The sequence below is a fragment of the Anolis carolinensis genome, chromosome 1 (assembly GCF_035594765.1).
Source record: "Anolis carolinensis isolate JA03-04 chromosome 1, rAnoCar3.1.pri, whole genome shotgun sequence".
Lineage (NCBI taxonomy): Eukaryota > Metazoa > Chordata > Lepidosauria > Squamata > Dactyloidae > Anolis > Anolis carolinensis.
Genome location: NC_085841.1, coordinates 354,618,463 through 355,083,101, shown reverse-complemented (window position 1 = coordinate 355,083,101; position 464,639 = coordinate 354,618,463). Strand labels below are relative to the sequence as shown.

Below are 464,639 nucleotides of genomic sequence, written 5' to 3'. Positions count from 1 at the left end.
GTTTTCAAACTGCTAGGTTGGCAAAAGCTGAGGTTAACAGTGGGAGCTCATCCTGCTCCCTGGATTCGAACTGCCGACCTTTCGGTCAGTAAGTTCAGCAGTTTAGCGATTTAATCCGCTATGCCATCGGGGACTCCTAAGACATAGTTAACACCCTAATACGTTAAACGATGTTTGCACGAAATCTGTTTTGCTTTTAACATGGGAGTCTTGCCGTCTTAGGTCTGCATCCTGAAGTGATACAATTTTGGAGATTAATGGTGTGCTTTGATTGTGTTTTCCAGCCTGGCAAAATGGGGTTGGAATTGTCAGAGTAATTCGCAGCGTAGCAGCAGTTGTATGTTGTCAATGGAGCGCAGAAACGAAGAGACATCAGAAACAATGGTAAAAATATATACAAAGTTTTACTATACAAGCAAAACAGAATTGCAGACGAACACAGGCTTGGCTTTCACTCTAGGCAGACACAAACTCAGAACAGAGCAAGATCTCAACTGACACAATCAGTAATGTACAAACACACTTGAGTCTGGATACTCCCAAGGTTCCAGCCACACATCAAGGTCAACACAGCTTCTCAGTCATTAACCCTTTACAGACTATAGCATACTCTGGATGATGCAACCTGTATGCAATACATGCCAGACACAAATTTCATTTAAACACTACCAATACACAAATCCCACATTAACAATTCCCCCTTTTGGTTGACTCTTTCCGTTTCTTCTGAATGGCCTTTAGGATATCTTCTAACTCTGATTCTAAAGACTCTAGGACAGAAGTATCAACTGCACTTTTAAAAGGATATCAAGAATCCTGTTGGTGTCTTTTGCACATGCAAGTACCCCTACAGAAGCAGATAAACACATTTATCCAATGCAGAAAGCCTGCATTTTGTTCAAGGTTGCAGAAGCAAGGCTTTACATGAAGTTGTATTGCACACACATTCATGTTGCACAGAGATGTGCATTGCCATTAAACACAAGGGCTTTGTAGCACAGGATATATGTACAGAATGTGGACACTTATTCTATTGTAGGATTGCGGCCAATATTGCCATTATTGTAAGGTGCAAATCTTTGTTTTTATCAGTTGTTTAACCTTACATGTGTATTCAGAAGCACACCCTACTGAGTTCAGCTTTCTGTTGCTTGCTCTTTTCTGTTGCGCTTGGAAATTTGCTTTTTCAGCTGCACCCAACAGTCTCTGGGTCTGTTGAAAAAAAATCACAATACATCCTTGCAAATATTCCACCACTCCCACCACTTTCTCTTTTTAGTTTTTTCCACATTCAAAGGTGAATATCAAAGGAGGTGGAGAGTTCAAGCTGTATGTGTAAATCATATTAAGGAGCTGTTCCCTAAAATGAACCAAACAATGAAATTGTGGGGCAATTCATCATTGCCTCTCGGCTGTATTGTTCTCACACAAAAAGCATGGCAGGAAGAGAGAAAGGCAGCTCTGAAAGCAACCACGGAATGAACGCAGCTTATAAAGATGCAAATTAGGAACAAAGCATCCACTCAAGAATAAAATTTGCTTTCTGCAAGCAATAAACATTTTGGTCAACGTCTTTACCCAATGATATGGTTATGGAAACATTATGGTTTATGCCACATAGCTATTAAGGGTCAAGCTGTTTAACAATATATTTTTCTTTTGGGTTGCACCTGCTTTTCAGGACATCTGTTCTTTGAGTTTAATAAGGTTGGTGGATTCTTATTGGATTCTGTTCCTTTGTACTGCAATGCACTCCTGCTCTTTTCATAGTCTGGCATATGCCTTTGTTTGGTCGTTGTGTAAGTTGATATTCTCTTCCACACTCTGCAACACCCAAAGCAATCTCTAGGATTAGCCATTTGGCTGTGACATTTTGTGGCTGGTAAAGAGCAAGTGCGAGCATTGGAGAGGTGTCTAGCAATTACCACAGCACATATATGCCTAAAGCGTGCATATATATACACACACACACACACACTGTATACACATACACACACTTAAAATGTACTTGTTCCATCTTATATACAAAATCAACTTAAGAACAAAGCTACAGAACCTATCTTGTTTGTAATTTGGGGGCTGCTGCCAAGTCTAAACAATTCATATCAATAGGACGTCAAATAAACCTTAAAAATCTAATCCTAGGTAAAGGTTTTCTTCTGACATTAAGTCTAGTCGTGTCCGACCATTTCTAAGACAAAGAGCTGGCGTTGTCCGTAGACACCTCCAAGGTAATGTGGCCAGCATGACTGCATGGAGCACCGTTACCTTCCCACTGGAGCAGTACCTATTGATCTACTCACATTTGCATGTTTTCGAACTGCTAGGTTGGCAGAAGCTGGGGCTAACAGCGGGTGCTCACTCTGCTCCCCGAATTCGAACCACCAACCTTTTGGTCAGCAAGTTCAGCAGCTCAAAGGTTTAACCCACTGCGCCATCAGGGACTCCAAAATCTAATCATAATCCAAATTTATGCTGCAACTACAGCAGCAGAAGAAGAACCTAAAAGAGTCAACCAAAATAGGATTTGTTATTAATCATAGGTGACTGGAATGTAAAAGGAGGAACCACTATAGAATCAAAGACTGTAGGAACATTTAGATGGCAGCATTGCACTGTTCTGAGACAGAATTGGCCACAATTGATTACATGGCCATCCTGTTTTCTTTAGGCTCAGACAGCCCAGGAACAGAGGATGGCACTTACCCTCGTCACTCTGCTCGATTGCCTTGGCCAACGTCAATACAGACCATAGCCAACTGGCAGGAGCTACATCTTGCCCAGAGACTGCTGCAACAGAGAATGGAAAAAGATGGTAATAATAATAATAATAATAATAATAATAATAATAATAATAATAATAATACAAAGTTCTGGAACACAACACACCAGACATCACAGTTGTGGAAAAGAAAAAGGTTTGGATCATTGATGTTGCCATACCAGGTGACAGTCGCATTGACGAAAAACAACATGAAAAACTCAGCCGCTATCAGGACCTCAAGACTGAACTGCAAAGACTCTGGCAGAAACCAGTACAGGTGGTCCCGGTGGTAATCGGCACATTGGGTGCCATGCCAAAAGATCTCAGCCGGCATTTGGAAACAACAGACATTGACAAAATTACGATCTGCCAACTGCAAAAGGCCACCCTACTGGGATCTGCGCGCATCATCCGAAAAGACATCAAACAGTCCTAGACATTTGGGAAGTGTTCGACTTGTGATTTTGTGATACGAAATCCAGCATATCTATCTTGTTTGCTGTGTCATACAGTATAATAATAATAATAATAATAATAATAATAATAATAATAATAATAATAACACACTTTATTTATATTCTGCCCTTCTCCCCTAGGGGACTCAGAGCAGATTACAGCATTTTACATACATAAGAAAACATTCAATGCCTTTGCAGTCATATACAATGAAGACACACAAACACAAACAAAGGCAAAGGCTTCTCCTTTCATTTCCGGCTTCTGGAGCTCATCTCTGGCTCTGGGAAGGTGCTTTCCCCCATTTTCAACCTGAGGAGCCTGCATTGTCACCTCCTGGTTGTTTGGCAGGCAAAATTGCTTGGAGCATCTATTTGCCTTTTCCCACTGAAGCAGTACCTATTTATCTACTCACATTTGCATGTTTTGGAACTGCTAGGTTAGCAGGAGCTGGAGTTGACAGATGGGAGTCTTGTTGATTCGAACAGCCAACCTTTAGTTCAGTCAATGTTCAGGTCAGCAGTTCAGCGGCACAAGGGTTTAATCCATTGCGCCACCACGCCCGTGTAAGGGTGTCCATCTGGCAGCACCAAACTGGGTTGTGCACCATTGGACAGTGGAAGTTCCCTTCCGCCTCCGCAGCTGTCAGGGTGTGTATGGTTGTGTAAACCATCCCAATGCCAATCTGGCATATGCCACACCAGATCCTCTTTCACCATCCTACTAAAAAAGACCTCTCCAGCTAGATACAAGACAAAGAAAAATGGCCTGTTTGGAGACAAAGAGATTCTGTGTGAAAAGCAACTTCTTTGTCAGAGCTTTTGTTAACTGAAGAAGCCTATTCTGCCATGACATTTCAATCAAAAATAAATTCTCGAATGCTGCTTGCCTCATTTCATGTTCCTGAACGTCTCTGTTTCCCACCCACTCTCTTTACTCTCCTGACATGTGTTTAAAATTCCCTCATAAATGGAGATGCGTCACCCCATGTATCACAGTACAGCACAGAAGAGTGATGCAAGGAGCACTGGGCTGTGGGAGGCGGAGGAGCAGGAGTAAAGTTTACAACAGGCGGCTCCTAGTTTACTATAGAGAAAAGCATTTGTCTGCTGCCACCTTCCGGATGACAAAGTCTGAACACTCAAGAATGTGGCAGATGCTGCCCAGATCTCACATTTTTCCATTTAAAGAGAATTTTTGGTCTCTTTCACACTACGTAATGGCTAAGAGACATTGAGTGGTGTGAGACATCCATCTAGAACATAGTTTTCCTTTCAGTGCTGTTTCAGTTAACTGGCATCAAGTCAACTTTGATGTATGGCGACCTTATGAATGGGAGACCTCCAAGAGTGCGCCTATACTGTACAGCGAATACAGTTTTGCTGCCAAGGACCCCCATGCAAAATTATTATTTGTTTCCTTTGTGCTTGCAGCCTGGGGCTACTTCCAAATTGTGGCTTCAGTTTGACACCTCTTTAACTGCCATGACTCAATGCTATGGATTCCTAGGTTCTGTAGTTTGGTTAGGTACCGGCAGTCTTTGGAAGAGAAGGCTTAAGACCTTGCAAAACTACAACACCTAGGATTACAGAGCATTGAGCCATGGCAGTTAAAGTGGTATCAAACTGCATTCATTCTATAGTGTAGATGCACCCAAAATTCCAGATATTTAATCTAGGTTCCTTCCTAAAATGGACTTTGGTAGCAGCAGGCAGAGAGTGGTGTGTAGATCCCAAAGAACAAGAGAAGGAAACATTTCCTAAATGATCCAAACAATCACGGGATCACCATCAATTGACAGCTGACCTGAAGGCATATACAGTATGCACACACATGTAAACCAGATTAAATCTGTATGGCATCAAGGTTTCAGGGGGTTGCATCTAATTCTCCCCTTGCCCCGCCCCTCGAAACCATTTCTCCCATTTTAATCCTCCCCAACCGTTGGCCTCTATTTCTACTGAAAAATATGGAGGTACACAAAAATGGCTCATAGCACTTTTTTTTAAAGTCAGAAGTGACTTGAGAACATCCTGCAAGTGCTTCTGGTGTGAGAGAATTGGCCGTCTACAGAGACCAGGGGATGCCCGGATCTGTTACCATCCTGCTGGGAGGCTTCTCTCATGTCCCCACAAGCTAGAGCTGACAGGTGGGAGCTCACCCCATCTCACATATTCAAATCGCCAACCTTTCAAGTCAGCAACCCAACCTTCAGGTCAACAGTTCAGCTGTTGAGCCATCGCAGCTCCTGCTCGTAGCACCTGACCAAGACCAAAGGAATGCATTTGGTGATTTGGAGCTTTTCTAGCATGTTAAGGTATATGGCTAAGTTGCAATGGGATCATCACCGGGTATGCAGGTGTGTCTGTGTGTTAAAAGAAAAACACACCCAGGTTAATTGCAACCACAGGCTAGATAACCAGGGTTGATTAGTTTGGGCGACTCCCAGAGGAGTATAACTGGGGAGAGTTTGTCCCATGAGTTGGGCTTACTTTGTGTTTGCTCCTGGAAGTTGTACTTATTGAACACTTGATGGAAGCTTTGCTGTTTAGCATAAAGCTCCTGACTGACAGCGCCTCCATTTCATGCTGGCCAAGGAACATTAGAAGATTTATTTCTACGGACTATATGAACTATGTCAGAGTATAATACACAAAAGGAATTGTGACTATACTGCTGATTGTGTTTTCTTGAAGTCACTGCTCTGAATACTTAAAAGTAAATTTCTGTTTTTTTGCATTCTTCATATTCGTGTTGCATATTTTTTGAACTGGATAAACTGTGCATTGTGTTACTGTGTTACATGCACTGAACAATCCGCAACATAGCAGACATGAGCCAGCATGTCCAGTGTCCACGACAATGGTTTAAACATTGCAGTAGTTTAAACATTGGACTGTGACTCTGGGAGGCCAGGATTCAAATCCACATTTGGCCATAGAAACCTATGGTTGCCCTTGGACAATTTATACTCTCTCAGGCTTAGAGGAAAGCAAAGACAATCCTATTCCACACATATCTTATCAGGAAAACTCTGTGATAGTGTGACCATGGGATTGTCAGAAAAGTTATTAACATTTGTTCCTAACAAAATGTGATCATTTTTTCCTGTTTTTTCAAAGGGGTGGCTGGGCACTTTGAAGCCTGTAAAACCCTGGTGCAGTACCTATCTGCCTATCCCATATGCAACATTTGTTTCTGTATAATGTTTTTAATGGCTAGCCTTTGCTGTGACAGCAGAAGAGTTCTCATGGTTTTATGACTGTTTTTTTTCTTGTGTGACACTTTGGAAGTCATTTTGAGAGCCTCTTGTGCCTATAAAGGTTGTTAGTAGTTTATATAAAGATATAGATAGGCAGACTGTTATAAGGCTAGAGGCTCAATTTCATTTTCATTGATCTGGCAAGGCTAGAAATTAGTGGCAGGAGACCTGCAATTCTGGGAAAGGAGTCTATTGGTTCTCGGAAATGTTTCTGTTCCTCTCACTGCATGTTACCATTTTGTCATTTTCAGATGATGCTGTCTCACTGTAATTGCTCCTTTTGTTGAGCAGACACTCGTTCGCTGTTTGGTGCCCAGAAGTTCTTTTGAGGCCATTAGGCACTGGAACCAAGAAAACCAAAAATAAAATAAATCTCCAAAGATTCTTGTCCCCACTATCATAAATGTTGAACGCACCTCGAATGGAAACTATCTGTCTTCATGGTGCACATCTACTTTGGGTGAATATTCCAGGGCTGTTTACTTGTTTGTTTTAAACAAAATTTGCTCCATTTCAAGTTGAAAGTTTGCTAGAAAGTCCGGAGTATCCTACAGTTTCAGGACAGTCTAGACCCATGGTTCCCAACCTTTTTTTGACCAGGGACCACACTCCAACATTAGTACCAAAAGGGTTATGAATAAGTTTTTGGTCAACTTTAGATTCGGTCAACTTTAGGTTTGGTTATTTGGGGTACTGATTCAGAAAATTGTATTGGATAGACTACATCAGCTCTAGTTTCTGATACAGAGCATATGCCATCCAGTGGTTGCCATCTGCTCTCCCACAGAAAACCATATTTAATAATCTAGAGTTGATGTGGTCTATCCAATGCAATTTTCTGAACCCCAGGAACAGGCCTAAAAACAAAGACACCAAGGCACCCCTGCTTCCCACATTGAAGGGTTCTGCTCAGGGGGTGGGAGGAGGAGGAGAAGCAGCAGTCAGGAGGCTTGTTGTCATGCCTTTTGTGAATAGTCGGCCTCTCTCCTCCTGACATCCCCATTGCCTTGGCACTATAAGAGTATTTCGTGAGACCAGTCACTCTCATTGCAATGATGTAGGACCACTGGTGGTCCATAGGTTGAGAACCATTGGCTTAGACAGCTGACATGGGTCTGATTTGGTCCAACCCACTCTCCAGAATGAACATTGGTACCTATATCCTTTCACTATGCTTGTAAATGCAGGAAAAGGGATGGATCATGGACCACATCACTACTATCCCAAGATGCCACGGATCTCCTGTCTCAGGCTATCACTGTTGCATGGCATGCTAGAAACAGTGACAGTGAGATGGATGAAGTAATATGCGTACCATTCTGGTGGAGCGGTTGCACTCCCTTACTGTGTGCTTCATGGCTTTGGAACCAATGTGCCAGACCAGAGGGTGCTCTGTGGCACATTTACAACTGGATAAACTGCCTAGTGTAGATGACCCCATTTCTGCCAATACAACAGATTAATGAGAATAGTTTAAAATTCAGTTCTCAAATGTGAAGAGACATGGTGATTATGCAGCCTTTTAGAAGTTGCAACTTCCATCTGTCTTAGCACAGAAAATGGAGTTACAGATCTAAAGAGCTTCATGATTCTAAACTCTTTTGTATATTGTCTTACATATAAATCGGATTCATTCCCCACATGTTAAGATACAATATTTGCAATCCACTTTCATTCTGTGGGAAGAGTAATTAGTCAACAAAAAATCCTGGATGAATGAACTTGTATGAGAGTCCTGCACAGCACAGAGGAATGAATGATCTCAACAGATGAATGAATTATCTAAAGTGTTGTGGACCAGGGACTTGTTAAACATTGCAAATAAAACTGCCTTCCAGCAGTCAAACTACCTAGCTCAGCACAGCCTTTTCCTATTGCTAGCAACTCTTTACGGTCTCAAGGACAGACTTTGTACATCATTTGATTGTTATAAGCGGAAATAGAATGAACTTGGGACCTTTTGCGTCCTCTAGTGCCAAGAAATGGTGATGACGTTCAGAGATTGAAAAACTAGAGACCCCACAAGAAAAGAAATAAAGGTCCCTTTTACATGACTGTACCAATGAGCTTGAGCCATTTTCCTTGACAAGGCCCCTTAACTCTTGTTGAGGATTGTAGGAAGTATATAAATAGGAAGCAGGTAGGAGATAATAAAGAGAAGCCACTGATTATTATGGGATGTGAACACAAATGCTCATGTTCAAGGATATTTGAGCTTTTAGCAATGATGTCATATAATATAGATGCAAATAGTGATTTTGTTTCTATTTATTTTCATAAGAAATTGTATAATTATCTAGTGCTAGCTTTGGAAAATATTCCCTATCTTTATTCTGTTCAGAGAGAAATAAAAGGAAGTTGGATATCCACTGTGGTTTTTTTTTATCATGTTAAGCTAAGTGTCCCCAACAAAAGAACCAAATGGGTTGCTGTGAGTTTTCCGGGCTGTTTGTCCATGTTCCAGAAGCATTCTCTCCTGACGTTTCACCTACATCTATGGCAGGCATCCTCAGAGGTTGTGAGGTTTGTTGGAAACTAGGCAAGTGAGGTTTTTATATCTGTAGAATGTCCAAGGTGGGAGAAAGAAAGAACTCTAGTCTGTTGGAGGCAAGTGTGAATGTTGCAATTCATCACCTTTGATTAGCCTTGCAGCTTCAAAACTTGGCTGCTTCCTGCCTGGATGAATCCTTTGTTGGGAGATTAGCTAGCCCTGATGGTTTCTTGTCTGGAATTCCCCTGTTTTTGACTGTTGTTCTTTGTTTACTGTCCAGATTTTAGAGTTTTTTTTAATACTGGTAGCAAAGGATTCCCCCAAGCAGGAAGCAGCCAAGCTATGAAGCTGCAAGGCTATTCAATGCTAATCAAGGTGATCAATTGTAACATTCACACTTGCCTCAGACAGACATGAGTTCTTTCTCCCACCCTGGACATCGTTCCACAGATATATAAACCCCACCTGCCTAGTTCCCAACAATCCTCACAAGCTCTGAGGGATGCCTGCCATAAATGTGGGTGAAACGTCAGGAGAGAATGCTTCTGGAACATAGCCATACAGCCCAGAGAGCTCAAAGCAGCCCAGTGTTTCTGACCATGAAAGCCTTTGACAACACAAAAAGAACCCAATGATTTTCAACATCATTGGTTCTTTCCTAGGAACGATGGAGATAATTCATTATCTCATGGTCAGCTACAGTTCATATTAGCATAACAGTCTGATAAAATCTTAATTCTGCTCAAAATGCTTGATGCAAACCAGGCTTAGGATGATCAAAGCATCTCCAGAATGAGCTGATAGAATGAATACCAGCAGACAGTTGAGTTCACAGGGGAAAATTTGAGTTCCGTTCTTTAATGTTTAATAAAGGCAAGAGCAAAGAATTCAAAACAGGCATTTGAAAGCAAGCATGTGAGATAATCTAATGGGGGAGTCTATTTTAGGCAAAGTTAACTCTTAAAACTTGTAGTACAGGGGGGAAAGTAAAATGGACTATCTACATTTGCTGCTTGCAAAAAGCAGTTTTAATGGAACCAATTCATTGCTGAGCTCTCATATCTTTTCCAGATGAATAATCAGAACTGAGAGGAAGAATAATATGATGATGCCTGGAATATTCTTGACCTCAAGGCAACTTCAGGGCGTTCTTTCTATCCCCATGTGTTGTTCTGTAATTTGGATGATCATGTCCCAATGCATTGACAATCGTAGCAGCCAACTTTGAAGGGCAATAAATATGAGATTTATGATTGATGTCCAGCTCAATCATATCCACCAGAAAATTGCCCACCTGCCCTGCATAGATAGCAGACAGAAAGCATTGTGTGCAGCTGATGGCATGAATCATGTGGAGATGTTCAATAACACTGTGTAACACGATTTTCGTTCCTGGGTTATAAATGTCATTTCCTAATTGGTTCTATCATAAAAAAAACATGGGAAAAGCTTATTGAACGGCAAAAACTTTGTTTTTGTGGGACATCCTGCAGCATGTTTTGCTATACTTCTTCAACGAGTAGCTCATAGAGTTGCATCCAATTCAACATAGTTTGTGGCAGGCACAAAAGCAAAGTTTCTGGAGTATAACAACTTTCAAAGTAAGTACTGCACAATTAAACAGGAAATAACACTTCCAAACCAGGAACAGTTTTTTTTCCAATTTTTATTCCAGTGTTATTGGACTCAAGGGTTAGATCTCTGCCTCTGACCTTCATTCTCTTTGTCCATGAAGGAAGAGATTCAATCTTCCCTGTCACTTCTGGGATGCTCTACACAGAACAGCCCTCTTAGCTCACCAAGAAGGCAGCTCCACAGAGAAAAACTAAAAAGTTTTGTTGCTTGCCATTCCTCTTTATTTGCCAGCTAATATCCAGACAGCCATTTGTTGTGCTGTCATCACTCAACGTTGTGTTTACAACACTCCTGTAGCCTCCTTTGCCTTTTATTTGCCTTACCTTTTTGATCATGACTACTGCTAATATCTAATAAATCTGTAAAATTTGGCAGTGGAAGAAAAGGATTATTAGGTTAGAAGTGCAGAGCTTTCCAAATGCTGTTGGAGTCCTATTGTGAGGAATACTGGAGATTGCAGCCCAGCAACACTTTGAGGACTTCAATTTCCACTTGTGCAAAAAATGTAGGACAGTAAAACTGGATTGTGGGTGTCAAATGGCTTCCCCTTAAACATTCCCAATGATCAAGTCCCATTATATACAAAGGCGCAGTAAAATGGCATCCCTTATATGAAGTGACAAAAACATTTTTTTTAAAAAAATGGAATATTTTCAAGAAATTGTTTATTATATCTGTGGATGCAGAATCTGTAGATATGGAGATCCGACTGCACTTTCAGGTATGGACTGTTCAGTGGAATAGGAAATGTTATTGTATGTAGGCTATTTCCATTTTTGGCCACATGAAGCCACACTTTCAAAATTAGTCCAGTCAGACCATGGAGTCTGCACAAGTGCTGGATAGACTCACAGAATCACACAGTTGGTAAGGACCCCAAAGTCCATCCAGTCCAACCCCATTCAGCCATGCAGGAACACACAATGAAAGCACTCCTGACAGATGTTTATCCAGCATGTGTTTAAAAAGCTCCAGAGAAGCAGACTCCATCACACTCCCAAGCAGCTTATTCCTCCCACTCAAGATGTTTCCCATGCATTCTCTATGGCCACAAAATACAACTGAGAGCTCAGAAGAGACCCGGGTTGATGCACATCAAATAGTATTTGCACGAGGCCTGGCTGTCAAACCCAGTTCTATCTATATATATAAAAGAGTGATGGCATCACAGCGACCCACAAAACAACAAAAGTACAGGCCCCCCAACCTCGAAATTTGACAACACAACCCATCACCCACGCCTCAGGGTTGATACAACAAAAAGAAAAGAAAAATAAAGTCCTAATTGGAGGGAGAGCAATAATTGTTTTTATCCCATTGCTGCCAGTTTAGAGGGCTAATCTCTGCCCACTTGGTCGCCTAGCAACCAATTCAGCCAAAGGACAGCCAGGATTCAGTTAGGGGACAGGCAGATTTAGGCCTCACTTAGGCTTCTTCCACAGATTATCTAATTTGCACTGGATTATATGGCAGTGTAGATTCAAGGCCCTTCTACACAGCTATATAACCCATTTATAATCTTATATTATCTGCTTTGCACTGGATTATCTTGACTCCACACTGCCATATAATCCACTTCAGTGTGCATTTTATACAGCTGTGAAGAAGGGGCCTCATATAATCCAGTTCTAAGCAGATAATTTAAGATTATCAATATATAGTAGAGTTTCACTTATCCAACATAAACAGACCGGCAGGATAAGTGAATATGTTAGATAATAAGAAGGGATTCAGGAAAAGCCGATTAAACATCAAATTAGGTAATCGTTATACAAATTAAGCACCAAAACATCACATTATACAACAAATTTGACAGAAAAGGTAGTTCCACACGCAGTAATGTTATGTAGTAATTATAGTAGAGTCTCACTTATCCAACACTGGCTTATCCAATGTTCTGGATTATCCAACGCATTTTTGTAGTCAATGTTTTCAATATATCGTGATATTTTGGTGTTAAATTCATAAATACAGTAATTACTACATAGGATTACTGCGTATTGAACTACTTTTTCTGTCAAATTTGTTGTATAACATGATGTTTTGGTGTTTCATTTGTAAAATCATAACCTAATTTGATATTTAATAGGCTTTTCCTCAATGCCTCCTTATTATCCAACATATTCGCTTATCCAACATTCTGCCGGCCCGTTTATGTTGGATAAGTGAGACTCTACTGTACTGTATTTACAAATTTACCACTAAAATATCACAATGAATTTTAAAACACCGACTACAAAAACATTGATTATGAAAAGGCAGACTGCGTTGGATAATCCAGAACATTGTATAAGCAAATGTTGGATAAGTGAGATTCTACTTTGATATGAAATAATTTCTGGGATAGAATAATGCAAAACAATATAATCTCTAAAACCAGGACAGTAAATAAAGAAATAAAGAAAGTAAATAAAGCAGTGAAATTGGAAATTCCACAAAGGAAACAATCAGGGCCAGCTAACACCTCCCAAGAAAGGATTCTTCCAGAAAGGAAGCTGAGAAGGCAGTGAAGCACTGTGTATTACCAACTATCATTATTATTATTATTATTATTATTATTATTATTATTATTATTATTATTGTGTTGCGGTCAACCGTGAAAATGAATACAATCTGGCTCCAAGTATTCAAAAACACTAAAATCAGAATATATAAAAATTAATGTGGTATAATAAAACAGAACAATACAATCTCTAAAATCAGAACACTAAATAAAGAACAACACTTTGAAAACAGGGGAATTCCACACAGGAAACAATCAGGGCCAGCTAACACCTCCCAACAAAGTATTCCCATCATCAAAGACTGGCAAATCCTGTTTTCTTAGGGCCACAGACATTAGAAGCACATAAAATATCACAAACAACACCACTCTGAAAACAAGGGAATTCCAGACAGGAAACAATCAGGGCCAGCTAACACCTCCCAACAAAAAAATCACTCAGAGGAAACAGCCAGGCTTTAAAGCTGCAAGGCCATTACATCCTAATCATTTTTCCTAATTGCAGCATTCATACTTGCCTCCAAGAGACAAAAAAACAAACAAAAAAACAATCAGAAATATTGTATATTCACAACTATTAGGAAATAATATCCCCTGATGGCGCAGCGTGTTAAAGCGCTGAGCTGCTGAACTTCTGGACCGAAAGGCCGCAGGTTTGAATTGGGGGAGCGGAGAGCGCCCCCATTGTTAGCCCCAGCTTCTGCCAACCCAGAAGTTCAAAAACATGCAAATGTGAGTGCATCAATAGGCACTGCTCCGGTGGGAAGGTAACGCCGCTCCATGCAGTCATCCCACATGACCTTGAAGGAGTCTACGGACAACGCCGGCTCTTCGGCTTAGAAATGGAGATGAGCACCAACCCCCAGAATCAGACATGACTGGACTTAACGTCAGGGGAAAATGTTTACCCTTTACCTTAACTACCACCAATTCCTCAATACTTTATTTCCCATACCACCATACTTCGCCACAGCAACGCGTGGCCGGGCACAGCTAGTATTCCTATAAGCCATGTTCTTCCAGGGCTTTCCATGCTACTCTGCTAACTATTGCAATGGTAGCAAGACACAAAAAGCAAAAGGCAAGGGTCCTACTATGTTTGCAGAATGCACCAGATTGAATTCACAGATTCTCCAGTGTGAAGGATCAAGTAATATATAACATATCCGAGATCCTGGTTGGCCACTGTTAGTTGGCATGGACAATAAATAATTAGTAGGTAGACAGACACAGCTTCCTCTGAGCAAGGAGCATTGAACATTCCCTCATAAGACAGAATTAAATATTTACTGGGAAAATAAACATTTTAATCAATGTAGTCTCATTGTAAATGTAAGGATAAATACAATATAAGGATACTGACAAGCTGGAACATGTCCAGAGAAGGGCCATCAAGGGGATAAAAGAGCCTGAAACTAAACATTGTGAGAAATGACTTGAAGTGTTGGGTCTAGTTAGCTTGGAAAAGAAGACTGAAGGCTGACATGAAAACTAGGGTGTCATCATGTAGAAGATGGAGCAGGATTAGTTTTGTTTGGATGGACATTTTATTTTGTTTTAGTTGTGTAGTCCTGCATGGCAGTGAGTGGACTAGATAGCCTTGTGGTCCTTTCCTACACTAAAATCCTAAGATTCTGTGCATTAAAATACCTCAAACCAGCCATCTTTTCAATTATTTAATGGATGATGTTGTCATTCCAGCAAGTCTTTTTTTATAAGTTCCTTTATTAAGTCTTTTTTAAAAACCAGTAATTCACAACATGATTAATCAGGGGCATATTTCTACTTGATCAAAAGTGTATAACTCAATTACCCTGGCCAGTCAATTGGTTAAGCACTGTAACCTTATGTAGAGCCATGACAAAATAAACAGAAATCCTATTTGTTTTGAATGTATTTAATTATAATTCCAGAATCCAATTTGGGAGGTTTGTTTCTCATTTCACAAACAGCGAGACACTAAAACAGAGGCATTCCTCGCTACCATTTTCTTATTACGATGCCTGAAGAAATAATGGCGGGAGGCAGAGAAGTAAAAGGACATTTTGTTCCACAGAGGTCATAAAAACATAAGAGCCATGCTAGATCAGACCAATGGCTCTTCTAATCTAGTATTCTGTTCGATGGCTGGCCGATGCCCTTGGGAGATCTGCCAGCGAGAGAAGCAGCATAGCTGCATTTTCCATATTGCATATCCCAGAAATGGACACACAAAGGCAGAGTGCCTCTGATACTGAAGATGATACGTAACTACGCAGACAAGAACCAGTGGTGTCCCTAAGCCCATGAATGTGTTTAATTCCCTGGAAAAGGTTTCCCAGCTGGCAACCATTCCTGCATCTTTATGGTAACAAATCTCACACTTTAACTATATCTACATCCCTATATACAAACTCCACAGCTCAAAACACCTGGGAATATCCCAACTTCGTATCAGAATATGATAAACAATAATGGTCCAATATGCGAGTTGAAAACAGTATGTATATTAGAGCACCATATACATATCACATTATCTAAAACATAACTATGTCCTCTGATTAATACCAAAATATTATTTACCTAAGTATGTCAAAGCAAACAAGTAGATATACAAGTCTCTGTAGTTCTGGAAGGATTCCCTATAGATTTCAACCAAGTTAACCATGGATTGGAATCAAACAGTCTCCGCATTTTTATAATCCTGGAGGTATTTCCACTGGATTAAACATAAATTGGTATAAAACAGTCTCAGTCAAAAATCAATTCTGGTAAAAGTTTTACAATAATAACAAAGGTGAATTCCAGAATAATGGAAAAGGGATCCGTCTTTAATCCCGGTGAGTGGCCGATAGAAGGCTGGAGCTGGTTACGTCTTGTGTCGCGAATTGAGACTTACTGTGGACAAAATACCTGAAGCAGAGCCAACATATATCACTATAACAAAAAGGATTTAGAACTATATAATCGCTTATCTGAAGGACAATTGAAACTGGAGATATACCCGGGAAACCAGTTATAAACAACCATATAACCCCTGTTTTCCAAGACGTAACCAGCTCGTCTTCTATCGGCCATTCACCAGGATTAAAGACGGATCCCTTTTCCATTATTCTGGAATTTACCTTTGTTATTATTGTAACTACAGAGACTTGTATATCTACTTGTTTGCTTTGACATACTTAGATAAATAATATTTTGGTATTAATCCTATATGATTTCAGAGGACATAGTTATGTTTTAGATAACGTGGTATGTATATGGTGCTCTAATATACATACTGTCTTCAACTCGCATGTTGGACCATTATTGTTTATCATATTCTGATACATCGTTATAATAGACATCTGTGATTTTCACAATATCCCAACTTCAACAGGAAGGCAAGTATAAAACTAGTGATTAAACTGTTTTATAAGTGAATCAAACTGGGGGCACTCTGCTAATTTGGACTAGGTTTTTAGTAGAGAACTGTAAAGGCTGCAGAACCTTTGAAATACAAAGTTATGACCACTCTGAATGCATTTCTTGGGATTCCTTATCTTTGGCAATAATCCTCTCCATTGTTGATACATGCATGAGATGTTACTACTAGGCTTGTGCATTCGGGGTAAATCTTGACCCGTTTCGTGTCTCAGCTTTCAGTGGGGGCCTGATCCATTTTTTGGGAGCCTCCCAAAATCAGGAGGCAAATATCTGCTTTCAGTTTTGGGCCTTGAAAGATCCGTTTTCTATCAGATCATTATTGGAGGAGACTTCCCACCAAGGCTCCCCTTCCCGGTGTGCACTTTAAGGAGGCTTCTTACCTGCTCTTTTTACTCTAGGGAAAGAGGTGCTTGGCTGCAGACACTGACAGGCACGCACATTTCCTTGGAAAGAGAGTGCATGTATGGCATGGTGTGCAGGTCTGGAAAGCATGTGCGCCTGCAGCCAAGCACCTCTTACTCTAGAGTAAGAAACGCTAGGCTGCAGATACTAGCAAGCACACACTCTCTCTGGGCCTGCATATGCCCCACACACTTTCCAAGGCAAGGAGGCAAGTTTTCGGGGGCACTCAGCTACAGACGAAAGCAGGCTTGGAGCCAGGATTGGCTCCTGCTTGCTTTCGTGTTGAGCTGATTTTCGCGCAGGGAGCGGGCTTCCTGTTCCGTGCTCCCGAAGAAACTAAAAAAACTGGAGAAACTAATTCTGCGCACAACTCTAGTTACATCATACACCATCTGAAGACCTATCTCTTCCAGCAGGCCTACCTACCCAGTCAGTTTTTAAACATGAATTTTGAACATATGTCATTCATTTAATCTGTGTTGTGCATTTTAATACATTTTTATAGAAATACTTTTTAATATGTTTCTTTTATAGAAGAACATTTGTGGTATTTTCACAATGTTTATGTGTTTTAATTCTGTAACCCACCTCAAGCCACAAGGAGAGGCAGGTTATTATTATTATTATTAATAATAATAATAATAATACTGCCTTTCCCACAAGGTCTCCCCATTGGTTTCTTCCCAGGATGACTGTGGTAAACAGTTATGCCCTTAATACTATGAAATGAACAGAGAATGGGGCTTTCAAGTAGCTGTTCATATTTTAGAAGAACACTTTTGGCACTAGCGAAAGGGACACAGAGATGAATGCTATCCATCCGTGTGCTAAAAACACATATAATTAAAAGGACAGACAACAAAGGAGCTATTCGACAAGGATGGTGGCAATGTTCTCTTGAGCAAGATCAGGATCCAATGTGTTTTGGGAGTCGGCATGAGCTTGCGAGTGGGTGGCATTTTTGGGGATACTCTGAATCCAACTGTCGCTGTATGGCTGAAATTTTGGGGCCAGTCTCTGGCATCTTCCCAGTTTGAAGTGTTTCCCTTTGTGCAGGTACATGTGCTCCACCAACTGGCTCTTTCGAAGAAACTTGTGGCCACAGACCGTGCAGCTGATCTTCCTTTTCCGTGAAAAGGAAAAGTTGCAGTTTAACTCCATGGGCTCTGAGTCTTTGGATACCAGAGAAAGCTGACCAATGGGCAGCGGTTCCAGGTTGCCACGGGTTGGATGTTCCAGTTGATGCTCACTCTCTCTCCGAAGGAAAGAGTCAAGCTGGTGACTGTCAACAACGTCATGGTTTTCGTTGAGGGGCTGGAGCTGGCCAAGGTCATTGCTTTCCAGGATCGAGGCTGGGACCCCAAATGGCAAAGATCCTGACACATGAGTAAACAAGTGCTCACGCAAGTTGCTTCGAGATTCAAAATGTTCCCCGCAATATTGACATAAATGAACTTTGAGGTTGGTTTTAGAAAAGTCTGGGCTCCTGACCTCCGGGGAAGAAGAAGCATGACTCTGAGATACAATTGGCTCCGGGTCAATTTTCTCCTGTTTTATAGTTACAGGTGGGTTTGCAGGCTCCTCTGTCGGTTTTGTAGCTGTTTGGACAGAAGGATGAGAAATTTGCTGCTCCAAAGAGCCATCGTCGAGCCCAATGGCCAGAGACAGCTGAAGCTGGGGGTGGTCTCCCTGACTAGCAGTCCGACTCCCGAGGCTGGTTAAACTTTCCTTCGCCTGGAGGTTTTCCTTGATGGTCTTGTGCGTGGTGGAGATCTGGATCCCGTACAGGTTTGAGGAGGACAGTGTCTCCGGAGAGAGCACCTGGTTCATTTCGATCGCCATGCGGGAAAGATAGTCAGCATGCAGGAAACGGATGCCTTCCTCCAGCCGGGTTTGATTGACCATCTGTTTCGGTCCCTTTCCGGTGTACATGATGTGGAGCAAGTAGCTGAATATATCAGGCTGGATGTCTGTTGGCTGGATCTTTATGCATTCACTGCTTGGAACAAAGAAAAGAATTAAGTAGGCACATCATGACACAACTTCACTTCCTTAAACCACTACTTCTCAAGATGTGGGTCCTGACCACAAATGGGGTCCCCTTAGCTCCATGTTGGGATCATTAATAATTTGGCAACAATAAAAGTTTTCTGTATGTCACTTAGTGGCTGTTTTTAGACATTTGCACGAATTTGGTGTGCAGTGTAGACTCTGTGGACTCTGCAGAAGATGCTTCGCCTGAACTTCATAAAAAGAAAAATCAGCCTATTTGGTAAGCCTTGCAAATGCTGATTTGTTATCAGTAAATGCTTGATGTTTATACCTGTTTTATATAACGTAAAAAAATCTAAAGCCAAAGGGAGTCGTGAATAGAAAAGTTTAAGAAGCCCAGATCTAAACAACCGAGAGTCCTGTTGCACCCTAAGCCCTTTTCATTATGGATGAAGCTTTGTCATCTACATCCCCATCACATCAGATTTAGTAGATTTAACTCAGGCACCCTCTACCTGTGGCCCTCCAGCTGTTTGGGCCTCCAACTCCCAGAAGCCCCTATTGCCATCTTGCTCAATGGTCAGGAATTCTGGGAGTTGGAGGCCCACACAGCTGGCCGCATTTTGAGGGTGCCTAGTTTAGCTAATAGCTATACAGGTTGAATATCCCTTATCTATAACGTTTTGGATTTTGGAATATCCATACATATTAATATATTTTGGAGATGAGCCCTAAGGCTACATACAATATTAATTTATATTTCTTACACACCTTAAACACATAAACTGAAGGTACTTTTATACTTTAGTACATGAAACTAAGGTGTCACTATTTCAGGTATCCATGTGGACAATTTCAGACTTTCCCAACCTGTGTGTGTGTGTGTGTGTGTATACACACACACACACACGGTTACAGAGAAGGGAAGAGAAAAAAGTGAGGCCACAGAGAAATGAAATGTTGAGGGGGAGGGGGATATTAGAATAACAACACTATGTATTTTCATAGTTGTATAGATCAGCCCGCCACATTTGCTGTGGTTAGAGGCACAGAACCCTTGCAAAAGTGAAAAAGAAAAACACAAATTTAAAACACATTTTTTAACATCTGAAAATAATACCTTTATAGGAATCTCTAGATCCTCCAGCACTTTATGATGAACCTCTGGCAGAATGTGAACATGCCGTTGCACTGGAAGACCTAGAGATTCCTACAGAGACCATATTAATCAAATCTGCAAATAAACAAGCCTGAAAAAGTCAAACCTGCAGATGTGAAGAGCCAATAGTATAATGACAGATAATGCACACAGATTTACATCTACATATAATATTCATGTTTTCATGTTAACGCACATTATTCACACTTTCACTCATAACATTCGTATATCATTCTCATTCATAAGGCATACATGCATGTGGGCAACTACACAAGGTCTGGAATCCATGCACATCCCTTGTAATACTATGGAGTGTTTTCAAAGAATACTCCAAATGTTCCCTGCACATTTCCGATTAAAGACTTACTTGTTGCTAAAAGACCAGCATAGCTTTACCTTGTCTGATGAATAAATATCATCTTAAAATAGTTCGAAAAGGCCGCCAAGACAGCTCGGTGGGCTTTGAAGTACACATCTCCAATTGCAACCGTGCAGTCGCAGAGGAAGCCAAACTCCCGTTGCATGTTGAGCTGCTGGAGAAGGATCAGACTGTGGCTGGCTGTATCCATTGTCTTTTCTATGAGGCAAAACAAAATCTCTTTTAAGCAATGCCAATTTCAGCATCATGCTGGATTGGAAGGAAGGGGTGCAGCATGTCAGTGCTAGAGGGCATCTTTTGTACAAAGGCCCAAAAATCTATCTCTGCCAGAAAAATGTGACATCTTCTTGCATTATTTGGGAAATATACATCATTATGTATTGGCCTAATTGTCCCTGTAGTGTTGAATATGTATCTGTATTACATCATTTCAGGCTATACATAATCCAACTTTCACCCCTAGGAAAATATTCCCTACAAATACAAAATGAATTCTGATGGTGGCTCTACTATGTAGAATTATTAATTATTAATACTAAAGAATTAATAAATACAGCACTTCAACTGCAATGCCTGGATGCTGTGAAATCATGAGATTTGTACTTTGGCGACGTATCAATAGTCTTTGGCAGAGAAGACTAAAGACCTTGTAAAACTACAATTCCAAGGGCTCCATAACTTTGAGCCATGACATTGTCTCAAACTATCAATTCTACAGTGCAGATGCGCCCACTTCCAATAATGTTTTTAAAACTAATGAAGTTTAATACAGTTTTAATGTTTGTATATTTTAACTTGTATTGTAATGCCTTTAATCTTAGCCGCTTTGAGTCTCTTTGGGATATAAGTAAACACAATAATGTGTTGTTGTATACTTTCATGGCCAGAAACACTGGGTGGCTGTGAGTTTTCTGGGCTCTATGGCCATGTTCCAGAAGCATTCTCTCCTGACATTTCACCCACATCTATGGCAGGCATCCTTAGAGGTTGTAAAGATGTGTTCTTACCATACATCAATGGAACCACTGACCACATAGGGAAGCTGATGAAGAAATACAACCTACAAACTATCCATAGACCCACCAAGAAAATCCAACAAATGCTACGTTCAGCAAAGGACAAGAGGGATCATCTCACCTCTGCAGGAGTCTACCGTATACCATGCAGCTGTGGACAAGTCTACATAGGGACCACCAAACGAAGCGCACAAACACAAGTCAAAGAACATGAAAGGCACTGCAGACTAATTCAGCAAGAGATGTCAGCCATAGCAGTGCACTTGATGAACCAACCTGGACACTGCCTATTATTTAAGAACACAGAAATGCTGGACCGTTCTAACAACCACTATGTCAGACTACACAGAGAAGCCATTGAAATCCAAAAGGACATGGACAATTTCAACAGAAAGGAAGAAAACATGAAAATGAACAAAATCTGGCTACAAGTTTTTAAAAACTCTAAAATCAGGACAGTAAATAAAAACAACACTCAGAAGACAAGAAACAATTAGAGCCAGCTAATCACCTCCCAACAAAGGATTCTACCAGGGAGGAAGCAGCCAGGCTTTGAAGCTCCAAGGCTATTAAATGCTAAACAAGGTGGTCAATTGTAACATTCACACATTTCTCAAACTGACATAGTTCTTTCTCCCACCCCATACATAATTCCATAGATATATATACCCCACTTGCCTAATTTCCAACAGACTTCACAACCTCTGAGGATGCCTGCCATAGATGTGGGTGAAACGTCAGGAGAGAATGCTTCTGAAACATGGCCATACAGCCCGGAAATCTCACAGCAACCCAAACATCATAATCATCATAATCATTATTATTTAGTGTTAGAAGAGACTCTTGTTACGCTGGTCTCCTTTTGGTGATACATTTCCTCTTTGAGGCTGGATCTACACTGCCCTATATCCCAGATAGTCTGGAATTCGATCCTGAGATATAGGACAGTGTAGAAGGGGCCTGAGATGTTGGGTAGGAACACACTTTCCAATAATCTGTTTTGAGATTAACTAAAGATATTGCAAGAGAAACAGTGGGAATTGAAGGATGCCCAATCTGTAATGCTAATGCGCCGGTAGAGGACTTTTCAAAAAAAGTCTGTGCATAAAGGAATGCTTAGACCCCTTCCACACAGCTGAATAAAATCCCACATTATCCGCTTTGAACTGGGTTATATGGCAGTGTGGACTCAGGTAACCAGATAAAATATTGTGGATCATCTGCCTTGATATTCTAGGTTATCTGGCTGTGTGGAAGGGCCCTTAGAGCAGGCATGGGCAAACTTAGGCCCTCAGGTGTTTTGGACTTCAACTTCCACAATTCCTAACAGCCGGTAGGCTGTTAGGAATTGTGGGAGTTGAAGTCCAAAACACCTGGAAGGCTGAAGTTTGCCCATGCCTGCCTTAGAGGAAAGGTAATGCTGCAGCTAAAAAGCCCAATGCCATTGTAGGCTGATTCAATGGGAACATAAGTGTCCAGAGATCAAGGAAAGTCAAGAGTCCTTCTCTATTAGGCTTTGGACAGACTCCACTTGGAATAACCTTGTGTCCAGTTCAGGAAGGATATTGACAAACTGGATGGGCAACCTAAAGGATCCAAAGTCTAGTGAGGAGCTTAGACATCTGGGAATGTTTTGCTTGGAAGAAAGAAGACTGAGAGGATAGCTATTTTAAAATATATATATATTTGAAGGCATGCCATATTGAAGTTGGAGCCAGCTTGTTTTCTGATGCACCAGAGACACAATGAAGCCATGGATTCAAATGGCAATTCAATATTAGGCATAACTCCTTCCCCTCCTCCCTCGAGGCCTCTCCCGTCCCTTTTGCAGAGGCTGGGCCTGCTTAGAAGAAAGCCTTACCCGACCGAGGGACGTGGAAGCGGGAAGCCAAGGTTTGCAGACACAACAGCAACAGAAGCAACAGAATCAGGCAAGGAGGCCGGCGCGCGCTCCCGCTGCCTCTCCTATGCGCGCGCGCGCACCCGCACAGGAAAGCGGGGGCTCTGACGTCACGTCTGATGTCCCACTCAGATTGGCTGCTTTTGCGCGCCTTCTAGTGATTGTTGTTGTTATTGTCTTGGCAAGCGTTCAAAAAGGGTTTTCTTTCCTCTGAGTGTGTGCAATGCTTAAGAGGCTTATTCTACAGAGCCAGGCCTGGGCAAACTTGGGCCCTCCCTCCAGGTGTTTTGGACTTCAACTCCCACAATTCCTAGAGAGCTGATTGGCCAAAACAAACACAATGAATTGCAACAAAGATACATGTAAGATACTACACTTAAGTAGGAAAAAAAGAAATGCAAAGATACACAATGAGTGACGCCTGGCTCGACAGCAGTCTTCGGAAAAGGCAAAGGTAAAGGTTTTCCCTTGACATTAAGTCCATTCATGTCCGACTCTTGGTGTTGGTGCTTATCTCCATTTCTAAGCTGAAGAGTCAGTGTTGTCCGTAGACACCTCCAAGGTCATGTGAGCACCGTTACCTTCCCGCCGGAGTGATACCTATTGATCGACTCGCATTTGCATGTTTTCGAACTGCTAGGTTGATAGAAGGAGCCTCTGGTGGCTCAGTGTGTTAAAACACTGAGCTGCTGAACTTGCAGACTGAAAGGTCCCAGGTTCAAACCCAGAGAGCGGAGTGAGCGCTCGCTGTTAGCTCCAGCTTCTGCCAACCTAGCAATTCAAAAACATGTAAATAGATCAAGAGGTACCGCTCCGGCGGGAAGGTAACGGCGCTCCATTTATTTATTTATTTATTTACAACATTTATATTCCGTCCTTCTCACCTCAAAGGGGACTCAGGGCGGATCACATTGCACACATAAAGGCAAACATTCAATGACATAACATAGAACAGAGACAAGACAGAGGCACTGGCTGGCCTCAAACGCATGACCTCTTGGTCAGAGTGATTTGTTGCAGCGGGCTTGCTTTCCAGCCTGCGCCACAGCCCGGCAGTCATGCCGGCCACATGACAGAGATGAGTACCAACCCCCAGAATCAGACACGACTGGACTTAATGTAACGGGGAAACCTTTACCTTAGGATGGTAGAAGCTGGGGCTAACAGTGTGTGCTCACTCCGCTCCCCGGATTCAGTCCGTAAGTTCAGCAGCTCAGCGCTTTAATACACTGTGCCCCAGGTGCTCCAAGAAAAATCATGGCCGCAGCTTAAAAAGCCATTTCGGGATTTCGGGCTGCATCAAAAGAAGTCTAGAGTCTAGATCAGGCATGGTCAAACTTTTTGCCTTTGTGGCCATATGGCAGGCCCAGCGGGGGGGGGGCTATCTGCACGCTGTGCATGGCAGGCCTACAAAGGATGGGATTCGGGAGGAGGCAGGGCAGGGCCTGGGTCATCCTCAGGTTGTCCTCCCAGCCTTAGGATGGGGCTGCTTGCTAGGAAGGCAGGACACAGGGCGACTGCCCCGATCCTCTTCCCTCGATCTTTGGGCTGTCCTCTTCACATTATGCCAGGAGGAGGGCGAGACGTGTGGCAGCTGAGAGTGCTCTGGAGGGCTCTCAGCTGCCACGTGCCTTCCTTGAGCTGTCCTCCCAGCTGCCCACCCCATCCTTATGCCGGGAGGAGAGTGAGACATGCGGTGGCTAAGAGTGCTCCTGAGGGCTCTCAGGAGGTGCTGCATATCTGTCTCTCCTGTGCCACCGTGTCCTTGTGCCAAGAAAATGAGGAGGACCTGAGATAAGCGTGGTGGGGTTGCATCTGAGGTGGGGTTGCATCTGGCTCCCAGGCCTTAGTTTGCCCAAGCCTGGTCTAGATCAAGGGAAGTCATGGTGCCTTTGTATTCTGTTTTGGTGAGACCTCTTTACCTGGAATACTGTGTCCAGTTTGGAGCACCACAGTTCAAAAGAGTTATTGACCAGCTGGAAGGTGTCCAGAGGAGGGCAACTGAAATGATCAAAGTTCTGGAGACCATTAATCCCTATGAGGAACATCTTAAAGAGCTGGGTATGTTTAGTGTGCAGAAAAGAAGGTTGAGTGGAGACATGATAGCCATATGTGAAAGGGTGTCATAAGGAACATCCCGAATAGACTACTGCAATGCGCTCTACGTGGGGTTGCCTTTGAAGACTGTTCGGAAGCTTCAAATAGTCCAACGGGCAGCACTGGAGCAGCGTACAGGAAGCCTACAACTTCCCTGTTATGTCAGCTCCACTGGCTGCCAGTCTGCTACCAAGCACAATTCAAGCAGGCATTCAGTGAATGACAGAAATATTGTAAGACAGTCGAGATTGTTGCAAGGCCTAAATGTTTTATGTTGTGTCTCTGATATTTGTCACAGTTATATAGTTTTAATAGTTTTTATTCTATTGTCATCTGCTGTTGATTTGATATTTGATGTTTATATATGTGAGGCATTGAATTTTGCCATTGATTATATCGTGAACCGCTTTGAGTCCCCCCAGTGGTGAGAAAAGCTGTATATAAACGTAATACATAAATACTGTAATTTCAAAGTGCTTTGTGTGTGTGTATGCATGTGTCAGGAGCAACTTGAGAAACTGTGCAGCAGATGCCTGGATATTTTACCATCCTTGTGGGAGGCTTCTCTCATGTCTCGCATGGGAAGCTGGAGCTGACAGACAGGAGCTCACCCCACTCTCCAGATTTGAACCACCAATCTTTAAGTCAGCAGTCCTGCTGGCACAAGGGTTTAACCCATTGCACCACCTGGGCTCCATTCAAAGTGCTGGGTTTAGCTGGTAAATCCCTAAACAGCTCTGGCCCAGCTTACCTATCAAAACGTATCTCCCTCTATGAATCACCTCAGAGGTTAAGATCTTCTGGGGAGGCCCTGCTCTCGGTCCCACCGCCTTTGCAGGTGCAGTCAGCATAGTGGACTAAGTGACTTGAAGGTTGGGTTGCTGACCTGAAAGCTGCCAGGTTCGAATCCCACCCGGGGAGAGTGCGGATGAGCTCCCTTTATCAGCTCCAGCTCCATGCGGGGACATGAAAGAAGCTTCCCACAAGGATGGTAAAAACATCAAAACATCCGGGAGTCCCCTGGGCAACGTCCTTGCAGACAGCAAATTCTCTCACTCCAGAAGCGACTCAAGTTGCTCCTGACACGAAACCCCCCCTGCAAATTTCACACTTGCCTTCAGCTGACAAGAGTTCTTTCTCCCACCCTGGACCTTACAAAGATATATGCACCTCCCTTGTCTAGTTTCCAATATACCTCACAACCTTTGAGAATGCCTGCCATAGATGTGGGCGAAACGTCAGGAGAGAATGCTTCTGGAACATGGCCATATAAGCCTGGAAAACTTACAGCAAACCAGTGATTCCAGCCATGAAAGCCTTTGACAACACAGTTTTGTATTGACTTGGCCGTGGCCTCACTTGCTATAATAATAATAATAATAATAATAATAATAATAATAATAATAATAATAATAATTCTTACACACCTCTCCTTGTGGCTTGAGATGGTTCACGGCGCAGTCAAAACACACAAACATTGCAAAATGTGATTAAAATGTAGTCCTACAAAAGATTCACACCCCTCCTTGTGGCTCCAGACGGTTCACAGCACGGTCAAAACACACAAACATTGCAAAATGTGATTTAAATGTAGTTCTATAAAAGATAATAATAATAATAATAATAAAACTTTATTTATACCCCGCCACCATCTCCCCGTGGGGACTAGGGGCGGCTCACAACATTACAAAAGTAACAGCACAAATACATTAAACAACATACACAGTTTAAAACACAAGAAGATGATAAAACAGAAGTTAAAACAAAGGTTTATACAACAGTAATAATATCAAACAACCACCAATGCAAATCCGTCAACTTCAAAGGTGGGGGGGGGGGGGAACTATAGCAGCAATCTATATATATAAAATGATAAAGTTGTTTGCGCAGTGACTATAACAACAAAACTAAACATCCCAGAAATACGAAATTTGGCAACACAATGCAAAAGGCTTGCCTCCAGGTTACAACAACACAACCACACCACAAAACCACAATCCAGACCCACAAAACTCACAACAACGCATCATGCGATAACAACACAACTAAACGCCCCAGAAATACAAAACTTGGCAACACAATGCAAAAGCCTTGCCTCCCAGTTGTAACAACGCAACCACACCACAAACCCACACAGGACCCACAAAACTCATAACAACGCATCGTGACTATAACAACACAACTAAACGCCCCAGAAATACGAAACTTGGCAACACAACGCAAAAGCCTTCCCTCCAGGTTGTAACAACACAACCACACCACAAAACCACAATCCGGATCCATAAAACTCACAACAACGCATGGTGACTATAACAACACAACTAAACGCCCCAGAAATACGAAACTTGGCACACAACTAAACGCACCAGAAATATAAAACTTAACGACACAACGCAAAAGCCTTGCCTCCCGGTTGTAACAACACAACCACACCACAAAACCACAATCCGGACCCACAAAACTCACAACAATGCATCGTGACTATAACAACACAACTAAACGTCCTAGAAATACAAAACTTGGCACACAACTAAACGCCCCAGAAATATAAAACTTGACAACACAACGCAAAAACCTTGCCTCCCGGTTGTAACAACACAACCACACCACAAAACCACAATCCAGATCCACAAAACTCACAACAATGCATCGTGACTATAACAACACAACTAAACGCCCCAGAAATACGAAACTTGGCACACAACTAAACGCCCCAGAAATACAAAACTTGACAACACAACACAAAAGCCTTTTCTCCCGGTTGTAGCAACACAACTACACCACAAAACCACAATCCGGACCCACAAAACTCACAACGCATCGTGACTATAACACAACTAAACGCCCCAGAAATACAAAATTTGAACACAAAACGCAAAAGCCTTGCCTCCCAGTTGTAAGAACACAACCACAACACAAAACCACAATCCAGACCCACAAAACTCACAACAACACATCATGACTATAACAACACAACTAAACACCCCAGAAATACAAAACTTGGCAACACAACACAAAAGCATTCCCTCCCGATTGTAACAACACAACCACACCACAAAACCACAATCCGGACCCACAAAACTCACAACAATACATCGTGACTATAACAACACAACTAAACGCCCCAGAAATACAAAACCTGGCACACAACTAAACGCCCCACAAATACAAAATTTGGCAACACAACACAAAAGCCTTGCCTCTCAGTTGTAACAACACAACCACACCACAAAACCACAATCCGGACCCACTAAACTCACAACAACGCATTGTGACTATAACAAATACAAAATTTGACAACACAACTCATCCACCTCCCCAATCCCTACATTCACACTTGGCCTCCAAAAAAACAATTACAATAATAACAATGACAACAACAACAACAATAAGAATCAACACCATCACAGGCAAGAAACAGCCAGGCACTGAGGCTGAGAAGCCAGTCAGTGCTACAGTGGGCCTCCAAAAAACAATACAGTAGCATTTAACTTATCCAGCCTTCATGACCACTACAACAACAACAATAATAAACACCTACACAGGCAAAACAAAAAAAAGAATATTGTACCACAATAAAAATATAAACCGCACTCAGCAGAATCAGACATTACAATTAACAACAAACCAAAGACAACAGGGATCTCAAGCAATTATCAATCAACACAAAAACTGAAGAAGGTAACAGACTTCAAATACTACTACAGTAGAGTCTCCCTTATCCAAGCCTCGCTTATCCAAGCTTCTGCATTATCCAAGCCATTTTTGTAGTCAATGTTTTCAATATATCGTAATATTTTGATGCTAAATTTGTAAATACAGTAATTACAACATAACATTCCTGCATATTGAACTACTTTTTCTGTCAAATTTGTTGTCTAACATGATGTTTTGGTGCTTAATTTGTAAAACCATAACCTAATTTGATGTTTAATAGGCTTTTCCTTAATCCCTCCTTATTATCCAAGATATTCGCTTATCCAACCTTCTGCTGGCCTGTTTAGCTTGGATAAGTGAGACTCTACTGTACTAATGTGAGTATAAAGGAAGGTGGAGGTCACAGCATAAATACAACCTAATGTAGACTGACCAACACCACCAGACTAAGCCACAGCAACGCGTGGCCGGGCACAGCTAGTCTATATATATAAAATGATAAAGTTGTTTGCGCAGTGACTATAACAACAAAACTAAACATCCCAGAAATACGAAATTTGGCAACACAATGCAAAAGGCTTGCCTCCAGGTTACAACAGCACAACCACACCACAAAACCACAATCCAGACCCACAAAACTCACAACAACGCATCATGACTATAACAACACAACTAAACGCCCCAGAAATACGAAACTTGACAACACAACGCAAAAGCCTTGCCTCCCGGTTGTAACAACACAACCACACCACAAAACCACAATCCAGACCCATAAAACTCACAACAGTGCATCGTGACTATAACAACACAACTAAACGCCCCAGAAATATGAAACTTGGCACACAACTAAACGCCCCAGAAATACAAAACTTGGCAAAACAATGCAAAAGCCTTGCCTCCCATTTGTAACAACACAACCACACCACAAAACCACAATCCGGACCCACAAAACTCACAACAATGCATCATGACTATAACAACACAACTAAACGTCCCAGAAATACGAAACTTGGCACGCAACTAAACGCCCCAGAAATACAAAACTTGGCAAAACAATGCAAAAGCCTTGCCTCCCAGTTGTAACAACACAACCACACCACAAAACCACACTGGACCCACAAAACTCACAACAACGCATCATGACTATAACAACACAACTAAACGCCCCAGAAATACGAAACTTGGCAACACAACACAAAAGCATTCCCTCCCAATTGTAACAACACAACCACACCACAAAACCACAATCCGGACCCACAAAACTCACAACAGTGCATCGTGACTATATCAACACAACTAAACGCCCCAGAAATACAAAACTTGGCAACACAACACAAAAGCCTTGCCTCTCAGTTGTAACAACACAACCACACCACAAAACCACAATCCGGACCGACAAAACTCACAACAACGCATTGTGACTATAACAAATACAAAATTTGACAACACAACTCATCCACCTCCCCAATCCCTACATTCACACTTGGCCTCCAAAAAAACAATTACAATAATAACAATGACAACAACAACAACAATAAGAATCAACACCATCACAGGCAAGAAACAGCCAGGCACTGAGGCTGAGAGGCCAGTCAGTGCTACACTGGGCCTCCAAAAAACAATACAGTAGCATCTAACTTATCCAACCTTCATGACCACTACAACAACAATAATAATAAACACCTACACAGGCAAAACAAAAAAAGACTATTGTACCACAATAAAAATATAAACCGCACTCAGCAGAATCAGACATTACAACTAACAACAAACAAAAGACAACAGGGATCTCAAGCAATTATAGATCAACACAAAAATTGAAGAAGGTAACAGACTTCAAATACTACTACTAATGTGAGTATAAAGGAAGGTGGAGGTCACAGCATAAATACAACCTAATGTAGACTGACCAACACCACCAGACTAAGCCACAGCAACGCGTGGCCGGGCACAGCTAGTCTATATATATAAAATGATAAAGTTGTTTGCGCAGTGACTATAACAACAAAACTAAACATCCCAGAAATACGAAATTTGGCAACACAATGCAAAAGGCTTGCCTCCAGGTTACAACAGCACAACCACACCACAAAACCACAATCCAGACCCACAAAACTCACAACAACGCATCATGACTATAACAACACAACTAAACGCCCCAGAAATACGAAACTTGACAACACAACGCAAAAGCCTTGCCTCCCGGTTGTAACAACACAACCACACCACAAAACCACAATCCAGACCCATAAAACTCACAACAGTGCATCGTGACTATAACAACACAACTAAACGCCCCAGAAATATGAAACTTGGCACACAACTAAACGCCCCAGAAATACAAAACTTGGCAAAACAATGCAAAAGCCTTGCCTCCCATTTGTAACAACACAACCACACCACAAAACCACAATCCGGACCCACAAAACTCACAACAATGCATCATGACTATAACAACACAACTAAACGTCCCAGAAATACGAAACTTGGCACGCAACTAAACGCCCCAGAAATACAAAACTTGGCAAAACAATGCAAAAGCCTTGCCTCCCATTTGTAACAACACAACCACACCACAAAACCACAATCCGGACCCACAAAACTCACAACAATGCATCATAACTATAACAACACAACTAAACGCCCCAGAAATACAAAACTTGGCAAAACAATGCAAAAGCCTTGCCTCCCAGTTGTAACAACACAACCACACCACAAAACCACACTGGACCCACAAAACTCACAACAACGCATCATGACTATAACAACACAACTAAACGCCCCAGAAATACGAAACTTGGCAACACAACACAAAAGCATTCCCTCCCAATTGTAACAACACAACCACACCACAAAACCACAATCCGGACCCACAAAACTCACAACAGTGCATCGTGACTATATCAACACAACTAAACGCCCCAGAAATACAAAACTTGGCAACACAACACAAAAGCCTTGCCTCTCAGTTGTAACAACACAACCACACCACAAAACCACAATCCGGACCGACAAAACTCACAACAACGCATTGTGACTATAACAAATACAAAATTTGACAACACAACTCATCCACCTCCCCAATCCCTACATTCACACTTGGCCTCCAAAAAAACAATTACAATAATAACAATGACAACAACAACAACAATAAGAATCAACACCATCACAGGCAAGAAACAGCCAGGCACTGAGGCTGAGAGGCCAGTCAGTGCTACACTGGGCCTCCAAAAAACAATACAGTAGCATCTAACTTATCCAACCTTCATGACCACTACAACAACAATAATAATAAACACCTACACAGGCAAAAGAAAAAAAGACTATTGTACCACAATAAAAATATAAACCGCACTCAGCAGAATCAGACATTACAACTAACAACAAACAAAAGACAACAGGGATCTCAAGCAATTATCAATCAACACAAAAATTGAAGAAGGTAACAGACTTCAAATACTACTACTAATGTGAGTATAAAGAAGGTGGAGCTCACAGCATAAATACAACCTAATGTAGACTGACCAACACCACCACACTAAGCCACAGCAACGCGTGGCCAGGCACAGCTAGTCTATATATATAAAAGAGTGATGGCATCACGGCAATTCACAAAACAACAAAAGTACAGGCCCCCCAACCTCAAAATTTGACAACACAACCCATCATCCACGCCTCAAGGTTGATACAACAAAAAGAAAAGAAAAATAAAGTCCTAATTAGAGGGAGAGCAATAATTGTTTTTATCCAATTGCTGCCAGTTTAGAGGGCTAATCTCTGCCCACTTGGTTGCCTAGCAACCAAGGGACAGCCAGGTTTCAGTTAGCGGACAGGCAGATTTAGGCCTGTCAGGATAGCAAGGCCTCACTTAGACTTCTTCCACAGATTATCTAATTTGCACTGGATTATATGGCAGTGTAGACTCAAGGCCCTTCCACACAGCTATATAACCCATTTATAATCTTACTAGCTGTGCCCGGCCACGCGTTGCTGTGGCGAAGTATGGTAGTATGGGAAATAAAGTATTGAGGAATTGGTGGTAGTTAAGGTCAAGGGTAAAGGTTTTCCCCAGACATTAAGTCCAGTCATGTCTGACTCTGGAGGTTGGTGCTCATCTCCATTTCTAAGCCGAAGAGCCGGCGTTGTCCGTAGACTCCTCCAAGGTCATGTGGGATGACTACATGGAGCGGCGTTACCTTCCCGCCGGAGCAGTACCTATTGATGCACTCACATTTGCATGTTTTCGAACTTCTGGGTTGGCAGAAGCTGGGGCTAACAGTGGGGGCTCTCTCCGCTCCCCCAATTCAAACCTGCGGACTCCACACTGCCATATAATCCACTTCAGTGTGCATTTTATACAGCTGTGAAGAAGGGGCCTCATATAATCCAGTTCTAAGCAGATAATATAAGATTATCAATATACATTAGAGTCTCACTTATCCAACGTAAACAGGCCGGCAGGATAAGTGAATATGTTGGATAATAAGAAGGGATTCAGGAAAAGCCAATTAAACATCAAATTAGGTAATCGTTATACAAATTAAGCACCAAAACATCATATTATACAACAAATTTGACAGAAAAAGTAGTTCCATGTGCAGTAATGCTATGTAGTATTTACAGTAGAGTCTCACTTATCCAACACTCGCTTATCCAATGTTCTGGATTATCCAACGCATTTTTGTAGTCAATGCTTTCAATATATCGTGATAATTTGGTGCTAAATTCATAAATACAGTAATTACTATATAGCATTACTGTGTACTGAACTACTTTTTCTGACAAATTTGTTGTCTAACATATTGTTTTGGTGCTTCATTTGTAAAATCATAACTTAATTTGATGTTTAATAGGGTTATCCGTAATTCCTCATTATCCAACATATTCGCTTATCCAACGTTCTGCCGGCCCGTTGATGTTGGATAAGTGAGACTCTACTGTACTGTATTTACAAATTTACCACTAAAATATCACAATGAATTTAAAACACTGACTACAAAAACATTGATTATGAAAAGGCAGACTGCGTTGGATAATCCAGAACATTGTATAAGCGAATGTTGGATAAGTGAGATTCTTCTTTAATATGAAATAATTACTGGGATAGAATAATGCAGAACAATATAATCTCTAAAACCAGGACAGTAAATAAACAGGGGAATTCCACACAGGAAACAATCGGGGCCAGCTAACACCTCCCGACAAAGTATTCCCATCATCAAAGTCTGGCAAATCCTGTTTTCTCAGGGCCACAGACAGTAGAAGCACATAAAATATCGCAAACAACACCACTCTGAAAACAAGGGAATTCCAGACAGGAAACAATCAGGGCCAGCTAACACCTCCCAACAAAAAATTCACTCAGGGAGGAAACAGCCAGGCTTTAAAGCTGCAAGGCCATTACATCCTAATCATTTTTCCTAATTGCAGCATTCATACTTGCCTCCAACAAACAAAAAAACCCAATCAGAAATATTGTATATTCACAACCTTTAGGAAATAATATCCCCTGATGGCGCAGCGTGTTAAAGCGCTGAGCTGCTGAACTTCTGGACCGAAAGGCCGCAGGTTTGAATTGGGGATCAGAGTGAGCCCTCACTGTTAGCCCCAGCTTCTGCCAACCCAGAAGTTCGAAAACATGCAAATGTGAGTGCATCAATAGGTACTGCTCTGGCGGGAAGGTAACGCCGCTCCATGTAGTCATCCCACATGACCTTGGAGGAGTCTACGGACAACGCCGGCTCTTCGGTTTAGAAATGGAGATGAGCACCAACCTCCAGAGTCAGACACGACTGGACTTAATGTCTGGGGAAAACCTTTACCCTTGACCTTAACTACCACCAATTCCTCAATACTTTATTTCCCATACCACCAGACTTCGCCACAGCAACGCGTGGCCGGGCACAGCTAGTCTATATATATAAAAGAGTGATGGCATCACGGCGACTCACAAAGCAACAAAAGTACAGGCCCCCCAACCTCAAAATTTGACAACACAACCCATCATCCACGCCTCAAGGTTGATACAACAAAAAGAAAAGAAAAATAAAGTCCTAATTAGAGGGAGAGCAATAATTGTTTTTATCCAATTGCTGCCAGTTTAGAGGGCTAATCTCTGCCCACTTGGTTGCCTAGCAACCAAGGGACAGCCAGCGTTCAGTTAGGGGACAGGCAGATTTAGGCCTCACTTAGACTTCTTCCACAGATTATCTAATTTGCACTGGATTATATGGCAGTAATTACTGTATTTACGAATTTAGCACCAAAATATCACGATATATTGAAAACATTAACTACAAAAATGCGTTGGATAATCCAGAACGTTGGATAAGCGAGTGTTGGATAAGTGAGACTCTAATACTAATACAGTAGAGTCTTACTTATCCAAGCTTCGCTTATCCAAGCCTCTGGATTATCCAAGCCATTTTTGTAGTCAATGTTTTCAATATATCGTGATATTTTGGTGCTAAATTCGTAAATACAGTAATTACAACATAACATTACTGCATATTGAACTACTTTTTCTGTCAAATTTGTTGTATAACATGATGTTTTGGTGCTTAATTTGTAAAATCATAACATAATTTGATGTTTAATAGGCTTTTCCTTAATCCCTCTTTATTATCCAAGATATTCGCTTATCCAAGCTTCTGCCAGCCCATTTAGCTTGGATAAGTGAGACTCTACTGTGTGTATATATATATATATATATATATATATATATATATATACATATACATACATACATACAATATAATTTACAATAATATATAATAATTATAACATATTGTATATACATATAATATTAATAATATTATATTGTAATATGATATAATACTAATAATACAATATAATATTAATTATATATTATATTTTACATGTAATATTACTAATAATATTACAATATATTGATATAATACAATATAGTAATTTATTGCGAGTATTGTACTGTGCTAATAATATAATTTTGTATGTAAATTTAATTTGTAAGCCACTCTGAGTCCCCTTCGGGGTGAGAAGGGTGGTATATAAATGTAACAAATAAATCTATATATATATAAAAGGGTAATGAAATTTCGGCCTAGGACAAAACAACAAAACTACACATCCCAGAAACACTAAACTTGCCAGCACAACCCTTCATCCATGCCTCTACGTTCATACAACAAAAAGAAAAGAAAAATAAAGTCCTAATTAGAGGGAGAGGGATAATTGTTTTTATCCAATTGCTGCCAGTTAGAAGGCTAAGCTCCACCCACTTGGTCTCCTAACAACCCACTCAGCCCAAGGGACAGGCAGAGTTAGGCCTCACTTAGGTCTCTTCCACACTGCCTATAAAATACAGATTATCAGATTTTAACTGGATTATATGGCAGTGTAGACTCAAGGCCCCTCCACACAGCTATATAACCCATTTATAATGGACTTAATGTAAGGTAAAACCTTAACTACCACCAATTCCTCAATACTTTATTTCCCATGCCACCATACTTCGCCACAGCAACGCGTGGCCGGGCACAGCTAGTATAAGATAAAATCATTAGATTAAAATACCCCGATGAAAGGAACCTAATAACATTCAGAATAGAATTATAATGAGACTGGTCATGTGTGTGCGCATACATGTGTATGTGTAGAGCTATAAAAGCTATAAATCAGTTCTATAAAAGACTGTTTTATTAAATACAGTACTGTAAATACAGTAGAGTCTCGCTTATCTAACATAAATGGGACGGCAGAGCGTTGGATAAGCAAAAATGTTGGATAATAAGGAGGGATTATGGAAAAGCCTATTAAACATAAAATTACATTATGATTTTACAAATTACGCACCAAAACATGTCGACAGAAAAAGCAGTTCAGTGCAGGGTAATAGTAGTGTGTAGTAATTACTGTATTTACGAATTTAGCACCAAAACATCACAACGTATTGAAAAAAACTGACTACAAAAACATTGACTACTAAAAGGCAGACTGCGTTGGATAATCCAGAATGTTGGATTAGCAAGGGTTGGATAAGTGAGAGACTAGTGTATTGATTTTACAACTCCACAGAAAAAGCAGTTCAGTGCAGGGTAACATTGTGTAGTAATTACTGTATTTACGAATTTAGCACCAAAACATTGCAAGATTTACAACAAAAACATTGACTACGAAAAGGCAGACTGTGTTGGATAATACAGAACGTTGGATAAGCGAGACTCTCCACATTTGTGGTTTTGACTCTATAAGCCAGGCCTGGGCCAACTTGGGCCCTCCAGGTGTTTTGGACTTCAACTCCCACAATTCCTAACAGCCTACCGGCTGTTAGGAATTGTGGGAGTTGAAGTCCAAAACACCTGGAGGGCCCAAGTTGGCCCAGGCCTGTAAGATCCACTCTTAAGTGTCGCCTTTTCCAACATTGCATGGCATCATGCTCTCCTGCTTTTAATCCAGATGGTGAAAGTTGCCTTATCGTTTTGTCCCTGCGATGAGCCGCCTGGGTGGGCATGAGGCTTCGAGACTTGCCAAGCCCCTCCCTCCTTTTCCCAGCCAAGATGGGCCGAGGCAGTTCGGGCATTTGGCTCCGCAGGGAGAGAGGGAGGGGTCCGGCAGCGGGGCGCCCAGGCTGCTTCTGCGGCCGGAGAAGGAGCAGCAGCAGCGGGAGGAGGAGGAGGAAGAGGAAGAGGCGGAAGTCCTTTGTTGCTGCCGCCGCTGCAAAACGAGGAAGAGCGGGAGGCCGGAGCGAGGAGACAGACTCCCAGGAGCGCAGCAAAGGGTAAGCCATGGGGAGCGGGATCCCACGCTCTTTCCCAAGAAGGGATTTGTTTCCAACCTTTTCTGCTAAGGGTGCATCTAGTCTACACTGTAGAATTAATGCAGTTTGATGGCACTTTTAAACTGCTATGGAATCCTTGACAAGGGCAACTACAATTCCCATGAACCCACCAAGCGGTGTCAAAACACGCATGGATCCTGCAGTGGGGGAATGTGTCTTTGCATCCATGGCGGCGCAGGCAGCGTCGGCGCTATGGCGGGGAAGCCAGCGCTGTGCAACGCTCCTGCTTTCCGCCCTCTCCAAAAGCCAAGGCAGGCAGAGAGGGATTCCGAAGGGAGGGCACGGCTATCGCGAAGCCTTAGCCTCCGCCTCGCTGCTTCGCTTTGCCTCTCTCCTCCCCTGGAAGCCATGCGGTCGCCGCCATCGGCCTTTCCTTGCGGGAGAAGGCAGGCAAGCGGGCCGAGCGAGGAGGTGGGGGGAGCGCACCCTAGAGGCGTGAAAAGGTCGTGCAAGCTCAAAAGTTGGGCATCCTGAGGCCAAAATAATGCAGTGGGTTGCCGTGGATTTTCCGGCCTGTATAATAATACTGTAACAACTAGGAGCCTCCGGTGGAGTAGTGGGTTAAAGCCTTGTGACTTGAAGGTTGGGTTGCTGACCTGAAGGCTGCCAGGTTCGAATCCCACCCGGGGAGAGTGCGGATGAGCTCCCTCTATCAGCTCCAGCTCCATGCGGGGACATGAGAGAAGCCTCCCACAAGGATGTTAAAAACATCAAAAACATCTGGGCGCCCCCTGGGCAACGTCCTTGCAGACGGCCAATTCTCTCACTCCAGAAGTGACTCAAGTTGCTCCTGACACGAAAATAAATAAATAAAAATAACAACTTTATTTTATATTTATTTATTTACAACATTTTTACCCTGCCTTTCTCACCTGAGGGGACTCAAGGCGGCTTACAACACCCGGCAAGATTCAATGCCAAACAATCAATAAAATTGTGTTGTCGAAGGCTTTCATGGCCGGGATCACAGGGTTGTTGTATGTCTTTCGGGCTGTGTGGCCATGTTCCAGAAGTATTCTCTTCTGACGTTTCGCTCACATCTATGGCAGGCATCCTCACAACCTCTGAGGATGCCTGCCATAGATGTGGGCGAAAGGTCAGGAGAGAATATTTCTGGAACATGGCCACACAGCCCGAAAGACATACAACAACCCAATCAATAAAATTACAGGGTTGTTGTATGTCTTTCGGGCTGTGTGGCCATGTTCCAGAAGTATTCTCTTCTGACGTTTCGCTCACATCTATGGCAGGCATCCTCACAACCTCTGAGGATGCCTGCCATAGATGTGGGCGAAAGGTCAGGAGAGAATATTTCTGGAACATGGCCACACAGCCCGAAAGACATACAACAACCCAATCAATAAAATTACAGGGTTGTTGTATGTCTTTCGGGCTGTGTGGCCATGTTCCAGAAGTATTCTCTTCTGACGTTTCGCTCACATCTATGGCAGGCATCCTCACAACCTCTGAGGATGCCTGCCATAGATGTGGGCGAAAGGTCAGGAGAGAATATTTCTGGAACATGGCCACACAGCCCGAAAGACATACAACAACCCAATCAATAAAATTAACAACACATTTAAAACCATTAACAGTAATCAGTAAAAATACATTATACAAACATTAAAAAGCATTAAAAACATATAGATTACTTAATTTTATACCCCACCACCATTTCCCAAATGGGACTCGGGGCAGTTGAAACATGGGGCCAATTCCCATAAATATAATACAAATGATCCATCAAAGTAAAAACATAGGTAAAGTGAAAACAATAAAAGTAAAAATTAAAATATAACAGAAGAATATCAAACAGCTGCATGGCCATGTTCCAAAAGCATTTTTTCCCCAGACGTTTCGCTTGCATCTGTGGCAGGCATCTTCCGAGGTTGTGAGGTCTGTTGTAAACTAGGCAAATAAGGTTTATATATCTGGCATGTCCAGGGTGGGAGAAAGAACTCTATAAAAGTGTAAATCTTTTAATTGACCACCTTGATTAGCATTCAATAGCCTTTCAGCTTCAAGGTCTAGCTGCGTCCTGCCTGGGGGAATCCTTTGTTGGGAGGTATTAGGTAAAGATAAAAATTTTCCCCTGACGTTAAGTCCAGTCGTGACCAACTCTGGGGGTTGGTGCTCATCTCCATTTCTAAGCCGAAGAGCCGGCATTGTCCGTAGACACGTCCAAGGTCATGTGGCCGGCATGACTGCATGGAGTGCCGTTACCTTCCCGCTGGAGTGGTACCTATTGATCTACTCACATTTGCATGTTTTCGAACTGCTAGGTTGGCAGGAGCTGGGGCTAACAGCGGGCGCTCATTCCACTCCTGGGATTTGAACCTGGGACTTTTTGGTCAGCAAGTTCAAGGTTGGTATTAGCTGGCCCTTATTGATTCATGCCTGGAATTCCCCTGTTTTCTTTAGTGTTGTTCTTTATTTACTGTCCTGATTTTAGAATTTTTTAAATACCGGTAGCCAGATTTTGTTCATTTCCATGGTTTCCTCCTTTCCGTTGAAATTGTCACATGCTTGTGGATTTCAGTGGCTTCTCTGTGTAGTCTGACATGGTGATTCTTAGAGTGATCCAGCATTTTGGTGTTCCCAAATAATATGATGTGTCCAGGTTGGTTCACAGCAAATAAAGAACACCACTTGAAAAACAGAGGAATTCCAGATAGGAATCAATCAGGGCCAGTTAACACCTCCCAACAAAGGATTCCACCAGGCAGTAAGTAGTCAGGCCTTGAAGCTGAAAGGCTATTCAATGCTAATCAGGTTGGCAAGTTGCAATATTCACACCTGCCTCAGACAAGAGTTCTTTCTCCCACCCTGGACTTTCCACTTGCCTAGCTTCCAACAGGACTCACAACCTCAGAGGATGCCTGCCATAGATGTGGATGAAATGTTAGAAGAGAATGCATCCGGAACATGGCCATACAGCCTGGAAAGCTCACCGCAGCCCAGTGATTCTGACCATGAAAGCCTTTGATAACGCATCAAAGTAATGTAGTTTGGCATCCACTTGAACTGCCATGGCTCGAGGCTACGGAATTACAGGAGTTGTAATTTCACAAGGGCTTCAGCCTTTCCTGCCAAACAGAGCTGGTGCCTCACCAAACTACCACTCCCATGGTTCCATAATATTGAGCCATGGCAGTTAGTGGTACCAAACCACAGTAGGTTGACAATTGTAAACCCACTAACAGACCCACTTAGAAAAGCCAACAAAGGCCACGTTCAGCAAAGGAACAAGAGGGATCCTCTCACCTTTGCAGGAGTGTACCGTATACCATGCAGCTGTGGACAAGTTTACATATGGGCCACCAACCGCAGCATCCAAACACAAATCAAGGAACATGAAAGACACTGCAGACTAGTTCAATAAAGAGAAATCAACCATAGCAGAGCACTTGATGAACCAATCTGGCCACAACATATTATTTGAGAACACAGAAATGCTGGACCACTCTGACAACCAACATGTCAGACTACACAGAAAAGCCATTGATATCCACAGAGATTCCCCCAGGCATGAAGCAGTCAGGCTTTCAAGCTGCAAGGCTATTCAGTGCTAATCAAGCTGTCCAATGGCAACATTCACACTTGCTTCAGGTAGACAAGAGTTCTTTTTCCCACCCTGAACATTTCACAGATATATAAACCGCACTTGCCTAGTTTCCAACAAACCTCACAACCTCTGAGGATGCCTGCCATAGATGTGGGTGAAACGTTTTCTGTTCCTGGTCTGAAAGTGTTATTTCCTGTTTAATTGTATGGTACTTACTTTGATAATAGTTGTTATACTCCAGAAACCTTGTTTTTGTGGCTGAGGGTAGTATTATTATTTCCTTCAGTCTAGGCACTTCATTTGTAATTTTCCTTAATGAAAATATGCTATTTTAAAACATCAAAAACAAAGTTTTTGTAGATTAATAAACTTGTTCCATATTTTTATGATAGTACCAATTAGGAAATGACATTTATAATCCAGGAACAATAATCATATTACATAGTGTTGTCAGTCCAGTTATTGTTTGATTTAATTCTCCTTTTAATATTCCAAACATAATTTTATTTCAAACCAAATTAGCCAACAATGCAGTCGGCCCTACACATCCATGGATTCTGCATCCATGAATTCAACCATCAACAACTTGAAAATATGTTTTAAAAATCCAAAAAAGTAAACTTTGATTTTCCCTTTTTATGTATAGTATGCTGTTTTACTACACCATTATAGATAACGGGAGCTGAACATCTATGGGTTTCTGTATTCACAAGGGATCCTGGAACCAAACCAAGGGCTAATGGTACACATTATGTTCCTAACTTTCAGTCTGTAAATGTGTAACTTTTTTTCAAATTTTCTGGGTTTTCCTCATATAAATCTCGGAATTTTTTTTTCTTTTTCATGGCATCTGAATTTCTGGAAACTTTATATCACTAGTTTGGTCACTTTTGACATGGTAACACAGCAGAATTCACTTATGCTCACTTATGGGAGATGTGTCCTGTTCTGCATAAGACATCATTCTAGCTATGCTTTTTCCTTATTAGTAGTAAGAAAGGAAAAGGATGGATGTGTCTAGAGCATTGATTTGTGCTCAGTACAACAGCATTTTCTTCTATTGGAGGGCCTCTGCCTTATGAGCATTACCTTTACTGATCTATTGGGGTTTATTTGCATCAGGCATCAAGCAAGTGAAAGTCCATTTCATCTTGGCACTACTTGCATAATATTCAAAAATGTTGGCAATAGTGAAGAGGAGAAAGGCAAAGATGCTTGAGGACCTGATAGTGCGAGCCTCCCATAATGTAAGCTTTAGCTGCTGTCCTGCGATGGCGACCTTATCTAACCTAATCCTTTTGTCCGCAAAGAATCATTGTGTCCCAGGTTTTAATCCAGAAACAGGTCTGTGTGAACTATCGGACATTTGGAAAAAAATAAAAAATAACCCTATTCACCTGAAGCAACTGCATCCATGATATCCTGTCTCTTTCAGCTGCTGAGATTAAGCATCTGTTTTCCTTTTCAGAATGAGTATTCGTTCAATTTTCCCCAAATGTTATCTCAGTGGGCCTCTTGATGGTATTCCTGGTCTGCAGAGGGTATCTCAAGCCTGAGAAATCTTTCCAGTACAGTCTTGACACATTAGGCCAGGCAGAGCCATAATGCTGAAGGAGCTGTGGGAATATCATGGCAGGAGGTCCATCTTAAAATGGTCTCCAGCAGAGAGCTTTTTGCATAAGTGGGTGAAGAGGCAAATGGCTGGAGATGGAGGATGGGTCCAGAAATAGGAAAGGAGCACAAGCATGCATTGTCAATAGATAATGAGGGTGAAGATCACTTTACTTCTCCCAAAGAAGTTTCTCATTGAGCAAATTAATTTCTCCTCACTTCTTTCTCACCACATTGGACGCATGTACGACTGTACCATGGTGCTTTTCTTCCAGCACTGTTCTGCCGAACTGTTGCAAACCGATATAGCTGGTGATGTCATGAGCAGCATGTGAACTGAAGCCACTGGCTCTGCTGCTGCTTAGGCAACCACTGCGGAAGGGAAAATAGGAGAGGCTGGGAATCTTACTCAGCTTCAGATGCCTGTGTTCTTTGTACATTTCCAGCACTGAAGTTGGTTTCTGTGCCACCGATTTTGATTTGCTTGTCTGTGTGTTCACAGAAGCCTTCTGTTCCAAGGCCAGGGAAGGAAGACTGCCACTGTGTCCAACTCATGATCAGAAGGACGTTACAAAGTGGAAGAGTTGCAGAAGGAGCCTGCGAGGATGTTAACAAAGTTCAGAAAGCAAGTCAGATGAAACAGCTGCAGGAACTGGGTACGTTGTTTGCTTGGATTGTTTTCTTAAGTGGTTTTGGGACTTGCAGTGGTATCTTTGATATATCTGGTGTGAGACACGTTCCCTCTCTCCCACTGGCACACTGTAGAGAGGGGTGTTTGTCCATTTGGAGGGTGGAAATGGATGTGGGTCAGTACATGAAGACTCCTTCTGCAGGGCAGGGAAGTTAGATGAACTGCTGTAGTCCATTGGCTCTGGGCCAAGATAGATGGCATGCAGATCTTTGATTAGCACTCCTGTGGTTTGTTAAAACATAAAAGCACTCACTGAAGGAGAGTGGTATTTTAGTGGTCTGGCGCCAAGGTGGGGATGCCATTTAACCTTTTTCTTTTTTGACAGTTTCCGATCAATCACACCACATGCTTTCCTAGGCATTGGCTCCTACTAACGGGAAAGAAAGGCATACTGCAGAAATGAAATTGTAGACATCTTTCAGGAGTATGTTATCTGTGTATTACAAAGCAGTGGCCTGTGCACTAGGTGGCCCTTGAGGCCCCTTCCAATTCAGTGAAGTGAAATGCTGCTTTGAAAGAACCCTTCAAATCTAGAAAATGGCATTTAGGAAAAGAGAATGGCAGGATCTAGGAAGTAGAAGATGCCACAAGGGCCATCTAGTCCACCTGAGTACTATATTCTTTCAGAACTGCAGCACTTCTGAAAGATGTCCACCCAACCTCTCTTTAAAGACATCCAGAGAAGGAGTTACCTACCTGCCGAGGCAATCTATCTTAATTTTGAACATTTATGTTAAAAGTTACCCCCAATGTTGAGATCAGAAGGATGTTTTTCTAGTAATTTGTAACTGTCAGTTTGTATCCTAGTAATTTAAATGAACACACACAGACGTCAATACTGCCTTTCCTAGTACAGTCTCCTCATCCCCTGATCTCCAAATCTTTGGTGGCAGCATTTAAATGATCAGGAAATCTGAACACAGATCTTCTGAGTTTGTTGTTGCCCACAAAGCCTAAGCTATGTATCAGGAAATCTGTGGTTGAATGCAGGCCTCTTTCAGCATCTCACAGTAGGGCCTTTGTGAAGTTTGTCTCTCTCAATCCATCAGCCTATTTCCCAGAGCCATCAGTGCATGTATAGAGCATCATTGTGATGTAAAGCAGTTAACAAAGTAGTACAGAGCTTTTCAGAGTGTTTATACAGCACTAGACTACAGTGCTGTATAAATGCTAGGGAGTATTCAACTCAGTAGGTGAGGAGAAAAGATATTTTCTGTAGGAATTCATAAGATGAAATGTATTTTCCCCTACGCAATGCATAACTGAAGTACAGTATGGCCAAGAGGACAGAGACTTGAGCATGGTCCACAGGTCCAAATCTCCCTGCAGCCATAAAACTTCCTGGGTACAGTTATTCTTGCTCAGCCTAACCTAACTCTCAGTATGTTCTACAAGCCCATTCCATCTTGACAGCTGCTCTGGTTTAAGCAGTCTGAAGGTAAGGCGGAATACAAATATGATGAGTAAACTTTAAAAATGATGGTGGTGTTTCTCACAATTGGAGGGAGAAGAGATGGGATGCGAGCACAAACAAAAACATTAATGCACATCTCATTTGAAGTACCCCATATACAGTTACAGTTTAGGATTTCCCAAAATTTGGATTGCCCACGGGACCAATACAAATAAGTTTTGATTATCTACTAGCTCCATGTTAGCTTTAAAAAGCAGTATTACACCCTGTGTGTATGTGCTTTCATAGCCGGGTGGAAGCACGTTGCTCCATTTGTGTCAGCTTACTAGTAATATTAGACCAGGTTTATTATAGGTCACTTGCCTGAGCCTAGTTCGTATATGAACTTTTTGTTTAATTTATTTTCGGTCTGTGTGAACCTAATGACCAGGCCTTTCAAAAGATTCTCCTCAGCCTTGTTTTTGCAGCAGACCAGCTCTTTCATTACTAGACATCAGAAGGTTTGCAGTAGCCCTATCCATTTTGGCAGCGAGCCTACCTATTTTGGAGACGGTGAAGATATCACATCATGGTACGGGTGGAGCTTCAGCCACGTGGCCTAGTTTCTAAATAAGGAATTCCCTGCATCCCTTTTTTTGGGCAAAGATTGAATTGAGAAACTGAGAAGGTTGGCAAAAGATTTTGTTAGCACAAAAGCTAAGGTCTAAGTCCCAGGAGTAAGTTTGCCTGTTCTGTTAATTATAATTAGGACACATAACCACAGGCTTATGCTCTTCCTTTTCCAGTCTTACTTCTGCAGATTCCTTCCCCCATTTTCTTTTCTTTCCTCCCTTCCCACACCATTGTTAGCATTAGATCTGTGCTGATCTTAACTACTCTGTAGCTCCATGACAGTGTGAGTCAGTCTCATGTTGTGGTTTGAGTGTTGGACTAGGACTCTGGGAAACCAGGGTTCAAGTCTTTGCTGAGCCATGGAAACTTACTCTATAAACTTAGGCAATCATATTCTCTCATTCTGAGAAGAAGACAATAGCACAACCCCCCTCAACCACATATTGCCAAGAAAACAAATGGCAAGAGAGTGACTTGCCCAGGTCACCTGTGCTTTCCATTGACATTTGGGGGGGGGGGGGGGTGTCGAACCATAGTCTCCCAGTGTCTTAGTCCAACACTATGCCATGATAGGGTGCCATGAGGTGGCATTGGTGCTTTCTCTCCTCTGTGGAATGACCCTCAGTTTATCCTCTGGTCATATACAATTTTTTACTCTCAAACTTGCCCTCAATGTACAGTATACATTAGTGTATACAGTTTGTTACAATAGGTTGTTCTAGCTATAATGCAGTTTGGTAACTAACCATTTTGTGGTGGGAGAAGTGTTACCCTCATTTAAATCTGTAATATCCAAAAATTCAGCACTTATTTGTTTGTCATATCTCAGGAGAGGTAATGATGTTGCCAGCTGTAGAGTAATTAAAACCCTAATGTTGCCTGCTTAGCCAGAAAAACAAGATGCCTACAGATATTTCAGATATATGGTGTAGTTCAAGTAGGCAAACATGCCTGCCTTGAGCTCTGTTGGTGCCAGCATTTCACTGCAACTTTACTGCCCAAATCATCTTCAGAAGCACTATTGCTGTCGCAGTTATTTAGAATGCACAGGCACACAGAAACATAAACACACTAGGTGGAGATCCAAGATAGCCAAGATCTTGTGCACCTCAAGTATAAAGGGGAATACAGTTGGTACATCAGTCTCTGTGATAGATTGGTACAATGAGACCTTTGGACTGACCAGGCCTAGTGTTGAGAACCTGATCTTCTGAATTGCTTAATTGACATAAGTATACTCCATTGCTTATTAACTTCAGTTCAAGCTCCTAATAACTTTAGTTCTGAACATATTTGTCTCAGGGCAAAGCTGTAATAGGTGCTAAGAGACTTGTAGAGAGCAGAGGCCTATTCTTTGACATCCAGTGTATTAGATGAGTCCCCAAAAAAGTCAAACACCCAGAGCCAGCTTTCCCCAGCCTTGCTTTAGACTCTTTCCTCATCATCCCTAGAGTAACAGACTGGAGAGACAGTAAATCCTCTTACTCCAAATTTCCAATAATTTCCTTGGATCAAGCATGTGTATAGTGACTGATTAGACCTATGTTCAGGCTATTCTTGTTTTTAAGACAAAGGTGTTAACTGACTTTTCTTCTCCCTCTTCTGTTTACACAGAGCTGTGATTCAAACACAAGATGGCAAGGACAAGTCATAGCAACTATGTTCTTCAGCAGCTCAACAACCAAAGAGAGTGGGGATTCCTCTGTGACTGCTGCATTGCAATTGACGATATCTACTTTCAGGCGCACAAAGCAGTCTTGGCTGCCTGCAGTTCTTACTTTAGGATGTTTTTCATGAGCCAACAGCACAGCACAGCACAGCTCAATCTCAGCAACATGAAGATTACAGCTGAATGCTTTGATCTCATTTTACAGTTTATGTACTTAGGGAAAATCATGACAGCCCCAGCCAACTTTGATCAGTTTAAAGTGGCCATGAATTCCCTTCAGCTCTATAATGTGCCAGAATGTTTAGAAGATATACAAGATGCAAACTCCTCTGGGTTGCAGTGTTCCTCTTCCGCTTCTAGCACCCAAAATAGCAAAATGATTTTTGGCGTCCGGATGTACGAAGACACGTTGGCTAGAAACGGGAGTGAAGCAAACAGGTGGAGTGTTGAGCCTCCAAGTTCAACTGTGAGCACCTCCCAGAGCAGGGAGGTGGATGAGGAACCCTTGCAGCTGAGCAGTTTATCTGAGCAGTCCTTGGAAAGCTGCAAAAGGAGTACTGTGCCCAAGCTCCCAAGCACCAAAGACCGAGTATCCAATTCACGGCGCTTTGGAAGAAGTTTTACATGTGATGGCTGTGGCTTCAGCTTCAGCTGCGAGCGGCTGTTAGATGAGCACATCACTTCATGTACTAACAGGCATTCGTATCAGAATGTCAAATATTACGGGGCTGAAACAAAAGACAACAGTGAGGGGGACTCAGCTCTTATGATGTCATCTTCCCAGTTGGAAAAATACAAAGCAGATGGAGACCATGCTACAGACAGGTCGTCATCCCCAGCATCAAATGTAACAAGTGGGAAAGGCAGCAGTCTTACTATGGAGCAGTTAGGCGAAGAACGAAGCCGAGCCAGTGAGAGGAAAAGGATTATTGTTAAAATGGAGCCAGATGACCACCCAGTGGATGGCCTGAAAGAGTTCAATGTTATAAAAGTGACAGATGGCAATGATTCCACCGACAATGATGACCTAGATGATGACGAACCAGTCTATAGGTATTACATTGAGGAAGAGGTGAATGAAAGCAGACGTGTTAGGAAAGCTCTCTTAAAACCGCACATGCCTATTGATGGAGGGACTAGAAAATATTTTAGAAGTGCCAAGAACCTTAACAATAAAGTGAATGTAGTCAAGGAAGTGACAGAACATGCGTCCTGCGAACTGTGTGGGTTGACAATCACAGAAGAAGACCTGTCTTCTCATTACTTATCCAAACACATAGAAAATATATGTGCCTGTGGGAAATGTGGCCAGATATTAGTCAAAGGACGACAGCTGCAGGATCATGCCCAGAATTGTGGAGAGCCCCAAGACTTAACCACGAATGGCATACGAAATGCAGAGGAGAAAATTGACCCAGAAGAGAGCCCTGAGGAACAAGCTGAAAACCAAGAGATGATGTATGTTGAGATGCTGGATGAGTTTGGGGACAGCCATTTCCAGATGAACAGTCTCCCAAAAAAACAACTCTACAGGGATTCAGCATGCCCTTTCCGATGTCCTAACTGTGGCCTTCGTTTTGAAACAGAAAACTTGGTGGTTGAACACATGTCCAGTTGCCTGGACCAAGATCTGTTTAAGAATTCCATTTTGGAAGAGAATGAAAGGGACCATCGCCGCAAACATTTCTGCAGTCTCTGTGGGAAAGGCTTTTATCAGCGTTGTCATTTGCGGGAACATTATACTGTGCACACCAAGGAAAAACAGTTTGTTTGTCAGACTTGTGGCAAGCAGTTCCTAAGAGAACGCCAACTGCGCCTTCACAATGATATGCACAAAGGCATGGCCAGGTATGTCTGCTCCATTTGCGACCAAGGAAACTTCCGAAAGCACGATCATGTCCGGCACATGATATCCCATCTATCTGCTGGAGAGACAATATGCCAGGTCTGCTTTCAGATTTTCCCAAATAATGAACAACTTGAGCAGCACATGGATGTTCACTTGTACACATGTGGTGTTTGTGGTGCCAAATTTAACTTGAGGAAAGACATGAGATCGCACTATAATGCCAAACATTTGAAAAGAACATGAGCACATAAGCCTTGTGGACATAAACTAAAACAAGAAGGAACACCAAAGCAAGCAATAGTGCATAAAGAAAATGAATTGTCCTGTTCAACATGACTGGGGTGTTAAAAGAGCCTTTAAATCACATCCATCTTCATTTAAGGTCTTAAAGTATATAAAGTATATACATACTGCTTTAAAACACCAAATGTTTAATTATTGCATTTTTTACTCTTGCCAGTTTCTGTTTCTGATTTTTTTCTTGATGCTCTCTTAAATCATTACTCTGCACTGTAGATTATAACAGTACACTGTAGTATTCAAGGCACTAGCTTCTATTAAACAGCTTCACATCAGTATAGGATGTCTACTTCGTATGTCCATGTCAATGTTCTTCACGTAGAAAGGTTGATTATATGCTTTTTATTATATGAAGGGATCAGACTGATGTCAAGAAATAATAATTGTCCACATTACTATATGTGACAACCCTTTAAGCTTGGCATTAATTTCCTCCATATTGAGATAAAGAGGCAGAGGCTGAGAAATAATGTTTTGCCCGGCACTACAAAATTTGAACCAGGATCTTATACCAATAGACTACAATCCTGTGCTAATTTCCTTTGGAGTTGGCTCTACTGAACACATGGGATTTGTATCCCAATGAGCATTTATAATATTTTGCAGTTAATACCATCTCAGTGTAGAAAGGGCAGTGAATTTGGATTGCAAGCCTATATACTTGGAAGCAAGTCCCATTTAATTAAAAGAAAATGACAAAAAATAAAATGAGATGTGATTTATTCAATTAAAGATGCATTCTGTTTGTCCAGATTTTACTCTGTTTTAAAACATTACGTCATTAGGAACATCCCAGAAACACCTCTGCAAATGAATTCACAGGCAAACCAGGTGCATCTACACTCTAATGAAGTTTAACACCATTTAAACTACCATGACTCAATTGTATGGAATCATGGAAGTGGTGGTTTTGCAAGGTCTTTAGCCTGCTCTACCAAACTGCATTAATAAGTGTACCCTTTGTAACATATATAGATTTTTGTCACCCAACTTTTTGATTCTTACCTTGCATTTAGCAAAGAAAAAAATGAATATAACCTATGTAAGATCAATTAATATAGCAGTTAAGGAAAATAAGAGCATCTACATGATGATATGCCAATTCTGTGGATGCACATTTGGGACAAGGCCCTGCTGAACTAAGGTTCATTTGTAAGTAAACCTGCATGGGATCAGGTTGCAAAAATTCACATGACGACATGGGCAGACTTCAGGCTCAAATGGTCTACTTTCCTGTTTTCTAGAACTACAAAGCCCACTTGTTAAAGCATGGTTGACCAATTTTCTGGGGAAGTGAACTGTATGCTCTCCATGCCCCTCAGTGATCCAAATGTAGTCTTTGGAGGAGGACTTGTGCCCAAAGAAACGGCCACAAAGTTCTACATGGACCAACCACAGAGTAGGTTTCCCCATCTTTTCAGGGGCAGTGCCGCCCTGCTCAATCCACAAGCTGTCCAATGAATGGGTTAAATTGCTCGTCTGTCCCAGGAATCGCATTCAATTCCACTAGAACCTCCATCTCACAAGTCTCGGACAGCTACTTTACCTGATAAAAGGAAAATGTTTTGAATCAAAGAGTAATAGAACTACATCTATAGTTAAGTGTCTAATAAGACTAAAACCTAGACATGAAACTCAGCATAAATATAAAGGGGACCCTTTTTAAATTATAACCTGTTATTGGCCAGAAAGATAAATAAATGGATGCAAAAGCATTGTGGATGTATCATGAGAAGACATGACTTATTAGAAAAGACGTGAATGCTTGTCAAGATAGAAAGCAGTAGAAAAAAGAATGGGCCAAATCTGTTGACTTTTTTTAAAAAAACAACTTTATATTACAAATAGAAAGGTCTAGTCATGTTCAAAAATAATGGATCCTGGAATCTTTTTTTTCCAAAAAGAAGGGAAAAGGTAATTTGAGATATATTGTTTAATTCTGTCATTACTATTATTCATTACTAATAATTAAGTTTACATTTTTAAAATATGGTATATTTGAGCTTAGAAAACACTACATTAGCTCAGTCATTCTTATTGCAAGCCTTATTCAAAGCTAGATGTTTATTAAAGTTTGCAGATGGGTTGTGGGCATGAAACCAAACAGTGGTACAGTAGAGTAATTTTTAGATCCTAAACTTTGTGGAATGTCAATTTCTGGAAAAGCCATCTTGCATATCTTCATTGCATGTAACTCATAGGAGTTGAGAGGAGAAAATGTTATGAAAAGTTATGCATCACCTTGGCTTGAAAATGATGCAGAATGTAAGAAAACCTAGTTTTTGGTTTCCTAACTAGATGTGAAAATAGTGTTTCTAGATGAGGAATCAACTTTGTGTGTGTGTGGTTGGTCCACCATAAAATTTTATTAGTAGGAAATTGTGCTGCCAGAAATTGAGGGAGTCTTAATATGGAAATGTAGAAGGAGGTCTCCTCACTTCAATTGTAGATTTATTTCCAGGCTGTACCACTTTAAACTGTAGGCAGCAGTTAGCAACAACTTAATTCTCCTTTATTTTTTAAAAACAATTATCTGTGCAAAGAAAAATAGCATGAGGAAGAAAGTCTAAGGGATGGAGGGAGACTCAGAAGGACAGTAAGAATGATAGGACAAGTTTTATATTTCAGAATACTAAACACAGTATGTCCTTCAATGTAGGCCAAATGTCTCTATGAAAATCAGAAACTGGTTAAAACACCAGAATAGGATGCACTGGTTGGTGGACTAGTAATTGACTGCCGGGCCCTGATGGATTTCCAGAAAAGGGAAAAACAACAGCAGACAGAAAGCCCAAATATGGTACCAGTTCCATGCACACTGAGAAAAAAAAATTGTCAGTCCTCCACATCTGATAGCATGGGATGCCTATGGCACACTAGCTTCACTGTATTATGGCATATTTTGGAAAAGTGGAGACAGAATCTCAGGAAGTGGGAAAGTGCTCACTGTACCATCTACCAGCCCCTCCTTTGTCCTTTAGCTTGTAAATGCATGACAAGCTGTGTTTAATTTTATGTTGCAGAAATCGTCATCCTATTACCATTAAATTGCTTTCTTTAAATATAAGAGCTCCATCTGGTGGCTAGTTTAAAATATGCATGTCCTATTTGAACTTTTTTTTTCGTGTCAGGAGCGAATTAAGAAACTGCAATTTGAACTGAAATAGTGATTTTGTTGCCCTAGAGGACAGATCCAACTTCCATAGAGAAGCATGTGGCAGCTGTCATGCTAAAACAACTACTAATGACCACATAACAGATATCATGGAAATATTGGTCTGTCCACATATCACAACTGAGATAACAGCCAGCTGCATTTTTACATTGGATTTTTAAGGTATTTTCACCTTTTCTGTTGGGAAAAAAGCTGGAAAGTGTCCAGAGGAGAGTGACTAAAATTATTAAGGGTCTGGAGAACAAGCCCTATGAGGAGCGGCTTAAAGAGCTGGGCATGTTTAGCCTGTAGAAGAGAAGGCTGAGAGGAGACATGATAGCCATGTATAAATATGTGAAGGGAAGTCATAGGGAGGAGAGCACAAGCTTGTTTTCTGCTGCCCTGGAGACTAGGACGCAATGGAACAATGGCTTCAAACTACAGGAAAGGGGATTCCACCTGAACATCAGGAAGAACTTCCTCACTGTGAGAGCTGTTCGACAGTGGAACTCTTTGTCCCAGAGTGTGGTGGAGGCTCCTTTGGAGGCTTTTAAGCAGAGGCTGGGTGGCCATTGTTGGGAGTGCTTTAATGTGACTTTCCTGCTTCTTTGGATTGGATGGCCCGTGAGGTCCCTTCTGACTCTATGATTCTATAATTCTTTCACAAAAGAAAGAAAAAAAGAGAAAGGCAAATACAGATGAAAGGAGCCACTGTCAGTCAAGAAGCAACTGTCTAACATTCACATCCTCTTCCATACTTTACTGGTAAGTGCAGTTTGGGAGACTTTCACAGTCTTTTCACTGTCCTAAAATAGGGGTTAAATATCTATCTGCTACGAATGTGTAACAGTATATTATGCATTTATAATTGCCAAAGAGGATCCAGGCTTTTATTAAATTTAAATAAATTCTCTATCACAGCCCAGCCCACAAGGGTTGGAAGGTTATGATCAAAGAAAAGCAGTTAAAAGTGAACAAAGATCAAACATTTTAAACACTCTTTAAATGCTTTTAAAGGAATCTAAAAACAATGCAAAATATCATTCAAAAATTAGAACAGGGCAATTTGAAATGTTAAAGGCCGTACAGAATAACATTATCTGTGTTGTTTTCTTCTTTGTCCTCTGTATAATGCAGATGGCACTTTATATGACCCTTTCCTTATCCCCCCCCCCCTTTAAGGGACAATAACTGCACTAATAGTGCCACATCTGTGCTGACTTCATGAGCAGTTAATCACTCATGGTCACCCTAAGCAAAATCTTTGTTTTGGCTCTTTTGCCCTTCTCCCACTCCCAGTTCACCCAGACCAGGAGGAAATGTAATGCAAGCAAAGCCCTTCAGAGTCCTATCAGGGAGCATTTATTTCCTTACAACAATATGAATTCCTGCATAACAAGTATCCAAGAACTCCACTCTTTTACATTCTGCCAAAAATTCATAAAGGCATCACTCCCCCTCCTGGTAGACCTATAGCTTCCAGTACATCTTCAATTTTAGAACCTTTGGCACAATTTGTAGACTACCATTTGCAACCATTTGTTTCTAAGATGCAATCCTACATGAAAGATACTACACATTTTATCAATATTGTAGAATCCTTGACAATACCCACCAGTTCCATATTTGTGAAAATGGATATTTCATCACTATATACTAATATTCTGCTTGTTCAAGCGAGAACAGTTATCAAAGAGCTACTTGACACCCATGATTTCCCAGCACCACCTACACATTTTTTTATCGATCTTCTAGACATTGTCCTAGAAAATAACTATTTTAGATTTAGATCACAATTTTATTTACAGATTTTTGGGGTTGCAATGGGCAGCCCTTTGGCCCCTATCACAAGCAAATCTTTTCGTAGCCAAATTGTAGAAATCTGGATTCTAAACAAAGAAAAAAATATTGCTTTACCAGAAATCATTTACTATGGCAGATACCTCGATGACATTTTTTGGTATGTAAAACAGAAGCAACAGCTACACTATTCAGTCAATGGGTAAACACATTACGCAAACATATTAAATTTACTAGTCACAGCAATCCATATAAAATTAATTTCCTAGATGTCACCTTGTATACAACACAAGATGAATTAAGGGTTTATCCTAGGGATAAGAATTCCATCATGCACTATACTAGTTTCCACCATCACAAATTGAAAACAAATCTGCCCTTTTCACAACTCATGCGACTAAAACGCATCACTAGCTCTCTGAAGGATTTTGAATTGGAAGTACCTTTAAGAGAAAATTCAAAGATAGAGGATATCCGTCCAAAGTCTTGAATACAGCCATCCGAAAAGTTAATCATATAGATAGAGCTCTCCTTCTAAGAAACTCTCAAAAAACACCTCCCAATAGGATAATTTGGCCACTTACACTTCCACAACTCTCCTCCGACATCTATAAAATAGTCAAGAAACACTGGCACATGATCAAGGATATCCCAGGCTGCCAAAATACACCTATGGTGGCATATAAATGTACCAAAAATTTAAAAGATATGTTAATTAGATCAGATTTTATTCTGCCAATTTCTCAGAACCTAACCTTAGAGGGCACACCTTTTGTGTCATTGTGAATGTTGCTTCCAGTCTTTGAAAACCAAACAGTTTACACACCCAACTTTGAGGATCACTATATCCCTAAACAGCTTTACCACATGAGCAACAAAGTTGTGTACGTCATTCAATGCCCATGCAATTTATTTTACATCGGAATGACAACTAGACCTGTTAGGAGCAGAATCTTGGAACACCAATCTCGTATAAGAAACAAATTTAATCACAACATTTTATATTCCCATTTTTTGGAAAAAGGACACACATTTTCTAGTTTCAGATTTTGTATCTTAGAAAAATTCATACTAAGCCTCATATGAACATAAAAAGTTTTCTCTTGCAAAGAGAGGCCTTTTGGATTTTTAAGTTAAATACAGTTTCTCCCACTGGTCTTAATGACAGATTAGACTTCAGCTGCTTTTTGAAATAAACCCTTAATCTTAACCTTTCCTGCCTAGAAATCACACATCAGCTGTATTCCATAACAAGCTCGGGCCATAAATACTTTCCTTTTTGAGATTATGTTGCTACCATTTTGAAAGCCTTCTGTATCTGTAGAGCTGTTCCTCATTAGAAACGCGTAAGTAATAACATGCATGCAACCCTGTCTGTAGAAATATGTATAATTACTTTGTGTTATAGTGTGCCGTTTTTGGCATATCTATTATGTTGTCTGTTATCACTTATTTAGGAATTTATTGAGTCCAATAACATTCATGAAGATACCATAGAATCCTGAAGAAGGAAAGTTCCCGAAACAAGGATTTACAAACCCAGGGATCTTTGTGTTGTCAAAGGCTTTCATGGCCGGGATCACAGGGTTGTTGTATGTCTTTCGGGCTGTGTGGCCATGTTCCAGAAGTATTCTCTCCTGACGTTTCGCCCACATCTATGGCAGGCATCCTCAGAGGCTGTGAGGCATGGATAAACTAGGCAAGGAAAGGAAATATATATCTGTGGAGAGTCCAGGGTGTGGCAAGAGTCCTTTGTCACTGGGAAGCCAGCATTAATGTTTCAGTTAATCACCCTAATTAGCATTGGAAAGGTTTTGTCTCTTGCCTGGGGGGCATCCTTTGTTCAGTCATTAGCCGTCCTAGGGGCTCCTCTGCCCTCAGAGTGTTGGTTCCCATCTACTGTTTTGATTTTTAGAGTTTTTTTTAATACTGGTAGCCAGATTTTGTTCATTTTCATGGTTTCCTCCTTTCTGTTAAAGTTGTCCACATGCTTGTGGATTTCAATTGTGTAGTCTGACATGATAGTTGTTGGAGTGGTCCAGCATTTCTGTTTTCTCAAATAATATACTGTGTCCAGGTTGGTTCATCAAGTGCTCTGCTATGGCTGATTTCTCTGGTTGAATTAGTCTGCAGTGCCTTTCATGTTCTTTGACTCTTGTTTGGGCGCTGCGTTTGGTGGTCCCTATGTATACTTGTCCACAGCTGCATGGTATTCGGTAGACTCCTGCAGAGGAGAAAGGATCCCTCTTGTCTTTTGCTGACCATAGCATTTGTTGGATTTTCTTTGTGGGTCTGTAGATAGTTTGTGGGTTATGCTTGCCTATGCGGTCAGTGGTTCCCTTTATGTATGGTTAGAACACCTTTCCTCTGGGTGGATCTTTGTCTTGACTCTCATGGCTTGTTCTTGGCCTTGCAGCTCTTCTGATGTCTGTGGTGGAGTATCCATTGGCCTGTAGAGCCCAGTTTAGGTGGTTTAGTTCACCTTGGAGGAGGTGAGGTTCGCAGATTCTTTGTTCACGGTCTGTCAGGGCTTTGATTGTGCTCCTTTTTTTGACTTGGGTGATGGTTGGAGTTTTTATGAAGGTATCTATCTGTGTGTGTAGGTTTTCTGTAAACTGTGTGGCCCAATTGTTGATTGGGTTTGCGGATGACCAGAACATCTAGAAATGGCAGTTTCCCTTCCTTTTCTTTTTCCATGGTGAATTGGATGTTTGGGTGGATGCTGTTAAGGTGGTCCAGGAACTTGCTGAGTTCTTCCTCTCCATGGCTCCAAATTGTGAAGGTGTCATCTATGTATCTGTGATGACTCATGGGCCTTGTAGTCCCGTTCCTAGTACTATTGTGGCAGACGAAGAGGAAAACATGGGGTTTTCGCCGGTTCAGCAAGAGCCGGAGTCCCTTCACCTGCAGGATGTTGATGTTTGCCCTCAAGAATTCAGCCAAACAGGCCTTGGGCAGAACTCCCCTCCGTTTCCCAGGAAGGAATCTTATTCTAGAGAAAGGGGAGTCAGAGAAGCTAATCGGAGAAGTCTAAGAATCGCTGCCAAACATCAAGCTGATTAGGTCTGCTTCCCTTGGGAAATTCTAAGGAGTCATACATCTGGACAGAGTTGGGTTTCGCTTCTCGTTCTCTAGGGAAAGAGTTCTGTTGGCGGGAAAACGAGACCCAATATAAGTGTTTGGCGCGAGAGATTCTTTGCGGAGTCAATTGATCACCTTCAGGAGAGAGATCGTGTGTGGACTTCGTAATCCCAGTTCCTTGCTTCCCGGATCAAGCTTCATGCCTTGCCCTGCCTTGCGGTTTTACCACGGACCCTGCTTCATGCTTCATGTTTTGCCTTGTCTCCAGTCACGGACCTAGTCAAGAATCAAGTTTATTTCCAGCCTTGTTGTCAAGCTTCATTGGACTCTAAGACTCTGTTATTTCCCCACACTATTGCTTGGCAAAGTGTGTGTTTCGGTCAAGTGGATTAAAACTTTGAACTCTAATATCATTTATTGGACAATACATTTTTGGACTATATTTGACCTCATTTGAAAGGTCGGCTTCTGAACTATATTCTTCACTTGTTTTTATTGATTTTATATATTTCTTTAATAAAGATATTAGATAGAGACTGGCCTCTGTGTAAGGTTATTGGTGCCCAGCAGCCAGGGACCTGACAGTATCTGAACCAAACAGTTGGCTTTTTGGTGCTGTTTCTAGGGCCTGTTTTTCAAAGTGTTCCATATAGAAATTTGCTACTACTGGGCTGAGAGGGCTCCCCATGGCCACTCCATCTTTCTGTTCATAGAATCCATTGTCCCACTGAAAGTAGCTAGTGGTGAGACAATGGTGAAACAGGGCTGTGATGTCTTCTTGGAAGTTTTGTTTGATTAGTGTGAGGGTGTCAGCTACCGGGACCTTCGTAAATAGGGACACCACATCGAAGCTGATCAGGATGTCCTTGGTGCTTAGCTTATACTTTTTTTCCTTGCCTTGCCTAGTTTATCCATGCCTCACAGCCTCTGAGGATGCCTGCCATAGATGTGGGCGAAACGTCAGGAGAGAATACTTCTGGAACATGGCCACACAGCCCGAAAGACATACAACAACCCAGGGATCTTTGTTGAGACTTTCCCAAGGACACCTCATGTGTCTTACTTATTGCTACAGAGACTTTAAAAAAACATATTTCTTTCTCCTTGTTTATTAACCAATTATAAGACTACACGCAAGAGTGAAGATAAAATTCTGACTGCTTGAACTACCTTTACAAGGAGTATATAGATTACCAACGGGACTTGCATTTAAATACTATACGTAAGAGTGAAGAAAAACTCTGATTATATTAGTTATCTCTGCAAAGAAAAAAATACTGCATTATTGAGTATTGTACCATTATATATCTTTGTTAAGCTATTCATTTTTAAATTAAAAATTGACTCATTTGTTTAAGTATAACAGTTGACAACTTGTTGTTTCGCTGTTTAGGTTTTGTTATAAATATCTGTGTCTCTTGGATAACCACAGTGCTAACCTTAAACCTAACCTAAATCTTAATAAACTAAGTATTTTATTTAGGCCAGCAAATACTCTACTACACACTCAATGCTAGATTTTTTAAAAATATTTTCTGTTATGTTGCATGAGAATCAAATAAATATTTTCCTTCCACTAAAATTACCTTATTACTAAAGGCAGTTTTACAACAGAGCAGTATGGCATTCATATGATGTTCATACTGCATCGAGGCTAGCCACAAGATGTCAGCATCGAACAATTCTCCTCATCACTATTTCTCATATTAAGCAATTCCCTTCAACAGTAATCTTACCTTTTTTTATTCATCACCTTTAGACAGGTAGTGATTATCTTCTGAAAAGTTTTAGAATTCCTACACCACAAACTGCATACAGATTTATTCTATGATGTATTCATGGTATTCTATTGATCCTATCAATGGAGAAAAATGTAACAATAATGCAGTTATTACGGAAATTTGGCATACAGTAGGAAAGTATTTGTTTTACAGTCTTATCAACAGTGTGATAATAAAGGCATAATATAAGAAAAGGGTAGGTATATAATTACTCTCAAAATGCCTTTGGGATTTCCCATAATCTTAGCACAATCCTCTGTAAAGATGTTGTGCAAAGGAAAATGTATAAAAGGGATTCATTTTCCTCTCTAGGAGACAATGCACAATGAACCTATTGAAGGGAGAAAAGCCTACAAGGGAATAATTTGAAACCAAATGCATTGCAGGATTTCACAAAGAAGGTTAACTAGTAAGACTATGCGGCAATGATAATGAGTCTGAACACTTTAGGAATAATTAAGAAGAGCATCATGCACAAATAAATATCTGCAGGAGCTCAAAAGCAGACTTCTCTTCTGTGTCATTCTTTAGCATCTGCATTCTGTTTACTTATGGCCAGCAACTATTGCTTGGATTATGGGATGCTGTGTGATGCAGCAAGCTAGACTTGGAAAAGTTATTTTTTGGTCCCATGTTGACTGGGGGATTCTGACTGCAGTAGTTTAAAACTAAACTTTTCCTACAACTAGTTTAATATTGTCTATATGCCAACTCACCTCAATTTTGGATGAGTGCTAGAGATGGTTGGTAGTCTACCTATTACTTTATTTCCACTGTTATTGGGCTATTTTCCTTTGCATTTGTTAAATCATTTTGAAAGATTTGGGCCATTACTAAAATGTCTTGTTCAGTTTATTATCCTACAGCCTGAGCAAATATGTGTCAATTCAAAGGTAAGTTTTAGTACTGCTTACTGGCTTATTCTTGCATATATATCTATGGGGAGATTGGAAATTCATGAATTTCCAGATGTTATAGGGCCCCTGGTGGTGGCACAGTGTGTTAAAGCGCTGAGCTGCTGAACTTGCAGACCGAAAGGTCCCAGGTTCAAATCCCGGGAGCGGAATGAGCGCCCGCTGTTAGCCCCAGCTCCTGCCAACCTAGCAGTTCGAAAACATGCAAATGTGAGTAGATCAATAGGTACTGCTCCGGCAGGAAGGTAACGGTGCTCCATGCAGTCATACCGGCCACATGACCTTGGAGGTGTCTACGGACAACGCCGGCTCTTCAGCTTTGAAATGGAGATGAGCACCATCCCCCAGAGTCGGTCACGACTAGACTTAACGTCAGGGGCAAACCTTTACCTTTACCTTATAGGATTACTATTTCCATGGTCCCTCATCATTGGCCAGCCTGGTTGCAACTTAACATGAGTTGGGCTTGAAAAATATCTGAACAGCACAGTTTACCCACTCCTGGAAGACTGAAGGAAACTTGTAGTGACAGATTATTCCTATTGGAATGCTTTGTTTTTATTATTTGACTAGCTTAGGTACCAGGCGATGCCTGAATTAAGTCTTCTATAACAATAAACATAAAAATTATTCATTGTTGCTTTCTGGATGTTAAGAATGTATTTAAGATTAGATATCAATGCAAATTTGGTCTCTTACTTAATATAACTTAATAATAGCTTTACTTGAGTCAAAGATTCTGCTGAAATGTATTGAAATTGGCTAGATTATCATCATCATCATCATCATCATCATCATCATCATCATCATCATCATCATCATTACAACCACCATATCTATATGGGAATACATTCCTGAACTTACTGTAGAAGCAGGAAATCATGGATAATAGCAAACTCAACTGAAACAAATACCTTAGATTTAATGCCGTTTCATTATATGGCAATGTAAATGGGGCCTTGGAGGACCTAGAAAATTTCTAGAGAGATATCTTCCAATATGATTTTATGGTAACTTCTATCAGAAGCACACAACAGGATCACACCTAGAACGTTCCTGGAGAGAACATACTTTGTCCAGTGTGGGTAGGTGAAAACAAGAGTACAAGTCTTGCAGGTGCAGGAGTCATGCTTTATTACTATTGCTATTATTATATTTATTACTATCCGGCCATTTTCCCAGTTCACAACTCATATTGTTAAAAATGTGCAAGACACAAAAGTTAAAAGAAGATTAAAAAGTTAAAACCAGATTAAAATGTGTATCATTAGAGATATAAACACACACCCCAGTTCAACAATTAGTATAGTTCCATGCATTGTTTAGATATATTTATCATGTCAGAAGCGAGCTGAGGGTTCAGTTATAAAGTATTTTTTTAAAAAATAAACAAAGTCAAAAACTTGGCATTATACTAGATTTCCCTTGACCAGAAGCTGACCACTTGGAGTGCCTCCGGTGTTGCTGCAAGAAGGTCCTCCACCGTGCATGTGCCAGGGCTCAGGCCATACTGTAGCAATTGGTCTGTGGTTTACTCTTCTCCACACTCACATGTTGTAGACTCCAATTTGTAGCCCCATTTCTTAAGGTCAGCTATGCATCCCATGGTGCCAGAGTGCAGTCTGTTCAGCGCCTTCCAAGTTGTCCAGCCTTCTGTGTGCCCAGGAGGAATTTCTCATCTGGTATCAGCCATGGGTTGAGGTTCTGGGTTTTAGCCTGCCACTTTTGGACTCTTGCTTGCTGAGGTGTTCCTGCGAGTGTCTCTGTAGATCTTAGGAAGCTATTTCTTGATTTAAGTCATTATTTTGCTGGCTTTAGATGAGACGTGCCTTATATAGTCCTTCATCAAATGCCTGTTCAAATAGAAATGTCTTTACTTGCTTGAGAAAATTAAGTAGGGAGCGTTCCAGTCTAAATTTTCTGGGAGGTGAGTTCGAGAGGCTGGGGCAGCCATTGTATTCGTATTTTCCTTCATTTACTGCCAAGGAAATAATCTGAGAGAGGGGGGAACCCAACGAATTATAGTTTTGCTCTGTATTAGCTCAGTAATGTGTATAGATGTGTAAATCCCAATTAAAACCTTTTAGAACTACAGTAGAGTCTCACTTATCCAAGCCTCGCTTATCCAAGCTTCTGGATTATCCAAGCCATTTTTGTAGTCAATGTTTTCAATATATCATGATGATTATCCAAGTCATTTTTGTAGTCAATGTTTTCAATATATCATATTTTGGTGCTAAATTCGTAATACAGTAATTACAACATAACATTACTGCGTATTGAACTACTTTTTCTGTCAAATTTGTTGTATAACATGATGTTTTGGCGCTTAATTTGTAAAATCATAACCTAATTTGATGTTTAATAGGCTTTTCCTTAATACCTCCTTATTATCCAAGATATTCACTTATCCAAGCTTCTGCCGGCCTGTTTAGCTTGGATAAGTGAGACTCTACTGTACCAAGAAGCATTAGTGTTGAGATTCATTTTAACATCAGACTGGTGCTTTGTTGAATCTCTGTTCTGAAGGGACTTAAGCGGCTGAGGGGAAAAGGGAAGGAGCCTGAGGCTGTTAGGAATTGTGGGAGTTGGAGTCCAAAACACCTGGAGGGAAGGCCCAACTTTGCCCATGCCTGCTATGTATGTATGAATGAATGTTTATTTTCTGTCAGGGTTGATTTCACTTTTTGTCAGCCTTCTTGTCACTTTCCAGTCAATGGCTGAATCACACAGGCGAATGCACTCTGCATATACTCAGAGGCCTGTGTCTCTGAGGTAAGTGCCAGGGCTGAATTACATCTCTGAAATACAGTAGTTGGTTCCAAACGTTGTCTTAGTTTCCCTCATTCCCTCCCTGTCTCCCTTTGATTCGTCATTCTCTCTCTCTCTCTCCCTCAGACAAGCGCCATTGTCTACACGCTTCGAGGCGCAACCTGTCAAACTCCTTTCTGTCTTTTTTCCCCTCAGAAGTTGCCTAGCCAATAGGAAGAAGGGAGGGCGGGGCCCCGAGGTGCTGTTTTGCATAACGGCCGCCCAAGGTGGGCGTCTCGAGCCGCCTCGCGCCGCCGGCGGCCCGAATCTCCATTGGTTCTTCGGGGCATCAATCCTTCTACTCCGATCCCGCCTATACTGGAAGCTTCTGGCTGGGAGAAGACAGAAAGGGGTTTGGGCGGAGCGAAGCGATTGGTCAGAGGTTTCTAAAGAGTAGCGTCATTGGTCGGCGGGATTCTGGCAGCTTCCAGAAGCGGGCGGCGCGGATATAAAAGGAGCCTCGAAGCCGGCGCAACGGCAGATCGTGCCTCAACTTTGAGAGCGAGCGAGAGAGAGGGGCGCGGAGAAGCCTTATTGACAGACGGGACTTGAGAGGCGTCGTATCCCTTGCTTCTGACTGACGCGTCGCTTCTGCTGCTACTGCTACAACTGCAACCATGTCGGGCAAAGCGCCTGCGATTGGCATCGACTTGGGCACCACGTACTCCTGCGTGGGAGTCTTCCAGCATGGGAAGGTGGAGATCATCGCCAACGACCAAGGCAACCGCACCACGCCAAGCTATGTGGCCTTCACTGACACCGAGCGCCTCATCGGGGACGCAGCCAAGAACCAAGTGGCCATGAACCCCAACAACACCATCTTCGATGCCAAGCGCCTCATCGGGCGCAAGTTCGAGGATGCCACGGTGCAGTCTGACATGAAGCACTGGCCTTTCCGCGTGGTCAGCGAAGCCGGGAAGCCCAAAGTCCAGGTGGAGTACAAGGGCGAACTCAAGACCTTCTTTCCAGAGGAGATCTCCTCCATGGTGCTGACCAAGATGAAGGAGATCGCAGAGGCTTACCTCGGCCGCAAAGTCCAGAGCGCCGTCATCACTGTGCCGGCGTATTTCAATGACTCCCAGCGCCAAGCCACTAAGGATGCCGGCACCATCACTGGCCTCAATGTTCTTCGCATCATTAATGAGCCCACAGCTGCTGCCATCGCCTATGGCCTGGACAAGAAAGGCAGTGGGGCCGGCGAGAAGAATGTCCTCATCTTCGACCTGGGCGGTGGCACCTTCGATGTCTCCATCTTGACCATCGAAGATGGCATCTTTGAGGTGAAGTCCACGGCTGGTGACACCCACTTGGGAGGCGAGGACTTCGACAACCGCATGGTGAGCCACTTTGTGGAGGAGTTCAAGCGCAAGCACAAACGCGACATCGCTGGCAACAAGCGGGCCGTCCGGCGGCTGCGCACAGCCTGCGAGAGGGCCAAGCGCACCCTCAGCTCCTCCACCCAGGCCTCCATCGAGATCGACTCCTTGTTCGATGGCATCGACTTCTATACATCAATCACCCGGGCTCGCTTTGAGGAGCTCAACGCCGACCTCTTCCGCGGCACCTTGGAGCCAGTGGAGAAGGCCCTCCGTGATGCCAAGCTAGACAAAGGCCAGATCAATGAGATTGTGCTTGTTGGCGGCTCCACTCGCATTCCTAAGATCCAGAAGCTGCTGCAAGACTTCTTTAATGGCAAAGAGCTCAACAAAAGCATCAATCCCGATGAAGCGGTGGCCTATGGGGCTGCGGTACAGGCGGCCATCCTGATGGGTGACAAGTCAGAGAATGTACAGGACCTGCTGCTCCTTGACGTGGCACCACTGTCTCTTGGCATTGAGACGGCAGGTGGAGTGATGACAGCCTTGATCAAGCGTAACACCACCATTCCTACCAAGCAAACCCAGACTTTCACCACCTATTCAGACAACCAGAGCAGCGTGTTGGTGCAAGTGTATGAGGGCGAGAGAGCCATGACAAAGGACAATAATCTGCTGGGCAAGTTTGACCTGACGGGGATCCCTCCAGCCCCCCGTGGTGTGCCCCAAATCGAGGTGACTTTTGACATTGATGCTAATGGGATCCTCAATGTCACGGCTGTGGACAAGAGCACCGGCAAAGAGAACAAGATCACCATCACCAATGACAAGGGTCGCCTCAGCAAGGATGACATCGACCGCATGGTGCAGGAAGCAGAGCGCTACAAGGTGGAAGACGAATCCAACCGCGAACGGGTGGTCTCCAAGAATGCCCTGGAGTCCTACGCCTATAACATCAAGCAGACGGTGGAAGACGAGAAGCTGAAAGGCAAAATTGGGGAGCAGGACAAGCAGAGGATCCTGGAGAAGTGCCAAGAGGTCATCAGCTGGCTCGACCGTAACCAGATGGCCGAGAAGGAAGAGTTTGAGCACAAGCAGAAGGAGCTGGAGAAGCTTTGCAACCCCATCATTGCCAAATTGTACCAGGGCGCCGGGGCTGCAGGGGCTGGTGCTCCAGGTGGTGGCCCCACCATAGAGGAAGTGGACTAAGCTGCCCTGAACTGGACTGTAGAGGTGGCTACCACTTGGTTGTTCTGTTTTTCTCCAGTCAGTGCCATTGCTGGTAGAGTTTTCTGGGAATCGGGTGGGTGGGAGGAGATAGTACCTTGTTCTCTACTTCACCAAAGGAAGCCCTGCCAGCTTAATGTTTTTTGTTGCAGATAATATTTGTTTAGTATTCAGGTAGCCATGCCTAGTTAGTGGATTTCTGTTTCTTTATGTTCCCTTGTTCTGAATATCCACTTGAGAATTGCCATTGAGGGGAAAAAACCATTTCAAGAGAGTATGGAAAATGTTAAAACCAAAAAAAATTTTGTAACTTTTTTGGTCTGGTTATTTTAAAATTTTGGTAATAAAAAGTTATTTGAATCTTGAAATAACCTCTTTTTTTTCTAAAAAGAAACTTTATGGAATGGGAAGTATGCCAAATGTGTGTTTTGCTTGACATTGGGAGCTCTAGTGGAAAGCAACAATAACTGCATTTTAACTTGTATTACTAAAATGATGATAGTGTTCCAGGCTTTTTTTGTTGAAAGGGGTGGATCTACACTGCCCTATATTTCAGGAACTCATATCATATTTCCTGTTTATCCCAGATTTTCTGGCAGTGTAGACTCATAAACCAATTCAAAGCAGATATTCTGGGTTCAGATCCTGCAAAATAGGACAGTGTAAATCTATCCCTTTCCACAAAAATAGCCTATTTGTTCTCAATTAGTGGTCAACCTTTCAAAAGGTAGGTTATCTTTGCTCCCATATACACTGCCATATAATCCAGTTCAAAGCAGATAATCTGGGTTTTATATGACCGTGTAGAAGGAACCTTGGAATACTTTTTAGAAAAGGGCTTAGTTTCTAATTAGTTTCCTCATTCAGTTAAACCAGTTTAGCAGCTGATAGCATAAAAGCAGTTTCCTAGCAGGGTGGGGCAGTGCTGATGTTGAGCAGACAGCTTTGGTATCTTTATCTCTCACAAAACAAAACCAATTGGGTCAGAACAGGATCAATAAAACCAAACTGACTGATAAATTTTAACGATTGAAAGAGGTCCTGGCATAAAGAGTAGTAATAATGCAAAAGTGGTTTGAGCTCATCTGGTCCTATATCAAGGAAACTGTCCAGTTTAGTTAAGAGTGATGTAAACTGACACTTAACAGTTCTTTAATGAAAGATGTGTGGGGCAGCTGAACCTTGTTTTTTGATATGGGAACTGATTGGTTTTAAGAACTTCTGAAAAACGTAATGCTGTGAGTCAAAGAAATCTATATAATTTACATCACAATTTGGAACACCCACACCTGCAATCAAATTCTATTTTACACATCTACACCTGCATAGGTATTTTTGTAATCTTTCTTACATAAACAAGGTTATAATGTAGATAGCATGTAATAAGGAAGTCCAGCTGAAGTACACATAATATTTTTAGAGTACATGCAAAGTGCTTCCCTGGTTTTTTTCCTGGGTCCCTATAACCAAAAAGGAAATGCAAACGGAAGGTGTTAAATTATTTGCATCTGACAATCCTACCAATCTTAGAGACCTATGAGATGCAAATAATTATAATACTGTTTCAAACTGCCTGCTGTTTAAAGAACAATCGTGACAGCGGTTATTCTTAGGTTTGCATGACCAGCTGCATAGATCATAATCTATCCTGCGTTGGGGGGGGGGGGGGGGGGGGGGGTCCTGAGGAAAATGCAAAAAGATCCTGGGATTGCTGTGACTTGTCTTCTTTCTTTTGTAAATCTTAGGTGTAGTATCAAACTTGATAGGCTCCAGTCAGCTCCTGGGGTTGGCTCATACATTCTTAGGATTTCCTGCAGAATGTCAATTTGACATTCACTGTCAATCACAATTCTTTTGACAGGCTTACCTCCGGTTGCACTTTCCAAATGCTTGTTTGTGGTATTTGTATTTCAGAAGTTGAATGTATAAAATAGCAACAAATAAGTAAACTGACTGGAATCCACTGCAACTGCCTTGTACCTACATTCTATGACAGTAGTGTGGTGGTACAAGGCAGTGAAGTCTTCTTTTTCCTAGTCTATTTGAAAGCATACCAGATACCAACTTTTCTGCTTTCTTGCAAGGTTTTTCCCACGATTTCTTAGCATTGAACTATGGCAGTTAGTGGTGTCAGACTTCATTCTATAGTATGTGTATGCAGCCTTATTCTTTAAAAGTAATGTTTTCTAAGCTCTAAATGGCACAAGGCTCATTTGATGTGAGAATTACAACTGCATTGAATAGCTCCTCAATATTTGCTTACACTGGTGCAAATCTATTATGTATTACATTTCTACTCTATCTTTATTCTACCATGGAATTCAAGATAGCAAAGAAGGCTGTCCAAGGGGTTTCTTATATATACTGTCATCTGACTCAGGCATACTCAGAAAGGGTGCATCTACACTGTAGTATAAAGGCAGTTTGACACAACTTGAACTGCCATGGCTCAATACTATGGGATCCTGGGAGTTGTAGTTTGGTGAGGCACCAGCACTGTTTGGCAGAGAAGGCTAAAGACCTTTAAAAATTACAACTCTCAGCATTCCATAGTATTGAGCCATGGCAATTCAAGTGGGGTCACACTGCATTACTTCTGCAATATAGGTACACTCAAAGAGTGATTTCATGAGTCTGTAGCCAAGGTGAGATTACTACAAGAATGAGGAACTCCTCAAACAAGTGAACCCATGCTGGATCTACACTACCCTAGATCCTAGGTTCTGATCCCAGATTATCTGCTTTGAGTTGGATTATATGAATACACTGCCAGATAATCTGAGATAAACAGATCTGGAATCAGATCCTGAGATATAGGGCAGTGTAGATCCAGCCTCAAATTCTTGTACAGAGATTGGAAATTTTACATGCCTAGATCCATTGTTATTAGTTTGGCTTAGTTGTGTTTGTGTAGAAGGTTTTGCTCCTTTTCATGGGGTTTGTTGCCATGTAATTGTTCAAACTTGTCATTTTTTCTTGCGGTATAATATGGGAGATTTAGCATTATCTTTAGAATAGAAGCGCTTGGCAGAACCTTCAATGGCACACCCACTGAAATGAGAAGCGGTTGCCAGGCTTTTTCAGGTTTTATCTTACAAAAAGTTTTTGTTTGCAAGATAGAACAAAGAACACCTACCGGTGGGAGAATTGGATTTCAACCACCAGATAGTTTTTCCTTTTGGAGCGGAGGACAAGAAAGCCCTTTCATGAAAGTAAGGTACACCCCTCTGCCAGCGCTAAAAGATTTGTCCTGGCAACCAGGTTGTTTTGCTGTAGGCTAAACTAAAAGGGCTGCTCCTGCTCATTCAGAACTCCAAAATGGTTTTGAGATAAGAAAGTAACCAAATTATCTTGTTTAAGAAGTTGCCTTTCAAGCTCATTGTTAAAAGGGAGTTACAAGGATGTTTAGCCTTGCTGCCATTTTAAGTGTAGCCTGCCATCTTGACTTGCGAAGTCTCCATTTTGTTTAGGAAGGTGCTTGAAAGGACAAGGAAGCAGATTGGTAGTGTTCCTTACGAACTCATTTAGGGTGTATCAACACTATTTAATTATACAGCTTGACTCTACTTTAAACTGACATGACTGAATGCTTTGAAATCATACAGGTTGTATTTTGGTGAAGCACCAGCACTCTGTAGCACAGAAGGCTAAAGGCCTTGTAAAACTACAACTACCAGCATTCCATAGCATGGAACCATGACAGTTAAAGTGGTGCATTAATCCTGCAGTGTAGATGCATCGTTACCCCCAGAATATGTAGTTGTTGTACCTTATCACAATGATTCCCAATGTTTGGTCCTTCAGGCATTTGGAATTTCAACTCCCAGAAGCCCCTGCTGTATTTTAACCAACTGTCAGGAATTCTGGGAGCTGAAGTCCAAAAACACCCAGAGGACCAAAAATTTGGAAATCACCGCTTTATTAGGTTCTTAATTCAACAAGGATTTACACTGCCCTATATCCCAGGATCTGATTCCATATTATTTTCTTATCCCAGATTATCTGGCAGTGTAGTTTTATATAATCCAGTTCAAAACAGATAAACTGGCACCAGATCCTGAGATATAGGGCAGTGCAGATCCAGCCTCAGTCAACTAAGGGTCCTTCAACACAGCCATATAACCCAGAATATCAAGGCAGATAATCCACAATATCTGCTTTGAACTGGATTATCTGAGTGCCCACTGCTTTATAATCCAGTTCAAAGCAGATAATATAGATTTTATATGATAGTGTAGAAGGGACCTCATATAATCCAGTTCAAAGCAGATGTGGATTATTTGATATGATAATCTGGATTATATGGCAGGATAGAAGGGGTCAGAGTCTCCTGTACCTTTTAAATCTATCTGCTCCACTCTTTTTGACCCATTTGCTGGTTTGAATGTTGTATGGAATTGTGACATGTATGGAATGGCTGATTTTAGTCAAGAATATAAAAAGATGTTTATAGACTGGGCCAAAGCATTTTCTAAACAAGTTAAGACAGGCCCCTTCTACACTGCCATATAAAATCCAGATTATCTGCTTTGAACTGGATTATATGGCAGTGTACACTCACATAATCCAGTTCAAAGCAGATAATGCGGATTATCTGCTTCTATAATCTGGATTATATGGCAGTATAGAAGGGGCCATAGTAGCTGCCCAGGTGCTGATGGGAAGCAAAGCATGATGGCAGTGTCACCTTGATATATGGAAGCATATGATTCTGGAAGTCATGCATATTAACCCCTGCTAGTCTTAATCTTTCAAAATTCAATTTTTGCAGTGACAGAAAGTGAAGTGAACTATTCTGAATAGGGGCAGAGACAGCAAAACAAACACCACAGGGGGTTAGCCCTTCCCTATGCTATTCAAGGCTAAAGAATATATAGTTTTGAAAAATGTACCTGTTCCAATTTACAAACCTATAGAATCTATCTTGTTCATAACTTGGGGACTGCCTGTAATTTTATCATCCCCCACCATTGGGATGCTGGTGGGGCTGATGGACATTGTAATTCAAAATTAATAGAGGAAGGGAATCAGTTTGGGAAGGTCTGTTGTACAGCTTGCAAACCTTTGAATTCTATTGGACTTTGAAATATTAAAGTTTGCTAGTGGAGTTACCAAACTACAGGAGAAGTCTCCTCTTTAGCCCAATGGGCATTTCTAAGGCAGGTAACTGTGGTCACAAAGGCTAGGAGGGAAGTGTTTACTCTTTGATGTGTCTTATGAAGCCTAAACTTAAAAGGGCTAGAAAATGCTCTAGAATTAAGGGGTGCAGTCTGCCAAAGACATCTTTTGCAACAATTATTCTGAGCCTTAGAGCAATTCTCATGAATTTCCATGGAGTTTTTGCAACAGATGTAGTCCTGGCAAAATTATGACCTTCAGGCAAAATGAAATGAGATTTTCCGATAGGCTTTCTCTCACTCCATTTGATGTGCATGGTGCGTTTTTGGGAGACAGGCTCCACATAGGAAAAAGCAAAGGACAATTTCAGTGGTGGACAAACCATAACGCTCCAGATGTTATTGGACAGCAACATCCAGCATTTGTCTTCATTGTTTTAATAGGGGTGTATCTACACTGTAGAATTAATGCAAATGACAACATTTGAATTGACTTCGCTGAATGCTGTAGAATCATGGGGGTTGTAGTTTGGTGAAGCATCTGCACTATCTGGCAGAGAAGGCTAAAGACCCTGTAAAACTACACTTCCCACGATTCCATAGTACTGAGCTATGGCAACTAAAGTGGTCTCAAATTGCATTCATTCTAAAGTGTAGTTCAACTTTTTTCAGTAAACGTTTTATTCAGATTTAAACAATGTGAACGTGCACGCTCAATGAGGGATTCTGGAGGCAGCTGCTGTTTCCTTTGTCTGTTGTAGGCAGACAACTGTAGCTACAATTGGTTCAGTTAGAGTAGACTTTCCCGATTCAAGTTTAGTTTATTGTGTTGTTTACTGCAGGTACACAACTGCAAGACAACATCAGAAGCCTGTGCTTCTCTAGTCCTCCTTCACCATCATCCCAATGTTAGTGCTAAAATGTGTAGATAGACAGAGGGTGAAGAGGAAGCTAAGTGAACATAAAAAGACTATGTCAAAAGATTTGTTTAATTTTCTTGACCTTAGTCTTTACTCTCTTCTGGCTGCAGCTCTCCGTCTGCAGAATGCACATTTTAAATAGAGCAAAGGGACCAATAAACAAGGTAAGGATTTTAAAGCCCCAGAACGCCAAACAGAGATGAATCTGCAAAACGCAGACAGGCAGCCCATAAGACAGAGACAGAACTGATTAATTTGTTTATGCTGAGTTTGTTTTTAACAGTGTCTCCTTCTGGCATTTTCATAATTATGGTTTATTTGCTAGAACAAATGCAAAAGAATCAGTGGTATCAAAATGGTTGCCATTGCTCTTAATTAAATTTTTTTAAAGTAGCGAAGAGGGAAATGAAGATTTTAATTAGGGCAAGCAGCTGGCTACTCAAAGTTCTCTTCATAAATGGCACTGTCTCTACTAATTGAAAACTCCACATTTTCTCTGTAATGTCAAGCAAGTATTGCTATTGGGAACTGAGTTCAATCAGGAAAATGCTATACAGCTATGCTTTTGGCATTTTTCACACTGTTTAACCCGAATTTCCCTGTTAATCATGGGAAGCAGAACGGTCACGCTGTTCAGGATACTTACATTGCTCTTTTAAATGTTCATGGACAGGCTTTTGGCACATACTTTCAATTCAAAATTCATGAAAGAGCAATAGTTTATTGATTTCCCAGGTAAAATGTTCAAAACATATCAAAACACATCATGCAAGCTTTCGAAGTGCCCCTGGCTTCTTCTTCAAACAATGAATGTGGGTTTTTTTACTTACTAAAAAGTTTGCTACTTAATCTGCTGTAAAGTTGTGGTATGGAGGATGATTTGCAGGGGTGAAGCAGGGTAGAGTTGTGGTTGTGCAATGGGTTAAATCCTTGTGCCAGCTGGACTGCTGACCTGAAGGTTGGGTTGCTGACCTGAAGGTTGCTGGTTCGAATCCGCAAGATGGGGTGAGCTCCTGTCTGTCAGCTCTAGCTTGCGGGGACATGAGAGAAGCCTCCCAGCAGGATGGTAACACATCTGGGCATCCCCTGGGTAATGTCTCTAGACAACCAATTCTGCTCACACCAGAAGCAACTTGCTACTGCTTGTTGCTTCTGACACAATTTTTTAAAAAAGGGTGAAGCAGGGTGTATGGAAAATGCTTGATGTTTCTGTCCACCTCTTTCCTACTCATATATCTGTGGAAAGTCCAGGTTGGGAGGAAGAACTCTTGTCTGCTTGAGGCTAGAGAGAATGCTTCTTGAACATGGCTATACAGCCTGGAAAACTCACAGCAACCCAGTGATTCCGGCCATGAAAGCCTTTGACAATGCATTGAACATCTCTACGGAAGAATTGATATTCAAGAAAACATGACAGGATGCAAGCCCCTGATAGGTAGTGGACATTATTTTCCTTTGAATTTTCCACTATATTACATTTCCATTATATTACCATGAAAGTCAAAATAGGCACATTCCAACCTTCCAGCAAGAAAGATGAAACAGTAATGGCAGCAGGCAGCAATTCCCAGAGGTTCTGGTGGCACAATAAATCCCCCCCATTGGGTGCCTTCTCTTATAATAAATGGATTGAAGAAACTCATATAATTAAATGGTGGAAGGAAAACTAATGCTGTATGTGGAGTAAGACAGGGAGGATTACATGTTCACAGGCTTAATGCTTGTCTCTTGTACTCTTTGCAAAGAGAAGTGGCAGCTATGGTTCCACCTAAAACTTCGTTTGCTGCCAGGAGGTACATATTGGTTTTCAGGCATGTATTTGTAAATAAATGTATCAAGCAAGGACACCTGCCAAGGCACTGGGATTGGCTGTGATTTTGAATGGCTAGTTATACATTGTGAGAAGTTGCCAGCACTGTCTCAAAGGGATTTTGGTAAATTAAATCAACTGTGAAGCCTACCTCACGCAAGAGGAAACTGTTTGCCTAGCATTTGGATCAAATCCCTATGTAAGAGAAAAGATTATGGGGTGAGTACCTGGACTAGTTTAATCAATATACCACATATACTGTACAGTAGATGAAGATAAGCTATTTTTGTTGTTTGGCATCAAGTCAATTTTGAGTTATGCTGATCCTATGAAATAGAGACCTCTAAGGTCCCTTGCACACTGTCCCTATATTCCAGGATCTTCTCCCGGATTATCTTCTTATCCCAGATTATCAGGCAGTGGAAGCTCATATAATCCAGTTTAAAACTGATAATCTGGGATCACATCCTAGGATATTGGGCAGTGTAGATCCAGCCTAAGTTTCCTGTTTATCAGTTAGAATGTAATCAAGGCATGTGTCACTATAGCCAGATTCAATATCCCAAGGAATGAGTGTATCTAGCATGTGTGTCCTAAATGTCCAAACATACAACTGTGCCATGACTGAAACCTGGGCATTCAGGCTCAGATCTGAGTCTAGGAGCATGACTAAGCAACGAGCCTATGATTCCAGGAGTGTAACCCCATCCAACACAGGCTGAACCCTATTCCCCAATTTGCCTTTCAAATGATGAGAAACATTTCTGTCTTGTTAGTCCTCACCAAACCCATTTGTATGTCCTTACCCAACTTGGTACCAAGGCAGCTTCCTTGGAACTGGATGAAATGGAGACAGAGTTGGGTGTTAGCAGCACACATTCAACTCCAAAAGTCCGGATAACCTCTCCCAGCAATTTCATGTTAAAGAGCACGTGGGACAAAACTGAGCCTTGAGGAATACTGCAGGGGACAAACAGGAATTTCACAGCACCACCTTGCAGGAAAAGAGATTCCACTCAAATATTACCATTTTCCTGACAGTGAGAGCTGTTTGGCAGTGGAAGATGCTGCCTTGAAATGTGGTGGAATTCCCCTCTGAAGTTTTTAAGCAGAGGCTCGATGGCTATCTGTCATGAGTGCTTTAATTGTTTATTCCTGCATGACAGGATGGGGTTGGACTGGATGGCCCAGTCTCTAGGTCCAAAAATAAGAGCCAATCCCAGGACACAACAATGCAGCAATTCCTGGATGTTGACACTTTCTCTTCCTGCCAAACCAGTCGCTTTTCTACCTGCCAAGAAAGAAAACCAAACAACCCATGCTATGGATGGTTTTTAGGAGAATGGAAAAGTACACCACATGCAAGAATAACTTGCCACACGTTTAATGAGGGATATTCTCAGTTTCTATTCCTGAGGCAAGGAGCTGCTTAAAAGAGAACAGAAGGCAGCCCTTGGCAGGTAAATGGCCAGCACAGAAATAAATAAATGGCAGCTGTGTTACTGGAAATTAATTCAGCGCTACGTAGTACTGTGCAAAGGTAGTGGCGCACTAATAGCTCCCTTAGCAACCAGCACCGACATGAGGAGGTCTTGTAAACAAATATAGAAATCCAGAAACTGGACATGACCCTCTCTGCCCCCTTCCATACAAAAACAATACAGTTAGCCCTTCACTTTCACTGGGGCTAGGGGCACAGGACAGGTGTGAAAGTGAAAAACTATGAATAAAAATGTGCTCTTTTTTAAAAAAAAAATCAGAAATAAGATCTCTTTAGGAATTTCTAGGTCTTCCAACATCACTCTATAGCAGGCATGAGCAAACTTGGGCCCTCCAGGTGTTTTGGACTTGAACTCCCACAATTGGGAGGGAGGGCCCAAGTTTGCCCATGCCTGCTCTATAATTATAGCTTACCATAGAATCTCTAGACTAGAGGACCTAGAGATTCCTAGAGAAAACATTTTTAAATCAAATCTGCAAATAATCAAATCTGCAAAAGTCAAATCTTGAATTTGGACAGAGAGAGAGGGGGGAGAGAGAAGGGGGGGGAGAAAGGGAGAGAGAGATCAAGATTTGAAGTGATAATTTGCAGGAGAGCGTTGATTCAAGGACCTAAGGCTGGAGGTTGATAATGCCTGCATTAAAATCTTGACTAAAAACTAGAATTAACTTATGGAGTTTGGTCTTACCTTCTCTTTTTGGAGTTTGCTATACTTTTCCAGTGAGTCCTGGGAGCAAAAATTATCCCCAGAACTAGATATGATCCTTGGTTTTAATTTGTATTTATTATCCAGTTATATACAAATTTCCTTCTGCTGTTAAAAATAGCTTACATTATTATTATTATTATTAATAATAATAATAATAATAATAATAATAATAAATAATAATAACTTTATTTTTGTACCCCACCTCCATCTCCCCAGAGGGACTTGGGGCGCCTTACATGGGGCCAAGTCTGGGTAATTACAGTAAACAGAAGATAAAAACACATCAAAATGAAAGTACAAAGTTATACACATTAACATAGTAAAATAAAATAGTGACCATAGTATAGTTAAATATAATTTAAAAGACCACAGCAAAAGCCATAAAAATGAACTGGGCCAAAGTGTGCAGAGTGAATATTGTAAACACAGAGGATGAAGTAGATGATTCAAGTGCTACAATCAATAGGAGACTTGGGATGGGGTGGACTATTTCCAGTTGATGGAATAGAATAAAGTGCATCAGATATAGTAATGGTCACTGAAACGGGACCTGTCATGAGGATGAATATTCATTCTCCAAAAGCATGCTGGAAAAGCCAAGTTTTTAAAATTTTCCTAAAGGCTAACAGGGTGGGGGCTTGCCTAATCTCCCTGGGGAGCGGGTTCCAGAGCTGGGGGCCACCATGGAGAAGGCCCTCTCTCTCTCGTCCCGACAAGCCGTGCCTGTGACAGAGGTGGGAGCGAGAGAAGGGCCTCCCCCGACTGAATCCTGAATCCTGTTAGACCCAGCTAGAATAGACTCAATCAATTACCAATTACCTATGTGTTGACCCAACATTTAACAGTTGGTACACTTGGGACTAAACAGATTTGCAACATCGATGGGTTTGTGACTACAATGGGCACTTGGTATCCATTACGGTTTGGTTCCAATTCGCCTGTGGATACTAGAGCCCCATTATATACAATAGCGTAATAAATCAGCATTCCTTATATAAAATGGCAAAATCAAGGTTTGCTTTTTGGAACAATTTTTTCCCCAGCCATGGATGATCAATACAAGGGGGGAAAACTGGCAAGAATAACTTTGCAGAAGGTGTCAGTTCTATAGAAAAGCACACGGTGATGCATTAAGGTTTACCAACAGCTCTGATTTAAAAGAAGTAGAATGCACCATTCATTCGTATCTATATCTATAAATCAATAAGTCTCATCATTGATCAAAATAACTTCTATCTGAACAAGTTTCTGTTAATCAATTATTTAAATGCATTGATCTAGCACAGTGGTTCTCAACCTGTGGGTCCCCAGATATTTTGGCCTTCAACTCCCAGAAATCCTAACAGCTGGTAAACTGGCTGGGATTTCTGGGAGTTGTAGGCCAAAACACTTGGGGACCCACAGGGTGAAAACCACTGATCTAGTATCAACTAATTAGTAAAAAGCAAGAGGCAACAAAATATTATTTTTCAGATAACAAAATACTCCAACATATAGGCTGAGGGTGCAGGGAGCAATAGTCCAAAAGTAACTTTTCTGAGCCCTGTGCCCAAAATTCTGCAGCTTTAATCAGCCGAGGTAGATGACAAAGCATTTCTCTTCACTGTCTTTTTTTTTTATCCTCTTTTGGATCTTTGCTTTCGAAACATTGCCTCCAGTGCAGGCCCTCGTTGGCTTCCAAATTTGTTTCTCTTCTTGGTCATGATAAATATGCAGCCTTGTTGCCAAGCCTCCAGAATATCCTTGGCAGGGGCGCACAATAGCAACTGTGAACACAACATACACTGTGCGCTATTGTCAAAAAAGGTCACAGAGCCCAAGTATTTTTGATACAAAATTTCATATACAAGTCATAGAAATAGTAAAAAATAATTGTATATATATGTCCATTTTAATTGGCAGTTATTACAAATTTAGACTTTTTTGTACATTAAATTTTTATTTTAGTAGTTTGACTGTCTTTTACATAAAATACAAGTGGTACATACCATTCACTTTTATACATACCCTGTTTCCCCACATCATGTTGAAGTTTTACTGCTCGGTTTAATGTTTTATCTGATTTGTGCTGTTGTGTCTGGGCATGGCCCCATGTAAGCCGCCCCGAGTCCCTCCGGGGAGATGGGGCGGGATATAAGAATAAAATTATTATTATTATTATTATTATTATTATTATTCCCCGAAAATAAGACAGGGTCTTATATTGATTTTTGCTCCCAAAGATGCACTAGGTCTTATTTTTCCATGAAGAAGAGCTCACATTTATAACAACAAAATGAACATTTATTATATACTGTAAAGTAGTTGTCATCACAAACCAGCATAACCAGACAAATTATGAATCCTATCAAAAATTTCTTGTTACTACCATTATTTACATGTACAACAATCTATGGTACCTCTTGCAGTTTAGGTTTCACAAGGTTTCCATGCTGATTTCTCTCTATTCTAGTTTCAATGTAGTCATGAATGATGAATAATATAATATACTATAATAATAATATGATAATATAATAATAATATAATGATATACAATATATTAATGAGATAATATAATAATAGGATATAAAAATAACAGAATATGATAATAATATGGTATTAATAGGATAATATAATAATGGGATATAATAACAGAATAGCATAATAATATAATAATAATAATAGGATAATATAATAGAATAATAGAATGGAATAGGGCTCGGGCTGTGGCACAGGCTGGAGAGCAGCTGCAATGAATCACTGCAATGAATCACTCTGACCAGGAGGTCATGAGTTCGAGGCCCGCTCGGAGCCTATGTTTGTCTTGTCTTTGTCCTATGTTAAAAGGCATTGAATGTTTGCCTAATATGTGTAATGTGATCCGCCCTGAGTCCCTTTCGGGGTGAGAAGGGCGGAATATAAATACTGTAAATAAATAAATAAATAAATAAATAGAAGAGAAAGGGCCCTTCCACACAGCCATATAACCCAGAATATCAAGGCAGAAAATCCCAAAATATCTGCTTTGAACTGGGATATATGGCAGTGTGAACTCAGACAACCCAGCTCAAAGCAGATATGGTGGGATTTTCTGACTTGATATTCTGGGTTATATGGCTGTGTGGAAGAGCCCAAACAGGCAAAGCAGTGAGGTGGTTTTACAAATGCACTTGAACCACACCACCTTCTTTCAGTATTACTGCTTTAGATCTACAGCAGGCCTGGGCAAAGTTGGGCCCTCCCTGTCGGTGTTTTGGACTTCAACTCCCACAATTCCTCACAGCCTCAGGCCCCTTCCTTTTCCCCCTCAGCCGCTTAAGCGGCTGAGGGGGAAAAGGAAGGGGCCTGAGGCTGTGAGGAATTGTGGGAGTTGAAGTCCAAAACACCGACAGGGAGGGCCCAGCTTTGCCCAGGCCTGTTGTATAACCAATGCTTCCCAAACTATGGCCTGTCGGTGTTTCTGATCTCTGCCTGATACCTTAACTTTCCAATTTGTGCCAACTGCCACCTTCGAGTAAAAGAAATGGCAGGATGGAGCTTGCCGTCGCCATGAAAGGAGTGGGATGGGCCTTCTGCTCGGCTCAAGCGGAGCTGCGTTGCTAGGAGACGCCGAGTAAACAAGGCCCATCATGTCCAACTTGCAGTTTTTGGAGCTGCCCAAGGGAGCTGTGGTCTCTGTGAGTTTCCATTCAAGTTAATTTAATGTGCTGAGCAACATGGGTGGTTTATATAGTCGTTTTCCTCCTCCTCTTGTTGTTCCTCCTCCCCTTCCTCCTTTTCCTCCCCTTCCTCCATCTTCCTCTTCTGTATCCTGTCATGGCAGTAATTTAATTTAATCCGATTTGATCCAACGTATTATTTAATCAAGTTTTAAGTGCCTAAATATATTTTCTCTAACTGTTACAGGAGTATTAGGCCCCTTTCTTCCACAGAGCTGTATAAAATCCACACTGAACTGGATTATATGGCGGCGTGGACTCAGATAATCCACTTCAAAATACAGTAGAGTCTCACTTATCCAACATTCACTTATCCAACATTCTGGATTATCCAACGCAGTCTGCCTTTTAGTAGTCAGTGTTTTTGTAGTCAATCTTTTCAATACGTTGTGATGTTTTGGTGCTAAATTCATAAATACAGTACAGTAGAGTCTCACTTATCCAACGTTCAGGATTATCTAAGGCATTTTTGTAGTCAATGTTTTCAATACATCGTGATATTTTGGTGCTAAATTCATAAATACAGTAATTTCTACATAGCATTACTGCGTATTGAACTACTTTTTCTGTCAAATTTGTTGTATAACATGATGTTTTGGTGCTTAATTTGTAAAATCATAACCTAATTTGATGTTTAATAGGGTTTCCCTTAATCCCTCCTTATTATCCAACAAATTCGCTTATCCAACGTTCTGCCGGCCCGTTTATGTTGGATAAGTGAGACTCTACTGTAGATATTATAGATTATCTGACTTGATATTCTGGGATATATGGCTGTGTGGAAGGGCTCCGGGTTATATGGCAGTGTGGACTCAGATAATCAGTTCAAAGCAGATATTGTGGGATTTCCTGCCTTGATATTCTGGGTTAAATGGCTGTGTGGAATGGCCCTTGGGATAGAAATTTGTGTCTATTGTGTCTTCGGGCCCTTTCATATAACAGCCATATATCCCAGAATATCAAGGCAGGAAACTCCACAATACCTGCTTTGAACTGGGTTATCGATGTCCACACTGCCATATATCCCAGTTCAAACCAGATAATGTGGGATTTTATTCAGCTGTGTGGAAGGGCCTCTATATACTTGTCTTTTGTTGTTGATATGGTCAGAGGAGTAAGCAATAAACCAATCTATCTGTCGCTTCTCGATGGGTCCTTCCACACAGCCCTATATCCCAGAACATCAAGGCAGAAAATCCCACAATATTTGCTTTGAACTGGGTTATCTGAGTCCACACTGCCATATATCTCAGTTCAAAGCAGAAAATGTGGGATTTTTTCAGTTGTGTGGAATGGGCCTACCTCTTCCTCCATCTCTTAGGGGCACTTTTATTGTGCTTTTCCTGGACGGCCCATGCAGTCTCTTCCAACTCTATTGGAGAACCGCTTAGGGTCCTTCTACACAGTCGTATAACCCAGAATATCAAGGCAGATAGTCCACAATATCTGCTTTGAACTGGATTATCTGACTATCTATCCACACTGCCATATAATCCAGTTCAGTTTGGACTTTATACAGCTGTGTGGAGGGGGCCTTTGAGTCCCCTTTGTGGAGATAAGGTAAAGGTAAAGGTTTTCCCCTGACATTAAGTCTAGTCGTGTCCGGCTATGGGGGTTGGTGCTCATTTCCATTTCTAAGCCAAAGAGCTGGTGTTGTCCGTAGACGCCTCCTAGGTCATGTGGCCAGCATGACTGCATGGAGTGCTGTTACTTTCCCATCAGAGCGGTACCTATTGATGTACTCACATTTACATGTTTTCAAACTGCTAGGTTGGCAGAGGCTGGGGCTAACAGTGGGAGCTCACCCCGCTCCCTGGATTCAAACCACCAACCTTTTGATCAGCGAATTCAGCAGCTCAGTGATTTAATCCGCTGCACCATAGGGGGCTTCTTTGGGGAGATAAAGCGGGGTGTAAACAAATATAATAATAATAATAATAATATTTCTAAGATTCTTCTTCCCCTTCCTTTTCTTCCTCCTTCCTCCTGCTCTTCCTCTTTTATTTATTGTATCCTGCTTTGATCTTAGGGACCGAAACCCGAAGGAGCTCACCACCTTAAAAACCTATGCAATTTAAAAACTTACAAAAATATAAATATTGGAATAGAATCAGATGTTACCGTTATTAAAACAATTCAATAAAATCACATAAAAGCAAGTAAGTATAAACTGTTAAAACAATTCGAACACCATACAGCAGTTCCCTGTCCTGTTCTTAAAAATATATATATTTTCTGCATTAAAAGCCTCTCGGGATAAAAAGGTTTTTGCCAAAAAGCCACTATTTTGGACCTCGTGTTGGGGGAAAGGGGGGATAAAAATCAGTAAATTAATTAAATAATACATTCCACACATTATTATATTTTTTAATGTTTGTGCTTTAACTTATACATTGTTTAATTGCTTTTGAAAATTTAATATTTATATTTTTGTGTTGGTAAAGGCTTTCATGGCCGGAATCACTAGGTTGTGAGTTTTCCGGGCTGTATGGCCATGTTCCAGAAGCATTCTCTCCTGATGTTTTGCCTAACGTCAGGAAAGAATGCTTCTGGAACATGGCCATACAGCCCGGAGAACTCACAGCAACCCATTTGTATTTTTATTCAGGCTTTTGTATTCTTTTTCATTTATATTGTTTCAAATATGTTGTAAGCGTCCTCTGGTCCCATTATTTGGAGACAGGATATAAATAAATAAAATTTATAATGGTAACAGGAACTATAGACTTTGCTGCTACTCTTTCTTGGGGAAAACAATTCTAAATATCATTGGGTAAGGTCCTAGGCTGAATTGGAGTTTCCAAAGGGGATCCCACTTGTTTCAATGGGATTTTCTTTTGCAGAGTTGTTGCAGGTAAATGTCTCCCATCTGGCAGACAAAAAAGTTACGAACCTTGTGTCTCATCTGTATGAAGTTTCTGCTCAAGGCTGAATGTTTGGTTCAACTTGAATTTGAACTTGATGCAGAAACAGCTTGGACCTGATACTCTTCAGACTATTAGTTATCATATTATCATTATTCCCAACTTTTCTCAGGAACCGAGTCCCAAAGTAGATCACAACCTTAAAAACACTACACAATTAAAACACAAACAAATATAGCTGTTATTAAAACAACCCAGTTCAAATCACATAAAATGACTAACTATAAAACTGTTAAGAATAATTCAAGCATCTACAATCAGGATGGGAAAACTCCCAGCATTCTGCAAAGTGCTGGCTAGTAATGATGGGAGTTGCAGTCCTTCAACAACATAAGGGGAACCACACAAAGGAGTTTTCTATCTTTAGTTAAGAACAAACCATACTTCCCTGTGCTGCATGAACTCAGCAACGGGTAACCAAAAGGCTTCTGATGAGAAGTGTTTTAGATTTCAGATTATTTCCCCCAGTTACATATGTGTACATTATGAGATGTCTTGGAGATGGAACCCAGGTCTAAACACAACATTCATCTTTGTTTCAAATACACCATAGCCTGAGAATAATTTTTAAACACCATATTCAAAATAATTTGTGCATAAAAGAAAGAACGTTGTGTACATTGGACCACCAGAAAGCAAAGATCAATTTCAACATTTGGAGGGTTTCATATTTCCAGGTAAGGGAAAATTTACCTATAGTTTGTTCCAGCTGTATTTAGTTAAATATGTAAAATAAAATAAATAACTTTGAAGTAATTATATGATCTTTGAAGGCTTCTGAACTCAAGAGCTACTAACTGCTGGTTGATCATGAAAAGTGTAAATTTCATTTAGTAATACCTGTGTTCTAAAATGTTGCAGATAACAAAAGTTACTGCTGGTATATGGTACTGGAAAGATGATACACGAACTCTGGAATTTTCATGGTAAGGATCCACACTGTGTCTGTTAGGTGCATTGATATTTGTTGGTATGCGCCTTGAGGTTGACTCAAGGCAGATAATCCACAATATGTGCTTTGAACTGGTTATCCGAGTCCACACTGCCATATAATCCAGTTCAATGTGGATTTTATACAGCTGGAAGTGCTCATTTTGAACTCAGAGCAAGCAACTTTGGAAGCAGGGCTTTGCCAGGGAGTTGCTTGGCAGATAGTGGTGGTGCTCCATTCATTTTGCCTTTTGTACAATGAGGGTCCTGATCTATCCCCTTACTGTTGGTCTCATTCATGACGGGAGTGGGTGGCAGCCCCAAGGAGAAGAGAAAAATTGTTCCCATCTCAATTCGGGCAGGGAAAATATGTGGCCGTCAATACAGTATCAGTGCCATGTATTACAAATAGGTTGTGGTGTTAAGGGATGAATGTGGGACAACTCTCAGGCAGAATATTATAATTATGCTGTTGGATGTAGACACCCCCTAAGAGGTGACATGATAGCTATCTTTCAGTGTCTGAAGGGATATATATCATGCAGAAGATGGAGCAAGTTTGTTTTCTGTTGTTCCGGAGACTAGAACATGAACCAACAGATCTGAAATACAAGAAAAGAGATTCCACCTAAGCATTAGGAAGAACTTGTTTACTGTAAGAGCAATTTGACAGTGAAATAGAGTGCCTTAGAGGCCTGAGGATTCTTCTTCTTTGGAGGTCTTTAAACATTTCTTAGGAATGTAGATCCCTTCTACATTACCATATAATCCAGGTTATCAAATCATATAATCCACATTATATGCTTTGAACTGGATTATATGAATCTACACTGCCATATAAGCCAGTTCAAAGCAAATAATCTGGATTTTATATGGCAGTGTAGAAGGGGGGCATAGTTATGCATTCCCACATGGCAGGGCATTGAACTCCTTGGCCCTTGTGGCCCTTTCCAACTCTTTAGGAACCAACAACTCTTATTTCTTTCATATTTCAGTGCCTATCCTAAGGATGATGCTAAGGAACAAAAGGATAAAAGTAAAAAAGGCAGCAAGGTTATCCATTTTCAGGACGTTGCCACAAAACCAATGGAAAGGTAATACTGCGTAGTTTTAAATCAAGTCTCACAGCATCACAGGTACAACCCATCGCTTTGTAGATTCAGTGCATAAACATTCGTTAGGATACAAAATAATTTTTAAAAGTTACCTTTTTTGTACTACTACACAAAGGATCCCTCCAGCCAAAAGCCTTGGATCTTAGTAAAGTGATATCTTTCCCCTGACATCAAGTCTAGTCGTGTCCAATTGTTTGGTGCTCATCTCCATTTCTAAGCCAAAGAGCTGGCGTTGTCCTTAAGACACCTCCAAGGTCATGTGGCCAGCATGACTGCATGGAGTGCCATTACCTTCCTGACGGAGCAGTACCTATTGATCTATTCACATTTGCATGTTTTCGAACTGCTAGGTTGGTAGAAGCTGGGGCTAACAGCGGGAGCTCACCCTCCTCCCCGGATTTGAACCGCCGACCTTTTGGTCAGCAAGTTCAGCAGCTCAGCGGTTTAATCCGCTGTGCCATTGGGGGCTCTTGGATCTTAGTAGTTGTCCTAAAATAAAATTTCTAAGCTTTCATTCAAATCTTAGTCAAGTCCCCAGAGAAAGTACAGTTTAGAAAGGCCCAGGTTCTCATTTAAAGTTTCATCTCCTTTAAAATGGATCAGAACAAGATGATAAAACAGATCTTTCCTGGCTTGAGACCTTGAAGGCGTATTCTGAATCAGATTAGACTGGGTGGGCAAATAGTCTGACCTAATGTATGCAGCTCTCTGCAGCCTTGAAAGTAATTGAATTCTATTTATGACACATGTTATTATTTTTTTAAATGTTGATTACTGGGTACAAAATGTGATTTGCAATTGAAGATGTTATTCGACCTTCTTGCTTGTGACTGGGCATGCCATTAGGTATTAGAGAACAGGTTGACCCAGGTCTATCATTGCATGGCAATATACTGTATTACCTTGTATGTTATTATGCTTTTAACATCAAAGCGATGCCCTTCAGATTTTCCGCTCTGAGCACCAATATTTCCAGGGCTATTTCAGCTTCTGGTCTTTTTTCTGCTTATGGGGAAATGGCTAGTTGCATCAATTTCCCTGTCTTGTAATAAGGAAACAGTGGAAACCTACCTGAAGTTTCTGCATATTGTCTTGCTCTGAGGAAAAGGTTTCAGTGGAGAGTTTGGCATCAATAAGCACACAAAGTGGGTTAATGAGTAAAAAGGTTAATTAAGAAGCAGGTTAATTTAAAATAATAGTCATCTTTATGTCTACCCTACATTTCCCCCAAGATTGGAACTCAAGGCTGCTTAAATATTTAAATGATTAAAGCATACTTTAAAGCAGGCATGGGCAAACTTCGGCTCTTCAGGTGCTTTGGACTTCAACTCCCACCATTCCTAGCAGCCGATAGGAGATAGTTTCAGTCAATAATGTTGTTCTGGTGAGAGAATCTGGAGAGTAAAAGAACGGTATTTCCAAGATCAAGCATGGCTAAGCATTCATCATATATAGAAAGACTTTCTGTTTTGCTAAATTTGTTAAAACAAACTTATATTGTTATCTGTACTCCCCTCTTGTATTAATCTGTAGAAAGAGCTACCATGAGTCGCTATATTGGGAGAAAGGCGGGATAAAAACAAAGCGAGCAAGCAAATAAACAAATAAATTATTACAGAGATCTTCTGTGATCTGGGTTGTGGATGGTATGCAAGATTTCCACATGGAAGGATGGAAAGACGTTTGGACAAATAGATACGAATTTTTCTTGAACCAACTTCTGCAGACAGTTCCCCTCTTTCAACACAGATGATCGGAAATACCCACTTTTTTGCATTCTTTTTGCAACCTTTTGGTAAAAAGCATGACCTACTAAGTCATAACCTTTTGAGAAAAGCCATTCATAACCTTTTGGATACATAACCTTTTTGAAAGGCATGACTTCCAGAGAAGAGCTGAAAACTCGTTTGAGTGAATCTTCTCTTTAGTGATAAATATCCACTAATATTCATACAAGACAAATGTGGTTTCAGCTATTAGACTGAACCTATTGTCTCTGAATCTTTAGGAACAGAGATATACCAATGCATAAACATACAGCAGATTTTCTGAAGTGTAATTGTAGTTGCCCCAAAAAATCTACTCTCCTGTAAAACATGTTGGTTTAAATCATGCTCTCAAGAGACAAAGATAAGGTAGTCTTCATTAAAATAACATAATTGGTTTACTTACAAACTTCTTGTATTCAGCATACAAGTACATTGTGTGACGGAATGAAAAATCAAAAATCCACGCACTACCTTGCCAGAAGAAGAAGATATGTGTCACACAGATGAACAATAAAGAACAAGTAATTTATTTTTCTTAAATCCAGAACAACATATGTACAATGTGATCAGTTGCACCAACTCACATAATGCCCTTTCATGAGAGATCTATAGTCTTTTCTTTGTCCATGTAGATAAATTCCTTCAGCAGCTCATAAAGCAAGAGCACACTTCAAATTCTGTCTCTCTCTCTCTTTTTAATTCTCTCTTCATGGCGCAACCAATCAGTTTCATCCATCTTATTTTGTAGTTGGCACACACACATTGACTGATTTCTTACATATCGTAACACATTGCTTATCAATCCAGTTACAAATAGATTTGAAGTAGTTTCTCTGAGCAGAAAACATAGGGCATCTTTTTTAGAATCAACAGCCCAAAGTCTAAAGCATCTCTCAGAGTCTAGTGGAGTCTGTACAGTCTGAAAGTCTCATGGTGTCCCATGGCATCTGACCTCTAAAAATGGAGTCTCAGGTCTGAATAGTCCCAGATCTAGGTCACATGGTCTGCAGTCCCTCTCACAACACAGAGTTAAAGTACAACTGCATACCAGTACACATACTGCATACAGTAAGCAATCTGAATCATCTACATAACAAATAACTAGTATAAGAGGCTTGTAGAAGGTTGCTATTTCCAACATAAACTCTTTTTCTTTCAATCGCATTTGCAGGCCAGGTCCTATTTTTTTCCGAGATATATATCCTTCACAAAGCCCTTCCCAAGACGAAAAGGTACCCCGGTCACTAAAGCGAGGACAAAACGAACTGATTGCTTTAGAAGATGTTAAATGTAAGTTAATGTTTGTACTAAATTTGCACAGGATTTTATACTACTTAGAACTTACTGCTTTTATAGTAATAGTAAACATAATAAACACAATAATAATAGCAGCACATTAATGTTTCAACTATATGCCATTGAATACAAAATAAATGCAATGTAATAGCTTCTCAGTATGAAAGTACTACATGAAATAAATTTCTTATAGATTTATTTATTTATTTCAATTATTTATACCCCGCCCTTCTCACCCGAGGGGACTCAATATTGAATATTGAAAATATTCAATATAATGAAAACACATTGAAAATAACAACAACAACAACAACAAAATTTATTGCACGCCTCTCCCTGTGACTTGAGACAGGGTACAACATCATTTAAAAAAGAGATAAAACACTCTTAAGACATATAAAAAATACATGGAGTTAAAATTCACTGATGAAATGCAGATTAAAATTCACAATTTAAAATTGACTGGATATATACACTGGATATATACACAAATATAAATGAAAACACCTTGAATATAAACAACAATACCATTATTATATTAGATAAGATTAGATCATCCCCAGAGTATTTAATGGCAGTATGAGTGATAAATCCTGCCTAAATTTTCATTGCTGTCAGAGCAAAAAGAGAAACCTAACACGTTACCATACAATCATTATTGGGCAGGAGATAACATTACTGGAATGTAGATAAGTCAGAATAGAGCAGGCATGGGCAAACTTTGGCCCTCTGGGTGTTTTGGACTTTAATTCCCACAATTCCTAACAGCCTGTTGTTTGCCTATGCCAAGAATAGATCCTAAGAATTTGATTTTTGGTTCAGAAAACAATGAGCAAAGCTGATGGGCCAAACCCAGCTCTTCATGTCATTTTATGTGGCCTGCAAGACTTTCAATGCCAGGACAACATGGTTACATTTATAGTCTTACAATTATAAACAAGCCTTTGGAGACAACCATAACAGTAAATAAAGAGCAAGACTAAAAAAGCAGGGGAACTCCAGGCAAGAATTAATCAGGGCCAGCTAACACCTCCCAATGAAGGATTCCCCAGGCAGCTAACAGCCAGGCCTTGAAACTGCAGGCCATTAAAATACTAATCAAGGTGGAAAATTGCAACGTTCACACCTACCTCAAGCAGATAATAGCTTTCCCCCCCATCCTGGACATTCCCCAGATACATAAATACCACGTAGTTTCCAAAAGACCCCTCAACCTCTGAGGATGCCTGTGAAACGTCAGGAGAGAATGCTTCTGGAACATGGCCATACAGCTCGGAAAATTCACAATAACCCAACCATAAAGCTGATGTGGCCCTTGGTGAAAATGAATTTAATAGCCTTGCTCTACAGTGTTGTAAAATTTACTGATTGTGCCAATACATCTCAAAGCTACTACTCTAATAGCATTTATAAGAGGTTTCCAGAAAATATTTTTTGTAAAATGAATGCCCAGGTACTTAAATTTCTAGCGTTGTTCATTCTGATGATAATAGAATCATAGAGTTGGAAGAGACCTTATGGGCCATTCAGTCCAACCCCCTGCCAAGAAGCAGGAAAATCACATGCAAAGCACCCCCGACAGATGGCCATCTAGCCTCTGCTTAAAAGCCTGCAAAGAAGGAGCCTCCACCACACTCCGGGGCAGAGAATTCCATTGCCGAACAGCTCTCACAGTGAGGAAGTTCTTCCTAGTGTTCAGGTGGAATCTCATTTCCTGTAGTTTGAAGCCATTGTTCCGCGTCTCCAGGGCAGCAGAAAACAAGCTTGCTCCCTCCTCCCTATGATGTTGTTTTACTCCTTTATTCATGGAGATAGGGTCCATTAATTAACCAGAAATTCCATCTTTTATTATGAGTCATACTGGAATAGAGTTGCTTGTTTAGAACTGTATGCAACAAAAGCAATACATAAATATTTGGTAAGATCAGCAATCCCTTGATGGTATAAAAATAAAGAATAAAATCTCCAAAAGTAAGCCTGTTCAGGGTGAATGATAAGGTTCATAGATAATCTTCCACTTTAATTAACAAATCTTTGCTATATAACTTATGAGTCAATAGCCAAAAGACTAATAGACTGATAATTATTACGGTCTTACTTATCATCCTTTTTGCGAATAGGAACAATTATGTTCCCAACCCAATGGAATTGTACCTCCATTGTTGTTTTGAGTCAACACTTTGGCTGATATTGGGGCTCGCCACTCGGGAAAGTATTTGAATATTTCCGGAGGTATTGTATTTTCCCCCGTGGCCTTGCTCCAAGAAAGAGTTGCAATCAACATTTTCATCTCTGACACAGACTTTGAAGGCCAACAGGGCAAACAACAGAAAGGTGTTTTCCTGAAAATATTGCTCCATATGGCTGCTATCAATGGCGTGATGAAATCTGCATAACAGTTACTGGGCTGACCGTGTGCATACCAGTAGAAATAATATCCCCAAACAGCTTCTCCTTCTTTTCCATCACAGCTAGGGCTGTCAAAGGCTTTCATCACAGCTAGGGCTAATTGTGTCCATTGTGTTGTAATGTATCTCTTTGTTCTCTTCTTGTATGGTAACTTCATAAAAGCTAAAGTGCCAAGAGAACATCATTATTTCTAAGTAATGCTTTATAAGGGCATACCCGGGATTGTCTCAGGGTGTTGCAGTTTCGGATTCATAGGAGGCAGCAAATGTAGTTTACATGGCCAAAAAGGTATTCAGGAGCCATAAAAGGACAGCATTGAAACAATCTTTCTGCCTCTTCCAGTCAGAGTAGACAGATCAAAGCAGGGTTTCAATTCTAGCCAATAACTCTTTACAAGAAAACTCTGTGCAGAACAGATAAAAACAGCAAGCTGATGTTCCAGAGAAAGGTGTTGTTTGAGAAGCGATATTTGAATTAAGCAAAAATCCTAAGATGATGTGCCAGGAGGCAAATGAGCCAACTTGTAGAGTCCTGTGAAGTAGTTGCCTTCTTTACAACACTTTATGATAGTATTATTGCACAGACTTACTGTCTTGATTTGCAGGGAAGGGCAATAGGTGTGATTTTTCCTGATTGACTTTTGAGGAGCTATGAGTTTGACATGAATGAATGAATGAATGAATGAATGAATGAATGAATGAATGAATGAATGAATGAATGAATAAAATGGATGTTGCTTGCTGCCCGGAGGTGTGCCATCTTGAATGATTGGGAGGAAGATAAACAGCTTTATGTTAATAGCCCCTTAATTTGGTGGCAGATACTTTGCAGGCCTGAACAGGAAGAAAATAATTACTTTTTGAATACTTATGTTTCCCATATTTTGGACATTTTCAGATGCTGCTATATTTCTGGCACAGGAGGAGGAATTTTTTCATGCCCCAACTTTCTCCACTGTTATAAGGTATATAGTCTGATAGTTTGGTTTTACAATCAGATGCCTCAGTGACTTTTTATTATATAGTACCAAGCAAAATAAACACTGTTCAAGTTGGTGCATGGGTGATTAAAGCATGCCTTTTCCTATTGTCATTGCCAACTGAATCCAGTGAGTAGACTTTCTTATATACACTCCCAGGAAGAAATCCCATCTTCCCTAACACCAGGGAGGTATTCCAATGAGGTCCACGAGGTTGCTTCATGTTACACCTTTATTTTAGGTATAAAATGGTTTCCAATGGAGCAGTCAATGAGTTAAAGCAATCTTAAATCATACAGGCTTCAGCTACTGCTGGATTTGAGTGTTCTGATGGAACCAATGAAGGAATTTAAGGAAGTGCAGCTGTACTTTAGGCACAACCACAGGACTGGTTAGATCCTGATCAAATTAGCCAAATTAGCCTACACATAATTAAACGGCTGAAATGACTGTACATTCTGCCTCAGTTCCTAAAGCCAGGCATCATTACACAATGGGTGGGATTCAACAACAATGCTCTGGAGCCCAAATGAAAAGATGCGTTTCGGTGTTAATGTGTGTGTGGCATTGCATGATTTATAGACTTTTCCCTAGGTGTAAGCAGTTGGATGATTTCCTCATGGCTCTGTTATACTACATGTCCTTCTATCTGGAAAAACTAGCCCTGGAAATGAAACCCAGATCATTCATGGGGTAAGTACATTTGCATGAATGTTTAGCTTAAGGGGACTTCTATGACCAAGATCCTAATAAAATATGATTAAACACCCAACATATAGGTTCATCTCCACCCTGAGGCTTTGTGTCCTCAATATCTCAGGCAAAAATATGCCAAGCAATAAAATGTGCTCTGAGCCTGAGCCTTTGGAGAGCTGCCATCAGTCAGAATAGACAGTATGGGGGTTGCATGTCCCAATGCAGTATAAGCTACCTTGGACCTCACTTTGAATTCAATAAATAAATAAATGGGCATGTCATGTGATTTGGGTATAGTTAAGGAAATCCCAGGTATTTTTCAAGGCTAGTGTTGTTCCCGGTCTTGTGACTGCTGATCCTATTTTGGATAAATGTGTGGTGCAATGCATATTTATTAAACTTTAGTTTAATACTATTTCATAATCCTGTCTATCTTGGTTATATGTATTTCTTATTATATTGTACTAGGTTTCCATTTTCTGCTCAGATAATTCATTTTACAACTACTGTATACTGGGCCCTCTGGATTTGCAGGAGTTTGGTTCTAGGACCCTGTTGCAAATGGACAACAATACAGAACATGGTTGTACCCCATATTATTAAATGGCAACGATGTGTGCACATCTGCATTAATGCATCTGCATGAATGTCACCACCATTTTAGGTATGGTCTGTGACAATCTGTGGTTGGTTGTAACTACAAATCAGGAGCCCATTAATTGGGAGGGCCCATGGTATATTGCATAGTTTTATATTTAGTCTGTCTCTGTGTGTTTTACACCTTTGGCATGGCTGGCTATTTTTTGTTGATCTTTTACTTGTAAAACACTATGTACGCTGATGGCACTATTTAAATAAATGATGACAATGATAGTAATAACGATCTTTGAAGTCCCACACAGTCTTCTGGAACTCCACCCCATTCATTTTGCATCTTTCTCTTCCATCTGACCTCATTCTTTCCTCAGATGTTTTCTGGGTTTTTTTCTTCTTCAAGGAGATTTGGACCAAAGTGTTTGAGTGTTTTCAGGTTGATTTTGCCCATTCCATGCTGCTTCATGGCAGTTCATTCTCAGTTCTATATCTGCTGGTTCATGGGCAACTTTTCCAGTAAAGATTGTCATGATCGGAGACAAAAATGGGAGCGCAAGTTTTGTCAAAAATGTGGACACCAAACCTTTCCAGCATTTCCTGTTGTTCATGGAAGTTCTATGTGCCAAGTTTGGTTCAATTCCATCGTTGATGGAGTTCAGAATGCTCTTTGAGCATAGGTAAACTATAAATCCCAGCAACTGCAACTCCCAAATGAAAAAAAAAAATCACCCCCCCCCCCCCATTAGAAAGGTTGAGAACCACTGATCTAAACTAAGAAGCATATACAGTGCATGAGAAATTAATGGGAACCATGTTTTCTCAAAGATATCACCTTTCTGTTCTTTTGACTGTATTATTAATTCATACTTATGATATAAAAAGGTTTGGTTTTTGCCCCTACCAGAAAGACTACTGTGGCAAATAACATTTATGCTGAATGTAAAGTTCCCATCTATCACCTGATAGTTTTCCAGAGTGGTGTGCTCTGCTCCCTCCTGTGCCTAGTTTGTGACCATAATCTCTTCCTTTCTATTGTTTTCACCTAATGTATTAATGAGGGCCTGGGTACAACAGGCTCACTTGTGCACGTCTATTTTGGCAATCTGGGCTGTGCTATTCATCCCTGTCCAATAATTTCATGATATATGTTTAAATTGCTCCGACTTCTTTGATCTTTTATTTGTTTATTTATTGGTTGACCAGAAAGCCAAGTGCCAAGGAAAAAAAAGAAATGAGGCAGAACCAAATCCATCTAGCCGTGACCAAAAAGCACCTCGCCGAGAGGTACTGCGTCCTAATCCTTGGCCTAGGGATGGCCGATCAGCATCATATGGCTTGTGGCAAGTAAGGAAATTATTGTGCCTAGAAAATGTTTTCTCTGGGATAACTCCAGATAGGTAACTCTTGGTACTATCATCTATAACAGGAATGGGCAAACTTTGGCTGTCCCTCCAGGTGTTTTGGGCTTCAACTCCCACAATTCCTAACAGCCAACCAGCTCCTAGGAATTGTGGGAGTTGAAGTCCAAAATACCTGGAGGGAGGGTCAAGGTTTGTCCAGACTTGATGTATAAGCATGATCCAGCTATTTGATCCCTTTTCTCCTTGATGCCAGAGGAAAAACAAAGATGACAAAAGGTGTACAATTTGAATATAACCTTGTCTGGACCTGAGTTTGGGAGCTTTAGGTTCTGGGGTAGAATCTGGCCTTTGTAGGAGGTTCCAATTCAGCACTGTGGGGTTTCCTAGATGGCCATGATGTCTTAGCCACCCATTGCTTGCACATTTCCCAACTTTTCCACATTCTCCTCCAGCCTAAAAGGTTGAAATGCCTCTCTTAATGTTTAGGTTGCTCGCAATAACAGATGTAACTTAAAGTTCTTTTTGTCCTTTCCTTTATGCATTTCACCTCACTCACCATTCCCTGTGCACCTCAAGTTTTCTGAACACTTCAGTGAAGTTCTATGAACTTTGTCCCACATTTTGACTGGGACATTTTCTCCCTCCCTCTTCTCCTCCTGCAGTCAACGAGACAGGGCAGTGTTTGTATGACAAAAGTCTCAGCTGGAAACACCTTCTGAGGTAATGCCAGTCAGAAGTTAGAGTCATGGCTTCTGCTTTGGGTAACCAATGTTCATGGGTAAAAGAAGAAGCCATGCACCAGTTTCTGGGTGGAAAAACCAAGCAGAAGCAATTAGGAGTGCTAACCCGCAGCTATCTCATGAATGATAAGCTAGGATATGTCTCAGTTCTGGTTTATTGTTTTGCATGAGCTCTGGGGTTGCCAGGTAAGGGATGTCTCATATTTGTGGAGTGGAAAGCTCCTTTTATATACATTGTAGATTGGATTGGATGCCAATAAGTCTTTTTTATTGGGTGTGTGCCCTTCTTAAAGAGAAAAAAGTGTGCTTAATGTAATTTATGAATATGAGCAATATGTTAACTGAAGATAATACTTTCATCTGGTATTGTGTTAGAAGACACACTTGTTAATACAAGGATCATGCTGAATGTAATGCCTGCCAGATCGCAACTCCGTTATTAACAACATATGACATATGCAAATAGATACATGTGCAAAGTAACTATAGAAGTTGTACATAAAGTCATGCTGAAAGAGCTAGCGATTCATAAAGGGGCCACCTCCCTAAGAACCTCCTATTTGATTCTATGGCCAACTTCCAGTGGAAGTTGACCATAGATTTGTGTTAGAGGATCTAACCATTTTTATTCATGTTTTTTTCACCTTAATAATAATAATAATAATAATAATAATAATAATAATAATAATAATAATAATAACAACTTTATCTATACCCCGCCACCATCTCCCCAATGGGGACTCGGGGCGGCTTACATGGGGCCACGCCCAAAACAATACAATGTAAACAGCATATAAAAGAACAGCACAACACAATACAATAAACAATACAGTAAATAATATCCATTACAAAATAAAACAAGGAGACAATAAAAACAAGGGCAGACCACATGAACATTAAGTTAAAACTCGGGGTGAGAAAGACATAAAAATAATGAGAGTTTATGAGAGTTCTGTGCCCTAACTACAGTGAATGTGGATGGCTGTCTGTACATATATACTTTTTACCTGCTGACCCAGTTTATTTTCCCTTGGATTTCTGTGTCAGGTCCTAAATCCCTTTGTTCCATCATTCTAATAACACCTAGAGAGCAGCGCTTTTCCCACGCCTGTTTTGATTTTTTTTAAATGAAGAAAATTACCTTCGGCCAGTTCACAGAGTCACCCTCCATACTCAGAAAGTAATTGGTGAAGGTGTAATGTTACTCATAGAGTGTTGTTTCCAGTGTCTGCGACTGATATGAAATTGTTGGGCTGAAGTCACTCTGGAGACCTGGAGGAGCTTCTGGTAACAAGAGCAGAAAGTCCTGTAGCACTGATCGGATGGTGCAGCCTGAAACATGGAAAACATTGGAAGACACTCTGCTTCATCCCTTAAAATTGTGGTATACAGGAGCAGACACTTTTCCTCCATGGTTTCAATCACCCAACATGTGCAGAGGGAAAGTTCTCAATCTCCAGCAGTGTTATTGCAAACCTGGGTGGAGTCCTATTGCCAGTGGGTCTTGAGCAGCTGCAATCTCAGCAGCGTCGTGTCAGCCACCCTCGTTGCGTGTAATTGCAAGAGTGCTTTTCCTTTTTCTTGCTGACTAAGCAGGGAAGCTTCAAGACTAGTTAATTCTACACTCATCACAGGCCGGAACCCAGCCCCAAGGTGTTGTGTGAACAAGAGCCAGCATGAAGCGGATTGTTTAGGCCAGAAGGCCTGCACAAAGATTGCACACATACATGCTCGTATGCATGCATAGTTCAGAAGAAAGTACATGTTGCTATTGGCCACCTATTGCATTTTGTGCCCTGGCTTAATAGATAACGGTATACATCAAGTAGAAAGTCAGAGATACAACTGTACCTTCACTATAGATCCCCATCAATGTAGAGACATTTGATATCTCTACACCAATGCATATGATCTTGAACTCTTAGCAAAACGCAGCAACTATTATACTGTCTTTTTTCAGTTCTAAGATATACTTTCCCCCCTATATAAACATCTCTAAAATTGGGCAAATCTTGAATCACAGGTGTATCTCATGTATTTTTGTTGTTGGTACTGAAATTAGGGTGTGTCTTACAATCAGTGGAGTCTTACAATTGAGAAAATATCGTATAATAAGCATCAGTGATAATGATGAGTCCACTGACTGGAACGTAATAATGGATAGGGAGGCTGTATTTTAGAGAAACAGATCAAGGGGAAGGAAAAAGGTAAAGGAATAGCAGTTGTTTCGTGCCTTCAAGTCATTTTCGATTTATGGCAACCCTAAGGTGACCCTACCATGTTTTTTTGGAGGCTGAGAGTGTGTGACTTAGCCAAGATCAGTCATGGCTGAGTGGTGATTTGAACCCTCTTCTTTGGAGCCATAGTACTGCTCAAACCGCTATACTATATTGCCTCTTCTTAGGCAGACTACGTGACAAAGGAAGATGAATCTACATGTTCTCTGTCTAAATTTCTATGAACCCCTTTTCTTTGTGTGTCTTGAAACATTTTCTCGCTCTTTCATGTTTTCTCACGCATTTTTCCTATCATATGGTTTTTTTGGCAAGATTTGTTCAGAAGGGTTTGCCTTTGCTTCCTTCCAATGCCGAGAGAGTGTTGCTTGCCCAAGGTCACCCAATAGGTTTCCACAGACAAGCGGCAATTCAAACCTGGTCTCCAGAGTCGTAGACCAATGCCCAGACCAAAACAGCATGCTGGTTCTGCTTTAAGACATGCTCTCTAGCAAAGTTCTTATTCCCAGAATGTATTTCCCCTCCTTTTCACTCAAGTCCAAATTTAAGTGCAGAATTCTCACCTGGGATTGTGGGTGTCTAATCAGTAGCATAATCAAAATGATGTGATCTCATGTAAAGGGTGACTTACAGATAAATCCCTGTTTTTCCTGTATATTTTCCTCCTTTTAGATTGTTTTGTGTTTGAACAAAATCAGGAAGAAACCAGGTATTTCTGGTTTTGGGAGAGGCTGCATGAAACCTAACAATGCCAGTCTCCTCTGGGGCATTTTTATGTAGAGAGGAAAGCTTTGGATTATATTCTTACTTATGAACACGCAACATTTAGCCAAATTAATTTTAAGAGCAAGCTCTCATTGGCCAGAACACACCCAGTGTGAGATTGGAGGAGCAGTTCAGATGGGGTGAGATGGGAGAGATAGAGATTTGCTCACCAGGGAAAAAAATCACCCTGCTTTGCTTCTGTACTATTATTAATTCTGATCTACAAGCGAGGCTTTTCATTATTAACATGTCTGCAACAGGCTTGGATAGATTTTTTAGCTTCTTAGCAAACATTTTAGCCAGTAGTGTGGATTATGAGAGTTGCAGTTTTATAATGTCTGGAAGGCCGCAGTTACTCACTCGTTCTACAGAATCATAAGAAATTGAAAAGGTTAAAAGATTACAAACAGCCCTGGAAGAGATTCTCTCTCTGTTACACATTTTATGCTGTTTTAAAGCTGTCCATTCCTAGCTTTTGTAGATTCAAGGCTTGCATTAAATTGGTCAGCAACTTGATTTTGAATAATGAGGGGCCTAATTGGATAGTTAGTTCTTGCCAGCCAGCCGAGTTGTAAACACAAGTAACCTACTTATAGCACAAACCTCTGTCTTTCTGCTCAGAAGTAAGTACCACTAGGTTTAATGGGGCTCATCCCATTAGTGTGTGACTAATAAGTTTTCAGCCAGTAATTGTACTGTTGGTTAGGTGATGTTCCATTTATCACATCTTTATTAGCTCTTATAAACCACCCTGGAAACTTTGAATACAAGGGCAATGAAATGCAGTAAAACAAACTGCCTAAATATTGTAAAGGTACAGGATCTTTGACACTAAGCAGAGTCAATCCTAGTTAGAATTAGAACGGGAGACCACCATAGAAAACCAGAAACTGTGGGCTATATTTCTGAGAAAGAACTCTGAAAACCACCTCTGAGTATTCCTTGAAATTCATATGGTTGCCATAACTTGGCAGGCGACTTGAAGGCATGTTACACACACAGAAAATAAGAATGAATAGTCAGGAGAAAGGTAGAAAGGAGGTAGAATGCATTGGCGGAATGGATTGCCTTGTGTACTCAGGGGTCCTTTTTGATAGTACAAAGTATAGTTCAGTACAATTTTTTAATTGGGGTGTTGTGTGGTTTCCGGGCTGTATAGTCATGTTCTAGCAGGATTTTCTCCTAACGTTTCACCTGCCTCTGTGGCTGTCATCTTCAGAGGATCTCAGTCATAGATGCAGGTGAAATCCTACTAGAACATGGCGATACAGCCCGGAAACCAGTGATTCCAGCTAAGAAAGCCTTTGACAAAACCATTTTTAAAATTTTCAAAACCATGCTTTAGATAGAATAATATATGTGGATTTAATCAGTTGATTCACTAGCATTTCTTTATAGCTCAATCCTATGTATCTTTATTGGAATGCAAATTCCACTGAGGTTAGGAATCTGTGATCTTCCAGATATTTTGGGACTCTAGCTTCCATCATTCCTGACTGGAGCTGATTGTATGTAGTGTCCAGCATTTTTTAGGAAGCCACACCCATCCTTTCTCTTCTGAGATTTTCTGCGTTGGCTTGTCTCTTTGTAAGCCTTTGGCTTTGTTTACAAGAGGAAATTTTGAAAGCAAGCCTTGTGTTTTATAAAGCCATGATCTTGGTTTGCTTTGGCCATTGGAAGGAATGTTTGCCTGCAGCATTTGGTACAAGTTATACAACCTACCGGGTGACTTCACTTGCCCTCTTTTCCAGGATTCCTTTTGAATACATTTTGTTTAAAGCCTCTTAAAAATCTTTGCGATACAGAGACAGAAACCATATACCATTCTCATCTTCCTGGAAAAGAGTTTTGGCTGAACTCAACTTGCTTTGTTGTCACTATTCCAAAACAAATCTCAGTCTGTATGAAGTGCTTTGAAAAGGCAGTTCTGTGCATGTTAAGAGGGAATTACTTCTACATAGATAAGTAGGTATAGGATTGCCTATACTTGCCCATGTAGACATATGCATACCCGCAGTGCTCATGTAAAACCTAAAACACCTGTTGAAGTTTATATGAACGAGGCTGACTCCAGTTTTTCCATCTGCCAGGCTTGTCCTTTTTTCTTCCTACCCTTGGAGAACATATGATAGACATGCTGCCAACAGACTGAATGCCAATTCTGTGGTCTTGTCTTGCAATACTTCTGAGCCCGGCATATTTCTAACAGTGTTTTTAAAGTAACACATGAGTTTCACATGTTTATTTAGTCAAATGCACAGTCATTTCCTTATCTTAAAATGACCCAGCAGTTCTAGCCAACGAGAATGGTGGTGCATATGGAGGTTAACTATAACCTATTTCTAGCCAGCTGTCTCTGGATGGGTCAGTTTTAACTCATCCTATCGGATTGGTCTTAGCCAGCAGAATCAATGATGATGGACTCAATCAATATTGAAACCAAAGTGTAGATGCATCAGGTTTGGTTTCTTGGTTATCAGAATGGGAGAGGTTGAGAGAACTGGCAGAAACATACCGTGTTTCCCCGAAAATAAGACAGTGTCTTATATTAATTTTTGTTCCCAAAGATGCTCTAAGTCTTATTTTCAGGGGTTGTCTTATTTTTCCATGAAAAATTCACATTTATTGTTGAACAAAAAATGAACATTTATTATATACTGTACAGTAGTTGTCATCACAAACCAGCATAACCAGCCAAACTGTGAATCCTATCAAGAATTTCTTATTACTACCATTATTTCCATGTACAACAGTCTATGGTACATACATTTACTGAGCCTGCATGCTCTGGTGTTCTGTTCAGCGGGCATGCTTCCAAACAAAAACTTTGCTAGGTCTTACTTTTGGGGGAGGCCCTATATTTAGCAATTCAACAAAACTTCTACTAGGTCTTATTTTCTGGGGATGTCTTATTTTAGGGGAAACAGGGTAGTCTGGTGCTTTGAACATCCATTCCTGTTTTCAATTGCATTCTTCTTCTGTTCATTATTTTAGGAGAAAAATATCGGCTGCACAGAAAGACAGGGAGTTCTTTGAGGTAAGACAAGTAACAGAGGGGCTACAGCAAGTATGGACAAACTTTGGCCCTCCGGGTGTTTTGGACTTCAACTCATACAATTTTTGAAGTAAATTTTTGAAATTTACTCATGCCTGGGCTTCAGTCTCAGAAACAGCTCCTATGTCTCAACTTTCTTGATATGATGCCATTCAGTATTGATAGTACTGGCCTAGATGGGCAACGCCAGTGGTAGGGACCTTAGAAGCTGGGGCTGGACCTTCTTCTTGTAGGTCCTCTGTTCACCCCTTCTGCGGTTTCCCAGGCAGTTTTACCTCCTTTTCCCCATGATGCCCTCATTTGATGAGTTTCTCAAATTTTGGATCCCTTCTGTTCCATTTTTAAGCTGGCTTCAGTGGGCTATCATCTGGACCATCCATGAGTAATTTCCATTTCTTCATTCCCCTTGGAACGTGCTCTCTTTGTAAACTGTTAGTTTCTCAGTATTTTGCACTCCACTACACTGTGGTTCTCTTTTTGAGAAAAGCCATATTATTAATGACAAAGAGGGTGGTTAACCATAAGTGGTTAATGTACTGCATGGGAAAAAAGTTGATGAACTTATGCCACCTTAAAGACTTAAATTATTAGTTTTTTAAGGTGACATAATACACTGCTAAAGATCCACTCTGTTGTAATTGAGTGGTGGTTGGAGTGCTGGGCTAGAAAGACCTGGGCTCAAATTCCCATTCAACTATGGATGCCCATTAGGTGACCTTAGGTAAGTTACATTAATTTAGTTGTTAACTGGTATGATCACAAAGCACATGTATGAACTCATACGTATTCTGAATGCTGGTGACTATGTGGGACTTTGGCAGTAGTGTGTCTTAGTCGCATTGGCTGGTGATCTTCCTTCCAAGTCAGTGGTTCTCAACCTGTGGGTCCCCAGATGTTTTGGCCTTCAACTCCCAGAAATCTTAACAGCTGGTAAACTGGCTGGGATTTCTGGGAGTTGTAGGTCAAAACACCCGGGGACCAACAGGTTGAGAACCACTGATTTAAGTGATAACTCCAATCCTGCTTAGCTTCCCAGACTGAGTGCATTCGATGTTGTGTACTGTGGTAGTTTGTATGAGTGATTCTGGAAAAGTTCTTCACATGACCTCCCCTATAGCATGTGAAACCAGCATGGTGTAGTGGTTTAAGCATTGGACAATGATTCTGGGGACCAGCATTCAATTACCCACTTGTCCTTGGAAGCCCATTGGGTGACCTTGGGTGAGTCACACTCTTAGCCTCAGAAAATCCCTTAGCATTATCATAAGTTGGGAACAAGTTAAGGTAAAACAACAATGGCACATGGAAGATGGTTAAATGGTTGTCTCCCTGGCTTTCCTTCCTTTTACAAATGCAGGAAACTCAAATACAGTTGTTGGCTTTGTTTGCAAAATGTTATTTTGGTTATATTTATTGTTTTATTATTATTATTTAGTGCTTGTACAACTTTGCTGCCTACGTGGCTTTTGTGACCTTCAGACAGAAGAACCTCAAGGAAATCCAGCAGGAAGTGGGCAGACTGCTCCGCTCAAATATGTTCAACCCGGCTCTGAGAGACAGGACAAAAGTCAAAGAAATTATAAAAACAGATGTTACCAAGGAAATTACGAAAGTCCCTTTCCCCTATCGCAAGTATGATTCTGTTTTTGCTCTTGTGCACCATACACCCCAATCCAAAACTGTCCATCTGAATAGGTAGGACGTTAGGTAAATGATGCATTGTTGCCAAGTCGACTTTAATTTATAGCGAACCCATGAATGAGACAGCTCCAAGTCACCCTGTTCTCAACAGCTTTGCTTTGGCTTCCTTCCGTCTATCCATCAAGAATGCAGTCTCCCTTTCTCCCCACTGCCTTCTACATTGTTGTTGATTGCCATCAAGTAGACTTAATTTATGGTGACGTTATGAATGAGAGACCTCCAAGCAGGGCCGGCCCCACTCATGCGGCAGCTGACGCCGCCGCCTCGGGCGCAGGCCCGGGGGGGCGCCGTCAGGCTGGGCGGGAGGCGGGGCACCGCCCTGACGGTGCCCCGCCTCCCGCCCAGTGCGCCCTGGCCCGTCTGGCCTGCTAGAAAAGGCCAGACGGGCGAGCGGGAGTAGCGTGGGAGGCGGGGCCAGCTCTGACGCCGCTCCCCCCCCCCGCCCAGCGTGCCTTGGCCCTGCCTCCCACGCAGCGTGGGAGGCGGGGCCAAGGCACGCTGGGCGGGGGGGGGGGGAGCGGCGTCAGAGCTGGCCCCGCCTCCCACGCTACTCCCGCTCGCCCGTCTGGCCTTTTCTAGCAGGCCAGACGGGCGAGCGGGGGTAACGTGGGAGGCGGGGCCAGCTCTGACGCCGCCCCCCCGCCCAGCGTGCCCTGGCCCCGCCTCCCACGTTGCGTGGGAGGCAGGGCCAAGGCACGCTGGGCGGGGGGGGGGGGAGCGGCGTCAGAGCTGGCCCCGCCTCCCACGTTACCCCCGCTCGCCCGTCTGGCCTTGTGTAGCAGGCCAGACTCAGCGGAGGTTCCTCCAGGCCGCAATCGCGGCCTGGAGAAACCTCCGCTAAGTCTGGCCTGCTACACAAGGCCAGACGGGCGAGCGGGGGTAACGTGGGAGGCGGGGCCAGCTCTGACGCCGCCCCCCCGCCCAGCGTGCCCTGGCCCCGCCTCCCACGTTGCGTGGGAGGCAGGGCCAAGGCACGCTGGGCGGGGGGGGGGGGGGAGCGGCGTCAGAGCTGGCCCCGCCTCCCACGTTACCCCCGCTCGCCCGTCTGGCCTTTTGTAGCAGGCCAGACTCAGCGGAGGTTCCTCCAGGCCGCAATCGCGGCCTGGAGAAACCTCCGCTGAGTCTGGCCTGCTACAAAAGGCCAGACGGGCGAGCGGGGGTAGCGTGGGAGGCGGGGCCAACTCTGGCCCCGCCCCCCCGCCCAGCGTGCCCTGGCCCCGCCTCCCACGCTGCGTGGGAGGCGGGGCCAGGGCACGGGGGGCGGGGCCAACTCTGGCCCCCGCCCCCTCACTATTCGCCCTGGCCCCGCCTCCCACGCAGCGTGGGAGGCGGGGCCAGGGCACGCTGGGCGGGGCCAGGGCGCCGGTGGCGGGGGCGCTTTTCAGCACCCCCGCTTTACATCAAAAAATATCTCCGGCCGGCCCTGCCTCCAAGTCACCCTGTTCTCAACAGCCCTGATCAAGTCTTGCAGACTCGAAGAGGCCATGACTTCCCTGATATAGTCTATCCATCTGGAAGGTGTTCTGCCTCTTTTTGTACTGTCTTCTACTCTACCAAACATTATTGCCTTTTCTGTGAGTCATTTACATTAACTAGGGTTAATAAGTAATTCAAATGTTTTCAAACTTCAGGTGGGATTTTTTTTGGATAAGGAAACAATGAACCATCAGCAATAAAAAGTTCTACAACATTATTAACCTAACAGGCAAGACCTTTCACTGTTAGAAAAACAAATCCTATATTCTAGGTTTTACAAAGAAAAACAGTTCCTATATATAAAGCTAATAAAGCTCCCAAACTTGCATCTTCATCTAATTATTAGGAAGTTCTGGAGAAACAATCACAGAGACACCCCTCTGGTCAGTGTGTGGTATTTTTTGTAATGCTCTAGTTTTTAACTTGTTTTAAAATGTTGATTCTTTAATTACATTTTGTTTTTAATTCTGGTAAGCATTTTAAAATCCTAAACTGGGATAATAAATAAAACAATAATGACAACAGTAATAACATTAACAATATAGCCAATCAAAAGTTGTTGGTCCTGCTTTTTTCCTCGTTTCAGATTGACTGAATGTCCAAAACAGATATGGAAGCAACCTTGCCACAAAAATTGTAAACATATATGGCCATGTTGCTCCTAAAAGTCAGTTTTTGTCCTTGCCTTTGCTTGACTTCTCTTCTTTATGACTCCTTAATAAGCCAGTTTTTCTCCCATAGGAAGACAGACCCCAGGCAACCTGCTATAAGGAGTGTTATGGATCAGCGGTCACCTGTGCTTAGTACTTTGCTGCCTATGGCAAAAGATAGTGCCCAGTACCTTTTCCAGGACCATTACCTCCGTCCCGGCAAAAGCCCCCCAAGATATGCCCCTGAAGAGCTACCAGAGTTGACCTCCATCGTGTCAGCATCAAAGTAAGGAGCAAAGATCATTCCATACATGCATATTTGAGCTGGCTTTCTGTTAGTGGTGCAACATGTTCCTATCTTCTCCTAGGTAGTTGGATATTTTTGTTTAATACAGAAGTCAGTTGTATGTGTGGTACATGAAGTGCCATGGCAGATGGGAATTGCTCATTGGAGTCACATATTTCACATATGTTTGTTGCATGTTGAAATTCTCTAATGTACAATACGACTTTGTGGGTGTAGAGTTACACCCCATCTCCTTCATGTAGAATCTTTACCCTACTATTGCTGCAAACCTACATCCAACAAGAAACAGTCCTCAGACTTGTTTTACCTGTTTTTTCTGATGAGCAGATTTGCATTACAGTTGGTCCTCCATATCCATGGATTCTGTATCACAGATTAAATAACAAAATCATAGAGTTGGAAGAGACCACAAGGGCCTTCCAGTCCAACCCCCTGACATGCAGGAAAGGCACAATCAAGGTATCCCCGTGACTTGAAAATACTACCCAGAAATTCCTCAAAGCAAATCTTGTTTTTTTTTCCATTTTATATAATGGACACCATTTTACTACCCTATTGTATATAAATGGACTTGAGTATTTGTGAATTTTGGTATCCACTCGGGGGTTCTGGATCTACTGTATTTATGTTACATATGCTAAGGAACCATAGTGCTTGGTTTATACCACTAGTAGTGAAAAGGAGATACATTTGCCTGAAGCATAACCAGTTTATCTTTATTTATATATTATATTATTATATTAATAGTTCACCTTCTTCTCCAAGCACCTCAAGACAATGCACTTCTTTCCAGAATGTGCATCTAGAATTAATTAGAATTCAAGGAGGGATTATCTTAATCTGGGCCTTTGTAGTCAGAAGCCAAGATCCTGTTATAGCACTAGCAAAGTGGAAAACTCCACCATCGCACCTATCCATGAAATATTAAGGCTGCTTCTTTCTCCAGTTTTGTAGTTGGAGAATGGCTCCTGGCACCAGTCAGTGGCAGAGGGATGGGACTGTGTCTGGGCACCACCTGGTTTGCATGGCACAGGCAGGGAAAGGTACAGCCTTCACTTTCCTGATCTTCTCATCATATACATTGAAGGCTAGGGAAGAGTGAAGGCTGCTTCTTCTGCTGGCTGTGCAATGCAAGGTGGGTGGCATCCATATGCACCTCTGCAGGCATCCAGCCTCTCATCTAGGAGAATGGGGCTGCTCTTGAGCATCTTCTGGCTGTCACTGAACAACCAAAGAAAGGGTTTTGTGCAAGTAGGATAGTTTCTTGCACTAGGGCATGGAGCAATGGTTCAAGTTGGAAGAAAAGAGATCCCTACTACCATAGGGAGGCAGTTATGAACTTTGTATCTTGTAGTCTGATTTCATCATAGTGTTGATGTAGGTTGGACTTGCTCTGCCTCTTCCTGGTTCTAAAAAAATATCTCATTTTCCAAATAGTATCGGCATTATTGGATGTCCACGCAACAGGTTCATCCCTCACACGCTTCTGCCCATTTGCTGCCAAGAGGAGGCTGAGAAAGAGGAGGAGGGGAGTGTCCTCACCAAGACCAGTATAACTTCCCTGTTTACCCGGGAATTGAGTGGCTCCTCAAGGCCCGTTCAAGACAGCGGAAGCCACCCATCTGTGTCTCTTTCGAGGCCGACCACTGAAGGCGACTACACTGAGGACCCCCTGTAACATACTCTAGTGTTAAGGCTAAGTGTTCCCATGTGTTAAATAAATGTTTTTGAAGCTTCTGTAGATCTGCTATTGAATTTTATCAATTCTTGCCCAAGCCAGAGAGAAAAGTGGGCCAACCTGAGTGAAAACAAGACCCCAAAGTTAACTTTTAGAGAGGATTTCTGTTATAAAATGCCTAATCTGTTGTAAGCAGCAACATATTTCTTCAGATGCTGCAAATGAAAGGCAGAAAAATGAATGAGCAAATGACAAAAAGATTTTAGAAATGTACGTATTGAATTTGTGTCCTACTTTTCTTTCAAAGCTGGGACTCAAGGCAGCTCACAAGATTAGCATCCCAATAAAACCACACTAAAGTTATAATAATTGAAACACAACTGAGCAAATAATATTAAAATACAACAGAAGTAACAACAGTTTGAAAAGTACAATAGTCCCTTCCCTTTTGTAGCGTCAGGGGCACAAGACTCTAATGAAAGTGAAAAACTGAAATTTTCATATTGCTATTGTTTGAACCTGAAAAAATACCTTTCCAAGAATCTCTAGGTCCTCCGACATGATTATGTCTAGTAGGTCTGTGTTTTACACATAGGATAAATTCCAAGACCCTTTGTGCAATACGAATTTTGTGTATGGTCTGGAACCCTCTTCCTCTTACCTGAAATGAACTATGTCTTGGTGCCATAGAGGACCTAGTGATTCCTAGAGGAGTGTTCTTCACCAAACTGTGAATCTTGGGATTCCATAGTATTAAACTGCATTCATTCTATGGTGTAGATGCACTCCAGGAGTCTACTGCATATATCCTCAAGGATGCTTTTTCTAGAAAAAAATTGGGTGCTTTGTGACAAGAAAGTTAGCCAGGCTTTGAACTATTGGGAGGTTGAAAGGTTGAAACCAAGCCCTTGAATTGGACCTGGAGTAACAATTGCAGTTAACTCCTGTGGCACCAATTTAAGCTTTAAGGATTGGTGTTCTAAGGCTCCTGTGCAATAACTGAAAAAGCCCTGCCCTGCATCCCAGCTGTATACACTTCCCTACAAGATTATGCATGTCCTATTTAAAATGCCTTGGGTTCATTGATTTGAGATTCTTGTTCTGCAGGTCGAATGCACTTTACTTGCACTTTGGGTTTCTGCCACTGTGTGAGTGGCTGATCTGCAAGCATAGAATCATAACATTGTAAGAGACCATATGGGCCATCCGATCCAATATAGAAATACACTTATGACAGATGGCCATCTGGTCTCTGTTTAAAATCCTACAAAGGATAATCTTGGATGTGATGTTTCACCTGTGTTTCCCTCTCAGTGATTCTGTGAAATGACACTTTTACTAGAATACCCTAGTTTTTTTTAAAAAAAAACCACAACTTTCTGTTTTGTTTTATTTATCCATATCTTGTCAATCCCAATAATCAAGGGAGCAAACTGGGAATGTCAAGGTCAGAGACTGGCATCTAGCTTGATGATCTTAATGGAACACAATGTCTTTGAGCCAAATAATTCAATCACTGACGGGTAGGCACTTTAATAAAACATCTGCATTGACCAGGCCTGGTAAATACTAGGAATGGAGTTTGGTTAAGTTACTTTCTTGGATTAGAGCTGTCACAGTCCCCTTGCCAAGCTAGCCAGTTCTAGTTTTAATATAATAATAATAAGTTGACATGATATGAGGATTTAAAGATCGAACTACAAAGACTCTGGCACAAGCCAGTCAAGGTGGTCCCAGTGGTGATCGGCATACCGGGTGCAGTGCCTAAAGACCTTGGCCTGCACTTAAACACAATCGGCGCTGACAAAATTACCATCTGCCAGCTGCAGAAGGCCATCTTACTGGGATCTGCTTGCATTATTCGCCGATACATCACACAGTCCTAGACACTTGGGAAGTGTCCGACGTGTGATCCAATTCAACAGCCAGCAGAGCGTCTGCTGTGGACTCATCTTGTTATGTTTCTAATAATAATAATAATAATAATAATAATAATAATAATAATAACCCTAACCCTTAACCCTAACTCTTAATCCTAACTCTAACCCTGGCAGAAACCAGTGCAGGTGGTCCCGGTGGTGATCGGCACATTGGGTCCCATGCCAAAAGATCTCAGCCGGCATTTAGAAACAATAGACATTGACAAAATTATGATCTGCCAATAGCAAAAAGTCACCCTACTGGGATCTGTGCACATCATCCGAAAATACATCACACAGTCCTAGACACTTGGGAAGTGTTCGACTTGTGATTTTGTGAAACGAAATCCAGCATATCTATCTTGTTTGCTGTGTCATACAATAATAATAATAATAATATTAATAATAATAATAATAATAATAATAATGATGTTTCTTTCTTGCCCGCCTCTCCTCATGGTTCGAAGCGGGTTACAACACTGCTAAAACACACATCTAAAAACATTAATATATACATATTAACACATATTTCCATAAAATACATACTAAAATACAAGATGCAAGTTTAAAATTTGTCATTAAAACTATCTGGGTAGGCCTGCCGGAAGAGATAGGTCTTCACTTGTGTCTTACCAGCAGGTCGTTCCACAGGTCCTCTGGGTGATGGTTGCCAGTCTGGTTCTGGCTGGTTGGAGCAGACGACCCTCAGAAAGGCCTAAGTGTGCAGAGCCGATGGTATGGGAGAAGGCGATCCTTTAGGTAACCTGGACCCAAACCATGTAGGGCTTTAAAGTACCAATACTTTGCCAGGAAACTAACTGGGAGCCAGTGGAGTGACTTTAGGATAGGTGTAATATGTTCACTCCTGGATGTTCCTGTAACCAATCTGGCTGCTGTATTTTGAACCAGCTGGAGTTTCTGAACTTGGTACAAAGAAAGCCCAATATAGAGATGGTTGCAGAAGTTCAATCTTGAGGTTACCAGCATGTGCATTACCATCTTCAGATCCTCCAAATCTAGGAATGGGCACAACTGGTGTATCAGCCAAAGATGGTAGTTAGCCCTCCTAATGGTCACATCTATCTGGGCTGACATTTGGAGAGACGGATCCAGGAGCACTCCCAAGCTGCAGACACAGTCTTTCAGGGGGAGTGTTACCCCATCCAGAACTGGTTGGCACACCTTCATCACCAGATTAGAACCCTTGATGGCAAGCACCTCTGTCTGGATTCAGTTTCAATTTCTTTCCTCATCCAGCCTATTGCCTCTTCTAGGCATTTATTCAGAGGAGACACACTATCCTTAGCTGAAGTTGTTTTTGAAAGCATGGAGAAATATATTTGGGTGTCATTAGCATATTGATAACACCCCACCACATGCCTACGGATGGTCTCTCCTAGCGGCTGCATGTAAATATTAAAGCGCATTGGGGATAGAATGCCACCTGTGAGACACCACATAACATCTCCTTTTCTGAGGAGCAGCAGTCTTGAAGCACCACAATCTGCTAGTCTAACTGACCACCTTCTGCCTTCTTTCTCTTAGTCGTTCCAAAAAAGTAGGGATCTCTGCCATATCTCCTCCTTCCTCTTCTTCCTCACCAGTTAACCCCAAATCCTCAAGTGCTACCTCTTCAACCACATGTCCTCCTTCTCCCTCAGAAGAGCAATTTGCAACACCTATGTAGGTGTTAGGCAAGGGATGGGTTGCTATTGTCAAGACCTTTGAATTGTTTGCTTGAAGAATGCATCTGAAATTAGGCTGAAGAACACCATACAATTAGGCTGAGACAGCCTGTGAGTCACATGTCCCTTTTGGGTGTTTGGCCATCTCACTTTACAGGGCTGGGATAAAAATAAGAAAATTATATGTGCAAGAATGTTTTCAGCACTTCAAATGAACTTTATAACAATGAAGTTTGTAATTATTAAGTGAGCAGGCACTACTGGCATACCTTTCTTTAAGGCTGTGTCACTTGCAGAGGTAAGAGATAGTGCCAGAAGATAAGATTCCCAAGTTGGAAGGCATTCAATAAGCTACTGGGATACAGCAGAGGACAACTGTGGGTACTGCTGTGGCTAATGACACGTCTAGACTTCAGCTGAAAATATATTCAGCTGCTTATTGTGCTCAGAAGTCAAAGGGAAGTTCAAGATGTAAAAAACATAATAAAGGAATATGAAATGTGAGAATAATACATCAGGGGAAGCTAGACAGAGTAAAACCAATAAACATTGCAATAGGGTTGTTGTATGTCTTTCGGGCTGTGTGGCCATGTTCCAGAAGCATTCTCTCCTGATGTTTCGCCCACATCTATGGCAGGCATCCTCAGATAGATGTGGGCGAAACGTCAGGAGAGAATGCTTCTGGAACATGGCCACACAGCCCGAAAGACATACAACAACCCTGTGATCCCGGCCATGAAAGCCTTCGACAACACATTAAACATTGCAATACTTGGGGTGAACATGCTAAAGTGCACAGGAATTGGGCATTCTGAATCGTAATTAACTGTTTCACTCAAGAAATGAGTGAGGAAAGATGTAACAAAAGCTACAAAGGATATAAAAGCATAATTTTATCAGTTCATATCAGAAAAATTTCACAAATCTAATAATAATCCAAATTTATGCTTCTATTAAAGAAAAAGAAGAAGAAATTAAAAGATTATACTGAAAATAGAACTTTCTGACCACATATGATTGGGTAACAGAGGAGAGTCTTTCATTTATAGTGTTGCCAGTCTCCTTGATAGCAATGAAGTTTACGTCTACCTGATAGCAAATTGACAACAAGAAGTAGTCATTTGCAGCAGAGAAGAACACAAAAGGTAATGCTGCCTGTAGTGTATTCTGTGATATTAGGAGGAATGTCCTGATGGTAAGAGCTATTCAACAGAGGAACATTTTGCCTTGGAGTCTGGTGGAGTCACTTTCTCTGGAGGTGCTAAAGCAGAGGCTGGATGGCCGTCTGTTGGGAGTGCTTTGATTGTGTGTTCTTTCATGGTAGAAGGGAGTTGAATTGGTGGGCCCTTGAGGTCCGTTCCTACTCTAGAATCCTATGATATTTGCATGTCATTTCCACATTTTTGTCCACAAAGGTGTGGGAGAGATAGCTCAACCTTATATCCAGCTAGTTTGCCTGCCTTCCTTCCAAATGTTTTCCTATTATGTAAAAATTGGTTTTCACGGTGGCTTCTGACAATTTAGCCTGTTGAAATATGTTGAGAGGAAATTAGAATAGAATATGATGGGAAGGATTACTTTATAGAAATATGTCCACTTATTGATTGTATTTGCTCTAAATTTATGGCATTTTTGCAACATCGGACAGTAAAAGCTTTAAGAAGATCAAATGTAAATCACCATAACCATGTAAAGCAGTTTTAAATCCAGTATTTTCAAAGGATAAACACAGCACTACAGAAACAAAACAATTCCAAAACAATTGTTAAAAGCTGTGTAAACATGAATGGTTTCAATTGATATTTATTTATTTATTTATTTATTTTTCAAACTTATATGCCGCCACTCCCCTAGGGCTCGGGGCGGCTCACAAGAACCGGCTAAAATAACAATTTAAAAACATCTTAAAAACATCTTTAACAAAACATCTTAAAAACATCTTTAACAAAACATCTTAAAAACATCCTAAAAGCACCTTTTGATGATAAATGGCCTCCAACACTTGCACTATGCAAGGAAGACTTCCAGAAATGAGTGCTCCCACTAAGGGTGCATCTACACTGTAGAATTAATGCAGTTTGACACCACTTGAACTGCCATGGCTCAATTCTATGGAATCATGAGAGCTGTAGGTTTAATAAGTTCTTTAGCCTTCTCTGCTAAAGAGTGCTGTTGCCTCACCAAACCAGAGCTTTCATAGCATTGAGCCATGGCTGTTAAAGTGATTTCAAACTGCATTAATTCTATAGTGTAGATGCATCCTCAGAAATACTTTCTGCATAACACTTTTTCATTCCTTGTTGCTAATTTAACATTGGTGCTTGACTGCTGAAGATTCTTGGAGTTGTCATAAAAATGCAACTTTGCCACACACTGTTTCCTCAAACCAACCTGGATTTAGTACATTTTTAGTTAGCTTTTATTTAGGTTTGCCTTTGTACAAGCTCAGAGAACACAAGCAGGGAAGAGTTTTCATGGTCCTTGCTAAATAGGAGGTCTTATGAGACTGGCATTGCTGCTTGGCTGGGGACCAGGATTTCCTGGCTGAACAAAAGCTCTCCTTGGTGGCAAGAGATTCTTTTATACTCGGTGGACGTGTCATTTTAGCTCCTAACAAAGATATGTTATGCATGTAGAAGCATGCAACTTGCTGAGGACTGGTTCCCTTTGGGGATGAATCATCCTTCCAAACAGGAAAGACTGAGTCAGGAGCTCATTTCACAAGCTTATTATATACTGGTGCCCTACTGCTTTGCCTTGGAGCTGGAAGGAGATATCTGTCCAGGATATTGACATGGTGCAGCTGGAGAATCATCATGATAAGGACAATGACCTTTCATTCTAACACAACAGCCTGCCCTTTCCATGTTTTGTGTATATTGTGTATAGTCCTGTCCACAACAAACTGGCAGGCCCTAGGATCTCTCTCTAGCTGTTATTTCAGAGGAAGAAACTGGCAAAGCCATCTCAGAGTATTCCTTGTCTATGGAAACCCTATGAAATTCATGGTGTTGCCATAAGTCAGCATGTGGCTTGAAAGTGAACACAACCAAGATTGCCTGAATTCTGTTAGACCTAACTACGACGGACTCATTGAATCAATGACATTTATCTATGTAAAAACTTTCAGAATTTGGAGTATTTTGAATTTCAGGGTGCTCAACCTGTACCAACCTATACAATACAAAGAAAGAGAAAACATATGCCAGTATATGTTGGATATACAGTATCTGTGCTTATGTAATTAACATGGTAATGTCCAGGATGAGTTAATGGTATATATACCTTCTTTTACATGGAGCCCCCCCAGTGTTGCAGTGGGTTAAACTCACAACTGGAAGGTAACGGCACTCCATGCAGTTATGCTGGCCACATGACCTTGGAGGTGTCTACAGACAACGCAGGCTCTTCGGCTTAGAAATGGAGATGAGCACCAACACCCAGAGTCGGAATCAACTAGACTTAATGTCAAGGAAAAACCTTTACCTTAACCTTATATTTTCTTCTGGGCTCTTTAGACTAGCCTGCTGCTGCCTTATGTGCAGTTGAGGATACAGTCTGATGGATGGTATACTTATAGCACCGTACTTATATGCCCATGTGTGCATTTTCTTTGTGGCCCTTTCTTTCCTTCCTGTTTCCTGCATTTTTGTCCTCTCTTTCCTTTCTTTCCTTCTTCTCTTGCTTTCCCTCATACACCTACCTACCTACCTACCTTCCTTCCTTCTTTTTCTCCTTTCTTCCCTCCCTGTCTCACTTTCTTCTTTCTTTCTTCCTTTCCCTCTCTCTTTCCTTCCCTCCCTTTCCCTTTCTTTTGTCTTTCCTTTTTCTTTCTCCTCCCTTCTGTTTCTTTCCTTTCCCTTCTTGTAACCAGTATAACTGCCATGGATCAATACTATGGAATCATGAGAACCGTACTTTTATGAGTTTTTCAGCCTCTTGTATTACAGAGTGCTGTTGCCTCACCAAACCAGAACCACCACAGCATTGAACCAGGGTAGTTAAAGTGGTGTCAAACTACATTAATTCTACTGTGTAGATCAGTGGTTCCCAAACATTTTTGGACCAGGGACCACTCTCCAACTTTAGTACCAAAAGGTTTACGAATCATTTTTTGGTCAACTTTAGATTCGGTTTGGTTATTTGGGGTGCCGATTCAAAAACTGCATTGGATAGACCACATCAGCTCTAGTTTCTGATACAGAACATATGCCATCCAGTATTCGCCATCTGCTCACCCACAGAAAGCAATATTTAATAATCTAGAGCTGATGTGGTCTATCCAATGCAATTTTATGAATCAACACCCTAAATAACCCCAGGAACAGGTCTAAAAACAAAGACACCAAGATGCCTCCACTTCCAGGCACTACATGGAATGACTCTGCTCAGGGAGGGGGGGGGGAGGAGGAGAAGCAGCAGTCAGGAGGCTTGTTGCCACTCCTTCCATGGGTAGTCAGCTTCTCCCCTCCTGACATCCCCATTGCCTCAGCACTATAAGAGAGTTTTGTGAGACCAGTTGCTCTCGTTGCAATGGTATAGTAATGGTGCGGCTGTGGACCATATTTTAGTTCTTGAGGACCACTGGTGGTTTATGGACTACAGGTTGGGAACCACTGTATTGATGCACCCATGGTCTCCAGAGTCATAGTCCAATGCTCGAAGTACTATAACATGTTGAATGGAACCCTCATGTGATAATTCTTGCCTGGAAGTAAGTTGTGTTAGAAAAAAGGATACATAAAACTGCCTATGTTATAGTACTAATTGGAAAAAAATGCTCCCTATGCCTAAACTCATTTGTACTTTTTAAAAGTCTGAGATGACCTTACTAGTAGGCACAATACTTTCCTTGCAAGGCCATAACTAGAAGTGCATTGGCTGACATTACTTTAACTTCCATGACTCACTGCTATGAAATCATTGGCTTTTAAAGAATAAAATTTTAAAGAGTGAGCCTGTTTACGTGCATGCGTGCTTTTGATTATTTTAACAGTTTGAAATGTTTTAAGTCATTTTAATTGGCTTGTAGGTTTAATTCTATTTTAATAATTGTATATTGTGGGTTCCAAAGTGCTTTTTTTAATGTTGTAAGCTCCTTTGCATCTCAGTCAGGAAATAAAAGCATAATAATAATACCACCAAACTACAAATCCCATTACACATCATTGTGCTATGGCAGTTAAAGTGGTGTCAAATTGCATTGATTTTACAGTGCAGCTGCACCTTGAGTTATGCTACTTTTATTTTGCTCAGCTTCTCTGCACTTTCACAAGCGAAGGCAAGGACATCCATTCTAACCATTTGTCTTCCAAGGACAGCAGGAATCCTAAACATACAAGAGGCCCTCTATGAGTCATCACAAACATACCAGATATTGCCTGCTTTAGATTTTCCTAGTCATCTGATGGCAGATAACCAGCTTGGTTTTTTCCTTGCGTTCTGAAATAAAACTTTCCCATACCACTGCAGTGATGTCATGGATATGTATTGGGAAATGTATTAGATGTGTAACAGATAATAAGGTAAGCAGTAGAGGGAGTCAAGAGGGAAAAGTGATGTGGAAATGCTTGAAGGAATTTGAATAAAGTTGGCAGTCTGGAAATCCTGGCTAGGGAGAGTCTGGTCTTAAGTTAGTCAGTATTAGGAATTAATAAGTACTGAGGTTTAATAATCTCAATAGTTTTAAGGCAAGTGAGAGTGAAATACAGGCTTTAAATATATTTCAGTATTAATCTGTTTTTATTTTATTTTAAATATGTAGCAGTGTTAGACTGGAATATCGGTATGTTGGAGTTTCACAAGGTTTCCATCCTTCTCTGCCAAAAAGTGCTGGTGCCAAACGACAACTCCCAGGATTCCATAGCATTGATACATGGCAATTAAAGTGGGGTCAAACTACACTAATTCTACAGTGTAGATGCATGCTTAGTCTACGAAAGCTTATACTGTCATGTTTGACCTTTCAGTTAGTCTCGGAGGTGCTACAAATTCCCTTTGCATACCGTTTTGTGTTGTCCAGCTCCTGTTAATAAAGTATTGCTTTTGTATGCCATATACTTGTGGCCTCTGGGAACACTATACACATAAGGACTCAAACCCAATGTCTGTGGTAGCAGAGAATAGAAAGAGTGGGTATCCAGTAGGGCCAGAAATAGCATAATATTCCACATACCTATAATATTACATTCATGGTCCTTACATTTGTGATAGAGATGGGGATAGGGAAAAGCCTTTGCATTTGGTGGTAGAAGTGTTCGCATATGGTAGCAGCAGAGATTTAGGATCTCATCAGACCCAAACAAAAGTACATGACATATGATAGAGTGACTATAGTGTCAGTTTTTTTTATAAACAGAATGAAACAAAATGCTACAGTAATGAAGATGATTCACCCCCCCCCCCCCCCCGCTTTCCTCCCCTCATGAGATGAGGTCTTTGCATATAACTGAAATGTGTTCAATAGGCTTGTGTATGAAGTGTCCCAACTTTATTATTTTATATCTATGTAGTACAAGCCTTACTGCCAAGGTGAAACATTTGTGTAAAATTCGTAGCCTAGTCCACCTCCAGGGTACTGGAGTTTCAGTGGGGGCCAACAAAGAAATAACTCTTTGAGCTATTTGGAGGTTGAAAGGTTAAAACCGAGTCCTTAAATTGGACTTGGAGTAAAAATTGCAGTTAACTCATGTAGAACCAACTTAAGCTTTAAGGATTCATGTTCTAAAGCTCCCATACAATAACCGAAAAGACCCTGCCCTGTGTCTCAGCTATACACACTTCTCTACAAGATTATGCTTGTCCTTGGGTTCACTGATTTGAGGTTCTTGTCCTGCAGGTCTAATGCACCTTGTTTGCTCATGCCCTTTCAGTTTCTGCCACACTGTGAGTGGCTAACCTGCAATCATAGAAGAATAGCATTGTCAGAGACCATACAGGTGATCTGATTCAAAACCCTGCCATACAGAAATACACTTACAATAGATGGTCAACTGGTCTCCATTGAAAATCCTCCAAAGAAAGACAATTTTGGGTGGGATGAGATCCTTAGGCAACCGTTTAGATCTGATGGGAAAAGTTATAGAATTGTGATATACAAACTCTGGTCCTCCAGGTGTTCTGGAGGACCAGAGTTTGTATATCATCCAGAAGCCACGTTTTCTGCGAAATGAAGTCCTAAACACTTGGAAGATAAGTGATCCCATAAGGGGCAGAAGCTCACAATTAGAGTCCTGTTTAGATATTGTTTGTCTCTTTGATCCTTCACTATGTATTCTGCTAGCAACATTCAGATTGGTCTATGACAATGGTTCCCAACCTTTGATCCTAAGTATTTGGATTTCAGTTCCCAGAATCCTTCACACTGGCCAAACTGGCTGGGGCCTCTGGAAGTTGAAGTCCCAAATACCCGGAGAACCAAAGGCTGAGAATCACCCAGTACAGAATCTATAGTTTTCCAAACTACAATACCCATAAGTACAACCAATGCCAAGGCACAGTAAGAAACCAGCAAAATCTGGTCATCACCAAGTGCCTCACTTTAGTAACTGTAGTTACAGAGGATGGGGATAAAATGAAAGCATTGTTACCTCAAATATATATCCTCTTCTTTGTCTCCAGGAAATTTCCCTCCCTACGTGTTGCAGAGCATGAGATAATACAAATAGATGTATTCTATTAGTTCTGTTCACATTCCCTTGGAAACTGCCTGACCCTTTTCTTCAGATATTTAAACTATATTTCTTAACACTCAGCTAAACATTCAAGTTAGTGCAATGTTAAACATGAAGAAACTCAAGAAAATATTAATGCGGAGGAAAGAATTCATATTTGGGGAGCTGTGACCTCATTTTGCCATTCTCTCAGTTAAACTTGTATCCTACCACTTTTCTTTGATGCCTTTTCTTCTTCTCACATTGGAATATTTCCTCTTAATACATTTTTGTAACAAATTCGTCTTCAGCCTCTATAATCTTGCCATGATCCTTGTGGAAAAGAAGGAAGAAATAAAAAGTATAGAAGAAATTACTTATTGCGTTGTGTCTTTTTTTGTGCCAGCAAAGTGGAAACTAGTGTTCAAAGGAATGTCTTCTCCCTGGGTACATTTACACTGAAGAATCAATGCTGTTTGACACCACTTTAACTGCCATGGGAATTGTAGTTTGGTGAGGCACCAGCACTCTTTGGCAGAGATGACAAACTGCAACTCCCATTGAGCCACTGAAGTTAGAGCGGTGTCAAACTGCATTAATTCTGCAATGTAGATGCAGCTGAAGTATTCAAGTTTGAGCAGCTGTGCTTTAAAAGAAGTACTTTGGCTCCCTCTGCTGTCTGCTTTCTATGGTTGCAGTTAGTATTGAACCACTCTTTCTTGGGTCATGGATTAACACTCTAATGATTGATATTTTCTCCCGAGGCAGCTAATGAGAGGGGTTGGTCTGTCTTGGGGCCCTTTCACACAGCCATATAACCCAGAATATCAAGGCGGAAAATCCCACAATTATCTGCTTTGAACTGGGTTATCTGAGTCCACGCTGCCATATAATAATAAATAATAATAATTTATTTATACCCTGCTCCCTCTCCCCGAAGGGACTCAGGGTGTCTTACAATAAATAACAGATACAAAAATAGTATAGCAAAAAATAATAAACAATAAACAGTTATCAATTTAAAACAATTTAAAATAACAAAGGTATTATTAATTGGTAAAAACAATTTGCCCTTTGAAACAATCTAGATATATATCACCGTTTAAACCACTCATTCCAATTATTGAACTATCCAGCAGTTATTATTACAGTCTCATAGTCATTCAAGTCCTGTCCAATAGATACAGTCTAGCTGTTCTCAAAGGCTTGATACATAGCCACGTTTTAGCTCCCTCCTAAAATTAACCAAGTGGATGCTTGTCTTATTTCCTTGGGGAGGGGACTACTATGGAGAAGGCTCTCTTCCTCATCCTCACCAACCTCACTTGTGCGGGAGGTGGGACTGATACCCTGTTTCCCCTAAAATAAGACATCCCCAGAAAATAAGACTAGTAGAGGTTTTGCTGAATTACTAAATATAAGGCCTCCCCGAAAGTAAGACCTAGCAAAGTTTTTGTTTGGAATCATGCCCGCTGAACAGAACACCAGAGCATGCAGAATCAGTAAATGTACGTACCATAGAGTGTTGTACATGAAAATAGTGATAATAACAAGACATTCTTGATAGGACTCACAGTTTGTTTGGTTATGCTTGTTTGTCATGACAACTACTGTACAGTATATAATGTTTTTTGTTCAACAATAAATGTGAATCCTTCATGGAAAAATAAGACATCCCCTGAAAATAAGACCTAGCGCATCCTTGGGAGCAAAAATTAATATAAGACACTGTCTTATTTTCGGGGAAACACGGTAGGAGGGCCTCCCCAGCGGATCTTAAGGTCCGAGCAGGTTCATAGGGAGAGATGCAGTCATGTAAATAGGCAGGACCTGAGCCTGTTAGAAGAAGATAATGTGGGATTTTATTCAGCTGTGTGGAAGGTGCCTTGCAGAAGAAATGATGAGCCTTTTCAACTTTGGGAGATTTTATATATATATATATATACCAAAGTAGATTGCAGCTTCAGTCTGGAGAACAGAAAACTAAGAGATTAAAGTCAGCTCAACAATCCAGTACAACTCTCTGAGGCCCCTTTTACACTGCCATATAATCCAGATTACCAAAGCAGAGGTGCTTGATCTCCAGGAAACCAAAGTAGGAGTTTGTTTGCTTTTCTCAACTGTGAGTTCAACCTTTGTAAAAAAAAAACCAAAAAACAAACATCCCTAACAGATGGCCATCCATCCTGTTAAAAAGCATCCAAAGAAGGAGCCTCCACCACACTCCGGGGCAGAGAGTTCCACTGCTGAACAGCTCTCACAGTGAGGAAGTTCTTCCTAATGTTCAAGTGGAATCTCCTTTCCTCTAGTTTGAAGTCGCTGTAACGCATTCTAGTTTCCAGGGCAGCAGAAAAAAAGCTCCCTCCCTTCTCCCTATGACTTCTCCTCACATATTTATACATCGCCTTCACCATGTCTCCCCTCAGCCTTCTCTTCTGCAAGCTAAATATGCCCAGCTCTTTAAGCCACTCCTCATACGGCTTGTTCTCCAGAATCTTGATCGTTTTAGTCGCCCTCTTCTGGACACATTTCAGTTTGTCAACATCTTGGACACAGTGTGATTCCAGGTGTGGTCTGACCAATGCAGAATAGAGGGGTAGCATGACTCCCCGCGGGGAGATGGTGGCGGGGTATAATTAAAGTTTTATTATTATTATTTATTATTCCTTGGATCTAGACAATAGACTCCTATTTTTACAGGCCAAGATCCCCTTGGCTTTTTTAGCCGCCACATGACATTGTTGGTAGTACCTGGTAAAAGCAAAGCAAGAACTCACGACTGCATCTACACTGCAGAATTAATGCGGTTTGACCCTCACTTTAACTGCCATGGCTCAAGGCTATGACATCCTGGGAAGGTCTCTTGCTGGTCCTCTCTACGTGAGTGAGGCCTGTGCTGAGGGAGGAGGCGCGGCCATACTGAGGCAAGTCTCGCGAGAAAAGAGGCCTTCTGAGGTCCAGCTTCTTTCTAATCCTCACTATTTGAGTGAAGTCTGTGGTGAGGGAAGAGGCGTGGCTAGGCCGAGGAAGTCTCGCGAGAAGGAGTACCCACCGCCTCTTTCTGTTCTATGGCTAGGCCGAGGAAGTCTCGCGAGAAGGAGTACCCACCGCCTCTTTCTGTTCTATGGCAAGGCCGAGGAAGTCTCGCGAGAAGGAGTACCCACCGCCTCTTTCTGTTCTATGGCTAGGCCGAGGAAGTCTCGCGAGAAGGAGTACCCACCGCCCCTTTCTGTTCTATGGCAAGGCCGAGGAAGTCTCGCGAGAAGGAGTACCCAGCGCCTCTTTCTGTTTTATGGCAAGGCCGAGGAAGTCTCGCGAGAAGAAGTACCCAACGCCTCTTTCTGTTCTATGTTAGAGAAGACTATGCTGAGGGGAGAGGGCGTGGCCAGGGCGAGGAAGTCTCGCGAGAACGAAGGGCCTGCTCAGGCGCCACCTCTTTGTGGTCCTCTGTATGAAAACTGTGCTGAGGGGTGGGGCGTGGCCAGGCTGAGGAAGTCTCGCGAGAAGAATCACCCGGTCTCTTTCTGGTCTTCTCTATGTGATTAGACTGTGCTGAGGGAAGAGGCGTGGCCAAGTTTCGGAAGACTCGCGAGAAGAAGGGCTTCTTTCTGGTCCTGGACTGGAAAGAGGTGTGGCCAGGCTGAGGCACCGCCTCTTTCTGCTCTAGGCGAATAAACTGCTGAGGAGAAAGAGGCGTGGCCAGGGCGGAGAAGTCTCGCGGGAAGGAAGACCTCTTTCTGCTTATTCTAAGTGAGTGAAGCCTGTGCTGAGGAAAACCTCGCGAGAGGACGGAGCTGGGGCCTTTGCCGGCTGAGGCGCCGCCTCCTCCTCGCCTCGATTGGACCCGGGGCTGACTGAGGGAGCGAGGCCTGCGCGGAGGGCAGGAGAGCGGGAGCGTGGCTGACAGGGCTTCCTCCTCCTCTGCCGCCGCGATGCCGGGCGGACGGGCGTGCGCCGTGTGCGGCGGCTGCGAGATCGAGGTGGACTCGGCCCGGGGGGATGCGGTGTGCACGGGCTGCGGCTCCGTCCTGGAGGACAACATCATCGTCTCCGAGGTGCAGTTCGTGGAGAACAGCGGAGGAGGCTCCTCGGCCGTCGGGCAGTTCGTCTCCCTCGACGGTGCGTTCCACAACGGAGGGAAAGAAGTTGCGTCTATTCCAGGCATGGGCCAACTTGGGCCTTCCCTCCAGGTGTTTTGGACTTCAACTCCCACAATTCCTCACACCAACTGTGAGGAATTGCGGGAGTTGAAGTCCAAACACCTGGAGGGAGGGCCCAAGTTGGCTCATGCTTGTCATAGACTTATACTGGGTGACTTATAGAATGTTTAGGGAGGACGTATTTTAGCAGACGGGAGCCCCGGTGGCGAAATGTGTTAAAGCACTGACCTGCTGAACTTGTAGACGGTCCCAGGTTCAAACCCCAGGAGCGGCGTGAGCGGCCGCTGTTAACTCCAGCTTCTGCCAACCTAGCAGTTCAAAAACATGCCAATGTGAGTAGATCCGTAGGAAAAACTGGAGTCAGCTTCGTTAATATAAACTACAACAGATATTTTAGGTTTTACATGAGCACTGTGGGTATGCATATGTCTACATGGGCAAATATAGGCAATCCTATACCTACTGTTAGCCCCAGCTCCTGTCAACCTAGCAGTTCGAAAACATGCCGATGTGAGTAGATCAATAGGCGGGAAGGTAATGGTGCTCCATGCAGTCACGCTGGCCACATGAGCTTGGAGGTGTCTATGGACAACACCGGCTTTAAGGCTTAGAAATGGAGATGAGCACCAACTCCCATAGTCAGGCATGACTGGACTTAACGTCAGGGGAAACCTTTACCTTTATTTTGTCAGACGTAAATGAAACTGCAGATAACCAGCCTTGCAGATATGGATGTTGTACTTGGTATGGTTGTTACGGCTGGAGCGCCTTGTGGGAATGGGCCTTGGAGGTACTGTTTTGCAGTGGCTTTGGTCCTTCCTTGATGATCGCTCCCAGAAGGTGTTGTTTGGGAGACAAACAACACTTGTACTCAAGCATTTGAGGAGTAACATCTGAGGTCGATATGACGTGAATCAAGGCGTACGCGAAGGTGTTAGTGGACGAATTTAACTACTGTAGAGTCTCACTTATCCAAGCTAAATGGGACGGCAGAAGCTTGGATAAGCGAATATCATGGATAATAAAGAGGGATTAAGGAAAAGCCTACTAAACATCAAGTTAGGTTATGATTTTAGAAATTAAGCACCAAAACATCATGTTATACAACAAAAAAGTGGTTCAATACGCAGTAATGTTATGTTGTAATTACTGTATTTACGAATTTAGCACCAAAATATCACGATACATTGAAAACATTGACTACAAAAATGGCTTGGATAATCCAGAGGCTTGGATAAGCGAGGCTTGGATAAGTGAGACTATGCATTTAAAAATTTATAATTCATGGTTTTATAGAGTTTAATTAGAGTTTTATTGTTTATGTATTCAGTTACTGTTTCATTGAATGTATTTTGGGCAATATAATTGCCGACTGTTGTAAGCCGCCCTGAGTCCCTCCGGGTGAGAAGGGCGGGGTAAAAGTGATGTAAATAAATAAATAAAATAAACTGCTTGGCCCCACAACCTTTGTCCTGTGGGGTCCTGCAGGGTTCAATATTGTATCCCATGTCTACATGAAGCCATAGGGAGAGATCATCCAGAGTTTTGGAGTTTGATGTCATCTGTATGCAGATGATATTCAACTCTATCATTCCTTTCCACTTGCTGCTAAGGAGGCTGTTCAAGTCCTGAACTGGTGCTTGGCTGCTGTGACAGTCTGGATGAGAGCGAACAAATTGAAACAGAATCCAGACAAGACGCAAGGCCGAACAGGGCATAGGGTTGCAGCCTGTGTTGGACGAGGTATACTCCCCCTGAAGACACAGGTTCGCAGCTTGGGAGTTCTTCTGGACTCATCACTGAGTCTGGAACCCAGGTTTTGGTGGTGGCCAGGAGAGCTTTCGCACAATTAAAACTTGTGCGCCAGTTGCGCCCGTACCTTGAGAAGTCTGACTTGGCCACAGTAGTCCATGCTCTGATTACATCCCAAATAGATTACTACCATGCACTCTATGTTACCTTTGAAGACTGTTCGGAAGCTGCAACTGGTCCAACAAGTGGTAGCCTGATTGATCACCGGAGCTGCGTACAGGGAGCATACAACCTCCCTGTTCCGCCAGCTCCACTGGCTGCCAATTTGCTACCGAGCACAATTCAAGGTGCTGGCTTTAGCCTATAAAGCCCTAAATGGTTCCGGTCCAGCTTACCTGTCCAAACATATCTCCCTCTATGAACCATCTTGGAGTTTAAGATAATCTGGGGAGACCCTGCTCTCGCCTCCACCTTCTTTGTAGGCGCGAATGGCAGAGACGAGAGACAGAGCCTTCTCAGTGGTGGCCCCTCGGCTATGGAACTCCCTCCCCAGGGAGAGTAGAGCAGCTCCCTCCTTCCTGGCCTTCTGCAAAAATGTGAAGACATGGCTCTTTGACCAAACCTTTGAAAATCTAGTGCAATAATACGAAAGATGTGTAACTGATCTATGGAACGGTCCCAGGCTACACCTATGGATTATGTGATTTTAACTTGTTGCATGGATTTAAATACTTTAATTGTTTTAATGATACTGTTATTTTAATTGTACTGTGTTTTTAAAGGCATTGCCTATATTGTGAAGCTGCCTTGAGTCCCCTCCGGGGTTGAGAAAGGTGGGATAAAAGAGCCATAAATAAATAAATAAATAAATAATAGGAAGAATAAAGAGTTTGCCTTATATCAGGTTGGGCTTTTGGTTCACCTCTGTCAGTTTGATCAGGTGGGCAGCAGCTCAGTTTAGGCAGAGGTATTTATTTATTTACTATATTTGTACCCTGTCCATCTCAACCCCGAGGGGAACCCAGAGCGGCCTCACACATTGGCAACAATTCAATACATTGAAAATAACATACAATTGGTAAACATCAATGTTAAAACCAGAGAATTAAAACATCTAAAAACAGTTACATCAATTATTAAAATCACATAATCCAAAGTTGTAATACAGGGCCATTCCAGTTGTCATTGCACAGATTCTACGTTTATTTATTTCACTGCAGTTATTCTCCAAAAGCTTGGTCCCATAACCATGATTTAACTTTCTTTCTGAGGGCTAGAAGGGAATGAGCTGGTCCCACAGCCACATCTTATTTTTTTCCCTGAAGGTCAGGTGAGAGGGGGTGATCTGATTTCACTGGGGAGGGAGCTCCACAGCCGAGGGGCTACCACTGAGAAGGGCCTGTCTCTTGTCCCCACCAACCACGCCTGCAAAGGGGGTGGGACCGAGAGCAGGGCCTCCCCAGATTATTTTTATCTTCGAGGTGGATCATAGAAGGAGATATGTTTGGATAGGTAAGCTGGGACGGAAACATTTAGGGCTTTATAGGTTAAAGCCAGCACTTTGAATTGTGCTCGGTAGCAGACTGGCAGCCAGTGGAGCTGATGTAATAGGGGAGTTTTATGCCCCCTCTACAGTAACAAGCCTGGTTGCTGCCCGTTGGACGACTTGAAGCTTCTGAACAGTTTTTAATGGCAACCCCACGTAAAGTGTGCTGCAGTAGTCTCTTCGGGATATAACCAGAGTTTGGACCACCGTGGCCAAATCTGACTTCCCAAGGTATAGGCACAACTGGCGCACAGGTATTAATTGAGCAGATGCTCCACTGGCCACTGCCGAAACCTGGGGTATCAGGCTCAGTGATGAATTCAGGAGAACACCAAAACTGTGAACCTGTGACTTCAGCGGGAGTGTATTTTCCATCTCCTGCCCCACTGCACTTTAAACCTGAGGTGTCATAAGCTAGGCCATGCGTGGGCAAACTTGGGCCCTCACTCCAGGTGTTTTGGACTTCAACCCCAGTTTTTTTTTTATTGTGTCAGAAGCGCCTTGAAAACATACTTTAAGTCGCTCCTGGTGTGAGATGTTGCCTGGGGAATTCCCGAATATTTTGCCATCCTGCTGGGAGGCTTCTCTCATGTCCCTGCAAGCTAGAGTTGACAGATGGGAGCTCTCCCCTTCTCGCGTATTCGAACTGGTAACCTTCAGATCACCAACCCAACCTGCAGGTCAGCAGTTCAGCTGGCACAGGGGTTTAACTCATTGCGCTACCACAGTAGGCTGATAGGAATTGTGGGAGCTGAAGTCCAAAACACCTGGAGGGCCAAAGTTTGCCCATGCCTGGGTTCAACACTGGGACTGAACCTGGCAGCTCCTGAATACAAACCATGGCTCTATTACAGTTCACACTCTTTCTGTGATGGGCTTCCTACACATTTCCTCAGTCTTTAGGCCACTTTTTCGCTATAATTTATTTACAGTAGAGTCTCACTTATCCAACATTCTGTATTATCCAACACAGTCTGCCTTTTAGTAGTCAATGTTTTTGTAGTCAGTGTTTTCAATACATTGTGATGTTTTGGTGCTAAATTCGTAAATATAGTAATTTCTACATAATGTTACCGTGTATTGAGCTGCTTTTTCTCTCAACTTGTTGTAAAATATAATGTTTTGTTGCTTAATCTGTAAAATCATAACATAATTTTATGTTTAATAGGCTTTTCCTTAATCTCTCCTTATTATCCAACATTTTCATTTATCCAACGTTCTGCCGACCCGTTTATGTTGGATAAGTGAGACTCTACTGTATTTATTTACACTGTTTATACCCTGCCCTTCTCACCCTGAGGGGGACTCAATGGCTGGATCAAAATCAGTAGCCTGAGGTATCTGCCGCAGTAATAGTAGGAGGACTTTAAATGATTCCACTTTTGGAAGGAACATGAAAAGCAGTACACAGCATGAAGAACAACACGGATAGGGTGGTACTGCTGACTTTACAAAGGTGACATGTAGAGAATTCCATATTGAGGGTGCAGAAGAACTGCTTTACCTAGTTATGATCAGGCTGTAAGAAAGAGCATGTAATCTGGGAGATGTGGATGGCTAGATAATACTTTGGAGAACAGGAGGTGTCTATGGCTGTCATGGACACAACCCCCTGTTACGTCAGCTCCATTGGCTGCCAGTCTGCTACTGAGCACAATTCAAATTGTTGGCTTTAGCCTATAAAGCCCTAAATGGTTCCATCCCAGCTTACCTATCTAAACATATTGCCCTCTATGATCCACCTCGGAGGTTAAAATCGTTGGGGGAAGCCCTGCTCTCGGTCCCACCCCCTTTACAGGTGCGGTTGGTGGGGATGAGAGACAGGGCCTTCTCAGTGATGGCTCTTCAGCTCTGGAACTCCCTCAATGAAATCAGGTCAGCCCCCTCTCTCCTGACCTTCAGGAAAAAAGTTAAGACATGGCTGTGGGACCAAGAATTCGAGCAGTAATTGAAGCAGTACAATAATGAGAATGAATTAATGTGATTGACAAATAGATTATGGACTATGATTTGAGTTTGTGTGGTTTTAATTGATGTTTTAATTGTCTGGATTTTAACTGTAATTGTTCCTTTTGGAATTGTGTGTTGTTGGCATCGAATTGTTGCCTGTTGTAAGGCCGCTTTGAATCCCCTTGGGGTGAGAAGGGCAGGGCACAAATGTGGGAAATAAATAAATAATGGAGTGAGAGGAAAGTTAGAGGGCTAATATTAAATGTGACATGTTTCGTGTTTGTGCATTGAATAGACAAACAGTGTATTTTGGCTTTGAAGTGCTGGAGCTACGGTTTTTAAAGATGGGTGTAAAGTCAACCTTAAAAACTGTGGCATAGACATTGAGCACTGGAAAGCCCTGTCATGTGGTGGAAGCTCCTTTGGTGGCCGTCTGTTGGGGTTCTTTGATTGTGCTTTTCCTGCACAGCAAGGAGTTGGAATGGATGGCCCTTGTGGTCTCTTCCATCTCTATGATTCTATGACCCTAAGACATGAACCGTATCACAGGATTTTCTTGGCAAGATCTGTTCTGAGTGAGTTTGCTGTAGACTTCCCCTGAGGCTCAGAGAGTGTGACTTTCCCAAGTGGGTCTCCATGATCAAAGGGGAGTTGAATCCAAGGTCTCTGGGGTCATAATCCAATGCTCAAGCACTACATTATCTGACTCCTCCTTGGACTACAACTCCCAAAATCAAAATGTCTTGGAACTTGGAGTCCACCTAGCAATTTTTCAAAGTGCTAGCCAAGACAGCATAAGCAAATAACAGCAAAAGCTCTAAGCACTCCCCTCCCAACCATTATTTAGTTCAGGCATGGGCATACTTGGGCCTTCCAGTCGACATATTGATTGGGTCATCATTTGATTCTCAAACTTAGTTGTTAGCACATTAGTATTATTTTTAATAATACAGTAGAGTCTCACTTATCCAACATAAACGGGCCGGCAGAATGTTGGATAAGCGAATATGTTGGATAATAAGGAGGGATTAAGGAAAAGCCTATTAAACATCAAATTAGGTTATGATTTTACAAATTAAGCACCAAAACATCATGTTATACAACAAATTTGACAGAAAAAGTAGTTCAATACTCAGTAATGTCATGTTGTAATTACTGTATTTACAAATTTAGCACCAAAATATCACGATATATTGAAAACGTTCGCTACAAAAATGCGTTGGATAATCCAGAACATTGGATAAGTGAGTGTTGGATAAGTGAAACTCTACTGTAATAATAATAATAATAATAATAATAATAATAATAATTTATTACCTGTCTCCTTTCGGCTTGAGAGGGGTCACAACATATTCAGATATGTCCTAAAAGCACGTATTAAAACACAGTTAAAATACAACCATGAAAGCATATATTATAACATACACATATTAAAATACAAGAGACAATAGTTAGAACACAAGCCTAAGTTATCAAAAGGGAAATACAGTAAGATCCATATCCATGGTTTCACTTATTCATGAGTGGGGGAAGTGGTCTGCCTAGGAATATGAGATACCTTTCAGCACAATTCTATGAGAAGTTGCTATTGAATCCTCTGGGAGAATCTAGCAAATTTCTAGGGAAGATACTGCTCTAAGAATCTCTAGGTCCTCCACCACAACTCTATGGCATGATGCCACTTGACGTCAGGTAATTTAATGACATTTGATCATAGTCACAATTTTTGGGTAATTTTGGTTAGCAAATTTTGGAGCATATTCTTCCCCATGGATACGAGGGCCCTACTGTACAGTAACATTTTGCATAAGGGTAGTCCTGGGACAAGGTGTGTTGGGTGTTCTTTGTTTGGGAGGTGAATAAAAAGAGGTGATACATTTATTTTATTTATTATTTATTTATGATATTTCTATCTTGTCCCTTGGCTTTACATAAAGGCAACGATGCCTTGACAACAATACAGAATTAAAATGAATATTTAAAATGGAATAATAAAAATATACTTAAAACAGTTAAAACAATAGAAAACCATACAATCATAATTGATCACATAATCCACAAGCATAAACTGGGCTGTTCCTATAATCATAACATATCGTTCCATAGTTTATTGCACAAGTTCTCTAAAGGCTTGGTCACAGTGCCATGTTTTTACTTTCTTGCGGAAGATCAGGAGGGAGGGGGCTGATCTAATGTCCCTAGGGAGGGAGTTCCATAGCCGAGAGGCCACCACTAAGAAGGCCCTGTCTCTTGTCCCCACCAATCGCGCTTGCGAAGAAGGCGGGACCGAGAGCAGGGCCTCGGTGCAGATGAGGCATTTGTCAGGAGTTGCCTCCAGAGAGATATCTGAGTACATTGACCATGCCACAGTGTGAAACTTGATTTTTGGCAACATTTGGGCACACCTCCTAGGGTAGCATGTGAATAGCCATCAAATGACATAGGGCAATAATGTGAAGTAGCAGTGTATTTATTTCATTGTCTTTTCTTCAAAGAAACTGAAGGTGGCTAGTTATGTCCTCTCCCTTTTATTTCAAAATCCTGAGAGGTAGATTCCAGGTCGAACTCATCAATTTATAAACAATTTAAACAATTGAACAAAACACTACAAAAACCTAAGTACTACAGATAATAATCCAGTCTTCTTGTTTCCATCACCGTTCCCACATTAAAAATGTTTTTCCACTCTCCAAATCAAAAGCAATAAAATGAAAATATGTTAAAATTATATCATCTGATTTAGTCGAGTGAAAAAGCTTCCATCTTCAAATCCTGTGAGAATGTTGTCTCCTTCCTTCCTTTATGAAATGTAAAATGATTTTCAATCTTTTAGAAAATTGTCTCATTTGAAACCATTGATGGTATTACTCTTTAGATAAGTTAGTGCCAACTTATATTAGTAAGGCATGAGGACTCATGTGGCTTTCTCTTTTCATGCATGTTTGTCCTTACTGGGAAAAGCTCAGAAACAGGCAGTTTCTATTTATTTAATTGATTTACATCTCTGTTCCCTTAATATTGGGCAGTGAGGAGCTGAGACATTGTAGATGTTCTTAGCACATCAGCTCTATTCAGTAGTCATTAAGCATGAAGAGATTTGAAGTACAAATTTTTTGGGAGGGCATGGATTCACCATCTGTGTGCTGAAGTTTCAGTCTTAGAAGAGCTTTCCAGTGTTTAGGAAAGATAAGATTAAGGTGCAAATGCCAGTCAGTTTGTTCTTGTTCCATTCTTTACATAATGAAAAACAACAATATTTATTGAATGATGGCCTGATATCAAGCAAAAATGTATTTTCAATATAGGAGTGGGGAATTGTCCGATGGAAGTTCCCAATCAAAGACCTCTATCTATCCTAAGCCCTGCCTGAGGGAAGGAACAGCTTCTCATGAGTACTGATGTGTTTGTTAAAACTCTATTGGTAGTGATAAAAATGTCATTGTTAAAACCTTTGAGAGGTAAATGTGTATTTCTTTGATGATGAACAGATTCCTTTTGACTGGCCAGCACCCTGATAGAGTAATACGTGTGTACAGTGTTTACATTGGAAAAATTAGCCAATTCTCTTGACTAATAGAAGAATCTTGAAAGACATCCTGGAGTATGTGGCTTCCTGTCTGTGGCACATACAGGAGGATCAAGAGCCTCTGGCTATGTTCCTGTAGCCAGCCATGAAATGATCATCTTTTGAGACCTCTAGAAAAGCCCAGCATGTCTTGGTAAGGATATAATGTTTTGTGTCTAGTTATAGGGACAAGACCAGATGCTTCTCCAGTCCCTCACCACTCTCCTTAGGTATGGGGTAGATGTGGGAATTGTTGTTGTAGCAGCTTTTCAATAGGGCAAGGGGTTGGCCATATGAGGCCCTTTTTGTAATGTGCAACTGCCATATCTGAAGATAGCGTTGGATGCTATTGATGTGTGTATGTTTCCTGTATCTAAATCTCTTCCCTTTTGTCTTAAGAGCTGTTAGTGCTGAATTGAAATGCAGATTGTGGTTTGTGCCATGATTTTTAGAGGCTCTTTATTGGTTGGCTTCTGAAAGCAAAATCTTCTGCCAATGCATGCTTCTCATCATTACAAAAAAGTTCAGACATAGTCTCAGGACAAGAAAGAAGAATTAGGTCAGCATATTACCTTTGTGTAGTCATAGTTAAACTGTTTGGCAGATATAAATTCTGCATATCTTCATGCAGAAGTCCAGAAATTTTAGTCAAAAAAATAGACCCAAAATGTGAGTTGAATTTATCCATGGGTCAGTATACTGGTGCCTTAACACTTCTCTGAGTAGAGTTGGAAAAGGCAAGAGATTAAACAGATTCAAAAGAACCTAGAAGAATTATGATCCTCTCTTCACCCTGCCATGATGCCACTTCTGATCTTTTTGAATGTCTGGGGAGAAAGATGATGGTGGTGGTTGGTCTTTGGCACTTAAAGGAGTGGCAAGAGAAGTGCGGGATTTGGTCGTCCATTTAGGATCTCCTGAAATAGACAAAGCTATCGCTTTTTGCCATTCTACTCAAAAGGAGGGTATATAGATATATATGTGTGTGCGCGCGCGCGCTGTGCCTTAACTTATACAGTGTTCCCTAACTACTTTGTGGTTCGCTTTTTGTGGATTCGCTGTTTCGCGGTTTTTCAATCAACTCTAAAAGACTATTATAAATCATAACAAATTACAATTTACAGCCTAAGGAAGGGAGGAAGGAGAAGCCGAAGCCAGCGAAAAGGAGCCCAAGAGGTAACAGGAGGAGAAGGAGGCGATTTATCAACACACGATTGGTTGATAAAGACTTAAAATAGTGTATAACTACTAAAATAATGTATAAATATTAAAATAAATATAGCGTCCCTTCTTCGCGGATTTTCACTTATTGCGAGTGGTCCTGGAATGTAACACCCCCCCCCCCCCCGATAAGTGAGGTAACACTGTATACAAAAAATTCCCATCCCCTTCTCTGAGTTGAGTGGGTGAGAAAATGGTGGTGACCACAGTAATCAGAAGCAGCTGTTCCCCTGAGCCGGTGCTATCTCTTTTCCCTCTTCATGGAGTGACCCTCAATATATCTTTTGGCCCCAAAACCTATCCTTGACTTATTAATGAGGTCAACTTATATTTATGGTACTTCTTTCTTTTATGTTTTTAAAATGTGCTTATGCAAAAAGAACTAGGTGTTATAGCAGATACCAATGTTATAGGGATACCAAGTCACCTTGTTTGTCTCCTGAGAAATTTGTATAAAGACCAAGTAGCCACAGTAAGAACAGGCCACGGAACAACAGACTGGTTGGGAAAGGAGTATGGCAGGGCTGCATACTTGCACCCTTCCTATTCAACTTTTATGCAGAACACATAATGTGATGTGCGGGGCTTGATAAAGGCTGGAGTTAAATTTCTGGAAGAAACATTAACAACCTTAGATATGCAGATGATACCACTCTGATGGCTGAAAGTGAGGAGGAGCTGAGGAGCCTTATCATCAAGGTGAAAGAAGAAAGCCCAAAAGCCGGGTTGCAGTTAAACATCAAGAAAACCAAGATCATGGGAGCCAGACCGATTGATAACTGGCAAATATAGAGAGAAAACGTGGAGGCAGTGACAGACTTTATATTTCTAGGCGGAAGATCACTGCAGCTAGGAAATCAGAAGACTTCTACTTCTTGGGAGGAGAGCAAAGGCTAACCTCAATAAAATAGTGAAAAGCAGAGACATCACACTGGCAACGAAGGTCCGCATAGTTAAAGCAATGGTATTCCCCATAGTAACCTATGGTTGCGAGAGCTGGACCATAAGGAAGGCTGAGCGAAGGAAGATAGATGCTTTTGAACTTTGGTGCTGAAGGAAAATCCTGAGAGTGCCTTGGACTGCAAAAAGATTCAACCAGTCCACCCTCCAGGAAATAGTGCCTGGCTGCTCACTGGAGGGAAGGATATTAGAGGCAAAGATAAAGTATTTTGGCCACATCATGAGGAGATAGAAAAGCTTGGAAAAGATCTTGATGCTGGGGAAAACGGAAGGAAAAAGGAAGAGAGGCCGACCAAGGGCGAGATGGATGGATGGTATCCTTGAGGTGACTGGCTTGACCTTGAAGGAACTGGGGGCAGCTACAGCCAACAGGGAGCTCTGGCATGGACTGGTCCATGAGGTCACGAAGAGTCGGAGGCAACTGTGTGAATTAAGAACACAGTCAAAGGCTTTAGAATAGTCAATAAAACAGAAATAGGTGTTTTTCTGAAATTCCCTAGCTTCCTCCATTATTCAGCGGATATTGGCAATTTGGTCTCTCGTTTTTCTGCCTTTTATAAACCTGGCTTGTACATCTGGCAACTCTCGCTCCATGTATTGCTGGAGTCTGCCTTGCAGGATCTTGAGCATTACCTTACTGGCATGTGAAATAAGTGCCACTGTACGAAAGTTTGAGCATTCTTTAGCATTTCCATTTTTTGGTATGGGGATTGTGAGAGGGGATAGTGTGATGCCTCATGGGCCTTGTAGTCCTGCTCCTAGTGCCATCGTGGCAGATGAAGACGAAAACATGGGGTTTTCGCCGGTTCAGCAAGAGCCGGAGTCCTTTCACCTGCCGGATGTTGATGTTTGTCCCCAAGAATTCAGTAAAACAGACCTTGGGCATTCCTCGCCTCCGTTCCCTAGAAAAGAATCCTACTGTGCTGACAGAGAAGTCAGGGAACAAAATCGCAGGAGTTTACGGATTGCTGCCAAACAACAGGCTGATTAGACCTGCTTCCCTTGGGAAATTCTAAGGAGTCTTGCATCTGGACAAAGTTGGGTTTCGCTTCCCGTTCTCTAGGGAAAGAGATTGTTGGCGGGAAAACGAGACCCCAATATAGGTGCCTGACGCGGGAGAATCTTGGCAGAGTCAACAGAGCGGCTTCAGGAGTAAGATCGTGTGTGGACTTCGTAACCCCAGTTCCTTGCTTCCCGGATTAAGTATTCAAGACTTGCCTCGCTTTGCTTTCAACCACGGACCTTGTTCTAAGAATCACTGTTGCCTTGTATCCAGCCTTGTATCCAGCCTTGTTCCCAGCCTTGTTGTCAAGCTACCTTGGACTCCTAAGACTCAGACATTTCCCCACACTATTGCTTGGCAATAGTGTGTGTTTCGGTATTGGATAAAGAAATTTGAACTCTAATATCATTTATTGGACAATACATTTTTGGACTATATTTGACCTCATTTGAAAGGTCTGCTTCTGAACTATATTCTTCACTTGTTTTTATTGTTTTTATATAATTCCTTAATAAAGATATTAGATAGAGATTGGCCTCCGTGTATGGTTCTTGGTGCCCTGCTGCCAGGGGTCTGACAGGGATATACATTGATTTTTTCCAATCTGATGGCCATTCTTGTGTTTTCCATATTTTCTGTCATCACCTTGACAGCATAATCTTTCAAGATTTTAAACAATTCAGCTGGGATCCCGTCGTCTCCTGCTGCCTTGTTATTAGGAATGCTTCTTAAGGCCCATTCAACCTCACTCCTCAGGATTCACTCACCACACCATCAAAGCTATCCTCTATATTATTATCCTTCCTATACAGATCTTCTGTATAGTCTCGCCACCTTTTCTTGATCCCTTCAGCTTCTGTTAGGTCCTTGCCATCTTTGTTTTGGTCATGTCCATTTTTGCCTGAAATTTACCTCCGATGTTTCTAATTTTCTGGAAGAGGTCTCTTGTCCTTTCTATTCTATTGTCTTCTTCATGCATTGCTTATTTAAAAATAGTTCCTTGTCTCTTCTGGCTAACCTTTCGCTTTCCTTCTTTCTTGGGCTACTTCCAGTGTCTCAGCAGACAACCATCTTACCTTCTTGGTTTTCATTTTCTTTGGGACGTACTTTGTTGCCGCTTCCTGAACAATGTTGTGAACTTCTGTCCATAGTTCTTCTGGGACTCTATTTATTAAATCTAGTCCCTGAAATCTATTCTTCACCTCCACTGCATATTCACTAGGAATATTTGTGAGATTTACAGACTAGGAATAAGTTTTTCTGTGTTACTCATGGCTTCCCCCAGGTGTCAGTGTTGTATCAGACTTCAGAGCTACGACTTTTTCTGGCATCCCTTTGCTGTACATGTGGCCTTCAAGAAAAGCAACAAAAGGCTTGCTTGAAATGCTGCAAAGAATATGTTGGCAGTTTTGAAAAATGCTGAATTCTGCACTTTTTGGATAGACCATCATTGATTTTCCTTATTTGCTTAGTTTTATAGATCTGTATTCCAGGCATAACTTCGGAATGACTTCCCTAGACATTAGTTGTGTATCTTTGTGGGTGTGAAGATAAATCTTGTGAGTGGTAGGTGTCCATATCTGTTTATAATTCTGTAAAATGTATTGATATTAGAATTACAAAATTTTTGAACAGTACCCTTTTGGAAATTCAATTTCAGACTGAAAGAATATTGTTTCTGTTTGACCCCTGTATCCATGGGAGACTCATTGCTGAACTAGAGAAACAGGAAACTGTTAATAATAACTAATCATATGAAAATGAACAATTTCTGGTATAAGTTGCAATAGACTGGCACAATTTGTGTTTTACTTCAACATAGGAATCGGAAATGTGATTCCTACGCTTTGTCTTCTCCTTTTCTCTGGAAAAATTATTTAGAATCTGCTTCTGATTGAAAGAGTTACATATAGAAATTCAAAGTTTTCACAAACTCAGTTCAGTCTTAGCCAGATCTAGCTGCAGTTTATGAGTTGGTATTGAAGGATTTGAGTGAACAATCAGTTTGTCCAGAGTATTTACCTTCTAGATGCCTTGAATCCCATTTTGGGAGAAAGGTATGAGAAAAGATAAATAAACAACTAAACTAACGGAACAGTAAGCTAGTTTTTTTTCCAGTGTTATGCCTTTGAGTTATATTGGATTGTGATTTGCATAATCGATCATGCAAGTTATGTTATTAGGGAATGGTAGTTCAACATAACTGTGGAGTGACAACTTGAGGAAGGTTGCTTTGGGGAATGTATGTACTCTGCTGCTATTTTCTGAATAGCAGTCAGTTAATTCTATGACAAACAGGAGAGGACCCCACTTGGGAATGGGATGCTGTTTGTGATGGGTTTATTGCAATTATGTCTCTTAAGTTTGTATCAAGAAACTATTAGCTTTGTAAGTGTACAGTAGTTCATGTGGTTCTATCATTCTCTTTTGTTGGTCAGCGGCTGTACTGGACATTGGTGTAACTAATTTTTCCTGTCTTAGGTCTTAACTGCAGTTATGTTGATGGGATCGCCTCTAACTTGTAGAAAATAAGTCTGTGGCTGCCTTAAACTAATGTTAATAGGAACTCATCAAAGGTTTGGCTATCTACTCCTTTTTCCTGTCTTAAAAAATTCCAGGGAGATTGCTGTCTCTGGAAACTCCCAAAATTACTAGAAAAGCAGATTGGGAGGCTTTGCAATAGGAAAGGCATTTCCATGTCTCTGTATCTAGTATGCCTTATATTGGATTCTGTATGATTCTTGGTCTGTTACCCACCTCCAAGTTAGGGCTCTAACTAGTTCTTCCATGCAGGCTTCTTATCTCAGCAGTTTGTTTGGCAGGAATGCTTTCTCCACCTGAGTACATCAGAAGATCCATTTGCATGACTATAATGGAGTAATGTGCTTTTCTGAAGCAATCTGTGCTGCCTTCATTTTGTGAATATAAGTGGCAGAAAAGATAGATTTGAAGAGTTACCTGTTGAGGCATCAGGGACTTCAGAAACTTCCATTCTATCATCATAGCAACAAGTCTTCCTTTTAATATTCTTGAGTGTACAATGGGGGAATCAGTCATTTACATCTGTTCTTGGGATTATTTATGGTTCAGAATGAGACCTGATAAAGGAATAAAACTGGTTCTAAAGAACCATGATTTGCAAAACTGAAACCATTAAAATATATGTTACATTTCCTTTTTTTCCTGGAATTATATAGTTTTTTTTAACATTTTTTATCCAGTAAGTAAGCTACTTATGTGCCAGCTTACTTATTATCACTAAAACATTAGCTAAAACAGGCATGTATTAGATATTGATTTAGAACAGAGGCAGGGAAGGTGTGGCTGTCCATCTGTTACAACATCTGGCAGAGTGACCTTTTACAACCTCCGAATAAGCAATATCGTACTTTCCCCTTAAACCAGAATTTGAAACCATGGTTTGAAGAGACATGCCAACATTCAGCCTCATTTTCACTGCTACATGTGTAAGGAGGAAGGAGAAATTTATACTGGGGAAGGAAAGTAGGAAAGAGGGATGACTCATTCTTGAGGCTGGTTCCTGATTTAATTCCTTTACATTAATTACTTTTGGTCTGAAAGTTGACAAATGGGAATGGAGTACATGTCAGTCCTTAACTAATCTTTTCTAGTCTTTCCTTGTGCATAGTGATTACTATTTCTCCAAGGCCAATTGGTCATATTACATGGAAGTACTTAAAGGCTTTGAGAGTCTATACTTTGCAGTCTTCTTGTCCATTATTTGCTGCTCAATAATGTTTGGCCAGCACCTGTCAGCTTATAAAGAACCAATTTCTTGATGGTTAGAGCTAGCATTGTAATTTTAGTATTCAGTTGTCTGTAGATGGATGATTTGTTTCCTTCAGCTGACTGGGTGCACTCTTACTATTGCCATAATTGCTTTTGAACTGACAATAGGACAAAGCACATTTTATCACTGCCATGCTGAATACAGAGTTTTGCCATGTAACTTCCATGTGGTACTACTCCCTTTTTTTTTCATTGATTGAAAGCCTTACGTGGTGCTATTTCCATTTTTTCTATCAAGTAAGCAAATATTTCATATAACATTTGTATTTGTGAGGTGTTCAGAAAAACTACTATAAATCACTTGGCATTATCTCTTTAATCCTTAAAACAATATTCCAGGATGGTATTGTGATTAGAATTGGCGCAATGGGTCAGGGAGATTTTGTTTCACTTCTCTCTCTTGCGGTTGAACCAGGATAACCCAGCACATGCCAACTTAAGACCTTAGACACTCACTACTGTGTGAATATAGTAAAAGATGATAAAATTAATTCCGTAATTGACAGGCTAGTGGATGGAGTAGGAAAGAGGCTGTGAGGTTTATTTTTTTAAAACTCGGGAGAGCTCAGCACTATCATCTAAGGGCCCTTGGACACAGACATATAACCCAGAATATCAAGCAGAAAATCCCACAATGTCTGCTTTGATCTGAGTTATCTGAGTCCACACTGCCATATATTCCAGTTCAAAGCAGAAAATGTGGGATTTTATCAACCAGATAGTGGCATGTGTGTAAAACAAGTGGCCAGCTCATAACCCTCTGAATACTATTGGACTGCAGTCGATCAGCCTTAGTTAGTTTTGCAGTGTAGAAGAATGATGGGATTTGCTGTGCTTCTTGTGGCCTTCCATATGTTGATGAGCCTTTGTGGCTATGCAGGATTGGCACTGTTGGGGAATGACGGGAGTTGTAGCTAAGCAACATTTGGAAGATGACATGTTTCCCAACCTTCATTTAAGGCTGGAAGGGTGTTTGAATACTGGGAAGCAGTGCTGATCTTTGACTTGATCTGCTTTCGTAATGCAGAAAGTTCTTTCACATGTGTCTACTGGCTTTGACTTTAAACAGGTTTGAATGGAAAGTCAATGAGCGGCCATTACTTATGGTAGACACTCCCTTGTTGAGAGTAATAATAATATAATAATAATAATAATAATATATAATAATAAAAAAACTTTATTTCTATTCTGCCCTATTTCCCCGAAGGGACTCAGGGCAGAGAGTAAGAATGCCAGTTGCCAAGGAAGACTATTTTCATGCATTTATTTATTTATTTACAGTATTTATATTCCGCCCTTCTCACCCCGAAGGGGACTCAGGGCGGATTACAATGAGCACATATATGGCAAACATTCAATGCCAACAGACAAACAACATTCAGTTTTAGACAGACACAGAAGCATTTCTTAACATCTTTCCAGCTTCACGATTCCGGCCACAGGGGGAGCTGTTGCTTCACCGTCCATTGGTGGCTGTTCTTCCTCTTCTTTTCCTCGTGAGCAGTTTTATGGTGTTGTAGATTAGTTAAATTAGCCTCCCGCATAAAGCGTCCCTAAATTTTCCCTACTTGACAGATGCAACTGTCTTTCGGGGCTGCTAGGTCAACAGCAAGCCGGGGCTATTTTTATTTATTTTTTATGGTCGGAGGCTTAACCCGACCCGGGCCTCAAACTCATGACCTCTCGGCCAGTAGTGATTTATAGCAGCTGGTTACTAGCCAGCTGCGCCATTGGTATATGGTGAAGGCAGAAGCAGGGCTCATAAAACACAGCAAAAATGGGGGAACATGGAAAGAGTGGCATGAAAGAAGAGACAATGCTGTGTGAGACATCCCTTTAGTAGGTATCTTGTTGAAGGCCTATTTAAATTGCCCAGTGTTCTAGGAGGAGAATGTACTCTGCTTTTAAAACACAGCATGAAGTCTGCTTTTAAAATGCAAGTTATTGTGTGTGTAAGTATGTATTCATATGAAGGGCTCTTGTTTTGTGTGCATTGTGCGGTTGCACTACCATTTCCAGCTTCCCTCATTATTGACTATGCTGGGTTGTTAGAAGTTATGGATCAGCAATATAATGAGGGCCATATTGCCCATTCCTGTAAAGACTCATGCTTGATAGAATTGCAAAAGAGAGAACTTGAAGTCCTTGATAAGTATTAATGGATCCTTCATCAGCCTAAGAGGAGCCTCTCTGTCTAGAACTAACGAAGTTTGTTAGGCTGAAACACTTACTAGAAGGAGACACTTCCAAGATTTACTGTAATGTTTCCATTAATCTGTTGTATTTGACAAGCTTTTTCTCTTTTCTTTCTTGTAGCTGCAGGGAAGACACAAACGGTTGGAGGATTTCATGTCAACTTGGGAAAGGAATCACGGGCACAAACTCTGCAAAATGGTAACTTGCTATAATTTATTTAAAACATATGGACAAGAATGAGCTAGCCCTGCTGAATAATTCTGTCCTAAAGCTGTCATTGTTTTATAGCTTATCTGCTACTGATTTTTAGAGTGTGCTTTAGAAAGGAACAGACCTTGTTGGTAGATAGCCATTTTATTTTTACTGTTTGAAGCTCTCACCATGGTACATTGCCTTGAGATCATAAATGGAAGAAAAAGATGATATACATGTAATACTGTAAGACAATGTATATGTGTCTGTGGCAACAATAATTCATTGGGAAATAATGCCAAGCCTTCAAAATTTGACAGTGTTCCTGTTTGTTTTTGCTTGTTGTCCAAGTTGAACTGCCATTTTCAGGATGAAGTCCCATGAGGCACTATTTCCTGCATGCAAAGTGGGGGTGGAGACTGCCATAATGGATCAGGAAATCATTTTTTCAAGGGCTAAAAAATTGAAGAGGGATTTCATTTCTTCTTTTTTTGAAGAGTTCTTTCTGAAGCACAGTTGCTAATATTCTTGAGATTCAAAAAAAGGATGGGTATAGTGGGAGAGGGTTCTCTGAGATACTGCTGGCAAAGTTAGGAGGAAATGGGAGCTAAAAATCAGATATCTTTGTGGATATTGGGTATGTATCTGGACAGTACTATTTAAGGTTCAGCTAATCATAAATACAATTCTGACAAGTCCTAACTTTGATAGCTGTCCAAAATATATTGCCATGGCATGTATGATATCAAGTTGGAGGATATCAAGTTGGAGTTGAAGGTGCTTGGACTTGAGTCTAGGCTTAGAGGTAGTGGCTTCTAGCCTAGTTTGTATTTGTTCCTAAAGTTCAATAACTATAAGGCATTGCTATTGACTTAACAGGGGGAAAAGACTTTGATATTTATTTTGAGAAGTTAAGTACTATGGTCCAGTTCTAAGGGCCAGTGTGTGTGTGTGTAAGTGCACTTGCACCACCACACTACTGACTTTTATTTTGAATGCATTTATGTACCATCATTATTTTTAATGATTATTAGTCAAATTTCCTCTCAGTGCTTTAAGCTTTATTTCGTCGATCTGTTTACAGCATTAGTCGATGCCCTTTCCAGTTTACAGATTATCTCAAGGTGTTGCCTCTTATTTTTCTGATAAAAGATTTAGTTAATTTTATTGTCAGTCTTTTCCAGAATGTAAGATCACCTTCACCCTGATTTTTATTTGCAAACGTTGTGTCCCATATGAATCCAGTACTTTAATATTAACAGATTTCCTTTGAAATACGTTATGAGTACAAACTGATTTGAGGAATGGTGATTGCCCGTGTTTGGTTGCTCTACTCAGAGTTTGGAGACCAAGGTTCAGTTCTCCACTTGGCTATGGAAACCCGCTGGGTGACATGGGCGCACAGCCTTTTCTTCTCAAAGGAAAGCAAGTCCCCCCCCTCCTACCAGTTTTGCCCAGAGATTCCCTTGATAGGTTTGCTTTCAGGTTGGGAATGACTTGAAGGCACACAACAGCAATTACATGATCAGCCAAATGATTGGTTCAAATGAAGGACCAGTGGTGGAAGCTTTTAAGATTTAAAATAACACAATGAAACAAATTATCTAAAATTGATGGCTGCACTAAACTAAAGTGAACCAGATTTAGAGTCTCAGCTGCAATTCTATTTCTGTTGACTAACATCTGTATCATTTTTCAAAATACATTATATATATTTAAAGTGTAGGCAGAACCTAGTGTTGGGAAATCATCCTGGACTACTCAAGTCCAAATGTAGTTAGATAGATGATAGAGTTAGATTGAGGGAATCCTTTCCCTGTTTCCAAAGCATGCCTAGACAGGCTTTACTGTGTCTCACCCTATCCTGTTTACGTCACATCCCTTACTTTGAAGTTGGTAGAAATGTGAATCTTTAGGGACACTAACTTCCAATTGGTCAGAGTGTCTTTTATGGCCCCAATAAACTGGACCATGAGGTTGGAACCATTTTGGTTCTCTCTCTTCTCCCTTTGTTCTTCAAACTAACAAGCAGCATCCTGCCATCTCTCCTGGCAAGATGTAACTATGTAGATGTTTGTTATTTTTCCTTACTTATTTTTCCTTAGAATCCAGTCTATAGTAATCTAGACAGCTCCCAAGGCTTTCTATCTACAATGGAGTTCCTTTTACCTGAATAAATACTTTTTTGAACTTTTATTGAGACTCTGCAGTCCATTGCAATCCTAAAAAGGCTTCTCTTGCTCGCCAGTGTAAGTAACTGTTGCATTTGAAAGCTTTGCTTTTGCTACTCTGCTGATTTTGGTGGAATCTCCCCCAGAGAGGGTTAAATTGAGTCTAACCGCTCAGAGATTACCACAACAAAGGGTTACGGGCCCAGACACTGCGAGCTGAGCAAAAGGGAAATAGCCTGTGTTTTAAAAGGATTGAATTGAAATAAGGAGCAGAGGAAAGTTCTCAAAAGATTTGAGACTTAATTTCAAGATTTTTATTTTTTTTTTATTTTTCTGGATTATTCCAAATATTTTGATTTTTGGAGATTTTTAATCTTTTTGGAAATTGAAAGGATGGAGCAAAACAAAGAAACCTCTTGGAGCCTACCCAAGCTGCAGGATAATGGAGAGAACTACCTGAACTGGAAAAGAAGACTGGAAACCATGCTCAAACCAGCACAACTAAAAGTGCTGCAAGAAGGCGGGCCACCAGAAGGAGCCGGGGAGGAGGCTATCCAGACGTGGCGGAAAGATGATCGTTTGGTGAGATGCATAATAATAAATTCCCTATCAGAGAGAGTTTTTCAATTTGTAAGAGATGCTTCTAATGCAAAAGAGATGATGGACTATTTGCAGACTAATTACAGTAAAGGGTCGGAGGCAGATATTATATTTGCATATAAAAGACTCTTTAATTCAAAAATGCATTCAGAAGATGATTTGAATGATTACCTGCAACAGATAAGATCTCTAGTTGATCAATTGAGATCTAGCGGAGAACCAATTACTGAGAGAATGTGCATAGGATTAGTTGCATGTGGGATCCATCCATCTTACAAAAGTATTATTACAATTTTACGTAATACACACAGACTTGAAAGTGAACAGCTTACTCTTAAATCTATCACGGCTGAGTTGAAATCTGAATATCTCGAAAGAAATGGATCTGATCCCAAAAATAATATGCAATCTGAATCTCAGTCAAAAAGCATGGCTCTGAAAGCTGGGCACAAATTTAAACTCAAGAATAAAGTGATTTGTAATCTCTGCCAAAAGGCAGGACATTTGCAAAGGGACTGCTGGTTTGCTAAAAACAATCAAACTAGTTCTACAGCTTCTCACAGCAGGAGTCAAGGATCAAAGCCTAGGGTTTTCAATACCCAGGTCAGAAGACAAAGCCAGTCCTTTGCCAGTGAAAATGCAAATGAGAGATTAGGTCAGCACACCTCTGCAAAGCATGCAAATTTGGTGTTACCAAGTGACACAGCTGAGTCAGAAGGAATTAATGATTTCTTTGGAAGTCTTGCATTACATGTGACCAATAAGCTTGTTAATGAAAAAGATATCTTATTAGATTCTGGAGCGACGGACCATTATTTTTGTCATTTGGATTATTTTATTGAAATCGAGAAAGAAAAATCTACTGTGAAAGGAATTGGATGTCAAAAAGTTAATTGTACAGGGCTAGGCAAAGTGAATCTTGCATGTGCAGACTCTGGGATCAATCTAACTCTCAGCAATGTTTACTACAGTAAAGACATTGGAACTAATTTGATTTCTGTGGCAAAGCTGATGCGTCATGGATGTAAAATTGTTTTTGAGAATGGACTATGTAAAGTGCTGAAAGATGGAAAACTTGTTTTAAAGGCTGAGGAATATCATGGGATATTCAAAGTTATGTTTGAGCCAAAGTTTTCAGGATTAGCCTTACCAGAATGTGAGAAACGAAATTGTGCTCGTTTATGGCATGAAAGATTTGGTCATGCAAATGAGAAATATGTCTGGAATGCAAAAGAAGTATGTAGAGATATGGAAGTAAATTCATGTTGTAAGGAGATATGTGAAACTTGTATAAAGGCCAAGGCATGTGCTCCAAATGTTCCAAAAGACAAAGAATTTGAAGCGCAACGCCCTCTGCAGGTCATATCCAGTGATGTATGTGGCCCCATGTCTACATCATTGGGGGGGTCTTTGTACTTTGTGGTTTTCAAAGATTCATTTTCTGGATATACCAAAGTCTATTTCATGAAGCACAAAAATGAATTATTTAACAAATTAAAGGAATATTTGGCCATGGTTGAGAATCAATTTCAAAGGATGCCAGAAATTCTGAGGACAGACAATGGAGGAGAATTTTGCAATAAAGCAGTGGATGATCTATTGAGGAAATATGGGATTAGACGCCAATATTCTCTTCCCTATTTTCCACATCAGAATGGCATTGCAGAAAGAAAGAATAGAAGTTTGATTATAATGGCAAAATCCATGATTTATCATGCAGGAATTCAGCGTAAATTCTGGGCTGAGGCCATTAATACTGCTTGTTATTTGCAAAATAGAATGCCCAATGCAAAAAGTCATGTAACCCCATATGAATTGTGGTTTGGTCATTCTCCAAGTGTAAAGCATTTGCGTGTGTTTGGATCCAAAGCCTATGTGTACATCCCAAGAGAAAAGCGAAGTGGGAAGTTTGATTGCAGCTCTAAAGAATGCCTACTGGTTGGTTATTCTGATGAACATAAATCTTACCGACTTTATGATCCAGAAAAGAATATGATTTTTGTAGGAAAGACGGTTTACATAGATGAAAGAGTTGGAAGAAATTTACAGCCTCCTGTTGATGAGCCTTTGTTAAGAAATGACTCTGATGACTTAACATGCGGTCTGCAGAGTGGAAATGAGCCAATTGCGCCATCTGCTGGAAAAGTCCTGCCATCGCTGGTCAGAAGGGCTGATCAAAGAAATGAGCCAACGCCACCCAGTGGAGAGACCCTGACATCTGAGGTCGAAGGACCCGATGAAAGGATTGACCCACATAGTGGCATGGCAGAGGAACATCAATGGCACCCTCAAGGACCAGATGAAAGTGCAGAGACACCCGATGGACAAAATGAGCAATTACCACGCAGATCTCAAAGGACAAATTGTGGGGTCCCTCCCCAGAGATTTGCTTATCTTACCAATGAAGCTGAACTACAGGAACCATCATCCTGGAATCAGATGCTGAAGTTTCCAGAGGATGAAAAAGAAAAATGGCTTACTGCTGCATCAGATGAAATAGAGTCATTACATAAAAACAAGACATGGACACTTGTACCACCACCAGAAAATAGGAATGTAGTTGGCTGTAAATGGATTTTCAAACTGAAACGTGATGAAAATGGACAGATACAGCGATACAAAGCCAGACTTGTAGCTAAGGGCTACTCACAACAATATGGAGAGGATTATGATGAAGTTTTTGCACCTGTTGTAAAACACACCACCTTGAGGACATTGCTTGCAATTGCAGCCTCTAGAAAAATGAATGTTGAACACCTTGACGTTGCTACAGCTTTTCTTCATGGCGAATTAGAAGAAGAGATATTTATGCAACAACCACCTGGATTTGAAGACAAGGCACACAAAGGATATGTATGCAAATTGCAACGATCTCTCTATGGTTTAAAACAAGCAGCAAAATGCTGGAATCAGAAATTAAATCAAATGTTAATTGAGAAGGGGTTTGCACAAGGGAAAGCTGATCCTTGCCTTTATTCTAGATTCAAAAACAACAGATGGACATATGTTCTAGCCTATGTAGATGACATAGTGTGTTGCTTTCAACAGAAATCTGACTTTGATGATCTTGTACAACATTTGAGCCGTACCGTTGAAATCAAACAACTTGGCAATTTGAGTCATTATTTGGGAATACAGGTTGAAAGAGAAGAATATGGGAGCTTTCTCCTGAATCAGAGACAAAAGATTATTGACTTGCTAAAACATCTTGGACTCTTAGAAGCAAATACAGTGACTACACCCATGGAAGTGAACTATTGGAAAAACACTTCAGAAAGTGAACCATTGAGTGACAACACCTTGTATCGAGAGGCAATTGGGAAAATGTTGTACATCTCTCGAATCACAAGACCAGATATTTCAGCAGCGGTTGGGATACTATGCAGGAAGACTAGTAAACCAACCAAATATGACTTAATTGCAATCAAAAGAGTTGCTAGATACCTAAAAGGCACACTGAACTTCAAGTTGAGACTACAAGCCACCAGCAACCCTACACTGACAGGGTATGTGGATGCTGACTGGGCCAATGATATTACAGATCGCAAGTCTACCAGCGGCTATCTATTCTTCTATGGAGATGCACTGATAGACTGGACAACACAGAAACAAAAAGTAGTAGCTTCATCTTCAACAGAAGCAGAATATGTTTCCGCATCAGAAGCATGCAAACAATTGAAATGGCTACATATGATGTTATTTGATTTTGGAATCGAAGAACCAACACCAATACAAGTTTTTGAGGACAATCAAGGTTGTCTGAAGTATACTCAAACAGAGAAGATCAGTACATTGCTCAAGCACATTGACACAAGATACCACATCGTGAAGAATGCACACGAAGAAGGATTTATGAGGTTGGAGTTTTGCAGATCTGAAGACATGATTGCCGACATTCTGACAAAACCCCTGCCTAGACATGCTCATGATAAGTTGAAGAAGATGTTGAACCTGATGGACATGAGCAGCCCAGGCTGAAGAAGGGGATTGTTGGGAAATCATCCTGGACTACTCAAGTCCAAATGTAGTTAGATAGATGATAGAGTTAGATTGAGGGAATCCTTTCCCTGTTTCCAAAGCATGCCTAGACAGGCTTTACTGTGTCTCACCCTATCCTGTTTACGTCACATCCCTTACTTTGAAGTTGGTAGAAATGTGAATCTTTAGGGACACTAACTTCCAATTGGTCAGAGTGTCTTTTATGGCCCCAATAAACTGGACCATGAGGTTGGAACCATTTTGGTTCTCTCTCTTCTCCCTTTGTTCTTCAAACTAACAAGCAGCATCCTGCCATCTCTCCTGGCAAGATGTAACTATGTAGATGTTTGTTATTTTTCCTTACTTATTTTTCCTTAGAATCCAGTCTATAGTAATCTAGACAGCTCCCAAGGCTTTCTATCTACAATGGAGTTCCTTTTACCTGAATAAATACTTTTTTGAACTTTTATTGAGACTCTGCAGTCCATTGCAATCCTAAAAAGGCTTCTCTTGCTCGCCAGTGTAAGTAACTGTTGCATTTGAAAGCTTTGCTTTTGCTACTCTGCTGATTTTGGTGGAATCTCCCCCAGAGAGGGTTAAATTGAGTCTAACCGCTCAGAGATTACCACAACACCTAGAAGCATTATTTTTGGACTGTGAATCCTAATATCCCCTATCCAAGTACTGGTCATACTGACCAGTGAATTCTGCGATTTGGAGTCCTAAAAACAATAGTCCAAGCACTCTATATTGAAGAAGATCATACATTTAGGGCTCACAGAGCCCACTCACAGTACACAATTATAGTACTGTATCCTGGTGTCCTGGAATTTGTAATTTGGTGAGGCACTAGATAAAAGCTAAACATTATAATAGTTGAGAATAATAAATGACTTAAACTGCTAATTTTAGGATTCAATGAAACTATGGCAGTTCATGTTATAGTGTGAACAGGGCCCAAATCAGAACATTCTGAGATCTGCTGAGGAGTTTTGTGAACTAATTGGCACAGCAACGAATGCAGTGGACTCATTTCCTATGCTACTGTTGCTCAACATGGTGGTCCTTGAACCACTGCTCATCTACAGATAGTCAGCTCTCAATCCCTGACAAATGCCCAGGAAAGAAGTACTTTTAGCCAATGGGCACAAATATGATCCTTGTTACATTGCAGAAAAATGGCTAGGCTCCATCTCACATTGCTCTATGCACATAAAGTTATGTTTTGCAGGAATATTAGTTGTGGTGTCCTGCAGATGTAACTGTGATGGTGTGACAGCTCCCAAATTGCCAATTCCAGAGGAAGGTTGTATAAATATTGCTCCAGTCACATATGAGCTGTTTGGGCAGAAGCCGATCCAGGCTGCTGGGATAATGTTAAAAGGGGTTCCTTTGTATTAATGACTGTTGCTGTGCCCCCTCATCAAAGGCTTTTAACCTGCCAGAAAGAATCCTTGAACCTTCTTTCTCCATTTCATCATCTTTTGGTGATGTGGGGGTATAGTCTAATCCACGAAACCATTAAAGAGCAGTATTTTGATTTAAGTGGGTTTAATCCTACTGAACAAAAAATGAATAGAAAAGAAACTTGTCCCAGATAGGCTGCCTGAAAGTAAAATGCATTGCTAAATTGTGGTAGAAAGAAGCAGACTGCTTACAGAATTGTGTTCTTTTGTTGGTTTAATCTGGGGCCGCCTTTCTGTCAGTACATGGCAGATATTCTCTTTCACTCTGCAGAGAGGAATGCAGCCTTTAATCTGTACAACAAGCTTTCCTCTGGCTTGTTGCCATTCTGTCTCTGAGAAACTCCTTTCCAGCAATGTGCAACAGTGTGCTGGCAAATCCCCCAGGTGCTGAAAGAACTGTCTGCATTAATGTGCTCAAGGTCGGATTGCTTTCTGTTTATATATGCGTTAGTGGGGAATTGCTCATTTCCCCACACTTTTGGGCCAAATCGGCAATGATTGGTATTGTGGCACTAAAAGTTATTTCCTTTGTAACGAGAGACATGTTCCAGAAGAGAATGCTTCTGGAACATGGCCACACAGCCCGAAAGACATACAACAACCCTGAGAGACTGTTTCTTTGTTTACGAGAGACAGTGCGATGTAGTGGTTTGAGCATTGGACTACACTTCTGGAGACCAGGGTTCAAATCCCTGCTCACTCGTGGAAACCACTGGGTAACCTTGGGGAAGTGAGCCTCAGAAGAAGGAAAATATGAACTCCTTTTGGTCATATCTTGCCAAGAAAACCCAGTTGGAAAATATTTGAAGGCACACAATAACAACCACCCGTTTGTTGCTTTAAATCTTCTGTTTTGGAAATAAGTCCTCTCAATAAAATAGTTTGGAGTATACCTATACTGGATTGCATGCAAGTGTGGTACTTGGTAAAACAGGTAGAGCTCATGCAAGGGGTTGGGTAGGGCTAGAGCTGGGGAACTACATTTACCCCTGCACAACTTCTTGAAGGTCCACACTTCGATTATCATACCTCGTACTGAGCAATCATTTTCCCTTTTTCAAATCAGGAATTGATCTGAATATGTGGTAGATATGGAGCTTTTAACCCCCAACCCCTACTTTGAAGCCCATTCTGAATCCACAGATCCTTCTCTTGTTCAGGATCATTCCTCCTAACATTCTTATTCCCCATGCCTGAAACACAGAAGCTTTGCTGTTTGAAGTGTTACTCTCCTGAAACCACACACGTTTTCTCATTCTGGGTCATATTAGGTCTCTGGCAAACATATATCCTCTTATTCATTCAGAGATTAATGTTCCCTTGCACCCCGTTTATCCATTACAAAAATCTTTCTTTCTCCTGTAGTGTCCCAATCAGACACTCTTTCTTCCCAGCTCCTCTGAGATTGTCTTACCATTCTTTTTATTGGTCCCTTGGGCACCTTCTAGCAGTACCCTAAGCCTATATGCTCTGGATCCATATGGGGCCCAAAAGCATCCCTAGGGTTGGACAGCAAAGATTATAAGTCTCCGTGAGCCAGGGACTTCACTTTGTAGCTGCTTTGGATTAGCTAAATACCTTTTAAAAATCAAATAAGCAAGAGACCCAAAGGAAGCGACTGCTAATACTGTATTTTTTTTACCAGAATGATCATTTTGATTTATCATTTTAACTTGAACCAATTCATCTTTACGAGGATGTAAGTTGCACTGGATTCAGTGGCTTTTACGTCCCTAAAAGAAGTATGCATAAGATTGTACCCTCAGAGAACAAGGTTGACATACCAGTTTAGCAATTCTTTATGAGGCCCCTGACTTTTAATCAGTTTACCTGGCTGTGATAGAAGATAGTTTAGCTATTGGGTATTGCTATGTAGAGCAGGGAACCCTGGACATGAACTACAACTTAGGGAATTGCAATATGTACAGACATTTTCTTTAGGTTGGAAAAATTACGTGCTTTTTGTCAGATTGTACCACCTGAATTCTTTCCTCAGAAAATCATACACAAATGCAAGGCTTCGGTTGGTACAGATCAACCTGAATACTTCATGTAGGAGATTTCATCTTGGAGGTTGTAGACAAGGCAGTGTTTATCATTTCTTATGTGTCCCATGGAGCATGGCCTTATAGCCCAGAAAACTCACAGCATCCCAGTGATTCCAGCCATGAAAGCCTTTGACAACACATTTTGTTTGCTGTTTTGGAGTGTTTTTGTTTTGCTTGAAAACTGGCTAAAAGCTCATTGAATTGCCCACAAATGAGGTAGCTTGCTTCCTCAATCCCTCTCCACTTGCCCATCTTAGAATCTTCCATATTTTTGAAAATGTTACACCTGCAATGAGAAACTACTTTTGTGCGAGGGATTTCCTCATGTAATACAGAATTATTCAGAGATGAAGAATTCTCACCATTTGAGCAGTTACCTTTCAACATCTAGGATTTGTTTTGGGAACCCATCAGACCAAAGGATATGTCTGGCTGCACCGTTCCTCACAGGATTCAAATTCAACACAATAAGGGAGTGTGACATTTGAAATGGGTTTAAATAAGAAAAAAATAAATCTAAATCCACCTTCCTATGTATACATTATACTGCGCTTCTGTATGATAGAATGATCTAACAGAAACCAGATGCTTATTTTCTTCTTAGAATTTAGGTCCCTTGATAGTAGGTATCGGAATACCTTGTTTTCTTTAGGTAATTTGTTTTTCTACAGTTTTAGTTCACCCCCTTGTCATGCTGTTCAAGGAGAAGCAGGTTTGAAGGAAAGGGATTTAAGATTTAATCTCTATCGCCTATGTAGAGGTCAATAATTTAACAGTTAATTTAGCAGTTAATCCACCGTAAATTACATTCCTCCTTCTCTTCCACCCACCTTTTCTGATGAAACTTATCACAATTTTCAGCTTATTTTTCTCAGCATATGGTTACTAGCAATTTGAACTTATTTTTAATCCATTCTGCTGAACTATTTTTTGCCTTGACATATTTCTCTTCAAATGCAAGATGTATAAGTCAAAATAGGTACATATTATTTTCTTCTGTTTCTTCTCTGAAACAGTCACAATTCTAATTTTCAGTGGCCTTTATTGTCCCCATTCTTAATACTGAGACCACCTTGGTGACCTCATGGAGAGTGGTGGACTCCTGATTTCAGATCAAGAAATAAGTCCAATCATGAAGCTTGAATGTGGATTCCTCCTTGTTCAGTGATCTGCTATGGAAGGTTGATGCCAAGAGGGTTTTGGTAGTTCTGGCTGCAGTTTGGTAGTTCCTGCTTGTGGCTATGGTTTACAATCATACTGTTACATAGTCAATTATGCCACAGGCAGCAGGGCCTCACACTCATCTGTTGCACCATATGTTGCCTTAGAAAGCTTAATTTTCATACCACACTTTCACAATTTAGAGAGTGCAACTGCCTCTATAAGTTAAACACAAGATTCCAGACAAAGAATAAATATTTCTTGATTTAGAAGTAAGTGAGAAAGCTTAAATTACTTTAATTAAGCTTCTTAGATTTGTGGTACAAGCTATTGCTTTAATGCTGTGAATGCTAATATTTTCAACTGAAGCATAAAATATCCTGTCCAGATTCTCAGACCATGTGGTGGAAAACATTGGCACAAACAATAATAGTCTATTCCAGGGGTCCTCAAACCCCTTAAGGGCATAAGTTCATGGTCCCTCAAACGGTTGGGGAGCCAGGCTATAGTTTGAAAAAGCCCGAACTAATTCCTATGCACGCCATACATATCTTATTTGTAGTACAAAAAATAGAAGACCAATATAATATTTGAAATGAAGAACAATTTTAATCACCATAAACCTGTCAGTATTTCAGTGGGAAATGTTGGCATGCTTTTGGCTGGTGAGATAGTCAAGTTAATTAGGATTGTTGTTGCTGTGTGTCGTTTCAGACTTTGGATGACCCTAAGTCTTAAGTTTAGGGTGGGGGTGTGGGTGGTATATGACCTGGCCTTAGTTTGGGGATCCCTGGTCTACACAGTGTAAAGTATGGAGCTGTTTTCGAGCTTTGTGATCCTGTCTTGTAGAACCTTTTCTTAATTGTATTCAACAGAATAATCTCCCTGAATGTTCTCTCAAACTCTGAATCTGACAGAGAGAGAGAGAGTCATAAGAACCTTCCACCGAGTGCTCTAAAGGGAAGAAATACCAAATCAGTGAACAGACCTCAAATTTTTTTGATTAACCCACCCATTTCCCCAAGGATGTAGAAGAAGAAAGAAAAAGACAAATTACGTCCCAAGTGAAGAAAGCCTAAAGGACAATTCAGAGCTGTTCAGTGGTGCTGTGGATGCATCACACCAAGAGTGATTTGGGCTAAGAAGACATGAAGACATATTGAGATAATTAAACTAGGTTTTAAAAAACATGGTGTTCTCTTTTGAGAAGTGTTGGCAGAAAGGAGAGACTGTTCATCATCTCATGCTTATTTTACTTGGGTCTGAAGTGTGGGGCCTATTGTTCAAAGTGAGGAATCTCATTGCCATGTGTCACTAGGCTAATTGTTATATGAGGATCAAAGGCACGGCTAATGTTGCTGCTGTCGTCATTGCAGCTCCAACGGTGAATAGCGCTCATGCCTTGTATTATGCATGAAGGCAAAGCTAAGAGTCATAAAGCAATTTTTTAAAAGCCCATTAAAGTGAAAGCTTTTTTCCCTGTGGAGAATTAGATCTGCAGCCTCTGTGTTGGCAAATTTAGTGCTAAATAGGGTTTGGATGAATCTGTATTTAAAAACACAGTTAACAGCATTAGCTCTCCTGGAGGGAGATGGGTGTTACACGTGATCTTAAACTGCTGTCATGTGTAAAATGATAACTCCTGTGTCCCCATTTTTATTTATTTGGCAACTGGTTAGTTGAGCATATGTTAGGAACGAAATGGCTTCAGAATGCAACTCATTGCTCCAAGGCATATCTAATTAAAAGGTTATTGTCTTGTAAGGCCTTTGTATGGTCAGCCGCATAGTGATATCATAGAATGTATTAGCATAAATCAACATTGTATTGAATGATCAGTTGGGGAGACAAGGAATTGCCTAAAGATGAATGTATGGAGTTCCATCAAAACAGGGATGGTCACAAAATCTGCTGGCAGAAGAAGAATGAAATTTGTCCATCCCTCCATTGCCAGTGCCTAACAATTTAGAAACTTTTTTTGCAGGCAGATTGCACACATCACATGACATCAATACCAGGAAAGATTCTGGAACAAATCATTAAACAGACAATCTGTCAGCACTTAGAAGGGAATGCCATACAAAAATTCAACATAGGTTTCTCAAAAACAAGTCATTCCAACTATACCTTCTCACTTTTTTATGGAGTTACAAGCTTGGTAGATGAAGGGAATGCTGTGGATGTAGCATATCTCAATTTCAGCAAGGAGCCCCCAGTGGCGCAGTGAATTAAACCCTTGTTTCAGCAGGACTGATGACTTGAAGGTTGGGTTGCTGACCTGAAGGTTTGAATCCAACCTGGGGAGAGCACAGATGAGCTCCCTCTGTCAGCTCCAGCTCCATGCAGGGACATGAGAGAAGCCTACCATAAGGATGGTAAAAACATCCGGGCATCCCCTGGACAATGTCTTTGAAGATGGCCAATTCTCTCATTCCAGAAGTGACTTGCAGTTTCTCAAGTCGCTCCTGACACACAAAAAACCTTTGATGTGGTTCCCCATGACATTTTTACAAAGAAACTAATGAAATGTGGGTTAGACAATGCTATTGTTAGGTTGATTGGGAATGGGTTGACTGGCCAAACCTAAGGTGTGTTTATCATTGGCTCCTTCTCATTCTGGAGAGAAGTGACCAGTTATGGTCTATCTACAGGGTTCTATCATGGGCCAAGTATGATTCAACATCTTTATTAATGACTTGGATGAAGGCCTGAAGGGCATAGCTGTCAAGTGTACAGATGACTCCAAGTTTGGAGGGGGAGCTAATACCCCGGAGGACATCTAAAATGTTCTTAACAGATTAGAGAGATGGGCTAAAATGAACTTGGATTTCAGCAGGGATAAATGTATGAAACTTCACTTTGGCAATAAAAATGAAATGTACAGATACAGGATGGGTAGCACCTGGCTTGAAAACAGTCCATATGATAGGTATCTAGGAGTCTTAGTAGACTACAAGCTGAACACGAGTCAAGAATGTGATGCGGCAGCTCAAAAAGCCAATGTGATTCTAGACTTCATCAGTGAGAGTATAGTGTCTAGATTGAGGGAAATCATGATCCCAGTCTTCTGCTTTAGTGACACATCACCTGAAATACTGTGTCCAGGTCTGGATGTTGCAGTTCAAAAAATATATTGACAGGCTGGAACATGTCCAGAGAAGGGCAACAAAATGTTCAAAGGTTTGAAAACCAAGCCCTACAAGAAGCAGCTAAGGGAGCTGAGTGTGTTCAGCTTGGAGAAAAGAAGACTGAGAGTGGACATGATATCCATGTTTAAATATTTGAAAGGATGTCACATTGAGGAGAGGGGAGAGCTTGTTTTCTGCTGATCTGCAGATAAGGAGACTGAGATCATAAAGCTGACTCTCATAATTGCAAGGGGCTTATATTTATAGGTGGTAACAACTGAATCCAGAGAGCACAAAGGGATTTTTGTACAGGATGCTAGCCCATATTTTTGAATAAGCTTTGTTTGATTTTCTTGATGATATGCACATGTATCACAATATTTCTACTTTAAGAAGAAGCAGTTCCTCTTCAGTGTATGATAGGAGAGATGCCTCTTTAATATATGCAACTTTTGGCATGTGGTACTTAAAACAAATCAACTGCTTGATTAATTTTGAATAATTAATCAAAATATTTTTAATTGGATAATCAACCAAACATTGGGGTTTTTATGCTTTTATGTTTTGCATGTTTTTTCTCACTAGCATGATGGAAATAGGCTTGGTAGATTGCGTTTTCACCTATAAGTTTTTGAATAATATAGTTTTTTTTTAGTTCTTTGGCCTCAGTGACAGCTGGTGGCTCTGTAGTCTGGTGAATCTGCTCAGGGTGGGAGTCCATGCTTTAAAAGAACTATTGAAGGAGCTGAACGTATTTGGGCATACGATTCATCTACTTGTATAGCTCCTTCAATTTCTTGGGGTAGATTCACTTCAGAGTCACAATAATTTGGAAATGACTTAAATGCAGCCAGAACACTAAATGGATGGATATGTGTGTGATATCTCTGTGTCACATAACCTCAGTAATGTCTATTGTCAAGCAGCTGCAAATTTGCTGAAAGTGATAGACTACCCCAAGTACTTAGTGAATTTTTCCTAAATTTTCATTGCTCGGGTCTGAATCCATTTCTGACTCCCAACTCGTGGAGTTAATGGGTTTTATATAAGTGTTGACTCACAGCTGAGCAGTTAATTAATTGAGTTTACTTCTGGATGGGTCGAACGATAGGATTCAGCTGTCACAGTTTACATCTAAAGTGCCCTGTAATAGTAGACCAAGGTACACTATATAAATCAATACATTTAAATATCTCCTTGTTTCCCTCTGCTCTTCTGTGTCTTTAGAAATGTTAGGGAGAGATGAAAGTTAGTCAGAGCACCAGGCATCATATATGCTTGCACATTTACCATGGCAAGTCTAGATGTTTCGTAGGATTGATAAAAGCAATTTCAGATATGGTATGTAAACATCAAAGGACATTTTAAAGGCAGGGTTGCTAATCTTCTACAGTTTCATGGTGTTCATCCATTATTTGGAAGATTGAGAATCCCTTGTGCTTATGGCTGAAGGGTGAGCAAAGTTTCTAATTCTTGACTGAGAAATAATGCTGCTGGTAGCATCTACAAAAAGCTCCCATTTTGAGAGTGGAAGAATTTATGGAACTTGGGAAGGGAAGGGCATAGATTTCTAGGGATAGGTTCTGTGAAAAAGAAATTTGGGGCAAAAATATTTACTACGAAGGTCCCTTTTCTATTGTGAGGAGAGGATACTTCATTCTTGGTTTGACTTTTCCCTCATGCTTCACATATGGTTTGAATGCGATTTCCTGCTTCTTGGCAGGAAGTTGGACTGGATGGCCCGTGAGGTCTCTTCCAACTCTACTATTCTATGATTCTATGACTTCTTACTCTGTCAGTCATGCTTACCATCCTAAGAGATAGAGACATACTCACCTTCCCAATGATGACATGATAAAGCTCTGGAGAAACAGAAATATACTGCCATCAGTTTAAGAAATATCAACTCCACCAGTTAGGATGGAAAGGATTGCAGAAAAAGGAACTTTCATGGTAAATACCAATTCAAAGACATAGTCGTATGAGTCTGGAATGCAAAATGATCTTGTGGAACCTTAGAGAATGAGAGGAGATTGGTTGTATAGGATTTGGTAGATTACGTTGTAAGTGCTAATGTTCCATTTTCCTGCAGTGTGGGCAGACAATGCTCCTGGCTAGGACCTACACAAATTGTCACCTCACCACCTGGCAGCAATCTAATTATAACTTGTTGCAGTATATGCCTGCTGAAAGACCCATCTGTTGAGGCAAATTTGTAGTCCTGTAGTGTCTGACAAGTTGACGGGAAAGTCCAAGTGGCTGCCCTACAAATCTCAAGCAAGGATGCTGCCATGCTAAAGTGGGTAGCAGTACGTGTTGAATGTGCCTGGATTCCCTCTGGGACTAAATTGAATTGTGCACATATGCCAATGCAATATATAATGCCTACCAATGAAACAAGATGGAAGAAGATATATTTTCTTTTCTTTCATCTTCTCTTGAAAAGATAGGAACAAATAGGGGTCGAGCTTACGACAGCAGGCTAAACTGCTGTGCTGTAGAACTGTCCTGCTGATTGAAAAGTCAGCAGTTTGAGCCTGGGTAGGGGGTGGACACCTGCCATTAGTCCCAGCTGACCTGCCCCCCTAGCAGGTTGAAAATAGAAATGCAAATAGATAAATAGGTACCGCTTTTAGCGGGGAGGTTATAAAGGCACCCTTAAGGCCATCGATCAGGTGGAAGTTCCTCGGCATGGAAAATGGAGCGATAACATCCTCCCGTGACCGAAGTCGAGCACAGACTCCAAGATGCTGGAAATATGATGGGAAAAACTGCCTTTACCTCTTCTGTGTTGTCTGTCCTTGTTGATTGTATAATCGGCATTGAATATGTGAAGTCTTGGCTCTGCCAAAACAGGCATCCTTAGCACTAAACACTGCATTCAGCAGTATTCTTATACCACCAGTCCCAGAGACAACAGAAGCCTTTGACCTGCTTAGGCTTCACAAAGAAAGAAGACTGAGACAGCCTTTGGGCTCCAGCTTGTGAGCCATTGCTTTGCACCAGACACAGAGGACTCCAGAGAGATGACTGCAACCAGCAAAATCTCCTTTTCTAATGTATTGTTTTAAGCTATCTTACAATAGTCTTGCATGGAGTTAATCCTTTATTCACCTTGTTTTCAGTAAATTCATTTGATTTCTTTTCACCTTGCCTAAAGCGCCTCTGTATATTAAGGGTCTTGATCTTAATAGAAGGTGTATAGATAGCCCCTGAGTAAAGCCAGACGCTATAGTTCTTCCAAAGGCTCGGGCGTTCCATTACTGAATATTTGCCGTATAAGTTTTCTGTGAAGCCTCTCTGAGTGTCCTTCAGGGTGAGAAGGGCAGGGTATAAATACTATAATAAATAAATAAATAATACTTCAGTTCACAAAATTAGCACGTGAGAGCTTTCCCCACATATAATCTATGCTACTGTTTCTCCTGTGAGCAAAAGGAAGGCACCACAATTTCCTGAGATTGATAGAACACAGAATTTATGTTAGGAGCAAAGAAAGGTTCTAACTGAAGAACAGCTGCATCTTTTTGAAAAGTATTCATCTCCCCAAGCACCAAGTAAACCTACGACATAGAAACCCTGCAGGTTAAATTAATTGCCACTAAAAATACTTTCAAAATTCAGAATTCCTTAATTTTTAAAAAGCTACACATTTTAACCTAAAGAAGTATAACAACAAAACAGAAACATTAATACTGGTTTCATAAGACATGAGTCCCCTTAGGGAGAGAGGGTGGAATATAAATAAAGTATTATTATTATTGTTATGAGTTATGTTATGTTATGATTTTACATTTAAAATGTAAAAGATTTCAATTCTACTGACCTCAGGAATTCAATGAAAGCCTTCAACAATGAAGGTGAAGTTTCAGAAAGTGCATCCTTTCTGCACCTTTTTTGCACCTTTTAAGATGCTTAACTCACCTGCTATCTTAGATAGTTAACACACTCACTTCTGCCTCCTCTCCCTCTCCTCCCCCATATCCCACTTGCTTGCCTGGTTGTATAGGTAATCCAATTGCTTAATTCATGCAGGAACTCTCACTTGTTAATAATAAAGAGAGGCAGAGAACTGTGAGCATCAGTTCCATTCACCCCTGTGACCAAAACGGCATCCATTAACTCTCTTATGTGGCCTGTCCTTCTATGTGAAATGATGCCATGAAAAGCATCCCATTCCACTCCCCCGAGAAGGCTGCCTTATCCTTTCCCTCAGCACAACCCAAGCTTTCTTCAAAAATTGAATAGGCTACCACTGATTCCTAATCAAAGAAGAACTAAGTGATTAATTGACTATCCATCTTACTAAGACTGACCGTACCCATTTGGGTGGCAAGGCTCATACGGTTAAGGCTCTCTTGACCAACAAAGAGAACTGATTTTCAAACAATGATTACCAGAACACTAAAAGTCACGTGTTGGTTCAAGCTGAGGAAGGAAGGAACTGAGAGAGTGGGACTGGTTCTGTCTCTTAGGGTGGTAAGGATGATTGAGAGGTGAGGAAACACTGGCTGAGAAGTGCAGAGGAGGAGTTAGACCCAACACGAAGGATTGCCTTCCCATGTTGCAGGAAAACAATAAGTAATTCCTTGAAATTCTTGATTGGACTTGTGTGTGCACATGTGTGAGAAATGAAGACAACGATAACAGCTATGCTGCACACAACCCTTTCCATTTGAAAGGAAATAAGATGTTTTGTATTGTGTTCTTCTGGCTTTGATTTTATACAAGTGAGGATTTGGATAAATGTTCTGTTTATTGATAGATTCCAGCAGATGTATAGACACAATTTCTGCTTTAACTTGGTGCTGTGTGATGCAAGATTTCTCTCTCGAGTTTATGCTGTCAAAATTTTAAGGGAAGATCATGAGGGAATGAAATAGAGTTGTCTGTTTGTATTCTTTGAGAGATCTTTTAAAAAATAAAGCAGAAGGACTATATGTTTCTTCTTTAAACATGTTCATCCTGTAGGTCCACAAATTATAGGTGGTAACCAAACATTTGTTTATGTTAGCAACCATACTGTCTAAGATCCCATCATGATAACACCACAGTATTTTATGAATTTAATGGATGATACTTTGTAAGCTATTGTTTATATAGGTTCTCTTTCTCTTCTAGTTAATGTGAAACCAGATTTTTGATGCACTTTTATTTAGGGTTCTCAGAATAATGATTCCTTCCCTCCCCACCCTTCAGCAGCATCTATGAGAATTAATTCAATGAAATCATTCTGTTATACGAAAATAATGCACCACTTTTTATTCATGCCAGGTGAGAAATCTAAAATTTAGCATGATACAAAGCTCATTTCTTTGGCTTGTCAGAGTTTAACCTTCCATAAGTCCTAAAAGTTTGTGTAAACAAACTGAATAATGTTCTCTGTTCAAACGTGGGTGGTGGTGATGGATAGAAATCTGCTATGTTCCAGTTAGAGAACACTCTGCAGCTTCCAACTATTTCCAAATATATCAATTGCTTTAAGGCTGCAGTATTATGTGTAATTTCTTGGGAGTAAATGCTATTAAATCCAGGAGTTTTTACTTTTGAGTAGTTTTGCATAGATTTAACTCATATAGCACATTATTTGTTTTTCAATGAAGTTTATTTTCATCTGACTGAAATGCAAGTTTTTCTCATGTAATTAGAGGTGCAAAAAGATTTTACAAAGAACTTGTGTCTTTTAATCTGCTGGCCTAAAGTAGAAACCTCATCAAAGCAATAGCGCAGTGTCAAGCCTATGATTCATTTCCTACCATCTTTTTCTCATCCCCTTCCTTTTTATTATTTATTTGTATTTAGTCTTTTGTAGCTAAGGACATTGGGATGTAGTGTTGATCAGTGACTTGAAAGAGTCTCAGACCTTTGTTTTGATTGAGGCTGAATCTGAATATGAAAGTGAGCAAAGGGAGGAATGAGCTTCACCACTCATTTCTCCTGTCTTGTTTGTTTCTAAAATCCCTGATCTAGTAGATTAGAATAGATAAAATAACTGAAGAAGACATTCAAGGTTTTGATAGTTACATTCCATTAGGAGGTAAAATGTTAGGGCTATGAGAATATGCTAACCTCCTTCTAGGCCAGGGTTTCTTCATCTTTTTTGTTCCATGAACCCTTTTGCCAGTCAGGTGAAACCCATGAGCCCCTTCTCGGAATGTAGCAGCAGATAGTTTTATGACATTTGACATCAAATTAAGTTTTAGGATTAGTCAAAGTTTTACAACTTCACTACCATTTCAATACCCAATAACCTAATACAGTTCAACATCTGTCCAAATGATAATTTTTGGCAAACGTTGAGAAATTCATAAGTGAAGGAAATGCTAGATTTCAGCTAAAGATAAGAGATACTAAAGACAATAAGTTGATTTTTTTTTTTCAATTCAAGGTCATGGACCGCCAAGGAATCCATGAATCCATGTTTAAGAACCCCTGCTCTAGGTGCATATGCTCGACCTTTCCAGGAGGCAAACAAAAATGTCTGTTTCTGTTTTATCTGAAGCTCTATTATCTGCATTTTAAACTGTGGTTAATTTTAAGCATGGTTGGTGAATCCTAAATGATTGTTTCCTTTCGCTATAGTTAAAAATTCTTAGGATTTGGGTCAGTTGATTTTAATTCAGCTAAATCTATAGGAACACTTGTCTTTCTCCAAAAAGTCCCCAGTCTTGGCCAGTTTCTGTGCTCTAGTAAAGGGAAAGAAAGGAAACAAAGGTTTGTTTTTGTGTTGTAACTTCAGGATCTTTATGACTTAGGGAAACCCTATCATGGGGTTTTCTTGGCAATATTTATTCAGAAGCATTGCTGTCATTGCCTTTTTGTGAGGTTGATAGATTTGCCCAAGATCAACGTGTGGGCTTCCATGGCCGAGTGGGGATTCAAACCATAGTCTCCAGAGTCATAGTAACCTCTATTTTACTTTTGGAAATGGAAATGAAGTAGGATGGCATGGCAAGTGGTTTTTACAAAAAGATGTAAAAGCTTCCCAACTCCTTGTGATTACAGCAGAGAGAGACTAATGTTACCTGGTTGGGGGTGGGGAGGGGTGCTTTTCTATATCTCCAAATGATGTGAGAGGGCCTAAATGCTCTAAAGTTACCAAATGCTATCAGATCTTGGAAGGTAATTAGGGTCAGCTCCTAGTTAGTACTTGGATGGGAGATGGCTAAGAAATGCCATGTGATGTATTTCAGAGAAAGGAACAGTTAAAACCACCCCTGTGCATTACCTGCCTAAAAAAATCATATCAAATTAATGGAATTACCATAAGTTGGCAGGCAACTTGAAGACATATAGACACACCTTGTGAGCTTGTACGACCATTTTAGTAGCAGAGTTGAAAAACCTTGTGTATTTCCTTTTCCAGTTGCCAGAGTAGATGTGAGTCTTCACCGTAACTTCCATAGCAAGTGGATTTGTTGAAGCCTGACGAGTGTTTGGGTTCACATATCAATGCCTTGAATACATTTTCAGCCTGAACAACTTTGAGTCATTACTCTCTAATCTGTCAGTGTTTTTGAAACCCTGCACTGAGGGGAAGTGGTTAAAGGAGGTTAAATTGCAGTCAAAAGGAAGGTTTGATCATTATTTTCTGCTCTCTCTCCTCTCATTTTTCCAGTGTAAATTGTCACCTCTTGAACCTGTTTTGCCTAGAAATAACAGCTACTGAAGGCTTATTATACGTCTTTGCATGGAACATATATTTGAATCTTTAGGTACAAGTGCTTTCCGACATTGAGAGACTGACATTTCTCTGGAAAGGGGTTGCTGCATTTGGATGGGCTCGGGGTTATTGAGAGGTTCCTTTGTTCAGAGGTACATGTTCCTTGTTTTTCAGTTAAACACATTTTTTGATGAAGAATGTTCCATTTCTCTTAACATTTCCTGCTTCGGGAATCTTTTGTGTTGGAACAAAAGCAAGAAAAAGACATGATGGGGTTGCTGTTTAAAGGAAGATTAACCAGTAGAGAATACAACAAAGCAGTGGGCTAATTATAGGCAAATCAGTTGATTTCCTTGAGAAGCCGCACAGTGCGCATGAAGCTTATGTGCTTCTTTCATGATCCAAAATAAGTAAGGAGTGGGAAGAAGATTCACAATTAAATTGTTGAGGGCAAGGTACAGTGCGGTGGAGCTAATTGTGTATTGCATGAAGCCAGTTAGGAAACACGAGTCTCGTGAACATTGGTTTCACTTATGGCTAGAGTCAGTCCTCTTCACAGAAAACTTGGGAGCATATATGGAGTGAAAGTATGCAAGAAAAGATTAACATGGTCTGACATGATAATACGCCAGGATGCCGCAGGAGTCTTGATTTATTCTGAATGATCAAATAAAAGGCCTCTTATGATATCAAACATAGGTTGAAGAAAATTATTTCGTATTGAAGTTTTTGATGTCTCCACCAGGATCAAAAATTCAAATGATATATTGTACTTGTGAAACTTTCTTCTTCTGTTTTGAGATCAAAACTCCAGTCAGCAAACCATGACAAAAAATTAATCTCCCCCCCCCCCCCAATCTTAAAAGCCATTTTTGACAAAGCTTTGCTGCCTTAAAAAAGTGGTTTTGGCTCTTGCCATTAAGGGCAAGCCATCATTGAGCTGTCCTTAGATTGGTGGAAGTAGTTTCAGATAGTGCTTGGTTCTAATGCAGTATTTTCTCTTAAGTCAAATCAGACAAATCAAAATATGGGATTATCACTCTGGGGCCGCCTTCAGAAATTGTAACACTGCAGGAAATTTCACTACATGATCATAGCAGCAAGAACAGTATATGCACCGTTCTGAAAGAAGACAGATCTCCCAACAATTTCCAAATATTCCCAAATTCCAGAAATTGATAAATTAGCAATGATGAACAAAGAAAAAAAAACACAAAATATCAAGGATTGAGAACCATTTCTAAACTTTGTAAAAAAAATCAATTATTATAGAATGTGCTATAATTTAACCTTGGTGTAGGAAATTTATAAATAATAAAAATCAGGCCAGAAAGAAGAATAGAAAAACAATGTAATAGGAAGGAAGAATGGAATTATACATGGATGTCTCCAACCCAAGGGACGGGACATCACTAAATTGGGTGAGGTGGGAGGAGGGGAGAGTATAACCAATTACGAATATTGTATAGATGTTAGGAAGTATTGTACTGGTTCATGCATATATACATGTATATAGATTTATTTCACTGTTTTTTTTTTAATGAACATGTAAATTGAAAATAAAAAATATCAAAACAAAAAAGAAATGGTAAGAAAAAATTGGGAGTCTGCAAGTTTTATCCCTGTCAAGGAAAAAACTCTGTTTTTGTTCAGATTCTTCCAAAGTCCTGTTTTAGTTAAAGGCTTACTAATTTTTAATTTTGAAAAGCTGTGTCAGGGGATCCTGCAATACATCTTACTTTTAAATTGTGCTTCCTAGAGCTTTCTAGGAACATATATTTTAATGTAAATATTCTTCAGCTCCATTGGAACTCATTCCCCTAATCATTAATGATTCCCTATGGAATGCATTCTCCCCATATTCATGAGACTCAATTTGCTTTGCGAGTTCAGTAACATAACCCCAATGTAGATTCAAACTTGTTTGTACATTTAGTGTCTTTCTTTAGATTAGCAATGTTGCCATTCAACATAATTAATGCGTAACACTCCTGATGGAGATTTATGCTATGCAGCCCTGATGTAGGACCTCTGCTATTGTTTATTGTAAAATAAGCATAGGGGTTGGTGCAGCCTCCATAGGGTCTTGGGGTTGAGAAAATGTAGGCTTTCCATTGGAGGACTGTTTAAAGATACAGAGTGCAAAGCAAAGGGCAGTTATTTGTGCATTTTGGATCTAGTAGGCCCTTAGCTTTAGAGGGAGCCTCGGTGGCGCAGCGGTTTAAACTCCTGAACTGTTGAACTTGCTGACCAAAAGGCTGGCGGTTCAAATCTGGGGAGTGGGGAGAGCTCCCGCTGTTAGACCCAGCTTCTGTAAACTTAGCAGTTCAAAAACATGCAATTATGAGTAGATCAATAGGTACTGCTCCGGCAGGAAGGTAACGGCTTTCCATGCAGTCATGTTGGCCACATGACCTTGGAGGTGTCTACGGATAACCCCGTCTCTTCGGCTTAGAAATGGAGATGAGCACTAAACCCCAGAGCCGGACACGACTAGACTTAAAGTCAGGGGAAACCTTTACCTTTACCTTTAGCATTAGAGAGGGTAATAAGTATAGATATGTAACAGGGGCCTAGGTGATTTAAAGCTCTAGATGGGAAGTCAAGGGTGAGGCTTGTAGGGCTTCATTGGGTGAGGGTTGAAGGCCTCTGCATATTCCAATGGTCCCAACTGCTTTTAAATAGGAGGGACACAGGAAAGACATCCTTTCCTTCACTCAGATGTCCCACCTTTCTCCTTAACAGTTGCATCACATTCACTGCTTACTGAATTGATTCATTCTCATTGTGCTGTTTGATATTACCTCCCTTTACTATTTTTTTTGAACACTTTTTTGTGCTTACAAAAACATTAGGACTACACTGTGACCCTTGGTATGCCCTTTTTGCATGATGAGTGCCATTTTGTTTACATAAGGGCTAGTATTTCAGGAAAGATATTCTTAGTACTGTATAGAATGCTTCTGCAACCTGGTGCCAACTAGTTTTGTCATCAACCAGCACAGCTTATGGGAAAACCTTGACTGATGCAGCAGGACTCTGATGTCTCAGATATTATTTAACCCATTATTTAAACCACTGATTAGTTGATATCCTTCAATCTTAATGAAAAATGATTTGTACTTTGTCTTTCTCTCAATGTGGAGACTCGAAGTAGCACATAGGAAAATTAACTTACAAAAATAGACAGGTATAAAGCAGAAATACCATAATGTTAAAACACAGTCAAAATATAATAAATCTATGGATGCACAAGCTCCATTATATACATGTGTAGTAGCATAATAAAATGCTCTTTATAAAAATAGCAAAATCAAGCTTTGTTTTTTTGGAATTAAAAATATATTTTCAAGCATGGCTAGTTGAATTTGTGAATACGGTGACATGACTGTATTCAAATGAAATTAAATTAAAAGCATAGAGATGGAGAAAGTTTTTTTTTTAGCTTCTTCCTGAACAACCTATCATTTGCAAAAGGACTGGCCTAATAAAAACGATCTTCAAGTCTTGGTGGAGAGTTAGTAGGGAGGAAGCTTGAAATGAAATTCCACAGCATGGGAGCTGAATCACTGGCTTTTTCACCAGTGGACAACAGTTATTAGTCTTTGTATTTCAATATGTAGCAGGCTAGGATTTTTAAAAAAGATCCTGGAGACATATATGCTCTCATTCTTCCCTAATTGGGCTCTCAGTACAAGCTCACAATCTAAACTTCCCCAAATACAGGAAAATCACACCACTTTACATGTAGTCCCAGACAGAAGATAATGACATTTCATTATCTTGAGTGCTAAATTACAGTATTTCTCATTTCTCCAAATCTAAGAAAATGAAGATTTTATTAAGCATTACAAAATTGGTTCAGGGAAGATATTGCTGTATCGGAAACCCAATGCATCCCGCATATAGAGTGTAGCACAGGTATCAAGTATGTATCCTTATGGTGTGTACCTAGAGTGCCTTTTCTGGGAAGTTCATTGCAACCTCCCATTACATCTAGGCAAAGATATATACATGAATGTTACTTGCATGCAAGTTGCATGTTAATTCCTAAGTGGGGTTGAGGTTTTCCTCAGTTTTATGATATTTGAAGCATCTGTCTAAGACAGGACTGACAACTTGGAGCCCTCTAGATGTTTTGGCCTCCAACGCCCAGAAGCTCTAGCTAGCTTGTCCACAATTTCCAGGAATTCTGGGAACTGAAGTCCAAAACAGTTCAAATAGAATATAATACATAGCAGAGGGAGAACGATTTCTTCTAGATCCTCAACCATAATGACCAGCACTTAGTAGATTCTGGGAGCTTGAGTAAAATGGATTAAAAGGGTTTTTTAATCATAGCACAGGCAGTCCAAGGTTAAATGACTCATAGTTAAGAACAGGGGTGAGACAACAGGAAGTGAGAGAAATCCAACCATAGGAAGGGAAATTCACTCTTGAAAGAGTTATCATGGGAAAAGGTGTCTCCATCGATCCTTGTTTCCACAATAAGCCAAATTTTTCAAAATGCAATTATTACAGAGACAGAAAGTGAGGTTAAATCTTTTGAACAGGGGCACAGGCAGTGAAACAAACACTACAGGGTTGTTCACTCTTCCCTATGTTATCCAAAGCTACTCTTTAAAATGTATCTGTTCTGACTTACATACACATTCAGCTTAGTAGAAATTCAAACCTACAGAACCTATCTTGTTCGTAACTTGGGGACTGCCTGTATTTATTAGCCACAGCAATTGATTATTTCTTTTTATTGGACAGCACTTCCTTACTACTGTGTTAAAATGATGCTTTGGTTGTACAAGAAGCACCAAGTGATGCATGTAATGACCTCAGCATTTTTCTTTTGCATTGCAAGCCTGGTGTTGTCATCATGATAAAACTGAAATAAGCCACATGACAAATTTCTCTTCCCACATGGAAATGTTAATGCATTCAAGGGTCCCTGTGAAACTTTAGGTTACTGGCTATCTTCTGTATCAACACATGGCATAAACATCTTTCATACATGCTTTATCTATGGGCTACTTATTGGCTTGTCAATGAATACCATACTTGTCTCATCCTGTTCTTCTGTAAGCACTTTCCCCATGTTTGGTTTTGTGTGCTCTTCACAGTTTCCTGCGGCAAAAATATTTATTGGCATGGTGGGCCTGTGCTGCACTTTCCACAACTGCATCAACAGCTGTACTGTATCCTCTACTGAGTCATCTAAAGGGCTTCAAACAAAGCAAGGAGGTGCAGCCATCTTCTTGAAGCCACAGCCTAATTTTTGTGATCTGCCAGCCCTCTTCCCTCCAAACAGAAGCACAGGAAGGAAGTGCTTCCTCAGGACTGGCTAGTGCAAAGAGCACATGTCTTCCTACAGCTGGATTCCTTCAGTTATGGTTTTTTCTCATGTGGTTAGAGGCCCTATATGTGTGTATGTGTGTGTGTGTGTGTGTGTGTTTATGCGTGTAAGAAAGTGCTTTACCAGGTTTTTAGTGGATTGTGAAAAACCTGCAGTTTGCTCCTGAGTTGATGTTGTATTTGACATTTTGGAGCATGCATCCATACATTGGGGAATGGGATATTGTTCATGTCTTCAGAATAGTCAATCTGTATGATTGCTCAGATGAAAAAATTGCTACTGTTTAAATCTTTAGTGTCTTTTAAACTTTGCTTCTCTTGGAAGCGGACTTATTTTAAAGCACAAGATGGCTTTTCGAATGTTTATCGATTGCAGCTCCCAACGGCCCCAGTCAGACGAGGCAGTAGAGAGGCTCCTGAGAGCTGCAATCCAAAAACATCTGGAGGGTCACAATTCCCAGCTGATAGACAATTGAACACAAGTGTAATGTATCATTTTTCAAATGGCAGTCCTAATTTAGATACAGTGGCTTATGTTTGCACAGTGATTTCCTGGATGCCTCATTTTGTGAGTTGAGTAAGTGTCAAACCATTTGCACTACTCTGTTTTATGTGTGTGTTTTAACACAATAGAATCGAAGCCTCTGTCTTTAATTTTGTGTAGAGCATCAATGCAGACTTCAGTGTATTATGTAAGTGCACTTTGCAAGTGATATGTATTTTCTTTTCTTTTTTAAAAAGGAAAACGGCAGATCCATCATTTGGGAAACCAACTTCAGCTCAATCAGCATTGCCTTGATACCGCCTTCAACTTCTTCAAGATGGCGGTGAGCAAGCACTTAACCCGTGGGAGGAAAATGACCCATGTCATAGCAGCCTGCCTCTACTTGGTGTGTAGGACAGAAGGCACCCCACGTATCCTTTCATTTCTGAAGAACGCTTGAGCTCTTAACTCTAGTGCTCAGAACTTGTTGTGCTACTTTATGTAGAAGAACTTTTGTGTCTGTGTGCGTGTATTTATATCTATAAGAAAGCACTAGGAAACCAGTTTGAGTTGAAGAAATGTAAACAGTAAAGTTAATTCTCAAGTTTAATTCATACTTGAATATAATGCTTTGTGTTGCAGGGGCTGGCAGTTAGGAAACAGGGTGGGATTGGGTGGTATGCTTCATTCCCTCTAAATGAGAGACCACAAGTGATTATTTCTCAGGAGGAGAACATTGGCCAGTTCAACTGTTTTAAGTAGTGAGCAGCTCTACTTGTGAATGAGGCTGTGTATGCCAAAAATAATTTCTCTGTCTGTCTCTCTGTTTGTTTAAGGGTGAATGAGTTATTAATAACTTGTAACTACAGTGAAAGTCTCTGAATTGCAAAAATACATTTAGTTTGATGTTGAACATAGCCAGAGCAGGCCTTTGAGGTTTGCCTCCTTCTGATGAAATTCTATACTCATTGCTTCTGCTGAGTTGGTAGTCTGTTTTTAATTTTTGTACCTCTTTTCCACTTGAACTTCGTGATCATGCTGTCCAATTCTTGTATATCTCTTTTCCTGGCATTTCTTGGGAATATTTCTTTTTCTTTTTCATGTTGTTACTGCCAAAAAAGAAACTGGATTTCAAAGGCTAAAGAGATAAGGTCTCAGAATAACCCAGCAAACACATCTTCTTACAAATTTGAATAATGGCCTTACAGGAGTTTTGCACAATAGAAAGAATGCTAACAATATATGAGGGATAGGGAATGGTTGGCCCTTCAGACCTTGGACTACAGCCTATAACAGTTTTAGTTTGTGTTATTGATGATGCATTAACATAGCTTTGGAAGGGCCGTTTGTTTCCCATTCCTGTGATTTAGGTAATGCTGATCTGTAAAATTATTGGGAATACAGAACAATTATGGAAAAATAATGTGATTCCTTTAATATAAATGATGCTATGAACAGTAACGGACAAAATGAAGGTGATGATACTGAGTAAAAGTAAATTTGAATGTACTTAGAGGGTAGGAAGGTCATTTTTTGGCTTTTCCTGACATTTGGTGGGATGTGCTACTTCTATTTTTTTTGAACAAAGAGTCAGTTCTTGGGCAGTGATTTTGTGTTGTTTCGGGATTGTTAGAATGATACATTATACCTTTGGAATAATATTTACAGCTGAAAATTTCATTTTGGGTGTCATTTTAAAAAATGAACAGTAGTTTGGGGGGTATCACTGGGTTCCTGAGAGGTTCCAAGGGAGACACAGGTACTCTGAATGGCTTCATCTAGCATGTGAGCTCCACAGTTCCCATCTGAAAATACATCACACAGTCTTGGGAAGTGTTCGACTTGTGATTTTGTGCTATGAAATCCAGCATATCTGTCTTGTTTGCTGTGTCATACAATAAAATAATAATAATAATAAACAATAGACATTGACAAAATTACGATCTGCCAACAGCAAAAGGCCACCCTACTGGGATCTGCGCACATCATCCAAAAATACATCACACAGTCCTAAACGCCTTGTGATACGAAATCCAGCATATCTATCTTGTTTGCTGTGTCAGACTATATCATTGTGTCAATAATAATAACAACTTTGTTTTTATATCCCGCCCCATCTCCCCGAGGGGACTCGAGGCGGCTCACATGGGGCCAAGCTCAACAACATACAATAAAATACAGCGGTATAAAATACACAATATAAAGTACATCACAATCACAGCAAATTAAAATATCAATTCTACAACACAGCTTCACAAAGTAAAAAACATGGCCATTGAAAAGAGGTGATATCATGGCACTTTGATCCATGGTCTTGGAGGAGAGGAATAATTATAATTGTGCAGTGTATTAGGAGAACTAATCGCAAACGTCTGTGAAAAAGTGCAGAAGACTAGGCTGTAGGGACAGGCAGAAACTCAATCAACTGTTCACCTCAGTCGAAGGTGGCTTGAAAAAAGGTTTTCAAGGCTTTTCTAAAAGACATCAGTGTAGGGGCTAATCTGATTTCTCTTGGGAAAGTAAGTGCTTTGATGACACAGTACATTTCCCTCTTTGAGAGACCCCTTCCTGGCCACACAGAAGACTGGGCAACTTGGAAGACGCTTAACAGACTGCGCTCTGACACAACGAGATGCAGAGCCAACCTTAAGAAATGGGGCTACAAAGTGGAGTCGACAACATGGGAGTGTGGAGAAGAGCAAACCACAGACCACCTATTACAATGCAGTCTGAGCTCTGCCACATGCACAATGGAAGGCCTTCTTACAGCAACACCAGAAGCACTCCAAGTGGCCAGCTACTGGTGAAAGGACATTTAGTATAATGTCAAGTTTTTAACTTTGTGTTTTCAAATACATTACAACTGTACCCTCAGATCGCTACTGACACGATAAATAAAAATTGGCCTATAAGAGGGCTTTGGATATAAAGGGGGGGTCAGTATCATGTGGCTCTGTGAATCGCTGCGCCCCCATGCCCCTATTTCTGCTGCTGGTTGTGCTTCTGAAAGGCTGTGCTACTGAAACAGATGGCAGTTCTCTGTAGGGGGGAAAATGTCTCAATTTTTTGGGTTGCTGTCAGTTTTCCAGGCTGTATGGCCGTGTACAGCAACCCAGTGATTCCGGCCGTGAAAACCTTCGACAACACCTCCATTTGTTGTTTCTTTCCTTCTCAGTCAAAAAGTATTCGTAGAGGAATTTGCTAATTTGTTCCTCTAAAATATAGCCAGAGCACCTGGTATATATCGGTGGCCTCTCATCCAAGTACTAAACAGGGTTGATCTGTCTCAGTTTCCAAGATCAGTCAAGATCTGGTGGCTTTAAGGAATTAGGCTCTCTTACTCCATTCACTCATTCCCATCATGACTGTTTTCAGGCTTACTAATACTGGAGCACTTCATGGCAAGGGAGCTTTCTGTAGCTCCAATGGGAGGCCACCTTTTTCAGCAGAAAACAAACAGTGACCACCTGGTTTCTGTCTGACTCTTTCTCCAAGTGGCTAGGATTTCTTCTTACTCATAATGTACTGAATGACAATTTTCGTTATAAGCTAATGCAACGGTGGGAGCTATGTGATATGGTGTGAGATGTGATTTCATTTTTGGAAAGGGGTGGGCATAGTCTGTCAGAGTATACAAAGTCAACACGTTTATTATTTTCCCCCATCACTAAAGTTAAGATTTCAAGATAGTCCTTCTAAGCCATACAGAGTAGCTAAGGAAAAAATGAAAAAGAATTAATAATAACTAGATGAAAATATTCATGAAATGAATAAACAGGCATAATTTTAATAAATGCATAAAACTCTGGGAAATAATAACAAATAGATTTTTTATCTTAAGCTAGTGTGCATTAATAAGGTTTCAAATTGGAAACTGATTATTAAAATCTCTTTGGTTTTTTAGATAAATTTTAGCTGTGTTGGGGCTACGTAGCCTGTCACTACAGCCAGGATGTTAAATGAGGTTTGTAGTCCAACACATCAGGAGGCTGCTGTTTTGGGGAAGATTATTCTTAGACTGTTCTCATAAAACAGCCTTTTTGTGTGAGGAAGACCTTTCTTGTGTGTAGAAGCTCATGTTTGGATCTTATCCTCTCCAACTTTGTTGGTTTTTTTTTGTATTTTATATATTCAGCTTTTCTCTGTCTTACCTGTTTTCATCCCTAAAGGTTTGTAGCTTAAATGATGTAAGCTTGACATTTTTCCAGGTTTGTAAATTTGATTCTGTGGCAGACATATGATGTAAATGACATTTGCAAATTAGATAGCACCTTCTGCTTCATGATATTTTTGACAGGGGCATTTGGGGGTATAGACACAAAGCCTTCCTCTGCTGAGGAAATTTAAGCTGTAAGGAGCTATATTGCCGAAGGATCTTTTGATGAGAAAATTGTTCATCATTTCATAGTCATTTTACATCATAACTGAAGATGGTTTTCAAATTGACTGGATATTGTGTGTCTGATTTTTTGGAATGTGCTTGTGTGGATCAGAGAAACGTGTAAAAAGGATATTGTGGACCAGTGTTAGCCTCTTTAATTATTTGATCAAATGCTTCCGTTTTCCCCTTGCAGTTACCTTGACATCCATCCCCAGGAAAAAGTAGTTATGTGTGAGAGGCCATCTGGCTTAGCAATCTAAGTGGGCCTGTTGCATAAGCAGTGGCAGGAACTAGAGTGGATAACTCATTTTGCAGGCATTGATAATCCGGTCTATTAGAGTGGGTTTCCTTCTGTTGAATTCTAGTTCAGTTGTTTGCCTGCCTTTTACTCAGTCATTAGGTGGCACTGTCTCTCTTGCAAGCAAGATCATGATGATGTAATTGGCAGGATGTTTCATGGAGGACTATGCCCTCCCTGTCACTCATGTGAATATGGGGGATGCACTCATTCTTCTTCTGACATTGTGATTGATGGAAGCATATCTTTTAAGGAAGGAACCAAAGCTCAGTGCAATGCATGCAGGAAATCCAGATTCTGCCCCAACTACTTCATATGAAAGAATCAACTAGCAAGCAATTGGCAAAATATTTGAGGGATTTGGATAGCTTCTTCCGGCTGGAGTGAATAGTACCAAACTAGGTGATCAAATAGTCTGACTTTATATTACAGCTTGTAAAAGTTTGCTTTTTGGATTGTAAGGCCTGAATCCCACAGATACTGTGGTCCGTAGCCATGGTGGTTGGGGGATTTTAAGAGCTGTTGTCCCCCACAAAATAATTTCCCCAAGCTCTTGCTTGATGTCAGGTTTCTATGACTTTTCCCCCTCCATTGGATTCGTATTACAGTGGAGTCTCACTTATCCAACATAAATGGGCCGGCAGAACGTTGGATAAGCGAATATGTTGGATAATTAGGAGATATTAAGGAGACGCCTATTAAACACCAAATTAGGCTATGATTTTACAAATTAAGCACCAAAACATCATGTTAGACAACAAATTTGACAGAAAATGTAGTTCAATACGCAGTAATGATATGCAGTAATTACTGTATTTACAAATTTAGCACCAAAATATCACGATATATTGAAAACATTGACTACAAAAATGGGTTGGATAATCCAGAATGTTGGATAAGCGAGTGTTGGATAAGTGAGACTCTACTGTATTACACTTCAGGTCATTGCATGTTATGACAGAAACATTTCCATATAAATCCAATTGACTAATTTATAATATGTTTGTGTTACCTATACTTGGAGAGGGAGTGGGTTTTAGGAGGGTTCTATCTCTTGCCTGCAGCTGCACATGTGCGAGGAATGGGTCATGGTTGCTGCTGTGAATTGTTATGTTTGATCCTGAAATTTGTCTTTGCCAGCGTCAGTAAGCCTTGTCTCTCTTTTGAGCTTCAGTCCTTTCCCAGCTGAACTGTTGCTCTGCTCTTACTGTTGAGAAGTACTATACAGAAAATTATTTAGCAGAGGTAATTTGGATAACCTTCCTTTCTGAGAACCTGTTCAGCTCTCTTCCAATCTGCCTCCAGGGTCTTCAGTGGGAGCACTTTAATCACAGTAGCCTGCCTTAGAAACATGCTGGTTGTGTGTTTCCAGAGGCAGAAAGAGGATATTTCCAGCATGCGGAATTACGCATCTAATACAACAGTGATTTGTTACACCGCATGTATAGTGTAGTCCCTTGTTTCATACAGGTTTTGCCTAGAATATTCTTCACATACGGACACATTAGTCTGTCTTCTATGCAGTTATACCAAAGGGTTTTCTAGCCTAGTACTGTCTCTGGCAGAAGTTATCTTATGATTTTGGAAGACAGTTTGTTCTCCCCTCTGCCACCTGTTATGTTCTGTTGGTACATGGCAGGAATTTTACCTGGAGATTTATGGAATGCAGCTCACATACTGTGTTGCTGAGCACTGACCCCTCCCTCTTCCCATGCTAATCTTTTTTTTAAAATAGATACTGTTTTTAATGGAAGAATGATGTTGACTTCTCTCTGACCCCAACTGAGCATTACACTTCTGCATTGTTTTGAGTGAATTGCATGCGGGAACTTGTGCCATGAATCTGACAAGAAAGTTTTTTGATATTGTTTTTGTAAAGCTCTTGCAAATAGCTTTCCTTAGAATTTGGGAGAGCACATAGAAGGGGCAGTACTTTAAAGTACACAAAGACCTCAAAACTAAGGACAGGCTGAAACTATTTATCTGTGTGATGTTATAGCTATATTCTAGTAGGAAAATTTGTCAAATATTGGTTGTGTTAGTTTTGTACTATGGGCTTGTTGGAGTGTGGAACTGTAAGGGATCAAAATGGTGTGCAAGGTTGTCTCACATTATATCTGCATGTAATTTCCAAGGCTTATTCTGCTGCGATGTGGTAGATCTGTATGCAGTATCTTATGCAATTTTAAAAATAATACTGCACATGCTTCTTTTTCAGACTAAGTTGAAAACAGATACCAGAAATCTAAGTTAAAAAAAACATGTGCAAGGATACTAATTAAATATTTCATTAAGAAAATACGTATTTGAATTTAACTTTTTTCAGCCAACTCAATTTTTATCACATTAAATGAGTTCATCAACTCATCCATACTAGAATATGTGTACGACCACCCATCTACTGTTTGTTAGTGACCACAGAGAAAATCATGATCAGTGTTTTATATCTTACATTTCAATTCCTTTTTATCCCACTGGTTGCATTCTTCTACCAGAGGATGCGTACAACTGCTTTCTGACATAGGTGAAACTCTGTTCTATGAACAGGCTTGGGCTTCGCATTAGATAGACTGAGGGGACCTTCACAAGCCTTACATCAGGCAAGAGCTTAGGAAAGTTATTTTCTGGGGGACAGCAGTTTTTAAAATACTCCAACCACCATGGTCAGCAACCATAGTATCTGGGGGTTTGTGACTTGCAGTCAAAAAACTAACCTTTCTAAGTTCTGATATAAGGTCAGACTATTTGACCAGATAGCTTAATAATGTCTACTCTACTTGGATTGCCAGCAGCTGCCCAAGTCTGTCAGAAATATTTTGTTCATTGCCTGGAGACCTGCTGGCTGTCCTCAATGAGAGAGCCTTCCTTTTCCTCTCTCACACACTTATTGCTCCCTCAACCCTTTTAGCCCATTCCATGTCACAATAGAAGTATGTCTGCCTTCCACTCTTCCATTTACTAGCCCTTCATTTCCTGAACACGCGTTCCATGTTGCTACTTCTCCACATTTTCCTTCCCTTGCCTGCTACACTTTCATCATCCCATACCTGTCATCTCCTTCTGCCTCTTACTTCCCATGGCTTTTCTCTCCTTTATGGTGATGGTGGCTGCTTGTCTTTGTTGCCTTCATCATATGGTTTCTCTGGGTCACGTTTGACCTGGGTGGATTCCGTGTCCTGCAGAGGCCCTCAGTATCTTAAGGAGTGGTTTATATGGGAGACAGCAATCCTGTAGGTAACCTGGAACCAAACCATGTATATCCAAAAGCATATCCAGGATAAAAATTATTGGTCTCTAAGGTGCCTCAATGTGCTTGGTTGTTTTTCCTGCAACAGACTGACATTCCTACCTCCCTGAAATGTTTGAAAAGTGCTCTTAGTGTAAGCAAATTATATCTTTGATAGCAAATCCAAGTCCAATTTGGCAGACCCTCTTTCCCTTCTAAACAGCAGCATCCCATATTTAACTTCAGCTTCTTGATACAAATCCCTTCTACTCCTCCACACGCCCACCCACACTGTAGTTGTACCTTTGCTTCTCAGTTATGGGTTGCATAACAGTACGGAACAGCATGGATTCTTAATAAGTACAAATATCTACATCTGTGGACATATAGCCTATATACTCATGTATAAGTGCAGAAATTTTAGTTAATCAACCCCAAAAACCTGGGTTGACCTATCCATGGGTCATGGTGAGTACTTTATTGTAACTTTTTTTTAAAAAAAGGAACCATCCTCAGTAGGACGGCAGATAGCAAGAACTTAATCTGCCCTGGGAGAACCTAAAAGTAACATTGACCCAATACTCTCTCTGCCATGGCATCGCTTGTGGCATTTTAGGATGCCTTGGCAGGGCAATGGTGGCAGAAGCCAGCGATGTCTGGCTCCCTGAGTCATCATTGGTGTTTCCCCTCTCCACAGAATGACCCCTGACTCCAAGGGTCATCTCAAAACCCATACTTTTAGCCTCAAAACATACTCTAGATTTATACATTAGTATATTTGGTACTTGGAATAAGTTTCAGTTAATTTGGTAGGACATATGGCTAAATAAACAGCTCAAAAAGCTCTGTGAGGGATGGTCAGAGTGCCCCAGATTCTCTTTTTAGAGGCTCCCACTTTTAAAATGGGTTGAAATCCCCTTCAACATAAAAAACCTGTTAATAAACAGGTATCTATTTGTCACTTCCAGTATTGTTTCATTGTTATTTTGCAGTCCCTGGGATAGAAAGTTATCTCCCAGATCCCCTGAATCAGCTGCAATTCCCTACCCCTGGGCTATACTATACATTCCAAGGAACTGGAGGCTCTTGTCTTTCCAGAGAGAAAACCCACACATATTTCCTCATAATTTGGGGGCCAAAGACACTTGAGGCCGACTTTTTAAAGAGAAACGATTTAATAAACAAAAGTTTGGAATCTAGAGCAGCTTATGACCCAAACAGACTTCACTAAAACAAAAAGTGACATTTGTAAGATCTAAGTAAAACATGATCAACCTGTTGCTTGGTAGTTCTCCATTGAGTTGTAGTTTTAAGAGGCACCTGCACTATTTGGCTGGAAAGACTAAAGACCTTGTAAAACTACAACACCCACAATTCTATAGCACTGAGCCATGGTAGTTAAAGTGGTATCAAACCATTAATTTTGCAGCATGGATGCATCCTGGATCACACTGTCCTTAGCATTGCGTGATGGTGGCTTTCATTTGCTGTTTGGTGCAAGTGCAGACTGCAGTGGTGTTGATCTAAATGTTTGAGCTTTCCTGCCCTTGTGTATATTATGGTTTGATTAAGAACAAGGAGTGGTTCAGCTGTTGCTGCAGTTCCCAGGAGGGAGGGAGAGCACTGTGGAAGAGCTGAGTGTAGTTTTTGATGAATTACGCCATGATATGTGGCTGAAACAATATTTGGCTTGCATAGTATTTTCCAGGTAGAATTCTCAGTGTTTGTTTTCATAAAGGAGAATTTAATTGGAAGTATGGGTGGTGAGGGAAGGGGTTGTTCTGTGAAATATGTCTTTTATGCCTCTGTAGATTTTCCTTTGCATGTGGGATGAAACAAGGAGGTGGTGTTCATCATCTTCATATGTTGCCCTTGTCTAATCCCACAAACCAGTGTGAACCTGTAACTGCATTAGCATTTGTATACTGAAACCAGTCTATTTAAATCTTACTTCAAACTCTCTTGCTCAGCTGGCTGGTGTATTGAACTGCCTTTTGTGTAATAATATTGACATTCCCATGGTTTTGAAGGGTCACAGTTGAGACTATGCATATACTCCACTTTTCAAAAAGGAAAGGGAAACAGGGAGAGAGTTCCTGCAACCAGACATTCTCAATTTCTGTGTTGAGAGAAGCTGAAACTGGTATTAAATTATGCAGATTGAGCAAAATGTTCGTATTGTCTTGTAATTTGTGTAATATATTCTGCATGCTGAAATAATTTGCATAAGACGTAATAGCAGAAGGATACAGAAACTCCATGCTTCTGGTTTGAGAATTCAGCTCCCTTTTTACATATAACTTCTGGTTTATTAAAGAAAATCTATGCTATTTTAAGGAAGGCATGTAATAGATATAGAGCCTACAAAAAGTGTTTGTGTCTTCATGCACACTTGTATCCTAGGATTGGGCGAATGTGTCATTTTTTTCTTCCTCTCATATTAGAGGTTGAGAATCTGGATAAATTCTGATTCAAATGAATGGAATTGAAATTCTCATCTCTGTTGGAAATGTGTAAATGTAACAACATTGATATTTTTCTTTGCAAGGGAGCAAACTGTTGAGGCTATAAATCTAAATAATAATAAAGATCAATTGGGCAAAAAAAATGGCAAAAGCAGTTAGTTTGTATTATAAGCTTCATTGTGTTCTTGTTTGCAAACTAGTTCAATGAAGCCCTCCAAAGAACATGCGTTTTTGGTCATTTACTTAGGGGGATATGTAGAATTGTATGTCTTTTAAAGAGAAGAACCAGATACCTAGTAATGCATGTTTCACCACAATGTTCAATGAGAGGAATAGATGTGGATTCACTTCCTGCAATGGAAATGTGCCTTCACGTTGGTTCTAAGTTACGTTGATCCCTGTGGCAAGTTTATTACAAAGGAAGCTAGAGAGAAGATGACATACCAAAATTGCTGCTAATGAGATTTTTATTTTGAAAAAAATCCTCTATGCCTGTCTTTGAGAGGGTTAAAGTTATTATCGTATGGGTCCTTGCATTGTTGGCAGTTTGAAGACTTGGGCTTGCACAGGTAATGTGTGTGTGTGTGTGTGTGTGTGTGTGTGTGTGTGTGTGTGTGTGTATGTATGTATGTATGTATGTATGTTGGTTTGCTTGATCTGAACCAAACTTGGCACACAAGGGACGAAGGAAAGGAGGGAAGAGAAAGGAAAGAAAAAAGAGAGGGAAGGGGTACGTAAGCAAGGAAGGAAGGAAGGAAGGAGAGAAATAAGAGAGGGAGGAAGTGTAAAAGGGAAATGGAGGAAGGAAGGAAAGAGCCACAAAGAAAATGCATACTAGGCAACACCAGGTATATAAGCTAATTCTTAATAAAGAACCTAAAGGAGCCAGTAACTGGTTTGCATGGTGGGCATTGACTCTGGTCACTGGGGTTTGGATTCCCACTCAGCCATAGAAACCAACCCAGTGACCTTGGGCAAGTTACTGTCTCTCAGCTTTAGAGGAAGGCAAAGGCAAACCGTCTGAACAGACCTTACAGAAAAACCCAGTGAGAGGTTCCCTTAGGGTTGCCATAAAATGAAAATAAATTTGAAGGCACATAACAAAAAAGAACCTAATCAGTTTGACGTTTTGCAGAACTTTAGAGGTGAAAGGAGCCCTCCCTGCAGGCTGAGAGTCTAATCTACAAACTGCATGAAGAAGAAAGAGGGCAGGAAGTTAATGGGAGGGGCGGTTGGCATGTTCTCATTTCATCTGGCAAGCCAGAAGATTGGACCAAGTTGTTATGTTCCCTCGAATTGAGCCAACAGATGGCTCACCGTGTGAACTTTCTGTAGACAGGAATAGCTACAGCTGGTGATGGAAAACATGAAGGACGGACCCCCTGTATGTTTGACAAATGGGTTTTAATTATCTTTGCCGCAGATGCCGAAGTGTGTCCTTTTGGAAACAGAGAGCCCAACAGGAGTGTTCCTGAGTCATAGGGTGAGAAGAGGGTTTTTCTGTCCTACTGAGGACAGGATACAGGTGCAGATTGTTTGGGGGATTTTTTGTTCTTTTAAGCCTCCCTTGTTTACAAGGGAGAACAAAGTTGGGTGGAATACTGAATTTGACTGAATTAAAAATTTTAAGCATAGAGGTTTGAAATTTCAAGTCAAATATATTCATATAAAACAGTAGCTGTATCCCCCCCTCACTCTTATCTTTCTTCCGACACAATGTATCATAGATTCAGGCCACATTTCTAGGCTCCAAGATTCTGGCATGTAAAGTGTCAGAATGCAAAGCAAACCAAGATCCCTCAGTGTCCTTTTTGAATCCTGGGTCTGGCTCAGTATGCCCAGTGAGAAGAAAGCCATTTCCTTCTTTGCTTTGAGACCTGCATATGAAACAAAACAGCATGTTCTTTTTGTCATTGTGACTCCATTTCAGCCCTCTGCATTTGTAGATTTCACTGTTGTGAATTTGATGGGATTCTGGTCTGCATCAAAAGGAGTATAGTGTCTAGATCGAGGGAAGCCGTGGTGCCTTTCTATTCTGCTTTGGTTAAACCTCACCTGGAATACTGTGTCCAATTCTGAATTCCACAGTTCAAAAGAGATATTGGCAAGCTAGAAGGTGTCCAGAGTAGGGCAACTAAAATAATTAAAGGTATGGAGCCCATGCCCTGTGAGGAGCATCTTAAAGGGCTGGGTATGTTTAACCTGCAGAAGAAAAGGTTGAGAGGTGACATGAAGCATAAATATGTGACAGGGTGTCATAAGGAAGAGGGAAAGGGCTTGTTTTCCGCTGCCCTGGAAACTAGGACTCAGAGCAATGGGTTCAAAATACAGGAAAGGAGATTCCACCTGAACATTAAAAAGAACTTCCTGACTATTAGAGCTATTTAGCAGTGGAACTCTCTGCCTCGGAGTGTTGTGGAAGCTCCTTACTTGGAAGCTTTTAAACAGAGGGTGTGTGGCCATCTTGTCAGGAGTACTTTGATTATGCTTTTCCTGCATGGCAGAGGGTTGGACTAGAGGACCCACGTGTCTCTTCCAACTCTATGATTCTATGAATAATACTAGCTGTGCCCGGCCACGCGTTGCTGTGGCTGAGTCTGGTGGTGTTGGTCAGTCTACATTAGGTTGTATTTATGGTGTGACCTCCACCCTTCTTTATACTCACATTAGTAGTAGTATTTGAAGTCTGTTACCTTCTTCAGTTTTTGTGTTGATTGATAATTGCTTGAGATCCCTGTTGTCTTTGGTTTGTTGTTAATTGTAATGTCTGATTCTGCTGAGTGCGGTTTATATTTTTATTGTGGTACAATAGTCTTTTTTTTGTTTTGCCTGTGTAGGTGTTTATTATTATTGTTGTTGTAGTGGTCATGAAGGTTGGATAAGTTAGATGCTACTGTATTGTTTTTTGGAGGCCCAGTGTAGCACTGACTGGCCTCTCAGCCTCAGTGCCTGGCTGCTTCTTGCCTGTGATGGTGTTGATTCTTGTTGTTGTTGTTGTTGTAATTGTTATTATTGTAATTGTTTTTTTGGAGGCCAAGTGTGAATGTAGGGATTGGGGAGGTGGATGAGTTGTGTTGTCAGATTTTGTATTTGTTATAGTCACAATGCGTTGTTGTGAGTTTTGTGGGTCCAGATTGTGGTTTTGTGGTGTGGTTGTGCTGTTACAACTGAGAGGCAAGGCTTTTGTGTTGTGTTGCCAAGTTTTGTATTTCTGGGGCGTTTAGTTGTGTGTCAAGTTTTGTATTTCTGGGGCGTTAAGTTGTGTTGTTATAGTTACGATGCATTGTTGTGAGTTTTGTGGGTCCGGATTGTGGTTTTGTGGTGTGGTTGTGTTGTTACAATCAGGAGGGAATGCTTTTGTGTTGTGTTGCCAAGTTTCGTATTTCTGGGGCGTTTAGTTGTGTTGTTATAGTCACGATGCGTTGTTGTGAGTTTTTGTGATGACTCATGGGCCTTGTAGTCCTGCTCATGACATTGTGATGCCTGATGAAGAAGAAAACTTGGGTTTTTTACCTTCCCAGTCAGAACTGGATTCTTCCCAGCCTGTCACGACCCAGGCTGCAGAGCACCAATAACCATACACAGAGGCCAGAATCTATCTAATATCTTTATTGTAGGAATATATAAAGTTAATAAAAACAAGTGTAGAAAATAGTCCAGAATTAGACCTTCCAGGAAAGGTCAGAATTAGTCCAAAAAAGCAATGTCCAATAAGAAATATTAAGGTCCAAAGTTGTAATCCAATAACCGAAACACTCACTTTGCCAAGCAAAGTGAGGGGAGATGACAAGGTCCTTTAGTCCATGAAACTTGAGCGAGGCTAGGAAATAACTTGATACTTGAAACAAGGCTTGAACGTGGAACAAGGTAACTAAGAACAAGAACAAGGTCCGTGGAATAACTTGATAAATCCGTGGAACAAGGCAAGGATTGATCCTGGGAAACAAGGCAAAGTCCGTAGATAAACAAAGGCTGGGAAGCAAGGCGAAGGCTGGATAGCAAGGCAAGGCTTGAGCAGGAGCGAGGCTTGAACCGGAGCGCGCTGTCCAGACACAACTCGCTCCGTAGGCTGACGAATTGACTCCGCGAAGTTACTACGCGGGTAAAACACCTAAATAGAGTCTAGCTTCCCGCCGAAGCAGTTCTCTGGGAATCAGAACCGAAAGCTAACTCTGAGACCAGATGTGAGACTCCCCAAAGATTCTCACGAGAAGCAGTCTTAATTGGCCACATTCTTAGCTGCAATCCTCGCACTCCTGCGCGAAGCTGAATCCAAACTTCTCTGTTGTTTACAAAACTCCCGGCGCAAGAATACGGGAGAAGTAGGCTCTGGGCTTGTTTGACATACTTCTGGGAGACAACTTTCTTGCAGGTGCAAGGTTCCCAGATCTGCCTGGGAAAGATCTGGCAGAGAGGAATCCAGTTCAGACTGGGAAGGTAAAAAACCCAAGTTTTCATCTTCATCAGGAATTACAATGTCCTGAGCAGGACTACAAGGCCCATGGGTCATCACACTATCCCCCTCCTCAAGGCCCCTCCCAAACTGGGGCCCTCTCCCCGAGGCGCGAGGTCGCGGTTTGGTGGGATAGGTCTGATGAAAGCGACGGGTTAGATCAGGAGCATGGACTGTGGAGGCGTCTTCCCAGGAGCGTTCCTCAGGGCCAAAACCCACCCAGTCAATGAGATATTGTAGGCGGCGGCGGTGAAAGCGAGAATCCAAAATGTCCTCAACCTCGAACTCCTCCTCCCCATTCATCAAAACAGGAGGGGGGGCCGGTTGGTCTGTATCAGGACGCACACCATCCGCCGGAAGGAGCAGGGAACGGTGAAACACTGGGTGAATGCGCATTGAACGCGGAAGTTGGAGTTTGAAAGTCACGGGGTTTAATTGCGCCACCACTGGATAGGGGCCAATGAAACGGGCATCTAACTTCCGGCAAGGGCGGTGGGAGGGCAGAAAGCGAGTGGACAGGAAAACCCGATCTCCTACCTTGATTTCGGGGCCCGGCTGGCGATGTTTGTCAGCGTGGCGTTTATAGTCCTCCTTGGCTTGGTCCAGTTGCTGGAGCAAAAGTTGTTGCACCGCTGTGAGTTCCTGCAGCCAATCCTCTGCTGCGGGAACCTCTGAAGTTTCAATGACAGGGGGAAAGAAACGTGGATGGAAGCCGTAGTTTGCAAAGAACGGCGTTTCTTTTGTAGAAGCTTGAACTCCATTGTTGTAGGCAAACTCAGACAGTGGTAACAGAGAAGCCCAATTGTCCTGTTGATAGTTTACATAACAGCGAAGATACTGCTCCAAAGTGGCATTGGTGCGCTCCGTTTGCCCATCTGTTTGGGGATGATGAGCTGAAGATAAGCGAGAGTCTATGCCCAATAGTTTTTGTAGTGCTTTCCAAAAACGAGAGGTGAATTGAGATCCACGGTCTGTGACTAAACTCTTGGGCAATCCATGTAGTCTGAAGACATGTTGAAGAAATAGATCCGCAGTTTCCTTGGCCGTGGGGAGGCCTTCGCAGGGAATGAAATGGGCTAACTTGGTGAATAGGTCCACCACCACTAAGATCGTGGTGAATCCACAGGAAGGTGGTAGGTCAGTGATGAAATCCGCGGAAATTATTTCCCATGGGCGAGATGGGGTAGGAAGGGGGTGTAAAAGCCCTGAGGGCTTCTCCCTTCGTATCTTGGAGCGCTGGCATACTGGGCAGGTGTTGACATATTTTTCCACATCCTTGCGGATCTTGGGCCACCAAAAATCCCTTAGGATCAAATGCATAGTTTTAAATAGTCCGAAGTGTCCTGCTGGTTTGCAGTCATGACACAGACGAAGCGCTTTTTCCCTGCCCGGTCCGGGTGGGATATAGACATGATTTCTATAGCAGAGCAGCCCATCTTTAAGCGAAAAGGGGAAATGCAGACCTTGGCGAAGTTGGTCCTGCGCCCAGGCATCTGCTTGCTGACTAGCCCTGATTTCTTGAGCACAGATGGGTCCTGGAGTAGGGGAAGTTGAACCAATGGGAATGGATTTGGTGTTCCCCACCGTGAGCGTGGCAAAGTTCTCAGGTTGTAGCAGTTGGGATTCAAAGGTCTCCTTGCGTCCTGCAGCGTATTCCGGTTTACGTGACAGGGCGTCTGCTTGCTTGGTTTGGGCTGGGGTCACATAATGGATCTGGAAGTTGAAACGTTCAAAGAATAAAGCCCAACGTTGCTGCCTCTGATTTAGTTTGCGGGCAGTTCTTAGATGTTCTAGATTACGATGATCAGTGTGGACTTCAATGGGAAATTTGGCCCCTTCTAGCCAATGTCTCCAAGTTTCAAAGGCTGCCTTTATGGCCAGTAGTTCTTTTTCCCAAATGGTGTAATTCCTCTCTGGTGTGGTTAGTTGACGAGAATAAAAGGCACAGGGGTGGAGGTGATCTCCCACCGGTTGTAAGAGTACAGCCCCAATTGCCACATCAGAGGCGTCCGCTTGCACCACAAAAGGGGTTCCAGGATTTGGGTGCTGTAGAATTGGCTGGGAGGTGAATAGTTTCTTTAGTTGCTGGAACCCTTTCTCTGCTTGATCAGTCCAGCGGAAAGGCTGCTTTCCACGGATGCAGCTAGTGATGGGGTCGGACCAGCGGGCAAAATCTGGAATGAACTTGCGGTAGTAGTTCGCGAACCCCAAGAAACGCTGCACCTCTTTCTTGTTAGTTGGCGCCCGCCATTCCAATACTGCTGAAACTTTGGCTGGATCCATGGAAAGCCCTAGAGGCGAGATGCGGTAACCAAGGAAATCTACCTCTTGTAGATCAAAAGCGCATTTTTCCAGCTTGGCATAAAGTCCATGATCCCGCAATCGTTGTAACACCATTTTGACGTGGTTCTCATGTTCTGATTGTGATCTGGAAAACACCAAAAAATCGTCCAGGTAGATTATCAAGAACCTGTCTAGATAGTCCTGAAAAATGTCATTGACAAAATGCTGGAACGTTGCGGGGGCTCCGCATAAACCGAAATTCATAACTCGGGACTCAAATAATCCGAATTTGGTCTGGAAGGCGGTCTTCCACTCGTCCCCTTCCCTGATGCGAACTAAGTTGTAAGCCCCCCGAAGATCCAGCTTGGTGTAAACCTTGGCTCCTCGAAGCCGATCCAGTAGATCCGAGATTAAAGGCAGGGGATAGCTGTTCCGCTTGGTGATATTGTTCAATGCTCTGTAGTCCACCACCAAGCGTAGTTCCCCTGACTTCTTCTTCACAAACATCACTGGGGAGGCGGCTGGGGATTGAGAGGGTCTGATGAATCCCTTGCGAAGGTTTGTCTCTAGGAATTCCCTGAGAGCTTCTTGCTCTGGTTCAGTCAGGGAGTAGAGATGCCCTCGCGGGATCGGGGCCCCCTCCACCAAGTCAATGGCACAGTCATAAGGTCTATGTGGGGGTAATTTTTCGGCTTCTTTCTCATTGAATACATCCCAATACTCGGAGTACTTCTTTGGCAAGGTGATGATGGGCTCGGTGTCTGTGGCATGGCATACCTTGGCTACGAGGCAATGGTTTTGGCAGTACGGTGAAGCAAACTGCAGTTCTCTGTTGGACCAGGAGATGTTAGGGTCGTGGAGAGTCAGCCATGGAATTCCCAAAATCACAGGGAAATGGGGGACCTCGGTAACAAAGAAGGAAATCTCTTCCATATGTTCCCTTATCCACATCCTGGTGGGTTCCGACCACTGACTTACGGGGCCCGTCTTGAGGGGACGGCCGTCTATGGCTTGCACCACACGGGCATTCTTGAAATCATGATATTGTAATCCCAGAGAGTCGGCATACTCTCTATCGATGAAATTGTTGGTAGCTCCAGAGTCTATCATGGCGTGGATCATGACGGGTCCCCTTTTTGCTGACCATAATGTGACCACGAGAAGGAACAGGACCCCGGTTGGCGGCTCTTGGATGGATTTTTTGACCGGGTTGGCGAGCCCCTCTACACCCGGTCGTTGGCTTCCCCCGCCGGCTGTGTGCCAGTCGGCTCAGACGCCTTCGTCTCCGTGGAGGACGCCGCCGCAAGACGGGCGGCAGGCTTCCCTTTGGCTGGGCACTCTCTGGCGAAGTGGCCCCCGTTCCCGCAGTACCAGCAGAGGTTTAAGCGTTGACGACGGGCCTTCTCGGCGGCATCTAGTCTGGGACGCACATTGCCCAACTGCATCGGCACCTCCTCGCCTCCTCTGGGGTATGGGGTTGGCGGTGGGGGTCTCCACACCGGACGTGGCTGAACGCTGGCGGGAGCGGGGGGTTTTGCCCCGGCTCTACTGCCCTGGCCTCGAACCCACTGTTTCCTGTTGGCAATCATGACTTCAGCCCGTAAACATTGATCAATGAGTGCCTCGAGGGTCTGGGGAGGATCCACCTTGGAGATTTCTTCCAGCATTTCAATGTTGAGACCCTCCCGGAATTGTCCCCTGAGGGCTACATCGTTCCAGCCGGTGTTGTGGGCCAGCACTCGGAACTCGGCTATATACTGAGACATAGGTCTGTCTCCTTGGAAAAGGCGACGGAGTTTGTGACCGGCTGCCTCCAAATTGTCCTCGATTCCCCAAGTCTCCTTGAGGTGGTCCAAGAAGTGTTGCGCTGATCTTAGGTGTGGAGAGGCTTGGTCGAACAGTGCCGTCGCCCAGCTGGCCGCTGGCCCGTCTAGAAGACTGTAAACCCATGCCACTTTGATGTCTTCTTGGGGAAACTCGGCAGCACGGGCCTCCAGATAAGCTTGACATTGGCGACGGAAGACATGAACCTTAGAAGCTTCTCCAGTAAACTTGGTTGGCAACGCCATGGCCGGAAGACGAACTCCGCGTTCCTTCAAACCCCTTATTTCTCCATCCTGTGCATTGAGCTGATCACGGATTCGGTCCACCTCTTCCTTGTCGATGGTGTAGGTAATCGGCTGGCCGCTCGGCCCAGGTACGGTTCCGGTAGACATTCTGGCCGAGGTTAATTGGTGCTTAGGGTGGCGGAGTCAAACTGTCACGACCCAGGCTGCAGAGCACCAATAACCATACACAGAGGCCAGAATCTATCTAATATCTTTATTGTAGGAATATATAAAGTTAATAAAAACAAGTGTAGAAAATAGTCCAGAATTAGACCTTCCAGGAAAGGTCAGAATTAGTCCAAAAAAGCAATGTCCAATAAGAAATATTAAGGTCCAAAGTTGTAATCCAATAACCGAAACACTCACTTTGCCAAGCAAAGTGAGGGGAGATGACAAGGTCCTTTAGTCCATGAAACTTGAGCGAGGCTAGGAAATAACTTGATACTTGAAACAAGGCTTGAACGTGGAACAAGGTAACTAAGAACAAGAACAAGGTCCGTGGAATAACTTGATAAATCCGTGGAACAAGGCAAGGATTGATCCTGGGAAACAAGGCAAAGTCCGTAGATAAACAAAGGCTGGGAAGCAAGGCGAAGGCTGGATAGCAAGGCAAGGCTTGAGCAGGAGCGAGGCTTGAACCGGAGCGCGCTGTCCAGACACAACTCGCTCCGTAGGCTGACGAATTGACTCCGCGAAGTTACTACGCGGGTAAAACACCTAAATAGAGTCTAGCTTCCCGCCGAAGCAGTTCTCTGGGAATCAGAACCGAAAGCTAACTCTGAGACCAGATGTGAGACTCCCCAAAGATTCTCACGAGAAGCAGTCTTAATTGGCCACATTCTTAGCTGCAATCCTCGCACTCCTGCGCGAAGCTGAATCCAAACTTCTCTGTTGTTTACAAAACTCCCGGCGCAAGAATACGGGAGAAGTAGGCTCTGGGCTTGTTTGACATACTTCTGGGAGACAACTTTCTTGCAGGTGCAAGGTTCCCAGATCTGCCTGGGAAAGATCTGGCAGAGAGGAATCCAGTTCAGACTGGGAAGGTAAAAAACCCAAGTTTTCATCTTCATCAGGAATTACAATGTCCTGAGCAGGACTACAAGGCCCATGGGTCATCACACAGCCAGATCTGGGAACTTTGCACCTGCAAGAGAGTTGTGTTCCAGAAGTATGTCAAACAAACCCTGAGCCTACATCTCCTGTGTTTTCTCGCCATGAGTTTTGTAAACAACAGAGAGGTTTGGAAGCGGCCTCGCGCAGGAGTGCTAGAATAGCTGCTAAGAATTTAGCCAATTAAGCCTGCTTTCCATGAGAATCTTTAAGGAGTCAAACATCTGGTCTCAGAGATTAGCTTTCGTTTCTGGTTCCCAGAGAACTGCTCTCGGCGGGAAAGTTAGACTCTATATAGGTGTTTTACCCGCGAAGTAACTTCGCGGAGTCAATTCGTCAGCCTCCGGAGCGAGTTGTGTCTGGACAGCGCGCTCCGTTCCAAGCCTCGTTCCTGATCAAGCCTTGTCCTTGTTCTCAAGCCTTCGCTCCTGTTTCCCAGCCTTGTTTACCTTCGGACCTTGCCTCGCCTTCCAGGACTAAACCTTGCCTTGTTTCACGGATTTTACCAAGTAATTCCACGGACCTTGTTCTTGTTCCTCGTTACCTTGTGTCACGATTCAAGCCTTGTTTTCAAGTATCAAGTTATTTCCTAGCCTTGCTCAAGTTCATGGACTAAAGGACCTTGTCATTTCCCCTCACTTTGCTTGGCAAAGTGAGTGTTTCGGTTATTGGATTACAACTTTGGACCTTAATATTCCATATTGGACATTGCTTTTTTGGACTAATTTAGACCTTTCCTGAAAGGTCTACTTCTGGACTATTTCTTATACTTGCTTTTATTAACTTTATATATTCCTTCAATAAAGATATTAGATAGATTCTGGCCTCTGTGTATGGTTATTGGTGCTCTGCAGCCTGGGTCGTGACAGTTTGACTCCGCCAACCATAAGCACCAATTAACCAAGGCCAGAATGTCTACCGGAGCCGTGCCGGGTGAACAGCCACTTAGCTACACCATCAGCAAGGACGAAGTGGACCGCATCCGTGACAGACTGAACGCGCAGGATGGAGAAATAAAAGGGTTGAGGGAGCGCGGAATCCGCCTCCCGGCCATGGCGTTGCCAACTAAGTTTTCTGGAGAAGCCTCCAAGGTCCAAGTTTTCCGCCGCCAGTGCCAGGCTTACCTAGAGGCCCGTGCCGCCGAGTTTCCCCAAGAAGACATCAAGGTGGCGTGGGTTTACAGTCTTCTAGACGGGCCAGCGGCCAACTGGGCGACGGCACTGTTCGACCAAGCCTCTCCACACCTAAGATCAGCGCAACACTTCTTGGACCACCTTAAGGAGACCTGGGGAATCGAGGACAATTTGGAGGCAGCCGGTCACAAACTCCGCCGCCTCTTTCAAGGAGACAGACCCATGTCTCAGTACATAGCCGAGTTCCGAGTGCTGGCCCACAACACCGGCTGGAACGATGTAGCCCTCAGAGGACAATTTCGGGAGGGTCTCAACATTGAAATGCTGGAGGAAATCTCCAAGGTGGATCCTCCCCACACTCTTGAAGCACTCATTGATCAATGTTTACGGGCTGAAGTCATGATTGCCAACAGGAAACAGTGGGTACGAGGCCAGAGCGGTAGAGCTGGGGCAAAACCCCCCGCTCCCGCCAGCGTTCAGCCGCGTCCAGTGTGGAGACCCCCACCACCATCCCCATACCCCAGAGGGAGCGAGGAGGTGCCGATGCAGTTGGGCAATGTGCGTCCCAGATTAGATGCCGCCGAGAAGGCCCGCCGCCAACGCCTAAACCTCTGTTGGTATTGCGGGAATGGGGGCCACTTCGCCAGAGAGTGCCCAGCCAAAGGGAAGCCCGCCGCCCGTCTTGCGGCGGCGTCCTCCACGGAGACGAAGGCGTCTGAGGCGGCTGGCACACAGCCGGCGGGGGAAGCCAACGACCGGGCGTAGAGAGGCTCGCCAACCCGGTCAAAAAACCCATTCAAGAGCCGCCAACCGGGGTCCTGTTCCTTCTAGTGGTCACCTTATGGTCAGCAAAAAAGGGACCCGTCATGATCCACGCCATGATAGACTCAGGAGCCACCAACAATTTCATCGATAGAGAGTATGCCGACTCTCTGGGATTACAATATCATGACTTCAAGAATGCCCGTGTGGTGCAAGCCATCGATGGCCGCCCTCTCAAGACGGGCCCCGTAAGCCAGTGGTCGGAACCCACCAGGATGTGGATAAGGGAACATATGGAAGAGATTTCCTTCTTTGTTACCGAGGTTCCCCATTTCCCTGTGATTTTGGGGATTCCATGGCTGACACTTCACGACCCAAGCATCTCCTGGTCCAACAGAGAACTGCAGTTTGCTTCAAAGTACTGCCAAAACCATTGCCTCGTAGCCAAGGTCTGCCATGCCACAGACACCGAGCCCATTATCACCTTGCCAAAGAAGTACTCCGAGTATTGGGATGTATTCAATGAAAAAGAAGCCGAAAAATTACCCCCACATAGACCTTATGACTGTGCCATTGACTTGGTGGAGGGGGCCCCGATCCCGCGAGGGCATCTCTACTCCCTGACTGAACCGGAGCAAGAAGCTCTCAGGGAATTCATAGAGACAAACCTTCGCAAGGGATTCATCAGACCCTCTCAATCCCCAGCCGCCTCCCCAGTGATGTTTGTGAAGAAGAAGTCAGGGGACTTACGCTTGGTGGTGGACTACAGAGCATTGAACAATATCACTAAGCGGAACAGCTATCCCCTACCCCTAATCTCGGATCTACTAGACCGACTTCGAGGAGCCAAGGTCTACACCAAGCTGGACCTACGGGGGGCTTATAATCTAGTTCGCATCAGAGAAGGGGACGAGTGGAAGACCGCCTTCCAGACTAAATTCGGATTATTCGAGTCCCGAGTTATGAATTATGGTTTATGCGGAGCTCCCGCAACGTTCCAGCATTTTGTCAATGACATTTTTCAGGACTATCTAGATCGGTTCTTGATCATCTACCTGGACGATTTTTTGGTGTTTTCTAGATCACAATCAGAACATGAGAACCACGTTAAAATGGTGTTACAACGATTGCGGGATCATGGGCTTTATGCCAAGCTGGAAAAATGCGCTTTTGATCTACAAGAGGTAGATTTCCTGGGGTACCGCATCTCGCCTCTAGGGCTCTCCATGGACCCGGCAAAAGTTTCAGCAGTATTGGAATGGCGGGCGCCAACCAACAAGAAAGAGGTGCAGCGATTCTTGGGGTTCGCGAACTATTACCGCAAGTTCATTCCAGATTTTGCCCGCTGGTCTGACCCAATCACCAGCTGCATCCGTGGGAAACAGCCCTTCCGCTGGACTGATCAAGCAGAGAAAGGGTTCCAGCAACTAAAGAAATTATTCACGTCCCAGCCAATCCTTCAGCATCCAGATCCTGAAACCCTTTTTGTTGTGCAAGCGGACGCCTCTGATGTGGCAATTGGAGCTGTACTCCTACAACTGGTGGGAGATCACCTTCATCCTTGTGCCTTTTATTCTCGTCAACTAACCGCACCAGAGAGAAACTATACCATTTGGGAAAAAGAACTATTAGCCATAAAGGCAGCTTTTGAAACTTGGAGACATTGGCTAGAAGGGGCCAAATTTCCCATTGAAGTCCATACTGATCATCGGAATCTAGAACATCTAAGAACTGCCCGCAAGCTAAATCAGAGGCAACAACGTTGGGCTTTATTCTTTGAACGTTTTAACTTCCAGATTCATTATGTAACCCCAGCCCAAACCAAGCAAGCAGACGCCCTGTCACGTAAACCGGAATACGCTGCAGGACGCAAGGAGACCTTTGAATCCCAACTACTACAACCCGAGAACTTTGCCACGCTCACAGTGGGGAACACCAAATCCACTCTCATTGATTCAACTCCCTCTACTCCAGGGCCCCTCTGTGCTCAAGAAATCAGGGCTAGTCAGCAAGCAGATGCCTGGGCGCAGGACCAACTTCGTCAAGGACTGCATTTTCCCTTTTCGCTTAAGGATGGACTGCTTTGCTATAGAAATCATGTTTATATCCCACCAGGACCGGGCAGGGAAAAAGCACTTCGTCTGTGTCATGACTGCAAGCCAGCAGGGCATTTCGGACTATTTAAAACCATGCATTTGATCCTAAGAGATTTCTGGTGGCCCAAGATCCGCAAGGATGTGGAAAAATATGTCAACACCTGCCCAGTATGCCAGCGCTCCAAGACAAGAAGGGAGAAGCCCTCAGGGCTTTTACACCCCCTTCCTACCCCATCTCGCCCATGGGAAATAATTTCTGCGGATTTTATCACTGACTTACCACCTTCCTGTGAATTTACCACGATCCTAGTGGTGGTGGACCTTTTCACCAAATTAGCCCATTTCATTCCCTGTGAAGGCCTTCCCACGGCCAAAGAGACTGCAGATCTATTCCTCCAACATGTTTTCAGATTACATGGATTGCCCAAGAGTTTGATCACAGACCGTGGATCCCAATTCACCTCTCGTTTCTGGAAGGCACTACAAAAACTATTGGGCATAGACTCTCGTTTATCTTCAGCTCATCATCCCCAAACAGATGGGCAAACGGAGCGCACTAATGCCACTTTGGAACAGTACCTTCGCTGTTATGTAAACTACCAACAGGACAATTGGGCTTCTCTGTTACCACTGTAGGAGTTTGCCTACAACAATGGAGTCCAGGCTTCTACAAAAGAAACGCCGTTCTTTGCAAACTACGGCTTCCATCCACGTTTCTTTCCCCCTGTCATTGAAACTTCAGAAGTTCCCGCAGCAGAGGATTGGCTGCAGGAACTCACAGCGGTGCAACAACTTTTGCTCGAGCAACTGGACCAAGCCAAGGAGGACTATAAACGTCATGCGGACAAACATCGCCAGCCGGGCCCCGAAATCAAGGTAGGAGATCGGGTTTTTCTGTCCACTCGCTTTTTGCCCTCCCATCGCCCTTGCCGGAAGTTAGATGCCCGTTTCATTGGCCCCTATCCAGTGGTGGCGCAATTAAACCCCGTGACTTTCAAACTCCAACTTCCGCGTTCAATGCGCATTCACCCAGTGTTTCACCGCTCCCTGCTCCTTCCGGCGGATGGTGTGCGGCCAGATGTAGACCGGCCGGCCCCCGTCCCTGTTTTGGTGGATGGGGAGGACGAGTTCGAGGTTCAGGACATTTTGGATTCTCGCTTTCACCGCCGCCGCCTGCAATATCTCATTGACTGGGTGGGTTTTGGCCCTGAGGAACGCTCTTGGCAAGACGCCTCCACAGTCCATGCTCCTGATCTAACCCGTCGCTTTCATCAGACCTATCCCGCCAAGCCACGACCTCGCGCCTCGGGGAGAGAGTCCCAGTTTGGGAGGGGGCTTGAGGAGGGGGATAGTGTGATGACTCATGGGCCTTGTAGTCCTGCTCATGACATTGTGATGCCTGATGAAGAAGAAAACTTGGGTTTTTTACCTTCCCAGTCAGAACTGGATTCTTCCCAGCCAGATCTGGAAACTTTGCACCTGCAAGAGAGTTGTGTTCCAGAAGTATGTCAAACAAACCCTGAGCCTACATCTCCTGTGTTTTCTCGCCATGAGTTTTGTAAACAACAGAGAGGTTTGGAAGCGGCCTCGCGCAGGAGTGCTAGAATAGCTGCTAAGAATTTAGCCAATTAAGCCTGCTTTCCATGAGAATCTTTAAGGAGTCAAACATCTGGTCTCAGAGATTAGCTTTCGTTTCTGGTTCCCAGAGAACTGCTCTCGGCGGGAAAGTTAGACTCTATATAGGTGTTTTACCCGCGAAGTAACTTCGCGGAGTCAATTCGTCAGCCTCCGGAGCGAGTTGTGTCTGGACAGCGCGCTCCGTTCCAAGCCTCGTTCCTGATCAAGCCTTGTCCTTGTTCTCAAGCCTTCGCTCCTGTTTCCCAGCCTTGTTTACCTTCGGACCTTGCCTCGCCTTCCAGGACTAAACCTTGCCTTGTTTCACGGATTTTACCAAGTAATTCCACGGACCTTGTTCTTGTTCCTCGTTACCTTGTGTCACGATTCAAGCCTTGTTTTCAAGTATCAAGTTATTTCCTAGCCTTGCTCAAGTTCATGGACTAAAGGACCTTGTCATCTCCCCTCACTTTGCTTGGCAAAGTGAGTGTTTCGGTTATTGGATTACAACTTTGGACCTTAATATTCCATATTGGACATTGCTTTTTTGGACTAATTTAGACCTTTCCTGAAAGGTCTACTTCTGGACTATTTCTTATACTTGCTTTTATTAACTTTATATATTCCTTCAATAAAGATATTAGATAGATTCTGGCCTCTGTGTATGGTTATTGGTGCTCTGCAGCCTGGGTCGTGACAGTTTTGTGGGTGTTGTGTGGTTTTGTGGTGTGGTTGTGTTGTTACAACTGGGAGGCAAGGCTTTTGCATTGTGTTGCCAAGTTTTGTATTTCTGGGGTGTTTAGTTGTGTTGTTATCACATGATGTGTTGTTGTGAGTTTTGTGGGTCTGGATTGTGGTTTTGTGGTGTGGTTGTGTTGTTGTAACCTGGAGGCAAGCCTTTTGCATTGTGTTGCCAAATTTCGTATTTCTGGGATGTTTAGTTTTGTTGTTATAGTCACTGCGCAAACAACTTTATCATTTTATATATATAGATATGTTGCGTCTTAGAGCTGTGCTGCAGGACCTAGAGATTCCTAGAGAGAACATTTCTGTAAACATTTGTAGATCTTCCAGCACAAGGACCTAGAGACTCCTGAAGAGGGCTCGGGCTGTGGCGCAGACTGGAGAGCAGCTGCAATGAATCACTGCAATGAATCACTCTGACCAGGAGGTCATGAGTTTGAGGCCCGCTCGGAGCCTATGTTTGTCTGTTCTATGTTAAAAGGCATTGAATGTTTGCCTATATGTGTAATGTGATCCGCCCTGAGTCCCCTTCGGGGTGAGAAGGGCGGAATATAAATGCTGTAAATAATAAATAATCTTTCAGATTAAGAAATGTGTTTCTATTTTCAATTTCCCCACTTTTGCAGGGGTCCTGCATCCCTAGCTACAGTAAATGTGGAGGGCTGACTGTATTTATTGGCTCTTTTTTTTTTTTAACTCTAAGGCAGTTTATAACTATTAATTGTATTTTAAAATAAAACATTATTTATTTTAGAGAGTAAAAAGTTGTCTGAACTTCTTATAAAAAGAGCATCTGACACATCACCTAGGTAGCTGATTGAAGAATAACTTTGGCTTGCTCCATGAACTTCTCCAGAAGTTCTCCAGTTCAAGGGCAATAAAGCTTTCTTTTCCCCTTCATTCATTCTTAAGATATTTTTCTTAAATCTTCTTTGTTTGTAATTAGATAGTCCTTTAATGTATCTTCAGCTTTAGCACAGTTTGTTCATTACTCTTCTGTTATGAGGGGGAGTGTTGTTCAAACTGTTTATATTAATTATATTAATAAAGAAAGAATGTTGGGGGAATTGAAGTAGAAATTTCTTCTCTTCATTGGGAAGAAGCAGACCTACTTGCTACTCTCAAGTAGAGTACATCCACTGAATGGTAAATTAATACTTTGGTAAATCTTTGAATTGCAGGAAAAGGGACTCCATCTGAACATTAGGAAGCATTTCCTGATGGCAGGAGCTCTTCTGCAGTGGAATGTGTTGTTCTGGAACCCAATGACATCTTCCTCTCTGGAGGTTTTTAAGCAGAGTCTGGAGGGTCATCTGTCAGGAGTGCTTTGATTATGTCTCCCTGCATGGCAGAATGGGGTTGAACTGAATGGGTCCTGGCCTCTCTTCTACTTTAGGATTTTATTATTCTAATGTCAACTTCAGTTGGGACTAGCATTTGGATCTTAGACCTAAGAATTAACTGCTGCTGTTTCTTTTGGGAAAGAAAGCTTGTGAAGGAGCTTTGGAAAAAAAAAACCTTCTTTGGATTATACTTGCTACATTTCCTCATTTGCTGCAGTGGAAGGAATTGCTTTCTGACTACAAAAACTTATTTCCAGGGTGCCTTCTTCTGTTGTCAGAAGTGGCAGAGTGAGATTTTGCAACCGCCCACACCCCAAACATCCCATTGAACTGGTTGAGATGTGCTCCCTGGTGTGGTGACGATGATCATGTCACAGCATGTTTTCTGGCCAGGCTGTAGTCTTTGTGTGCTTTCCGAAAAACAGTAGAAACATTTTCATTCCTCTGCTGACTTTCTAATGTGATTGTATGGATTTTGTGTAAAAATTGTATTTTAGTGGTTTTCTTTTGTTTTTCTCAATATGAGCAGGGGTCCAGAAGCTTTGGCTGGATTTGGTAGCCAAATCCATCTGATCAAATTTTACAGTGATTGGAAAAAAAACATGCTGAGAATATGCAATCTGTTGCTATAAAATGCAATTTCCAAAGCTCTGCTTAATAATAGAGATATCTTACCCTATCTTACCCTAACCAAAATCCTACTTGACCTAAGGGTGGTTTGAATTTGGTGTTCAACACATATGGTTTCCATAGGACAGTGGTGCTCAACCTGTGGGGCCCAAGATGTTTTGGCCTTCAATTCCCAGAAACAGCTGGTAAACTGGCTGGGATTTCTGAGAGTAGTAGGCAAATTACCTGGGGACCCACAGGTTGAAAACTACTGCCATAGGACCTCAAACAACTTGTCTTTTATTTCTTCTCTCTCTAATCTCCCTTTGTCAGTATCTTAGATAGAGCTAATGGCCTATAATCTGTTTATACAAGTCTTTTTTATGGATTTTCTAATTTTTTCTGTGCTTTTACTATTTCTATGCTTGCAAAACAACCAGAAATACTATGAGGTGTTTGTTTGGTAGGTTCTTATTTTTGTCCTTGAATAAGAACAGAAGCAGTCATGCACATCTATGGTGGACTTTTTCTCCCATTGTACAGCTTATCCATGTTAAAACCTCTTGCTGAAAATTTAGTATATTTGGACATGGGAGCCATATACGGTTCCAATCTCTTAATGCTCCATAATCTTTCCAGCATAATTTTGATACTTTCTTATTAATCCTGTGGGGAAAAAATAGCTGAAAAATGAATGAAAACAAATCGAACTCGGTTTGGGAAAACTTACCTTACAAATCAGTATCAGCTCAAATTAGACAAAAACATTGACAACTATCCATAAATTGCATTACTATCCACTAAAAAGGTAGAGTATTGACTTCAGAATTGAAGGAATTTGAAGAATTACTGTTTCTAGAAAGAAGTGTCAATCAAAGGCGTAGTCTTTGTGTAGGATCACTACCAAATCTCAGTGAAACCTATGGCCATGTAATGTGCAAAAAGGATTTACTTGACTGCTTTTTTATCCTGACATACTGTTGGAAGCTGTTATTTTACCAGAGGCAAACAATATGTGCAATTAGTGCATGTTTCTCTTGTGAAGAACTCCAGTAACAGAAATAAATTTACAGTTGCTCCTAAAAGCGGGTGGAAGGGGGAGGGAGATGGAGAAAAGAAGCCTGATAATGAAAAGAGCATTTGCTGTGTTGTAAACTAGACTACTAGTGATAAGTATTCAACATCTTCACAAGATTAAGAGCCATAAAAATTTGATGAGGCTTTCAAAGAAATATTCTTTTTTCCCTTTGTTAAAATTCTTGTTAGTGAAAGTATGTCTAGTTGTCATTTTAAAACCTTGGTAATTGCAAGCACCCCCCCCCCCCCCAAACAAATAAATTAACTCATGTGTATGGCATAGTAAATTTAAACTTCTAAAATCTAATTGGGGAATAAATTAGAATACAGTTTCAGTGGCCTGGTTTGAGTCTTTAAGAGCTGGAGCTCTAGAAAACAACAGCCATGAAAAAAGGCTGTGATGTTTCTCTGTGATGGGTATGTAAGTTGTGCATTATTTCAAGCATTAAAATAGCTCCACATATTGCTTTTTCAAGATTACTTGAAGTGGTTGCTTCCACTTATTCAAGTTGAATTATTATTATCCTGGAGCAAAACAGAGTTCACTTTGTGATCAGACTGAATTAATTTTTTATGTCCTATGCTTGCCTTTTGAAATAAAGAGGGAGTTTGAGCTTCATAAATGAATGATGGCTTATTGATCTCTTGGGGTCCTACACTGAAGTTTAATTTATTTGACTTAAAGCACTATATATAAACGTTTCTACAATATTTCAAATACATTATTTTCAGTAACCGTAGATCATATGGAAGGTAAATTTAAGAAAATAAATCTTGCTGACAGGTAGTTATATATTATCAGACAAATCAGGGCAATCTCTTGTGGGCAGCTGTTCATGGTTTCAGCCTCCTAATAATAGAGAAATTTAGAGTTCTTTGGCTTTGAGTCTAAATCAAGGGAAGGGAGCCATGATTACAAACTGTCTTGTACTTCCTGTTCCCATAATCTTTTCTCTGTTGCATTCAGAGGACATTGTCCCTTACTGGAAATCATATTCTAGTGGGTGCAGCACATCTCTCCATTCTTCTGTTATAGCTCTTGTGAATTCTTAACTTTATTTTCTATCAGGGCCTGTCTCTTGTCATCCCCTCCTAATTTATCTATTTTTGATAGATGGTGCAGTTGAATTGTTAGGTATTCTGGGACTGCTGTCAGTTTATGGAATTCTGACGTATTTGCTGAGTAGGAAGATGTTGTTGTACGTACAACATATGAAAAGCTAAGGGCAAGTTGGTCTCTGGGGCTTTCTTAATTGAGTTCTTCTTTCTAGTACACTCCATCTTCTGGTTCCTTAACACAGCTGAAGATTTCATCAGTATCCAGTTGGGATGTTCTTTAGTGTTCCCTGAAGGCTTTGCTATTCTTGAGCAACATGGCTACATTCAAGTTGAATTATTTTTACAGCAAAGAGAGCAGTGAGACCATGTGCTCTCATTGCTGATTTGGTAAGGCATTAGAAGATACTAGGTTTTGACATTTAGTTAGCTGTAGAGTGTGTCCAGGTTACCATGAAATATGGTATGTTTGAAAATGTCCTGGAAGAAAAGTGTGTACTAGTGTGCTGAAAGGAGTCTTGTTGCTTATTTTGACCAATTCTGTATTTCAGTGTGCTCCCAAAAAGGCAAACAAAGTCTTTATTTTAAATCTCTGTGATTGTAGAACTACCTTCTATGCATTCTGGGGTGGGGGAGCTTTGTTAATTGCCTGCACCTTTGTTTTAGAACAAAAAACATTTGCAATCCATGTATCTGTGAGGAATATGTTTTAACCAGGCTTTTAACTGGAGTGAATTACAGGGCGCGTTCAACGCCTCTGTTTAAGGAGCTCCACTGGCTGCCGTTTATTTTCCGGGCCCAATTCAAGGTGCAGGTTATCACCTATGGAAGCCCATTGGGTGAATCCACCTGAGCAAGGTCACAGTATCTAAGTCTTAATGGAAGGCAAAAGCAATCCCCTCTGAACAGATGTTGCCAAGAAATCCCCGAGATAGCATCATCATAAGTCAGAAACTACTTGAAGGCACACAGCAGCAATTAATCCACACAATTAAAAGTGGCATGATGATGATTGAAGGTTCAGATAGGAAGAGTTGGGAGTGGCTGGACCTGAAGCCAGGTTTGTAAAGTGCGCCAAGACTGCTACTGGAGATGGAGGCAGAAGATTCCTAGAGAACTTGATAGAGAGTTGAGTTTTGCCTTCCCTTTTCCACCCAAAAGTGATTCCCTTGGTCAAGTCAAATGGATGAAATCTCCCTGTTATATTTCATCCATTTTGGCTCTAATCTGCCTAAGAAATATTTGGGGTGGAGCAGGGTGTAATCCAATAATTGAAGATAAAAAGGTCTTTTAAGAAAGAGAAATATCAGTGATGCTAAATTATTAGGAATCTGGAAGGGGGGAATGGGAGATGAAGCCTTACACATCTGGAGGACACAAAGTTAAGAGCAAAACTGTTGTAAGGCATGTTCTCTATTTTAAATGGCATGATGATAGGTGGTACCTGGGATATGGATCTTTTTGGAAAGGTCACACAAAGGCGAGTGCAAACTTTTGCAAACATTGCACTCTTCTTCCAGGCTGCCAGGCATGTTATAACTGTATTGATGGAGGCAATGGAAATAGACGGATCGGTTTTAAGCCTGAGTGTACAAGAAACATAGGAGGCATTTGAGGATAATAGAATTGGCAGAATGCCCAAGGCTCTTCTAAATGGAAAAGCTCTCCACAACAAACTTGCCTTTGAATAACTTTATCTGTTGTGATCTTTATTCTTGAACCCGTAAGCTGTAAACTAGACTGGGCTACACCCCACAAACAAACATTTTGCAGGTAACTTCTTGTTCTGACAGACTGATTGGGCAATTCTGTGGCCTGTCCTACTCTCTCATCTGTCTCCCTACTTTTTAATCCACACTAAATTGCACTTTTTCTTCCTCTCATTTTCCTGTCCTTCATGAGTTCCAGGTTTACTTAAAACAGTTTGAGATGGTGTTTTGGTTCTTCATGCCTTCCTTCTAGAAAACTGATTGCTTCAGATTTTGTGCAGCTAAAAATACTGTGAGAAGAGATGATTGCTCTACACTGAAAGCATGGTGGAAAGGTGGGAGGAATATTCCCCAGGCACAAAGAAAAACAAAAAAACAATTGGGAACTTAAAAATCAACTGTCTTCAGCTATTCTTGTGTATACAAAATACAGTTTGAACATAAACAATGAAAATGTATATATACACATGTGTAGTTGTAAAGTTCACAGCATAAAATGTTCAAACAAAACCAGTTTCCGATTTAAAAAATATGTACTTAAGAAGAACTTATGCCCGTGAATATTTTATCCTTTTAAGGCATATAAAACATTTGGAAAATCTTCCCTTGATGTCAATAATATCTATTATAAAATAGCTCTATGAAACTGATATTTATGAAGTTCAGGACTGACAAAAGGAAGTCTTATCCAGAACATAGCTCAGCATATGGTTAACAGCCACTTAATTTAGACTGCTTTAAAAAGTAATAAAGAAACGGAAAGAAAGTACTAATGGCTATGTGCCAAGGTAGAGCAATCAAACCTCCATGTTTAGAGACAGTGTACCATTAAATACTAAACTACTGAAGAGCAACTGCTAGGTAAGAGTTTTATTCTCCTTCAGAAGCTATCTAGTTGTTCATTATTGGAAACCAAATACCAGTTTAGATTTGTTTCCCAAATTTCTTTTCCTTTTCTCTTTCCTCTGTGCACTACCCGTTATTCAGTGAAAAGAATCTAGACAATGCCTGCAAAGTTCCTTTTTCAAAATGACATCTTCCAGTTATTTGGTGAGTTATTTTGCACATAATTATTTGCCATTGCTCATTAAAGTGCTGAAAAAATTACTTAAATAATAAACAAACAAACTGTTGGGCCTCCAACAGCAAGAGTTCCTTCTTCCACCCTGGACTTTCCACAGATATATAAACCTTCCTGGCTTAGTTTTTCCAATATACCTCACAACCTCTGAGGATGCCTGCCAGGGATGTGGGCGAAACATCAGGAGAGAATGCTTCTGGAACATGGCCATACAGCCTGGAAAATACACAACAGCCCCAAACAAACTTTGTTTATATCCTGCCACCATCTCCCCGAAGGGACTCAGGGCGGCTTACAACAACAACCCCTGTAACACATATAACATAAAAGTCAAAATAATACAATATTAAAAACATCAGTTAATAAAACTAGTAGCCATCTTGGTACATTACTGGTTGGTTTACATTCCTGTTTCTTTTTAGGGGAAAACCCCAATGACCTCAGGATGAGTAGTAAAAGGCCCTTCTAGTTGCCTTGGAAGATGGATTTGAAAAGAAATCTGGACAAGAAATTTAAAGGAGACTTGGGAAGCAGGGTTCAGAAGGATTATTGCATGAGACTTTCCCAGAATATTTTAGTGAACTGCACACTTTAAGAAAAGTGGTCTTTTCTAAGACACAGATAATTTGGGATGCAAGCAAGGCCGTAATGCAGGGACACTTCATACAGCAAAGTGCAGTGGATGTCCATGGCCAAATGGAGATTTGAATCCTAGTCTACAACCATCTGAACTTTACACAAAAACCATTATGCCACACCAGCTCTAGCTACTATTATAGTTGTTGTTCTGTGCTTTCACTTATGGTGACCAAATATAAAAACCATTAGTTGCTTGTGCCAGTCAGGTGAAAATGCCTGAAAACGTCGTTCTCCTCTCAGCCCTCCCCTTTTTGTGTTATGTCATGGGCTAACCTCACATGCCTTCAGAAGTTGTGTAATGAGGTAATCAGACACAAAGGCATGAGGTAATCCAGAGGGCTATTTCCCTGCTTTTGTAACCAGTTGAACATTTACTGCTAGAATTGAATGTTGCTGTTTGTAGTAGTTCTCTGTTCTTTATTTAGCTTCTTTTGTGGTGGGTTTCAAATGCCTGTCTATAAATAGTTCTGTGCCCAAAGGGATAATCTTGCAGACAAAGGGAGCTTGACTTTATCTGGGGATCTGAGTGTTCGCAAGGATCCTATCAAGAAGGACAAATGTTGGTCTGTATTCTGCAAGTTCCTGGGAATGAAGTCAGTAGTTCTGACTTCCCCAAACCTCTGTACTCACATTTTCATTCTCTCTCTCAAATTAAAAACAAATGGGTGTTTTTACAACTGCTTCCTACTGATAATTGCTGTCACGGCAGGCATAACAAAGGCTAGCCCCATGGGCAAGCAATGGCATATTTTCTCTTTGCTGTGGCAACTTGACATCTAAGCATTGCCAGATATTGCTGCAGGCTGGCTGGCTGGCCTCAGATCCTTCTCTGAACTTTTCTTCTACTTTAAGGAATATCTGACCCTCCTTCTCTGAAAGAACAACGCCAAAAAAATAAAATGACAACAATTAACAATTGTGATTTAACAATGCAGCTGTTATGCTGTTGGCCTTTATCCAGTCCTCATTGTGCTACAATATCATTGGTTTGTTTCCCTTTCTCCCTCAGGGTTTGTATGTATGCCATTGAGGGTGTTACAAGAATTACTGATGCAGAGATGCAGAGATCTTTTCAGTACTTTGGTGCATTAATTCTATTTTTATTCTGCTTGTCCTTCATTCAGGGTGGGGTATAGCTTTCCCTTCCACATTCATTTTAATCTTTACACAGAGGGACTCACCTCAATCTTCTGCCACCAGGTCTTTTCTGGGTATGTCAATGTCAATCTTCCAATGCTCTTGCAGTGTTGTGATTGCATGCTCCTGTGAGGCAAGCGGCGATGTTGATGGTAGCAGTGCTGCTGGTAGGGTCCCCAGTGTCCGGCAGGCTTTTGCCAATTTCTTCTTTTGCAATATAACCTTACAGTCCTTGGTATTCATTGGCAGTCTCCCTTCTAAGTACTACTTACTTTCCAATATCAGGTGGGATCTGGTACCTTGAGGGTACAGGATCCCCCCTCCCGCTATGGTGATCTGGTGGGTGATAGGAAAAATATTTCTTTTCTTTTCCTCTAGTGAATATGTCATTTGCTTCTTGAGATTCTGTACCAAAAAGCTGTATCTAGGCTTCCTTTTATCAAGAGAGCAAAACCCTTTTAAAAAAAGAAGAAATCCTTAGAAACCATGGGGACTGAACCTGTTCCATGTCCTCAGACCCTGAAATTCATGATCTTAATCATTCTTCTACCATTTGCACAGCTTCATTCTCACTTTTTGTTTTATGACACACTAGGCCTTTATGGGTGTCGGTTCCTTCTTTTATAGTTACAATTTGAGGAGTCAGTGAGAGGCAGATTGGGAACAGACCAAATTATTTATTTCTGTGCATTCTTGAAACAGCAATAAAGCCTCGCCCTCTTGTTTTGCTGGTAAAGCAATTGTCTCAGGGTGTGTCAACATGGAGGGTTTGTCAGAGGCTGGATGTGGTTGCACAGCCCATCCAGTCTTGTGGGCTGCTTCCAACAAAGGATCTTTAACTTGTTCAAGCCCAGTACTTTGTGGGCTTGTTTTGTTGTGTTTTGTTTTTGATTTAACAAGCTGTTGAGTCAGAAGTAGTACTTTGGGAAGGAAAGGAGTTCATTTAGCTCTTAGGAAGAACTTGCAATGCTGAAAGATTTCTGCACATCACTCCCTCTACCACAGCATGCACACAGCTTTGAGTGTTTATTTATTTATGGCACTTTTGTTGCCCTGCCTTTCTCAACCCTGGAGGGGACTCAAGGCGACTTCACAACATAGACAACAATTCAATGCCTTTAAAAACAGAATACAATGAAAAAAAAACCATTTAAAATAAAATAAAATACTAAAATACAATTAAAAACAATTAAAAGCATTTAAGTCCATACAATCACGTGATCCATAGGCATAGTCCAGGGCCATTCTTTAGTCAGTTATACATCTTTCATGTCTATTATTGCACCAGATTTCCGAAGGCTTGGTTAAACAGCCACATCTTCACTTTTTTGCGGAAGGTCAGGAGGGAGGCGCCTAATCTCCCTGAGGAGGGAGTTCCATAGCTGAGGGGCCACCACTGAGAAGGCCCTGTCTCGTCCCTGCCAATTGCGCCTGTGAAGAAGGCGGGACGGAGAGCAGGCCCTCCTCTGATGATCTTAGACTACGAGATGGTTCATTGATGCTTCATGAGTACCTCTACATGAAGAACAAGTTAAAAAACAATTTATTTATTTATTTATTTATTTATACCCCACTTTATCTTTCTATAAGGAGGCTCAGCTAAGCAGCTTCTAGTTCTTTAAAAAAATCTGTTTATGTTGAGCTCTTCTTTTTAAAGAGAAATAACTAAGAGGTTGACCTGTAAATTAGAATAGTAGAACCATAAAGTTGGAAGAGATCCCAACAACCATCTAATCCAAACTTATTCTGTTGTGTAGAAATACACAATGTGCTCTTGGCAGATGGCCATCCAGCCTCTGTTTAAAATCCTCCTGAGAAGAATAGCCTCTCGGCCTTTTGGCTAAGATCAAGTGTAGTATCTGTTCTTATCAGTTTAATATCTGATATGTGCTTTATTTGAAGACTATTATTAAATGGATTTTTGGGTCTGGGAGATGGAATAGGGGCTTGCTCAGTCCACTCCATGCATTGACCAGGTATTGCAGCGCCTCCAGGGTGCACACACACACACACCAAAAAAAAAAAACCCTCTTGAGAAGGAGACCTACTATATTCTGATATTTGAAGTAATCCCACTTCAGATTTAATCTCTGAAGTCAATTCTCTAAATAATCTTAGTTAAGTAAGCCCTTGCTTTTTCGGTCACAGTTTCCCCATCTGAATTATGGAGAAAGTGAATATTCCCACTGGAGGTGAGCAGAGTGTGGCCTTCAGATATTGGACTACAACTTTCACAGCCCCTTGGGATTGGCTCGGGTTGCTAGGGCTGATAGGAGTTGCACTCGAGCAGTTGGAGGACCATACTTTGCCCACTAGGAATTGCAATATTGTTGTAAGAGTTACTTTAAGGTCCTGCCTGTGGAGCTCTTTGGACATTAAAAAAATGCCATATGAACTCCTATTTACTTTTTAATATGTCACCAGTTTAAGTGGTTTGTGAATTCTTCTCTTTCTGGGAAATCATAGCCTTTAGATCTATAAGGCTATTATTTCCCAGAAAGAGGAGGAGAATTCACAAACTATTGAACTGTGACCAGATAATTTTACAATATTTTCTCTTATCAAATTGTGTATATACTTTTGTTCTTTTACAGCCAATATTTACACTGAGTTTTATTTGGAGGATCAGTTTCAATCTTTTATTAAATCAAAAGAAAGAGTATAGTTATGAAAAAAGCCAGCTTTGATATTGCTGACACTGCCTGGCACACAAAAAAGAAAGCCTTTTGTATTGTAAGATATTTGCATGAAAAAATATTTAATTTATTATTGTAGTTAATTCTGTTGTGTTCTGCTTGAGTAGCATAATTGTTCTAAAACTTCTTTAATCTTTGCTAAGATCTTTGCAACCTCAAGGCCAGCGAGGTTTCACTATCAGTAACTGAGTTAATAAAAAGAATCTTCTGATACAGCCTTCTCCACCCTGATGTCCCCAGATGTTTTGAATTTCAGTTCCCATATGGCATGGCCAGCAGTCAGGGATAATGGGAGTCGTAGCCCTAAACATCTGGAGAACATTACATTGGGAAAGGCTGCTCTTATCAGTACGTATCAGGTGACTTAAAACAACTCTATTTTGTAGTTGTAGATAAGGACAGGAGCCTGGGCTGTGGCATGAAGAGTATATCCTCATCTGCCGCTTGATTCAAGATACTAGAAATAAAACTGCACAAGGCATGTTTATTATAGGAACTACAACTCTGATTTTGGAGAAACTAACTAGAAACGCCAACCATCATAACACTGATGAAAACTGCTTACAGTTCAGTAGTCCCTTTGCATTTGGAAGATTTGATCTCATTTGTCCCTAGTTTGGTTATAAATTTTAACAGGTCCTGGTTGAAATGTCCTTTCATTCTTTGACGCTCAGGACTGTAATGGCTATCTTGGGCAGCATACAAGGCAGGGTCCACTGCTGATGCCTGATCTGAATCTTTTTAATACTTTGTACTCTACTCAGCCTCAGAGGAAGGCAAAGGTCAGCCTCTTCTGAATAAATCTTGCCAAGAAGACCTTGTGATCGGTTCACCATAAGTTGGAATTGACGCGACTACTCTAAAGAATGCAAAGTATATGGTCCGACCACTCCAGTTAAGGGGAAGAATGTATATTACCCAGGATACCTTGGAGGAAGAGTGGGAAAAAATACAATACATAAAGATCATGCTTTTATACTGGAGTGAGCATCTGTGTGGGGACCATGGGGCAGTTGTTTCCTTAGATTCTTCATAGGCCTCACGCTTCACAACAAGCCCAAATATGTCAGTTTTCCTTTGTAGTTCCTCTTGAAACGGTGACAGGAAGTGACATCCAGTATTTTCTTCTGTTTTCATGTGTTTGGGGACGCTGACTGCATGGAGGAAGAGTGGAATGAAAGACAGTAAATGAAGTTCCTGCTTTTAGACTGGGATGGGCAATGCTTTGGGCAAAAATTACCTGTAAATCACACAGTGTTTTAAAATGGGTGTGGGTGGGATGAAGGGCTTTGAGGGTGTTTCAGGAGCTGGACTGGGTTTCACTCTACTTCTGAAAACCTACTTCTGTTGAAAAATCTACCCCTTCTTTATATCTTTTTTTCCTTGATGGCAGGAGCTTTCTCTGTATATTTCTTTGCCTAAAGAAACCCTGTGAGGTGCCATGTGGAGCTGTAGGCATACGTTGCTGCACTTCATGCTTTATTTCTTGAGATCTACCTGGCAAAAATACATTGTGACAGATAGGAATTTCCAAGAGCCAATGTTCACGCTTGTTTGAGTGATATGAAACCCTACAAGTGAATGGAATAGTATAGGATGTAATCGCTAAACAAGGATATATTCTTCTTCCTTAATCTCTTTGGTTGAAACATGATGGAACTACTTCAACTCCATATGCTCCATTTGACTTAGGCACACCTGGCTTTTTGTTGATTGTGGCTGATTTTCTATGGGTGGCCGTGCTAATAGGTCAATGTAATCTCTTGATTAAACATTCCCTCCTATTAGCTTTATTTCCCCGGAGAAGGTTGCTGTTGGCATTGGGCTGATAAGCCTGCAAAGAAGCAAACATGTAAGTCAGTTAGGTGGCAATTTAATATATCCCTGTGTCCGTCAAACTTTTGACAATAACTGAGCTGTAGTTTTCTTTCTTGTTGAAAAACATATTTGCTTGCTCCCTCTCCACACTGTATGCTGTCAAGGTCGCAGGGAAACTCAACCTTATTATGATGTGCATTTATTATATGTGAATAGGCAGAGAAGAAGAGTGGTTGGATGAACAAAGGTCTTTTTTGTGATACTTCCCTTGAGGTACTATTTTTGGAAGGTGATTTTGTTAGAAAATGTTGGGATTCGTGGTTTTTGTTAAGTGCATCCAGACCTATGCCACATAGCATGTCTCTCATAATTTTACTACCAAGCTAGGCATGATGACTTCCATTTTAGTGTCAAATCTTGGGTCTCCTATAATATTTAGTTTAATCCTCACCCTGATGTGAAAATACTCTAGAATATTTGTTTGTTTGTTTTCCATCTTTTTTCTGGCATGGAATCCAGAGAGGCTCTTGACCATAATAATAATAATAATAATAATAATAATAATAATAATAATAATAATAATAATAATAATAATAACAACAACAACAACAACAACAATCATCATAAAAATAATAAAGAGGGTTGGAAGAGACCCCTTGGGCCATCTACTCCAGCCTCCTTCTGCTTTTGTGCACCATACCATAATCAAAGCACCCCTGACAGAGAGCCACCCAATAAAATAATAATAATAATAATAATAATAATAATAATAATAATAATAATAATAACAACAACAACAACACCACCACCACCATAATAAACATGGTTGGAAGAGACCCCTTGGGCCATATAGCCCAACCCCCTTCTACCTTTGTGAACCAAAACATAAAGCACCCTGTCCCCTGACCAACAACAACAACAACAATCAGGGTTGGAAGAGATTGTACTGTAATAATCAGGGTTGCAAGAGATTGCTAGCCTTCAAGAAAAATGAATCCACTACAGGGCTGCAGAGTAGGGAGTCTGCGTGGCAAGATATAATGGGAGGCCTCTTCCTTTTGCCACAGGCATGCCTCCATTGTTGTTTCACCTCCTTCATTGCTGAGGAAGGCGCACACTAGGTGAGGGAGGTAGAGGAAAAGGAGCGTGCGAGGTGAGCGATGGTAGGAAAGCTGTCACTGGGGCGAGGGAGGAAAGGTGCACGCCTTTTCCTCACCCCGTGCAGCCTTTCCTTGGCGGCAGCGGGAAAGGTGCGTACGGGGCTTGGAAAAGGCATGCGCCTTTCTCTCTTTCCTCATCACACACGCACCTTTCCCACTGCCTTCCTCGGCGGCAGCTGCGGGAAAGCTGCCCACAGGGCGAGGGAGGAAAGGTGCACGCCTTTTTCTCGGCCCGTGCAGCCCTTCTTCGGCAACGGCAGCGGGAAAGCTGCTCATGGGGCGAAGGAAGAAAGGCACATGCCTTTTCCTCGCCCCATGCGGCCCTTCCTCAGCGGCTGTGGTGGGAAAGGCGCCCAGGGGGTGAGGGAGACAAGAAAGGTGTGCGCCTTTCCCTCCTTCTCCTTCACTCCACACGCACCTTCCTTGGCGGAGGAGGAAGGAGCCACTGCCGTGGGGCCGGATAAATGGCTCCGATGGGCCGCTTGTGCCCTGCGGGCCGTAGTTTGGGGACCCCTGCTCTTGACTATTGTAAGTACAAGCCTGTACATCCTAAAACGATGGTGTGCAGCCCCTGCTTTCTTATGCCCACTTTGCTGGCCACAGGATCTCCAGAGAGTGCCACACCAGTTCCGCCAAAGGAAGCCAGAAGTGGCCCAAATGCCCTTTCTGTTAAAGGATTTGGGAACACTGTACCTTGCCTTCGAGGAGAATTGTGTTCTCTGAAGACACCATTTTTAAATTAAAAAGTCAAAGACATTGCTCTATGGGTCACTGGCTGCATAATCCTTCCACTCATCCATGAAAGAGGCACATTCTCTCTTTTTGGTGTGTGTGTGTTTTCATAGAATTGTAGCATTGGGAGAGACCACAAGGACCATCCTGTCCAGCCCTATTTTTCCATGCAGGAACACACACTCCAGTGCTCTGAACAAATGGCTCTTCAGCCTCAGTTTAAAAGCTGTAGGTTTTAAAACTCTGTAGGAGACCCCACCACACTATAATGAAATGTATTTCAGTGTTGAACAGCTTTTACTGTCAGGAAGTTTTCCCTGAGTCCTAGTTTCTGGAGCCGCAGAAAACAAGTCTGCTCCATTTTAAATATGACATTCTTTCAAATATTTAAACATGGCATAACCTTTTCTTCAGACTACCAGCATTCCCCTTCCTCAAAGAATATGGTTTCTGGGCTCTTTACTGCTTTGGTTGCCTTCGCCTGAACATATGTTTTGCATTAACCTTCACCACTATCATTTGAAGAACCAGGATAACATGATGAGATGCCCCATTGATGTGTCTTCTGGATTAGATGCTTTTGTTTTTCTTTCCAGTTGCCAATCAGCTTACAATGCATCAAATGTGCTCTTGTTCCTTAACTGCTCACCACAGACATGCTGCTTGACCTCAGCGACCTCCTTCAGGTATTGTATCTGTTTCTATTTAAGTACTTAGTTCAAACATTCTCCTTTGCAAATGAAGACAAGCAAAGAGTGGGTTCTATTCAGGAAACCTTAATTGTCTTTCTGTTTGGTTTAAGCAGTGCTGGACAGGAAAATCATGGGGATTGTAAATCAGGGATAATTGTTCTGTGCAATTAGAGATCAAGTGTTTTGTGTCTCTAGCTCCTTTCTTCAAATAACAAATCAAGCATTAGTATAATCGTGATGCTGAAAACTACTGATTCAGTAGTCGAAGGTCAGATTTTATGTGCTATTCTAATTCGTAACATTTAAAAAATAAGAACTAGTTAAATAAAGGGGTGCAGTTTTCATAGGGGGAGAGAAAATATATTAGTAGAGACTTCTGGGAGACTGAGCAAGAACTGTACCAAATGAATACATGTGGAGGTTGTATTGTATTTCCTCATCATTTGTTGATGAGTGGATGAATTTCTAATCCTTGCTTGCATGGGAGAGAATGAACTGATGTGTTCAGGGTGGTTTTGGGATGAATCATATCAATAGCTATATTTATGTATTGCATAGGTTTGATATGGTCATTCAGCATCAAGATATATTCTATATAAAGCTCAAGAGGTTAATTTTGGCCTCCCCAGCTGTCTTTGTAATTGGCACTCCACTGCCACCCTTCAACTGCATGGGACATCAAAGAACCTTCTGGAATTGTAGTTATTTAATTTATTTTCATTTTACAGTCCCGAAGCCTGCATTCCTAAGAACCCTTACTGAGAGTAAGTCGTTTACCTAAATCCATTTTTTGTTTCACTCCTAAGAACAGTATACCCACCAAACCAATTGCTGAGTATTAAGACCATTGCTATGTAAATCTCAGTGAGTTTACTCTATTCAGGACTAGAAATTAAATTTCCAGGGATTTCATTGGGGATATTTTTTAATAGAGATGGATGGTACTACCCCATTTTAATGATAGACTTCATTTCACAGTAATTGTGGAGTTAGACTGGGATTCCATTATGGACGTTGCTGTTTTTTTATTTATCGTATGAAGAAGTGGCTGTTAAATGCCTGTTTGGGGTATGTGCATTAGGAATTAATTTATCTGCTGGTGTTGTACATGGAGATTTGCTGACGCTCTTTACAGAATGATTTCAACCAACACTTCCGTGCACATGGGGCATGCTGTTGAATGTATATGTTTTTCTCTTTCATTTTGATTGTTTTCTCCCCTTCAAATTTTTTTCACCTTTTTCTTAAAACTCTTAAAGGTAAAGGTAAAGGTTTCCCCTGACGTTAAGTCTAGTCATGACCGACTCTGGGGGTTGGTTATCATCTCCATTTCTAAGCTGAAGAGCTGACGTTGTCCATAGACACCTCCAAAGTCATGTGGCTGGCATGACTGCATGGAGCGCTGTTACCTTCCCACCCGAGTGGTACCTATTGATCTACTCACATTTGCATGTTTTTGAACTGCTAGGTTGGCAGGAGCTGGGGCTAACAGCGGGCGCTCATTCCGCTCCAGGGATTTGAACCTGGGACCTTTTGGTCCGCAAGTTCAGCAGCTCAGCACTTTAACACACTGTGCCACCGGGGCCCCCAAAACTCTTAAACAAAGAAGCAAAAGAAGAGAAGCAGGAATTGCATTGGTGTAATCTGCTACAAACTAGAATGCCATATTTTTATACTGTGTCTGAGATTAATTTTTTTGTTATCATTTAGGTAGGTTTGTAGGTGGCTGGCCTGTTCGTTGTAGTTTGAGTAGTGAACAAGTAAAGGCAAGAGACTCATGCACATTACTAAACTCTTATTTTGTAACATAGGTTGAGTATCCCTTGCCCAGATTTCCAAAATCCAAAATACTCCATGTCCACATCATTGACTGAAATAGTAATGGCTTTGTGCTCTGGTTGCTCAGTGTACACACACTTCGTTTCATGCACAAAAATATTAAAAATATAGGTTTAAATTACCATCAAAATATAAGGTATGAATGAAACTTACATGAATTTTGTGTTTAGACTTGTGTTCCATCTTCAAGGTATCTCATTATGCATTTATATATATGCAAATACACGTATTCCAAAATCTGAAAATACCTGAAATCCAAAACACTTCTCGTTGCAAGCATTTGGAATAAGGGGTACTCAATCTGTCGTTCATTTTTGTCGAATGTGGTTGAAATGCCTACTATTAAGGCAACATGAGTACTCAGTGACTTTGCCATTTAATTTATGGCACTGGTGAGGAAACCCATTATTAGCTCTTTATTTACTGGTTTAAACCCAATTGTTAAATAATTTTTAGAAGTATTAAAATGGGAATGTGCCACATTTTTGTGCTTTCTGTGGTTATGTAAAATTATAGTCATTCTACCACTTTCCTAAGTAGGTTTTGTTTGAAAATGAATACATGCCACCCCTGTTTGAGGTTGAGAAGGAATTTCCACATATATCAAGTTACTTTTAAATTTGATGACCCTATCAAGAATGTCTTGTGGTCAATTTCCCTCCATCTACCCCACTGAAGTTATAACAGAGCAGAATAGTATATTTATGTTTACCCATGTTTGAAAAAAATCGAAAGAAAGATATATGTTTCAGCATGTTCTGTCCACACTCCCAGTTGTTGTGGCTTGGCTTTTTGGTTTTGAGTCATCCAGAACATGGACTATGTCTGTTCCACTCTGACCTCCAGAGGATTTCCCTTGATGCCTATAGCTCAGCATTACTCTCCTCTCTGGCAGGGATATAGTGTTTCCAGGCTTGAGCTGTACGTGATGGTGGCAGAACCTTTTGTTCAAACCTGGGTCTGGCAGTCATGTATAAAATGGGAAGCATGACAGTCTGGTTCATCAGAACACATGCTTTGCACAGAGAACATTCCAGGTTCAGTCCGTGGTATCCCCAGTTCAAAGGATCAGATAACGAGGTGGGAAAGGCCTTGAATAGCTGATGCCCATCAATAGAAGTACTGGTCTAGTTGGAGAAACAGCCTGAGCTGATATAAAGATAGCTTTCTAGGTTGAAAGGGATTGGCTGGTGAAGGGAGCTGAACTGTCTTGATATCTGTTTATATCATTTCACACCAATTTTCTAGCCTCTGGACTTACTATGACTATACATTCCCTTTCAGCAAAACTTGATTGGGACCCACAAGTCACTCGCATTCACTATAGGCTCATGTCTCCCTTCTACATGTTTCTCAGCTAGTCTCACATTTGTCAGTCAATAAGCCATATTCCAGCATCACAACACATATGTGGTTTTAGTCATATATGCGAGTGTTGATGCTGAGTGTAGCCTTCACCATAATTCACCCCATTTGTCCTACGTATTTGAGTCAGAACCTGGTTTAAACAAACATGTCTGTCATTATTCTAGATAGTTTATGCTTGAGATTGCTCTGTGTCTTGGATAGAGGAGAAAGTAGAATGGATTTTGAAACAGAGTTTCTGTTTCCATCTGAACTGCCTAGAAAGAATAGATGGCGCATACTGTATCACTCTTTATTCAATCATTTAATTTTGGAGAACAGAATAAAAGCTGGATGATGGCTACTTCGATATTGTCATCTGGCTTGAAACATGTGATTGAAATGGATTTAACTGTAATTTCTACCATTTGATGTACACAAGAAACATAACTATATGATGGTGCCAGATATTTTTATTGTGGTACAGAAGTAAACAAAATCAAATCTAGCAGTGTATGGCTGTGAAAATAATCCCTTTCTTTTTCTGTGGCGAGCCTAAATAAGCAGTCTTCCGATTCCAAAACTCCATATAAGTAGTAGAGAGAATCCAGGACTGTGCAGGTCCTGGGTCAGGTGATCTCAGATTAAATAACCTATTTCTGGATAGCCCCTGAGTTTGTTGAAGAGCATATTTAAGCAAACAGCATCATGAAGACCAAGTGGCTATCAGAATAGGTGTGGGAGAAAATTGCATATAAGTGCTCATCAGGATTCTTTTTTAAAAAAAAAAAATCCCAACTTGTTGTTGTTGTTGTTATCAACTTTATTTATACCCCAACTTTTTCCCCATGGAGACTCAAGGCAGCTAATAATCCCACACTAGACAAATTTAAAGTGAAATACAAAAGTTAAAAAACAAATATGAAATCAATCATTACAAGATGGAAAGAACATGACTGAACTTCACATAAAGAAGGCTGTCTATCAAAATTTGTGACTACTGGGTAGAGAGGTCATTAGTCAAAGAAGCAACCAAGAGGCTAATGGTTTCCCTGAAGGACCTAGAGAGATCCGCAACTGAGAAATTGTTCATCAGGAAACTTTCCTAAAGCGCCATACAACTGGGCTTTATGACAGATTGGCAAGAAGTAAGCCATTACACAAACAAAACCATGTGAAGTCCTGTTGGGAGTTTGCAAAAGGATATGTTCTATGGTCTGATGAGACCAAAACTGAACTTTCTGATCTTGGCTGCAAACACTGTATGTGATGGAAAGCTGACAGTGCACATTATCCTGAAAATACCATCCCTACATGGAGGCGGCATCATGTTGCGTAGTTGCTTTTTGTGACAGGGACTGTGAAATTGATCTGGAATAATGTCACAATGAATGTTCCCAAACACAGGACCATACGTAAATAAAACTGTTTCGATTTGAAGGAGACATGGGACTCGGGTAGAAGTTCACCTTCCAAAAGGAAAATAACTCTGTAAGTTCACAGCCAAGTAATATCAGATTTAAAAAGAAGAACGTGGATTTCTCAGAAAGGTCCTATCAAAGCCCAGAGGGCCTTAATCCATTTGAGAATCTGGGGCAAGACTTGAAACTTACTCCATGCCAAGAGCACCCACCCTACCTAATAGAACAGGAACAGTTTTGCTTATTGCCAAGAAAAATGGTCGTACTTTCTGTATCCAGATTTTCCCAAGAAGAGGCACAACTGTAATTGCTGCCCAGGATGTGTCTCCCAAGTATTGACATGGGTGATGGTGGTGAATACTTACTGTGTTTCCCCAAAAATAAGACACTATCTTATATTTATTTTTTCTCAAGAAGGCACACTATTTTCAGGAGATGTCTTATTTTTATTAAGTATGATACAACAACCTTCATTTATGGGATGATCTCTCTGGGTTCAGTAGCAGACTGTTTACTGAAGCTTTCCCCCTATCCTCTTGGATGAGAGAGACCCACAGGCAGTTGCTGTTCAGTGCTGGCGAGCAGAAGCTTTACTGGTGTTTGGGGGGGGGGGGGGTGAGAGAGACTCACAGACTGTTGCTGGTTGGTGCTGGGGGAGAGACACACATAGTGCTGAGTAAAACGACAGCCACAGCTTTACTTCTTCTCCCTGAGGACATACAATATCTAAAGCAGAGTGTCCTACTCCTCACTTCACTGAGGAGACTTTCACTTTCTATGTCTCCCTCTGTCTCAGTTTGCAGCATGCACAGAACGACCTGGACCTGAAGGAGAGCCGACCTTGTACACTGCATAGCCACACCTATCACTATGTCTTATTTTCATGGTATGGCTTATATTGCGCAAATGCTTAGAAATCCTGCTACTGTTTATTTTATGGGTATGTCTTATTTTAAGGGAAACAGGTTAGTAACCACCATGTGCCAGTTTGTTTTTCTCCACTTAACATTTGTGCCACATTAAAAATATTTGCTTGTCCACAGTGTTTAGTATCTTGTTTACCTTAAATGGTAACAATGCAAAGTAAATATTTGAATTCCAAATTGTAACACGACAAACTATGGACAAGTCAAGGGGTATGTGTGGGTGAATACTTCTGCCAGGCATAGTATGTGATGGCACCAGCCATTTCCCCAAACTGGGATGGAATGGGGGCAAACAAGTATCTAGAGCAGAAAGAGAGAGCAGCAATGCAAGGGGCAAATGCTGTGGGATCACAGAAAATGAAAGCCTACTGGCCCTCTGAGCCTCTGGTTTCTGAGGAACACAACAGATCTTGAATCTTTATAACTGATAGTAACATGGAGAATTCTGCCACATAGTGAATTTCAGCTGAAATATCCCTAGAAGTTAGCTGTTCAACCTCTTTTTGAAGACACCCAGAGAAGGAGATCCCATCACATCTCTAGGCAATTAGTCCTATTGCTGAACATCTATTACTGTCAATATGTTTCTTCTTATTGTTCAATTGAAAGCTACCTCTTGCAAGTTTAAATCACTAGACCTGGTCTTACTATTTGAGGCAGCAGAGCACAGGCTTGCACTTCCTTATTAGGACAGCCCATGAGTTAATTCATGTCACCTTCTCTTCAAAATGTTGAGTTCCTTCAAACTTTACCCATATGTTTTATTCCCTATACCTCTTATTGTTGCTTTTCTCCAAACCTGCTTCAATTTGTCTATATCATTCTTAAAATAAAGTGCCAAGAACTGAACACAGTATTCTAGATGAAGCATGACAAGAGCAGAATACAGTGGGAATATTATTTCTCTTGATTTAGACACTATGTTCCTTTTATTGCAGGCTAAAATAGCATTTGCCTTCTTGCTACAACATCACATTGCTGGGTCATGTTCAACTTAATGATCAGCAATAATTCCAGAGTCTCTTCGACATGCGTTACTCTTGAGGCATATATCCCTCACCCTATATCTGTACTTTGATTTGTTTCTGGTGATATGACTGGATGGACAGAGCAAGTGAATGGGAAGCAACAGCAGTTAAGACATAGTGAAACAACAGTGGTGTTATTTAGGGAGTGGTTCCTCAAGCACATTTTATGTAACAGCTCCCTTACACTTGATCCAACTGTCTGTGATAAAAAATGTGCGAAATATGTATACATATCACACATATTTTACAAGTTGTATATCACTTATCCAGATTGCTTGGAACCAGAAATGTTTTGGGATTTTGGGTTTGGAATACTTGTATAATGAGATATTTTGGAGATAGAACCCAATTCTAAACACAATTTTTTAAATGTAAATTTATGTAATATGTGTTTTTTTAAGGCAGAGAATAAAGGATGTGTGCATTAAGCTATCACAAAGCAAAAGATGTCGCAGTGAACATCTTTGTGGAAATTTTTGGATTTTGGAATTCCAGATAATGGATGCTTAATCTGTATAACTGGTAAAAATACAAGTAAAATAACTACCAATAATTGTACAATTTGGTCTCCAGTATTCTTCTTTGTTTCGAGTGTGGTTAGAAATGGCTAGCTTAAAGGGCAAAATATAGGCCCTCACTGTAGCCCCATCCTAGGCTGTGTGAAGGTGATCCAAGCAGTTTTGGCACAGAGCCGGTTATGTCATGCTTCCTTAGCTATTTTGCTGCAGCAGGAAAGTGGGAGGTAAATCTATAAATGGCATCAACCAGCTTTATGAATTTGTGGGTGTGCATTGTATGTTTTTCCTCCTCAGACTTTTAATATAATTTAGATCGGCAGGCTTGATGCTCTTTTTTTCAATGTCTCAGCTTACCTTCTTCATTATCCCATGAGGAAAGAGAAGACTCGTTTTTGTGGATTTTTACTGCCATACACTTGGAGATGTGGCTGTGTTGGCGAGGAAACACGCATAGAAGTAAAGAATTACAAAAAGTACAAAAAATAGTTCCTTTATGTGGAAGTATTGACAGCTGAGATTTGAAAAGCTAGAACTAGAGGAAATATGTAGTTTTGAAACTTGAGACTATCAGTGAAGGATGCTAACAACTCTTATTCACTGCCATGAGCTCCACACAAATGCAACCCTAAATCTTTGGAGGCATTGTCTGGGGATCTGCTTGTGTTGGTGCAGCTTGAGTGGATAATACACAGTGACACTGAAAAAATAATTCAAAAGACTAAGGAGATAGCAAAAGGATAGTAGCTGCACTAGATGCTGAAATATCTCATTTAAAAACTTCCGTGAATTCCTTTGGCTGGCTATCACCTGCTAATAATCATTTCCTCCCTGAAACATTTCTTTTGTCATCTCCAAAATAAAAAATCCACTGGATCTTATATTTACAGTGAGTTTTGAAAATCTTCACACCTACTAAGAGTTAATTAAATCTTATTTAGGCATTTTAACTACTTTATGTAAGTGCTCAAGGAATTGGAATGCTGACAGCATTCTCTTCATGTGCAGAGGAACAGTCTGAAATGGAGAGCCTGTTATATAGGTGGACCATACAGGACCATATCGATTTATTTCAGTTTGATGTTAGGTTATGGGAAAACTTTTGTAGCCTTGGGGCACAACCTACAACAGGAAGTGATAAGGGGGAATATGCCTTTGTTGGTTATACTGAGCCTCTCAATGGTTTTCAATGCTATCCACCATGGTATTCTTGCAAGTCACTTTGCTGTGATGTGAGCTGGAAGCACTGTTTAACTGTGACTCTGTTCTTTTCTGAAGAGACAAACTCAGAGAGTGATGCTGAGGATATTGTATTTGACCCCTGAGGTTCAACTTATTTACCCATTCAGTTTGACACATGTATGATCCCGCTGTGCAAGATTGTCCGGAGTTTGGTGGTCTAGTGTTGTCAATATGTATATGATGTCTAACTCTTTTACTCCTTTCCACTTAATTCCAAGGAAGCTATTTTGGTTATAAATGAATACCTGCTATTAGTAAGGGACTTTATAAGGAAGAACAAAATTAAGTTGAATGCAGACAAGATAGAGGTCAGTTCAAAGATGTCAGTTCAAAGACATAACAGAGAATAAGGATTTGTTTTTTGCAGGATAGGATTATACTCTTCTTAAAAATGCAGGTTTGTAATTTGGGTGTGTTTCTGGATTCTATCCTGAGCCTGGAAGCTCAGGTTTCTGTGGTGGCCAGCAGTGAATTTGCACAAGGAAAACTTGAGTTCCAGCTGCTCCTGTTCTTAGAGGCCTCAATTTAGCCGCTGTGACATGTGTTTTAGTTATATCCTGTTTGGATAACACTAATGTGCTCTAAGTGGTGCTGTCTTTAAACTATTTAGAAACTTCAGCTAGTCCAAAGAGCTATAGCAAGACTGCTAGTTGGGTTTAGTTATAAGGAGTTATAGGGAATCATACATTATTTTTGTGTTTAGGCTTTGGTCCCATCTTCAAGATATTATACATGGTGTATATGTAAGTATTACAAAATATGAAACATTTCTGATCCCAAGCATTTCAGATAAGGAATACTTAATCTGTATTTTTATTTTTGTAAACCACTTTAAGGTCTGGGTGGGAAAGCAGGAGACGGACAGATGGACAGACAGAAGCATTGCCTGCTTACATCAGTTAGACTAGGGCTTCTGATATCTCTTTTGAAATAACTTCTCCCATCTTGTTGACTTTAGCCCTAATCTACTAGTTTGTTCCATAGAGAACCTCTTGCATCCATAGAAGTTACCTAGATATTCACTTATTTAACTCCCATTGACTTAATGGGTCTCCTATAGTTGGGACTGACAGGTAAATTTAGTGTCTTGGAAGGAACTGATTTCTAAAATGTACAGTGTTTAAAATAATCAAAAAATGCATGGAGAGCAAGAATGTCTAATACATGCATATTACAGTCAATCAGTGAAGCACACTTAGCTGAAGTGGAGCAATGTTTCGGATAGATGCTTCTAAAATATTGATAGAAAGGCATCGTGAATTAACACAATGTATCCTGGTTGTTGACTTCTTTTGATGAGTGCTTTGTTGTTTGTTTCCACACCATATTTCAGTATATCCAGGGGAATAGTGGGAGGACAAGAGTCCCTGTTTGAGATAATTAAATCTTAATAATTTCAAAAATAAATTTGTGCGTGCTTTCTATATCTAAAACATCAGGAATATGTATATGTTAGATGTTTTAGGTATATGTACCTAAAAGTATCTATATATATATAAAAGGGTAATGGAATCACGGCACCGGACAAAACAACTAAACTAAATGCCCCACAACCTCGAAAATTGACAGCACAACCTCTCATCCATGCCTCTACGTTCATACAACAAAAAGAAAAGAAAAATTAAGTCCTAGCCACAGCAACGCGTGGCCAAGCATAGCTATCTATATATATATAAGGGTAATGGAATCATGGCACCGGACAAAACAACTAAACTAAATGCCCCACAACCTCGAAAACTGACAGCACAACCTCTCATCCACGCCTCTATGTTCATGCAACAAAAATAAAATAAAAATAAAATTCTAACCACAGCAACGCGTGGCTGGGCACAGCTAGTAAACTATAAATTCCCTCAGTTCCTTGATTTCAAGTACTGTATTTTTTAAATCTAAGCTGTATGCTTTGGTCTTTAGTGCAAATGAACAAAGTGTAATAGTTTTGTAACAGAGACGGATTATAAAATTTCAGGTAATTAAATAGAGGCATTATTGCCTGTGATACACTTCATTTCACTTTTACCCCATATAAACATATCTAGAAATGGGGTACATCTTAGAATCACATATATATCTTTTTTCTGTTGGTGTTACTGAAATTTGCCTGTATCTTACAATTGATGGCGTCTTAGAATTGAAGAAATAATGGTATATGTAAAGAGGCATTATTGATCAGTATTTAAAAACACAGTGTCTCCATTTAAACAGATCAGAGAACTGTCATGGGGAAAATGTCTGCCTAAGACCCTGCACTGCTGCTACCAGTAAAGAGGTAGTATATAGCAGTGACTAGATGAGCAAAAGGTGCAAGAGAGTGGTTGGTTTATTTTTGGCTAGAGGTGGTAATGAGTTGAGAGAGAGGGATGTGCAGTGCCAATACAATGTGTCTGTAAAAGACCCTTCAACTTCTAGTTGTCTTTTTCGCTAGTTGATAAAACTGAGTATACTGTAAAGGGCTAAGAATAGATACTAAAGGAGAGGTGATTGGGGAGTGGGGCTTTTTTTTCATCTCTACTCAAAGACCGCTCCTTTCTTTGAATGATTTCCAACTTGTATGACAGGCCTCATTTAGCTTTCAGAACTGGAACCTGAATTTGCATTTCCATCCTCTTACCACTTGATTCCCTTTCCATTTTGTTTGATCAGGGACTGTTGAGTTTTTCTATCGGTTGTCTTTTGGAGTCTTTTGTCTTTTGACGGATTTGCTGTATTCTTTAATGCTTTTGGTTACCATCATCAATAAATATAATACTAATGTTAAAAAGTAATATTTAAAGAGTTGAGAGGGGATATGATGCCTGTGCTTATTTGAAGGGATGTCACATTGAGGAGGGGGCAGGCTTGTTTTCTGCTGCTCTGGAGATTAGGACACGATTGATTCAAATTGCAGGAAAATTGGTTCCACCTGAACATTAGAAAAAATTTCCTGAAGCTGTTCAGCAGTCGAATATGCTGCCTGGGAGTGTGGTTGAGTCCCCCTTCTCTGGAGGTTTTTAAGCAGAAGCTGGATGGCTATGTGTTGGGGGTGCTTTGATTGTGTTTTTCTGCATGCCTCCTGCATGGTAGAATGGGATTATTGTTAATTTATTATTTACTTCATTTCTACCCTGACTTTCTTGATCCCAGAGGGGACTCAAAGCAGCTTACAAATCTAGCAAAAATTCAATGCCGCGCAGGTAAACAATGAAACACGTCTCATCAAAATAGAAACAATCTAAACATATAAGCAATTAAATTTCCAATAAATCAAACAGATTTAAACCATATAAAATGGATTGGACTGGATGACCCAGCTCTATGATTATAATGTCTTTCTAAGTAAAGGTTTCATTTATCCAATTGGTAAAGTCTGCTTGTGACATGGTAACTCAGTTCAGACATCACACCAGACCATAACAAATGAAACATATGCATGGTTTGTCTCATTTGGCAAACCATGGTTTATTGTCCGCAAGACAGAATCCAAAACATATTTTGAATAGGCTTCCACTGGGTTCAATTTTCTGTGGTATCTGAATAGAAAAATCATAGTTATAGGCATTTATCTTCCACTAAGGGGCACCTGTATTATGGAAATATGAACACTCAGTGGATGGAGGAAATGCAGTTGCTTTAGTGTGGGGATCTCAAATCATGTTGTGAATTCTAAGATATGATTAGTGCAATCCAATCTGGATTAAAATGACATCTTCTTTGAATATTTGAAATTCTGAATAAGAAACTGACAATCTTGGTTTATGCAAAGCTGGACCAGGTACCTATTTCATCTAAGGAGTAGGGTAGGAGGAAGAAAATTAAAAAAATGGCTGGATTCCTTTTGGTGTCCTGAGCATATCTCTATTTTCCTACAGAAGTAGTTGCACAATTTTTTCCCATGTGGGAATATGCAGTTTTAGCTCACTGTTTTAGAAGAGTTCTGGATATTATGCCATTGCAGGTGGATGCCCATTATATATAGATGCACATTCGCTTGTATATCTGACATCTTGGCTTATTTACGTGACACTGTTATTTGACTCAAATATTACACAGCAGAGTTAATGCATAAATCTGAACAGCAGGATTTATGCTATGCTATTGCAAAATAGGATTTAAGCCATTGTGATAAACTATGAAATTATAAACTTCCAGAGAGTGCTATCTGAAAGAAAGCTGAAGTGCAAGTTGAAAACAAAATTCAGTTGATAGTTGAGCTCTTACTTCCTTTTTCTTTTGGGGGAAAAGAACCAAAGTAAAACTCCAGATACTGGTGCTTAATAATTGATAACAAGTCCGGCTTTGTGTACAGCTTCACTTAGTTTCTTTTCCCGCTCGCCTTTGTATTTGTTTGTAGCTGTTCACAAGAGGGGCTTGCTCTGCTGGATTTACTTTGGATCAAATCTATTTTTGTTTTTTTTTCTTTTGATTTCTTACATTGCAGGAGTGGAGGGCAGAGAACTAATAGGCAGAAATCTCACTGAGTTAACTGCTGCAGTCCCCCCTTCTTTCAATGAAAGGTTCTGAGTGTAGATCTAATCTTGGGGGGGGGGGGGGGGAGGCTGTGGCATTTGGCTCAAGAAAAGGTACCCATTTGATTTTTCAAATGAAATCTAGGTTGCAGGTCAGCTTTGTACAGGAGAGTCCTCAGGCTTAGAGCTATAGGTTTGCCTTTTAAAAGGACTGAATTATAACTTGGGAAAAGGGAAAAAAACCTTCAATCCTTAGCTTCCCATGGATTTTCAGTAGAAGCCATTTGCCTGATGGGCAACAATGGAACTGATTATATGTTTTCTCTGAACCACAAATATTTGGAGGTGAGCAGGGGCTGACTGCTTCTTCCTGTCCATCCACTAAATTAATTCATTTGTGGATTTTGTAATTGGAGCAGAGAAAATATGGCAAGAAAGTTTTTCTTGAAATGCTAGTTCCTTTTAGCAGCTTTGAGGGCAGTATGATGCATCTGAGTTTATCTCTTGTTTTTCTGGGTGTCATTTTGTAAGCTGAATCTCTTTTTTCTGACATCCTTTCCAGTATTTCAGTTAATAATTTAGAATTATAATTCTAAAAATTGCAGAGAAGTAGCAAAATATCAGTGTTCACATTCATACATGAATTCCAAAAACCCAAGATGAATATGTGAATTTCTCCTTTTGTCTGTCTGCCTACTGTATCAGCCCACACAGCTCGCTTATTTTTTCAGTAGTACATCAGCCAAGACTGACTATGGCATTTGACTTTGGGAGAGGTCTCTTGATTTTCACATGTTCACAAAAGTTAAGATTGTCAGCATGAACATGATGGTCTTGACATTCACCAGAGCTTGCCCTTTCTTTCTCTTTCTTTCTCTCCATCTGGGTGCACCATATTATTAGCTCTGCCAAGTCTAAAAGGGTTGCATTCATCTGTGGGAAGAATTTGCTAGACCCTGAGACATTTGTTGCATTTTCAGTACATCTTGAGGACTGACACAGCTTCTGTTTTCAATACCAGTCAGAAAGGCAATAGCCTTGTATTTGGAACATGGGAGTAGAACAGCCATGAGTCTTCCGTGAGCAATCTGCAATTTTGTTTTACTTGAGTGGGAAAATTGGGAATTGTATTCATGTAGTTCTACAAATACTGCATGCCAATGTAACTCATTTTATTATAATGTTCCAAAGAGATGAATGACCTATAGCTTAAAGTTGAACTGGCATCCAAGTGTGGAGCAATTTAGGCTAATAAATCTTGAGAATTGTCCAAGTGCTTGAAGAAAAATGAAGGACCCACCAAAAACTCATTATTTGCAGGTTTCTTGGAAAGGGATGAGGCACTTAGTTGTTCTGAGTGGTTTATAACTAATGAAAGGTTAGAATCAGTGGGAAACTTCTGCTCATGCAAGTCAGGGCCTCCAGATTTCACTGGTTTCAATTACCAACTGGAGTTCCCTGGGTTATATATTCTGTCCTGTTCTGGTGACTCCCTCAAACCCCAGAAGAGATTTTTAGGTGTGTGTGCAGCTGAAGTACATAATGAACATGTGAGAATCTGGAGAAATTATATGCTGTGCCCCACCTTTTATAATAGAAGTTCCTTCTGCTAGCATTTAGTACCTTTAGTATAATCAGTTGTTCTTTTGGATTCTTAGCTTTATGCTTGAAAAAACATATGTAAAATTAAGATTATTCTCTCCAGGATATTTTCATCCTTTTATAAATTTGATTTAACTACTTAATTAAAATTACCCTCCTTTTTTCCCTTCATTGTACAGGTGAACGTCTACGTCCTGGGCAAAACGTTTCTTCTGCTGGCCAGAGAGCTCTGCATAAATGCTCCAGCTATAGGTACTTTTTAATAAGAGTTGGCTTTCGGTACGTGGGTATATTTGTGCCATGATTTTCACAGTATCTTTTCAACGTTAATACATTTACATAATACAAGTTAGCATATCATTTGAAAGGCATATCAAAATTAAATGTAGAGGCACCCAGAGATGAAGACAGCTAATTAAGACACAGAGGAAATTCTTACAGAATTTCTTTTAAAAAGCATGTTATGTGAGCAATATAAAGATCCCTCTTCAAATTACTGTTGACTTTTATATTAGGTTTGAATAAATGGATGTGTTGCCTCAAAGGATAAAATCGTTGCATGGAAATTTGATAGCACTGGAACAAATAATAATTCTTATATAACTCAAAAGAATTTAAGTCTGGGTTGGATCTAGGCTTTAATCATAGATAATTTTAAGTGCAATTCATTTCAGGGCATATTGGGTCTTCTAGGAAAAGCATAGTGGGCAAATCTAGCTCAGCCTTGTCAATAAATACTTCATACTCTTACCTAAAATGAGGATTACTGGGGTTTTTTGTTCTTTGATAAATGCTGCAGGGTTGTAGTAAGTGAACCACCTGCACTAAAAGCCTTGGGCAGCATTCTTGGTTTGAATCTCCTGATCTATATGACCTGAAGCTTAGTACATAGCCTATCTACTTGGAACTAGCTAAATATTTTCAACATTAAAGAGATGTTTTTACTCCCAGCAAAAGGTCAGTGTTTTTACAGGCTTTGTTGCTAAGGGTAGTGCTTCATCAACAGTCTTGAGGAAACCAACGTAAACCTTGACAATGTCAATTACATTTCACTTGTAGAGCAACTTGTTGATAGGACCTGTATCACTGGGATTGCACACTAGGGGCAGAAGAGGGTTAAGGCAAAGATGAGCTTCCATTGTGAAGGGAATACCATTATATCCTTGAATTGTGTCTTATTATGAATATTTGTGGTAATAATGCTTCTAAAGGTGGTATCACCTCTGATATACCATTAAAGATAATAGCACTGTCTTGTGCCTGACTGTTTGTTACAATATATATATTGTGGCAAATATCAGAGTATGACTGAATATTGTCATTTACTTGTTATTTTGCCATGCCCAAATTGACTGCTATTGGTCAAAAACATCCAGTCTTTAGATAATGAGCAAATTTTATACACATTTGTTTTACAGCCTCTTTCATCAACATTAATCAAGGCACTTAAGCATCTAAAACATGGCTGATGATTGATTTTTGACATCTGCATAACGATGATTGTAATTACCCATCTGGGGAGGTCATAGCACAGATGAAATTTGAACCCGAGATCTTTTGGCTGGCACTGCCACTTATTTCCAAATGCTAGACTGTTTTGCATGTTGGAATCCATGATTGCTTTAATGCTATTATATCCCAAACTTACTTGTGATACTCGGAGATCAGCTAACACTACTCCAGTATAGTTAACTTTTATGGGATATCGTTAAATGACCCTTCGTTAAAAATGGTAACTCAAACGTTGAGACTAAGTGGGAATATTACATTAATGTCATATTGGTGTCAGACATCTCAAACCCTCGTGTCCTCTCTTTTGTAATGATCTTACAATCTGGCTTTGAATGAATTAGTAAAATGGGGCATAGGATTTAAAGCTCTGTTTTGGTCACTGTGTTTTTCATTCAGAATGCTACATCCCCATTTGTTTGCTCCCTCCAGTTACAAAACTGTGTCATGGAAACACTAGGGGGTGAGGGGCAGGGGATATAAATTTGCTTCCCTTCAGGGTCAGGGAAGCGACTATATTTGGACCTTGGCTGCTGGTATATTTCTGATTTATCTTTACTTCATGTTACCCAAGTGACTGCATTTTGCTCGGGAATAAGAACTATGGGTAGAAATTAGATTCCTTGAATCACTAGAAACAAGGAAGTGCATTATGCTTATCTCCCCGCCCCCTAGCATGGTTATTTATGAGTGAAAAGATAGTAATTGCACCTCACTGCTTCCAGAGGTTGAAAATGCCTTGAGGCATACTGTTATTTATGACACTTTACATGCCAGTCAATTCATTGATTAACAGTCCTGAGGGGAGTTTTGTAATATTCAGATAAATACCAAACAGGTTTGGACGGTCTTTCAAATGTACTTGCTTTCTACTTGCATTAATGGCACAATCGTATACTTGTTTATTCAAAAGTATATTTTACTGTGTTGAAAGTGGCAGACTGTAGTAGTGACATTAGGTTGGATTGCAGCCTAACATTACTTTTTGGTTCTTAATTTGAAAATAAGATGTGTTACAGTGTTTGGATTGTGACAGAAGTTTTGTGAAGTACTTATGATCTTGGAATTGAGTGGTGAAACATACTACAATGGTCTACTTGCAGCTATTACCTGTTTTGCAGTAACAGTTCCTATGGATAGAGATGTCAAAGAAAATATTAGTGAGTTAGCTTTTCTTGGTAGAAGAAAATGTAAGAATTTGAATAACACAGAACTCCCAAAATTATATACCAGTGAAACGTTCTGTGTATTGTATTCTGTTAGGTTGCCATGTCACTGATCTGCTATAAGGTAACATTTACTATGCCCCTTATTCAGTGAACACAAGACAAGAACAGCTGACAAAAACTGTCCAGCTAACTGTAATACCTTTTGTAAATAAAGAACAAGGGTTTTAGATTTTTTTGTAGCATAATCCTAGCCCACTTGTTTGTAGTTTTAGTTATTAGTAGTATCCAAATAATCAAAAGCATATACATCACCCTGTCTGCAAACATGAATGCAAAAAGAAGTGATAAAAATTATCAGTAATCAACAACAGACAAGTATTTAGGACAAGTAAAAATGTTTTATATTCAACAGATTCTCAAACCGCTCTACTTTAGAACATTCTGTTTGAGTTCAGCTGCAGTCTGTCAGTTAGTCATCTATATACAAAATAAATGCACATCATGTGCAATTTTTAAAATGTTCTCTTCTCCTGCATGTTGCAGTTTAATAATTAAGTCAAATAGCTTATGAATAAATAAAATAAGATTAAATTCAAGAGCATTCCTTCACTTAGTTTGATAGTCAGATGGTCAAGGTAAGTAGATGGGTAAGTAGCGTCACATTCCATACTGCGCTGGAATCTTAGAAGTCAAATCAAAGCATCCCAAATGTGTGGAGCAGTCAGTCCTAGACTATAACAACCTAAGTGAAATGCATCATGCATAGAAAATGAGTTCAGGTATCTGTCCGCCTTGTACACCTGTCCCATTGGTGCTGTCTGAAGAACACTGGAACTGGAATGTCACTTTTCCACATTGTACTTCAGTCATCCCCTCTTGTCCAAAATAACTGAGTTCGTTGCCATCCAGAATGGCACTTACGTTGTAAAAGGTGTCTTGCTCAACCTGCACAGGATGCTCAAACCATACCGAGAAAGTGTTACTAGATCCATCAGAGGTAAACTTTGTCAGGTTCTGAGCCAGGACAGCACCTAGCCGCTTCAGTTCGATTTTGACACTGTACTCGGCTTTTCCGCAGCTCGACCCGTACAATCCCAGTCCGGCTATAAATATCCTTTTATCTACAGCAAACTGGATGCTGTCGCACCGGCCTCGGTATCTCCATTGATTGCTGCGATATGCAGAGGATTGGAACCGATGACACCTTTGCGGCACAAGTCCTTTCCTCTTTGTCAGCGGGAATTCTAACTTAGGCTTGTTGGCAGCGGTGTACCACAAGAAAATGTTGTGTCGTTCCTCAAGGGTTAGGATGTCTGATTGTGCAGCTCCATCAGCAAACTCTTCCAAAGTCATGGTCGGAATCCGCACCAAGTATAAAGCTTTGCCCAGTACATTCCGCTTGTTCCTTGGCGTAATTGGCAGCCCTTGTCTCTTACATTCAGCCTCGGCCCAGTTCAGGACTGCCTCGAACACGACGACCTCCTTCGTGTTCAGCGCTTCCCGTGTCACAATGATCTCTAGCGTCTGGTGATCTATTTCGCAGAAGCCCTCCGATTTCAGTGCCATTTCAGCTTGGGCATCAATGACTTCCCAGCAGCGCTGCGTCAGCTCTGGCTCCTCAAAGAGTCTGCTCTGAGACAGGAGGACACAGGCATTCTTGGCCTCTAAACTCGTCTCCAGAAAATTGACGCAAGCTTTTGCTAAGGCTGGGACGATATATTTCTTGGCTGCATACAGAGTTGCAAGCACTGTGTCTGCTTCCAGGTCAATTTCATCACTGTACATGTACCTATCAGAAGTAGAAGAAAAAATAGCAATTTAGAGACAGAAAGATGTTATTGGCTTAGCTTTACATAGAGCAATTTCAGCATCACCTTTAAAGGCCATTAAACAAACATTTGCATCTTGCAAAACAAACTTTTTTTTAAAAAAAATAGAGCATCTTGTATTAACATGCAATTTCTCTGTGCTATTTTTAAGACTACTTACTTTAATAAGATCAGAAAGGCTGCAGGTTCCACATCTGGTATGTGGATTTCAGATTTGACCTCTGCGAGATCTCCGTAAAACATGGCATAGAAGACAGAACTGCCAACTGCCAAAACGTACTGCATTAAAACAGACAAGAAGTGCGTGTTAGCCAAGCTGGAGAGAATTAAAACTTTATCCACTTTGAGTAGTCTTCTCTCCCTGTCCTTCCCATGCTGCTATATAATTCAGACCAGGCATGTTAGGATGTGTGGGAGCTGAAGTCCAAAAAGGATGTGTGGGAGCTGAAGTCCAAAACACCTGGAGCAAACACCCAAGTTTGCCCATGCCAGGTTCAGACTCTCAAGAGCATTTAATTTTGTTGTACAATGTACAATAAAGTTATTATGTTATTATTATTACTATTATATTATCAAGGCTCATTTCAGGTATTTCATTACATTGCGGAAAAATGAAGCCCCAGTGGTGCAATGGGTTAAACCCTTGTGCTGGCAGGACTGTTAACCGAAAGGTCGGTGGTTTGAATCTGGGGCGTGAAGTGAGCTCCTATCTGTCAGCTCCAGCTCCCCATGCGGAGACATGAGAGAAGCCTCCCACAGGATGGTAAAACATCCCCTGGGCAACATCCTTGCAGACGGCCAATTCTCTCACACCAGAAACGACTTGCAGTTTCTCAGGTCACTCCTGACACACACACACAAATAAACAAAAATGTGCAAGTTTGACTTTTTCAGGATGGACAGGTCATGTCACAAATTGCTTAAGATATGACTGAGTGAAGCTGGGCTTTTGCAGTGTTCATCTTTTAAAATGTGTTCTGCTGAGAGAATCAGATCTGTCTCCTATTGTGCCACTGAATTATAGAATTTGAAGAAACCTCAAAGCCATCCAGTCTAACCTCATCCTGCCATGCAGGAATGCACAATCAAGGCACTCCTGACAGATGACCATCCAGTCCGTTTTAAAACCCATGGAAGGAAACTCCACCTCACAACAGAATATTCCATTGTTGAGCAGCTCTAACTGTACAGAAGTTTATTTTTCAGTAGTTCGAATCCATTTCCTTGCCCCTAGTCATTGGAGCATCAAAACAAGTTTACTCCCTCCTCAATAATGACATCCTTTCAACTATTTAAACATGGCTATCACGACTCCATACAACCTTATCTTCTCCAAGCGCAACATACCCAACTGTTTTTTAGTAAACACTAGCTTCAGTGTGGTAGAATCCCACATTACTCTTAAGTCTACATTTGCAAGTTACTGTTTTGATTGCCCTTCCAAGAAAAGGAAATACTGAAGCTGGGAAGGAAGCATGTTTACATGTGTATCTGTAAATCTGTCGGGGGTGCTTTGAATGCGATTTCCTCCTTCTTGGCAGGGGGTTGGTCTGGATGGCCCATGAGGTCTCTTCCAACTCTACGATTCTATGATTCTATTCTATATATCCCCCCCTTTTTTTCCAGATCAGGAGCAACTTGAGAAACTGCAAGTCGCTTCTGGTGTGAGAGAAATGACTATCTGCTTTGAATGCAGATTTTCCTGCTTGGACTGGATGGCCCATGAGGTCTCTTCCAACTCTATGATTCTAAGGACGTTGCCCAGGGGATGCCTAAATGTTTTGATGTTTTACCATCCTGTGGGCAGCTTTGGGAGCTGGAGCTGACAGAGAGGAGCTCACCCCACTCTCCTTTGATTCGAACTGACAACCTTCAGGTCAGCAACCCAACTTTCAGGTTAGCAGTCCTGCCGATACAAGGGTTTAACCCATTGCGCCATGGGTGTGTGTGTGTGTTCCAATGAAATCCAGTTAAGCCCTAAAGGTTTCCCCCGACCGTTAAGTCCAGCCATGTCTGACTCTGGGGGTTGGTGCTCAGCTCCATTTCTAAGCCGAAGAGCCGGTGTTGTCCATAGACACCTCCAAGGTCATGTGGCCGGCATGACTGCATGGAGCGCCAGAGCAGTACCTATTGATCTACTCTCATTGGCATGTTTTCAAACTGCTAGGTTGGCAGAAGCTGGGGCTAACAGTAGGTATAGGATTGCCTATATTTGCCCATGTAGACATATGCATACCCACAGTGCTCATGTAAAACCTAAAATACCTGTTGAAGTTTATATGAACGAGGCTGACTCCAGTTTTTCCTATTGATCTACTCACATTGGCATGTTTTCAACCTGCTAGGTTGGCAGGAGCTGGAGCTACCAGCGGCTGCTCACGGGGTTGGAATCTGGGACCTTTCGGTCTCCAGCTCAGTGCTTTAACGCACTTTTGCCCCTGGGGCTCTTCCTTTTAACAGACCCACAACGTAGAAATAATCTCAACCCACCTTATGAGCAGGAACTTTCTTGGCTGCCCCCACGGGCCCCACGATAAAATGCACGTCGGCCATGAGTTCGTTGTTGAACATGAGGGCGTTCCTGGAAGTTGACAAGAAGGAGACGGAGTTACCCAAAAAATAAATAAAAATGAAACACACACGATTGTATTGCAGAAGAGGCTTTGGAAGCTTTCCAGCTGCCACTGCAGTGACTCTTTTGGTTTGGCTATGGAAGGCACCAGCAGCAAGGGAAGAAGGAGCAAGGTTTTGGGCTCCAACTCCAGCCTCAGGCCCCTTCCTTTTCCCCCTCAGCCGCTTAAGCGGCTGAGGGGGAAAAGGAAAGGGCCTGAGGCTGGAGCTGGAGCCCAAAACCTCTGGAAGGAGGGCCGAAGTTTGCCCAGGCCTGGAGATGCCTACCTCTCCCGGAGCGTGGGGTGGAAGGACTGCCAGTTGGCGCTCTCCACGTTGTTGTTGTTGAGGTTGGGCAGGGCTGGGAGGGCAGGCGGGGGCGGGAGCGCGCTCTGCGGGAGCGGGAGCGCGGCCTTCTTGTTGCTGTTGTTGCTGGCGCTGCTGCTGTTGTTCCCGTTGGCGAGATGGTTGGCTTGTTGGTTGGCGCTGGCCGGGTAAAGTTCCGCAGCCATCTTCTTCTGGAGGAGGAGGAGGGCGGCTAAGGGCGCCTCGCTCTCATCGCTCTCCCCGCCTTTTCCCACCGGCGCTTTCTCAGAACCCGCCGCCGCCCGGACGCTCTTCTTGCGGGACTTCTTGAAGGTCTCTGGAAGCAGAAGAAAGAAAGTCAGACACTTCATGATCCCACCATGGTGCATCCGGGGGCTTTCTCCGTCTGTCTCGAAAGTCTTTTGAGGCGCAGAGTAGGATGTCCTAGGGAGGAGTCATCATCATCTCTCACCTGCAAGGCTTTGCTTTTAGTTGCAAATTCTCAATAATCCCCTCGGAAGTGGAAAATATCCCTCTCTCTGCTCTGCTTTCGTGTGCCAAGCTTCTCTTGGGATCTTCCCTCTCTCTCTCCCGTGTCCGTCCGCGTGTGGGCGCCTGCGTGCCGCTTCTCCGCCCAGCTCCCGCTCCTGCTCCTTCTTCCTCCGCTGCCGCTGCCTCAAATAAAAACCCAGCAGCAGCCCAGCGCGCGTCATCAGCACCGCCGTCTCCTCCAATCGCGTTCCGAAGGGGGCGGGCCCTGCTGCCTCTCCTCCCTCCAGACAATATGTCATTCTTCTCCGTCCCACTTCCTCCAAATCGCCAGCAGCAGCAGCAGCAACAGAACACAACCCCTGCGCGTCACCGCCGCCTCCTCCAATAGCGAGGCGAAAGGGGCGGGCCTTCTCTTTTCTCCCCCTCCCTCTCTCGCCAGACAATATGTCATTCAATGTGTTGTCCGTGGCCAGAATCACGGTTGCTGTGATTTTTCCAGGCTCCCTCCCCAGGGAGATTAGGCTAGCACCCACTCTGTCTCCCTTCCGCAGGGAACCCATGGCTATGGAACTCTTTCCCCAGTGACATTGGATCAATCATCCCCCCTTCCTTCTAGCTTTTAGAAGAAAGATAAAAACTTGGCTGTGGGATCAGGCTTTTAGTCAATAGGGTTGTTGTATGTCTTTCGGGCTGTGTGGCCATGTTCCAGAAGTATTCTCTCCTGACGTTGTCTCTGAGGTTGTCTCTGAGGATGCCTGCCATAGATGTGGGCGAAACGTCAGGAGAGAATACTTCTGGAACATGGCCACACAGCCCGAAAGACATACAACAACCCTGTGATCCCAGCCATGAAAGCCTTCGACAACACATTTTAGTAAATAGGCCAGTGCAAAAACATTTGGAAATATGGAATTGACTATGGAAAGGACTGGATTGTGATTATGGATGGTGTGATTTCAATGTAATGTTTTTAAATGTTGAATATGTCTGTATTTAATCTAATTTAATTTCAATTAATTTATTTGCGACATTTATATCCCGCCCTTCTCACCCTGAAGGGGACCCAGGGCGGCTTACAAGTTAAATGTAAATACAATATATTTATTTATTTATTTATTATTTATTTGCAGCATTTATATTCCGCCCTTCTCACCCCAAAGGGGACTCAGGGTGGATCACATTACACATATAGGCAAACATTCAATGCCTTTTAACATAGAACAAAGACAAGACAAACATAGGCTCCGAGCGGGCCTCAAACTCATGACCTCCTGGTCAGAGTGATTCATTGCAGCTGGTTGCAGCTGGCTTGCTCTCCAAGCATAGTTCATAAGCATTATAAATTACTATATTGTACTATACCGCTATATTGCATTATTATTAGTAATATTACATGTACTATATAATATATAGTAGAGTGTCATCCAAGACTCGCTTATCCAAAGCATTTTTGTAGTCAATGTGTTTAATACATCGTGATATTTTGGTGCTAAATTCGTAAATACTGTATAGTAATTACTACATAACATTACTGTGAATTGAACTGCTTTTTCTGTCAATGTCTTGTAAAACATGATGTTTTGGTGCTTTATTTGTAAAATTGTAATGTAATTTTATGTTTAATAGGCTTTTTTTCATAATCCCTCCTTATTATCCAAGATTTCCGCTTATCCAAGGTTCTGCCGGCCCGTTTATGTTGGATAAGTGAGATAAGTGTAATGGAATTGACTATGGAAAGGACTGGCTTGTGATTATGGATGGCGTGATTTCAATGTAATGTTTTTAAATATGTCATGTCTTTCATGGCCGGGATCACAGGGTTGTTGTGTGTTTTCCGGGCAGTATGGAAATGTTCTAGAAGTATTCTCTCCTGACGTTTCTCCCACATCTATGGCAGGCATCCTCAGAGGTTGTTATACTTCACAACCTCTGAGGATGCCAGCCATAGATGTGGGCGAAACGTCAGGAGAGTACTTCTGGAACATTTCCATACTGCCTGGAAAACACATAACCCTGTTTAATATGGCTGTTTTTAATTAATTTAATTTTAATTAATTTATTTGCTACATTTATATCCCACCTTCTCACCCCGAAAGGGACTCAGGGCAGCTTACAAGTCATATGTACATACAATATATTATACAATAGTGTCTCACTTATTCAACATAAACAGGCCGGCAGAACCTTGGATAAGCAAATATCTTGGATAATAAGGAGGGACTAAGGAAAAGCCTATTGAGTGTCAAATTACATTATTATTTTACAAATTAAGCACCAAAACATCATGTTTTACAACAAATTGACAGAAAATGCAGTATAATGCTTGGTAACGTTATGCAGTAATTACTGTATTTACGAATTTAGCACCGAAACATCTCAATGTATTGAAAACATTGACTACAAAACACTGACCACTAAAAGGCAGACTGCGTTGGATAATACAGAACGTTGGATAAGCAAGACTCTGTTGTATTATTAACATAGTATAATATAAGCATTGTATGTTACTATATTGTACTATACCGCTATATTGCAATATTACCACTAATATTACATGTAATATATAATATTGTATTATTATTATATTGCATTACATTATAATAACAGTATTGTATGTATATACAATGTATTATATAATTAGCATAGCATAACATTAGTATTATATGTTATTATATTGTTATATTGACGCAGGAGGCATGGTGGAATGGTGTCTTCCTGGACCCATTTCTTCACTCTAGCCCCAGAGTGGCACTTAGTCCTTGGGCGGAGGGCCTCTCAACTGATGACATAGGAGACATGATGGAATGGTGTTTTCCTGCCCCTTCTTCCTATAATGTCTGTATTATTTGTTTTTAAGGCATTGAATTATTGCCTCCATATAAGCCGCCTTGAGTCCCCTTCGGGGTAGATAAAGGTGGGTTAGAAATAGAGGATATAAAATAAATAAAAATGTTCCAATGTGCATTTGATAATGGTTAGGGCCCCGTCCTTGATTGCCCACTCCTAATGGACCATCAGCTCGAACTCAGCATTTTACCGCTAGCCCTGGCCCTATAATTCATAGATTAGGATCTTCCAGAAAGGTCTTGCTCTCGGCTCCACAGGTGCAAATACTGTGGACAAGGGACAGGGCTTTTGTGGTGGTGGCTCCATGGCTGTGGAACCCCCTCCCGAGTGAGATTAGGTTGGCCCGCTCCTTCCTGACCTTTAGGAAACCGCTAAAGACCTGGCTGTGGAACCAGGCATTTGGCCCATCATAGGAATATTTAATGTCACAGTGAAAGTTATAAGTGCAATGACCCAGGGCTGTTTACGGACAACGGCTATGTCTTTGTGTGATATATGATGTTATTTTATGCGATGTGTTTAATCATGTTTAATTAGGGGAGGGTCAACTTTGGATGTTTTATGCTGTTTTTTTATTGAGGGCATCAAATTGTTGCTTACACTGAACTGCGGGGTTGAGAAGGGCGGTATATAAACACCGCAAATAAATAAATTAATATCAGTACAGTAAATAAAGAACAAAATACAGAAGACAGGGGAATTCAAGGCATGGAACAATCAGGGCCAGCTAACACCTCCCAACAAAGGATTCTCCCAGGGAGAAAGAAGCCAGGCCTTGAAGCTGCAAGGCTTTTCAATGCTCATCAAGGTGATTATTGTAGCATTCATACTTGCCTCAAACAGACAAGAGTTCTTTCTCCCACCCTGGACCTTCCACAGATATAAAAACCTCCCTTGCTCAGTTTTCCAACAGACCTCACAACCTCTGAGGATGCCTGCCATAGATGTGGGCGAAACGTCAGGAGAGAATGCTTCTGGAACATGGCCTGACAGCCCAGTATCTCATTCTTCTCTGCTCTTTTCCCCCCTCCATCTTTATTAGGGCGAGCAACTTTGCTCGCTGCTCTTGTTATAAGAGGCACGCATATAAACATAGTGAGGCAAGTGGCAATAATCATCATAATTATTATAATCAACTTTTTTTTAATTAACCCGCTTCTTCTTAAGGAGGTCGAAGCTAAAACAAAAGGAATTGTGGGAAATACTTGGAAGGCCCAAGTTGGCCCATGCTTGGACCATACACACATAATACAGAGCGTGGAGGTTTAGTTTGGGGGTTTTGCCAGCACAAATCCGGAGTGGCGCGATCCGGGTCGTGGATTGGGATTGATCCCCCCTCCTTCTCCCCGTTTCCTGATTTAAAGCTTCTCGCAAAGGCGGAACGGGAAGGGGAAGAGGAAGAGAAGGCGGTTTGCAAGGGAGACCTGGAGAGGCGGAGCAGCCGCCGCCGCTGGTGCCGTTGCAAACCGGGCTCCCTCCGCTTCCACACTAGGCTCCCAGCCCTCCTTCTATGTACCTCTCCTTCTCCCAGCGCGGCGCCTTCTTCTCCAGCCGGGAAAACTTTGCAAGGCGTCACCGGAGTCTCCCCAAAAGCCTGGAGGATGGGAGTGGGAGGTCGGCGGGAGGAGCCCAGGCTTTTTTTGCAGCAGCAGCAATTGCAATTGCAATCTCCAGCCGGCCTGAAGGGGGCGCCGGGCACCAGGCAGCTCCTTTTTCAAGCCCCAGCGCCAATTGTATTCCCCGCCCCTTCCTGGTGGCTAGTAATGAATCCGTCCAGTGCAACTCTCTTCTGCTAGACAAGGCACTCCTGGCAGATGGCCATCCAACTTTAAACCCCCCTTCTTTCAATATGTTTCTGCATGGCAGGTATTTATTTATCATGTAAAAAGCGAATTGAGAATACAGTTATGTTTTAAAAAGCTACAAAGCTAAAAACTTGGCATTATATTAAAATTTCTTTCACCAGAAGCTGGCTACATGGTGTTGCTATAAGAAGGTTCTCCATTGTGCATGTGGCAGGGCTCAGGTTGCATTGTAGTAAGTGGTCTGTGGTTTGGTCTTCTCCATACTTGCATGGAGGCTTTTAAGCAGAGGCTTCAAACTCTGATTCTATAAATAGGACGAGACCCCATGGGTCATCCTGTGGCCTTGCACCAGGATGGCCTTGCACCTTCTGCTTCAAACCCCACCCCCCAATGATTCTGCATGGCAGAGTTAGACTGGATGGCCTTCGGGATCTTCCAGCTCTATGATTCTATGAGTAGGAAGAGATCACCAGGGCCACCCTGTCCACTTCATAATAAATAATAATAATAATAACAATAATACAATAGACATTGACAAAATTACCATCTGCCAACTGCAAAAGGCCACCCTACTGGGATCTGCGCGCATCATCCAAAAATACATCACATGGCCATCCAGTCCAACCCCATTATACCACGCAGGAATACACAATCCTAGCACTCCCAACAGATGGCCATCACACTCTGCTTAAAAACCACCATAGGAAGAGGCTCCACCACACTCCCAAACAATATATTCCACCTCCAAACAGCGCTTTCCATAAGGAAGTTCTTCATAATGTTTTGGTGGAATCTCTTTTCTTGCAGTTTGAATCTGTTTTGCTCTCTCAAACGGCTTTGGATTCTTTGGAAAACAAACACTGGGGATGAGGGGCAAAGCTTTTGCAAATACACGCTCATGACCTTTGATAGCAAGGCACCATTTCCCCAGATTTCCGCCAGCACTTAGAATTATCCAGCAATGGGATATGTCGCTGTCTGGGAATCCAATGGAGTCTCTATCTCTGTGGGTTTCTAAGCAAAGGCTGAATGGCTATCTGTCAGGAGTGCTTTGTGTGTTCCTTGCATGGCAGAATGGGGTTGGACTAGATGGCCCTTGGGGGTTCTTTCAACTCTAGTTCTTTTGGGAGGCAAAAGGAGGACTTGATTTCCCAACTGATCCCCGAAGGAAGCCATGCAGGCCACATCCTTTCCTCTGAAGCAGTGGGATAAAGGATGCATTGCTGATGTAGTTGTTGAAACTGTCCTATCTCGCATCTACATGGTAGAATTAATGCGCTTTAATTCTTTGATGCCACTTTAAGCATCATGGCTGAAACCTATGGAATCCTGGGAGCTGTAGTATGTTGAGGCACCAGCCCTGTGTAGTAGAGAAGACTAAAGACCTTCTAAGATTACAACTCGCAGGGTTCCATAGCAATGAACCGTGGCAGTTAGTGGTATCAAATGCATTAATTCTATACTATGGATGCATCCCTGGCCTCAGACATTACATGAAAAGCCTGGCAACAGAAAGTCTTCTTGCACGGTTTCCAGTTCAAGGTTTTTTTTTCAGCCTATCTTTCTATCTCTGTCATGTTTTGGCCACAATGCTGGGGGGGGGGGGGGGGGTTAAATGTACTGCAAAAACCCTTTGTTGTTTTTGCTGCAACAACTGAAGGCGCTGGAGTTAATGTAGGTCACCACACTCCTTTTTTTTTTTTTTGCTGTATAACCATGAAACTGCTCATTTTTAGTTTCCTACTGTGTATACATGCTGGGAAATCTAGAAATGTGGGTTTTCTATTACAATTATAGTTGTTGCATTAAAAACAATCTTATGATTGGAACTGTATATATACCTACCTGGTAGCACTTGTGATTTACGATGTTTTTGATCTTGCTGTTGTAATTGCTCTTGTCATTCCTAAGTAGTTTGTTTATTTATTTATCACTTAAGATATTTGCAGTTGACCCTCGTGATCCACAGATTCTGTACCAACGGATGAAATCATCCATTGCTTGAAAATGTTATTAAAGGTCCACAACAACAAACTTTGAATTTGCTATTTTATATGAGGGAAAACACTTTATTATATCAGTGTGTATTATGAGAATTGAATTTGGGTATCCGTGTGGGTACTGAATCCCGCAGATATCAAGGGTCTCTGTATCTAAGATGTCAGTATAGTTCTAATAAAATCAATTGAAAATGACATGCAGTAAAATAGTTTAAAAAAATTAATAACATACCATAATAGATAGCTTCATCTATTAAAATGAGTTAAAACAGTTTTAATAAAACCACATAAGACACGTGCATATTGGCTAAGATGAGTTAAAATAATAGAAGCCGAGTTGAAAGAGACTACAGAGGCCATCCAATCAAACCCCATTCCGCCATGCAGGAAGACAGTCAAAGCCCTCCTGACAGATGGCCATCCAGCTTCTGCTTAAAAACCTCCAGAGAAGGAAACTCCAACAGGCTCCAAGGCAGCATATTCCGCTGTCGAACTCTTATCTGATGCTTTGATGGAATTTCATTTCCTACAATTTGAATCCATGACCCTGTGTTCTGGTCTCCAGAGCAGCAGAAAGCAAGCTTGCTTCTTTCTCAATGTGACATCCTTTTCCATATTTAGACATGGCTGTCATGTTCCCCCTCAAACTTCTTTTCTCCAAGCTAAACAGACCCAGTTACCTAAGCTATTCACCATAGGCCTTGGTGTCCAGACTTTTAACCATTTCGGTCTTCCTAGATCCATAAAGAAAACCTTTGGTGCTGAAATGATCCCAAATGTGGCACCAGTTGGTCCTCCAGAGGTACAGAATGCCACAACTGGGGTGTCACCTCCAAGGAGGCACTCTCACATCCTCTCCCAGTATGTTTCCCCAACTGGTGGAGACTCAAAGGAAAGTCGTTCCAGTAGATTTCAGTTTTCAGACAGTATATAGCCGTGGTTCTCAACCTGGGGTCCCCAGATGTTTTTGGCCTTCCAGTTCCCAGGAATCCTAACAACTGGTAAACTGGCTGAGATTTCTGAGAGTTGTAGGCCAAAAACATCTGGGGACCACTGGTATACAGGGATAAAGTCTCCCTTTTTCAAGCTACTCTTCATCCCTGTTTTGCCAAAAGCCGAAGATTCTTTTTTTTAAGATCCAAAGGCAATAAGCACACAAGGAGTTATAATTCCAGAAAGATATTTATTGAAGCAGCAGCCATAATGGTAGAAGCATAAGAAAGAAATATGAACCAAGCAAGTTCTCCTCAGCCTGTTGTTGGGAACCCCTGGAACAGCAATGAGGACGACCCCAGTCTGGCCGGAACGCAGCCCTGTCTGGGCTCAGCCTGCATCGGGGTTCATCTTTAGGCTGAGATATCAAGATGTTTATACCTTGCTCAAGACAAAAAGGCTATGTGTGGCCCAGAACATTCTAATTAATCACACCTGTTTTTCATCAACCAGCTGGACTAAGGTAACCTCCTTCATTCCAAGGCCATACGATCCCCATCAGTTTTTAACAATGAAAGTAGGTGTAAGAAAAACAACCCTTAATTTAAGGATACTTCATTCTTGTAGGGCTAATTAGGGGGGAAAGGGATGACGTGCATAGAAAAATGTGGCAACTGTGCACTTCACCTTGCTGCCTCCTCAAGATAATAACAGTCTTCTGTGAGTTTGCCATACAATCCCTTACTGGAAGCCTAAAGACCAAGGGCCAATCTTCGACAACTGATTGTTTTTCTCTGCCATACAATGGCACTGGTCAAAGCCCACTCAGAAAGTGGTTCATGATGGCATGAGGATGTGGGGAGTTAGAGCTCCAAAAGCTATTTTCCCCAAAGCTCTGCTCACTCCAAGATTGTATTGTGCTTGAGCCCATATTCCCACCTGCCTGGATTTTCTTTTAAGAAGGGGAAATTCCAGGAAAGGGAGGGGGAGAGTTCATAGGATCACAGAGTTGGAAGAGACCACAAGGGCCCATTCTGCCATGCAGGAACACAGAATCAAAGCTGCCCTCTTAAAAACTTCAAGAGAAGGAAACTATCATACTCCTAGGGAGCATATGCCACTGTCAAACAGCTCTTACCATCAGGATGTTCTTCCTAATGTTTAGATGGAATCTCTTTGCCTGCAATTTGAAACTATTGTTCAATTGTGTCCTAGACTCTAGAGTTGTGGGCCTCCAGGTCTTTGGGACTTCCACTTCCAGAATTCCTGACCATTGGGCAAGCTGGCTAGGGCTTCTGGGAGTTGGAGTCCCAAAAATCTGAAGGGGCACAGATCGTGCTGGCCTGCTCTAGAGCAGCAGAAAACAATGTTGCTCCCTCCTCAACTTGACATCCTTTCAAATATGTAATCATGGTTCTCATGTCCCATAAAACGTATCTGCCCTCTCCTTTCCATAGGCAAAAAGGCTAAATAAAGGAAGAGGGAGGGTTGACAACCAAGTACACCTTTGGGCATTGAAATGTCAAAGTATTGCTTTCTCCCCCTCTCCAACCAACCCGTCTCCTTGTCGTGCTCCAGAATTGGGTGATTTTCCAGGTCTCCATGGTTTCTTTTGGGGCTCGACACCGACAGACACTATTGCTATAGTGCAAGATTTATTGATAGCCAGGGATGCAGCGGATAGTACACAATAGAAATGCATTCCAACTGCATCACTGATGATTTTCAATATCCTTGTGCAGCCAAAGGTAGAACTGGGCCTCCAAATAAATTCTACCCAGAGTTATTCCTTGACTGACAATCAGATCAACTTTGTATGGCTGGACATATAGGCATCTTAGTGGTGTCTGTTTCCCCCGAAGCCAAGACTGATGGAAGATGAGCTCACAAGGATTATGTTGGGCAGCAAACAGAAAATCCAAGTGTGCAAATGCGATCCATCTCCCACGGAATAGCTTTGTGTAAGCAGGTGAGCAATAGAGAAACATTCACTTCCCCATCCATTTTTCAACCTTCTGTATCTTTCCCCGCCTCAAACTGTAAAGCAAATGGAAATGTATAGCCAACAAGGTCACTAATACAAATGGTCAATTTTACACCACTGAATTGCTGTTAACATTTGGTCGTGATGCTAACAAGAATCCCCAAACCCCTCTACTTGCTTCCAGAAGCCCAGTTCACTTTGCTCCCAGAAAGATCAGTCTTTGAAAGTGAGGATTCATTTGCTGGCAAGCAAACCCCATCAGTACCTTCAAAGCTCTCCTCAGCCCTGGGCAGAGGCCTCTGTGAAGAGGGAAGCTGATAAAAGGAAGGCTTAAGCTGTCTGTTGGCCAGTCTACTCAGCATTTCCAAAATTCTGCCTCCTTGCCTCTTTGAAAGATGAGAGCAATGGCTGGTTTGGCACAGATGATGACAGAGCTTGGAAATATGGTCTTATTAAAAAAGAAAAGCAAAGCAAAAAAACACCCCTACAAATCCCCAAATTGCTTAGCTGGAATGAATCTGGTCAAGCTGTTTGGAGGATACTAGGAGCAGTAATATTTCAAAGCTTTGGTGCTGGGAAATGTTTTGAGTGCCACTTCCTAAGCAAGGGCACCAAACAGCCTCCCTAAAAGAGCAGAATGGGGTACCACCCAATAGAGAAGTAAACATGGCAAGTGGTAAGAAGTAAACATAGCTTGAGGATCCGATCCAGGGATTATGGGTAAGAGTCAGCTTTTCCAAAGCCATCCCCCAGTCCATTGGACTACATGGAATTAAAATCAACTTGGTTTCCTATTGCTCAGATGACCCAGATGGATTGATTTTCTACAATCCAAATGAAGTGGTCTCTCTGAGAATCTCTAGCTCCTCCAGCGTGGAGGATGGACCTAGAGAGATGCCTACACAAAACCTTTTCATTAATGCCATGAATAATCAGATCCACAAAAGAACCCCGCAGATATGGAGGATCAACTGTATATCCCAGATAGTAAAGATGCCTAACCCTGATTACCCCTATATTGTAATATGTTTATGTTTTATATTTGAACTTCCTTAGGTATCCAGCAATGCCTGGGTTAGGCCTTTTGCAATAATAAACATTAAAAGTATTAATTATTGGGTTCTGGATTTTAAGAATGGGCCCAATAGAAAATGCATAAGAACATGGGTAAACTACAACTTCCATCATCATCTGTCATTGTTCCAACCATACCAGTATTCAGAGTTTGGCATGTTGAGTCTGTGTGCCAAGTTTGGTCCAGATCCATTATCATTTGGGTTCACAGTGTTCTTTGATTGCGGGTAAACTACAACTCTCTAATTGCAAAGTCAGTTCCCTCAAAACCCCGCCAGTATTGAAAGTTGGGCATGTTGAGTCTGTGTGCCTAGTTTGATTTAGATCCATTGTTGTTTGGATTCAGAATAACAATTCCCTAAAATCAAGGTCAATTCCCTCCAAACCCCACCAGTATTCAAAGATGGCCGTATTGGGTCTGTGTGCCAAGTTTGCTCAAGATACATCGTCGATTTGGTCCAGATCCATCATTGTTTGGTTCACGGTGCTCTCTGGATGTATATGAACTACAACTCCCTAAGTCTAAGGTCAGTCTCCTCCAAACTCCACTAGTATTCAAAGTTGGGCATGTTGGGTATGTGTGCCAAGTTTGGTTCAGATCCACCGTTGGTTGGGTTCCAAATGCTCTTTGGATGTGGGCAAACTATAAGTCCCAGATTCTAGGGTCACCCCCCCCCCAACCCCTCCAGTATTTTATGTTGGTCATGGAAAGTTCTGTGATTATCTGCATAGAGCTATGAAAATATTGGTTCCTTAAACTCGTAGCGTGTTTTATATTGTCTCTTTGCCATTGCTTAGGTTATTGGGCACTATTCTGAGTTCAAATTGTTGTTTTATATACTAGTGATTTTATTTTGTATTGTGCTGTGTGTTTATTTTATGCATTGTTTTAGGCACCTTGTGCCATATGTAAGCCGCACTGAGTCCCTTTGGGGAGATGGAGGCGGGGTACAAAAAATAAAGTTATTTTTGCTTGGTTGTGTTAATTCTGCCTATGGTTCAGATACAGTGGGAAAATATATTAATACCATCAGTGCTCTTGCAAAGGTTTTGTAAACTATTGTTCCTTGAATAGTGCTATTATGGGTAATATTGAAATGAGACTGCATTTATAGATATTTAAATACGGTAATATGTCCATGTGTAATGGACGTATTTACAAGATATACATTTATCAGTGAAATCTGGATGCTGAACATTTAGTATCTGCTTAATCGGATGCTATATTCTTTTAATTCCTCAAAACAAGTATTCCATTTTATAGCATTGTATTTGTAAATCGGGGTATATATTATGAATAGGAAACAAAGGTGCAGAGTACATGTTGGTAACCCACTAACCAGCTTGTGTGCATCTATACTCTTCACAGCTCAGAGGAAGTTAATACTTTACTCACTATTTTTCCTATAATTTGCTGCCTGCTGATGCTTCGAAGTTCTTCTGCAGTCTTGGGAATGCTTCCATATGCGTAGTCATGTTTGGCATAATAAAAGTAAATAGAAACAGCAACACAACACTCAGCGTTAACACTTAGAAGTAAATGAGATTGCCTTTCATTAATTATGAATCCACAAGATCTAGTTAAATGAACATTTTCATGTAAGGTCTCATCTTTATCAGCAGAAGAGCTCAAGCGGGACATCAGTGACGGAAACGGAGTTGCATATAATAGTTAACAATTTACCTGGCAGGAAATGAGAAACTGATATCTCCACAGAAGAGCAGGAACAGAGAGAACAAAGCTTTTTAAATGATGCACTTGATTAAAAGTTGGTCCCCAAAAGAGTGTTATTGATACAGCTCTCTCTTGATTTGGCATGGGAAATTGTGTCGCATGTATGGCTAATTATATGAAACAAAGCCCAGAATGAAGCCTAGAAGTTATTTTCCGTAACTGTCAAAGGTTACAGCAAGTTTGATGCCAGGACTTTGGGAAAGCTGAGGTGAGTAGCTTGTGTTACTCTGTTGCCGAAAAGGCAGCAAAAAGCCTTTCTGCACCTCAAAGGATTTCTTTTGTATATGGTTTCATGGACCTAGACAAAGCAGGCTGCAGTTCCAAAAACACTTGTTTTCTTTGAAATGCCATAAGTTTTTTTGTAGAGTTTGGAGGTTACTTTTGAAAAAACAAATACAGGCAGTCCCTGAGTTACAAGCATCCAACTTGCATTCGACGCCTAGTTACAAATGGGGTGAGACAACAGGAATTGAGAGAAATCTACCCCTCAGAAGGGAAATTCATTCCTGTAAGCATTATCATGGAGAAAAGGTGTCTCCACTGAAGTTTCCTCACCAGTGCTTGTTTCCACAACAAGCCAAGGTTTTCAAAATTCAATTGTCACAGTGACAGAAAGTGAGGCGAAATCTTCTAAACGGACATAGATAGCAAAATATACATTACAGGGGTGTTAACCCTCCCCTATGCTATCTAAAAGTTTGTGTGTGTGTGTGTGTGTGTGTGTGTTATAATTAAAAATATACCTGTTATGACTTACCTATAAATTCACCTTAAAAACAAACTTAAAGAACGTATCTTGTTCGTAACCCAGGGACTGCCTGTAGTTGTATTGGTAATTGGTTACCACTGAAGAACATAATTTAAAGGAAACTTTCCTCTTTCCAGTTTCTCAAAACTAACCAAAAAAGAGCAACTTTTTATTTCCTTTCATTACCCTCCATCCCAAATACTACAAGTTACTTGTCTGTAGGAGAATTAAAAAAAACAACAAAACAGCTCTGTCTTCATACTAACATTTTATGTTGATTCAAGACTCATAGAAACCACAAGACAGATGTGCAAATCAGTACTTGGCCTGCATTGCGTTCCTACACCAAAGTACCTAAACCATTTATAATGACCATACAAAAGGGATGAGGCTACTGCTCTTTAAATTACAATTATAATTGTAATGTAATTCCACATACTTTTGTTAAAACTTTGTTATTGGAAAAAAGATATATTTATAAATAACATATTCTCTTTAGATAGGTACTCTCAAGCTCTAGATAGAAATTGGAGGAATCAATCTGGGAAATCTTCTGAAAGTAAATAACCCAATTTTTATAATGTGCTGTTATCTTTTTAAAATCTTAATGTCAACTCCATCTCAGTAGTTAGTTTCATGGACCACTTTTGCAGAGGTGGCTTCAAAATAGAGATAGTGATACCCCTTACACCTATTCCTTTAAATGAGTTTTCCCCACTACCATGACCTCAGCACACTTTTCTTTCCTTTGTCTTAGCAGCTGAAAGGGATGGAAATGAATACACTTGAGGGGGGCTTCATTTGACATCTACAATTGCTGCTACAGTACTTTAGTTCAAACTGGAAAAACAGCATCTGCTGTATTATTGTGTTTTGTGATTTTTCTTCTTTAACTTTGGTGCAGCGATTTAGGACTGTTTATTGGATTACCACCTTGTACTCATCACCCTTGGAGCTAATAGGAAGGAGGTGTTTTTTGGCTGGGGTGGGGATTTCAGTTGGAGAAAATAGCATGGGTATTAAAAACAAAATAGCTCCTAACCGAGTACCATTTCACGCTGCAACTGCTTTGAAGAAAAATAATCACAGGAGATCTTTTTACACACAGTTTTCTGTGCCTTGTCTCATTTTGGCTAGAGCTTGAAAAGATTAGATTTTAGGAGGACAGTTTTTCATCTTTTTAAAAAAACAAAATACTTATTTTCACCAGGAGCACAGTTTGCAGAATCCTTCCACCAGGTCATCTTCACAGCCTAGGACCATCTCTAAAATCTAACTTTTCCATACTCTGAATACTTTGTCAATTCAGGTGGACTTTACAAATTTAATAGCTTTCAACTTAGTGTAAAAACAAAAGTTCATAGCATGGTTTTAAATGGGGTGTTAATACTGTCATTCAAGCACATGCATTACATTTCTGAAATGGCTTAAATTTAATTGAGAATGTGACTTTTTTTTGCTCTTCTTTTGGTTCCTTATAAAAAGTACCTACCTACTGCTTTTCTTGGAGAGGATTAATATAAAAATGTCAGAAATTTCTGTTGTTATGAAAACAATACTGTTCCCTAGATGGGGCTGCCCCCTAACACAATCTGGCCATTCCTTGCCATATCCCCAGTTTTTTGACAATACATTTTACAGTGCTAGTGATTGCATGTCTTGTTATAGTTTATGATATTCAGGAGTTCATGTATCCTTGTGTTGTTATAATGCTAACATCATACTCTGTATGGAAACAAATAGGATCTAATGATGAGTTAGAGGCATGGCTGTATAATGTGTGCGTGTATGTTTATCAACTTGTTGGCAATTCCATGAATTGCATTTTGGTTTTTTTAAGGCAAAGAATACTCAGAGGTGGTTTTGCCAATCCCTTCCTCTGAAATAGGACCTACATCACATAGTTGGTAGTCTCCCACCTGATTAAGCTGGCCCTGCTTAGCTTCCAAGATCAAATGGGATCTATTGCCTTATAGTGCAACATAATGCAAAAACCTTTTCACATTCAGCCCCTGATTGCATATTGCATTAGTGTTTGCGTGTAATTCTAAAAGATCTGGGATATGCTTTTATATATATAAAGCAAGTATGGTTAAGTACAATGGATGTTATGCTTTAAAGTGCATTTGCAAGGCATATTAGACTTGGTATATGCGAACATCTTCCCAAATAATCTCTGCTTTGGGGATTGGAGAAATCTCATCATGGAGACATTGTGGACTGCCTCTTAATGCATAAACACTCAGACAACATTAGCCTGGGATGAACACAAGCCATTTATCTTTTGGTGTTGGTTCACTTGATGTTCCCAGATTCATCTTCCATGACAAGGGAGACTTAGAGGAAAATTAGCCACTGCATTGGTACCTGGCATTGGTCCAAATATGTATGCACATGTAGAGGGATTTAAAGATGATGGATCATGTATAACTTGTATTCATGGTCCTTACATTGTCACGATTTTGGTGTTATTGCCATGATCATAACTCTCAGTGATCCAGAATATTATATATGTGTTAATATCATTGATATAAGCTACCCTAAGGTATCACATCTTATTAAACCTATCTCAGGGGTTTTACTTGGGGAACATGAATATAAACAAAGAAAGTCTGAAAGACCCATTTATAAGATATCTTCAGTGCTATATCCAGTACCTCTGAACATGATGTGAGCATTGATTGGAATTGTTTAGCCTGTGCACCTGTCTTTTTCGAGATATCTAAGTATCTCACATTGGTAAAATCTTTCATCTCAAAGATTTACTTAAATTTACTTCTTGACCTTAGTGCAGACAGGGGCAAACTTCGGCCCTCCAGGTGTTTTGGACTTCAAGTTGAAGTCCAAAACACTTGGAGGGTCAAAGTTTGCCCATGTCTACCTTAGTGGGATTTATTTGCAATATCTGAACTGTAAAAACCGTATCTTTTATGTGCTGTGCAAACATATAATAGGTAGCTGGTAGCCCAAAGTGAGATATTTTGTCCCTAGTTTGCTAGGCTCTTAGGCCCCTTCCACACAGCTGTATAAAATCCCACATTATCTGCTTTAAACTGGGTTATAAACCGTGTGGACTCATATAATCCAGTATGAGTCCACATACAGATAATGTGACTTTGTGCACCAGTTGCACCCGTACCTTGGGAAGTCAGACTTGGCCATGGTGGTCCACGCTCTGATTACATCCCGTATAGATTACTGCAATGCGCTCTACTTGGGGTTGCCTTTGAAGACTGTTTGGAAGCTCCAGTTGGTCCAACAGGCGGCAGCTAGACTGCTCACCGTAGCGGCGTTCAGGGAGCATCCCACCCCCTTGTTACGTCAGCTCCATTGGCTGCCAGTCTGCTTCTGAGCACAATTCAAAGTGCTGGCTTTAGCCTATAAAGCCCTAAATGTCTCTGGCCCAGTCTACCTGTCCGAACGTATCTCCCTCTATGAACCAACTCAGAGATTAAGATAATCTGGGGAGGCCCTGCTCTCGATTCCACCTTCTTCGCAAGCGCGACTGGTGGGGACAGGAGACAGGGCCTTCTCAGTGGTGGCCCCTCATCTGTGGAACTCGCTCCCTAGTGATATCAGATCAGCCCCCTCCCTCCTATCCTTTAGAAGGAGAGTGAAAATCTGACTTTCAGAGCAGGCCTTTGAAAAATAGCACAGTGCCATAATCTTAATGGGAAATTATGCAATTTGATTATGGAACGGACTTAGATTCTTTTTTGGATGGGTGACATGTTTACCATTGAAATGTCTTTTAATAATGCTATTATGTATGCATTAATTTTAATTCTAATTTTATCTCGTGCGTATGTTTTATGCCTTAAGGCACTGTATAAGTGTTGCATGTAAGCTGCCTTGAGGCTCCCTTGGGGTAGAAAAAGGCAGGGTATAAATAAGGTTAATAATAATAATAATGATAATAATAAGGAATATCTGCTTTGATAATATGGATTATATGGCAGTGTAGAAGGGGCCCCAGAGTATTCAGAATGAGACCTGTATTTTCCAGGGATATCAAAGCTTTTCCATTGCCTCTCTTGAGGAACACAAGTATTTCACAAGAGATAGCAAAGTTATCTATGGTCTTGCACACAACATGCTAAGGACTTCTCATCCACTTGGGATATTCTTGATGTTGGTGTACTTGCAGAACCACATTGGAGAACCATCACAGAAGGATGTTACTTTGTACTTTGTAGTACATATGAAAGCTTCACAAATCATGGTATTAAGGCAAAGAGTATCATCAACTTCCTTGGAGGCTGTGCTGCACAAGAAGCCACTTCCACGTGCCATATAATCCAGATTATTAAAGCAGATAATCCATATTACCTGCTTTGAACTGGATTATATGACTTTATACTTCTATATAATCCAGTTAAAAGCAGATAATCTGGATTTTATATGACAGTGTAGGCCTGTGAGGACACTGTGTGGAAAATGCATGTTTTTTTAAATCACCCCAGAGAAGCTCTCAGTAGCATGGGAGAGGACAGTGCTGTTTAGTCACTTTCTTCTGGAAGTGTCATTTGTTCACAAAATGTACAATCTCTATTTGCTTTTGGTCTCCTCCTTGAGGAAATGATGGTCTTTTCCTACAAAGGTAGCAAAGCTGTAGTGTCTCAGCTTTGAGCCAATGAATGGCAGGAAGGGAAAAGGTTATTACAGTCAAGGCTTACTATTGTTTGGTTTAAACTATCCAATTCCTTTGGAGGAGGAAGTATTTTTTTCCATGCCTATCACATATAACATCTATTTTGAATTTAATCAAGTGGCAGCTGCAGACTTCAATTTCAATATAGCAGTGAATCTGTTCTAGGATTTAGTCCATGATTTAAAGAGCTATCCAAGCATTGACCCTTATCTCAAAAACAGATTGCAAGAAAGCTCCTGGCAAAATTTTGACTGAAACTTGGCAACTCCAGTGATGTGGGAGCCAACTGCCCTACTGCAAATTCTATTGCCATGCTTACCTTGAGACTAATTCCTTTTCAACAGGCTTTTTAAAAATTCTTACTATTATCACTATTTATAATGAGGTTTCCCATTTTGGTTCTACTGTAGATATCTGCTCATGGAAGCAGAAGGAGAGACACCATTTTGGGTGACTTCTCCTCCCCTACAGAGCCTTGTATCCCGGGAAAACCTGCTCTTAAACTTTGTAGGTAACTTCTAGAAGAGTGTGGGAGATGGTAATGCTAGAGCTACCGAAAAAAGAGGGGAAAATTGCTTCCATTCCCTTTGATGAAGACTCTTCCACAAGCATCTTATGCTCGTGTTATTGAAAACAGGCCAACATCTAAAAAGCTGGAGAAACAGCAGTAGAATAAACTGTTTTATCTCAGCACAGCCAGACATCAGAGAAGGCTTTCTTGTTTCAAGATGTGCATCTAGGAAGTTAAAGGTCACATTCAGAAATAACTGTCTCTTGTTTTGCTGCAGACCCATGTTTATATATTCCTCGCTTTGCACACATGCTGGAGTTCGGCACTAAGAACCATGAGGTTTCCATGACGGCTCTGAGGCTCCTGCAGCAGATGAAGAGAGACTGGATGCACACAGGTCGACGGCCCTCTGGCCTTTGTGGTGCAGGTACGGAGAAGCTTCTAAAGGGCATTATTTCTTCAGAATGCTGCTTTCTATTCTGTTGTACTGAAATTTGTAAAAATTAAATCAGTCAACTGACTTGAGATTTCTTCATGTGGGTGACAGGCCCATGAATGACCTGAAGTAGCATTTCATGCTGACCTTACTTTCAATGAATTTTGTTGTGTTGCTCACATTCTGGTATCAAAGAGAGAAAGAAAAATCTCCTTGCTGAATCTCTTCTTGTTATTTCACATTTTTATTGCAAATTCAGTTTAACCCTAGATGCCTCAAGTTATGGAACAGGTTAAGAGAGGGAAGATATACTTGCACCTCAGCTGGGATTGCTTTGACTTCACATCCAGCTGTATGATTTCTAGAATGCTTCGCATAAAAAAAAAGATTGATCTAGAATCATCATAGAACATCAGAAAGGATAACGTATACCATAGTACATTTGCCTTAAAAATAATGCATAGCTTTGTGTTTCACTTTTTGGATAACAGGAAAATGGGGAGCCATTGGATATATAGGACTAAAATAATGGATACATTTTTGAGTGCCATTGGATAGGCCAAGCTTTTTTCCTACTCCTGAACCTAACCCAAGTATGTGAATCTTGGACATCTTGACCTGTTTTGTAATCCTTAAAGATACCTTGCATAAAAAGGTCTATTAAAATGCTATTTCAATTCATGAAATCGTCCAAAGAGGTGATTTTTCCATATCGCAAAGTGTGAACAAAGTGTATGTAGATTCTAGGTAGTTTTTGTGGCACCCTGGGGTAAAACATGAAGCATCAAAAAGATGTGACATCTGATTTAAAGAAAAGACTCTTGGTTCTAAAATGCCATTGGGGTAGGGCAGGAAAGCATGCAGAAAATGTCTTCACAATGGAGGGGACATGATAGCCATGTATAAATATGTGAGGGGAAGTCATAGGGAGGAAGGGAGCAAGCTTGTTTTCTGCTGCCCTGCAGACTAGGATGTGGAACAACGGCTTTAAACTACAGTAAGAAGATTCTACCTGAACATTAGGAAGAACTTCCTAACTGTGAGAGCTATTCAGCAGTAGAACTCTGCTGTGAAGTGTGGTGAAGGCTCCTTCTTTGGAGGCTTTTAAGCAGAGGCTGGATGGCCCTCTGTCAGGGGTGCTTTGAATGCGATTTTTCTGCTTCTTGGCAGGGGGTTGGACTGGATGGCCCTTGAGGTCTCTTCCAACTCTACGATTCTATGATTCTACAACTTCCAGAGAGTGTTTAGGGGCATTTTGGCAGTAGGATGGTATACATCCTATGAAAGCGCCTCCCCACCTCCCCGGCCTTCAACAATTTTCAAAGTATTTTTAAAGATTTCCAGATATATAAAATAGAGTAATGACTATATATAAAACATGAAAAAGAGAGGAAAAATAAAATAAAATAAGATGGATGGAAGAAAGAAAAAGTAAGAAAGATAAAAGTGAATTTGTATTTTTTCTTCAGCAATAATTAACCTACATTAACCTATAAAAGATCTTCAGTGCTTCTTTCATACATTAAACCAGTGGTTCCCAAACTTATTTGGCCTACCGCCCCCTTCCCAGAAAAAATATTACTCAGCGCCCCCTGGAAAGGGGGCATGGCTTAGAGGGGTGGGCGTGGCTCATGCTCAAGAAGGTGGGGTTGAGCCTCCCCCCTAGTCCAAGATGCAGGGCTGGGAGGGGGAGGTGGGCAGAGTCATAAATGGGCGGCCAGGACTGGGATGGGCGGAGTTACGAGCTCTGAGGCAGGGCTGAGCTTCTATCCCTATCCTGCGGCGCCTGCCAGGACAGGGGGAGGGGCTAGAGGAGGGGGCGGAGCCTTTTCTCAAGTGCCTGACGGGGCTGAACCTCTATACCCCACCCTCGTGTTCTAACAAGCGCCTCAGGGGAGGTATACAGAGGCTCAGCCCTGTCTCGTGCTCTTGGGAAGAGGCCCCGCCCCCGCCCCTAGCCCCGCCCTTTAGTCCTAAAAGGCCTCTCAGGAGAAGTATAGAGGCTCAGCCCTGTCTTGGGCTCTTGGAAGGAGGCCCCGCCCCCTTCCCTAGCTTCGCCCTCTGTGTCCTAACAAGCGCCTCAGGAGAGGTATAGATTCTCAGCCCTGTCTCGGGCTCTTAGAAAGAAGCCACGCCCACTACTCTAGCTCCGCCCCCTGTGTCCTAATAGGTGCCTCAGGTGCTCAGCCCTGTCTCCGGCACTTGGGAAGAGGCCCCTCCCCTCCCCTGGCCCCGCCCCCATGTCCTAATGGGTGCCATCACCATCCCCCTGCATCACTGCAGTGCCCACCAGGGGGCAGTAGCGCCCACTTTGGGAATCACTGCATTAAACTGTGAATCTTCTATAAAATATACCATACTTCTTAGTAATCAGAATCAGAGTTCATATCTTCTTATACAGTAGAGTTCTGGTTATTCGACATAAACGGGTGGGCCGAATGTCGGATAACCAGACCTGACAGATAATAGAGAGGCCCTATTATCCCAACCGGCAAGCTGGTTTAGGGAAGCTCTGTGCATGTTTCTGCCTAGCAACACGCACCAGGTTTCTCCAAAGGGCTGGCCTGGCATGTCAGATAATACGGTAGGTCGGATAATCAGAAGTCGGTTAACTGGAACTCTACTGTATGTATATTCCATGCAGAAAGTCAGTTGAACATGTATATATATTTATATTTATTTAAAAATAATTCTTTATTAGTGATCTTCAGCTGTTAATCTCTCTAACCCAGATAAACAAAATTCTATTCCTTTGCCTCTTAAGTATATACTTCTGTTACATTAATCAGATTGCCTCCTCAGTTCCCAATTAAACATCAATCTATCAATCCATCTATCACATCAGCTGTTGCCAAACCATTAACAATGAAAATGATATTCCTTCCTTTGTTTTTGTTATCAATCACTATCAATCAGTCACTAGGACCTCATCCCACTCTCTTAGAAGTGGGCCAGGTCCCCAAAATGCAATATTGTGCTTTTGTTTTTGCGAAAGCCCTGTTGCAACTAGTTTAAATTTACTGCGTACAAATCAAGTTTTTCTAATGAAGTTTCAATTTAATCACTCAGTATTCAAGCCCAGAGCTAAACATCAATATTTTAAAATTAATAGAGAAAAATTAGAATTTTAGATGATGCTTGCATGACTCACCATATTCCCTTGCTTTCTCTCCCGTTGAACTGCCTTTTGATGTGGTCCTTTCTCTGTTTATGCTTCAGCTCTTCTAGTTGCGGCAAGAATGCACGATTTTCGGCGTACTGTGAAAGAAGTGATCAGGGTGGTTAAAGTTGGTGAATCTACCTTAAGGAAAAGGTAGGTCTGAGTCTGAGAGTTGGGATATTTCTTTTCACATTTGACATGGGATGTGCAGCAATCTTGAACACTTGCCTGTGCCGACAGGAGGACTGTTTTCTCTTTCTAGAAGATCACCTTCATAGGGACAGTTTGGGTACATTATGAAAGTAAGAGGCTCTACACAGAGCTTTCATTGATTTGAGGGTGAATTGTTAATATGAGTGGCTGTATGTAAATATAGGAGATCCAGCATGGTGTAGTAGTTTTTAGTGTTAAAGTCAAATCCCCACTTGGTGATGAAAAACGTACTGGGTGACCTTGGGCCAATCATATTGCCTCAAAGGAAGGCAATGGCAAACCTCTGAACAAATTTTGCCAAGAAAACTCAGTGATAAGTTTGGTATAGGGTCATCATATATCAGAAATTACTTCAATCTTAAATAAAGTCTTGGAAGGTAATTCTCCAACAATCTTTATTTAAGATCAGTTGCTGATGCAGAATTTGAAGAATGGGTCACTTATTGGGAAAAAGCACTGGCCAGAGGATTTGTGGCATCCCACTGTACATAGTAGTAACAGACAATTCAAAGAAGAATAGCCTTCAAGTGTAACAAAATCCCCTTAAATAGTTTGCAATTTGTGTTATTATTTAACATGAATAAATACAATTTTTTACAGTTTTTCAGCCGCTCCATCCCCTGCTGACCCCCCCCCCCCCCAGGGGGGTAGGGGTAGTACATGTAGCCCCCAGAAGGTCCTGAGGCATGAAAGTGGGCTTATCACAGTTGCCATCCCCAGTGTACTCAATTGATCCCAATCTGAGCCCATTTGCTCATGTATGCATATACAGAATTCCTGGACATGCAAGCTTTTTTGCTGAAACAAATAGAGCAAGTTCTAGAGGGATATCTTTTTCTGTAGGTAAGAGTTTCTCTGTCTATTGAAGTGAACACGGATGTTTTCCTGTAGTACAAGGACCTCCAGATGTGCCTTGAAAACTCTGTTATTGGAAAGATTTTTCGACTAGGACTCCCATTTCAAAAGCAGTCATTTGCCTTTAGATTTAAAGGCGAAGATACAGTTGCTTAACTAGCATTTCATGTAATATGCTGCCAGTAAAAAGTAATAGAGCTTAGACTTCAATGCTAAGGATGTTAAAAAAGATAAAACCCATGGGACACATCTTTTTTGAAGCTCAATGTGTGGTAGTTCATTCTCAATGCCATTTCTGATGATAAAAATCCCACTTTAAACCTGTGCATTTGAAATGCTTCAGAATTCAATTCAAATTAAAGACTAGCTTTATAAAATACTGCCATGTCATTGATAGGCTTGCATAATATAGATAGTGTTGGATGGCGAAAAAATCCCGTGCAATTCTTCATTTTTAACAGTCAGTGTGTTCTTCTTTTTTATTTGATGAGAAAATGTATTTCTGTTCATAGGTTTTTTGTTCTGCCAAAGACATCAATCTGTTTCACTAGAAATCCCAATATTAATGCCCAGAGGGTGTTATACTCAGTTCATCCCACTTGGCAAAAAAAAGTAGTTCTCCGAGTACAGCAGTGAAAGACAACAGCTTGCTCCGTTGGCACTGCCCTTCTTGCCATGCAGAACAGAGGCGGCTGGTGTTTATTTTATGGTAGGCTCTCTCTGGACAAACTAAGCTTTTGGAATAGTTTATTTGGGGAGAACCTAAAAGAAGTGCCAACCCCCTCCTTGCTGCCGCTGTGGCTCTTTGGTGCTGCTTTGCCTTGTGGTTGAAAGTAGACTATGTGTGTGGTTATTTTATGGTAGGCTCCCCCTGGATGAACTTGGCTGGCTGGCCGGCCACCTATTCTTAGTTGCTCACAGAAAATGGTGAAGAGAAGAGACAAGTAGACTGGCTGCAGACAACCGATAGCACGTGCCCAAGTGGCAAGGAGGAGCCAAACAAGGCAAGCAAAATATGAGAAACCAGCTACTTCTCCAGCTTGTGGCTAGGGGCACTGGCAGAACTAGTGAGCAAAGAAACATTGGTGACATTGAGGAAGATTTGTCTGAAGAGGCAACTGTTTTTTCTCTCTTTTTTTAACCTGGCTTCTATGGTTCTTCTTTATTGACCATCTGATCACCTTTGCTTGTCCATAACTGGCCTGCTTGGCTCCTCAGAGAAGGTGTAGAGAAGGCAGATAAGACAAGCAGGCTGGCTTTAGACAATTGACAGCAGTTGATTAGGCTGTTAGTGAAGAGAAAAAAGATGAGACAAATGGGGAATCAAGAAATCCCGGCAATGATGAGGAAGATTTGGACGGAAAGTTGGCTGGTTTCTCACCTTTTGCCTGCCTTCTACGGCTCCTGTTCACCACCCACCTGTCATCTCACCTTTGGTTGTTTGCAACAGGCAAGTGGAGAGGATGATGATGATGATGAGACAAGTGGTCTGGCTGTGAACAAATAAGGCTGGTTGATTGGACCAGAGGCTGAAATGTGAAGGATAAGACAAGTGTTGTGGATAGAATTGGGAGGTGGTTATAAAGTGAAGAGGAACTGGAAAATGTATCCAAAAGACAGGAAACTCTCCAGCCATGGTGGAGGCATTTAGCTGACATGGTGAGCAGCAAAAAAACATCATTGGTGCTGAAGAAGATTTGACCAGAGCGACACTGTTTTTTTTAAATCTTTTCCCTACCTTCTCTGGTCCCTTTCATTTCCACCTGATCTTGGTTGTCTGCAGCCACCTGGGTTGTCTCCTCAGAGGTGACATTGGGGTTGGCTGTGGACAACCAAGTGTAGAGGGTCAGGTGATGAGGAGTTCGTCCCAGGAGAGCTCACCTTGAAAAATTAATTGACCCCCTTTACTCTCCTTGCCCAACATGGTAGAAGCCAAGAGCCACCACTGCTACCATTTTCCTGCTCATGCATTCAAAAAGGCCAGAAGTGGTGACATGGCAGACAGAGGTATTACACTGACCCATGTATAAATTAATCTGGTTTTTTTGGGTCATTTTTTCCATAAACTTTTTGACTTACACATGATTGTATATGGTAAGTATTTAGCTTGAAGTTGTTGTTTTTTACTTTGGAATGCTGGCAATCTTAATTATTAGGGTGGCCAGCTGATTAATTAATTTTGACGGATTAATTACTTGCCTTTTAACTGATTAGTTAATTACTTGGTTAAATTTTAAAACATTTCTACATTGTCAAAATCTTCAATACCTTTGAGCTCATGAAAAGTGTGAAATAACTTTCCAATTAATAAACCAAAACCTGCCAACCTTAGAAGAACAGAGCATGTTTAAAATGTTGTTTTTCATTCCCCTATTAAACACCAGAGACAAAAACAAAAATACTAATGTTTACTTTTTATTGTTAGCACAAGTATTTTTGATAGGGAACATGCAGCTCCCTTGCTGAACCACTGGCTGCTAGTTTGTTTATAAGCACACTTCAAAGTGCTGGTTGTGACCTGTAAATCCCTATACAGTTTAAGTTGAGACTGTATGAAAGACCATGGATGCATCAACACTGTAGAGTTAATGTAGTTCGACACTACTTTAATTGCCATGTCTGAATGTTGTGGAATCATGGGAGTTGTGATTTCTCAAGGACTTTAGCTTTCTCTGCCAAGGAGTGTTGGTGCCTGGCCAAAGTATAAACTCTATTGCTTTGATCCATGACAGTTAAAGTGCTGTCAAATTGCATTAACTCTACATTGCAGATGCACCCCATATCTCTCTGTATGAACCTACCAGTCTTGAGATCCTTTATCTCAACCCAACCATCACAGGCCTTTCTGGTGAGGACTCAGGAGAGGGCTTTCTTGGTGGTTGCTCCCAAATCCCCTTTCAAGGGAGATTAAACAGGTCCTCTCTTTGCTATCTTTTTACTGGCAGATAAAGACATTTTATTTAAATTGACATTTGATGATTAATTGGTTACACAAGGATCTTTTTGTGAGGTGTGTGCGCTTTATTGTATACTTAGCTTTTAAATTATTTTTATATTTTTAAAATTGATGGTGTTTTAATATTAGTTTGTTATATTGTGCTTTAAATTTAAATTAGCAGTTTTTGTTTTCACTATCTTATTTTAACCTTCTTGTAAGTTGCTATGGGTCACTCACCAGGAGAAAGGCATTCTATAATATAATATCATATAATATATAAGTAAAAACGATTGAGTTTTTTTTTGCTGCGTATTTAAATGTGAATTTGCTTCATTTAAACTCCTCCCATGTTTGTTAAGCCCCTTATATTCAATCTACCATTTTCATCCCTGTTTGACCAAAAGGTTTTTGTGTGTCATTCTTTGGAACCTCATCAGTTTTAGAGGGTTTGTTGGCACATTGTGGTTGCTCGGTCTTTTGGTTGGACATATCTGTGTGTGGATGTGAGGAGAGGGTACATGTATAGCAGGACCCACACGTGGGAAGCATATTGTCCCTCTTCCAAAGGCTTGCTGCCTCTGAACGTATGTAGCTGTCATGGCTTACAGACATTCATAGACTCATCCTCTATTAATTTGTCTAAATTTAATTAACTTAATTAATTAACTTAACAAAGTACAGGCTTCCTAGGAATATGAGTTGAAAATTGTCATTTTAAAATAATCAATATTTATTTGATTGACCTATTGATTTATGTCCTGGATGAATTTGTGTAACCCTTGTGTGAAGCTTCCGACCAAATTCAAATTTCCTACTGTTTGAAAGCCACCATGATAATTGGTTAATGTTTAAACCTAATGACTCAAAACGACTTGAAAGTTTGTGGCCCTACCGAGCAAATACTTTGCATGATTTCTAACTGATTTTGATGGATTATTGACGTGCAGTCTTCATTTTATTTGAGTGATGGTAAATGTGTTGAATTGTGATGGAGGCACATTCATTTGAGCAGTTGTTTAAAATGAAGGTGCATAACTGCGAATGAGCGCTTTGAAATGTTTACTCAGGTCATGCACATCAAGGAAATTGACAGTGTTATTTACTTTGACGAGGTAAAAGTGACAGCTGAATTATTTCCAGGGAGCTATAATTACAACTGTATTTATCACAAATCCATAAAACATGATTGATGTTTCTCAAATAACCCCACATTATATTGCGTTTATCACAGGCGTATTCAAAACAAACCTTTAGGAGTAAGCTTTCATGAGCACAATCTTTTTTTTCCTTCAAGTATTTAGATTCTTGAAATGTCATTAAATAGAAGTTGGCTAAATTAATAAGAACTTATTTCATCCAACTCCTTACATTTTTTGAAAGAGTGCTTAAAAACCCAGGGAGCCAGTTCACACAGAACCTCTGTATTTGTCAAGACCCAGGCTGCAGAGCACCAATAACCATACACAGAGGCCAGAATCTATCTAATATCTTTATTGTAGGAGTATATAAAGTTAATAAAAACAAGTGTAGAAAATAGTCCAGAAGTAGACCTTTCAGGAAAGGTCAAAATTAGTCCAAAGAAACAATGTCCAATATGAAATATTAAGGTCCAAAGTTGTAATCCAGTAACCGAAACACTCACTTTGCCAAGCAAAGTGAGGGGAGATGACAAGGTCCTTTAGTCCATAACACTTAAGCAAGGCTAGGAAGTAAACTTGATTCTTGGAACACTAGGCTTAAATCAAGGCAACAAGAAACGAGGAGCAAGAACAGGATCCGTGGTAAATTCGTGGCGAGGTCCGGAAGGCAAGGCAAGGTCCGTGGAGCAAGGCAAGGTCCTGGGAAGCAAGGCAAGGCTGGAAACGGGAGCAAAGGACGCGGGAGTAGCGTAGTCCACACACAACCTACTCCCGAAGCTGACGAATTGACTCCGCAAGATTCCTACGTGGGCAAAACACCTAAATAGGGTCTCGGTTTCCCGCCAAAGAACAGTTCTCTGGGGAACCAGAACCGAAAGCCATTCTCTGTGTCCAGATGCATGACTCCCTAAAGTTTCCCATGGGAAGCAGGCTTAATCAGCTGAATGCCTGGCAGCGATCCTAGCGCTCCTGCGAGACGCCTCTTGAGCGCCTTTCTGTTGTTTATAATAATCACGGCGAGAAAATGGGGGAGATTTCGGCTCAAGGCTTGTTTGGCAGACTTCTGGAAGGCAACTCTCCTGCAGGTGCAAGGGCTCCAATTCTGGCTGAAAAAGCTCCAATTCTGGCTGAAACGGTGGGAAACCTAAGTTTTCCTCTTCATCTGCCTCAACAGTGCCGGGAACGGGACTACATGGCCCATGAGTCATCACAGTATTTGAGAGAGATAAATAGGAGTGGATATTTTATGCACCCTTTTCTTCACCCCTTCTTTTTTCTGTTCAGTTCATTTGAGGAGGGTTGTATCCCAGTAGCATAGCTTGGCATGCAGAAGTTACAGATTCCTGCCATTCCTAAGAAAGGCTCTGTCTCAAACTCTCAGAGAGATACTTTCAGTAAACGAAATTAATATCAGGCTAGATCAGTGGTTCCCAACCTGTGATCCGTGGAACACCGGTGATCCGCAATAACTAAAATATGGTCCACCGTTACTACTATGGATAATAACACAGCCCAGTCAAAACATTTTTTTCTTGGTGTCTTCATTTTTAGGCCTGTTCCTGGGGTTATTTGGAGTGCTGATTCAGAAAATTGCATTGGATAGACCACATCAGCTCTAGATTATTAAATATGGTTTTCTGTGGGTGAGCAGATGGCAACTACTGGATGACATATGTTCTGTGTCAGAAACTAGAGCTGATGTCTGTCCAGTGCAATTTTCTGAATCAGCACCCCAAATAACCAAACTGTATCTAAAGTTGATCAGAAACGGATTCGTAACCCTTTTGGTACTAATGTTGGAGAGTGGTCCCTGGTCAAGTAGTCCCTGGTCACAAAAAGGGTGGACTAGATGGACTAGTAGTTTGATCCCATATACGCTGGTTTCTGTGCCTCTATCTCTCTGGATCTTTTAGGTTGCTCCTCAGTTTCAGTCTGCCTTCAAATCATCTATGCTGGGAATGCCTCAGTCCAGGACCCAGTCCTAATCTTAAACTAATCTTGGGTGAATATTGAGATCAAATATTATCCATACAGAGAACATCATTTATGTTAAATCACTGTTGTTTCTCAAAAGGGTGAGACAACATTCTTTCTCAGATAGTTCATCCCTCTGCTGAATGCTGTAACTTGAACATATTTGGTATACAGTATTATGTTCAGCTGAACAAAGCATTCCTCCTGTAGGAAGTACCTATCGAGTAGCCAACTAATTTTTTCTCATATTATATTGTGATAGTGAGTGCTTTAGCTATGCTTGCCTGCATGACATGGGCTTGGACTAGATTACCCTTCCAGTTCTATGATGCTGTTTTTCTTTGATATTATCTTTCATATGATTAATGAAGAAATAGAGATAGAGGCAATATCAGTAATTACCGAGCTTCCCACATTCTTACAGAAAGTTCTGCACTTCCCATTAAGCACAGTGTGAAAGCCAAGTCAATGGTAATTACACTTCAACTGGACACCTTAATTTATTCATGGGTTTCCCCTCACTGCTAGCCTGTTTTAGTTCCTTTTATGCAATATAGTTTGCTATTCATAACAATCTTTCACCACAGAATTATCCTGACATGTAATGAAATTTTCAAAGTACAGTGGGCTCATGGCATCTGCTGGGGTTTGGTTCCAAGACTCTCCCACAGGCAGGGTGGTCCGCGAGAAGGCCTTACTAGTAACATTTTGTTAATGAGAGTAAATAAATAGCATTTATTATTTAAACTGTTATGCTTATTCATATAATGATCTGATCACCATGCTCAATATATCCCATATGCATGGGGGTATTGAGATAACAATACAAAAAGTTTGCTAGGGTAGATCCTCTCTCAATTAGATTCAGCCGCCTCCCCCCGAATCAAAATCCTAGCTACGGGCCTCCTCCCAGATACCAAAATCTGTAGATTTTCAAGTCCCATTAGATAAATGCCATAGTAAAATTGTGTCCCTTGTATAAAGTGTCAACATTGAGTTTTAGAATTATTTTTAATTGGAATTTGTTCAAGCCATGGGTGGTTGAATCCGTGGATGTAGAATCCGTTATTACAGACGCTAACTGTAACATGAATATTTCTCCAAAATGTGAAGACAACGTGTCACTCAAGATCATGAAAAAGCTGTCACGTAGATGGCTGCTTAGGTACTAGAGCTGAAATGGAACGCAGTGGAAGTCAATTCATATATATTGTATCTATTCATGCACTGTGCACAAGCAATGGAAGACGTGTGGAATTCTGTTTCTTTGCAGTGTGACATGCCAAGTTCTGCAATTTGTCACAAGCATTGTGTCAAACAGAGGAGGCAAGGCAGGATAAGTTTATATTCAAGGGAAAAGCATGCAGTGTTGGTGGTTAGAGGATATGTGTCATTCAAGATCTTGAATCAGCTGTCAAGCAGATGGCTGACTTGAGGAATTTGGGATGTTACCAGAAGGAAAAGAATGTTTGTTATGAATGGAAGTGCAGAGCTTTATTTGGTATCTGGCTACATAATTCAGTTGGAGATGCACCAAGAATTGTTTTGCTAAATTAAGTAGTATCCTAAAATACATAGTATCCTAAAATACAGAGTGGTATTGTTGGCAGAATTACAAGCATCTTGCCAGTATACTAGGCAAAAATCCATTTGGTATACCTTGCTAATTTCTTCCAGTAAGTTAGCTGGGTAATCACTCAGATTTTTCTTCCATGGAGAAAAGTGCCATTCTCCCCACACCATGGATTTTCCTTGTATGTGAGACTAATAGTTCAGCAAAGCTGTTTACCACAAAGACACTAAGAATTGACTGGTAGACTTGAGTACTTTCATTTTCATGCTTGCTTTAGCAATTGTTGACATCTCTGTCACTTGAGTGTTACAAGCACAAATTCAGTACCATCTCCCCAAAACATAACTCAACAGATTTTGTTTTCTTTCTTTTGTCCTTAAATGAGCATTGAGGCATAGAGGGAATTTGGGTCTCCAAAGATTTCTTTGACACTGTAAGAGGATTATGAATAATGTTTGTCTAACCCTGTTGGCTTCATTATTTGTTTTTGCTAAACCCAGAAACTTGTTGCCTTTTGAGTTCAAAGTTTCAGAGTGACTTTGAATAGATATCAAGTCATATTTGATACCAGCTGTATCTGTGACTCAAAACTGGTTTAGTGACTGGCAGGATGCTCCTCATTGTAGCTGTGGGTGTGAGTGTTGATGCAGAAGTTGTATTGCCTCTAACCCTGGTGCTGTATTGAAGAAATTGTTAGTAGATGCCATGCATTTCTGCTTCCATTTTTCAGAATGATTTCCTGTGGCATCCCCTCCCTGGGTAAGATATAGCCCAGCTGGTGGGCATGTTTTGTCCTTTATAATTGAAGTCTAGCTTTTTTTGAAGCAACGTCTCTCATACAAACGTACTCACTCTTCAGGATTATGTGAGGCGTGGCTCATCTTGGGTTATCTTTCCATGTTGCTCATCAGGAGCCCCAGAGAGGGTATTCTTAGTAGTTCTTCTCTCATGCCTATGGTTTTCAACTACTCTCAGAGGAGACTTACTTGGTCCCCTTGCCATATGTGTATGTGTCAATGACAGCAGAAGAATGAGCAAGACTACCAGCCGGCTTCTGTTTGCCTGCTCTGGTCAAATAGAAACCAATTTTGTGTGGATCAGTTCCTTGCCTATTTATGTTCAGATGCTTGCCTGGTATACATCTCATTCACAATTGTGACTTTTACAGGAAACATGTACTGTATGTAAATAAATAAAACAATTGAGAAGGAAAAGATCTGACAAATTAAAGGATAAGGCTTTCCTTTCTTGATGGCAAAGGATACCTAAAACAAAACTTGCTCCCAAAACAAAAAAACTTCTTATCTTTCTTTTTCTAGTTGATGGACATCCTTGATTTAAAAGCCTCAGGTTGTTCTTGGATAATCAGTTTTGTGACACATAAAGGCTGTAAGGAGAGCAATCAAGAAATGAAAAAAGGGATGTCACACGGGAAAATAACCCGTAGGAATCAGAGTGAAGGATTTGTGGTATGCCTCGAGAAAGACTTGTACTCCTGCAGACTCTGTATCATCTAAATGTCCTGATTTGACAGGGACAGCTCCAGTTGCTCAGCTTTTTCAGCTGCTTTTGAAATGTCCCTGTTTCCCTCTCCAGCTCCACTTCACCCTTTTGTCTTCAGCTTACTTCAATTTCTACGGTTGAAGTTCAAAGTTCAAACGTACTCATCCGAGGGGAGACATGGAAGAGTCTTGCCTTTCACTATATAATCAGACTAAAGCAAACCACAGTCTCCTCTAACTCAGTGTTGTTGCTTATTAGTAACTGTAACCATTTTGACCACACTGTGAAATTGCTTGGCCACATATGACCTAGTTTTCATCTGTAAATATTGGAAGGTATGAGACTCTATGGCAGAAGAAGTGCTTCTCCTAGGCATAACTGTTGCCACTAATATAAAGAGTGGTTATAGCACAGGTGTGTGTGAGAGCTCTGAGTCCTAATGTTCCTTGTCCTTACTCTGAAACTCGCCAGATGAGAGCTGAAAAGCTCCTGTTCTTTCAGCTCCAGCTCATTGCCAACTGCAGTATACCAGTAATAGTATACCAGTAATAGTATACTGGAGCTAACCAAAGGCATTATTGCTTGAATGTTCTGTTCCCACAATAGCCAACAAGATACTTCAATGGGAAGCATAGTAATAGGACGTGAATGCTGTAGGCCCCTTCTGCTCAAATATATATGATCTAACTGCCTCTAATACATAGCTATCATGATTCCTAGCTATCGATAAAGTTTATTTTCAACTATTTTAAGCCATCCAAGTTGCCAATTACCATGGCAGTTTATAGAAGTGAATTCTACTGTTTGACTCTATGCTGTATCTGTTGAACTGTATCTGTACTTTTCTATGAGTCTTGAATCCCTCACCATTCAGATTCAGTAGATTTTGGATTCTTAAGTTATAGTATCTTGAGAGAGGGAATTCACTGTATTTCTACATATAATATATTATTCAAAGACATAGCTGTGCGAGTCTGGAGTATCATATGCAAAGCAATCATATATCACCTCGGAGAGAACAAAGTTGGTAGTATAAGCTTTCTAAGGGTGCATCTACACTGTAGAATTATAGTTTGACACCTCTTTAACTGCCTTGACTCAGTGTTATCAAATCGTGGCAGTTGTGGTTTTACAAGGTCTTTTGCCTTCTCTGCCAGAGAGATGTTGCCTTAAACTACAACAGCAGTCAAAGTGGAGTATAGTGCATTAATTCTACACTATAGATATATCTTCAGATGTATCCAGGGTCACAGACATGGAGTGTATCTACATTGTAGACTTAATGCAGTTGACTCCACCTTGACTTGATGGAATTCTGGCGGTTACAGTTTGGTGAAGTACTAGCACTCTTAGGCAGAGAAGTTAAAGTAGCTTGGAAAACCACAACTCCCAGGATTCCATAGCATTGAGCCATGGCAGTCAAAGTGGAGTCAAACTGCATTAACTCTATAGTATAGATACACCCTGACTCTATGAAAGTTTATGCTACCAACTTCGTTCTTTCAGTTAGCCTCTAATGTGCCACAAGATCCCTATGTACTTACCATGTAAAGTTTATATGTCTTTACTGCATTCTCACAAAGTCTAGTTCTCTTTGCTCCTTGAGCATAAAGAAATTCCTCATGTTCCTTGATTATTCTAGTTGCCCTTTTCATCTCCTTGTAAGTATAGAATAGTTTAAAAAATCAAAAAAATAAGTACATTGCTATACCAGTTGGGATCACTGCTTGTATTGTAATAATTTGCCAATTTTCAATAATATTCTCATATCAATGCTATTTATTTATCTTATGTGCTTGGATAAGACCTCTTCTTTGGACTCTAAACACGATTGGATGATTTAACATTGGATAAACTTTCCAACGCAGGGATACTGTTTATGATTAAACATTATTTGTCAAGGTACATTTTTGGAGATGAATCTAAAATGGTTCCTGCATTTTAATTGATACTTTGTGTTAGATAAGGTTCGCTAGTAGTCACTGACTTGGCAGGAAGAGGAGTCCTGTGAATTATTGGAATTGTTTTTGGCTGAGTTATTTAATAGCTTGCTTAGAGTGGAGAAATAGTTTTATATCCCTTTTGGCATGTCTGATATGCGAATCATCCATAGAAATGTTTACATTAATTTGTATATGTATGCTTTTAGACTTACAGAGTTTGAAGATACACCTGCAAGTCAGCTAACAATAGATGAGTTCATGACAATTGATTTAGAAGAGGAATGTGATCCTCCCTCATTTACAGCTGGTCAACGGAAGATAAAGATTCAGCAGGTGAATTCTTTCAGCTTTTCCATTTGCATAATTTCTGTTATTCCTTTTGTACTTGGAAAGAAAATTATTTTGCTGTGCTATATATGCAGTAGATTCGGCTTTCTTCTCCCATCTGGAAAACCAACATTTTGAACAAATAATACTTGATACTAGCAAAATGATGTAATAGTGGGGTGAGCTCCAATACTTTTCAAAACTGAGTATGTAAAAACATTCTTTAAAAAGCAGGAATTTGTTGATATACATCCATAACCATTTGAGTCATAACAGATCATAGTAATTTATATGATAGCTTTTTGGAAAAAAACATTCCCCCCCTTCTGTAAGCTCCTGACAGCATGGATCTGTCTGTGTATGCTCTAACATAATTTAAAATGTACATGGATGGTTCAATATCAATAATAATAATAAGTAGTATCATCAACATCATGCCTTACTCCTATCACTGGTCACTTTGGTCCAGCATGAGCACATAGTGAGAAGAAAAGAGAATTAGCTGTTTGAGTAATATCAATCATATATCATCAGCATGCTCATTCAACAGCTTTCCAGAATTCAAATTAGACCAATCAGCAAAACTTCACTCCCTTTAAGAGATAATAATCCTTCTTGTGGCATATTTTTATTGTTGTGTGCCTTTAAGTTGCATCCAATTACTATAAGATGAAACTATTACAGGCAGTCCCCAGGTTACTAACAAGATGGGTTTTATAGGTTTGTTCTTAAGTTGAATTTGTATGTAAGTCAGAAGAAGTACATTTTTCAATGTAAATCCAGCCACTTTTAAAGCTTTGGATAGCCTAGGGAAAGGTTAATACCCCTGTGGTGATATTTTGCTGTCTGTGCTCATGTTCAGAAGATTTCACCCAATTTTCTATCCTTGTGAAAACTGGATTTTGAAAAATGTGGCTTGTTGTGGAAATAAGGATTATGATAGCCTCAGTGGAGATATCTTTGCCCCATGATAACTCTTTCAGGAGTGAATTTCCCTTCCGAGAGGTAGATTTCATAGAATCATAGAATCATAGAATCATAGAATAGTAGAGTTGGAAGAGACCTCAAGGGCCATCTAGTCCAACCCCCCGCTAAGAAGCAGGAAATCGCATTCAAAGCACCCCCGACAGATGGCCATCCAGCCTCTGCTTAAAAGCCTCCAAAGAAGGAGCCTCCACCACGGCCCGGGGGAGAGAGTTCCACTGCCGAACAGCCCTCACAGTGAGGAAGTTCTTCCTGATGTTCAGGTGGAATCTCCTTTCCTGTAGTTTGAAGCCATTGTTCCGTGTCCTAGTCTGCAGGGCAGCAGAAAATAAGCTTGCTCCCTCCTCCCTATGACTTCCCCTCACATATTTGTACATGGCTATCATGTCTCCTCTCAGCCTTCTCTTCTGCAGGCTAAACATGCCCAGCTCTTTAAGCCTCTCCTCATAGGGCTTGTTCTCCAGACCCTTAATCATTTTAGTTGCCCTCCTCTGGACGCTTTCCAGCTTGTCAGCATCTCCCTTCATCTGCGGTGCCCAAAACTGGACACAGTATTCCAGGTGTGGTCTGACCAAGGCAGAATAGAGGGGGAGCATGACTTCCCTGGATCTAGACGTTATTCCCCTATTGATGCAGGCCAAAATCCCATTGGCTTTTTTAGCTGCCGCATCACATTGTAGGCTCATGTTTAACTTGTTGTCCACGAGGACTCCAAGATCTTTTTCGCACACACTGCTGTCAAGCCAGGCGTCCCCCATTCTGTATCTTTGATTTCCATTTTTTCTGCCGAAGTGAAGTATCTTGCATTTGTCCCTGTTGAACTTCATTTTGTTAGTTTCGGCCCATCTCTCTAGTCTGTCAAGATCGTTTTGAATTCTGCTCCTGTCTTCTGGAGTGTTAGCTATCCCTCCCAGTTTTGTGTCATCTGCAAACTTGATGATCGTGCCTTCTAACCCTTCGTCTAAGTCGTTAATAAAGATGTTGAACAGAACCGGGCCCAGGACGGAGCCCTGCGGCACTCCACTTGTCACTTCTTTCCATGATGAAGACGACGCATTGGTGAGCACCCTTTGGGTTCGTTCGCTTAGCCAATTACAGATCCACCTAACCGTAGTTTTGTCTAGCCCACATTTTACTAGTTTGTTTGCCAGAAGGTCGTGGGGGACTTTGTCGAAGGCCTTACTGAAATCTAGATATGCTACATCCACGGCATTCCCTGTATCGACCCAACTCGTAACTCTATCGAAAAAAGAGATCAGATTAGTCTGGCATGACTTGTTTTTGGTAAATCCGTGTTGACTATTAGCAATGACCGCATTTGTTTCTAAGTGTTTGCAGACCACTTCCTTAATGATCTTTTCCAGAATCTTGCCTGGTATTGATGTGAGGCTGACCGGACGGTAATTGTTTGGGTCGTTCTTTTTTCCCTTCTTGAAGATAGGGACCACATTCGCCCTCCTCCAATCTGCTGGGACTTCTCCTGTTCTCCAAGAACTCTCGAAGATGATTGCCAGTGGTTCTGAAATAACTTCCGCTAGTTCCTTCAATACTCTTGGATGTAGCTGATCTGGCCCTGGGGACTTGAATTCGTTTAGAGTGGCCAGGTGTTCCTGGACAACTTGTTTCCCTATTTGGGGTTGGATTTCCCCCAATCCTTCGTCCATTCCATGTTGCTGAGGTTGAAGATGGCTTTCTTTTTGTGAGAAGACCGAGGCAAAGAAGGCATTAAGCAGTTCTGCCTTTTCCCTATCCCCTGTCACCATCACCCCATCTACTCCTTGCAGTGGCCCTATCGCCTCCTTTTTCTTCCTTTTTCTACCAACATAAGCAAAAAAACCTTTTTTGTTGTTTTTTATGTCCCTGGCAAGCCTGAGCTCATTTTGCGCTTTAGCCTTGCGAACCTTTTCCCTACAGGAGTTGGCTATACGTTTGAATTCTTCTTTGGTGATTTCTCCCCTTTTCCACTTCTTGTGCATGTCACTTTTGAGCTTTAGCTCAGTTAGAAGTTCTTTGGACATCCATTCTGGCTTCTTTGCACTTGTCTTATTTTTCTTCTTTGTTGGCACTGTTTGCATTTGCGCCTTGAGTATTTCACTTTTGAAAAACTCCCATCCATCCTTAACTCCCTTGTTTTTTAATATCGGCGTCCATGGAATGCCGCTCAGTAATTCCTTCATTTTTTGGAAGTCAGCTCTCTTAAAGTCCAGAATGCGTGTTTGACTTGTCTTAGTTTCAGCATTCCTTTGTATTGCAAACTGCAGGAGCACATGGTCACTTGCCCCTAAGGATCCAACCACTTCAACTGTATTGATCAGGTCTTCCACATTTGTTAAGATTAGATCAAGAGTTGCTGATCCCCTTGTTGCCTCTTCTACCTTCTGGACCATAAAATTATCTGCAAGGCAAGTGAGGAATTTGTTAGGGTTTCTCACGCTTCATGTTGTCCCACCTCTGTTCTTAACTATGAGTTGTTTGAAAGTCATAGAATAGAATCATAGCGTTGTAAGAGACCTCATAGGTCATCCAGTCCAACCCCATTCTCCCAAGAAGCAGGAAAATCACATTCAAAGCACCCCTGACAGATGGCCATCCAGCCTCTGCTTAAAAACCTCCAAAGAAGGAGCCTCAACCACACTCCGGGGCAGAGATAGAGTTCCACTGCTGAACAGCTCTCAGAGTGGAAGTTCTTCCTAATGTTCAGGTGGAATCTCCTTTCCTGTAGTTTGAAGCCATTGTTCCGTGTCTCCAGGGCAGCAGAAGACAAGCTTGCCCCCTCCTCCCTATTACTTCCCCTTACATATTCATGCATGGCCATCATGTCTCCTCTCAGCCTTTTCTTCTGCAGGCTAAGTCGGATGTTTGTAACTCGGGACTGCCTGTATGTCAAAGCCTGTCTGTCTGTACAACAAAGGCCATTGCTAGGCTGCCCTCCACAATGTCACTGGGAAGGAAAATTGACGTGTATGAGGTGAAGGGAAGAAAAGAAAGAAAATATGAAAGCAGGGGGTATATATACTAGTATAGAATAAATCATGGGGAATTCCAAATACTGTTTTACATCCCCATCTTCCGTCATTTATACCCACAAGAATTAGCTAGCATTAGAATGAACAATAGCTCAGATGTCCATAAAGAACATCTCACAGATATTAAGAGCAACATGAAATGCACTGCCTTACATTCTAGAAATGTAAAAAATCTAAAACATTTCAGGAGCAGGGCATTTTGGTGGTGGTGAGGCATTAACCCCACAAAGAAGCCTGAAAATTCAGGCTTGTATGAGGATGATGACAGATAACAAGGGATGAATAAAGGGACATGCCAGAGGCTGCACAGTAAAACATTGTGAGGAAGGATTAGAAGTAAATGTGAAATTGCACCAGGCAAGTTTTTCTATGAGAATTTCAGGTGTAGTGTGCAGAAAGGAGTATAACCCCCCCCCCCCCCCTAAAGGATTGAAGGAGTGGTAGAGTTGAAGGAATGAAGGTTATTGTGGAAAGCCAGGGGAAAATTGTGGAGTGAGGGTTTTAAAGGGTATGCTGTTTAGGGAATAGATTGAGATGTCAGGCATAAAACTGTGGGATCACATGATAGGAAACAGAGAATCAGCCATTGGTTTTGATAGCGGCGTTTTGGATAGAGATGAGACGACGAAGGTATGCCAAGGGAATGCTCTGAGACAGGGAGGTTGGAGAATTCAATGCATGCCAACATTGCATTGATTCTTGCTCCTGCTTTGGAGACTGTTGGGCCCAAGGAAGTGCAGAGCTGTCACAGTTGCTCTCTGCCTCGTCCCTGGCAGGCTACCTGCTGTACACCAGCTCTCCCCATCAGCACACACCTCACCTCACTGTGCCGTGACAAATGTATTCTGATTAACACGGTTTGGAATCTTTCAGATGATATGGCTAAGCTGATTGTGTTGCATGTAAATTCCCTCTCTTCTGTATGCCACGTTCATTCTTCCACCCCAATTAACAAAGGCCACAGCTGGAAAGGTATTTGCTTGTTAATTGGATCCAGATCTCTCTCTCCCCCCCCCCCCCCCCGCCCCGCCCTTCCAGCTTTTCAAGTTTTTCTCTCATAGAGATAACCGGGACTAGAGGAAAATAAAGAATTACATAGAATTTTGTGCTTTTACTGGTCCAATTTAAAATAAACACTGCTGTTAATTATGATTAAATTGTGTTGGATTGGCTCCAAAATATTGCTTGCCAAGACATGCAGGATGTCACTAGACTTTGTTTCTGATAGATATTTCTGAATAAATACTGATTCTGTGAACAAATTATTACGTTTAATTTTTTAAAAAAAGAACTTTGATGTTGTGTTTAAATTTCATCCATAACATTTTGTAGAAAGTGTTTAAATCTCACTCATAAAGTTTTTATTCAGCCCATACTGGAGTGAATAAAAAGGCCTCTGTCCCCTTTTTGGAGTTAATAGCTCTAAAAGAAGATATTTGCTGCTTTCTGACACATAACTCTCCCATAATAGACAGGTGGCTATGACTTCTCTAAAAGTATTTTTTTTCTGAAATACCATAAGTGGCAAAATGTCACTTCAGTAATGCATGCCAGAACAAAAAGAAAATCTAACTTCAGCACCCTTAAGACTAACCAGTTGTTATTTTAGTATGAATTTTCATGGGTATAAACCCTCTTCTTCAAGTATAGTAGAGAGTGATATCAAAGCCTCAATTTATGTAGTTGGTGAAGTGGAATAGAAAGTATTAGGATCCAGAAAGCTGTAAATCATGTCACTTGCACTACATTTTAAAGGGCTGGGTAATATGTTACAGGTCTTTTAGGACTTTACATTGGTCAGTTTGTGTGCATATGTGAAAACAATAAATCTGCTTGCCAAAGATCAGTTTCTCGGAGTTCAATACTCTCTCTGAATTTTATTTATTTCCAACATTTATACCCCGCCCTTCACACCTGAGGGGACTCAGGGCGGCTTACAACAATTGGCAGAATTTAATGCCTAAAACATAGTTATCAATCAAAGCAGTGAAAAGATTTATTTCGTTATTTGTGTAATAATAATAATAATAATAATTCTTACCCGCCACTCCTCATAGTTCAAGGTGGATTATAAAACAATTAAAATACATAAGAACAGCAAAACTACTACAAATATACACACACAAAAACGTACCTCCATAAAAGTTACACACCAAAACGTATCTCTACAAAATACATACTAAAAAACACAAAATAGAGATCAAAGGAAGGACACTTAAAATCATGTTTCAAGACTGTCTGGGTAGGCCTTTACATGGTTTTTAAATTCTGATAGCTTATTTAGCTGTTGTAGTTCTTCCAGCAGTTTGTTCCATAATTGTGGGGTGGCTGATGAAAAGGTGTGGGGCGGATTGTATGGGAGAAGGCGATTCTTTAGGTAACCTAGACCCAAACCATGTAGGTCTTTAAAGGTCAAAACCAACACCTTGTACTTTGCCCAGAAACTAATTGTCAGCCAGTGAAGTGACTTTAGTATAAGCATGATATGCTAACTCCTAGATGTTCCTGTAACCAATCTGGCTGCTGTATTTTGAACCAACTAGTTTCCTGACTTGATTTGAGGGTAGCCCAATATAAAGCGCATTGCAGAAGATCAACCTTGAGGTTACCAGTGTCTGCACAACAACAACAACAACTTCTTTATTTGTATACCATTCTATCTCCCTGACGGGACTCAGGGCGGTTTCCAACATAAGTAAAACGTTCAAAACCAACACAAAAAACATACAACATAACTGTAATAAAAACATAAACATACTTATTATTAAAACAACATACTCATTTGGAATTAAAACAAGTTTCAGTATTACTCCATTGGGTGAAGTTCAACTAACAGTGGTCAAATTCCAGGCTGGGCCAGGGGAGTGGGCAAAGTGCAACTTAATGGCCAGGATAAGGCCTAGGCTACTCGATCTCACGGCCTGCTGAGCAGCTATGAGAGGGCTAGGCAAGTGCAACAACCATCTTCACTACCATCTTCAGGTCCTCCAAATCTAGGAAGGAGTGCAGCTGGCGTATCAGCCAAAGCTACTAGTAAGCACTCCTGACTGTCGCATCTGCCTGGGCTGACATTTGGAGAGACAGATTCAGGAGTACTGCCAAGCTGTGAGCACAGTCTTTCAGGGGGATAACCCTTGTATTTATCCTCTATGTGGAATATCCTCTATGTGTGTATAACTCTCATATTTATCCTCTATGTGTAATACTACCGTGTTTCCCCGAAAATAAGACAGTGTCTTATTTTAAATTTTGCTCCCAAAGATGTGCTAGGACTTATTTTCAGGGGATGTCTTCGTTTTCCTTGAAGAAGAATTCACATTTATTGTAGGACAAAAAAATGAACATTTATTAATGTACTGTATAGTAGTTGTCATCACAAACCAGCATAACCAGACAAACTGTGAATCCTATCAAGAATTTGTTACTACCATTATTTCCATGTACAACAATCCTGCATGCTCTGGTGTTCTGTTAGCAAAAACCTTGCTACGTCTTACTTTCAGGGGAGGCCTTATATTTAGCAATTCAGCAAAACCTCTACTAGGTCTTATTTTCAGGGGATGTTGTACATTTACTTGCTTTTCTTCCAGTGTGATCTATGACATCTTATGTCGGCAATGCTCTTGTGCTATTGTACCTTGCCATCATTACTCCAAACCTCTTTAATTCTTCTATTTTTTTTAAATTGTGATATTTTCCCCCTAATTTTTGCTTCAAAAGAATAACATCCCAGTGCATAAAAAAGATGCAAAAAATCAACACTATGCCAAAAAGCTAAGTTTTCCTTTTGCTTCCACCATCAAAAGGGCAATATGGAAAGAAGCAGATTTACTTCGTGGTTCTATTTTGAGAAGGTCTGTGAGAAATACCTTTATTTTCCCCTGTAGTTCCTCTCAAAAGGGCAACAGGGACAGAAGAAACATCTTGTCCTGTCACCATTTTGAGAGTAGGTGCAGAAAGAAAAGGAGGTATTTGGACTTGGTGGGGATGTTGATGGAAGGGAGGCCTCTGGAGAGGAAATTTGCCCCCGTTTAGAAGCTCTTCTGGTTTCATCATTTCTAATTGAAAGGATTAGGTAGCAGGTAATAAGAATGTCTGTCTAAGACCCTGGAGATCTGCGGTTAATCATAGTTATTTTGGCTGTGAACCCTAGTATTCTTAGTATGTTCAGTTATAATATATATAATGATTATATATTATACATGAAGATAGTTGAAGGTTTCATCCTTTGGGCCTCCAGTTCAACATATTGGGGAAAGTTGAAGATATCTGTCTGAGATCCTGGTGAGTTGCTGCCAGTCAAACTAGATGCCAGAGATTGGTGGTCCAACGCAGCTTCACTACAACAATACTGTCAACTTTGGGGAAAAGTCAAGAGCACTATAGTAAAAATGATGGGAATACTGAGGCATCTTATGAAGAAAGAATCCAGGTGATTTGTTTGAGAAAGCATTTGATTTAAGGGAGGCATAACTGTTTATACATAGACAAACTGCATAAGAAAAGTGGAATGAGGAGAATTATTTGCCTTCAAAATACCAGGATTCAAGGTCATCCCATTAAATCAATTGCCTACCCTTTATGTGCTGCATCTATGTTTATGGAGAGAGGAATTTTCCATTCGCCAGTTATGCGAGGCAGTACGATGTGGCACTTGTGCCTGTGCCCAGCTTCTGCAAATTGGAAGTCTCATTAAATATCAAATCCTATAAATGCCACAAATTAAATGTTGGTCTTTTGATAAACAGCTAGTTTGTGATGGCTATTAAACATAGCTGTCCCTCTGACATTTATAGCTAGTAAACATAATGAAATGCAAGGGCTAGTCAGTTGCAGTTTCCTGATTGGAACATGGAAGCAGTTAGGTTTTCATCATGCCAAAATGTGCTTGTTTCCCCTCATTTTGGATGGGAAGTTTACTTTGCTATGCATTCTTGGGGAGCACTAGGAAGATTTCTTCTGGAGAATTACTATGAATTTTGTACACACAGGAAACATACTCCCTTGTAGCAGTTCAGATTATTTGCCCATCTAAGATGCTTTCAGTCTCTTTTGTAGAGAGAGAAAGTAGGATAATAATAATAATAATAATAATAATAATAATAATAATAATAATAATAATAATAAGTTTATTTCATTTATTTGATACAGCCTCACATCTTTCTCCCAGAAATGGAAGTCAAAGCATCTTATATTTAGATTAAAAGCAGGAGGGGAAAAATAGTTTTAAATACGGTCAAAAAGAATATTAAAACTCATTTAAGCAAATTTTCGAACCTGTATTTGCACTTTCTTGAAATGAAAGGCTGGTCTCATCTCCCTTGGAAAGAGAATGCCGTTTGTTTTGGTTTGACTTGCCATGGTTCTCCAGGGACTCAGACAGAGAATGGTCATTCCTACCATCTACTAAGTGTGCATCTACACTGTAGAATTAATGCAGTTGGACATCACTTTAATTGACACAGCTCAATGTTATTGAATCATAGGAGGAGGAGTTTTACAAGGTCTTTAGCGTTCTCTGCCAAATAGTGCTGCTGCCTTACGAAACTACAATTCCCAAATTCCATAGTGTTGAGCCATGGCAGTTAAAGTGATGTCAAACTTATGTTATTTCTACAATGTAGATGCACCCCACTCAATCATTTAATGAGATAAACTCAGTGATGGAACATAAGATCCTTTGTAGGCGATGCAACTGAGGTGATTCTTGTCAGAAATGGTATGTGATTTCGTGCAAGGTGATGTCATGTACCCCACATTTCACTGATAAAAACTGAAATTACATGTGGTCAAGCAACATCAAAATCTGGTCAAGATGGAAAAATCTTAATGATGAAGATCACATAGGATAGGAGAAATGGCAATAGTTTGGTTTTGACTGAATTTACAATAATGAGCAGGATTCTGCTTTTGCACTTCAGTTTGAAGCAACTGAAGTGAGCTGAAGACAAAGTCTGGAAAGAGAGAAACAGACATTTTAATAGCAGTTGGAAAAAAATGGAAAGACAGAGGATTAATTGGGTCTGTTTTTGCCAGATTGGAACAGTTGAAGGGTATACTACAGAATGTGACTGAATGAAAAATGGCTGTGAAGAACCTCCAGGCCAGTTCTACAAAATTCTTTTAAGAATTACTGCCAAGTGAGGCCTAGACCCTATTATTAGTGCTGGCTAGAAAAGACCTAGCAAATTGGTGATTCAGTGAATCTTCTTTAATTATGCTTAACCAACAAGGTTCAAGTCTGCACACGATGCCAGCCAGGGTAGTAAATTGGCAGAGATGGCAAGGGAGTGGGTGAAAGTATATGTTATGTATATAATATATGCTAATTGTTAAATGCTGTGAGATGCAATCAAATGGCCATAGGCTGGTGTCATGCAGCCAGATCCCAGGGCTGAATTTCCAAGCCCTGAATCTGACTTCATAACATAAACATGCGAGCACCTGGCGGGAGAAGATAAAATGAGCCTGGGAACTCAGGGGTGAAAGTATAAACAATTATAATTGCTGTAGTGTGGGGGGGATAGAAACCTTGGTGGAAATGTGATCCAGAAGGTGGGGTTTGATGATGATATTTGCGTGTGATATTACGTTGCATCAGAAGTGATAAAATTAGATGTATGTAAACATTAGGTCATTCTCGACTTTTCCAAAGTCATGTATTCTTCAATAAAGATTGTGTTTGAGAGCAGCTGTCTTTGATCTGCGTTCAGACTGGTCCTTTGAAGTAAGCCTGACAGGCTGGGATTTAAGAAACCCAGATTCAGATCTTTACTCAACTGTGAAAATCAGAGGGTGGCCTTCAGCAAGTAACTTCATGTTACCTAAATTACTCCATATATTAACTGTGAATCTGCTTTCCTAACCTACCGTGAGTGGAGAATGCCCACCTATCTTAGCCTCTTGATTGTGGTGATATTTTCATTATTTGAAAATGCACAGGGGCATATTAGCGTATGCCAAGCAAAGGCTACTCATACTGACAAGAACAACTAGTACAACTTTGTGATGTTTGTTTTGTGGTTGTATATCTCAGAATGGAGTGAATCTACCCAGATAATATCACCAAGGCTATTTGTGAGTTTTTCTTTAAATTATCAGGTTGAGGTGTGTATCTAATTAGTTAGCAGAAAGCTTCAACCAGTATTTTGAAATCTAGTTCTCTCTCTTTTCATCCTGTCTGAGATCATAGGACTACCTTGTTCAATGTGAACTCCTCTGAATACAGGCCTGATCTGCTGAGATCACATGGAATCTAATAGTTGTTTTTAAATATTGTCAGACCTGCTGCAGGATATGTCTTCCCTGAGACTTGGTTCATAAATCTTCTTAGTTTACAGTTTAATTATTTTGCTCATTTCTTCCTCTCTTTCTCTGTCTTCCCCTCCCTTTTCCCCTAGCTGGAGAAGGAGCTGTCAAAAAAGCTGGAAGAATTAGAAGGTAAAAGGCTGCATTTCACAGAACATTCTTATTTATGCCATGTTTCCTCTGCGGGGTGGTGACACTTTTCTGTATTTACGGCAGGTGAAATAACAAGCTACCAGGATGAAATAGAGATTGAATTAGAGAATAGCAGGCCAAAAGCAAAAGGAGTTTATGCAAATTACAGTAAAGATGGTAAGTCTATTTAAAATTTATTCACTAGGAATAAGTTAAAAATTGATGATTTTACAGCAGATGTATAAATGTATCGGATTTGACCATAGTGAAGAACATCTTCCATTTGTGGGTTACAAAAGCACACGCAGAATGATATGAAAAGAAATGGATTTTCTAGTGCAATCTGTCCTTGGGCTCTCCTGTTGTGCTGGATTATATTACTTCTACTAGAGTTTGGAAACATTACTTCTCCAGCTTCACTTTCCAGCACGGCAACTGGCCGAGCTGGTTCTAGAGCTCTGAGAGTTGTAGCTGGAGGAAAAGACCTTTTTTCAATATTTGCCTACTACTCAGCCCTTTATGATTGAGCCTGCCAGAATCTGAAAAAAATGGATCTTTTCAATTATGATATAGAACACTGCTTCTTGAACTGTGAGTCCTGACCCCAAATAAAGTCCCCTTAGTTCAATGTTGGGGTCACAAAAATTTGGCAACAGTAAAATGTTTCTGAATGCCACCCATTTGCACAAATCTGTTAGCAAAAATGCACAATGCTTACAGTGGACTCTGCAGAAAATGCTTCAGCTATACTCCACGAAAAGGAAAATCAGCCTGTTGAGCAAGCCCCACAAATGGTGATTTATAGTCAGTAAATGCTTGTTTTTTATACCTCTTTCCTGTACCTGCGATCATGTAAAGCTTCCTTGGGTGGAAAGGGCTGCTAGTAAAAAAGTTTAAAGCTTTGGTATAAAACAAGATGGGAAACAAAGAGTTCTGCAGGTCTAGTCAGGCTGCTATTCCCCATAATCTTTCACAGTGGGATGTGCTACTTAAGCTCAATAAGACTGACATCCAGAAATATCTAAAGCAGTACATCTTGAGCAATCTTATATGGGAGACCAACATTAACCATTTTCTAATGTGCCAGGGATCTGCACCAAATTTATACCCATTGACTTGAAATGTGTCCTTCTTTCTTGGATACTTGCTAGACATTGTCACTGGTCAGCGGCCACCACTTTCTCATATAATTCTAAACTGGATTCAGGAAAGGAAGAGGCACTAGAGATCATATTGGAAACTTACACTTTAAAATGACACATACCAAAGAATTTCAAAAAACAAAAAAACAAAAACAAAATCAGAAAAAAATAAAAAGAAATTTGATTGTGTAGTCTATGAAAAGCTATAGATTGTTCTCAGAGATATGAGTATGCCAGAAAATTTGTTTGTCGTGATGCATAACCTGTACTTAGAACAAGAAGATACTGTTAGGGCAGAATACAGAGAAACAGAATGGTTTCCAATTGATGACAGGGTCAGGTATGGCTGAATTTTCTCACTTTTTTCTGTTTAATTGATACGTAAAGCAGAATTAGATTTGGGACTAAGAGACATGAAATTTGGAGGAAGAAACATCAACAGTCTAAGATATGCAGAGCTCACCGTACTACTAACAGAAACAAGCATAGACATGTAACAATTATTGAAGAAAGTCAAGGAAGAAAGTCCAAAAGCAGTTTTACAGCTGAACATCCAGAAAACAAAACTAATAACCACAAGCAATTTACATAGCTTTAAAGTAGATGATTGAAGACATTTAAATAGTTCAAGATTTTTCTTACCTTGGCTCAGTCATTAATCAGAGTGGAGACTGTAATAAAAAAAACAGAAAAAGGCTAGGACTTGGAAGGGCAGCTGTGAAGGAACTAGACATGATCATGAAGTATAAAGATATAACACCGAATATTAAAGTTAGGATGGTCCCTGTCATCTTTCCCCCTATTTCTATGTATACTGTAGTTGTAAAAGCTAACACTGGAAAAAAGCTGATTGGAAGAAAAGCGACTCATTTAAGATATGGTGCTGGAGAGGAATTTTGTGAGTGCTAAAAAGATAGATAAATGGGTCCTGGAACAAATCAGGTCTGACCTTTCCCTAGAAGCCAAGGCTTCTAAAAGGCTGTTATACATTGGGCACAATCATGAGCAGACATGACTCGCTAGAAAATATGATGATGCTGGAAGGCAGCTAACAACAACATTCTAGGAATTTCACATCCAGCATGACCATTAGGAGATATAGTTCAAAGTGATAACATTTCTAAGCTCTGGAGGGGGCCACCACCTTGGAGATGGATCTAGGCCCACACATGTATATTTGTCCGAATACATGTTTTCACCTAATAGCTGATATCTGTGTCTCTGATGGCCTTGGCAACCTTTTTAACTTTCATTTATGTATTTAAAGCACTTCTCCTTTTTATATCCATCCCAAAGCCGAGTAAAAGCATTCTTTAAAACAAGATTTAAACAGCATTCAAAACCAAAGATCACTTAGCCTTTGTAGGATTATATTTTATTATTGAAATGCCATAATTAAATCTCAAAATATGGAGATTTAGTAAGGACATCAAGTTCTCTGTGCTGGCTGCCACATGTTGAGAAGCTGCTGGAGTGTGTTCGTACTTCCAGAATGAATTTGTCAAATGGAGGAGAGGAAGGGAGTAGCATGGTTGACCCCACCTCCGCATGTGACTGGTTCTTTATTTAAAAACCAAATTGGCATATAACTAGAGAAATGTCAGAATTACCAAGATATCTAGCTGTTCCCTTATGTATTGATCAGTAGTTACACTAATAACATTCAGTGCAAGTACTTAAGGATGATGTATGTCAAAGAACGTTGTAAAAATTAGTTATACATGCTTTATAGTTCTTATTGAAATCTTACTGGGTTTTTCTTTTCCTGATTTATTATTTCAAAAAAAAAAAATAATGAGTGGAAAAATGAGCCAGAGCTTTGAGCTTCCTAGTTCTGTAACTCTGTTCTTTTGACAAGAATGGTTAATGAACTGCTGATAGATCTTAAGACTAGATAAAACATTGTGATCAGAAGTGTTTCTTAGGAGTCCTAAGAAGGCCTGTTAACGACATTTACTATGGCTCAGTTCTAACCTATTTGATGAAATGGTTTGAACCTCTTTATAGATTCTTTGGAAGATAATACCTTGAGTATATTTGGAGAGGAGGAAGGAGAAGATGAAGAACTGGAAGCAGCTGCAAATCACTTAAACAAAGACTTTTACAGTGAACTTCTAGATAAAGACAAATCACAAGAAAAAGAAATTTCTGTAAGGCCACCTGCCTTGGAGTCACTTCTTGGCCCTCTCCCTACTGCAGCCAGTCTTGGAATAACAGAGTCAATCAAAGAGTGTATATTAACAAAAGATCGGGATCTCAGTAAGTATAAACTGAAATGCTTAAACCAGTTGTGATGCATAGTTTTGTGCAGCTGTTATTTTATGAACATGAGAAGTAGGGAGGTCACCAGCTTTGCTCCCATTCATCCTCACTTCTGTTACTCTCCTAGTGTTATTGAACATTTCCCAGTAACGATTGCATAAAAGCTATGGTTGTTCACTGAGAGTTTTTACCTCTGTATGCCAAGCAAAGATTAAGTATTATCCAAGGGGTAACGGAGGACAGTTTTCGCGTTAGAATATTTGAATCAGCCCAATGATCTTGTATGCTGGGAATGTCAAATGGGATGAGAGACCTCAGTACAACCTCATATGGAGCAGGCCAGTGAAATCAAGGATAAGGAACGGTTCATTTTCACAAAGTTTAAGACGAATTCCCCAAATGCTGTAGTATTATTCACATTCGGTGGAATTGATGGGATTTGTGGGCCAAAGTAACTGAGGGAGAATGAGTGGCATAACAGTACAGGAGGGTACATTTTGCCCTAGAGATCCCTCCTTGAGTTGGACCCATGTATCTGAGCACATTGGAAGTGACACTGTGATATAATTTACCCCTCCTTTTTTCTAGAATCATAGAGTTGGATGAGACCACAAGGGCCATCCAGTCCAACCCTCTGCTATTCAGGAAGACAAAATCAAAGCACCCCTAAGGCTAGGCAGTTTACAATTCAAATAAAATATTAAGAAAAATGATAAGAAATCAGAAATTTGGAACCAGTGGCTTCCATCCAATCATTCCTGCCCACAGAATGAACAGAAACTATTTTGTTTCACTTCTAGGAACTAGTAAAGCCCTAGGCTAATTTTTTTTTTAGACTGTTCTCTCCTGAACGTGCCGCATATTTTGCCGTTACTTCAGTATACATACCTTTGCATTCAGAAGATTCATTATAATATTAGTATGAGTATTTTGGAATGTTTACAAACCCATGTAGTGCCCTGGGCTATTTGTGCTCACAATAAGTTATTTGTCATTCATTTGAACAGCTATTTTCTGTTGTCCCCTCTTGGGGACATTCATAATTCGATATACCTTTGAACACTTTTGTGTAGTGGCAGCAAAATACCCCACTTTGGACTTCCTGATGACTCTGTGAAAAACAGGTTGTTGAACTACATGGGTTTGCTATAATTGAGAGATTCTTACATTCTTAGACAATGCCTGTAGTATAGATCAACTGGGTTGGCAGAGTAGCAGAACTTCAGATGCAGAAAGTGAGTCCTCTTGAACGAAGAATGCACATGAAGTTTGCTTTTTACTCTAATTTTAGATTCAGTCAATTAGTCAGAGATACTGCATAGATGGTGGAGGCCGATGGTTGCTTCCCCATACACTCAACTGATTTCCCCAATGTGTAACTGGCAAACTGAAAGTGATACTCGTATCATTTCACCTATGGCAGTCAATTTGAGCTTCTTTTTCACTAGAGGAGTGGGAGGAGTTGAGAAAAAATTAAAAATGGAAATGGTAGTGGGGTGATTGATTGAAGGATGTACAATCATGTGGTTATTACATACATTTTAATTATGGGAGCTGTGGGGTTGGCAGCATCTGCTAGCTTACAGCACACTAAAATGGACCCGGAAACTTGTCTACACCTGTGCAATAAGTGACATTTGTCCCCTAGTCTTCTGGTACCAACTAACCACCTTCTCATATCTCTGGCTTTGAATGCCACTACTTTGTCTTTGTATATTTCAAGCATTAGTCTGTTTTTCATAACAGCCTGATGCCGGCCTCACCTTACCTCAGATGTCAAATCTACCTGTTCACCTAGAAAAAAAAATCAATTGAATTTAAATTTTGTCTAGGCGGCATATCTGAATTTGGAATTAATGTGTCACAAGCATGGCCATTAATGGGTTACATCCTCCTTTTACAGCAAGGTGTATCCACACTGCAGAATTAACGCAGTTTTCCACCACTTTAACTGCCATGGATCAAGTCTATGGAACTTGACAGTAGTTTGGTGAAGCACCAGCACTTTTTGGCAGAGGAGGCTAAAGGCCTTATACAACTACAACTCCCATAAGTCCATAGCACTGAGACATAGCATTTAAAATGCTGTCAAACTGCATATAGTTGCACTTACAGCTATAATGAAGTAACACAAAGTTTTCAATTGCTTTCTGTTAGATGTATTTTGAATGAGATCTTTCAGCTTATATTCCATGACATACATTGATAAGATATATAATTCAACACACAAACACTCGTGGTATAGTAATTTTTGTTGAGGAGAGTAAAATGAAGAAATGACTAAAAAGGTAACATTTCAAGCTCTGTGCCAAATACATGTTTAAAAGTAGTATCAGTGAATGGGCAGTTTTGTCCCAGTTTGTGAACTCCAGTGATGATGGCAAGGAGGTTTAGGCCATTGCTGTTCTTACTTGGATAGGTTTCCTTTAAAATTACCTCTTTTTTGTTTTGCTTTTGGCCTCAGGGCAAGTCATGCTCCTTCCCCGCAGTGTCCCTGTTCCTAGCAGCTTCCTCCTTTGCTCTTACTGAGGCATGCGTTATTTCCATATTCTTCAGCACCGCTTGTCAAAATCCTTTAGCGTGTGACCTGTGGTTGCCCAAATGAAACTCCCTGAAATGTGCAAATTGCTTTCAGTTTGTTCTTAATGTATATTCCATGTACCGTATCATGCTGAAAAGGTCCTTCGAAGCGCACCGTGATAAATCTTGGCTGAAGCAAGCCTTTTGAATCGAACCTTGCATGTGCAGCTCATAAATTTGGCAGTCTTTATAGACTGTTGTATCTGTGATTGAGCCTTCATTATGGCGTTAATGAGATGTGAAAATCTAGCTGCAGCCGGCATAGTAATAGTGGAATTTTCCTTCAACCGCCTCCCCCAGTGAGTCCATCTCCCGCTTCATGTATCTGCAGCCTGTGCTGCCAATTGCAGAGGATGTGATTTTGTTACTTATGAAATGTGTGGGCTGAACTTAAAAACTTGTTCCTCTGCATGTTCTTTTGATTAAAAATGGACAGTTGTTTGGACTTTCCCTCCTTTGGTCGAATCTGACTTTGAATGGAAATATGCAGTGCTTATCAACTCAGAGATAACCTCATATCATCATTAAAGCAGGAGAGAAAGGGAACTGGCAACACTTTCCTTCTCGTATACAAAAGCTCTATATATTTGGGAATAGATGTGTAATAGTACTATACTAATCTAATCAAATGGAGAGATTGCTTTATTCTCTTAATAATCTCAAAATTGGTACTCTCAGTGTTTCATATTTTCAGCCAGTCATTTTATCAAACAACTGCATTGTGTCAGAAAGAAAGAAAAAAACGACTCTTTGGAAAAGGGCTTTTCAGAGGGATGTCTTATTTTCTACATCCTGCAGCATGATTCAATAGTATTCTTGAGCTGGAAGGCCTTAATTTCAATACGGTTCACTATTATCTGCAGATTTGTGTATCTGTGTGAAAGCCAGGAATGTATGCACCTCGTGAGGACAGATGTCATACTTTAAATATTGTTGTAAGAGTGTTTATACGATGCCTTATGCTTTACAGTATATGTGAAAGGCTTGCTGGAAAGTGAGTAGAGGTCTGAGGTATCAATGGATTATAACAGATACATGGTGCATTTCTTTACTCTGGTTGTCTTATTTTGCCAGGCTTCATTTGGGTTTCAAGAACTAGTAACTTTACACTTGTTAAACACTGTGCATCTTCTTTAGCACACAGCTGTCATTCTTATCCATCTCTTTGCCTCCAATGGACATACCTTTTATCAACTTGGTAAAGTTGCATCAATTTTTGGCAAATTTGGGCATGTCCAGTTGTGATGTTGCTGAATCAGCAAGAGTTGTTTTCTACCAACCATTTTCTTTTAGTGACACTTAGGTAGAGAAAACTCATTAAATGGCTACAACTGAGCACTTAAAAATTACTTTCCTCTTAAGACATATTTTGGCATACAGCTTTTTCTTATGTAATGTAGAAACATTTCCCCCCTTTTCTCCTTACTTCCTTTTCAATTGGAAGTTGAATAATGTCTATCTGTCTATCTATCCAAGACTAGAGTATTTTTTTTTCATAGGTAGACACAACCCCTGGAATTCATCTGTCATTCTGATGAGCTATCATCATACAAGGAAAGTACATTCAGGGTCATGATCAAGGAGATGGAGATTGGAAAAACTTGACCTATAAGTGGTGGGGGACAAGAGGAAAGACCTGTGGCTTAATGGATGGATTGCGTTCTTTGTCTGCACCTCCTGAGCTTATAACAGTCAATTACTTGGATGAGCAGTCACTGGGAGATAGCACAAAAATTACTCCCTTGCCTATTGTCCCATTCCCCCATACTCCCTTTAACCCAGAAACCTTTCATTACAATGACCATAAAAAGTGATCATATTGATCTTGGTTATTGCAGAAACATTATAGAAAATGAAAACTTGGGAGCTCAAATGGAATTTTCATCAGCTTCAAGTGAAAATGAAACCCATTAAAGAACTGTTATTTAAACAGTTACCACCGAGTTGCCTGAAATGTCAAGCCTGTAGTCCTCCCAAGTCTGTATCCATTGCAGAGAGCTCATAATTTCATTTTTACTGCTGATGGAGATTTATTAACCCGTGTTGAGAAGTCACAGACCTCGCCCTTGGCAAGAGATGGTACAGGGGAGAAGGGACAGAATTTTGCTTGGGTTAACTGCTTTGAAGACAGTATGACAAATGATCAATCAAAACACAGAGCTCTGAGATAGTCTAAGCCTGCCTTACTTGGTTTAAAATTCGCCCTAAACAACCCCTCTTTATGATTTTGACCTCTTCAAGTCCACTGGGAGCATGAGGCAAAGCTTCGCTAATGAGATCCCCTGTGATATTACTCATTTTATTGTCAGTACCACCATCCTAAGTATGTTTTTTGTTAATATTTTCCTTAAAACAAAGCAAGCTTTCCTCAACCTGGTGCTTTCCAGATGTTGTGGACTACAATTCCTGTCATCCTTCTTTAATACACCTGGAGAATAAAAGGATTTAAATCTAGTTGTCAGTCTTGACTGGATTAGACCTACTGAATATTGATATAGGACTGTGGTTCTCAACAACTAACTCCTAGAATCCTCCAGCCAGTATTTGTAGGATAAAAGTTATTTTTTTCAAGTTCTACCTCTGATGTACAGGGAGAGCTTTTTCTGTAATGTTCACCATATTGCGCACCATATGATAACAAAGACTTCCTGTTTATTCCTGTATACTCCTGGAACTCATGCTTTCTAGGAGATGATGGCTGGGGCTTAGGATCAGCTAAGGATGGCTGTTTGTAGAACTTCACCTCTTTCTCTTTTAGCATCTTATTTGATCATAGCATTGCCATAACTGCTGTTTGAAGAAATGCTGGGCAACCGTCTTCCCAAATGAAGGACTGACTGCCTCTCTTATCAGAGCTGGTTGGGAAGAATGTACACAATTCATATGAGCTATAGCAACCGTAAAACATTACAGGATCTGAGGCAACATAGCAACTGAATTCAGGTGGGCTATTCTGGTGGTGAGGTTTTGAGCACTCACACAAACTGGACTTGTGTGTATTCTGCAGCTTTCCGGATCTTTGCATCTGCAGTCCCACTGAGTTTGGCTACAATTTCAGAGCCCCTATGATGGGAAATTGTGATAAGGCTGGATTACTAGCTCTATAATTATGATTTAATTCATTGTGACATGAAAGAGGCTAAACTTCTTTAAGTCACAGCTAAAATTTTATTGAGATTTTATGTAAAATAGACCCCTCCCCAATTCCTTGCAATTACACTTGGTTTTGTTAAATGTTTTTAAATCATTAGAGAGTGATTGGATTTATCCATTTAGTTCTAAATGTCAAACATTTGTTAGTTTTTATAGAAGCAGTATTTTTAATTTGTCCCATGTTATGCTATGCTTTAAATCCTTTTTAGCTGTGCGAGTTAAACTGTAGATTCTCTCAAGGTTCAGTTCTGACTACATCATTTACCTGCCTCTGCTCTTCCTTTTACTCTCTCACTCCGTATTCTTATAAAAGGTACTAATGGTTGATGGTAGTGCTTATCAGAAAATGATACTGGGAGAGCAAAATTGTTTTCAGTTGAGCCATGTATATTTTAAAACAAAATGTCATGATCAGTTTTCTAATGAAAGTCCTGCACCTCACATAGCCAGAAGGTTATCAAACTACTGCCTCAGTCTATCAGTTTTTGTTCTCTTCTTATGATGCTAGCATGTGTTGCCGTCATTTAATTTTAGGAGGACTCTAAAGGCACCAGACAACTTGAAGGGGGTAGGTAAATGGGAACCCTTTAGCATGTCATCAGCAGGTGCTTATTAGATTAGAGCTATGCAAGTTATATAATCTGTTTGTATAGGCAGAGCAAGCAAAATCTATAAATTTATCTTATCGTTTCCATTACATGTTTTCCCCAGTTCTGCCTGAGCTGTAATTGAAATGCAGAAAGCTAGCACATCCCTGGCACCAAATGGCTAATTTCTCATGCTAGTTAGCTTATTCTGTCTGCAGCTGTCCCTGCTGCTTCTCCACTACCACCCCCCCCCCCCCCCACCGACCTGCCACGTCTTTCCTTTCCACCACATTAAAGTTGCTTGTCTGTTTCAGTCTCATGCCTGCCTCATAAAGCAGAATGTACCCTACTTAAATGAATAGTCTCGATCATCCTGAAACTACCTATTGGCATTAAAACTAGTTGCTAGTAATGCTAGTATTTTAAGCACTCTCTCTTCTGTGAAGCTATTTGGGTAAATGTTGTTCAATTAACTTAATTATTATGAGAGAAATAATGCATTAAAATAAAGGTTTAGCTCTTTAGAAGCATGAGCTCTTGATGCATCTAAGCAATTGACATGGACAGTGGTCCATTCACTCTGATGTTTCCTAGTTATTTCTAGTTATATAGTACTTTTAAATATGCATATATATCAAAAAGAACAACAATAAAATATTTACACATGTATATACACATAAACCGGAGCCCCGGTGGCGAAGTGTGTTAAAGCACTGAGCTGCTGAACTTGCAGACCGAAAGGTCCCAGGTTCAAATCCAACTCCTGCCAACCTAGCAGTTCGAAAACATGCCAATGTGAGTAGATCAATAGGTACCGCTCCGGCGGAAGGTAATGGCGCTCCATGCAGTCATGCCGGCCACATGACCTTGGAGGTGTCTACGGACAACACCGGCTCTTCGGCTTAAAAAATGGAGATGAGCACCAACCCCAGAGTCAGACATGACTGGACTTAACGTCAGGGGAAACCTTTACCTACCTTATACACATAAACAAATGCAATACTTCCTAATGTAAGTGCAGTGATTGTACCTGACTATGACATTCTTTGTAGCGACTTCCCATCCTTTGAGTTAAAGACAACTGTGCACGGTTATGTTCTTTCTTCCTATTACAACATTTTTCCATTTTCCCTTTTATCATGATAGTTATTATTTAAAAATTCACTACAAAAACTGACAGATTAAATTATTAAGCCTTCTATAAAATCTTCCCCTTTCCTGGTTATTTCTCAGTTACTCCTTGCCAAACATATCTTCTGTGATGTCCAGTTTGTCACATACAAAAAAGAGGGGAAAGGATAAAAAACATCCATATTTGCTTACTAGCTTCAGCAAGTCTTCTATATTGACTTCATATTGTTCATAGAGGTTTAGAACTGTCAGTTTAAAGAGACTTCCTTAGTTGGTTCACAAGCTAAATCCTGCTTAATGCTCCATGTTCCCCTGGCCACTGGCTCAAGAACATGTGGAGGTTTGTGCAGCTTTGTATTTCCCCGGTTCTTGTGCCTAGCTACTTTGCTTTGCAGAGTCATAGGTTGTATTTACACCAGGAGAAACACTCCACCAGGAGAAGCCTGCTCCAGAGCTGTCCCAGATACACCCTGGGAGCATCACATGGTTACTGGGCAGTCAGCATATTGCAACCAGCGCCCTGTCCTCCAGCTTCCTGGCACAGTTCTGCTGGTGACATAGATTGTGGTTAAGTGGCAACAGTGGCGACAGTGCCCAGCCATGTGATCACCAAAAGCAACATCGCCATGAAGCATCTGCCAGGGAACTACTTCTGCCTGGAAAAACAACAGTTGGTCTTTTTGATGTGTGGTCAACGGATCATCCTGATCCACCTATTCACATATTAAAACCACTAGAATAACCTGTAATTCTTCTTGTGCCAAGCCAGTGGTTGGAAGCAGCACTTCTTCTGAGGAACAGGACATTGTGTGGACTACTTATATTGAGTTTGAGGTGAGTTTCATCATGTAGAACAATGGTGTCCAACCTTTGGTCCTCCAGGTGTTTGGGGCTCCAACTCCCAAAGCCCTAGCCGGCTTGTCCAATGGTCAGGAATCCTGGGAACTGCAGTCCAACAAAGACCTAGACGACCAAAGGTTGGGCACCATTGCTGTAGATGTATCCAATCGCACCTCTCAACTCTCAGAGAACCAGAGGTCTTTTAAAGCAAGAATAGGAAAAGTGTAGCTGGCAGACTGCATCATCTAGAACAGAGGTCCTCAAACATTTTAAGTGGAGGGCCGGTTCACAGTCCCTCAGACTGTTGGAGGGCCGGACTATGATGAAACAACGAAAAATTAGGATTGTTGTTGTTGTGTGCCTTCAAGTCATTTCAGACTCAGGTCAACACAAAGTCTAAAGTTTAGGACAGGGGCCAGATAAATGACCTTGGAGGGCCACATCCGGCCCACGGGCATTAGTTTGGAGACCTCTGATCTAGAACTCTGATTCCAGATGCTGCCACAGAATTCAGACATTGTTCTAAATTGCTAAGGCAGAAATGCATACTATCATAAGATAAAGGTTTTCTCCTGACATTAAATCTAGTTGTGTCTGACTCTGGGGGTTGGTGCTCATTTGCATTTCTAAGCCAAAGAACCGGCGTTGTCTGTAGACACCTCCAAGGTCATGTGGCCGGCATGACTGCATGGGGCGCCATTATCTTCCCACTGGAGTGGTACCTATTGATCTACTCACATTTACATGTTTTTGAACTGCTAGGTTGGCAAAAGCTGGAGCTGACAGCGGGAGCTCACTTCGCTCCTCAGATTCGAACCGCCGATCTTTTGGTCAGCAAATTCAGCAGCTCAGTGGGTTGACCGACTGCACCACCGGGGGCTCCTGCATACTATCATAACTTAGCTTTAAAACTGTAATTATGTTGGCAATGAGAATGGTCTTTACAAAGTCACCGTGATGTGAATCAATTTGGGGGGGGGGGGACTAAATCCGCTTACAGCTGTATTTAGTAAAATCCATTTAATGATTGTGGTGAAAATTTGCTTATGGAAATGGGAGCATCAGACCCCCTTTATGGGTTTCAATGGAGAAATCTCACTCTAATGTTCGTTATATTGCAGAACTGCCTCTTTATTATTTTATTAGCATTTATTACTAGCATTTGTACGCTGTCATTCTGTCACTTATATAACTGGCAGTGCAGCAGTTACTAAGCAATTGCACTTTGGAAACTCTTTATCTGAGAAATGCTAGATAAAGGAATGGATAATGTGTTGGGCTCAGATAGGAAAGTCCTAACTTCAGGCCGTGGCAGATTGCAAAGCAAAGCAGCTAAATCTGAGTGGAGGAGAAAGGAGGTAAAGCGTGCTTTTCCAAAACAATAGAACTTTGCAATCATCCAATAAATATAGAGGGAGCAGAAGGAAGTATTTTGTTTAATGCTTAATTGACTTTGGCTTCAATTCTTTGTATGCTTACCTGAACGTATGTCTAGTGGAGCTCATTGGGATTTACTCCTGGATAAACATGGATAAGGAATTAATTGCAACAAAATGTTGTTACACTGGATAGACAAAATTATTGCAAAATAGGTTTTCACAGAATTAAAGGATAATCAAACTATCATTGGCTTTTACAGATGGTAATTAAAAATGGACAAAGGCAGCATAACTCATGAGTATGAGATGCTGAGGATGAACCATGAATAATGGTCATGAAACTGTCATTAGTCATGAGCTTTCATGGGTCAGCTGGACTGCTGTTACTGGATCTAAACTGGATGCTTTATGAATGGTTTATTTATATGTGTGTATTTGGTAGCCATGTGTCTTCCTTCCCAAAAAACACTTTTGTGTTTGAAGGGTATCAGTTTGAAGACTTTCTCTGTTTGAATGACTGTCTAGTCTACATCTGTTTTAAAGATAAAGGGCCATTGGAAGTAGAAATAAGGAATTAAGATAAAAACTGGGAAAATATGGGGGAAATGGTCCCTCCCTCCTGTATATGTCTTTAAAAATTAAAGAAAATATACATTGTGGAATATTTTCTTTAAAAAAGGGAGATAGCAGGTAGATTTATATGTAATGATGCATCTACCCTGTAGAATTAATGCAATTTAACATCATTTCAACTGCCATGGCTCAATGCTATGGAATCCTGGGTTCTGTAGTTTTACAAGATCTCTAGCTTTCGCTACCTAAGAGTGCTGGTGCTCCGCCAAACTACAGCTCCTATGATTCATAGCATTCAGCCATGCACTCTAAGAGTATGTATAGCATGGTCAGTCAACATGGTTAAAACCAGTGCTAGGAAGAGAGCTATTTTCTTCCAATCCATATTGAATTGCCAAGAAAGGAATTGTAGTCAGTGGGCAAAAATATAGTAATAATCTCTTGCACTGGGGGGAGGCTCTTCCCAGATATTAGGTAGCACGGGTAACACTGATAGCTAGTATCAGATTATTGTATTTCCTAGTCCTGGTTTCTTTTTTTGTTAGTTCTTTTTGTGGGAATAGATACTTTAAACCTGTTTTTCACTATGGAGGACTAGAAGAAACAGAATTTGTTTTGTTTTTATTAATGTTGATAATTCTTCAGTTCTCGTTTTTCCTCATCTTTTTTCCTCATTAACTTGCGAAACAGAAATGCTTCCTAACATTTCAGGCATTTCTTCCAGTTTGGGACCTTATTGCTCCATCTATATAGAGAGAACATATTAAAAAGTAAGTTCAATTTGTAATTATTTTCTAAATAAAATATTCTTTCAGAATACTAAACATGGTAATTTTATGCCAAACCATGTTATGCATATAATTTGTCATATTCCTAGATTCAGAAAGTGCCTTTCAATTTGCTAAAGGAAGCTAATATTGCAGCTTCCACCCTAAAAATATTCCTTTTTTCTGCCAAAAGAAATACATTTCTAATCAGAAGGGAGAACAAGAGCCCTAAATTGACTGCCCTCATATAAAATCAACACTGAATTTGTGAAGCCCGCTAGCAGGGCAAGAGTTCATGGTGACCTTTAGAGATGGTAATTAAAAACATACAAAGGTAAGACTCAGAAGACCAACTTGTGGAAATGAGCTATGAGCAATGTCTTACAGAAGAGTTTCCTCAAAATTGTTACACAGAGACTTTCCCCTTCTGATCCTGAGGCAATACATAGCCATCATGTCTAATCTGATAGCAGTGTCCTCCATGAATGGCTTATTTCTCTTCTGAAGGATTAAAGGAGCACACATCTTACCAGTCTCAGTATTGCCTTCACCCAGTTTCCTTTTCCATTGTCCAAATTATCTTTGCTCATTCCTTCCTCTGAAATACAGTCTTCAGCACTTGATACTTTTTGTTGCCTCCCATGCAAGGGTTAACCAGAACTAGCCACTTGGCTTCCAAGATCAGTTAGGGTATTTCAGCAAAGACATACAATGCTATGATACATTTTCCAGAAAGACAAGAGACTGAAACAAGAATAAGGAACTATTTTCTAGCCTGAAGGCTGGGTATGTAGTTATGTACCTTCAAGTCATTTCCAACCTATGGTGACCTTAAGGCAAACCTATCACCGGCAGTCTCTCATTGAAGTATTAACTAGAGTTGACCCTGCTTATCTACTAAGATTAGACAGCATCTAGTACCTTTGTGGTACTTACCATATATACCCATGTATAAGTTGTCATTATGAATAAATAGAGGGCCTATTTTAGGGTCAAAAATTTGGATTTTTATATAATATGGATAAGTTGAGGATCATTGCATGAAGAGGGGAAACCACCAATCGTGGCTCAAGAGGACAGCTGTGTCTGGCCACTGCTGCCATTTCTCTATCCAGGCATTCAAAAAAGCCAGAAGTGCTATAGGGGAGATGATAGAGGGGGTCAGACCTTATTTTAACTTCTTCCAAAATAGACAAAACTGTCTTCTTTCATTACTTTACACAGAAATAAATATGGTTTCCATTTTTGTTTTATTTTATAAGAGTACTCTCTTTGACCCATGGATAAATCGACCCAGATTTCCTGAGTTGCCTTTTTTTTTTTGACAAAAAATTCTAAACTAAAATATGAGTATATGGGGTAAGATTGCAATTTCTAAACTTAAACATGAGTATATAGAGTAAGATTGCAATTTCTAAGCTTAAACATGAGCATATAGGGTAGGCCCTGTTGTTAAAGCAAAAAAGAGGACACATTTACCAACTGACTAGCCCAAACTATTAATTGCTATGATGATTCTAACTTTAAGGACACATTCTATGTAAGATGTGATAATTGCTATTAGAAATTGCTACTAATCATCATTGTATTTGAATAATAGCAGTTCTGCCTCCCTTTTCCCACCTCTTCCAACAGCTGCCTCATTCACTCCACCCTATTCCATCGTCCCCTCTTAGCTGCCTCACTTGGCTGTTTCGCCTACCTCTGTCCTGGACCTGTCTTTCCCCTGACCCTTCATCCTCAGGTTGCGGTGTCTCTCTTTCTGAGTGCTCCATGGGCCAGGCTCTGTCCTTTCTCCTAGTAGAGCTCACAGTGGTGGCAGTGAGACAGTAATTAGGAGGTGAAGCAGTAGCTGACATTTGAAAAGCCTCAGATATTTTAAAATATACTTGGAGAGAAATGTTGGCTTTGAAAAAGAGGATATATGCAGGTAAAGGAGAGCATATGGTAGCTCAGGTAAATAGTACGGGGGGGGGGGGGGCAACATGCCAAGAAGTACTCAATGTATAAAGAGCTGAGCACTAATACTCCAGTAACATCACTTCTCTCTTAAGATGCTTATTTGTTCACTCTACTCCCTCCAATCACTTTGTCTTGCTCATAATATACATTGGAAGGATTTTTGGAAGTAATTCACAAGTGTGTAATGTACAGTATGTGTTTGGTACAAGGTTTCTGGTTTCCTTGTGCCGCAACTTCCCTTCTGTTGTTGAATCGTGCTGGTGCTGTCATAGCCGTGCCCTGGGACTGTGCATGGTGAGGTCAGCCATCTCAACATCAGAGAAATATTTCCCGAATGAAACCTTTCCCTACGCAGAGATTTTGAGCTGGGCTTTTGTGGCCTCACAAATAGATCCTTGTAATGCTTTTGTGCATTTGGCAATCCCAGGCTGTTTTATTTTTGGCTCAGCCGCATGCCCCCCTTCCTTCTCTTCCTGCCCAAGCTTGGCCTAGCCTTACTGGCTACCTGTCAAGTTTTGGTTTGGTTGTAAGATGCTTCTGCATTGACTTCTAAAGCCTTTTTGGAACAAAGGCCAAGTTTTCCTCCGAGTCATTAATTTCCCCGGTTCTCATTGCCAGAGGAGGTCAGTTGACTCAGCCCTGCTTTATTTCTTCTGCGCAGAAATGCATCACTGTCAGACTCAGGATTTTTGTGACAGCTTTTGGTTATTCTGCCCTTCACAGAGACTTCAGAGCCCCCAGTATATCCACCCTCTTGGCCTCCCTGAATACTCTGGAGCTCATATGCTGGGGATCTGTCTGGACATTACAAAAGCTTAGTGTTGACTTCTATAGTCGAAGGAAATATTTCTTTCCAATAAGACAGCTAGCAACCAGGGAAGTCATAAAAAGCTCCCTCTCCTGCTCTTTTCCTTCTTCATTTTATAAAAGCCGTCTAAGCCTTTAAAACAAGTACAGTATGTTCTTATTTTACTACCAAGCCTCTATTCTCTAAAAAATATACATATATACAAAGATGTTTCTCCAGTTTCACTTGATTTTCCTTGGTTCTACCAAGTTGAGCCAATAACTAACCTTGAATTTGAAGCTGGTCCCATGTAGACCTTTCTGTCCCCTTTGTCACAGTCCTGCTTCCAGTTAAAAACCTCATTTTCATTGTTCTGATGCCTCTGCATTGGACCTATGGCAATTACAGTACAACCCCTGTGTCCCCAAAATATACATTCCGAGACTTTGTGTGAATCCATGAAACTGTGGATAATAGAGAACCCTATTATTTTCAATGAGACAAACAATAGACATATTGAGAAAAGAATGTAGCTTCTGCGGGAGGCCATAAGTACATAGGTGAATAAGTGAATTGCTGGTACAGGGATCGTACTGTATCTCGAGGGGAGGTATACAAGACTCCTCTGCCTGCACACACAGTTCCATTTATACAGCATTTCTGTTTTGTTTGCATTTGCTTCACTGTCATACTTAAATTTACCTTTGAATTTGTTTCTTACTCTTAGATTTCTTTTAAAACGTATTTTGTTGCTGGCTGTAGCTATGAAAACAGCAGAGTAGATTTTAGTGGTCATAGCTGCTATGTTTTCCTTATGACAGCTTCATTTCAGGTCTTGGAATCTAGAATGTTGGCATAAATGTGTGTGTAATAGAGAGAAGTATGCGGTGAGGGGATTAGCGACCACTAGAAAAGTGTATGTTTTACTCAGGCTGTTGTTCATTCCATGCCTCCACTATGAAGTTTACCTGTCCGAACATATCTTCTCCTATGAACCATCTTGGAGACGAAGATCATCTGGGGAGGCCCTGCTCTCGGTCCTGCCCTCTTCGCAGATGTGATTGGCGGGGACGAGAGACAGGGCCTTCTCGTTGGTAGCCCCTCAGCTATGGAACTCCCTCCCCAGGGAGATTAGATCAGCCCCCTCCTTGCTGATCTTCTGCAAAAAGGTGAAGACATGGCTCTTCGACCAAGTCTTCGGAAATCTGGTGCAGTAAGAGATATGAAAGATATGGATTTCACAAATGGAACTGTCCGGACCATGCGCTTGGATCACGTGATTTACTCTGTTGTCACAGTTAAATGTTATGGTTTTAATTGTGTTTTAATTGTGTTTTAATGTCTTATTATTTAAATGATGCTTTTGTATTTTGTTTTTAAAAGGCATTGAATTATTGCCATGTTGTGAAGTTGCCTTGAGTCCCCCCTGGGGTGAGAAAGGTGGGGTAAAAGTATCATAAATAAGTAAATAAATAAATATGAATGCTTCAGAATGCTGTAGTATAGTATCCTGGGAAAAGCAAGATGGCAGCAGTTGAGAATTTTACAATTGGGCTCAGAGAGACACATTAGTCTCCTCTGTAACAAATAGAATGGTTGAGGCGTGAATACTTCTAACTGGTCCCTTCTTTCTTCTTTGTCTGGGAGGGAGGACCTGAAAAATCCACAGGGCCTGGAAATGCAAAATAAAGATTCTGACAATGTGTTCTGCAAGATGAATGGTTTTTCTTTTTAAGTTACTGGCAAGGATAAATTAATAATCACAGGCTATTTTGCTAAGGTGGCAGGCTTTAATGATAAGGTGGCAGATTGGGGCCATTAAAATTACATACTTGTCAGCATACAGAGAACTGTAGAATATCTGTTTATTGTTAAGACCCATATCTTCACACTACACTTCTTAAACGTAAGAGCCCTGTGCATTCAGCATTGTATTCACTTTCAGGCCATTCACTCTGGGAATACCTCTTTCCCCCTCCATTTCACTGTGTATTACAGGAGATCTCTTCTGTCTCCAGCACACTTGTATCCATTTGTCTCCAAAGCAAGGTATAATAGTTTACTTGTACAGACATTGAACCACAGTCCTGAATTTCTGAATGGATCCCATTGTATGCATAGAACTGAAACATACTAAAATGCAGCAAAAATGCATGAAACCCCTTTGTGTCTGAATTTTAAGATAAAATCAGTTTGAGTCAAATGTAGTGTGGGTTAAAAAACCTCTCCTTTTTATTACACAATTGATGAGTCATAGTTTATAACCTTCCGAAGTGCTTGTTAAAATTGGTCCTACTGAGATACTGGGAACAGAAGATTCAGTTACATTTGGTGTCAAGAAAAAATCTTAAACAGAGCAAAAATAAAATTAGCAAAGGCATCGTCTTGTTATATAATGTGAAAAGTTCTAGTAGTTTTCTAAACTTCTGGGACTATAGAATGTCATTTTTAAATGGCAGGAAAGGAGATCTGCTTCTGTTTCACTCAATACATGTAATCAGTTTCTGACCAGCCCTTGGAGTTATGTTTTGAGACCGCACATATAACCGTAAGGTACAATCTCCTCCCTGCATTTAATATAATTAGGAGAAACTGGCATGTTTTCTCTAGCCTGCAAATTGTAGATCAAGCCAACACTGCCAAAATGGCATCTCATCTTCTGTTTGAACATCCCATCAGCGGAGAGTTCCCTCTTTACCATGCTATTTTGAATGCCAACTCTGGATTTATCATGTTCTTTTCTGCTGTTTTCTGTTCGTGATTTTTGGTGCTGTGCTAATTTCAATTTGGCTTCCGAGATCGTTTTCTTTATGCTACTAATTTTAGTGTTTTCATCATTTTAAAATGCTTTAGAAGATGTTGTCAGCTGTCTTGTGCTCTGTGTTCGGTGGAGAAATAGAATAAGATGTGCAGTAAGTAAAATAATATTAGAGTGAGACCTTTGGCAATGACAGGCATTGAATCTGAGTGCTCAAGCAATAACCTGGTGTAATCAGTCCCTTTTTCTCCTTCACTGTCTCCAAGAGAGAAAAAGTCAAGTGTAGTGTCATAGTTGGAATGTTAGACTCGGAGTAAGGGAATTAGACCTGCACTCAGTCACCAAGAATGCCTTTGGGCCAGTTGTACTCACCACAGGTTGTTGTGAAGAAAAAAATATATTACTGAAGCAAGGAAAAGAAACAATGACTACGCACATTTAAGTGAAATAAAAAGTAAAAGCTGTTGGGGAATGTGAGAAATAGTGGTGTGCTTCACATGCAGAATATGGTAATTAGTATTCTCAGGCAGAAGGTGATTAACAACCAACTCCACACCAACATCTTCCACAGAATCTGACAGAGGGAAAAAAGCAGACTTAATCTTCTTCACAAAAGCATATGAAGTGTGTTTGCTTGCCCACTTATCCATGGATTCATAGAACCATAAAGTTGGAAGAGACCCCAGGGGCCATCTAGTCCAACCCCCTGCAGTGCAGGAAGAGCACAATCAAATCACGTCTGACAGATGGCCATCTAGCCTCTGTTCAAAAGCCTCCAGAGAAGTAGCCTCCACCACACTCCAAGACAGTGAGATCTATGCTTATGATTGGAAAGTTCTTCCTAATGTTCAGGTCAAATTTCCTTTTCAGTAATTTGGACCCATTCGATAGTCAAAGTTTCACTTACCAATACTGTGGGAAAATACCCCCCTCAGAAGTGTTTCTTGACCTGTCTCGGTCCTTCAGTGCGATTCTATAATGATTTTATATTATGCTTCCTGCCCAAGTATAGTCAAAATACAGTGTTTATTATCCACAGTTTCAGAGGAAGACAAAGGCAAACCCCGTCTAAACAAATCTTACCAAGAAACCCCCATTTTTAAATGGTAGGAAAGGAGAGCTGGTTCTGTTTCACTCAACACATGCAATCAGCTTTAGGGTCACCTTTAGTTGGAAATTGCTTTAAGTCACACAATGGCAACAAAATCTATGACTTTATACTTATGGTTTCAAATATCTGTCAAAAATTGTGAAGTCCTTAGTTGCCATAATGGTGGTGGTGGTGGAATTCCATTCACAATCTGGACCATAGCTAGGAAAGGGGCTTGAATCTTTGCTCCCATTTGCTGGCCTGATTAAAACTGATACTCTACAGCAGTGATGGACCATTTTATTTTCTAGTTGTCTTTGGATTGTGAGTCCCATCAGCCTTAGCAAGCATAGCCAATAATGAAGAATCTTGAGAGTTATAGTTCAACAACTTCTGGAGAGGCATCTTGCATTGGTAGAAACAATCTATACATTCATGGTACAGTAGTCTCTCTTTCCTTTTTCAGGGATTAGAATTGCAGGGTCCCCTGTGAAAATGAAAAAAGCACAAATGGAAACAATCCTCACTTTTTAAATACCTGAGAGCACCTGCATTGAAGGACCTAGAGAACCCTAGGTCCTCCATTTATGGCTCTGTGGTCAGCTTCTGGTGGAAGTTAAACATAGTATCATGCTGGAAAAATTAGTAATCCCTGGAGAGAACATATTAATCAAATCCACAAAAATTACACTGGAAAATGTGGAAGGCTGACTGTATGCCTTTAAAAAACAAAATCAACTTTAGGCTGTTCTCAGTTATAAGTGACATAATTTGCAACACAAGCAGTTTTGTTATTTTAAGAGTAAGAAAATTGTGTGGCTAAGGGAATGAGAAGGAGGCAAGGAGATTTTGAACAGGGGTTTCTTCTGCCTGGATTGATCTCCCCCCCCCCCCCCCCCCCAAGTAGAGTCTATTATAAAGACTTGCCATCTGTTGTAAGCACTCAAAAGCTGGGGCTGGGATGGGGGTATGTCTACAAATACTCTACTATCCGCAACATCTGGGAGAAACAGTATGACTCAGGATTCAGTGTGCATGCCTGGTCATGCAAGATCCTGGTCCACTGTTTTGGGCCATTTATCCCCATGGCATAAATGTCCTGGCTTCAGCCAGTCTGAATCTGGAGGTCTTGTGCTGCAGCATGGAGGGTTAATGCTGAATCGGCCTTTTCTCTTTTTTTCTGGCTCCTGTGAAAAGTCTTGAAACAGCAAAATTTGGCAGCAGAAAGAAACTGATAGGGAATTCAGAGGCGTCCTGTGAGGCCAGAACTGGACTGGGGGAGAAAACGAATTGAAATCTCGTTTCTTTACATTTTCTCACTGACACTTTCTTTTCTTGCATCTTGTTGACATTTTTTCTGCCTTCTTCTTGGGGCTGCGTAACCTAATCCCTCTGGCAAGGTCAGACAGTTTGTAATCCAATTAACATAATCCACATTAAAACCATTCTTGTTCTCTTGCATTATTTTAAACACCATGTGGCAGAGTGGACTGGGCACTGGTACATCCAGGGCATTGGCACATAGTTCTGCTCTCCCCTTTCATGAGATAGGGAATGGGGAATGTAACTTGAAATCTTAGTTTAAGATTTTTAATAATACTGTTAGTGGGAAGCCAATCAACTTTACTTATTCTGCGCTATATTTATGTTTGTTTGTTTTGGCCCTGTGAGACTGGCACACTTAGATTACAGCTCTATGTGGCTCAGGTCCTGGCTTTTTGGCAAAATGTACCTCCTCATGAGTGTGCCTGGTCCCTGAGATGATCAAAAGAGACCTTTCTCTCAGTTCCGTCACTGTCACAAAAATGGTTGGCGAGGGCGCAAGAGATGACCATCTTGGTGGCTGTCCCTGGACTCTGGAACAGCTTTCTCAGGAAGGCTGGAATGGCTAAGAAGATCTTCAGCATATAATGTGTCATTTTTAGAATGTGGCAATGTAGTCTTTGGGTCAAGTGATTCTAAAGTTTTGGTACAATCGTAAGGAAATTGCTTTTGTTGTCCAGATCAACTGTGATTCACCCATAGGTTGGACATAGAACCGCTCTGAGTCCCCTTGGGGAGAGAGGGTGGTCTATAAAAAAGTATTGTACATAGAAAGTGATCTCTGTCCACCAGGTGATGGAGATCTTTTCAAGGCTGGCTGTTTGCAGTCATCAGAACTGAAGACACCAAGGATGGAGTTTGGGAGCTTCTACAAGCAGAGCAGTGTGTACTGAGAAAAGATGCCTTCCCCTTCTTCTGTAGCCCTCAATTGAAATCCACTTGCTAGTCCCAAGAAGAGTAGATCCACTAAATTAATTGGTGAATGGCAAGTGAACAGTTATGTAAACTCTATTGATGCAGTGAGTCTACTCTAGTTGAGATTTAAACAATTAGCAATTAAATTTAAGCCTTTGTGTTCATCCTTTGATGGTGGCGGCTGTGAGGGGTGGGGCAGGACAGATGCTTTCAAGTTGCCAGCCTGTAATTGACTTGGAGACTTGATTGAAAGCTGCGGAAGCTTCTGGTTACACTCCAGAGATTAGAATGGGCAAGGGAAGGTGGTGGGTTGTGTATTTGTTGCTCCTCGCCCTTAGTTAACCGCAGAGGCACTCTCTGATCTGCTTACAAGATTAATAGCCTAAAGCAGCACCTCGTTTTAAAAAAATAACAACCCAGAACTGTGTTTTTACCTGTACCCTGCAGGCTCTGACTTCCTTCAAAAGGAGGTTTTGGGGAGAAGACATGAAGCAGAAAGCCAGACTTGCAAGGAACCACATCAAAACCACTCAGGCCTCTGCTGTTTTAAGATCGTGGGCCAAAGGAGGTGGTCACATCTGTGTTTACAGAATACCGCATTTCAGGTGTTTTATTCAAGAATACAGTTCAGAAACTTAAGCAGAAAGGAGGTGCTTCCCCCAAGGCTGAAAAAGAGCCTTGCCGCTGGAGTAAGCTGTTTAATGGGCAACAGATGGCCACCCTCCACAGTGAGGGCAGCATCAGCTGGTTTTGCTGATGAGTGCAGTGCTGTTTGCTGTGTCTCATCAGAACAGCTGTTTTTCTTTCTCAGATTTGAGTATTACTGTGGATGCGCATTTAATAACAAAAACAATTTTGTCTGGAGGGGACATAAAACCCGGGAATGCGAATGCCCCAAATATTCTCAGCGAAGTCTTGACCTGTAATGAATACTTGTCAGACAGGCCTGAAGACTGGCTGCTTGGAGGCAGGACTAGTAGCTTTTAAATTACTCCCCGGTACAATTTCTCCTTAGCACAAATTGTGCTTATTTTAGATTACTTTTTAGATCTTTCCCTTCAATTTGCCAGTTGGCAAATGAGTTCCTTGCCTCTGATGACACAACAACTTGAACTAAGTGTTGACATAAAAACCGATCTGGTGGTATACAGAAATGGTTTGAGTTTCAGAATGGCATATTAAAGACTTATGTACCTTCAAGCATTATCTTGAATTTTGCTTCAGGAAACATTAAGAATAAACATGGGAGGATTTGATTAGGAAACATACCCCAAAGTTCAAATCTGCTAAACCAACTCAATATGGTGTTGGTGATGGTAGTACAGATTGAGTCCCCCATATTCTAAATGATTGGGACCTGAGATTCTTCAGATTTCAGATTTTTGTGGTTTTTTGTAATGCCTGTATTTGCATCAACATAGTAAATGATGAGGGGATAGTGTCTTATTTTGCCCAAGTTTAGCCTTGAAACCAAGTTTAAAGTAAATAAGAAGGCTTTACTCCAGCAAAATGAAAGCAACAGGAGCAAAATAAAGCTGTCTCTTGACACAGTCTTATGAAGTTTCCTCAGTAAAGGATCCCCACTTACACAAGCACGACACCGAACTGGGAGCAAATCAAAAACAAAGGCTAGGTGATGGATGGTTGCTGGCACCAGGGAGCTATTCCCCCACTTCTGATTTATAGCCCCATCCCACAGCACATGTGTCTTTAGGGAGGGGTCTGATTGCTGCCCTTCTTTCAGCAATCCTTACTGACCTATGCCTTGCTTGCTGCTCCCTTCAATGTTCCTGAAAACTAGGACTAGCCAGAGTGCCTTCCCCCTCTTCTTCCTCCAAAGGAGACCAACCACCTTCCCAGAATCCCCAACCACTTCCTCTTCAACCTTCTCTTCTTCCAACTCATCCTCAGAGGAAGCGGGAGACACAACAGATAGGGGGCTAGTTACACACCCAGCCCTTGCTGCTTTTTTTTCTCAATAAGCTGTTTATCCACTATAATCAGCCACTTTAAATCATTAATTTTAAACTTGTGTCCTGTGTTTAATCTTTGTTTTGTGTTTTTTAATATGTATTTTATAGACATATATTTTAATATGTATTTTTATAGATTTACATTTTAATATGTGTATTTATATAATATTTACAATGATTATGTTATAACCCACCATGAGTCATGAGTCGAGGCGGGTGAGAAATAAAATTATTATTATTATCAGAAATTGGAGTGGGAAATGGGAAGGAAGGAGGACTGTGGGTTCTGCTGTTAGACTCAAACAAATCCCTGGAAAAAACAGATCAGGGGAGGGAAAAGGCCAAGTATTTCTGGCCATTGAAGTTTCAGGGAATATTGCTAAGCTCCAGCTGCCCAGCCAATCCATAATGTCCTTGTGACCCATTTCCATTGGCCGGGTGCAAATAAAACATGGATTATCCAGGAAGCCAATTTTTTGGAGCCTTTTGGATTTCTGGAAAAAAGACACTCAACCTGTAGAGATGGAAAAATAAAGAAATGGTTATGAGCTGGAAAACTGTATTCAATGCATTTAATACATTGCCTGTTTTGTGACCATTGCAGGTAAGGTTGCATATTTTTAAGTAATGTCCCACTGGTGGCCACTCTTAACACTTTTCTCCAATTCTGTTATTCTTACAATGAACATTGGTTTATTATCCCTACCTGAGATCACTGAAATCCAGAACAACTCAGAATCAGAGTCTGAATATTTTCCTTTTTTTAAAATAAAGATTACAATGTGGGAGCTGCAGGCCTTCCAAATAAATTTTTCTATGCTCTGCTCAGAACAAACAGCATTGAACTAAATGGATAAATAATTTGACCTGATGTACGATAGCTTCCTGTGTTGCTATGAGCTCCTTGGAGGAAGGCTCAGATAAAATGTAATAAATAAATTGTCTGATACAGCTACTCTGTTTACTGATTGTCTTCATAATACTGCCAACTGGTGAAGGGAATTGTCTCACTCAAGTGTTCCTTGCATTTCAAACCAGCCACAGAAAGTTGAAAATATTTTCTGTTGCTGTTTGGCATGTTGTTACAGATGATCAATTCACAGCAGGGTTACATGCACCTGATAGTTAGGTAGCACTTAATCTATGCTTTCTTGCACAGTGAAAATGTTTAAAAAATGGGTTGGACCATTTCAACTTTATAGGGAGTATAAAAAGAAGAAGCAAGTTGAAATTAGTATTTTAGAGATTGCGGTTGGGAAATAGCTAGTGTTTACTTATGTGTCTCAATCCAAACAGTACAGCTTCAGCCAAAAGTAAACAATTACCTTGTAGTTTGGAAAAGTTGCTTCTTTGGTACTATCACTCGGAATTTCATTTGTAGTCTTAACTAGAGTAGCTCTTTTGATTTTACACACACACACACACACACACACACATATATATAAAAAGATCAAATTCCCCTCAACCAGTACTGCAACCCAAAGTGGTTCACAGCCTTTTATATACATTTATACACACACACATATATACATACACACATACATATATACATACACACACACATACAGTTTGAAAACCTACAATAAATTGAGATCTGTGGTGGAGGGGGAATATGAAATTGGAAGACATAGTAGAGCCTTCTCGGCTCTAACCCCTGATTGTGGAATGCCTTCCTGTTGAAAATTCAGTTGGAACAAATATTGCTTTCTTTCTGGTGTCAAGCCAAAGTAAAGCTTTCTATAAAAGGTTTTGGGAACTAATTTAAGTTGTACACCAGCCTGATAAAGGTAGAAAAGGAAGGAAGGAAAGAAGGAAAGAAAGGGATTTGCATTGACTTACCATTCAGCAATGGAGGTAATAGCTCTACTTTAGCTGAAACTCTTAATGGGATCCAGGCTAATGCCTTCCATGCTGAGTGGAGCGGATGGATTCTTAGATTCTTGCACAAAAAAGTAAATTTCCTAGATTCTACCATTTAGATGTAGCCGCTCTCACTTCGCAAACTTAGTTCAAATTGCATGGCATGACAGTGATGTTAACCAATTTGCTTGGGATGGCATAATGGTATTGTCTATAATAAGAATGCTCTGAAGGGCAAAGTAAGATTCCTATTTGTGCATTTACTTGATTTTGAGGCAATTTATGGAAAGTCAGCAACAAGACACTATTCTCGGGAAGCATTTTTTTTCAGGTTTTGTAATGGATTTGCTACAAGGCAATTCTCCCCCGCTAGGTATGCGTTAAAAGTTATGATGTAAAAAGTTGCACATGGCATGGAACACAGTTTAATGTTTGCTGAGTTGTCAGTAAAACTCATGACTAAAATATGCCATTTTAAAAACCTTTTCCTGAGGCATTTTCAGTCAATATATTATCATAAAATTGCCTGCAGCAAATGTATGTTGTTTGGTGCATTCTCGGGAGAATGGAAAGATAAAGTATACAAAATGTCTTGAGTAGTATCAGTGTGAAAACATTATCTAGTGGTTTGAAAACTCACGCCTTGCTTGTGAATGTAAGCCATCAAGTTTAGTGCTCCTGAGAGGATTTATGGGCTTCCAAATAAACATGTTGTTCAGCTTCCAAGTTTTGAAATCCATTAGCATGGCTTTTTCTGTAGGCACTGTACATAAGACTCATGTGTGGGTATCTTTCCCAGATAACCATTTTAGTTCTATGTTTCCCCTTTCTTTGATGTTAAGAATTTAGGATGTTGACCAGAATTACTGCTTTTGCGTGATTAAATGTTCACTTTGTGTGCATGAAAAAAAGAGGTCAACTGGCACCCTTAAGATTAAAAATGTCTTTAACCATTCAATTTTGTGCATAAAGAGGTTTGCACCTTCAAAACATAATGTTGCATGGAGTATCTCTAAGTAATATTAGAGCTTCATATATATATTTACATAGTATACTGGGATAGTCCGATTGTTTGTTTAAGAGTCTGTGGTTAGACTAGGATTATGGAGACCATGGTTTAAATTCCCACTTTGCTATGGAAACCCATTGGAGCAAGTTGCACACTTCCAGTTTCAGAGGACAAATATGAATAAATTATGCTGAGAAAACCTGTGATAGGTTCACCATGTGATCACCATAAGCTGGAAATTATTTGAAGATATGTAACAACAGTAGTACTTGGATGAAGGTGAATTGTTGTGTATGTGTGTGTGTGTTCGCCAGAGCTGGTAATGGGCCCGATTCCCCTTCCTCCCTGTACCTTCTGATTTTCCCCAGGAGAAGAAAGAACATCCACTACCACATGGTATGCAGCCTCTTCTTCCAGGTTTCGTGTCATGGGACTGGCAAAGAAACTTCAAAAATGTGAACAACCCCCCCCCCCCCCCAAATGTTCCTTTGCCCATCATGTGGCACAAAACCAGGAAGAAGAGGCTACATAACATGTGGTAGGTGGATTTTCTTTCTTCTCCTGTGGAAAATAGGGGGCTGGATTGAAGTGGGAAGATACAAGGACAGCTATCGCACCTCTCTGGGCTGCCTGAGCTCGAGGACAGAGATCTGGGATCCTTTACAGAAATTGAAGATGTCTGTCCTCATGCCTCCAACAAAAGGGAAGATCTGAATCATGGAGCAGGATTCAGATCTTCCCCTCTTTTTGTAAAAACTTTGGGTGCTTATCCTAGGAAAAATCGCATCAGTCTGTGTGTGTTCTGTGGATGCACACTTAATCTCTACACTGCATTATTTAGCAGTGTAGAAGCACTGTTCGCCTCCTTGATTTTGGAAGAAATATGGATTATATCTAAATGATTCGACTTATGATGACCATATTTTAGGGTGATCTTGGCAAGTTATATTCAAATGATTGGGGCCATCTGTTGGGAGTACTTTGTTTGTACACTCATGCATATTAAACGGTTGGACTGGATACCTCTTGGGTTTTCTTCCAGTTTTATGAGTTTAGGAGGTTTCCCATTCCTTTCCTCTGAAGCTGGGGGAGTGCGACCTGCCCGTTGTCACTCAGTGGGTTTCCATAGCTGAGTGGAGCTTTGAAGCCTGTTAAAGTCCTGTCCCATTTTTCAAACCACCACATTTTGCTGGGTCTTCAATCAACTGGGAGACTACGATTTTAGCATTTCCCTCTCTAATGCTGTGGGAGGAAAAAAGCCTTCTTGTATTTCTACCCTCTCTAATTTTGAAGTAAATGTTCTCTCCACCTGCTTCCTTGGTTATTATAATGACTTCCAGGCATAAAAGCGGGAGGGAGGGAGGCATAGACAAGAAAATCTGGCAAGCAGAGGGAAGAAAGATAGTCATAGCCTTTATTCTTTACTTTGTGGAACTGAAGTCTAGACCTACCAACCTTATATTTCAGATTTTGTTCTTAAGTTGGATTTTTTTGTAAGTTGGAACAGGTACCTTCTCCCTTCCAATGGGTAGATTTCTCTCACTTCTTGTTGTCTCACCCCTGTTCTTAACTATGAATTGTTTGGAAGTTGGATATTTGTAACTTCGGGACTGCCTGTAGTTGTCATTCACATGGGTGAAGATGATGGCAGTCCCATTGTTCCATATCCATAACTTTGGGAGGTTCAAAAGTTCCTAATCGTTCATTCCTTCACCTTACATTTAATTGGGTGTTTGCCACTGAATTATATTAATGATGATTCCCAAGGAAATGTGTGTGGTGTTGATGTATATTCTCCATGCTAATTAACTGCAGAGACAATTTGTGTTCATGCAAGGAAGAGTAAAAATAGGAAATGTGATTAGAAAAAAACAGCTCCCCCTCTTTTTTTTAATTTGCACTTTCCCTGTCTTCTGAAAGACTGCTATGTTAGCAAACCAGTTATCAGAAAGACTGCATTTTCGAAATGATTAAAACAGGAGTATGAATCAGATTTGATTTGGAATGAATACGTATCCTAATTAAACTTTCATTTGCTTATATTTAGATGAAAATACTGAAGATGGTGAATTGGACCTAAATGGAATTGATGACACTGAAATAGATATGGTAAGGATGCTCTCTCTGCCAGGCTGCCCCTCTGCCTTGGCCGTATTGCCTCTCTTCGCATGTAGCTCTGTAAAGAAAGTGAGGTATTTTCACAGGGCCAAGCCGGTTTTTGTTTTACCTAGCGATCAGAAAAATCAAATAACAGCTATGGGGATACATACCTGTGTTGGACGGGGTTACACTCCCCCTGAAAATGCAGGTTCGCAGCTTGGGGATGATCCTGGACTCATCGCTGACCTTGGAACCCCAGGTGTCGGCTGTGGCCAGGAGCACCTTAGTTCCATCCCGTCTGGATTGCTGCAACGATCTCTATGTGGGGCTGCCTTCAGCTAGTCCACAGGCTGCTAACTGGAGCACCGTATAAGGAGAGAAACACTCCCCTGTTATGGCAGCTCCATTGGCTGCTGGTCTCCTTCCGGGCTAAATACAAAGTGCTGGTTATTACCTATTGAGCCCTAAACGGTTTGGGCCCTGGCTATTTAACTAACTGCATCTCTTCATATAAACCAACCCGGGCACTGCGGTCAGCGGAGGAGGCCCTCCTCTCGGTCCCAACCCCATCTCGAGCGCGGTTAGTGGGGATGAGAGAAGGGGCCTTCTCCGTGATTGCTCCCCACCTCTGGAACTCCCTCCCTAAAGAATTAAAAATGGCCCCCTCTCTCCTCTTCTTTAAAAAGCTTTTAAAGATCCGTCTCTGCACCTTAGCCTATGGAGAGGAGGAGGATTAGAACATCTCAATATATATCCTCGTTGGACACTGGAAATGCACTTTGGCATTGTTTGGCTGGTGTATATCATCACTACTGTATGTTTTACGCAACATCACCCATCATGATTTTATACTTTTAGTTGCACTTGATTTAGATTTTTATGTTGTAAATGTGTATGATGAGGTTTATGTGTTTTTAACTATTTTCAGTTAATCATTTGAGTTTTAAGCTAATATTGATTCTATTTATTTGTTTTTTTATTTGTTTTATTGTTCAGTATGGCATTGAATCTTTGCCACTTTTGTATTGGAAACTGCCTTAAATCCCCCTGGGGAGATAGGATAGGTTACAAATAAAGTGTATTGTTGTTGTTGTTGTTGTTGTTGTTATTATTATACATACATACATACATACATACATACATACATACAGATATCACTATGGCCATGATTTATTACTATTAATAACAGGCATTAGTAATCACTGATTAAAATTAACAGGTGAACGTTATGGGACGAGATTTCAGACTAAATGGGATGAAAGCACCACTAGAAGCTATAAGCTATAAGAGACAGAGAGAGATCAGAATGACAAATCATGTCAAAAGCGACAGGGCAAATGCCTCTGTGGGTGTTAGATCAAGCTATAGTTGCTTCATGGTAAAGGGAAGGCATTTGTGTACACTCAGAAGTATTTCCCTTTACTCGAATGTTCATATCTTTTTCTTTGAAGGGGAAATTTGAGATGATGAGCTAACTTTAAATGGATGTGGCTAAAGCAAGATGGGTGTACCATAGCTTGGAAATAAGCTATTAATTGTAACATGGGGCCTCAATACTTAAATATTGAGAGGCAGGGTCAATAGACATTTCAACAACAATTATTTTAAAGGTTTTTTTGCATAGTGAATAACATTTATTTATTCTGTAAGTGTTAACTTCCAGGTGGGTTGTGAGAAGTTGGTCTTTGTGGTCTTTGATTTTTTAAAAATATTGAAAATAATTTATTTATAACATGTATCATGTTGCTTTTTTGTAATTATTCTATGCTACAAGCATATCTGCAAAAAAATTATATTGGTCTGTGATACATGGCCCATAAAACAATTGTTCAGTCATTGCATTTTACAAATGAAAGGGAGTGAATGTGGGGAAGGGTGTTGATGAACAATTTGGCAAGCTGCGAGATTCTGATGCTGATACCTATTCTGGAAACCTAACCTATTTATTTCTGTCTCCAGTATATACTAAATGAATCAGAAGCCCAAATAAAAGCAGAACTATGGATGAAGGAAAATGCAGATTATTTAAAGGAACAAAAGGGTAAGCAAAATAAAGTTACAGAGTCTTTCATTCCTAATGTCACATTTAAAGGGGGGTCACCTACACCATGTGGGTCACAACAGATCTCCCCCCTTCCCCATGAAAGAGAGGACTCAATCAGTCAATATATGCATATATATTGGGCTAGTAATGCTCACCGATATGATTAATTCATTTTAAACATTTGTAATTGTTTTTCCTTTTATCACTACAAGGCCATGGCAACCAGTATAGTTATAGCAGGGAAAGTATCAGTGTGTGACCAGGGTTCGAATCCTGCCAAGCCTAATGGTGCCATTCACTTAGCCATTCTTTTGCAACCTGATCCATCCTCTCTGATATATATTAAATGCAGATTGCACTGTTTCTTGCCTTGATTGCCCTGGATAAACAGCAGGAGAAAAATACATGTATAGTGTGTATTGCGAAGTGATAATAAAGGGGATGCATGAGCTAGCAACCTCCCCCTTTAAACTTCCTACTGACCCTCACTTTGACTCCAGGCAACCCTCTGCAAATGTCTTGCTGTCTCAGTCTTGTGTCACTATCATATGTGGTGTGTATCAGATACTGTTGTTGTCCAACTCCCATCAGTCAGAGCCAGGCTGGGAGGCCATAGGTTTCCCATTAATGATGTAAGGTTTTTTGAAATAATGTGTCAATTTGGATTCTATGATTCAGTGTTAATCTATTTTTAGTGTTACTTGTATGAGCAGCTGTGAAACAAAAAGCCATATGCCTCCCATCCACCCTGCTCCCCTAGTACATATGCGGGGGAAAGGTAAGAAGCATCCCTTTTCTGATTTAAAATGGAACAGAGTTCCTAAGGCCCCTTCGACACAACTGCATAAAATCCCACATTTTCTGCTTTGAACTGGGATATATGGCAGTGTGGATTCAAATAACTCAGTTCAAAGTAGATATTGTGGGATTTTCTGCCTTGATATTCTAGATTATATGACTGTGTGGAAGGGTTCTAAGTTTGTTCATACCTAGGGACCAATCCATAGTCGTAAATCATGGGTTGATCCTGTTTTGATTGAACTATTTTGTATCTATTTTCAAACAATAAATACGAAATAGTTGCTTTTAAATCAGTAGTGAGAATTTCCATTTTCTTATAGCTTTAACAGAAGCCTCTGCTTATACACTTAGCATCAAACCATAATTTGGCATAGCATCCAGTTTTGGCTGAGCGAGAGTAGCCTCCTTGAAGAGAATTTGGTACTGGTGTTGATACTATTGTCAAAAGAAAAATCTGCTTGCCATCTGTTGTTGTGGGAAAATGTATTAGATGATTTCTTAGGTTGCAGATGGTTTGTCAAAATAACTTTTGTTCATTCTTTCTAACTCAAAGGCTCTCTAGGCCAGGAATGGCAGGAGATAGATTGTGAACCAATTGGGATTTTTTCCAATTGACTACCTAGCATTTTCTGGTGGCAGAAATTCTTCCTAAGAATACTATTTATTATATTTATTTATTTGCCCCATTTATACCCTGCCTTTCTCACCCCGAAGGGGACTCAAGGCGGCTTACACATCGCCCTGAGTCCCTTCGGGTGAGAAGGGCGGGATATAAATGTTGTTGTAAATAAATACTCATGGCACAATTCGATGCCCCAAAACACATATAAAATGAAAGCTTAAAATATTAAATATTTAAAAATTTAGACATAAAAATTTAAACATTACAACAGCTAAAAATCACACCAACCAAAAATCATGGTCTAAAGCCATTCCAAGGTCATACATTTTAGACATCCATTTGTGCACTGCACAGTTATCCACAGTTATACTATACTACATAGGACTTATTCTGAACATACAAAGCATCTGCTTTTATATACATGAAAAAGAATGTGCTCACCAGACAATGAAGCTCAGTTTTGTTATTTATTAACTGTTAAAAGAGGTGCCAAATATACTACGTTTTACTGTGTCCGTTTAACATGTATCTGTGGGCCACAATGTCCTACATTTTGTTTCCTGTTCTAAGTAGACATTTATGTATATACCTTCAAAACTCTCTATGTCTACACAGTAGAAGTCCCCTTACGTTGATTCCTTAATGAAATTGTCATACACGGAATTCTCATTTGTGGTATCATAACCAAAGTTATCATGGATAAAGTACCATCCATTATGTGGGTGGGAATTTCTGTACTGGAAAGGTGTCAGAAGTTTCCCCCTTTAAAACCAGAAACACCCAAGCCTCCTATTTCCTCATTCCCATTCTGTTTAACAGGAGACAGCTACCATATAAGGTAAAGGTTTTCCCCTGTCCGACTTTGGGGGTTGGTGCTCATCTCCATTTCTAAGCTGAAAAACTGGTCTTGTCCATAGACACCTCCAAGGTCACGTGGCCGGAATGATTGCATAGAGTGCTGTTACCTTCTACTAACATTTGCATGTTTTCGAACTGCTAGGTTGGCAGAAGCTGGGGCTAACAGTGGGAGCTCACCCCACTCCCCAGATTCTAGCTGCTGACCTTTCGGTTATCAAGTTCAGCAGGTCAGCGGTTTAACCCAGTGCACTCTCAGGGGTCCTAGGATACCATATATGTTCATTTAAAAGTCTAGAAATGTTAGTAAAAAAAATGACCCAAAATACTTTGATCAACTTATCCTTGGGTCAATGTGAGCCTTGTATCTTAAATCGTATTAAAAATGAACTATCCCCTTCCCTTAGGATGATAAAAGGTAAAAGCTTAATCTACCCTGGGAAAATCAAAATGGAGTGACCCTCCCCACTCTTTGTTCCATGGTGCCAGTTCTGGCCTTTTTGCTTGTTGGACAGGAAAATGTCAGCATGTGGGGTGTCTGGTCCCCTGAGGCTTTGCTGGCACTTTCCCCTGTCTGCCAAACCCCCTCAACTTATCAATGGGTCATATCAAAATCTATACTCTTGTCCCCAAAACCTGTCCTTGGGTTATACATGAGTATGTACGGTAATGCCTCTGTCTATTCTGGGGTAGTGGGAACCTGGGCCATATCAACTGCCTTCCCTATCCCCAAGCATGGATTTTGTTAGATATATGATTAGTCAAGACCACTCACAAAAAATTTGAGTCTTTCAAATATTAAATGGATTAGAGTTGTCCTTTTACTTTGCTTTTCTTCCTTGTCTCTTTCCAGAAAAAGAAGCAAGGATTGCAAAAGAGAAAGAACTTGGAATTTATAAAGAACATAAGGTAAATATAAATACTTTTGGAATAAACTGACTGCAAATGTGTTATCTGAACAATTTTTGTTGAGATCCTCAGTGGTTTCAAATACTCATGGGACAGTCCAAGGAATAACTCTGTTTTAACCTTCTTTTCAAATACAATTTAAGAAAGTGAAATGCACTGCTACTATGAGTTATAATAAATCCGAAGTGTGGCTTTGTAATTAGTGACATTCTTTACATTACTGGAGACTTGAGCCAAAGAGAGGGTTTGTGTTACATACATTTTTTTTGCTGTTTCATGTCACCCTGATTAACTGTACTATCTCTTTTGTAACCCACAGCAAACTGATGTTTGCCAGTTTGGGATGACTGTAAAAGGAGTGTAGATAAATTCATGAATGTCCATTAAGAGCTATTTGTCAGGATAACTATATAGCATCTCCAGTATTTGAAGCAGCATGGTATATAGCAGGAGTGGACAAAGTGTGTTCCCTCTAACTGTTTTTGGGTCCCCAGGTGTCAGACCATATTTTTTGCAAAACAGTGTTTTGTTCCAGAGAGTGGTGTAGTGGTTTGAGCGTTAGACTATGACCAGTGTTTGAATCTGTTGGAAGAGACCACGTGGGCCATCAAGTCCAACCTCCTGCTATGCAGAAAAAAGCACAATCAAAGCACCCCAGACAAATTGCCATCCAGCCGCTGTTTAAAAGCCTCCAAAGGAGGAGCTTCCACCACAATCTGAGGCAGAAAGTTCTGCTACTGAACAGCTCTCATAGTCAGGAAGTGCTTCCTCATGTTCAAGAGGAATCTCTTTTCCTGTAATTTGAGCCCATTGCTCTGAATCCTAGTCTCCTGGTTAGCAGAAAACAAGCTTGCTCCCTCTTCCTTATGACATCCTTTCAGATATTTAAGCATGACGATCATGTCTCCTCTCAACTTTCTCTGCTTCAGGCTAAAAATACCCATCTCTTTAAGCCGCTCCTCAGAGGGCATGGTCTCCAGACCTTTGATCATTTTAGTCTCCTGCCTCTGGACACATTCCAGCTTGTCAATATATCTCTTAAATTGTGGTGCCCAGAATTGGATGCAGTTATTCCAGGTAAGGAAGACAAAGGCAGTCCTTCCCCCTAAACAACTTCTGCCAAGAAAATCTTGTGATAGTGTCATTATAAGTCATAAATGACTTGAAGACGCACACTTCAAAAGAAGTGACATATTTCAAAATTCTTTTCAAGAAAAATGTATTTTCCGACTAATAATAAAAAAGGCATTAATGACAATGTCTATTTCTATTCTTTTTTTCTTCCAAAATTGGAGTTTGAAAATTCTTTTCAAGAAAAATGTATTTTACGACTAATAATAAAAAAGGCATTAATGACAATGTCTATTTCTATTCTTTCTTTCTTCCAAAATTGGAGTTTGAAAATTCTTTTCAAGAAAAATGTATTTTCCGACTAATAATAACAATAATAAACACATTAATGACAATGCTCCTTCCTTCCAAAATTGGAGTTTAAGATGTCTTACAATTTAGAATACTAGAACTAAAAAGCACAAGAATGCCATCCAAATATCTTGGCATCCCAAAGCCAATTTATGCCCAAGAGAGGCAATTTTTGAAACAAGAAATAAACAGGAAATTACTTCTGCTTCATGCTGTTAAAAAACAACTCTTTGGGGCATAAAATGCTGCATGAAAGTCCCCCATATGGTTAGTATGCTGCCATCTTCCCTTTAGGGCTTGGGATGATTTAGAGGTTAAAATTGTTGTTATTGTTGAAGCATGTGGGTGTATGTGTCTTCAAGATCACCTTAGGCTAATTTGGCCTCACATTGGGCCACCTCTGGTATACAATATGCAGCGATATATCAGTGATATATGAAGACAGCTGTATAACAAGACAGATGGTGTAGCTGTGCATATGTACTGCTGATGTACTTTCTATGGGCAACTGGTTAGTGACTGTGTGAACAGAATGCTAGACTAGGTTGGCCTTTGATCTAATCCAGCATGACTCTTTTGATGTTCTTTGCTTTTCTGTGATTAGTTTATAAATGGGTGGTAGCAATGCCGAAAAAAAGAGCATGTCACTCTGTTATACATTCAGGTTGACCTGCTTGCTGTGCTTGGCATTCAGGTGGAAACACTCTCTGCTAAGCCTTTTCGCAGCCAGCATATGCCACAGCTTCAAGACTGCAGTCTTCATCAAAATAACTCTTTTTGCAATAACAGCGACACATCATATGTAGCTCTGAAACAGTGTGGCTCTTACTAAGCAACAGGGCTATTCTTGAAAGAAATAAAAATGTTGCCAGAGTTGTTTGGAGCTTTAAACATCAGGGAACCAGCATTAAAAGTGACATTTTGCATTGTTTTTAGAAAGAGCTTCATTCCATTTTTCACACATTTTCCTCCTGTAAAAATAATTTGACTCAGCCTCACTAAGTGACAGCTGTGTCTACATTCATTTTATTTTATATTCATAAATTATGGTTTATGAAGCCAAAACTAAACACTATGAATATGTGCTTATCCCTCATCCCTCTTTCAAGTGCTGGCTTTGGCGTGAAGATCCTCGGATAGATGACGCCACAATTCCTTGTTACACTTTAACTGTGGAGCTGTGTTTCAATACCTGTTGAGAAATTGGGGTAATAAATACAACTTGTAGAGGTTACGTTTTTGGAGTATAGCTCCAATAGTCCAAAAATTTGGGTAACATGCACAAAATCTTTCTCTGTCAACAGGATTGACAGTGTACAATAATTAAATTATACAGAAATGTCCAAGCCAGCCAGTTAACCTGAGGATTGCATGCTGGGTGTTTTTATTGTTGTTATGAAGGATACATTATTTATCTAAATATTTTATGTATTGGCTCTCAGCAATATATAAAATGTGCAGCCTCCCAGATATCCCAGAGCAATGAACATCAGGTAAAATAACATTTCAAGCAATACAAAAACTAAAAAAAAACTTTTAAAAATGGAACACCTTTTGATAACTTTAAAAAAACCTAAAATTATAGGTTAAGATAATTTAAAATATGTGTACTACCCACACTGTAGGGCCCTTAAACCTCATTTCCCACCCCCATTCTTTCCAGTCATGACACACTCATATTGTCCCCACTTTGTCTGATTGGCTTTTGTTTCCAGCTAAGCACATTTTCTGTCCTGACAGCTTTTGGAAATTGGCTGCAATGGGCTTTTAATGGTGCACTGTTTTGTTGGTTTTTATCTTTTGTCTTTTAGTGGATGTTTTAATTCTATCAAGTGTTTCACTGCACAGTGAATATCCATTAATTAATTTCCCATATTTTATATCAATAAGGTAGTAAAATGACATTTAAAACAACATTTATAATTTTTAGTGAATGTCATTGTATATGTTCGGCCTACTTATATTTGTTTTCATTTAGTCTCAGAAAAAGAAGGGATATTAATGACTAAAATTATAACAACAACAACAACAACAGCAGCAGCAGCAATTTTTTGCACCTTGGAGCTGAGGCTGCATTCCTCATTTTGTATCACAAGATGTTATTGGGAAAGAGGAGATGCAGATCTCTTCTTTTGATGGCAGCCACACACCTGGAACATTAATTCAAGTTGGCTGTTGAGTAAGAGCTCATAATAATGCTTTATGCAGTCAGCCAGGAATAACTGAAAATAAATATACTCGTATATAGGAAAAATTCCTTAGTTCGACTTTGCGATGAGTGATTGCCTGAAGGATCAGGAAGAAATTTGTCTCCTCTGGGCCAACTCAATAGGCTGTATCCCTCCATGCCAAGACTGGATATCACAGTTTTCTTCTCCAGCCATTTTCTAATGGACAACTAGAAGCGATGTATCTTCACTTCATGTCATTTTGAGAGGTATTTCAGAAGAAGATTGAGGTATTTTCTGTGAAGACTTCGTCAAAATGGCAATAGGAAGTAAAGTCAGAATCCTCCATGTCACCATTTTGAAACAACAGAGTAAAACAGGGATTTAGGGGTTTTTGTAGGGTTATTTTATATATATATATATTCATATTATTGGGGGATTTTTGATGTGATTGTAGGTCAAAAACATCCTGGAAATTTTGCCAATTATGTGTTAGGGGAAGGGGCAGCTTTGGGGACTGCAAAATTGAGGCTTCCTATCTACATGATAATACTTTTCACACAGAGAGAGGGGAAGAGAATAGTGGAGATGATGATGACGAGGAGGAGGAGGAGGAGGATGGTGATGGGCCAACTTGCCAACATGCAATTAAATACACGTAATGAACAGTTAAAATTCATATTCACATTTTAGCTATACCAAGAAACCATAGTTGAGCTTCCTGAGCTGAGCTCTACAGTCAAGAGTTATGCAGAAGAGAGATCCTTGAGATTTGTGGGCCTCTTGTAAGCAGAGAGGTTGGAGGGATGCCGAAATATGGTTTTCTTGGGACATACAAATAGAATCATAGAATCAAAGAGTTGGAAGAGACATAGTAAAAATATTCTTGACAGATGGCCATCCAGTCTGTTTAAAAATTCCAAAAAAGACCCCACCACACTCAGAAGTTATATATTCCATTGCCAAACAAATCTTACTGTCAGGAGGTTCTTCAAAACATTCAGGTGAAATCTCTTGCTCTGCAGTTTGAATCTCTTGCTACATGTCCTAGTTGGGAGAGGAGCAGAAAAACAGCCTGCCCTCTCCTCAATATGATATCATTTAATTTCAACATCCCCTCTTTATTTCCTTTTTTCCAAGCCATAATGCACAGTCATGATTAAGTACTGCATCTGAAGGTATTTTTCTGAGTAGGGTCAGTAGAAAGACTCATGCATCTTATTCTTCCAGACAGTTGCCTCCTTCATGCTTTTACATTACGATTGCCACAAAATCTTAGTGCTCCAATCCTGCACTTTTAGTTTTTATAGTGGGAAAGATAAAGAGTTTTGTGACAGAGCACAATGCAGAGGATTCAAGGGTCACCCCAGATATCTCCAGCTGAATCTAGAAAAGACTCTTCAGACACCCTGGAGAATCACTGTGAGCCCCTAAACTGAGGCCATCTTTGCTGTGTTAGGCTACAACTCCCATTTGCTGCCTGGAGGTGGTGGAGGGCCTAGTCTGAAGGCTACTAGTTTTAAGAAGGCTGTTATAGCCAATGCTGAAAAGAATGAACCAGTGGCCTGGGTCAGAATAAGACAGTATGCTGGTTTTGTTTTGCTTTGCTTTCAAGTGGTGTTGTCATTCTGACCTCGTTCTTGCTTTGAGTAGCAGGGATCCTTTCACTGGGGCACATATTAAGCTAAGTCCATTTACTGGCAGATTGACAATGCCATGTATTCTAGCTGGCTGCCTTCACTGAGCTGTAGAGCAGCAATCCCCTGGGAAGTCTTGAACACAGCTCTGTACTTTTACTTAAACTGTGTTTCTATCCCTTGAGCTTACTGTTGCAGCAGTGACTGGAATGCTGGCTTGGTATTCTGTTGCATGCTGATCATTGGCAATAAGCACCCCCCCCCCCCTCTCTCACACACACACCCATACTCTGATTGAGAGGAGGGATGGGGTTGTATTCTTAGAAAGAATATGGATCCTTTGCTTTTCTTCCACCATACCCGTATTTATGTTTTGATCAAAAATACCAACTGGGATCATTCCCCTTTGTTTGGAACATCCAGGCTGTAAAAATAAAGGAACACTGTCTTATGGAACCGACAAGTGCACTCATACAAATAGGAAAAATGGATGGGGATTGCATAGTCTTCCCTGTGGGGATTGGTAAAAATATTGAAAATATTACCATCCTTTAGCATCAAAAGAAAGGGATAAAAAAGAAGTGTGGTTGAAGGTCATGCAAGCAGCTGCAATGGCCCCAACTTTCCCATTGTAGATGTCCTTTCGCCTTTGTTGGTGCTTCTCCTGCTAGTGATTCTTAAACTCAAGTCCTCAGGATGTTTGGACTTCAACTCCTGGAAGCCTCAGTTGCCTTGGCCTTTGATTAGGGATTCTTGGACCCGAAGTCCAAAACACCTGGAAAACCAGAGTTTGGGAAACATTGCTCTATTCTTTCATCCAGCTCCTCCCCATTCTGGTTTTTCTACCAACTTAAATTGCTTCTCTCACTCATCCACCTTCCTCCTTGCTTCCTCTCCTTCCCTTCTCCGGCCCTTGGTAAGCAGAGCCTTGATAAGTGTGCCAGGTGGCTCTCTCCAAGAAGATCTGAAAACCAGGCATTATAGATTTCTCAGAACACCATCTTTTCCCATCTTCTTGTGCTACTTTCCCATCTACTTCTGAGGCTGTGAATGCTGTGTGACCATGGGATGAATAGTTTCCCATTTAGATCTGGCTGCACCCACATGTTTGATTGTGTATTCTGGCATGGCAAGGGGTCTAAACTGTTTAGTAATACTCATTCTGGTCATTGTAATGGAATTAAATGCTTTACAATGTACTAGAAAGTTTATGTTCTATAGGCAGGATGGCTCCTATGTTATCACCATTTCATACAGGACTGATTTTAGCATGACAAGTGAAATCCCTACCTAAATAATTTCATTGTAGTAAATGACTGCAGACAAAAGCTAATCTAGATTTCCTTTTTGAAAATCCTAGGTTGCTCATCTTGGGCCAAAAATATGATTCAGTGAAAGGATAAGTTCATTTCTTTGTTCCTATATTGGGATTTCAGATGGTAGAGAACAGAAATTACTTGAGAAACATTTGAAAATACCCTTACGGCATTTTGTTTGTTATTCATAGAACTACTGCCATTAATCATTCTTAAAGAGAATGTTTAATTGTTACTTATTAACTGACTTTTCAGTGAGTTCAAAACTTTTTACAACAGTAGTTCTTCAAAGGTTTTTTTTTTACCGTGGGAGCCCTTCAACATCCTGTTAAAACCATTGTGAGGTAGGAACTGACTTCCTGCACCAATGTATCTGTGCTACCTATCAATCATTCTAACAGCCTATTCCTGTCTGGATGATAATGATTAAACTGCAGCTCACTGTTCAGTATTGTATTGATTACATTGTTCTGATCACCCATAACACTGTGGTTCTTTATGTTTCAATTAAGCCAAAGAAGTCTGCAAAGAAACGGGAGCTGATTCAAGCCAGCACAGCAGGAGAGGCGATTGAAAAAATGTTGGAACAGAAGAAGATATCGAGTAAAATTAATTATAATGTGTTAAGGGACCTCAACAGCAAAGGAGGGAGCACACCAAAGAAAGACGATGACAGCGGCAATGACAGCACCACCACCAAGAAGCTGTCAAGGAGAAAAACTCTCCCAGCTCGGAATGTGGCCAGCTCTGTGAACAGCTTGGGGAAAAGGTATAGCAATTGTTCATCTATTGTGCTCTCTGAGTGACAATCAGCACATCAAGGGATTGTTAATGTTTCTTTGACTCTGAAATAATGTTGGGGCTTTCACATCTGTGTTATCATGTGGGCCCAGTTTGATTCCTCCTTTGTGTTCATATACCAGCCATCAGTTTCAATGCAGATTAATCGCTGCAGTATGAAGGCATCCTTCAGAACCTGCAAATGCAGCACTCAGCCACCAATACTTCCTTTCTTAGACTTTTCTGGTATTTTCTAGTTCTTCTGTCTTTTCTAAATGATCAGATTTCACGTTGATGTGCCTCCATTCCTATATGCTGATTTGAAAAATAGATGGTTCTTTTCTGCTGTGACATCTTGCGGTGGTGCAATTTAGTTCTTCTACTGAATTTTGTTCCAAATTTGGGTCGCTAATTACTGTCTTGGATATGAAGCTTTCTAGTAAACAGGCACGCCAATCAATCAATCAGTCAGACTTTATTTATATCCCACCCCATCTCCCCATGGGGATGCCAGTGGAGTGTGCATTCCTAAAACATGAGGGATGGAGCGGAGAAGCTATCATGTTTGTGGCGAAAATAATTCTAATGTGGACATTTATTGCATTTAAACAATATGTAGAGTGCAGGGAATATTCAGATTTCTTCCTCGTGTCTCTACTAGCTACTGTATATCTTTCTTCCTTGCCATCTTATATTTAAAGAGGCTGAATTATTTAACCTTCTGGACCACCCTCCAGCATCTAGAATTGATGCCAGGTGATCTGCCAGAAGAACATCTTACCCTTGGTAATGAATCTGTTGTAGGACTTGCTTTCCCTGTGGCTGATGTCTACCCATCTGTCTACGTCTTCTGCCTCTGCTAAAGCTCAACTGAGTGCCTTGCTCTGCACGGCAGGGCTGTTTAGTAAATGGATGCAAATGGGCAGCATGATGCAAAGTGACAGCTGTAGCTGTAGGGGTACAGAAGCCACTGCCAGCACAGGATTTCTGCCAGTCCTGGGGTCCCAGGGCGGTGGTGACACCTACCAGTTCCTGTGTAATGAGTTGTCAGCCGCCACAGATAAACCACATGCACTGTACACAGCTGTGTCACACATGGAAAGTGAATGACTGCAATATAGCAACATCAGTGGCTTTTGCTGTATTAGAGGTAGTTATATATTTTATATCAAGTCCTTTTTAAAAAGTCAATTTCTGCTAAGTGCACTAAAAATATCATGTGGTGGTGAGTTCCATTATGCATGTAGCATTTCCATTCTATGAATGGCTTATATGTGTGCTTGGAAGGGTGTGTGTTTCCTATTCCTTGTTGCTATTTTTTTCTGAGTACATGTTTGTTGTATATGCACTTGATTCAGGACTTCATGCTATTGATTGTGATGGCAAACTGGCCACCCACTGTTTTAGATCTTACCTAGTAGTGTACAGGTTGTCTTTGCACTCTCATATTTTCTTGTTGAGATTTGGTTGTGACCCAGAATTTTACAGTTGCCAGAGGTCTTCAGTCTGCTCTAAAGCATCCATATGCTGACGCTAATGTGATGGGGGAAAAAATCTATTTTTCTCTGGTGCGTTAACTGTTGAATCGCACATGTCATAAGTTATAGAATCATATAATTGGAAGGGGCCTCATTTTACTGTCTACTAATTTAGTAACCTGATTAAAAAAGTTTGGCAGAATTTGTTCTTGACAAACACATGTTGGCTTCTACTGACCTCTAATTTTCATCAAGATACTTGTAGACAGACTCCTGTATAATCTGTTCTAATATTTTTGCTGTTATTGCAGTTAGACTGACTGGTCTCAATTTCCCTGGATTTTCTTTTTTGTCTTTATTTGAAGAGAGGCACAATGTTTGCTTTTCTCCAATCTTCTGGCACCTCATATGCTCTCCATGATTTCTCAGAAATGACAGCAAGGGATTCAGAGAGCACATGAGCAAACTCCTTTCATAGTCTGGCCCTGCAGATTTCAACTTGTTTAAGATAGCTTGGTGATTCCTGACAAGCTCCCTAACAATCTTGGATTTGCAATCCAGATGCCTTGCTAAAATCTCTGCTGCTTTATGGAAGTACACATAGTTCTCTTTTTGGGGAGAAATATTGAAGCAAAATAAGTATCGAATAATCCTGCCTTTTCATTTTGATATGTTAGCATTTTGCCACCTATGTTCCACAGTCTCCACTGTCTCCTTTGTCATTCTATTTGCTTGAATGTATCGGAGGTGGAGTCTTTGGTTGTCTAGCCAGTCTTAGTTCATTTTGAGTTTTAACTTTCCTTATAGTATTCCAGACTACTTTAAAGATGCCAATACAAACTGACTCGAGTGCTAAGGATCTTTGGGAAGGCCTCGCTTCAGTCCCACATCATAGTTCTGTTTCGTGAGAACGTGGGAGCCTCCTTAGTAGCCTCCTTATTTAAGAGCTGTTGGTGTCTTCTTTTCTTCATATAACATCTCAACAAAGCCTTTACTTGGTACATCGATACTAAGTCAGTAGCATGACTATTCTGAATTTCTTGGTGTTTTTGTCTTCTGGCATACTACTGTGTAGATAGGAAATCGGTGAAGGAAGGAAAGAGAAAATAGTATTGAAGAAATAAAGAGGGGCTATTACACTTCTTTTTAACTGTTTTTATATTGGAAAATTCCCTACATTTAATATCTTTGGGATTGTCTATAGCTTAGAAGCACATAATTTTGCATGCAAAAGTTTATGAAAAGAGTAATATGGCTGGTAGAAACTTCTGGTTATGTCACGACCCAGGCTACAGAGCACCAATAACCATACGCAGAGGCCAGATTCTATCTAATATCTTTATTAAGGAAATATATAAAGTTAGTAAAAGCAAATGTAAAAGTTAGTCCAGAAGCAGACCTTTCAGGAAAGGTCAAATTTAGTCCAAAGAAACAATGTCCAATATGAAATATTAAGGTCCAAAGTTGTAATCCAATAACCGAAACACTCACCTTGCCAGGCAAAGTGAGGGGAGACGACAAGGTCCTTTAGTCCATGAACTTGAGCAAGGCTAGGAAATAACTTGATACTTGAAACAAGGCTTGAAACGTGGAACAAGGTAACGAGGAACAAGAACAAGGTCCGTGGAATAACTTGGTATAATCCGTGAAACAAGGCAAGGTTTAGTCCTGGGAAACAAGGCAAGGTCCGAGGGTAAACAAAGGCTGGGAAACAGGAGCGAAGGCTGGAAACAAGGCTAGGCTTGAGCAGGGACGAGGCTTGAATCGGAGCGCGCTGTCCAGACACAACTCGCTCCGGAGGCTGACGAATTGACTCCGCGAAGTTACTACGCGGGTAAAACACCTATATAGAGTCTAACTTTCCCGCCGAAGCAGTTCTCTGGGAACCAGAAACGAAAGCTAAACTCTGAGACCAGATGTTTGACTCCTTAAAGGTTCTCACGAAAACAGACTTAATTGGGTACATTCTTAGCTGCTATCCTCGCACTCCTGCGCGAAGCTGCTTCCAAACCCCTCTGTTGTTTACAAAACTCATGGCGAGAGAACACGGGAGATGTAGGCTCAGGGTTTGTTTGACATACTTCTGGGACACAACTTTCTTGCAGGTGCAAGGTTCCCAGATCTGCCTGGGAAAGATCTGGCTGAGAAGATTCCAGTTCTGACTGGGAAGGTAAAAAACCCAAGTTTTCTTCTTCATCAGGCATTACAATGTCATGAGCAGGACTACAAGGCCCATGAGTCATCACACTATCCCCCTCCTCAAGGCCCCTCCCAAACTGGGACTCTCTCCCCGAGGCGCGAGGTCGTGGTTTGGCGGGATAGGTCTGATGAAAGCGACGGGTTAGATCAGGAGCATGGACTGTGGAGGCGTCTTCCCAAGAGCGTTCCTCAGGGCCAAAACCCACCCAGTCAATGAGATATTGCAGGCGGCGGCGGTGAAAGCGAGAATCCAAAATGTCCTGAACCTCGAACTCGTCCTCCCCATCCACCAAAATAGGGACGGGGGCCGGCCGGTCTACATCTGGCCGCACACCATCCGCCGGAAGGAGCAGGGAGCGGTGAAACACTGGGTGAATGCGCATTGAACGCGGAAGTTGGAGTTTGAAAGTCACGGGGTTTAATTGCGCCACCACTGGATAGGGGCCAATGAAACGGGCATCTAACTTCCGGCAAGGGCGATGGGAGGGCAAAAAGCGAGTGGACAGAAAAACCCGATCTCCTACCTTGATTTCGGGGCCCGGCTGGCGATGTTTGTCCGCGTGACGTTTATAGTCCTCCTTGGCTTGTTCCAGTTGCTGGAGCAAAAGTTGTTGCACCGCTGTGAGTTCCTGCAGCCAATCTTCTGCTGCGGGAACTTCTGAAGTTTCAATGACAGGGGGAAAGAAACGTGGATGGAAGCCGTAGTTTGCAAAGAACGGCGTTTCTTTTGTAGAAGCCTGGACTCCATTGTTGTAGGCAAATTCCGACAGTGGTAACAGAGAAGCCCAATTGTCCTGTTGGTAGTTTACATAACAGCGAAGGTACTGTTCCAAAGTGGCGTTGGTGCGCTCCGTTTGCCCATCCGTTTGGGGATGATGAGCTGAAGATAAACGAGAGTCTATGTCCAATAGTTTTTGTAGTGCCTTCCAGAAACGAGAGGTGAATTGGGATCCACGGTCTGTGACCAAACTCTTGGGCAATCCATGTAGTCTGAAAACATGTTGGAGGAATAAATCTGCAGTCTCTTGGGCCGTGGGAAGACCTTCACAGGGAATGAAATGGGCTAACTTGGTGAAAAGGTCCACCACCACTAGGATCGTGGTGAATCCACAGGAAGGTGGTAAGTCAGTGATAAAATCCGCAGAAATTATTTCCCATGGGCGAGATGGGTTAGGAAGGGGGTGTAGAAGCCCTGAGGGCTTCTCCCTTCTTATCTTGGAGCGCTGGCATACTGGGCAGGTGTTAACATATTTTTCCACATCCTTGCGGATCTTGGGCCACCAGAAATCTCTTAGGATCAAATGCATGGTTTTAAATAGTCCGAAATGCCCTGCTGGTTTGCAGTCATGACACAGACGAAGTGCTTTTTCCCTGCCCGGTCCGGGTGGGATATAAACATGATTTCTATAGCAAAGCAGTCCATCTTTAAGCGAAAAGGGAAAATGCAGACCTTGACGAAGTTGGTCCTGCGCCCAGGCATCTGCTTGCTGACTAGCCCTGATTTCTTGAGCACAGATGGGCCCTGGAGTAGAGGGAGTTGAATCAATGGGAGTGGATTTGGTGTTCCCCACTGTGAGCGTGGCAAAGTTCTCGGGTTGTAGTAGTTGGGATTCAAAGGTCTCCTTGCGTCCTGCAGCGTATTCCGGTTTACGTGACAGGGCGTCTGCTTGCTTGGTTTGGGCTGGGGTCACATAATGAATCTGGAAGTTGAAAAGTTCAAAGAATAAAGCCCAACGTTGCTGCCTTTGATTTAGCTTGCGGGCAGTTCTTAGATGTTCTAGATTCCGATGATCAGTGTGGACTTCAATGGGAAATTTGGCCCCTTCTAGCCAATGTCTCCAAGTTTCAAAAGCTGCCTTTATGGCTAATAGTTCTTTTTCCCAAATGGTATAGTTCCTCTCTGGTGCGGTTAGTTGACGAGAATAATAGGCACAAGGATGAAGGTGATCTCCCACCGGTTGTAGGAGCACAGCCCCAATTGCCACATCAGAGGCGTCCGCTTGCACCACAAAAAGGGTTTCAGGATCTGGATGCTGAAGGATTGGCTGGGATGTGAATAATTTCTTTAGTTGCTGGAACCCTTTCTCTGCTTGATCAGTCCAGCGGAAGGGCTGTTTTCCACGGATGCAGCTAGTGATTGGGTCAGACCAGCGGGCAAAATCTGGAATGAACTTGCGGTAATAGTTCGCGAACCCCAAGAATCGCTGCACCTCCTTCTTGTTAGTTGGCGCCCGCCATTCCAATACTGCTGAAACCTTGGCTGGATCCATGGAGAGCCCTAGAGGCGAGATACGGTATCCAAGGAAATCTACCTCTTGTAGATCAAAAGCGCATTTTTCCAGCTTGGCATAAAGTCCATGATCCCGCAATCGTTGTAACACCATTTTGACGTGGTTCTCATGTTCTGATTGTGATCTAGAAAACACCAAAAAATCGTCCAGGTAGATTATCAAGAACCTATCTAGATAGTCCTGGAAAATGTCATTGACAAAATGCTGGAACGTTGCGGGAGCTCCGCATAATCCATAATTCATAACTCGGGACTCGAATAATCCGAATTTGGTTTGGAAGGCGGTCTTCCACTCGTCCCCTTCTCTGATGCGAACTAAGTTGTAAGCTCCCCGAAGATCCAGCTTGGTGTAAACCTTGGCTCCTCGAAGTCGGTCTAGTAGATCCGAGATTAAGGGCAGGGGATAGCTGTTCCGCTTGGTGATATTATTCAATGCTCTGTAGTCCACCACCAAGCGTAATTCCCCTGACTTCTTCACAAACATCACTGGGGAGGCGGCTGGGGATTGAGAGGGTCTGATGAATCCCTTGCGAAGGTTTGTCTCTATGAATTCCCTGAGAGCTTCTTGCTCTGGTTCAGTCAGGGAGTAGAGATGTCCTCGCGGGATCGGGGCCCCCTCCACCAAGTCAATGGCACAGTCATAAGGTCTATGTGGGGGTAACTTTTCGGCTTCTTTTTCATTGAATACATCCCAATACTCGGAGTACTTCTTTGGCAAGGTGATAATGGGCTCGGTGTCTGTGGCATGGCAGACCTTGGCTACGAGGCAATGGTTTTGGCAGTACTTTGAAGCAAACTGCAGTTCTCTGTTGGACCAGGAGATGCTTGGGTCGTGAAGCGTCAGCCATGGAATCCCCAAAATCACAGGGAAATGGGGAACCTCAGTAACAAAGAAGGAAATCTCTTCCATATGTTCCCTTATCCACATCCTGGTGGGTTCCGACCACTGGCTTACGGGGCCCGTCTTGAGAGGGCGGCCATCGATGGCTTGCACCACACGGGCATTCTTGAAGTCATGATATTGTAATCCCAGAGAGTCGGCATACTCTCTATCAATGAAATTGTTGGTAGCTCCTGAGTCTATCATGGCGTGGATCATGACGGGTCCCTTTTTTGCTGACCATAAGGTGACCACTGGAAGGAACAGGACCCCGGTTGGCGGCTCTTGAACGGGTTTCTTGACCGGGTTGGCGAGCCTCTCTACGCCCGGTCGTTGGCTTCCCCCGCCGGCTGTGTGCCAGCCGCCTCAGACGCCTTCGTCTCCGTGGAGGACGCCGCCGCAAGACGGGCGGCGGGCTTCCCTTTGGCTGGGCACTCTCTGGCGAAGTGGCCCCCATTCCCGCAATACCAGCAGAGATTTAGGCGTTGGCGGCGGGCCTTCTCGGCGGCATCTAATCTGGGACGCACATTGCCCAACTGCATCGGCACCTCCTCGCTCCCTCTGGGGTATGGGGATGGTGGTGGGGGTCTCCACACTGGACGCGGCTGAACGCTGGTGGGAGCGGGAGGTTTTGCCCCAGCTCTACCGCTCTGGCCTCGTACCCACTGTTTTCTGTTGGCAATCATGACTTCAGCCCGTAAACATTGATCGATGAGTGCTTCCAGCGTTTGGGGAGGATCCACCTTGGAGATTTCCTCCAGCATTTCAATGTTGAGACCCTCCCGAAATTGTCCTCTGAGGGCAACATCGTTCCAGCCGGTGTTGTGGGCCAGCACTCGGAACTCGGCTATGTACTGAGACATGGGTCTGTCTCCTTGGAAGAGGCGGCGGAGTTTGTGCCCGGCGGCCTCCAAATTGTCCTCGATTCCCCAGGTCGCCTTAAGGTGGTCCAAGAAGTGTTGCGCTGACCTTAGATGTGGGGAGGCTTGGTCGAACAGAGCCGTCGCCCAGTTAGCCGCTGGCCCGTCTAGGAGACTGTAAATCCACGCCACCTTGATGTCTTCCTGGGGAAACTCGGCATCACGGGCCTCTAGATAAGCTTGGCATTGGCGACGGAAAACATGAACCTTAGAAGCTTCTCCAGTAAACTTGGTTGGCAACGCCATGGCCGGAAGACGGATTCCGCGTTCCTTCAAACCCTTTATTTCCCCATCCTGTGCATTGAGCTTATCACGGATTCGGTCCACCTCATCCTTGTCGATGGTGTAGGTAATCGGCTGGCCGCTCGGCCCAGGTACGGTTCCGGTAGACATTCTGGCCGAGGTTAATTGGTGCTTAGGGTGGCGGAGTCAAACTGTCACGACCCAGGCTACAGAGCACCAATAACCATACGCAGAGGCCAGATTCTATCTAATATCTTTATTAAGGAAATATATAAAGTTAGTAAAAGCAAATGTAAAAGTTAGTCCAGAAGCAGACCTTTCAGGAAAGGTCAAATTTAGTCCAAAGAAACAATGTCCAATATGAAATATTAAGGTCCAAAGTTGTAATCCAATAACCGAAACACTCACCTTGCCAGGCAAAGTGAGGGGAGACGACAAGGTCCTTTAGTCCATGAACTTGAGCAAGGCTAGGAAATAACTTGATACTTGAAACAAGGCTTGAAACGTGGAACAAGGTAACGAGGAACAAGAACAAGGTCCGTGGAATAACTTGGTATAATCCGTGAAACAAGGCAAGGTTTAGTCCTGGGAAACAAGGCAAGGTCCGAGGGTAAACAAAGGCTGGGAAACAGGAGCGAAGGCTGGAAACAAGGCTAGGCTTGAGCAGGGACGAGGCTTGAATCGGAGCGCGCTGTCCAGACACAACTCGCTCCGGAGGCTGACGAATTGACTCCGCGAAGTTACTACGCGGGTAAAACACCTATATAGAGTCTAACTTTCCCGCCGAAGCAGTTCTCTGGGAACCAGAAACGAAAGCTAAACTCTGAGACCAGATGTTTGACTCCTTAAAGGTTCTCACGAAAACAGACTTAATTGGGTACATTCTTAGCTGCTATCCTCGCACTCCTGCGCGAAGCTGCTTCCAAACCCCTCTGTTGTTTACAAAACTCATGGCGAGAGAACACGGGAGATGTAGGCTCAGGGTTTGTTTGACATACTTCTGGGACACAACTTTCTTGCAGGTGCAAGGTTCCCAGATCTGCCTGGGAAAGATCTGGCTGAGAAGATTCCAGTTCTGACTGGGAAGGTAAAAAACCCAAGTTTTCTTCTTCATCAGGCATTACAATGTCATGAGCAGGACTACAAGGCCCATGAGTCATCACAGGTTAAGACCTTAGATAGCAGCTGTGAGTCTTAATAGACAATGTACTGACTAGATGGACCAATGATTTAGTTGATATAAAGTGACATCGTATGATCATAAAGGCACAGATGTACATGCAGATGTAGAAATTCTCTTTCTAAATGCAGTATTTCATCTTCTAAGAACCTAGCAAGTGCATATATTATTTTGATTTTTCTCAGAATTAAAGATTCATGGTAGGCCTTTTGATCTTTTTCCCCATAACTTTAAGTGCAATACATCTTATATAGCATGCATAAATTCCTTTGTTCAGCATGATTCTTCGTTGTAGTGCAGAAATCCCTTTGTTCACATATGCTCCTCTTGAGGTGTTAATAGATAAATGCATTTTTCTTCAGCAATACAATAATCATAGTAATTTATGTGCAATTAAGGAAAAGACATGCTGCACTTCTCATTTGACAACGAAGCCCCTAGTGTGTCTCCATCAAGGAGTCGTGAGCACAGATCTTACTAGCCGTTTAATTTGCAGTGATTAATACTCTTCGTGGTTTTATCTTTATATATCTGAAATATTTAGCAATTTTTTATCTGACAAAGAACTTTGCCTAATAAGCAACTGTGAGAAGTATGCTTTTAACCCCATGCTTCAGTTACTTAAGACTTCAAGGTCAAGTGATGATGCATTCAATGACACCTACATTAGTACAGATATTAAGGGTTGCAACTGCACAGCCAAGAATCCTGGGTTTGGTGGGCCTCAATTTTGGAGAATCTTGGTTTATCATAGGAGTCAGGTACTGAATTGGTCCTAGGTGGCGGACTGACCACAGAACCAAATTGACAGACTGGATAGAAGGGCATTGTCTCACCCAAGGCCAACCTCTCCTCTGATCAAGGCTCCTCCTCCTCATGACATCATTTCCCTTTTTCTGTGGAGAGAAACACAAGGTTCCTTCTTATTATCTCTGGTATCAAATAAGAGCTAATAATTGCATTGTTTTCCTAAAAAGTGGAAATTCAATGGAGAACCAGGCATGACACATTGTTATCTCTGATCTGTGACCAAAAATAGAATCAAAAGCCTCCAGTGGGAATCACCAGGTATTCCCCTGATCCACCTGCATTCCCCGCTGGGAATTCTAGCCTCTTGGGGAGACAGTAGCAACGTGTTCCTGTGTGAAACTTACATTTCCAGTAAACTATGCAGGGAGAAGGTCTCCTCAACAAAGTAGGGTGGTAATTTAGGAGAAGGAGGCACAGCTTTGGGGACAGGAAAAGCATAAGTATGTAAATCTGAACTTGATTCATTTTTTTTCAAAGTAAATGATAGCAACCTGTAAAAAATCTCATTCACATAGGCTGGCATGAGACTATTTGCACATTTTCACTAAGTGTTTTAAAGCATTTCTTGAAAGCAATAATTGTTGGCCTCTAGTAGATGTGAGGGGGTGTTCCTCTTCAACACCTTGGCTGTCTCTTCTCCCTCTTGCTATTTAACATAAACATTAATCCACTGCAAGAAATTGCCTGAAATTGGACAGCATGTCTTCTTTCCATCTAATCTCCAAGAAGCTGTTTCGGTATTAAATCATTGTTTTTTGCCAATAAAGTATGAAGGTGAAGAAACAGAAGCTTAATTCATAGAAGACAGAGGTGCTCCTGGTCAGTTGGAAGGCAGGCTAGGGAATAGGGATTCAACCTATGCTGGATTTCTCCTTGAATTCTTGGGTTGTGGCTTGGGTGAACTCTTAGATCAGCTCTGCACTTGGAGGCCCAAGTTTGGCAGTAGCTAGGAGTGCATTTGCACAATTAAAACTAGTGTGCCAGATGTGCCCATTTTTGGAGATATCAAATCTGGCTATGATAACATGCCTTGATTGCAACCCATTTGGATTACTTTAACACATTCTATGTGAGACTGTCTTTGGAAACTGTTCAGGAAATTTATCAGGTACAAAATGCTGCTGCTGACTGCTGACTTCTGACTGGAGTTGAGTGTAAGGACCACGCAATTCCCTTTGTTGAAGTGGCTTCACTGGTTGCTGGTCCATTTCAGGGCACAGTTTGTTGGCAGAAGTCCAGGTTACCTGAAAGCCCCACTTCTCTGTATGAACTGTCTTGAGTATTACAATCTTAAGGGAAGGGCTTTCTCTACATTATACACACACACACACACACACACACACACAGTATATATATATCTGCCTTGAATCCCAGTTTTGGGGCAAAGGGAATGATGATGATGATGAACCAGAAGTGCTAACTTTGCTAACAATCAACCTGCCCTTTTTAACTTGCTGTGTATATGTAATGACTAATTTATAGTCATTAATATGCCAGAGTAGAGGCCTTGGGAGACCTTTATTACATTCTGCACTTATTTAAAGCTTTGGCAGTAAGATGAGAGAAGGATCTCTGTCCAACCTTTGAGAATTTGTCAGGTTATTCACACTAAGTCATACCATCACTTATTCCTTCTTTACCTGCTATTGCATAACTGAATACAGGAGAGGTAATTCTACAGTACTTGGTGTGGTTTAGTAGAAATAGGTAGCTTATCACTTCTTCTTTAAATAATATATCTTACATTTTGTATTAAAGCATCCTTCTTATAGAGTTTCCTTCCAAGGAAATCTTTCCAAGTTAATACATTTAAAAAAAGGAATCAATTTTCCTATCAATTCTTTTTACTGGATTTGAAATAAGGAGGACAATTGCCTGATGCTTTAACAAAGAAAACTCTCCTGGATGAAACTAGTAAAGGGGCTCTTGTAGCTCTGAGTTGTGGGAATGTTCAGCTTTTGACAACATTACTGTGGTTCTGACCATTTTCCCAAACTGCAGATTGAAAATACTCACGTTGTGGCTTGCTTCTCTTTCTTTCTTCTCCTATAGCCTATTGGTACTAGCACAAGACGACAGTAAAAGTAGAAAAAAAAATACTCCACTTTTTAAACCTAGTTTTCTAAAACATCTCTCTAGGAATCTCTAGGTCCTCCAGTGAGATTCTGTGGGCAACTTCCAGTAGAGCACTGGAGAACATTTTATTCAAAACTGAATAATCAAATTTGCAAAAGTCAGACCTGCAAATGTGGAGGGCACTGCTATGCTTTGTTTGTAGGTTACACAGTAGAATAATGATAGAATGTTAGATTTGACCATGGCCATCATTGGTGTCACCATTGTCTGTTGACTTTCAATGCAGTTGAACAGTATTAATCCTTAATCAGCATTTCTGAATAGCATTTGTTCCATTTCTTGGAGCATCTAATTGTGGGTTTGGAAATGTTTGTGAGACTTTAAAATGCCATTCTATGGCCAAGGAAAAGTCTAGCAGCTAATACGTTGGTATGAAGTATACCACTATTAACAGAAGCTAATTGCATTGCAGTGCAAGTTGTTTTTATCACAAATGGAATGCTATTATTTGTTTCATTACATTAAAAAAGCAAACAAAAAGTACTTTTAACCAAAACATCAGAGCAATATTTAAAATACCCATCAACTCTAGGTCTAAAGAAGATCTGAATACATGCACAGAGACACGTTTTTCAAGCTCAATTTTATGTAAATATGTTAATACATTTTTCACTCGGTGTAGTTTAAAACTGCTTGATAGATAAAGGTCAAATCTAATTTTCACATGGAACATGTTTTTTTTAAGGGTCTCTCTCCATTTGACAGACTAGTTTAGCTTCCACTGACTGCTTCAGTGTTTTCTACGTTACTTGTTCAACTTGAGCATTGTTTCTCATTAATGTCTTGTCTGCAGACTAATAGCTCTAGTCGCAGGACTGCCTTTTATAAGAATGTGGACTCTTCCCTCTCAGAAGGTTTCTGTTTTTCTGAATTGTGTTTCTTTAGAATTGAAACTTGTTTCATTATTTCTTTCTATGTTTTCCAAAGCTGACTGAAAGGAGGAGTGGTGCATTCAGTAAAATTTCTGGCTGCCTGTTATAATCCTTGTTTGAACTGAAATCATTACTGTGTTGCTTGTGAAGTCAGATCTGTTATATAGAGAAAATGTGGGATGTGAAGGGCTGTCCAAGTCAGTGCTTTATAAAATGTGAAGGCTTTCTGTTTCTTAGTACTTAAAATGAAATATGATATATGAGAATACCGGCAGTATAATAAAGGGAAGAAATTTGTTGGGCTAATCTTTTGAATCCAGGAAGAGATGAAGCAGGTCTGCAAAGTACACTGGATCCTCTTGCAAGGCAGAGTCTTGTTCTAGACAGAGAGGGAAAGAGAGAAATTGTATTCAAGATATTCAAGATTGAATCCATTCTCATGTTATAGGTTGACATATTTTGAAATATTTTATTTTGAAATTGAATTTTAATTTCAAGCTTACCCTGAAATTATTCTTGCAGCTGCATCTTGTGGAGGCAAGTATTTTAACTGCATGCCTTAATGTGAAAGCACTACCTAGTCTCTTCAACATCAAGGTTTTGTACTATAGGCTTATACAGTGTTCCCTCACTTATTCACAGGTGTTACGTTCCAGGACCATAAGGGTAAATCCGCGAAGTAGGGACACTGTATTTATTTTAATATTTATATGTTATTTTAGTAGTTAGGTGGCCTTTCTCCCCATCGCAAGCCCCGGGGAGGCTCACGGGCTGTTTTGCACTGTTTGTTCCCTACCGGCACCAGCGGGTCCCTCGCTCTTCTTCTTCCTGCGCTTCTTCTTGCCGCCCGCCTACCCACCAGCTCCCGCTTGTAATGGTATACTATTGTAGTGGTATACTGGCGCCAGTGTGGTGTATTGGCTTGAGTGCCAGACAGTGGGAGATTAAAGTTTGAATACCCATTTTGCCATGGAAACCTACTTGGTGATCTTGGGCTAGTTTCTCAACTCAGGGAAATTATTATTCTTATATTTATTTATATTCTGCTTTATCTCCCCCAAAGGGAGAGATAAAGGCAAACCCTCTCTGATCACCTTTTGCCAAGAAACCCCATGATAGGTTTGCCTTTGGGTCCCCTTTAGTTGGAATTGATTTGACGTCATGCAACAGAAAAGTTCATCAGAGAGCTGTATGCTAGACGCATAGGGTAAAGATGATAAAAAGATGCATTGCAGAAATAGGAGGATGTTAAAACTACATTTTTTCCTGGGTGTCTTATGTTTCTTCCAAGGTGTTTGTTCAAGGTGGTATACATAAACCTAAGCCTAGTTGATGGTCTCTGTTGGAATATAGGCCCACTGAGATCTTACGTAAATAATACCTTGCCAAGTTCCTATTGATTCAGTGGTTCAACTGTGGTTAGAACTAAGAGTTGGACTGAGGCCATAATTTCTCTCCCTTTCCCTTTATATCCTCACAAAGCCCTATGAAGTAGGGAGAAAAGAAAGCCATTTGACTCCAAGTTATCCAGTGAACTGGGTTGTTGAGTGTAGGTTCAATCTGGACATTTCCAGCCTTGAATGGTTTAACGACAATCTGACTGTGGTTTCCTGTGAGACAGAGAATGTAAAGATCAGTTCACTGATCTATTAATAAAAGTTCAAAAATAGAATTTATATATATATCAAATATATTTTGGGTTTTATGTAACATATTTTATATATTATAAAGTATTTTAAAATTGCGTATGTGAACTGGTAGTCATCCTTTTTTTATTTAGCATACCGTATTTGTATCGTACCACCCTTGTATAGATTTGTTCCTGGAAGATAAAGGACATGAACTAAAACACTTCTTTATTTTCAAGTGCCAAAGACATCTTTGGTTTCTTGACAGTATTTCCTTATTACTTCAGTTATTCTGCACATTATATAACTGGCTATGTTGATATTCAAAATTCTTTAAATAAAAAACTAAGATTCAATTCGTTTCATCACTTCTAGTGATTCTCAGCCTTATAGTAGGACTTGAATGGGATTAAAAAGTATTGAACTCCTTTATACAATATTATACAGCCTGATATGATTTGAGAATTAAAGAGGACAGAATTTTAGGGGGAAAAGTCTATTTCAGTGTAGGAAATTTCATTATCTAAGTTACTTAAATTAGGTGGATACATAGATAATTATTATGCTTGTTGACCTGACTGTTGATCAAAAGGACCTGAAACTCAGCTTCTATTCAGATTGAATAGTTTATCTATTTTGCTACATTTTGACGGAAGCAGCTATTATAGATGGGCTCCAATTTTCCAATGATTATGAGCCTCTGGGACTTTTTATACAACAATGTTGTTGTAGAATTTGGTGCCCTGTATTGGGGTAGATAAACGAACAACTTTTCGTTTTTCCAAACATTAAATTGAATGACTACATAAAAAACAGGAAAGGTTTAATAATGATGATAAAATATTTCCATTTCAAAAATAAAAAAGATGTCCTGTGGAAAAACTGCACACACAGGTTGAGTATCCCTTATCTAAAATGCTTGAGATGAGATGGGTTTTGAATTTTGGAGTTTTTCAGATATTGTAATACTTGCTTATACATAATAAGATATCTTGAGAAATGACACCCAGTTCTAAAACAAAATTCACATCTGTGTTCATTTTTAAAGAGTAAAGTTGGGAAGAAAATTAATAAAGTAAGAAAAATCATATTCTATACAGTCTGCTTAGTTACATATGTAAAATCTTCTGATCTGACCCTTTACCAGATAATAATTTCACTGAGGGATGGAGGTCCTCAGAAGGATGATGTTTCCACTCATTCCCATCAGTGAGTGAGGTCCTAATTCTGATTGTTGTAGCCTTGTTTCTGACAGGAGGAGAGTATGTAGAAATATCCGCCCCTTATGTCCCAGGTGAACAGACCTCCATCTCTTGGTGCAGAAAGATGTAGATTTGGGAGGGTGTTTGTGACTATGGAAATAGTATCACACAGGAACAATAATAATGTGGCACAAAGACAACCCCAATTCTCAACACATTAGGGTGGGGAGGAGGATTACAGTCTGCCACATCAGAATTATATACAGGGTATTTTTAATCTAAAGGGAAAGAAGAGGAAGATGTTAAAGCAACCTGCCCAGCCAGCCAAAAGTACTGTTGAGCTATAATTAAATTGGCTCACCAGTTTTGCATAGGAAAGTTAGTAATTGAAAAGTAGATTTTCCATTGGATTATTTGTTTTAATCGTATTTGGTGGGGAGTCCAATTGCTTTGAATTTCAGATTGTTCGCCCTTCAATTTTCCTTCAGATGTTTTCCACAAAAGTGAGAAAGAACTTCTGGCTATAATGGGAGGTGTTTGGTCTTTGAGTTAATGCTCACTTGCCTTATTGAAGCTGCTAAAGATAGTTGAGCTGACTCATGGGAATGACCTTGAATGGAGCTAATGTGTGTCCTCCATTGCCTGCAGCTGAATTAACAAGGAACTGATCTACCAAAGCCTCTGGCAGTGTATTGGCATTCTAGTGCTGTTGAATATTTTTATTCTGAATGAGGAGCAAAGATAGTTGGTTGGGAAAGGAGGAGCAGTAGATCATATATACTGAATAAATTAAAGTCATACTCACTTTCTCACATGTGAATTTGGGTAAGTTGCAGTTTCCTGTCACTTCATAATCCAGTGCAGTGACAGGAGACTACTAGGAGTGCTGTCAGGATAGAGCGGGTATCTTTCTTTACTCAAGAGATAAAGAAATTAAGAAAAGAGATGAATTTTAGAGAAGGGGTAACAAATCACATTTGACAGCATTGCCTTTTCCTCTTTTTCTTGCCAGGTAGAATCAGAGGTGAAATATGGTTCATCAGTAAAAAAAGCAGAGGTGCCATCTTATGTTTGTGGATTGTATGTAGACCCTGCTAGGGTGGTAGGATACATAAATAAGAGCAAGAGCTAGTTGAACTTTGAGGTAATTGCAAAACAAAAACAAAAAAAGGAAAAACATGCTAGAGAATATAGGTGCTTAACATTCTGGTGTGCAAAATGGAAAATGCCAAAATTTTGATAGAATCTCCTGTCAAGGTCACAGGAAACCTCCCAAGAGCCTTCAGGAATCCATCTGGATCCATAAGCTTCTGGGGCAGACAGTCTTAGCCCCTTGTCTGTTCTAGCTGCCCAGTTTTAGGTGCATACACTTCAACCCAGAAAATAGGCAGTTAATGTCCTGGTGCTCTGAATGGCATATGATGGATTTGGAAGGATAATCGCTTTATAAAAAGCATCTTGATAACCCTACAGATGTCCTGATCTTCAAAAACTTTTGTGTTCAACTGTGCACTTTGGCACAACATGGACATCTTTACTTCCACAACTTTGAACAGCATTGGACAAAAACATCCAACCTTCTGGAGGATAGCTTTTGCATACTTATGATACTAACAGCATTCTGGTGATAGTTTTTAAAAAAATAGTTTTTCCAAGTCTTCATTGAGAAGAAGAAACACATTGCAGTTGGTCCCACTGAAGCTGATGGAGTGGGTTGTGCTGCTTTCAGGGCACAAGAGAAAAGCAGGATGGTTTGATTTATAGTTCACAGAGAGCAATGTGTCTTGAGCTGTCTGATGTGAGAGACCAGTCGCCTTTGTCTCAATGTGTCAGAGACCAGTATCACAGTTGTTAAACAAATATTGTAATGAATAAATAAAGCCTTGATCTTTGCTTATAAGGTATAGCTTGCAGTGTTACGAACTCTTCCTGTATTGGCCTGGAAGGAAACCCATTGTAACATATAGTGATTCCACATCAAGCTCACCTTAGCAATTGACTGAGCTACCTTCCAATGGTCTTAGCTTAAATGGACTTAAATGGTTAGTGGCATTTAGATACTCTCTTTCCCTCTGCAAAATTATGATGCCAAGTCCAAATGACAAGCTAGCTCATATACTCATTCTTCCCAAAACCTTTATTAAATTTGTGTTGTATTGGCCATTAGTATGCAGGTATGTTTTCTTATCAATTTTGCATCCTAAATAACCAGAGGCAATTTTGTCACAACAATAGAAGTGTATTGACGACACAAGGGTGTATGATTGATCAAAAGTGGCAGATTTGTTTTGCCTTCAACTCTTTCCATTAGCACTCTTATTGACTGTTTAGCAGAGGGAAGATTGGCTCACGATATGAGGGTAGCATCAGATTTTTTGTTGTTACTGTTAACAACATTTCTGTTATGTTATAAAAAAACCATTAACTATACTTCAGAAAAAAATGTTTCCAAAGTTGATGGAAAGGGAGAGAGAGGAGGTGTATGGGAAATCATTCTTTCAGTCGGGATAAAGATAGTTTAAAGATATATTCCCAGACTTGTGTGAATATTCAAAACTGCAGATAATAGCAACCTCTATTGAAATGAAGGACTTCTGGTCCAAGAATTCCATAGAATTGCACTGGAGGACCTAGAAAGTGCCCAGAGAAAACATTTTTTCAGACATGGATCAGTGAAACTATGGATATCAGTGCCATGGGTACAGGTATTGTACTGTGCTATAAAATACTACTTCTCAAAATATTTAAAATGCCTGACTAACAGTGACCAATACTCTTTGAATGCTATATTATTATCATATTTGCATACTTTACTAAAAATTAATCAATTACCGGCAACAGGCCAGCACCAACTTGTGGGCTGCATCTTTTTGAGGAGCAGTACTTTAAGTAAGAGCACAAAAAGAGCTGTACTAAATCAGACCACAGTATATCTACATGTTGTTCCTGAAGTGGTTAACCAGATACTTACAGGAAATTTCATCCACATCAGTTTACTGTGTTATCTCTTTGTTATGGCAGATGGCATGATCTTTAGAATACGAGAAAGATCTGACCTAGTCCAGCATTCTGTTTAAACAGGAACTGATCCATTACCTCTCATCAGCTTTGACAGGAGTGTAACTGCATCCTTCATCTTACACCCAGCAACCAATATGCACAGGGATAGTGTCTGGGATACCGGAGGTGCTAAATAGTTATCTTGACTAGCCTATGACCCAAATTTCCACGAAACCTTTCTTTTAAAATTGTCATATTGGCAGCCATTACTACATTCTGTGACAGCAAACTGTTCAAGTGTACTGGACAGATTTGTGCATAGGAGGTTTGCCTTTCTTTGAGGGTGAGAGAGTGTAACTTGTCCGAAGTCACTAAGTGGGTTTCCATAGCCAAACAGGGCTTTGAACTCTGGTTTCCTGGAGTCTAGCTCTCAAACCACCATGCCACATTGGTTCTCTGTACTTAATCTTTCATGGTTCAGCTTCAGAATGACACTGCATTCTAGTATTATGAGAGAGGGAAAAGCTTTTCTTCCTTTGTTCTATTTAGTGGGAGCCACTATAATGTGATTTGAGTGTTGGACTATGACTCTGGTGGCAAAGGATCAGATCCCTGCTCAGTCATGAAACTCACTGCATGACCTTGGGCAAATGCTACTCTCATAGACTCAGAGGAAGGCAATGGTAAACCTCTTTTGAGTAATCTTTCTAAGAAAACCCTGTGATAGGTTCTCCTTAAGGCTGTTGTAGGTCGGAAACAACCTGAAGACACACAACTACAATCTGTTTCATCTGCACCATGCTTAATTTATTTATATCTCCCCTTACTGGCTTGACCTTGAAGGAACTGGGGGCAGCGACAGCAGACAGGGAGCTCTGGCATGGACTGGTCCATGAGGTCACAAAGAGTCAGAGGCGACTATGTGATTGAGCAGCAGCAACCCCTTTCTCACCTATTACAGCAGGCCCTAAAGCAACAGATCTGGTCGGAGTCCTTGATTTAATGATTGATGCTTGAACTGAGTAAGATTCCTTTGCTACAAAGTGGTGGAAGTGGGAACATTTATAGGGCTGGAGAAGTGGCACGTAGGAACTGGGACTTGATCCTTCCTCCACATATTTCCCCACCCCCCACCCCCCGCTTAGGTCAGCAGATATGCATTTGATAACTAAATTTAGTTTAAGGTGGGAAAGTAGTAGAGAAGAAGGTTAATAACTTCCCGCCAATCCTTTTCTCCCAATAATTTTATGCCTCTGCTTGGCTATGTAACAGCTGAGAAGTAGCAATCCAGTTTCCAATTCCCATTTTGTACTACGAAATGTCAGGTTTTCCCACAGTCTCTTCAGTAACATGTGGACATTTATATCTATTGCCCTCAGTGCATTAAAACAAGCGGCTGCAAAATCTAGCAAAGGCATGAGATTCCCATCCATTAAGTGGTAGCGATGAATGCTGATGTGAAAGAAGCACATTGTTGCCTTTCAAAGAGTAGAGAGCGCTGCAGGCGTGTGGGGGAATTTCTGCTGACAATAGGGAGGGTTACATCACCCGTCTGATTGAGAGCAGCTGTTCATGCCCAGCATCCTCTAATGAATAATACTGCATCCAGCCTGTCTTTGGTAAATAGTTTGATTCAGGCCTTTGGTTTCTGCGTTGCTCACCATATATTCTAGTCCTCACAAAAACCCACCATGATCAAAAATTCAAAGTTTTTCATTCTTGCTGTTGTGGCCACATCTAGTGTGAACTGAATGCCTTGCAAAGAGTAAGGATTGCAGCAACATCAAGAAGGCAAATTCACTTGCAAATTGAAGTTGAATCTATATTATTTAAAAGTGTTGTTGTTGTCGTCCTCCTTGCCATCCCCATCCTAATAAAGGTTTGGCTTTTTAAAAAATTCACCTATTTAGATGTTGTGCATGAAAAGCCCTGGTTGTTTTGAGACCTAGCCAGAATAATCTATTATATAATTATGCACTTGATGCCCGTGTGTGTTTCCATCACAGGACAATTTTAATTCAGAAAGTTGTGCAGAGGAAAAACTGGTGTAAGCTTCCTCCTTGATGCGAATCTATGCCCAAGAGTATAGTGATAGATTGAAAACCAAAGGTGCACCTCATGGCAGACCACATGGAGAATCAAAAAATACATGCAGCTGCTTTGGTCTAAATTGATAATCCAGCTGTACCAGTTTTTGTTTCCACCAGGAGTGGTTTTGTAAAATGAATGAGTCTTAATTGCCCACAAGAATTCAGGACAAAATGTTTTGCATGACAAGGATTGCTCACAGCAATATGTTGTTTATGAGTGAATTTCAGTTACACGCAAAGGAACTAGAGAAGGATAGCAGATGATACCTGCTCACTGATAAGTCCTACCACTTCCTTAAAGTTAGATTTGTATGGAGTGATACAGCACTGAACACCTGCCATTCAGCTCTGATAGCTACCTGTTTGTCCTACTTGCAGCATTTTGTCTGCTGTAACAGAGAGGATTCTGGCAGCCGCTTGTGTATCCTTGCTGATTTTGGATGCCTGACCAGACTTCTGTTCAACACCCTCTCAGTGTGGTTTTCAAGAATGCTGCCAATTGTCTGCTTGATCACCATCTGTTCCCATGGCAATAGTTACCTTTTGAATACCTGCCAAAGCAGGTCACAAGAAATTTGGGGGGGGGGGATTGAAAATCGGTTTATACTGGCAGATTGAAATCCTTCATCATGTTCATATCTCCCTGATGGCACTGGAAGAAAGTTGGTTTTTTCAGGGGCTAAGTCAGATTTTTGTTTCAGACTTGTGATTGAATTTCTCGAATCTGTTGATGTTGTTTTGGCCACTGCTGCTAAAACAACCCCAGTGGGCCTTGATTGGCTTAGAGAAATGGCGCAGAGAGAAGAGGTTAAGCCATTTCCCCATCTGCATCAATTTCTTAAAGCAAATCAGCTCATTTCTGGATGTGCTATTAACCGGCGAGGGAACCTTGGCTGGGATCCTATTGGGGCGGTATGCTAGTGTGACAGCCCTCTTTGTTATGCTTTGAATTTCTTTGTATCTGTGCCTTTTGCTCCTGCCAACATAGCTATGCCCAGTGCAAACTGAGTTCCATAATGTGGCACATGACTCAAGCAACTTTCAAAGCCACATCTCTTATAATAATTTTGTTCCATTGACCTCTTGGAAGCCATGCATTTGGGAAACAGAGCTCATTGGCCATTACCTTTGCTATCTGCTTTCCCCTTCTCCCCTAACCTTTTGCCAGTGTAGTGATTCTGATAACTAAACTATTAGGATCTCAGCTCAGACAGTTCTACCTGTATATTTAATAGGAAGGCATGAGATGGAGGAGTGAGAAGAGGCCAATTTTATTTCCTAAGGGACATGAGTGTGGATGCTTGCTTAATCTCTCTGTGGAGGGTGTTCCAAAGCCGTGTGTGTGTGTGTGTGTGTGTGTGTACTACTGAGAAGGCCCTCTACCTTGCTCCCACCAACCATGCTTGTGACGGAGGTGGGGCCATGAGAAAGGCCTCCCTGGCAGATCTTAAGGCCCAAACACGTTCATAGGGGAAGATGTGGTTGCGTAAATAGACTGGACCTGAATCGTGTAGGGCTTTGTAGGTAATAACCTTCACTTTGAATTGGGCCTGAAAACATAGGCAGCCAGTGAAGCTGCTTTAATAGGGGGATGTTATGTTCCTTATAGCTTGCTCCTGTCAGCAGCCTGGCTGCAGATCTTTGTACTAATGGAAGCTTCTGAGCCGTCTTCAAAGGCAGCCTCACGTAGAGTGCATTGCAGTAATCCATATGAGATGTAACCATGTGGCCAGATCTGGCTCTTTGAGGTACGGGCACAGTTGGCGAACAAGTTTTAATTGTGCGAAAGCCCTCCCAGCCACTGCTGACACCTGAGCTTCCAGAGTCAGCTCCGAATCCAGGAGGACCCCCAGTCTGCGGACCTGTGTCCAGATAGATAGATAGATAGATAGATAGATAGATAGATAAGGTTGAAAAGAATATTGTACTTTTTTTGGATGGATGGTTTACAGGTCAACTTGAAAGAAAAGGTGTGAAATCTGTTTCAGTCCAAGGGTCAGATCCAGTGTCAGTGGTTGGTGAGGCCAAAGGCAGAAGAGTGGGCCAAAAGTACCAGCATATTTTAGCTTTAAAAAGGAAGTCTGTTGATAACTCCAACCATAATTGTATATTGTAAATGATTTAGAATGGCCAAAGACATTGTAGGTTTCAGATGGACCTTTCTGGGGGAAGTCCATAAGTGGGGTGTCATTACTACTAAAGCCTTGTTACATGTACTTACATGTACCTTGTTTAGAAAAAGCCTTTGGGATCTGTGTACAACATGAGGAATAAATTTGTGCTTCATATTCTAAGGGTTCAAGCCATACAGGTCCTCAAAAGTTAATAGGCCTAAGAAAGCTGGGTCAATGCAGGGAATGCCATGGATGTAGCGTACCTGGATTTCAGTAAGGCCTTCAACAAGGTCCCCCATGATCTTCTGGCAAACTAGTCAAAGTGTTGTCGAAGACTTTCATGGCCGGAATCACAGGGTTGTTGTATGTTCTCCGGGCTGTATGGTCATGTTCCAGAAGTATTCTCTCCTGACCTTTCTCCCACATCTATGGCAGGCATCCTCAGAGGTTGTAAGGTATGGAGAAACTAAGCAAGGAAGGTTTATATATCTGTAGACGTTCCTGGGTGGGGGGGAAGAACTCTTGTCTGTTGGAGGCCAGCATGAATGTTGTAATTAATCACCTTTGTTAGCATTAAATGGCCTTCCCAGCCTCGCATCCTGGCCTGGGGGAATCCTTTGTTCAGAGTCGTTAGTTGCCCCTAATTGATTCCTGTCTGGAATTCTTCTGTTTTCAGAGTGCTGCTCCTTATTTACTATTCCGATTGTGGATTTTTAAAATATTGGTAGCCAGTTTTTGTTTATTTTCATGGTTTCTGTTGAAGTTGTCCACATGCTTGTGGATTTCAATGGCTTCTAGAGATCCACGAAGAAAATCCAACAAATGCTACATACACTTGTCCACAGCTGCATGGTATACAGTAGACTCCTGCAGATGTGAGAGGATCCCTCTTGTCCTTTGCTGAACGTTTCAACAGAAAGGAGGAAACCATGAAAATGAACACAATCTGGCTACCAGTATTAAAAAAACTCCAAAATCAGAACAGTAAATAAGGAGCAGCACTCTGAAAACAGAAGAATTCCAGACAGGAATCAAGTCATGCTACCCCTTTTTTCTGCCTTGGTCAGACCACACCTGGAATCTCACACTGTCCAATTCTGGGCATTGCAATTGAAGGGAGATGTTGACAAGTTGGAATGTGTCCAGAGGAGGGTGATTAAAATGATCAAGGGTCTGGAGAACAAGCCCTATGAGGAGCGGCTTAAAGAACTGGGCATGTTTAGCCTGCGGAAGAGAAGGCTGAGAGGAGACATGATAGCCATGTATAAAGATGTGGGGGAAAGTCAGAGGGAAGAGGGAGCAAGCTTGTTTTTTGCTGCCCTGGAGACTAGGACACGGAACTGGCTTTAAACTACAGGAAAGGAGATTCCACCTGAACATTAGGAAAAATTTCCTCACTGTGAGAGCTATTCAGTAGTGGAACTCTCTGCCGCGGAGTTTGGTGGAGGCTCCTTCTTTGGAGGTTTTTAAAGCAAAGGCTAGATGGCCATCTGTTGGGGGTGCTTTGAATGCAATTTCCGGCTTTTTGGCAGGGGGTTGGACTGGATGGAGTTGGAGGTCTCTTCCAACTCTATGATTCTATGAAACAGAGTAGGTCCGGTGAGAAAATGTACAAAGTGAGTGACTGCTAAGTAGAAAACCTTTTTTGGTTGTGACAGTAGAATATTTTCCCTAGTGAAATACTATTTTGTTATCTGTATTATGATATCAATGAAAAACCTGAATTCTCTGATGCTTTTAGCTCTTCTCTTGTAGTTCTTAGACTTTTGCATTGAAAGTATCTGGTAGTTTTATTCTGTTGCTGCTTTAAGCTTTTGGATGTGTTTGTGTTACGTTTTATTATGTTCTTTTAAAATGGTTTTAATTTTTCAGCTGCAGCTACCAGTCTTACTGCCATATTCAGCCCCATTGAAACATAAGGCAGTAATACAACAGGAAGTTGCCAGGGCATGCATCACTGAATCAAGGATGAACTTGGGGATGCACTATGGCAATTGAACTTCTTTTCCAAGCTTCTGTTTTTTGTTTTTTAAGATTGCAGTGCCAGTTTGACAGAAGATGCACACACCCCCTCCCATTTTTGTAGATTCCAGATGGTGAGTTTCTATCAGGGATTTGCTTCACGTACTTGAGAGTGCAGTAATCTTTCCTTTTAATGACCACAAGAAAATGACTGTGGGCTGGAACAGATGCTCTCTACGTAAAGGCGGCTTTTCTCTTGACCTTTTCTGAACGCACTACCTGGTTCTGATGACCCGTCTTTTCTATTTTCCCTAGTAAATTGGTCAACTAAAAAGTATAATCTTCTTTGCCCTTTGTGCTTCTTCCTTCCTGACTGCTTTGTAAGTTTCTTAATTGCATCCAGCACAAAACAAAAGTAATTACCAGCTTTATTGGCATTCAGTATATCCCATCCTATCCCATTTAAAGTGATAGGGGATCATAATCATCATCTCATCGCCAGTACAAGAGTCATTTTGGTCCTAGGTTTGTAGAATTTGAAATTATCTTTGATATCTTGAGAAAATGATTATCGATAGTCAAAGAACACCGTCAATAATCCAACATGCTTGTGTTTGATTATAAAAATACTTAAGTAATTATGTATTTTGCCTGACGGAATGGATTGGTTAAATACATTCTTCAGAAATAGAGAGGTGCCACTGAGGCTTCATTTCGCCTCAGTGAAACTACTTATAACCTGATGCACACTATGTTTGCTGGGAATATTGCTCTGCACCCTACGAAGGATGCTCAACCCTTCTCCCATTTGGAGACAAGCTGACTTTCCCTTCTTCACAGCATTTACTTTTTTCTCAATGGAATTACATAAAATAGAAGTGTGAGAGAGGGGAGACTGGCAGTGTTTCCAAGAGAAAAATGGAGTTCAGGAGGCATGAAGCATCTCTGTTTTCTTTTAACATACTCTAACCCATTATTCCTCATTACATCAAATTCAGGCTTGTGACCATTGGGAGCAAGACATACATTTATATTCGCTCTTGGCCTCCATGAAAAAAAAGAAAAAGAAAACATCTCTTTCTCCTTAAGTTTCTTCCTCCCTCTCTTTCCTGTGCATATCTCTTAAACCTGCAGCTAGTTCATACTGTTCCGGGCTGTTACATTTCCTGAAGGATAACATCTTCCTTGGATTTTGATCATTGTGCAATGATGGCCTGAGAGTGGAGTGATTTCTACATATGGTGAGAGCCCTGAGGCACAAGGTACTGTACAACATTGTCAGAAAGAAAGAGAGTGAAAGAGAGCAAGAGGATGGTAGGGGGAAAATCTCTAGAATCACACTCCTAATTGCACAACACCCTCCTTTTCCCACTCTCTTTGAAATGTTTTTATTATATCTGACACCACCGTTGGAAGGATCTTCCATAACTTGATTATAGATTAATCTGTCCTGCTTTTGAAAAAAGAAAGAAGCTGACTGAATCCTTCAGTTAGGCTGATATCACAGGCAGAATAATTTTAAAATACTCTTATGTTCTTCACCTTCCTTTTTGCCTTGGATCTTTTCTTAGCATTTCTTATTTCCAATTTCTGACCCCTCTCCACAAACTACTTTTAACTCAAAGTGCAGGTTTATTTTTAAGGAGGCATCTAAAAGAAGTTGTGGTTTAGAAGACTGTTGCTAGTTCTTCAGCCATTGTTCGTCCATAGGAAATTTCCAAGAAGGAAGGGAGGGAGGGAGGGAGGGAGGGAGGGAGGGAGGGAGGGAGGAAGGAAGGAAGGAAGGAAGGAAGGAAGGAAGGAAGGAAGGAAGGAAGGAAGGAAGGAAAGAAAGAAAGAAAGAAAGAAAGAAAGAAAGAAAGAAAGAAAGAAAGAAAGAAAGAAAGAAAGAAACCAACCAACCAACCAACCAACCAACCAACCAACCAACCAACCAACCAACCTTGGTAGCCAATAGACACAGATAGGGTAGTAGTCTCTTGCATGCTGGGGGATCAGATTGCTTGCTCTCCACATCAGTTAATTTGAAATACTCTTCAGTTCACTGTTTTAAACAGGCAGTCATGATAACATGGAACAGTCAATTTAATTTCCTTCCCATTGTCCTATAGCTGTCAATTTGCCTTTATGGAACTGGGTATGTGTTGTCAGCTAGCATCTAAAGATTTCTTTATATAGTATCCAATCCTAGTAAATCTCTCTTTCATGTGGGTAGATGCTGTTGTTTTGGCTACAGAAGTAAAAGTATCCACAACCTAAACATCAGCCAGAGGCAATAATGAGGCATTACATAAAAATTATGCCATTTAATACCAGTGGCTTGTAACAGCGGGAGAGGACTGTTGCATTACCATGAAGGGACTTTGAATGCTAGGTGGGCTATGGTTTGGGGTGGGGGAGGTTGCTCATTTTCCTAAGAATGGTTCTATTGCTAGAGGTCGTATGCTCTTATCTATTGCTTGCTAAGGAACCTGAGAAGCCAATCTTCCTGGGCATGCGTTCTGCTGATGGACTTCATATGTGCAACTGGTATGACTGCTTTATGAACCTAATGGCTCTTCTGATGATGCTGGTATGATTTGACTGATAATATATCCTACAAAATGCTGGTGGCCCCAAAGGGCTACCTTCTCATCTATATCAGATAAGCCTCCAACTTGAAAAGGCTGTTTGCCAGCTAACCAACAAAACAGGTTTTATAGCAAAGCTGTGAGGTCAGCTCTACAGGCAGTACTAAGGCTAAAGCTGGATAGCAGTGTCCCTGTATCTAATCTAGCACTGCAACACAAAAATGAACTCAGTTTATCTCACTGATCAAAACGGATTAAGGGAGCCGGATTTTATTGGTTAAAAGGGGGGATGGAGTTAAATCTGCAATATACCTGAGACAGGGGTCTGGAGTGGGGATCCTGAAAAAGATGGGATTATTGCAGTGTCTTTTTCTCCCTCCCCCCCTCCCCCAGCAAAAGCATCTGTGGAGCCTCTGGTGGCACAATGAGTTAAACCCTTGCGCTGGCAGGACTGCTGACTGACAGGTCGGTGGTTTGAATCCAGGGAGAGCAGGTGAGCATCCTCTGTCAGCTCAAACACCCCATGCGGGGACTTGAGAGAAGCCTAAACATCACATATCTGGGCATCTCCTGGGCAACGTCCTTGCAGATGGCCAATTTTCTCCTAACAGAAGCGACTTGCAGTTTCTCAAGTCGCTCCTGCCATGAAAAAATCAGTTTCTTTTTGGAAAGTTTCCTAGGTTCCTCCTCCAGAGAGGGCCCTGCTGGGAATGCCCTTTCCCAGGAGCATTTGCATGGGGCGGGCATTGAAAAGTCCCTGAGTTCATCTCAGAGCATAATGGGAGTTGAAGTTTTTCTCTCTCTCTGTTTCTCAGCCAATAAAAAGCCTGTTGTGTCCATGCTCTGACTAGCTAAGAATGGACACAGCTGGCAACTACAATTCCCAGAACCCTCTGTTGCTGTTTGTGTTATTTTAAATGTCATGGTAAAACCTTAAAAGTACTTCTAAAAATCAGTAGATTGGTGAATTGTTTTGAAAGTTGGCAGGGCTGCAGTTGTAAATGGGCTCTAAAACTGGTAGGTTTCATGCAGATAGGCCTTTAAAATGACTGAGGATTGAGCCTTTCCCATTGTGGCAATGGGCCAAATCTTTGCTGAATGAAAATGGCAAGACCCCTCCTGATTTGAGTAACTTCCCGGTAAACAGAATGAGGGGTTAGTTGAAAATAGACTCCGAAACGGCATGCCTTTTGGCCAAATTATACACCTCTAGTTTCCATGGCTGAGCAGAGATGAGAACCATGGTCCTCAGATACAAAGCTTAATTCTCGAACTACTACACCACACTGGCTCCCTATCTAATCCAACATTACATGAAATATAGAAAAACACTATATCTGATCTAACATTACATGACATTTAGCAAAAAACAAAACAAAACCCTATCGGTAGAAAATAGCATTCTTCTAGTTGGCTTTACTGCTATGCTGTGTGGAGTTTGGTGATGCTTTGTTTGGTTCACATTTGCTTTAAAGGCAAATTGTCAAATGTATTAATAGCAACCTTTGAAGTTGTTACTGTAGCCCTGGCTTAATCATCTACTTATGTGCAGCATAAATCCTTCTGGTCTGAACAGCGAATGGTGTAGTGCAAGCATGCATGAACGTGTCCTTCCAGTTATGTTGTTTGCCTTCCTTTTTAACGTAACTAAAGTCATCCAGGAATATTTGCTTTCCTCACTGTCATGTCTACAGCTATTGCTTTTGCATGCAGGGTTGTCAGCTAGAAGTTTAGAACAGCAACAATAACAGAAGAGCATCTTTATTGATCTTCTAGTGCAGCTCAATATGTCAAAACAGCTAAATTACCCAGGGAATCTTAGGGCTTGTTAGCTTCTATATTTGGGCCCCTTGGCAGTAGAACCTCTTTCATTGCTAGAAAAAGGAGGGAGACTCTTCCATTGCCAGGAAAAAAAGGATTGGTTTCTTCAAATATGCATGACATTGAAGGGAGCAGACTCTTTAAGATTTTGAGGAGGGATCCACTGTAGCTGATTTTCAGAAGTTCTTTGGAATGAACGGAGATGGGGAGGGAAGTCCTCTTCATGCATTGTTGGATTTCACCCTTGTAAATTCAAATAAGTGCAGGTTTAGCCTTCCTTATCTGGAAATCTGAAATCCATAATCTCTGAAACACGAAACTTTTTGCTGCCAGCTGTCCTCTTCTACCTTTGAGGTAGTGCCTGGAGTGCTCCTGCATGTTTGTCTCTCTCTCCTCAGGCTAGAGAGACACTAAGAATCTGAGAAACTAAGGAGCAGGATGCCACAGCCTTTGCCTCAAAGATGAAAGCAGGAGCCAAAAAATTTGGTTTCCCATCATTTCACATATCCTCAGTCACTCTCTCCAGCCTTGCATCCCAAATAGCAAATGAATAAGGCACAAGCTTATTCCACAATGATATTGTATTCCAAAATAAAAGAAAAATCAAAATATGGAAGCTTTCTGACCGCAAGTGATTTTGCTGGAGGAATTCAACTCCTCTTTCCTGTCTCCTTCTCCTGACCTCCATGGGTGTCTTCAGTTTTTTCAGAGAAAAAAAATGTAACATAGAAAGAAAAATGTGTAACACATAATTGAAGAGATTGGGTACTTCATATTTAGGATGCGTTCAGGAGCACACTCTTCTTTTGTTATGTTAAAGCCAAAAACTACTCAAGGGTAGGCTATCAGTGTGGGAAAGGCTTACTTTGAAATGCTGCAACATATTGTGTGAGCTTATCTCAGTCCAAATGATCACATATATTTATAGTGGTAGCAACAGGTGCACTTCACCAATAAGTTGTCCCTCCTCCCTGGTTATTTATTACTATTCTGTAATTGTACAAGGATCTAGTATTCTTTAACTGGAAAGTAGACAGTGGTGGCCTTTTCACTTCTTGCTTGAGTCTGGAAAAATAGCAGTAGCAGCAACAACACCTGAAAGAAGATAAATAAGCCAAGTTTCCCCACCCCGCCATTTAAATCTATTTAATTTTAAAAATAAAACCATTTTTGTTCAGTCACTTCTGACTCTTCATGACCTCATGGACCAGCCCAGGCCAGAGCTCCCTGTCTGCCGTGGCCACCCCCAGCTCCTTCAAGGTCAAGCCAGTCCCTTCAAGGATACCATCCATCCATCTTGCCCTTGATCAGCCCCTTTTCCTTTTTCCTTCCTTTTTCCCAAGTATAATTATCTTCTCCAAGCTTTCCTGTCTTCTCATGTGGCCACAGTACTTCATCGTTGCCTCTAATATCCTTCCCTCCAGTGAGCAGTTGGGAATTATTTCCTGGAGTATGGACTGGTTGGATCTTCTTGCCATCCAAGGCACTCTTAGAATCTTCCTCCAGCACCACAGTTCAAAAGTGTCTATCTTCCTTTGCTCAGCCTTCCTTATGGTCCAGCTCTCACATCCATAGGTTACTACGGGGAATACCATTGCTTTAACTACCCTGTTTCCCTGAAAATAAGACTTCCCCTGAAAATAAGACCTAGTAGAGGTTTTGCTGAATTGCTAAATATAAGGCCTCCGCCAAAAGTAAGACCTAGCAAAGTTTTTGTTTGGAAGCATGCACGCCAAACAGAACATCAGAGCATGCAGGATCGGTAAATGTAGATTGTTATACATGGAAATAATGGTAGAAACAAGAAATTCTTGATAGGATTCACAGTTTGTCTGGACATGCTGGTTTGTGATGACAACTACTGAACAGTAAATAATAAATGTTCTTTTTTTGTTCAACAATAAATGTAAATTCTTCTTCATGGAAAAATAAGACATCACCTGAAAATAAGACTTAGCACATCTTTGGGAGCAAAAATTAATATAAGACACTGTCTTATTTTTGGGGAAACAGGGTATGTGGACTTTCGTTGCCACTGTGATGTCTCTATTCTTCACTTTTTATAGAGGTTGTCATCGCTCTCCTCCCAAGAAGTAAACGTCTTATAAAACCATAATAGTCATCTAATCATTAAATAAAATAAAAAATTTCATTTCCTCTTGGAATCATTCTACTGCGGGATGAACTTTGATAGAATCATAGAACCATAGAATTAGAAGTGATCCCAAGGGCCATCCCATCAAACTCTCTCGCATGCAAGAATACAAAATTAAACAGATGGCCACTCATCCTCCGTTTAAAAACCTTCAAAGAAGGAAACTCTACCACACCCTAAAGAAGTGTATTTAACTTCCAAATAGCTCTTACCATCAGAATTTTCTTCCTAATGTTTTGGTGGATCTCTTTTCCTGTAGTTGAAATCCAGTATCCATGTTATAATAGTCTCTGGAGCAGCACAACATGAGCTTGCTTTCACCTCATTTTGACCTTTCAGATATTTAAATATGGCTATCATGCCACCTCTTAATAGCATAGGGGTTTTTCAGCAAAATGCCTTTGTGGCATTTTTTTCATGTCAACAGCAGCAGAGGCGTGGAAACAGGGGAGACAGAAGCAATGAAAATCATCTTGCTTCCACTGCTCTTAATGGAAGCCTCCATTGGATCAAAGAAGATTTCTTCATAAACATAATATCAGTTGGAATAAACTTGCAGGCTGACATTATACACTTAGACACAAATGCACTTATCCAGGACCAAGGTCCCATGAACTCAGTGGGATTTACTTTCATGTAAAAATGCACAGGATTGTGCTGTATTTATGATTCTAGGTCAGGGTTTGGCGGAAACATAATGATGTGAACAGCTGCCTCTGGTGAAGTGTAGAGGAATTGCCAGGCTTGAGTAGACTGCATTGCAAACAGATGTGGATTTCTCCTGCCAGGCTTGTGAGAGACCTGACATGACCTGAATGGCATGTGAGGTTTCAGAAAATGGGAAGAGAATCTGCCTTGCTAAGCATCAAGGGATAATGCCCTATATACCCAAGATGTGCCAGGTGCTTTGGTGCTCTGGATCCGTGTGGACACGTTGGTAATTATAGCCTATCTGCTGTAACAGGATGACAGGGAAGGAGTCAGGATTAACTGGCAGCCTACAGTATCCTAGTCATCCAGTCCCAGCAGAGGATATTACTGATAAAACCATAGGAGGAGAAAGAGAAAACATGAGCATTCGAAAACAAATAGTTGGTTTTCTTTCCAGACATATGGACAGACTGATAAAGGGCGTTGTTTATAGATGGGACATGGAATTTGGAGGGGAGAGAAATTTGTTTTCCCAGCAGAAATTGGATATGGAATCCCCTCCCTTCTTACTATGTAGTCCTTCATGTCCCCTCCCCTCCAAAAACAGCTCTGTTTGACTGGGAATCCCTTTGAAACTAGTTTTTGTATTGTAAAAAAAATACGAGAGGAGGAAAAATGTTCTGGTATCCTACTGTTGTCGACCGCGTTTTAGGGGATCGGGGCCCTTGAGGAGAGACCCGATCCGGTCCTGAGAGAACGGACCTTGGCGGAGCCAAAAGGAGAATTATGAGCCGCAATACAACCTGAAGCCGAAATGAAGAAGGTCCGCCAAAGTTGAAGGAAAATCCGCCAAGGAGTCTTTATTGAGCAATTCAGCTGAAGAGGACTCTAGTAGCGATCATTCAGTCTACTAGGGTACCACATAATCAAAATAAAGCCATATTTATACAAAATTTCAGTCTGACAGCCCTTTGAATTTCCCGCCCTGCTCCCCCGCCCATCTGATCGTTGATAGGCTAGAAGGTTGAACAAGGCGGGCTTTCGTTTCCCGCCTTGCTCCGTTGGCCCAATAGGAAGCTGCCTTTTGTCTCTACTCGGGCCAATCAGGAAGGAGAAGGCGGGAGTTATTGAAACAATGAAGTGACAGGGCAGGAAATATCGGATTAATTCCTGCTAGACCGATTTCTAAAGGGATTAATGGCAGCAATCAAGGATGTCCGGGTTTCTGTCACATATACAGATTTTAGATATGCCTTGGGGTGTCAGAGGTGGAAGTAAAGATGGGTGGTGATGAGCCATATTGTCAGGCTCTGCAGGGCGCCTTCCTGAGGTGTCCTGGTTTTTCCTTTGGGTGAGATATGACAATGTTTGCCTTGGGGCGAATCACCTTTAGGTCAACACTCCGAATTCGGCGACTCAAGCCCTATATTGTCCATGCAATCTGAATTTGATTGGGTTTAGCGGTGGCAGATTATCCTTTTGTTTTTGGGAAGGGAAGCCTGGGTCATAGGAAATGGGATAGGTTCTGGGGTTCAGGTTGAGTTCAAAATATTTCCTATTTGATTTCATGACTTGACAATTATATGAAATAAAATGAAAAAGATAAAATAAAGTTGGAATATAAACCATGCTGGGAAAAATACATATTTTCCGGGGATCCCAAAGAGTACAAATACATATAGGCAGATAGGTAGATTTCATGGAAATAAGGGAGAATCCATAAAAATGAGTTACATTGCCTAAAGGGGAATCATGAATGATATAAACAATTGAAAATATTTGATAAGAACGAAGTTCATAACATCTGGAGAACCCAGCATGGAGATTCATAAAAGTGGAGTTTTAGCAGCATGATTTTACAATTCATGAAGTTGTTATCTCTTGCCTCAGAGTGCAGGGATAATCCACAGTAAACTCCAGTAAAAAGTCTCAATCACCTTCTACTATAAATATATGGAATATAGAACATAAAGTCTTGATTTTTGAACTATCTTTTACAAAGTCCTGGGGGGGAGGGTGGTCACCTCGATCACACTACTGCCAGCTTTGTGCAAGTGTTTGGTTGTCCCTCCCCATCCTGTCTTCCTTTATCCTTGCCTAGTGTGATTTTTACTTCTTGCATATCTCACTCAAAACAAATACTGGATTTTCTATAATTCCACATAGGCCAGTGGCGTTATCAACAGAGGCATAATGTTCTTATGAGAAAAGCCTCTTTTCTTCCTGATAGTTTTGTACCATATGATATACCTGCTTTTTGAAATATGCTTTAGTTCTAATTTTAGTTTTAACCTTTCTCTTTCATTTCTGTTACTTATTATCTGCTTTTTTTAAAAGGCCAAATGCAATATATGGCTGGCATTGAAGAGGGAGAAGCTCCTTAGAACTGCTTCCACCACTAGTATTTAAACTCTCCCCTCTAACATAAGCTGTCTACTCAGCCTTTCTCAGATGATGTTATTTACACACAAACTGCAATATGCTAACTCCAAGGTGCACAACCAGGGAACCACATTGTTCCATCCAGGGGCACTTGGGGAGCTATACCACATTACTGACCTCCTTTTTTGAGGTCACTGTCTGTTCTCTTTCTATTTGGCGGGAAGGAAGTTTTGATTCCTGGGGCACCAATGTGTGATCCATAGGCTACACTTTGCCCAGATCAGCAAACTTGTTCACTCAAGACAGAGCAAGCAGTACAAACGATTTTATGACCAGTCTTGTAGTCTTTTCTGTTGTGTCTGAGCTGAAGAGTTTGATAGCAAATGAGCTTGCATGATGTTAAGAAGAGAATTAGAGCCAAAAGGCAGACTGCCTTACATTTTGATCAGATATGGAAGTAAACCTCAATACATCTGCATCCTATGGGTAGAGAACCTTTGATCCTACTGGTGTTTTGGCTTACAGCTCCCCTAATTCTCCACGCAGCATGGCTAGTGATAAAGAATTATGCCACCTGTAGAGCAAAAATGTCTGGAAGGCAATAGGACACCCCTTCATTCAATGTTTCAATTGAGACTGGCTCAAATGCACAACTAACTCAATCACTTTATTATTGGAAGTACTAATAATTGCAAGCTGTGCCAAGAGTGTGGTTCTGTTGTGCATTCACAACTTCCTGCAGAGTATTTAGAGACATCTGTTGCCTTCACCCAATCCTGCTATATTTAAGGTATTTTCATTTTACTGTATTCTGGAATTGTGGAGTGGGTTGTATGGCAATGGAAGGTCCAGTTTAGCATCGGGATATGACACCATTCTAATACCGGATCTCCAGTTTTGCTAATGTTAGACGATTATTGAGGGTAACCTAAGCATTAAATAGTACCATCTCACCATAAAAACATTAAAAACTATGGCAACCTTTTGAAGTGACAGTACTGTAAGATTGCTCTTCTTTTTCCCTGAGTGCTTCTTCTTGAGTCTAAAGCCAGGCAGGTTTTGTAATATGTTTAGAGATATGTGTAACAGTGTAAGGTATGTGTATGGTGAGCATGCTTCTGGTTGTTCATATCACATAAGAACAGAACAGAATAGGATATATATTTTAGACAGCTTTATTGCTCAGTAGGAGTAAAAATAACAAAGAGCATTCAGTCCTTTAAAGATTGAGGCATTTACTTTGGCAAAGGCTAGAGTTCATGTAATGGATGTAGGATTAGACATGGTTCCCTGCCACATATTTATGTGGTGTCAGGCAACAATGCACATATAAAATGTGTAATGCTGTCTCCAGTGATAATTTAGAAGAACATATTCCTTCTAGGAAATTAAATATAATATTGGCCGTACAATGACAGTCTAAGCATGATCACTTTGTCAGTTGTGTTTCTGCTTGGGTCAGATCTTGCGAATTTCTTAGAGGCTTCATTTAGAAAAAGTGTTAATATTAGCATAATTTTCAGTGGTCAAAATTTGCACTGTATAGGTAAAACATCCATTATAATGAACTTTAATTTTTGTATAGAAAGAGCTATGAAATCCATGGGATCCCTGTTAAGTCAACAGGCAACTTGAAGGCACATGCACACACATGTATATTTTGCATTATTGCTGCTGTGGAAATCATCTATCGGACAGATGGCAAGCTATTTAACCTCAGCAGATTGAGAGCCAAAACCAAGGTCACCACAACATCTGTTATAGAACTCCAATATGCTGATGACAATGTAGTCTGTGCGCATTCAGAAGAAGACCTACAAGCCACTCTAAACACCTTCGCAGAAGCATACGAGAAGCTTGGCCTCTCACTGAACATCGAGAAAACCAAAGTGCTCTTCCAACAGGCACCAGCTAATCCCTCTGCAAAGCCAGGAATACAGCTTAACGGTGTTACATTAGAAAATGTTGACCATTTCCGCTACCTTGGCAGCCATCTCTCCACAAAAGTCAACATCGACACTGAAATACAACACCGCCTGAGCTCTGCGAGTGCAGCATCTTTCCGTATGAAGCAGAGAGTGTTTGATGACCGGGACATCCGTAGAGATACCAAGGTGCTTGTTTATAAAGCCATTGTCCTCCCAACCCTGCTCTACGCCTGCGAAACGTGGACTGTCTACAGACGTCACACCAAACTCCTGGAGCGTTTCCATCAGCGTTGCCTGAGGAAAATCCTGCAAATCTCTTGGGAAGACAGGCGGACAAATGTCAGCGTGCTGGAAGAAGCAAAGACCACCTGCATTGAAGCAATGCTCCTACCCCATCAACTCCACTGGACTGGCCACGTTGTCCGAATGCCCGATCACCGTCTCCCAAAGCAGCTCCTCTACTCCGAACTCAAGAATGGGAAACGGAATGTTGGTGGGCAGGAAAAGAGATTTAAAGATGGGCTTAAAGCCAACCTTAAAAACTGTGGCATAGACACTGAGAACTGGGAAGCCCTGGCCCTTGAGCGCTCCAATTGGAGGTCAGCTGTAACCAGCAGTGCTGCGGAGTTCGAAGAGGCACGAACGGAGGGCTTAAGGGAGAAACGTGCCAAGAGGAAGACCCGTCAAGCCAACCCTGACCGGGACCGCCTTCCACCTGGAAACCGATGTCCTCACTGCGGGAGAATATGCGGGTCAAGAATAGGTCTCTTCAGCCACCTAAGAACCCACCCCCAAGACACCAAGGATGGAAGACTATCGTCCTCGAACTACGAGGGATCGCCTAAGTGAGTAAGTGAAGTAAGTGGTTATTCCTCCTCCTCCCCTTTTTCTTAAGCCAGGACTCAAGATGACTCACAAATTAAAATACAATATAATTTAAAACATAATGAAGATCCCATTAAAGTGAAATAAAACTATCAACAGCATTTAAAAACAATTTAAAATCATGAGGTTTTCTTGGCAAGATTGGTTCAGATGAAAGTTTCCTTTGCTTCTCTCTGAAGCAGAGAGTGTGACTTGTCCAAGGTCCCTGGGTTTCCATGGCTGAGTGGAGATTTGAACCCTTGTCTCCAGAGTCATAGTCCAACTCTCGGGCCACTAAATCATTCTAGTTGCTCATAAATTGGGCTGGATAATTTTTTACCTAAGCTGTATGGGACTTTGTAGGTGATAACCATCACTTTTAATTATGTCTGGAAGTAAATCAGCAAGAGTTTTGCATGGCCCCTGAAAACAGCCCTAGTTAATACCCTGTCTTTTGCTCTTTGTGCCAGTTGAAAGTTCCTTTTAATCAAAACCTCACATAGAGAAAATTACATTAATGCAACTGGGTTATAACGAGACACGTATCAGTATAGCCAGATCAGGAGTCTCCAGGATATAGGTGCAGTTGGCACAGGAGCTTGAAGTATCAAGAAGTGCTGTATTTACTCAAGTCTAATGCACACTTGTTTTGGCTAAATCATGTCTCCAAAATTAGGGTGTGCATTAGATTTAAGTTTGTATAAGGTACACATACTCCATCTCACCTGCAATGCTGCCAGAGTTGAGTAAATGCGGCATTTCTGTCCACTCAAAACTAAAGTGTCTCTCGGCTCAAGGCTCCATGCAAGAGAACACCACTTAGCACAGGATGAACCCTTATTCCCTGGTCTTCTTTTCAACTGAGCAGGAGCATATCTGGCTTGTTTGGATTAAGCTTCAGTTTGTTCTACTGTGTCCAGTAAATTACCATTGGTTACCCTGGCTTAAAATCTAAACATTCTATTTGAAGACAAAATATACTGATGGCACTGATGCTAATATACCAATATTATACATTAGAGGTGATTAAAAAAACTAACCTTCCCTATCCTTTACTGAGTACTTTGAAGCAATCAGATTAGCTAGCTTTAGACAGGAACTTTAGAGGACTGTTTGATTTTTTAAATAAGATATTTGCTTTAATCAGTGGCTGTGAATTGCAAACAAGAGGGAATGATTTATGGCTTATAATTAGACGTGAGTGAGGGATAATCACAAAACAAAGTCCATGTTGTGTTTATTTCCAGATGGTTGTAAAAGTTGTCCTTTAATATGCAGTGTACCCTATGCAGGTAATTTTTTTCTTCAACCTTTTTCTTTTAATTCACAATTAAATGTAATGTAGGCATGTTTAAGGCTGCACTTGTACAGCCAGAGATACCTAATTTTAAATATTATGAGTTTACACATAGGATTGTGCCACTGTAATGTCATTCACTTTTTAAAAAGGAGACTTAAGCCACGACTCTTGCATCACCTCTGGTTAATTGCAGTCTTTGAGGGATGTTTCTGGAGATGGACAGTTATTAGATATTTCCCCTTTCATCTTTCTTCTTGCTATCTTCTTTTTATGAGGCCTGGGTTTTATCAAATGTGTACTTATCTAAAAGGCAAATATTGGGTAACCTTGATGATAGAAGCAGTAAAATGTTAAAAGTACTACTGCTGATCATTTTGCATGGAAGAATATACTGTCATAATTTTAATGTGATTTGGCCAAAAAAAAAATCTTTCCTAAAAATAAAACTTTAAGCACCTCAGCTATAAAGTGAACATGCCTAAATACTCTAAAGGCACCCAATCTGGTCTTATCATGGAAACTAAGCAGGGGCAGATTAGACTGCCAACAAATACTTGGTGCTGTAAGCTATATTTCTGAAAAAATGTCTGGTAAAACTACCTTGGAGTATTCCTTGCCTAAGAAAACCCTATGAAATTCATGCAGTTGCCATAAGTTAACTGACAACATGAAGGCATGTGCGCACACATAAACAGTTAACTGAAAAATTTTATTATTTTTACGCTTGGGTATTTTATGCTGTTTCACACAGAAGTATTACCTACTTGCTTTTAGTTCAGCCAGGTGTACAAGCATATCTTCTTGAGTCAGTGTGGATCTTTTTAGTGATATTTAATTATTGGAAACAAGATGCAAACAGTGGTTAGGGTGAGGATGGTGAAAGGAGAGCAATCAGGAATGGTAGAACATGATCCTTCTGACAAGATATTTATTTTTGTTTATGTCAATCTTTTGGGTCTGAGTGATCCCCTCAAATACAGTCTTTAAAATATGTTTTGATGCATGCAACTACTTTGAAATATATTTTATGTATAAAACAGTTTTTCAGTGGAAATAGTTCCTTTGTTATGCCTAGAAATCCTGAGGACACCAGATCCTCTTGATCTTGGAAGTTAAGCAGGGCTAGCCCTTGCTAGGGTTTGGATGGGAGACTGTCAACAAATCCCCAATGCTGTAGGCTATATTTCAAAGGAAAGAACTGGCAAATCCACCTCTGAATAATCCTTGCTTAAGAAAACCAAGTGAAATGCAATGGGTCGCCATTAGTCAACAGGTGACTTGAAGGCATGTGCATATCCCTCTGTGAAAAGTAAAGGGAGGGAAAAGTAGCCCCGGGTGCAGCCATTGTTTTCCAAGTGGCAATCTTACCTTCTGGTTGAAGATCTTTCCATACCCAGAAGTATGGTCTTGTAAGGAAACTTGGCTGCTATTGAGACATAAGAGTGTGCAATGTTCGCTTTCTAGTAGTGTTGTTTCCATGTTGGTTGTGTCCTTCTGAGAAGTATATCTGAAAAATAACACTTGAAAGCTCTGAAGTGAAAGGTAAAGATGAAGAGAGATCAGAAAGGTTTAACATACGGACAAAAACAATATAGCACTATTACTATAGTGATTCTTAATATAGAACAATTTTTCTTATGAAAGTTCCATTCTTGCAGATCTGTTGAAAACAAGACGCTGAGAATCTTTTGAGTTTGGTTTTCAGAATTTATAGAATATATTTGCCATCTCTAGACTTAGGAGGACTGAGATGCCATGAGGTAGATGACAAAGATGTTTGGTTTTTAAAACAATTATTTACATTTTTAAATTTAAAACAATTCTTTAAAAAAATCTTAAGTTGAAGATTGCATTCAGGTTCAGACTACGTGTGCTGACAGCATTACCTTTTCCTTCTAAGCTGCAGTCTGTCCTAATCATGCTTAAATCAGGTATTGAAGGGTGTAGAAAAAAATGTATATCTGTGTTCAAGAGCTAAACCTGTGTGTGCTTTTGATCTTTATATGACTTCTTTCACACTCAGCCCTTGCTCTGTTTTTCTAACTGAGCTCAGATGAGGAGAAAAGCAGTTCAGAGGGGACACACTGAAAGGTAAGAAAGTCAGACACACCATTTCTTTAGAAATTGTAAACACACCTTTTAAAAATATATATACAATCACTTTAGATCTGGCTTTCAACAGACAGTATGTCGTTTGAGCTTTAGTTCTAGCATACTTTAGAAGTATGTCCTTGAACTACCTCTTTCTTCCATTCTTCTTTCTCTTTCACAGCCCACCCTTTTCCCAAGGAAATTGAGGCTGTACATGGCTCTCCCTCCCCTTTTGTAACCCTGTGTTTATGGTTTTGCAGAAATTGAGGGTCTTAATTTAACTTGCGTGTCATGGCAGCCCCAGGTTGTCTGTGTGGTCTCATTTTTAGCTGTAAAATCAAAGCAAATAAAAGCAGCTGTTTACCATAGCAAGCGCCTTGTTGTTCCTTTGCCTGGCATTTTGTTCACTTTGGAAATTCAATTTATGCACTCTTCAGCCCTGTCAGAATCTATTATATTGCATCTTCTTTTAAGTTGTTAAGCTAGAGGACAAACCTAGATGTTATCTTCTACAGCTCAATTGAAGGCAGAACATGAGCTAAGCAGATTCAGTGATGAATAGACAGGATGACAATTTTTTTGCCATTACGCTTTGTCAAGAGAATGTCAGATTTGTCAGCTTTCAGAGTTAAATAGCTCTCTTGATGGGTGTATTTATATAGCTCTCAAATGGGCTCAACCAACCAATATTGTGTTAATAGCTTGTTTGAAGACTCTTAATTTGTAAATGAATTGGCTAAATTCTAAGTTGATTTATTTATGGAGGAACAGTTTTGTTAATTATATTGTGTTTGTTTCTGTTTTGAGGCTATTTGCTTCTAGTGTTTTATTGGAATAGATAGTGATAGTTTCGTTAAAAAGTCAGTTTTCTTCAGCATCTCAATTCTTGATAATATATCAATTTAAATTGAACCAGTTACAGAGTGGTTTATCAACTAAAAATCTTCTAATTAATTGATAGACCTAGTTTTTAGGCTTTTATTTTTCATCTATTCTTCCTTTGCTATCTGTGTTTCTTCTTTGGGGGGATGGTTTGGTGAGTTGCACTGCTATTGCAAAGTTATATATGATGTAAAATTGTCTATATTTTGATAGAATGGGATAGCTCCAATTGCTAGTACCATTGTATGAGTGGAATTTGCCTAAGTACTGAGTTACTCGTTATTATTTATGTATTTTATTTATTAAAATATTTACATCCCTCCTTATACCTGAAGGGCTTCAAAAAATAAAAACCATTTAAAACAGTAAAGAATAACAATAATTATTAAAAATTAAAACATATTAAACAGAGTATCTGTTGAAAACTAGCTAAATTAAAGCAATTTTAAATCATGCAACCATACGATACAGACATGCGCAAACGAGAGAAAATTAGTTCTGCCTGAAGGGTTTATAGAAAGTCAGGTTTTGATTTGGTGCTGCAGAATCCCAACATGGGCATCATTCAGTGGCTCATGCAGTGAGTCTGTTTTAGAGCAGGAAATGCAGTACAAGGTCCTGGAGGAAACCATGGGAGTTTGGCTAGACTCAAAATTCCTATAGGAAGCCATGGAAGATTGAATAGACCCATGACAATATTTTGTTTCTAAGCTGTTTTGCTAATAGCTGTCGGGTGGCTTTATCTAGCACAGATTTGTCTTCCCTTCTTTTACAACCACCCCACGTTTGTGACCATCATCACATCTTTTGGCTAAATTATATATGGGCCATTTTTCTTTCTTTTCAATCTCATGGTGTCACTATGTTCCCTGGCCTGCTTGCCACATTAAAACGCCTCTTCCAAAAATCTAAATAATTGAATGTATGCAGTTTACTCCAACTGTGGGAATAACAAAGTTAGCTAAAATAACTCGGACTATTATTTCCTATGACTTTTGGTGCTTCTGCATCAGTGTCTGTTCCCATGCCAGCTGTGATGGCACATTGCAGTATCTGAGCCCTCGCTGGTTAAATGAAATGGCAGAAGGAGCCAATATTTGTAGCCATGGCAGCCAGTAATTTACGATTCCATATGGCTGCTGTGTCAGAAGCTGTTCTCTTACAAGGAGGTCGGGTGATTGCAGCATTAAAAAGAAGCACACTGTGATGAAAACTTTGCTGCACCTCATGTACAGTAAAATGGAGAAGTTCTCTCTTGAGAAAATGTGATCAGCCAAGAAATATAAACTATTTTCCTCTTTTAAAAAAAGAGGGGGGGGAGGAGAGAGAAGTAACACATTTTTGTCTAAAACGGTGCTTTGGAGCGAAAGAGGTGAAATTCTTGATAGTGTTCCATTCTTGATGCCTAGGGTTTTCAATATTATGTGATTCCCATATTTTCTTGCTTAAGATTTCTCAGTGCAGGTTTATACTGCAAGTCATTTTCTGAGGAATACCATTAAAAGGAGGCTGGATGTTTTAGGCAGATGGACAGAGAGCATGCTCTTGAGCACTTTTTTAAAAAGACTACACCATTATATTAGATGAGGAGCAGAACAAAGATGGAGACAACTTCCAAATTTGGCTGTGCTGGTGAGAAATGTTTATGTGAGCCTAGGTATATACGTATATAAAGTAGGTATAAAAATAGGTTGGTTTTGCTTTTTATGAAACATCTTCTACAGAGACCACTGCCCAATAGATTCGTGTAAATGTCTAAGGACCTTATCACATGGTCAGGTGGAAAGGGTGGGACAGCAGATGGAACCATCAGGCTCTGTTCCCTCCTATCAAGGCTCGTCATCAGTCTTCTCACGTCATTTCCCTCTTCAGATTAGTCTTCCCCCTCTTCCTCTTCACTTTTTCAATGGGGAGTTGAGTAAAAACCTGACTCCTCTAGGGCACTCTGGGCTCCACTTCTCTCTGCTTCCAGAACAGAGCCACACGTCCCGCCGGAAGTTGCCCTGCGTCATGTGATGGGCTCCATGGGACTCCATTCTGGCAGTGAAGAGAAGTGGAGAGAAAATGCTCCTCTTGCTGCATTTGATGAGGACCTAAAACAGCCACTAGGTTTTGTTCAGAATACAGATTTTCCAGGACCTCAACATTGAGCTCAGGGGCTCCCATTTGGGGTTAGGACCCACAGTTTAATAAGCCCTGATATAGATCATACAATGAAACTGGTAAATTAGTTTCCAAAGGACCTATTTCTTCACTGCACCTGAGCCAGCTCAAGATGTTTTGGTGTCTTAGGCAGAGGGCAACTTTCCTCCCATCTCATTGCATGAACAGAAGCAGATGGATTTTACTTCAACGCTGAAAGTATGATGGTATCCTCTACTATAAGTCATGGCAGTGGTTTAGTGGGCAGAACAAAACAGGCTGAATGGCACATTCAGAGAAGAAAGACATGATGGTTTTGTAATTGACTGTTGCTTCAGCCACACTTTAATAAATGTAAGGCTGGCCTCATCATGAATATATAGAATTTCACTGCCCCAAGATATGGTGACAGACACCAATGTTGATGGTTTAACAGGAGATACTTATGAAAAGAAGGTGTGTGTGTGTGGGGGGGGGGGGGGGGGACGGAGAAGAGGAAGAAAGAGTGCTGCCCTTGGCTATTAAAGACTAGTCATAATGGCTAGATAGAATCTCAAAGAGATGTGTAGTGCCACCCCACTCATTGCTGACTGCCGAGAAACAATAGCAGCAGAACACATTACTTGTTGATAGCCTTAGAAAGACCTGGTAGGCTTCTGTGAGAAATACAATTCTATACTACATTGGTCACATCCAGAACTTGGAAGTTACTTCAGTAGACCACATCTCCCAGAATCCCACAGCTGTCAGGAATGCCAGGGCTTTTTTCATTTTGTGAGTCAGTGAGATGGGAAGTCAGCAAAAGATAACTGCAGAAAAGGAAGATAATGAGAGGTAGACTTCTTTTTTAAAAAATCCAAAAGACAGCTTCATTATCAGTTGTTGCTTTGCTTGCTTTTAGGTCTTTATCTTAACAATCTGTCCTTTGTATTTTAAACCTCTTCCTGTATTTATCAGCATGCAAGACATAATGAGAGTTCATCTGGAGTGAGCCAAGTATTGGAATAGAAATACAAAAATAAATATGTGTTGTTATTCTTTGACAGTCGGTAATACACTTGCACCACAAGTTCTTAATAAATTTCCTGGTAGTTTTGTATTTTGTTCCATTAATATTCTGATGCCATTACTATTGTAACAGTTTACTTTAAAAGACAGTGAAATATTGTATTTCTCTATGATAACCTAACTACGAGGGCTATCCAGAAAGTAGATTACATTTCGGAATTAAAAATGAACTAAGTATAGGAGAAAACATTTACCATATGCAGTTGGAAGCCACACCCAATTACCACTTCTCAACATAGTCGCCATTCAAATCTAGGCACTTATCATAGTAATGAATGAGCTTGGCAACTCCTTCCCCACCAAACTCTGCCGCCAGCCAGTCAGCCCTTTCCGCAGCTGCGCAGCGTCGTCAAAACGCTGCGTTGCCAGCCACTCCCCCATTGTTGGAAAGGCTGGTTGAGGATGCAAGCAGCAGAGTTTGGTGGGGAAGGAGTTGCCAAGCCCATTCATCGCTATGACAAGTGCCTAGATTTGAATGGCGACTATGTTGAGAAGTAGTATTTGGGTGTGGCTTTCAATTGCATATGGTAAATGTTTTCTCCTATACTTTGTCCATTTTTAATTCCAAAACAATCTACTTTCTGGATAACCCTCATACTTTCAGGGTGCAAACACATTCTCCTTGCTTTTAAAACAAATGTCATCAGATTCCTGTTTCTCTGGTGACTCTCATTCCTTTCTGACCAATGGACTTCAGGTAAATCTTCTCTGCATTTTTAAAAGTGACTCAAACAAGCAATAAATGTTAAAACAGCAGCAGCAAGCAAACGTTCTGCTGTGTTGAGTGGAACTTATTTCTGGGAGAGTACAAATAGAAATGCAGTCAGAAACCGTTTTAAACTACACATAATAAATAAATAATGTTTCTTCAGATAATGGAATTTGGGAGTCTTAAAACCAGAACATTGCAGCTAATGGAAAATATAATAATGCATTATATTGCATGTTGTTTGTTCAGCTGACTGTCTGGAACAACTTTGATGCTTTTTATAGGTTTGCACACCTATTGTAGGAGACATCCCAATGAAGCAAAATATAGGGAGAACTGGACAAAACTGGTTCCTCCAGCTTTTTGTAATTATTATTTTTAATACATTTAGCTGACTTCCTTGGGGTTGCTGTAATTATAATATATAGAAAATATGGTTGTAATAACCCCCTGCACAGTCATTGTTTTGCATATTCACGGCCCCAAGATGTCAGTATGTTCCCCCCCCCCCCCCCCCAAAAAAAAACCACATTAAAATCAGCCTCTGGAAAATGCTTAAAAGTTTTTGCAATAAATTTTTCAGTAGGAAAAAGAATAGGTAATATGCTCAAACATGTGTCTTTGTAATTACTTATTGGCCACCCTAGAATGAAGATCATAAATCTATCCACTTCTTAGAGTTCAGCTTTAACATCAGATATGTATCACCATGGAAGAGAACAAGAATGGTGTCTTCAGAGTTTGGGTGTGTTGGCCAGGAGTTGGTAGCCATAGGCACTAAGTGTTGCTGGGAAAGGTGACTAGGTAACCACAGAGTGCCCTTGGAGCATTCACCTTTTTTAAAACTCCCTTGGGCTGTCAATTGTTCAGCATCTTAATGCTGCTCAAAGGTGGGTTCCCTCCAGCTCCGCCAGGTCTTTGAATTTTAATATTCTGAGATAATGAAAGCCTTAAGCTCTTCACATATTCACTTGAGTCTGTCTCCTTAAAGCAAAATAACTTCTTTTTTAAAAAAATATTTTATTTTAATTCATCAAAGAATAGTTTGTAAAGCAACCTAAGACACACACAAGGTAGTGGAAAACATTTATATAAAACAATCTGTGGAAAATGGATTTAGGAGTAAACTTGCTTAAAGAGCCACAACTTGCTTAAAGAGCCACACACTCCTTAAGGAAGGAAGTTATTTATGAAGCTCACTGGATAGTTCAACAGTGTGATATGCTGTTTTGAAGTAGATGGGATGTTCTCTGAAGGTTTTTAAACAGAGGCTGAATGTACACTTGTCAGGGGCTCTTTGTGTATTCCTGCATGGCAGAATGGGGTTGTATTGGTTGGCCCTGGTCTCTTCCAACTATGATTCTGTGAAAAATTAGGTAGAATTAAGGAGAACCCAGGAGTTTAATACAGTGTTGTTGTTGTCAAGTTGACTTTTATTTTCTCTATGAATAAATAATAGAATCACCGAGTTGGCAGAGACCACAAGAGCTGTCTTAGTGGTTCTCAACCTGTGGGTCCCCAGGTGTTTTGGCCTACAACTCCCAGAAATCCCAACCAGTTTACCATCTGTTGGGATTTCTGGGAGCTGAAGGCCAAAACATCTGGGGACCCACAAGTTGAGAACCACTGGGCTTTCTAGTCCAACCTCCTGCCATGCAGGAAAAGCACAATCAAAGGAACACCAACAGATGGCCATTCACGCTCTGCTCAAAAACCTCTAGAGAAGACAGATTCCATCACACCCCCAAGGTAGCAACATATTCCACTGCCAAATAGCTCTTACCATCAGGAGGTTCTTCCTAATGCTTATGTGGAATCTTTTTTTCCTGCAACTTGAATCCATTGCTCTGTGCCTTATTATCTACAGAAGTAGAAAACAAGCGTACCCCTTCCTCAATGTGATGTGCTTTCAGATATTTAAACATGGCCATCATGTTCCCTCTCTTCTCTTCTCCAAGCTAAATAAACCCAGATCCCTCAGTCATTCCTCATTGGGCTTGGTTTCCAAACCTTTGATGATTTTGGTTAACCTTCTCTGAACACGTTCTAGCTTCTCAATGTCCTTCTGACTTGTGGTGTCCAGAACTGGATACAGTATTCCAGGTGAGGTCTGACCAAAGTGGACTAGAGTGGGACTATGACTTTCCTCTATCCTAGACCAATTTTCTCTCATGTTATCCACAGCCCTACACAAGTCTTACAAACTCAGTAGCTAGCTACGTAGTCTTTGATGAAGTATACAGTTACTTTTTTGAAATACAGTTTCCAGCATTCTGCAGCCAGGATAACCACTAGCACCTTAAGACTGGCAAATGTATTGTGGTGTACCCATTCATAAGCTATATTCCACGTTCTCAGGTACATGGAGCGTCATTCTCAGTTGGTAGGGGTGTGTGTGTGTGTATACACACACACACACACACACACACACACACACACATATATATATATATATATACACATACACATACATGCATACACACACACACATACACCAGTACAGAAAGGACTGATAACTGTGTTTAGTTTACTTTTGCAGATTCAGTCTTGAGATTTGGGGTTTTAGAAATATATTTAGTTGACTATAGTGATTGTCATGCTATTATATGGGAGGCTGACCTCTCTTTCATTCAGCAGACAAGGGTCTTTCATCTGATGTCTTAGGGCTTCATCATTTTTCAAAAAATGCATTTTAAATATGTTTTGAAACAAAAATGAAAAGTAGTAATGGCGTTTTAGTTGAACTTTGTTTTAATTTGGCCTGAACCACTTTGGCAAGCCTAGGCAAGCTCACAAGCCTTGGCAAGCTCACACCTTGGAAGAAAGGCAAGCTAGAAATTGAATAAATAAATGCATTTCTGCTAATGGGTTAGGTAAATGTTTTATGTGTGCATAAATAATTCAAATCTTATACAATTAAAAGGAGAATGATTCAAGATGAACTAGAGTTTTCAATAAGATTTTTTGGTGTTGATGGAAAAGGCCAGGATTTCATTATTATTTCTTACTGAAATGCTGTTACCTGATCTTTTTTCTCCCACAGTTCTCATCAGATTGCTTCCATAGGCTTCATATTTCTTCATGGCATTTATCTTTGCCCCATTTTCTAGCAATCCAGTGCCAAAGGCTGCAAACTCTACTTGTTTTTTCAACCTTTTTTTATTACCTCAACTGTCTAACATCTTTAATTCTCTTTTTCCCCAGGTTAAGACCTTTGATTTCGACACAACTAGCAAAAAGGCCAGCAACTGAACAGGTACAGCATTAGTTTAAATTTTCTTTAGAATTATTTATCTCCAATGTCTGGGAAGTTATAGAAGATGTAGTCTTACTTTCCCAAATTGTGTCACATTTGTTTTTATATTCTCTCTCCCTCTCAGTGAATATATGTATTGTTGTGGTTATTATGTGCCTTCAAGTTGTTTCCAACTTAAGGAAGCCCTATCGGGTTTTCTTGGCAAATTTTGTTCAAAAGGGAATTGCCCTTGCCTTCTTCTGAGGCTGAGAGAGTATGACTTGCCCAAAGTCACCCAATGGGCTCAGTAGAGATTTGGACTTTGGTTTATCAGATTCCTAATCCAAAACTCAAACCATTGCATCATGGTGGCTGTATGCCAAATAAAAGCAGTCCCCGAGTTACAAACAAGATAGGTTTGGTAGGTTTGTTCTTTGATTACTATGTTTTCTCTAGGAATCTCTAGGTCCTCTAGGTTGACCTTAGAATCATAGAATCATAGAATCGTAGAGTTGGAAGAGACCTCACGGGCCATCCAGTCCAACCCCCTGCAAGAAGCAGGAAAATCTCATTCAAAGCACTTCCGACAGATGGCCATCCAGCCTCTGCTTAAAAGCCTCCACCTTATGATCAACTTCCACTACACAGTGGTATTGGAAAACCTAGAGATTCCTAGAGAGATGTTCTCTCAGATAAAAAAAATAGTGTTTCCCATGTTTATGGGAGTGTTGCATCCCTAACCCCAGTGATTGTGGAGGGGTGAGAAATTGCCCTGAAACATGAAAGCTCCAACCACTACGAAACAGCAGAACAATAGGGATTATGCATTCTGAAGTGTTTTTGGAATCTATAATAGAGGAATACAATGAGATTTCCCTCAGGAGTGACTCAGTAGTTGGGCTTTGATGCTGCTTGGAGTATGATTGGTCATTGTATTCAAGACTTGAATTAGCTGTCTGGGCACATCCCTTCTCCCAAAGTTTGCTGCGAAACTTCTTGCTTGGGTCCTTTGAAGTTATTTGCTCTTTTAGACTTTTACTTCCAACTATCTGACTTCTCTTTTTGTCATGTTGTGTTCTGTATTACGCAGACTGACCCATGGGAGCTCCGTGGGGCTGAGTATAGTACTGGATGACCTCAGATTTCTTTTCAGGCTATGAATTTTAACCATGAATGTGCTTCTGGTGCAAAAAATGACTGAGAAAAACCAGATGCCTTCTTTCTTTTTTCTTTTATAAATGATAACCAGATCCAAAGAACACATACACACTATCTGTCTTTCTGTTACTGAATCTTAAATGGCTGTCACTAGTTTTCAGATTGTGCTAAATTCTTCCCTGCTTCCCTTTTCCAAAATTCATCTATTAACACTTGCACTGTTTTGAAATTTTGTCTACTTCATTTTGCCAATAGTTCCATGTGTTTTTCACAGTTATTTTTTATGCAGGGCAAATCACATGCAATCTTCATGCAGGTGATTTTGGTAGGCTGTTGGAAACCATTTCAGGACATTTTCTTAAATAAAACCTTTAACATCTTTATATTTAAAGTGAATATGAATCTGGATCCTCCCCCACCTCTGCCTCTCAAAACAGCATTTGTTGGAGTTTGGGGGAAAGATTTTCTTTTTTAACGTGTTCTTTTCTTTTTCTTTTTTAATGCCATCTCATTAGAAAAACTTGCACATTTCTAGTACAGAGACATTTGGGAAATGGACATGATAATTAGAAGAAGGTCATGCTTTAATTAGGGTTGTGCAATTTAAAAAAATAATGGTTCAATTGTAGCTCCTTTAAATTCTGCCGTTCTACTGTGTAAATGTTCAAGGCGGGCGGAAATTCCTGCCATAACAATTAATATAAATTGGGGTGCCACTTTTATTGCTGCCGTGATAGCTGCTGCTTTAAATACCCACATTCCCTGCAGTGGTGTGCTGGTGTTCTTGAGTTGCATAATTGTTCTGAAAAGTCAGAGCAACATGAAAGGAAAAGCCCCCAGTCTCCTTGACCTCTTTCTGTGAAGGTTCTGTGGAGCTGCCTTCATTGCATTGCTTATCTATGGCCAGGTTGGGCTAAGTAGACTGAAATACCATATTATTGTTAATTGCCATCAAGTCGAATTTGACTTGCATTGACCCTATCAATGAGAAACCTCCAAGTGACCTTGGTACCAACAGCTCAAACTGAGGGTCATGGCTTCCTAGATTGAGTCCACTTGTACAATTGTCTTTCTGTTTTCCTGCTGCCTTCTACTTTATCACGTGTTACTGTCATTTCTAGTGAATCATATCTTCTCATGATATGGCCAAAGTACCAGTCTCAATTTAGTTAGCTTGGCTTCTAGGGAGAGTCCATGCTTGATGTGTTATTGGTCCAATTTGTCTTTTTGTTATTATTATCATTATTATTATTACATTTATTTATACCCCCACTTTATCTCCTGCAATGGGGACTCATATCTCTGGAACTCTTCTTTCACACCATATTTTAAATGAGGCCATAATGCAGTTCAATGTAATAAATCTGTGTTAGATGGCAGTGCCCTTTCTATTAGCTTTCCCCACTGCCCAGCTTTCACAATCATATAAAGGAATCCTAAATGCCATATAGACACCATATAATGCCTACTTTTCAGCATTTTAAATTGCATTGACTGCCAATATGCATCCAGTCCACATTCAGTGTCCTTTTCAGGACTTTTAAAGCTTTAAATGTCTCAAAAGTTTGATATTCTTCTCTGTATATGTGCATGGCCCAGGGATCTACATTTGTGTCCCACTAGTAAGATCATGGGACATGGGAGAAGTCCTTAGCTGGGGCACCCCAATTGTGAAATGTCTTTCCCTTGAAGGCGCTATTGGCACCAATACTGCTTCCTTTAGGCCTCAAGTGCAAACATGACAGTTTGCTAAAATAAAGCCTCGCTGATTTATTTAAAATGGTAATCTGCAGTTTTAAAACTGGCCTTAACTTTTTAAAATGGTTTCATGTTTGTGTTGTTAAAGGTTTCATTTTTTAATTTTTATTTACTGGTACTGTGTTATAGTCTACTTAAATTATTTCATTATTTTAAATTATTTTAAGTTGTTTCCCCCTATTTTGCTTGTGATATCAGATGGTATAAAAACTTTTAAATAAATAAATAATAGTTAAATAAATACATTTTCTGCCACTCTGAACATATCTTTCAACTGTCATAGTTTGAGACCCAAGTACTCAAGAACAGAACTTGGAAGGAACTAAATATACTGCTGTCTGGTATCCAGGGACTCTGTGCTCTTACCTATGCATTCATAGATAATGTATCAGCCCAACTCTACACACACATGCCAGGGAGCACTCCATTCTCCAGGAACTTTGACAGTGGTTGTCTATACCCTCCAGCATAGACAACCATCTGAAAAGTCAAGGCTCATAGTTAAATATAGTGGGAAAAGTTAGTAGGGTTTTGGGGAGAAAAAGGAAAAAAGATAAATAAGGCATTTTAAGAGACAGCTGTTGGTGAACAGAAATTTGTTTTCCTAGTTTCCCTCTATCTTTTGAATCCCCCTTTTTGTATCACTTTGGTTTAAATTCGGTGGTAATTGGCCAGTTGAGGAAAAAGCAAAATGCCAACGTGCATGTATGTATGCTGCCTTGTGATAAAATCATAGCAAAACAACAAGCATGCCTTAGGTGGCCATAATAACTCTGTATCTTTATAATTCCATCTTGGGTTAGGCTCTCAACATTACATCAACACTACATTTCCCCAGCAGAGTGGAAACACAAATGAAAGCTTGGGCAAAAAGGTTTTTTTTATTGTTATTATTTGCAGGCAGTTTTTCCAAGTACTCAGGCTGATGCTCAAGAAACTGAAAAGCCAACAAATGTCCTGGTAGAGACGGGGCCTGTATCATACAACCACGAGGAAGATGTGGAAGAAGAAGAAGAAGTTGAAGAGGAAGAGGATCACTGCATGAGCGCCCTTCAGTTGATGGGCGGAAATGGTAGGCCTTAATTTTAGCATTGTAGAGACCCATGGTGGAATATTAGATCAATAAACAGACAGCAGACAGATGGAGAGGATAGAGTGCCCTTACTGATATAGTGGAATCTCCTAAGTCGCCACTTTTGTAAGTCCCATTGAGTCTTTGTGTCAACTATAGTTGACGCCGGGGATGCTGCGCATGCGTCAGATAAGATAGACGTGCCTAAGAGAGCTCCCTAACTGCAAAAGAAATAAAGCTTATTTTTAAAGCCCAGGAAGATCATAAATCTCTCTCTCCAACCTGGACCCGGTCGTGAAAAAAGAGGAAGCAAAGCAGATCGCAGTTTGAGCGTCTGAAACTTGAAACCTCAGAAAATAAATCAGAAGACCGGGTGAAGGAAAGAACTGAACGTGAGTGCCATAATGGCGGAGGGAGTGGAATGGGGGCGGAAGCTGGACCAAATATTACAAACATTGAATGAACTAAAGATAAGCTCTGATAGCTTAAAGAAGGGGAATGATGAATTAAAAGAACAAGTTGAAATGATTAACACCCGGCTGGGATCAATGGAGTCAAAGGTGCAACAGTATGAAGGTAAATTTATGGAGATGCAAGAGGAGACTAGAAAACAGAAAGAGGAAATAGCCAACTTAAAAAAACATTTAGAAAGTGCAAACCAAAAACTCCTAAACAAGATTGCTGACCAGGAAGATCGGTCACGAAGAGCAAATATACGCCTGAGAACAGCAGGGCAGGATTTTCAGATGAGTGACAATTTAAAACAAAATATTGTCAGTTGGCTACAGACTTTGATGGAAATCTCACCGGACGATATAGAACGATCGCATTGGGCTTATAGAGGTAGAAAAAAACCCAGAGACATTTTGATCCGTTTTTCAAGGGAGGCAACGAAGGAAAAGGTGTATAATCAGCTTCGGAAAATAAAAGACCTTACCTTGGCAGGTAAAAAGGTCTGGCCTCTCCTGGATCTTTCATCAGAGACACTGGATAAAAGAGCACAGATGAAAGAAATTACAAAAGTCCTGGAGGGGAAGAACCAGCGATATACTTGGGCTTTTCCTGCCACCCTGATCGTCTATAGAGATGGTAAATTATATAAAGCTACTGATTTGGCTAGTGGAAAGACCATGCTTAGACTTCTGAGATTTTGTACAGAAGGGGGAGTATCGGATGAGACGGAGGAGTCAGATAATGAAGAGGTCCATAGAAGCTTCAAAAGAAAGAAGGGGAGTAAGAAGGCCAAGGACACTCTTCAGGCAGCTGGACAGATAAGATCAACAGAGCTGGAAGCTGCAGACAGAGGCGGGCAAATAGAATCATGCTCGACTCAGAGTATATCTGTTATTGGAGACTTGATGAATAGGGAAGGAGAGCATGGTCAAGATTTACAAGAGACTATAGACTTAAGAAATTTGAAGCAAATGGACTTAGACCAAATACGAACTTTGGAAAAACAATTGAGAGAACTAAAAAAGCAAAAGCTGAAAGAGGAAACAAGGAGAATGGAAACAAGATCCAAGATGTAAAAAACCACTTTGATAAACTGGGTTAAAATAATTTGCAGGTGTGGGAACTGGCGAAGGGCAACGCAGCCGCCAAGTGGAGTCTGGGAAGGGAAGAGAATAGAACTCTTTCGAGTCCTTCTCTGATGGGAGAAGGGAAAGGACTGGACTCTGAGGGGAAAGGGGCACAATGGGGATCCAGGGTGGGGGGCAAAAAGGGGGAGAGGAGAAGAAAAGAAACTGAAGAGACAAGGGGGAGAGATAAAAATGGAATTATACAAAACAAATGGGTGATTTAACTATATTGGCACTGAATATAAATGGAATGGCAGATCTTAAGATTTATAGGATGTTGAAAATGGCAAAGGAATGTAGGATAAATGTGATAATGTTATCGGAAACTCATAAAAAGAGGGGGAGGGATAAATTGATTAAAGATAAAACATGGAATAGAATTTATGAATCTCGAGGGACAGGGAACTCACGAGGGGTAGCAATTCTAATCAATGAAAATGTTCCATTTCAGGAGCTTGATGTTCAAAGAGATAGGGAAGGAAGAACAGTTTTTGTGAAAGGCAAGATAAATCAGGTTAAAATAACATTAGCTGTGATATATGCACCGAACAGAAACACAAAACAGTATATATTGAATACTAAAAAGAAGCTGGATAATTATGCGGAAGGGACATTGATTTGGGCAGGCGATTTCAATTTGGACTTAACTAAAAAAAATAAAAAAGCAATAAATGTAAATAAGCTTAATATGGTGGATGCACACGCAAATCAAAGTATTAGGGATACTTTTTATTCAGCAAGACACAATAAATTTAGCTGTATAGATTATATCTTACTAAATAAAGCAAGCAAAGCCCAAATAAAGAAGGTAGAAAGGAAACCAATATTTTTGTCAGACCACAGTCCTCTGATTGCAACCTTGGGATTGAGTAATGAGATTAGTCAAAGAATTTGGAGATATAATTCGGTGGTAACAGAAAAAGATGAATATAAATTGAAGCTTCAGGAGGAGATAAAAGAATATTATAGAATAAATGATAATGGAGAGTTATCTAAAACTGTGGTGTGGGACTCATTTAAAAGTGTATTAAGAGGTCAATGTTTTAGTATTGAGTCCTACATAAGGAAAAGTTGGAGAGAGAAAAGAGAAAAATGTATAAAAGAAATTGAATCAATACAAGAACAATTGAGAATAACGAGGAGAAGAAATATAAATAGTATATTAAGGCAGAAAAAGAAAGAATTGGAATTAATGGATGAGGTGCAATGGAACAAAATGAGACAGAGTGTGAGGCAACGAATTAATGGATGGGGTACAAAATCAATGAAACAAATGGTGAGATATTTAAAGAGGAGAAAGGAAAAGTCATGTATAACAAAACTTAAAGATAAAAATGGATTGGTGAAAGATGGAAGAAAGGAACTCGAAGAAATAATGAGAGATTTTTACAGGGAGTTGTACCAAAAAGAACAGGTGAATAATGAAGAAATAAAAATTGGGAATAAAGTAAATGAGGAGGATAAAATTATGCTAAATGATGAAATAACACAGGAAGAAGTAATTCAGGTAATTGAAGGACTGAAACAATATAAGGCACCTGGTATAGATGGATATACAGCAGAATTTTATAAGACCTTTATGCATGAGTTGGTACCATATATGGCTGAAATGTTTAATGAGGTATATATGAGAGGTATTGTCCCGGAAACATGGAAACTTTCTGAAATTATTCCAGTTCTGAAGCCAGATAGACAACCGGAGCTCCCAGAATCATATCGTCCGATCAGTTTAGTAAACCAAGATTATAAGATATTCATGAAAATCATAGCAAATAGATTGGAAATTATTCTACCAAAGATTATAGGAGAAGACCAATATGGATTTGTTAAAGGGCGGAGTATCAGTGAACCAATAAGAAATGTTGTTAATGTGATTTGTCATGCGACAAAAACAAAAAGAAAATTGTCAATTCTAAAGTTAGATGTGTATAAAGCTTTCGACAAAGTAAACCATGAATATCTGTATAGATTATGTAAAGAACTAAATTTGGGGAATAATTTCTGTGAAATGATTAAAAATGTATATAGGGAGAATACGGCTTGTATTAGAGTGAATGGACAAAGAACGGAAAACATTCAAATTGAGAACGGGACCAAACAAGGTTGTCCATTATCCCCAATGTTATTTGCTCTGGTAATAGAACCCCTAGCATATAAAATAAGGATGGATGAAACATGGGAAGGGTATAAGATTGGGAGGAAGGAGGAGTTGAGATTGAACCTGTATGCGGACGATGCAATAATTTTAACACAGAGACCAAGGGAAATGATTAAATCAATGAAAATAATATTGAGGGAGTTTAAAAAAGTATCAGGGCTATCAGTAAATATGGAGAAATCAGAGATATTATTTATTAATACGCCACCGAAGGAACAATTAGAGATAAGGAAGGAATCAGGTTTAAAATTGGGTATTAAAAAGATGAAGTATTTGGGAATTTGGATATTTAAGACACTTGATAAAATAATAGATGGAAATTATAGAATGGCATGGAAGAGAATGTTAAAACAAATGAGTAGGTGGAAGAATAAAAATTTGAGACAGATGTCTAGGATAAGGGCATTGAAAATATTGATAATTCCAAAAATGATGTATTTATTTCAGGCTCTCCCAGGAATTCCTCCCATGGCAAAATTAAAGGAATGGGATAGGAAACTAAATTATTGGGTTGAAGGAGGGAAAAGACCAAGAGTAAGGAAAAAATTGATAATTGCAAAAGAAATGAAAGGGGGATGGGGCTGTCCATGCCTAGAGCTATATAGTGATGCCTTCCAAATTGAAAGAGCAATAGAATTACAAGTGACAAATAAAAAATGGGTGAGATTTGAAAAGGAAATGAATGGAGTTAATTGTGAAGAAATAATCTTTAGAAAATGGGATAAGAGAAATATAGATAAATTAATAGGACCAATGAAAGGAACAATGCAAGTGTGGAAGAAATGGCAAGGGAGAATAAGTAGCTTAAAATCTAAAATGTCAACAGTATGGATAATCAATAAGGATAAGGAATCAAATATGAATAGAAATATTCAAACATTGAAGGAAAAAGGAATAGAGAGACTAGAACAACTATATGACAGAGAGGGAACGGTAAGAGAAAATAAAATTAAACAATGGCTTGGAGAAGAAAATTGGTTACAGATAAGAGCAATCTGTGCATATTGCAAAATAAAAGAAAATATTAATATGGTTAAGAGAGAAGATAACGCCTTTGAAAAGATAATAAGAGAAAAGGGGGAAGGAAAGAAGGCACAGGCCAGCAAAATATATACAATGCTCATAGAGGCTGATGGATGTATAATACGGGATCTGAAAAGTATGTGGGAAACGGAGCTGCAAATCACAGAACAAGAGATGAGAAATGTGGTAGAGACAATAGGGATGAAAAGGAATACCAGAGTACGAGAAATGAGGAGGAAAATATTGCACAAATGGTATCGTACACCCTGCCAATTAGCATACTACTATAAAAAGGGGAGTAGTCACTGCTGGCATGGATGTCGTCAGAAAGGGCGGTTTATGCACATGATGTGGGAATGTGAACATGTACAATATTTTTGGCAGTCTATACAAAATGAGTCAAATCAAATACTAGGAAATGAGTGGGTCATAACAAAGGAAATAGCGGTATTAGGGAAAAGAGAGGAAATGGGAAATAAAAGGGAAATAAAAGAAGCAATAATTGAATGTGCACAAGCAGTAATAGTATTAGGGTGGAAAGATAAATCAAAATGGACAGTAAATAAATGGTACCAATATATGGTGGAGCAAATGGAATTTGAAATTATGAATGTGAAACTAAATGTTGTAAAAACTAATGAAAATAGAACAAGAGAAATGGAAGAAAGATGGACAATGGTAAAGAACTATATCATGAATCAATCTGGAGATCAAGCCATAAGAAATAAGATACAAATGTTATATAGTATATAGGTTGGAAATGGATTAAGATAAAGATATAAAAATTGTCTCATAAAGAAATGAATATGTAAAAAGAAAACAATCCTCGTGTTGGTGGTGGGAATTGTAAATGTTTTGTATGTCTACGGTATGTATTTTTTGTGTTTTAAAAAATAAAAATTTATTTAAAAAAAAAAAAAAAAAAAAAACTATAGTTGACGCCAAACCATACTTTGGCATGATATGAATGGCAATATTATAGTTCAGGATATGTTAGCAGTCAGTGGAAGGGATAAACAGAACGAATGCCAAGTGAACATGTGGGAATGATAATCTCAAATAAAGGAATTGTAGAATTTGAGCTCATTCTAAACATCATTTAGTCCTACCCTTTGCAAAATGCAGGAAATCTTAGTCAAAACATCCCTAACAAATGAGCATCCATGTTTGCTTCTTTTTATTTTTTAGACTTTGCAGAGACTTCACCTTCCCACTTTTGAATGGGGGCACCAAATTATGTTTTCCCCTACTTAGTCCCACTGCAGGACACCTATCAGCACTTCAAATTACAGTACATTCTTTCTCCTTGTTGTGCTTTGTATTTAAATGTTTTTCCTGATTAATTTTCCACCCTTGACATTTTCCTTCCTGCTTTCTGAAAAGTGGCATCTGTCTAATACCTTGTGATCTCAAAAATCTCCATCACCCTTCACCTTCCCGGTTTCCCATCCCTCACACTTATTATATTTGGTTCTTGTCCTTTTATTCTGCCTTCCCATAAAGTGCACTTTTTTGCGTGATAAGAACTTAATGTTCCCACACAGTGATGGAATAAGAGCCTTCAAGTGAATAATATTGTTGCATGTATTATAGTATAATAAAATCTAGAGACAACCAAGGACTAAATCTGTTAACCCAATTCTATTATTTCAAGTGAAAGACAGAAACCTTGCATTGTGGCTGCACATCAGCTGTGTACTTCTAAATCTAAACAAAGTTTGTCAACATTCCTCACTAAAAGGATATTTCAGCAATGGGAGCCATCAAGTCAGTGTGCATGGGAGGGGAGAAGGAGATGAGAATACCCCCGGTGCTTGGGATATACAGTTTCATTACTGCACTGAACCTTCTTAACTGTGGTATAAATCTGTACATATACCCAGCGACGTGACATGGAAGCCACTAATTGTGAGGCCTGACAGTGTCACGCTGAGAAGGTTGGCACTGGAGTGTTGATTATGTACAGCGTATGCAACTTGGCACCCTTAATTTAGCAGGGGATGTTGATTTCAACTTTTGTGCGAAGTCTGTGGAATAATCATAACAGATGGGGTTGATTTGAGTGGAAAGTAATCACTCAAACCGTAGGGAACTCTTTTTTCAGGGGCATATATGATTAGAGTCGCTTTCCCAGAGAACGGCACCCGCATAGGCGTGTCTGTTGCTGCTGAAGGAAACTCATAATAATAATGATAGTAACTGTACGAAACTTGTTAAAGATCACTGAACTGTTGCCCTGCTCGCTATTGTAGGTATTTTTGAATCATTCCAAAATAAATACTGTTAGTCTTGATATTATGAAGTATACTGATACCTTTGTATTAGGAACATGCACATAGGAAATTTTTTTACAAAGTGCAAGAAGCATAGCCGACAGAATAAAAAATCGTTTATGTACATCTGTCTGCACAAAATTCTGTTCTGATTACCAGAGTTTAAAAAGCTTAAAAATTGCACTTATATACTCATGGTCTTCTAGAGCAGAAATGGGCATAGTTCAGCATGTGGGCCACACATGACCCCTGAGTCCCATGTTGCGGCCCCTGAGTTCACCACCAGTCTTCCAAATCTGCAACCCCCTTTTACAAAAAGCCTTTGGAATGGTTTTTACTCTCAAATTGCACATAAAGCCTCCCAACACATGAAAGCGTTTTGGAATGCCCTAGCCCACCTCCACAGGCACTCTGAGCACTCAGAGCAACCCAGTGATTCCAGCCACAAAAGCTTTCGACACAAGGATTAGAATCCTTATTTACATCTTACTTTCCCCCAAAAACTGGGAGGCAAGGTGCCTATGCCCATTTGAACCACTTAGTAGAACATTAAAGGAGCCTGTTTGTCTCTGTTTCATTCATTTGCAAAACAAATGCTTACAGGAAATCCAAAGGCAGGATACTGAAACAAGAGCTGTCCTCAGTTATTGTCTTTCTTGCCCCTCTCAAGGAGGTTGCAGCATTTATAGACTAAACCAGTAGTGAAGGTGTCAGATATAATAATAATATAATTATTATTAAAATTATAGTTCAAAGACTCTGGCAGAAACCAGTGCAGGTGGTCCCGGTGGTGATGGGCACATTGGGTGCCGTGCCAAAAGATCTCAGCCGGCATTTGGAAACAATAGACATTGACAAAATCACGATCTGCCAACTGGAAAAGGCCACCCTATTGGGATCTGCACACATCATCCGAAAATACATCACACATTCCTAGACACTTGGGAAGTGTTCGACTTCTGATTTTGTGATACGAAATCCAGCATGTCTATCTTGTTTGCTATGTCATAATAAAATTATTATTATTATTATTATTATTATTATTATTATTATTATTTTATTTTTATACCCCGCCCCATCTCCCCGAGGGGACTCGGGGCGGCTTACATGGGGCCAAGCCCAGGTAACAAGCAATATAAAACTCAGCAATAAAAACCAATCATAAACAAATAAAATCACATATATCAATAAACAATAAGCACACTTTGATAAAAACCTGGGTTGGCTCCTAAAAAGGGTAGTGGGCTAGAAAAGTGCAAATAGTTTTATACAGTACAGAATAGGAATAGGTTAAGGTGCTGGTGGAGGCAAGGAGTAAAAATGCTATAAAAATAGAATAGACAAACAGGGCAATCTCAAACTAAGGAAATCAGTCACCACAAGCCTGTTGGAAGAGCCAAGTTTTCAGGCTCTTCCGAAAAATAAGGAGGGTAGGGGCCTGCCTAATCTCCCTGGGGAGAGAGCTCCAGAGCCAGGGGGCCACTATGGAGAAGGCCCTCTCCCTCTCCAGCCAGATTAAATCTATGGCTATTTCTGATATAAGCAGAAACAGCCATATATTTAATCTGCATCAGCACAGTCATTCCACCATACCCACGGCATGAAAATATCCCAAAAATGCAATCCTTGGTTTTTCTATTTTATATAAGAGACACCATTTTACTATGTCATTTGTACATAATGATCAAGTCGATCATCCACAGATTGTGATATCCATGGGGTGGTGGAGGAAGACCTGGAATCAAACCTTAGCAGATACCAAACACCCCTGTAAAATATCACGGCACTGCTGCAGCCAGTTAAATTTCTGCTACATACAGACTCATATTTTTGATAGCTATTACCATTTGTGCGTGTGTATGTGCCTTCAAGTTTAATTTCGCCAACCACTACTACATGCTATAGTCTATGTTTCAAAGGAAGGAACGAGGTTGCTAGTTCCTTCCTATGAATCATCTTTTAAATATTCCCTTTCCAAGGAAACCCTATGAAACTCATGTGGTTTCCATAAGTAGACGGGTGACTCTAAGACATACGCATTCCTTCAATTTGGAAAGACTATATGGCATAGTAGTTGGAGTGCTAGCATTAGACCAGGGAGATCCAGATTTAGACTCCCCTTTGGCTACCAAATTTGTGTCTCAGTCTGAATTACCCAAAAAGATAGGTGATAGGTTTGAAAAGGTAGAGAGGCTCTTTAGAGGCAGCTCATCAAAATATAGGAAGACAGCGGAGGATGTTTAATCTAATGCAAATTGAGGAAGTGAGAAATGTTTGAACTCTGTATTTAAAAGGGCTCAAACGGATCAGGCTTAAGCCTGCTTAGAACTTGAGTCTGAGCTGTTTTAATTTGATTTTTAACTGGAAAAGGCAGATACCAAAAATGTTGCCCTGTTGGTAAGTGTTCCTGAATCTTTAGAGTGGGGGAGTTGTCATTTAAATAATTTGCCAGCCAGTGCAGCCTGAAGAGGCACAAACACCTAGACTTCCTTCGCCCTTTCAATATTGCACCTCCCACCAACAAATAATTCTGTGTAGTCAGTGAAAAGGTATATATGGGTGAACTTATGTGTGCATGGGAGAAGCTTAATAGGACAGTGAGATGTGTCCATGAAATTTGAGATTCCTACAACTCACTCTCGGAATCCCATTAGGGATGTCAAGATGGGAAGAATAATATTGGTGGTTCTGATTTTTTCCTCCTTTTGGATTTTTTTTCCAGATTACGGCTGTGATGTAGATGAAGATGATGGATATTAACCCAATATTGCTCGAAATGGTGAGAGAAGTTACCTGGTGACAGTAAAGAAAACTCATCCTAATGTCTAAGCAGAGGTGATTCCATTCACCATGGACTCTGATCCATGTCTGATGATTGGTTTGCTGGCCTTGGGATTTATCGCATTGACCTATAGGCTGGCCATTGGCTTTGAAATGCTTGAACTTAATCATGCTATGGAACAGGGTTTAACAGATGTATCAGCTTCAGAAAATCAAGGACAAGAGCCCAGTGGTTGAGATCTCAGAGCAAGGATCTGCCTCATGGATGACTCTTGAATCAAGCCATCTTGTTGTGAAGGTGTATATAAAGGAGAAGATCACATTCATACATAGCAGGGCACGTGCTCCAACATCGCATCTGTCTTGCCATGCTGAAAAAGAAGAGAATTACTAGCATGGGGTGGGGTGGATATTGCACCCTGGCAACTGCCCCTTGGAAATAGGCCCATGCATATACTTTGTCCAGCTGCAGCATTGCCCTTTGCAGCATTTACTGCAGAGTTGCTCAGGCTGGCATGTCCTACCTACTATAGGACAGCAGTAGTATGTTTGTTTTCAAGAACAAGAGGAAATAACAGGAACATTATTTCTTTTTTTTAAATTGTTTCTTGTGCTAGCATGAAAGCCTCAGGGATGCTGGCACCATGTTGGATATTTTAGTGGGATAGTTATTATTCTTGTTCCAAGTAAATCAAGATTTCTTATCACTCGCTGCTCCTTTTAGAAAAAGTAGTATTTGGTCAAGTTTCCTTTTGGTTATTACCATGTCCACAGTCTTCTAGCCAGCAGGGCTTTTGGCAGTGCTCACTAGGGAATTCTTGAAATTGTACGCCTACAAAATGAAGAAAAGATAGGGTAAAGAGAAGATAGATGGGAAAAAATTCAAGAAATAAACATGATGCCCACACTTCTGACTAAGGGCTATCTCCCAAAGCTGTTGTATCCTCATTATAGTCATTATGTTTTAAGAATAAGCTGTAGCCTACCTGAAGATAAGAGTGGCAAGTTCTCAGATTTTGGTCTTGGTAAATCTTACTCACTTTCCACATGGGTAGCGCAGTCTCCAGCAGGACACACTGTTGTTTTTTAAGCAAATTGCTCTGTTCCTCTCCCTGATGTAATTTAATTGAATGCTATTTAATAAGATTGGCATTGGTGGATTAAGGGCTCAGCCATGCAGAAAGCTTGACCAGGCTTTCCAGTCTCTTTATTTGTTCTGGTAAACTTTATTGTGTGACCTCTTGAATTTAAGGGTAAAAGAGACCAAAAGTGTTTAGTCTCAAACTCAAAGAATGACCTTTCTGAATTCTGATTTGGCAGGCTTGTGGCTTGAATGTTAATTGTGAACTATGTTTTGCCCCCTTGACTTTCTGTCACCACTCTATTTATTTGCTGTTAGAAACCAAAGCCTGAATGCTACTTGAATCATTCCTGTCTTTGTTGCTTGGTGGACAAGGATGATACGTCAGATCACCTTTGTGGGAAACTAGTTCTCTGGGTCATCTAAAGAAACAAAACACAGCTAACTGACTATGTTGAACCTATCTTCGTCAAAGGTCACAACCATATCTTTCTCTGTCACAGCTTGACTTTACTACATATCAGGGCTGGTAGATCCTTTTACTTCCTTCAGTTGGAAAAAGATGCTTCCTGAAAAATCCAAGGCTTTGTTCACGCACAAATGGGAAATTATACTTGAGTTGAACCACTTTTATTTATCTAGGTTCTGAATTTACTCAGCTTTAGCCTCTAAAATTAAGATTCTCATTTTAGTAGCACTATGGCTACTACTGTTTGACAGAGATTGTTATGGCCTTGTGACAAATATGTTCACTTCTCGGGGAACAACAAACTGCCACCACTCCTTAATTGTGATAACTTCCATGACTCAAACACTTACAATATATGTATTTCTGGGAGCCCGGCTCTTGAAACTAAAGGCCAGATACGTTTTTGAAATAGAATCATTTGCAGGTGTCTTCCATGCCATTGTAATGATTTCAGTGCCAGCTTGGAATTCAGGTGAAACTTAATTCTTTGAGGATTTTGTAACATTCCATATGGTTCACACCTAACCTATTTTGGAAACCTGAACAGTCTTGAGTTGCTAAAAACACAATATTAACAGAACCCATTCTCTCTTGAGTTCTGGTCAGAGAATACAGTTACTTGTACCATTCATGCACTGCAGAAGTGACCACAGGGTGAGAGAAACTGAGAACCTCTGGTTCATTTTTGGAGCTGCTTCTAATTCCATTTTCCTTGGATCATGTCTTCAACACACAGGAGAGAGTTGTGTGTTCTTCCTGAACAGTATAACCCTCTTTTCAGGCAGGGCTCCAATATCCAGTAGCCTTAGCCAACATTGCCAAAGGCATGGAGTCATGGGAATTTCATTCCAACATTTGCAAGGTCATGTGATTCCTTTTTCTATGATGCTGTTCTGTCCCGTGTTTCCAAGAACTTGCAGCTGCCTGGACCAGATGGCAGATATTCCCATCCCTATCATGGCTCCTCTTCATACTGGTCTTTCAAAGGTAGAGTAGCTTCACCTTTGGCTCTACTGGCATGGTCCAGACATTCTCATGCCACCATAATATGGGGAACACTAAAATCCCAACAGTGAAGCAGAAAATGAAGAGCACTAGAATTAGGCATATGAGAAAATCTACTAGATCTGGAATAATATGAAAGAAATGCAACAATGGAAGCATTTAACCATTCCCATCATTACATTGACAACATTTGATACATAGAAGATGTAACTCCACATCTTTCCTGAGTTGTAAGTCTGAGAGCCAAGAGGCTATTTCATTAGAAATGTCCTTATATTTAATATTCTTAAGTGCTATTTTTTAAGAGAGAGACAAAGACTTTGCCTAATGAGAATCACTCATTTGAGGCTTCTTTTTGCCTTGGGATTAAATCTCAAATTAGCGCAAACAGGAACTTTGTTTCCAATGCAAATTGCAGCTCCAGAGAAGTAATTGTCATTGGAACAACAGCAGGCAGGTTAACTTCCTCTTTCTCAGCAGGTGCTGTTAGCATTGTAAAGAACACATTGGACAAGATCCTATACCCAGCAGTTGTAGTGTAATGCCCCATTTTTGCATTTTCATGTTTGCCAGTCTGTTAGCTTTTAGTCTGCTGAAAGGGAAGGCAGGCAGTTCCTAGCAGAAGATACAATAGGTCCAGGCTCATAGGGAGGAAGAAACAAGGAGGTACTCTCATACATTATATACCTTCCTTCCTTTTGAAAGTAAGACTGACAACTTCTGAATTGTCCCTTCCTTTCCTTTTCCACTAGTAAGGACCACCAGCAGCCACCCTCCTGGGGTTTGACAGGTATGGAGGGGGGAGGCTTAGGACTGATTGCAAAGGCCAAGAAAAAACAAACTTCTCTTTGCCCTGCCCAAAAAAAGTCATACACTTATCTAAGCCAGCTTTCTGCTCATTAAGTGCAAAGATAAATTTAGCATCCTGTTTAGTCTGCTTCCAGATTCTAAGCCTAAATCCAGTTGCTTGTCCCAGTTAAGGTACTGAATCAATGGGATTTACAGGAGTGTTAACTCACTACAATAAATTTAATGATCATTCTCATCAGGGTAAGCAACTGGATTTAGATCCAAGTCTGATGGGAGTCATGAAACACTCCAGATGTTTGGCTGCAACTTCCAATAACTGTTGCAATTGGATATACTGCCTGAGGCTGCTGGGAGCTGCAGTCCAACAACATTGGGATCTGCATGGCTCCCACCCCTGCCTTAGTCCTCTGAAAAGGTGGCAGTCAACTGACACATCAAAGTACCAATCTCCCCCAACCTGAATGTCTTGGACTACAGTTCTCAACAGCCCTTAATAATCAAGGATAATGGGAATTATTGATCAAAAATGGAAAGGATTCCCAGTTGCAGAAACCTACTCTATATGTAGTCTTTTGCTTTTAGTAACAGATGATGGTGTGCAGGCTTGGTAGAGGGGCAGGAATATCTTTTGGGCCCTGAAAGATGTCATTTTGATATAGCTTTGCATCTTTATGGATCAGCCGTGTACATTTTTAATTCATTTAATATCAGATCAGGATTTCCCCTGCCTTTCCAGGTTCATTTTCTTATATTCATTTCTCCGTGTTATGACTAAGCTGAGGGAAAGTAAAACGGATTAGCAGATGCCATTTTCTGTTTTCCTAACTGCTTCAGCAAATGTTAGAAAGGCAAGTTCAACTGTTAACTCTCGTCAGCACAGTGAGTGTATCCGAATGACCTTGCAGGAGGCATTTTGATGGATTTCCTGGGATCTTGCTATCTTCCCAATGCAAATGATGGTGAGAGATTAAAGGGTTTTAAGAGTAAGTTAGTTTAGGATCATGAGATGCACATCATGGCTTTTTTTCTCTTGTAGAATACAATTTCAAGATACTAAATTATGCAAAATCATCCAGCTGAAGCATGCTACCTTTCCATCTTGGACTCCTTTTCATTTCTTTCCCCTTTTGTGCACTGACTTGCTGCAATGCTGTCACAAAGACAGTAGACTAAGGCATTCTTGACATATGCCAGATTTTTCTGATTTAGTTTGCCCAAGTGTCACTTCTTCCATCTTTCTTTGGAAAGACAACTCATACAAACCTAGATTTAGCATTAGATGATAAAGCCAAATGTTGCCTGTTACATGGAGCACAGGGTTAGGTTTCCTTTGGTTCCCTGCAACTAATGGCAGAATGAGAACAAATATATGAATGAGGCTCTGGACTGGGATGGAAAATGCTGATGGGGATCCCACTGTTTCCTACATATTGGTTCTACTTGCACATTGTGCTGTTCAAATGTGGCTTCCGTTGTAGCCCTCGCTCTACTTGTTTGCATTCTCTGCAGATGGAGAGTTCATCACCTCCTGCCATTTTGATGCATTGTTCAGTGCTAACTGTAATGCTTGTTACCCTCAGTAACAAGGCCAGACTAAATACTCAGGCCTGGAAATCCAAATGATCGGCAAACAGCTGGAATAGCCCTATAGACCGGCAACAAGAGCCACCTCCCACTGTTTTGTTTTGTTTCCTCCAACAAATGTAATATCTGTAAATATTTTAATGTAACATTTTTATTATGTTCTTACAAATGCCAACATTCTATTGGTTGGTAGGTGGTTGTAATTTTTGTTGTTGTTCTTTAATGACTGTTTTAACTTGGACAGCAGTGTACAGACTCTGTGTGTAAACCCTATTTTGTCTCTATGAAGCAAGCCATTTCTAATAATTTAAGTTTGTCTTGTGTTTTCTTTAAAAGCGGCTTCCCCCCTGTACAGCACATAAAGCAATCGTCTCTCCAAACCACACATTGTAGCAATAGTCGGGAACTCTACCAAATATGCCTTTTTCTTAGCCTACTGGACAGTTGCGAGAGGCAGAAATGTCTGAACCAGTCCTATATAATACAAGAGGACCGATTAAGAACAGATGGAATCCAACAGAGCGATTGGGGAAGGCAAGTTCATTGGCCCCTTCGTCTGAAATATATGTAGGTCCAGCTCACAATAGAGTCAACACCATCTCTCTCACTTCTGCTGTAGATCTTTTAAGAGGTTCACAATGCCTGCTGTGGCAAGTGTCGGGAGTTACAGGAAATGGAGCTTCTTTGTAGCTTCTATCGCCGTGGCCGTAATGAAATTCCTGCTATGGTCTTTCTTCTGTTTCTATAGAGAAGGAAAACACTGAGAGCTTCACATCAGATGTCTTCTCAAATCCTATTGCATGCATGTTGACATTGCAGTGGAGTCAAAGTCCCAACTTCATTATGAATCTGGAAAATGGAGGAGATTTCCATTGGGCATAATGGTAGTCAGTGTTAATTGATATACAAGGTGTTGTGAGAGGATGTTGACTCCAGAGCTGGCCCTAGGTATTTTTCAAGTGTAGGCGAACAGAATTTTGGCGCCCCCCCAAAAAAAACAATCACTGAAAAATAAAAGTGTTGGATAAGTGAAAATGTTGGATAATAAGGAGGGATTAAGGAAAAGCCTATTAAACATCAACTTACATTAAGATTTTACAAATTAAGCACCAAAACATCACGTTTTACAATAAATCAACAGAAAAAGCAGTCTCGACTGCGCCCCTGTATGTTTGGCGCCCGAAGCGACCGCTTAATTCGCCTCATTGTTGGACCGGCTCTGGTTGACTCACATGAAAAGAAGGTTTATACAGGTTGAATATCCTTTTTTCAAAATGTCTGAATTTTGGGTTTTTTATTTTGTAATAATTGGAGTTGGTTATATGTACAGTAGAGTCTCACTTATCCAACATAAACGGGCCGGCAGAACGTTGGATAAGTGAATATGTTGGATAATAAGGAGGGATTAAGGAAAAGCCTATTAAACATCAAATTAAGTTATGATTTTACAAATTAAGCACCAAAACATCATGTTATACAACAAATTTGACAGAAAAAGTAGTTCAATACGCAGTAATGCTATGTAGTAATTACTGTATTTACAAATTTAGCACCAAAATATCACGACGTATTGAAAACATTGACTACAAAAATGCTTTGGATAATCCTGAACGTTGGATAAGTGAGACTCTACTTTATATAATGAGATGTCTTGAAGTTGGGTCCCAAATCTAAACACAATATTTATTTATATGTCATATATTGCTATCAGCTTTGAGTCCCTTTATTGGCAGAAAGGCAAGATAAAAATGAAGTAAAAGTAGAGTCATTTTATACAATGTTTTTTACAATTTTGTGCAAGAAGCAAAGTTTGCGGACACTGAACCATCATATAGCAAAGATGTCAGTATCTCAGATGTCTATGTGGACACTTTCAGAATTCTAGATAAGGAATGCTCAACCTGTATCACTTTCTGGTTATGCATTATGACGGATTCCACAAAGGGTTCCTTTCATCACTACCTTTACTGTTAATATATCACCTTCTATGCATCTGTTAAATGGAAGAGCTCTGATGCCCTCTGTGGGAGTTAGAGTTTTGTTTGTTTTTGTTTTTTGGAGTGGGGAGCTCTGTACCTATGCAACACTGGATTTCAGCTAAGCTCAATATTGCTGATTGAAATCCAATCTGAAATTTCGGGGAGTCCAATTCTGTCCAAAATAAACCATCTGCCCCAATAGTTTCCTCTTGTTCAAAAGTACTGAAATCAAATGGGAATTGCTGCTAAAACAATAGATACTGGACACCCCTTAATACCATGCCCCTTGAACTGATGCTCTTGCAGCCATCCTGATTGGGCATGGGGAAAGTAGTTGTCCAGCGCAACTGAAAGGCTACATTGCAATATAAACATAAGATCATCGGATCTGAATGTATCTCACAGCAGAAAGCTGGTTCCCAGTCCAGCATTGGTGGCAATTGTTCTGCAGTGTAGATGGATCTCCCAGCTATGCCAACTGAGATCCTTTTAACTGGAGAAGCAAGGAGGTATATCTGGAGCCTTTTGGATTGGATCGCATGCCTTCAGTCAGTGAGTTTAGGCCCCTTACTTCAGTCTTGGTCATGTTACTTACAGGTAATGCCTACTGAATCCAAGGTAAGCACACTGTAACTAAAATCATGAGCAACGTGACCATCAAGTTGTTCAAAGAAGAACACAGTGGAAATGGAAACTGGCATCTCCCCAAACTCCTTCATGAATATTCATAAGCACAAAACAGTTTGGAATTGTACATTAAAACCTTTCGTTTCCATCGCTGAAAATCTTGTGATAAGAGCTAAGCTGTGTGCCATCAAAGGGCTTTATGAATAAAAGCAGAGATGCGTGTAGGAATTATGAGATGCTCAAAGGGCACAAAATCTTATGTCTCTTTAATTAGCAATGGGGAAAGAAATATTGTGTTTTAAGGGGAGAAATCACACATCTTTGGCATAGTGTGGCTTGTTGTCAATACGAGGCCCTCCTATCCCCCTTCCTGTAGTATGTGTTTCATGATAGAATACACCATTAAAGCTTCAATAAAGTCTTTAGCAGCTGGGAGATGGTTCCAAGTGTCTTTCTAAAGATGACGATGAAGGAAAAAGTAGCAGGCTTTTCAAGCTGTACTCCAGGAGATTATGAACTACAGTACTAAAGTCTTTTTAGATTTCTTTACTTCCTTTGTTTCATCTGGTTCTAATTCCTCTTTCAGTTCTTCATCACGTTGGTGTTTCACAATTTAAACAGAAGTGGTAACAATGCTATTCAGAAGTGAATCCCTCTCAAGCCTAAGAATAGACAAACAGCACTCGCTTGGTATTTTGGAATGAATTCCCCATAATCCTTTATCATTAGCTGAGAACTATAGTACAGAGTGTGGCTGTCAAGTGCAGGCTTGATTGTGACCAATCGGAAATAGTCCTACCAAAAAATAAGTGCATTTTCTGGATAACAACTGAAATGAAAAACCTTGCTCCATCCTTATGGCTAAAGAGAGCGAGAAGAAAATCTAAGCCCTGTCTTCTGATCATCATTTAACCTCAGCTTCCCAAGAAACATATCATTGAATCACCATAGGCTATCAATATTCCCTCGTCAATTTCAGATACAACACTGAATCCCAGTCACAAAAATATTTAAATGTTAAAGCAAGCTTTAATACTCAGCTAAAAAAACAAAAACATTTCACCAAACACCTGATACGTCCTGCCTTCCCTATTCTGAAGTTCTGGGTTTTAATTTAACATTAGTTGAACAGCTGCAATAAGAAAGAGACCTCACCTTTTGAATAAGTCTGCATTATACAGAAGAGAATCCGCTAATAAAGTCTAGTTTAGCTATTTAACTCTGGAGTCTTTTTTTGAAGTTCGTTTGTTTGTAACTTTGATGTCAGCCGTAGTGTCTCTTGGGGACTGATATTGTCCTCCCAGCAGTTTATGTAGACAATAGCACACTTATTCATGCCTGACCTTGGTGTTTGGTTTTGCCTCTAAGGCAGATTTAGTATGAAGGTTTATCACATTTGGGACATGCCAACTTCAAAAGAGAAATAGCAGAGTCCAGCTAGAGTTGAGTGTCATGTTAAGTCTCATTTCATATTGAAGCTTGAATTCAGTGGGGTATAGAAAGCTCAGCTAACTTGGATTATGTTTCATGTGTTCAGATGCCACCACCTAATCACTCTAGTTAGAACTATGCATATCCTCTCACTGTCCCAATTTGGCAGAGACATGCCCTATTAATCCTCTCCTGTCCCACTTTTTCATCTATTAAAATGTCACAGTTTTTCTCCTCTCCTGCTTTCCACGTTTCTCTCGTTGGGTTACTTCAATGGCTTCAAAATGAAAGCTCCAAAAATAGTTTAGGGGGAAAGAGGAGAGAAAGGGACAGTTTTGCTCTTCCCTGTAGGCTCAGGCAAAAACAAAACCACTGCAGCGTTTCCTAGGGGATGTTTGCACTGTAGAATTAATGCAGTTTGATACACTTTAATTTCCATGGCTCAATGCTATGGGGTCCTGGGATTTGTAGTTGGGTGAGGTACCAGCACTCTATGGCACAGAAGGCTAAAGTATTTGTAAAACTAGGACTACAGAACATTGAGTCATGTTAGTTAAATTGATGTCCAACTGCATTAATTCTACAGTGTAGATCAGGCATTGGCAAACTTTGGCCCTCCAGGTGTTTTGGACTTCAACTCCCACAATTCTGAGCTGAAGTCCAAAACACCCAGAGGGCCAAAGTTTGCCCATGCCTTGTGTAAATGCACCCCTAGTTTGTGTTTTTTTCCTCATTCAAAATGTCCTCTCTCAATCACAATATGGTATTGTTTGACCATGCATGCCCCTTTTTTCATCTGTGATGGGAAGAAGGGGCTGGGCTGTGGCGTAGGCTGGTTAGTAGCCAGCTGCAATAAATCACTATGACCAAGAGATCATGAGTTTGAGGCCAGTCCGTGTCGGAGTGAGCACTTGACAATTAAAATAAAAAATAGCCCTGCTCGTTGTTGACCTAAACAACCCGAAAGACAGTTGCATCTGTCAAGTAGGAAAATTTAGGGACCGCTTATGTGGGGAGGCTAATTTAACTGATTTACAACACCGGATGACGAAGTGCTCCATCAAAAAAGACTCGTTGTCACAGTGGATGATGAAGCAGTAGCTCCTCCTGTGGCCGGAATCGAGCATACCCTCACAAAGCCAGAAGCTGGGAAATTAAATAGCCTCTGTGTCTGTCTGTCTGCATGTTGTTTGTCTAATGGCATTGAATGTTTGCCTTGTATGTGTACATTGTGATCCGCCCTGAGTCCCCTTCGGGGTGAGGAGGACGGAATATAAATACTGTAAATAAATAAATAAATAAAAGTATGGCTTTGGTTCTGTATCAGCAGAGTCATCAACCAATCTGCTGGTATTATAACCTTCTACATAATTAATCTGGACCCTTCACCATTTTAATCACTCTTTTTGTTGCCGAGTTCACTGTGCCAAAGACCTGTAACAAGGACAGGGAGTTAAATGTGCCATTTCTCATACCAGAGTTTAGATAAGTTACTCTTTGGGCAACAACTTCCAGAATCCACCCGCCAGCGTGGACATTCTGGGAGTTGTCATTCAAAAGAGTAACTTATCCCAAATTCTGTAATTGCCACTAAGATTCGTCTCCTATTTTCAGCAGTTGCCACCCAGCTGATGCCTCCTAGCAGTGGACTGTGGGTAATCCTCTAGTATACTATGCACGGTTTGGTCCGTGGCAATTCTTTGGCGCTGCCTTCTTTTCAAGCTTTTCAGTTCCCCCTCCCCATCCTCCCAATCGTCCTCCCCCTCACTTTTGCATCTGAACTATGCCATCAATTTGAATTGTAGTCTGAACTGTTATCCCTGCCTGCAAAATGTAATTTGATTCCTTCTGCCTCTTACTGTTTGATGAGAACCCTTTGTATTTTCATGCTTTAATACAATCTGGCACATAATTACCAGTGACTCACCGATAATCTCAGTCATGGAGCTCTCTGAAATTAGATGATAATTTCGCCTGGAATTTGTGTAACAAGAACGAAGAGAAGAAGATTTATAATTATTCCAAAAAGATTCTCTCCCCTCTCGGTCCATCTAACCCTCTTTTTCCTTTCCCAGGGAGATGCTCTGCAAGCTGTCAGAGGCCAAGAAGTCTTTAAACCCCTTTTGCCTGTCACTCTGTACCAGAAAAACGGAGGATGATCTCTGTACATTTTCATCCGCATAAAATTGTCTGTAATTGCTACTGACAGATGGGAGTGGATTTGGAGGAGGGGGAATCTCAGTAAACCAGACCTGGGCAGCTCTACTTCGTTGGGGATGAACAAAACAAACACAGAATTAGGAACCACTTACAAATAACAAGTTACTTGTAATCAGTTCCTCATGCCAATAGCTATGGTATAACTCCATTACATTATATTTACAATAAAAATTGATAATTTCATTCATTTGATGGCATAAGTGAAATATTTGGGTTACTTATAATTTTAAATTTATGATTGCAGTAGATGGTGGAAGCGTAGTGGGTCAAGTGCAGGCTCATGGTCCACCTTTCCTGCTGAATAAATATTGGCCAGTATTCTACATCTGCTACTTAGTTAAATGCAGTAAGATCCTGGTAACTACACTACCCATATCTATTGCTTCACTTATCCATTCTTGGGGGGAAGCAGTCTCTCTAGGAATTTGCTAGGTTCTCAGGTGAGTCTATGGTATGCTTTCCAAAAGTTACTATATACAGTAGAGTCTCACTTATCCAACATAAACGGGCTGGCAGAACATTGGATAAGCGAAAAGGTTAGATAATGAGGGATTAAGGAACAGCCTATTAAACATCGAATTATGTTATGATTTTACAAATTAAGCACCAAAACATCATGTTTTTAAACAAATTGACAGAAAAAGCAGTTCAATACACAGTAACGTTATGTAGTAATTACTGTATTTATGAATTTAGCACCAAAATATCGCAATGTATTGAAAACATTGACTACAAAAACATTGGTTACTAACAAATTGACTACAAATAAAGATAGAATTGCATAAAATGAACTTACAGTAACAACATTGTCGGAAATTAAATCCATAAAAAGTTCAATCCATGCCGCCTAGAGAAACAGCTGTGGATCCGGGCAGAAGGCAGACTGCATTGGATAATCCAGAATGTTGGATAAGCGAATGTTGGATAAGTGAGACTCTACTGTAGTTGCATTAGATGACCTAATTAGGGGGAGCAACTTTCAAGGAATAACTAGGTCCTCCAATGCAACTCTTATGTTATGCTTGGACTGGAAACAAGCTAAGTCAATGGCATTTGTTTTAATCCATGGTTTCAAGTAACTGCAGTCTGGCTGGGAACATGTCCCCTGTGGGTTCAGGGGTTTTACTGTATACTCCTGGCCTTACCTCCACAAATCTAATGGAAATGCCATTCACCTATTCTCCCATTGTTGGCAGAATGGTTCGCCTTCTCCCCAAGAAGTTTATAACCAGTAAAGTAGTTTAGGGACAAGGGGAGTTCCAACCAAGAGGAAAAGGAAAAGGCAGCATTCTAGATAGCCTCCGTCAAGGAAGTAACAACCCTGAGTGTGCAAGACCTGTGCAGGTCTGTTGAGGATAGTATGATCTGAAAGTCTCATTCATAGGGTTGCCATAATCATGGTCCCTGTTAGAACTTCATTTTGTTAGTTTTTGGCCAACCATCTCTCTAATCTGTTCAAATCATTTTGAATTCTGCTCCTGTCTTCTGGAGTGTTTGCTATCCCTCCCAATTTGGTATCATCTGCAAACTTGATGATCATGCCTTCTAACCCTTCATCTAAGTCATTAATAAAGATGTTGAACAGAACCGGGCCCAGGACGGAACCCTGTGGCACTCCACTTGTCACTTCTTTCCAGGATGAAGGGGTGAGCACCCCTTGGGTTCATTCACTTATCCAATTACAGATCCACCTAAAAGTAGTTTTGTCTAACCCACATTTTACTAGTTTGTTTGCCAGAAGGTCAAGGGGGACCTTGTCAAAGGCCTTACTGAAATCCAGATAGGCTACATCCATGGCATTCTCTACATCTATCCAACTCGTAAATCTATCGAAAAAAAGAGATCAGATTAGTCTGGCATTACTTGTTTTTGATAAATTTGTGATGGCTATTAGCAATTACTGCATTCCTTTCTAAGTGTTTGCAGACCACCTCCTTAACTCGAAATTAACTTGATGACAATTAACAACAACAACAACAAGTTTAAAGATAAGATGTAGAAAAGACTCTAGAGGGTCTTAAAGATGCCCATTAACAGTGACCACCTCCTGGACAAACACATAGCACGGCTACCCACAGTTTTCCCCACTGTAATGAATTGTATTCCACTTCTACTCTGATTTTAGTACTGATTTCTAAATCTGCGACTTGTTGCTGTATGCAGATGATATACAGTCAGTGTCTTTTTTTTTACGGGGGGTGTTGCACAAGTATCAATACCACTTTTGGACAAATCTCAAGTAGCTGTACCAGGATAGATGGGTCAGTGTACTGATGTTAAATATAAAGCAGTAAGATGTAGTGGTCTGTTTGCTAGAGTAGAATTTCAAGGATTTTTTTTCCGTGTCAGGAGCAACTTGAGAAACTGCAAGTTTCTTCTAGTGTGAGAGGATTGGCTGCCTGCAAGGACGTTACCCAGGGGACACCTGGATTATTTTTTTAAATTTGCCATCCTTGTGGGAGGCTTCTCTCATGTCCCCGCAAGGAGCTGGAGCTGATAGAGGGAGCTCGTCCACTCTCTCCCCAAGTTGGATTTAAATTGGCAACCTTCAGGTCATCAACCTAACCTTCAAATCATCAGTCCTGCCAGCACAAGGATTTAACCCACTGTGCCATCAGGAGCTCCATTCCAAGAAATGAATTAGAACTAACAAGTTCAAATTCTTACCCAGTCATGAAAATCTGCAATATGACTTTGAGCAAATCATGTTCTCTCAGCCTCAGAGAAAAAACAATGAAATATTCAGGAGTAACCCATGATAGCTTGCCTTGGGGTTGTCATAAATCAGAAACAACTCAAAGGCACACAACATAACAGTCCAAAGTGCTAAACCTATACTTGCAACAGAGAGCAGAGCTTTGGATAGCACCTTGAAAGTTGGGGCTAAAACTCACACTACCAGATATATATTTTTACTAATAGGTTGCATAAAATACTTTGTTGTTGTTGTGTACCTCTAAGTTGTTTCTGACTTAGGGCAATCCTAAGGTAAACTTGTGAGGGTTTCTTGGCAAGAATTGTCTAGAGGAGGTTTGCCATTATTTTCCTCTGAGGATGAGACAGTTGAACTGGGTTTCCAATGCCAAGCAGGGACTTGAACCTGGTCTCCAGAATCACAGTCAGGCAATCTCCAGGATAAAAAAATCGAAGGCAACATGCTAGTGATTTCCAGTTAAAAGTAAGTACAATAAAATAAAACGTGCAGCATAAAGGACAGGACTTGAAATATGCATGCCCAAGAAAGTTATTTCATGACTTCCCCAGCCCAGGCTTTATACTTTTGGGATTCTTTGATGACAAGTACCCTTTCCTCCCCTTGGATGCAAGAGGTTTTTGTTCTGCCCAGAGGCAACGTGAGCTGCATCTGCACGCAAGCAGTCCAAAGGACTTGGCTTGTCAGACCAATTCATCACAAACGCTGCTACTTCAAAGGGAGACTGGACCAGTTCCTCTTCTGCAGTCTCGTCTGTTGGAGCAACAAATCAGGAAGAGAGGTCAGGAGGAGGCTAGTTCCGCTGGTCCTCCAGGAACTTGAAAACCGCAGTGGTGATAACAGAGATCCACTTGTCTGTAAGGAGTTCAGTGACCGACTGTGGCTGATATCTTCAAAGTGAGGAAAAGAAATGTTTAGAGTTGTTAGAACAAGAGGGCGGGCATTGCATGACTATGTTATCGAGCTGTGAAGGGTGACCCATTGCTAGCCCTGCTGGCTTGGAGGACTCTAGGACCAATTTTTTTTTTTCCAAACTCTAGTGGTGGGTAAAAACTTAATGGGGTTTAAAGAAGGAGATGGGCAAATGTTAGTGGCCAAAGGGAAGGGCCTAAATACACTAAAAGGCACCAGATCCTATCTGATATCAGAAGCCAAGCAGGGCTAGCCCTGGTAAGTACTGTATATACTCGAGTATAAGTTGACCCAAATATAAGCCGAGGCACCTAATTTTACCACAAACAAACCCTGGGAAAACATTGACTCCAGTATAAGCCGAGGGTGGTACATTTCAGAAATAAAAATAGATACCAATAAAATTACATTAATTGAAGCATCAGTAGGTTAAATGTTTTTGAATATTTACATAAAGCTCAAATTTAAGACAAGACTGTCCAACTCTGATCAAATCATTATTCTCATCTTCCTCAATGTAAATGTGCTTATGTATCCTTTTAATAATAGAGTAAAATAATACATGTAATAATAATAATAATAATAATAATAATAATAATAATAAACACAGGAAAATGATACATGTAATAATAGAGTAAAATAATAAATGTGATAATAATAATAAGATCAGAGTGAAATAATAAATGTATTAATAATAAATAATAAATAATAATAAATGTATTTTAAGCATATGTTTTATGTTTTATATTTTATACTGTATTTAATTGGTTGTAATACATTTTTATATGTTGTTGTTTTTAATGATGTGTCGGCATCGAATTGTTGCCAATTGTACACCGCCCTGAGTCCCTTTGGGTGAGAAGGGCGGGATAGAAATATTGGAAATAATAATAATAATAATAATAATAATAATAATAATAATAAATAAAAATAGAGTAAAATAAATGTAATAGTAGCAACAATAATAGAGAAAAATAATAAATGTAATAATACCAATAATAATTGAGAAAAATAATAAATGTACCATATATTCTCGAGTATAAGCTGACCCAAATATAAGCCAACCAGGACCCTCACCCGAGTATAAGCCAAGGGGGGCTTTTTCAGTCTTAAAAAGAGGGCTGAAAAACTAGGCTTATACTCGAGTATATACAGTATTTGAATCAGAGACTACCTGCTAATACCAGGTGCTGTAGGTTATATTCCAGAGGAAGGAACTCACCAAACCATCTCTGAGTATTCCTTCATTGAGGTTTCATCACCCAAAGCAGGTAGATTAGTCTACATTGCACAGTTGCATATTTAACACCTCTGAAATGAGAAGCTCGGAGTAGTCATGCTGAGTAACAGCCATTGATAAATATCCTAATTAATCTGTGTTACGCCACACTAATAATCTGATTTATGTGAAACATGCTTTTGTAATCTTGGTTCATGTCCTGGTTGCTGAAACAGACCAAAAACAAGCTCATTCCATCTTCTACTTGACATCTCTTTGTATATGTAAAGAAATGCCTCAATCCCCTAGGCCTCCGGTGGCCTAGGGGATAAAAGCCTCGTGACTTGAAGGTTGGGTTGCTGACCTGAAGGCTGCCAGGTTCAAATCCCACCCAGGGAGAGCACGGATGAGCTCCCTCTATCATCTCCAGCTCCATGCGGGGACATGAGAGAAGCCTCCCACAAGGATGGTAAAACATCAAAACATCCGGGTGTCCCCTGGGCAACGTTCTTGCAGACAACCAATTCTCTCACTCCAGAAGCAACTCCGGTTGCTCCTGACACGAAAAAAAAGTGCCTCAATATCCTAAAAACACCAGGTCCTGTCTGATCTTGGAAGCAAAGCAGGATCACTCCTGGTTAGTACTTTAATGGGAGACTTCCTATGAATGTCAGGAGATGAAGGCTGTATTTCAGAGGAACAACCTGGCACAGCTACCTCTACTATGAACACTGTATGGAATTCATGGGGCCAGCACAAATACACGGGTTACTTGAAGGCACAATCATGAGAATAGTTGGGCCTACTAAAGTAGACTGGAGCAAATGGAAGAATTCAATTTATCAAAATTTACCAAAATGTGCTAATCTCATTGCATTTTAAACAGAAGAACTAGAGGTTTAACTTTGTTTTTCTGTGTGAAAAAGGGGGAACTGGGAGGGCTCTTGCCAACCATTCCCAAAATCACCACCTCAAACTAAAAAAGTTCACTGTCCCCAAGTCTTTTTGCTTCTGATTTTTCTGTGAGTAAAGCTGCCCCGAACGGGTGCTGCAAGGATTTGTTGGTTGATATTTCTAAAGCCCTTTGACGCTGAAGAGTCAGCTGTACACTAAATGTACTATTATCTTATTAGTCATGCAGCCTAATTATCTCGACTCGAGAGCTGCATATGAAAAACAGAAAGCAAAGGCAATTGATCAAGAGTGGTTCAAGGAGGACTCCTCATTATCCCAAATGAAAGGCCTGTTTCGTCAGCCTCCCCCTTCCCAATCGACAATGATGCTGATGCTGCTGCTGCTGGGAAATTGCCTGTGCGTGCATGGGTGGAGGCCAATATGGATCTGGAAGAAAGGTTTATACTAGTTACTGTGGACCATCAGAAGAAAAAATAAGTGGGTACTCGAGCAAATCAAACATGAACTCCCGCTAGATGTCAACTAAACTCGGGTTGTTATGCTGTGGACATTTCATGGAGAGAGATGGCCTTTTGGAAAAGATGATAATACTGGGAAAAATTAAAGGCTATAGGAAAAGCAGAGATTACCCTGTTCCCCCTAAAATAAGACATCCCCAGAAAATAAGACCTAGTAGAGGTTTTGTGGAATTGTTAAATATAAGGCCTCCCCCGAAAGTAAGACCTAGCAAAGCTTTTGTTTGGAAGCATGCCCAACAAACAGAACACTAGAGCATGCAGGATCGGTAAATGTAAGTACCATAGAGTCTTGTACATGGAAATATTGGTAGTAACAAGAAATTCTTGATAGGATTCACAGTTTGTCTGGTTATGCTGGTTTGTGATGACAACTACTGTACATTATATAATAAATGTTCATTTTTTGTTCAACAATAAATGTGAATTCTTCTTCATGGAAAAATAAGACATCCCCTGAAAATAAGACCTAGCGCATCTTTGGGAGCAAAAATTAATATAAGACACTGTCTTATTTTCGGGGAAACACAGTATGTTAGAGGTGGAATGACCCATTAAGGAAGACAAATAAGGTCTCTCATGTCATAGCTGAAGCCAGCTTGATGGAGAAGAGAAGGTTAAGAGGGGACAGGATAGCCATGGCTAAACATTTGAAATGTTGCATCAAAGATGAAACTTGTTTTCTGCTGCTCTAGAAACTAAAACACGGATTCAGTGGATTCAAATTACAGGAAAAGAGTTTCCACCAAAACATTATTAATAACTTCCTGATAATAAGAGCTTTTCAGCAGTGGAATATGCTGCCTTGCAGTATTGTGGAGTCTTCTCTGAGTTTTTTTTAAAACAGAGGCTGGATGGCCATCTGTCAAGAGTGCTTGGATTGTGCAGAATGGGGCGAACCTCATGGCCCTTGGGATCTCTTCCAATTCTATGAGTCTATGATCCTATGACCAAGAATTGTAGGATCTAGGCTGTCTCTCCCTGTGTCAGCCTTTTTGACCAATTAGAAGAGAAAACATCCTCAGGTAGTGGGGGCTGGCAACTTTAATGTCAGTTATTAAATCTACTCTGGGTCTGATATGCACCTTAAATGAAGTTATCTTGGTTGACATCCTGTTAATAAGTTGTTTTGCAAGTCTGCTTTATGGCATTGCAACTTTTTCAGTTATCTTCTGGGTCAGAATTCTGTTCTGACCTCATGACAATCAAAGCACCTCAGACTCCACCTTGTACTCCATGGAGCATCTCAACAAAGTTATTTCCAAAGTGTTGACAAGTGGAAGAGGGTCATTATTTAGTGGAAAGGCACTATAGTGTAGCCACCACTTTCCTCCATGATTGTACATTTACACTCTGTAAGCATGCTGTAGGATCTCATCTGGCATGTTTGAAAGATCCCTTGATGGGTATAGTAAATACATGGAATGGTTAGATGACACTTCCTCATCCTACTCCTGAAGTCCATGTGTTGAATGAAAGTTCAGCAAGGAAGACCTGTGTGTGTACGTTTTCTACTTCAGTGGGAATAGGATTTGTTCGAAGAGATAGAGATTTGGAAGAGACCAAAAATTCAACCTTTAGACTTCACATAGGGGGAAATGATACATGTACAAATTTCCTCCATTCCCCTTTGCTTGAGAGCCCATATAGGACAGCCAAGTAGGGCAAGAACATATTCCCTTTTCCCACTTCAATTGTAGGCTCTAAACCACCTTAGTTATGGTGGATGGCAAGTGGTGACTTTCACGTCATTGGGCAATAAGCGTGCTCTGGGTTTAGTTTGACTTTCCAAGGAGCTGTTCAAGGTGCTGAATGTATCTTGCGGAAGTTTGAATTAAAATTTGAAGAAGATTTGGATATGGATGGTATCAGTTTTCAGTGGATTTGGGTTGAATGCCCCAAATGAGACACAAGAGTGGAAAATCCGTGGCCCAGATCCGTGTTTTAGTCTCCCGTTTTTAACATTTTATGCTGTATGTTGATTTTTATGATTGTTTTATTGATGCTGATGTTTTATTGTTGGGATATTTGTTTTATTGTTTTATTGCTGTTATTGTATTATTGTGTCAGGCAAGGCCCCATGTAAGCTGCTCCGAGTCCCTCCGGGGAGATGGGGCGGGGTATAAAAATAAAGTTATTATTATATTATTATTATAAAATCACCCAAATAACTCCCTGCCTCCCTGCCAATAAAAATGATAACAACCCTATTGGTTGACCCTTCACGACATCCATCAATCTGCTGTTTGAGGCACCTAACTTACCCTTCTTGATCACAAACATGGACTGCGCTGTTCATTCTTTCTGAGAGTCCTGGATGAATGTCGTTGTTCTATTGTTGTCTTTTGCTTTCAACTTGGCTTTGACTTATAATGTTCCTGTGAATGAAAGGCTTCCAAGGAAACTGGTCAATCAAAGCCCTGAAAACTCAGGGCAGAGGTTTCTGGACAGGGTGGAAGCCACCATCAGTCACTAGATAGCAGGGTACTTAAATCAGAAATACGGTGGAGCTGGGATTTAGGGGCCTTGCTATCTGAAGTATGTTTGTCCATGTATCACTCGCTCCTCATCAGTCCTCCATCCTGCCCTGCCTCTGACCCGGCCCTGTTAGCACTTATCTCCTCCAGCCTCTGAGGCTCAGAGAGAGATAAGATGGATGGAAGAGCCGAGAGAGAGAAAAGGCAGGCTCGGTTAATTGCTGAGGTGACGTAGTGAGGGGGAAAGAGCAGCACATAAACTGGCAGAGAAACTGTCCAGTTGTTTTGCCTGCAGGGACAAGTACTTTCCTCAGAACATTGCATAGACGGCATAAGAAACAGAAGAACGGAAACAGACTGCGTGGCTGAAGGATGTCACTGAGGGATACAACTGATGGAGGGTGTCTGTCAGATGGTATGGGCAGTCTGGGTCACAGATAGGAAAAGGAGTGGGAAAAAGATCGTTGTGTTCGGTTAAATTGTTACCAAGCTTTAACAAATCTAATTCAGTTGAATGTATCAATATTTAATGTGCAACTTAACTGAGAACTTCATTGTTTAAGCCAGTTTCAAGGTATGTGCGTATGAAACATAAATGAATTTCATATTGAGATTTGGATCCCATTTACATTTCCCATTTAGATACCACTTTTCTCACCCTTGGGGGGACTCAAAGCGGTTCACAAGATAATGGCAATATTCAATGCCTCACATAAATAAACATCAAATATCAAATCAATAACATATGACAATAGAATAAAACCATTAAAATGATAAAACTGTGACAGTAGTCACAGGCACAACATAAAACATTTAAGCCTTGCAACAATCCTGGGTGTCTTTCCATATTTCTGTCATGTGTGTAAATTCAGGTATTCCAATATCTGAAATCCCAAACACCACTGGTCCTAAGCAATATGGATAAGTGATACTCAATCTGCAATACTTTCTTCCCACTTTCTGCCAGACTGAGGGTGGGAATCTCACAGCTTATGGGATATGTAGTCTACCATCGTGGAAGTGTACTTCAATCCAAGCCTGATTTGCTTTTATTCTTTTCTGGTTTTTGTTCGTTTTGTTTTGCATTTTGAGGAGGTTGGAGTGGCTCATGGTCAGTCCTGAAGTGGATAGCTGATGTTAAAATTGTGTACAAGTCCCAATTAACCTAGTATGGAGTACAGTCCACAACCGGTAAAGAGGTAGTAAAGTAATACCAGCGACACTAAAGGAACTCAAGTCTCCAGGGCTGGATGAAGTATATCCAACAATATGAAAGGAACTCGGAAAAAGTAATCTTAGAGCCATTGTCAACCATCTTTGCATATCCTTGGTGTGCAATATCTCAAGGGCTGTCACAGAAAGAAGGATATAGATTTGTTTTCTGCCATCCAAAGGGTAAGAGCAGATCTAATTTTAATTTACCAGAAAGTAGATTTTGATTGAACGTTAGAAGGGCCTTCATGATAGTAAAGGCAATTATATAGAGAGATGGTGAGATCTCCTTTTCTGGACATCTTCTTTAATAAGCCAGGCAGAAATCGACCGGGGATCCTTTAGCTCAGTTTCCTGCCTTGAGCCTGATGGCCCATGAGGGCCATTTCCATGCTATGATTCTATGTTTTCATGATTCTTTATTCCCTATTCCACTATTAGTTCAGGAGGTTCATCCTAATGTTCAGGATAAATATCCTTTCCTATGGTTTGAATCCATTGATCCATAGCCTAGTGTCTGGAGCAGAAGAAAGGAAGTTTGCTCCCTCCTCAATCTGGCACCCTTTCAGATAGACATGGCTTGTCTACTATACTGCATTTTCTCCTTGTTTTCTCCAAACTAAACATACCCAGATCCTCATAAGGCTTGCCCTCCTCTGGACATGTTCTAGCTTATCGATATCTTTCTTGAATTGTGGTGGCCAGAACTGGACACAGTACTGCAGATGAAGTCTGACCAAAACAGAGTAGAGTGGTACTATTATTTCCTTCAATTTAGACATGGTTGGAGACCTGGCTTAAATTAAATTGAACCCTGCCTGTCTGCCTTTCCTCCTTCCTTCCTTTGGCAGAAAGGTAGCAGTTTCTAGTTTTTTGTGCTCTCACACCATATTGGTAAGTGTCTGGATACAATACTCCAGTAATAAAGTGTTGCTTGGCCAAAGTTCCTTGAGCCTGCCATTCAGTAGAGCGAGAAAGAGAGAGAGGCACTAATATGCTCAACATGAACTGAGGAGGCAATTCCAGGCAGAGCATGGCATAAATATTTGGGCGCAGGTGTGTGTCAACAGGGCAATCAATCGCAATCCTCAGACTGAAATCCGGTAGAAATTAAAAGCACAACCGGCAATCAGAGGAGTGAAAGCGGTGCCCTGAATTTTAAGGGATGCCGCCGTAGGGACCTTGCAAAGCTGGAAATGCATTCTCTCCCTCTTTGAACGCTAGTTGATATTTCACGCCAGGGAGTTGTTTCATGTGTTATAGTTTTCTGAAACAGAATGTGTGTATGTCGGTGGCGGGGGAGAAAGGAGAAAGAAATAGCATCCTATCAATCATTCTTTGTGGCAGCGTACACCTTGGGATTGTATTTTTGTTATTATTTCCCTCTTGCATTTTACAGAAATAGAGAGTGAAGATTTATCCCCCAGATACTGTACAAATGTTCGCTTCTAATAGCACCCACCCTAACCATATTTCAAAAGAGCTTGAAAATGTGGCTTCAATGTACTTTCGAATAATTAGCTGCACTTTGTCCACACAATCCAGTTTGCCCAGCTGGCCCTGAACACTTTACCCCACTCTGGTTCAACTATTCATGTTGTACATGTCTGCCCCTCCCATATAACCCTAAACAGCCCCACTCCCTTGCTTAACTGCTTTGATATGTGGTTATTTAAAGTTTTTATAATTGTTTGGCTTTTGCTATGTATCTTAATGTTGTAACTTGTACTATTTTATGTATATGTCAACTGTTGTTTTTAGGGCTTTGTCCCCATGTGAGCCGCCCCGAGTCCCCTCGGGGAGATGGAGGCAGCATATAAGAAAGAAATATTATTTTATTGTATGACACAGCAAACATAATAATAATATGCTGGATTTCATATCACAAAATCACAAGTCAAACACTTCCCAAGTGTCTAGGACTGTGCGATGTATTTTCAGATGATGCGCGCAGATCCCACTAGGGTGGCCTTTTGCAGTTGGCAGATCGTAATTTCGTCAATGTCTATTGTTTCCAAATGCCGGCTGAGATCTTTTGGAATGGCACCCAATGTGCTCATCACCACCGGGACCACCTGCACTGGTTTCTGCCAGAGTCTTTGAAGTTCAATCTTGAGGTCCTGAGTTTTTCCTGTTGTTTTTCGTCAATGTGACTGTCACCTGGGATGGCGACATCAATAATCCAAACCTTTTTCTTTTCCACAACTGTGGGGTCTGGTGTGTTGTGTTCCAGAACTTTATCAGTCTGGATTCGGAAGTCCCACAGTATCTTTGCATGTTCATTTTCCAATACTTTTGCAGGTTTGTGATCCCACTAGTTCTTTACTGCTGGCAGGTGGTACTTGACACATAAGTTCCAATGGATCATTTGGGCCACATAGTTGTGCTTCTGTTTGTAGTCTGTCTGTGCGATTTTCTTACAGCAGCTGAGGATATGATCAATGGTTTCGTCGGTAAAGCATCGGTCTCCATATTGTTGTCTCTGGATCAGAATTATTACAGACAAGAAGTCTTTACCCGCCCCTGTTTCTTGAATGCATCATATTGGGACAGGCAACATAAAGCATTGAGGATTGTTGTGGTAAGTCCGACGGCCAATTTCCTATTCATGGTGCCTGCCCCAATATGATGCACTGTACCCCCGGGGGCTCCAATATTCAAATGACTTTGTTTGTATCTGGTATTATGTATCAGACACATCCCATGACTACTAATACTACTAGTAGTTGTTGTTGTTGCTGTTGTTGTTTTCTTCCTTCAAATTGGTCATGACTTATGGCAACCCTAAAGTAACCCTCTTGTAGGGTTTTCTGGGGCGGAGAGTATGTGTCTTAAGTTAAGACTCTTAACCAAGGTCACCTACTGGGTTTTCATAGCCAAGTGGTAATTGAACCCCACTTGAGATTCTTCAACATAGGTAAAAGGCAAAGGTTTCCCCTGACGTTAAGTCCAGTCGTATCCAACTCTGGGGGTTGGTGCTCATCTCCATTTCTAAGCCGAAGAGCCAGCGTTGTCCGTAGACACCTCCAAGGTCATGTGGCCGGCATGACTGCATGGAGCGCCGTTATCTTCCTGCTGGAGCAGTACCCATTGATCTACTCACATTGGCATGTTTTCGAACTGCTAGATTGGCAGAAGCTGGAGCTAACAGAGCCCGCTCCCGCTGCTCCCGGGGTTTGAACCTGGGACCTTTCTGCATCATATATGCATATAATGAATTTACACTTACATATTTGCTTAGCAGTTGCATACCAACATCTTTCTGCTGAATACTGACATTGTACAAGCAACTGTGTTTGTGCCAGTATGTCTGCTTATTGCCTCAGTGTGCAATGGGGAAGGCACGGTGGCTGTTTCCATATTTTCTGTTAATTAAGTGGCACATTGAAAGTGTTGACAAAGTCATGCACCTTCCACACTGTATACAAAATGTTTAAACATGCATAATTATTCTTCCATAACCGTGAATACAAGTTTCCACAGCAAAACATAAGCACGTGAATAAGGGAGCACCAACAAGTTTCTGGCCTCTAGTTTCATTTTGGAAGGTGAGGACTTAGGTGGTGCTTCCAGATATTCCTTTGTACAAGGTTTGCCTAGCTAATATGCTGTGTTTATGACCGTGTTTCCCTGAAAATAAGACATTGTCTTATATTAATTTTTGCTCCCAAAGATGTGCTAGGTCTTATTTTCAGGGGATGTCTTATTTTTCCATGAAGAAGAATTCACTATTATTGTTGAATTAAAAAATGAACATTTATTATATACTGTACAGTAGTTTTCATCACAAACCAACATAACCAGACAAACTGTGAAATCTATCAATAATGTCTTGATAGATTATTGTACATTATTTCCATGTACAACTGGTATGTACATTTACCAATCCTGTATGCTCTGGTGTTCTGTTTGGCAGGCGCTGGGCATGCTTCCAAACAAAAACTTTGCTAGGTCATACTTTCGGGGGAGGCCTTATATTTACCAATTCAGCAAAACTTTTACTAGGTCTTATTTTTCGGGGATGTCTTATTTTCAGGGAAACAGGGTATGTTGGAAGTCAGGGTGAAACTTGGGGATGGGAGCAAGGGAAACGAGTATTCTGGAAGAAACATATTTGGCTTTGTCTCGGAACAGGAACCCTTTGCCTTCCAAGATTTTCTTGTTGGCGCCGCTTGGATGATCCATCCATGTTTTGATCCATTTCTATCCTGCCTTTATCTCGTAGTTCATATCAATTGCACTGTGTCTTAGAGTGCATCTGCATTGTTGAATTAATGAAGTTTGATAGTACTTTAATTGCCATGGCTCAGTGCTTTGGAATCCTGGGATTTACAGCTTGGTGAGGCTCCAGCACTTTTTGGCAGAGAAGACTAAAGATCTTGCAAGACAACAACTCCCAATATTCCATAGTGTCAAGCCAAAATGGTTAAAAACTGTATTAATTCTCCGGAGCAGCAGGAAACAAGCTGGCTATAACATCAATATGACCTCCTTTCAAATATTTAAACATGGCTGTCATGTTCCCTCTTAGCCTTCTCTTGCCAAGACTTACAGCTCGCTGCTCTTCTCTTCCCAAGGCATGGTTTCCAGACCGGAAAGATCAGACTTCACCTCAGACCATAACCACTCTCTGCCTGAACTGTATCACCTATTTTCTTCTAGGATTTCTAGAAACTGACCCTGGAGGGATTTTATTTTCTTTTTGTACAGAAAAAAAAGGTCCAGACCAAGCAACAAAAAACAACTCCCAAAGCACTGTTCTATGTCGCTAGAGTGTTGGTAGCGCAAGTATGAATACAGCTTCTTTGAAGGTTTCTGGGAGTTGAAAAAAATAACCTCTTCAAGGTTTACTTTTTTGTACATTAAGACTATCAGATAAAAATGATGAAAGGCAATTTCAGGCTAGCAATTTGTAGGTCAATGAGGAGAATTTAATCTTAGAATCAGGTGAATGGGAGCTTGAGGTTTTCTTCTCAATATTGGTAGAAAATACACTACAACCCTCATATGTTCCTGAGCTTTATGTCGATATGTGAAACCATGAATAATAGTGAACCTTACTCTACTGGTGGCATAAACCGCTAAGCTGCTAAACTTCCTGTCCGAAAGGGCGGCAGTTCAAATCCGGGGAGTGGAGTGAGCTCCTGCTGTTAGCCCCAGCTTGTGCCAACCTAGCAGTTCAAAAACATGCAAATGTGAGTAGATCAATAGGTACCGCTCCAGCAAGAAGGTAACGGTGCTCCATGCAGACACCTTGAAAGTTTCTGTCTATGGACAACGCCGGCACTTTGGCTTAGAAATGGAGATGAGCACCAACTCCCAGAGTCAGATACGATTAGATTTAATGTCAGGGGAGAACCATTATCTTAATTTATTCTACACGGGATACATTCCTGGACTTGGTGTGGATACGTGAACCCACAAATAATAGCAAACCCTAATAAAATGAAGGACTTGCAACCAAGGAATTCCTTAGGGTCACACTGGAGAACCTAGAAAATACTTAGAGAGGTCATATTTTGTCAGACATGTATAAATGAAACCTCGAGTACAGGGCTTGTATTGTAATAAAACTTAAAAATTCATTATCCCCCCCCCCCCCCCCAAAATACATTGGTTATGCTAAGGAAGCATTGATACCACCAAACTGTTCTTCAGAAAATCACACTTGGGCTTGGAGCATTTTTGCTGTTTAATTCTAGTCTAAATAAATTATTTCATAACTTTTCCACAATGTTGTGGTGTGCAAACAAACAGGCCAGCATAGCATCCTTCCTTGTTGTCCTCTGAGGATAAGACGGGGCCTTGGAGACAGAAGGTCAGCTGGGAAGATGGGCCGTCAGTAAAACTCATTGATTCCTCAAGTTTCCTGTGACTTATTCTAAACTGGGGAGCCTATATGTCACTGTTTGTATTATTAACATCCCAGATGAGCAAAAAAGCTGACATCTGACACCTTGTTGAAAAAGAGGAAAAGAGGCCCAACTCTTTGTTGTCTTTTCTGGGTTCTCTTTGTAGTTCTTTGTGGGGAATGGAGTCGGGGGAGAGAGATAAAGAACAAGGCCAGAGGTGGAGGGAAATCATTAGTAGTGGACAATGGAGAAGCACCACAGGTTCAGAGATTGCATTTCAATGGCTGGAACCCTGCTAGTTCATTATGCATAAGCGATTGGATACCTTTATCTACTGCGGAACATCTGTTTTAAGTTCAAAGTGGCAGAAGGAGAGTTGTGCATGCAGATGTGCATGAGCATGTGAGGCACATAAGAGGTGAATGGGGTGTGTGTTTGGTTATGCATTTGATTGCACCTCCAAGCGCACATTTGATACTACAATAGAGCAGCTCCACACATTTGCTGGGAGAGATCCTACATCAAGGAGACAAAGTTTAACGTTACATTCACAGAACTGCAACTCTTTGAAAATGAACGTGTGAATTCTCCTGTTCTGACAGGATTTCGGAAAGTGACTGTAAGGGCTGTGGCGCAGGCTGTTGAGCAGCTGCAATAAATCACTCTGACCATGAGGTCATGAGTTCGAGGCCAGCCCATGGCGGGGTGAGCACCCATCAATTAAACATAAAAAATAGCCCCTGCTTGTTGCTGACCTAGAAACCCGAAAGATAGTTGCATCTATCAAGTAGGAAATAAGGTACCACTTATAAAGTGGGGAGGCAAGTTTAACTAATTTACGACCTGGAATGAGGAAGTGCCATCAGAGTGGATGATGAAGCAGCTGCTCCCCCCTGTGGCCAGAATTGAACATCCCCTCAGGAGAAGGTTAACTTGCCTCAGTATCTGTCTGTCTCGGTCTCTGTTTGATGTGTTTATGGGCATTGAATGTTTGCCCTATGTGTGTATAATGTGATCCGCCCTGAGTCCCCTTCGGGGTGAGAAGGGCGGAATATAAATACTGTAAATAAATAAATAAATAAATTTAATGTTGTGTTGGTTCAGTGGTGTATTTTGCTGGGCTTTATCTTGGTTTTTTCCCCTGGCTTGTTTGTTTTTCTTTCAGCAATAGCTTTCTGTGCCTTTAACTAGATTTTCATAAACACTTCTAACTGTTTTACATTCTTTAAGATACTCTAAGTTCCAGGATTTGGGGAAAAGTGAGTCTAAACGGATGAGTTCCCGTTGTTAGGAATTGTAGGAGTTGAAGTCCAAAACACCTGGAGGGATGACGTTTGCCCATGTCTGCTCTAATCCCATTATATTCAATGTCTCTTACATAAAATGGTAAAACTCAAATGAGTTCTAGAGTTTTGTGAGCATTTAGAATATCATTGAGCGTGGATGGTTAAATCCATGGATACATATCTTGTGGATGTGGAGGTCTCACTGTGCATCTAATGGTAATGTCATCAAATCAATAAAATAAGAACAAAACTGATAACAATCACAAACAGGATGTATTCCATAAATAAATCAGTGCGGTGCTCTTAATTCCAGTTTCATCAGCCATTTGTTTCAAGGGATGAAACCTTTGGCAGGATCTGCTTTCTTATCGATAGAGCTGACTGTTCAGATGCAAAATGTCAATCCAAAGTTCAAGATGATCTAGCATTGGATGCCTTGATTGTGTTTCTGCATTGCCAAATTCAATAACTGGATGACCTTTTTCAACACAAATGCCCTGGCTTATTAGTCCCTTGGTAGTTCTTACGATGTCTGGCAATTTCTCTAGTAACTAACCAGGTATTCCAGATTCGCTTCCACCCGTTATCAGCAGATACCTTTTCTTGTTTTCTAGGAATTAGTTAATAACCACAGCTCTAACAACCAAACTGGCTTTTCCTGGCTCAAATGTAGAGGGAAGAAAAATAAGTTGTGGGAAGACGGCAGATCTCTGACTGCTGTCATTCATAGTGAATTGCATATGGATCTTGTCAATTCAGTGGGTGTCCGTGAAACAGAGTTGTCCGCTCTAGCTGTGTGGAAATCTTTGTGATGGATGGGAGAATTTTTCAGGTTACCTTTTTCTCCCATTCATTAAAAAACATACTCGAGTTTTTTCTATCTCAGGGATGGAAATAATGTTTTCAATTTGTTGTTATTTTAAAAACAAATTGGTCAAAATTTTCACCCATCTCTGTAGCCAAATTCATTAGCGGGAATCCTGTTGGTGCTTACGTAAATTTAAGTTCTCTAGAGAAGTGTTTGGACCTTTTTGTCCAATGTGGAATCGTGATATTCAGTTCAAGGTTGTGCGTGAATACACACAGGCAATGCGCATGTAGATACATTGGCTTGTGCATTTGATTGTGTATGGGCAATACTGTAATTCATTAACAAGAAGGTGTTACATAACTCTGTGAACATTAATTTAAAGTCCGTCGTTTCGATGCAAGATCTTGGCTGATATATATGACAATTTCTAGCAAGTTGAGGACCATGTTGCATCTGCCTGGCATGTATGTATTAAAGATGAAATGTTGTCAGGAAAAATATGTTGGAATGGTAACACAGTTTGAAATATTTTCTGTTCCTGGTTGGAAAGTGTTGTTTCCTGTTTTAATGTGCTGTACTTACTTTGAAAGTAGTTGTCATTCTCCAGAATCTTCATTTTTGTAGCTGCCACAAACTATGTCGAAATTGGTTGAGACTTTATGAGATATTCATTGAAAAACTATATTTATTTATCATATTTGTACCCTGCCCTTTTCAACCCCGGGGGGTACTCAAAGTAGCTTCACATGTCGGCAACAATTCAATGCCATTAAAACATAAAATTTATAAAAACATCTACATTAAAAACAGAGAATTAAAACAAATTTAAAAAGTTACATCAATTATTAAAATCACATAATCCAATGTTGTAGTCCAGGGTCATTTCACATATCAATTGTACTGATTCTTTATTCATTTATTGTACAGCAGTTATTCTTCAAAAGCTTGGTCCCATAGCTATGTTTTAACTTTCTCCCTGAAAGCTAAAAGGAAAGGAGTTCCACAGCCGAGGGGCCACCACTGAGAAGGCCCTGTCTCTCGTCTCCGCCAGCCGTGCCTGCAAAGGAGATGGGACCGAGAGCACGAGCTCCCCAGAAGATCTTAATCTCAGTGATGGTTCATACAGGGAGATACTTTCAGATAGGTAAGCTGGGCAGGAACCGTTTTGGGCTTTATAGGTTAAAGCCAGCCCTCTGAATTGTGCTCGGTAGCCAGTGGAGCTGATGCAACAGGGGTGTGTATGCTCCTTGTATGCTGCTCCATTGAGCAATCTGGCTGCAGCGCATTGAAGTTTCCGAACAGTCTTCAAAGGCAACCCCATGTAGAGCATGCTGCAGTTGTCTATTTGGGATGTAACAAGAACGTGGACTACTGTGGCCAAGTCTGGCTTCCCAAGGTATGGGTGCAACTGGCGCACAAGTTTTAATTGAAAACTATAGAAAAATGTGTTGCAGAATGTCCCACAGAAACAAAGTTTTTGCAATTTAATAAACCTTTTCCATATTTTTATGATAGAACCAATTCGGAAATGACATGTCATGTTACATAGTTATGTTACATAGCGTAATAATAATAACAATACACTTTATTTATATTCCGTCCTTCTTCCCATGGGGACTCAGAGCGGATCACAGCATTTACATACATAGGCAAACACTCAATGCCTTTACAATCATATGCAATGGGACAGACAAACACAAACAAAGGCAGAGGCTTCTCCTTTCATTTCTGGCTTCTGGAGGCAGTGCTCATCTCTGGCTCCAGGGAGGTGCTTTTTTTCCTTCATTTTCAAGCTGAGGAGCCTGCATTGTCACCTCCTGATCATGTGGCCAGTAAGATTGCTTGGAGCATCTCTGCCTTTTCCTGCCCAAGCGGTACCTATTTATCTACTCACATTGGCATGTTTTCAAACTGCTAGGTTGGCAGGAGCTGGAGCATACAGATAGGAGCTCACCCCATCTTGTGGATTTAAACTGCCAACCTTCAGATCAGCAGTTCAGCCACCCTCTAGGTCAGCAGTTCAGTAGAACAAGGGTTTAACCCATTGTGCCACTGTGCAATGCAGGACCACAAACATGGAAGAATGCATAGGATTCAGATCGGTGCTTTTCCAAACTTTTTATCTAAAAGGAGTCATCCCTTTCTTTGAGCAGAGTAGCAAAAGCCTTTTTGATTGCCTGAAAATATTAAAATCCATACTTTTGATCCTAAAATCTGTCCCTGTCTTATACATCAGGTCAATTTATAGATGAGTATATATAGTATCTGTGAAGACATCTGTTTTGAAAGGAAAATAGCTTGATCAGAATTCAGATGCATTCTTTTTAATTTCTTTTTGACCTGCAATTACATGTTGATGCCTCAATCTTTGGGTTCCTAACCACCTGTGAAGGAGAGGGTTGGACTGTCATGTGGCTAAGATGAACCCCCAAAACTAACAATAGCTACTTGAACAGCAGCTATTAAAACAACTACTCTGTAATTACTGGTAGTTTTTTTCCAGCCAAGAACAACACTATTTTCTAATAATTTACAGTTAACACATTTTTTATAAAATTAAAAAAATAATCTGGCTTCCGCAGACAACAAAAAATATTTATAATCTTTAGAGTGCATATGGAGCTTTTCATCTTCAAAGTGGTTTCCAATCAGCAACTAATTAATCCTCAATACCCCTGTGAGGAAAATATATGTATTATGCATTTACGCAGACACTATGTTTGATCTTTTCTCTAACAAGTCCCCAAAGCCCTGAAATTCAGAGGTAAAAACAGGGCAGCAGAGGGGGAAAAACCCACAACAACCCTGGCTTTGAAATCTGAAATACTTTTATTTGCATGTCACACTTAGCGGAGGAAAATACAGTTGTCTGGCAAGCCTCTAGCCTCGGAAGAGCTGCCTTTCTCCATTTTTAAACAAGCGCAGTTTAATGAAACTAATGAATATTCTGAACACCCAAAGGGCAGCTGAAATATTTCTCCACAACATCAGAGAAGGCGGCAACCATTTCTGCTTGCGAAGGGGTAGAAATGCTTCTAAATCTTGGGAAAGCCACCTGCTCCATGGCCTGCGATGATAGAGAAGATTCTCCCTTAATTGCCATTGATAGCTGGTGGCAACAGAAGACACCTGTTTCTATGTGCCTTCAGGTCACCTGTCACCATTAATTTGTAGGGTTTTCCTAGGCAATGAATACTTAGAAGTGGTTGTATCAGTTCCTCCCTCTAAGATACATGTGTCTTGGTTCATGTCCTGGAATCTGAAACACAGGAAAACATGCTCACTCCATCTTCTACATGGCATCCCCTTATATATTTAAAGAAGGATCTAAATATCCTAAAGGCACCATGTCCTGTCAGATCTTGGAAGTTAAACAGAGTCAGCCTGGGTTAGTACTTGAATGGGAGACTTCCTAAAATTGCCATAATTTGACTTTAAAGGTTTCAGCCACAGGTAATGGATTCCTCATAGACAAGCTGATCCCTGTTATCTCAGCAACTTTTATCAGACTGACCCTGTTATCCCTGCTATTTTCAGCAACTTGGTCACTTAAATTAGTCCAGATATACGCTCGCTCTGTGCAATAATGTTTTTACTGACTGTCATGTTTAAATTTATTATTTTTTTCTTATGTGGAATTTTATTATAATGTGTATGTTATTGTCATTTTATACTTTTGATATTAATGAAGAAATTGTGGCATTGAATGTTTGCGATTTATATGTATGTCAACCGCCCTGAGTCCCTCTGGGGAGAGAGGGCAGTCTAGAAATAAAGTATATTATTATTATTATTTTATTATGACACAACAAACAAGATAGATATACTGGATTTCGTATCACAAAATCACAAGTCGAACACTTCCCAAGTGTCTAGGACTGTGTGATGTATTTTCGGATGATACGTACAGATCCCAGTAGGGTGGCCTTTTGCAGTTGGCAGATTGTGATTTTGTCAATGTCTATTGTTTCCAAATGCCGGCTGAGATCTTTTGGCATAGCACCCAATGCGCCGATCACCACCGAGACCACCTGCACTGGTTTCTGCCAGAGTCTTTGAAGTTCAATCTTGAGGTCCTGATAGTGGCTGAGTTTTTACTGTTGTTTTTCGTCAATGTGACTGTCACCTGGGATGGCAACATCAATGATCCAAATCTTTTTCTTTTCCACAATTGTGATGTCTGGTATGTTGTGTTCCAGAACTTTGTCAATCTGGATTTGGAAGTCCCACAGTATCTTTGCATGCTCATTTTGTTGTTGTTGTTGTTGTTGTTGTTGTTGTTGTTGTTGTTGTTATTATTATTATTATTATTATTATTATTATTATTATTATTATTATTATTATCACCATCTCCACTGCAGCCTTTAAATTCTTGAAGGGCCACAGAAATATGGCACTCCTTCTTACCTGCTATTCCTTGGTAGTCTTCCATCCAAGTACTAACCAGGGCCAACTGTGCCTTGCATCCAAGATCAGATGAGATCTGTTGCCTTTACAGTTTTTAGGCCTTATGTGAAGGGGTGTCATGTAGACGATGGAGTTAGTTTGTTTTCATATCTTTCAGAAACACAGGGTGAGTAGACATTGGCCAGTAAATCTGCAGTCAGCATGGAGAAGAGATAACAGGTTGACGTCCAGACTTTCCATCCGTTCCAAGACAGCATCAGCCCTGTTGGATTGTCATCTCACTTTCCATTTCATCATTGCTGATCCCATCTAGACACAGAGATCCATTCATGCAAGCTTCTGGCCATTGCAGGAGTCTCATTCTTTATTTTAAAAATTATTTTATTAATTATTTGACACAAACAATCTAATATCTCATTCTGACATCAGCAGAGGTGCCTGAGGGTCCTGGAAAAATGTGGGATCTGATGTTCCCTTGTTCTTCCTAGTTGTGTGGTCACCTTTGCGGATGTCAGACTAAGGTACCTACAATGCTTTTGGCTGGCTGGGAGTGGCTATGGTGGCCACAAAAGGTGATACGACGATGTCTCACATGGACAACAGACTGGCTTGAATTGGTGTAAATCTAGTTGCCCACATTGCCCCAAAGCCAAGGGATACTTTTGAGTTTCCAACAAATTCTACAGCATCTCCTGACTTTGCTTGAAGCTGGGCAAAGTTGGTTTAACAGAAGGTAATCTATGATATTCACCAGAAGTATAGGAACATCATAAGGACAGGACAGACTCAACTCAGGATGAGTTTGGGTTTCCATGCCTGTATAAACCTGACTTAAGACGTGAACCAAGAATTTGCCCAGCCATGCTGCTTTTACAAAAGCATGTTCTCACAAATCAGAATATTAATTTGGAATAACACAGATTAATGAGGATATTTATCAATGGCTACTAATCAGCATGATTGCTCAGAGATTCTATTTTAGAGGCACTGAGTGTGCATTTTGAAACAAATGAGAGATAACGGTTGCCTTTTAGCTTTGTTTGTGGGATCCCCTGATGTAACTGCTTGGCCATTAGATTGCTGGCACAGATGGATTATTTGTTATATTCGCAAACTCACTGATTCTTAAACTATGGGTCCCTCCCCAAATAGGGCTTCCTTTGCTTAATGTTGGGGGTCATGAAACTTTGGCAACAGTAAAAGGTTTTGAAACGCCACCCATTTATACAAATCTGTTAGCAACAACTTGCAGTGTTTACAGCTGTTCTCCACAAAAAGGGAAATCACTATCAGCCTGTTTAGAAAACCTTGCAAATGTTGATTCATTACCTATTTTATATACTTATATACCTGGGATCATGTAAACATTTCTTGGTTAGAAAGGGGTCACGAGTGGAAAAAGTATAAGAAGCCCTGCTCTAGCTCATATGCCACACACACACACACACACACACACACACACACACACACACACACACGAAATAGGATTTCATAGGAGAGAGAGAGTCTTCTGGTGGCAATCTGGCCACCCTAAATCTTACAAGAAACAGGCTTGTTTCTCCGGCTTGTTTTCCTAACATAATGAGGGCCACATCAGAGACTGGGAGAGTGAAGTCTACAGACATCAGCTGCATTTTTCTGTTTTTGTAAATGGGCACATTCCTCCTGCAGTTCATCAGCAAATTGGCAAGATGTAGGGTTTTCACTTGCTGCATTTATACAACAAATTAAAGTTAGTGGTGGCAGAGCTAAATCAGGGATCGTTCTGCTTACTAGCAAGACTGTTTATTGCCTATGCCAGAGAAAATCTCAGATCGGCAGTGCAACTTTAAATAATGGTTTGGATCTAGATTTAGCTATGTGTGGAATTGTTGTTATTATTGTGTCCTTCATGATATTTCTGACTAATGAAGACCCTAAGGGGAATTATACTAACTTGGGTTTAAATCAGCGGATTCTGGCATGTAAAACATGGCTTCACAGATGAGCTGTGACCATCCCCTGAGGCTATAATGGAAAGGAAAATGAAGACTAGCTGACCAGATTTTTTTTTTTAGAAAAGTTGCTCTTTTGTATGGCAACAGGCTGTGCTCCCAAGGGTAGGAGAAAGACGTTTCCAGGTTCTGTAGACAGCAATAGCTGGTGGCTTCCATCTTAATGGAGTGACAGATATACTCCAGGCTTTAGTCTGAGTCAGTTTCAAAGAATAAAATTTAGGACCTTGGAGAGCTCCTTTAAAGTGCAGATTAAAATTTGGAATAAATTAATTGGTCCTCTAAACTGGAGGCCACCAGCCTCCAGGATCTGTAGAAAAACTGAGCCAGCCCTGTCTGCTATTTCACTCATTATATAAGCATCAATAAACAGAAACGTTTAACAGCATTTAGACAAACATAGTGTCCTTGCAGGTGACACCAAATTGGGAAGGATAGCTAATACCCCAGAGGACAGGATAAGAATCCAAAATGACCGTAACAGATGGGAGAGCTGGGCAAAAACTAAGTACATGAATTTCAACAGGGAGAAATGTAAGGTACTGTACACAGAGAGAGAAAAATGAAATGCAGAGATATAGGATGGGTGAGACCTGGATTGAAAACAGTACACGAGGAAAGAATTCTTAATAGACCATATGCTTATTTATTGTATAAGAAGCGAACCGAGGTTACAGTTGTAATGCATTTAAAAACACAAACAAAGTTAAAAACTTGGCATTATACTAAATGTCTTTTGACCAGAAACTGGCCACTTGGAATGCCTCTGGTGTTGCTGTAAGAAGGTCCTCCATTGTGCATGTGGCAGGGCTCAGACTGCATTGAAATAGGTGGTCTATGATTTGCTCTTCTCCACACTCGTATGTTGTGAACTCCACTCTGTAGCCCCATTTCTTAAGGTTGGCTTTGCATCTTGTGGTGCCAGAGCGCAGTTTGCTCAGCGCCTTCTAAGTCGCCCAGTCTTCTGTGTGCCCAGGAGGGAGTCTCTCATTCGGTATCAGCCATGGCTTGAGGTTCCGGGTTTTAGCCTGCCACTTTTGGACTCTTGCTTGCTGAGTGTGAGTATCTCTGTAGATCTTAGAAAATTATTTATTGATTTAAGGCATTGGCGTGCTGGCTGATATTCAAACAGAGGATGGGCTGGAGATGTCAATGCCTTGGTCCTTTCATTGTTGGCTGCTACTTCCCGGCGGTGTAGACATCCTGCGATAACGCGGCATGTCTCATTAAGAGACACATCCACTGTTTTAACGTGGTGAGATGTGTTCCACACTGGGCATGCGTGTTCAGCAGCAGAGTAGCAAAGCACAAAGTCAGATGTCTTCACTGTGTCTGGTTGCGATCCCCAGGTTGTGCCAGTCAGTTTTCGTATGATATTGTTGCTAGCTCCCAACCATAAGTTGAACGTGAGTCAACAGTCTGATACAGTAGCAAAAAAGTGAATGTGATTCTAGGCTGCATCAACAGGAGCAAAGGCAGTCCTTGAGTTACAAATACTCAACTTATAAATGACTTCTAGTTAAGAACAGGGGTGAGATAACAGGAAGTGAGAGAAATTTACTCCTCGGAAGAGAAATTCACCCTTTATCACCAGTCCTTGTTTCCATAACAAGTCAATTTTTTCAAAATCGAATTATCACAGGGATGGAAAGTGAGGTGAAATTTTCTGAACAGGGGAACAGACAGCAAAACAAACACCACATGGGTGTTAACTCTTCTCTATGCTATCCAAAGCTGGAAAAAATTGCCTGGCGTTACACTAAAAAAAAAAATAATCTATTAAAAAAATCTATTATGACTCACAAACACTGTATAGTGTTTGGTAAAGGTAAAAGTTTTCCCCTGACGTTAAGTCCAGTCATGACCGACTCTGGGGGTTGGTGCTCATCTCCATTTCTAAGCCAAAGAGCTGGCGTTGTCCTTAGACACCTCCAAGGTCATGTGGCTGGCATGACTGCATGGAGCGCTGTTTAGTGTTTAGATCAAGGGAAATACTGGTATCACTATATTCTTCTTTGGTCAGACCTCACCTGGAGTACTGTGTCCAGTTCTGGGCACCACAATTCATTTAGGATATGAACCAGCAGAATGTGTCCAAAGAAATGTGACCAAAATGGTCAGAATTCTAGAAAGCAAAGCTTTATGAGGAGTGACTTAGGGAACTAGGTATCTTTAGCTTGGAGAAGAGAAGCATAGGAAGGGATGTGATAGCCATGTTACAATATTTGAGAGGATGTCATATTAAGGAGGGGGAAAGCTTCTATTTTATTGATTCAAAGACTAGGACAGAGAGTAATGGATTCAAATATATTACTTCACTTCACTTCACTTCACTTCACTTCACTTTATTTCTGAATTAGTCGCTCTCCACCAGAGTGCTCCGAGTGACTTACAGTTTAAAATATCATTCCACAATATAAAAACATTCAACAGTCACTATTTACTATTACATCGAACCCTCACTAAGGGCTGTTCAAAAGTGGGATATGTTGCCTGGAAGGTGAGTGGAAACCCCTTTCTCTGGAGTTTTTTAGACAGAGGCCATCTGTCCGGAGTGCTTTGACTATGTATTCCTGCATGGCAGACTTGGGTTGGATTGGATGGTCTTTGGGATCTCTTCTAACTATGATTCTGTGATACTGAATGGCTTCAGAAGAAGGGGCAGCAAAAGGCCTTGCCGGAATCATTGGCAGATGGTGGAAGGTGAAAAGCTGTCTTGCTTTCAGAGTATTTCTCACTTTTTGTTTTGTGACAGCTTCTATGATCTTTAAGCAGCATTTCTCGTAAACTATAGAGTAAATGGGTGTTGGGAGTGAGGGAGTAAGTGATAGGCGGGGTTGTAGAGCGGGGCGTTATTTTTCTCTGATAAGCAATTCCTTCAAAAGTCAGTCAAAAACCAATTTAGTGCACTTAAAGGCTTTTTATAGAAAAAGGAAAGGGAGTGCTAAGTCTCATGGAATCTGCTTGTGTCTTGGCCATCTGTGCCAATAGCAAAATTATTTGCAAGGCTCTGCTGAGAAGCTTGCCTGCTACCTGTTTATTCATTTTTAATAACAATGGCCCGCTTCGTTTTCAACAGGAGGTAGACAATTTGAAAAATGCAATTATGCCTGTTTCCCCCCAGCTCTCTCCAGCTGCTTTTTATATTGGGAAATCTTCACTGGGACTGCGTTCATTTGGGCTCCATCATCAAATCAGTGGCAAGACACCAAACAGCTGTGAATAATTATTTCGTGTACGATTCCATGAGTGTGGGACGAATGTGAGAAAAAGAGGTTACTATACTAAATCCAGGGATTCACAAACTTTTGCAAAGAACTTCTGAGAAATGAGAAGAGCTTTGCTTAGTATATACGGTATTGCCTCTCCTGAAGCAAACCATATGTAGTCCAATACTTTTAGAATGAGCACTGCTCCTCTTTTGCCTTCTCTGCCTCTCTTAAAAATTTACAATTTTTGCATTAAACTGAGTTTAACAGCTAAAACTTAAAGCAAAATAATCAACCAGAGTCCCATATGTTTTTCACATATATATAAGCACCATAGCAACAGTCCTACATGATGAATTCTAGCTCAATGATCCCACATTACTAGTGTAGCAGCTGCTGCCTTCAACAGAGTTCTGTTCCTAATTTTTCAGAAAGCAGCTGGCTGCCATTCCCACTCCCTCCCATGAGTGATCTTCATTATAACAGGTAGAAATCCATGTCATAATTATCTCTTGTGCAGGAGGAGTGTGTAGGAATGGCAGCCAGGTACTTCACAAACAACAAGGAAGAAACCCTTGTCAATTGCAATGACTGCTGCCTGGGAAGTATAGATTGGGAAACTTTCACAGTCTCTGCATTGTTCCTAAACTAGCAGCTATGAGTGGATCATCAATACGTAATAGTTGCAAGTACATAATTCCAGATTACTGATTCATTATTGCCATATAGGATTCTTGTCATCATCTTCATCATCTTCATCATCATCATCATCATCATCATCTCCACTCCACCATTCTACCAAAACTGGAATTCAAGGTGGCTTTCAAAAAGAAATGCATGACATCCAGAAAGACTGTAGGAGGTTTATGTAATCATTCCTAAAGTGTGTTAGTTGCCCTATAACATCCATGTTAAATGAAACAAGCCTAATAAACCATCAGTGAGATGCAAGAGAGGTTAGAAAGGAGCATCGTAAGAATAATGAAAAAACTAAATCCAATAATAGGGTGTGGACCCTTTCATGTTGTCTAATTGTAGTGTTTTGATGCTGCTTTAACTGCCATAGTTTCATCTTGCAGAATTCTTGATTTGTAGTTTAAGGAGGGACCTTTAGACTTCTCATCCCAAGAGTATTAGTGTGCTTCCCCAAACTACAAATCCCAAGACTCTGTAGAACGTGAAATCATAGTACTATCACGGGAAAGAGCCTCCCCCTCACCAAAGCAAAGGATTTGCGAATCAAATTGGTGTGTTCTGCATGAAGGCATTACCTTTTGGAAGCATTTGGGTGTTCTTCCAATATGCCATGCACTCATTTACACATGTAGAAGAGGTGTTACACATATGGTGTCATGCATGCAGAAATACATTAGTTACACATTCAGTTGTTCAGCTGGTTGAGTCTTCCATTTCATGTCCAGCTGTGCACCTGGTTGTCATACATAACTCTATATTTGGAGATAGTATGCAAACCCACTGATCCAGATTTGTCCATCTTTGGTTAGCAGAATGGATAATATCATCTGCCACCCTTTCATACATCTCAGTTTCTTCTAAGCTTTGCAGCGGCAGATGGAAAAGCAAAAAAGTTTATATATATATATATATATATATATATATATATATATATATATGTCTCTAGCAACAATAAACTGCTGTGTGCTCCTCTTTTATAAGTTGCAGCCTTTGATTCTGAGTAGGGCAGTTGATGGGTAGGGCTCATTCATAGGGTGACCATAAATTGAAGTTGACTTTTTGCCTAATAACAACACATAGTGATAGTTGCAAATGGTCCATTAAGATCAATTAGCTTCCCATCAGGAAGTAGCAGCCAATAATGCAAGGACCAAGGCATTGACATCTCTGGCCCATCCTCTTCAGATATCAGCCAGCATGCCAACATCTTAAATCAAGAAACATCTTTCTAAGCTCTACAAAGATATTCTCAGGAACATCTCAGCAAGCGAGAGTCCAAAAGTGGCAGGTTAAAACCCGGAACCTCAATCCGTGGCTGATACCAGATGAAAAACTCCCTCTTGGGCACACAGAAGACTGGGCGACTTGGAAGGTGCTGACTAGACTATGGTCTGGCACCACGAAATATAGAACCAATCTAAGAAATGAGGCTACAAAGTGGAGTCCATGACATGCGAGTGTGGAGAAGAGCAAACCACAGACCACTTACTGCAATGCAGCCTGAGCCCTGCCACATGCAAAATAGAGGACCTTCTCACAGCGACATCAGAGGCACTCCAAGTGGCCAGCTTCTTGTCAAAAGAAATCTAGCATAATATCAAGTTTTCTAACTTTGTTTGTGTTTTTAAAAATCTATATATATAAAAGAGTGATGGCATCACGGCGATTCACAAAACAACAAAAGTACAGGCCCCCCAACCTCAAAATTTGACAACACAACCCATCATCCACGCCTCAAGGTTGATACAACAAAAAGAAAAGAAAAATAAAGTCCTAATTAGAGGGAGAGCAATAATTTTTTTATCCAATTGCTGCCAGTTTAGAGGGCTAATCTCTGCCCACTTGGTTGCCTAGCAACCAAGGGACAGCCAGGTTTCAGTTAGGGGACAGGCAGATTTAGGCCTCACTTAGACTTCTTCCACAGATTATCTCATTTGCACTGGATTATATGACAGTGTAGACTCAAGGCCCTTCAACACAGCTATATAACCCATTTATAATCTTATATTATCTGCTTTGCACTGGATTATCTTGACTCCACACTACCATATAATCCACTTCAGTGTGCATTTTATACAGCTGTGAAGAAGGAGCCTCATATAATCCAGTTCTGAGCAGATAATATAAGATTAGAAATATACAGTAGAGTCTCACTTATCCAACGTAAACAGGCCAGCAGGATAAGTGAATATGTTGGATAATAAGAAGGGATTCAGGAAAAGCCAATTAAACATCAAATTAGGTAATCTTTATACAAATTAAGCACCAAAACATCATATTATACAACAAATTTGACAGAAAAAGTAGTTCCATGCGCAGTAATGCTATGTAGTATTTACAGTAGAGTCTCACTTATCCAACACTCGCTTATCCAACGTTCTGGATTATCCAACGCATTTTTGTAGTCAATGCTTTCAATATATCGTGATATTTTGGTGCTAAATTCATAAATACAGTAATTACTATATAGCATTACTGTGTACTGAACTACTTTTTCTGACAAATTTGTTGTCTAACATGATGTTTTGGTGCTTAATTTGTAAAATCATCACTTAATTTGATGTTTAATAGGGTTATCCTTAATTCCTCATTATCCAACATATTCGCTTATCCAACGTTCTGCCGGCCCGTTTATGTTGGATAAGTGAGACTCTACTGTACTGTATTTACAAATTTACCACTAAAATATCACAATGAATTTAAAACACTGACTACAAAAACATTGATTATGAAAAGGCAGACTGCGTTGGATAATCCAGAACATTGTATAAGCGAATGTTGGATAAGTGAGATTCTTCTTTAATATGAAATAATTACTGGGATAGAATAATGCAGAACAATATAATCTCTAAAACCAGGACAGTAAATAAACAGGGGAATTCCACACAGGAAACAATCAGGGCCAGCTAACACCTCCCAACAAAGTATTCCCATCATCAAAGTCTGGCAAATCCTGTTTTCTCAGGGCCACAGACAGTAGAAGCACATAAAATATCGCAAACAACATCACTCTGAAAACAAGGGTATTCCAGACAGGAAACAATCAGGGCCAGCTAACACCTCTCAACAAAGTATTCCCATCATCAAAGTCTGGAAAATCCTCTGTTTTCTCAGGGCCACAGACAGTAGAAGCACATAAAATATAGCAAACAACACCACTCTGAAAACAAGGGTATTCCAGACAGGAAACAATCAGGGCCAGCTAACACCTCCCAACAAAGTATTCCCATCATCAAAGTCTGGCAAATCCTGTTTTCTCAGGGCCACAGACAGTAGAAGCACATAAAATATCGCAAACAACACCACTCTGAAAACAAAGGAATTCCAGACAGGAAACAATCAGGGCCAGCTAACACCTCCCAACAAAGTATTGCCATCATCAAAGTCTGGAAAATCCTCTGTTTTCTCAGGGCCACAGACAGTAGAAGCACATAAAATATCGCAAACAACACCACTCTGAAAACAAGGGAATTCCAGACAGGAAACAATCAGGGCCAGCTAACACCTCCCAACAAAAAATTCACTCAGGAAGGAAACAGCCAGGCTTTAAAGCTGCAAGGCCATTACATCCTAATCATTTTTCCTAATTGCAGCATTCATACTTGCCTCCAACAAACAAACAAAACCAATCAGAAATATTGTATATTCACAACCTTTAGGAAATAATATCCCCTGATGGCGCAGCGTGTTAAAGCGCTGAGCTGCTGAACTTCTGGACCGAAAGGCGACAGGTTTGAATTGGGGGAGCAGAGAGAGCCCCCACTGTTAGCCCCAGCTTCTGCCAACCCAGAAGTTCGAAAACATGCAAATGTGAGTGCATCAATAGGTACTGCTCCGGCGGGAAGGTAACGCCGCTCCATGTAGTCATCCCACATGACCTTGGAGGAGTCTACGGACAACGCCGGCTCTTCGGCTTAGAAATGGAGATGAGCACCAACCTCCAGAGTAAGACACGACTGAACTTAATGTCTGGGGAAAACCTTTACCCTTGACCTTAACTACCACAAATTCCTCAATACTTTATTTCCCATACCACCATACTTCGCCACAGCAACGCGTGGCCGGGCACAGCTAGTGTATTATAAGTGTGCCCCCAGTTTGCTTCGGACATGATAAATAAATAGCTTCACAAAAGACCTGAATCATGGAGAGATCAAAACTGTAGGAAGTAGTTTATTGCTACAGAATTTGCCTGCATTTAGTGTGTGACAATGGGCACTGTCTCATTTGTCATGGTTTGCAAAGGTACTGTACTGTGTGTGTTAACTGGAAAATGACGTGCATGAGGCCGATTGGCTGAGCGAGCCTGCAAAAGACCTGATTGATTTGATACGGTTTCTGTTCTGCTGCTGCAGAACCAGTTTGGACAAGTTTTCAGTGCTGAGTACTGCTGATGTACTCAGAGAGGCCTTGCTTTTTTGAGGCTTGTTTGCTGCTGAGAAAAGAAGGAGAAGAACCAGGACTGTATTCTTCTCTGAAGCAGATTTGTGGACTGAGAAATGACTATTTATGACTGTGGACTTCTGTAAGTGATCAGAGGGACCATTGTAAATACAGTACTACTGTTTTTGATCTCTTGGAATCAGTAACATGCAAATGTGACCTAAATGGCATGCTGTGACCTAAATGGCATATTATTGTTCTGCGGGTGTCAATTTATCATCATCAATCTGCTACAACGTTGTTGTTGTTGTTGTTGTTGTTGTTGTTGTTAACTGCCATCAAGTTGGCTTCACTTACTTTATGGCAACCCTATGAATGAGATATTTCAAATATTAAGTATTCAACATTTCCTAGTAGTGGTACACCATACCCTCCAGAACGTTGGATAAGTGAGTGTTGGATAAGTGAGACTCCACTGTAATTTACTCAGTAATGGGGGAGAGGAGGGGCAGATCATGGCTTCCCAGTTGACTCAGGCAAAAGCAAACCACTGCATTAGCCATTTTAACAACACTCCAATATTGTTTAGACCAATGTGTCCCAGTTTTAATTTGTGAAAGGTTGGAGAGTGCATCATACTTCTGGACAAAAACAGGTTATAAACACAGCATGCCAGCTGAAATGCAGACGATGAAAGGATGATGGCAAATATACTATTGAAAAGTTTCACTCTTAAATAATCACTTATCATATAAGAACATGAGAAGGCATTCGGATCAGGGCCTTTCGATGTTCCTTCAGATTCGGTGATCATAATCTGTAAAGGGTTTGATAGGATTAGTAGGGATACTTTGAACTGGGCCTACAAATGAACCACCAACTCTCCGTGTTCACTTGTGGATTAACAGATAACCCTGGGAAAAATAGAAAAAAGTAATTAATAAATTTCCACCGCTTATCTTGTCAAAATGATCAGCTCACCACTAAAAGATATGATTTAGTGGGATGAGCTAGACAAAGATGGTTTTCAAAAGAAATAAATTTTTAATTAAAAGACTGGAAAGGTCGTTGAGTCCTACCATCAGATAGCAACAAAATTATAAAACAGATGGCAAATATCCCCAGGAAGAGCTGGAGCGGTGGTCTGGAAAAGAGATGGAGGGACAGGGATGGGAGGCATGCATGCGGGAAGGAAATACTGCTAACTGCGCAAAACTTGCAAAACTACAGTAAAGGCAGGAAGAAGACTTAATTGGAAGATGGAGAATGTCAGATTCTCCAGCAAGAGAAAAATTGATCAATTGACCAATAAACTGATCTATTTGTACACCACGTTTTCATTAACAGTAACTCCAAGCGGTCAACAACAAAGCAAAGCAGGTCTGGTGTTCTGTATTGCAATTACAGAGTCATTACCAAGAGTTATCCATAAATTCTATGTAGGCTAGGCAAAAACAACCTAAACAGTCAGTCAACAGTCTCTTTGCTCTTCTTAACAGTTGGCAGACACTCCAAGTGATGGAGGTCAGTTCTGTTGAACAGGTTGACGTTTCTGTCTTCCCATCAGTGCAATGCTGAAGCCAAAATACTTTGGAGTTACCCTGGTATGTGCTCTGACTTACAAGAAGAAGTGGACACTAGAAATAACATTGTACAAAAGCTGACTGGCACAAACTGAGGATCACAACCAGACACAGTGAAGACATCTGCCCTTGCGCTTTGCTACTCTGCTGTTGAATACGCATGCCCAGTGTGGAATACATCTCACCATGTTAAAACAGTGGATGTGGCTCTTAATGAGACATGCCACATTATCAAAGGATGTCTACACGCCACACCACTGGAGAAATTAATTATACTATTTAGCCAGTATTGCACCACACGATACCAGCCGGGATGTAGCAGCCAGCCACCAATGAAAGGACCAAGGCAGTGACATCTTCATCCCATCCCCTGTTCGGATATCAGCCTTAAATCAAGAAATAGTTTTCTAAGATCTACAGAGATACTTGCAGGAAGACCTCAGCAAGCAAGAATCCAAAAGTAGCAGGCTAAAACCTGGAACCTCAATCAGTGGCTGACGCTGGATGAGAGACTCCCTCCTGGGCACATAGAAGACTGGGCAACTTGGAAGGTGCTGAACAGACTGCGCTCTGGCACCATGAGATGCAGAGCCAACCTTAAGAAATGGGGCTACAAAGTGGAGTCCACAGCATGCACATGTGGAGAAGAGACCACCCACTATAATGCAGTCTGAGCCTTGCCACATGCACAGTGGAGGACCTTCTTATAGCAACACCAGAGGCACTCCAAGTGGCCAGCTATTGGTCTAAGGACATTTAGTATAATGCCAAGTATTAAAAATTTTGTTTATGTTTTCAAATACGTTACCACTTGTACCCCTGATCCGCTTATGACATGAAAAATGAAATCAGTGAGTGAGGTTGATCTAATCAGATGAGCCAATCTGTTGATGTTCAAAAGGGGCGCCCGAGATTACCAGGAATTCACATGGAGTTCTGTGGCTGTCTGGAGGTGGTAGCAGTGGTGATATGGGCAAAATCCACTTGCTTTCATTGCATTGATGAGCAGAGGGAAAGGGTGATGATGAAGCCAGTGTCCCATCTGGACAGCAAACAAGTTCAAATTGGACCCGGTCCCATTGTCTAGATTGCCATCAAGCCATGGGATACTTTGGAACAAACAGAGCATCCCTTGACTTTGCCCAAAACAGGGCAACTTTGTAAAACCTATAAAATTAGTGACATCCACTGGAAGTAATCAAATGTCAAGGAGACAGCTGGAAGTCAATTTGGAGTGAGTCTGGGTTTTCTTGCTAATGTAGACTCACTTTCTGTCTTCATATCAGGACGGGGAGATGAGTGGATGCCTGAGAGCCTCAAGGATCAGATCCTTCTCCTTAGAGATGTTCTCATTTACTGCTGCAAACACAGTGGCTATTCTGCTATGTCTCATCTGGCTGCAATTGTTTTCTTTTATTTCCCCTTAAGACTTTTTCTGATTATTGGCTTCTTCGTTGTGGCTTCTGACCTTCATTCTTGATGGCTTTGGATGCAACCTTTCTCCTCCCTGCCAATTCAATTTGGCAAAAGCATAGAAGCGTCTTCAAAATCTGTTCCTGCTGTCTCCTCCTGACCAGAGGAAGGGAGAGGGTGAGGGGGAAATGCTAGCAAACAGAATTGCTTCATGTACCTGCTATTTGGCAAAAAGTTTCCTTCCCTAAAGGTCATTTGTGTCACTAGTAATTGCACAGCTGATATCAGAAATTTGGATTGCACTCATACAAACTTCCTGCATACAGGATGCGTGTGGCTAAACATAATCAGTGTTTGTTCAAGGTGGAAAAGGTTATTAATGATGAATAATACAAATATGAGAGTCTGCAGCAGTTTGCTTTTTCTTGAATTTACTGGGAAGGATGGGATTCTGCCCCCTCCCCTTGCTGAGTTAATTGAGTGCAAACTGCTTTTGCATTTTTAATTCAGGTCGGAGCAACGGAAGCAAGCTGTGGTTAAAGGGGGAAAGTGAGAGCAGGCGAGAAGACCTGGGACATTTTAAAGGCAGCTGAGAAAGTGGGATGACAAAAGTGGCTGGGATCTCACATACAGTATGACCCTCTTTATCCACAGATTCAATATATACATGTTTTTACTTGCCAACTCTCACCCTCCCTGGAAGTGTTTGTATGCTTCTCTAGATCTTCCATTGAGAGTCTGTGGTATGCTTCAAGTATATCAAAACCTAGGATTCACGACATGCCACAGTTTCCAGGTGGGATCTTGGAATGCTCTCTGACCGATCCCCCGTTTTCTTCTCTTTGTGTGAATGTGAGTGCCTAGAATGTCTTGAAAATAATTCAAATATGACTTTATTTCTAGAACCAGATATGGTACTTAACACAAAGGACTATTGTGACTTTTGTGATGCCTTTAAATATGTCTCAGGGCATATCACCCACTGCACCACCCCTAGGCATACCCAGAAAAAGCTTGTGAAGATTTCTAGACATGGGGTTGATGTGCATTTTCTGGGCTGTATGGACATGTTCCAGAAACATTCTCTCCTGACATTTCACCCATGTCTATGGCAGGCATCCTCAGAGGTTATGAAGTATATTGGAAAACTAAGTAGGGAGATTTATATGTCTGTGGAAGATCCAGAATGGAAGAAGGAACTCTTGTCTGTTGGAGGCCAGTGTGAATGTTGTCATTAATCACCTTGGTTAGCATTAATGGCCTTGCCAGCTTCATGGCCTGGATTCTTCCTGCCTGGGGGAATCCTTTGTTCTGAGGTGTTAGCTGCCCCTGATTGATTCATGTTTGGAATTCCTCTGTTTTCATAGTGTTGTTCTCTATTTACTGTTCTGATTTTAGAGTTTTTTTAAACTCTAGTCAGATTGTGTTCATTTTCACGGTTTCCTCCTTTCTATTGAAATTGTCCACATGTTTGTGGATTTCAATGGCTTCTCTGTGTAGTCTGACATGATAGTTGTTAGAGTGGTCCATGGAACATGGCCATACAGCCCGGAAAATGCACAACAACCCACTGATTCTGGCCATGAAAGCCTTCAACAACACATTTCTAGTCATCTTCTTCTGGCACTTACCTGCTAACATTTCTCCTTCTCTGCTTTCATTCCATGAAATTGCTAAAGGCAGAAGAGTTGGTGTGCCACACAAAGGGTTAAAATTGTTGGGTTCCTAAGACCATCAGAAAGATGAGTTTTTGATGGTCTTTGGTGACCCTTCTGAAACCCCTACACGACCCCTCCAGGTTGAGAAACAATGCCCTAAGGAAACTAGTTGGATGTTTCCCCCAATTAACAATGTCCACATTTAATTCAAGTAATAATTCACTATGTCGTGCCATTGTGTTTGCAAATATGCATCTTTACCCAATTCACACCCATCTGTCTTTACATCAATTGGTGGCAGTTCTTTGCACTACAGTTCCCGGAGTTTTACACCCGCTGAGCATAGATATTCAGGTAGTTTCGGTCGTGGAGTGCCTTCAAATCATTTCTGATTTATGGCAATCCTAATGTGACCCTATCATGGGATTTTCTTGGTAAGATTTGTTCAGAGGGATTCTTGCCTTTGCCGTCCTCTGAGGCTGAGAGTACATAACCTGCTCAAAGTGGGTTTCAATATTTTGGGTTTCAATGCACAGAGATTCAAACCCCAGTCTCCCAGTACCTTACTTCAATAAGAAATCACTAGACCACACTGACTCCTTCGGTTCTGTAGTCATAAAAAAGAAAAGAAACTTCCCCAAAGTCTGCTTTGGCTGTATCTAATCTCATAAATACAACACATATTTAGCCATATACATTGAGTGCATTCATTGACATGAACCTAATGTATAAAAATACTTCCTTGGGCAGGTAAAATATAGTCATATTTTCAACTTGCAATCTCATTTCAGCCGCCTTCCCCAGCTCACTTTCTCCTCCTGATTCCTTGTTCTCTGTCTCGTTTATTTGATCTGGCATTTTATGACTGCCTTTAAGTTTGCTGAGCATGCTGAAGCTGTAATCTGGGCAAAATGAAAAAGAAAAAGAGACACAGTACAAAAAGACTTTCTGTATTATACAGGAAATGTCGATGTCTAACCACCGCTGGGGTATTGCTTTTGTGTTTCTTTCCTTGGGTTGCAGCTTTGCCAGTAGCAAGGTCTCTCTGCTGAAGAGCTTGCCTGTTCCTCTGCTGGGTAAATCCACTAATAGAAACTTTAGCTCCTACTGAACTGGAGAATTTGAAGTGATTGATCATGCCACTGTTTGACAGCTGCAAGCCCAGTATATTAAACTATAATAATACTAAAAATGTGCATGGCTGTTTTTGCCTCCCTGAGCTCCAGAATTGAGCAGCCCAGACACCTGAAACTTGTCATCAGTAATGGATCGGATGAAGGCGAACAAACTGAAATTTAATCCGTACATAATAGAGGTGCTCCTAGTCAGTTGAGAAGCTGATCAAGGGATAGGGATTCAGCCTGGGTTAGATGGGGTTACACGCTTCCTAGAGACTTGCAGTTTGTGCAAACTCCTGGACGCACCTTTGAACCTTGAAGCCCAGCTTTCTGAAGTGGCCAAGAAAACTTTTGCATAGTTAAAGTTTGTGTGTCATCTGTTCCCATTCCTTAAGATGTTGACTTTGGCCATGGTGTTGTCAAACACAGCACCCCCCTCCCCCGATGAATTGTAGTTATCTAAGGGCACCAGAATAAAAATAAATAATTTTCTTTTTTCCACTGCTGAGCTGTCACAATTTAAACTAAAGACAGGACTGCCAGGCAAAACCAGCAGCCACAACTCTCTCTCAAAGTCCATTTTCATTTTATATTTTTATTAAGTCCACAGATATGCACTGATACGTATGAGTGCACATGTGGACCAGATCTGCAGCAGCAAATCTCATACAAAGACTTCATCACTTTCCAATCTATATATATAAAAGAGTGATGGCATCAGGGCAGCGGACAAAACAACAAAACTACAGGCCCCCCAACCTCGAAATTTGACAACACAACCCATCATTCATGGCTCTAGGTTGATACAACAAAAAGAAAAGAAAAATAAAGTCCTAATTACAGGGAGAGGAATAATAGTTTTTATCCAATTGCTGCCAGTTTGAAGGCTAAGCTCCGCCCACTTGGTCTCCTAGCAACCTACTCAGCCCAGGGGACAGGCACAGTTAGGCCTCACTTAGGCCTCTTCCACAGATTATCAGATTTTAACTGGATTATATGGCAGTGTAGACTCAAGGCCCTTCCAAACAGCTATATAGCCCATTTAGAATCTTATATTATCTGCTTTGAACTGGATTATCTTGACTCCACACTGCCATATAATCCACTTCAGTGTGCATACTAAACATAAAGACAACCATACAACAGACATTCAATACCACCACTACCTCAACAATTTCTCACCAACACCACCAGACAAGCCACAGTAATGCGTGGCCAGGCACAGCTAGTCCTTTAATAAAATGTATCTTTTCTTATAATATTTTGACTATCTTGTATCCTTTGTTCTTTCATCCTTACAAATCAAATTATGTATCAAATATATTATTTTTGCCCAATGAGCTACAGGGTTCTTCACCTCTTTGCTGACCTCACTGAGGAATTTCCTGGACATCTGGGATGGGAAAACTCCCTGGACAAAAGTGACCAGCCAATCAGGGTGCCAACTCAGACCAGCCTTTTGGTTGGTCAATCTGGAAGGGGAGCAGGCAGAGTGGGAAGTCTGAATAGATGTCAAATGAATAAAACCACATGTATCTATATTTCATGTTATGTTTGCACATTTTGGCATCAGCCGTATTTGTAACCTTTCTGGCCGGATTGCTAATAAACCTTGGTGGCTGTCTTCACCTGGTGAGTGTATTCTTCAATCAGGAACTTTGGGCTATAGCGTAAACACTCACCAGGCATGGACCCTCCGTATCCACATCCCTAGTCTGAATTTGACCTCAACGGTACCTTGGTTACATTCCATTTGGACTACGTTAACAAACTTTGTGTTTGAGGAGAATATGGAGGACCACTTTACAAACACCTATATTTCAGGTTTGATCACTGCTGAAAAACATAGGGTGATTCTACATAGACATTGTAATGCATTGGCTCAAGGATGGGTTGTCCACAAAATGCACACTGTAGTGTACATTAAGCCAGAAACAGCATGTTAAAAATTTTATCAGAAAGTCTGGAATAAGCCAAAAAACCAAGTGTGGCCAATCACTGTATATCCCATGCAGGGCTCGAATCCAAAATCGAAAAATGTGGAGCACGTCAGGACATATATCTTAGGGATGCATGGCAAAGCTGCCTTGTGAATCGTGTCTGTTTTTGTCTCTGTGGGTTCACATATGCATGTGTTAGTTTGCAGGAATTATTTCTGACAGGCATCATTTTGGGGCTTTACTTTTTTGGGATGGATGGTAGCTTTCTCTATTTTGTAAGCATGATATGCTTTCTGAAACAAAACACTTATAACTCAGATGTTTGGTAAGCATTCTTTTTTCCCCTTGAGTCTGACTTTCCAAGCATGTGTGTGAGAAATGCAGAGGGTAAAGTGTATAGCCTCACATGTGGTCATTTAACATGAGATTCTGGCATTTGCATACTAAACTTTTGCCCTGGTATGGATCCTTGAATTTTCTATTATTGACCCTGGAATGAATACACCTTTACCATCCACTGCTTGAAAGATGACTGAGCAGCATACTTTTAGTGCAGGTGGGAAAAAAGAAAGATGTAGATTAGTGGTGAAATTTTTTTTAATAGGTTATTATATCCAATGTATTGGAACAGTCGTCTTCAACTGATGCATAGCACCATAAATCCCACTCTTCCCAGCTATTAATACGTTTTTGGATTTGTAATGCAATGTATCTGCAAAGTCCCAGGCAGGGAGGGTAATTAAAAATTGTGAAAACAGAATTTTTGCAAGAGGCAATAACAAAATATGACTATAGGGGACAGTGTAGTGCAGTGCCATTTTTTTATTAACTCGTGGTTTCTTTAAAAGCTATTTAGTTAAATTAATTAGTCATAATATCAAAACTTAAACTTATCTTAACTTATCTTTCCAATAATAAGGAAAAAAATTAACTCCTTCCATTCCAAACTGCTAATGTAAACGAATTAATTTTTCAAACCTAACATTCCTCAGCATCCAGGTAATGGTTAATACTGGTAGACTGGAGGTGAGTGAATGAATGCTGGAAGAATCTACTTGCTGATTCCAATGGTCCTTTGAAGGGTAAGTCAATATTGTTGCGGTTTTCAGAAAAGGTGGCAATAGGATTAAATGGCTGATAAGCAAGTCGAGCTACTGCTTGCGTTACATTGATTTGACCCTCCCTCGCTTTACCCTTCTCTCTCTGCAGCTGATTCCCTGGAAATGAAAGGCCAAAAGTGACAGAGGCACACAAGAGCTGCTGCCACAAGTATGTGGATTTAATGCAAACTTGTCCGGAGGGAGGGAAGAGAGTGCCTTGCAAGGTCACCGGCTGACAACTGCAGCCGGCTGAAGCATCCATTGCACTCACTGCTAATTGGCTCATAGTCTTGTAACTCTGCTAATTGAATGCCACAGGCGAGTGGGACACTGCGGCGAAGGAAGCAGGACTCTGCCATTAAAAGACATTTTAAAAACTAACATACAAGGGAGGGAGGGTTTCTCTGTGAGCTGAGAGAAGCTCCCTACTGACCACTCTTAGGAAAGTAAGAAATGAACTGGACTGTTCTCATGCCTTTATATATCAGCAACCTGATCTCTCGCTCTCATACCGGCCCAGTGATGCTGTTCACAGCATGAAAATTAAATCCTCACCTGCTGAAGGATACAGATGAAGCCAGCATTGTAAACATAACTGCAGGGGCTGAGAGAAAAATTGCCAGGCCTATCTGAAGATATAGATAGGGCACAGATATCTATATCAAAATGCTATATAAAAAAGTATATTATATACTAGATTAAGAATTGGAAAACATATGGGGTGTTTATACATATCTATTTTGGTAAAACAATCATAGTTACTATTAGTATGTGCCTATATTTATGTTTAGAAAGTGACAACATGGATAGGCCTTGAACTGAAGCAGGACCAAGCAAGTAATTAAGATTAAAAGAGACAGCAATATATCCACAACATACCGTAGAAGATTCTGAGAATCACAGTAAGAAGAAAATTACCACACATCAAAAGACTGTTTAAGATCTAACATAAATATCCACAACCTGAAGAAGGACTTCCCGAAACGAGGCATTGTACCCGGGATTACTTGTTCTTGCATAGTTTTGTTTGTATACACACAATAGTTGTGGACTGTTTTCCGTTGAGATTGATGTATGCTTTACTTTATATGTTACATAATAAGGTTGTATAATTGTACTTGTATATACACCATATTTGTGGACTGTTTTTGGTTGGAGATTGATGTGTGTTTTGCTTTATATAATAATAAGATAGTACCCAGTTGGGACTGTAAAGAAAATACTCAACAATACTAGCATACTATAATACATTTAAACCTGCATGAGGGTATATACATTTAAGTTGTTGTTTATATATATATATACCATTCTTATAGCTATCTGAAGATATGACAGAGCTCAGAAGAGTTACTCTTGGAAGAATCCTCTAACCAGCAGTACTATTGGCCAGGCTGGCTTGAAGGGATCTGGAAGCAGAGTCTGGAAAAGGAACTATTCAAAGGTTTGAAGGTTTGTCTACCCGAGACCCCAGTTCCAAAGTGGACCAGAAATTGCTTCTGTGTGTCCAGGAACTTCTAGTCCTTAACTCAAGGCCTTTACGACAGGGTAAACCAGGGTGAATCAGTTTAGTCCTGCATTAAGGAAAGTTGAGGAATGCTCTGGAGTTTTGGCGAAACATACAACCGTATCCTTCATATGGTCTTTGATTTTTTATTACAATGCTGGTAGTAGTTCAGGCAGTGCTTCTTATTACATTTACTTCTGAGGTTGTTATGTTCCTTCAAGTTGACTTTGGTTTACAAAACATTTAGGTTGTTGTTTGCCTTCAAGAAGCCTCCGGTGGCTCAGTGTGTTAAAGTGCTGAGCTGCTGAACTTGCAGACCAAAAGGTCCCAGGTTCAAATCCGGGGAGCGGAGTGAGCGCCCGCTGTTAGCTCTAGCTTCTGCCAACCTAGCAGTTCGAAAACATGCAAATGTGAGTAGATCACTAGGTATCGCTCCGGCGGGAAGGTAACGGCATTCCATGTAGTCATGCCGGCCACACGACCTTGGAGGTGTCTTTGGACAACGCTGGCTCTTCGGCTTAGAAATGGAGATGAGCACCAACCCCCAGAGTCAAATGCGACTGGACTTAACATCAGGGGAAACCTTTACCTTTACCTTATGCCGTCAAGTCATTTCTGAGTTATGACAACCCTATCACAGGTTTTTCTGGGGCTGGGGGAGTGTGACATGCCAAGAGTTACCCAAAGGGTTTCCAAGTCTGAACAGGATTTGAACCCTGGTCTCCACAATTGTAGTCTAACACTCAAACCACTACACCATGCTAGCTCTCTATGGACCCCATCCTAGGGTTTTCTTGGCATGAGCAATTTGTTGCGCAGCAAGCGGATCTTAGCCACATCCCATGTACAAGATACACAGACAAGAGTAGAAATGAACAGAAAAAAATCTTTAGTCTTAATAGCAGAGATGGAACACAAACTTGCAATGTTGTATACAAAACAGTGCAAGAAACCTTACATAGTCTTTGTAAGTAACACAAAATAAGACATCATCATGACATCATTAAGACATCATAAACCTTGAGTAAACAGCTATTCCACCATAGTCTCCTTTAGAGCAGCATAATAGCTTCTCTCCGACCTGCTCCTCAGAGCAGAACCTTTGAGTATAGATCTCCTCAGAGAAAAAACTCTCCAGAACTGTATTCTAAAAACCCATAGAGTTATAACCTATTGGGTGAGGTCCAAGATTGTTGGTTGACCTACATTACCAGCTGCACCTAGTAATTACCATCATAAGGATTTTTTCAACACACATACAGTTGGTCCTGCTACAACTTACTGTAATACAATTGACAGTTTCCAGTTGCCTTTCTCTATGTCTGAAAGAGGGTGACTTGCCCAAAATTACCCAATGGATTTCCATGATTGAAGGGGCATTTGAGAGGTCTTCTTCAACATCCAAACCATATTGGTTTCTTGCCTTTGGGAAGGGGAATTCTTAATAAGATATGAATTCTAATTCTTGGCATCCTTCTTGGCTAGGTGAGATGTTGACAAGCTGGAAAGTGGCCAGAGGAGGGCAACAAAAATGATCAAGGGTCTGGAGAACAAGCCCTATGAGGAGCGGCTTAAAGAACTAGGCATGTTTAGCCTGCAGAAGAGAAGGCTGAGAGGAGACATGATAGCCATGTAGAAATACGTGAAGGAAAGTCATAGGGAGGAGGGAGCACGCTTGTTTTCTGCTGCCCTAGAGACTAGGACATGGAACAATGGCTTCAAACTACAGGAAAGGAGATTCCACCTGAACATCAGGAAGAACTTCCTGACTGTGAGAGCTATTCGGCAGTGGAACACTCTGCTCAGGACTGTGGTGGAGGCTCCTTCTTTGGAGGCTTTTAAGCAGAGGCTGGATGGCCATCTGTCGGGGGTGCTTTGAATGCGATTTCCTGCTTCTTGGCAGGGGGTTTGACTGAATGGCCCATGAGGTCTCTTCCAACTCTACTATTCTATCATTCTAGGTATGCTTCCACTATCATTGATCCCAGAACACTGTGAATGATCCAAGGTCAGCCAGTGGGTTTCCATTGCTGAGCAGGGATTCGAACTCAGGACTCTTGAGTCTTAGGCTGGATCTACGCTGTTAACTAATGCAGTTTGAACTACATAATATGGTCAGTGTAGATCAATATAATGCAGTTCAAACTGCATTATATGGCAGTGTAGATCCAGTCAATGGCTCAGACTGCTACACTACTAACTCTCCTACTAAGTGTGAGGAACTGGATTTTAAAATTATTATTATCCTAATGTGCCAAGAACAGGATGATATATGACTGCCCAGTGGCTCTAACTGTTTCTTTCTTTCTTGGAAATTTTCTGCAGATTGGCAGCTGATGTTCTGGGAATTGGCATCAGCTGAAGGCTTCCCTCCGTGTGAGCCTGTATCAGTCAATAGACTCCCTCCAAATGCTTTGGCTGCATAGTATGGCCTGGTGCCTCTTACTGTTTGGTTCCCTTAGCCAGGAAATTTAGAAGCTTGTTGAGTCTATTTTCCTCTGTAGTTCCTTCCCAAATGGTGAACGTTCCCTATCGCCCTTCTGAGAGAGACTAAAGAGGAAAATGGAGATAGCAGAGGATTCTGGGTGGATGTGATGGGAATGTTTTTATCAATTTGGGTAATTTCTATGTAATTTACAGGCAAAATTGCCTTAAAATAATTTTTAAAAGGGGGCTCAGGGCTCCAGTTGGCAATATTTGAATCTCCCGCCATAGTCCAAATGAAGACTTTTAAGAGGCCACAAAGTATAATTCAGGGGCTGCTCTGTGCTTTATTTAAAAGACTGAAAACATGCCCAGAGTTGTTATGTATGACCAAAACTGAATTGTTGTATGCCTTCAAATTGTTTCCAACTTAGGGTGATCCTAAGGCAAACCTATCACAGGTTTTTCTTGACTAGATGTCTTCAGAGAGTCTTTGCATTTGCCTTCCTTTGAGGTTGAGACGGGACCCATCTACACTGCCATATAATGCAGTTTGAAACTGGGTTTTATGGTCAGTGTAGACTCATATAATCCAATTCAATGTAAAATGCATTATATGATTCTACACTGTCCATATAATGCCTTATGTGAGCAATTAGATGGAGCCACAGTATGATATGCCAGCTTCATCTACACTGCCATATAATCCAATTTCAGAATGCAGATAGACTACATTGAACTGGATTATATGGCGGTGTAGACTCATATAGGTAGTAAAGGTAAAGGTTTTCCCCTGATATTAAGTCTAGTCGTGTCTGACTTTTTGGGTTAGTATTCATCTCCATTTCTAAGCCAAGGAGCCAGTGTTGTCTGTAGACACCTCCAAGGTCATGTGGCCGGCATGACTGCATGGAATGCGTTTCCCTTTCTGACGGAGCGGTATCTAGTAATCTACTCACATTTGCATGTTTTCGAACTGCTAGGCTGACAGAAGCTGGGGCTGACAGCGGGAGCTTACCCTGCTCCTCGGTTTCAAACTGCCTCTCCTTTCAGTCAGCTAGTTCAGCAGCTCAGCGGTTTAATCTGTTGCACCACCGGGGGCTCCTGTAGACTCATATAATCCAGTTAAATGCTGTTCAAATACAGTAGTGTAGATGGGGCCTCCATGTCAAGAGTCAGATGCCAATTAGCGAACAAAACTAGAGTTTATTCAGCAGATAAGCCAAAAAGTAATGTTAACACAGAAAAAACCTTGAAACACTTCACTATCAGTGCTACAAGGGCAGTTCAAACAAAAATATAATTCAGCAACACAAGCGGGTAAAAACCAAGCTAAACAAACTTAGTGCAAACTGCACTTTCTGAGTCCAAGCCCTGCCAGCTGGCTCTGTAGTTTTCAAAGGAACAGTTCCCAAAAGAAAACACCAAATTGGTCAGGAAACAAACAAACAAACCAAGAATGCAGTAGACTGCTTCCACAATGTGGATAAAGCCGAAGGCTCCAAAAGGATGGTGAAAAGACGTCGTCCGGGATTCCAAGGTCAGGTCAGGAGATAACAGCGGTGTCCAAAGAGCAAGCCAGGAGTCAAAAGCCGATAGTAGTCATCAATCACAGGGCAAAGGCAGTAGCAAGGTCAAATTCCGATCCAAGGTCTGAAGAGGGTGCAGTCATCCAAAACAGGTCCACGATAAGACACAGCGAGAGCCAAGCTAGGTGATAACAGCAGATTCAAATCATAGTCCAGGTCCAGTCTTCATGGAAACACAGAGATCCCAATGGCGCCTCAGCAACACCTTGCCACACGCAAAGTGCAGTGGCCAAACATTCCCATTTTATTCCCCTTCCTCCTGGGTGACCAAACACTCACACCCAAACACCAGGTGTCCCAAATCTACTCAGAGTCTGAACTCCACACAGCTAGAGCTCGTGGATCTGGAGTACCTAGCAATTCGTCGGAGTCCCAATCATCCTGCCCACACTTAGCCCCATGAACACTTAAAGAACCATCCTCCCTTCTCCAAGCATCCCAATTGGGATCAGCTCCTGCAGAAACCCCAGGTTCAGAAGTATCCATAGGCCCCAAATCCCCAGACATCTCCGGTGGCTGTGCCCATTCAGTGCCCGCTTCCCCAGCCACCACCTGTTCCTCAGCATCCATCTCCCCATCTGAATCTTCCTCAGAAGATCCCCCATATAACTCTCTAAGACGCTTCCTGCGCAACTCCTCTAGTGAACCCTCATCACGAGGGTTTTTTCTTCCTCTTCGAATTCCATCACCATCAACCATAATCCCCGAAGGCGCAGTCACAACACTCCAAGACCATAAAATAATTGACTTAGTCGAGATGTTCAGGGCCATCCACTCCAACCCCATTCTGTGCAGGAATACACAATCAAAGCACTCCAACATTACAGTCCAGTGGTTCTCAACCTTGTCCCCCAGATGTCTTGGTCTTCAACTCCCAGAAATCCTAACAGCTGGTAAACTGACTGGGATTTCTGGGAGTTGTAGGCCAAAAACATCTGGGGACCCCAGGTTGAGAAGCACTGTTATAGTCCAACATTGCAGCCTGCTGGCTCTCTCCAAAATGCAAGTACAGTAGAGTCTCACTTATCCAACACTCGCTTATCCAACATTCTGGATTATCCAACGCATTTTTGTAGTCAATGTTTTCAATACATCATGATATTTTGTTGCTAAATTAGTAAATACAGTAATTACTACATAGCATTACTGTGTATTGAACTACTTTTTCTGTAAAATTTGTTGTATAACATGATGTTTTGGTGCTTAATCTGTAAAATCATAACCTAATTTGATGTTTAATAGGCTTTTCCTTAATCTCTCCTTATTATCCAACATATTCGCTTATCCAATGTTCTGCCGGCCCGTTTACGTTGGATAAGTGAGACTCTACTGTATCACTGCTTTGGGGGGAATAAAACCGGTCTGCATCCCAGAAGAGTTCTAATGTAAAATCTGAACCAGGGGAAAGTCAACAAAGGAAGGGGCAGGAATGGTAAATAGGGGGGAAAAATAAGCATTTTTTCATCATGTTTATTTCTTAACTGAGAACGAACTGGACCTGTGAGCCTTTTTTCCCCTTCCAACAGCAGATCAAGCATATGTGTGTGAGAGCTTCTTATATAAAGGCAATTCCTTTTATTAGTGGGTCTTTCTCAGCAACCAAGTTGGTCATCTCTGCCTTTCATCTTTGCACTCTGCAAAACACCTCCTAAAAAGGCAAGCTCCAACAATGGCCATGCTCTGCTGCGTCCCCCACCCCCTTCCTTATTATTCCGAAAGAAACTTCCCCAGCGCAGGATTTAGTATTTCCTAAGCTCACCTGTTAATTTGCAACCAGAGCCTTTGAACTTTTGTGGTTGCTTTTGCCCCGAGGCTTGTATATCCATCCCTGCCCCTCCTGGCACAGCTGAACCTTGCAGAAACAAAGGCGAAAGCTTATGCTGAGGTGCCCAAATCCCGGGGCCCTGCACAAAGGGGCTTATTGATGGGATCTTGCTGACAAAAGGGCAGCCTGTCATCAGGAACAATAGCACGGACTTAAAAGCAAAGTCTGGAGCCCTACCGGTCTTTGAAGTGAGGTAGAAAGAGTGCCTCTATTGATGCCGATAATGTAGACATCACCCGCTTATTGGCTGGGTGATTTTTTCTTCTTTTTTCTGCTGCTGGTCATTCTTGTTGTGCATGTATGTCTCCTCACCCCATCTGTTCACTCAACTGAGAAACTCTCCATTAAACAGAAACTTAAACAGGGTCAAGTTGAGACAAATTGGTCAAACAACATTACACATGATGTGTCTTGGAGCCACTTTTAACACCACCTCTTTTCTAAGCCTAGCTACTTTTTCATCTTTGAGTACAGCAAAGACGATTAGAAAAAAAAGTTGTTATTGAGTCCATTAAAATGAACATTTCAGGGGCTGAAATATATGCAGTGGTGTCACTAGGTGTCACCTCCAGGTGTTTTGGACTTCAACTACCAGAAATCCCAGCCAGTTTATCAGCTGTTCGGAACTGTGGCAGCTGAAGTCCAAAGCACCTGGAGGCCCAAAGGTTGGGAACCACTGCACTAACAACAACAACAACAACAACAACAACAACTTAATAATAATAAAACAAGTGTAGGTGGTCCCGGTGGTGATGGGTACACTGGGTGCCGTGCCAAAAGATCTCAGCAAGCATTTGGAAACAATAGACATTGACAAAATTACGATCTGCCAACTGCAAAAGGCCACCCTGCTGGGATCTGCACGCATCATCCGAACATACATCATACAGTGCTAGACACTTGGGAAGTGTTCGACTTGTGATTTTGTGATACGAAATCCAGCATATCTATCTTGTTTGCTGTGTCATAATAAAATAATAATAATAATACAGTAGAGTCTTACTTATCCACGTCTTGCTTATCCAAGTTCCTGGATTATCCAAGCCATTTTTGTAGTCAATGTTTTCAATTTATCGTGATATTTTGGTGCTTAATTCGTAAATACAGTAATTACAATGTAATATCACTGCGTATTGACCTACTTTTTTCTGTAAAATTTGTTGTATAACATGATGTTTTGGTGCTTAATTTGTAAAATCATAACCTAATTTGATGTTTAATAGGCTTTTCCCTAATCCCTCCTTATTATCCAAGATATTTGCTTATCCAAGCTTCTGCCGGCCCGTTTAGCTTGGATAAGTGAGAATTTACTGTAATAATAATAATAATAATAATAATAATAATAATAATAACTCAATAATAATAATAATAAAAACTCCTCAAAGCACAGTAGATAAAAAACCAGTACAAGAAAACCGCACTACAAACTAGAGCTGACAGCTGGCACAACAAAACATTGCATGGAAAGTTCCTTGACAAAATTGAAGGAAAAGCTGATAAGGAGAAGACCTGGCTCTGGCTCACAAATGGGACCCTGAAGAAGGAGACAGAAGGCCTGATCCTTGCAGCCCAGGAGCAAGCCTTCAGAAACCAGTGCAGGTGGTCCCGGTGGTGATCGGCACATTGGGTGCTGTGCCGAAAGATCTCAGATGGCATTTGGAAATAATAGACATTGACAAAATTATGATCTGCCAACTGCAAAAGGCCACCCTACTGGGATCTGCGTGCATCATCCGAAAATACATCACACAATCCTAAACACTTGGGAAGTGTTCAACTTGTGATTTTGTGATACAAAATCTAGCATATCTATCTTGTTTGCTGTGTCATACAATAAAATAATAATAATATACATCACAGTCCTAAACACTTGGGAAGTGTTCGACTTGTGATTTTGTGATACGAAACCCAGCATATAGATCTCGTTTGCTGTGTCATGCTATGTCTTCGTGTCAATAATAATAATAATAATAATAATAATAATAATAATAATAATAATAATATCGGAGCCCCCGATGGCATAGTGGACTAATGCCTCGTGACTTGAAGGTTGGGTTGCTGACCTGAAGGCTGCCAGGTTCAAATCCCACCCAGGGAGAGTGCGGATGAGCTCCCTCTATCAGCTCCAGCTCCATGCGGGGACATGAGAGAAGCCTCCCACAAGGATGGTAAAAACATCAAAACATCCGGGAGTCCCCTGGGCAACATCCTTGCAGATGGCCAATTCTCTCACTCCAGAAGCGACTCAAGTTGCTCCTGACATGAAATATATATACAGTAGAGTCTCACTTATCCAACACTCGCTTATCCAACGTTCTGGATTATCCAACGCATTTTTGTAGTCAATGTTTTCAATATATTGTGATATTTTGGTGCTAAATTTGTAAATACAGTAATTACAAGATAACATTACTGCGTATTGAACTACTTTTTCTGTCAAATTTGTTGTCTAACATGATGTTTTGGTGCTTCATTTGTAAAATCATAACCTAATTTGATGTTTAATAGGCTTTTCCTTAATCTCTCCTTATTATCCAACATATTCGCTTATCCAACATTCTGCCGGCCAGTTTATGTTGGATAAGTGAGACTCTACTGTATGTATGTATGTGTGTGTGTGTGTGTGTGTGTGTGTGTGTGTGTGTATATATATATATATATATATATATATATATATATATATATATATATATCTATCTTGCATGCTTCTCTTAAATGGGAGTCAAAGTTGGCATGGGATTCAAACTTGTATCCCAACTGGATTTATAAGTGTCCAAAATCCCATTCTTAAACCTGGGAAACGCTTAATGGTGAATATTTTTTTCCATACCTACGAATTTGTTGAAGTGGTTTCCCAGAATTAGGCTGCCCATGGCTCAATGGGGAAAAGGTTAGGCAATTCCACTGGTTGCCTCTTAAGCCACCTCTGGAGGTGTTCATGAAAAGTCCTTTCTCTTTAACAAGCGATTCTGCAGACTGGCAAGGAGACAGCTGTTGGTGGTTCACAGCTCACATTTCCTCAAGAAAGTGCAAAGTCCCAGCTGGACATCATGATGATAGATTTTATGGATTTTTCTCTCTCCCTTGCTAGCCCCTCTATGGCCCGGCCGTTAAAATCTAGAATAAGCTGCATTGCTTTAGTATATGGTTAACATCTCCCAGAGCTAATCCCTTTCCCTTTGTTCTTTGAGAAATCTACTGAATAAGCCACTTGTTTCACACTGGTGGGGAAATAACACGTTGGGGGCCCTCTTTTCCGCCCTGTTTTATGTATAACAGAAGCACAGTATAGTATATACAGTACCCAGCCAGATGTAGGTTTCTCCTTCCTCTCACCTCTGGCTTTTCTTTCCAGAGAAAAAAGAAGTCCGCTCTGGTGCGAACACTAAGGTCTCACTGCAAATAAGGCAGGACTGTTTTTGAAAAGACGTGTTATGACAGCGCCCCTGATTGACACCCTGCAGGTAGAATTATGTGGCCTTTCTGTAGTTAAACAGGAATGAGTTCAGCAGTGTTCAATATTAGTCCACTGGCTCCAACTGAAAAATTATTCCTTTGAAATAGTTCTACTCCCATTGGAAAGGAGAATTAGGATCCCCTCCTTTCCCCCAGTTAAATAGATAAGTTGCTTGGTTCAGAAGCATTACTAAAAGTTTAAAAAGTGTTGTTTTTAAGGGGAGGAAGGAAATCGGCAATGTAGTTCTACTCTGCTAAGGAGTAAGACTTACTAAGGGTTCATCTATATCGTAGAATGACTTCAGTTTAATACTACTTGACCATGGGAGTTGTAATTTGCATTCTTTGTAAAGCTACAACTTTAATGATTCCATAGTACTGATCCATAGAAGTTTAATTGGTGTTGGGCTGCATTAATTCTACAATATAGGTGCACCCACAGAAACATTTATTCCAAAGTAAGGTAAAGGTAAAGGTTTTCCCCTGGCATTAAGTCTAGTCGTGTCCAACTCTGGGGGTTGGTGCTCATCTCCATTTCTAAGCCGAAGAGCCAGCGTTGTGCGTAGACACCTCCAAGGTCATGTGGCCGGCATGACTGCATGGAGCGCTGTTAACTTCCCGCCGAAGCGATACCTATTGATCTCACATTTGCATGTTTTTGAACTGCTAGGTTGGCAAAAGCTGGGGCTAACAGTGGGAGCTCACCCCACTCCCTGGATTCGAACCACCAACCTTTTTGGTCAGCAAGTTCAGCAGCTCAGTGGTTTAATCCGCTGCACCACCGGGGGCTCCTTATTCCAAAGTATATGTTAAAATCAGCTAAACAAATAAAAGGATGTGCATGGAGAGCTGTTTCACAAAACCATTTGTTTTCAAATTATTGAGTCAATCTCATGTATTTGTAATCAAATTACTGTTCCACTCTAGCTTGATTTCTCACCAAATCAATGTTAAATCAGACGTATAAATTCGGGATTCGTGTTGGGAAACTGTCTGTAGACATTAGTCTGAGTGCTAGAGCATCTTCTATCCTTTAATACAGGGGTCCTCAAACTTTTTAAGCAGAGGGCCGGTCCACAATCCTCCAGACTGTTGAGGGACCAAATTATCATTTGAAAAAAAAAAATGAACAAATCCCTATGCACACTGCACATGTCTTATTTGTAGTGCAAAAAAAAGCAACAGCAACAATGAAAGAACAATACAATATTTTAAAATAAAAACAATTTTAACCAACATAAACCTATCAGGATTTCAATGGGAAGTGTGGGCCTGCTTCTGGCCAATGAGATAGTCGAGTTAATTAGGATTGTTGTTGTGTAACTCCAACTCATTTCAGACTTTGGGTGAGCCTAAGTCTAAAACTGAGGTCAGGTAAATAACTTTGGAGGGCCTTATCCAGCCCATGGGCCTTAGTTTGGGGACCCCTGCTTTAATAGGTGGCTCTAAATCTCAGGTAAGTTACTTTTCCGGAAGAGAAAAGGGGATTCTGAGAGTTGTTTTCTGAAAAAGTAACTTTCTTAATGTAAATATGGCTCTAAACTAGGCATGGGCAAACTTTGACCCTCCAGATGTTTGGGACTCCAACTTCCACAATTCCTAACAGCCAAATCTTAAGTCCAAAACACCTGGAGGGCCAAAGTTTGCTCATGCCTGCTCTAAACTAATGTTGCCATCAGCTACTAATATAGCTTTTCCAATTGTGGGGCTGTTCTTTTGAAGGCTGGATATACATTTTGAACGATTCTCTTTAGAGACAGATTGGCAGTGGCACATTTAGTTATCTGAATGCAGAGACAAAACAGAACTAATAACAATGATGCACATGAAGCACTTTAAGAAAACCCTCAAAACCTATTTCATAATTGTTGATTTATAGGAAATAGCTGATTGTTTTTTGTTGAAAGCAGGATGCTGAAACAGAGGGGTCTGAGTAAGATATCTTGTGGACTTCTGCTTCTCATTGTGCTTCAAATTTTCTATGCTACCTAAAGCTGATGGAAGCTGTAATTCTGCACCATCTGGAGATTCACACATTGCTTTCCTCTTTGATCTGACCAACACAGTTCATCTTATGCACATTTGGAAATTCTCCCCTTTTCCAAAAAGTTCAGGATAGTTTCCTTCCCTTTGTTTATGAAGTAAACCAAGTTTCTGGCCATATGAGTTATTTGACAATGGAATAGACTGTCTTGGAAGGTGGTGGACTCTCTTTTGTTAAATGTTCTAAAACAGAGTTTGGATGCCCACCTCTCAGGGATGCTTTAGCTATGGATTCTTGCCTTTGTCAGGAGGTAAGACTACTGATTCTTGGAGTCACTTGTGATTCTAAAATCCGATGATTTCACACCTTGAAATTACTTTGCCCTTTATCTTGGCCAGCTCTTCTTTATTGCCCCAGATATGACTTGTGATACAGACTTATCCTTAGTACGACTCTGCTTTCATCCTCTGTTTGACAAGAGAATTATATCAGGACATCACAGCTTTGTACACCCAGCCCATTGCCTTCCTTCCTTATTGGAAGGCACTGTATATATATTATATTATTGTCCCCATAGCTTATCAGACATGCCACATTTAATATGTTCATTCGTGAGATGACTAGATATGTAAATAATGTTAAACCATTTCCTCCTCATTCTCATGAAAGGGTGGCTAATTCCACTACGGCCAACTCACCAGATAGAGAACTCACCTTTGTAACGTAGACCACATGACATCAAGATCAAAATAACTTTATAAACACTATGTACATCCTTCTCTTGGTCCAACTGTGATTTTAGATATCCTTTCTAATTAAAATGGCTCTGTGATATTCAGAGAAAATAAAGGTCAATTACTGTGATTGCTTTGTTCTTCATGTCAGTGGAGTGGGAGATGCTGTCTGGGTTTTAGTACAAACGTTAAAGAGATCATCCAAGGGGCTAACCCTAGTTTTTGGATAGGGTTCAGCCCTTTATCATCTTCAGACTAAAACCAAGAATGAATGCATCAACTGCAACTTATTCTTCTTTCCCATCTTTTTCTTTCTCTTCTGCTTCTCCTTCTGGCCCAATAGCAGTACGTGTGAAAAAGATATTGGAAGTCCTTGTGGACACGTTAAACATGAGCCAACAATGTGATGCGGCAGCTTAAAAAGCCAATGGTTAACAGGAGTCATGCTACCCCTCTATTGTGCCTTGGTCAGACCACACCTGGAATACTGTATCCAGTTCTGGGCAACACAATTTAAGGGGGATGTTGAGAAGTTGGAATGTGTCCAGAGGAGGAGGGCGACTACAGTGATCAAGGGTCTGGAGAACAAGCCCTATGAGGAGTGGCTTAAAGAGCTGGGAATGTTTAGCCTGCAGAAGAGAAAGCTGAGAGGAGACACGATTAGGGCCATGTATCTAGATGTGAGGGGAAGTCATAGGGAGGAAGGAGCAAGCTTGTTTTCTGCTGTCCTGGAGACTGACATGCAGAACAATGGCTTCAAACTACAGGAAGGGAGATTCCACCTGAACATAAGGAAAAACTTCCTCACTGTGAAGGCTGTTCAGCAGTGGAACTCTCTGCCCCAGAGTGTGGTGGAGGTTCCTTCTTTGGAGGCTTTTAAGCAGAGGCTGGATGACCATCTGTCGGGGGTGCTTTGAATGAGATTTCTTTCTTCTTGGCAGGGTGTTGGACTGGATGGCTCACGAGGTCTCTTCCAACTCTATCATTCTGTTTTTCTATCTCTTTAACATCTTCATCTTCAGCATCATCATCTTCAGCATCTCCTTCTCCTTTATCTTTATCAGCTTTTCTTCCTTTTCTTCTTTTCCTCCAATTTATTCCTTTCTATCCTATCCTTTCCCTAATAGTGAAACCTTACTTAAACGCAACTTACAAAAGTTAATCTACCATATAAAGCCTGCAGCCCTAATGGTACTATATTTTACCCAGGAGGGTCTATGAAGCTAGATGCTATTTTAAACTTTATCCTCCACATTTCCTTTCTTTTTAAACATTGCCCTGTGTCTCAGCGCTGAATTTTGGCTAACCGCGTGCATTTGCCTCCACCTCCAGGCTCCTTAATGTTTTAAATATGTTAAAAAATTACTTCTGTTTAAGCCTAATTTATGGGGAAGCTGTGCCGTTTCCTGCCAGGCCCTGTACTACACGGAGCTATTCTTGTCGTCTCTCTCCATCCAGTAGGCTCTGAATCGTAACTTTATCTTCCCCTCGCCAGTCTCAGGCCTATTAAACTTAATCACCTTCATATATAGTATTACCATTCAGCTAATGAAAAATAGTTGTCTCCCAAGGTAACGTGTTAGAACGATAGCTTTCTGTGCAGCCACAGTGAGCTTTTGTTCCTCTAAGCCCTCTGGACCCCCCTCTCTCCTCTCTCTGTTTCCCCTCCTGCCCCACATCAAACACCATTCATATACATTAATTTTGCACAGAGATCGGAAAGAGAAAACCAAGAACAGAAAGAGGGAGAGAGAGACGTCTGGCAAAGAGAAACGGCCCGTCAAAAATAAGGAAAATATCCCCAAAGAAATCTTTATTATTCATGTCTATAAATTATCAAATGGGAAAGGAGCAAGGCGGTAGGTGGATGGGTGGGAGACATCATTCTACAAAAGAAATGAGTAGGTTGCCTTGATTTGGAAGAAAGCCAAATAGAAGGACTTATAATTTATCACAAAGGCAAAGCATGTCTCTGTGTGTGCATTTATTAGTGACATGATCCTCTTCCTTCCTTTGGCCTCCTTATCAGCGATATAAATACAGGGCATGAACGGATGGGAATCAAAGAGTAGCTGACCAGAACTTAGGACGTTTCTTCATAAAATTAATTTTGTTATGGAGCTAATGAGAATGCACCCAATGCAATGTATCATTAGTTTTCTGTTAGTGTAGTTTAGAAAAGTATTTTTGAACTGGCAAGGGAATGGAATAAAATGGGAAAAGTTCTATTCACAAAGGGTTGTTGTGTGTTTTATGGGCTGTATGGCCATGTTCCAGAAGCATTCTCTCCTGACGTTTCACCCAGATGGCGTAGTGGACTAAGTGACTTGAAGGTTGGGTTGCTGACCTGAAAGCTGCCAGGTTCGAATCCCACTTGGGGAGAGTGCGGATGAGCTCCCTCTATCAGCTCCAGCTCCATGCGGGGACATGAGAGAAGCCTCCCACAAGGATGGTAAAAACATCAAAACATCTGGGCATCCCCTGGGCAACGTCCTTGCAGATGGCCAATTCTCTCACTCCAGAAGCAACTCAAGTTGCTCCTGACACGGAAAAAAAAACCCCACATCTATGGCAAGCATCCTCTGAGGTTTTGAGGTACAGTAGAGTCTTATTTATCCAAGCCTCGCTTATCCAAGGTTCTGGATTATTCAAGCCATATTTGTTGTCAATGTTTTCAATATATTGTGATATTTTGGTGCTAAATCCGTAAATACAATAATTACAACATAACATTACTGCGTATTGAACTACTTTTTCTGTAAAATTTGTTGTATAACATGATGTTTTGGTGCTTAATTTGTAAAATCATAACCTAATTTGATGTTTAATTGGCTTTTCCTTAATCCCTCCTTATTATCCAAGATATTTGCTTATCCAAGCTTCTGCCGGCCCGTTTAGCTTGGATAAGTGAGACTCTACTGTATATGAAGAAACTAAGCACACCTTCTGAGAATGCCTGCCATAGATGTGGGTGAAACGTCAGGAGAGAATACTTCTGGAACATGGCCATACAGCCCGGAAAACACACAACAGCCCTGTGATTCTGGCCATGAAAGCCTTTGACAACACATTCTATTCACAAAGTCTCTAAAACACGGTGAAAAAGTATATTGAAAACACTCACTTTGACCTAAATCCTGTTGTGAGTTCTGACTAGGTTGTTGTTGTTGTTGTTATTGTGTGCCTTCAAGTAATTTCCAACCTCGTTGGAACAGGGACAATTCCCAACTAACTTTAAAAATGAAATTCTAAGACTGATTTTAAAGAAGTCATCCCTGGACTCCTCTGTATTAAATAATTACTGGCCCATTTCAAATCTCCCTTTTCTGAGCAAGGTGCTGGAGTGGGTGGTGGCTTCTCAGCTCCAGAAATTCTTGGATGAAACCAATTATATGGATCCTTCACAGTCTGGTTTTACTCCTGGTCATAGAATGGAAACAGCTTTGGTCGCCTTGGTGGATGACCTCCACAGGGAGCTGGTTCTCTTGGTTCTCTCAGTGGCTTTTGATACCATCCTTCTGGGTCAACTCTCCAGAATGGGTATTGGGGGAACTGGATGATCGTACCCAGATGGTGATGCTGGGGGAGACTTGCTCGCATCCCTGGCCATTGATCTGTGGAGTCCTGCAAGGTTCTATTCTTTTATTTAACATCTACATGAAACCACTGGGCAAGTTCATTCAGGGTTTTGGACTTGGGTGATGTTTCTACACAGATGACACACAACTCTACTACTCTTTTCCACCACAATCCAAGCAAGTTCCCTGGATAGTCATACCAACAAGAGGTCAAATGTAGCTACACAGTGCTGTAATGTGGATCAGTAATTAGTTGAAGGATCAAAGTATATTCATCAATAGTTCCTCTTTGTCAGGACCCTGGCTGCTGGGCACCAATAACCTACACGGAGGCCAGTCTCTATCTAATATCTTTATTAAAGAAATATATAAAAGCAATAAAAACAAGTGAAGAATATAGTTCAGAAGCAGACCTTTCAATTAAGGTCAATTATAGTCCAAGATTATTGTGCCGTCCGCCGGACAATAAAAAACTATAAAACTGAAACGTGCTGTCCTTTATCCGGGCGAACTGCAAATCCCTATAAGCTGTCCTATAGATATTGAACGACTGAGTCTGGATAACTTCAAAAAAGGATGTTTATTCATACAAGGTTGTAAACCTGGCATAGATCTTAAAGTTGCAGAAAATGAAACAAATTTCTATAGGTTTTAGTCACAGAATTATCCCTGGTTCCAGAAGGCAAAAGGTGATTATAAAACCACTATACCCTAATCACGCTGCCTATATTAGAAGGAGAAACTCTTTCCTTCCCTATCTTTACAGCAAAGATTAGTTCTAGAAGCGATGGAATAACTCTGCTCCTCTAACTAGATTTCCTATTCCAGATCAATATAATTCAATACTTATCTAATTTGGATAGGCTTAGATTGGCCTGGTTTTGAGGATGATTTGTCCCAGTTAGCCTTGCACAGCTCCAGCACGTTGGAAGACTATAGCCAGAATGAAACTCTAAAATGGAGACTAGACCCTGGTAAAAAGGGCGGTCCTAAGATGTTGCACTCTTTGACCAATCACTGCAAAGAAAACTGCAGCCAGCTCTTGCAGATTCCAAGCCACCTTTCCTAGGCCTTTGCAGCCAGAGGCTCAAACAAAATGCAAAGGAGGGAAAACAAACAAACGACCAATAGGTAAGGCAAACCATCGTCCTGGGGGACGGAACACTCCCCGCTAAATTCCCAGGATGTGGGAATTTACCAATCAAAAACATACAAACACCTTTGTATACACAACAATACAACAGTATAAAACTTACACACTTTGGACAAGCAACACGAGATTGCTGGTTGGTCTGTCCAGGACAGACATTTTGTCCTTACTATGAGTCTTTACTTGAACTTTTCTAACCTTACCGTCAGGGCAAGGAAAGGTCTTTAGTATAATGCCCATAGGCCAGGCATAGCGGGGCAAGTCTTTGTCCTTTAGCAACACAAGGTTTCCCACCTTGAAATTGTCCTTTGGGGTTTGCCAGAGTCTTCTGGTTGGAAGCTGGCTTAAGTATTCGGCCTTCCACCTCTTCCAGAAGTGGTTGGCTAAGGTCTGCACATGCAAAATTGGTGCCACAGTCCGACCGAATTGACTTAATTGGCCCTCTGAGGGCTATGAACCTTTTCAATGCGTTTATGAATGATGAAGTGTCCATTCCCTCTATGACCTCAATATAGACAGTTCGTTTTGACAAACAAGTAAACAAAACCGCCCATCTTTTATTATTTACAACACCACCCCTGGTTTTTCTGGTAACAATTTCCCAAGGACCAAACACATCGATTCCCACATGGGAAAAGGGTGGGTCTGTCAAAGTCCTATCCTGAGGTAACTCAGCCATCAGCTGACTCTGACAGTTACGTCTGAGTCGCCGACATTTGACACACTTAAAAATAACACTGCTGACCAAACTTTTAGCATTTACCACCCACAGGCCTTCATTTCTAAGGGTCGCCTCAGTCAGAGTTCTACCTTGATGATGGATTTTCTCATGGTAGTGACGAACCAACAACAAAGCAATATGGCTATTGGGGGGTACAATGATGGGGTTCTTTATACACACTTTGAGTTTAGCCTTAGCTAACCTCCCTCCCACTCTTAAAATGCCCTCTTTATCCAGAAATGGGTTCAGCTCACGCAAGAAACTCCGGCTGGGGGTGTTAAGCCCTTGTTCTAACCTGGCTGTTTCTTGACTAAACTCATGCCTCTGAACTGACCTGAGTATTACTCCCTTAGCCTTTAGCATGTCCTGAACTTGCAAAGGCTGACTATCTTTGCAGACTAAGCGATGTATAAGCCTAGCAACTGCTCTAAGAAGACTGCGCCACTCTAAAAAATGCTCAAAGCGGTGTAGTTCCAGGTAAGATCTTTGGCCCATCTTGATTTCTGTGGTTGATTTGCAGGCTTTCACCTCTGCACTTCGTGAGACTTGAGCCTTCATACTGTCCGAAAACCTTTGCTCATCTTTCGAGAGCGCTGTGGCTTCGTCTCTCTCAGAGACTTTGAAGATGGAGGAATACTCTGGAGTTATTGCTTGGCAGTAGACTGAGATATGACTTAGGCAACTGCGCACAAGTGTAGGACGTCCACCTTTAAGCACCTGTGCTTGATTGGAGTCCAACGACGATGGTGGGTGCATCTTGTTTATGCACACTGGGCCTATGACTGTCCAGCCTAATGGCAATTGTTGTGCGATAGGTGCACCTGGAGGTCCTTTAACTTGGTCGTTCACACAGAACAAGCTCGGGCAGTCCGAGCCAAGCAAAAGGGCAATGTCCACATCTGGCCGAAAGGCTGGTATAGCATTCTTTAACCGTCGCAAATGTGGATGAGCCTCCACAACTTCTCTAGTTACAATTTGTTTTTTGTTCCGAGGGATGGAGGAACACTCAATCAGGTCTGGCAACTTGAACTGCCTCTTCTGGTCGCAAGAGGAGACAACAAAGCCAGATGCTATGCGACCCTGCAACTTCTTTTTTCCTGCACACGTAGTCATAGTGTAGTCGACCATCTTGGTTTTAAGGTCAAACATGCGGAAGAACTCTGGAGTAGCCAGGGAGGCGTCGCTCTGTGAATCCAGGGCCACATAGAGTCTCTTTCTAAGCCAAGGGCTCTTGGCTGAATATACATCCGCTAGGCAGATAGGATGACAAACTCTGTACTGGTGCGAGTCAGAGCATAGTTCTGTGCAGGCGACTGCTGAAACCTCCACCTGCATCTCTGGTACGGCTGGCTTGTCGGTGTCTTCGACTGCTGACTTTTCTTTTGGTGAAGCGTTCTCTTTGGGGTGGGAGATGATATTGGAGTTGTGCATTGCGGTGCAATGCTTGAGGCTGTTGCATTTCTCACACTTGATGTTTTCTTTGCAGTTGGATGCAAAGTGTGGAGTTGCTCCGCAGCATCTAAAGCAGATTCCCTGCTTTTGAACTAGCTGTTGCCTTTCTTTGTATGTCTTTCTACTAAACTCCCTGCAGTTGGCCAAGCTGTGAGGCTTTTGGTGAATAGGGCAAAGCAACTCTTTTACCTCCGACCTGGGTTCGTCAGTCTTGTGTTGAGTTTCGACTGCCTTTACGCTGACAGGTCTATTGGCCTCTCTAGGTGGTTTCTTGTCCACTTCAGGTGCCTTCTCTGGCTGGGTCCCTTGGTATAAGGTGGGGAGGCCCGTCTGTGGATCATTCCTTTCTCTGGCCGCCCTGGTGATGAACTGGACCAAATGAGAAAATGGAGGGTATGCCTGGGAGTGGGCCTCCTTGTAGTTGAAGACCTCCTGTCCCCAGCGTTCTTGCAAAGTGAAGGGCAGCTTGGTCAAGATCTGCCTCTGGGACAGGTGCTGATCGAGGCACTTCAAACCGGGCAGTTCTGGATTCTCCTTGGCCGACTCTAATTCCGCAAGGAGATCGCTGAGGTCCCACAAGAGTTTGAAGTCTTTGAGTTTTAAAGCTGGGAACCTTTGGAGCTTGTCCATAAGAGATGCTTCAATCTCTGTGCTGGCCCCATACCTCTGCTGCAACCTGGCCCAGGCCTTTTCCAGGGCTTTGTCGGGATCGGCTACGTGGGCTGCGTAGATCTTCTTAACTTGTGAGGATGAGGCTGGGCCCAACCATGCAGCCAGAAGAGTCAGTTCTTCCTCAGGCAATAACTTTAAGTCTCTGATTGCTCTCTGGAAGGTGGCCTTCCAGAGAAGAAATTCCTCAGGCTTGTCCGAAAACTTTTCGACACCCTTGTCCTTAAGATCTCTTCTGGGGCTTCTTATGATGGAGACAAGCTGGGACTCTGGCGTCGAAGGGAACAATTGAGGAGTTTGCTGTTGTGGAGTGGACTCCCACCGTGTACCTTGCGTCAACCTTTGGCCTCTTGGAGGGATGACATCGACCACTGACGAATCGATGGTTCCCTGTGCAGCTGTCTGTAGGGGCCAACTAGCGCTCGGCCTTGAGGCCCTGATTGACTGACCTAGGGTTTTAGCAGGAGGCACAGGTAGCTCGAGCAAGGGTGAGCTCCCCGCTATGACGCTCTGCTCTGCAGGAAACTCAAAAGTGACTTTGGGGCCCTGCTCTGGGTAAGGAGAGAAGTCTCCCTGTTCCTCATCCGAAAACTGGCTGTACATGCTGCCAAGGTGCGCAAACACTTTGGCAGAAGGGTCCTGTATTGGTAACTGGCTTACATTTTCTTCTGTGAGTGGCTCAATTAGGGCCTTGGCCAAAGTCTCAGCCCTTACCCTTTTGGCTGCGGCATCCATCTTTATTCTAAGCATCTCTATACGAGCCTGTTCTATTTGCATTTCGCTTTGTCTACGGGCCTGTTCCATTTGCATTTCGCTTTGTCTACGGGCCTGTTCTATTTGCATTTCGCTTTGTCTACGGGCCTGTTCTATTTGCAGTCGTTGCTCTTCTTCTTTAAAGGGAAGGGTGAGATCAGCTGCCTTAGCATCAGCCTCCGCCCCCGCTACCTTGCTCTTTAGCTCCAGACGTGCAGCCTCCTTAATGTGCAAGGCAGCTAGGGAAGAGATGGCACTCCCAGCAGCAGAAGACTTGCTAGAGTGGCTGTGTTTAGACGATGCACGCTCCCTTAGTTTAGATACCTGGCTAGAGCGGTTGGACTTAAGACTAAGTGCCACAGCAGGTGATTTCAAAAGATTGGTCTCATGGCTGCATAAGGAAGCTAGGATTGCCCTCACCCTATTTTCTTTCTCATTAGTGTCAGCTAAAACACTCCCTATTTCTAACTCTGAATCCTTGGCGTTAATGCGCTCGAGGACCTGGACTATCTTAGACACCAAACCCCTCCAGAGACCGAAGGTCTCTTCAAGGTCTGTCTGTAATATGGATGGCACCCTTGTAATACCCAAGCTCTCAATTCTGACCATCAATGTTACAATTCGCTCCCATGCCGAACCTAACCTCACATGGAGGAGCTCCTTTTCGTCTATTAGATGGGCTAGCATTTTGGCTGAAGGGTGCTTTATCCTTTGGGGCCTTTCATTCCTACTTTCAGCCTCAGAAGGAGGTATACCATCTGTATCATCTTGAAATTGCATAGACATTATGTATTCTTAATAGCAAGTAAATTTACAACAAAAGCAAATACAACATACCAGCAAGTAAATTTACAATAAAAGCAAATGCAATATATAATACAATGCACAACACTTAACCATAGCAATATATATCACTAAGTAACTATACTTTACAAAGATTGTGACCTTTGGCGCCAGATTTTAGTGGGCAAGCTGCAAAATGCCAACTGACAGCAACTTGCCACTTGATACCTCCCTTGCCCGAGTGACGTAAACTGCCAAAATGGCGACTTCGCCAAATTTTCAAGCACCTCGTGCTCTGCGGCTCGAGGCCTGCCGCCGAAGGAGCACCGAGGCTGGCTTTGGAAAGGAGGAGAGAAGAGACGCCTCCTCCCCACTGTGAAGGGAGGTCACCACCGCAGGTCGATGAGGCAGGTCACCACCGCAGGACGATGAGGCAGGTCACCACCGCAGGACGATGAGGCAGGTCACCACCGCAGGACGATGAGGCAGGTCACCACCGCAGGACGATGAGGCAAGTCACCGCCGCAGGTCAATGAGGCAGGTCACCACCGCAGGACGATGAGGCAGGTCACCACCGCAGGACGATGAGGCAGGTCACCACCGCAGGTCAATGAGGCAGGTCACCACCGCCGGACCATGAGGCAGGTCACCACCGCAGGACGATGAGGCAAGTCACCGCCGCAGGTCAATGAGGCAGGTCACCACCGCAGGACGATGAGGCAGGTCACCACCGCAGGACGATGAGGCAAGTCACCGCCGCAGGTCAATGAGGCAGGTCACCACCGCAGGACGATGAGGCAGGTCACCACCGCAGGTCAATGAGGCAGGTCACCACCGCAGGACGATGAGGCAGGTCACCACCGCAGGACGATGAGGCAAGTCACCGCCGCAGGTCAATGAGGCAGGTCACCACCGCAGGACGATGAGGCAGGTCACCACCGCAGGACGATGAGGCAAGTCACCGCCGCAGGTCAATGAGGCAGGTCACCACCGCAGGACGATGAGGCAAGTCACCGCCGCAGGTCAATGAGGCAGGTCACCACCGCAGGACGATGAGGCAGGTCACCACCGCAGGACGATGAGGCAGGTCACCACCGCAGGACGATGAGGCAGGTCACCACCGCCGGACCATGAGGCAGGTCACCACCGCAGGACGATGAGGCAGGTCACCACCGCCGGACCATGAGGCAGGTCGAAGCCGGCCGAGTGCTCCGGCCGAACTCGCAGCAGCGTTGCCAGGCCTGTCCAGGTTCTAGCCTGGTTCTGGTGGGCTTCACGCCTCAGAGCCAGCCAAAGAACTGTCGCTGGTGCTCCGCGGCTCGAGGTCTACCGCCGAGGGAGCCCTGGACGTTGCTGGGAACTGCACAGCCTGTGCAAACCCAGAAAGCCACTGGGCCACGTGCGCACACGCGAGCCAAATAGCAAGGAAATAGAGCCCCACTATTTGACTCCTTCAGGTCTGAGAGCGGGCTCCACTGCCTCAGACGCTGGTAGAGTCTTTAGGTATGCAGACTGAGCTCAGGCGGAAAAGCCGCAGCCTATACTAAAACTTCCTAAACTATAAAAAACTATAAAGCCGTGCAAGCTAGCTGAAGCGGAAAAACCGCTGATCGACCTCAAAACTGTGCCGTCCGCCGGACAATAAAAAACTATAAAACTGAAACGTGCTGTCCTTTATCCGGGCGAACTGCAAATCCCTATAAGCTGTCCTATAGATATTGAACGACTGAGTCTGGATAACTTCAAAAAAGGATGTTTATTCATACAAGGTTGTAAACCTGGCATAGATCTTAAAGTTGCAGAAAATGAAACAAATTTCTATAGGTTTTAGTCACAGAATTATCCCTGGTTCCAGAAGGCAAAAGGTGATTATAAAACCACTATACCCTAATCACGCTGCCTATATTAGAAGGAGAAACTCTTTCCTTCCCTATCTTTACAGCAAAGATTAGTTCTAGAAGCGATGGAATAACTCTGCTCCTCTAACTAGATTTCCTATTCCAGATCAATATAATTCAATACTTATCTAATTTGGATAGGCTTAGATTGGCCTGGTTTTGAGGATGATTTGTCCCAGTTAGCCTTGCACAGCTCCAGCACGTTGGAAGACTATAGCCAGAATGAAACTCTAAAATGGAGACTAGACCCTGGTAAAAAGGGCGGTCCTAAGATGTTGCACTCTTTGACCAATCACTGCAAAGAAAACTGCAGCCAGCTCTTGCAGATTCCAAGCCACCTTTCCTAGGCCTTTGCAGCCAGAGGCTCAAACAAAATGCAAAGGAGGGAAAACAAACAAACGACCAATAGGTAAGGCAAACCATCGTCCTGGGGGACGGAACAATTATATTGTCCAATATGAGATATTAGAGTTCAAAAATAAAATCCAATAAACCGAAACACTCACTATTGCCAAGCACAGAGTCTTTGGAGTCCAAGATAACTTGACAACAAGGCTAGAAACAAGGCTGGAAATAACTTGATCTTTTACAAGGTCCGTGGCTAGATGCAAGGCAATGAAGAATACTTGAAACGAGGTCCGTGGTGAAAGCAAGGCAGGGCTAGGCTTGGAAGCTTGATCCGGGAAGCTAGGAACTGGGGTACGAAGTCCACACATGATCTCACTCCTCAAGCTGAACAATTGACTCCGCAAGGAATCTCTCGCGCCAAACACCTATATTAGGTCTCGTTTTCCCACCAACAATCTCTTTCCCTAGAGAACGAGAAGCGAAACCCAACTCTGTCCAGGTGCATGACTTCTTAGAATTTCCCAAGGGAAACAGGCTTAATCAGTCTTTTGTCTGGCAGCGATTCTTAAACTTCTCCGATTAGCTTCTCTAACTCCTCTGTCTCTCGAATAAGAATCCTTCCTGGGAAATGGAGGGGAGTACTGCCCAAGGCCTGTTTCACTGAATTCTTGAGGGCAAACATCAACATCCGGCAGGTGAAGGGACTCCGGCTCTTGTTGAACCGGCGAAAACCCCATGTTTTCATCTTCATCTGCCACGATAGTATCAGGAACAGGACTACAAGGCCAATGAGACATCACACTATCCCCGCTCCCAAGGCCCCCCTCATTTAGGGCCCCTCGCTGAGAATCGCGGGGCCGCGGCTTGGAAGGGTAGGCTTGATGGAAGCGGTGGACTAAGTCGGGGGCATGGACTGTGGAAGCATCTTCCCAGGAGCGTTCTTCGGGGCCAAAACCCACCCAGTCAATGAGATACTGAAGGCGGCGGCGGTGGAAGCGAGAATCCAAAATGTCCTGAACCTCGAACTCCTCCTCTCCGTCCACTAGAACAGGGGCGGGGGGTGGCCGGCTCGCGTCGGGGCGTACACCATCCGCCGGAAGGAGCAGGGAACGGTGGAACACCGGATGAATGCGCATGGAGTGCGGAAGTTGGAGTTTGAAAGTCACGGGGTTAAGTTGCGCCACCACTGGGTAGGGACCAATGAAACGGGCATCTAACTTCCAGCAGGGACGGTGGGAGGGCAAAAAACAAGTGGACAGCAGAACCTGATCTCCTACCTTGATCTCGGGGCCCGGCTGGCGATGGATGTCAGCGTGGCGTTTGTAGTCCTCCTTGGCTTGATCCAGTTGCTGGTGCAAGAGTTCTTGTACTGCTGTGAGTTCCTGCAGCCAATCCTCCACTGCAGGGACTTCTGAGGTTTCAATGACAGAAGGAAAGAAACGTGGATGGAAACCGTAGTTTGCAAAGAACGGGGTTTCTTTAGTGGAATTCTGGACACCATTGTTGTAAGCAAACTCTGATAGAGGCAATAGTGAAGCCCAATTGTCCTGTTGGTAGTTTATATAACAGCGAAGGTATTGTTCCAAAGTGGCATTGGTGCGCTCAATTTGCCCATCTGTTTGGGGATGGTGAGCTGAAGATAAACGAGAGTCTATGCCCAATAGTCTTTGTAGTGCTTTCCAGAAACGAGAGGTGAATTGAGATACACGGTCAGTGACCAAACTTTTGGGCAATCCATGTAGTCGAAAGACATGCTGAAGGAATAAATCTGCAGTCTCTTTGGCCGTGGGAAGGCCATCGCAGGGGATGAAATGGGCCAACTTGGTAAAAAGGTCCACCACTACTAGAATCGTGGTGAATCCAAGGGAGGGTGGTAAGTCAGTGATAAAATCCGCGGAAATTATCTCCCATGGGCGAGAAGGAGTGGGAAGGGGATGCAGTAGCCCTGACGGCTTCTCCCTTTGTGTCTTGGAACGCTGACATACAGGACAGGTATTGACATATTTCTCCACATCCTTGCGGATCTTGGGCCACCAGAAATCTCACAGGATCAAGTGCATGGTTTTAAATAGCCCAAAGTGTCCTGCTGGCTTGCTGTCATGACACAGATGAAGTGCTTTTTCTCTGCCGGGACCTGGAGGAATGTAAACATGATTCCTGTAGCATAGTAGCCCGTTCTTAAGTGAGAATGGGAAACGTAGTCCTTGGCGAATCTGTTCTTGAGCCCAGGCATCTGTCTCTTGACTGGCTCTAATTTCTTGAGTGAAAAGGGATTCTGGGTTAGGGGGAGTTGGTTCAATTGAAGTGGATTTGGTGTTTCCCACTGTGAGCGTGGCAAAGTTTTCGGGTTGCAGCAATCGAGATTCTGAGGTCTCTCTGCGTCCTGCAGCATACTCTGGTTTCCGTGATAGAGCATCTGCTTGCTTGGTCTGAGCCGGGGTTACATAATGGATCTGGAAGTCAAAACGTTCAAAGAACAAAGCCCAGCGCTGCTGCCTTTGATTTAACTTTCGTGCGGTCCTTAGGTGCTCTAAATTTCGATGATCAGTATGAACTTCAATGGGAAATTTGGCCCCTTCCAACCAATGTCTCCAATTTTCAAAAGCTGCCTTTATGGCCAAAAGTTCTTTCTCCCAAATAGTGTAATTTCTCTCTGGGGCTGTTAGTTGACGGGAGTAATAGGCACAAGGATGGAGATGTTCTCCCACTGGTTGCATGAGTACAGCCCCAATTGCCACATCGGAGGCGTCAGCCTGCACAACAAAAGGGGTTTTAGGATCAGGGTGCTGTAGAATTGGCTGGGTCGTGAATAACTGCTTTAGCTGGTGGAACCCTTTCTCTGCTTGCTCCGTCCAGCGGAAAGGCTGTTTCCCTCGGATGCAGCTGGTGATTGGGTCAGACCAGCGAGCGAAGTCTGGGATGAATTTGTGGTAGTAGTTTGCAAACCCCAAGAAGCGCTGTATTTCCTTTTTGTTGGTTGGCGCCCGCCATTCCAATACTGCTGAAACTTTTGCCAGGTCCATGGAGAGCCCTAGTGGCGAGACGCGGTATCCCAGGAAGTCTACCTCTTGCAGATCAAAGGCGCATTTCTCTAACTTGGCATATAGTCCATGATCCCGCAATCGTAGCACCATTCTGACATGTTGCTCGTGTTCCGATTGTGATCTAGAAAACACCAAAAAATCGTCGAGGTATATGATCAAGAACCGATCTAGATAGTCCTGGAAGATATCGTTGACAAAATGCTGGAATGTTGCGGGAGCTCCGGATAATCCGTAATTCATGACTAGGGACTCAAATAATCCGAATTTAGTCTGGAAGGCGGTTTTCCATTCGTCCCCTTCTCTTATGCGAACTAGATTGTAAGCCCCGCGGAGATCCAGCTTGGTGTAAACCTTGGCCCCTCGGAGCCGGTCTAATAGGTCCGAGATCAGAGGCAGGGGGTAGCGGTTCCGCTTCGTGATATTGTTCAATGCTCTATAG

The 464,639-nt window shown here is 41.1% G+C and overlaps 6 protein-coding genes, 1 long non-coding RNA gene and 1 other non-coding gene across 18 annotated transcripts; 5 read left to right on the top strand and 3 right to left on the bottom strand.

Annotated features, from left to right (window-relative positions):
- Positions 1–14,816: 14,816 nt before the first annotated feature.
- On the bottom strand, positions 14,817–23,730 carry zbtb25 (zinc finger and BTB domain containing 25). The gene is made up of 3 exons (XM_003214272.4): positions 23,326–23,730; positions 20,466–20,646; positions 14,817–18,914 (listed from the first exon to the last, which is right to left on the bottom strand). Exons 2-3 carry the CDS (start codon positions 20,636–20,638, stop codon positions 17,786–17,788), a joined length of 1,302 nt encoding a protein of 433 aa, XP_003214320.1. The 5' UTR covers positions 20,639–20,646; positions 23,326–23,730; the 3' UTR covers positions 14,817–17,785.
- Positions 23,731–37,536: 13,806 nt separating this feature from the next.
- zbtb1 (zinc finger and BTB domain containing 1) lies at positions 37,537–49,925 on the top strand. Of its 4 annotated transcripts, XM_062968570.1 has the most exons (4): positions 37,537–37,876; positions 42,174–42,243; positions 43,615–43,768; positions 47,444–49,925. In XM_062968570.1, exon 4 carries the CDS (start codon positions 47,464–47,466, stop codon positions 49,588–49,590), a length of 2,127 nt encoding a protein of 708 aa, XP_062824640.1. In that variant the 5' UTR covers positions 37,537–37,876; positions 42,174–42,243; positions 43,615–43,768; positions 47,444–47,463; the 3' UTR covers positions 49,591–49,925. The 4 variants fall into 4 exon arrangements, with proteins under 4 accessions (XP_062824640.1, XP_062824639.1, XP_062824641.1 ...); XM_062968569.1 differs by lacking the exon at positions 42,174–42,243; XM_062968571.1 differs by lacking the exon at positions 37,537–37,876 and having other exon boundaries at positions 39,502–42,243.
- Positions 49,926–63,564: 13,639 nt separating this feature from the next.
- hspa2 (heat shock protein family A (Hsp70) member 2) lies at positions 63,565–66,102 on the top strand. Its single transcript, XM_003214270.4, has one exon. It carries the CDS (start codon positions 63,806–63,808, stop codon positions 65,711–65,713), a length of 1,908 nt encoding a protein of 635 aa, XP_003214318.1. The 5' UTR covers positions 63,565–63,805; the 3' UTR covers positions 65,714–66,102.
- A 12,965-nt stretch (positions 66,103–79,067) lies between these two features.
- ppp1r36 (protein phosphatase 1 regulatory subunit 36) lies at positions 79,068–106,224 on the top strand. Of its 5 annotated transcripts, XM_003214280.3 has the most exons (11): positions 79,070–79,444; positions 83,272–83,336; positions 84,336–84,434; positions 87,396–87,514; positions 90,827–90,893; positions 91,503–91,601; positions 93,402–93,542; positions 100,293–100,335; positions 101,789–101,985; positions 104,272–104,466; positions 105,925–106,224. In XM_003214280.3, exons 1-11 carry the CDS (start codon positions 79,397–79,399, stop codon positions 106,163–106,165), a joined length of 1,314 nt encoding a protein of 437 aa, XP_003214328.1. In that variant the 5' UTR covers positions 79,070–79,396; the 3' UTR covers positions 106,166–106,224. The 5 variants fall into 5 exon arrangements, with proteins under 5 accessions (XP_008106769.1, XP_003214328.1, XP_016854004.1 ...); XM_008108562.2 differs by lacking the exon at positions 93,402–93,542 and having other exon boundaries at positions 79,068–79,444; XM_016998515.2 differs by lacking the exon at positions 87,396–87,514 and having other exon boundaries at positions 79,071–79,444.
- Positions 106,225–114,413: 8,189 nt separating this feature from the next.
- LOC103278311 (uncharacterized) lies at positions 114,414–120,569 on the bottom strand. The gene is made up of 4 exons (XR_505982.3): positions 120,173–120,569; positions 117,653–117,754; positions 116,749–116,834; positions 114,414–116,667 (listed from the first exon to the last, which is right to left on the bottom strand). It is a non-coding gene; the product is annotated as an uncharacterized LOC103278311 (long non-coding RNA).
- A 567-nt stretch (positions 120,570–121,136) lies between these two features.
- Positions 121,137–388,924, top strand: brf1 (BRF1 RNA polymerase III transcription initiation factor subunit). 2 transcript variants are annotated; one of them, XM_003214279.4, is made up of 18 exons: positions 121,137–121,540; positions 139,705–139,782; positions 168,079–168,252; positions 210,206–210,237; positions 224,785–224,857; positions 251,086–251,235; positions 254,464–254,557; positions 266,749–266,875; positions 278,280–278,319; positions 278,404–278,496; positions 281,469–281,720; positions 308,458–308,519; positions 310,470–310,551; positions 313,686–313,741; positions 320,797–321,053; positions 369,836–369,887; positions 373,683–373,854; positions 383,611–388,924. In XM_003214279.4, exons 1-18 carry the CDS (start codon positions 121,354–121,356, stop codon positions 383,646–383,648), a joined length of 2,019 nt encoding a protein of 672 aa, XP_003214327.1. In that variant the 5' UTR covers positions 121,137–121,353; the 3' UTR covers positions 383,649–388,924. The 2 variants fall into 2 exon arrangements, with proteins under 2 accessions (XP_003214327.1, XP_062824636.1); XM_062968566.1 differs by lacking the exons at positions 121,137–121,540; positions 139,705–139,782; positions 168,079–168,252; positions 210,206–210,237 and having other exon boundaries at positions 224,782–224,884.
- LOC134295735 (U2 spliceosomal RNA) lies at positions 204,966–205,151 on the top strand. Its single transcript, XR_010002372.1, has one exon. It is a non-coding gene; the product is annotated as a U2 spliceosomal RNA (small nuclear RNA).
- btbd6 (BTB domain containing 6) lies at positions 227,662–237,005 on the bottom strand. 3 transcript variants are annotated; one of them, XM_008103828.3, is made up of 5 exons: positions 236,884–237,005; positions 232,011–232,365; positions 231,603–231,693; positions 229,273–229,391; positions 227,662–229,072 (listed from the first exon to the last, which is right to left on the bottom strand). In XM_008103828.3, the coding sequence occupies exons 2-5, from the start codon at positions 232,232–232,234 to the stop codon at positions 228,040–228,042; spliced, it is 1,467 nt and encodes a 488-aa protein (XP_008102035.1). In that variant the 5' UTR covers positions 232,235–232,365; positions 236,884–237,005; the 3' UTR covers positions 227,662–228,039. The 3 variants fall into 3 exon arrangements, with proteins under 3 accessions (XP_008102035.1, XP_008101439.1, XP_008100897.1); XM_008103232.3 differs by lacking the exon at positions 236,884–237,005 and adding an exon at positions 232,501–232,691; XM_008102690.3 differs by lacking the exon at positions 236,884–237,005 and having other exon boundaries at positions 232,011–232,693.
- Positions 388,925–464,639: the final 75,715 nt, after the last annotated feature.

Bases quoted from the DNA above. Each gene is read 5' to 3' on its own strand.
- zbtb25 (XM_003214272.4), bottom strand. From the start codon at position 20,638: ATGGATACAGCCAGCCACAGTCTGATCCTTCTCCAGCAGCTCAACATG. The intron at 18,915-20,465 runs GTAAAGCTATGC...TGTTCCAAGCAG, and splicing joins ATATTTATTCATCAGACAAG to TGAATGCATAAAGATCCAGC.
- ppp1r36 (XM_003214280.3), top strand. From the start codon at position 79,397: ATGTCCAACTTGCAGTTTTTGGAGCTGCCCAAGGGAGCTGTGGTCTCT. The intron at 90,894-91,502 runs GTATATAGTCTG...ACTTTTCCCTAG, and splicing joins ACTTTCTCCACTGTTATAAG to GTGTAAGCAGTTGGATGATT. The intron at 91,602-93,401 runs GTAAGTACATTT...TTGGTTGACCAG, and splicing joins AAACCCAGATCATTCATGGG to AAAGCCAAGTGCCAAGGAAA.
- btbd6 (XM_008102690.3), bottom strand. From the start codon at position 232,417: ATGCACCATGGTGGGATCATGAAGTGTCTGACTTTCTTTCTTCTGCTT. The intron at 229,392-231,602 runs GTGGGTTGAGAT...GTTTTAATGCAG, and splicing joins AGAAAGTTCCTGCTCATAAG to TACGTTTTGGCAGTTGGCAG. The intron at 229,073-229,272 runs GTAAGTAGTCTT...TACTTCTGATAG, and splicing joins GCCTTTCTGATCTTATTAAA to GTACATGTACAGTGATGAAA.
- zbtb1 (XM_062968569.1), top strand. From the start codon at position 47,464: ATGGCAAGGACAAGTCATAGCAACTATGTTCTTCAGCAGCTCAACAAC.
- hspa2 (XM_003214270.4), top strand. From the start codon at position 63,806: ATGTCGGGCAAAGCGCCTGCGATTGGCATCGACTTGGGCACCACGTAC.
- brf1 (XM_003214279.4), top strand. From the start codon at position 121,354: ATGCCGGGCGGACGGGCGTGCGCCGTGTGCGGCGGCTGCGAGATCGAG. The intron at 121,541-139,704 runs GTGCGTTCCACA...TCTTTCTTGTAG, and splicing joins GCAGTTCGTCTCCCTCGACG to CTGCAGGGAAGACACAAACG. The intron at 369,888-373,682 runs GTACAGCATTAG...TATTATTTGCAG, and splicing joins AAAGGCCAGCAACTGAACAG to GCAGTTTTTCCAAGTACTCA.